At 42.6% G+C, this 487587-nt stretch overlaps 1 protein-coding gene and 2 pseudogenes across 11 annotated transcripts; all 3 read right to left on the bottom strand.

The window, feature by feature from the left end:
* Positions 1–9180: 9180 nt before the first annotated feature.
* On the bottom strand, positions 9181–260239 carry CDYL (chromodomain Y like). 11 transcript variants are annotated; one of them, XM_063811870.1, is made up of 11 exons: positions 260043–260206; positions 250399–250539; positions 232944–233033; positions 231352–231434; positions 126671–126788; positions 72347–73013; positions 28879–29135; positions 26934–27106; positions 20973–21183; positions 12316–12459; positions 9181–10828 (listed from the first exon to the last, which is right to left on the bottom strand). In XM_063811870.1, exons 4-11 carry the CDS (start codon positions 231420–231422, stop codon positions 10670–10672), a joined length of 1800 nt encoding a protein of 599 aa, XP_063667940.1. In that variant the 5' UTR covers positions 231423–231434; positions 232944–233033; positions 250399–250539; positions 260043–260206; the 3' UTR covers positions 9181–10669.
* A 2223-nt stretch (positions 260240–262462) lies between these two features.
* LOC462407 (26S proteasome regulatory subunit 4-like) lies at positions 262463–263830 on the bottom strand (annotated as a pseudogene).
* Positions 263831–322344: 58514 nt separating this feature from the next.
* Positions 322345–322437, bottom strand: LOC112209701 (small nucleolar RNA U13; annotated as a pseudogene).
* Positions 322438–487587: the final 165150 nt, after the last annotated feature.

The raw sequence follows: 487587 nt of genomic DNA, 5'->3' as shown, positions 1-487587 counted from the left end.
GGAATGTCTTCTTTCCTTCTTCAGGGGAAAATTAAAAACGGAGAATGAGGGGTTCGGGGGTTAACACACCAAGGGAATGAACCGTATCTGGGGCCCCCAGGACAGAGCTGAGGATTGTGGTTCTAATGATCACCGCACACCTCTAGAGAACAAGAATTACAGGGAATTTTCTCCTCTCCAAACAGTGTGTTTATGTAATAGTTTCTCACTGCAGGAGGCTTTAAAGCTCCAGAGAACATCTCTAGTGATACAGAAAAATAAGAAACAGTGGTGACTGTCACACTAACAGATTGCTACCAGCAAACATTTACAGCAAGGCATAAAAATCAACAGATTATCTTTCCTTTTACCAAACGATAGTAGCCGACTGCTGACCTGAGCAGCCTTTTCCAGGAGGCCCACTGGCCCTGGTGCGTTCAATCTGCCTCTCATGGGCTCTCTGCTGATCAATCGTTGTTGCTGGCGGCCAGCCAAGGTCTTCGGTGGGAATCGGGGCTGCTGGGGTGCGATGGTTCCTCAAACTAGGACCACACCTCATCAGCACAGGGCTCTCGCCAGCTCCGAGCGCCAGCTCCAGAGGAAGAAGAGAGAAGAGCAGTAAAGCTGAGCCCCAAAGCAAAACGTTGGAAAGGTTCCCACTCCCCACTCTTAGAAACACCTGGCAATGGGGCGCGGTGGCTCACGCCTGTAATCCCAGCACTTTGGGAGGCCGAGGCGGGCGGATCACAAGGTCAGGAGATCGAGACCATCCTGGCTAACATGGTGAAACCCCGTCTCTACTAAAAATACAAAAAATGAGCCAGGTGTGGTGGTGGGCGCCTGTAGTCCCAGCTTCTGGGGAGGCTGAGACAGGAGAATGGCGTGAAACCGGGAGGCGGAGCTTGCAGTGAGCTGAGATCATGCCACTGCACTGCAGCCGGGGCAACAGAGCGAGACTCCATCTCAAAAAAAAAAAAAAAGGAAACACCCGGCAATGGACCCTGAGTGACCGAGGGCCTGGGGAGGAAACTGTTTGCTGCTTCATAGTAAAACCTAAAAAGCTCTTGTGACATGTGGGTGGACACCTCTAAAACGGGGAACATCCAGCCAGCAAGCCAGAGGCCTCCCTCGGGTGAACTCAGATCTTTTTTTGGTGGGGCGGGCACGGTCTCGCTCTGTCGCCCAGGCTGACGTGCAGTGGTGTGGTCACAGCTCACTGCAGCCTTGACCTCCCAGACTCAAGCAATCTACCCACCTCGGCCTCCTGAGTAGCTGGAACTACAGGCATGCACCACCACGTCTGGCTAATTTATTTCTATTTTTTATTTTTGGTAGAGATGGGGATCTTACTCTGTTGCCCAGACTGGTCTTGAACTCTTGGCCTCAAGTGATCCTCCTGCCTTGGCTTCCCAAAGTGCTGGGATTACAGGCATGAGCCACCATGCCCAGTCCAGATCTTTAAATAGGAAGAAGGGAGACAGAGCTGATGCTCATATCTCCGAGGGCATCAGTTTCCAAATATTCAGGCAAAACCCCCTTGGGGAAGCTTGAGACAGGGACAAGAAGCATCTATCTATAGGTATATTTTGTAAGAATTAGTCATGTAAACATGCTTGTAACAATTAAAACATTTCCCCAATTTATTTGAAAAGTAAAAGTTTCTCATAATCACACCCACTAGAGGTAATTAGTGATGATCAAACCGAAAGTTTGGTGTCTTTTCTGCGCTGACATAACTGTCCCTCACCGTGGAAATCACCAAGAAGTTCCTGCTGGGGATAGGGAGTGTCAGGCACCAAGCTTGCATCAGGAGTGATGGCACACATTCCAAATGAATTGCATTCCTGAGTTTAAGACAGTGAGCAGCAAAAGTTTATATACCAAGGCTTTGTCTAAAAACTTACCTAATTTTATTTCACCCAGGAGCTTGACAGTGACAGCGTGGCTAGCAAAAATACCTATAATAACATACATATGACAAGTCTACAAATTGCTTCTAAAATTCAAGGGGCAAGAAATGTCACATTTACTTATTGTCATAGAAAGAGAAAGCCCAGGCTGGGCGTGGTGGCTCATGCCTGTAATCCCAGCACTTTGGGAGGCCGAGGCGGGTGGATCACGAGATCAGGAGATCGAGACCATCCTGGCTAACACGGTGAAACCCCGTCTCTACTAAAAATACAAAAAATTAGCTGGGCGTGGTCGTGGGCGCCTGTAGTCCTAACTGCTCAGGAGGCTGAGGCAGGAGAATGGCATGAACCCGGGAGGCAGAGCTTGTAGTGAGCCGAGATCGCGCCACTGCACTCCAGCCTGGGTGACAGAGCGAGACTCTGTCTCAAAAAAAAAAAAAAAAGAAAGAAAGACAGAGAAAGGCCAAGAGCCCATGACACACCATTACCCTGGGGTCTATAGAGCGCAAAGGATGAAAAAGGAGAGAATGCTGTTCTTGGGTGTGGTTTGGTTGCTATGAAATCTCTTTTCCAGCCCTTACTAGGGGGGTGACCTTACGTAAATTGTATAACCTCTTTTGGTCTCAGAGTTCTCATCTGAAAAATAGGGCTGATTGTAATTCTCATCTAAGACAGTAATAAATATTCATCACCATCATTGCTACATGTTCTCTTAAAGAGTTGCACAGTATGGGCATGAGATCATTTGTACATCCAATCCCACATAAAGAGACATTTAAATGCAGAGAATAGACTATTTTAGCAAGCTGTTACAGGACGTGAAGATGAAAATTTTGTCTGAGACCCCATCTATATCAATGTCTGTTTGTATTTATCTCTATCTATCTATCTATCTATCTATCTATCTATCTATCTATCTATCAAAAGTGAGCTGTGAGAATGACCACCCTGGTTGTGTTAGTCGTCTACTGTTGAATAGCAAATTACCCCCAAACTCACACTTTCTGGAACAAAAAATCCAGATGTAGCTTAGCCAGATCCTCTGTCTGGAGGTCTCTCCAGGGCTGCGGTTTAAAGGGTGAACCAGGCTGGACTGGGAAAGGATTCTCTCTCAAGCCCGCTCCTGTGGGCACTGGCAGGACTCAGCTCCTCACTGGATGTTGGTGGGAGGTCGCCCTCGGTCCCTTGGCTCATGGGCCTCTCCTATGGGTACTTCCCAGCATGGCAGCTGGACTCTCCCATAGTAAGCCAGCCAGAGGAGGCAAAAAGAGAACATGTGTGCACCAGCCACAAGTCACAGTCTTTTACAGCCAGATTTCAGAAGTGACTGCTTTTGCCATGTTCTGTTTGTTAGAAGCGAGTCACCAGGTCTAGCCGTACATCATACACAGATGTGAAGAGCAAGAGGTTGGGATCACTGGGAGCCAGTTGAGAAGCTGCTGACCGTACTTCCTTCTCCTTCTCTCCTTCTCCTTCTCCTCCTCCTCCTCCTTCTCCTCCTCCTCCTCCTTCTCCTTCTCCTCCTTCTCCTCCCTTCTTGTTCTTCCTTTTCTTCTTCTTCTCTGAGGATAAGTAACAAGGTACACGCAAATTTAGAACTATATATCTTTCAATAGAACTTAGTCTGCTGTCATTATGAAAAACTTTTTCCTACCATGCTTTTTGCTTTAATAGATATTTTGATATTAGCATAGCTACACCAGTTTTTGTTTGGTTATTGTTTGCACAGTATATATTTTCTACCTTTTTACGTTCAACTTTTCAGTTTCCGATGTGTTTTCTTTTCTTGTCAACAGCATATATGTATATCTAGGTCAATATATTTTGAATACAGCCTGAAAATATTTAGCTTTCACACAAGAATTTAGTCTATTTTTATTTAATGTGTTTGTTAATATTTTGAGATAAAATATACCATATTTTCTATGTGCTATTATTTGTCCTGCCAGTCTATGTTGTTTTTTCACATCTTTTTTGCACATTTCGGATCAGTTAAGTATTTTTCCATAGTCTCCTTATGTTAGTTTAGAGGATTATATATATAATATACACACACGTTCAAAAAATTGAGACATAATTGAAACAACATAAAATTAACCATTTTAAGAGGCAAACAATTCAATTTTTAAAGGATATTTACAAGGTTGTGTGAACATTACCATTATTTAATTCCAGAACATTTTCATACCCCCCAAATAAAAACCTGTACCTGCCGCTCCCCACTCCGGTTGCCCCATGTCCCCCCTGTCCCTGGAAACCATGAATCTATTTTCTGTTTCTATGGATTTACCAATCCTTGGCATTTTATATAAATGGAATCATACAATATGTGGCCTTTTGCATCTGGCTTCTTTCACTTAGCGTAATGTTTTCAAGGTTCAACCACACTGTAGCATGTATCAATACCTCATTCATTCATCTGTATTGCCAGATAACATTCCATTGGATATGCCAATTCATTGTTCATCCTTTCTCCAGTTGGTGAATATTTGGTGGCTATTATGAATAATGCTGCTATGAACATTCACATACAAGTATTTGAGTACCTATCTTTAATTCTCTTGGATATATACTAGACGTAGAATTGCAAGGCTTAAGAGTTCCTTAAGAAGTTTAGCTTCATCCTTATGCCAGTTTGAGGAACTATCAAGCAGTTTTCTACTGTGGCTGTACCAATTGACATTTTCACCAGCAAATGTGTGAGGATTTCAGTTTTTTCACATGTTCATCAACATTTGTTATTGTTATTATAACTGAACGTATTAGTTCAGTTTTTGGTATTTTCTTGTTATAGTCATTCTAGTGGGATAAAGTGATGTCTTACTGTAGTTTGATTTGCATTTCCATAGTGGCTGACATTGAGCATCTTTTTTTTTTTTTTTTTTTTTTTTTTTTTTTTTGTGACAGGGTCTTGCCCTGTCACCCAGGCTAGAGTGCAGTGGCACATTTGCAGTTCACCACAACCTACTTGGTAATGGTGTACATATAAGTTTTATATGTTGTCAGATTACTTCATTGAGAATACCTGCATTTGTATTAATAAGGAATGTTAACATAAATATATAGTCTATATGGTCTATAGTTTCCTTGTGATGTCTTTGTCTGGTTTTGGTATTAGGGCAACACTAGCCTTATAGAGGTAAGGAAGCATTCACTCCTCTTATTTTGTGGAAGAGTTTGTGAAGGATTGGCATTGATTCCTTTTTAAACATTTGACAGAATTTATGAGTGAAGCCATCTAGTGCTGGGCTTTTCTTCATAGAAAGTTTTTTGACAGCAAATTCAATCTTTTTGTCTATTTTAGTTTTTTCTTTCTTCTTGAGTCAATTTCAAGTTTGTGTCTTTCTAGGAATTTGTCCATTTCATTTAGCTAATCTAATTTGTTGGGATACGATTCCTCAGCACTCTCTTATAGTTCTTTTTATTTCTCTAAGGTTGGTAGTAGTGTCCCCCCTTTTCATTTCTGATTTCGGTGATTTGAATAGTCTCTTATGTCCTTGGTCAGTCTAACTAAAATTTGTCAATTTTGTTGATCTTTTCAAAGAAATGACTTTAGGTTTCAGATTTTTCTCTACTATTTTTCTGTACTTCATTTTACTTACTCCTGCTCTAATCTTCATTTCTTTCCTTCTACTTGCTATGGGTTTAGTTTGCAGTTCTTTATTTCTAGTTTCTTAAGGTAGAAGATTAGGTTATTGATTTGGCATCTACTTTTCTCATATAGATGTTTTATTATATAATTTATTACATAAATTTGGTTATGTTGTGTCTTCATCTTCATTCATCTCAAAATATTTTCTAATTTCTCTTGTGGTTTCTTGTTTGACCCATTTGTTATTTAGGAATGTGGTTTAATTTCCGCATATTTTTGAATTCTCCACATTTCTTTGTTATTGATATCTCATTGCATTCCATTGAGGCTGGAAGACATACTTTGTATGATTTTAATCATTTTAAACTTTTAAGACTTGTTTTATTGCCTAACATATGGTCTATCCTCGAGAATGTCCCAGGTGCACTTGAGAAGCATATGCCCTCTGCTGTTATTGGATGAAGGGTTGTATAGGTATGTTATGTCTAGGTGGTTTAAAATGTTGTTCCAGTCTTCTATTTCCATGTTGATCCTCTGTCTAGTTGTCCTATGCAGTGTGTTTCATACAGGTGATATACATATATATGTATATAATTTACCCAGTTTTAGCATATAAAATTTAAGAAAATAAGAATTAAATACATTAGATCTTAGCTTTTATTCTAATGCCTGTATTAAACCATTTATTAGCCATTTAAGTGCTTGTGACTCTAAGGTCATAAAACAGATTTTAAATTTTGAAATGCTAGTCTCTTATCTTGCCAAAAAAGTAAGTTTTAAACCAGGGTTGAAATCATTCAATGTCATTTTCACCAAAGCAGACATTCGTTTGCTTCTTCAGACAGACATGCTGTCAGAACGTTCCCTGGGGAAGAGGGAGAGGATTCCCCTGTTGCCAAATAGTGAAGGTATTTATTTTTAAATGCTAGTTAGTATTGAGAGAGCTTGGTGGGCTGGTCCAGCTCTTACAGATGCAGAAAGCTTGTAGACCATCAGAATTCCCTGGTAAGTTTAGCGTTGACTTGAAAATAGCCCTAAATCCAGAGCCACTGAGCAGGCTGGAACCACCCGTTCTGCCGTGCTGCCCCACCACTCTCACTTGCAGAGAATCACAGGCCCATGGGATGCCAGGATGGGCTGGACACCACAGGCCATTGGTCTCCTCCTTGCCTTCCCACTTAAGGGAAGAGTGCATAGAGCAGTGGAATGTAGCCCTCTCTTCCCAGGTGCTAAGTCACCAACAGGCTGTGTGATGGTGGGCAAGTGGCCTGACCCTTCTGGGCCTCAGTTTCTTCACATGTAAAGTTAAACTGGTGCACGAAACATCGGAGATCTCCTCTCCTCCTTAGTTCTGGGCTGTACTCCAGGGTCTCATATTCCCAGTTATCTGTGCTTTCACCTGCCCGAGTCTCTCCCTTCCTCTAGAGGGCGGGACTCCCTGGCATGTCCTGGAGTCCATTTGAAAAGTTTCGGCTTAGAAACAGCTTCTCACACTTGGTGGGGCACGAACCTGGGGCTGTTGTCGGAAAAGCCTCAGAAAGCTCCTGTCTGCACGCTAGGACAGGAAGGCCATGCGCTGGGGAAAGGAGAGGTCAGCACAGAGAGGCCACCAGATGGCTCAGTGAGTGGACCTGGGAAAAGCAGAGACTGAGTTTCCCTCAGTCTCTGACAGAATCCTGTGTCCCCAGGGTTTTTCCCTCTTAAGCTATGTGTCACTATTTGGCAGGTGCCAATTCTCTTGCAACACACAGAAAATATATTTTCTTCTTTTAGAATATTTATAAATATTTATATTTACCTCTAGGGGAGAGAACTTGATTTTCTTTTGGAGAAGCTGTAACGCTTGTTCATACCAGTGTAAGAAGTAGCGTACCAGTGGGTTGGAGCCTCTGATGGAGCCCAATGAGAGGGAGTTGGCCATAACGCTGGCCCTAGCCCCCTAGGCTCCTGCTGTGCCCAGAGACTGGGGGCACCCCTCACTCCCTCTTGACCAAATATGGGGCGAGAGAAGGGGAGCATCCCGTCTGAGGCCATCTATAGTCCCGTTTACGTAGTTGGCACACTTTTCCCTCCAAGATTGTCAGAGTTCTGGGTTCTTCTCATTTCTGTAGCTGTCACTAGTTTTGCTGGGGACATCACAAACGAAATCAGCCTGCCTAAAGACTATTTGAGAGCTCTCATTTTAGAGTGATGCTAGGACAGGAAGGCCACGAGCTGGGGAAAGTTGGTTCCAGGAGAGGTCAGTACAGACAGGCCACCAGATGGGCTCAGTGAGTGGATCTGGGAAAAGCATATTAATGTGTATTACATTAATATTCTCTGCAAAATAATCTCAAAAAACTGAATGAGCCAACGGACATCAAGTGTTTCGAAGCGAGCCTGGTTTACGCTGCAGTGTAAGTGCCATCGTCACTGTTACCCTCATGGTTGAGGAAGCAAGGCTGCCTGGGTGTTGTGCCTGTCTCTGGCTCTCAGGGATAACAGGCTCCCGACTTTGGCTTTGAGGGGCTGAGCAGTCTTAAGCCCAGGAGCTGGGAAGCTCTAGGGGAGAGAATTGGATATATACAAGATAATGTTTTTCATGCATATCCTTTAAAGTTTTTTAAAGCATACAATTTTCTTTAAACCTAAGATTTCATCAACATTCTTTTTCAATAAATGTGTATTCCACTGTGATGGTGTTGCACAATTATTTAACCAAAACCCTACTGAGGAACATGAATGCAGTTTCCAATGCTTCACTGTCAGGAACAATCCTGAGATGAACTTAACTGCGTACGTATCTTTATTGTCATATTTCCTATAACCACTCATTCCTTAAGATGAATCCTTACTGATGGAGTTGCTGGGTCCAGGCTTTTTATATTTGACAGTTACTGTCAAATTCTCTTCAAAAGTTGGACCGAGACTTTCACCCACCTGAGCAGTCGCATTTCCCTTCCTCCTCACCCACGCAGGGCACAAAACAGAAGCACTTCACTGCTGTCGCCAGTGCTACTTCTAGTTGGGATCAATTCTTGTGCAAGAAGTTGAAAGGTGGAAGGTTTGCTTCAGAAAAAGGGGAGGTGGCTCACAAGGCCCAGAGGATTCAAAGTCTCGGATGATGCAGACATCAACTTGGAGATTTTACTCAGTTCGCTATTTGTGAATTCTACAACACTGACATCTTGGTGTCTTTGCCAGAATATGTGCTTTGCCACCTCGACCTTGGGTAAAAGCTTCATGCTACTCCTGTTCAAATCACCTACATGACGTTGGGCAAGTGTTTAATTCTTCAGGTTCCTCACCTGTAAAACAGGAGTGAAAACAGCCACATGACAGGTTTGGGTAAAGGAGGAGTAAGTTACAACTCTACGTAAGAGAAAACTTAACAGTGAATGAAGTCAGTCAGTCACAGAAGCTTATTTGTGATATGATATAAAGGTTAAAAATATGTAGAACTAAAAGTAATTTATTTTAGGAATAAGTTCTTTGAAGGAGAAGCGGATGATGGACACAAAGTGAGGAAACGGTCACCTGGGTGAAGGTGACCAGGGAGGATATTGGTCAAATTGTTAGGTCCTACCTAGCTGTTAGTCACACAGGGTTTCATTCCATTAAACTGTACAGATGCTTTATACACACATGTATATTTCACACACACACGAAAGAGAAAACATCCCATGAGAAATCTCACAAGAATCAGAGAAACATTTCAAATGTGTTAAGAAATATTAGTTTTATTTAACCAGTTTTCACAGCTGAATATTTATTCTATAAAAACTTTACAGATTGTACAGTTTATATATAGTTCAAACTACTGAACGAAAAGGTAGGTCCCACAGATGCAAAAATACTGTACCAATCAATCCAAGATAAAGGCAGATTTACACACTGTACAGCTCTCCGCGTGGCCGGGGAGGTGGTCAGTTCTAAGTATAAACTTCAAAACTGTACAAAAATAAGAATTTGATTTTATTTCGCTCTTCATACATTCAATATGATTGCAAGCTCAGAAGCCTAACTAATAATAGGCATCTGGAGTCTGGAATCAGTACCCACTCCTGGAAGGAGTGCACGTGTCTATCCACACAGGGCACTCTTGGACACCATACTGAACTCAGTATATTGTATAGACATAAAAGCAGAGGCCAAGAACATTAAATGTTGAATATAAGGTAGTTCTTTTTTGTTTTGAAAGGAGTTTTTGCATTTAATAGTGTGCCAAAAGAATTTTAACTTATTAAATAAAATATATTCTAAGTGAACCTAAAAATTACACTTTATAAACATAAAAATATTTTATTTTGGTGAAATACATCAACCATATCTGCAAATAGAAAACCAAAACTGTCTATAAAGTAGTATTTCTCACCCAGCAACAAGAAGCACTTATGTAGTTATTTTTCAGAAGGGTCAGAAAAACTATTTAAAACCCACTAAAGACTAACTTATAACTTAGACATACTTAAGCTATTCAGTGATTCACTAATACTGCAAAACAAGCTTTCTTCTAGAGACAGTGGTTTCTTCATGTTAGCTGGGTAAGAACTGGATGTATTTTAAAAAGAAGGGGAAACCAATTGACATCTCAGCATGAATCCTAAGCATATGTCTGGTTTGGGGTATGCTCCTCAGCGGATTTTTCATCAGAAGTATTTATCCTAGAAGCTAAGTCTTTTGATTTTGAGTTTCCCGAATCTGAGGTATCTGTACCTTCTTGGAGAAAAAGCCAACGCCTCACATCACTCTGTGTCTCTACGTGGGGCAGGGAGGCGAGGCTGGCTAATACCCCTTTAGATTCTGTGTTCTAGAAGGAAGAAATGAGGAAAACAAACATTATTCCAGACTTTTCTGTCATCCAAAACCAATAAAACACAATTCTGTTTTTTATACAGTACTAGCCAAAGAAAACAAAAATTAGAGCTTCTAAGAGCAGTCTAGTGCTCACCTTTATACTTTTACACCTGCGTGTATATAAGTATAAAATAATGACGTTTGGACAAAGAAGCTTTGTAGTTATTTATTTTAAAGTTACAGTACTTTAAAACTCCTCGATAATAAATAGCGTGGATGTTCCCAGTCCTGCTTCCAAGCGTAAGCTACAGGTGAGCTTGTCTCAGGCTGTGAGAATGGATCAGGGCAACTGGAGCCGGTGATGTACTCCTGCTCAGCCCGATCCCGGTGTCACCAGTGGGCAGCCCGACACTCAGAACTCATCGATCTTCCTCTGCAAGTACTTTAACATGGAGTCCATCCCCTGGGCCGAGCCCCAGATTTTCTTCAGCACCTCACACTCCCTCTCGTTGGCCTGCTCCAGCTCCATCTTCATGTTGCAGCGCACGAGGGCTTTGGATTCCTCAAGCACCTGCACCGGAAAACAAGCAGCCAGTTAGCAGGGCGCATGCGGGCAGACACGGGTCCCCTGTGCCTCCACATTTACGGAGGCAATCATCAAATCCAGCAATCACCTGTTAAAAAGGTTACCAGACATTTTCTCACAATATGTCGGGCCTAACATATGTATAAAGCACATTTCACACTAGGCACTGGGTGCATTCTTAACTTCAAAACGGCTTATTTGAAAGGAGAGCTGGGCTGTCAGCACCCGGCCCGCGAACAGCCTCGGCCCTGCGCCACTGCCGCGTACCGCGTGGACCCCCGAACTGGATGTCTGCTCTGCTGATGCCCAGAAAGCTCTGGGGATGCCTGTTGAGGGAATTTTTCTAAACAAAATGTAATTTTCATAATGAGGGTTGCTTGTCCGCCTGGGATGGGAGTCGTGTCAGTTAATATTATACATTTCACATCCTATAATTTGCCAAATGCAATTTTGTTAGAAGCATATTTAAAAAAAAATTATTTGTGTGTTTTTTTTGGACACAGGGTCTTGCTTTGTTGCCCAGGCTGGACAGCAGTGGCGGGATCTCCGCTCACTGCAATCTCCGCCTCCCGGGTTCAAGCGATTCTCTCACCTCAGCCTCTCGAGTAGTTGGGATTACAGGCGCGCACCACCAAGCCTGGCTAACTTTTGGATTTTTAGTACAGACGGGGTTTTGCCATGTTGGCCAGGCTGGTCTCCAACTCCTGACCTCAAGTGATCTGCCCTCCTTGGCCTCCCAAAGTGCTGGGATTATAGGCGTGAGCCACTGTGCCCGGCCTATTCAGCACATTTATTAAACAAAAACTTAGGAGGCTGGGCACAGTGGCTCATGCCTGTAATTCCAGCACTTTGGGAGGCTGAGGTGGGTGGATCAACTTGAGGTCAGGAGTTCGAGACCAGCCTGGCCAACGTGGTGAGACTCCGTGTCTACTGAAAATACAAAAATAACCCAGGCATGGTGGCGCATGCCTGTAGTCCCAGCTACTCGGGAGGCTGAAGCACAAGCATCACTTGAACCCGGGAGGTTGAGGTTGCAGTGAGCCGAGATTCCACCACTGCACTCAAGCCTGAGCGACAGAGTGAGACTCCATCTCACAAACAACAACAACAACCCAAAAACAACTTAGGCCCACTGTGGGGAAAGTGGGGAGAAGCTAATAATGTGACTGAAAAGGCTTTGGAACCAGTGAAGAATTATATCCGTTAGTTGTTGTTGACTTTCATAGGACATTTGCTAACTTGCTGACATTTCAGACTGAAGTCCATTTCTGTGGTGCCTGGGTATTTGCAAAGGGAAGGCAAGGCGTGCGTGGGGGCAGTGGCGGCAGTAGCTTCTGGCAGGACTTCACGGGAAGGTGCTCTGTTGAGGACAAACGTAAAGGACTTAGGAATAATTGCAAATCTGTGAGCTCTCTGAGGGAAAAGGTTCTATTTTTAAAAAAGTAACGTGTAACAGAAGCAATTAGACATACAACTGGATTGCACGAGGCAAGCTCCTTAATGCGAACCATCACTTCCTGAGTGAATGTCCCGGGCCAAAACACCTGGGAGACCAGGCCCTTGCCACACGCCTCCTGCGCCGTCAGCTTCCGTCCACTGAGCAGCATCTCGTTTGCCTGCAAGGAAGAAGAGTGGATGTAATATGAATTGCGGTGGGAGGCGGGCGGGGAAGACCCATCCCTTAAAATCCACACCGAAGGGAGACATTCACAAATACCAGCCCCGCAGGGAAATGGGGCACATCCTCTAGGGGCCGCTGGGAACAGACCCTGTGCAAGGTGCAGTCCACTGGGCAGGTGGGAAAGTAATCTATCGGGCTGATGATTTTTTTCTTAAAAAGGAAAGCAAAAAGTGTCTTATTTTACAGCCTATTACAGAATTACAGGGACTCAATAAAGAAATCTAAAATAGAAAAGGTCTTTTGCCATTCGTTTAAAAAGTTACTGGTATAACTTCCTCTCCCCCCTCTGCCTTCCTCCCCCTAATGCCGGCCCTTCCCACGTGTGAGCTCTTGTAATACACAAAACAATCCCGGGAAAATCAGCATATGCAAAGCTAGGCAATTTATAATTTTAAGGATTTGAACCAGGCACAGAATTCCTACCAAACATTTTCTTTATCTGGGAGGCCAATGGTGACTTGTTTTTAATACACAGAAAAAATATTCTAATGGCAGTGACTGTTTCTGCTAGAGTGTACCTTGGAGGCTGCCTTGTATCGCTTGGATATGAAAAGACAGAACTATCTAGGGCTTGAATGTGTCAAAAAATTACCGTAATCTGCTTGAGGGGCTGGCTATAGTCACCTCACATGGCTCAATGGAGAAAGCTAATATTAGTTTTTCTTTAAAAGAATATATATGTGTATATATGAAATTAATTTTAACCTTGTCCTGGATTCTAGATCACTTTATTTTTTAATACATGACACTTAACTAGATCACTTTTAAGGTCTCGGTACAACATGTATGGATTTTACATCATTCAAATGACAGGCTCACAGATGCCGAGATAAGGCGGGAAGGGGTGCACACATGTCTGATAAAGAAACTCCACACTGGCCTGAGGGGACAATGTTTGGTCTGTCGTTTATCTTGCCTGGTTAACCTTCCTAACAACTCTGATGTCACAAAGCCTTGACTATGAGCTCCTGGGGCTCTGGTAAAACACAATTTCGGTAGGTGGCTTCCATTTCCAAAAGAGGCAAAATCACAAGAGACAGTTTTGGCCCTGAAGTCGCTGAGACAGTGTAAGACTGCCCATACACCTTCTGTCAATGTCTTGATGCCGTTTACTGCATGTGAAACCCGCAGCTTGGAGAGCACACAGGCAGAGGCGGCAAAGCAAACACGTGGCTGACTCACTGCCCCTCCCATGCAGGCAGAGGCTGGAAAACAGGGCTGGGGACAGGCTCCTCATGAGGGTTTGCAAGTTTTTTTTTTTTTTTTTTTTTTGAGATGGAGTCTCCTTCTGTCACCCAGGCTGGAGAGCAGTGGCGCAATATCGGCTCACTGCAAGCTCCGCCTCCCAGGTTCACGCCATTCTCCTGCCTCAGCCTCGTGAGTAGCTGGGACTACAGGCACCTGCCACCACGCCCGGCTAATTTTTTTTTGTATTTTTTGGTAGAGACGGGGTTTCACTGTGTTAGCCAGGATGGTCTCGATCTCCTGACCTCGTGATCCGCCCGCCTGGGCCTCCCAAAGTGCTGGGATTACCAACTTGGACAAAGTCATGAGTTTTTGAAGAGTCTGGAGAAGTTCTAGAAACCCCTGAACTGACGAGCTTCTTCTCAGTGAAAAGACGGTCCATAAACAGTGGATTTAGAAACACGACCTGACCTTACTGTGAGTGGTTCTGATAGTCCTTGTCACGGCATACCCAAATGCAGCAGGAAAGGGAGTGGGACTCCCGGTGTGCTGCTGCCGCACGAACTGCTCTGTGCTGTCGGGGTTTTCCTTTCATAGACTGTGCTTCTTTCATTCTCAGCATAGAGTGAGGACACTACAGCCACATCCCTGAAGTTGAGCATGAAGTATGTTCTCAGGACCAGCTTAGCAGAGCCTTAGCTTGGGCAGCGGAGGCAAGCGACCCTGCCAGGCCTGGTGTCTGCGGTTCAATCACAAAGGGCAGGTGTCCGCAGGCTTCCACTCCCGCCCTTCCTGCAGGGCCCTGGCTGTCTGTCCCAGTCAATTCTTCCAACTTTATTTTCTGCCACCTGGAGGTCAACTTACAGCCCCACCACTGTTTTCTTCCCTGTCTCCCTTTCGTCCCCCTTTCTTGACTCTCTTGGGCCTGATGCCAGCCGAGAACGGCCCTTCTCTCTGCTCAGCACTCACTCATTGCGGCCGGTCTTCCTCCGCAGCCCCGCTGGCTCCATGCCTGCTCATCCCTGGAGATCCTTTCCCTACCTTCGGTGTTCTCCATTCCAGGTGGTTGGAGGTGCAGGACAAGCAAGGGCATTTCTCAATTTACTCAAGAGCAAAAATGACAGGGCTCACGCTAGGTTGTTAAAGCTTTCTCACTTAAACACGGCCAGTGAGTTGGTTTGAACGACAGTCACCCAAGAAAACAACAACAACAAATCTCCCTTGGTAAGATTTGTATTATAGGATTAAATACACGCAATTTGCGTGAGCATATTCTTATATAAACACACTATTTTCAGTAGTTTCAAAATGAGAGGTTTCAAACTTCTACCCAAATAACCGATTCACACAGATGCAGGCGGTGGGAACCTGACCAGCTAGCACGTTGCTCTGAGATGGCTGAGTGCACAGGAACTCCCTGTAGACAACCTATATCACCCCATGATGTGGTCAAAGTTGTCCAACTATTAAAAGAAAGTTATCCTGGAACCATCCAGAGAGATGGGAAATGCCGAGGAAAGTTAAATAGAGATGTCTTTTTAGTTTGGCCAGAGTACAGCAGGACTGGTGGCAAGGAAACTGGCCCAGTATGAGCAGAGGGGATCCAGGAATCTTCAGCCTTATGGGGACTGCTGTGGCAGAGGTTTTACCACCTGCTCCCTCAGGCCAGTCTCTGAAGTCCCCAAGAGAGGGCTCTCAAGGTGTGAGCGTGGGGTACGGCCCTCAGGTACTCGCTGGGCATTCTCCAGCTTCACACCGCAGCAGGCCCCTGAGAGGTGCAAGATTTCCACGTGGGAGCCTGTGGGCGTCAGACCATGCCATCCTCCATGCACTCCATGAATGTCTACTGGGCACTAGGAAGGCTAAACTGGAAGAGACTCCTTGGCTGATTTACGTAGCCCTCGCCTACAGCGGAGGGCCTGCTGTAAGAAAGGAGAGGCCACACAGCCTGCATTATTTGCATGTTCTTTTTATCTTGATAATGTGATTCCTTTAGCTTATCCTCCTGGCAGAGCTCTGCACATGCAAAGTGGGGAAAACCACACTTGTCCAGTCTTGCCTCAGGCTGCTGAAAGCTCAAGTACACCAAAGGCTCATGAAAGGAACGACATCATTTACATCATTTGCGTAGTCACTTTGAACAAGAGTTGTCGAAGTCATCTGAACAACGTTTATTCACTTTCTGCAGAGAGGCTTCGTCAGATACTCTGCTCAGAAAGTGTAGAATTCACGCCGAGTGAAATGCAGGCTCTTCGCTCTTGAGTTGGAGCAGGGTTTCTCCCCCTGGACACTAGGGACATTCTGGGCTGGACTGTTGTTTGGTGTGGGGGCTGTCCTGTGGGGGCTACATGCAGGGTGCTGAGCAGGGCTGTCCCGTGGGCTATGGAGGGTGCCGAGCAGTACCCCGGCCTCTGCTAATGGCCATCTCCTCATGTGTGACAACCAAGTTGTCTCCAGACATTGTTCCCCAGGGGTGAGGTCAGGGGGTGAAAACTGCCCAGTTGAAAGCAGCAGCTCAAGAGGCACCAGTACATCTCCAGGGGAAGCGTAAAGTAAAGATCTGCCAAGGCTTGTAGAGTGGGGAGAAACACGGCTGACCAGAGGGCAGGCATTCGTCCTGTGATGACTTCAAGCCTCACGGCCCTTTCTGGGAATGGTGAACTCTGACACCTCTACCCCTGAGCAGCATTCAGCTCCAGGGCTCCACTTCCAAAATGTCTTCGGCCAAAATGTGTCTGAACATCAAGGTGGTTTAGTATTTGCCCCACATCTGCACTGACACCACACATCTACATAGATCATACAGTGGGAGGGGTCAGAACCTCAGATCTCAACCTCCTTTGGATAAATAACTCAAAATGAGATTCACGGGATGTTCTAGAGGATGAGGATTCTTTCCTGCCAGGACAGGGTTAACTGGCAGGACACAGTCTCGTTTACAGTAATCACTACGATGAACTGATTTTACTGATAATGACTCTACCATGGGAGTCTGGTGGTGTCAGGTGCGTGCAGTACGGTGTAAAGGACAAAGCAAATGACTTGGATAAGCCACCCACGTCCCCACCCCAGCAAGCTGCCTGCTGTGGGAAGTGCTGTCAGCAGGCAACAGAGAGCTCAGGGCCTCCCCCATGGATCGCTCTTCCCAGGGCCGCCAACCCCACGGCCAACTGCAGTGGGGCACCGGGAACCGCCGTGAGGCCACGTGGTTCCAGAGCTCCCTGTCAGTCAGCTCTGCCCAATCCTGCTTCCTTTCTGCCCTTCCACAGATGCTGGCACCTAATCTACCAGACCCTGCTTCCCAAATCTATCTTAGCTTCCAGAGAAACCACCTTGTGACGGGGGGAGTGGACAGACCGAGGGTGAAGAGAGGGATTTAGAAACTGCACGGCTCCCCAGCTGGCAATGAGGGACCACCCCCCAACAGGCCAGGTGGAGAAGCCACAGTACCTGGCACAGGCAGCCGTCCACGTGCTAACACTCTCACAGGTGAGGGGCAGGGACATGGGTGCAAGCAGAGGGGCAGCCGGGAGAAGAGGCAGAGAGGGCTGAGACTTGGCCCTAGCCCCTGGACTTGTCAGCAAGAGTGGACAAGCTCCACCCAGGTTAATCAGCCGCTGGAGGAAGGTCTGTCAGCTTGTGAGGGGTGGGGAGGTACCCTAGAACTTGGCATGGGCGCTTCTGGGTGAATGCCCCCAACTTTGAAGTCCAGCTTCCTCTGATCCCGAGCCTACGGACATGGCCCACCCATCCCTATCAGAACACGTAAGCCCCCCTTGCTAGAAGATAAGGCAAATCTCTCTCAGCAAGGCAACACTGCCCCCCAAAACCTGCCCCATCCCCTCTCCTGGCGTCAGGCCTGTAACTCGCCTCTTCCCTGAAACGGGCTGCACGACCCAGCCAAGGGTGCAGGTGGGAGCTGTGAGAAAACACGAGGGCCTGGATTCTCAGGGCGCCTGACCTGGGGCCCAACCACAAGCTGGACAGGAGATTCACTGACGTGGGGGTCTCTTGCGATACTGATTTGGCCCTGCTAGGTTCCCAGGAGATGGTCTCACCTGGCTGCTGGGATGGCTACTGGAAGCACGAGGGAGGTGGGGGCCCTGCTGAGTGAGGCTGAAAGGCCAGGGCTGAGTAGGGAGGGGTGGGACAAGATGCATATGAAGCCTGTGGTCAGTGCCAGAGGGAGGAGGGCAGCACAGCCGGTGGGGCCATCCACAGCAGGGAAGGGCATGCCTGGAGTGCTGGCTGGGACTGGGAGAGGCAAAGCGCCTGACCACGGGACCCCACATGACCACACGTGGGGAGTGACCACCACGAGCTGAGTTCCATCATCCCCACAGGTGCAAGGTCAGGCAGGGCCCGCGGCAGATGCACAGCTGGGCTTGGCAAGCTCCAGAGGGCATGGGCCGGCAGCCTAGACCCCTGCGTCACCCCCAGACCCTTGAGTACCTGCGCCCTGCCTCAGCTCATACCTACAGCCATGGGGGGACTCCCTGTGACCGAGTGTGGCCTGTGGGTGGGTTGGCTCACTGGGTGGATGGGCAAGCCAAAAAGGGGACAGCAACTTCACCAGAGCCTCATCCAGCAGGCCTCAAAGAGAATGTGGTGAGGAAAATGCCCCCACTGGGGGCAGATGCACCTGGTCACCCCCTGGTGTAGAAAAAAAAGTGGATCAAGGTTAGAATAACACTAGCTGCCAGCAGGGGTGGGTGGCCTGGACAGAGGCGTGTGGTGGGTGGAGGAATGGGAAGCGTGCAGGTTGCTGTCTCACATTAATGTCCACCTGAGAGCATCCGCCATGGAGGGGGCACTGAACAGCTTTGAGAGACGGCTGGTGGTCGCTGGCCACCCAGGGCTGGCCAGAGGGGCCTCAACAGCACAGTCTCTGACTTACCAAAGGCTGATGCAGTCGCTGTTGCTACTGAGCGTCCAGCCTGCCAGCAGGAGATGCCAATGTGATCGGCCCACATGACACCATTCCCAGGGAGGCCCGCCTGTGGGCGCTGGGCAGCACGCTGACGGCTCTAACAGGCATGGGCATATCCTCTGGGTCTGAGTCTGCCTGTCCCACCTGCAGATCCTCAGGCAGCATCACTCTCTGTGGCTATGGAAGGTCTAGTCCACCAGCATGGGGTGCCTCAGGGTGGTGCGTTGTGACCAGAACACCAGCCTCACAGCAAAGACCATGTCAGGGGACAGGACCCGAGAGTCCTGTGGCTAAGTCACATATAGCACCTGCCACAGCCGCCAGCCTGGTAGGGCGTCGGCACGGCCTGAGAGGTGCCAGTTTGGAGGTGGCTCCATGATGGTGGGCAGCAGCATTTTCTGATTTGTAGCACATACAGTACAAAGACCTCTATCTGGAAGGACACGTGGCCTGGGAAATGGGATGCAGGCCGGTGCCGCTTGTTCCTCTCCTGATCAACTATAGCAGTTAAGTGGACAAGTGCAGCAACTCTGAGCTGGGCACCGTGAGCAGGCCACAGATCCCTTGGGGGTGAGTGTTTTAGCATTTGGGCGGCTGCTGAAGCCAGCAGAGGTGGGAGTTATGGGTGAGGGGAACTACCCTGGGGTGTGAGAAGGTGAGGCGCAGGGCAGCTCTGAGACCAGTGCGGCACTGGGGGACACGGTCTGGCCTATTCACCTTCCTCCTCCTCTCTTGTATTCCTTTATTTTAAACGTTCTGGTTTTCAAGTACGTTTAGATGCAGGAAGATGATAAAAGTAGTACAGAGTTCCCATAAACCTTCAGGCAGCTCTCCCTAGGTTAAAAAATGTCACATAACATCTTAAGATGACCAAAGCCACTGACAATGTGCTAGTCACTCAACTACAAACATGATGTGAATTTCACCAGCCTTCCCACTCTTGTCCTTTCTCTGGCCCAGGAGCCCATCCTGGGTCCCTGATGTTCTGAGCTGTCATGTCCCCTTGGTCTCCTCCAGTCTGAGACGGTTCCTCAGTCTTTCCACGTCTTCTCTGACCTTGGTGCTTTGGTGGAGCACTGCGGGTGTCTGCAGACTGCCCCCCAGTCTGGGCCTGACGTTCCTCATGATGAGACTGAGCTGCTGCACCTTCAGGAGAAATCCCACGCAGCGACGAAGGCTGTGTTCCCCTCAGTGCTTCATGTTGGCTTTTGTCTTATTTCTGTGAACTCTGACCACTCGGCAAGGTGGTAGCTGCCAGGTTTCTTTACTGTAAAGTTACTATTTTTCCCACTGCAAATAATGAGAGGATCCAAATATCCTTTTTCTCATCACACTTTTACCCACTGATTATAACATCCAGGTTAAACATTTCAGATTCCGGCCTGCAAGTTATTGCTGCCTAATCTTCTTCCTCTAAGTTTCTCCCAGAAAGAAAGCCCCTTGGAACCTGAAGGAGCTGGCCCCTAAAAGGTGCGTGAATGATCTGAATGGCCCTGGGGTGAACTGTGGTGGACATGGAACTGTGCTGCCATGATCGCTCCTGGGGAGGCCTGGCTGCCTGGCTGCGGGTGCTGCTGTTAGCAGACGGCCACAGGGCACCTTTAGGGATGCCCTCAGCCATAGGGAGCCACCTCGTCCAGGGCGCAACGCTTCCCGCGCATCCCACCCCTAAGGATGATGGGCATAGTATCACTTTGACCTCTTCCTCTGTCCGGTCCTGCTTCCTTCCCATCCCTTCCACAGGTACTGACTACCTGCTAATTCTCCATGTGCCAAACTCATCTCAGTGTCTGCTTCTGGAGAACCTGAGCTGTGACACCACCTCCTGCCCTATTTCAAGGACTAGAGAATGAGATGTGAATAACTGCTTGATAAATCACAAGCTACAATACAAACACAAACTACTATAATGAACGGATTAAGCAGTTAAAGAAATAAAAACACACAATTACATGGAAGACAACCCTCTAATCCTATGTAACTCTGCTCCCTCTTAAAATTGCCTTCTCTTAAAAGTGCAGCTTTTAAGTTATTAGGTGAAGAACTTTTCGATTGCAAATTGTTGGTTGGGTTACTGATTGGGTATTTACTAACAGTAGATATCCGTGTGAATTATGCAAAGTGGTAGGCTCCTCAGTGAATGAAGTCCTTCTCTAGGGAATGATGCAAAAAAGGTCAACAACGTCTATGAACCCAAATCTGAATTACAAGATGGAAAGTCCCCACAGAATGACACACTGTACAGCTTTAGAAAAACAATAACCAAACTAGATTTCTTCAGGAAGCTTTCTAAAATGACTTTTTTTTTTTTTTTTTTTTTTAAAGGTACTCACAGATGCTCCTCCCATTATCTTGGGAAACATAACGGTAGAACAGCCATCTGGACTCTGTCCGAAGGTGGTATAGGGTGTTTGAAACCAAGCCTTTTCATTAGCCCAAACCACATCGCAAAGAGGCAATATAGATGCTCCTAGACCAATGGCTGGGCCATTGACTGCTACAATAATGGGCTTCTTAAATTGAATGAAAGTATTCACGAAGTTTCTAAAATGAAAAATAAATGGGGAATTACTCAAAACATTGCATATTTGAGCAAAGGAAAAGTCTATTATGGAATTCAATTTACCAAGATGTAAATGCTACGGAAATCCTGAAGACTTGAGATTTGTTTAAGGCCTTCCCCAGCAGTTGTGGACCCTAGACTTATTTACTACGTGTTGTAAAGGTTTGGTGACAGCCTGGAGCCCACGCATGTGGTGGCTGTCGCTACAGGCCCTACGTGAAGGCCACAGGGTAACATGCAGCCATGAGCTGCACTGGAATTTGCAGGTGGCTCTCGGGCTCTATAAACAACACATCTTGCTCCCCAAACTGTCTTTCCTCGAAGACACAGGAGCCCAATACATATTCTGGGCTTCATAAGACAAATCAAGAAGCTGTCACAGAGGAAATCTGGCCCAGGGCATACTAAGACTGCCTGGTGTTAAGTGTACGGTGGTGGATTAGGGGTCACAAAAACCCTGGGATCTGGGTCTGGCCTTGGTTCATGATTTCAGACAGCTCGCTGATTATTTGGCAATAATTGCTATTTCCTGAGTTTATGTGGAAGTGGACTGAACAGTCTGGGGGATACAGAGACAAGAGTGTCACAGGCTGGCTCAAGACATGCAACCCGCAAACAAGAAGAGCAAACAGCACAGGGCTCAGGCCTGTACCCACATCCTGCTCCACTGCGGGCTGGAGGGTACGGCTGCAGCAGGAGTTCGGAGGACAGTGGGGTCAGGCGTGGGGCAGCCTCTGCACAGGATAGAGGTTTAATAAATCAAGCCCATGCTATTTTGGGATTTGCTTTAGATCAGGCTGGAAAAGTAGGCTGCTTTTCAGTGTAGGGTAGCTTGGTGTCATACCACTTTAGGAACGTGCATTTTCTTCCCCCAAATACTAGAAGCTGATCTTATGCTCAGAGGTTGTTTCTTGTTATGATTTCACACAGTGGAGAAAAGAAGAAACACAAGATAGTCCCTTCAGTGTAGGCTGAGTTCTAGATCAGAAGTGCAGAGTAAGGACAGCTTTTCACTTGCTGGATTCTAAACCTGACCCCCATCTTTAATACTGAAAATAACAATCTAGATGCTCTCTACAATTCAGCAATTTAAAACCACAGCAATCTGTTCAGATCTTCTCTGAAAATCATGACTCAGCATCTGAGATAGCTCCCCACTCAACTCCCCGAGACACTGACGGATGACTCATATTTTTTGGCAGGGGCAGGTCAGGGAGGTGAGGAGGGTTGTGTCTGTGTGTGTATGAACAGGAGAGTGAGGAATTGCAGAGTTTAGCGGCTGGACCTCAGCCTAGCCCCCAAGGTTTGTGGGATCTTTGCATTGAGCAAGAATTAACTCATTCAAATGAATGAGTTGCACTAAGTCTTTCTAAATGAGAGAGCCTGAGGCATTGTTAGAAAGATCACACTGGGGTTTAATGATCAGAGTGGCAGACAACCTTTTAAGCAGACTCTTGAAATAAGCCTAGAAGAACTACATGAAGCTATTTCAGTTGTGTCATCTTTTGAGGATATGGGGTCAATGACACAAGATGGAAATACATTTCCTAGGCCCAGTAACTGATGACTCATGAAAAGGTAAAACTGCTGAACTGTCTCTCAATGATAAGGAACAGCTGTTTCCAAAATCTGAGTAGCTCCAATTTCATCTGCCTTATGGAACAGAAGGCAAACTGTTATAGCCGTTGCCCTGGCTGACATCTGGAAACCACAGATGGGGCAATAAATTAACATAAAAGGGATGATCAAAATCAAGGTAATAAGAAGGTAATTCTACAGAGAAACAGTAAAAGGAATTATTTCATATATCCTTGCCCCCATGCCCATATATTTGTATTAAAAAATCTGCTTCTAAAATATTAATAGATATTGATAAGCCGAAACTTAGATTTTGATAGGCTGAAGGCGTTTTTTGGAACTGAAATTTTATTTTTACTTCTGCCTGGAATGGTGACTTCACCTGAAGCTGGTGGCTCTTTCTGGACGGGGTATGAATGAACCAGCATGCTCTGAAGCAAAGAGCCCCTTCCCTTTTCAGGGAATGGGAACTGGCCATTCTGAATAGTGAGCCCTGAGATGCCAGAAATGGATGTGGTGCACACAGAGACTCGTTTTGTTTTAGAAAAGAAAACCTTTACAGAAATGCTTTCTCTGCCTAGTAGAAACTTCCCAGGACCATAAAGGCTTAACCAAGGGAGCTGCAAATCAAGGCACAAGGAACCAGAGGCGAGGCAGGGGCTGCCTTCAAGCCTGGGATGGTCCTCTCCCAAGTAGCCCCTGCTTCTGTGGGCTTCAGCCAAGTGTGTTTTAAACTTGAAATCAAAATGTATGAACACTCAAATGTGTGCCATGCAACACACTGAAGTTAAATTTGTTCCTTTGGAATTGAATTCAAGGCTGTTGTTGGGTATGGCAGGGAAGGAGGCTGATATTTGCCACATAATTAGTCTAAAAAGACTTTATAATTAAACAAAACTCTTCCTTTAAAGGACATTTACTAATCTGGAGATATCAAACAGTTGGAAAATCACATAAGATGTAGGGACTGTCAAAGGAACGTTTGGGGAGAAGGAGGCAGCAGGGACCTGAAGTTGGGCAGCCAGTGTGCTGCTTTCCATGGCTGAGGTCTCTCTCATTTGAATGGCACCTTCGTTTGAAGGACTAATGGGGTACAGGTCAGGGTCATGGGGCATGTTTACTGGCTCACTTTGTTCTCTCCCAAATCCTCTTGCCCCTGGGGCACTGCTTGGGCAGGGCCCCCGGTCTCCCTCTGTGGGAGGAAGAAGAAACCTCACTTTTGGGGAGAGAAGTCTCCTGGTCCTTATAACCCAGTGGCAGCTACTGGTTCTGGCAGACTTCAAAAGCCTAATGCTGTTCATGAACTTGAAATAATTTTGTTCTAACCACAAAGGTGCAGAATATTTTTGTTGCAATTACCCTGCAAACTGCAAACCACCAATCCTCGTCACGAAGTCAGCTGCTCTAGATACCTGGTGACCTAATATGAAACCCCATCTTCCTGTTTGTTTCCCGCTTTTCCTTTGGAAACTTGCTGCAATGAAGTCCTTTGCCTCCAAGTTTTAAGGAACATGAGACAAGACACCAGAGAAATGAAAAATATACACAGGAAGAGCTTTTATCCACATAAAAATTAATTTAAATGCAAATAAGAAAGGAAAGGTTAAGTGACTCTGGTGTAACTAATTATTTTTCTGATCTTGCCAGACTACATTAAGGAAAATTCACATTGACAAAAATATAGTCACATAAAGAAGAAACAAGTTGGTTTTCCTAAAGCAGGACTTGGCTCTTCACAAGAATATCAATCCAGCTTTTTGTGTGGAGTAGGGAGAGTGGACGGAGCAGGGAGCTGATGAAAGTGAACTTTTAAAGTGACATCAAGTTCAACAAAGGAGATCTCCACTTAAACCTGACTGGATCCAGCTTTCCTCTGCTCTTACTACTGATCCCAGCGCCACAAGCCCACAGCCTCTGTCCGAGAGAATTCAACGCTGGAGGGAGGAGTGAGCTGCACCTGGCGAGGCACCAGCAGGCTCACAAGTGGAGCCAGGGAAAAGCCTACACGGGAAAACGGAGCCAGGACCCAGAAGGCACTGGCTGACACATCCGATTTTCTTATGACCGCAGAGCTACCAAAAAGCACAATATTATGTGTACATTCAGCGTGATATTATGGAGAACATGCAAAGTGACCATAGGAGGCATGGTGGTTTGTATTTTAAAAATAAAAGTTAAGTTCATGGAATTCACCCTGAATGGATAATAATGAAGCTGTCTTAGAGGCGCTGAGAGTCAGCCAAGGATTTATGACACTGATCAAGCAGTTTAATCTTAAACTGAAGAACAAGATGGTCCCACCTAGTGTACCACAGGGATGAAATCCCCTAGGAGATTAGAAACAATACTTAATAAGATCAGACTATAAAATTTCAAACCACTTCTGAAAAAAACCACACATAATGTGATAGCCTGTAAAAGGTAACATTCAAAAGATTAAGGGATAACCTCCTAAATACATGTGTACATCATATGAGAAAATATAGTAATTCTGAAAATGATTAAATATGTCATGAGAGGCTAAGGCAATCCCCTTCAACCCAGAGGTGTGGGTTCCAGGACTCCTGTGATGGGCTGTTTGGTGCCCATCAGAGCCATCTTGGGTGTCAGTCAAAGAAAGACGTCCCTGCCTACCCCAGACTCACCAAAACAGAAAAAAGAGCCCCCCTACCCACCACACCAATCCTGCTGTGCAAGCTCTAGAAGGGTTCAGGTGCTAGAAAGCCCAGTGCACCAAGGGCAGTGCTCAGCTGGAGCCTAGTAACTATCAAAAGTAGTTCAACTTCAGCCCTCCAGAAATCTGGGATTTTGGAAAAGATCCAACTTACTTTACTGCCATTTTGCCAGTCTATGTTTTCTTTCATTTTTCATCCTCTGTAAGTTAAAAAGGCAAGCACAAAGGGCTTATGGGGGCCACCTGGGGATATGTCATTTTACGGAGGTGGGTAGAGAAGCATAGCCAACTTTCATGTTGATGACTAGGTTTCATCCATTTTAAATAAAATTCATCTCCAAAAAATCAGACACTTCTAATTATACATGGAGTGATTAGCATGATAAATGAGGGGATATGATTTTAGACGAATTAAGTGGTTTTAAGAGAAAGTTTTGCTGCTATATGTTATCATATAGCAGAGGAAAATCCAACAACCAAGGAAATAGAAATATCTCAAAGTCATACTGTCACATGAAAAAAGCAAGTTGCAAAGCAACAACAGAACTAAATTGATATTATTTGTGTGTATATATGAAATAAAAATTTGAAAATGCTTAGATCAAGACATCTATTGTACATCATGGTGACCACAGTTAATGTATTTTTATACTTGAAAATTGCTGAGAGTAGATTTTAAGTGTTCTCACCACACACACAAAATAGTATGTGAGGTAATGCATATGCTAATTAGCTTGATTTAACCATTCCACAATGTATTCGTGTTTCAATACACCACGTTGTACACTATAAGTATATACAATTTTTACTTCTGAATTTAAAAGTAAGTCTAAAAAATTAAACTGAAAATTATAAGAAAATGTTCAGAAAAAGGTTGGGGAAGACACACCAATGAATGTTGGATACCTTGAGGCGGGTGAGGGACAAGGAGGACTTCTGCTTTTTATTTCCTACTATCTGGTTCTCTGTCCAGTTGGAATTTAGGATGAAACTGAACAAGAATGTGCACTACTTGTATTTAAAGAAACAAAAAAAAAAACAACAAAAAACAAAACTCTCCATGTGGTGTTACGGAGCTATCTCATCATAAAGCCTAGACAATTTACTTCAGAGTCGAGCAAATGGTAACTTACTATTTGGAAGAGATCTTTATTTAGGGGTTGAGGACAGAACATACTCACGGCACAAATAATAGGAACTCTGGCTACCCGTGATCATCTACTCTAATCATCAGAACATTCTCCGAACACTTGCTGGGTTTAAACCAACCTTGAAATCAGTTATCTGCCCAAGGCAAGTAGTAATTTATGGCAGGCCCATAGAAGAGACAGATGATTTAATTAATTTTGCTGCTCGTGTCTCTCCATGGAAGAAGATGTGTATCTTATTCTCAAGGCTTGGTCAGGCCCATTCTATCAGGATTGGTTTACCAAAAACAAAACACCCAACCAATGTTTAAAAAACATCATTTTTACATACCTGATAGCTTCTGCCATTTTAGTGCTTTCTCTTTTCCTGTCATCTGTCAGACGTCGTATAAAATAAATAAAGTCAAGTCCACAACAGAAGACGCTGCCAACGGCGCTGAGCAGTACCAGCTTGCTGTCATCGGCAGCGGCCGTGCTCAGAGCACTCTGGACTTCTCTCATTACCTGAAAGTCACCAGAAGTTAAAGTGGCAAAGAATATTTTGGGTTTAAAATCCTAAAAGCATTTTTTTTTTTTGGAGAGAGTCTCACTCTGTTGCTCAGGTTGGCGTGCAGTGGTTTAATCAAGGCTCACTGTGCTCTCGAACTCCTGGGCTCAAACAATCCTCCCGCCTACGCCTCCTAAGTAGCTGGGACTATAGGCATGTGCCATCATGCCTGGCTCATTTTTCAACTTTTTTGTAAGAGATGCAGTTTTGCTATGTTGTCTAGGGTGGTCTTGAACTCCTGGGCTCAAACAATCCTCCCGCCTCAGCCTCCCAAGTAGCTGGGACTATAGGCTTGTGCCATCATGCCTTGCTCATTTTTCAACTTTTTTTGTAGAGATGGAGTTTTGCTATGTTGTCTAGGATGGTCTTGAACTCCTGGGCTCAAGTGATCCTCCTGCCTTGGCCTCCCAAAGTGCTGGGATTACATGCATTAGCCACTGCACCCTGCCTAAAAGCATTTTATTACTGGAGAATCTGCATCTGTGAAAAATGCATCATAGCCTGATACAGTTACTGATATCTACCATGATTTTAATTAATTTGCAAATGTCTCATTTTCTGTAACCAGAGATTGAGATGCTGGGGATGGAGTAAAATATAACTACATAACTCGAGTATAATTAAAAAGACATGGGAATCTACGTTATCTTAGTATTTATACAGCCATTGCGGCTCTTAGATAAGGCAAGTTGCTTATTATATCACTGGGCATTTCTCCAGTTTGGACAGCAGGTGGCACATTCAAACCAGTTGAAAGAAACTCGTTCAGTTCTACTGTTTTTTGTTTTGTTTTGTTTTAAAAACTACCCTATTACACTTGGGACAGAAAATAGTTTGGTGCGTAAGTGCGTTAAGTCCAAGCACATTAGCATGGACTGGTAATTTTAGGGCATAAAATCATTTTAAATGATCTCTGTGAAGCATTTAAAAATAATCAATGAAGGGACTCTGCAGTCTAAAAATGTACCAAGGACCAACTTTGAACTGGTTTGTTATGTGACCCCGGGCGAACACACAGACTTTCTGTAGTTAAGTTTTCTTGTCCGGACAAAACTCAACCTAGCTACTCACAAACTACTAGGACTTAAAATTTTGGAAAGGTATAGGTTAGGTTCAAATACTCCCGATTCTAGAAACTTCACAAAATTCATGTTCTAACCTTTCCAACAACCAGTTCTGGAAAACTTACTTACTAGGCACTATCAGCAATGAGCATGTGTGGAAATCCCTGTTGCTGTGTGTTCTGCTACAACCGCTGAGGAGTATCTGGGGACTGGAAAGATGATAAATACTCTGAAGGGACTGGGATCCCCGGGGGCATTTAAATTCTGTCTGAACAAAGAACCCTTTAAGGATCTGATGAAAGCTAAAGCAAAGCGCGTGCACACACATTTCCCACGTGCCTTCATGGAGCCCCGTGCCCGCCAGATGAAGAGCTTCCAGGCAGGAGGTGAACCACAGAGACACAGAGGCCTGGGTGGACCCACACCCGGGAGAATGGGGATGGACACTCAGCACAGGCCAAGCATCCTGAATTCACGGCCGTTGGAGGTGGGACACGGAGCAAAGCCCGCAACTTCCCCTCTGTTCCCTCCCTTCTGGTGGGCGTCGGGAGATGGCCCAAAAGGAGGTTTAGAAAGAGCACAGGAAGAGCCAGTTCCGCCAGGCAGGCCTGGAAATCAGGCAGGGAGAAGCGCGAAGCCCACGCCAGCCCAAGAGCGCCTCTCACCTCTGGATTTAGTGAGTTATTCTCTGAGGACTTTGTGGATAACAAGATGTGGGTGAAGCCATCCTGCTTCCTGACCACAATATCTCTGTATCTGTAGGCACTTTCTGTTTGCCTCACGCTGAAACGCAATCGCTTGTCAAAAGGCTGGTCTCTTCTGTCGTCAATAAATTTCCTTTTGCTGGCAGTCACTCCTGTAACAGATGTCTGTATGTTGGTTGTCCCATTGGCTGTTAATGCATCCATGAACGGAGATGTACCTGCCGAGAGTTTGAAATCACAGTAGTCTGTGATGTCCCACCACCAGTTCACTCCCAGGTGTCATCTTTGAATTGGATAAAGATGTTCATTACACACTTAGGATTAAACGAATATAAGAACATTAAAACTTAGAACCTTCAGAAAGCCAAAGTCTACTTTTAAAGCCACTTGCTCTCTTTCAAGGTCTGACAAGAAAGTCACTCTTTTGTTTCACCTTGCCTAAAAAATACAGATGGAGAGGTACTTATTGAAAGGAAGCTACATAGTTAGAGATTTTTTTAAAGGACAGAATCAAGACAGAATGGGTCTCATGGAGAGTATCTATTCCAGGTTTGAGAAGCTGAAAGAAAAAAGGAAAATAATCAAGAAAATATCTTATTATTAGAGTCAAGGCCATCTAGTCGAAACTTCTTTTTCCAAATGCAAGATAAACTGGATAGACACATGGATGCGGCCAGCCTTCTCTGCGGGTCATAGAGCTGTGTGGCAGCCACCACTTCAGACCACCACCCCTGTGGGACACTCAGGAGTTGTTTCTAGCTGCCCTGGGAGGGACTATCAGAAAGTCCATCTACTTGTTCCAGTTCCACTCCTTTTTCAAACAGCCCTGTTAAGCAGCTGAAGATAGCTCTCCTCTCCCCTACCACATAAAGCATCCTGCCAACGTTCCCTCGTATGTCACAGCTCAACAGCAGCAACTGTGTTTTGCCAGGGTCTTGAGATGGGGTCTTGCTATGTTGCTCAGGCTGGTCTCAAACTCCTGGCCTCAAGTGATCCTCCTGCCTTGGCCTCTCAAGCAGCTGAGATGTACAGGCATGAACCACTGAGCCTGGTTAAGAATGCAAATAATTATCCTGCTGTCTGTATGAATTGTCCAAATATGATCCAATGTGGTGATGAATGTAGAGTGGATGGGGAAAAAAGGAATGAAATGTAAGAAAACTAGATCAGACTTTACTAGTAGCATTAGCAATGGCAGAAGTTCTCTGAGGGCGGAGCATGAAGAATTATGAATCAGAAATATTTCCTCCAAAGTGAAAGAGAATAAGCCAAAGCCACCAGAAAACTCATGAATGGACATTTCAGAGGAGCCAAATAACCTCCCTGGCAAAACAACCTGACTTTCATTCAACTGGTGGAAATAATATTTTAATTGCTAGAGGTTTTTTTTAAAATTATATTTTTGAAAAATTTAAAGAGGTTATAATACATACATATGGTTCAAAAACCTAAAAATAGAAAAGATATTAAGGTGAAAGCCCCCCACAGCCTGATCCTGTTTATACAGGATCCCCCCGCCCTCTTAGCCACTGGGGCTGGGTTCTCAGGGGCCCCTCCAGAGTATCTCCATGGATATACAAGAAAACATCAATACAGACTTCTCCACCACCCTGGCTTTTAAAAGCACAGATGGCAGTACGCTAGATGTAGTATAAGATGCTGTATCTTATACATTGTTGTCTTGCTTGTACATATGTAAGATATACACATTGTTACATCTCATGGTTATTCCTTCCACAATATCTTAGAATGGCTCCTCTATCAGAACATAGCTCCCTGTTCTTTCCTAAGGCTGCGTGGCAGGCGAGGCCCAAGGTAGGGATGCACTGTAATTCATTTTCCAGTTCACACTGCAATACGCACTACTATTTAGTGACTTGTCGATATGACCAAGAACACAGTGACACATAATCCTGACCTCTGTCATCCCAGTGCTGTCAAATCTCTACAAGCTTCCAAAGGACTTGTAGCCTGGAGTAGTTCTAACTGGAGACCACTGGGTCGGATGTTACCAGTCAGCAAAGGTGTTGCTGAGTCCTTCCCAGGGACTCAGGAAAGACTTTTTCTTTTAACCTCCATCCTCTACCCTACCAGATCCTTCTCCCATCTTTGTTTAAAAACGTTTGACAATCTCGTCTCCCCTCAGGAACCCTCTCTAATCTGTTCCTCCAGTCTCAGTCCCGTCACGGCCTCACCTGTCTGCACTTGCTGTCTTCACCTCTCCCTCTGTCCATCATTCTTCAACCCATTCAACTGGGACCCAGAGTCCACATGGCCAGGAACCTTCTGAGTCTAGAGAAATGGATGCTGGATGACTCTGAACATGTGAGCCTGGGGGAGCGGAAGAGGGGCTTCCACAGGGCAGCCTGGAGTTGCTGAGGGAGGAGGCGAGGGAGAGATGCTTGCTCCTCCAGGATGAGCATCCAGGTGGAGATGCGCATAGCCCAAAGTGCACATCTAGATCAGGGGAGGGAAGTCAGGGTTGGAGAGAGGTACTTGGGGTTGGTGCCAGAAATGGCTGAACTGACAGTATGAGCTCCCAGGGGAAGACTGAGACAGAGAGTGAGCCTGCTGAAGCCAGCTGGGAAGTGCTGGGGAGGGGCACAGGCAGAGCCAGGAGGCAGCAGAGAAGCAGGAAGGCAATAATAACTGGTTTCCTCAAAGGAAGGAGAGCAGGCCACAGCAGTGAGGCTGTGTCTGCAGGGGCAGGTGTTACAGAGGTGGAGGAGAATGCAGAAGAGGTGACGCAGGGAGAAATGAGAGGCCACTCGTAAGCATGGGCAATGCTTCACTATGGCGTGAAGAGTGGAAGCCAGACCACAGGACACAATGAAAGACAACTAAAAATCGATCAATAAAAACACACGTAGGCACAGCAGGAGTTGTTAAAAGTGCAGGTGAGATGACATTGCCACTTAGGTGACAGCCGACAGCAACGATTTCCCTGCCTAAAAAGAGACCACACCAGGAACAATGCTGTGCAGAGGCAGGCAGAGGCTACGTGACACGGTGCTGGCATGTTGGGACAGGAGACAGACGTGGAGACTCTGGGCATTCTCAGAAGAAGGGGGTTCCTTCGGACTACACATGCCAGCAGCTGGTAATGCCAAGTGAGAGCTCCTGGGTCTTTAAGAGTTCCTCAACCCGAGCTGGATTTTTCAATTGCTGCTATATCCAAGCACAAAAAGCAGCATCCTGGCAACACAGGGAAGGCTTGGTGCCATGGCCCAAATGCCTGTGTCTCACCCAAATTCCCGTGGGGAAATCCTCACCCACAAGGTGATGGTCTGAGGAGGTGGGGCCTTTGGGGGGTGATTAGGTCATGGGGGTGAGGCCCTCATGAATGGGATGAGTGCCCTTATAAATGAGGGCCGACACCCCCTGGCTCTTCTGCCCTGTGACGATGCAGCAAAAAGGTGCTATTTGTGAACCAGGAAGTGAGCCCTCAGCAGACCCTGAACCTGCTGGCACCCTGATCTTAGGGTTCTCTCCAGAATTATAAGGATAATTAACACAATAATTCTGTTGTGTATTTACAAGCCACCCAGTTGATGGTATTTTGTTAAGGCAGCCCAAATGGCTAAGAAACCTGCCTCCCACCAGGGCAAAGCTGGCTGGCTTCAGGTCCGCTCTCCCCACCTCTGGAATGCTCTTGCTTTCACTGTGTCTTTCCTTTCTCTACGTAAAGGTCACACATTCCTTAAACTCTCCCAGCAGTTTTCCTGGTGGCTTCCTTCCACCGAAGCAACATTTCCAGGCCATGGAGTCCATGCAGCCTTTTTACGTGAGTCTCAGAAACAGCTTCAGCATTTTCTTTGAGGCGACAGTGCCTACGAACTATCCGTGGTTCTGCTAACTTAAAAATGGATTCATTTTGGCTCACGCTGACCAAGACTACTGAACTTGGCCTTCAGACTCCTGAGTTAAAACTGTGTTGGCTCCTCGTGCCAGTGAGGTCCCTGCTCATTTCAGACTCTGTGATCTTGTTGGAGCTTCAGCGACCACACCCCACCCCAATGTAATTCCTGGCACTCCCTGTTACTCATCTGAGTAGGGCATGTGACACTGAACTTTGCACTATTTAGGTAGAGAAGTATTCACAGCAGGATCGAATCTTGGAGTCACAGGCTGCCCGCACTGACTAGGACCCTGATCATCACATATGCCCCCTACTCAAGACAATCATGCCACAGTGTTCTCACATCACCCGGGGTTCTCATGCCACCCAGGGTTGTGCCCATCTCAGGACCTTTGCATGTGTTCTTCCCTCTGCCTAGAACGCCTATGACCTGGAATTCAAATGGCCAGTTTCTTCTGCTCATCTGGACGGCAGCTCAAATTTCAGCATCTCAGACAAGCCTTCTTGGGCCTCCCATCCTAATGCTGGTCCCTCCCATCAGCACTTCATATCACCCTGGTTTGTTTCCTTCAAAGCACCCATGAAAGTTATTTCTTTCTCATTGTATTTTTATTTACAGTATCATCGATGTACTCCACCAAGCTGTGTAAGAGCAGGGTCCTCGCCTGTCTTATCCACCCATCCCCAGTGCATACAACACTCAGTACATGTTTACTCAGTGAACTCATGGAAAGGGTCTTCAAGTCTCTTTAGTCCAGATCCCTCAATTTAGAGACAAGTAGCTAAGTGACTGGCCAAGTGTCACACAGCTCATTACCTCAACCCAAGCCAGGGATGGTAAGCTCCACACTTCAGAGCAGAAGTAGCTGCTAATGACTAAACAAATGGTAAACACTGAGATTCAGGAAAAAACCGCCCCCCTCACCCCAAACTGTGGAAATTAGTGCGACTCCCCTGGAACGATGACTCTCATCGTTGACACAGGAGTACAAGTTGCCTCTGTGAACTGAGAGTTCCTTACGGATTTGGATTCAGAGTACCAAGGCTTTCCTAGGATTTATTAACATAACATTCGACTAGGAAAGAAACCTATTTTAGTATCTCTTGCAGTAATTGATTTTCTTTTAATATGTTCAAGAGCAAAAAGGATATCCTCAAATACACATGGCAAATCTGTTAAATATCACTGCTTCAAAAACTGCAAGTCTCTAACAATGACTTGTGACACCCTCTTCCCACCTAAAGAGAACAGCGTCTGTACTTCTTCACCTGCCACTGATAGCTAGGAAACTGAATAAAATACACATAACAACTGTTTGCAGGCACTGGACCACAGGCTGTGCAGGGCAATGTTCCCAGAGCGAAAGGAGACAAACATGGTGAGCCTAACAGTCCACCCGCCTTTCCACCGAAAGCAGCTGCCACAATGCAGGTGCAGGGATGGGAAACCCAGACATAGCTGGCAAAAATGCTGTCTTAGAACAGATGACTTGGGGGAGGCCCAGGAGGCTGTAATTTGTGAGACATGATATGGAAAAAGAGGAAGCTACATAGATAAAAAGTTCCAGAGAGCCTAGGGGATCCCTTTGAGTCTTTGCTGAACCAATCTGAGCATGCACAGGGAGAAATTCCACAAGGCTGGGCAGTGAACAACTTTTGAGGAAAGAACAATTACCAGAGACCTATAAACTGAATAATCTCAAGTCTGCCTAGGGCCGGAAGTCCTCATCAGCCAGAGCAGAGATCTCATCAAATACATGAGGCATTCAGTAGAGAGACCCCAGATCAGGCACATATCAGCAGTGGAACTAATCTAGCTCTAGAATAAAGAATACTTAAAATTTCACTAACAAAGCTTCAAAGTAAGCTGTGAAAGGATCAAACTGATATACAACTAACAATTTCCTGCCAGAACAAATCTAACACTTTAAAAAAGCATACAACAAAATCCAGCACCCCAAAATGTAAAACACAATGTTCATCAACCAACCATTACTAGATAAGCAAAGAAGTGGGAAAATAGGACCAGTGACTAAGATAAAATCAGTTAATAAAGACGAAAAATGAGAGATGATGGTATTACGAGAAAAGAACATCTTCAAAACTGTTATAATCTCAATGTGCTCAAGGATTTAAAGAAAAACATGAACATAATGCAGAAATGAAAGACTAGGAATAAAAATTTCATTGAATGTGTTGAACCAATTAGATACTAAAAAGATCAGAGAACCTGAAGGCACAGCAATAGGCTATGTCCAAAACACAGTATGACAGGAGGAGAAACAGAAAAAACGATGAACCTGAGTGCCCTGTAGGACAATATTAAGCAGTCTAGCATATGTGTAATTTGAGTCTCAGAGAAGGGGTGTGTATGTATGTGTGTGTGTGTGTGTGTAAGTAAAACATTTGCAGAAATAATAGTGGAAAGTTTTCCATATTTGATAAAAACCAGAAGCTGACAGATTCAAGAAGCTTAAAAAATACTAACTATGATAAATACACACAAACCCCAAACTAAGGCCTATTATCATCTGCTCATAACATGAGAACAAAAAGATTACAGATAGAATAACAGATCAACTCAATACTTACATTCAGAAAGTATACAACACAGAAGAAAATGGAATGGCACCTTTGAAGTGTATGAAGAAAAAAAAAAGCCAACCTATATACACAGCACAAATGCAGCATAAATGTCCTTCAAAAACAGAGGAGAAACAAACACTTTTCTAGATAAAAGCTGAGAGAGTTTGTACCAGCAGGTCTGCACTGTAAGGAATGTTAAAAAATGTTCTTCAGGCAGAAGGAAAATAATACCAGACAGAAGCCTGAATACATTCAAAGGAATAAAGAGTATCAGACCAGTAAATATATGGGTAAAAATGAACCTGCACCAACTGCATATTAAGTGTAATTAACTAAATGTAGACAGTAGTAACTGCTTGGCCTCATCACTGAAACAGTGTCTCCCCTGCTTTCATACCAACTTAACAAAAATGAATAAAAACCGCTTTGTACATACTATACAAATATATTAAAGTATCTTTAAAAAATGGCTATTCTTTGGAAAAATATAAATTCTCGAGACTGATCTTTGATGTAGCAGATACAGAAAAAAAAGCAAGGAAAGAGAAAAAATAAAATCATTAACAAATTACCTCTTAAAACAGTTTATAGGCTATGCAGGTTAAGGAACAGCTGTGTAGTAACAAATAGCCTCTGACCACAGAGAAAAGAAAGAAAATTCATCCAATCTGTTTTGCAAAGATAACTTAACCCTGACTAGACACAAATGCCACAGAGCAAAACCACGTACCAATTTTACCCATTACTCATGGAAGCACAATCTTACTTTACTAATGGTTGATGGTTTATGTCAAAGGGCATTTTAAGATGTTGTGAGATAGCTTAGTTCAAGGAGAAGAATTGCAAAAACATACTAAACAATAGCATTTCTAGATTCTGGGAACTATTTAGAAAATAAACACACATTAAAAAGAAAACATCCATAATCCTGAACTAAAATAGGAATAAACAACTTAAAAAAAAAACGGAATAAACAAATAGAAAACATCAAATTGTACTAAGAAACATAAAAAGACAGCCCCCCTCACACACACACATACACACACAAAAGGTGTGGTGGGATGCCACCATTCTGGAGAACACCAAGCACTGTAAAGCGATTTCTCTTTCCCAATTTGAATTCTAGTAGACTTCCAATTAAAACCTCGGTGGTGAAGATTTAGCAGGAAGACAAGCTAAAATTTTTTTGAAAAGAATAATGAGTGAAATATGCCTAACTAGTTGTATATTACAAATCTACAAGAAAAGCACAGTTCTAGCACAGGGGAAAATGATGAGCTAGAGGAAAATGATGAGCTAGAATCAGTTTAAGAACAGCTTCTATGATGAGGATACATGCATCATGAATCAATAAGCTGGTATAAAACATTCAATAAATAGCAAAAGTCTTGTTTAATAAAAAGCATAATAGAACATGTAAAGTTTCTAGACGGAGAAGAGCTTAAACATAAAAAGGAAAGGAAAAAGGTTAAAAAATTCGAGTACATAAAAATTGAAAATTTCACAGACGAAAAGCTAGTATTATCATTAAAGCACTAATAACTGCAAAGCATAAAACAGATGTAAAAACACACACACAATGTTGGGTGTGTTGGCTCACGCCTGGAATCAATCCCACCACTGTAGGAGGCCAAGGCAGGTGGATCACTTCAGGTCAGGAGTTTGAGACTAGCCTGGTCAACATGGTGAAACCCTGTTTCTACTAAAAATGCAAAAATTAGTTGGGTGTGGTGGCGCATGCCTGTAGTCCCAGCTACTCAGGAGGCTGAGGCAGCAGTGAGCTGAGATCACACCACTGCACTCCAGCTTGGGCAACAGAGTGAGACTCCGTCTCAAAAGACACACACACACACACACACACACACACACACACACACACACGTACAGTAAATTCGAATGATGGAATGAAAACACTAAAACATAAAAAATTGATCTGAGTTAAAAAAAAAAAGACACGTTCTTTCTACCTTCAGATTAGAAAACTTTAAAATATGGCAATTTAGGGCTAGCGAAGGGCACATATACATAAATTGGTACATTCCTAGAAAGCAATTTTGTAAGATGTGGCAATCAACCCCTGCCCTTATAATTCTACCTTTAGAATTTTACTCCTAAAACAGAAAGTACATGAGGATATGTTTTTACACACAAAAGGTATTCAAACAGCTTTACTTTTAAAATGGAAAAATTGCCAAAAGCCCTAAACTTCATGCCTAGTAGTAAGGAAACAGTGAAATTAATTATGGCACACGTGCACCTGACATGATATTATATAGCTATTATGCTTGTGAAGATTTTTAAAAATACGGGTCAATAAGCGCATCACAGCAGCTGCCATTTACATCACACCTTACACATGCTGAGCTCCTAAGCATAAAATCGGATTCAAATCCCTGCAGCACACCTGAAAGGTGTGTGGTACCTGCAGATCTGATTCCCACGCTTGTGTCCTTCCACTGCCCATCCCCAAAATCATACATGAAAAAAATAAAAATGAAAGATAACAGAAGGGGTATGTGGACAGACAGATATCAACAATGTTTCCATGTGAGTTTATTAGGAATGTAAATTATAGAAATGTTAATATTGGCTCTTTATTGGTGAGAGAGACATAGAATAATTCTTATCTTCTTGCTATTTTGTGAATTTTTACAATATATTTGACATAATCAAGAAACCACTTGAAACTACACTACAGCATCCAAAATCCAGACAAAAATGTCTGGGATATTATTCTTCACTAGCTAAAGATTAACTGGTATTTCTCCGATTATATTTTAGTTTAGAATTGTCTAATCCAGAGTTAGCAAGTTTTAATATGTTTTCAAGGCAGAAGGGTCTCAACTGCAAAAAGAGTTCAAAAACTGTTTTTAACCATCTTGGATATTAATGACCACTGTTGTCTTTGGTCTGAAGTTAAAAAGCAAGGACTAGACATCTACAGAATTAATAGCGCTCCGTTTATGGAGTTTAATATTTCAAAATATTGTTATTTACAGATATTGAACGTAATCCTATTCACCTATACAAAACCTTATAATTTTATTCAGATTACATAATCTGCAAATTTTCTTGAAGAACAATTTTTCATATGAACATGGAAGTAAATGCAGGCTTTAAACATCAATACCTCTTTTCTTCATAATGTGTTAAATAAATCCTTTACAAATAATTGTAAAAGTGTCTTTGCTCTAACTCCTTCACTTCCAGTTCTCTATCCATAGGGGTCTCCGAGTTAAAGGCTAGTCTAATTCTAGTAGACTTCCAATAAAAAACTCAGTGGTTAGGATTTAGCAGGGAGACAGGCTAAGAAATTTTTGAAAAGAATAATGAATGAAATATACCTAACTAGTTGTATGTTATAAATCTACATGAAGTGCATAGTTCTAGCACAGGGGAAAACGATGAGCTAGAATCAGTCTAAGAATAGCTCCTGCCGGGCTATTCTTATTCACAGAGATGTGTGTTTTCACATGCAAACCACAGGCAGGGCACAGTGAACAAAGGCAAGGATATGCGCCCGACCTCCTAGGCTCAGAAGCTGGCTCTGTCCTGGACTCGTCCACTCTCACCTACTCATCCATGCCTACTCTCCCAGCTGGAGGACAGTCTACTCTTCACCCTGTTCCCAGCACTTTAGGAGGCTGAGGTGGGCGGATCACTAGGGCAGGAGATCGAGACCATCCTGGCTAACACGGTGAAACCCCGCCTCTAATAAAAATACAAAAAAATTAGCCGAGTGTGGTGGCGGGTGCCTGTAGTCCCAGCTACTCGGGAGGCTGAGGCAGGAGAATGGCATGAGTGAACCTGGGAGGCGGAGCTTGCAGTGAGCCGAGATCGTGCCACTGCACTCCAGCCTGGGCGACAGAGTGAGATTCTGTCTCAAAAAAAAAAAAAAAAGAAAAAAGAATAGCTCCTGTAATGAGGACAGACGCATAACAAATCTATATAAGCTGGTATAAACCATTCAATATATAGTTCACTAAATGTGCTCATTCTTAGCCATCTCTAAGAAAGACATTGATATACCATCAGGACTTCAATCATGTTTTGTTGTAAAAACAAGTGACACATTAGGAACGATCTGAGTATACTGCGAATGTCACACATTTATGCACAATTGTCTGGAGAAAGTCAGTGAATGCACAACCGCACCCAGCTGAAACTGGCTAGGCAGGAATACACAAAACACACACAAAACACACTGAAACAGCCGCCCACCCACATCAGGTATTACAACTTTCTGCATGATTTCAGACTGCAGTCCTTCTATTGCTTCGCAGTAGCCACACGCTGCAACCCTTCCAACGCCCACTTCTACAGGCAAATTTCTGCTGTCCTTTTTCAAGATAATGTATCGTATTTATTGTAGTACTTGCTTTTCTTAACTATTTGACACTTGAAATTGTGCTACTGTTTCTATTAGGTTAATGTGTCCATGACAAAGTCTTCGTGGGCTGTACCCCTAATCTCATTTCCCCCATAAGCCCTGTAGCTTTTATTGCATGATTTTGCCGTGTGGCGATTTTTAGGATCACATATATCACATTATAGCAGAACTCACTGTAAGTTTTCTTTCAACTGCTCAGTATCGAAGTCGTTCATTTTTTGGTTGACTTGAGAAAAAATTTATTCACAGCCATGTTTTAGACCTGGCCCTAAAAATAAAACCATCCAACTTAATGATATGCTTCAAGATGTCATAAAAACCAACCAGCAAGAGCTCAATGGGGAGTGAGGATGGAAATGCTTACTACCAAAGACCACATTCAGAGAATGCTTTAAACTCACTTTAAAAGCAAAAGAAAAACCTGAGAACAGAGGAGGTGTAAAAGGCATTTTAGTCCATGAAACATACAAATAATTCCTGGAAACTGCTAAATAACTTGAGAATGCTAGAAATATAAAGAAGGGCAGGTGAACGGCAAACCACGAAATGAGAACATTAAATACCTGAGACTCCACAGGCTTAGGGAGCATTCTGAAAATCAACAGAGAGAAGAACGTAAGCTAAGGTTCATGCAATTAAAATGATTCTGTTTCATAGCTAACTTTTCACAGAGAATCAACCCCCAAAAATTAAGTGCCAAAAGCAGTGAGGGGACTTTAAAAAGAAAAATAACTATTTTGAGATAAAAGTACCAATTAATGAGATAATGTACCTTTAAATCAACTCTAGATAATTAATTATATTTTCCTAAGACTAAATAAGACTAGCCTGATTAAACCACAGAATTGTGAACCTAGAGACACACAATAATGTTGTATTAGATGTGGCAAGTGCAATGTGCCACATGACAGCAGGGGTTCTCACCCTGACTCTGCAACGGGGTTGCCAGGGGACTTCTAAAAAATGCTCCTTGGAGAAAGGGGAACTCTTTTTTTTTTTTGATTTTTTTTTTTTTTTTTTTTTTTGAGACGGAGTCTCGCTCTGGCCCAGGCTGGAGTGCGCAGTGGCGCGACCTCGGCTCACTGCAAGCTCCGCCTCCCGGGTTCACGCCATTCTCCTGCTTCAGCCTCCCGAGTAGCTGGGACTACAGGCGCCCGCCACCATGCCTGGCTAATTTTTTTTTTTTGTATTTTTTAGTAGAGACGGGGTTTCACCGGGTTAGAAGAGGAACTCTTTCTTATCCACTGTCGGTAGGAATGTAAATTAGTACAGTCATTATGGAAAAGAGTATGCAGGTTTCTTCAAAAATAAATCTACCATATGATCCGGCAATCACTTGACGGATTTATCCAAAGAAAATGAAATCAGCACGTCAAAGAGGCATCTGCGCTCCCATGTTTATTGCAGCAGTATTCACAATAGCCAAGATATGAAACCAACCTAAGTGCCCATCAACAAATGAATGGATAAAGAAAATGTTGGTATATACACACAATGGAGTATTATTCAGCCTTAAAAAAAGAGTGAAATCCTGTTATTTGGGGCAACATGGGTGAACCTGGAGGACATCATGCTAAGTGAACGAAGCCAGGCACAGCAAGACAAATACTGCATGATCTCACTCACATGTGGAAGCTAAAAAGTTGACCTCACAGGGAGTAAAACAGTGGTTACTAGAGGCTGGGAAGTAGGGGGTGGGGGGAGAAGAGTCAAAGGTCAGTTAACAGATATAAAATTAAAGCTAGACCGGAGGAATAAGTTCTGAGTGTCGTATGGCACTGCAGGGTGACTAAAATTAGCAATAATTTATTGTATATTTTCAAATAGAGCAGATTTTAAATGTTACCAAAATAAAGAAATGATAAAGGTCTGAAGTGATGGATTTGGTCATTACATATTGCACATATATATCAAATTATATTGTACATAATAATTGTAATATGTACATAAGTGTTGAGTAAAAATAGTAAAAAATAAAAGGGGGGAAAAAAAGCTCCCTGGGCCACACTTGCAGGCACCCGAGGACTCTGGGTGGAGCTCAGGCCCCGTGGTGTGTGATCAGACGCACCCCGAGGCTGGGGACCCGCTCCAGGTCGGTGTGTTTGGTGTCCATTGCTGATGTTGCATATTCGAGGCCCAAAACAGGATATTCAGGGTAACTCAAAGGAAATGGTTCAGATCAGAACACTGAGATTGCAGCAGCAGTAACAATTCCCATAAATCAGAGGAAGGACTGTTCAAGTCCAGGTAATTAACACAGATAAATAACAATGATAAAAGGGGAAGCAGGCGGCTCAGGATCTGGCAACCAGCAGGGAGCTCTGAAGCACGTACTGGTGGGCACCACCTGGATTACGCCGTGCTGCTCGTTAAAGCTGCACCCAAGGAAACACGCTCACCCATTCACAGTGAAATGGTCTCCAATGTAGACACACTTTAACTGCTGGTTCTTGTACTGCTTGTATTTATACTTTTTTAACAATATCATTCAGGAAGATAAAAATGTTCACATATTAATTAATCATCTGTCCTCAGGATTCATTGCCCATGCATTGATAACTCTTTCCAACTTTGTTTTATTCTTCACCAAAAGCAAGAGGGGAAATCCCAGTGAACGATCATACTGGCTTTTCAGAGCAAGGTGGTCACAGGAGGTCAGAGACACAGATACCGAGGCAACGGGTCGGCAACCAGCATCTGTGGACCCATCACTGCTGGCCGGGCAGTACCAGGTGTCTCACCCAACCCCCAAGCCATAATCCCCTGAAGATGAAAACTTCAGGTCCAGGATGCCTAACCACCTCGCCTGCCCAAGGTCACTGAGCAGGTGAGGGGTGCTAAGCTCCTACCAAATTCAGGCCCATGAGGCTGCACAAATGCAGCCTCCGTCATACCCAGCTGCCACCACAGAGGCAGGAACGGTACCTACGTGAAAAACGAACTAGCAAAAGAAAAGTGGTGGAAAAATGAGTGATTACTGACAAGAAACCTCTCCACAGAGGTTAGGAATATTCCCAGGGAATGCTGGTGAAGACTTTATGGAGTTGGGATTCTAACTGACTCTGAAGTGCTTTGCATGCAGTTGGTGCTCAATAAGTATTTTTTGAATGTAATTGGTTAAAAAAAAAAAAGTATATGGCATGTCGAGGTACTATGCCATTAGCAAAGAAACGGAGGTGGCCAAATACACTACATACTCAGGGGATGATGAAGGTTTACCATGAAAAGCCAGGATGGAAACAAACAGACTGCAGCCAGCCTTTGAAGGGTTAAATACCAAGTTAAAAAGCATATGACACAAAGCTGGAGGCATTGGAAAGGGCACAAGGAAGTCTACAGCTCACCCACCTACGAGGAATAACAAAAAGCTGAGCCTAGGAAGTGGGGGCTGAGAAAGATCTTCCAGGGCTCAGAAAATGTGTTCCGAGCCAGCTTAAGGAGAAAAAATAAAACATAAAAAGATCAAGAGCTGTTGTAACTCCCCAATATGTCTTCTTGTTTATTAAATGTTAAGGACTTCGAACTAGAGTCCTCTTGTTACTTCTGGCATCAACCTACGGGAAGGGCAAGTGGACTGGTTTTCACAAATGGGGAGAAGGCCGGTGCTGGGCCACCATGTGGTGAGCTTCAGTTACTTGGGCAGAGAGAGAAAACGAGGCTTAGTCACTAGTATTCCATGTCCTGCGGAGGGAAAATGTGGGAAGTGACGCACTAGGCACCTATGTTGGTGCTTCCTGCCCTGTGCTTAAAACACACCCATCTCTGTCCGATTTATCTATCTACCCACCTACCCTGAAGCTGAAACTGACCTTCCCTTCTTGCCATGCCTACAGCTGGATTGAAGACCACCATTTTCCAGAGGAATGGCTCAGGGATGTATCATGCTGATGGAATTACTAAGAAGCCACACACACACACACACACACACACACACACACACACACACACGTATCATGCTGGTGCAGTTACTGAGAAGCCACACACACACACACACACACACACACACAGATGTATCATGCTGGTGCAGTTACTGAGAAGCCACACACACACACACACACACACACACACACACACACAGATGTATCATGCTGGTGCAGTTACTGAGAAGCCACACATACACATAAACACACACATGCAATTTAAAACTGAACAAATTCGGCTGGGTGCGGTGGCTGACGCCTCTAATCCCAGCACTTTAGGAGGCTGAGATGGGTGGATCACTTGAGGTCAGGAGTCTGAGACCAGTCTGGCCAACATGATGAAATCCCCTCTCTGCTAAAAATGCAAAAATTAGCTGCATGTGGTGGCGCGTGACTGTAATCCCACCTCCAGAGGCGGAGGCAGGAGAATCACTTGAACCTGGGAGGCAGAGGTTGCAGTGAGCCGAGATCACACCACTGCACTCCAGCCTGGGCGACAGAGCGAGACTCCATCTCAATCAATCAATAAAACTGAACGAATTTGATTAATGAGCTCTGCCATTTCACTTTAACCACTCCTGCTTTTATCCCTCCTACTGCTTAAAGCTGCTGGGGCACTGCTGTTTCAGGAACGGCGCCCTCCACTGTTTGCATGACCCACCCGAGGCTTGGCAGCAGAGCCCCGTCTCACTGGGGACACCTATGGACTTTGTCTTTAAATAATTACAGTCCAGTGGTGCCATAATATATATTGTATATGCATATTTTTCACAAGTCCTACATATTAGCAAATGGAATCTAGAGCATTTTTTATTGTGACACAAGGCACAGAGCATACAATTTACCACTTTTAAGTGTGCAGTTTGATGGCATTAAGCACATTCACGCTATTGTGCAACCATCACCACCATGCATCTCCAGAACTTTTCGTCTCCCCAGACTCCAACTAAATACCAACTTTCCACTCCCACGCCCCAAGCCCTGGTAAAGCACCACTCTCGTTTACTCTAGGTACCTCTTGTAAGTGGAACTGTTTAGTTATTTATCCTTTTTAGATGGTCTTATGTCACCGAGCACCATGTCCGCAAGGTTCATCGATATTGCAGCATGTGTGAGAATCTCCCTGCTTTTTAAGGCTGATTCATATTCCATTCTGTGGATAGGCCACATGTTGTTTATTTATTCAGCTGATGATAGACACTTGGGTTGCTTCCACCTTTTAGCTATTGATGATGTTAACATAGGGGTACAAAGATTTCCTCACCACCCAGCTTTGAATTCTTTGGGTATATACCTAGAAATAGAACCGCTGCATCATGTGGTCATTTTAATTTTTTGAAGCTATATTTAATAGTTTCCTAAATTATCTAGAATGTGTTTAATTAGTAATTATAATAAAACTATTGGAAAAGATTAAAATCATGGACTGTGATTACTTCTATTTCCTTGTTAAATGTCTTCACTTTAGTTCTCCTGGGATGGAGAAACAGGGATACAAGGAGGTAAAATCCTTTACATGTTGGAGAGAGGTTAGTAACTCTAACCTGAAAACTCGAAGAATTTTTTTGAATAATGCTCCAAAAGCTGAAACTTTTCACCAATGTAACACTCAACGGAAATGCTCATCATGGATTTCTGATTTGAGATGCTCAACTGGTAAGTATAATGCAAATATTCCAAAATCTGACAAATGTGAAATCTGAAACACTTCTGGTCCCAAGCATTTCAGACAGGGTTATTTAACCTGTATTATCAATGATAAATTGTGCAAGAATCTCTAGCCAATTTTGAGGCTATCTTAGCTTAGAGACAATACCTTCACAAACTCTTACTTCTTTTTTTTACATCCTGGAACTGCTGTATGCCAGCCAGCCTTGCAGTTTTAATGTATACACACAGGCCACACATGTACCCAGTGTAGGATCCAGGCCTCATCAAGCTTGTGCCTCTGGTTCTGTGCAGGAGCCTCACTCTTAAAGACACTCATTTTGCTGAATGACTGACAGTAGGATAACGAAAAGAACTTGAACTTGTTTTGTTCCGGTCTTCTGGAACAAAACACTCTAATTAACAATATCACCATAAACTATGCAAAACTATACAGTTAGCGCAGGTTTCAACTAGAGACAATCAAGTGTCTTTGCCCACGTCTGAAGGTTCTGTAGCATAAAGGCCCATACTTATAGATTACTATGTGTAGAAGAATCCTGTGTCAATTTTAATCTTCATTTTGAGTTGTGCTGAGCTCCTCTGAGAGCATTAATCCCTAAGGGGATTTGGACTCCTAAATCAGAAAAGCAGCAAAGTCTTTAGTAACCCAAAGGAAATCGAAGTGTTCATCCTTACTCAGTTCTTCAAAACATACACAGAGATAGAGCAGTTTCAAAGCGATCCCTACAACCAGCATTTTAGAATCAAAGTTAAAAACACTGAGGAAAGGGAAATCCTTAAAAGTGAACTCCATTATTTGAAGAAGTTAATGGAAAACTTTATTCAAGCGTGGTCAATCTTTAATTACAGACGCAAATTCATGCTATTTAGTTTTACTTTTGATAAACTAAAACAAAAACATCAGAAATTACTACGCAATATCAATCCTATCATTCTAACTAAGCATATAGGGATAAATTCCTAAAGCAAATTAAACAAGACAGGTGGTACTTTAAATTTAGTTATTTCCTTATTAAAGACTTTGAAAATACATCAAATATTGGAGAGAAAAAAGCAACAACCTTTATGTTATAATGTCACCTCAAAGTGCCAAAAAAGGGGGGGGGGGGCAGAACATCACCCAACCTTTCTTTTCAGTGCAGAGAATAAGGCAGAATTAACAATAACAACAACAACTAAAAAGGACAAATGAAAATACAAAAATAACCATAGCTATCGACATGGTATAATTCTCCAGCAGTGGGATCTTATTATTGATCACATCTTCAAAAACTACATTTCCTGCAGAAATGATTCTACTTTGATATGGGATTGAATGATCAATACTTTTCTTCATGTTTATCCTGACTCTCAGAACCAACTTGGCTTTTGCAACTATTGTTTTCATAAGACAACTGATCAATTACAATCTAATTTCTCTATTTCATTAACAGTGTGTGGCCATTAATTTCAAAACCTAGATATTAAAGGAAGATACTATCTTGGGTAGATACATGAATAGTAGCTACAGGCAAACATCTACTTCAAAGAAAATTAGCTCACAACCTATAGTTACTGCATCTAACGTGTTCTAAGCTAAGATGTTCAAGTGCTAATTTTCCACCCCTAGTTCACCTCACAGAGGGTAAAACTTCAGACACCTCATTTGGAAGTACATCTATAATTACCCAGAGTAAGGAGGGGTTCAAGGTGTTTGCTGGTATTCATCATAATGTCTACTTCAGCCTTCTCCCTGCAATGCCAACAGCAACAGCCTAAGAATGAAAACTTGCCATCTATACTTTTAATCCTTCCTCAGTGCTGCCATTTCTATCAATTTCTCAGTATTCTAACAGCAGACTACACCACAGGACAATTAACTTCTGACTTCTGCCCCCACTTCATCTCTAAATCGGAGATTAGAGAAACAGTTTAAACTTGAGTAACATTTACATTAATTTTAACTGTGTCTCAACTGCTATCATAATGAGGCTCTATGCTTCGTTACAATGTATTAGTATTAGTACACATTATAGACCTCCCTTAAAACTACAAAGGCAAAGCTACTCAAAGTCTAACAAACCCCAACAAGAAGCTAGCGGCAGAACCACCACACGGAAACAGTCAGTCTTGTGGTTAGCTCCTAAAAGCAAGCCACATACTCAGTTCTGGTGTTTCTAGAGGCCAAAGCAAGGATGGAAACGCCATTAAAACGAAGATTCTAAGACAAAAACAAACCTATGACTTCAAAAGACAATCTGGTACTTCTAAGATCTAAGATAAATTTCTCCATGAGGTTCTTTAAAAGAAAACAAACCAACACACACATAGACACTCAACCACCCCAAAACCATAAGGAAGGAATAACCATGAAAGCAAATGACTTGATAAGACAGGGCAGGTTACAAACTCAGTAGAATCCACAAAGTACAGAGAAGCAACAGTTTTCCTAGCATTGCCCCTGTATACAGAGCTGTTTTTTCCTTCCTAAAGAAAAATCTTACTTGGAACCTCAAAAACAAAACGGATCAAAGCTGAGGTTCTCTGGTGGGCAGGGTGCTCTGGACTCCCCATCAGCCTCAGGGCCCACCTGTCAGAGGTGGAGGTGTGGCAGTGGGCCGTGCACGTGGCCAGGCCTCCATCCGGGTACCTGCCCAGCATGAGGGGATCACTACACACTACACCTCCTTGGAATTAGGAAGCATCATAAGAAAATGGAAATATGTGATTTTATTTTAGAGAGAAACAGGCTGCTGAGAGAATGGAGAGATGCCTCTGTCCTCACAGGCTCAGCTGCTTGGCTGGAATGAACCACTCAGATAAAGGTGAATGGTCAGCATCACTGAAAGAGGGGGAGGCAGGCCAGGGGACAGAAACTGCCTGCCCCCCCCCCCGATACATCTGGTCACCCTTCCAGGCGTCATTCTGTTGGCTTTTCAATTAATTTTCAGACCATGAGAACAGGGTCTTCATTTACCTCACAGTGAACTTTTCAAAACCTGTTCTCAGTGGTTGTGACATTCACTCAGTCTTTATTTTTAGTTCTCTTCAGTCGAGAGTTTCTCATCTCATGAGTTCTTTGAGGAAATTATCCACAAGTACATAGATTTTATATAAAGACTATCCTTGAAATTTAAAACATTTGGCATGTAGTGTCATCTCCTAAGAGAAGGCTAGAGGTATGCAGTTTGTAAAAAAGATGGCCACTCCAAACCTGAAGGTTTAAAGCAATCAAGTTAATCATTCTGTAGACTAGAAAGTATCTGAGACAAGTCTCAATCCATTTAGAGGTGTATTTTACCGAGGTTAAGGATCATGGCCCTGACATAGCCTCAGGAAATCCTGAGAACATGTGCCAAGGTGGCTGGGTTACAGTTTGGCTTTAGACATTTTAGGAATACAGAAGTTATGGGCAAAGACATAAATTGATACATGTAAGGTATACATTGGTTTGGCCTAGGAAGGCAGGATGGGGTGGCGGGGTGGGGAGGCTTCCAGGTCATGGGTGGATCCAAAGATTTCCTAACTGGCAATTGGTTGCAAGAGTAAGCCCTATCTGAAGAGGTGAATCCAGAATAAAGAAATGCTTGAGTTTAGATATGGAGGTGTGGAAGCCAAGCTTCTTGCCGTACAGATGAAGTCTCCAGGTAGCAGGCTTCATATATAGGGTGACTGTCTCTTATCAGAGCTGAAAAGGTGTCAGCCTCTCTGGAAAAGACCTGGTAAGGGAAGGAGATTCTCTACAGAATGAAAATTTCCCCCACAAGAGAGCTTTACAGGGGCATTTCAGAATATGTCAAGTTATATTTTGGGATAAAATACTTTGGCTTCCTTCAGGGCACCTATTATCTGTCATGTGATGCTCTACCTGACTCAGGTTGGAATTTGGTATCTGGTTGCTACAGAGTCTGTTCTGTCAGTATTAGGATCTCTCTTTTAATGTTAATGCTAGTCAGTTGTGTCTAAACTCCAAAGCGGTAAGGGTATAATGAGGTGTGTCTGCCCCCATCCCCCACATTATGGCCTGAACTAGTTATGTAGGTTTCTTTAGGGTCCCCTTGGCCAAGAGGCAGTTCACATTCCAAGTTGCAGGGCTTAGAATGCTATTTTTGGTTTCCAATTCTAATGTCAAAACACATAAGTTTATCAAACACCCAAAACAACCCTAATATCAGGGCCAAGCAAAATGTGTTCACTGGCTAGAGAGCAGAGTGGTAAAATGTGTTTTGGAAGATGGTTTGATAACTTGTATCAAAAATATTAAACAAAACAAAACAAATCTTTGAGAAATCCGAATCTAGGAATTTATTCATCATCATGGATTTCCACTGGGAGGTGATCGAAAGGATGCTCTTTGCAGTGTGACTAAACAGTGGGGCGTCTGCTGTCATTAAAGTAGACTGTGGTTATGCCTAACAACACAGAGCTAAACATGATCTACGAGGTTGGGCCAGCCCCGGCACACAAGACAGAGATGTGTGTTCTCACATGCAAACCACAGGCAGGGCTCAGTGAATAAAGGCAAGGATATGTGCCCGACCTCCTAGGCTCAGAAGCCAGCTCTGTCCTGGACTCGTCCACTTGCACCGACTCATCCCTGCCTACTCTCCCAGCTGGAGGACAGTCTACTCTTCACCCTGTTCCCACAACTGTGAACACTGTGGTACCGTGCCGGGCTGTTACTGCTGTACTGAAACACCTCTATGCGTGGGCCATGTGTGGGCCCCGTTCTAAGAAACCATGTCACAACCCACCCCAGTCACAAACCCATTCTGCAAACCGTGTGTTCTATGCAAACAAAAGTCAAATGAAAACCAGCTTAATAGCTCAGAATGAAGAATAGGCCCGTGCACAGCTAAAATGCTGGTTACAGCTGGATAAACTATCAATTACAACTGTTCTTGAGCTTGCAGGATGGCTGAGGTTGCAAGGCAGCCACACAGCCTGCAATCTGAGGAAAGATGAGCCGCTGCAAGGAAAGCTGGGGCCATGTGGACTGTCTCAACTGCAGCAGAACACAAGAGACAGATAATAGTAAGAAACTCAGCTGAGCTTCTAAAGACCTGCAAGAGGCTGCGTGTGGACTGGCACGACAGCGTAGCAGTTCGCTAATGAGAAAGTCTGGAGGTGAAGCAGGCTTTCAGGCACAGAGGAGAGGACCTGCCACCCCCATGAGAAAAGCACGGAGCCATACTCTCCTGCCCTGCCCTCTCTCTGGCCTCTGGGGGAAGGGCAGCAAACCCTGTTGATCTACTAGTGCCAAAGGAAGGAGAGTGTGGAAAAAAAAAAAAAAAAGAACTCTTTCACTCCTTGAGCAGAAGAAAAAAATCATGAAACACTTCACCCCCACAGGTGAGACACACAGGGCCTAAGACCAGAACAACCAAAGATTACCCTGTTCCCACCCTACACTGCAGCCCCTATCCCAGCCTAGCAAGAACCAAGTAAAAATCAACAATAGTCCACTCCTAGGAGAGGAGAAACCATAGAGAGAGCAGTCAGTCCTCTATGACTCAGGCATACATGGTAATAAGTTATGTTTCCCAAGGTGAGAAGGTTAGGAGGAGACAGGTAAGAACTTGGGTGGCCAACAGGCTAGACCCGAGCTCCGCCAACAAGGGCTCCTGGCCAAATCTGGGCTGCTTCCTGTTTTTGTGAATAAAGTTTTGTAAGCCACGTTCATTTGTTTACCTGTTGTCTTTGGCTGCTTTCAGGCTACAATAGTGGAGTTAAGTAGTAGTAGAGACGGTCTGGCCTCAAAGTCTAAAATATTTACTAAATGGCTCTTTAAAGAAAAAGCATGCTGATCCCTAGACTAGACGGTCCTCTTTTGTCCAGTATAACCCTCCTAGTAAGGAAGCAGAGAGTTCCCTGGAAGGCCGGAAGAAGGTGGAAGTATTTTAAAGCCAAGGGCTGTTGTTTTTAAATCTAAAATTGTTTGCCAGTCATGCAACCAGGCTTTCTGTTATCTGCTTAAAGATGGAAGTATCAACTTTTCCCCAATCCTATAATCACTTTTCAAACAGTTTTAAAACACTACGAGCCACCATTCTCTATGATTTTAGCTTTGGTGATTCTATTGCCACTGCCACACACTTTTTGCTTTTTAACAGAGGCCCTAAATGTATCAGGGCCTCATGCTGTGGAGAGGAGAGAAGCTCAGATTAGCAAATTACCGATGTAATGCTTTAAAAGATGGCACTTAAAACCACCCCTGAAATAAAAAAATTTTAATTAAATAATAAGGAAGAGTGTTAATAAAATTACCCTCATTCAAGAGATTTTCGTTCCTTGGCTCGAATTTTGAGCACTGGGAAGAAAATTCTGAAGACACAATAAGGTCTCTGCCAAGTTAGCTTTGATCCCAGGGAAACAAACTTTTAAGAGTTTAGTAATGCTGGTCTACATCTGCAAGCCACCAGCATTAACAGCCTGGCCTGGACTCCGAGAAAGGCTCTGATGACTTCTGCTAGTCCACCTCACCTGCAAGTCACTCTCCTCAGAGCAGTCAGCAGCTGCTATGGTTTGAACATTTATCCCTTCCAAGACACATCCTGAAATGTAACCCCCAGTGTGGCAGTATTGAGACGAGGGGCCTTTAAGAGGCAATTGGGTCATGGGGGCTCTGCCCTCATGAATGGGTTATCACGGGAGTGCGACTGGTGGCTTCATAAGAAGAGGGGGAGACTGAGCTGAGCTGGCACATAAGCAGGCTCTGCCCCCTTGCCATGTGATGCCTGGGAACTCAGCAGAGTCCTCACCAGCAAAGAGGCTCCACCAGAGGGGGCCCCTTGATCCTGGACTCCTCAGCATCTATCACTTCAAGAAAGAAAAATTCCTTTTCTTTGTAAATTACGTAGTTTCAGATATTCTCTCACAAATATCTGAAAATGGACTGAGAAGACAATCAAATGTCAAATGTCAATCAGCACACATCATGTTTCCACTTCAATCCCTTCACCATCTGAAAAAAACCCAACCTTCTTACCCTGGCTACAAAGCCCTACGGCATTCCGCCCCTGCCGATCAGCAACTGTAAGTGCGCCTTGGTACCTGCTTTTGATGAACAGGGTGCTACTCCTCTCCCAAGGAGCCACTGCAGGGAACAGTGACCCTCCAGGCCACGTGCAGATGATGATGAGCTGGGGTTGCCTACACAAATGAGAAGCGGCCGTGTTATCCTATTACTCCCAGGAAGAATGGGTCAAATCAGATTCACCAAAACCAACGTCAACATTTTTCCTAATGGTCAGGAAAAAAAAATTCCCAACTTGGAAACAGGTGAAAGGAGCACGTATCTTTTCAACATCATGCTGGGGCACTGGGAGCCACTCCCACCAGGGATCATCTCGTTCTTTATGGCCATGTACCTTCATTTGACTGTTTAGCGCTGGTTAGAGTATTTTACAGCTCCATATGGATGTCAATTTTAGAAAACTGAGAGTGATATAAATCAATGGCATTGCTTAGAGATTTAAATGACACCTGTTCAGGAGAAAAGACAACAGCAAAGGTTAGTATGGCTGCCCTGCAGGCCGTTAACCGGTTTTGTCTCTTTCTCTGCAACTATCCCAGCATTGTTTCAGTGCCTACACATGGTCTCCTGCATTTTCTTTGACTCAACTTTACTATCTTTTTGATTCCTTCGCTGAGTTAAATGAATACTTGACATGAATGGATTCTGTATTTGTAAGTCATGTTTTTACTTACTGGAAGTTGAAATTTGAAAGTGGATGTCCTGTAACCCCTAAAGGTTTAAAACTAACCTAGGAAGTTATTTAAAGTTAAATAATTTTGAAAATTATAGATTCTTTTCTAATATTTTATTTGAAGCTAAGGGGCGGGGGTTAGAAACACCATGCTCTATGACATGAACTCTGAGGCTTTTAGCTATCCCTAGAACCAACACCAAAAGTGGTCTGTGCCTCTGGCTACAAACCAAGGACCCCCTTTAGCAAACAGTACCATGAATACTGTATCAATTGTGAAGAAAGTGGTGCGGACACATTTTGTTCACTAAACCAGGAAAAACTTTCCTAATGACCTAGGGCAAAATTGTTTTTCAAGTCTCATTACCGTGCACAGTTATACTTCTACGGAGCAACTACTGTGCGCATGTATGTGTGAGAGCACTGTGTATCTGACTCATCAGCACACTCTTATCACATGCCACCAGACAGCTGAAAGCCAAATTTGTGGCCCACCTGCAGTCACCAATGCCACGGCATGCATACCCTGGACTGGACTAACCATAACCCTGGCTTTAATATGTTTTCATTTCAGTTTGTCATGACATCTTCACTTGGATTTAAAAACAGAACACTATATCCCTGTATTTCCAAACTGTCAACTGCCTTAAAAATCCTTTTTCGGCTGGGCGCAGTGGCTCACGCCTGTAATCCCAGCACTTTGGGAGGCCAAGGCGGGTGGATCACGAGGTCAGGAGATCGAGACCACGGTGAAACCCCATCTCCACTAAAAAATACAAAAAAAAGATTAGCCGGGTGCGGTGGCGGGCGCCTGTAGTCCCAGCTACTCGGGAGGCTGAGGCAGGAGAATGGCGTGAACCTGGGAGGCGGAGCCTGCAGTGAGCCGAGATCGCGCCACTGCACTCCAGCCTGGGCGACAGAGAGAGACTCCGTCTTGGGAAAAAAAAAAAAAAAAATCCTTTCTCAGGTAAGGTCTAGAGGTGTATAAATCATCAGAAACACTCCACTACCCACTTCATGCCTTCTATCCAAACCATCGCTTCCAACACTGCTGCTTTATAAAAACCCGACTAATCCTTCCAGGCCCACGGAGACACCTTTTCCCTCTTCATAGTTTCTGCAGACCTCAACCAGACATGCTCGCTCCTTGAGCCTTTGAACACAGTCTCTTAAGTTGCTCAGCTGAGAGCACTTACCCGCTGCCTTATGTTATAGCCTTTTGTGCAACTGGCTTCTCCCCAGCCCAGCAAGCACTGGCTTTCAGAGGACAAATCAGTCACATGGTCCCCTGGGGGTCACCCAGTGAACCTCATGACATGGCACATAGTATGCAGTGTGCTTAATAAATTGGACAGAAGGAAAAGAGCAGAAAGTATGAAGGGAGTTAAAGGCAGAGTACTCATTCATTAATGTGTGCCTCTTCTGGCCATAAAACCACAGAATAACTTAATCTGGCAACAAGACAAAGACACAAAAATCAGAGTCACCGTTTAACAAACCTGAGCAGGTGAGCACTGCCTGGTGTTGTTCCAGGTGCTAATGCCGTGAGACTGAGTAAATAAACATATATGCTGCCTAACTTCCCGCAGCTTAGCTTAGGTAAAGAAACCAACACATTAAGCATGCAACTAGAGCTGTGGCTGAGCGCTATGTTTTAGATGGAGGGGGAAGATCGGGGAGTCTTCTCCCAGGAAGTGCCGTCTGTGCTGAGGCCAGAAGGATAAGAGGTCAACCAGATTTAAAAAAAAAAAAAAGGTATGTGTGTATATGTATACATATGAATACATGTGCAAAACCAGGAGGAAAGAAATTAGCCAATTCCAGAAAGTGGAGGGAGCCTAGCATATTGGAAGCACAGTAAGCAATGAAAGGTCAGCCCCAAAGGGTCCTGTAGGCCACAGTAAGAAGTATGAAATTTGGCCAGGTGCGGTGGCTCATGCCTGTAATCCCAGCACTTTGGGAGGCCGAGACGGGCAGTTCATGAGGTCAGGAGATCGAGATCATCCTGGCTAACACGGTGAAACCCCGTCTCTACTAAAAATAAAAAAAAAAAAAATAGCCAGGCGTGGTGGTGGGAGCCTGTAGTCCCAGCTAAATTGGGAGGCTGAGGCAGGAGAATGGCGTGAAGACGGGAGGCGGAGCTTGTAGCAAGCTGAGATGGCGCTACTGCACTCCAGCCTGGGCAACAGAGGGAGACTCCGTCTCAAAAAAAAAAAAAAAAAAAGTATGAATTTTATCTCAATTACACCAGAAAGCGAAGACACACCCTTAGGCAGGGCAGTAATATATGACTTACATCTATAAAAAATCCTCCTGGTGTGTGAGAAATGGATTGGAAAAAGGCAATAAAGACTGATGTCAATTGCTTGGACAAGGTGGTGGCAATGGTGAGCAGCAGAGCGGATAATAAGGATGCAGGGGAGGGGAGGGCATGGCTTTCGGCTGGAGCTACTGAATAGCTGGAGGTAGCACTTACGGACGCCGGAAAGCCTGGACACAGCAGCCCTTCCCTGATTCCTCACATGGAGGGAGTCAGTAATTACCCTAGTGTTTACAATAAGTTTAATACAGGGCTTAGTAATGACATGATAAATGTATCTTCTCTCCAACATACTTGCTTCTCCTTTCTTTCTGGATGAGTTCCTTTAAAAGACTGCCCTCATTCTCACAGAGCAACAAAACCAAAGGTGTCAGGTGAAATACAGAGAACACCATCTTATGACCTGGGGCCCCCCAAGGCACGGTGTGTCTATGACTGTGACCACTTGCTCATGCATATTTTGTACACTCCTGTACACGAACATGGAAACTTTTAAATCCCACGTCTAGTCTAAGCATAGAACCTTTTGTGGCTTAACCAGGTAAGCAGAACGCAGCGAAGAACGGAGCCTCTCAACAGACAGGCAGAATGTGACCATGCACAGGAGAGGTGACCTCCAGTGAGGAAGTGCCACGGTATGGATGAAGGGGCACAGCATTTCCACCTGGGGATGTGAGAAGCTGCAGGGCAGAGGATGCATAGCAGGTCAGGAGGTCAAAGGACTGCCTGTGGGCTACTGGTTCTCCTGGATCAGAATTTAAAGTTCCATTTCTGCAGGATGGAGGGGAGAAAATGGGGAAAGAGAGACGTAAGCTCAGAGGTGACGTATGATCTTGTAAGTACTATTTAAAAGTAGAAGCATTTATGCTTAAAAAACAGACCCTGGAAGTTTGGAGAGCCAAGGATATAGGTTGCCTGTGGGGGGCAGGAGGAGAGGGTTCTGAGGAGGTATTTTCAATAAGTAGCTAGCTTAATCTGCAAAGCTAAAGGCTGAGCAAACTACAGTGAAATTAGATACTTCCTTAAGCAAATTTCTAAAACAAACCTCCAGCTTCAGCCCAGATCAGTGTTTCTCAAACTAGGGCCCAAGGACATACCACCTATCCATCTATGAAACACCAATGCCTAAATCCTGTGCTCGCACCCTGTGATCATCTACACGGCCTGGATGGCCTGCCCGGTTCCGGACCCTTTCCCATCAGGTTAACCAGGTGCTGCCAAGGATCACCCATAGCTATGGTTCTGAATGGCTCCCAGGACAATCACTGAGGGACCACACCCATCTCTGCAAGGGAATGCCTGGGTACTTACAAAGCTGCCAGGAGAAACAAGAACTTGTCATGCAGTGTTCCTCTAACTAGGGTGCTAGAATTTTCCATGTGTTTGGCATTTCAGGGGTCCACACCAAGTACATTGAGGAATGACAGCCCATGAGCCCCCTGACAGCAAGGAGGGGCTTTTATGTGTCTCTTTCCTTATGGGCACCAAGTGGGGTGGTAGAGAACACGGAGCTCAAGGGGGGCCAAACTGTGGAACTGATGGTTCTGTCTAACAGAGACGTTTAGGACATGCTGAAGAGCAAAGGATCAAGGGAGAGCATCTAACTGAACACACCATGTTCTAGAGGAGGGCAAAAGCTACTCAAAATCCAAGACAGGAAGCTGACCTCACCATAACAGAAACCTAAAAGCCACAATGTGCTAAGTTTTATAAATACAGTAACAAAAACTATATAGTAATTTTGAAATCCAGTTTTGCTATCAGTTTTGAGCATCCGAGAATACTTAAAAACCGTATTAGAGGCTGGACATGGTGGCTCATGCCTATTACAGGCACTTTGGGAGGCTGATGCTGGAAGATTGCTTGAGCTCAGGAGTTCAAGACTAGCCTGGGCAAAACCCCATCTTTTGTAGAGATGGTGAAACCCCATCTCTACAAAAAATACAAAAATTAGTGAGGCGTGGTGGTGCACGCCTGCAGTCCCGGCTACTTGGAAAGCTGAGGTGGATCACCTGAGCCTGGGAGGGGGAGACGGCAGTGAGCTGAGATGGCACCAGCCACTGTACTCCAGCCTGGATGAGACGGAGCCGGACCCTGTCTCAGAAAAAAAGAAAACAAACAAAAACCCACAAAAAAGCTGTATTAGAGCAAAACTCTGACAGTCAGCTTTTCTTACAATTCTTCCATAACTCATGGAAATGCAGGCTAAAACTGCAGCAGGGTGGTCTGTTTTCCCCCCATCTCCCCTTTCTGTAGGAGGACAACCTGGTAACCCACTGGCCCTACAGTGATCCAGCTCTTGGGGTGCACCCCTGACTCACTTGAGCTCGGAGTAGCAGCAGTTTCTAATGTTACACAGTAATGTGCAACTCTGAAGATTGTGGCGAGGTGCCACCCCAGGCTGTCACAGCGTTACACAGACTCTATAATCAAGAAAACCCAGTGTGGAACTGCTTATTACATGCACATGAGAAAACCCCTTGTGAAAACTGGGAAATGCACACATTAGACTGCACAATATACATTCCTAAATGGCAAATTTCTGTAAACAGTGATTAATAGAACACAATACATTTAGTTTAGACCACTCATTGAGAACATATTAACAGAAAAAATGGCACGTGGAAGACTTTGCAAGTAGAAATTTTACTAGGGCAACCTCCTTCTCCCCCAGATAAAACGAAACCAAACCAAAACTCAGACTGAGTCTATTTTTACACCACTCTTCCTCTTGGTTTGCTGTTATAAAGCTGTGACAATTTTGATAGCTGCCATAGTTTTAGAATTTTTGTCCCATCAGATAAGGTTTATCTGAAAAACCAAAGCACAGAAGTTAAACTTATGCTCACTTTCCCTTTGAAGTCCATAATAAAAGAGTGGTTCAAATCACGGAAATCAGAAGCAACCGATACACTCTGTATGCAATGTCATGCCTTTCAAGGCTGGTCTGGGCTGTGTGGTCCTGTTCTTTTTCTCCTGTGGCCTTCACGCTTGTACTGTCATGAAGCAGATACACAGGCAGCCGCACTCCCAGAGAAGGGTCAGAAGCTGGCAATCCAGCAATTAAACAGTGTTATCTTCCGCACTCACCTAGCTGATAATGCTCACGTTATGCTCTCATGGTATTCCTATACAATTCTTATGTTACTTCACCTTTAGAGGTAATGCCAAGCATGGGAAACAGCTACCAAACTTTGCTGAAAGTGTCATGCAAGAAAATGCTACAATTACAATGTGAACATGGAATACATAATTTAAAACTACATTAGCAAGATGAAAAATAATCTCCATCCGGTTTTCCATTCAATAAAAGTCATATCATCCGCCCATGGGAGAGGCAGACTTTCTCTTACCAGATAAAATGTACAACTCTCTCACCATTAGCAGTGTAGTAATTAAAGCTGTAGACACTCCTCCTTAGAGACCACGTCATCTTACCATTTGATTTTACAATTTTACTAGGAGGAAGTTACTTCTTTCAAGGCTTAAATCACTGTAGAAACAATTCCCACAATTACTGTTGACAGTAGAAAGGTCCTATGTAAGAGATTACTCAATTGGTGAAATGTATGTTTATGTGGGTGAGGGATCCCCTAAAAGCCCTGACTTGATCCCTATGCAATCTATGCATGTTACAAATGTGCACTTGTACCCCATACATTTAAACAAATGAAAAATAATAAATAAAAAGGGGAACAAATAAAACTAAAAAAAATGAAAAAGAAGAGGTCCTACAAAAATGGAGGCAAAGACTTGACATAAGAGGCGTGCAGCATGCAGAAAGCCAGTGCTGGGGGCGAGTGGCTCCCAGCCACCAAACATGGCCCTTCGGCTCTGACCCAGGCAGTCAACGGCTTCACTGGTGTAATTCTCAACATGAATTTTATGACTGATTTCCCCTTTCACTACTTCAAACTCAGCAGTTCATCCTCTCCCACCGACTGCTTCTAAATATCCCCCCACTGCCCCTGCGGAATTAAGCATGCCACTTCAGAAAAGATGCTGAAATGTGGCCTGCCTTTGTCACAGAATACGTTTCTCACAATCAGCTGAGCAGCTGAGGAGACAGTTCAGGTCTGTCTCGTGGGAGGAGAGGCAGGCACCCACAGGCACATCGTGTCCGAAGGCTCAGGTCAACCCCGCTAAGTTGGTTGACGGAGTGTCAAAGACCAATGAACACAGTCCTTTAGACCAACGAGAATTCCTAAGTGGGTTTAACATTCCTATTCAGTCTGGAGAGGGTTGAAGAGAACAGCAAGCCACGCGCAAACTCACTTGTGTCAGCATCCTAGTCACGTAAACCCAGGTTCAGTAAGACGGACACACGGTCACTGTGACAGCCAGGTTACTACTGGGCTGGCTTTGTTTATCCAACGTGGACTTCTCTGACTTCAGCAGTTCAGATCACGCCAGGGGTAGAGCACTGGGCCGTCTGGGGCAGTGGTCGCCATCCTAATGCTGTCTCTGAGATCATCAGCTCACATAGGGACGGCCGATCGCACAGGCACCGCGGAGGTGTTCTCGTGATTAAACGCCTCCATTTCAGTGGATGGACTCTGATAATTATTTCTCAGCTGGAGGTCGGGGTGGGGATGAGGGGGACACAGTGCACAGCTGTAGTCTAAGTGGCTAACACGGGTCCTAAGTACAACCTGTAGCTGTACGATGAGGCCCAAAGCCGTTTACAGCTTTTCTCCTGGCAACACGCTCCCTCTCCTTACTGCACAGACATAAATAAGAACTTAAACTGCAGACAGAAATGAGAGATGACTATGACTGAGGTAATTGGGCTGAAAGTATATTTGAGAACCTAGTGTGTTCCCATTAAAAAAAGTTCTTTTTAAGCACAAACAAGTCTTAAATAATAAAGTAGGGAGGACAGACCAGATGTTATCATAAATAAACCTGATTGTGAAATGTTATCTTCCCAAAAGCCAGGGCAGGGAGGGGCGCAGTGAATGGAAGAATTGAGCATCAAATCCACTTGCTCGGAAGAGCAAATACATCGTCCAGAAAATAACCTGGAGTAACAAACACTTTGGAGATAAGCTTTAAAATGTTTTCTTAATATTTCCTATTAAGGATGCCTTGGCAGATGCCATTTATGATCCTAGACTGAGAGCCAATTACAGCAGGTCCATATCACTGGAGGAGATGGGTATTCACTATATCGGGGTAATTACTTTTTAAAAAGAGACAGTTTATCTCATTCATTCGGTGTCATCACTCCACGAGAAGCAGGGCTGTACAAGGATCAGTTTAGTATAATCTTCTTAACAATAGTCTGGCATCTGCCCTTGCCTTAGGGAGCACTACCCACAACCGCAGGGCTGAACTTTCAACACTGCGAGGGGCCCGGCCTCTGGTCTGCAGACAGCGTGGCATGGCTCTGTCAACCACAATGCTTTTCAAACAGACCCTATCATCAGAAACGAGGGCTCTTTCTTGAATATCCATTCTGCCAGGCTCTGAGCTCCTGGAAGTCAGGGGCTCTGCAATGCCAAGCTCCAGTCACACCTGCCTGCCATGTGGTACATGGCAACGTGCCTATGAAGAGGCATGGAGCTTCCAGAAACTCTCCCAGGCAGATGGCTGATGGGTGTATGGCATGGGACATAGAGTGAATCCGAAACTAAAAGAAAGCTTTAAAAAGATGCCTCAAAACCTGAGGAAAATGTGTTTCAGGAACTCAGAAGCCATGGAAGATACTCAGGAGCCAGCAACTGTGTGGACACCAAGTAACATGAATCAAGTACAGCAGACTCCAGCTGCAGGGGCCGAGCACACAAAGCAGGAGAGGGGAGGTGAGCCTGGGGCTCCACTGGGGCCAGAGACTGCTGGTGAGAAAGGACACAGAAGCTGAGGTCTCCTCCCTCCAGCACCCAAGCCCTGGCAAGCCACCGTGTGCATCGTGTGGGTTCTTTTATTATTTCACTTGTTGTTGAAGTTGAATGAACCCTTTAAGTAGATTTTGCTCAGATAAAACAATATAATTTTCAATAAAATGGTAATTATCAAAAGACATTTAAGATGAACCATCACAGAAGAAAATGCTTTCATCCACTCCACAGTTGAGTGGCCGCCTACCATGTGGCAGGTAGTAGAAAAACTAGGACGAAATGTCTTGGTTTCTACTCTCAAGAAGTTCCCTTGAGCACTGGGATGCAGCTGTGAAGAGGAATATATTAACTTCACTTAAAAGGACATGTGCACGTACAGCAGGGACATGGCGCAGGAGCACAGGCCTGCTGACTCGTCTGATTTGGAGGAGGTCCCCTAAGTGCTTAGGGCGGCAGGAGTGTAGGAGTGCCTCTTGGTGCCTTGGTAATTTGTCCCGACTACCCTGACAAACCATTCTTTTTACTCTTCTTTTTAAAAGACAAACACTAATAACGGAAGCAGAAGGGATAAAAATTCCTCCAACAACTCACTCATGTACACGCTAATGTTAATGAAGCCCCTAATGTGTGTAAACAATTGGACTAGGCAATGTAGGAGATTCTAAAGACCATTAAAATATCTGCACAACACTTTTCCATTTTACCATTTAAAGTTTAAGTGAATTTGTCCATCTACTCTGGATCTTTCCCTGGATATTTTAAAAACATCCGATTTTATTTTTTCAGACTGTTGTAGGGAATCGGCTCCCATCCATCCAATCTAAGTACTCAAGCCACGTTAGTTAAACCTTCTGCATCCAAGGCAAAAGAGCCTCGGAGACTCGGACTCCCTGGCACCTCCCTTCAAGCGGATCCTCATAAACAGTCCATTTGTGTCATTAATGTGACTGATGTGTAAAAGGTGAGATATCAAATTAGAAAGGAAATAAATGCAGTGCCTAGCTCCCAAAGACAGGACTAGAAAAGGAGGAAGAACACCTATTCAAAAAGAGGAAGTACAGAGCTGGGCACAGCTCAGTCTCCTGGTGAGCCGCATCTTGGGCACAGCTGTATTGGGAGGATGACTGTGTACTGTTTCAGAGGACCACCCAAACGCTGGAACGTGACATTAATTCAAAGTATGATTGTCCAGGCTTGCTCAGTACCTACTGTCTTTTTTTTTTTGAGATGGAGCTTCACTCGTTGCCCAGACTGGAGTGCAATGGTGCAATCTTGGCTCACTGCAACCTCTGCCTCCCGGGTTCAAGCGATTCTCCTGCCTTGGCCTCCTGAGTAGCTGGGTTTACAGGCATGCGCCACCACGCCCAGCTAATTTTGTATTTTTTTTTTTTTTTTTTAGTAGAGACAGGGTTTTTCCATGTTGGTTAGGCTGGTCTCGAACTCCAGACTTCAGTTGATCCACTCACCTTGGCCTCCCAAAGTGCTGGGATTACAGGTGTGAGCCACTGCACCCGGCCTCTATTGCCATTTCTATTGTTACTAGCCCTGGCTTTCCCCTGGGGTATCCTCTCATCCCCTTCCTTCTAGGTTACAGAGTTTAGATGAAGTTGACCTCACCCCTTGAAACGTAGGAGGAAGAGAAGCCCCTTTTCTGTCTGGTCAGCTGAGAGGTCAGGGTGGCAGCCCAGAGCTGCGGGGGCACCTTGCTTCCATGCAGGAAGGATGGCCTGACTGAAAAAGTGGAGGCTGGGGGTGGGGTGGGGTATGAGAATGATGGTAACTTCAGGCCACAGATCCAGCTGTGCCTGGATTTCAGTTTCATGAGCCAACAGATGCCATTTCATTTGCTTGTATGTTTAAGCCACTGTGGGTTCAGTTTCACTCACTTGACACAGAAGCGAAAGTCTTGAGTAATATTGTGTACTTAATAAAATCAATTACGCTTATAAAAAATTCACTTATCAGTGTGACACAGTACAAAGAACTAAATGGAAGTCAGGAGTAGGTTCTAACGTAGAGTCTACTTTCCCGCCAATTCTGCTAGTGATTTGATCAAATCACTCTCTTTCACAAGCGGCCTCTTCTGTAAAACAAGGATTCTCTGAAAGAGGAAGATGAATGTTGGAGGAACTTAAGACAGAACAAAGGCACCAGAATAGCATGCTCAGAAGAGGCTAGAGAGCCTGTACCCTGTGTATATATAGCTGCTCCCAACCTTAAGGTACAGCAGGCCACTGGAGGAATATTCCAGAAGGCCAGTACCTGACTGCAGCAAAAACAATGCTAACGGGAATAGAGGAGACAAGGAGGATTTGTAACAGGGCTTAATTCCTAGTAGCACATGCAGCGACAAGAGCAAATTTAATCTGAAAATGTGATTTCCCCCCCTTTGTCCTTGTATCAGTTAAAATTCAAAAGGAGCAAGAACTATAGTTAGAAATATTCCTTTTATGTCATCTGACCTAAGAAATCTAAATTTCTTTTAAATTGTACTTCATATAAGCCCAAAGTAATGAAATATACTTCGGTATATTCAAAACTGAGCAGGAACCATAAAATTAATGCACATTAATTAGAAGTTTTCTAGTCCCTTAAGGCAGGGCCTAGATAGTCCCACCTCACCCCTGAGTGGGGTGGGGAGGACCCTGAATCATGGACCTCTTTTTAGGCACTCTCTTTACAAGCATGCACGCCACAGCTCAAACATGCAGAGAAGATCAGTGTAGTCCCTGGGCAAGGACAGGTACATTCACGAAATGTTCACATTTTGGAAGTTAAACCACCCAAAAGAAAAACAGGCAAGATACATATATATATATATATATATATAGATAGATAGATAGATATAGATAGATATAGATATATATATAGATAGATAGATAGATAGATAGATAGATAGATAGATAGATAGATACACACACACACACGTATACGGAATTAACAGAAGAATGAATGCAAACAGTCAATTAACTTGCAAAAACAGTTTTCCTGTTTTAAAATTAAAACAATGAGATAGCAATTTCTCATCTGCCAGACACTGAAAAATAGATTAAAATGTTGGTTAAGAATAGGTAAATATGTACTCACAATATTTTCAGCTTTTTTAGAGAGCAATTTGGCAACATCTATTAAAATTTTAAATCAATTACAGGCCTTGTGTTTTATTGTTTACAATAGCAAGTTGCCGACTAACTCTCAAATAGTGTAAAATGCATCCTCGAATAGGAAAAAAATGTATATGCATATGTGTATGTGTGTATAAACATATACTTATATGGGGGAGAAAGAGGAGAGGGAAAGTAAATGAGGCAAAACAATTGGTGAATCTGGGTAAGGGATACTATATGGGTATTTCTTGTACTGGTCTTGCAACTTATAAGTTTGAAATCATATTTATATAAAGTTTAAAACATAAAAAGAAATGATTTGAGTCTTAAAATAGAGAGTCCTCCAAGACATGATGTTAAATAAAAAGAGCAAATGCTAAGAACAAATTACGTAGTATGATCTCATATAAAAGAATATAAATTCACAGAAAAAGATAGAAATGACACACATCAAACTACTGATGTTCTCTCTGGGGAATTTGGTATTCAGAGGGGGAGGTAATAGTGAACTCATATTTTGCTCAAAGTACTTCTAAATTACTTGTGCAAAAATGTATGACATTTACACATTCTGTTTACAACAGGATGTGTGTTAACATTTCTGGAGCTGTGACATCAATAAACTTCATTTGCAGGGAAAAAACTCTCAAAGTCTGCAGCAGGGACTCTCAGAATAAGAAGGAAAACACTCCTTGAGAAACCCTGGTTCCCTATCCAGAGTGAGATGGTCACGGGACTCCACACAGCTCACACGTGACTCTTCCCCTCGGGATATGGCTGCTGAAGAGCTGGCAGGGTTCCTTCCCTAAACTTCTGACGGGAATCAGAATATGCAATTCTAAAATATGCCACTTTTGAATAAGGATTATTTTTAGCTAAAGGCAACTGAGAAGCAACAGATGCAGAAAGAACTCTCTATTGCTGCCTGAAAGGGCTTAAATTCCTGTCTGTAAAGGTATTCCCACTTTCCCGTACCAGGAAAAGGAAAACAATTCATTACCAGAGAGATGAAACTGGGCCGAGACGGCATCAACAGGCCTTACTAAACAGCCTTTGTCTTCCATTTGTTTCCCCGTATATCCACCTCCCCACATTTTACCACCCCCAAGAAGCCTAGAAACCCCACTTTCTTTTGTCTAGGAACTTCTCCGCAATTTATCATCCTTTGTTAAAATGGTATATGAGCTCTCAAACCTAACCACTTCTTTGGGGTTTCCTCTTTTGTGTGGAGACCTCTTGGGCACATAAAATTTAAAACACCAATTAAATGTATATGTCCTTTTCTCCTGTTAATATGTCTTTCACCACTGTAATTCACAGGCCCCAGCCACAAACCTAAGAGGATAGAGGGAACACTCTCCTTCCTCTTACACTTTTTTGGCTAGCTGAACTTGTTATATTTAATTCATTTTTACATACAACAGGGGATGATTACAAAAGGGGAGCTGATGTTTCAAAGAAAACTACATTGAATGATTTGGAAAGGCTCTAGACTAAAAACTATTGTCAAAACCAGGTGTGAGAAAATGAGAAAAATCAAAAAGGCTAGGGCTGTACTCAGATTTCTAAGTACACCTAAGTTTTGCTCTACTTTGAAGAAATCCAAAGTGGTAACAGTAAGTGATACATTACGAGCATGCTTTACACAAGAGAGGGCTCCAAGCAATGAATCCATGTTCAAAAGTCCTTGGCTCTTCCAAGTGGCAAACGCAAGCACTCCCTTGGAAAGGGCCTTGGTTCGACATCAATCATTGGAAAATAATGTAGATTTATTAAGTTTTAAAATAAAATCATTATGGTGTGCATGTTTTTAAAGATTCCTGGGAGTAAGCAGACTGGCTCCAGCTGGACAAGAGCATCTTCTCTACGGGCTCTGTGCCTGAAACTCTGCACTAGAATCCCTGCACTAGAATCCTGAAGCACACGCAGGTTTGCGGACCACTGTGCTCACTCTGAGGAACTGAGGAACCCACCTGCTGCTGGGCATCACATCATTCTGCCTAAGGATACCTACTAAATGCTTAGAAAGGAGGGAGGCTGTGCATCTGCATGTCTCAAAGGACTACTCCCCTCTCGTTTGATTTTTAGCTTCTGGACCCTTTCCTTGTGTAAGTGGGTTTGCTCTTGAAAAGAATAAGCAAGATAACACATGTGGAAGCCTCTAGCATGGACCCACTATACAGGACATGTCAATCATTTGTGGGGTTTCAAACTGAAATCTTTCTTGATCAAACCCTCAAACACACTTCTAATTGCCTGTTTGCTGTAACTTGACTTCAAATGTCTTCTCTTTTCAAGTGGAGGTTTCCTGCTGTGGCCCCAGGGAATAGCTGCTACCTCTGGGCGCTGGTCTGGGCACTGCTGCCTTTTCGTTTTTTTTCTTTTTGAGACAGGGTCTTGCTCTGTGGAACAGGCTGGAGTGTAGTGGTGCAACCATAGCTCACTGTAGCCTTGATTTACTGGGCTCAAGTAATCCTCCCACCTCAGCCTCTTAAGTAGCTGGGACTACAGGCGGCATGTAGTCACCATGCCTGGATTTTTTTTTTTGGTGGAGACGCAGTCTTGCTCAATTGCCCAGGCTGGAGTGCAGTGGCGTGATCTCGGCTCACAGCAACCTCTGCCTCCTAGGTTCACGCCTTTCTCCTGCCTCAGCCTCCCGAGTAGCTGGGACTACAGGCACCTGCCACCACGCCTGGCTAATTTTTTTTGTATTTTTAGTAGAGACAGGGTTTCACTGTTAGCCAGGATGGTCTTGATCTCCTGACCTCATGATCCGCCCGCCTTGGCCTCATGCCTGGATAATTTAAAAAACAAAACAAAACAAAAACCTTCAAAACCTAGGAAAATAGTTTTTATTTTTATAAAGATGGGGTCCTTACTATGTTGCCCAGGCTGGTCTCAAACTCCTGGCCTCAAGCTATCCTCCAGCTTCAGCTTCCCAAAGCGCTGGGATTATAAGTGTGAGCCACCACACCTGGCCTGGTCTCCTGATTTGTTAATCTTCCCTGGGGTTAAGTTCTAATTTCTGAGACTAAATCATAAAAGGCCCTAGAAAGCCCTGGGGCTTCTTCCTAGAGGGCAGCTGTGCCTCTTATACTTCCCTGATAATCACAGAGGAAAGGGAGATGGATCATCTACTCATATTCTTACTGAGAGGAAATCACACTCCGGCTCCTCAGAAGCAGCCAGGTTTTCCTCAACACTTTCTCTTAGGAGTTTCCTTTGGTTGAAATGCTCATGAAATGCAAGGTGTGCTAAGGTATTAATATTTCCTCAGTCATTTTCCTACTACGTCTGTTGGCTTCAATATGAAATCCAAAAGCCAACCCTATGTCACAACACTGATAAGGTTTACACCTATTTGTTTTAAGTTTGCTAATAGCATTTTCTGAAATTTCATACTTATGGAATGATGATGAATTATATGTTTGAATCCATGAAAGGACAAAGTTACGATAATCCAGTTTTTAAAAGCAATTACTTCTTTTGTAGGATTAATTCATTAGGGAATTAAAAGAGCAAGAAATTACCATTAAACATTGATAGAGAGAAAGAAGACAGCTAGCTGCATCACCTAAATTTTAGAATTTCTCACATTTCTGAGTGAAATAATATATTCATTTAAGCCTTTGCGTCATACTTAAAATAATTAAAAAGCAAACACATATATGGTTATTCTATAAAAGTGAGTGTGTGTGAAAATACTCCAGAAACATTCATTCTTTGGGTTCACAGATATTCAAATATCTGTGGTTTTTGGTGGCAAAAATATTCCTTCAGTATATGATTAATGTTTTCAATGATGGTTCGTTTCCCAATGACTCCACCAGTATCTACTTCAATTAGTTTTAGAAAAACAAATCAGTTTCTTTACGTAGCTCTAAAATTAATCTAGAAAGTAAAAACAAACAATGGCTTAAAAAGTGTCTGAGTGTGGACCAACAGCCTAACAGAGCTTCAGCGCGGCTTCTCCTCATTCAGGAAGCATGTGCCGGAGGGCGAACGAGGGCTTTCTGGAATGTCTGTGTTTCTGGCCATATATGTTGTTATTTCAATAGCATTTCTCCCCTCCTGCTCTCCTTCCCTCCTCTCTGAGCAAAAGACCCAGGCCACAAATGACTCCTTACAACAACCCTTGTCTTCCATGCGCACCCATTCTACTGGAATCACTCCATCCACAAGTACTTGCAGAGCACTGACTACACGGCAGGCACCATTCTGGGCACAGTTCGATTTAGTCTGGAAAAACAAAATGCTTTCTTGGAGCTTACGATCTAGCAGAGTATAACAAAGCTCTTCTCTGCACAGGGACCAGGGCAGCGACAGCACTGACCCTCCCGAATCCGCAGGCGGCCTGCTGTCAGGGGCTCCACCAGCTTTGCAGTTGCTTTTCTTCCAGAAAGACTTCCTCCTTGTTAATCTGCAAGCCTGATTTAGATCAAGGCCGCAGGGGATGTCATTCACCACTGTCCTAAAAATGCTCCCTAACGGCTTCTATTTTCCTCTAACTAGTGATTATATTCTCAGCAGTATACAGGGGTCAGGGCTGATCTGACCAGCGCCCAGGCAGAAGTGAGAGAGGGGTAGAGATCATAGCTTTGGAGAAAAATGATGGTGAGGGCCTTGGAAAAATACTGTCATTCCCAACCCAACCTCCCAACTCCGCACAACAAGGTAAAATAATTTAAGATTCTATGCTTACACATCCCTTTTGGTTTAACCAATGCCACACGTGTGGATGGATGTTTTTTAGAAAGGAAGTCACTAAATCCTCATTTAAATGGAAGCTATTATCTTCCTTATATAAGAAATATAAAGGAATGAAGGTTCTTGTTGCGAATTGTTTCACATGTGGTGAAAGCGCAATGTGGATCTGGCGAGGGCTGCAGTTCATTTTGAAAGAACTAACACACGAGAGGGAACCAGCAAGATCGCATTGGAGGTGGTCTCCAACCAAAACTGGACGTGCAGGTTAAGGACTAGAGCTCTTAACCTTGTTGGCTCGAAGTTTTGAAAATCAAGGATTCTCAAAACAAAAAATGTGTGTATATATATACACACACATATATACATAAACACATAACATATATACACACATATATACACACGTATATATACATATATACATATATACACATACATGTATACATATATGTATATATACAAATATATCTATGTATATATACATATGCATATATACACACATATACATACATGTATATATGCATATATACACACATATACATACATGTATATATGCATATATACACACATATACATACATGTATATATGCACATATATACACACATATGTATATATACACATCTGTACATATATGTATCTACACACATGTACACATCTGTGCACGTACGTATATACACATATGTACATATATGTGTATAGGTACATATACACACGTACATATATGTGCATATAGACACACATATACCCATATGCACATGTGTATATAGATATATACATATATGTATACATACACACACGTACACATATATACACATATGTGCACATACACGTACACACATATGTATATATACACATATGTACACGTGTATATATACACACACACATACAACTTTCGTGGACAAAAAAGGGGGCTCACAGATCTATGGCCTCCTAAGAGTAGAGATCAGGTATCCTCTCTGTAAAGAGCCAAGTAGGTCAGATGCAGTGGCTCACGCCTGTAATCCAGCATTTTGGGAGGCCAAGGCAGGCGAATCACTTGAGGTCAGGAGTTTGAGACCAGCCTGGCCAACGTGGTGAAACCCTGTCTCTACTAAAAATACAAAAATTAGCCGGGATTGGTGGTGGAAGTAAATGAATGGATAGCTCCATTCATTCACAGTAATGGATGGTTAGCTGTGTTCCAAGAAAACTTTATGTATGAACACAGAAATCTTAATTTCTTATATTTTCACGTTAGTAAATATTCCTCCTGATTTTTTTGTTTTTCCAAAATCAGGAAATGTAAAATCCATTCTGAGCTTGCAGGTCATACAAAACCAGGAGCGGGGCAGGGCCAAGCCCACGGACTATAGATCGTCAGTCCTTTTTGGTAGCACTACAGTCCAGCACCGTGCCTGGCCCCCAAGTCATCAATGAAGACGGAGGTGCTTATCTGTCCAGGAGGCAACAAGCAATGCTGGGAAGAACGCCAGGGAGGCACTAAGGCACGTGGCTCTGGTTCCCCTTCTGGCTTCGGTTCTCTCCATGAACATCACCTTCTCTCTGGACTCGACTTCCCTAACTGCAAAATAGAGCGTGCTATTAAGTGAGTCCCTCCTGCCTCTGAACTTCTCTGATCCCTCACATACAACTAAGTAAGAGAAAACTGTATCCATGAGGTCAAACAATATAGGAAGTCAAACCTGCAAACAAGTTCACAAGCTCCAATGAAGCCGGAAAAGGCACCGTTTGGGTCAAGTGTGTATCTGAAAAACATTGGCAAGATGGCAATTTCCTGTCAAAGGGAAACCCCAGATTTCAGTTCATATTCCACTTTTTTGCTACACAAGGGCCTGGGCCGAGGAGAAAACCTGTTGAATGCACCACAGCAGGACGGTTAGAATGTCTTAGTGAACACTTCGCTTTAGAGGAAAGTAGCTCCCCAACAAACCAACACCATTGCATTTTGTTTGCTATTATTCTACTGAGCTTGGATTGGAGGAGACACACACAGGTAAACAGACAATTTTTTTTTTTTTTTTTGGGGGGAGACGGAGTCTCACTCTGTCACCCTGGCTGGAGTGCAATGGCACCATCTCGGCTCACTGCAACCTCTGCTTCCTGGGTTCAAGCGATTCTTGTGCCTCACCCTCCTGAGTAGCCGGGATTACAGGTGTGCGCCACCGCACCTGGCTAATTTTTGTATTTTTAGTAGAGACGGGGTTTCACCATGTTGGCCAGGCTGGTCTCGAACTCCTGACCTCAAGCGATCTGCCCTCCTCGGCCTCCCAAAGTGTTGAGACTACAGGCATGAGCCACCACGCCCGGCTAAAGAGACAATTTTAAGACTACAACTCAGAAGGGAGAGAGAGGAGAGGGCCAGGTGGTGGGGGCCCCTGAGCAGATGGAGAGGAAGGGACCACGTGCGGCCCTGGTGCTGACAGAGAGAGCGAGCCAGAGGGCAGCGGAGCGCCAGGTCGCAGACACACAGGGCACACCTGCTACTGAAGGCAATGGGGTGGGGGCACCAGTGGACACCACCCTCGTTCAAGAATGACTGAAAAGGGATGGGAGCTGTCAGAAGGCAGGAAGCAGGAAGCCCTATTAGAAAGCTCCAGCAGGTGAGAAGTCATGAGGCCTCGTAAGAGAAAACTGTGGCCGGCACAGTGTGGCAAGTGAGGAGAAGGAAGCCACCTGTGTGAACTCCCAGTTGTGCTGTCCTGGGAGATGGACAGGTCATGGCACAACCAAGGCAGCTGCAGAACCCAGGAGCGGGGCTGGGGATGAGAGTAAAACAGAGGACACCACCGGTGCCAGGCAGACTGGGCTCTGACGGGGGAAGCAATGGCACCTGCACTGCTGATCACAACAGAGAAACGAGCCCGGCTCCCAAAGGCTCTGCTGGGTTAGCAACGCTCCCACTGAAAGGCATTCCTGGGTATTCACAGAGATGAGCAAAATAAGAACCAGCACTTCTGTATCAATGCTGGCCACACTTAGAAGAAAACGCTTAACACGAGACAAGACTCAGCACTTCAGAGGTGAAGAAAGGTAGACAGCTTCAGAAACTTGCTGTAAAAACTTACTCACCTAATAACCTAGTGAGAGGGAGATACTGTTTAAAGCAAGTCAGTGTGGTAGCACAGTCTGTGGATGGCGAATTACACAGAAAAAACTAGTGCCGAATTAAGAGAACTATCAAAGGCTTCCAGCGAAGAAAGGAGAAGCTGGCGAAATCTCTGCAAGGCTCCAGCAGATGCCGTGAGAAGCCCCGGACTCTCCCCGGCTCAAGGCCTGATCTCTAGAGATGGACCCAAGCCCTCTGGGATCACCACGGAGCCCGAGCAGCTCCCTAGACACTCACCTTTCCCGTTAACAGCTAAGCCTGTGGCCATGGCTGCAGTCACAGGGCCGGGCACCTGAGGCACTAGCGGGTGTATCCTGGGCCTGCTCCCCATCCTGGCTCTCTCGGCACCGGGGCCCAATAAAGCTCCGACCGGCTTTTCCGCTGCCACTTCGGGTGCCACTGTGTCCTCCTGACCCTGCTCGACGGGGTCCAGTTTCTCGGGGCTCTCGCTCTGAAAGCCGTCCACTGCGGTCCTGCTCTTAACGGGGCTTTTAGGCACGAGGATCTTGATACCTGACTTCGCTAGGTCCATGTTCTTCCGGCTGGAGAGAGATGGAGCTGTGTTCTTCCTGAACTTCTGGCTGGCAGCAAACAGCTGGCTGTTTTTGGATTCGTGGTCTTTCCCAATCACGAGTGCCTTAGGAGAGGTCTTAGAAAAGTTGCTGTTGGTGGATCTGGAGATTTGTTTCCTAGCATTGTTGGGAGAGGTCCTGTTTGTTCTGGTCAATGTGCTCTCCTTCTGCTTCTCCGTGTGGCGTCTGTTGAAGTCGTGGATGTATTCCTCACAGTTCACGAGGTGCTGTTCCGGCTCCCAAGTGTCGTCGTCGCTGTCATAGCCTTTCCACCGAACCAAATACTCTGTCTTCCCTTTTTTATTTTTCCTTTTGTCAACAATCCTTTCAACCTGTTCATAAAAGGAAAAAAATAGTTTAAAAAAAATCAAAATTTGGGGGGAAAAGTGCAAGTTTCATTAGGAAACATCAAAAATAGCAAAAACCACAATAGATGATAAAATGATCTCTTCTGCAACCTCAATAAAATAGTAATAGGCCATTTGGGTTGTGGGCAATTTCCCTCAAAGTAAGTCAAACAAGATGCTAAATTTTTATGCTGAGAACGTGTGGATATGCATTAGGTGACTTATGTTTCTTGTGACTGAAAGGGGCTCTCTGCTATTTCTGTGTTGAAGCCTGACCACCGAGTTGGTTTCCACACTCATGGCTGGAGCAGCTCGAGGCATCTGCAGCTGTGCCTGGTCATCCCAGGGTTCCAGCAGCGGGCACCCAGGCAACAGCCTGGAGTGGTGACAGCAATGAGCTACAAGGCGCTGAGAACCTTCTGTGGTGTGAAACTGCCATCAAAGAAACATATGATCTGTATCACAAGTATCATTCAGAAGCACTCAATTAAAACTAAAAAGGTCAACAGAGAACATCATACTTGATTGTAATAAAACAGTCTAGAGCGATCAGGTTATTTTCAAATCTTGGTTTTAATTAATTTTACACTAACATCTTTCAATGGAGATGCTGTTAATCATTGAAATGGATGACCAATACATTTTGGATCAAATTTATCAATTCACACAACCCTGCCTTGTAAGCACGTTTTATCACCGTGACAAATTCTACTACCTGAACATCTGAAGCGTAAATGGAAGAGAGATCTTCCGCTACTCACATGAACAAGAATTATGTGACATAGTGCCTCCATACGTTACTGAAGAAATACCTAGAATCTGTTGTTACATCTGCAGTTACTATAAAAGCATCAGCTTGCATCCTGGGGGCAGCATGTGACTCTGTATCTTGTGGGCAGAGGCCTACAGCCACGGAGTGGCTCTTTAATTAAGAACGCAAAGGTCTGCACCTATCAATTATTAAGAACGTCAGTACATTTCTGGCAGTTAGAGGTAGGTCAGGCGAAACTATGGCATGCCTGGTTCTCTAACATCCCCAAATACTCGAGTCTAATGAGTAGAAGTGCAGATGATCGTAGAGAACGGGAGAATACCCCATCCCCATCATTTTCTCTGCTCTCAAAGAAATAAAAAACTCTCCAGTATATCTACTTGAGATAGAGAAAACTGAAGCCCTTAACTACTGAACAGCCTAAAATTAAATACATATTATTGCTTCTGAGAAAAAAGGATTAGGAACAGCAAGACCTTAGCTCATCACAGGGCCGATTTCACGTCTGACAGATCTCCACAGAGTCAGAATTAACGTCAGGTCAGCAAGGGCGAGTCCACGCGGTCCGTATCATAGCAGGGAAAGCTTTTGAAAGCGATTTTTCCCTTGCTCCTTCACTTGTGAATAGTTGTGTATGAGGGTGTTATTTCAATTTAAGTAAAAGACATATTTCCGGAAAAGTCCACATAAATGACGTTTTTGCAGAAATAGTTTAAGAGTTTTAAAAGAAAAGGGGCAAAGAGATTATGTCTTGTAGGAAAGCTATGTTTCATGTTCCCCCTGCCTCCTGCCCAACCCACCTTAAATCAATGTCCACTCCAGAAGCGGGCAGTATACTAAACCAGAGTATTCCCGTTTGCTTTCCTCTGTTTCCTTAGAGCCGAGGCAGGAGCCTGGTGGAGCACACTGCTTTTGTTTCCCCTCCCTCCTTAACCATGTACCACTGGTTCCCCCAGGGCCAGCATCCCTGGGGACCTGCTGCTGCCAGGCCCCAGGCAGATCCTGTCCCTCCCTCCTCAGGAAATTGAGCAAAGAGGAAAAGCAACAGTAGCCTCCGCAGCTAAGGGTAGGTGTGTGCTCCGTTTTTAGGCATACTCAGTGGCCAGACTGAGTATACATAAGGAAGTCATAGTGGACACATTAGACCAGGAGTTGGCAAACTTTACATAAACTGCCAAAGAGTAAATGTTTTAGGCTTATGGGTCATCTGGTCTCCCAATCACTTAACCCTGTTCTTGTAGCAAGGAAGTAGCGAGACACAATATGTAATGAATGAAATGGCATTAAACAAAGACAAAAACAAAAAAACCCTCTATCTATGGACACTAAAATTTGAATTTTATAACTGTCACACATCATAAAATATTATTATTCTTTTGATCTTTTCCAGCTAGTAAAAAAATGTGGGCCGGGCACGGTGGCTCACGCCCGTAATTCCAGCACTTTGGGAGGCCAAGGCGGGCGGATCACGAGGTCAGGAGTTTGAGACCAGCCTGGACAACATGGTGAAACCCCGTCTCTACTAAAAATACACAAAATTAGCTGGGCATGGTGGTGCACACCTGTAGTCCCAGCTACTCAGGAGGCTGAAGCAGGAGAATTGCTTGAACCAGGAGGTGGAGGTTGCGGTGAGCCAAGATCGAGCCACTGCACTCCAGCTTGGGCGACAGTGCAAGACTCCGTCTCCAAAAAAAGAAAAAAAAAAAGGTATGAAAACCATTCTTTGAGTTAACCAGCAGGCAGCCATAGCTTGAGATCTCAGCATCAGACTGTGAAGGAGCAATAAGACATCCAGGGGCAGGCAAACTGCTCCATTAATTATTGTGATGGAAACATTATGCAAGTCTGACAAGGAGATAACTCTGCACCCAATAACAGCAGAATATACATTCTTCTCAAGCACACACAGGATACTCGCCAGCACAGACCATATGCTAAGTCTTAAGATAAGCTCAGTACATTTAAAAGGATTGCAATCATGCAAGTTCTATCTCCAAATGGGGATGATACTGAAAATAACAAAGAAGTTGGGAAAATTCATAAATATGCAGAAATTAACCCATGCTAAATAATAAATGGGCCACCTCCCCCCAAAATGTCTCAAGAGAAGTTGGAAACCACAACATACCAAAACTTATGGAATACAGCAAAAGCAGTGATGGGAGGGAAATTTCTACCAGTGAACACCTACACTAAAAAGAAGAAAGACCTCAAATCAATAACCTAACCCTTTATCTTAGGACACTGGCAAAAAAGGAAACTAAACCCAAGGCAAGCAGAAGAAAAGAAACAATTTAGAACTTAATAAACTGAAAAGCAATATTTTAAAAGCAACACAACCAAAAGTTTCTTTAAAAAAAATTAACAAAATTGACAAACTTTTACTTATTTTGATTAAGAAAAATAAACATCCACATTTCTAATACCAGGAATTAAAGAGGGAACATTACTACAAACCATATGGAAATAAAAATAATTAAAATACTATGAACAACTATATGCCAATAATTTTAACAACTCAGATGAAATAAACAAATTCCTAGAAAGATACAAACTAGTCAAAATGAACCAAGAAAATCTAAACAGGCCTATATAAGACTGATCATCAAAACCTCCCTTAAAAAAAGCATAGGATTAGATAGCTTCACTGGTGAATTCTACCAAAATTTTTTTAAATACCTGTTCTTCATAAACTCTTCCAGTAATTAGAAAACAATTTACCACACTTTATATGAGGCCACTATTTACCTAATACCAAAACAAAAGACATCACAAGAAAGCTATAGACCTATACCTCTTTTATGAATATAGACACAAAAATCCTCAACAAAACATTTGCAAATTGAATTCTGCAATATACAAAAATGACCATGACCAAGAAGGATTTATTCCAAAAATGCAAGGCTGGTTTAATATGTGAAAGTCAATTAACATTCATATGCCACATCAATAGAATAAAGGGGAAAAAATCACATATTGTTTCAACAGATGCAGAAAAAACACCTAAGAAAATTCAACACCTCTTCATGATTAAAAAAAAAAAAAGAAGTCAGTAAACTAGAAATAGAGGGAACTTCCTCAACTTAATAAAAGGAATCTATGAAAAACACACAAATAACATCACACAGAATACTGAAAGACTAAAAGGTTCCCCCTAAGATCAGAAAAACAAGATGTTTGTTCTTGCCACTTCTATTCAACATTGTATTGGAGTTCTAGCTAGTTCTGGCTGAGTGACTAGACAAGAAACACAAAGATATCTGAATTGGAAAGGAAGACGTACAATTATTGCTATTTGCATATGACATACTCTTCTATACAGAAAAGTTTAAGGAGTCCATTAAAAACTATTAGAACAAAGAAGTTCACCAAGATTGCAAGAGACAAAGCAACATACAAAAATCAATTTTTAAAATGGAATAACTGCATTGTATTTCTATACAGTAGCAATGATCAAACCAAATATGAAATTAAGAAAGTCTCAGTTATATCACCAAAAAGAAAAAAAACAGGAATAAAAGAGGTGTAAAACTTATAAAGTGGAAACTATAAAGCATTATTGAAATAAATATCTAATTAAATGGAAAGACATTCCATGTTTATGGATTTGGGGACTTAATACTATTAATACCTTAAAACTCTCCAAATTGATCTTTAGATTCGACGTAACTCTTATTAACGTTAAAGTTGTTTTCTTTGTAGAAACTGGCATGCTAATCCCAAAATTCACATGGAATTGGTAAGAACAATTGAGAACAGCCCAAAAAATTTTCAAAAAGAAGAAAAAGTTGAAGAACTCACACTAACTGGTTTCAACTTAATACAAAGCTACAGTAATTAATATACTATGAAACTGGCAGCGTGGAACTACAGACATATAGCCTAATGGAATAGAAGGCTCTGAAATAAACTCCCTTATATATGGTCAAATATTTTGGACAACACTGCCACTACCATTCCATGGGGAAAAGAATAATCTTTTTAACAAATAATCTTGGGACAACTGGATATCCATATGCCAAAGAGGCAAGTTGGACCTTTACACCTCATACCACACATTAAGTTGGTCAAAGATCTACAAGAAAGAGTTAAAATTATAAAATTCTTAAAAGAATATAGCGGTGTAATTTGTTGTCACTTTAAATTAGGCAGTGATTTCTTGCATATGGCACCAGAAGCAATGGCAACGAAAGAAAAAAAGTGGATTAAACTAGATATCAAATTAAAAACTTTTGTGCTTCAAAGGATACCACCAAGAAAGTGAGAGAATAACCTACAGAATGGGAGGAAAAAAATTGTTTTGATAAGGGACTTATATCAAACATATAAAGTCTTACAGTTCAATAATAAAAAGACAACCCAGTTTAACAATGGCAAAGGACCTGAATAGACATTTCTCCGAAGAAGATACACAAATGACCAGTAAAGCACACGGAAAGACGCTCAACATCATTAGCCATCGGGGAAATGCATATCACAACCACAATGCGGGTACACTTCACAGCCGGTAGGATGGCTGTAATAAAAAGGGTAAGCAGTGGTGAGGGTGGAAAGGAATGGGAACTGTCATGTACTGCTTGTGGTAATGTAAAATGGTACAGCCACATTGGAAAACAGTCTCGTTGTTCCTCGAATAATTAGAGTTACCATATGACCCAGCAACTCCACTCCTAGGTATCTACCCAACAGAAAGAAAACCTGTCCCCACCAAAACTTACAGAAGAATGTTCATAGCAGCACTGTTTATAATACTCAAAAAGTAGAAACAATCCGAATGTCTATTAATTGATGAGTAAGTAACAAAATGTGGCATATCTATACTACAGAATATTATTCAGCCACAGAAAGGAATGAAGTACTGATACAAGCTACAACATGGATGGACTTTAAAAACCTTACGCTATGTAAAAGAAGTCAGTCACATACATGATGCCATTTATAAAAAATAACCAGAATGGGCCATTTTATAGAGACAGAAAATAGACTAGTGGCTGCTTAGGGCTGGGGGGAAGGTAATAGGGGTAAATAGGAAGATGATAGCTAATGGATACTAGATTTCTTTTTGAGGTGATGAAAATGTACTAAACTCAACTGTGGTGACGGACACAAAACTGTATATGCTAACAGCCACTGAATTCTCTAATTTAAATGGGTAAACTGGTATGTGAGTTAATCTCAAAAAAGCAGTTTAAAGAAAGGGGGAAGTGAAATAAAGACACTTTCAGAAGAATAAGAGCTAAAAGAACTTTTTGCAAGAGACAAAAGGAAATTTGAAGGGTCTGAGATTTTACCTGCTTGCAAACTATCAAGCTATAACTTGTTTTTGACATTTTCATGGATGCTGGCAGAAGACAAGAGTCCTCATCAGAGAAACAGTATAACAGTCACCCCTTATCAGTGGGGGATATACTCCAGGACCCCCTGCCGATGCCTGAAACCTCGGATAAAACCCAGCCCTATATGCACTCTGATCCATCTGATAACTGAACCAGCTACTAAGTCACTAATGAGGTGGTAGCATCTATGGCATGGAGACACTGAACAAAGGAACAATTCACGTCCTGGGCAAGACACATCAAGACAACATAAAATTTCATCACCCTGCTCAGAACGGTACACAAGTTAAAATAATGAATTGGCTGGGCGCAGCAGCTCACGTCTGTAATCCCAGCACTTTGGAAAGCTGAGGTGGCAGCATTGCTAGAACCTAGCAGTTTGAGGCCAGCGTGGACAACATAGCAAGACCCCATCTCTACAAAATATAAAAAAATTAGCTGGGCCTGGTGGAGTACACTTGTAATCCCAGCTACTTGGGAGGCTGAGGTAGGAGGATTACTTGAGCCAAGGAGGTCTAGGCTACAGTGAGCTGTGATCACACCACTGTACTCCAGACTGTGTGACAGAGTGGGACCCTGCCTCAAAGAAAAAAAAAAAATTATAAATAGTTTCTAAAATTTTCCATTTAATATTTTTGGGCCATGGTTGAACACGGGTAACTGAAACTGTGGAAAGTGAAAGCTTAAAGGGTAAACGGGGACTACCGCTTTTCCTACCCACAGCAGGAGCAGCTGTCAGCCTATTAGCATTGCTTGTACCGGTTACCTGAGCCTGTAATTCCTACAGGGCAATACAAAGACAGTCAGGTAAAAACTGCTGGAACAATAGGTTACATTACAAGAAAGGATCCCTGAGCTTGGGGATCCCAAATGCTTATAATGGGCATGCCTGCCCACATCCCATCTTTATCCTACAGCGCAGTAAACAAACTTACCTATGGCCTGGAGACACTATCTTGTCTCCGAGGCTAACTGCTTACACCAACACTACTGAAAAGACAGTCCACCACAAATGCGCTCACTCTCTTTTCCAGAGACATACAGAAATGCAAAAGATCCCTGGAGAACTCTCTCCCAACAAGACCCACTCCTTGTATTTATACTGTCTTGGCTTCTGTCAAATTTCCCTCTGCGTATCCACTCCATTAGCTACTCTGATCAATCTAATACAGGCTGGAACCAAATCCACTCAATTTGTCTCACACATCTAATAAAAGCTGCTATCAACAGAACTCCAATTATCATGATGAGCCAAACTAAAATTCTGACCTTAACCATGCTTCCCAGCATCCTGGACCCAGCCAGCTAAAGCAATACCATAAAACATCAGGGTCAACCTTAGCAAGCCATGTGGCTTTCTCCTGAAGCTTCTGAATGGACATTTCCTTTTGGTTGGGGCCACTGACACAGATAATACAAGATGTGTTAGCAATTGCATGAACTGTGTCTTGGCCCAAAGGAGGAAATCCACAGCAATCCTATCATCCATTAATGAATGCTTCCAGATGCTTTTATGGATCACTTTAGAGAACGTCACGGACAAATTTCCTACCACCATGTCTATGGCTCTCACAGTGGGGAAAGCTACTTGTAGGATGCACACACATGGTGAGTCAATGATCCCTCTGGGGGGCTGCCCCAGATACTCAAGGGTAGACTCATTTTGGAGAGTTTGCCACTGTTCTATGAGGACTACAGGATCTGATGGAGTTTTTTTCTTTACATACTCAAAGTTCTCTGATGATCACTGCTAAGGTGCAAGTCACCATGCTTCTAGGAGGAAGACAAGGGAGATAATACCTGCCCTTCACAGAGGGAGAGTGTAGTCTCAGTGTTGCATTGGTCCTGGAAAGTGCTGCTTACAATTACCAGTGAGCCCTGCATCATAGGGGCATAGGCTGACAGTGCCTTCAACAGAGCTTTCTAGATGGCTATGGCTCTTAAAGGTCTACAGCTCAGTTCAATCATTGAGTCTTGCCCTTGTTTTTGGAAGAACTGCCTGACAGTGGTCAGTCCAATCTATCCTGTTTGCCTGCTCCACCAGTCAGGTGGCACTCATCTGTGCCATGGCCATGAGTATGGGTGGGCAGACAGCCAGAGGTGCTAGCAGGTGTTCTGTGTGGCAGGTGCAGGCGCTGGCACCATCCCCTGCTGCTTCTGATAGAATTCTCAGCATGGGTCAAAGGAATGCACCAAATCGTCACCAGAGTGGTCTGGCAAGGAGGAATGGCAGATCCAAAAGCTTCACTTCGGTCCCTTGCAAAAATCTGGGAGAACCACACCAGGGCTTTTTCATCCCTGAGGAAGGCTCTAGGGGTGGTTCTGAATGACAAGGATCATTAATGTTCCCTGTCCCAGAACTTCCCAAGGTGTAATGCACCCCACTTCCCTAGGTACTAGCATTGTTGCTCTCCTTCCACCAGGACAAAATTGTATGTTTCCTATTTCGGGAGCTATTTTCACCTGTTTACCAATGATACCCTACTCATACCCAGCCCTTCTGTAAGCAAGGGCCAGATGCAAGAGGGACAAGGCAATTTTAGGTCGCTTACACAGATTGATTATGTCCTCCATTTTGACCAATGCGGGCCCCACAGTCATGGTAACATCTCATGGGTTATCACGTGGCTTTAATGGAAGGGCCAGGGGAGAATTTCCCAGAGCAGTGGAGTGGACGGCAAGAATGTACGTCAACTTGTTTGGGTTAAATTTCTCACTCTCCAGTGGGTCATCATCATTAGCACTGGAAACCTCATCTGGGGCAGTAAGAGCTGGAATAGTAGTAGATGATCTTATTAGACACTAACATTTCCCCACAGGTGTTTGTCTACGTCAGGGTAATCTCCGACACGGGTGCACGTCCCTAAAGCTGCCAGGGTCCACTACAAAAATAATTAAGCCTTTTACTGTCATCTCCCAGCGCATCTGAGGTTGGCAGGACCAGTGCTGGAAGAGCCAACCATGTGGCAACCTAGCTGTTAGCCTTCTGCCTTAACAAGTCCCACCCCTTCTTCTCCCAAAAGAACCAGCCAACATTCAGCTGAAACAATTTGCCTGCTTTCCACCCCTGGTGGTTATCAATTTCTCACCTTTAACTGTTTGAAAAGGGTCAGAACCATCTGCCCACCAAAGGGTGAAGACATCCTCCCACCCAGAGAAGAATTAGCAATAACCAGGGCATTGTTTGGGCAGCTGTGTTTAAAACCATCTCCCCAATTTCCCCTCATTAGCAGGCAGCAAAGTGAAGGACCATTTATCACTAGGATAACAATTTGGTCAATATGTCAGCTACAAATCCCATGGATTTTCCTAAAATCTCACCAAGTGACCCATGAGACTCCCATCCTCCTCTTTGAGAAAAACCACAAGGAGGACAGAAGCTAACAAGTGAGCTTGCCACAATTTCAAGAACGCTCACAGACGACAAGAGACTCTTGAGTCATGGATCAATGTGAACCGGGAGCAAGCGCAGTACCCAGGGTACCAACATGTTCCTGCTCCGGTGTGCTGTGCCTCAGTCCCCAGAGGATGACACCTCTGCGTGCAATGGACGATGTCACAGGAGCAGAACCCTGAGCTTAAAAAGGCAAACTTTTATGATGGATAGTGAGCATGCCTGCTCCAGCCTCTGGCAGGAGAAATGACTTTTGTCTTCTCTATGAATGTCCTTGAAAAAGTAGTCTAGAAGAAACACAGCCAGTGCACTGCTTGCAAAAGGTGCAGAAATGCAGGAGACCTATGGAGAATTGTCTCCCAACAATTTCTGTCATGAGAAACACTAATGAAAATTATTTGGGCTGAAGCAAAATGGTACCGATGGGACCTCAGATATACAGGAAGAATGAGAACCAGAAATTGTGAATAAATATAAATACTCATTTTTTGTTTCTCTTAATTTTGTAAGACAGTGTAATAATGTTTAATGCAAAATCCCAAAAACACTATTGTGGGGTTTATCATATGTAGACAGAAAATATATAACAATAGCACAAATAAGAAAACTCAATTGAATTATACTGTTACAAGATTCTTCTGCTTTACATAAGGTGGTACGACAGATTTTTATCATGCATTTCAGAAGCATCTGATACCTTTATTTAAACCATGAAATGCCAGGTCTCTCCCACAGAATTTCTGAGGCCCGGGATGCAGCCTGGTAATTCATGTTTCAAACAAGTTCCCATTCGATGCTGAGCCTGAGTGATTACTCAGAAGCACTACTCTACAACGATCACTAAAAAAAAGGCAAAAACAGAAACCATAATAATATCAACAAGTATAACTAAAAGCCATTAGAGAATTATAATAAAATGTCAAATTTCAATAATATTATTAGCCAAAGAAAGCGGAAAAGAGGAACAGAGGAACAAAAACCAAAAAAAGAGAACTAGAAAAAAATAAAACACTAGACCTAAATCAAACCCTATCAACAATTATACTAAATGTAAGTGGACTGAGTGCTCCACTTAAAGGGCAGAAATCATCAAAATGGATTAAAAACACACACACACAGAACCCAAGTACATGCTATCTACAAATGATGCCACATAAATATAAAGACACAGATAAGTCAGAAATAAAAGAATGGTAAAAGAAAATGCTATGTAAACAATAATTTAAAAGATGGTGTTTCAAGAGAATGAGAAGACAAACCACAAACTAAGAGAAAATATTTGCAAAGGACTTATCTGACAAATGGCTGTTATCCAAAACAAAGGTATCTTAAAACTTAACAAGTGAAACTGATTTAAAAATGGGCAAAAGACATCTCCCCAAAGATGACATGCTGATGGCAAATAAACATGAAAAGATGTGCCACAGAATATGTCACTAGGGAAATGCAATTAATACAACACTGAGATACCACTACACATCTATTGGAATGTCCAAAATCCAGAACATGACAGCAAATGCTGGTGAGGATGTGGAGCAATAGAAACGCCCACTCCCTGTTGGATGGAAAGCAAATGGCACAGCCACTTTGGACAACAGTTTGGCAGTTTCTTACAAAATGAAACATACTCTTACCATACGATTCAGCAATCACGATCCCTAGTATTTACCCAAGAAAGATGAATGAAAACTTATAAAAACTTTCCAAACAAATATTTATATAGTAGCATTACTCATAATAGCCAAAACCTGTGAAGCCATCAAAATGTCGTTCAGTAGGTAAATGGATAGGTAAGTATATTGTGGTACACCCAGACAATAAAATACTATTCTGCACCAAAAAGAAATGAACTATCAAGCCATGAAAGGACACAGAGGAACCTTAAACATATTATTACTAGGTAAAAGACGCCCATCTGAAAAGGCTACATACTATATGACTTAAACTATACAACATATTGTAAAAGGCAAAACTGTGGAGACAGTACAAAGCTCACTGGTTGCTAAGAGAGGGTAGGAGGAAACATAAAGGCAGAGCACAAAGGATTTCTAGGGCAGTGAGACTACTCTGCATGATACTAGATCCATGTTGTTATACATTTGTCTAACCCATAGAATGCATAACACCAAGAGTGAACCCTGATGTAAACTAAGGACTTGGGGTGATGACGTGTCAATGTAGATGCATCAAGTGTAACAGCTGTATCACTCTGGTGGGGAATGCTGATAATGAGGGAGGCTGTATGTGTGTAGGGGCGTGGGAGAGGGTATAGGGAAATCTCTATTTTTTCAGCCCAATTTTGCTGAGAATTTGAAACTACTCTTTAAAAAAATAGTCTATTAAAACCACAAGGCCAGGTGCAGTGGCTCATGCCTGTAATCCCAGTACTTTCGGAGGCTGAGGCGGGCAGATCATCTGAGGTCAGGAGTCCAAGACTAGCCTGGCCAACATGGTGAAACCCCATCTCTACTAAAAATACAAAAAATTAGCTGGGCGTGATGGTGGGCTCCTGTAATCCCAGCTACTTGGGAGGCTGAGGCAGGGGAATTGCTTGAACCCAGGAGGCAGAGGTTGCAATGAGCCAAGATTGTGCCACTGCACTCCAGCCTGGGCAACAAGAGCGAAACTCTGTCTCAAAAAAAAAAAAAAAAAAAACCAAAAACCCACAAAAAAGAAATGGAAATATTATAACTACTCTTAGATATCAGGAGACTCTCATGAAACTAAATTTATTTTTTCTTAATGCTGGTGTTTACCGAAGTAAACTTCAAGAAAGCATTACAAGACATAAATAGGGACATTTCTTTATTATAAGGTCAATTTATTAAGATGCTATAACAACCCTAAACGTGTATTCACTTAATACAACAGCTTCAAAATATATGAAAGAAAACTGACAGAACTTAAGGGAGAAAGTAATCCACAAACTCAGTTGAAAATTTTAACATCCCTCTTTTAGTAACTGATAGATATGTAATTCACTAAAGACTTCAACAGCACTCAATCACATTAAACTAAGTGATATTTACAAAATGTTATATCCAACTGTCGAATGTATCTTTAAATCACTTGAAATATTCATAATGATAGACCACTTGGTAAGCCATAAAATAAGTCTAAATAAAAATTTTAAAAGAGTGAATGGAATATCTTACAGGTTATGTTCTCTGACTGCTGGGGAGTTAGACACCAATAACAATATCATTATCTAGAAATAAATAAGCTATTAGTAAATTTTTCTAAATAAACCATGAGTCGAAGAAGAAATCACACAAAAAATGTTAGAAAATACTGTGGGATCCAGCTAAAGCAATGTTCACAGGGAAATGGTGCCTTTAAATGTTCACCTTAGAAAAAAATAATTATCTAAATTTCTACTTGAAAAAAACAGAAAAATAAACTGCACCCAAACTAGTAGAAATAAGGAAATAATTAGGAACAGAAATAAATTAGAACAGCAATACAAATAACAATTAAAAAGCCAAAAGATGCTTCTTTGGAATATTATTTAAATTGATATAGCCCTAAGTCAAAACAGTCTGGAAATAAAACACACACTACCAATATCGAAATATAAGAGAATAACACTACAGATCCTACAGACATTAAAATAACAAAATATTATGAAAAACATTATACCAATAAATTCATCATCGTAAAAGTAGACATGTTCCTTGATAAATACAACTTACCAAAACTGACACCAAGATGAAACAGAAGTATGAATATATACATATATGGCTATTTTACACATATAAAATTGTATATAATATATATTAACATATTAATTTATAATATATTAAAATGTTACACACACACAAATTTCTCCCAAACCTCTACACACACACACATCAAACCCCAGATGGCTTTGCTGGTGAATTCTATCAAACATTTGAGGAAAAAAAATACCAATTTTATAGAAATCATTTCAGAAAATGAGAGACTATTTCCTGCTTTGCTTTATGAAGCCAACATAATCTTAAAAAAAGAGGTAGATAAAAACAGTAAATTATGGACCAATATCCCTCAAGAATACAGATGTAAAAATCCATATTAAAGTATTAACAACCTGACATCAAAGATATAACCAATTAAAATGTCATGATTAAATGTGGCATATCTCAGAAATGCAAGGTTTACAAAATCAATATAATCCACCATACTATGAGAATAGAAGAGAAAAGCCATATTTCAATAGATGCAATAAAATACTGCTGAGAAATTACAAGCCTAAATGAATGTAAAGACAGTCCATGTTTACAAATTAAAAGAGCAAATATTAATATAAAATTTCCCCCAAATGCATCTATAGATACAACACGTTCCCAAAAATAATCCTGGCAACAAGCTTTTATGTGGAAACCAACAAGATGATTTTAACATTTACAAGGAAAGGCAACAAACTTGAAAGGCAATCCAAAGCAATCTTGAAAAAGAAGTACTAAGTAGGGCTCCTACAACCTATTTCAAGATATAACATCATAAAGCAACAGATTTCAAGGAAAAGCAGTACCTGTGTAAGTATCTACAAAGACATCAATGAAACAAGAGAGCACCAGAAATAGATTTTCATTTATGATTCTAAATTACACAACTGATTTTTGATTACAAAGATCCCCAAGAAATCTATTTGGTCAAGTTTTTTGGAAAAATGTAGCTGGGATACTGGATATCCATATGTTACCAAGTGAACCACAAACTACGATATACACAGAAGTTCATTCAAGATGCATTACAGGCCTAAGTATAAAAGCTAAAGCGATGACGTTTTTAGAGCAAACCAACGTCATCCTTGTGACTTTGGGGAAGGCAAAAGTTCCTCAGGTCACAAAAAAGCAATAACCAGGAAAGAAAGAAAATTGATTTAAAAAAAGATTTCATTAAAAAAATTTTAAACTTCTCATCAAAAACAATGTTGACGGGGACAGATTGTGAGGACAGAATAAATAAGAAAAAAAATGTTGAAAGATGTACAAACAAGCCATAGATGGGGAGATAATATCTATGAAACACCCACTCTCAGTACCAACTTCTGTCTTGGTCTATTTGGACCACTATAACAAAATACCTCAGACTGGGTAATTCATAAACAATAGAAATTTACTGCTCACAATTCTGGAGGCAGGGAAGTCCAAGGTCAAGGTGCCAGCAGATTCAGTGTCTGGCGAGGGCCCATTCCTCACAGATGGCACATTTTATGTGCCCTCACATGGTGGAAGGGACAAAGAAGCTCTCTTGGGCCTCTTTATTAAGGGCACAGATCCCATGGTGGCGCCCTCATGGCCTCACCTCCTCCCAGTACCATGATGGCACTGCGTTAATCCCCAAGTGTCAAGATAGGAATTTTGGCAGGACACAAACATTCAGAACACAGCATTCTACCTCTGGTCCCGCAAAATTTACGTCATTCCCACAAAATTCATGTCATTCCCACATGCAAAATATATTCATTTCATCCCAATAGCCCCTAGTCCCTAAGACCTATAAAAAGTTTCTAGAATAATGAAAAGACCAAGTATAATTAAAATGTTGGCAAAAGATTTGAACATATACTCCCTAAAGTATATGAATGTGTAGTGAGCACATTAAAAAGTGCTGAATATTTTACTTGTCAATTAAACATTTTTTGAAGTGATGAATATCACACCGTTCATGAGGGAAATGCAAATTAGAAGCACAATAAGTTACAACTACATGCCCATCAGAATGGCCAAAATGAAAAAAATACCAAAGGTAAGCAACTAGGACATTCATACATCGTTGGTAGGATTTTAAAATGGGACAGCCACTTTGGCAAAAGGTCTGACAGCATTTTATAAAACTAAATACATACCTACCCTGTGACCCAGCAATCCCCAACCTAATTACCCCAAAGGAATGAAAACACATGTCAGCAGAAAGACTTGTACAAAAATATTTATAGGAGCTCTGTTCATAATGGCTCCAAACTAGAAACAGCCCACGTTTTCAACAGGTGACTGACCAAACTGTGGTATAAATTATCAAAAAATACTTTGTAATATGATTCCATTTAAAAGAAAATTCTAGAACAAAAACTACTGTATAAACAACAACAACAAACAACAAGGGTGGGAGGGAAACTGACTGGGAAGGGACATGAATGAACTTTCTGGGGTGACTGACAGCTTTCCAGCTTGATAAGCTTTTAGGTTACCCAGGTATATGCATTTGTTTAGCTAAGCAACTGGTTGCAGTATTTAAGACCAGCACATTTCATTGTTAGGAAATTTTACATAAAAAGAAAAAAACTATGAACAAACTGGAATTCCAGTTAATGAAATGCTTGCTGAATAAGGTATTTTTAGGGGTATGTCTCCATTTACTTTAAAATGTTTCAAAAAATAAGATGGACTGATGGATGGATGCATAGTAAAACGACATTCTTTATAGTGGGTTATAAACATTCACTGAATAACTTTTCAACTTAGTTGTATGTTTAAAATTTTCATAATTAAAAAATGTGAGGGAAAAAGGAAAAAAATCACTGTTCATTCTCAATTTAAAAATTCTCAGAAAATAAATACACAACCAACCAACCAGAAAAAGTGAATTCAGTAAAGTCACAGATATGATGTCAAATTTTTTAAATCAAATGTATGTTTATATAGTAGTTGTAAACTGAAAGTGAGGTTTTAAAATTTCCATTTACCATATAATAAAAAGCCAAAATATTAGAAATAAGTTTAACAAAAATGGCAAAACATGGCTGAGACAAATTAAAGAGTACCTATAAATTGGGCGACATGCCATATTTATAAGTTGACAAATAAAATATTGTCAATTTTTCCCAAATTGATACCCAGATACAATACAATCCCAATCACAAGTCCCAAAGGCTTTTCCATGGAAACTGACAAATTTCCATGAAACTCTTAACATTTATACAGCAAATGTATAAATAGAATAGCAAAAATAATCTCATGAGAGAAGAGCAAAGTTCTTCAGCTCTCACCATACCGAAATTCAAGTCTTACTACAGTGGCTAAAATTATAAAGAAAAACGTCAGTGCTGCTAGGATGCAGGACAACAGGGACTCTCCTGCGATGCCTGTCAGAGTCAAGAGTGGCACAACTCCCCTGGAAAACCATGTGGAGCTTCTTAAACACACACCTCCCTCGGCAATTCCACTCCTAGGTATTTTTGCCAAAAGAAATTTCTGTGTTTGTCCACAGAAAGACCCACGCAAGAATGTTCATAGCCACTTTAGTCATAAGAACCAGAAACGGAATCAGCCCAGGTACCCACTGAGAGCAAAGTGGATAAACACGCTGGGTATGTTCACACAATGGAACACTGCTCACCATCCCACGACAACACAGACGAATCCAAACGTCACCATGCTCAGCAGATGAAAAGAGACACAAACAAGCACATACTATATGACTGTGTTTGTATGAAATCCTAGAAGAGGCAAACCCACCTGTGGAAAGGGACATTAGAACAGTGCTTATCCATGGTGATGGGGCGATGGGAGCCCAGAGAAACTGTCAGGTGGTGAAAATGTTCTGTACCTCTAGGGAGATGGTAGTTGCACAGGTGTACACATTTGTCAAGCTCACCAACTATACACTTAAGATTTGTGCACATACTGCACGTAAGCCATATCTCATTTAACGCACCTAGCAGAAAGGAGGCTAGGCAGCGCTTAGTCTGGGATCAGTCTTAGAATGGAGAGGTGCTTCTGGCCAACAGCACCTAACACTGCAGCTGGGTTTTCAGAGAGCGCGGGATCCTCACAGGCAGAGCTTCCCATGAGGAGCACAGAGCAACAGTTCCTGCCAGGCACACAGTGGGGAAGGCCTCGCCAACCCTAACGCCAACGCTGAACAGAAACATCGAATAACGTGCACATGTACATATAAAAAAGAAACGCTATGAAATAAAACTGGCAAGCTGTAAATAAGAGGCTATGGCTTATTAACAAAAAGCTCTTTCAAATCAGTAAGGCCAACACAAAGAATACCCACCAAATTCTGAGTAAGCAATTCATGAAAAAAAAATACAAATGGCCAATAAATATGAGTAACGTTTAACCTCACCAAAGTGAACCATTTTCTGTCTGTAAGGCTTACAGAGGTGTGAAGAAACACCTTCTTTAACTGTTGAGAGTGTGTGAGTGGGAAGAATTTTAGAGGGCAACTGAACGATGAGCACCAAAAGGTTTTAAAACAATCTTACTCTGTGGTTTGGGAATGTAGCTAAGGAATGAACACAAGGAAATAACTGAATGGGGGCTCAAAAGACACGCACATGTGTACCCAGGTACAGACAGGCAGAAGGCGGGGACCAGAATGAGCAAGCAGTGGCAGGAGGTGAAGTCTGCACAGCTGCGGCGCATGTGAAGGTGTCCCCTGTGCGATGTTCCTACTTGGCGGTTTCAAACCAGGCTCTCGGAGCCTATTCACAATAAAACATGTCACCACAGGAATGCTAAACTTCATTTCTGAATTTCTTCAATAATGATAGAATTGTATATTATCACATCCATTTATTCTTCAAGCAGGTGGGTAGAATTAAGGTACAGAAATTTCTGACAGTCATGTTTTCCAAAGTGTTAAATGTAAGTTAATGTTCTAACCAAAAACAAAGGAGAAATGCTATGATTTAAGTTATTAACAAGCGTGAATTTCTATCCATCCCATTAAAAATTGCACAGAACAGTATCATCATTATCCCAATTTTTCCTTCCCATAAGGAAACCAAATACCACAGCAATGAAATGTCTCTCAGTATATACATAAGAAGGTAGAAGAATAACATATTGTTATTCTCTTCCTCCCCAATATGAGATTGGGAATTCTATGTGCATAAAAATTAAATATACCCCTTTTGCTAAAAGTCATAGTAGTCATTATCATATCTATCCACTTTTTTTCTTACATGGCCTACCCAAATAAAAATTGATTTAAATATTTAAGAGGTTAAGCCATTTATTCATGCTAAGAAATGGGCAGTGAAAAAAAAGTTAAGCCATGTAGAAATGATACCGGCAAGTCCTATTGCTAGTGTTTTGTTCTAACAAGTGCAGAATGGTGTCTGGTACAAATAAAACCACTTGCTCCTTTGTGTACTTGACAAATCACAAATTGAATCATGTCTATATATGTGTATTGTATAAACAGAACTTTTCCCACACAGCTGCTACAACTGAGAAGGAAAAACTATAAAAACATATTCATAACAACTGTATTATTCTTCAGATATCTCAAAAGATAACAAAGCATTTATTATTTCCCATTGACAACACAAACCAAAAATGTTAAACAGAAAGCTTGAAGAAGCCATAAAGAAATTCCTGTTCTGAATCGGAATCACTGCTACTATGCTTTACTGTCTGGCTTTATGAAATGGATAGAGACCAAGATGCACTGTTCAGGTACTAAAAATAGATAAACTAGGATTTTTGAGGTTAAGAATTTTCTATCTAGTTCTATTTTCATAATAAAATGGCAAAGTTAGGAACTACAGTGTTATAGGCAAGCCTTCACATATCTTAAATTATAAAAACTTTGTGGCTGGGCATGATGGCTCATGCCTGTAATCCTAGCACTTTGGGAGGTCAAGGCGTGTGGATCACCTGAGGTCAGGAGTTTGAGACCAGCCTGACCAACATGGTGCAACCCTGTGTCTACTAAATACAAAAGATTAGCTAGGCATGGTGGTACATGCCTGTAGTCCCAGCTACTTGGGAGGGTGAGGCAAGAGAATCCTTGAACCTGGGAGGCAGAGGTTGCAGTGAGCCGAGACTGCACCACTGCACTCCAGCCTGGGCAACAAGTGTAAAAACTGTCTCAAAAACAAAACCAAAAAACTCTGCCAACATGTTCGCTTTTAAACCTAATGTACCAACCAAAAAAAAAAAAAAAGCCAAATCAAAACACCAAGACATGCCAAAATTAAATGGGTATAGAATTCACCAGGCACATAGTAAGCTCTTGGTGTAAAGGTCATGACAGGTTTCACAGCTGCAGTCTGATGATCACTCACAGAGAGGGTACCTTAGTGTTGAAAAACTAAGCCCTCTGCTAACAAGAATGAGTATTTCCACCAGAGGAATAAAATCCACTCCAGAGTGAAATGCAGCAAAGCTGTTCCACAGCCCACAAAAGACTCAAACCACACACTGATACACTGGCGCACACATACTGAGACCAATGACAGACAGATAAAGCATTTAGGAACCAGAATACAACAGCTCTGGTCAGAAACCCAAACTGCAACTCCTGCACAGAGATCCTGGGTGATGTTATGGAGGCAGGACCTCTTCCAACCTCACGATGCAGGCTCCTAACAGCAAAACTGTCACAATGCCAATGCGGAATATTAGGGGTCAGTGGGAACTTAGGTTCCTTCAGCCGTAACATGAATATCAGAAGACGAGTGTCAGACAGACTAGGGGTACTTAGCAGTTTTTGTGAGAAAGCGCCCCTTTGTATTTCTTCTAAAGCTCATCTAGGGGAGACTATTTAGGGTGGAGAGGACACGGCCAAATATAAATTTTACAAAAAATCCCAACCCACTAGAGCAAATCACAGATGCACAGTCAATATTTGCAGGCTCCAGGTTTGACACTAGCTTGTAGGTCTGCCACGTGAGAGGCTGCGATGCTGAGACCCTTCAGTGTGTTGGAGCCTCCTAACCAGATGGATCCTAGAGAGTCTGGTTTCACTAACTGCAGTCTTCCATTATAGCAATATTTATTGAACCCCTATGACACATCAGCCCTCTTGTTTTTGCTGAGGATATAGTACGGGTTGAACAATCATAATCTGAAAATCCAAAATCCAAAATGCTCTAAAATCCAAAACTTTTTGGGGCAGCCTTGAAACCTGCCTAAAATTTGAATGCACTTCCAATCCACACTAAAATCCAACAGCAGGGAGTGGAAGCCTTATGGGCTCAAGATGTTTGTCCACAATCCCTGACCAAAACATGGCTCACAAATAAACTATGCAGCTAAAACAGTGACCCCTAGAAAGTCAGACTAAAAGAAAGGGGGACAGGGAGTGATGAAGAGAACAAAATTCAGTGCCCATTCAATGTAGAGAGGACAAGATCCCTCAACTTACACCTAGGCAAGTGACTTAAAACACACATAAACACACACTCATAAAACAAAAAAACTGAAAGTAAAATCCTGAAAACAAAACACCAGGAAAAGCATGAGTCATACTCAAATTAGAACAGTCAGTGGAAACTAAGTTTGCCTAGAATTTGGGTTTAGTAGAAAAGGACTTCACATCAACTATTTTAATTGTGCTTGAAAGATTTTTTAAAACCATGTTTAACGAACTAAAGGAAAACATGACGACAATGACTCAAATAGAAAATGCCAACAAATAAAAAGCGTGTATCAAAATAAAAAAATAATAATTCTAGAGTTTAAAAATCCAATGATGGACTCAACAGTAGATTTGAAATGGCAGAAGAATCAGTGAACATTTGAGAGATCAACAGAACTTATCCAAAAGACAGAGAGAAAAAAAAGATGTAAGAAAAACGAAGCCTCAGAGAGTGGGGAAACAGCAACAGTGCAGACATACATGTAATGGGAATACCCTAAGGAGAGGAGAGGGGAGAGAGAAGGAACAGAAAAAGCATTTTAAGAAATAATGGCTAAAAATATTCCAAATAAAATCAAATGCAATTATGTATAGATCCAAGAAGCTCAACAAAGCCCAAATAATATAAACACAAAGAGGTTCTTAGACATATATTACTTAAACTGGTGGAAGCTAAAGATAAAAATCTTAAAACCAGCAAGGAAAACAATAATTCATAATTTATACAGGAACAAAAATATATACAAATATAATGGCTGACTCTTCATCAGAAATGATGGAGGTCAGAAAGCAGGAGAATGAATGACATACTCAAAGCACCAAAGGGAAAACAATCAATAATTCTATATTTAGCAAAACTATTCTTCAAAAATGAAGACAAGGCTAGGCACAGTGGCACACACCTCAGTGGCACACACCTGTAGTCCAAGCTACTTGGGAAGCTGAGGTAGCAGGATCGCTTGAACCTATGAGTTTGAAGTTACAGTGAGCTATGATCACACCACTGCACTCCAGCCTGTGCAAAAGATCAAGACCCCATCTCATAATAATAAATGAATAAATTATTTTTAAAAGAAAAAAGAAAAAAAATGAAAGCAAAATAAAGATATTCCCAAATAAATGAAAATCTCTTGCCAACAGAGCTGCCTGACAGAAAGCATAAAGTCCTATAGGCTGAAAGGACTCCAGACAGTAATGCAAAACCATGGGAAGAACGGTAAAGCACTGGAAATGGGAAATATCTGAGTAAATACAGAAGACTATTTGAATATTGCTTCTTCTCTTTATTTAAATGACATAACATTGTATAAAGCATTAATTACAACACTATGCACATTTAACACATTCTGTATAATAAATATGAATAAATTACCAAAAAGGAGGGGGGAGGAGATGGAGAGATACAAAGTAAAGCTGATATACTGACTAGAATTAGGGTAGTTATTAATCCCAAGCGGGCTGCGATAAATTAAAATGCATATTATAATCCCTACAGCAATCAATAAGAAAATAATTCAAATATTAAGTTTTAAAATTCAGAGAATATGGTACAGGCCAAAAAACAGAAACAAACACATTTAACTAGGAGGCAGCAGGAAAGGATAAATAAACTGACAAGAGATAAACAGAAAAATAGCAAACTGACAAACTAAAACCAACCATATCAATAACTACATTAAATGTGAAATAACTAAACACTCCTAATTAAATGCAGAAATTACTAGATCAAGGCCAGGCACGGTGGCTCACGCCTGTAGTCTCAACGCCTTGGGAGGCCAAGGCGAGTGGATCACCTGAGGTCAGGAGTTTGAGACCAGCCTGGCCAACACAGTGAAACCCCATCTCTACTAAAAACACAAAAATTAGCTGGGCATGGTGGTGGGCACCTGTAGTCCCAGCTACTTGGGAGGCTGAGACAGGAGAATCGCTTGAACCCAGGAGGCGGAGGCTGCAGTGAGCCAAGATTGCACCACTGCACTCCAGCCTGGGTGACAGAGCAGGACTCCGTCTCGAAAAAAAAAAAATAAGAAAGAAATGATCAGATCAGATTTTTTTAAAGCAACCATATGCTGTCTGCAAGAGACACATTTTAGATTCTAAGACAGAACTTGGTAAAAAGTAAAAGGATAGGAAAAAATATGACATGAAAACAATAACCATAAGAAGTGACTGTATGGGTATCAAACAAGACTTTTAGCCAATAAATATTACTACAGACAAAGAGAAACATTTCATAATGGTAAAAGAGTCAGTATTTCAAGTATTTCAGTATTTCAAGATGTAATAACTATGAATGTGTGTATGTATGATCCTCAAAATACATGAGGCAAAAACTGACAGAAATGAAATACACAATTCTACATTTATAGTTCGATATTTCAATAGCTCACTATCAATAACTGATAGACCAAAACAGAAAATCAGCAATGATATAGAAGACTTGAACACTGTCAACCAACTCATTCTGAAATTTACAGTCCATCCAACAATGGTCCTTCCAAGTGCACTCAGAACATTTACTACAAAAGACCAGAATGTAGGCCATAAAACAGGACTCAGTTATTTTAAAAAGATTAAAGATATATAAAAAGATCCTTACCTGGACACATAATAGTCAAACTACCAAAAGCTAAAGACAAGAGAAAATTGTGTTTAATGGCCATAATGGAATTAAATTAGAAATCAACAATTTTGGAAACTCTACAAAATTTAAAAATTAAAAAAACACACTTCTAAAAAACAAGCCATCAGTCAAAAAAGAAAATATAGGGAAAATTAGAAAGTATTTAGAATTGAATGAAAATGAAAGCAACACATGAAAATTTATGAAATGTAGCTGATGTAGTGCTTAGAGAAAATTGTAGTTTTAAACACTTATGTCATAAAAGTGAAAGAACCAATAATCTAATCTTTCTATTGAAGAAATAAGAAACAGAAGGGCGAATTCAGCCCAAAGCAAGCAGAAGAGAGGAAACAATAAAGATCCAAGTATAAATCAATTCAGCAGCAGCAACAATAAAACAGAAAAATACTTCAAACCAAAAAATAAGTTATGTGAAAGGTTCAACAAAACTGATAAACTCTTCGCCAGAATGATCTTCCACCCAAAAAAAGAAGAGAGATGACACAAATAACCCATATCAGAAATGAAAGAGGAGACATCACTACCTACACCTGGCAGAAAGGAAGGAAACACAATATACTCTGAATAACTCTATGTCAACAAACTAAGCAATTTAGACAAAATGCAAAAATTCCTAGGAAACTATAAGTTACCAAAACTGACTCCAGAAGAAAAGGAAATCAGCAAAATCTTTTTTACCAAAAAAAAAAAAAAACCCCCACAACAACCTACATAACAATATTCCTCATAAACACAGACATGAAAATCCCAAACCAAATTCAGCAACAGATAAATAGGATTGTGCGTCATGACCAAGCAGAGTTTATCCCAAGAATTCAGAGTTGGTTTCACATCAGAGAATCAATTAATGTAATATTCCATATTAACGGATTACAGGAGAAAAACCACATAACCATCTCACTAGTCATTGACAAAGCATTTAATAAAATCCAACACCATTTCATGACCAAAACTCTCAACAAATTAGAAATAAAAGGGAACATTCTCAACTTGATAAGGAAATCTATAAAAACCCTACAGCTAATACATACTTAATGTGAAAGACTGAAGATGTTTCCCCAAAGATCCCAGGAATGAAGTAAGGATGTTCATTCTCAGCAAGTCTGCAGATTCTTGGTAAAGAAAAAGACAAAATCTACATTGATTGGAAAGAAGTAAAACTGTCTTTATTCACAGATGGTATGATCCAGTATGCAGGAAGAAATTAAGAAATTTTTTTTAAAAACTTTTGAGAACTAATAAATGAGTTTAGCAAGGCTTGGATTTGTTTTAACATACTCCAGAAACAACAAACAAAACATTAGAAATGAAAAGGAGGTCACAGCTACAGTTACAACAAGTATTTTAAAACAAACGAACAAAAAAAGATATCTGTGAGAAATTATCGATGAAACACTAATGGCAAAATATTCTAATTGTTAATGCTAGCCGACTGATGATGGGTTCACAATTATTTGTTATACTTATTTGTGACAGAAATTTGAAGCTTTTCATGATAGCTTGAAAATAAAACCAAACTAGAGGATCAATTTAGTTCCTTTTTTTCTTCTCTCTGGAAATAATGGTGTAAAATTTTGAGAATCCATTCCCTTGACTGTTTCGTTGAATACATCCGTGAACTCTCTGGGCCTAGTATGGGGGTAGAATGCAAAGTGAGAGGGTATAGATTATTAACCCATTCATTTCTTGAATGGTCTCCTACTCTTTTTTAGTCAATTTGGGTAAACTTGGTTATTTCTAGAAAACTGCTTATATTCTAAGTATTATATAGTAAGTCCTCACTGTCTTTGACAGGTTTTTGGAAACTGTGACTTTAAGCAAATTTATTTATAATACAACCATTATTTCCCTCATCAACATTATAATAAAATGACACTGAAGAAAATGATCTTATTCAAGGACTTGGCATTGTCTTTTCGCTTAAAGTAGCAGTTTCCAAGAACTTATTGATGACGTTAAGTGAGAACTTACTATAATATCTCATACTTGTTGGCATGCAGTTGTTTGTAGTCTTTTAAAAATACTTGCTATTCCTGTAGATGTGACCTTCTTTTCATTCCTAATGTTTTAATCTTTCTTCTACTTGATAAACTGTCACTTTTTAAAAAATAAATAAATAACCACTTTTGCACTTGTATCCTCTTAACTGTATCCTTGTTTTGGAATTATTTTCTGTTCTTCTCTTTAACATTCTTAAAGAAAACAAAGAAAAACATCTCTTTTCCTTTAACTTTATTCACTCTTCTGTCTGATTTTTAACTTGGGTACTTGACCGACTCCAAAATTTTGACAACCACTCTTAATTCCGGTTTGTTTTCTTCGTTGGCCCACAAGTTATATTGAATTCAAATTTCCAAAATGCATAAAATTAGAAATTCAGTTTCTAATCTAATAATTGTGATCAGATAACACAGTATGATATGTGTTTTTTGTTGATACTAACTGCTTTCTGGCCTAGTGTGTAAAGAAATTTGAATGTCTCTTGTATTTTAAAATAATTTATCTCCTTATTAAAGGTAAGGTTCTTTATGTCCACTTGAAACTGTAGCTGTTCAAATCTTCTGATCTTTGTAATTTCTGATCAATCTACTAGTTACTTACAGAGAAGTCATTCAACAACTGACACTGACTAGAGATCTAAAATTATGTTGGCTTTGCCTTAACTATTTTGAAACTATGCTACCGAAGGCAAACAAGTTTAAAATCACTTTATCTTCATGGAGAACTATACATTTTATCACTGTACAATGACCACCTTCATCTTCTTTCCTCCTTAAAATTATGTTTTATCCAATCTGATCATCTCTGATCTTTACCTGAAATTTAATCCTTTTTTACCTATTCGGATTACAAACACATTTTATCTGTATTTATTTTGACCATTTCATTCTATACTCTTCGTTAGAAACAAATGCTTGTTACTTGGTGCTGCAAGAAAATAGCACTCGAACATAAATTTCCTTTTCTGTGCAAGGCAATTTTTACTTCTATAGAAGGGTGTGACTCACAGATGGAGCAATGGTGAGAGTACACCTGGACAAGGGAGGGGAAGGGGTTCTTATTCCTGATGCAGGTAGCCCCTACTGCTGTGTCATTCCCCTATTGGCTAGGGTTGAACCGCACAGTCTAAGCTAATTCCAATTGGCTATTTTAAAGACAGAAGGGGTATGAGCCCGAGTGGCGGGATGAGTAGTTTGGCGGGAAGGGAGGTTACAGAACAGGTGACCCAGGATGATTCAGGTCAGAGCCAGTGACCAGGGATGACTCAAGATGGAGCAGGTGACCAGGAGTAACTCAGGGTAGAGCAGGTGACCATGGGTGACTCAAGATGCAGCAGGTGATGAGGGGAACAGATGTGAACTACTGATTAGAACTGGCAGGAAAGTTGTTTACTGAAACTAGAGGCAAGGGGGCAAAAAGAACCAGGAAGTTAAACTTTAAAATGGAGAATCAAAGAATAAGAGAGCTGAACACACTGACATACTGATTCTTTGAAGAGAAACTTGGGAGTTCACTCTAACACTCTTGCTTTTTCTATAGTTCTTTGGCCCTTCCTTCCTATAATTTGTAATTTTCAGTTGTTATCCTTACAGCTTTAGCATGTGTATTAGTTCATTTTCACGTTGCTGATAAAGACATACCTGAAACTGAGAACTAAAAGAGGTTTAATTGGATTTACAGTTCCACATGCCTAGGGAGGCCTCAGAATCATGGTGGGAGGTGAAAGGCACTTCTTATGTGATGACAGCAACAGAAAAATGAGGAAGCAGCAAAAGCAGAAACCCATGATAAACCCATCAGATCTTGTGAGACTTATTCACTGTCACAAGACAGCATGAGAAAAACCGGCCCCATGATTCAATTACCCCCTCGCCCTGGGTCCCTACCACAACACGTAGGAATTCTGGGAGATACAATTCAAGTTGAGGTTTGGGTGGGGACACAGCCAAACCATATCAGCATGCTTATCTATTAAAATCTAAAGTTATTTCCTTCCCTCCCAAATAATAAAAGGACAGGATAAAATATTATTCCTGATCACCTATCTTCTTCTTGTTGCTACAAATTTTAGTCAATAAAATGTTCCCCAATTTTATCAAAATCAGTATTACTGTTTCGTACAACTAATGTGGTTTAGACATACCTGCCATCTCCCATTTCCTTGCTCACCAATCATCTTATGCCTTTCTGAGTTCAATTTCTTTCTTTTTGAAGAACATCTTTTCATGATCTTTTTAGCAAGAGTCCACCAGTGGTAAAAATTTCAGGGCTTGTTTGAAAGTGTCCATTTCATTTTGTTTCTTGAATCATATTTTACATTAGTAAAGTATTCTAGGTTGGCAGTTACGTTCTCAGCTCCATCTTCATACTTCTATGATTACTGTGGAAATCCATAGTCAGTGTCATTACAGACCCTCAGGCGATCTCTCTTTCTCCCTCTGTGCCTTCAACATCTTCTACTTTACCTTTGAGGGTCTATACTTTCTAATAATATATCTAGGTCTCAATTCAATTTGCTAGGGTTTTAGCGTGTTTCAACTTGAGGATCTTATCAGGGCCTCTCTCGTCTCCTGAGAAACACTAATTTTACTTAAACTGGACCTTCTCGTGCCCAAGACAAGGTCTTGGGTCCCACATGAGGAAAGGAAATGGGATACAGGTTTATTCCAATGCAGGCATTAAAAATTAAGCCAATTTGAAATCAGCTTCTGCATTAAATATGTCTCAGCTTCTGCAAGAAATATGTCTTACATGCTTATAAAAATTTGCAAAAGGATATTTATTTTCTTGATTAAACATGCTTGTAGAACAAAATGGCTTTCTAGGAGCAACTCTTCATAATCTCACACTCATGGGAAATACCATTTTGCAACTGGAACCAGCTGCATCAAAGCAAGGATCTCTTAGAGAAGAATGCCACCAAATGCAAATGTCAAACAATACCTAGTTAGCTGTTAATTCCTTTGGAAGGATCATTCTTTTTGAGTGTAAAGTGACCTTTTTTTAATTCCAAAAGAACAAGAAATTATGTGACTTGATTTTTTCTATTTTTGCCACGAAAAGCGAGGCAAAGAAGGGGAAGAGGTAGTCTTTTTAAAAATAATTTAATGATTTCAGATTCGGGGACTACATGTACAAGTTTGTTACAATGGTATAATATATAAAGCTGGGGTTTGGGCTTCTCGTGAACCCATTACTCAAACAGTGAACACGGTACCCAACAGGTAGTTTTTTCAACCTTTGATCCCCTCCCTCCCTCCCACCTTTTTGGAGTCCCCAGTGTTTACCGCTCCTATCTTTACATCCATGCGTACCCACTGTTTAGTTCCCACTTATAAGTGAAAACGTGGTATTTGATTTTCTGTTTCTGCATTAATTCACCTTGGATAATGGCCTTCAGCTGCATTATGCTGCTGCAAAGAACATGATTTCATTCTTTTTTATGGGGGTATAGTATTCCATGGTGTATATGTACCACATTTTCTTCATCCAGTACACTGTTGATAGGCACTTAAGTAGATTCCATGATTTTGCTATTGTGAACAGTGCTGCAATAAACATACATGTGCAGGTGTCTTTTTGACAGAACGATTTCTTTTTCTTTAGGTAGATACCCAGTAGAGGGATTGCTGGGTCAAATGACAGTTCTAATTTCAGTTCTTTGAGAAAGGGAAGAGATATTCTTAACCAAGTGGACCACCTGGAAAATTACTGCCATAGAGTTTCTCTTTGAAGCTATAAATGAGGAAATAGTCTAGGAATTACAAACTAAGTAATAAGCAAATTAATTAACTGTTCTAAAGTGTTTTATGTGAAAACGTTGTAGACCTAGCACACTAATAGCTATAGTGGGCATTCACATTAACTTAACAGCCCCCAAAGGTAGGGAGCTTTGAGATCATTGTTTATTAGATCATGTTTACAGCTCTTTCAGAGGTTACTTTTAGGGAATACTCTTTTAATAAATATCACAATATTTATTATTTACTATGGGTTTTATGTTTATAAGGCTCAGGTAAAAATTACTCTCCTCAAAAGAAAGTTGTAGGGTGAGCTGTCACCAGGCAGAGCTGATGGCCACGTCATGGGCTTAAAAGCCTACTTTATAGGCTTAAGCCATGGTCAGAATTAACTCATCCCACCCCCTCAAAAAAGAATGAAAATATCTCCAGTGAAACAGCAGCACTTTCCTCTCTCTTTTTCAAACAAATATTTATTTCAAAGCTAAAACCTACAGACTATGCCAGGGGATCAGGGGCGATTACAGGGAAGGAGGGGACTTGTTACTTTTCATTCTAGGGTGTTTTGTTTATTTACGTAGGATGTTAAAACAGCAACAGAACCTGGCACACACAGAGACCTGCACAGTACCCGCAAGAGCAAGATATCCAGGAGTCTGACAGTTCTTTTTGTTTCTGGTTTCTGGGGAGTGGGGGTTGGGGAGGAGGCAGGGTCCCTTCACTTCCTGTTTAGGACCAGGGCTATGAATTTATAAAAATGACTATGTGATTGAATGGGGAATGTACACTTTGTACTGGATGCTGGATATTAAGGAGATGGTCATGGGTCTTTGTAACTTAACCAGATCCATGCGCATCATAACCCAGGTGGCTTTAAAGGCTTGCTGAGTGGAGAAGTCAAACTGCCTAAGGACAAACAACAAGCAGGAAGTCACTCTGTATCAAGCACATGTAAAGAGACAGATACAGTACTGCGCAATGGCAACAAACTGGATCATGTGACAGCTTCCAAGGGCATCAAGAAGAACAGCTTTTAAAATCTACTCTCTTTAAGGAGCAATCCCATGAAGTTAAGATAACTTCAACACAGGAAAATATTGTGACAGCTTTACTCATGAAAACATAGCCTTAGACATCATATTAGACGTGGACTATGTCTTAGGATTCAGGTTTCCATTTCCTGTCCTACAGTCTCTTCCCCCTACTTCTTGAGAAAAGGCAGACCATGATTTACTGGCCCTCTTGGCCCTCAAAAAACATCTGATGCGGGGAAGTGGAGCTCAAACATGGCCAAGGACAGCATCTCCAGCTCTATTATCTGGGTGACCACAAAAGCCACTTAGGGGCAGATGACACTCCAACCTTCAATAAGAAGTCCTGGGGCCACCTCCTCCCCAGCCACCAGCCTGGCCCTGAGACAACTTATACCCACAGTTAACGACTCCATTTGCACTTAGTGCCTTTCAGGCCTGGGTGCACACCCCAGAGAATGGTAACCTAGGCATCACCGTATACGCCATACACATAGCCAGAAAGGACACAGATAGGCTTCCCAATATTTTGCTCATAGCATCACATTTTTTCACTGATATTTATGTTTTAACTGTTCTATATTTTTAGATCCTCTGCATCAAATAAGTAACTGCCGTTAATGAACTAATCTCACTTTCTATACTGTCTTGATTATTGGTGTGATGGTTAATCCCGAATGTCAACTTGATTGGAATGAAGGATACAAAATATTAATCTTGGGTGTGTCTGGGTGGGTGTGGCCAAAACAGATTAACATTTGAGTCAGTAGGCTAGGGAAGGCAGATCTACCCTTCATCTGGTGGGCACAATCTCATCAGCTGCCAGTCAATATAAAGTGGCAGAAAAACGTGAAAAGGAGAGACAGGCCTAGCCTCCCCCCAGCCTACATCTTTCTCCATGCTGGATGTTTCCTGCCCTTGAACATCGGACTCCAAGTTCTTCAGTTTGGGGACTCAGAATGGCTCTTGGCTTCTTGCTTCTCATGCAGACTGGCTATTGCGGGACCTTGTGATTGTGTAAGTTAATACTTAATAAACTCCTGTATATATTATTTATATATTATATATAATATATAACATATAAAATATATATGTTATATGTTATATATTATATTATATATTTATTATTGTTATATTTAGATATGTTTATATGTATATATTTATATATTATATATAATATACATAATATATGATACAAAATATAATATATAATATATGATATATATGTATATTATACATAATATACAAAATATATATAATATGTAATATATACATGATATATAATATACATTTATATATATTTTTTATATATATATATTTCCTATTAGTTCTGTCCCTCTAAGAGAACCCTAATATAATTGCTAACAAGCTCCCCAACTGGAGACTCACTTCCCATATGCTAGCACCTGCATGCTACACTATCAGGAGCTTCACCATAGTAGTTAGGAGAATGGGGAGGGAAAGAAGGGGGGAGTGAGGGGAATATGGATGGCAAAAACCAGTGGTAACAATCATATGCATTACACACATGTAACGAAACGTTAACACTAAAGTCACAGTTCAAAAGTTTTTCTTTTGCTGGAAGTATAAACTTGTTCTTACGATCCTTATGAACTGGCTGGGCGTGGTGGCTCACGCCTGTAATTCCAGCACTTTGGGAGGCCGAGGCGGGCGGATCACGAGGTCAGGAGATCGAGACCATCCTGGCTAACACGGTGAAACCCTGTCTCTACTAAAAATACAAAAAATTAGCTGGGGGTAGTGGCGGGCGCCTGTGGTCCCAGCTACTTGGGAGACTGAGGCAGGAGAATGGCGTGAACACAGGAGGCGGAGCTTGCAGTGAGCCGAGATTGCGCCACTGCACTCCAGCCTGGGTGACAGAGCGAGACTCCATCTCCAAAAAAAAAAAAAGAGAAAAAAAGATCCTTATGAACCGTGTTTGTGTTGGCAAAAGTCATCCCACCAGTCTAGCGACGAGGCAGCCACTCAGAGCTGTCTGCCTGCAGTCAGGTGAGGTGTTCAGAGAAAACCAGCACGGGGAGCCAGGAGAGCTGGTGCTGGCAAACAGATGCCCTTATTCACCAAACATCTAAGTTAGAAAGCATTCTGTAAATGGGGTATCTCAAGACAGAATTATCTCCTAAGTAAGGCAGAGTCCCTAAAACTTTAGCAAGTGTGCAGAACTAGCACTCATCAAAATAATCTAATTACCTAAGGACAGAATCCACAGTCAAAATCCCCTTTCCTGGGACAGTCAAAGGCAAGGCTGCCACCCTTAAATTGTGCTTTCCTTACAGAGGGAGTGAGTGTGGTAGCGCTCTGGAGACCACCGTTGGCTCTGCCAGGGGACCGTGGCTGGGACATAACTCCATCCACTTCGTCTGTGATGCAAGGGCAACCAACTCAGGACTGAGAAGGTTTAAGCAAGGCACCCCGGGCAGCTCACCTACCTACACAATGGCAAGTAATCCGCAGCGACCATTACTGGAAAAAAAAAAAGACTACAAGTAGAAGCACACAGCTCACAGACTTGAGCTCACACTAGAAAGAAAATGTCACTGTCTGTTGTAATCCAAGGATAGGTTTGTGCCACAGAACATGTCTCTGCTGTGTGACTCACTGAAAATATCACAAAATAGAGAGCATGAAGGAAAGCTTAGTAAAAGAACTGCCAGCCACCAAACCAACAATAAAACCTTCCCATGAAAAAGGCTTTTAAAGAAATAACAAATCAGTAAAATGTGTACAAATGATTCTAGCTCTAGGACTACTCTAAAAGCACGTATACTCTCACAAACCCATCAGTCATGAACCAGCGCAGAATGAGCAGAGACCCCTGCAGGTAGCTGACATTTAACCTGGGTAACATTGGCCCAGTGTTTATGTGGCAACCACTGTTTTAAGCTCTTTACCTCTGTTAACTCATTTAATTCCTGCAAAACCCTATGAAAGATATCATTTCTGTCTTCCCCTTTTTCCAGAGGAGGAACTGGGGCACAGAGGTTAAGTCACTCTGTCAAGGGAGCAGTAACTGGAAGAGCTGGATTCAAACTCACACAGTCTAATAGTCTAATTCAAGTCTACACTCTCCACCTTCAAGCTGACAGCCTTAAATTGCAAGTCTGTACATAAATACTGCAAGATTTGCAACATATCCTTGAATTTAAAACCAAACAAAAGGCGGGTCACAGGAAAAGATGAATAAGCATGCCAGCCAAGAGGGATTGCCCAGACAGGCTGGCCAGGGTGGCGCTCGATCCCGTGGCTGGGGCTGTGTGGCTCTGGGCAGGTTCCTTAAGCTCCGTGAGCTCTGGTTTGCTCATCCAGGTGACTGGACGGCTGGACAATAGTAGTGCTGACCCTCAGAGGGCTGCTGTGACAAGTAGTGGAAGTGTTTGGGTGTGAAACATTTTAGTGCCTGACACCTGCCAGGACTGTGTTTGTGTTCGCCATTATTACATGTCAGTAAGGTAATAACCTAGAAGAATAATCAAATCAAAAGGTGGTTTAGTACTGAGTCTTAGATTTTTCCGAGTTTCCCTTCCTCTTTACTACATGAATTTTTCTAGGAAAATATGTGGGTTTTTTAAATACAACCAAAAAAATCTCTTTAAAGCCTCACTCTGGACAAGAAGTATATTTTAAGATAAAAGGAAATGAAAGAAAGTGGATGAACAAGGCTCCTAGTTGAACTTCTTGCATTCAGAAATAAGCACAATTTTGAAGGGCAAGGAAAATAAGTGAAGGAGGCAGAGCCTTGAGCTAGTGCGATACAGAAGCTTAAGTCAGTGGGACAAGATGGGGGCGGGGGCGGGTAGAAAAACCTTTAGGCTGAAAGGATACAATCCAACTTGGCAAATCCACGTCTTTAAATCACTATTTCAGCAAAGAGGTGGTTTTTCTTCTAAACAGGCATAATGAGAAGTGAGTATGGGCAAAAGCTGACTTAATTTCTTTAGCAAGGGTTCGAGGAACACAGCAATCATCGGATAATTCCCTGTAAAGTTAAATGGAAGACCTGGGACATGTCTTAATTCAACAGAGCTTTCTGAGAAGCGCATGGCAAGAAACAATATTCTTATGTCCAATGACAGATTGTATTGAAACAGACAGAAGAGATCCATGAACAGGTGGTACTGTGAACACAGGTCATGCCCTGCAGACCTGCCTATCAGGAGACTTTTAGAAAGCATCCACACACACCAAACCGGCAACAAATAGTCCTCAACGATCTACCTGTTCTGAAGGGACTTCAAAGGCCTACAAAGCTACAAAGAAGACCTTACGTTTGCTAAAGGGTGAGTTACCAGAAAAAGGCAGAGTCTAGTAAGAGTCTCTTAGACTTATTTCTCAAGAATTTCAGCATATTTTGCCCCACGTAGGGAAGTCCTCCCCTAGAGCAACATTTGCAACTACCCTTAAATTCGATGTTTACTCTCGTGTATATAAAAACGCATTGTTATTAATGTAAAACTTTTCACCAGAAATTTGGGTAATTCTGAAATACTTTTGGGAAGGGTGTCTCAATGCAAAACTTCATTTTTTTTAAGTTCTGGCAATGTTTGGTGGTGATGGTTGATTATCAGTGTGAATGTATTTAATGCCAGTGAACTGTACACAGAAAATGGTTAAAATGGCAAACTTTGTCACGTATATTTCACCAATTAAAAAACTCAATTTTTACAATGAAAAAAGCCTGTGTTTTTCTAATTGTAAAAGGCCACAAACTATAACACTGAACCACGCATGACCACTGAAAGATGAAGGAAAGTTGCCTTTCTCTTAAGTTGGCTTCTCTCACCTCTGTGGACTTCCCCCGGCTGGCTGAGAAAGGAACTGCCAGGAATTCAGCCCCACATTAAAAATCATATGAGACAGAGATGGACAAAAATATCCAGACTATACTTACCAGGTCAGGTTAGAGTTTCTCTTTCAAATTAGTGAGGAAATGTGCAAAAATTGTTAATTAATGATTCTATTATCTTCTTGACTTTTCCAATGAGGTGTAAAAGGCTTCACAAAGTTCTACCTGCCCCAAGTTGAGATCCTGAAGTTCCCCCCAGGCCCCAAGCTACTCCATCTCAGTCTTCCCCATCAGAGTTCTGGGCTGGGGCCATCCTGGGCTCTCTTCTTTCTTTCCCACCCAGGTTCAGTCTTTCCAGAATTCATGCATTTCTCGCTCTTCCCGCTGCCATCCCTCAGGACCACACCACCATTGTTCTGGCCCCCACTGTCGCAACACAGTCCTCACAGCTGTTCCCCTGCTTCTACCCTGCCACCCTCAGGCTGCCTGGCACAACCAAAAGGTCCCATGGACATGTGTGGACTGCCCTTCTGGCCCCTTGTCCCCTTCCCTCCTCGCCAGACACGACTGGGCTCTGTCTCATTCAGGGACTGTGCACTTCCATGGCCTCTGCCTACAAAGTCCTGTCTGCAATTATCTATCCGGCCGACCTCTTCACTTCACTCAGGAAAGGTTGCTTTTTCAGTGACACTAACAACCCAGCGATCCAAGCTAAAATTTCAAACCTTATCCCAATTCTTCATACCCCACTCTCTGCTTTATTTTTTCTCCTTATGATTTATCACAGTCTGACATATTTTATGATCTCATTTGATGCCCCTCTCCTCTACTAGAAGGCTGGAACTTTTGTTTGTTTTGTTCACTGCTATACCCTGGTGTTTTTAGATACCTGTGCTGTGACCACAAAGGAGGCACATTTGCTGAGCATGTGAGATCTCTATAATCTATATGAATGTGGGCCAGATCATAACACTTTCAATGTGTCAGAAGTTGATTTGCAATTCTTCTTTTCTAACTGCCTGGGGTATGCATTTAGCCAGAATCAACCTTGGCCACAAATGGACAATGAGCATAAGAACTACATCCGAGCATGAGATGCCCAGTACTGAGCTTGGCCGTGACAAGGCAAGGGTTCTAAAGTCTACCCACTCTGCATGGTGAGAGCTACATTTTTCTAACTGCAGGTGGAGACCCCTTAGTGTGTCATAAAATCATTTCATAAAACGAGCCAGAACAGAACAGTGTGTGTTGCCCATAGTCGGGTTAGTATTCTATGAAGCTTTTCATCTTATATGCTTACATGTAGATTGTGATGTAAACTACATTTTCAACTGTGGGCTACGGTTAAGAAAACTTTTTGAGATAAAAGATCCACAAATAACTTTCAGATGAATTTGTGATTCCCCTGGTCCTTCCACCAGATGGAAAAAAACTGTGTGAAAAATCGTGGATGCATGTGTGCAACTTTCTAGGTTGAGAATCTATGCCTTCTTGGCACATTCCAGAAGAGACCCTGGGCTTAAATAGGTTAAAAACTGCTGATAAAAATTAGCTGGGTGGTGGCATGCACCTGTAATCCCGGCTACTCCAGAGGATGAGGTGGGAGGGTCCCTTGAGCCCAGGAGTTCGAGGCTGCAGTGAGCTCTGATCATGACACTCTGATCACAACACTGCACTCTAGCCTGGGTGACAGAGCAAGACCTTATCTCTAAAAAAATTAAAATTTTAAACTGTTTGATGGGAGGATATTAATAGAGAAAAGGGTCAATTATCTTTCACTTTACTTCAAAGGGTTAAATACTGGGCTTTCATTGGTTCTCTTTTTAGAATCCACTGCAGATCTATTAATTTAAATAAACCATCCTCCAATCTATCTATATAGTCAATCTAAAATCCTAAGCGTATTATCCAGGAAATAATTATTTCTCTCATTTTATCCTAAAGCAACCTTGTCTAGACATAGACTATTTCTAGAATTCCAACACTTGATAAGGAAGCTCATATTGACCATATTCATATATTTCATAATTATAACCGGATCGGGTTGAACTCCGACCTTAGCCCTGACTCTCAACATGAGTCTTGACTGACAATTATCAGGGGCCTCCGTAGACTTCTTCCTTTAATCTTACCTAACTCTTTACACTTCTAAGGCAAGTGGCCAAAAGAGGACAGGCCAAACCTAAATCGGTGTGTGGTGCTTCATGGACACCCCTGAGGTGGCTGGTTTTTGTTTCGACGTCACCCTGGGGGCTGACTCCTGGAACCCAGCACTCCTTGTGCTGCCACTGATGTGTGACAACTTACCTGCTAGGTGTGTGTGCCCTCAACGGCACATGCTTCCCCCAAGCCTTGGAACCTTGTTTCTCTTCTTGTAGTGTCATGAGGTTATTTTATTCCAGGTGGCGTAGCATTTTGCCATTTGAAAACACCTGCCGTAGTAGAAGACTTGGCGTCTTTATCCTCTCTCTAGACACCACTAAAAGGAACACACACAGAGCTCCCAGGTGACCAAGCGCCTCCACCACTTCACCAACCAAAATGACTCACTGGGAGCCTGTGGGGTGTACACAGTCCTTTGTGCTGGGGAGAAACCTCAAGTGCAAACTTGGTGATCTGATGGGGTAAATACATGACTAGTATGAAACTGCGTAACATAAACAGGGTGATGTGAACTGCGGATGCTGAGTTTTGAGGAAACATCTTAAAGAGGATCTGAGCCATGCCTGCAAGACGGCATCACTCAGATTACGTAAGAATCTAAGCGACAATTCCAGTGAGGAGAGCCAGACACGGTGTGCTCGCACAGGTCTCGAGGGTTAACAATACCTTATCTGCTGACTGAAAGAACTAGCCTACGAAGATGAGTCAGGCCCAGCTTTGTCACTGCCCTGCTGGAGGAGGCCGCGTGTGCACAGTGAACTACACCCCCAGGGACACGTGTGCAAAGTACACACACTTCAAGGGGACTCACCACGAGCAGGAGCTCACCTCTGCACAGAGAATCAGGACAACACCTTCACAGAAGTCCATCTGTGCTGAATTTCGGGAAAACAAAATTTTACAAAGTGGGAGGAGGATCCCAAGAAGAAGAAACAAGGTGTGCGAAGGCACGGGAGCACACGAGGCCAGCTAAGAGGTGCCTGCCATGCTGTTCTGCACATGCAGGTGTGCTGTGGCATGGCAGGAGAAGCTGGGGCAGGTGTGGGGACAGGTGTGAGGAGCCAGTGTGCCACACAAACGGTGACGGGCTCTATCCTGTACGCAAAGGTGACAGCTGCCTGGTGTTTTGTTTTGTTTTCCTTTTTAAAAGATATTCCTGACAGGAATGTGGATATTGGGAGAAGAAAGGCAGGAGACAGGGACTCGATGCAGTAATCTAAAAGAAAAACCAGCACCTGAAGCAAGACAGCAGTGAAGCTGAGAAGAGACTCAAGAGATGCTTTAAGAGCTATCCGTGGTACTAAAAACGGGAGAGGAAGGGAGGAGGAGGGGAGTGAGAAGGAGAAGGAGGAAGAGAAGGAAGAGGTCTGCCAAAACTGGCCGTGATTAGGAACAACGGTTTGGAGCTTCCGCAGTTGGAAGTCCTGGATTCAGATGCAGGCTCTGCCATCTGGCAGCTTAGCTTTGGATAAGTTATGTTACCTTCTTCAGCTCTCTGAACTTTGATGTCCTCTATTTTACCGGGAAAAATAAAAATATCTACCCTCGCGGTTGTTATGAGAACTGAATGTGGTAATTCTTTTAAAGTACAAACCAGTACCTGACAAATGTACATGCTCAGTAATGGCTACGGAATTACTGTCATCAACTGCACGGGGAAGTATAAGGTGAGCCTTGGCCACCTTACTGTGTCAAAAAGCAGGAAAAGACTAATGAGGGAGTATGGGCAGATGTCAAAAGAACAAAGGAGCCAGGCACCGTGACTCATGCCTATAATCCCAGCACTTTGGGAGGCCCAAGAGGAGGACCACTTGAGGCCAGGAGTTCAAGACCAGCCTGGGCAACAAAGCAAGACTTCTTCTCTACAAAGAATTAAAATATTAGCTGGGCATGGTAGCTGGTCCCAGCTACTCAAATGACGGAGGCAGGAGGATTACCTGTACCCAGGAGCTCGAGGCTGCAGTGAGCTGTGATTAAGCCACTGCACTCCAGCCTGGGTGACAGAGACAGACCCTGTCTCAAAAAAAAAAAAAAAAAAAAAAAAGAACAAAGAAACCCATGAGAAAGGGTTCCCACTGGCTAAAAATTGTACAACTCAAACAAAAATAATGTATTTGAATCATCAAATAAAAATCACAAACCCACAATGATACACACACAAAAATGTTAAATCTTTGCTTATAATCAATGATTTTACACCAAATGTAAACTTGGTTTAAATCTAAACAGGAAGGAAGGAAGGAAGATTGGAAGGAAGGAAGGAAGGAGGAAGGAGGAAGGAAGGAAGGAGGAAGGAAGGAAGGAGGAAGGAAGGAAGGAGGAAGGAAGACTGGAAGGAAGGAAGGAAGGAGGAAGGAGGGAAGGAAGATTGGAAGGAAGGAAGGAAGATAGGAAGGAAGGAAGGAGGAAGGAGGGAAGGAAGATTGGAAGGAAGGAAGGAGGAAGGAAGATTGGAAGGAAGGAGGAAGGAAGATTGGAAGGAAGGAGGAAGGAAGGAAGGAGGGAAGGAAGATTGGAAGGAAGGAAGGAGGAAGGAAGATTGGAAGGAAGGAAGGAGGAAGGAAGGAAGGAGGAAGGAAGACTGGAAGGAAGGAAGGAAGGAGGAAGGAAGGAAGGAGGAAGGAAGGAAGGAGGAAGGAAGGAGGAAGGAAGATTGGAAGGAAGGAAGAAAGGAGGAAGGAAGGAAGATTGGAAGGAAGGAAGGAGGAAGGAAGGAAGATTGGAAGGAAGGAGGGAAGGAAGGAGGGAAGGAAGGAAGGAGGAAGGAAGGAAAATTGGAAGGAAGGAGGGAAGGAAGGAGGGAAGGAAGGAAGGAGGAAGGAAGGAAGGAGGAAGGAAGGAAGGAGGAAGGAAGGAGGAAGGAAGGAAGGAGGAAGGAAGGAAGGAGGAAGGAAGGAAGGAGGAAGGAAGGAAGGAGGAAGGAAGGAAGGAGGAAGGAAGGAAGGAGGAAGGAAGGAAGGAGGAAGGAAGGAAGGAGGAAGGAAGGAGGAAGGAAGGAAGGAGGGAAGGAAGGAGGGAAGGAAGGAGGGAAGGAAGGAGGAAGGAGGGAAGGAAGGAGGGAAGGAAGGAGGGAAGGAAGGAGGGAAGGAAGGAGGGAAGGAAGGAGGGAAGGAAGGAAGGAGGAAGGAAGGAAGATTGGAAGGAAGATTGGAAGGAAGGAGGGAAGGAAGGAAGGAAGGAAGGAGGAAGGAAGGAAGGAAGACTGGCCCTGCCTTTTTAGGAGGAATCATCGTTTGCCCCAGTTGGTGACAGCTCTTCCTTGCAAAACAGTTCCACCTGGTAACCACAGAAGGAACGACAGGACTAGAAAATCTTCCAATTGGAACACCCACTGATGATTCAGCAAGGATCATCAGTAGATGCTAAATCCACATGTTGAAACATTAACGGGAAATGGGATTTCTGCCTGGTGCCTAGATGTCACCCAACAGGTTATCTGCTAAGAGCAAAGGGGAAGCCATCGCTTTACAGAAGAGCAAGGGAAAGAGAAATAAATTACACACACCACCAAGAAGCAACTGGCCTGGTTACTTCAAAAAGTCACTATAGAAATAAATAAAAGTAGGGGACTGACATAGAAAAGGGTGTAAAATGCCACACTGTTTTTGGTTAGTATCGTTATCACCCCCACTTATTTGAGCCTCAACTGGGGGCTGGTAGATTCAGCACTCCTCAGTCCTGGACCATTCCCCAAATTTGACTGTTCAGTTTCTCAGGTTTAAACATGAAGAATGACAGCCATGTGCATCTTCTAACAGGAGGCTGACAAAGCCTGAATGACTACGTGCACAGCCACGATCAGGGATTGTTGCGTTAAGACTTTTTACCAAGGTGCTGGTGGATGCAATGCGTCTGCGAATGCAGTGAAGAATTAAACGGTGGTTCCTTTCCAGCCAGGTCCTCGTGCCCACCTGAAAATCCCCTCACAAACGGCCGAGCAAATCGTCTGTTTCTACTCATGAAAGATCTTTAAACAGAGAGAGCCCCCAGACTCCAGCTTCCTACACCAAGAAAGGAGCTGTCCCAGATGTCGCCTGCCACAATGACGACCTCAAAAGCTCACCCCTAACCACCTATAGGGAAAGTTAAACATTTGCCAGCCCAGAAGCTCTCCAACATGGTGAAGCACTCATGATTCTTTTCTGACAATCCTTCAGCTTTGTATGATAGATAATAATAATCAAGTACCTAGTATATCTACATGCCAGGCACTAGGTTAAGTCTTTACTATCAATTAACTCATTTGATTCTCACCACCCTGCTGTTATGTCCACTTTACAGATGGGAAAACCAAAGGTAACTTTGGCCCAGGTTACAGAACTAGCACAGAGCTCAAAGTTGGAAGACCCAGATTACTACTTTCTACTAAATAAGACGTCCATGTCCTCTGGCTCTGAAAGGGAACGTGTAGGCCAATCTGTAATAACTATGCCCACCCAAGTAAGCGCCCAAATCTTTAGGGCAGTATGATTAAATCACAAATACTAGTCAGTCGAGAGCCACAGACCCTAGTGCTCAGTTTTAATTAGTCATTGCCATGTGCCTCGGTGCCATTATATTTCCCCTGGTAATCAAAAACTTTTAAAAAATGAGCAGTACTCCTGGATTTTCTGCTTGTTAGTTAAGAACTCTGTACTGGCTAATGCAAATTATACATTTTTTCAAATAATTTTTTAACACTTGAAAATTTTTGTTAAGTATCCAAATTATATGGATCTCTCCATTCTACTGGCCCAAATGAAGAAAGATTCACCTTATTCACCAGTCAGCATTTCATCAACTTAGACAAATTCTAGCGTGTGGCTTTCACGATCTAACTATATGCTTTCAATTATCAAATGGCATATTTCATTTCTACTTCTTGATCCACACTGTTATCACAAAATGTATTACATCCAAAGTTCTCCTGAACCATTATAAATTTTAGGGCTATACAGTAGCATTCTTACAAGGAAAAGAACTCTATGAATACTTTTAAAATTAAGAAACTTATAGAATAAACAAAATTACTAATTTAAATAGTCCCAAGAGTAAGTAATAGGAAAATAAAACCACTGTGAGTTCCCTACCACAAGGTCTATTAAAATTATAAACTTTTTCGCTAAAACATCGACTTTTCTAGTTAATTGACAAAAGTCACCAAACTGAGCATTTAAAGATAAAATACACAGCAGTGGTGAAAGGTATAAGACACTACATCTCTTCAGTCATAGCTCAACCAGAATGAGAACAGAGTTTTGTGTATCTAAAATCTAGCTATATCCCTCGCGCCTAGCAGACACTCAACAAGTATTTGCTGAATTAATCAGAGAATGAATTGTGATACTGGCAATTAGTGTGAAGCATTACTATGAAGATTCAGTAAGCAAATACAGTTATCCTATGTGCAGTTATAAGGCCCTTGTTACTACTAATAATATTCCTCTTACCCACAAAACTCTATGAAGTAGGTTGAACATGTATTATTTTTGCCAATCCAGTCATGAGAAAACAGGTTCCAGAGTTAAATGAAGTCACCCAGCTAATCCATTCTAGTTAGTGGTAGGGCTGGAACTGCCCCCCTCCCTCCCCACCCTTTCCCCCTAATTCTAGCCCCTTCCCTGCCTCCTGTTTTCTCCAGAGCACGTCACACCATCTCACCATCAAACACACTGCGTTTTATTTCTGTGTTTGTGGTCTACATGTGAGCTTCATGAAGGCAGTTCATTAGTACTGTTTCCTGCTATGTCCCTTGAACTTTTAAGTGCCTGGCACTTAACAGGTGCAAAAGAAGTAAGAATTTTCTGACATGTTTAAATTTGGAAGGAAGAGACTTTTTTTTTTCCTGGCATGACCAGTTTGGGGGACACTTCATCTTAAAAATAAAAAGTAAACTGAATGGACAATATTCTTTGAACGGTAAAGTTTTTGTGCAAAAGCAGTGGAGAAAGAAAGTAAGAGCACTTATTTTAACACTTTCCCCCAAATAACTTAGCAACATAACATACAAAAGACTTAAGATTGTTAATCTTTAAAAAGAACACACCACACGAATTATCGTGCTGCTCAGTACTGACCTTAGTGTCTGCAGTCTCCTGTTTATAATTCTGTTAACCTCAAAAAGCACTTGCACTTGTCAGATAATCATTAAGGTATGTTTTCATAAAGACTCATTTTGCCAAAAGTCAGTACAATCTGTTTTCATGATCGGCTTTTCATTCCACATTTTTAACAGGCTCCAACACCATTATGAAGCCCCCTTCAAGTTGTTTTTCCTCATCCCAGTTTGCCTAAAATATTGCTTTATACATGTTGGTTTTAAGAAACACTCATTCCTGCCTTTAGGAATTCAAAGGAGAAACGATGGAGTAAAGCAAAGAAGTTTCATCTAGATGTTCCTAAATAATCAGAATACTCTTAAGACAGACCACTCTTCTAAGCTAAATATGATTAAACCTAAAATTTGATCAAGAAAAAAGTATTGGCTCTACAAGAACAGGTGAATGACAACTAGGGCCTAATATATTACATTACTTATCTTTTTAATCTTTGCTGTTATGCAAAGAAGAATGTTTAGAAAAATGACTCAAGTATTATTAACAAAGTAAACAAGATAAGCTTCAAACATCCTATAAATACAATGACCTTCTGCCCTTGTCTCTATCACCTTCACTAAGAAGGGCCAAACTGGCCAGCAGGTGTCCCACCAGGCTTCACAGAGAAGCCTCCAGGCAACCAAATGCAACTGCATCTTCTATACAATTAAGGCCCACGACCCTCAATCCTTAGCATGTCCTAAAAACCAAATAAAGACTCAGACGCAAGCCATCGGGCAGCTATAAATAGCCACACAACTAGAAATACACTGTGCTAATACTCCCTAGGAAGAATTCCTCTTCTGACCAAAATATTTGCCTTTTCATTGAATTTAACTTTCGGATCAGCTGTGATGCAGTGCAGACTCTCTCCTGTGTGGAAGACCTTCATTGTTGTTTTTCTACAGCTGTGCACTGTTCTCACGTGCCTGGTCATTGATGCATTTGTCAAAAGAACATTTTCAACACTATAATAGGAGGCATACATCGGGGTTAAGGTACCAGCAATTATTTCCAAATTGATTATCTAGGAAAGGACATCATAGGTAATTCTGACAACTTTTTAAAAGTCTTTACGAAACTCTCCAATTTCTATAAAAGTTTGCCACTGGAAAAAAAGCACCAAGAATCAATCTGCCATACTGGAGTTATGTTACCATGAGTTCACTCATTCAGCAAATATTGTCAGACACTACTATTTATCAGACACTGTTCGAGAGCTTGCCTATACAATAAAGCACCCCCCTCCCAAAAATACCCTGCCTTACATTGCTCACATTTTTCTTGAAGAGCCTACCTAATTTCATAGAATCATATGTAACTATGGTTAAATTTTATTAAATTTCAATATCTATAAGCAAAAGCATAAGCCAGTAATATTTTCCCATTTCAACACTGGTCACTAACCAGTTGCCAGCAGTTCTTAATTTCAATGATGGGACATGTGAAAGCAAGGGCAAAAACCCTCAGGAAAGCTTTCGCACATCTTTTTTCTAACCAACCTTATGGCAATCCTAACCTACAGAATCAACTACAGAACTCCTGACAATTGTTCCTGACTGTATATTCCCAAAGTGCAGGAGGCTTCCAGCACCTTTCAGCTTTCGTTTGTTGAGCCCTACCTTGGCTGTAGGGAGACACAGTTTTTATTTTAATTCAAAAGACAGCAGAAGTTGTAAATGTTTAGGAGGCATTTTTGCCCGTTCTAAAGCTCAATTTTTAAAGTATGAAATTTAAAATTACCACACTGACTGATCCTGGAGAAAATGGAAGTTTTAAAGGCAGAACTTGATACATACAATGAAGTGACTATACAAATCCTACTTTAATTCACTGAACTTTCAGTTCATGACAAGAGAAACAATGGAAAGACTGTTAACTTGAATCTTATACCATCACTCCACAGTAACTACAAGTTTCAGGCATCAGGTTAAGAATACAGATGATCTGAGACCTAGACCCTGCTATCACACAAGATGCTCAGCTAGAGAAAAATGGAATCAAAGAGCAATAAATTTAATTTCGACAGAAAGATGTACAACAGCAGCTTCTTAGCTGCTGAAAGAATGTGGGGAAAAAGACAGACAGGTCCACTAAACAGGACATTGGGGACCTACAACAGCTGGGTGGACCATGAGACAGGGATGGATAGGGACGGCAAGTGACAAAGTAATGAGATGGACAGAGACTCAACTTTGATGCACCAGGGCTTTCCCAAGACTTACTGAATACCAATCTCTAGGAGGGAACCAGAAATTTGCAACTACCCTCACACACTGATGATTTTGGTGCACGCAATAGTTAGAGGGCCATTGGTGGCATTCCTGGGTGGTCCATGCTGGGTTTTAAGCAGCAGATAGACATGACTGTAACTGGGTCTCATTAGTTCACACAGCAGGGCTGTGTAAACGTAGTGTGCAGAATAAGAATGGCGGGATCACAGATCTAAGTGGATCTGAGACTACTGCAGAAACCTAATAGGGGGCAACTTTGCTGACCAAAATGGGAAAAGGAAAGAGTAGAACTACCCAAATTACAGAAAAGTTTAATTTTATGGATTTAAATAGGACAACCATATGTCTTGGTTTGCCTAAAACAGTCTTGGCTTACAACTGCTGTCTCAATGTCCAATCTGGTTTTGTCTTTGTATTTTTCATTTTTAATTAAATATTATGATTCACTATTGCATTAAAATAAGCCAGTTTGAGTTTAATAAATAACCTCTTTTTTGTATGTCTTGCTTCTGTCACCATCTCATCTAGTAGCATGCAAGACACACATACAGCGAATAGAGTTCACACTTCAGTGTGTTGTTAACTCTGAAAGTCAACCAGGAATAAATCACCTATTTTCTGGGCCCTTTCCAGGTCCAAGGTAACTAACAGCTCCCTCTCCGGCACTCTGACGGAAGAAAGCATGCTGGCATCACATGGGAAGCAATTACATAGAATATTAGTCTGACAGCTTGTATTATAATGATTTTGTCATGTATAGTGTAAATCCACAACTATTTTATTGTTTTGTTTGTAATTTACAAGCCATTCTAGGAGCAATGAACTAAAAAATAAAAATGCAGATTTAATAAGTACTACATTTCCATTTCTCAAGAAAGTTAATAGTAAATAGTAATTTGCACATGTCTCCACATTTGCCATGCACCCTGTGGGGTTGGGGTGCTATCAGTGGGCACATGAAAACCAGACAATATCTGAAAAAATAGCCACATCCACCTTTTTTTTTTTTTTTTAAGAAGGCAGTACCCAAAGACAACTAATTCTTAGGTGCAATCACAGAATTTGCATTTATAAAATTGTAGTATTCACATTTCTTTCTAAAGCATGACTGTTCATTTAGATCAAATGACTGTTCTAACATAATTAAGCCAATTTTTCCCCTAAATGTTCTCCTGAACATTAAACAGATACATAATAGCAGTTAAATATTGGCTCCTTTAGCTTGGAAGAACTTTACAGGCAATTAGATTGTGCCAGTTTTCAAATAGGAGATCAGTTCCGTTAGTAGTTCTATTTTTTTCATCCAACTCGTGGAACAAGGATCAACAAACTGGTCTGCGGGCCAAATCCACCCTGCCACCTGTTTCGGCATGGCCTGCAAAGTAAGAATGGTTTTTACGTTTTCAGTGGTTGGAAAAAGATCAAAAGTTGATGCTTTGTGATATATGAAAAGTATACAAAACTCATATTTCAGTCTCCATAAATAAAGTTGTGTTGGTATATAGCCACACTCATTTGTTTGCATACTGTCTATAGCTACTTTAAGGCTACCAAGGCAGAAGTGAGTTGCAATAGATAGCTGTGGCCAAGAAAGCATAAAATATTTATTGTCTGACCCCTTACAGAAAAGGTTTGCTGAATCCTGCCTTAAAAGGTTAAACACTACTGTTAATAATATCGTAAAAGCTCAATGAGGAACACTATTTGTTATTCTGATTTTAATACAAATACAGGTTTTCATATACACAATAACGAAGAACAAATTAAACTAAAGTTAAGAATACTTCATCATGGCAGTACCCATTCTCTTTGGCACTCAACTCATTTAGCCTTCAAAAAACTACTTTGAAAACCAATCTAGGCATCGCAAAATGACTTGGAACCTTTTGTTTTGTTTTGTTTTGGTGAGACCTCTAAGATTGGGTTACCTTTTGTTCAAAATCAGCTGGAAATTTTGATCAAAACTTTCAACAAACAGAACTGTCTTTTGAAAAGTCAGCTTTTGAATCTTTTGGCAAACTGCAGTTGTTGAAATCAAACTTTGCAAGTAAGCATACAGTGAAATTAACCTCTAAAAAAATCAAGTGACAGACAAAAATGGAATATATAGAGCAATGTACAATAATTTTGAAATTCAGTAAGTGCACTTTGGAGTATCTCAAATTGTAGAAAGAATAATTTCATGGCGCTTCTATTTTTAATTGGATAAAAACAACATTTTACAGCATCTAAATTTAGCAAAAGATTCAAAAGAATGAAAAAGGCAATTTATTTGACAACTTTTTTGTCTTGCAAAATTATTTGTTGAATATAGGTATTCTAAATAGAGGTTTAGACAGTTCTTATGAAAATATTTGAGCTATAATACTTCACATCTCATTAAAAAAACAACAAAATATCCTTCCTTTAGCACTAGTTGCTCTGAACTCATAAGCTACCTTACCTCAGCACAAATAAACTTTTTCAATAATAAAATGATGGCTTACAGAAGAATAAAATCCAAATGTCAACAATCTCAAATATACTAACTGAAAATGCAACTTTTAAGAAGTATGTACTTTTATGAGAATCTCAGAAACAAACCCATGTTGGGGGAAAAATATTCTTCAGAGTCACAAGGAAAATGGCAGACAGGAAGACAGGACTAACTTGCAGCTCCCACTCGGACGGACAGAGCAGCGTGTGGGGACTCACCTCCTGAACTTTTGCTCCAAGAACTACTGCAGGAACGTACCAGGAAAGCCAAGAGAATCCACAAACCCTCTGAAGGAAGCGGATTGCTGCTGCAGGCCCCAGGGGACAGCCAAAAAACTCCAAAGACAAAGGACATAATCTCCTGGGAGCTCTTGGGCCCCCACACCACCTGATCCTCCCTATACTACCACAGTTGATGCTCTCTTGACAGCGCCACCTACTGGCTGGAGACCAACCAACACAAAACTAGTAACAATGAACAAAACCACAATTAAGCACGCTCAGGTGCTGGTATCTACAGTTGAGAGACCTGAAGATGGTTCACATCGCAGGACTCTGTGCAGATACTCCCCAGTACCAGCCCAGAGCCCGGTATCTCTGCAGGGTGACTAGATCCGGAAGAGAAAAAACAATCACCATGGTTTGGCTCTCAGAAAGCCACATCCCCAGGGGAAGGGAGAGAGTATCACATCAAGGGAGCACCCCATGGGACAAAAGAATCTGAATAGCAGCCTTTGGGCCCCAGATCTTTCCTCTGACATAGTATACCCAAATGAGAAAGAACCAGAAAAACAATTCTGGGTCATACGACAAAACAAGGTTCTTTAACAACACCAAAAGATCACATTACCTCAACAGCAATGGATTCAAAACAAGAAGAAATCTCTGAATTGCCACAAAAAGAATTCAGCAGGTCGATTATTAAGCTAATCAAGGAGGTACCAGAGAATGGTAAAGTCCAACTTAATAAAACCATAAAAATGATATAAGATAGGAAGGAGAAAATCTTCAGTGAAATAAATAGCATAAATAAAAAATAATCATGACTTATGGAAATGAAAAACACACTTAGAGAAATGCAAAATACTCTCAAAAGTCTAAGCAACAGAATCAAACAAGTAGAATAAAGAACTTCAGAGCTTAAAGACAAGGCTTTCTAATTAACCCAATCCAACAAAGACAAAAAAACAATTAAAAAAAAAAAAAAAGAAAGAAAGAAAAAGAAAAAGCCTCTGAGAAGTTGGGGATTATGTTAAATGGCCAATCCTAAGAATAATTGGTGTTACTGAGGAAGAAGAGAAATCTAAAAGTTTGAAAAACATATTGAGGGAATAATTGAGGAAAACTTCCCCGGCCTTGCTAGACAGAGATCTAGACATCCAAATACAAGAAGCTCAAAGAACACCTGGGAAATTTATTGCAAAAAGATCATCACTTAGGCACGCTGTCATCAGGTTATCTAAAGTTAAGATGAAGGAAAAGAATCTTAAGAGCTGTGAGGCAAAAGCACCAGGTAACCTATAAAGGAAAACCTAACAGATTAACAGCAGATTTCTCAGCAGAAACCCTACAAGCTAGAAGGGACTCGGGGTTGGGGTGGGGAGGGCTATCCTTAGCCTCCTTAAACAAAACAATTATAAGCCAAGAAGTTTATATCCAGCAAAACTAAACTTCATAAATGATGAAAAGATACCGTCTTTTTAAGACAAATACTGAGAGAATCTGCCAATACCAAGCCAGCGCTACAATAACTGCTAAAAGGAGATATAAATCTTGAAACAAAAACTGCTAAAAGGAGATATAAATCTTGAAACAAATCCTTGACATACACCAAAATAGAACCTCCTTAAAGCATAAATCTCACAGGAACTATATAGCAATAACATAATGGAAAAAAAAACCCACAAGGGTTTTCATATTCGTTCCCATGTTGTGTATTCATAGCACAATGAATAGAATAATACCTAGCATCTCAATACTAACTGAAATACCTCCACTGGAAAGAGAACAGAATGGCAGAATGGATAAGAATTCACCTAGTATCTGTTGTGAAGAGGCTCACCTAACACGTAAGTACTCACATAAACTTAAGGTAAACGAGTGAAACAGATATTCCCTGCAAGAGGACACAAAAAGCAAGCAGGAGTAGCTATTCTTATATCAGAAAAAACAAATGTTAAAGCAACAGTAGATAAAGAAGACAAAGAGGGGCATTATATAATGATAAAAGGACTAGTCCAACAGAAAAATATCACAATCCTAAATATATACGCACCTAACACCACAGCTCCTAAACATATAAAACAATTACTACTAGACCTAAGAAATGAGATAGCAACACAATAATAATATATAGTGGGGGACTTTAATACTCTGCTGACAGCACTAGACAGGTCATCAAGACAGAAAGTCAACAAAGAAACAATGGACTTTAACTTATAACAAAAAGACTTAACAGATATTTATATTTATTTTTATTTATATGAATATTAGTATTATTTATATATAATTACATATAATTATATTATTTATCTTAATGATTTATTATATAATATATAATATATATTTATAATATATAAGTAATATAATTGTATATTAATAAGTTTATATATAAATAATATAAATGATATAAATCATATATAATTATATATAAATAAATATGAATATTAATATAAAATACATTATATATTACAAATAATACAAATATAATTTATATTAATAATTTATTATTAATATTAATATAATATTAATATAAAGTCAACAAAGAAACAATGGACTTAAACTATAACTTATAACAAAAGGATTTAACAGATATTTATAGAACATTCTATCCAACAACTGCAGAATATACATTCTATTAATCAGCACATGGAACATTCTCCAAGACAGCCCATATGATAGGCCACAAAACAAGGTTCAGTAAATTTAAGAAAATCTAAACTATGTCAGGTACTCTTTCAGACCACAGTGGAATAAAATTGGAAATCAACTCCAAAAAGGAAGCCTCAAAACCAGGCAAAAACATAAAAATTAAATAACCTGCTCCTGAATGATCACTCAGGCAACAATGAAATCAAGATGGAAATTTTAAAATTCTTTGAACTGAACGATAATAGTGACACAACCTAGCAAAACTTCTGGGATACAGCAAAGGCAGTGCTAAGTGGAAAGTTCACATGCTTAAATGCCTAACACTGAAAAGTCTGAAAGAGAACAAACAGACAATCTAAGGTCACATCTCAAGGAATTATAAAAACAAGAACAAACCAAACCCAAACCCAGCAGAAGAAATAACGAAGATCAAAACAGAACTAAATGAAATTCCAACAAAAAATAAATACAAAAGGTAAATGAAACAAAAAGCTGGTTCTTTGAAAAGATAAATAAAATTAGTGAAATTAACCAAGACAAGAAGATCCAAAACGCTCAACTAGAATTCACACAGGAGATACCACAACTGATACCACAGAAATACAAAAGTTTATTCAAGCCAACTATGAACACCGTTATGCACATAAACTAAAAAACCTAGAGGAAATGGACACATTCCTGGAAATATACAACCCGCCTAGACTAAACCAGGAAGAAACAGAAACTCTGAACAGACCAATAACAAACAGTGACACTGAAATGGTAATTTAAAAGTTGCCAACAAAAAAAAAGTCCAGGACCTGATGGATTCACAGCTGAATTTTATCAGACATTTAAGGAAAAATTGGTACCAATCCTATTGACACTATTCCACAAGATAGAGAAAGAGGGAATCCTTCCTAAATCATTCTATGAAGCCAGTGTCACTCTAATACCAAAACCAGGAAAGGATGTAACAAAAAAAACAAAACAAAAAACAAAAACATAACAAAACAAAAAAATCGCTGATGAATATAGATGCAAAAATCCTTAACAAAATACTAGCAAACTGAATCCAACAACACATCAAAAAGATAACCCATCATGATCAAGTGGGTTTCATACCAGGATGCAGGGATGGTTTAAAATACGCAAGTCAATGTTGTCATCACATAAACACAATTAAAAATATAAAAATCACATGATCATCTCAATAGAGCAGAAAAAGCATTTGACAAAATCCAGCACCCCTTTATGATTAAAACCCTCAGCAAAATCAGCATAGAAGGGACATAACTTAAGATAATAAAAGCCATCTATGATATACCCAAAGCCAACATAACACTGAATGGGGAAAAGTTGAAAGCATTCCCCTGAGAACTGGAATAAGACGAGGATGCCCACTCTCACTATTTCTATTCAACATACTGCAAGTCATAGCCAGAGCAATCAAACAAAAGAAAGAAATAAAGGCCATCCAAATCAGTAAAGAGGAAGTCAAACCGTCACCGTTTGCTGATGACATGATCATATACCAAGAAATCCCTAAAGATTCTTCCAAAAAGCTCCTAGAACTGATAAATTCAGCAAAGTTCCAGGATACAAAGCTAATGTACACAAATCAGTAGCTCTGCTATACACCAACAACAACCAAGCTGAGAATCAAATCAAGAACTCAACCCCTTTAAAAAGAGTTGCAAAAAAAAAAAAAATGCTTAGGAATGGATCTAAGGAGGTGAAAGACCTCTACAAGAAAAACTACAAAACACTGCTGAAAGGAATCATAGATGACACAATCAAATGGAAACACATCCCATGCCCATGGAGAGGTAGAATCAATATTGTGAAAATGGCCATACTGTCGAAAACAATCTACAAATTCAATGCAATTCCCATCAAAACACCACCATCATTCTTCACAGAACTAGAAAAAAAATCCTAAAATTCATATGGAACCAAAAAACTGCCCACATAACCAAAGCAAGACTAAGCAAAAAGAACAAATCTGGAGGCATCACATTACCCTACTTCAAACTATACTATCAGGCCATAGTCACCAAAACAGCATGGTACTGGTATAAAAATAAGCACATAGACCAATGGAACAGAATAAAGAACCCAAAAATGAAGTCAAATACTTACAGCCAACTGATCTTCAACAAAGCAAACAAAAAGATAAAGTGGGGAAAGGACACCTTATTTAACAAATGGTGCTGGGTTAATTGGCAAGCCACATGTAGGAGAATGAAACTGGATCCTCATCTCTCATCTTAAACAAAAATCAACTCAAGATGGATCAAACACTTAAATCTAAGACTGAAACCATAAAAATTCTAGAAGATAACATCAGAAAAACCCTTTGAGACAATGGCTTACACAAAGACTTCATGACCAAGAACCCAAAAGCAAATGCAACAAAAACAAAGATAAATAGATGGGACTTAATTCAACTAAAAAGCTTCTGTAAAGCAAAATAAACAATCAGCAGAGTAAACAGACAACCCACAGAGTGGGAGAAAATCTTCGCAATCTATACATCTGACAAATAACTAATATCCAGAATCTACAAATGACTCAGACAAATCAGCAAGAAAAAAACAATCACATCAAAAAGTGGGACTAAGGACATGAACAGACAATTCTCAAAAGAAGATATACAAATGGCCAACAAACATGAAAAAATGCTCAACATCACTAATGATCAGGGAAATACAAATCAAAACCACAATGCGATACCACCTCACTCCTGCAAGATGGTCATAATCGAAAAATCAAAAAATAATAGATGTTGGTGTGGATGTGGTAAAAAAAGGAAACACACTGCTGGCAGGAATGTGAACTAGTACAGCTGCTATGGAAAATAGTGTGAGGATTCCTTAAAGAACTAAAAGTAAGGCCGGGAGTGGTGGCTCACGCCTGTAATCCCAAGGCCGAGGCGGGTGGATCATGAGGTCAGGAGTTCAAGACCAGCCTGGCCAACATGGTGAAACCCCGTCTCTACTAAAAATACAAAAATTAGCCAGGTGTGGTAACACTCACCTGTAATCCCAGAAACTCACGAGGCTGAGGCAGGAGAATCGCTTGAACCCGGGAGGTGGAGGCTGCATTGAGCTGAGATGGCACCACTGCACCCCAGCCTGGGTGACAGAGGGAGACTCTGTCTCAAAAAAAAAAAAGAACTAAAACTACCATCTGATCCAGCAATCCCACTACTGGGTATCTTCCCAGAGGAAAAGAAGTCATTATATGAAAAAGACACTTGCACACACGTTTATATTTGCAATTGCAAAAACATGGAACCAGCCAAATACTTATCAGTCAACAAGTATATAAAGAAACTGTGGTGTATATATACCATAGAATACTCTCAACCATAAAAAGAAATGAAATAATGACATTTGCAGCAACCTGGATGGAACTGGAGATCATTATTCTAAATGAAGTAACTCAGGAATGGAAAACCAAACATCCTAAGTTCTCACTTATAACTAGGAGCTAAGCTATGAAGATGCAAAGGCATAATGATACAATGGACTTTGAGGCTTGGGGGAAAGGGTGGGAGGGGGGTGAGGGATAAAAGACTACACATTGAGTACAGTGTACACTGCTCGGGTGATGGGTGCACCAAAATCTCAGAAATCACCACTAAGGAACTTATTCATGTAACCAAACACCACCTGTTCCCAAAAAACCTATTAAAATAAAAAAATAAAAAGACATACCGAAAAATTTTTAAAGAGTCACAAGGCATTACAATAGATACATGATAAAAATGTATCAAGAATATTTACAGCCTGGTGTGATAGCTCACAAGTGTAATCTCAGCACTTTTGAAGGATGAGGAAAGCGGATTGCTTGAGCCCAGGAGTTCGAGATGAGCCTGGGTAACATGGCAAAACCCCATCTCTATTTAAAAAAAAAAAAAAAATTAGCTGGGTTTGTTGGTGCACGCCTGTAGTCCTAGATACTGGAGAGGATGAGGTATTGGGATCACTTGAGCCTGGGAGGCAGAGGCTGCAGTGAGCCATGTGCATGCCACTGCACTCCAGCCTGGGCGACAGAGCAAGACTCTGTCTTAAACCAACGGGAAAAGAAAAAATAAGAGGCCGGGCACGGTGGCTCATGTGCCTGTAAGCCCAGCACTTTGGGAGGCTGAGGTGGGTGGATCATGAGGTCAGGAGTTCGAGAGCAGCCTGACCAACATGATGAAACCTCGTCTCTACTAAAAATACAAAAATTAGCCAGGCATGGTAACACTCGCCTGTAATCCCAGAAACTCATGAGGCTGAGGCAGGAGAATCGCTTGAACCCGGGAGGTGGAGGTTGTACTGAGCCAAGATCGTGCCACTGCACTCCAGCCTGGGCAACAGAGCAAGACTCTGTCTCCAAAAAAACAACAACAACAACAACAAAAAAAAGAGTATTTACTAATTTTTGTAATGTACTGGTGATCCCTTTATTGTAACGCACTGACGTTTACTTCATAATTTTTTGAAAATTTTTTTGAATAAAACTACTTTATGTCTATCACTACAACAAATGTATTGGTCAAAAAAAATTCCAAAAGATTGTATAACAATTTTCAGTCCTCCTTTTGCTTCCATGTGCCTCCATTTGAATGATAAATTATATTGTCACTCAAGTTGTAACACTGTGAGGAATGTACACAGAAGCAAATTAGTAAAATAAAACAAATTGCCAATTCATATCCCTGAACATGTAACACCCACTGACTCAGGTCTATGCCTTTAACAATGATTGATCTATCTTATCTGGATCCTCATTTATTCAGCAAGAGAGTGTCTGCTATGTATAAGGCACTGTACGAGGTACTGGGGATATACAGGTGAACACCACTGCTGCCCTCACTCTCATGAGAGAGACTTCCACCCAGCAGAGGTGGGAGCAGACACACATACCCGCACCCACACACATCACTCCATTCCAGGGCACTCACATAATTCCATTTTGTTCCATCAAACTTCTGTATCCCCAATTCTGTATCCAGGGGCAAGGTCTACAAGTGACAGGACCATCTCCATCAAGGTGCCAGAATCAGAAATGTACTTACTCCCCTTCCTCGCACTCAGTCCCAGCATTTTTTCCTTCAGCCACACTAGAGACCAGCATACCAAGGCCTGAAACAGCCCCTAAATTCAATATAAACAGTTCTTTTCTGCCTCTTTTCCTTTGCACATTTTTCCTTGCTGCATGGTGGTCAGCATAGAAATAAGGCTGTAATTATCTATTGCTAACAGATTTTAAAAATATTCTAATGAGCAATCTTTTAAAGGACTTTAGAAGGACAAAGTACTTACTGCAAAAACAGGAGAGGGGAGAGGCTGGTGAGAGCCATGCTCTCGAATGGACACACAATGGCAAGTGGTATCACAGGAAGGAAAGCCGAAGTCTCAATTCCCAGAACCCATAAGGGAAAGGAAAAAAATAAAAAGTAAACTGAAGCAAACAGAAAATGTATCACACTGGTTTAAAATCCCAACTCCTCTAGGGGGTTGGAATTCTGAAAGCACACATAAATAATTAAAACTCACTTTTTGGTTCTATGCAACTTTTTTCTTCTTTATGTAGTTTTGGGTAGCATTTGTGGCTGACTTAGAAACCTAAGCCTTGGGGAGAAGCCAAGATGGCCGAATAGGAACAGCTCCGGTCTACAGCTCCCAGCGTGAGCGACGCAGAAGACAGGTGATTTCTGCATTTCCATCTGAGGTACCAGGTTCATCTCACTAGGGAGTGCCAGACAGTGGGCACAGGTCAGTGGGTGCAGCGCACCGTGCGCAAGCCGAAGCAGGGTGAGGCATTGCCTCACTCAGGAAGCGCAAGGGGTCAGGGAGTTCCCTTTCCTAGTCAAAGAAAGGGGTGACAGATGGCACCTGGAAAATTGGGTCACTCCCACCCAAATACTGCGCTTTTCCGACGGGCTTAAAAAACGGCACACCAGGAGATTATATCCCGCACCTGGCTCGGAGGGTCCTACGCCCACGGAGTCTCGCTGATCGCTAGCACAGCAGTCTGAGATCAAACTGCAAGGCGGCAACGAGGCTGGGAGAGGGGCGCCGGCCAGTGCCCAGGCTTGCTTAGGTAAACAAAGCAGCCGGGAAGCTCCAACTGGGTGGAGCCCACCACAGCTCAAGAGGCCTGCCTGCCTGCCTCTGTAGGCTCCACCTCTGGGGGCAGGGCACAGACAAACAAAGACAGCAGTAAGCTCTGCAGACTTAAATGTCCCTGTCTGACAGCTTTGAAGAGAGCAGTGGTTCTCCCAGCACGCAGCTGGAGATCTGAGAACTGGCAGACTGCCTCCTCAAGTGGGTCCCTGACCCCTGACCCCTGAGCAGCCTAACTGGGAGGCACTCCCCAGTAGGGGCGGACTGACACCTCACATGGCCGGGTACTCCTCTGAGACAAAACTTCCAGGGGAACGATCAGACAGCAGCATTCGTGGTTCACGATAAACCACTGTTCTGCAGACACCACTGCTGATACCCAGGCAAACAGGGTCTGGAGTGGACCTCTAGCAAACTCCAACAGACCTGCAGCTGAGGGTCCTGTCTGTTAGAAAGAAAACTAACAAACAGAAAGGACATCCACACCAAAAACCCATCTGTATATCACCATCATCAAAGTCCAAAAGTAGATAAAACCACAAAGATGGGGAAAAAACAGAACAGAAAAACTAGAAACTCTAAAAAGCAGAGCACCTCTCCTCCTCCAAAGGATCGCAGTTCCTCACCAGCAATGGAACAAAGGTGGACGGAGAATGACTTTGACAAGTTGAGAGAAGAAGGCTTCAGACGATCAAACTACAAGCTACAGGAGGAAATTCAAACCAAAGGCAAAGAAGTTAAAAACTTCAAAAAAAATTTAGACGAATGTATAACTAGAATAACCAATACAGAGAAGTGCTTAAAGGAGCTGATGGAGCTGAAAGCCAAGGCTCGAGAACTACGTGAAGAATGCAGAAGCCTCAGGAGCCGATGCGATCAACTGGAAGAAAGGGTATCAGCGATGGAAGATGAAATGAATGAAATGAAGCGAGAAAGGAAGTTTAGAGAAAAAAGAATAAAAAGAAATGAACAAAGCCTCCAAGAAATATGGGACTATGTGAAAAGACCAAATCTACGTCTGACTGGTGTACCTGAAAGTGACAGGGAGAATGGAACCAAGTTGGAAAACACTCTGCAGGATATTATCCAGGAGAACTTCCCCAATCTAGCAAGGCAGGCCAACATTCAGATTCAGGAAATACAGAGAACGCCACAAAGATACTCCTCGAGAAGAGCAACTCCAAGACACATAATTGTCAGATTCATCAAAGTTGAAATGAAGGAAAAAATGTTAAGGGCAGCCAGAGAGAAAGGTCGGGTTACCCACAAAGGGAAGCCCATCAGACTAACAGCAGATCTCTTGGCAGAAACTCTACAAGCCAGAACAGAGTGGGGGCCAGTATTCAACATTCTTAAAGACAAGAATTTTCAACCCAGAATTTCATATCCAGCCAAACTAAGCTTCATAAGTGAAGGAGAAATAAAATACTTTACAGACAAGCAAATGCTGAGAGATTTTGTCACCACCAGGCCTGCCCTACAAGAGCTCCTGAAGGAAGCACTAAACATGGAAAGGAACAACTGGTACCAGCCGCTGCAAAATCATGCCAAAATGTAAAGACCATCGAGACTAGGAAGAAACTGCATCAACTAACGAGCAAAATAACCAGCTAACATCATAATGACAGGTTCAAATTCACATATAACAATATTAACTTTAAATGTAAATGGACTAAATGCTCCAATTAAAAGACACAGACTGGCAAATTGGATAAAGAGTCAAGACCCATCAGTGTGTTGTATTCAGGAAACCCATCTCACATGCAGAGACACACATAGGCCCAAAATAAAAGGATGGAGGAAGATCTACCAAGCAAATGGAAAACAAAAAAAGGCAGGGGTTGCAATCCTAGTCTCTGATAAAACAGACTTTAAACCAACAAAGATCAAAAGAGACAAAGAAGGCCATTACATAATGCTAAAGGGATCAATTCAACAAGAAGAGCTAACTATCCTAAATAGATATGCACCCAATACAGGAGCACCAAGATTCATAAAGCAAGTCCTGAGTGATCTACAAAGAGACTTAAGACTCCCACACAATAATAATGGGAGACTTTAACACCCCACTGTCAACATTAGACAGATCAACGAGACAGAAGGTCAACAAGGATACCCAGGAATTGAACTCAGCTCTGCACCAAGCAGACCTAATAGACATCTACAGAACTCTCCACCCCAAATCAACAGAATATACATTTTTTTCAGCACCACACCACACCTATTCCAAAATTCACCACATACTTGGAAGTAAAGCTCTCCTCAGCAAATGTAAAAGAACAGAAATTATAACAAACTATCTCTCAGACCACAGTGCAATCAAACTAGAACTCAGGATTAAGAAACTCACTCAAAACCACTCAACTACATGGAAACTGAACAACCTGCTCCTGAATGACTACTGGGGACATAACGAAATGAAGGCAGAAATAAAGATGTTCTTTGAAACCAACGAGAACAAAGACACAACATACCAGAATCTCCGGGACACATTCAAAGCAGTGTGTAGAGGGAAATTTATAGCACTAAATGCCCACAAGAGAAAGCAGGAAAGATCCAAAATTGACACCCTAACATCACAATTAAAAGAACCAGAAAAGCAAGAGCAAACACATTCAAAAGCTAGCAGAAGGCAAGAAATAACTAAAATCAGAGCAGAACTGAAGGAAATAGAGACACAAAAAACCCTTCAAAAAATTAATGAATCCAGGAGCTGGTTTTTTGAAAGGATCAACAAAATTGATAGACTGCTAGCAAGACTAATAAAGAAAAAAAGAAGAATCAAATAGACGCAATAAAAAATGATAAAGGGGATATCACCACCGATCCCACAGAAATACAAACTACCATCAGAGAATACTACAAACACCACTACGCAAATAAACTAGAAAATCTAGAAGAAATGGATAAATTCCTCGACACATACACTCTCCCAAGACTAAACCAGGAAGAAGTTGAATCTCTGAATAGACCAATAACAGGAGCTGAAATTGTGGCAATAATCAATAGCTTACCAACCAAAAAGAGTCCAGGACCACATGGATTCACAGCCGAATTCTAGCAGAGGTACAAGGAGAAACTGGTACCATTCCTTCTGAAACTATTCCAATCAGCAGAAAAAGAGGGAATCCTCCCTAACTCATTTTATGAGGCCAGCATCATTCTGATACCAAAGCCAGGCAGAGACACAACCAAAAAAGAGAATTTTAGACCAATATCCTTGATGAACATTGACGCAAAAATCCTCAATAAAATACTGGCAAACCGAATCCAGCAGCACATCAAAAAGCTTATTCACCATGATCAAGTGGGCTTCATCCCTGGGATGCAAGGCTGGTTCAATATACGCAAATCAATAAATGTAATCCAGCATGTAAACAGAACCAAAGACAAAAACTGCATGATTATCTCAATAGATGCAGAAAAGGCCTTTGACAAAATTCAACAATGCTTCATGCTAAAAACTCTCAATAAATTAGGTATTGATGGGACTTATCTCAAAATAATAAGAGCTATCTATGACAAACCCACAGCCAATAACATACTGAATGGACAAAAACTGGAAGCATTCCCTTTGAAAACGGGCACAAGACAGGGATGCCCTCTCTCACCACTCCTATTCAACATAGTGTTGGAAGTTCTGGCCAGGGCAATTAGGCAGGAGAAGGAAATAAAGGGTATTCAATTAGGAAAAGAGGAAGTCAAATTGTCCCTGTTTGCAGATGACATGATTGTATATCTAGAAAACCCCATCATCTCAGCCCAAAATCTCCTTAAGCTGATAAGCAACTTCAGCAAAGTCTCAGGATACAAAATCAATGTACAAAAATCACAAGCATTCTTATACACCAATAACAGACAAACAGAGAGCCAAATCATGAGTGAACTCCCATTCACAATTGCTACAAAGAGAATAAAACACTTAGGAATCCACCTTACAAGGGACGTGAAGGGCCTCTTCAAGGAGAACTACAAACCACTGCTCAATGAAATTAAACAGGATACAAACAAATGGAAGAACATTCCATGCCCATGGGTAGGAAGAATCAATATCGTGAAAATGGCCATACTGCCCAAGGTAATTTATAGATTCAATGCCATCCCCATCAAGCTACCAATGACTTTCTTCACAGAATTGGAAAAAACTACTTTGAAGTTCATATGGAACCAAAAAAGAGCCCGTATCGCCAAGTCAATCCTAAGCCAAAAGAACAAAGCTGGAGGCATCACGCCACCTGACGTCAAACTATACTACAAGGCTACAGTAACCAAAACAGCATGGTACTGGTACCAAAACAGAGATATAGATCAATGGAACAGAACAGAGCCCTCAGAAATAATGCCACATATCTACAACTATCTGATCTTTGACAAACCTGAGAAAAACAAGCAATGGGGAAAGGATTCCCTATTTAATACATGGTGCAGGGAAAACTGGCTAGCCATATGTAGAAAGCTGAAACTGGATCCCTTCCTTACACCTTATACAAAAATCAATTCAAGATGGATTAAAGACTTAAACGTTAGACCTAAAACCATAAAAACCCTAGAAGAAAACCTAGGCATTAATTCCTCAGGGATCTAGAACTAGAAATAACATTTGACCCAGCCATCCCATTACTGGGTATATACCCAAAGGACTATAAATCATGCTGCTATAAAGACACATGCACAAGTATGTTTATTGCGGCACTATTCACAATAGCAAAGACTTGGAACCAACCCAAATGTCCAACAATGATAGACTGGATTAAGAAAATGTGGCACATATACACCACGGAATACTATGCAGCCATAAAAAGTGATGAGCTCAGGTCCTTTGTAGGGACATGGATGAAACTGCAAATCATCATTCTCAGTAAACTATCGCAAGAACAAAAAACCAAACACCGCATATTCTCACTCATAGGTGGGAACTGAACAATGAAAACACATGGACACAGGAAGGGGAACATCACACTCTGGGGACTGTTGTGGGGTGGGGGGAGGGGGGAGGGATAGCATTGGGAGATATACCTAATGCTAGATGACGAGTGTGCACTGCACCAGCATGTCACATGTATACATATGTCACTAACCTGCACATTGTGCACATGTACCCTAAAACTTAAAGTATAATAATAAAAAATAAATAAAAGAAACCTAAGCCTTATGAATAACATATTTCAAAGTTTCCAGATCAAGCACCAATTTAAAAATAACAAAAAGCTTCAGAACACAAACTATTCCTGAGTTGTGGAGTGCCTGCCAGTAAATGTGGCTGTGACCACAGACACAATGGGGTAGCCTGATCTAGAATATAGCAGGTGGCTGGGGAAGGAAAACTATCAATGCCAGCCAAGATCTGTACTTATGGCAGAAGAGAGTTTCCCAAAGCATGATGTACATCCTCCTAGTGGTCCACCAGATGACTTCTAGATGGCATAAGGATGAATATTTAGATTTATTAACACTGTTTATTATATAATTAGAAGAACCATAAGCCAGCGCCAATTGTTTAAATGGGTAGTGTGGTGATAAGCCCTTTTACACAGACTCACAGTTGCAGGGATGGTGCTTACGCACACCTTGAATATTGAAAATTGTCAGTGACTTTCCACCACAACCATTCAGATGTACAGACAGGGGCAGACTTGGTAGAGTAGGAAGCTCTGACTTCTCATACGGAAACATTTCCAAAAAACAGCAATTATTGTTACAACCAACATTATCAGGACTCTGGAAATAAGTCAAAGATTGGCAGCAGACAAGTGAACATTGAATCAAGAAGCTAGCAACTTCAAAATTACAGGTAAGGTTTGTGGTATTTTTACTTGTACTTGCCGTACCTCCCTGGCCTGACAGCCTGCATTCCCAGTGGGAAAGTCCCTGGTTCCTGGTTCTAGAGGGAGCACAGCCAACCTTATTCACAAATTATTGTGTAGGTATGTTCTAACCTGACTGAAGGCTATCTAGAAGACCATGGCACGACATCTGAACTTGGGCCCTTAAGCCAGAAAAATGGGGGAGATTGTTCACAAACTAACACCCACAAACACCTAGGCTAAATGATCAAGTTGAGATATACAAACAAGTCCACAGGCACCCCCAGAAAAGCTGCAGGAGAGTTTCTTTGGAAGATCAGGACATTCTAAAGCATGTGGGTGTAAGGGGAAAGACAGCCATGCACAAGCCCAGGGCAAGATGCACGCTCAGAAAGACCTGAGAAGTTTCTCGGCTTACACCTCAGAATGATCACCTGGCTCAATGCAAACCTGGAGTCACAGAGTTAAATGCAAAAACTAGGAGAAGTGCTCTGTTTTGTTTTGTTTGCTTAGCTCCAGGCTTCCAAAGAAATCTCTGCCAAAACACAGTGGAACACAATCTGAGGAACAGAGGCTTCAGTGACCACAAACAATAAGGAATACAGTCTCTACACAATAGTGTGGAAATGTCACTAAACAGCCAATTCTAGCCTTCAACAACAACAACAAAAAAATCCCAGCAAAACAAGGAAGAAAATCTGATTTCCAGAATTACATTATAATGTCAAATGTGCAGTTTTCAACAGTAACAACAACAAAAACCCCACAAAGCATATAAAGAAATAGGGAAGTACAATTCATTCAAAATAATAAAATAATGGACAGAAATCAGCCAGAAGGAAACCCAGGCAGACTGTCTTAAATAAGCTCAAAAAGCAAAAGAAAGATATGAAGAACTGAAGGAAATCAGAAGAACAATTTATAAACAAAATAAAGAAACACATTCTATAAAGGAACCAAGCAAACATTCTGGAGCTGAAACGTACATAATTGAAATAAAAAATTCACTAGAGAGGCTCGGAAAGTTTTTAACAAACAGAAAAAATTAATCAACGAACTTGAAGATAGCACAATTAAAATTACTGAATCTGAAAAGTAGAAAGTAAAGAAAATAAAGAAAAAATGAACAGAGCCCAGTAGGCTAGCAGGACACCATCATGCATACCAACAAATAAATTATGGAAGACTTGGGAGAAAAGAAAGGGACAAAGTGATTATCTAAATAAATAATGGACAAAGCTTCCTAAATCTGAAGAAAGACATGATTTACTTATCCAAAGCCAATCAATTCCAAGCAGAATAAGCTCAAAAAGATCCACACTGAGACACATTATAATCAAACTATTGGAAGCAAAAGACAAAAAGAAAATCCTAAAAGCAGCAGGAGGTGACTTGACAAGCACAAGGTATCCTTAATAAGATTAATAGCTGATTTCTCAACAGAAATCATGGAAGGTAGAAATCAATGGAACGACATATTTAAAATGCTGAAGCCAGGCATGGTGGTGTGCACCTGGAGTCCCAGCTACTTGGGAGGCTGAGGCAGGAGATCACTTGAGCCCAGGAGTTTGAGGCTTACAGTGAGCTATGATCATGCCACCGCACTCCAGCCTGGGCAACAGAGCAAGACCCAATCTCTTAAAAAAAAAAAAAGCTGAAAGTTAAAAAAAAAAACCTGTTAAACAAAAGTCCTATATCCAGCAAACTAACTGTTGAAACTGAGGGGGAAAGTAAGACATTCCCAGATAAATAAAAGCTGAGGAAGTTCATCACCACTAGACTTTCCCTGAAAGAAATGCTTCAAGTGAAAGCATGCTAAACAGTAACTCAAAGCTGAAAAAGAAATAAAGCTCTCTGGTAATGGTAAATACATGAGCAAATATAAAAGCCAGTAGTACTGTATTTAGGAATTTTGAATGTACTTTTTCTTTCACACATGACTTAAGAGAAATACACAGGCTGGGTGCGATGGCTCACGCCTGTAATTCCAACATTTTGGGAGGATGAGGTGGGCAGATCACTTAAGGCCAGGAGTTTGAGACCAGCCTAGTCAACATGGTGAAACCCCGTCTCTACTTAAAATACAAAAATTAGCTAGGCGTGGTGGCACACGCCTGTAATCCCAGCTACTCGGGAGGCTGAGGCAGGAGATCACTTGACCCTGGGAAGCAGAGGTTTCAGTGAGCCGAGATCATGCCACTGCGCTCCAGCCTGGGTGACAGAGTGAGGCTCTGTCTCAAAAAAGAAAAAAAAGGACAAATGCATGAAAAATAATTATCAATCCATGTTATTGAGCACACAATGCATAAAATATGTACTTTGTAAGAACATAAAGGGAGCAGATGGAGCTGTATAGACAGACATTTGTATGCTATTGAAGCTGATATTGACTTAAACAACAACATCAATTGTGGATATTACATATAATTCCCATGATAACCACAAAGAAAATATCTAAAAGCTATATATTCAAAAGGAAATGAGAAGGGAATCCAAACAATCCATTATTAAAAAGAAAAAAGATCAACTAATCACAAAAGGTAGTAATTAAGGCAATGAGGAACAAAAGTATAAGGCAGAAAACAAATAGCAACATGGAAGAAGTGCTTGTCAGTAGTAACTTGAAATGTAAATTAAACTTTTCTGACAGAAGGCAGAGACTGGCAGAATGGATATAAAAACATTATATAACTATATGTTATCTACAAGAAACTCAAGATTCAAAAACAAAAAGGTTGAAAGGGAAAGTAGTAAAAAATATATTAAATGTAAATAGTAAGCAAGAGAAAGCTGGAGGTGGCTACACTAATATCAGACAAAATAGACTAAGTCAAAAACTGTAACAAGACACAAAAGATGGTGACATAAAGGCCAGTTCAACAAGAAAATGTAACAATTATAAACATATAAGCACCAAACAACAGTGCTCCAAAATACATGAAGCAAATATTGACAAAGCTGAAGGGAAAAAGATAGCTTTACAATAACAGTAGGAGAATTCAATACACTACATTTTCAGTACAGGACAGAATATCTAGAAGATCAAAACAGGACTTGCACAACACTATAAACCAACTAGACCTAACAGTTCACCAAACAGCAGAATATACCTTCTTAAGTGCATATGAATCATTTTCCAGAACAGACCAAATGTCAGACCTCATAACAAGTCTCACATTTTAAGAAATTGAAATCTTACAAAGTTATCTTGTGGAATGAAGCTAGAAATTAACACAAAAAGAAAAATGGGAAAATTCACAAATATGTGGAAATTAAAACAACACCCTCCTTCAACAACCATGGGTCAAAAAAGAAATCACAAGGGAAAGTAGAAGACACTTAGGGACACATGAAAACAAAATCACAACACAGAAAAAGTATGCAATGTAGTGAAGGCAGTGGTCAGAGGAAAATTTATAGATGTAAAGGTTACATTAAAAAAGAAAAAAAGATCTCATATCAGCAGCCTAACTTTACACCTAAAGGAGCTAGAAAAAGAAGAGCAAAGTAAACCCAAAGGTACCAGAGGGATAAAAATAATAAAGATTATGGGTAAGATACATAGAGAACAGAAGAAAAGAAAAATCAATGAAATTAAGAGTTGGTTATTTGAAAAACTCAATAAAAATTGAGAAACCATTAGCTGGACAGAGAAAAAAAGAAAAGACCAAATAACTAAAATTAGAAATAAAGGTGAGGACCATTGAATCAATGGATACTAAACCACCTGCTCATAAGGTAAATATACACACACATATCTCACATAGATTATAATCCTACAAACAACTGATCCTAGTCAATTCTATTTTACAGAATGGAGAAAATGAAACTCAAAAATGTTAAGTGACTTGCCTGAGACCGTCACACTAACAGGTGCCAGAGTTGAGATTTAAACCACTTCAAGTGGCTCTGAGGCCAAAGGTTTTGGTACTACACTGCATTACCCCCATCACTTCCACCCTCTGGTGGTCTCACAGCTGAAACAAGGCAGTGTGTTGTTATGGGCAATCTCAGCTAGGAAGGTGTGTGTCAGGTGACTCTCTTTTTTTTTTTTTTTTTTTTTTGCCATTCTAGGTGTATGTATAAATGACCATGAAACCACTGCATTATTAATTTTCGGGTTACAAATAAATTTTAGCAAATGGGCAAATATGGAATCCATGAATAATGAGGATTGGCTGTTCGAGCAAACCAAATCTAACATCTAAAAGGATTATAACCAAATGGGATTTATCCCAGGAATGCAAGGGTGGTTTAATATGAGAAAATCAATCAATGTAATATATTACATTAGAAAAATCAAAGAAAGGAAAACCACAGGATCACCTCAATCAATGCAGAAAGGCACTGATAAAATCTAACTCATGATTAAAACATTCAACACACTGGGAATAGAAGAGAACTTCCTCAACATGATAAGGACATTTATGAAAAACTCACAGCTAATACACTCAATTGTGAAGTGTATAACTGGAAATTATAGCCAGAGTAATTAGACAAAAAACAAACGGCATCCAAATTGAAAAGAAGTAAAACTATCACTATTCATTCAGAATTCTATATATAGGACACGATCCTATATATAGAAAATCCCGAAGAATCCACAGGAATGCTACTAAAGCTAATAAATTCAGCAAAGTTGCAGGATAACACACAAAACTCAGAGTGTTTCTATATACTAGCAATGCATGCTAACCAAAAGTGATAGGTTCATGCAATCCCTATCAAAATTCCAACAGCTGGTGGGGCATGGTGGTTCATGCCTGAAATTCCAGCACTTTGGGAGGCCGAGGCTGGCGGATCACCTGAGGTCAGGAGTTCGAGAACAGCCTGACCAACATGGTAAAACCCTGTCTCTACTAAAAATACAAAAATTAGCTGGGCTTGGTGGCGGGCACCTGTAATCTCAGCTACTCAGGAGACTGAGGCACAAAAATTGCTTGAACCCAGGAGACGGAGGTTGCAGTGAGCTGAGATCATGCCACCGCACTCCAGCCTGGGCAACAGAGTGAGACTCTGTTTCAAAGAAAAAAAAAAATCCAACAGCCTTTTTTGCAGAAACGGAAAAGCTTGTACTCAAATTCATATGGACTTGCAAAAGGTCCCAGAAAGTCAAAACAATCTTGAGAAAGAAACAGTTGGATATGTCACCCAAAGGATGAACAGCAAAAGAAAAAAAAATAGGTAAACTGAACTTTAACCAATTAAAAACCTGTGTGTTTCAAAGGACATTATCAAGCAAGTGAAAAGACAACATAAAAATATTTGCAAATCATATCTGGTAAGGGCTTAATAACCAGAATATATAAAGAACTCAACAAAACTCAACAACAATGACAAATAACCCAATGAAAAATGGGTTATTTGTATATTTCTCCAAAGAAGATATACAAATAGCTAATAAGCATATCAAGTGATGCTCATCGTACTCATTAGGAAAATGCAAATCAAAATCACAATGAAATACTACTTTAAATCTATGAGGATGACTATAATTTTAAAAATGGAAAATAAGTACTGCCAAGCGCTGCTGGTGGAAATGTAAAATGGTGTGGTCATTGTGTAAAATAGTTTGACAGCTCCTCAAAAAGTTAAACATCGAATTACCATATGACCCAACAATGATCCACCATGCAACCCACAGGACCCACTCCTAGACATATATACCAAACACCTAAAAACAGGGACTCAATTATATACTCGAATTATCAAGGTACATGGTAGCATTCACAGTAGCCAAAATATGGAAACAACGCATATGTCCACTAAGATGAATGGATACATAAAATGTGGTGTATCTATGTAAGAGTATTATTCAGTCATAAACAGGAATAAAGTGCTGATACATGCTGGAACACGGATGAACCTTGAAAACATTATGCTAAGTGAAGGAAGCCAGACACAAAAGGACAAATACTACAAGATCTCCCTTATATCAAATATCTAGAATAGGCAAATTCACTGAGGCAGAAAGTAGAATAGAGATTTCCAGGGACTGGGGGAAGCGAATGGGGAGTTTTTACATAATGCTTACAGAGTTTCTGATTGGGGAAATTAAAGAGTTTTGGAGAGACAAATAAAATACAAATATAAATATAACATTGTGATTAATGTCATGGAATTGTACATTTAAAATTGTTATAATGGCAAATGTTAGGTTACATATATTTTACCGGTTACAAAGCTTCTGTTTGGGGGAATTTAAAAGTTTTGGAGATACAAATACAATGTTGGATTAACATCATGGAATTGTATACTTAAAATGGTTATAATGGCAAATGTTAGGTTACATACATTTTACGGTTACTAAGTTTCTGTTTGGGGGAATTTAAAAGTTTTGGAGATACAAATACAACATTGTGATTAACGTCAGGGAATTATATACTTAAAATTGTTATAATGGCAAATGTTAGGTTACATGTATTTTATTACAAGAGAAAAGGACTACAGATAGTATGGAAGGCATGCATGAATGCCAATCAAGATTTCTGAACATTGACTTTCCATGTGTATCTATGCACTCTTACCAGTGACAGACCAAAAGTCACCCCTAGAAGCCAGCAATATTTTAGTAGATACGTCATGTTTAAGTATACATAATTTGGAAATGGAATTGGGACTGTTCTCTGAATATTTGTTCTTTGTGTTGAACCCATCATGGATAAGATCAATTAGGTAATTAAAGAGTCTTAAAGGTAAATGTCACGGAAATATACTAAATTACTAAGTGTTTTTGCTAAAATGCTAAAATAAACTTATCTACTCCTTGTTTATATATGGAAGCAAACTCAAAATGTTACAATTTGTTAAGAAAAGCTGCTGAATCCTGCACTCTTCCCCTCTGCTTTCTATAGAGATAGGTGGTGTCGACTTCTTACGACAATGCACAGCCATGTCTACGTCAGAGCATAGAAGGAATTGGGCAGGCTTCAGGAATCAGTGTATTCTGCTAAGGTATTTGTTCATTTAAAGCACCTGAATTTATCCTTACAAGGTGGTACTGGACATGCAAGAAGAGAGAAATTCCCTTGTGAGCACAGAAGTAGACCTGTGGGGTCACATCTGAATAACAAAATACAGGACGGTTTTGTTGTTGTCTACATGACTGAGACAAATATTAATCTGAAAACTCACTGAAAATATTTTGCACATTATGAAGAGAACTGAAAACACATGAAATAGGGTTTCATTTTCCATACCAGATGGCAGCAATGTGTGGCAAAGGGCCCTCTTATCCCACTGTCTGGATACTACACACATACTTTGACACATTCAGATAGATTCCAGAGAATGGCTGCTGGTGGCTCCTGGAGACCCAAGCCGCCTTCATTGCCAGTATTAGAAATTCTTGGTATTCAACCAAAATAAAGAAAATGGTAAAATAGTTTTTATACTTTACAAGTGTACACATGTGAACTGACTCTCAGGCTGGTTATTCCAAAACTATTAACAGATGAATGGTACCATTGATTTTTCCCCCCAGATTAAATTTGTAGCTTTGTTAATGCTTTTTATATTTCTATTTAAGCTGAATGATACTCCATTTATGGCAAAATAATATTTACGTTTAAAAGAAAAGGCTGTTAAGAAGCTGATTTTGCCGGGCACAGTGGCTCACATCTACAATCCCAACACTTTGGGAGGCTGAGGTGGGTGAATCACCTGAGCCCAGGAGTTCAAGACCAGCCTGGGTGACACAGTGAGATGCCCCCTGCCAACCCCATCTCTACAGAAAGAAAAAAAAAATAAAGAAAAGAAAAATTTGCCAGGCATTGTGGTGTGCACCTGTAGTCCTAGCTACTCAGGAAGCTGAGTTGGGAGGATCGTTTGAGCCCACGAGGTCAAGGTTGTAGTGAGCCATTGACACCACTGCACTCCAGCCTGGGTGACAGAGCAAAACCCTATCTCAAAAAAATAAATAAATAAAAAGCTGATTAACTTAAAGAAAAAAGTAACCATTTGGCTGGTACATACGTTATTGCAACAACCACCAAGAACAACTAAAATTTGGAAAATTATTATATGGCTACAATTACCTCAAATGGACAATGTAGGTGCATATTTTAATCTATGTACTCTGAAAGGAGCATGCTTTAAATCTGGTAAGCCACAAATATTAGGAACACATGGAAATCCAAGGATCGCTTTTTTTTTTTTTCCCCCCTGAGATACAGTCTTACTCTATATAGCCCAGGCTGGAGTACAGTGGTGTGATCTCAATTCACTGCAACCTCCGCCTCCCAGGTTATTCAAGTGATTCTCATGCCTCAGCCTCCTGAATAGCTGGGATTACAGGTGCATGCCACCACGCCCAGCCAATTTTTGTATTATTAGTAGAGATGGGGTTTCACCATGTTGGCCAGGATGGCCTCAAACTCCTGAGCTCAAGTGATCCGCCCGCTTCGGCCCCCCAAAGTGCCGGGATTACAGGCATGAGCCACCACGCCGGGCCACAAGGAATGCTTTTATATGAAGAATTCCCATATGACCGACTGGGCGTGGGGTGGCTGAGGCAGAAGAATCACTTGAACCCGGGAGGTAGAGGTTGCAGTAAGCCGAGATCACACCACTGCACTCCAGCCTGGGCGACAGAGTGAGAGTGAGACTCCGTCTCAAAAAAAAAAAAAAAAAAAGAATTCCCATATGACCATGATAATCACCTCTCCTCTGATTTACATTTTGTTTTGCTTTTCTCTTGAGAGCGCTGTTCTCTTAAGATTTACATTTTGTATACCTCAACTTTCACTTGGACCATAAAGGCACTAGAACCACAAAGATGAAAAGGCAAGAAAGAAATGAATAATGATAAAGGTAAAATGAGATTCTACATGACATCATTAATAAGATGAATACAATCAAAAGCCAGGTTAGAAAATGTAAAGATGGCTCCCACTGCTATTAATACTGAAACCTATTCTGTGCCAAGAACTGAGTAAGATGAAAGACAATTCTGGTTGTGGATGTCACATTCCGGATGTGAGGCAAGGCCTGTGGATGTTTTACAGATTTCAAGATGTCTCATGATTCCCGTGTTTCTGCACGCTGCAGGCTGCCGCTCTGCCTTAGTGTCCACTATATTTCTATTTTCACAGGCATTTTGCAGGACTGTTTCCACACCTGCAATTAAGGTATCTCAGTCATCTTGTGGGCATCACTTCCAATCACTTCCCAGTGCACTCACGAGGGAACTGGTTTAATTTGGTCCTGTTTTCCTTCATATAGCTCCTCAAAGTTTTCCTGTCTATGCAGCCTCTTCTTAAATACAATCTGGTGGGGGAGAACATAACATCCACTAGTGAGAGGGCTGTGGTGAAGATCAAAGTCCCTCGATTCCCTCACTGGGATGCCTCCCGAAGGTCCAAGAGCCAAACCTCAGGACCCCAAAGGTCCGATGCTGCCAGAGAGAGAGAGAGGAAAATAGCAGAATCCAACCCTCAGAGGAACCCATCTCTTTACCATGGTACAAGTGGGTTCAGAAAGTTGAACCTGATATGTTAAACTTTGCTGTGAGGAGGGAGAAAAGCCTAGCTTTATAGCCAAACATCAGGGAAACTGTCTTTAACATCTGTTGTCTCACCACAGAGTAAATCAGGTATTTTTCACGACCACTTTCAAGTCACAGAGGTATATTCAGGGCCCTGAAATAACAGGGAAATGCTACAACTGCTGAAAAACCACACTTTAAAATCTACCTGTTGGGTGCATTTATGCACTTTTGGAGAAAATCTAGATCTCTGTGCTGGCATCTGCGGCTCTAAGAGCTCTCTGTGCATCTGTGTGGCCACGGGATGAATCACCACAGAGAACACAGAGGGAGATGGATTAGGAATCAGCCTGCATTCCCCACCACGGCTTAGGATGGTCCCTCTCCTCATTTCTCTGGCTACTCAGCCTCCCTTAACGACTCTTGTCCTGCTGAAGTCACCACCAGACCTTCCACTCCACCACCAGTATCTGGTACATTCTCATAACACAGGGTTTCTCGACTTCAGCACTACTAGCATCTGGGGCCAGGTGACTCTTGGTTGTGGGGCCATCCTATGCATGGCAGGATGTTCAGCAGAATCCCTGGCCTCTACCCACAAGATGCCAGGAGCACAGGCCCTCAATCCCAACCTGGCTGTGACCATCACAAAATGTCTCCAGACATTGCCAAATGTCCCTTGAGGGTGAATTTGATCTACCTTCCCCTCTGAAAACCACTGTCATAAACACCTGATATCAGATTATGAGATCAGAGAAGAAATAAGCAGAGATCAAGGAAGATGGCATCACTAGTAACCTCTCTGACCTGAAGTTCTTAACTACAAAATTGCAGATACCTGAGCCTCAAGATGTTGTCATGATGATACCTTTAAAGCAATGAGCTGGACCCCAAAAACAGCAAGTTCCCAATACATGAAGGTTGTCAACAGACCAGAAAGAAAAAGGGCAGAAGCCACCACTATCTGGTAGACATGACAAATTTTTAAGTCTGGGCAAACCCCTCAGCCACCTGTCCAATGAGGGAGTGGGAACATCTTAACAAAGGAAGCTTGAGAACCAATGATTGACACACGTAAGTAGTAATTCTTTACTTCTATGAATTGAGTATGAATAAAGTATCCCCAAATTTCAACATACAAGTGAGATTTTAATGATTTATAATGAAAGCATTAAATCCAATGCACATAAATAACATCCCCATTCACGAAAAATGAAAAACTGGTGAAGAGCTACACACACACACACACACACACACACACATACACACACACACACACAGAGAGAGAGAGAGAGAGAGAGAGAGAGAACGAACCTAAAAAGAAAAAGAGCCAGGTAGCATTTCCATTATCAAGGTATAAAAACAGTTGGATTTACGGACAATACTCAGACTCCCAGTGCTCACCTCTGTGGGGTACCAGGGAAGCACTCCCAATTCACAGGGACCTACAGAGAGGATACCAGTGACACCGCACCTGCATTAACTTTTACAACAGACCTGTGGTCTTAAAGGCAGGAAGGGATCAATCCCTGGAAAAAGAAAAAGTAACTGAATAAATAAGCCCTCGTGCCTCTCTGCTCAGTCACCTGGTAATACAGTTACACTCAAGTTAACATGATTTTTACATCCACAGTTTTCATGCTAAGCAATTGTGGTCAGAGTCAGCTTTCACACCTTACCCATTTAGCGTCTCTACTACGGAATACAACTGTGCCTCCCTCCTGAAGAAGGAAAATTAATCTGGTGATAAAAATGCCCAGACAAAGCAGGATAAGCATAATATGAGTAGGAAAACAAGGCACCCACAAGAGAAATGTCCATTTGCTCATGGAAGACAATCAAATTGTGGCCCAAAAGTCAATAAACTCTATGCATCTAATGAATACATCTCCAATCTCAGACTCACACTGAAGAAAATTATAACATCCCCAAGGTCCACACAATCAACTAAGGGCAAAGACTGCTGACTAATTCAGCTGTTCACTGTACATACCTCACGCCACATTAACACAGGGAGGTATCAAATGCCTTCAAAAGGCTTAGAAAATCTCCCTTTCATAGAAACAATCTTTCTTAGAAGGTTTAACAATATCAATACCATTTATATTGCCCACACTCCTTTTCTTGGTGTTTTCCATTTTATTTTATTTTATTTTTTATTTTATTTTTTGAGACAGGGGCTCACTTTATCACCCAGGCTAGAATGCAGTGGCACAATCTCCACTCACTGCAGCCTCGACCTCCAGGCTCAAGTGATCCTCCCATCTCAGCCTCCCAAGTAGCTAGGACTACCTGTGTGTGCCACCATACCCAGCCGATTTTTGTATTTTTTGTAGAGAAGTGGTTCTGCCATGTTGCCAAGGCTGGTCTTGAACCCTGGGCTCAAGCAATCTGCCCGCCTCAGCCTCCCAAAGTTCTGGGATTACAGGCGTGAGCCACTGTACCTGGCCTCTTTTCCATATTAAATGTAAATAGCTACTATCTTACTTAAGCATTTAAAGGCTGACAAAATACAACTTTAGTTGTAGCCACAAAACAAGAAGTACCAATGCCTAAACGTTTTTAATATGAAAAAGATGTTATTTCAAAGTTTCTTTAGAGGATATTTTGTCTCAAGCAATGAGACTACAGACAAATTCATCTAATTCTGATGCAGCAACCAGCCCAAAACAAACCCTAGTACACACAGAAGTTTAAACTTTGGAAGTCATGATAAGTCATAAATAATACAAAAATGTTGGCTAATTGATTATGAGATTTAGGCCCTCAAGACACAACACTGGGCAAAATAAAGTCCAGATATGTAAATTATAGACTTAAAAGTTTAAAATGATAAAAATACTAACTTTAACAAAAATTTCCAAATCACTTAGCTTCTAGTGAGCTAAGAAATGCAAATTAAAAGATAACACTTTTCTATCAAATGAGCTAAGTTTTGAATGTACTGTCTAGTGGTGTCTGGTAAGGGAATGTTCAGATGGTCACTCAGGTACTGCTGGTGGGAGTGAGCAGCTGGCTCTGACAAAAGCCATGGCTTCTGATCCAGGAATTTCACTGTTTTTTTTTTTTTTTTAATTATCTCTTAAAAAGGAAAGGGTGATTGAAGAGTAGGTCACAGTATTACTTGTAACTGTGTACCTGTAATTAAAGGCCTGAGGGAAAGAGCACACAGTCCAATGCATGAGTATTAGATAGGCTCTGGCTGAAGTTAGCTGGCTCCCAGGTCTCTTTTGGAGGCTCCATACCTCACGGGTGACATACTCTTTCACATACAACACAACTGCAAAAGAAAGATACCACCAAAAAAATACAATGCCTGTAGGAATAACTAGATTTCGCAACAATACAACAGGCAAGACATGATATATTTATTAGTTGTATTTCTAAAAGCATTTTGATGATATCAGGAAATGCTCATGACTTATAAAAAGCAGGACACAAACACTGTTAACTGTGTTCAATGTGGGTATATGAGAATTGGGGGTGTCCCTTGAGGGGCAAGTGGAACCTCAGTACACCTCAAATCTATACTAGACACAATTTTATACTGTCTCAGCTAAAACACATAGGTGTCAACTTATTATCATTTCCCCACTACAGTCATGCAATCAGACCAATTTTTTGCTCACTATGAAATCAAAATATAGGCTGGGCACAATGGCTCATGCCTGTAATCCCAGCACTTTGGGAGGCTGAGATGGACAGATCACTTGAGCTCAGGAGTTCAAGACAAGCCTGGGCAACATCGCAAAACCCCGTCTCTACTAAAAATACAAAAATTAGCCAGGCATGGTGGTAGTCCCAGCAACTCAGGAGGCTGAGGTGGAAGGACTGCCTGAGCCTGGGAGGCGGAGATTGCAGTGAGCCAAGACTGTGCTACTGTGCACTCTAGCCTTGGTGACAGAGTGAGACTCCATTAAAAATAAAAAAAAAAAAGAAAGAAAGAAAAATAAATCAAAGTATAACTGCTTCTTCTGTAACAATATCTGCAAAGTACTTAAAACAATACCCAGCAGATGGGAAATAAAAATAAATCTTCATAGTAGTAGTTTCTTGGGGCTATTTGTATTTTTGGCTTTGTAAAATGCAACCCCTTTACTACTTACAAAATCCAAAATAAAACTCTTAAAGTCAACCTACACACACAAAAATAATCAAGAGAATTTTGACAAAAAAAAAAAAAAAAAAAAAAAAACAGGGACACGAGAGATTTGCGTGCTTGATGCTCAGTGCGTCCTCTACAGCTGGGGTAACGACAGCTCTGCCACTGCTGCTGAATATGAAGCTGAACAGAAACTTCAGAAATATACAGAAATTTAGTGTATGCCAATGGGTAGCATTTTTAAAACATGAAATTCAATAAACTATTGGGGCAACTGGTTATTTCACGTGGAAAAATTTTAAAGCTCAATCTCTATGTTCCCAAACATAAACAATAATATCCTCCAACAGGATAACGTCAAAAAAAAAAACCTATAAAAATACTCAAAGAAAATATAGGAGGGTGTTTATAATGTTGATAAAGAAAACGACTTTTTAACCAAGACACACAAGCCAGCTGTCATAAAGAGTTGACGATAAACACATTCTGTAGAGCAAAAAATACATATATTTTTAAAAGCCAAAACAGGCAGCAAATTAGGAGAAAATGCTGACACGGGACCACTGAATATAATATGGAAAGTGCCAACTGCCTGATGGAAGAACATTAAATAAGCACACCTTGGACAAGGGAAAAAAAAAAAAAGTGAAATCTCACTATTAAAACAATCACATGCTAATTTCTGTCCATTAGATTAGCAAAAATTAAAGACTGATAATAACCAGTATTGATACACATGCAGGAAGACAGGCACTCAATCTGTGAGTATGAACAAATACACTGGAAGGCAATCTGGTTATACAGATTTTTTAAATGTGTGTTCCTTCTGACATAGTAAGTCTATTGGAAAAAACTGTAAACAACCTAAAAATCAACAGAGAAATGGCTAAATGACAGTATTCCATACTAAGGAATAAAACTATGAGGCTCTTAAGTAGAGAAGGTTGATATGTGGTAACTGACTACATAGTGACATACAAAATATTCTTAAGTTCCAAAATTAAAAGCCTTATAGCTATATTTATACAAACCTCTGGTGCATATTTAAAAATCTATTTATGTGATACACGATATATACATAAACACATGCATATATACACATACATACATATTCAGGCATATTCTGGAAGGTTAGGGTTGAGGGAGGGTGAGAACACAGACACATCCTATTTCCATCTGTAAGTATTTGTTATTACTAGTATAAAAGCATAAGCATGTACTATTAAAGCTCAAGTTCCTACTGGCAGCTTTAAAAATCTGACTTTGGGATTGAAGAGAAGGCAAACTAAGGGTCACAAACCAGGAAAAATGAGAATATTTCTGAATAAGAGATCTGTTACCAAGGGACTGGCAGACCCTACAACACTGCCCCTTAATCTGGCTGGCTCTCTTCATCCTCTCCCTCTTCTTTGAATGGATTCCATCAAAACCCTACAACAAGCTGACATGAATCCCACATGGCACATCTGTAGGATCTATTCTCAATCCTAAATTTGGGCTGGGTGGGGTGGCTCCCACCTGTAATTCCACCACTTTGGGAGGCTGAGGCGGGCAGATCATTTGAGGCAAGGAGTTCGAGAGCAGCCTGGTCAACATAGTAAAACCCCATCTCTACTAAAAATACAAAAATTAGCCAGGCATGGTAGCCGGCTGTAATCCTAGCTACCAGGGAGGCTGGGGCACGAGAATTGCTTGAACCTTGGAGGTGGAGGCTGCAGTGAGCCAGGATTGCACCACTGCACTCCAGCCTGGGCAACAGAACAAGACCCTGTCTCCAAAACAACAACAACAAAATACTAAATTTGTCTGTGAACTCTACTTTTCTAATATTAAGTCCTCACAGTGAACTGAAGCAGAACTTCCTCTTGTTATAAGTTAAATTCCTTTGACCTCTTAGGTTGACTCTGCATATGCTCCATGAACAGTAAAATACCTGTTCAGTTGCACTTTCTAATAGGTTCAAGTCAATTACTTAAAGGTTGTTTTTCCCCTCTCATGATTTCAACTCTAAAATAATTAACTAATATAAAAATAGCTGCTTACACAAAGTTTAAGAAAACTTACTTCAACATTTTAAGAAAATGTTTTGTTCCCAAAAGTTTGCCAAAAATAATTTTAACTCAATGTGGAAATGAAAATAATGGGAATGCTACCTATCCAGATGCACCAAAAGTTCATTGTTATTAGAAATAAAAAATACTTGGCCAGGTGCAGTGGCTTATCCTGTAATCCCAATGCTTTGAGAGGCCAAGGTGGGTGGATCACTTGAGTTCAAGCTGGAGTTCAAGACCAACCTGGGCAATGTGGTAAAATCCTGTTTCTACAAAAAAAAAAAAAAAAAAATTAGCCAGGCATGGTGGCACACTTCTGTAGTTCCAGCCGGGAGGCTGAGGTGGAAGGATCGTTTGAGCCTGGGAGGCTGTGGCTGCAGTGAGCCATAATCGCACCACAGCACTTCCAGCCTGGGCTACAGAGCAAGATCCTGTCTTGAAAAAAAACAGAAAAACGAAAAAACAAATTGCACCAACAATTCTGTTACAGGCAAATTCCACCAAAACATCAAGAAACAAGTAATTAGCTTCTAATAACAATCGGATAAAATAAAACCAGAACAGCATGTGCACATATACACACACATGCACAAATGGATCCATCAATCTCACAGCAGATATTTACACATCCTAAACACATAATTTAGCAAAATGAATCCATCAGTGGCAGAAGAATAAATGATAACCCAGTAGAGTAAGTCCCTGAAATAACAGGGTAATTCAGTCCTAGTTTTCTGTCACTACCATCATTAGATACAGGAGAAAACCTAAGAATATCAGCGGATGCTGCAAAAGCACACCATCAAATTAAAACCCACTCATGATTTTAAAAAGTAACAAAGACCTCTTCGCCAGCAAATCTGGATAGAACATCTACAACTAGACATTTTTGGGAATGCTCATACTTCAATGGTGAAACACTAGAAGCACTCCGGTAGGCGAAGATGACGACGGCAGTGTTCTCTACCATGTTACTACTCAAAATGGTCCTGGAAGTTCCCAGCCTACACTAGATGAGAAAATGAAATGGATGCATAAACACAAGGAAAAGCAAGTACGAACTATAATTAATTCTAAGGTAGAAGACTGCCGACTCCAAAATCCTAGAGCTCTAACTGACCATTAAAACAGTGTCCAGCAAAGGAACAAGGTAAACGTATGAAAACTTTGTGATTTTCCTATACAACGGCAATCAATTAGAAATCAGTCTTTTTGAAAATCCTATTCGTAATAGCTAGAAAAACAACCTAAGAATAAATCTAAAAGAAAACAGACAAAACTACAATACACAACACACACATACAAATGCACATATACCTATACATTCAGCTATAAAACTTTACTCAAGGACAGAAGAAGACAAGTAAATTGGGAGAAATACCATGTTCAGAGATGAGTATCAGAAGGTCAACACTTCACATACCTAGTCTCCAACCCAAATTAATCTAGAAATTCAATACAATCTACAGCCATGAAAAAAAAAAACCCTACTAGAATTTTTCACAGAACTTGACAGGCTGATTTTAAATTTCCTATAGAAGACTGTGGAATTTCTTTAAAAGCCAATATAATTTTGAAGAATTACAGCAAAGGGGAGGGAAAGGCAACTTGATATGAAAACATTATAATGCTATGGCCATTAAAACAATGTTATAAAGAATAAAGACTATGTAAATTGATCACTGAAACAAAATAAGAGTCAGATTGATACAACCAGTTTGGAGGGCAATTTAGCAGGATGTTTAAGTTAAAAATGTTCACACTCTTCTATCCAGCTACTTTCCGGGCACATGTACACAAGACGTGCCCTAGAGTGAGTTCACCGCCACACCGGACATCTCAAAAAAACAAAAGCTGCAGACAACCTTAATGTCCTTCAATGGGAAAGTGACTAATCATTTAACACTGCAGAAGTAAAGTTAGGAAGCAACTAAGAAAGAATGAGACAGGTCTACACACACCACACAGAGTGATCTTTAGAGGTATCTAGGGCATCTTGTTGATGGAAAAAGTTACATCATATCGTTTGTGTACCTTCTAAACACACATTGGCAGGACTTTCTATGTTCACTATAGAAAACATGTATACAAAACCATGTCCCTACAAATCACCAAAGATCTTGTTAAGATGCAGATTCCAATTCAACTGGATTGGGGCGGTGCCTCAGAGTCTGCATTTCCAACCAACTCCAGCAAGCTTGATGCTGCTGCCAGTCCATGGACCACCCTGCAGACAGCAAAGGCACAGGAGATGATGTGGAAGGTTCCAGGGGAGACCAACACTAAGAGCTGATGAATGGAGAAGAGGGTGGAAGACAACAGTCAAGTGAGATGGCCAACAGGAGTCTTTATGATGTTCCAGACCAGCCTGGGTAACAGTGAGACCCATCTCTAAACTAAATAAATTAATTTAGTATTTGTTAAAGAAGAGAGAGGCCAGGGGTGGTGGCTCATGCCTGTAATCCCAGAGCTTTGGAAAGGCAGGGCAGGAAGATCACTCGAGGCCAAGAGTTTGAGGCTGCAGTGAGCTATAATGGCACCACTGCATTATGGCCTGGATGACAGAGACCCTATCTCAAAAAAAAAAAAAGAATAATGTCATTGAGTACTTGTGTAATTAAAAGCTAGTTTTAAAAAACCCATATAGACTACTTTTGAGTATCTCCTTACTAAATTCTAGGAGCCTCATGATGTTAAGTACACAGAGAGGGCCAACTAGTGTTGCCAGCTCCTCTCCTCAAACAAGAATCCATAACTGACCAGAAGAGAGCAAGAGCTGAGGGAAAATAACCAATAAGCTAGCAGTGACAGCCTATTACTACTGAAGAGGTACTTTTTAAAATGCTATTTTAAGTCAGGTGCTCTGTTTTTATTTAAAATAGTTTAAGTCTAGAGAGCTTATTAAAAATAAACAACTGCTAGTTCTATCTTTAGTATTATCTATGCAACATAGTTCAGGAAGTTTTTACATGGTCTACTATGTTTTATTTTTACTTCATATTCTTGTTAATTAATGCTTCCAGAGGAAATCCTTCTTAACTACTAAAGAATTAATGAGCATGCAAAAATGTCCCCTCTATAACGCCAACTATCAAAAACTTCTGTCAGACCTGAAACTGAAGCTTCATTAGCTCCCAGTAAATGGACCTCTGTACGGCTGATCTGACACAAGATGATATGCATTGACAAGCTCTTTCTCTATTTACTGAAGGAACTGCCTGCAATAACTGAATAGACACAAATGGCCACTTGCTATGGTCTGAATATTTGTGTCCCCCAAAATTTCCTATGTTGAAACCCAATCCCTAGTATGATGGTACTAGAAGGTTAGACTTTTGAGAAATAACTAGGTCACAAGGCTCTGCCCTCATGAATGGGATTGGTGCCCTGATAACAGAGACCTGGCTAGTCCCTTCCACCATGTGAGGACACTGTGAGAAGGGCAGAGAGCAGCCCTCGCCAGGCACCAATCTGCTGGGTGCCTTGACCTTGGACTTCTGGGCCCCCAGGACTATGAGCATACATTTATGTTATTTGTAAGCTTCCCAGTTTATAGTATTTTGTTACAGCTCTCCAAATGGACTATGACACCAGGCAAGTCAAAACTGAGATGTGTAGATTTTATTATATACTAAAACAAAAAAGATTTTAGTGGAAATGGATTCATGAAATATATTAAAATTGGAGGCAAAGTCTCAGGTCCAACAATGAGTCATCCCATACAGTCACAACAACTGATAAAATCTGAAAGAAACTCTGACATAGTTAACTGGTACTAGACACATAATCACAGGGAGTCATTAAAGGGTACCATGAGGATCAAACAACTTTTAAAAGTAGCACCCTCTGAGAAGGCAGAACATAATCTCTTTCTTTAACTCATGCTAGTTGAGAAATCATTTCGGAACTGAAGCCTGAACTGAAATCTTGTGAAGTAGGAGTTAGGAAGTACAATGCAAACAACAAACGGCAAAAGGTAACCCATCACACACTTAGACAACTATGTATTATGTCATTATCCTGTAGGCAAGGGCGAGTCATAAAGGCAAAAATAAACACACACACATACACCAAGATCAAAGTCAAAAGCCAACGGGGAGAAAGTATGTCCAAGAAACATCACCAAGGACTAATATAATACCCCTACCATACAAAATATCACCAAGGACTAATATAATACCCCTACTATACAAAATATCACCAAGGACTAATATAATACCGCTACTATACAAAATATCACCAAGGACTAATATAATACCCCTACTATACAAAATATCACCAAGGACTAATATAATACCGCTACTATACAAAATATCACCAAGGACTAATATAATACCCCTACCACACAAAATATCACCAAGGACTAATATAACACCCCTACCATACAAAGTATCACCAAGGACTAATATAATACCCCTACCATACAAAATATCGCCAAGGACTAATATAATACCCCTACCATACAAAATATCGCCAAGGACTAATATAATACCCCTACCATACAAAATATCACCAAGGACTAATATAATACCCCTACCATAAAAAATATCACCAAGGACTAATATAACACCTCTACCATACAAAGTATCGCCAAGGACTAATATAATACCCCTACCATACAAAGTATCGCCAAGGACTAATATAATACCCCTACCATACAAAATATCGCCAAGGACTAATATAATACCCCTACCATACAAAATATCGCCAAGGACTAATATAATACCCCTACCATACAAAATATCGCCAAGGACTAATATAATACCCCTACCATACAAAGTATCGCCAAGGACTAATATAATACCCCTACCATACAAAGTATCACCAAGGACTAATATAATATCCCTATCATACAAAGTACTCTTAAAAACTGGCAATCCCACATCTAAGAAACTATCCTGAAGGCAGGCCTCCAACAGTATAAAACTACACATCCACGAGTTTATTCATTGCAACACCGTTTATAATTACAAACACCAGAAACATTCTAAATGCCATACATAGGAGAGTGGTTGAATAAACTATGGTACATCCACACGAAGGAGTGGCTATTTTTTAAAATGAAGATGATCTTTAAGAGCTGATGTGAGTGATTTCCAAGACATATTGATAAGTGAAAAAAGTCAAGTGCAGAAGAGTATCTTATACCATACTACCTGCTCTTTAAGAAAGATAATGCAATAAAATACATATGTATCTGTTGATTTGCACAAAACATACATGAAAGACAAACTAGAAACTAAAGAGACTGGTCACCCACAGAGGGTGGGTAGAAAAGGAGTGGAGGGCGTACAGAATGGGAATGGGAAAGCTGGAACGAGGAGGCTTTTCAGAGTGTATACCCTGGTGCACAGCTCTCAGGCTTGGGAGCCACATCAATATTTCACACATCCAAAACACACAATGACAATCAACCAGGATGTGTGTATGGGGAACAAAAAAATGGAATCCAAGCAGTAACAAATTGATCTAACTCAATTACAAATGAATAAAATAACCACATTGAAGGAGGTGAAAAGAAAAAGCAATCTTGGAAAACAGTATTTTGACTGGGACACCATAAAGCTAAAGACAAAAAGAGCCGTACACAAAATCTATATTCTTGGACTTTAAGAGTCAGCAAACCACGTCCATAAAGGGTCAGACAGTAAAGCTTTTCAGCTTTGGAGGCCATATGGTCTCTCTCACAACCATGCGTGATATATAAACAAATAGGCGGGGCTGTGTTCCAATAAAACTTTATTTACAAAAACATCAAGCGGGCCAGATTGAACCCATGGGCTATAGTTCACTGGCACGTGTTCTAGTTAATAAAGCTGCTTCTCAGAGGGATTTGGGTTAGCAAATTTGAAACTACTTTGATGTTATACTAGAGTTGAGCAAATGAGTAAATGTATTACAGACAGTGGAGTACGGATTTCTCACTGCTGGAGAAAGGAGTTAACAATTAAGGAAAAGAAGAAGGTTAGAATGAATGCTATGGTGTTAAACTGGAAATGGAACTCATCAATAGGAACTCATTTTTAACTGCATATGCAGAGAGATCCATATATAGATGTGCAGGTTTGTGTGGGCTAAGATACAGGCATGCACTTCCAAGCTTTGTCCTCCTAGAGGTTCGAGAGGCAACAGCAACAAGCACGCGTTGCCCCGCATGTGCATTTCTAAATGCCGTTCGCCAATAAAATGAAACAGTGCTCCCTCAAGTGCCTGACTCCAGAGCTGGAGCAAAGAAAATACAAGATGCACCCTGAGTGTCCTGTGGTAGCTGAAAATAAGAAATTGGGAAAACATGATGAAAGGACATAGGACCCAAACTGCAGGAGCTTCCAATGACCAAAGCTACGACAATCTGAGTAATAGAATAAGAATACTGGATTATAATACATAGAGTTAAAAAAAAATCTAAGTGCATAAAGACATAAATGAGCCCGGCGCGGTGGCTCATGCCTGTAATCCCAGCATTTTAGGAGGTGGAGGCAAGTGGATCGCTTGACCCCAAGGAGTTCAAGACCAGCACGGGCAACACAGCAAGACCCTATCTCTACAAAAAAAAATTAAAAATTAGCCAGGTGTGGTGGCACATGCCTGTAGTCCCAGCTACTCAGGAGGCTGAGGCAGGAGGATTGCCTGAGCCCAGGAGGTAGAGGCTGCAGTGAGCCACATTCACACCACTGCACTCCAGCCTGGATGACAGTGCAAGAGCCTATCTCCAAAAAAAAAAAAAAAAAAAAAAAGACATGAATGAATGATATACAGAGAAGGAATAGCTTCTCCTTGCAAAACAACTCCAATTAGCAAATGTGGAAGAAACAAAGGAACAGACAATCACCATTAGGTAAGCACCACAGAACTGCTGCAGGCCAATGGAATGAATGCTAAAGATGGGTGAAAGTTCAAGGAGAAATGCCCTATTTTCACAGTCTCAAAGTTATCGCCCCCAAGATATGTATTAATTACAAAGTGAAAAGTAGTTACTTTATGGTGGAAAAACTTGGCAGACATCCCCGTAACCAAGTGATCAAAGTTAATATCACCAGTAATTAGACAACATCATATACCCCATCTATAAGCGACCCACTGAAATGTATGGGCTGAGCTGCAGTCCCCTAAAACTCCTATATTGAAGCCCTAACCATTATAACCTCAGAATGTGACCACATTTGAAGACAAGAGCCTTTAGTGGGGTGACTGAGTTAACATGAGATCTAGAGGGTGAGCCCTAATCTAACATGACTGGTGTCCTCATACGAAGAAATTTGGACACACACAGACACCGGGGCACGCACGCACAGAGGAAAGAGCGTGTGAGGACACGGCAGAGAGATGTCATCCACAAGCCTCTGAGGGAAGGACGCCCTCGGGAGAAACCCATCCTGCCCGCACCTTGATCTTGGAATGCACCCTCAGAAACAGTGAGGAAACAAATGTCTGTTGCCTGAGCCACTTGGTTTGTGTATTTTATTACAGCTGCCCAAGGAGACTAAGACAGAAGGACACAGTGTTGCATCTATAGAATTCTTGCCAAAAATGTACTAACCTGACAGAAAACTGGAATTTAGGAACATTTTACAAAAGAACTTAAAGGTACTCTTTGAAAGTGTCCAGATCATCGAAGGAAAGACTGAGGACCTGTCGCAGAAGGAAGGAGCCTAAAGAGACAGGACTCTGAATGCAATGCTGGTCCTGGAACAGAAAAAGGGCATTCATGGGAAAACGTGCAGTGTGAATACAGCCTGCATAGCTCCTCCCAAAGACTTTCCCTGTTTTGATAACTGTGCTACAATGTTACAGAAGATGTTAACACTCAGGAAGTTGGAGGAGTGGTATTTGAGAATGCTGTATCATTTTTACAACTTTGCTGCGAAACTCTAAAACTACTGCAAAATAAAAAGTTGAAACACTTTCTGTTTGACAGCCATGAAGATCCTCTGGTAGGGGGATGCCAGAATGAATTTCACATTTTGGAAAGATGGCTCTGGCAGCAGCGTGGAGGTGGTGTGAAGGTGCTGCTTCTCAGATGCAGACCGAGCCCTGCCCTGCTCTGAAATCCTGGGTGACGCTTGATGCCAGGCTTTGCCAACAGAGGGTGCTGGAGGGACTGCAAGGATTCCTTTTCTTCTCCAGCATGTGGTTTTCCAGGTGGCACAGCCGGTGGGTCGGCATGCAGGGCCCCTCCTGCTGACCTCAGAGGACTTTGTGGATGGCCACTCTGTCCAGCACTGGCAGGTCTTGCGTCCCTGCGGCATGTACACCCGCTCCCTGCGGTCGAATCTCAGCAGCAGGCAGGCTGCGCTGCTCTCAGCTCCTTCCTCATGCTCCTGCGCCAGCGGCTTGCTGCAGCTGCCCCTCTGTACACATCTTCTTTCAGCCCCTCTGGTGAGTTTTACATGTCCACTTGACTGCTGAAGGGATGCCCAGATGGGTAGCTAGTAAAACATTATTTCTGGGTTTGTCTGTGGGGGTGTTTCTGGAAGACACTGGCATTTGAATCAGTGAACTAAGGAAAGAAGAGCCGCCCTCTTAAGCCTCTTAGGCATCATCCAATCCACTTAGAGCCTGGAGAGAACAAAGAGGTAGACAGAGGAAGGGCAAATCCCCTTTCCCTCTTCATGAGCCAGGATCCATTTCTCTTGCCCTCACACGTCACTGCCCCTGGTTCCTGGGCCTTCAGTCTCCCACTGGGACTTTACGCCACTGGCTCCCCTGGCTCTCAGGACTTCGGGTTTGGGCTGGAACTCCACTACCACTTTCCAGGGCCTCCAGCTTGCAGAAAGCAGATCATGGGACTTCTAGGCCTCCATCATTGCATAAACAAATCCCTATAATAAATCTGGTTCTATATATCTCTCTCTCTAACCTATGGGTTCGTTTCTCTGGAGGATCCTAAATACCTCTCCAACAATTCTATGAAATTTCCGCCATTCGAATTACCAGTGTGGCTCTGAGCCCTGATGGCACCTTGCCTGATTCGAGTTCTAACATTTCTTTCTACTTTCAAGTTCTAACATTCTTTCTACCAAGCATATGCTTTTTTCCCCCCCGATGGGAAGCAGAATAGAGTTTCACTACTAAGTTACTTAGATTACATGAGTTCCCATGTTTGGTTCTAAAAGTTTCTAAAAGTAAAGCAAAACTTACTCTTAAGTTTAGAGTAAAAAGCTAATTCACTCACTGATGAGCATATACTAGTTTTTAGTGTTTTGAGATCAATGGTTTATATATTATTCCTATTCAAAAGCACCATCTAGTCTGTTTTCTGGGTTTTTGTTTTTGGGGGTTTTTTTGGTCTAATTTAGAAATCCGATTCAAACTAGCTAACACCGTTAACCATGCAGCTACTATGAACAATTTCTCCCTCTTTCTTTTCTCTTATTTAAAACAAGTGTAACCTGGAACACACAGATAAAAGTATAGAAATGGGACAGACGCATGCGCTACATGGGCCAAGAGTTCTGTGACATTTTCCACGTTTGTGTTTTAAGTGATGGACTAAAAAAACCTTCCAGTTATAACTGCCCCAATACTCCTTACACTATTTCTCATCACCCAGCTAAAAATATTAAATACAAATTACCATCTACCTCCCTCACCAAAACCTATAAAAATAAAAAACTACAATAAACCCTGAGAACCAAAATGAACGAAAATCTATTCGCTTCATTCATTGACCCCACAATTCTAGGTCTGCCCGCCGCAGTACTGATCATTCTATTTCCCCCCTTACTGGTCCCTTAAGTCTAATTACTCTTCTTGAATGTTAATTTGCCATTAAAAGACATTTTTTCAAACAATCTAAAATTTCCACCACTGGTCATGAGTAGGAGAATGGACCCAAATGGACGTGCAGACAGTTCCTTTTAGCAGCGGTCTCTATGACAGTCAAGTTTGAAAAACAGTGCCAGGGTCTAGAAACCGCAGAGCCAGGGCCATTCTGTTATTTACAGCAGTGGGGCGAGAGTGATGAGCAAAATAAGCCTCCAAGGCCATCGTTTCCTACTGATGGGGAGGAAGAGCAGGGCCCTGGGCATCAGAGAACAAGCTCTCTCTGGCTCCCAGGCCACTGGCCTGGAGATGCGGTCGTAAGACAAAGGTCTTTATTTTGAGATCTGAACTGTACTTCTATTTCAACACTTAACCAAAGACTCATTCTCTTCAGCTCTAAAAGTGGTGACTAATGCCTGCCCTGCAGTGATGTGGGGAGCCTAGGAGCTAGGTTCTTAGGCAGCGCCCCACACTTCAACATGACTGAATAATGGCCTTCTCTTGGTCTCAGGCCCACCATTCTCGTGGGTGAAACTGGAGGTTGGCTGACTGGGCGAGGCCACTGCTTAGGACCTTCCTCCGGTAAAACAGGGGGAGTGGCCTCAGCTCTCCCAGACCTCATAACACAAGTGTTACACTTTTCCTCTTACTTCTGTCCACACTGGTTAGTCTGTAAATAACTGACAGCCCAAGTTTTATAAAATTATGGACCTTGACTGGTTTCCTAAAGAGAGCAAACTCTTAAAACATGCACGGCAAACAAAGTATTTTAAAAATCAAAAAGACTTAGGAGAGCAAAAAAAAGCATGCTAGGCCATGAGACACATAAGCTATTTTTAAAAAGAAAAGTTTTAAAAAATATAATTTACACCACCAATATAAGGACAAAGTTACCCCCAAAATTCCTCCTAGTACAAAAAACACACATACACACATAGAGTTGGATAAAATATCTTTTAACTACTTTTAAAAATACATCATTTACAAGCTAGAATGAAGAGAAGTCATCAGGAAAATAAAGATGAAAACTAAAAAGAAGAAAAAAAATATCAGGAAAGTGAGCCAAGTCTGAAGCCAGGAGATATCCTGAGGCCACGCGCTGATGCTGGACAGGGACACAGAGCCACAGTGACGGGGCTGTAAGATCAGATTAGAGCCCACGCAGACAGGCAAGGTCAGGGGCTACACTCTCAAGTGAAACGGCAACCAGGGAACAGAGCCCACAGGAAACCTGCCTATCGTCTGTCAATCCTGTTACGGGAGAAAGTTGGTGAGAGAATCCTGAAAGAATTCTCATCCACGCCCCAGGCTTCAGAGCAGGAGAAAATCTGTTTCACTTCAAGGCAGATGGAGGAGAATGGGGACAGCAGAGGAGGTGCAGAAATTGCCCAATCCCTCAAATCTTGAGATAATAGCCAAGAGAAAACTAAGTACCCCACAAGCCACAAAATATGACTGGAAAGGGATGATAAATGGGCAAAAGCTGCAGGACCAGGTGGATGAGGATCTGTGCAGAGGAAGCAGAGGACAGCAACAGGGTGTCTTATGGATGGGAGCAGAAGAACCCTGACACTGTCAATAGGCACCTCACAGGAAAACTCAGGGAGCCAGCTGAGAATAGCAGCCAAAACTAGAAGGGTCTTTGCACACTTCCATCTATAGGTGGATACAAGTGATCACAGCCAGGTCCAAAGGGACTGCAGCAGTCTAAGGCTGAAGGGCTCTTGAAACTAGCCAGCCAAAGCCTCCTTCTACTAAGAAAAACTGCTGGGAACAGAACAGCAATGGAGCAGGAAAGGGATAGTGTGGGGTGGGGGACACAATGGAAAGAGAAGGTCTAGCCCAGATGGATGGGGAAGGAGAGGAATGGGAGGACAGCCCTTGAGCTCAAAAGGTACCAGGCCACACTGTCAAGTACTTAGTGAGATGCCGGAAGAGAGAATCCTGTGGCCTCTGAAAACCTCTCCCGCCCACCCTCCCTGCACAAGTGCACACAGCCTAATTTCAAATAAAAAGAAGAACAGAAAAAGGATGGTGGCTGACTCTCATACAAACTTATCTCAAGGGAAAAAAAAAGAAAAAAATAAACTGAATAATGACCCTAAAAGCAATGAAAGCACAACAGAAAGACACGCTCATGAAACAGACAAGCTATACTCACCCTAGTATTTCAAAACTAAAAATATCAACTTTCTGTAATGGCAGGAAGGGTGAAGAGGTCACACAAACACTCACAGATAACATTTATAATAACTGTTTTTTGTTTTTTTGAGGTAGGGTCTCACTCTGTCACCCAGGCTGGAATACAGTGGTGCAATCATAGCTCACTGCAGCCTCAACCTCCTGGGATCAGGTGATCCTTCCACCTCAACCTCCCAAGTAGCTGGGACTACACACACTGCCATCACACTCAGCTAAGTTTTTTTTTATTTTTAGTAAAGATGGGGTCTCACTATGTTGCCCAGGCTTGTCTCGAACTCCTGGCCTCAGGTGAGACTCATGCCTCATCCTCTCAAAGTGCTGGAATTACAGGTGTGTACCACCATGCCAAGCTAATTAGTGATTTTTTTTTTTCAATGATCTAAAGGTAGTATTTGCAAAAGCCAGGAAGAGAGTTAAATCTCAAAAACTGTAACTAGAAGGGTTAAGAATTGTGAGTTTGTGGCATCTTGGCTCAAGGCACTGCTCAACTCCCACAGCTATTGCTGCAAAACATGGGGGCAAACAAAAGCCAGTTCCTCACCAGCTAAAGGTGCCAGATATCAGAATCTGGAATTGGGGAAGCAGCTAGAAATTTAAAGCACTCTGACAGCACTAGAATATAGAGGTGACACTCAAATTCAGAGCGTAAGATGCTGAAATCCCTAGCTGACAGCTGAACTACATACTACATATGTGCTGAGGAAACCACAAGCAGCATGGTGAAAAAGCAGTCAGAAACCAGAAAGCAATATTTTTAAAAAAGAGTAACATGGAGCCAAATCTGTGAATATGATGCTCTTTCCCAACTGTGCTCAAGCTAGGGCGGCATAAAGCTTGAAATGTCAGAGTACAGAGCTCAAAGCTGGTGGAGTGCTAGAAACTAGGGGAATCCCCAGAAGAAAGACAACCACAGAGAAAAGTCCATCTCTACTCAGATCCTTAGCCAACTTTCAAATTTTGCAGACACAGGGGAGACTCACAGGGTGCCAGACTAAAACCACCACCAGTGCAAAGACATAAGAGCAGAGGAGAGCTACAAGCGGCTGCATATCACAGGAAAAACAAAGTGTGTAGTTTGACCAAGCAGTTTATTAACAGTCTGCTACAATAAAAACACAATAATCCTCAGAAGAACACAAGAGTTCAGACTCACTACAGCATATGTCCAACTTTCCACTAGACAAGAAAAAAATAGGAAATCTTGACCCTCTGCAGGTAAAATGATAGTCAACAGAAACTGATTCCTAGTGAGCCGAAATGTTGGATTTAACAGACTTCAAACATTTATCATAAATATTTCAAAACGTCTGAAAAACATGCCCAAAGAAATGAAGGAAAATATGGTATCAATAAGTGAACAGATACGGCAATCTCAAGGGAGAAAAATGAAACCAGAAAAACTAAAAGCCTAGATCTGAACAAAACATTTACTAAAATAAATGCATTAGACTGGCTAAGCAATGGATTGATGCTTGGTTCTGCCATCTGCAATGAACCTGAATACAGAATAATCTGAAGAACATAAAGAGAAAGAGATGAATGAAAAATAAGTAGAATTCCCAAAAATGTGACAACAGGAAGCAGTACATTAATTGGACTCTAGAGAGAGGAAAGGAGGAAAAGACATCTGAAGACACAACAACTGAAATATCTCCCAAAAGCTCAATAAACCTCAAACAGAATAACACAAACAAAACTTCTTCTAGACACACCTTAGTCAAATGGTAGAAAGCCAAAGATAAACAAAATCTTGAAAGCAGCCAGAGAAAATGACATGTCATAAACAGGAAAACAACGGCAACAATAACGATAAGAACAAAGACTTCTCCTTAGAAACTTTTAAGTCTGAAGACACTGGGACCACATATTCAAATTACTGAAGAAAGAAAAGGAAGAAAACCAGTCAACCAAGAATTCTAGTATTCAGAAGAAGTTTCCTTTAAAAATGAAGGTAAAATAAGGGCATTTTCAAATAAACTATTTGTCATTGGTAGATCTATAACAAGAAATGCTAAAGAAAGATCTCTAGTCCAAATGGAAACTACACTAGATGGCAACTTAGAGCTACAGGAAGAAATGAAGACAGCCAGAAATGGTAATTATGTGGATATATGTAATATCTTAGTTTTCTATAAAAGATGACAGCATAAAGCAAAAAATACAACACTACTGATGGGTTTACAAAGTATATAAATGCAACAACTGTGACAATAATACTAAGGATAAGTAGTGGAACTGGAAACACATCATTGAAAAAATTATATGTCTTATCCAAAGTGATTCAATATTAAAGAAAAAGCTAAGATGCATATAGCTAGAAAACCAACAGAAGAATTAAAATGAATAAGAAATTTTGGTTAACACAAAATCAGCAAAAGAGGAGGAACAAAAGCAAATAAAATCCCTTCCCTAAGAAAAGCAAAAAATGATAGACCTAATATAACCATATTAATAATTACTTTAAATGTAAATGGATTAATTTCAATTAAAAAGCATAGACTATCAGATTATTTTAAAAAGGCAAGAACTGACTATATTCTGGTTTCTAAAGAACAATTTTAAATATAAAGACAGAAACAAACTAAAAGTACCAGGCTGGAAAAAGATATACCAAAGCTAGAATGGATACATTAATGTAAAACAAAGTAGACTTCGAAAAGTATTACTAGAAACAAAAAAGACATTTCATAGTGATTTTAAAAGGAAAATAAAACAATATTATAAATATACATCCATCTAATGACAGCTTCAAAATACGTGAAACAGAAACAGAAACAACCAATGCACAATCATATTTGGAAATTCTAACATATTTCTCAGTAACTGATAAAATTGGACCAAAAAACAATAAAACAAAGAGATGAGAGATCTTGGCTGGGCGCAATGGCTCATGCTCTGTAATCTCACCACTTTGGGAGCCGAGCAAGGCAGGCAGATCACCTAGCTCAGGAGTTCAAGATCAGCCTGGGCATATTATGAAACCCCATCTCTACAAAAACTAGCTGGGTGTGGTGGCACACACCTATAGTCCCAGCTACTTGGGAGGCTGAGGTGAGAGGATCATCTGAGCCTGAGAAGTCGAAGCTATGCTGAGCCATGATCACGCCACTGCACTCCAACCTGGGTGAGTGAGACCTTGCCTAAAAAATAAAAAAATAAAAAAATAAATGGGAGACCTATGTGACCATACCAACTGTAATTTAGCTGGTATTTATGAAAAGCTCCATCAACAACCAGAGAATTATATAATCTTTTCAAATACACACAGAACATTCACCAAGACAGACCATATACTGGGCCATAAAACAATTCTGAATGGATTCCAAAAAACTGAAATCTTATAGGAAATGTGCTTTGACTACAATGGAATTCAAAATCAACAATAAAACATTTAGAAAAACCTCAAATATCCACAATTTAACCTAATTCTAAACCCAGGGGTCAAAGAAGAAATCACAAAGCAACCCAGAAAATATTTTGAACTGGATTCTAATGAAAGCATATCAAATTTTGATAGACTGAAGCAGAGCTGCAAGCAAATGTACAGCACTATATGCTCATGTAAGACAATACAGCAATGGCCTAAACTTCCACCTTAAGAAACCAAAACAGAAAAAGCAAATTAAACTGAAAGTAAAGGTAATAATAATAAAGAGCAGAAGCAAGTATCTGCTAATGAATGCAACACTTTAGATGAGGTAAATTCCTTTAAAGATACAACTTTCACAAAAACTGACCCAAGGAGAAATGTTAAGTCTAGTTAGCTTATGTTTAATTAAAGGCTGTGAATTCATAATCTAAAAACTTATCACAAAGAAAATCTTAGTCCCCAATAGCTTCACTGATAAATTTTAGTACATATTCATGAAAGGATCCAAACCAGTACAATACATTCAATTTGAGAAACAGAGAAAGTGCTTCCTAACTCCTCTTATGAGGCCAGCATTAACTGTGATGTGAAATAAGAAAATTATAGACTGACATACCTCATGAAGATAGACACAATTCCTCAAGGCACTGACATTTATTAAAAGATATGTTAACATCCTCAGATCAATTCATACTGAGACCAAAAGTATATCATATCTACTCTTAGACCCACTGTAATAAAACTACGGAACTATCAAAGGTAAGAAATCTTAAACTATCAGAAACTCAGATAACTTAGAAAAGGAGGACAGGAGACTTTTCGTCAGCTCTAAGACTGATAAAAACGGTAAACCAATAAACTTATCTCCAGCTAAAATGTCATTACTAGTGACAATAGTGCAATTATCTTTAGACAAATGAATACCAAGAACTTATCCCCAAATCCTCACTAAAATAATTATTAAAAGATGTCTGGCAAGGCATGGTGGCTCATGCATGTAATCCTAGCACTTTGGGAGGTCAAGGTGGGCAGATTGCTGGAGCCCAGGAGTTCAAGACCAGCCAGGGAAACACGGTGAAACTCCATCTCTACAAAAATTACAAAAATTAGCCAGGTGTAGTGGCACACACTTACAGTCCTAGCTACCTAGGAGGCTGAGGTGAGAGGATCATCTGAGTCCAGGAAATCAAGGCTGCAGTGAACTGTGACTGCGCCACTGCATTCCAGCCTGGGCAACAGAATGAAATCCTGTCTCCAAAAAAAGGAAGAAAAGAAAAAAAAAGATGTTTACTCCTGGGTATCATAAACAACAACAACAAAACAACAACAACAAAACAGAAAATACATGTTCATCTAAAACTTCTACATGAATACTCATATTCATAATAGACAAAAAGTAGAAACAACTCAAATGTCCCACCAAGTGACAAATGGATAAACAAGTCACAGTGTATCCACAAAATGGGGTATTAATCAGCTACAGAAAGGAATGAGTCACCCATACATTCTGCAACATAAACCGTGAAAACATTCTGCTAAGTGAAAGAAGTCAGACACAAAATGTATGTTTCCATTTATATGACATGTACAGGATAAACAAACTCATAGACACAAAAGGTGGATTCGTGGTTGCCGGGGGTCTAGAGTAAGATGGGAACTGACAGCTAATGGGCATGGAGTTTCTTTCCAAAAGGATAAAAATGTTCTGGTATTAGATAGTGGTGGCGGCTGTACAACTTTGTGAATACACTAAAAACCAGTGAACTACGTACTTTAAAAGGAGAAATTCTACGGTATGTGAATTATATCTCAAAAAAAAAAAATGAAAAGAAAAGAAAAAGATGTAATTCAGGAAGAAAAAACAGCCCACGTAGAAGAGAAGGAATAAAGAAAACAGTAGTTCTCAAATGAAATGTCGGGAAATTTAAGTAACCTGTGATTTTTAAAATTATTCATGTGTTTTCTAAAGTTAAAATTAATCTAGTGGAGGTTAAGATTACAGATTAGAATGAAGAGTTAATCAGTGAATTTCCTTATTGTGTCTTCAAGAAAGATGGATATAAATTAAAGTAATATACATATTCCATTTTTGGTACACTGAAAAGAATTAAAAATTCTAGATACACGTCAAATAGGAGAGAGAATACATTCAAAAGGTGAAGAATGCCAATATCCTTGTCACATTCCAGGAGAAATTATTGAATAATTTATTCAAAATAACAGATAAGCAGAATTCAAAGAAACTAATGGCAACAAGGTCAGACACAGAATCTGTATAGTTCAACACAGCAAAGTAATAGCAAATCCATGTAGAAAAATCTCTCATACCAACAAGGTGCTAACACTAATAGTAAGCCAAGAAGAATGATAAACAGCAAACACTAAGAATTCCAAACATTATAGTAATAACAAAATTAAACACATTAAACTGATAAAAGATACTACTGAAGTGTTAAAATCTAGTTATATGGTGCTTTCAAGACAGAGTTCCAAACAAAACCAAACTTTTTTAAATAAAAAGGGAAGGAAAAAGTAAATACTATCCAAAACTAGTTATTACAGCAACATAAACACATTTTAAGGGAAAAATTCATTAAGTGATGGGCACTACACCTTAATACAATAAACGATCATGAATTTGTATACATCTAAAGCCTAGGCTCAAAATATACAAAATATTTATTGGCAAACCTATAATCTTAGGAAACCAACTCATTTGTGCCAGTTAATTAAAAGATCGGGCCAGAAAACAATGAAGGGTATAGTAAATACTTCATAAAGAAAATACATTTGACATATATGTATATATATGAACCCTGAACAAATATTTAAATCTAATCCCAATATAAAATATTTTATAAAATCACAAGAAAAAAACTTTTCACCTTAGAAATGTAAATGTTCTCACATCAAACTAAAATCATTTTTTGGTTTTCATTTTTTATACTTTTTGGCCTTTTAGACCTATGAATAAATATCCTACTCAAAAAATAAGTGGGTCAGGCGCAGTGGCTCACACCAGTAATCCCAGCACTTTGGGAGGCCGAGGCAGGCGGATCACATGAGGTCAGGAGTTCGAGACCAGCCTGGCCAACATGGTGAAACCCTGTCTCTACTAAAACTACAAAAATTAGCCAGGCATGGTGGTGCGTGCCTGTAGTCCCAGCTACACAGAAGGCTGAGGCAGGAGAATCACTTGAACCTGGGAGGCAGAGGTTGCAGTGAGCCGAGATCACACCACTGCACCGCACTCTAACCTGGGCAACAGAGCAAGACTCTGTCTCAGAAAAAGAAGTGAATGTATTTTAAATAAACAGAAAAAAAATCTGAAAGTGAAAAAAATGAAATTAAACTTACAGGATGCAGCAAAAGCTGCATTTAGAGGATAATGTTCACTAAAGAACAATACGAGCTCAATGTTCAACTCAATGAGCTATAAAAAGAACCAAATAACCTAAAGGCAGAAGGAAATAAAGAACCAGAAATAATGAAAGACAAGGATGCAATAGAAAGAACCAAGACAAAAACTGATTCTTTAAAAAAAAAAAAAAAAGAAAAGAAATACCTCTAAGAGAAAAGGTACAAAAAGAATGAGGCATGCTGAATCACAGAGCCGGTATAGATGTTTAAGTATCCTAAGAATCTTCTAATATAAAAGACATTAAACCATAATTGATTCAAGAAATAGTACTCATAAATCAATAAGATCAAATTCTCGATGGATAAATAAATAGTTCACCTTCCATCCTAAAAGGCAGCAGAGGCTCAGATGATTTTTTAGGCAAGTAAAGCCAAAACCAGAAAAAAACAGAATTTCCAAAAATTCTAAAAACTGAGAAGAGAAAAAAATATTCAGTTGTGTCTTTCTCTTTCATGTGACTAATTATAACAATGATTAGGAAAAAAACTGTAGCAATATACACAAAATAATACATGTGACTAAGCAGAGTCACATTTATCCCAGAAATGTAAGGATGGCTCAACATCAGAAAATAAAAATAAGGGTAAAACAACAATCTGCAATAAATGCAGAAACATATTCAATAACCATGATTTAAAACTCTTCACAAGCTAGTAATAAAACTTTAACCAGATTTTTTTTTTTAAAAAAAGAGCATCTAACAAATATTCACAGCTTTTATTTAATAGTAAAATTTTACAGATCCACTCTTTTGGAATCAGAAATAAAACAAAAATGCTTGTTGTTACAACTTACATTCAACGTTGTAGTTGATGGTCCTAGCCAATTCAGTAAAAGAAATAACAGGTACTGCAGGAGTTTGAAAAGAAAAAAAAAACTATCCCTATTTGCACAAGATATAATTGTCTACATATAAATCTAAAAGAAATTACAGTTTTTCAAATACGAAGACAGTTTAACAAGTCTGCTAGATATAAGATCAGATATACATAAACAGCCTTTCTATGTACTGGCATTAACCAATTGCTTTTCCATTAACGAGACCAACAACAACAACAACAAAAACTCTAGTTTCTAGGAATCAATCAAGAAAGGTTATGCAAAACTTTCAAAAGGTTCATACAAAATATTCCTGAGAGAGACGAGATATGAGTAAGGGACATGCACCCCATGCTCTTTGATGCAATCCCTTCTGGCCATCTCAGGAAATCGTTCCAGCCACTGTCCCTGCACTCTCTCTCTCCTGGCCCTCCCCTTCCCGAGCTCTTTCCCATCATCACACAACTACCATCATTCCTCTGTCTTTAAGCAAACAAACCCCGGAGCCTGCCCGGCACTCCCAGTTCTCTTTCCATGAAACCCTTCCCAGGAGTCGCCCATAATCACCACCTCTAAATCCTCTCTTCCCATTCTCTCATGAGCCCATGCCAGACTCCAGTCTCCATACTCCACCGAAAGAGCTGCTGCCAAGTGGCCTCCGCGCTGCCAAATCTAACAGTCAATTCTCAGTCCTCAGCAGCACCAAACACAGTGGGGCTCGTTCCCTCCTTGAGGTTTTCTTCCAGTGCACCACTATCTCTCGGTTCTCCTCCTCCTCTGGCCACATCTCTTCTCAGTCTTCTTTACTGTGTCTCTTACCTCCCCGCAAGCTCTATGTGATGACGGCCACAGTGCCCCCAGGATTCAGTCTTCACATCTCTTCTCCACTTCTGCTTACCTCCTGGATGACTAAATGCACTCATGGCTCTAAGAACCAAGTGTACTACATGGATAACTCCTAAAATTCTCTCCTGCCCTGAACTATAATCCTGTGTAGTTCACAGCTGCCCAGCCGCTCCCACTAGATGTTAAAAGGGATCTCAAACTCGACACATCTAAAATCCAACTCCTAAATACCCACCAGCCCTCCCTGGCAATAAAGTCAAAGCTGCGCCCTACACATGAACCCCCATCTCAGTAAATGGCAAGTCCACTCTAGTTACTCAACCCTAAAAACTCCAGGTCCCTTCTATTCCTTCTCATTCCCTCATATCCGATATCCAATCCATGGGTAAATCCTGCTCAGCAATACCTTCAAAATATCCCCGAAATGCAATCACTCCTTACTACCTCCCAATACCACCACCTGGGTTTCAAACCACCATCATCCTTTGCCTGGATTATCCTGCCAGCCTCCTAGTTGGTCTCCCGGCTTCCTTCTAAGTCTCCCTCCAGTTGCCCAGATAGCATCCGGCAAAAACTTTAAAATAATTTAATTGTATTACATCATTCCTTCATGGCTTCCCATCTTACCACAAATAAAACTCAAAGTACTTCTTAGCACATTTATGAAGTCCTACAAGTACCCCCAACCTCATCCGCCATTCTCTCCCTTGGTTTCCAGAGACACTTGCCTCCTGCCGGCCTCACTCCCACCCCATTCCCAAATGTTACCCTATCAATGAAGCTCTCCCTGATTGCTTCACCTAAAAATAACACCATCCCCACCAGCCAGTAGCACTCCAATTCTCACTAGACTGTTGCCACCACTAGAATAAAAGCTCCTTGAAGGAGGGCGGGCAGTGGCTGAGCGGTCATGCCCGCTGCTATATCTCCAGTGCCACAGATTAATCCATGAACGCGATGCAGTACCAACCCCAGTTCAACATGGTTTCTCACGTAATCAACATGATGATTCCAGGGTGTAGATGGAAGAGCACACCACCAAGAGGAGAGAAATTTGCCAGAAAAAAAGAACACAATGAAGATATCTGGAAGGACAAGTTTCCAAGACTTACATAAAGCCATGCTACTCAAGCCAGCATGGTATGAATCAGGAAAGACAAATACCAATTGAAGAGAAGAAATTGCCCTACACACGGATGGAAACATCTATGACAGAGGTGGCAAATAATGGGGAGAGATGGTCTATTTACTAAACAGTGCCTATGGATTAGCCACATTTTAAAAATAAGTTGAACCCCAAGCTCAGGCTACACTGTAAAAACAAACTACAGGTAAGTGAAAGTTCATACTGTAGAAAGCAAAATATTTAGATGAAAACACAGCAGACAATGATCTTGGGGTAGGAAGGATTTCTTAAACAAAAAACGAAATGAGAGAAGCCAGACGCGGTGGCTCATGCCTGTAATCCCAGCACTTTGGGAGGCCAAGGTAGGCAGATCAGTTGAAGATAGGAGTTCCAGACCAGCCTGGCCAACATGGTGAAACCCTGTCTCTACTAAAAATACAAAAATTAGTTGGGCATGGTAGTGTGTGGCTGTAGTCCCAGCTACTTTACTCGGGAGGCTGAGGCAGAAGAATCGCTTGAACAGGGAGGTGGAGGTTACCATGAGCGGAGATCATGCCACTGCACTCCAGCCTGGGCAACAGAGTGAGACTCTGTCTCCAAAAAAAAAATTTTTTTTAATAAAAATTTGACTACATTAAAATGTCAGATTTAATTTGGCAAGTGAAACATAACTGTATTATTGATTTTAAAAAGGGCAAAGCCATATATCAGAAGATATTTCCAACGTATATAGTAGCAAAGATTAGAATCTATTATATACCAAGATCTCCAACAAATCAACAAGGAAAAGGCAAAATAAAAGTGATCCAATGATGTAAAATGTTTTCGTATAAAATTCCACAATTCCTGGCCAGGTGCAGTGGCTCACATCTGTAATCCCAGCACTTTGGGAGGCCGAGGCAGGTGGATCACGAGGTCAGGAGATCGAGACCATCCTGGCTAACATGGTGAAGCCCCATCTGTACTAAAAATACAAAAAAAAAAAAAATTAGCCGGGTGTGGTGGCAGGTGCCTGTAGTCCCAGCTACTCAGGAGGCTGAGGCAGGAGAATGGCGTGAACCCAGGAGGTGGAGCTTGCAGTGAGCTGAGATCGCGCCACTGCACTCCAGCCTGGGCGACAGAGCGAGACTCCGTCTCAAAAAAAAAAAAAAAAAATCTACAATTCCTTCCTATTAACTTATATTTATCTTCTACTAAATACCATGTATACGATTCTGTGTTTATGAAATAACTGTTAACTGTATACATCCACATCCACTCTTCTGTCCAGAATGGTCTTCTGTGGTTCGTAGTAGTTAGACTAGGGTGGTAGGGCATGGGACTTTTTTTTTTTCTTTCTTTGATGTTTCTTTGCTCAGTAAACACGCACAGGGCCCTTAAATTATATACATCCCACACTAAGGTAATGAGACCATGTAAATGCTAGAAATTCAGAGGGCCTGTCTGCCAAGTGGATGTCAGCTAGTTCAAGCCAAGACGTCAGAGGCCAAACTCTCAGTTCAAAGAAGCTGTTGACAACACAGAATATCCTCAGAACTTTTTCTCTTTTAGGACTGCCCTCCAACACAGTTTTTTGAATATGCTCTATGGTGCCAAATCTTCACTCCCTAATTGAGAAACAGATTTTGACGTGAACTAAAGTACTTCAGTACTAGAAGTCTAGAGAGCGAGGTTGATGATACGTTGTAAATCCAAAGTGGTTTCTCACACACAAAATGAAAGGTCTTCATTAAAAATTTCATCACTAGGGCCCAGCCCTGTTCCCTCCACCTCACTGATTCTCAAAACATCCTGATTTCCACATCTCTCTGAGCCTATGGAATCGGTTATACAGTGAACAGTGGTATTGATGACAAAGATCATATGATGCTTTCTTGATTCTTAGGAATGTCGATGCTGGCCACTGTATATGAGTCTTCATGTTGGTTTTGGAAAGCTTCCTCCCTTAATGTATTCTCCAAAGACGTTACACTTTGTTCTGTTTCTCTAAGAAACACTAATAACAGATATTCAATCATCAGTTTGTACCTACCTTTGGGGCCTAATTTTTTAAAAACTCAAATTCTCTTCCAAAGTGAGCACCTGCTGATGTTTGTTGGACCAAATTTTCAGTTAGCCTACTTGGACAAATCCAATCTCTGATATTTTCTCTGTTTTTATCAATGTTTTGTGCTTCATTACAGATACTTGCTTAACTTGAAATCGTTGATGACAGTCAAAAATTGCTTTCCACGATGATGCATTAAATACATTCTTCCTGCAAATCTGCTTAACCTCGTACAAAGCTTATTCATTTTCTATTCTGCAATTAGTCACTCATTTTTGGGTCCACACAAAAGATTTCCAAGGTGCTGTACACAGGAAACCTACTGGCTGCCTTTGAAATTACAGGTAATTAGCTGAGCCTTCCTATTCTACTTCCATAAGCTACATTACAAAATGTCATTGCTTTAGTCAAGTCTGCTCTGTGTTCTGCTTAATGATCCCACGTACGATGACCAGGGGAAAAGGCAGATGAGGAACTCAAATGTCCGCCTACTTTCCAAAAGGGCTTCAGAAATTCTCCTAACTCTAGTCCTCATACCAAGAAAAATGAGTTTGTTGTTGTTAAGGTCACTAGTATGTGTCTTGGAGAAAAATAACATCTAATGTTCTCAAGCAAACCCAAAACCACAGCAGTAACACCTCCTGAACTCTGACAAGCTTTTATACAGCATGCAAAAGGTCACTTACACATAGTATTAAGTCCCATTGTTAACTGCTCACTAAACATTTGTTAAGTAAAAAGCTGTCTTCGTATTTAAAAGGTTTCATTAGTACTTTATAAACTCAAGGCTTTCAAATACCACCACCCTTAACAAACACTTACTGAAAGAGTAAATAGCTTCTTGCTAATACAGCATATATCCAAAAGAGATAACTGAGGAGAACAGCAAATCTTCCTATATGCTTGTTGCTTCTTATCATTATCAATATCCACACAACACCGGCCTAGCAAAACCCTGACAGGATGATGTCCTCAATGATGTACAGCAGGAGAGAAAACCCATTCTCCAGCAAGGACAAACAACCCACAGGGAAGGGGGAGCACAAAGGCATAAAGGGCAGCTTCCTGTCGTCTGAAAGGCGATTTGTTTTAGAGGAACAGGAGGATTTTATTGTTCACCTGATGTCTTTCATTAAGAACAGGAAACTACACTTCTCTGAATGGTTCAACTCCCCATTACTCCATGGAGTGCTGCGGGGGCCCTACCCAGGGGCAGGTGAGAAGAGTAACACCCAGAGTAGGTGGGAAAGAGCCAGATAGGGCCAAAGGCAGGAGAGCTAGGGAAACAGAGCAAAGTCATTTGGGAACAACGCTGAACCCAGAGTTCAGATAACTGATTCTACAACAATTTTTAGCAGCAGGTGCTTTCTGATGCACGTGGCCCCTCAAAAGCTCACAGAGCACTGCAGAGCTCCTCAATGACTGTACTGGGTAGCAGGCATTTAAGTTTGAATCACTGGAGTTCCTGCCCACTGGGAGTGGGGGAGATGCCTAGGGCGGGGAGGCTGCCAGGGCCAGGGAACCAGAAATAAAACCGGCCCAGCAAGAGAGACGTGGTGCGGAGGGCCCACCGTGCCCAGAGACACCACTGGGGGAGAGAAGCGCAACTGAAACCCAGGAGCAGCCGGGCGCGGCAGGTCACGTCTGCAATCTCAGCACCTTGGGAGGCTAAGGAGCAGATTGCTTGAGCCCAGGAGCTCGAGACCAGCCTGGCCAACATGGCGAAACCCCGTATCTACTAAAAATACAAAAATTAGCCAGGCACAGTGGTGCACACCCATGGTTCCAGCTACTCGGCAGGCTGAAGTAGGCAGATCACCTGAGCCCAGGAGACAGAGGCTGCAGTGAGCAGAGATCATGCCCCTGCACTCCAGCCTGGGCAACAGAGCAAGACCCTGTCTCAAAAACAAACAAACAAAAAACAGGAAAACCAGGAGCTTCTGCATGAAGCAGTATGGCTTGGCTATTCCTGGGACAGAATGTAAAGCCAGGAGGAGCAGCACCTGGCCCGCCATGTAGCTACAAGACAGGGAGGGCTCTAACTCACATAGCTTCACCTTGAGGGACAGGGCCAGAGGCTGGTCCACCTGGCACAATGGAGGAAGCAGCAACATCCTTCATCCCAGAACAGCAGAGCAAAGCCTGCAGGGATCCTAACAGGTGGGGTGGGAAGGAGGCTGGCTGTTCGACAGGCAGACCACAAATTCCGGAGAAACATGGGTCACACTAGATATGAATTACACACTTCTGCTGCTGAATGGTGGTGGGGAAGCACAGAAAGGATGGGAATTTCCATCCTACTTACAGTTCCCACCCCAGTGACCCAGGAGAGTGAGGGCTCAGGAATATGGTGGGGGAGGGGTGGTGTTTCAATCTTTGAGAGTTCCTGACCCACCTTCAGGGCCTAGGGCACACTGACGTCCTTATTTGCCCCAAGGGTTCCTTTTCAAACTCTAAGGGAAGCACTTTTCTTCACAGAGACCTGCTCCACTACTGAAAAGCCTTTTTTTTTTTTTTTTTTTTTTTTTGACAGAGTCTCACTCTGTCACCCAGGCTGGAGTGCAGTGAGGTGATCTCGGCTCACTGCTAACTCCGCCTCCTGGGTTCAAGTGATTCTCCTGCCTCAGCCTCCCGAGTACTTGTGACTACAGGCACCACCACACTTGGCTAAATTTTTGTTTAGTAGAAACGCGGTTTTACCATATTGGCCAGGCTGGTCTTGAACTCCTGGCCTCAAGTGATCCTCCTGCCTTGGCCTCCCGAAGTTCTGGGATTACAGGCGCCAGCCACTACACCCAGCCTGAAAAGCCTTTTTAAACAGTTCACCAAACCCCAAGTCATGTCCCTTTCCTGCTACAGAACTGAGCCACTGGAGACCCAAAAGAAGGACCCTGACCTTTCCTTTCAGTGGAATTATGACTATAAGACTCGAATTTCGACCAGGTGCGGTGGCTCACACCTATAATCCCAGTACTTTGCAAGGCCAAGGTGGGCAGATCAGTTGAGGTCAGGAGTTCGAGACCAGCCTGGCCAAAATGGTGAATCCTTGTCTCTACTAAAAATACAAAAATTAGCCAGGTGTGGTGGTGCACACCTGTAGTCCAAGCCACTCGAGAGGCAGAGGCAGAAGAATTACTTGAACCGGGAGGCAGAGGTTGCAGTGAGCCGAGATCGTGCCATTGCCCTCCAGCCTGGGCGACAGAGCGAGACTCTGTCTCCCAAAAAAAAAAAAAAAAAAGACTTGAATTTCAGAGCAGCCTGTCCCCACCTCCACCTGCATGTCTTTGGTCTCCTTCTCTCCCAGCTGCCTTTCTGTCAAAGGTGAGGGGGCAGTGTTGCCATGAAGCTGCCCAGCTCAGACCCACGATTTCTTTTCTGTTGACTTTCGTTAGGTTCCTGGGCAAGCTGAATGTGTCTGGTCTCAGCACTGAACTTCTTCTGCCAAGGCATAAGCACGCACTTCCACAGGACCACATTTCCATGATCTTTTCAACATACTCTATACACTGCAGCCTCTTCATTTTTAAGCAGCCCCAATCTAGAGCTACTTAGGAAGGACTGAGGAAGGCACATTTAGATATGTATCTATCAACCGAATCAAGATTTTTTCAAAAAGCTTATTTACGAGCAGAAACCAGGGGTGTCGCAGGATGGCGTGCCAAATGATTCTGGGGAAACCTTGACTCTGACTCGTCTAGGTGCACTCTGAAGGAAGGGCACAACGAATCAGTCTAGTTAGCACCTCTCCTCAAACACACACTCCTACTTCTTTGCATCCCTAAAGGTGCTAACAAAATAATCACTCGCCTCTTGCTTTAAGTTCAAAAGCTCATCTGCATATGAGAGAGAAGTTAGAGGATAAGAATCCCAGAAGTCTGTCCTGCTGGGAGAGTTGGCTACACTCTACCTCACGTGCCTGGGGTGTAAGACAGTTGAGAACTTCCCTCTGGACTGTGCAGATGAAAAGCCAGGTAACACAAACACAAGTGGGCAGCCATTCTTCTACTTCCCAGGCCAGAGCTCTGCAGGGCCACCAGCAAGTGCAGAAGCCAGGGTCAAGAATCAGGACAGGAGGAATGAAGCCTCAACTCGAGGGACCTGGCAGATGGCTGAAAATCAGGTTAGAGGGACACAGCTGGACATGCAGACAATAACACTCGGGAAAGAGGGAGGAGAAAAAGGGTGGAACCTTCCTGGAAGACATGGAGTTTTCCAAGGGTACTTTGGTCTAGCCCACAGACAGAGAGGAGTTATGAAGCAGATTGGTCCTCATTCCAACAGGGACCCTACAAATGCTCCCACAACCAGCTCAAGGCAGCAGCACAGTCACTTTTTTAAAGTACAGAGAATAAACAGCGAGACTCGAGATAAAAACTACTAGTGCACCTTCTCTTGAACCCCTAGCAGTAAGATGACTGCAGACAGAAAACAAGTACTTTTAATCTTTATTGGTTAAAAACAATTACTAAAACAAACTTTTTAAATTTTTTTGGAACTACTTAATTCAAATCTTATTTACATTTCACCAGATCAGCTAATGCCTCCTTTACCAGGCATCATTAGGGAAGGTAACACAGTCCTTCTCTGCTTCTGAAGCCGGAGTACACACACACAGCAAGAGACCAAGGGCACACAGGGCCACTAATCCACAGCTCAGCTTCCTGAAACATCAGCCTAAATCAAGGATCTCTGGAGAAGAGTTCCCTGGTAAATATGTTTAAAATATTTCATATTGAATCCCAAAAATTGTATGGACTACATGGTTAATATCACAAAACATGTAAGGTAACTTGAGATTTCAAACAACAGGTCAGGCTTGCAAAGGCCATTTCCTCCCCCCTCCCACCTCCACCTCCTTAGGAGAATACCTGCTGACTCCTCTGCCGTCTGCAGAACTTGGGTGGAAATGACCATAAAATTTATGTTTAAGTTTACCATAAAAGTAGACTTAATTTTTTCGCTTACACTTACATAGCAACACTTTTTAAAAACTCTTCTTGATAGCTCTTTGCAACATATGCCTTTTCTTTCATAAGCATGCCCTTCACTTGCTCTAAGGGGCGCAGGACTGGCCCCACAGAGCCTGTCACCTCAAGACTTGGAGTGCCATCACCAGCTACCCTCTTCAGCGAACTTCATGAACAAACTTATTAACGTCAACTCACCTGCCTATGGCAGAGCCTTTTCCTTTACCAAATAACCTGTTTCTAACATGCTAAAGGTGCCAGTCAAGTCCAAGTACATAATGCCTAAAGGAAATGTCAACAGTCTCCAAGAGAGACCCAGAGCTGTTGTCTAGTGTGCATGGGGTGGTGCATCTTTTTGCAAACTAAGATGACTTTTTTTGTCCTGGTTCTCAGATACACTAAAGAGCTGGGATATCCACACTAGTTACATGCTATTAATAAAATAAGGAAAGCTTCCGTGTGCAACTATGTGATGCCTTGAATTCCTAAACAGTAAACTACTAATGAAAAATGGGTACAGGTGAAAAACTGATACATTTTAACCAAAGAACATTCATGATGTGCAGTCAACATTGTTGGGTTTTATCAACAAACACTAGGAAACTACCAACAAAGAAAACTTCACATAGCAGAAAGCCTACTACAAATGGAAATAAGACAAAAAGTAAATAAAACAAAAGACATTCTCTAAATATATTGAAGCTAACTTCTCCACAAAAAAGAAAGTATACTATACAGTGACACGTTGCTTAACTACAGTGATATGTTCTCAGAAATGCGTTGTTAGGCAATTTCACTGCTGTGCGAACCTCACAGAGTGAACTTACACAAACATCAATGTTGTAGACTACTACACACCTAGGCTGTATGGTAGAGCCTATTGCTTCCAGGCTACAGACCTGTACAGATGTTACTGTACTGAACACTGTAGGCAATTTTAACACAATAGTAAGGACTTGTGTATTAGTCCATTCTCACATTGCTAATAAAGACATACCCGAGACCGGGTAATTTATATATTTATAAAGGAAACAAGTTTAATTAACTCAGTTCCACATGGCTGGGGAGGCCTCACAATCATGGAGGAAGGTGAATGAGGAGCAAGGTCACATGTTACATGGTGGCAGGCAAAAGAGCTTGTGCAGGGGAACTCCTCTTTATCAAACCATGAGATCTCATGAGACTCACTATCAGGAGAACAGCACAGGAAAGATCCACCCCACGATTCAACTACCTCCCACAGGGTCCCTCCCATGGTACGTGGGAATTATGGGAGCTACAATTCCAAATGAGATTTGGGTGAGGATACAGCCAAACCAATCAACTTGTGTATCTAAACATAGAAAAGGTACAGTAAAAATGTGGTATTATAATCTTACGGGACCACCATCGTAAGACCAAAGTATCATTATGTGGTACAAGACTATATATCAAGGCATGCCGAACAAAGACACTGAACATTTTGCTTCAGAAGCAATTGCGTTATAACTATTATAATCCATTTTCATAAACAGTCCTCTTGAAAACTACTGTTTTGCATTTTCAATATCATCAGGTAAATCTCAAGTGTTGGTTCAAAGCCTCAATCCCTGCTCATGTCACAAATTCCAAATCAAGAAGGTTTCTTCAGATTCTGGCAATAAAGCAAACATGACTCCAAAGGGCCCTCTCATTACAAATTAACTAGATCTTTAATAAAATATAACTCTCATTAACAGTGATACCATATAGCAATTGTAGGAAACAAGGAAAATATCCCAGCTGCCTCAGTAACTGCCCCCAACCCAAAATAATGACTAAATCATAAAATGGACAAACACCAAAGACTTAAAAAACGAATTGCAGATTAGGTAAAAACTCCCCAGAATATTTCGAAGTAAAAAATGTAATTATTGAAAATTAAAACTCAATGGTTGAATAAAACAGCAGATTAAACACAGCTCATTAGTGAACTATAGTTTAGATCCAAGGAAATAGCTAAAATGCAGCACATAAAAAGAAAACAAAACACAAACAAGGAGATGGAAATGAAAAGGTAAAAGACAAAGAAGAGAGAATGAAATGATCTGATAGATGTCTACTTGGAATTCCTGACGAGTACAGAGAAGGAGTATTTGAAGACAAACTGGCCAAATCCATTTTCGAGCTGATGAGGCACAAATCCAAAAAGCAGCACAACATATACCCACCTAACTAATAAAAAATCACACAAAATACATTGTCGTATTAAACAAGAGGAAACCAAAGTCAAACAGATGATCTCAAGAACAACCAGAGACAGAAGACAGATCTCCTATAAAGTGACTGCACCTATGCTGACAACAGTCTTGGCCAGGTGCAGTGTGGCTCACACCTGTAATCCAAGCACTCTGGGAGGCTGAGGCGGGTGGATCACTTGATGTCAGGAGTTCGAGACTAGCCTGACCAACATGGTGAAACCCCATCTCTACTAAAAATACAAAAAATAGCCAGGCATGGTGGTGCATGCCCATAATCCCAGCTACTTGAAAGGCTGAGGCAGGAGAATCACTTGAACCAGTGAGGCAGAGGCTACAGTAAGCCAAGATCATGCCACTGCACTCCAGCCTGGGCGACAAGAGTGAAACCCCACCTCAAAAAAAAAAAAAAAAAAAGTCTCAAGAATAGTGCAAAGGCAAGGCAGAAGACAATGGAGCACCATCTTCAGAATGAGCTGAAAGAAATTAACCAATTAACTGGTTTTATTTGAAATACTATTCTCTTTCAAAAAATGATGGCAAAATAAAGACATGTCCAGATAATTAAAAAAAAAAACCTAGAAACTTTTCCATCCATAGTCCCTCACTAAAGAAATCTCTAAAGGATACACTTGAGAAAAGAAAAAAAAAAAAATCCCAGAAGGAAGTTCTGAGATAGAAGATGGACGATCTGATTGAAGAAACTGGTGAAGAAACTATGAAGTCAGAGGTGAATCTAAAGAAAGGTTGTATAAAATAATAATGTTCTATTTGATGAGGGATTTTTTCATGGGCAATAAGAAAGCAGTAGCATGTGAGTTCAGGAATGCACCAGGGTTCAAGGAATGTAAAATCTTTACAATGTCAGAAGTGCCATTAAATACTGACTATCTTTAGACATCATGTATGCATAGCTGCAAAATTAACCACTTAAAGACTAGAAATAGCATACGACTTCTAAACCCAATCAGTGAGGTTTTAATATGGTTTTACTGTAATTTGTGGCAGAGGACAGTTCAACAAAAATAATGTCAAAGTGGTCCGTGGAGGGCAGCCACAGATAAGTCTTAGTTCAAAGGTCTCAATGCAGTTTTTAATACTTGCTTTGGGTCCTATATCCCTCTGAGAATCAGATGAAAGCTCTTGATTCTCTCCCTCTGAAATATGCTCATATGTACTTGTTTAAATTTTCATAAAATTCTAGTTGAGGTTATAATTGGATTTAAAGTCATATCTAGACTCGTAATAGGCCCTCCCCAGACTTCCTAGAGAACGTGAACCCCAAAACCTTGCCCAGCTTAAAAGGCTGAAGAGAATTAAGTTTGTGTGGGAAACAGTGAAATTCTCCATTCTAGAGTTGAAACCATGTAAGCAGATGAGGAACTAAGAGTAAAAAGAACAGCAAGAGGCATAATGCTTAGGGGAGGAGGAACCTCGAGGTAAGTAAGGAGTCAGGAATGGAGATTCATTCCTGTAATTCACTCTTCCATTAAAGTAACTCAACAATTATGCAACGATTGCAGTATTTTGAGCTGTGGAAAATAATGACCAGAAAATGAATCTGAGCTTTAAAGCACTTACATTCTAGTGGACAAACATGCCAGGCAATAAAGACAGAAAACAGAAATTACAACGCCCTTAGCTAACTACCTGATGTTTTTAATATTCCCTTCCTGGAATTACTCAGTTAACAACCAGCAGTGGTCAAGGAGCCTGCAGAAAGAACCAGTCTGGTCCACCGAGAGCTCCTCTTCCGCCAGGCAGATCCCCAACCCACCCCCCACCCACCTCCACGCACAGCCTAAGGGTCTGAAACACAGAAGGGCGTATCCAGAGGCTCCTAAATCCACCTGCATTCCAAAAAGAAGCTTCTCGGAACATAAGATTCCTGTCTCCATCCAAACATTGAAAATTACAATCTCGTGGTTTGGGTTCAAGAATCTGAATTGAAAAAAGACCCCAGGCTGGTCCTGTTCCACCTAGGAGTGCTCACAATATAAAAACTATCACTCCTTATTTACAAAAGAATTCATTTGAGGCCTGGCTTTGTGAATCGCAGTTATCCAAAACTGTGAACCAGAACAATGCGAAGAAAGTGTTGCCTACATACCATGAAAATATTCTCCGTGGTTAAAATCATTATAGAGCACGAGGGAACAGTCTATGATTCTTAGATATCACAGCAAGAATGAAAAAACGCTATTCTGGTACACAGGAATTGAAAGTAGTTCAAAGGAAGAGCACATGAGAGGTCTCCACACTGCTGCTGGGGCAAATGAATAAATAATATTCTCAGCAACTCACAGGAAAAAGAGCATTTAAGATAGGCTATTATTGTCAAAACACACATGCATGTTTGACCTCACTGCCTCACTATCAACTCCTGAAGTCAAATGAACTCTTTTTCTTTACTAATTTTGGTGATCCCAATCTTTTCAGACAGCTACACCATATACAACATACGCTGACCTAGCTTGGCCAACATCCATGAAAGGTGTCCTGGTCTCTGTGACTTCCATTTGAACTACAGATTGAGACTTTATTCACAACTGCTTTTGGTCAATGTAAGTAAAAGCCTTGTGGTGCACCGGAGAGAGCAGGAATCTTATCGCAAAGTAGGAAGAAAGATTCAAAAGACCTACCTTCCCCTGCAAATCCTGATCATCCTGTCAAGCTAATCAACTTTAAAACAATTTTTTACACACCACATACGATTTCATTCTTAAAAGCTTACTTCCATTTTTGAAAATGAAAACATAAATATTCTCTCAGAAGGTCAAGACTAATCATTGAGAGCTTACTGAAATTTAAACTATTACAGGAGTTCTCAAGGGAATAACTCCACATCTACTGAGGAAAAAAGGAATTATTAAGACATACAAATAAAGAGAATGCTTATTCCAGTTTACTACAGCATACGTTCCTTATTCAGTCTCACGTGAACAGTCTCATGGTGGTTACTTGACTGCTAGATAAATTAAGGTCCTCTTGACCTCACAGCTTTCTCTGGTGATATAATCTAATCAGTTTATAGAATACTTTCAAATCCTAAATCTTGAGGAAGGAAAAACAGGTTTGGTTTCATGGTTTGAGAGTTGGATGGTTTTTTTTCCTCTTTAAAAATGGAAAACGTTTTGTAGAATTGCTTTTACATGCTAAAGCCATTTAAGCCTCAATTATTTGGTTATCATCCTCCCTATTTTACTGACGAGAAAGTTTAGGATAGTTAAGACAAGTACAAGATGAGTTACTTAACAAGCTTCTAAGAACAAGGGAAGGCCGGGTGCAGTGACTCATGCCTGTAATCCCAGCACTTTGGGAGGCCAAGGTGGGCGGATCACTTGAGACCAGGAGTTTGAGACCAGCCTGGCCCACAAGGTGAAACCCTGTCTCTACTAAAAATACAAAACATTAGCTGGGGCGGGGGCGGGGGGGGGGTAGGCGGGGGTGGTGCACGTCTGTAATCCCAGCCACTCAGGAGGCTGAGGCATGAGAATAGCTTTGAACCCGGGAGGCAGAGGTTGTAGTGAGCTGACAACATGAAGCCACTGCACATCCGCCTAGGAGATAGAGCAAGACTCTTGAAAAAAAAAAAGAGAGAAAGAAAGAAAGGAAGGGAAGGAGGAAAGGAGGGAGGAGAACCACCCAGATCTTCTAGCTCTTAGAGCTGGGATGAAAGTTAGAAATACCGTCTAACTTCCATACACCCCCAACCCTTGAGTAAACCCAGATTCCTAAACAGACTATGACAGTTGATCACCTACAGCAGGGCTTAACAAACAACAACCTACAGGGCAAAGCCAGCCCACTGCCTATTTTTGTGGAACCTACAAGTTAGGAATCATTTTTACATTTTTAAGTGATTGGAAAAAAAACACAAATGTGTATTTCATGACACATAAAATATATGAAATATACTAAATGAATTTTACTATCCATAAGCAGTTTGAGACACAGCGCACATTCATATAGGAGTCTACGACTGCTTTTGCACTACATGAGGTGAGCTGAGTGGTTGCAACAAAGACCATAATATAACCCACAAGTCTAAAATATGTATTATCTGGCCCTTTACATTAGAAGCGTGATGTAAAGGACGCTTGTCTTTTTGTGAAAACTATGAAGTTCTAACCTATGCCGCATCAAAAATCTGTTTTTCCTCAATCCTAGCAGCTGGAAAAGTATGGAGTAAATCTATTCTATCCTTCAACTAATAGTAACTCTTCAAATTTCGCAAGGTTCATGCTCTACCCATCTTTTCCAGGATCTGTTCCTTTATTTTTTGTTCACAAAGCCTAGTTTCAATAGCCATTTAAACATTTACTAAAGACCTATTACTACATACCAGGTTCCATGCTAAGTATTGGAGACATTTCTTTTAGGCGAGAAAACCAAGGCTCAGCAGTTGGGTAACTCACCCAAGTTCCCACAGTTACTGCAGACCTGTCCTCCTACCAGACCATGTGAGTTCAAAGAAGCAAGACTTCACATTTCCTCCTGTCAATACATCCCTCTAGATTTGTGGAGCCTGAGGCCAAATATAAAACTTCTATTTCAGTTTAGGCAGAACTGGACAAAACAAGGCAACTAACAACCCTTGACTTGGCCACAAAACATCATCTTAGTGTCTTTCCCAGCCTTGTCAGACTATCGTGTTCATTTACAATTGCGTATCACTTCTGCCCTACAAATAATACTGCCTTTATGAAAACAATACAACTCTATACCTTTAGAAACAAAACCAGGTTTCAGGGAGGCATTTTAAGCCAGTTACAATACAATCATCATCACTTACTGGGTGCTTGCCATGGGAATTTTAGGGTGGGCTTTACATATGTTCTCATGTAAACTTCATAGCTCTATAAGGGAAACACTGATCCCAATTTCACAGATGAGGAAACTGAGCTTTCAAGGCTAATTTACCCAAGGTGATAGAGTTGGAAGTCACTAACTGGGTTGTCTGACTCCAAATCTAGGCTCTCAACTGCTATGCAAAACTTTCAATGTCAACTTTCAATGATAACATAGTCATAGTGTTGCCTACAAGTAAAAGAAAAGTTACAAATTTTGCCTTGAAAGATACTGACCACTACATATTTACTACACATACTTAAATTTATCACCTGAACTATACTTCTATAATACCTTTTTTTCCAAAACTAAAATAAAACTCAGAATCAAAAGTTCAATTGTGCAGGTGTATCATTTATTTGCAATATACTTACTTCCTCCCCAACAGACACTCCTTGAAAGCATGAACCATTCTCACACCTCAATATTTCCCCATGAAACCTCCATATGGCAAGCATTCAATAAACGTTAAATGAACACAAACTTAGTACAAAATGTTACTCATTAATAACTTCTGTTAGGAATAGAAACCTGAAGATATAGAATAAGCACAGAAGGAACTAAACTTAGTTCATAATATACTAATGGGAAATGTGCTGTCTTCAGAATCATTCTTACACACATAGGATACAACTTACGTATAAGGTGCTACTCTCATCCACTGATGGAACTGATTATGTAATCATACTCATAAAAGCAAATGCCAAGAGTGAACACCCATGACTAAACAACCAAAGAATGATCTAATGTAGAAACTAAAATCCCCCATACCCTCATGCTATGTACTTCCCCCTGTACAGACTTCACCTGGAAGACCTCAACCTCAAACATCCTAGCCTCCATTTCTGTGTCTTCCAGACACACAACACTTTCCTTCCTAGAAGGAAAGCTCCTGAGAACAGGGAGATTTTTCTTCTTTTACATCCCCAAATGACCTAAAATAGTATCCTGAATACAGCGGGGCACAGCTAATGTGTAAAACGGTTGAAAAGAATGGAACATTTTCAGTACCAGCTAAGGTATACTGACCACATACAATGTAAGGAGAAGCAACAACCTTACCCTTAATTCTACAGATGGCAGCTTCCTCCTGAGAACTTCTGCAAACACTTGCTCTTAAAAAGCAACAAAAAAGTTGCTAGAAGACTAACATCGCAGACAACAAAGCTCTATTCTATGCCAACAGCAATAATACGCCCATAAGAGAAGACAACTGAAAGGATCCCTGCGGCCACAGGGCTCTACTTGTTACAGATGCTTCCTTAAGTCCCTCAACACCCAGGTCCCTAAACGCATCATAAAGGTGAGTCTAGAGAGTCTTCGCAAGTTTTAAGTCTCTTAGGAACTTATTTATAAATACATGTGAAACAAGAGAATCATTTATCCAGAAGAACAGAAAGCCTTCCAAACTTCTGTACTCCCAGGAAGTCTACTTTGAAATACGTCAAAAGAAGTTACATGGAGACATACAAAACATGTCTAAAGATCCAAATTGGTAACTCTCAAACTTGAAGCTGGTTTAAACCCATCGACCATAACTTACAGTTCTGGCTATGCCCTTCTCATTTGCAACGCTGCGGCGCAAATGAATGACGGTGTATCAGCGTTAAATTTAAATTTCCTGGCTCTGGCCACAATGCTAACCTAATTAAAGCATGTGGTCAACGTTTAGCATTTTCGGTGCGAGATTTTGCATCGCTTTGGCGAACAGCAAAGTCGAAAGCGTTTGCACCGGTCTTCTCCCCGCCACCCCCCGACCAGGGGCAAAACCCTCTCCCAAATGCTTTATCAAATGGTCAAGAAAACCCCCCCACCCCACCCCCCGTACCGCCCACGGTCCCCGCCGAGCGGCAACGGAGGCTCCACTTCCATGACCCACGCCAAGAGCACTTTGAGCTCAGTCCGAGCAAGTCACTTGTGTCAGCACCACTTCCCCACGGCTGGGACCCCCACCCCCCCACCCCACGCCCGGCAACTTCAAGACCCCCCGGCCGGGCCCCTCGGAACGGAGGCTCGGGCTCCCCTCACACACATTTCCCGTCCAGCAAACTGCGGCCGCGGCGGGGGAGGGGACGCGGCGGGCGCGGGCGGCGAGCGGGGCCGTCGGGCGGCGCGGCCGGGCCGGGAGGGGCGGCGGGCGGGGGGCGGCCCGAGGCCGGGGGGAGGGGAGGTACCTCGTACAGCTCCTCGGAAGCCATGGTGGGCGGCGGAGTTGCGGGCGGGAGGGGCAGGGTCGGGGCGGGCGCCGGCGCCGGGCGGCCGACACTTTGTTTCAGTTGGGTCCTGCGTGGCCTGCGCTTCCTGCTCCCGCGGCCGGCCGGGCGCTGGGCACGGACGAGCCTCTTGCACTCCGCGGCCAGTGCGGGCCGGCGGCGCGGCGGGGTTGTGCGCAGGAGCAGCTGCGCAACGCGCCCTGGGCGCCCCGCGCTCACTCCCCGGCGGGCCGGCTCGCGCTCGGGCTCATCGCGCCCCGCCGCGGGGCCGGGCGGGCTGGGGCGGGCGCGGCGGCGTGCGGGCGGCGCGGCCGGATCGCGGCTCCCCTCTCCGGTGTAGTGCAGAAAGCTTCCTACTTGCGACCAAAAAACCTGCCCCGGCTACTGAGCATGCCCAGTGCGGCCGCCCGGCCCTGCGGAGCCGCGCTCCCGCGCTCCGGGTTTTCGGGCCGCCCGCGCGGGAGGGGCGGGGCGGCGGCGGGGCGGGGCAGCCGAGGGGAGCAGTGGGCTCCGCTCGGGGCCGAGGCGGGCGGCCGGCGGGGCCGGGAGCGAGCCGGCAGGAAGGGGAGGAGCGGGGCAGCGGGGGCGGGGCCGCGAGCGCGGGGGCGGGGTGGTGGGCGGGGCTCCGACTTCCCCAGTCCCGCTTTCGGGGTCGGCCTGGCTCGCGGCACCGCCCCCCAGCCCGCCTCGACGTGGGCGCTTGCGGCCCGGCCCAGGGCAGGCGGGACCTGGACCTCGAGGTTCGAGGCGCAGCGCGGTTGTGCACACCAGGGCGGGCAGCGACGGACCCGAGATGGGGCAGGGAACCATGCGAGCGAGCCGGCCCGCGTCTGGAGCCCACCGCCCCGACGGCAGCGGCCGCGCCGTCTACCGCGCGCCTCCCTCCAGGAGGAGCCCAAGAGGCGGCCTCCGTGCGCCCGCCCGTCCGGGGCCGGGCCAGCCGGCGAAGGGCCGGCGGCGTGGCCAGGTGGAGCACCCACCCCATGCCCGCCCCACCGGCCGCCGCCAAGACCCGGAGCCCGGGCCGCGCGCCCCGCGGGGTGGCCCGGGGAGCTCCGGCTGGCACGCTGGCTCCGCGGCAGGCCGGGGGTGGGATCCGGGGGGCGGGAGCCGGGCGCGGCGGAGGGCGGCGCGAGGGCGCGGCTGCCTCCGCTCTGCCCGCAGCTCCCCCCACGCCAGGCCTCTGGGTTCCTCTTGGAGCGTCCGCCTCCTCCGAAGCGCAGCTGGGAGGGGACCGAGTCTGGATTCCAGGGAGGTCCGGGTTCTAATCGAACGAGGCTGTCAATGATGGTTCCTTTCGCGGAACGGTGTGGACTACACGACAGGCCCTCGCTCAGAACAGCGAGGGCTGGCCCGCGCTCCACTTCCCAGGGAAGATCTACTGCCAGGGCACACCTGCCGGGCCCTGGACGTGCCCCATCGGTGGCGAAAGAAGGGGCTTCCTGACCCAACTCCCCCAGACAGCCGCCAACTCCGATCACTCTGGCCGAGTATGCGGAACTTCCCCACGGGGCACTGCAGAGGCATTAGTTCACCTTCTCCCCCAGGCCCTGCATCGGGAAGCCCTCGCCAGTTCCTCCATGTCTCCCCGGGCATCCTTCGGGCCGCCTCACTCCTCCGTGCTCCATCTCGCTCCAGTTCCTAACCTACCTTGGAGCCACAAGGCTCCTCCCACCAGTTTTCTTCCTAAAACCCTATTCGTTTGTGCCCCCCAACAGCGTTTCAACAACCACGGGGCGTTTCACAGACCCCGCGGTTTCCTGTCCTCCCCACGCCCAGGAACAAGCACCACGCCAACCCTTAAGTCACTGCGAGTCGAATCGCCGTTCCCCTTAAGCGGTGCTTCTACCTGCGGTCCCCACCGTTTGAAACAAACTCCCAGCTCAGGGATCACCTTAAAAGGATAGCCTTCCTGACTTCCAGGGCCAAATCGGTAACTCCCTCTTCAAGCGCTGCCTAAGCACTCACGCGTGCTCACTGCAACACTCGTCTCTGTATTTTAAGGTTTGTCTACTCTTCACCCCACCCCAACTCCAAACGATGACCTTCAATCAGACTTCATCTTCAAATTTGACGCTGGCCCCTAGCACCATTCTCTATACAGGAAATAAGGTGTTGTTCAATGAATGGAATTTCAGTGTCCACGAGAAAGCCCAATACCTACACATCCAATTCCCATTATCAAATGCTTGCACAAGAATCGCAAATTAAAGCCACCACTTCATCAACTGGTCAAGGCGCCTCAAGCTCTGCCTCTTTCCCTGATGGCCCAGCCAATTCCCTCTCCCTCCTCCAAACAGCGCCTCTTTCCTCTCACTTAGCATTTCCATTATATGCTGCATTTCATTGTTGCCTTCTCTCTAGGTTTACCAATTTATCAACAAAAGTTGTAAGTTCCTTGAAGGCAAGGACTAGGACTTTATACATTTGAGAAATCTCAAAGCATTGAGTGCACACTTCGGCAAGCGCTCTAATACTGGCAGGTGATAGTTTAAAATCCCTCAAGAAAAATCAACTGTAAAAAAGAGATCCTCAATAGGAAATAGATACATATAACATATAAGCCTATTATGCAATGATGGACCAATACAAATACAAGCACTTCTCGCCATGACCATTACTCCAATTATTGCCCCCTTCAGAACATCCACAAGCTTAGGCATTCACAAGGGGCTCCACCATGTGCGTAATGGTACTGTGGTCTCCAAGGAGTCTCCAAAACTGCCATTGTTGCCCAGGAGAGGGAAAGAAAGGAACATAGACATCCACAACAAACATATCCAGATATTGAGCTAGTAAGGCGATTTTCCCCATTGTGGAAACAAAAAAGGGAAGAATTATAGCCTCAAAAAGGTAACTCAAAAATGTCAATTTACATAGACCTTTGTCAATTTACGTAGCTTTTCAATCTTGACAATCTGGAATGTTTATGCTGCTATCCTTAGTCTACAACATTAAGAGTAACCACCAGTAGCCTCTAAAACAAAGCAGGAGTGAGCCATACTCCTAAGTTCCAACCACCTCTCCACTCTGACAGTTGGCTTCCACTGGTGAAGGAGATGGGTATCCACCTAGCTACTGAGAAATTGAGCAAGTTCTCAATTGTCCACTTTGTTCCTTTCATCTGCCCTCCATTTAAAACTCACTGATTTATGGAATGCTATTTTGCTTATATATACATATATATTTTAACCTCATTCGTTCAATTTGTCTTACTTTTAAGCAAACTTTGCTTTCCTCCGTCACTTGTTTATATAAACATTTTACCAGCACTCATAGCAGAAGTAAATATGCCCAAGATCATTTAATGACTTGGAATTTCCACCACATTTTATGAAACAGTGAAGTTCTGTAGTTTCCATGACCACGTGTGTGGGTGCTATTATTTTCTCAGTGGCTTAAGAATAAAAGTGAAATCACATCCCCTAAGCACACCGGGAAGATTGCAGCAAAAATACATACAGCACAATACCATGCACTAGTAAGACATATGACTCTTAAAAGATTAGAGAAGTGGTCAACAAGAGAGACGATATACACACATGATTAAAAGACACGTCTACCAGCAATAAACAATTCTCACCTGAGCTGCTCCCGTTGTTGTAGGCCAACATAATTCAATTCTCTCCTCCTCAAATCCAAACAATTGATCATCGATGGCAAGTACTACCGACGATAAGACTCTTCAGATCAAGAATCACAGCCTTTTCCCATCTCGGGAGAATGATAACTAAAACCTGAAATCTGAGATCCTCCTCTTTTCCCAATCACCACCCAAACCAGGCAGGTCTTCCTTTCTCCCAAGAATCTGCATTTCATCTACATTTGAATCCAAAGGCATCCAAGGGGAGATGGGGGATGGGACAGAAAAAACAAAAGAAGCCAAAATCTAGCTACTACTATTCTCAGAGCCAAAGGCGTTTTATGGTTGGGTAGCTGTGAAAAGCTACTGATAATGATTCCCTTCAACAGTTTTGTACCCCCAAAGCATATTCTATCCTGGTTACCTCCTCCATAACCCAAAATTTAATTGTGATTTTTATGAAGATGCGACCTAAGTTTGTTTGTTTTAAACCCACAGTGGCTGAAGGGAAATTAAATGCCGTTCTTGTCATAGAGTATCTACTCCAGAAAACTTGGTGGAATTTCCATCTCAATCACCTACTCAAAAGAAAGAACATTTTAAACCTGAGACCCAAAAGAAAGAAGCATACAGAACCAGTTATAAGATTAATTCAGATGTTAGGGGCCTTGTCTGAACTGGGAGCCAACCAGTTCTTCCTTCCCTAAAAGCTTAGAGTGGATACCAGTACCTTTTTCTGGTCAATCAATAACAGCTGATTCCTTTTTTCAGTCACTGTTTCCTTCCCTGCCCAAATAGTCAGTTTCCCCATTTCGAGGGGCAGCCTCTCCCTGCCGCCCTCCATGTTGGTCCCAGGTAGGTACCATTTCTCTCTTTCATATGGAAGCCAGTAGCCAGCTGCCACACTGCTGCTCCTTGGCCAGATATCACTATTTGTTTCATCTCTTTGCCCTTGTGATGCCAATTCTGAGACCTCTTAACATTTGATTTCACCAATTTCATCTTAGGCTGTGATACCATCACTGGCCGGAGCTCATAAATCTACAATTAAGGATCATTTGCTTTTTCAACTAGATTTAGTGTTTAAGTACGGTTCCTTTTTCTATTTAGCTAATGGTGTTCTACCAAGAGAATCCTTGTAATATGTACTTGTTGAACTTTTTTGATTAAAGTAATGAGCAAGAGGAAGGAAGTTTTTCATTGATAATTTTATACATTACCCCATTTTTGGAAAGCAAAAACACCAAAAATCATAAAGAGGAAATAGGCACAGGTATTCCCATAATTTTGGTTGACTTTATGCCAAGGCAGTAACTAACTCATTTTGGATCCCTGGAAAAAAACAGCAAGTACTGTTTAACTTTCCCTTGAATTATTGTGATGATTAATTGCATTTGTCTCTCAAGTCAGACCATCCCAGTATCCTCTTTACCTTTCCATTTCTAGACAGAGAGAGAAAGAGAGAGAGAGAACAACTAGGCAAGAGATGAGTGTGGACATTTTGACTGGTAAGGAAAATAGAAACACAAGACCCACTAGAAGTGGGGGAACCCAGAATTATCCCAGGAGCAGGTGGATGTTGAATCTAAAGCAAAGTGTAAATGAGTTGGAAGATTGGGGCCAGACCAGCACTTGGAGGCACTTAGTGGGGCTTGATTTTTTTTCAATCACTAGTATTGTCTAGTGTAGAAGTTCTCAAAATGTGGTTCCCCAGACTAGCAGCAACGGCGTCACCTTGGGACTTGTTCAAAGTGCAAACTCTCAGCTGGACGTGGTGGCTGACGCCTGTAATCCCAAAACTTTAGGAGGCCAAGGCAGGTGGATCACCTGAGCTCAGGAGTTCCAGACCAGCCTGGCCAACATGGCGAAACCCCATCTCCACTAAAAATACAAAAATTAGCCGGGTGTGGTGGCATGTGCTTGTAATCCCAGCCACTCGGGAGGCTGAGGCAAGAGGATCACTTGAACCCAGGAGGCAGAGGTTGCAAGGACCTGAGATAGCACCACTGCACTCCAGCCTGGATGGCAGAGCAAGACTCCATCCCCCCCGCCAAAAAAAAAGTGCAAATTCTCTTACCCTCTCACCTACTGGAACTAGAAACAGTATTAGAGAGCATCCATCACTTTACTAGGAATGACCATTGTGTAGTAAAATTTTGTTTCCATTATACATATACACAAATATTTAGGCATGTATATATATGCTTATATACGCACACACATATATTATTGTGTACTAAGTCATAATGTAAAATGTATTTCTTACATTTTGAGCTAGGGCAAGAAGTTTGAAAGCCAATGTTTTGAAACCAGGTAACAAACCCCTGCAAAGGTGGACTGTTAATTATCTATGAATGGTATTGCTGTAGTGCACAGCAATTTTCTTAAATGATTTAATGATTCCTTTTTTGTAGTACACATTACTTCTCCATAACTACTACAGAAGTGTTCAGATCACGTTCCTTTCTGAATTACACATATCCCAGAGTGATATATTTTGAACGAATCAGAATAGTATGCATTTTAGGCCTTATCTTTCCACACAATGTAGAAGATTTTCCAAAGAATATCCCTAACAGACTAAACAAAATGAATGTGAAGTTTAATTTGGTCAACAGCAACATTAAAAAAATAATAAATAAACACAAACAAGAAGCACTTACCCTGTTCTAGGAACTGTTCTAAGTACTTTACAAATATTAAGCTATTTAATTCAGCAAGCACCTAATAAAAATCATAGCTAACATTTACAAAGAACCGTAATAAGCAAGCACATTCGTCCACAAAGCGCCTTTTGGAGTGGGCATTTTTATTGACCCCATTCCTAGTAAGTGGGGAAGCTAAACTTCATCAGGTCCAGGTAACACTAGAGTCTAACTTTTGAATCATTAAGTTATAGTCACTCAATAAATACTTATTGACCATTTATTGTATGCCAGGAACCTTGCTACTCAATGTATATACAATCATCCCTGCTCCCAAGTAGCTGGCAATCTATTAGGATAGATAGACATTAAGTTGTCAGGAAAAAAAAAATGTTGGCCCGGCGCCATGGCTCACGCCTGTAATCCCAGCACTTTGGAAGGCCGAGGCTGGTGGATCACGAGGTCAAGAGATTGAGACCATATCCTGGCTAACATGGTGAAACCCCATCTCTTCTAAAAATACACACACACACACACACACACACAAATTAGCCGGGTGTGGTGGCAGTCGCCTGTAGTCCCTGCTACTTGGGAGGCTGAGGCAGGAGAATGGAGTGAACCCTGGAGGCGGAGCTTGCAGTGAGCCGAGATCGCGCCACTGCACTCCAGCCTGGGCAACAGAGCGAGACTCTATCTCAAAAAACAAAAACAAAAACAAAACAACAACAAAAAAGTCTTAACTACCAATCAAAAAAAATGGCAGGAAGCTGTTGAGCCCAGGCCACCTAGAGATGAGTCTGGTTTGCTGCTTCCCCAGAGACAGTGCCCAGCACCCCGTGGGCACACTGGACATGCTTGGGTACCAGCATAGCAGAATCATTGGAAAATTATTTTCAAATAATTTGATATTTTAAAACTAAGTAGCCATCATGCGAGAGATCAACATTTTGACTTTTACGCAATTGCTTTACATTTAGCATTTTAAAAAATGAAATACTAGATATGCAAAAAGGCATAAAGAAAAATACAACAAGGCCTATGTACCCACTCCCCAGCTTAAGCAAAATATGATTTCCATATTCAGACCAATACTTGGCAGACTTTTAAATAATTTATGAGAAGTAGGAGGTATACCATATTCTATTCACTATTTAGAGGTTATTTAGTTGTTGATGTTTTTCATACAGATTTAGATTTTAACAGATTTAGATTTATAGAAAAATTGCAAATATAGTAGAGAGTTCCCATACCCAGTTTTCCCCATTACATTTAGTCAGGTATACATGGCACAATTAGTGAACCAATATTGATACAGTATTATTAACTAAAATACACGTTTTATTCAGATTTCCCTAGTTTTTACCTAATTTTCTTTTTTCTGCCCCGGGATCCCATCTGTGATGCCGCATTACATCTATTAATAGTTCTCCTGTCTCCTTACGCTTCTCTTGGCTATGGCAGTTTCTTAGGCTTTTCTTGTTTTTGATGACCTTGACAGTTTTGAAGAGTACATTTTGTGAAACTTTTGCAGAATGTCCTCAACTGGAATTTGTCTGATATTTGTCTCATGATATGATTTGACTGGGCTTTTGTGTTTGGGGGAGGAAGACCACAGAGGTAAAATGCCATTCTCATCACATTGTATCAAGGATACCTACGATCAACATGACTTCACTGTTGATGTTGACCTTGATCACCTAGCAAATACAGTGCTTGTCAGATTTCTGCACTGAAAACTTACTGTTCTCCACTCCCAGCCCCTGTCCCTTTCCATACTGTAGTGTTTGGAAGGGAGTCACTTTGAGCAGCCCACACTTAAGAAATGAGGATTATGTTTCCCCTCGAGGGCAGAGTGTCTACAAAAAGTATCTAGAATTCTTCTGCATAGGAGATTTCTCTCTTCTCCCCCACTTATTAATTTATTCATTTTTTATATCAATTGAGACTCATGGATTATTTTATACCCTGGATTATAATCCATAATGCATTATTTATTTCCTTGATCAGATTCTCTAGCTTGGGCCACCGGGAGCTCTTTCAGTTGACTTCTGTGCGTCTTTGACATACTCTCATCATGAGGCGGTGTATATTTTGATCACTTCCTTACTTTCTGGCATTGTAAGATGCTGCAGGTTCATCTTGTATATTTTCTGCTCCAGTCCTAGAATCAACCATTTCTCCAAGGAGCCTTGGTTCCTCTTTGTTGAAAAATCATATTAGAAAGCAAGTTCTGGGTGTTAGATGTGTTCATTGTGACTGAGGCTATTCCCTATTTGTGATTAGGTTGTCCCTCAACTAGTGAGCTAAAATCTAAAGGATGAATTAGGTGAAGAGGGCATTGGAAATGGTCCCAGGCTTAGGAAAGGGCTTTTTCCAAAGGCCTAGATGTGGAAGTTGCATGACACCTTTGAGACTCTGAAAATGCTGGTGAAGCCAGAATGCAGACAACAGGAAGGGAGACATAAGATGGGATGGAGAGGCAGGCAAATCTGGTAGCTCATGACCAGGTCCTGGGTCTCTTCATCAATAATCTGACCTATATTTTTTAAAAGTTTGGCTCTATGAAGAGAAAGTGGTTGGAGCAGAGTGGTTAGGGAATTATTGCAATATTGCATTAAATTTGATGTTTTTACATTTTGTTTAGATATCAAATCATTTCAAAATAAAGTTTTGGTGGACCTGCTTCGCTGATGCCAACTGCATATGCAGCATGCCTATAAAGTGAGGGACACTGCACTTAGGACCTCCAATATGACATTGAGTAAAGTGGATATCAGGTCTTGATTTTTATTACAGAGGGAAAGCTTTTACCATTAGGGATGATATTTGCTGAAGGAATTTTGTAGGCCTATTTAATTAGATTAAGGCAGTTCCTTTCCATCCTAGTTTCCCTCTGCTCCCCTCCCCTCCCCTCCCCTCATCTCGCCTCTCCTCTCCTCTCGAGGGTGTCTTACTCTGTCACCCAGGCTGGAGTGCAGTGGCACGATCTCAGCTCACTGCAACCTCCACCTCCTGGGTTCAAATGATTCTCCCGCCTCAGCCTCCCAAGTAGCTGGGATTATAGGCGCGCGCCACCACGCCTGGCTAATTTTTGTATTTCTGGTAGTGATGGGGTTTCACCATGTTGGCCAGGCTGGTCTCAAACTCCTGAGCTCGTGATCCACCTGCCTCAGCCTCCCGAAGTGCTAGGGTTACAGGTGTGAGCCACCGCGCCCAGTCTCCATCCTAGTTTTCTAAATGTTTTTTTTTTTTTAATCATGAATGAATATTGAATTTTGTCATCTACTGAAATGATCAAATGATTTTATTCCTTCATTTTGTAAATGCATTGACATATTTATTTTTAATTTTAAGCCAAATTTCTTTTTCTGGAATAAACCAAATAAAGTTTTTATGCATTATCCTTTTCATAAATGGCTAAATTTGGTGTGCTAATAATATGTTTAGGATTTTGAATCTATGTTCATGAGGGAGATTCACCTGAAATTTTTATTTCTTGTTAATTTTTTTTTTAGACAGGGTCTCACTTTGTCACCCAGGCTGGAGTACAGTGGTAAGATCTTGGTGTACTGCAGCCTCAACCTTCTGGGCTCAAGTGATCTTCCCACATCAGCTCCCCCCAAGTAGCTGAGACTACCGGTGAACGCCACCATGCCCGGCCAACTTTTTTTTTGTGGAGAACAGGGTTTCACCAGATTGCCCAGGCTGGTCTCGAGCTCCTGAACTCAAATGATCTGCCAACCTCAGCCTCCCAAAGGCTAGGATTACAGGTGTGAGCCACTGTGCCCGGCCTCTTGTCAGATTTTAATATCAAGGTTATAGAGATCTCATAAAATAAGTTGTCATGTACTTCCTCTTTTCCAATTTTTAGTTTGTGTATGAATGCCATTATTTCTTCTTTTGATACCTGTATGCATTTGCTTATAAAGCCACCTGGGTCTGGAGCATTCTTATTGGAAGACTTTAAATTATAGATTCAAATTCTTTAATAAAGAAATATTCAGGGCCGGGCGCCATGGCTCACACCTGTAATCCCAGAACTTTGGGAGGCTGAGGCAGGTGGATCACCTGAGGTCAGGAGATCGAGACCATCCTGGCTAACGTGGTGAAACCCTGTCTCTACTAAAAATACAAAAAATTAGCCAGGCATGGTGGCACATGCCTGTAATCCCAGCTACTCGGGAGGCTGAGGCAGGAGAATCACTTGAACCCAGGAGGTGGAGGTTGCAGTGAGCCAAGATCATGCCATTGCACTCCAGCCTGGGCAACAAGAGTGAAACTCCATCTGAAAAGAAAAAAAAAACAAACAAAAAAGGAACATTCAGGATTTCTATTTCTTTCCGTGTCAATTTGTCCATTTCATCTAAATTTTCAAAGTTAATAACATAAAATTGTTCATAAAATTTTAGTATTTGTAGGATCTCTAATAATATTCCCATTTTAATTATTGAAAATATGTATCATTTCTCTCCTTGTTCTTTATCAGTCCTGCCATGGGTATATTAATTTATTAGTCTTCTGAAAATACCAATTTTGAGCTTTTTTGGTTCTTTGTATGGTATGTCTACTCTATTTAATTATGCTTCTATCACTATTATTTCCTTTGTTTTATTTGTTATTCATTTTCTAATTTCTTAAGATGACTTTGTTCAACAGGCATGGTGGCTCATGCCTGTAATCCCAGCACTTTGGGAGGCCAAGGTAGGTGGATCACCCGAGGTCAGGAGTTCGAGACCAGCCTGGCCAACATGGCAAAACCCTATCTGTGCTAAAAATACATAAATTAGCCGGGCGTGGTGGCATGCACTTGTAGTCCCAGCTACATGGGAGGCCGAGGCAAGAGAATCACTTGAACCTGGAAGGCAGAGGTTGCAGAGAGCTGAGATTGTGCCACTGCACTCCAGCCTGGGTGACAGAGCAAGACTCTGTATCAAAAAAAAAAAAAAAAAAAAAAAAGGGAAACAAAAAAGATGACTTTGTTCATTGATCTTCAGTCTTCTTTTCAAATGTATGAATTAAAACCTATAAATTCCCCTGCATCCCACAAGTCTTAATAGTTTGTATTTTTATTATTATTTAGTTGAAAATATGTTATAATTTCCATTGTGGTTTCTTCTTTGAGCCACATGTTATTAGAAAGATATTTTAAAATTTCAAAAAATAAGGATTTTCTAGTTATTTTTATTTGTCTTTTTTTTTTTTTTTTTTTGAGAAGAAGTCTCCCTCTGTCACCAAGGCTGGAGTACAGTGGTGCGATCTCAGCTTACTGCAACCTCTGCCTCCCGGGTTCAAGTGATTCTCATGCCTCAGCCTCCCTAAGTAGCTGGGATTACAAGTGCCCACCACCATGCCTGGCTGATTTTCTGTACTTTAGTAGAGATGGGTTTCGTCACATTGGCCAGGCTGGTTTCAAACCCCTGACCTCAGTTAATCCACCCACCCTGACCTCCCAAAGTGCTGTGATTACAGGCGTGAGCCACCACACCCAGCCAATTTCTGGCTTAATAACATTGTAGTGAAAGAATATAATCTGTAGAATTTCAATCCTTTAAAATTTGTTAACACTTATGTCACAAAATTGCTTAAGTTTTATACATATTTTATGTGGTACTTCAAAAGACTATGTATTTTTTAGTTGTTATGCAGTGTTTTCTCTCTATTATATATATGTGTGTGTGTTTAATTTTGCTGTATTTTACTGTTTATGTTGTTCAAATATTCTATTAGTTACTGGGACAGGTGCATTAAAATATCCCAACATGATTATGAATTTGTCTAAGCCTTTCTGTGTAGTTTTTGCTTTGAATATCTTTAAGCTATGTTTCTAGGTACATACAAGTTTAAAATTGTTATAATCTATCTGGTGAAGGAAGCATTTTGTCATTATAAAGACACCAATAATGCTTTTTACATTGTCTACTTTGATATTAAGATACCTACAACTGACTGGGTGCGGTGGCTCACGCCTGTAATCCCAGCACTTTGGGAGGCTGAGGTGGACAGATCACGAGGTCAGGAGCTTGAGACCAGCCTGACCACCATGGTGACACCCCATCTCTACTAAAAATGCAAAAATTAGCCAGGCGTGGGGGTGTGCGCCTGTAATCCCAGCTACTCAGGAGGCTGAGGCAGGAGAATCTTTTGAATCTGGAAGGCAGAGGCTGCAGTGAGCTGAGATCATGCCATTGCACTCCAGCCTGGGCAACAGAGCAAGACTCCATCTCAAAAACAAAAAACAAAAAACGAAAAAAAACCTACAACCAAATTTCTTTTGTGTTTGTATGATAGCTAAATCTTTCTCCAAATGTGTTTTTTAAATTTTCTGGATTCTTAAGTTTTACATGTCTCTTACAATTAACACTTTTATTTTTTAATCCAGTTTGATAATCTTTGTCTTTTAATTGGGATATTTAGTCCATTTACATTTAAAGTAATTACTGGTATGTGTAATTTTGATTCTACCTATAATTCTAGGTATTATTCAATATGTTCTATTTTTCCTACTTGTTCTGTTTCTTTTTCTTTCCTTCATTGATTTGTTCCAGACTGATTGAGAACTTTACAACAAATTTTTCTTTTTTGGGGTTGGGGGACGGAGTCTCACTCTGTTGCCCAGGCTAGAGTGCAGTGGCGTGATCTCGGCTCACTGCAACCTCTGCCTCCCGGGTTCAAGCGATTCTCCTGCTTCAGCCTCCTGAGTAGCTGGAACTATAGGCACACGCCACCATGCCCAGCTAATTTTTGTATTTTTAGTAGAGATGGGGTTTCACTATGTTGACAGGGCTGGTCTTGAGTTCCTGATCTCAAGTGATCCGCCCATGTTGGCCTCCCAAAGTGCTGGGACTACAGATGTGAGCCACCGTGCCTGGCCCTACAAAAAAATTATTCTATTATTTTTCTCCTTATTACCTGGAAAGCCATATATTCCTTTAAAATATATACAGTAATAACCCTAAATATTAAGTGTGTCTTTTTCTTAACTAAATGTAATACCAATACTTTTATTTTTTTTCCTGGACAACACAAGAAACTTAGAACACTTTACACCATTTATTCCATGTCCTACTGACCCATGTTCCAACACCACTAATTCTATATTCCATCCTTATTGTTGCTTTATGTTTTAATTCTTCATTTTAATTGCTAAAAATTATTATAATTATTGGCTTATGCAATCAATATTTATTTAGAGTCACCTACATATTTAACTCATTATTTTGTCCTTCGGTTTTTTTGTTTTGTTTTGTTTTTACTGTATCTCCAAGGCTGGACATTTTCCTTCTGCTATAAAAACATCTAATATTTGCTTTAGTTTGTCTAAAAAGTTATTTATTTTACCTTTTTATGGAAGGCTATATCAGCTGGTATAGAATTTCAGTGGCAATTTTCTTACTTTTGCTCAGTGCTTTTAGTATATTTTATAGTCTCCTACTTTCAATTGTTTCCATTGAGAAATCTGCTATATTTTTGCTCCTTTGAAGGTAATCTATCTTTCTTCTCTTGCTATTTTTACCATTTTCTCTTTGTCTTGGGTTTTCAGCAGTTTTACTATGATGTGTTTAGGTATTCGTTTGTGTATTTATCCTGGTTGGGTTTCCTAGGATTTATAGAGTCTTTGAATTATTTTACCAGTTTGCAAAATTTTGTCAGCCATTATCTCTTATTATTGCTGCTACCTCAGTCTCTTCTTCCCTTCTGAGTTTCCAATGAACGTATGTTACAGCTTTTCACCACAGTCCTATGTGTTGTATTATCATTTCTGATTTTTCTATTATTTTGTTTTTCTACTACATTCTGGGTACTTTCTCCTGATCTATCTTTTGGTTTACAAATTCTTGCTTCAATTGTGTCTCATCTGCTCTTAAACCTTTTTTTTTTTTTTTTTTGGTACCCTTTAATCTGGAATATCCTTTTGATTTGTTATTGAGTTTTTGTTGTTGTTGTTCTTGGTTGAAATTCTTAATCTTGTTGGATTTTTTTTTTAATCTCTTTGACCTGAATAAGATCATTAGTTTGAAGTCAGTGTGCAAACTCTAACACCTGTAGCCTCTGTAGGTCTGTTTCTATTGTCTGCTGTATCTATTGATATTAGTTCATGTTATTTTACTCCTTGTGTGTCTGATTATTTTTTATTATGTGCCAGATATTGGATCTACAAAATGTAGAAATATATTTGAGGTCTGAGATGATGTTATATTTCTCCAGAGAGGATATGTTTGTTCCTGCCAGCTGCCTAAGTGCTCAAACACTAAAATGTCACCTAAAACCAATTTCGTGGCTTGAAAGAATTAAAAGCTAAGCTGTAGTCTCTAGGGGTGCTTACTTCTGAATTACTCTTTTCCTTAAGGTCCTTCAGAGTTTTAATCCAGTGTGAGAAGAGTTCATCCACCAGGACTCCCATCCCTTGATGGAAACTGAGCACCAACCCCTGTCACCTTAGATCTTGTGGCTCTCAAAATCATAACTCAGCATGTTGTTCTCTCCGCCTTCTGGTCTTGCTCACAGGGGAGAAACATACAGAAACTCCGGGCTCACCTCCATGGGCTTCCAAGCTTCCCCACCCTAGCTCAGTGTTTTTAAACATCTTATTAGTTCTCTACTGTTTTGAGTCAGATTCTTAAAATGCTTTTCCCCCAGCTTTCTTAGTTGTCCTTAGCAGGAAGCTCAATCACACTTATTTAGTCTGCCATTACTGGAAATCTGATTTAACCTTTATGACAATTCTATAAAACAGATATTATTTCCATCTTACAGAGAGGAAACAGGTTGAGAATAATGAAAGAATGGGACCAATACAAATACAGCTTATTTTGCTAATTAGAGTAGGTGGTCTTTGGGTATTTGAATACTACCACATAAGTAGTCACCTTTAACAATTCTGGGGAAAGTGGGCCAGGCGTGGTGGCTCATGCCTGTAATCCCAACACTTTGGGAGGCTGAGGCAGGCGGATCACAAGGTCAAGAGTTCAAGACCAGCCTGGCCAACATGGTGAAACCCTGTCTCTACTAAAAATAGAAAAATTAGCCGGGCGTGGTGGCGGACGCCTGTAATCTCAGCTACTCAGGAGGCTGAGGCAGGAGAATAGATTGAACCCGGGAGGTGGAGTTTGCAGCGAGCTGAGATTGTGCCATTGCACTCCAGCCTGGGTGACAGAGCAAGACTCAGTCTGGGGAAAAAAAAAATCATGGGGAAAGTCACTCTCACCAAAAATATTTCTGTGATTGACCCTCTCATGGTACCTTATATTCCTACATTAAATTATCCCTCGAGATACAGCTTTGAAAGGATATGTTTAAAGATCTGTTTAACACATATGTAACTGGAGAGTGCTCAATCTTGGTCTTTATCTGCCGCCAAGAGCTTATCTCAACTGGCTCTCAGGTTGTAGAAATAGTTTTTATGAAGTGTGTACAATAGTTGGGAGCAAAAACAATTTTGCCACAGTTACTTTGAACATTTCTATAAAAGAGAGTCTTAGAGTAATATTATAACATAGTTGGAAATATAGTCAGAAGAGTGGGCTGGATCCTGGAGTTACCTAACACTTTGCATCAAATTGAGAACATGCTAAATTTCCACTACAAGGAATAGGACAAGGACAATAGACTTTATCTACGGGGGTTGGGATGGGGCTGGGAGTTGGGTTGGTTGAGAGAGAATCCCAGAAAAAAAAAAAAATCCCAGAAGGCTCACTGATTTATCTGGTTTTGTTTGTTGGTTTTCTGGCAGTTACTCTTATCTTTGACAGTTCTATCTATATTAAGCCCAGATTTCTCCCTTTCTACTGCAATTGTTTTAACCAAGTATTTTCCTTTCTTGTCAGGCTTCTTCTTGGTCCTTTTATGCCAATTTCCTCATAGCGTAGGTCCAGATTTCTCACTCTGAAGAGCTCTATTTCACATAGACCTTTTTCTAGGCAACAAATTCATGGCTTCTCCTCTGCTTCGGGAAGGCTTCCTCACCTTTCTCTATTCATCACCAACTGCATGAATATTCCTCTAAATGAGGCAAACTCTTTTCTGACCAATCCATGATGAACCAGTGTCTTTAGCATTCAGCACAAAGCCCATCAACTCTCACAGTCCTCTGAAAGCAGCATCAACATTTATTTATTCTTGGGCATGCTTTCTACTTGGGTCATCATTTTTTTTTTTTTTTGTATTGCCGTGCTATTCCTTGGGTATGTTTGAATGCATAACTACTCTTTGCTTTCAAGGGGAAGCTCCAAAGGGTGTCTTAAACAACAGTGCTTCGACCCTCTAAGCTCCCAGGATACAGGGAGTCAGCAACAATGATGAGGTCAAAATGCCATCCACTTTGGACTGGGGCATTCCTGCTATAAATATTTATGGAACACTGAGCTGAGGGATGTTCTTTCCAAAGTATAAGAGGATGTGGCTGTAACTCACTGAGGTCAGTTCATGGAGATAAAGGATTGTTTCAACCCCAGGTTGATGGACTAGCCTTAGCAGAAAAAAACAACAGACTTGCTTTTGAGAATAGGGGTAAAAAGAAACTAATCTCTTCAAGGAAAATTACTGTAAAAGTCCTATAATTTCTTTTGTTTTTCTTTTTTCTTTCTTTCTTTTCTTTTCTTTCTTCTTCTTTTTTTTTTTTGAGATGGAGTTTCTCTCTTGTTGCCCAGGCTGGAGTGCAATGGCATGATCTCGGCTCACTGCAACCTCCACCTCCTGGGTTCAAGCGATTCTCCTGCCTCAGCCTCCTGAGTAGCTGGGATGACAGGCACACACCCCCACGTCCGGCTAATTTTTGCATTTTAAGTAGAGACGAGGATTCACCATGGCCAGGCGGGTCTTGAACTCCTGACCTCAGGTGATCCACCCACCTCGGCCTCCCAGAGTGATGGAATTACAGGTGTGAGCCACTGCACCCGCCAAGTCCTACAATTTCTAAAATGAGAAGATCAATGGGCTCTTTTAATTTAAGCACTAGGATCTACAAAGTTGCTAAAACTCAAAAGTTGGAAACAATTTTAATGTCGATAGATAATCAGGACCAAGCAAATTATGGTATATCTGTATAATAAAATATTATGTGGGCCTTAAAATTGACATTTTATATGATTTTAAATAAGATGGAAAGTGAATCTGTTTTAATATTAAGGTAAAGAATCTGAATAAAATGCACAAAGTCTCTTTGGAAAGATACACATATGAAAACTTTTAACAACTGTATTAATTTTGGTTAGGAAGAAAACTGTGTGATTGGCCGGGCGCGGCGGCTCACGCCTGTAATCCTAGCACTATGGGAGGCTGAGGCACATGGATCACGAGGTCAGGAGATCGAGACCATCCTGGGTAACACGGTGAAACCCCATCTCTACTAAAAATACAAAAAAATTAGCCAGGTGTGGTGGCGGGCGCCTGCAGTCCCAGCTACTCGGGAGGCTGAGGCAGGAGAATGGCATGAACCCGGGGAGACAGAGTTTGCAGTGAGCTGAGATCCTGCCACTGCACTCCAGCCTGGGAGACAGAGCGAGACTCCGTCTCAAAAAAAAAAAAAAAAAAAAAGAAAACTGGGTGATTGAGGTAGAAAGATCAGAAAGAGCCTCTTCACTCTATGTCTGTTTATTCTTTCCAAGCTTTAAAATATGTAAATATATTACATATTTTAAAGAAATTAAAATATGTAAATATATTACATATTTTAAAGAAATTAAAATAAATACGTAAAATGAAGAATCAGGAAATATGTAGTATAGTTTCAACCGTACAAAAATATACATCGAAAAATATGTAGCAGGAACTACGTTAAAGTGTCAATTGTGACTTTTCTCTAGAATTATAGGGTTTTTATTCCTTCCTCTTATATTTTCCAGAATCTTCAGGTACACAAAGTGTTTTTTTGAGACAGAGTCTCTCTCTGTTGCCCAGACTGGAGTGCAGTGGCATGATCTCGGCTCACTGCAACCTCTGCCTCACGGGTTCAAGCGATTCTCGTGCCTCAGCCTCCCAAGTAGCTGGGTTTACAGGTGTTTGTCACCACTCTCAGCTAATTTCTTTTGTATTTTTAGTAGAGATGGGTTTTGTCACTTTGGCCAGGCTGGTCTCGAATTCCTGACCTCAAGTGATCCACCCATCTCTGCCTCCCAAAGTGCTGGGATTACAGATGTGAGCCACCGTGCTGGCCACAAAGAGATATATATATATATATATATATATATATATATATATATATTTATTTATTTATTTATTTTCAAGACATGAGTCTTGTTCTGTCACCCACACTGGAGTGCAGTGGCGTAATCTTAGCTCACTGCAACCTCTGCCTCCTGGGTTCAAGTGATTCTCCTACTTCAGCCTCCCAATTAACTGGGACTACAGGCACAAGCCACCACATCCTACTATTTTTGTATTTTTAGTAGAGACAGGATTTCACCATATTGGCCAGGCTGGTCTCGAACTCCTGACCTCAAATGATCCACCTGCCTCAGCCTCCCAAAGTGCTGGGATTACAAGTGTGAGCCACTGCACCAGGCCACAAAGATATTTTTAATAAAAGTTAATTTTGTTTGAAAATAAGTAGAAAAAAATGAAATTAAAAAATTAGGAAACTTGTTTTTAAAAAATTTTTACAGATGTATAGTTTATCATCCAGTTTCTTTCATTTAGTGATAAAGCCATCTTTTGGGAGGATTTTAATAAGTTTATTTACTTATTTTTATTTGACATGATGTTTCACTATGTTGCCCAGGCTGGTCTACAACTCCTAGGCTCAAGTAATCCTCCTGCCTCGGCCTCCCACAGTGCTGGGATTACAGGCATGAACCACCACACCTGGCTTAATAAAATTATTTTTAGCAAATAAAATTTACACAATGCCTTTTCTTCAAAAGTTATATGAAAAATAGAGTCTTCTTTTCATTTGTAGAAAAGACAGTTTTTCACTTAAATAATGAGGCATATTCTGCATTGAGAGTTAATAGAGTTGAATTCTCATATTGGGTCTGCAGTAGTAAGTTACATGATCTCGGACAAATAATTTAACTTTTGTAAGTCAAATAATTCTCAACTCTAAAACAAAGAGCTTGGGCTAGATTATGGTTTCCAAGCATTTGAGGTAATATGGATCTGTGACATTTTCAAAGCTATTGTGGAAATGAACATCAGTTTGCTAACTTGGTTTTGTTAAGAAAAGCCATGATAGAAATAACAAAAACCACAGCTACTGTCCTCTACCATGTATCATGACCATTGTTTTATAAAGCAAAGAAATGTTAACCCACACAAAAAGTAGGAGAGTCATAATTGCAAAATACAGAATAATCCTAAAAATTGCATTATTTAGTTTAACCAAAAAACTCATTATAATAATGTTTTTCTCATTTTCTTGCAGACCTGTGTTTGGGCATCATTGGTTTAGATGACAACTATTTCAACACTAAAGTTATATTTCTAAATACAGAAATATCCAACAAACTTTTAAAAAATAGTTGGAGTTTATATTCTGTATATTTATTCATGTCAATCAGTTATAGGTACAATGGTGACTCATACCAATCACTTATGCTCACACAAGACTTGAAAAGACAGTGATACCCTTCAGTCATCAAATAACCACAATAGTTTTGCTTTTCAGTATACATGGATGGCAGGGATTGGCCTAAATTCTCTTGTAATAAGCTATGAGCATCACAATAAGCTATAAGGTGACAAAAGTAACCCATATTATTAAAAAATTTGAACTTGACTGAATTCACACAGCTGATTGGATTGGAATTCATATATTCTTAATTTCAAAACCCATGTTCTTTTTATTATACCCTGTTGCCTCTATCAAAGCAATTTGCTTTCTTTGAATACTATATTGTTTGTAGAATGATTTACATGTAAACTCATTTCAAACATCTGAGAGATGTAGAAGATGGTTGTAATTCATTTTGCCCTCTAGGAATTTTAAAATCTGACCAAGGAGGCAAGATACACATACACATACACACACACACACACACACACACACACACACACACACACACGATAATTTTAATTGCTACAATTACTACACAGGGCAACATATGCTTCTGCTGAATGAGTAACACAAATAATAAATACAGTAGGTAAACTTTAGAGGAAAGTAAAAACCACGGAGCCAACTCAAGAGACTTGAGTTGGACATTTTAAGGGAAAGAGGTGGGAGGATATTTATTTTGAGAGGCAAGGCTGAGTGAGCAAAGTTTAGAAGGCAGAAAGTAAAATGCCCATTCCAAGCAGTGTGAAGAGAGCAAAAGAGTGGAGTGAATTTTATCAGCTATTGGAAAAGTAGGTTGGAGTCGAACTGTGGAAAGCTTAGACTGTCAGGGTAAGGACCTTAAGACATTGTATCAGCTGAAGGCTTCTGGTCAACTAGAGGACAGGGCAACCGCTGCCTTCTGAAAGGTTGTTCAGTGGCCATTCAGGGAAGGAGAATGTGCAAGGAGCTAAAAGCAGAAAGAGAGGACAGAGATTTATTGGAGACCTTAATGGGTAAGTGTGTGAACTAGAGGAAGGAAGAAAGGAAAATCAGGAAGAGGCAATATTACAGGACTTACAGATGGATTTGACAGGAGAAATAATAAGGAGGAGGGAAAAACCTTCACAATTTCAAGTTTCCATATGAAGGAGAATTACGGTACCATAGGCAAAAATAGGCATACAAGAAGAAAGTTTGTTACAGAGAAAATAAAAGTAATTTAATTTTAGATATAATTTTTGGGAGACCACTTAACATGACACTTGAGTTCAAGTTTTGCAGTATACTTGCTGTGAGACCAGGGCAAGTCTCTTTCTTTACCTCTCTTATTTCCAATTTCCTAATAGGTAAAGTGAAGGTGGTAAAACTCACCTATAAGATGGTTCAGAGGATTAAGTGAGATTTGTTTTTAAAGCAGCTGTTGTAGTATGTAGTATATAATTGATAAAAGTTTTCTTGTTATTGCTAAGTCTTTTGATGCCACTAACATGAAATGAACAGTAATGATTAATAGTTGACACAATGAATTTGAGGTGACAGTGGAAGTATCCAGTGGGTAATCTAAGAAGTTGGAACTCAAGTGATATTCAGGTCCCAGAGTCATCTGTTAAGAATGATAGTTGATACTTTAAGAAGGTTTAGTTATCCTAGGTCAGCATGAAAGAAGAAATGCTGAATTTGGGGAATCACACAATTAGGGGTGTGAAGAGGAAGAAATGTTTAACAAGGCAAAGGTGGTCGGGCGTGGTGGCTCATGCCTGTAATCCCAGCACTTTGGGAGGCAGAGGCAGGTGGATCACCTGAGGTCAGGAGTTCAAGACCAGCCTGGCCAACATGGTGAAACCCCGTCTCAACTAAAAATACACACACACAAAAAAATTAGGTGGGCATGGTGGCGGGCACCTGTAATCCCAGCTACTTTGGGAGGCTGAGGCAGAAGAATAGCTTGAACCTGGGAGACAGAGGTTGCAGTGAGCCAAGATTGTGCCATTGCACTCCAGCCTAGGTGACAAGAGGGAAATTCTGTCTCAAAAACAAAACAAAACAAAACAAAAAACAAAACAAAACAACAACAACAACAAACAGGACAAAGGCTTAATCAGAGAGAGAACTAAAAGAAAGAGGATGCAATATTCCAGAATTCGAGAAAGGGGTCATTTCAAAAAAGAAGTAAGCAGACACATTTCCAAATATTTCAAAAAGGCACATACCATGTATTACTTACATTTCAGAGTGATTTCAGGAATTTGGAATGATTTTCAAGACCACACATATTAGTAAATATTTTAATTTATAGGATATGATTCAAGAGTACATATTTATGACATTCAAGAATGGATTTCCTTCGAAATTATAGTAATCAAATATTAATTTAACAAATAGGAAGGGTCTGTAATAGGCATATTAAAGTACCAATCAGAGCAGTGCTAGATTATAAAGATAATCTAATGGCATTTTAATATGCAAATAGGAATAAAAGCTGTTGGGAAATAGCTCTTTAATATTCAGATATTCCTTCTCACAATTTATACTCTTTTGTTTAATATACTCAGAGAGCAAAGAGTAAACTTCAACCACTCTTTGTCCAAATTGTCACAAAACCCAAATGATACAGCTCAACGGACTGAGATTTTATTGTTTTGCTTGTTGGTGAGTCCAAGAACTATGTATCAAAGATCAAGTGCCTATTTACCCTTCAATGTCTGTTTATAAATTTAAGAGATCTTATAAAGCTAAATATGTCTTCTGAAATGAAAATCGGCCAACTTCAGAGACTTGAAAATGTGATTGGTTTGCATTCATGACTTAACACATGCCTCTGAAAAATCATAGTTGAGTGTCATCTCCAAGGTCCAGCTGATGAAAATAGTTTGCTTAAAGACTGATTCAAGGCTTCACTGGAAAATGATGTCAGAGACTCAATTCAATTGAAATTTATGAAGTAATCAAAATTGATTTTTTTCTTCTTAAGAGACAGGGTCTGCTCTATTGCCCAGACTGTAGTGTGCAGTGGTGCAGTCATAGCTCACTGCAGCTTCAAACTCCTGGGCTCAAATGATCCTCCCACCTCAGCCTCCCAAGTAGCTAGGGATAATTAATTTTTAAAAACAAGTTGATTTACAAAAGGTAGGCAACTACATAGATAAAACAAATTGCCAAAGGGAAAAAGGGGGTAAGAACATTAAAGCCAAGATTGTTACAGAGCAATGGAATCCATTTGATAAACAAATTTGGCCCCAAGTTTCCTAGTGGCCAGAGCAAAGAGGGAAGAGGCTGATACTTTAATCATAAGATTAAAAAGTTGTTTAGTAGAAGCTAGGTTTCTCCTGAAGCTGCAGCCCCAAGGAAATTTATCACTGTGAGTCCTCATAAAGAGGAATCTAGCAATCCATCAGATCAGGTTCTCCATAAAATCCTTGTGTTGAATATAATAATGCATTTCTTACAATTGGGTCTGATAGCACACCCCTTCATGTAAGCACAGTTCAGTCAAGTTAGTACTACCAGGAGGCAAATACCTGGGATCCAAATACACAGTGCCCTGACAATCAGGTTTGACCCATAGGTAAATTTTAGGATATCCAGCAGAGTGGAGAATTTGCATAACCTTCAGGAGATTCTTCAAAAACATTATTTCTCAAAAATCAGTATTTTGCTAAGGGATTGAACAGCAGGGAGTTCAAAGTTGTATTCTCTAGTGAGAGTCCAGAGTACAGGTATTCTGCATTATTACACATCTTTAGCACTGACAGCCCAAGAGGAAAACTACCTCATACAGTTTAGCATGCAGGTGGGTGAGCACCTCTAAGGGAGCTCTTGTCTTGTTACCACTTGACTCCTTTGAGTCTATTTTTTCAGCTTAAAATAATAAAGATCATTAAAAATACACATATTAGGCCAGGCACCGTGACTCATGCTTTCCATCCCCCACTCTTGGAGGCAGAGGCGGGCAGATTGCTTGAGCTCAGGAGTCGAGTCCAGCCCGAGCTACATGGCAAAACCCCGTCTCTACCAGAAGGATTAGCCGGGCATGGTGGTGCACACCTGTGGTCCCAGCTACTCAGGAGGCTAAGGTGGGAGGATTGCTTGAGCCCAGGAGGTTGAGGCTGCGGTGAGCCAAGATCACACTGCTGCACTGCAGCCTGGGTGACAGAGTGAGATGCTGTCTTAAAAAAAAAAATCTATCTATCTATCTACCTACCTACATACCTACCTACCTACCTATCTACACACACACACACACACACACACACACACACACACACACACACACACATTATTTTCCTTTGCAGACATGAAAGACTTTTCCATTGCAAGCTCCCAGGGTGTCTAATTTGGTCCTCGCCGCCATGTGATGAGGCAGGGTCTGTAAGATCCTCATTTCACAGACAATTACCAAAAAAGGAGGGGTGGGCTTTAAACTATCTTTGAGGGCTAATATTCAATGATTTTCACTAGAAACTACTTTGCCTATTTGGCCTTTCAGGATAACAGATTTGATTGTTTTAGTGCTCACCTATTCTATTTGAACTACAAAATCCTAGGAGGCAGGGTAATCGTTTGTGTTAGGAGAGCCCCAGGAGGGTGCTTAGTCAATATTATCCTGATTTCGACCCCATCTGTGCACCTAAATCTTCCCCATTCTAATTCTTCTTTCCCGAAGTTATGATGAAAGCCTGTTAAAGTACAAGTTCAGAAATGTAAATTTTTAAAGTTGTCAAGCCAGCAGGCGAAAGAAACTATGACTGAATGACTTACAGCTTTAAAGAGCTATAAAAGACCTTTATTTGGAGGCACTCACAACCCCCTCATTGCCCTTCACAACATTCATCTTGGGAAGGAAGGGAACGGCTGCCCAGAAGCTGCAACAGATCTCTACCCTTGCAATTACCAGCCCTGAGGATGGTAATGGGGCATTAGCAGAATTCTCAGAAGCACCCACCCAGGATATGCTGTGAATATTAACGTGGGCAAGAGTCTGCTAGGAAGACCTGCTGTCCCTGTGCTAATTGCCCCAGACCCATTATTGTTGCTTCATTGTACAGGGGATTGATTCACTGGGTCACATGTGCAGCAACACATGTTGGAGATGGGAGAAGCTATTTAATGCCTGCAAAAATAGAGATGCAATGCAGGCCGGCATGCAGCTGTGGCCTTGCCCAGTACTACCAAATTCATGCCGGGCCCAGAGCCAGCAAAACAGTCGCAGGAAAGACACCCCCATAGCATGTTAATATTCCTTCAACTTGTGAGAGATAAAGCCTTTTGTTCAGTATTTACAAGGACTGAAAGTCAAGATTTCCTTGAATAGTTTGCATTTCTAAGTATGGTTTCTTCTTCTATCACTTTTTTTCTTCTCCTGGGAGAAGTTTTAAATACGAAATTGACTGGCTAGAGTTAAAAACTGGTTCATGCCAAAATGGAGCAGCTTATCATGTGAATTTGAGTCTCTGTCCATCGTTACCCCTGAATGGGGGATGTATTATGGGAATCTAGGGTGTTCATCCTATTCTTACTGTTTTCTTTGTAAACAACAGCCCTCTTCATTATTATCATTCAAGTTCTAGACACTTAAATGGCTTAAAAGCAAAAGGAAGCATACTGTCAATACATTTTACAAAGGAGAAGAGCAAAGTAGGAAAGGTATATTTAAATGCTTAAATAAATGTCATACTTTTGAAAGAATGAAGGTTGTGTAGACCAATGCTTCTTGAACTTTAATGTGCTTGCAAATGACTTGGGCACCTCATTAAAAGGCAGATTTTGACTCCATAAGTCTGGGTGAGGCCTGAAAATCTGCATTTCTAACGGATTCCCAAGTGTTGCTGATGCTGCGACTCCAGGGACCACGGTTTGTATAGCAAGTATATAAACCTACCCTATTCTTAGCAACATTTCTACCATTTAAAAATAAACTCTACGCTACTCTCATTAAACCATTAAAAAGAGTATTTTGGCCAGGCGCAGTGGCTCACGCCTGTAATCCCAGCACTTTGGGAGGCCGAGGCGGGCGGATCACGAGGTCAGGAGATCAAGACCATCCTGACTAACATGGTGAAACCCTGTCTCTACTAAACAATATACAAAAAATTAGCCGGGCATGGTGGCGGGTGCCTGTAGTCCCAGCTACTCGGGAGGCTGAGGCAGGAGAATGGCGTGAACCCAGGAGGCGGAGCTTGCAGTGAGCCGAGATCACGCCACTGCACTCCAGCCTGGGCGACAGAGCAAGACTCCATCTTAAAAAAAAAAAAAAAAAGAAAAGAAAAGAAAAAAGAAAAGAGTATTTTGCTCAAAGCCAAATATCTGAAATTTAAAACTCTAGAAAGACACGCGTGATTTTTTTTTAAATGAGATAACAAACTCCTGTCTATATACTTACAGTATGTACAGAATCTTTAATTTTTTTTCTAGCCTTTGTCATTCATACACACTTTTCAAACTTATTTTTAATACATCACATATATTAATTTGATTGTTGTCGTTGTGCAGTGGCACGATCACAGCTTACTGCAGACTTGAACTCCTAGGCTCCAGCAGTCCTCTGGCCCCAGCCTCCTGAGTAGCTGAGACTACCTACATGTGCCACCATTCCCAGCTAATTAAAAAAATTTTTTTGGCCGGGCATGATGGCTCACACCTATAATCCCAGCACTTTGGGAGGCTGAGGCAGGTGGGTCAGTTGAGGTCAGGAATTTGAGACCAGCTGGCCAACATGGTGAAACCCCGTCTCTTTTAAAAATACAAAAATTAGCCGGGCATGGTGGTGCACACCTGTAGTCCCAGCTACATGGGAGGCTGAGGCAGGAGAATCTCTTGAACCCGGGAGGTGGAGGTTGCAGTGAGCCAAGATCATGCCATTGCTCTCCAGCCTGGGCAACAGAGCAAGACTCCGTCTCAAAATAATAATAATAATAAATTAAATTAAATTAAAACTTTTTTTTGCAAGGACAGAGTCTTGCTCTGTTGCCCAGACTTGTCTTAAACTCCTGGCCTCAAGCAGTCTTCCAGCCTCAGCCTCCCAAAGTGCTGAGATTACAGGGGTGAGCCACCATGCCTGGCCTTTATAGTTATTAATTTTAAGACTAAGTAGCTGTTACCTAATTAGGAATGAAGAGAGACGTGCTCCAAATTATGGCACAGCACAAGCAAAGTTCAAGAAGCCTCCTCAGTACATGGGAAATCTGCCCTCTCATCTGAACCCCCTACTTGGACCATATAGCCCTGTTTGTTCCTATTGTGTAGGTGTATTAATAAGGCCCTCTTTCACTCTCGAAGGGGACCCACTTTAGAAAACAAGTTATATCACTCTACTTACAGCTTATCTGCAAGAATAGTCACCTGGCATTTAACACATTGTTTTCCTGTATTGCTAATCATTTCTGCTTACATCCATGTCTTAGGTTTCCGATGAGATTATAACTTATTTGAAAACATCTCATTTATTAATTAGATCATTTACCAAGAATTCTTTAAAACAACCTGGGATCATTGGCCCATATGCAGAAGCAAGTTAGATCAAATACCTCTTAAAGTCAGAAAACATTGAAACAGTCTATTCAATAACTATCTGAATAGTGGTGGCAGCCCTAAATAGAACACATTTATCCATCTATCCTTCCATTCATTCATCCATCCATTCATCCATCCATCCATCCATCACATATCCATTCATCCATCCATCCATCTCATATCCATTCATCCATCCATCCATCCATCATACATTCATTCATCCATCCATCCATCATACATTCATTCATCCATCCATCCATCACATATCCATCCATCCATCCATTCATCCATCCATCCATCACATATCCATTCATCCATCCATCCATCTCATATCCATTCATCCATCCATCCATCCATCATACATTCATTCATCCATCCATCCATCACATATCCATCCATCCATCCATTCATCCATCCATCCATCACATATCCATTCATCCATCCATCCATCTCATATCCATCCATCCATCCATCCATCATACATTCATTCATCCATCCATCTATCCATCACATATCCATTCATCCATCCATCCATCTATCTCATATCCATCCATCCATCCATCCATCTATCCATCCATCCATCCATCCACCCATCCATCCATCCAACAAAACCCTATCGAAAACTACTTTTGTGCCAGGCTCTGGGCTAGGTGCTGTGAGTACAAAAACCAGCTCTTGCCTCCCAGGCCTATTGCTTAGTCCTTCACAATGAAATGTTTATTGACTTACTTTAAAAAACAGACTTTTTTCCCCCCAGTTTTTGAGAAGGTCATTTGTTTGGGAAAATGGAGTAGAAAAAAATTACCTGTTGGAATAAACACTATTCTAGAAATACACAGACTGTGACTTTGGCTCAGGCTCCAAGGCGATCTAACAGTGTGTCTACAGGGGAGTCACTTCCATCCTCTGTGTGAAACGAAGGAGCTTGGTGATTGCTAAGATCCCTTCCAGTCTCACTGTTCTATTATAGGAGGTAAGATGTTTACTTCTCTGCTGTTAAAGACTTCTAGGAAGAGCAGAATTTTAGGAAAGCTTTGAATAGCAGAAGGAATAATTTCATAGAAGCCTTTAGAGATGAATAATTATAAGCTAAGCTACTTCTTGGCTTTTTGCACATTTTCCTTTTTTACCTCTCCTTCTTCCATCTTTAGTTTTACAGTTTGCCAAGATTTCTTTTCTTTATATTTTCTTTTACTAAAATTTGTTTGTGTGTGTGTGTGTGTCTTTGCCATCAGTCTCTCCATCCAACCATGTATGTCTTCCTATCCTGGTCCCCATACCTCCCACGCTCCTACCCCTACCACCGTGTCCATTCATCCTCTTGGCTTCCCGAACTTCCCTGGAATCTCCCAATGCCATCATACTCCTGTTTTGCTCCTATTCCAAGTCTTGCTATCAGTTTCTGTTTTTCTTCCCTCAGAATTCTCTTTCTCAAGCTCCACCAGTTAGACATTTGCCATATAGCCTGTGTTATTAGTATGTATCCTTTATGTTTTTTTCCAGGTGAAAAATGATGTTTTTCACCTGGAAAAAAATGCTGTGTTTCCCAGGCTGGTCTTAAACTCCTGGCCTCAGGCAGTCTTCCAGCTTTGGCCTCACAAACTGCATGAGCCACTGTGCTCAGCCTTGATATTTATTAATTTTAAGAAGACTAAGTAGCTGTTACCTAATTAGGGATGAAGAGAGATGTACTCTAAATCACGGGCACAGCACATGCAAAGGTCAAGAAGCAAGAGGTCAACATAGCAAAAGGAATCTTATATTCCCTGGAAAACCTCCCAGTGTGACTTGGTGTGTCGAGAAGCTCCCTGACACGCTCTGTGAATGGCATATATCTCTGCAGACTCATTCACCCAATAGATATTTATTAAACACCTGCTATCTACAGCAGCATTGCGTTAAGGCACAGGGACAGGCAGTACAAAGATGGAGAAGGTACGACATTTCTCTCCTTGGAACTTACAATATAGAAGGAAAGACTGACTTGAAAACAAAAGAATTGCAGTGCAGTATGATAAATGCCATACTGCCATGGGAACATGGTGAAGAAGTCCCTAATGATTCCTGTGGGAAAGCTTCCCTGGGGTATTGGCATTTAACTTCACAGTTGTTTCTTCTTTGCCACTCACTGCCAGGTGTTTCTGACTCAAGGGCCTTGCACTGGTGAGAAACAGTTCTAGTTCCCTTTTGTCTGTGTCCTCTGCTAAAATAGCCACAATCGCAGTTGTCCATTACAAAGATGAATAAATGCACTAAGTGCTGGTACAGGCTCTCTAAGGTAAAAAGGATCAGGACCTGGGAAGCAATTTATATCTGTGCACGAAAAGCAAAGGAAATATTCAACTTTTGGAAAACGCACAGTTGGGGAAATGAGATTTCTAGTGGCAGGAGTGGGACATGAGGGCCAGGTCACCTCAGTAATAACCACCTATCACAAATACATAAATAAATAAAAGAAAGGAAATGCTCTGAGCTCTTCTATGGATTCAAATCCTATTGATTCTCTTTGATTAAAATTCAGAAATGTTCTGGGTAATAATGCATTAATGCCCATGAATTTTTTTTTTTTTTTGAGATGAAGTCATGCTCTGTCACCCAGGCTGGAGTGCAGTGGCACAATCTCTGCTCACTGCAACCTCTGCCTCCCAGGTGCAAGCAATTCTCCTGCCTCAATCTCATGAGTAGCTGGGATTACAGGTGCCCGCCACCACTCTTGGCTAATTTTTGGATTTTCAATAGAGACAGGGTTTCACCATGTTGGCCAGGCTAGTCTTGAACTCTTGACCTCATGATCCGCCCGCCTCGACCTCCCAAAGTGCTGGGATTACAGGCGTGAGCCACTGTGCCTGACCAATGCCTATGAATTTTTAACATTAAATCATTCACCAGAGTAGCTAGGAGAGACCCTGAGAGAAAGGGACACAGAACTAATTTAGGATGGGGATTGGGGTAACGCAGCATGGAGCAGGACCCCCAAGAGTAGACGGGGTGAGGGGCCGGCACAGCGAGAAGACCTGGCCAGTGTGTGCTATGTGGGGTGCAGGGCAGGAGGCCAACAGTCCTCTTCTGGGAAAATCTCATCCTTCCCCTGGCTCCCATTAGTCTATGCCAGCGACCCCACAGCTTCTTCTCCAGGCCAGATCTGTCCTGTGAACTCTGGACTCCTGTGAGCTCTATTTGATTTGAACCTGTTTCCAAACCTGCTTCTCTCTTCCCTGTGTTTTTGGACCCACTGACCAGCCTAATTGTCCGAGCTAGGTACCTGGACATTGGGCCTGACCCCGCCTCCTCTCTCAGCCACCAGGCTTAAGCACGCATCAAGCTCTGGTCTCTCCACCTCCTCAGCAGCATTCCGGTCTCTTCATTACTGTCCATTCCTGTTGTTGTGCCCTAGGTCTGGTTCTCACCATTTCAACACTGCATTACCTTGATAGACTCATTGATTTCCTTCATTGAAGTCATCTTTCAAACCATTCTCTACCCTGCAGCTAGACTAAACTTTTTTTTTTTTTTGAGACAGAGTCTGCTCTGTCACCCAGGCTGAAGTGCAATGGTGCAATCTTGGTTCATTGCAACCTCCGCCTCCCGGGTTCAAGTGATTCTCCTGTCTCAGCCACCTGAGTAGCTGGGATTACAGGTGTGTGCCACCACGCCTGGCTCGTTTTTGTACTTTCAGTAGAGACGGGGTTTCACCATGTTGGTCAGGCTGGTCTAGAACTCCTGACCTCGCGATCCACCTGCCTCAGCCTCCCAAAGTGCTGGGATTACAGGGGTGAGCCACCGCGCCCAGCCAGCTAGAATGAACCTTCTAAAGCACGAATTGGATGTCCCGTTTGTATCTAACATTTATCTGGCTAGGATGAAGTCCATGCTGGTGAGTGTAGCACGCCAGGCATCTTCAGGCTGATTCCTGTCACACCCCTACCCATGGCTCCCACATTCTGGTTATCATCAACACTTCCCTGAACACATGCTTTCTCCTGCTCTGGGCTTTTGCACTGTTGCCTCCACTACTGGGATTGCCTTCCAGTCTGCCCACACTTGGCAAGCTTCTATTTATCCTCCCAGGCCTCAGCTTGGGCCTCATCAAAAGGATTTCTACCCTCACTTCCCCATGAGACCAGCTGCCTCTCATTGCAGGCACAACACCTGAGCTTAACTGACAGCACTGGACACCCTGTTCTGCAAGTGCAGAGCTGGGCTTTGACCCTGGTGACACTTCTACTCCTCAGTGTTTTACCTGACCAGAGTGGACACTCAGTGTTATTTAACTTTTTTTTTTTTTTTTTTAATAGAGATGGGGTTTCACTATGTTGGCCAGGCTGGTCTCGAATTCCTGACCTCAAGTGATCTTTTCTGCCCACCTCAGCCTCCCAAAGTGCTGAGATTACAGGCGTGAGCTACCGAGCCCGGCCAACACTAAGTGTTTGATGAAAGAAAGGAGGGAGGGAAAGAGGGGGTTTTCTGAGAGAGGAATAAAAGGTCTTCAAATCATACTTGGTCTATTTTCTCATTTTCCTAAATGCCAACCTCTTTCTTTCCCCCTTTTTGTTCATAGAGTCCATGACATGTGGCTTAATAATACAAATTAGTAAAGTATGGCTGGGGTAGGCCAGGCGAGGTGGCTCAGGCCTGTCATGCCAGCACTTTGGGAGGCTGAGCCTGGAGGATCACTTGAAGCCAGTAATTCAAGACCAGCCTGAGCCACATAGTGAGACCTCGTCTACAATAAATAAAATTAGTCGGGTATAGTGGCACCTGGCTGTAGTACTAGCTACTCGGGAGGCTGAGGCAGGAGGATTGCTTGAGCCTAGGAGTTTGAGACTGAGGCTGCAGTGAGCTATGATCATGCCACTGCACTCCAGCCTGGGCAACACAGCCAGGGGCCTGTCTCTAAAAAGAAAAGAAATGTATGTCTGAGATATCTTTTCTCATAAACCAGACTGATTACATAGGTGATGAATGATTGGCTACTGCTGAATAGTTGACACAGTTGAGAGCCATTCCTTTGAAGAAAAAAAAAAAAGCTCAAATCTACTTTACAAACAATTTACCATAGAGGTTAAGAGATTAGCGTTGCTCTCTGAGAGACCTGAGTTCAAGTCTTGGCTCTGCTATTTGCTGTGACTTTGGAAAAATTAACCTCTTTAAGCCGTAGTTTCCTTATCTGTAAAATGAAGATCATAGTAGTATCTACCTCATAAGGTTTTTAGAGATTAGTAAAGGTATGTAAAGCATTTAGTACACTGCCTGGCACATAGTGACAAGAAATGTTGGTTCTTAAAGTAATCAGTGGCAGTAGGACTCTGGACTTTTCCTTGATTTCAACATGCACTCTCTTTCTCTTTGTCTCATAATTTGGCAATTTTTTTTTTTTGAGACAGGGTCTTGCTCTGTTGTCCAGGCTGAAGTGCAGTGGGTTCAATCATAGCTCACTGCAGCCTTGAACTCCTGGGCTCAAGCAATCCTCCTGCCTCAGCCTCCTGAGTAGCTAGGACTACAGGCATGCAGCACCACACGTCTGGCTATTTTTAAAATTTTTTGTAGGGACAGGGTTTTACTAAGCTGACTAGGCTGGCCTTAAATTCCTGGCCTCAAGCAGTCCTCCCACCTCAGCCTCCCAGAGTGCTGGGATTGCAGTGTGAGACTTCACGCCTGAGCTATTTAGCAATTTTATAGTCAGATTCTGGACTGGTGGGCCCCACTGATGGCTTCCCTCGACACTCTCCTTCCCAACTCCCATCTGACCTTCGTCCTGCTCAGTAGTGATTCAGCTCCCCACCCCTCCTTCACCAGCCTCTGCAGACTTCTGGGTCAGGAATTAGTCGACATTATCGTAAAATCTTTGGATCCCTCCTTATGAGAAACTACATCTTAAATCCTGTTCCAACTTGAGAAAAGTCTCACAAGCTACATAGGAAAAGGAGCTGTTATCACACTCACCTGTAGGTATTTTATCTAAGTCCTATACTCTCAGGTACAAGTTATTACTAGGAACTGTTATAATTAATAAGCAAATTGTGTTTCTTATCATACTACACATCTGACAAGCCACATCTGTGGGGTTACCACCTTGTATTATGTTTAAACATATTATTTTGCATTTTCCTGTTTTATGCAACTAAACCTTACCCTAATCAATATAAAATTCAACACCCATGAGTTGGATGATATATATAATAAAATCCAATTGTGTCATTGGCTTAGTGGAGAAGATCAGACATGGAGCAGTGGTGAGCAGATATCATCAGTTGGAAAATTAGTGACCCTTGTTATGCTGTAGCAAAACATTTGATCAAAATTGCCATTTCCTGAATAATATAAAGCAAGCAACATGCAAACTGAAGATGTGGCTGGGGGAAGGGGTAAGAAGTGTAAAATTTTGGTTTGTATTGATTGCATCTTGCAGCTTTTAGCTAAGAGCTGTGATAAAGATATAAACTCATCTGGAGCTATCCTGCCTGCCAACAGAGATGGAAGGAAACATAGCTTTGTAAAGATTAGACTCTGCCTGTAATCTAAACTCAGCTATAAGTCCTGTAACTGGGAGTCTTGTAGGATGAAAAATACAGCTTCCAGTGAGTGCAAGCCCATCCAGCCTTGGCAGGAGATAAGGCTGTGGCCCCAGGCACTTTCCAAGCATCTTCCTAGGTTCCTTGCCAGACAATGGAAACAAGCCCAGACACAAAGATTAGATTAAGCGTGTTCCCATCTCATCCAACTTCTTTCTTCTTTCAAATGGTCTCAAGGCAGCCAGGCCAATTGGAGAGGGAAAGGATGGGCAGAGCATAAAGAGCTCTAAATAAAAGATCAGAGCCTTGGGGCGTGAGAAGTGTTTCTGGACGCAGTGTTAGGCTGTAGTAACCCACACTTGGAATTGACTGGAAGCAAAGAGATTGGATGGAAGCTTCCTATGTTTGGACAGAAACCTCAAGCTTGGCCTGCAAAAACTTTGATTAGACAACTCTGAAAAGAATTCCTGGGAACCTGCACCTGCACAAGCAAGAAGTTGGCTGTGGAAACCATGCAGCTTCAAGATGATCCTATCTCCAATGCCCAGGGCTCAGATATAGCCATAGAGGAAAACTGACAAGGAAGAACCCCTGAGAGGGCAAAGCCAGAGGCCATGGGGGCAATGGACAAGAGAGATCCTCCAAGGCAGCAGCTCAATCAAGGAATGACCTTCTCTGCCCCCAAAGGGAGTCTTTGCCATTCCTATCCAGCAGGATTTGATCATTGCTATGGACCAATACCTGCAATATTTCTCTCTTCCTTTTTCTTTTCTTTTCCAGCAGGATTTGATCATGGCTGTGGACCAATACCTGCAATATTTCTCTCTTCCTTTTTCTTTTCTTTTCCAGCAGGATTTGATCATGGCTATGGACCAATACCTGCAATATTTCTCTCTTCCTTTTTCTTTTCTTTTCCAGCAGGATTTGATCATGGCTATGGACCAATACCTGCAATATTTCTCTCTTCCTTTTTCTTTTGTTTTCCAGCAGGATTTGATCATTGCTATGGACCAACACCTGCAATATTTCTTTCTTCCTTTTTCTTTTCTTTCTTTTTTTTTTTGAGACAGGATCTTTGTCACCCAGGCTGGAGTGCAGTGGTGCAATCTTGGCTCACTGCAACCTCTGCCTCCTGGGCTTAAATGACCCTCCCACCATCAGTCTCCCAAGTAGCTGGGACTACAGGCACATGCCACCACACCTGGCTAATTAAAAATTTTTTTATTTTTTATTTTTTATTTTTTGTAGAGAGAAGGCTTCACTATGTTGCCCAAGCTGGTCTTTAATTCCTGGGCTCAAGTGATCTGAGCAATCCCAAAATGTTGGGGTTACAGGCATGAGCCACCACACCCAGCCTTTCCCTGCTTTTCTAATGTGAGTTTTTCTGTGTGTCTGCTTATTCTGCTCCTATGCCAGCAATTATATTGCATGTAAATGTAGATAACATTTTTTGGTTTGCAAATTACCAGACCATGAGGAGGCACATGCAGACATGATCGAGCACATCACCTAGAGATTCTGGACTTTGAGTGAGATGCACTAACTGGATGGGAAATGCCTGGGTCTACACAGGGGCAGAAGAGTATTCATGAGTATATCTGCCAGAGGACCAGTCTACAGCATCAACTACTAGCTGCCTTCCAAAACCCACTCTTTGCTTCTCCTTTAGCAAAGAAATCCTGATTTTTACCCAGGCACATTGCTGCCCAGCTAGAAATCTGTATTTCCCTGCTTCCTTGACCATTAAGTATGGTCAGGTAATTAAATTCTGGCCAATGAGATAAAAGTAGTTGGGTTGCAAGGAGCTGCCTGGAAGTGTTCTTAAAAGAGTAGAGCCATGCCCTTCCCTTCTCCTTCCTGCTGATTTGAACTTAGAAACAGGGATGTTCTGGGGGAGCTTCAGCAAGCATCTGGAACTATGAGGATGAGGGGCACAGAGAATGCAATGGAGCATGATGATGTCATGGAGCTACCAAAGCAGCTCTGGACTGCTTATCTCTAGGTTTCTTTTAACTGAGAGAAAAATGAAATTTAATCTTATATATGCCTTTGTCTTTTGCAGTTTTCTGCTATGAAGCTGAATGTAACCATGATTGGTAGCCTCTTCATGCATGATTTGGCCAATTGAACTTTAAGACTATGGAGAAGGTGCTTTAATGGTGTAGGTTTGACATCTGGTCCATGGATCAGTTGAACTATTTCCTGGGAGGTTGAAAAGAAATACCTGTGTTGTGCTTCCTTTGGCTTTGGAAATAGCCAGGGTTAGACTGAACTAGAATGCAAGCCTGATTAATTTTCATGATTGAAAAAAATTCCATAATATTTCGCCCAATTAAAATGATTATAGAGGCCAGGTGCGTTGGCTCACACCTGTAATCCCAGCACTTTGGGAGGCTGAGGCAGGTGGCTCACTTGAGGTCAGGAGTTCGAGACCAGCCTGGCCAACATGGTGAAACCCCGATCCTACTAAAAATACAAAAATTAGCCGGGCACGGTGGCACATGCCTGTAATCCCAGCTAGTCCAGAGGCTGAGGCAGGAGAATCGTTTAAACCCGAGAGGTGGAGGTTGCAGTGAGCAGAGATCACACCACTGCACTCCAGCCTAGGTGACAGAGCAAGACTCCATCTCAAAAAAAAAAAAAAAAAAAAAAGGTTTTAGAGTATATGCCCTTTCCAACAGATGCCATTCTGCCTGCTGTGGATACAGAGAAGAGAAACTAGAGGCCATGGTTTTGGCAGAAGCAGCTCTATCACCCACACTCTCCGGTCTAGTCAGTGTCCAGTATTAGAAAGAAAGATTAGAAAGAAGATGTGGCTTCACTTGTCTGGTAATTTATAAAAAGGACTCATCAGAAAAGTAGTCAAATTTAGTATATTAGATTTAATGCAACGGTTATTTATGTTACTTTCTATGAGCTTACATTGGGTTTCTCAACCTCGGCACTATTGACATTTGGCCCAGATGATTCTTTGTGGTGGGGGCTGTCCTGAGAATCACATGATGTTCAGCAGTTCCCTGGCCTCAACACTCTCCATTCTAGTAGCAACGCCCTCTGCCCCAGCTGTGATGACTAAAATGCCTCCAGACATTGCCAAGTGTCCCCTGGCAGTGAAAATTGTCCCCAGGTTGAGAAGCACCGGCTTGACATGAGGCTCAAGGCTCACACCGTGTTGTTCTGTGATACACAGAGCCTGCTGTCAGCACACGTGGGATGAGGAGAAGCCACCAGTTGGTGTAGTTGGGAAACAGGAAGCAAGTACATTTTAGCACCTGTTCTTGATAGATAACTTCAAGAATAGCTATAATTTAGCAAGTATCTAATAAAAGTCAGACACTCTCCTTTGTAATTTCACGTGTACTGCTTTTTTTGGGAAAAATTTTTTAAAGTATAGGAAAGTACAATAACACTTCTCCTCTTTCCTTCCCCATTTCCTTTCCATCAGAAATTTAGTGTGTATCAATTACTTTTTTTTTTCTTTTTGTTTTGAGACAGAGTTTCACTCTTGTTGCCCAGGCTGGAGTGCAATGGTGTGATCTCGGCTCACCACAACCTCTGCCTCCTGGGTTCTAGCGATTCTCCTGTCTCAGCCTCCCGAGTAGCTGGGAATACAGGCATGCGCCACCATGCCCAGCTAATTTTGTATTTTTTAGTAGAGACGGGGTTTCTCCACGTTGGTCAGGCTGTTCTCGAACTCCTGACCTCAGGTGATCTGCCTGCCTCACCTCCCAAAGAGCTGGGATTACAGGTGTGAGCCACCACGCCCGGCCTCAATCACCTTTTTATGCTTTTACTAGGTAGAAATACATCTGTAAATATTTAATGTTGCTTTGGTATTTAAGAATATTTATATAAGTGGTATTATACTGTATAAAACTATACGTGGCATTTTTTTTTACTCAACTTTTTTTTTTTTTTTTTTTGAGTCAGAGTTTCACTCTTGTCACCCAGGCTGGAGTGCAAATGGCAAGATCTCGGCTCACTGCAACCTCTGCCTCCCAGATTCAAGTGATTCTTCTGCCTCAGCCTCCCGAGTAGCTGGGATTACAGGTGCCTGCCACCATGCCCAGCTAATTTTTTGCATTTTTAGTAGAAACAGGGTTTTGCCATGTTAGCCAGGCTGGTCTTGAACTCCTGACCTCAGGTCATTCACCCACCTCAGCCTCCCAAAGTGCTAGGATTACAGGAGTGAGCCACTGTGCCTGGCCTCAACATTGTTTTTATTTTATTTTATTTTTATTATTTAATTATTTATTTATTTATGTTTGAGACAGAGTTTTGCTCTTGTTGCCCAGGCTGGAGTGCAATGGCGTGATCTTGGCTCACCGCAACCTCCGCCTCCCAGGTTGAAGCGATTCTCCTGCCTCAGCCTCCCAAGTAGCTGGGATTACAGGCATGTGCCACCACGCCCGGCTAATTTTGTGTTTTTAGTAGAGATGGGGTTTCTCCACGTTGGTCAGGCTGGGCTTGAACTCCCAACCTCAGGTGATGCGCCTGCCTCGGCCTCCCAAAGTGCTGGGATTACAGGCGTGAGCCGCTGCGCCCAGCCACAACATTGTTTTTAATAATTCCTTGATGTCACTATGTACAAATCTGGTTCCTTTGTTTATACTGCACATATTGTTCCACTGTAGTTTACTTATCCATTCTTCTACACACAGACGTTTGAGCTAGTTCCAACTAATCTCTACTATAGAGCAACACTGCAGTAAACATCTTTATTTGTCTCTTTGCACACATGTACAAGTGTTTCTTCAGAAGCAGAATTGGGTCAGAGGTTGTACTCATTTTTTACTTTGCTGGATAATACCAAATTTTTCTCCAAAGTGATTGAATAAATTTGCATTCCCACTAATAGTGCATGAGAATCTTTGGTTTCCCATGATCCTCTCTAACACTTGGTTTTGTCAAAATTTTAAAGTTTTTCTAATCATATGGGAAAGTGAAATGATCTGTGGGAGTGAAATGTGGATTTATTTGCATTTACATGTTTGTGGTAAAGTTGTACAACTTTTCCTGCATTTGTTTTATTTTTATTTTTACTTATTACTACTTTTCTGAGACAGAGTCTCACTTGGTCACCCACGCTGAGGTGCAATGGTGTATAATCTTGGCTCACTGCAACCTCTGCCTCCCAGGTTCAGATGATTCTTGTGCCTCAGCCTCCCTAGTAGTTGGGATTACAGGTGTGCACCACCGTGCCTGGCTCATTTATTGTATTTTTAGTAGAGATGGGGTTTCACCATGTTGGCCAGGCTGGTCTCCAACTCCTGGCCTCAAGTGATCCATTTGCCTCAGCCTCCCAAAGTGCTGGGAGCCATAGAGCCCAGCCTGTATTTTTTGACTATAGCAGTTTCTTCTGTGAATTACTGTATGTATCATTTACTCATTTTTTTATTGTATTTTCTTTAAAGTTTATTTAAAATAATTTTAGCATGTTTTGTATATTAATGCTTTGTTTTTCGTATTGCAAACACTTTCTTTTAGGCTTTTGACTTTTTACATTTTTTCTAAGATGTCTGTTATTGTGTTGAAGTTTTTAACTTTCATGTAATTCAATTTACGTTTTTAAACATTTGTCCGTTTTGGGTCTTATTTAAGAAATCATTTCCAGCTGGTGCGATGGCTCACACCTGTAATCCCAGCACTTTGGGAGGCCAAAGTGGGCAGATCACGAGGTCAAGAGATCGAGACCATCCTGGCCAACATGGTGAAACCCTGTCTCTACTAAAAATACAAAAATTAGCCAGGCGTGGTGGTGCATGCCTGTAGTCCCCCCTACTTGGGAGGCTGAGGCTATTTTTTTTTTTTTGAGACGGAGTTTTGCAACATGATCACGGCTCACTGCAACCTCCACCTCCCAGTTTCAAAGGATTCTCCTGCCTCAGCCTCCTGAGTAGCTGGGATTACAGGCATGCGCCACCATGCTAATTTTGTATTTTTAGTAGACACGGGGTTTCACCATGTTGGCCAGGCTGGTCTCAAACTCCTGACCTCAGGTGATTCACCCACCTCGGCCTCCCAAAGTGCTGGGATTACAGGCGTGAGCCACTGCGCCTGGCCCCTTTTGTTTAATTTTTGTTGCAAATATTTCTTAAGTTTGTTATTTTTGGTCTGTGACATTGTTGTGTTTTGCATCTTTTTTTGTGTGTGTAGTGAAATCTATCAATTTCCCCCATCATTCCTTCTATTACTTTTATACTTAGAAAGCTTCTACTTGTCTCAAATCAGTTAAAGTCACATATGGTTTCCTTTAGGAAAACTTTTAAAGTTGTCTTTACAACTTGTTTTTCATCATATAAAAAGATGTTTATTATTATTTTTAAAGACAGTACAAAGGAGTTTAACATGAAAAGACACTCCCTTCTTTTCCTCTCAATTTCCATCTCTACTCCCCAGAGGTAATCACTGTTAGCAGTTTCTTGGGTATCAATTCCAGAATATTTTGTGAATGTCAAGCATAAACAGGAGTCACAGTAACAGACTATTTAGGGAACTTGTTCTGTCATCTCAGAGTTGCTTGTCCCATCAGTGTATTTTGTTTATCACTATATCGATAAACAAAGCACTTGAAACATGATAGATGTAATTTGTTGAATTAAGTGAATTAGCAGATGAAAAATTTCTGAGACTGTCTTTTGCAAAGAGAGGATTCATGTTTACTCCTTTTCAATATTTCATGTGCACTTACTCTTAATGTCTATGCTCCTCCTGCTAAGTCTATGGGTTATGAGGGAAAAAAAAGCTAAGTTGCTAATAAAGTGCGTAGCAGAAAAAAAAAAAAAGCTGAGTAGCATTGGCTTTCATGTCTCTCCACTCCTAGGGAAGTTGCTGGGTGATTCTGCAAACCTCACCGAGAGGCCACCAAACCGGCCCTGCAGCCATGTCCCCTGCACCCTCCTGACCTATATAAGCAGAGGCCAGGAAGGCTGTGGGAGGATTCCCTGGAGCAGGCAGTAGTCAGTCTAGAGCAAGGGTTCTTTGTCCATCCTTGGCAGGTTGCAAACATCAATGGGAAAAATATTCCATCCTTATTTTCACTATCCTCTAGCTGAAATGTTGCATTTCCCCCAATTATGAATGTACACAACAAACTATAGTAGTACCAGCAGCAACTGTAACTTAGTCTCTAGTAGAAAGCACATGTGTTTTCATATTACATACAGCTGTTGCAGATATAGCAAAATACCTTTATACTCATCACTAGTTATAAATCACTGTTAGACCTTGTCATATTATGTTTTAAGAAAGCATCATCTAAGTGAAAGAAGCCAGACACAGAAGGACAAGCACTACATCATTTCACTTGAGAAATATAAAATAGTCAAACACATAGAAGCAGAGAGCAGAATGATGGTTGCCAGGGGCTGGGGGAGTGGGAAACAGGAGGTGTTGGTCAAAGGGTACAACATTTCCCTTATACAAGTTCTAAAGAGCTGCTGGAGAGCATGCTGTCTATAGTTAACACAACTTGCATACTTGAGCATTTACCAAGAGGGTAGATCTTAACTGTTAGGTGCTCTCATCCCACCCCCCCCATCACGTGCACACATGCACATAAATACAGAGTGCGGGGGGAACCTTTTGGAGATGATGGATATGTTTATAACATAAATTGTGGTGATAGTTTCATGGGGGTGCACTTATACATTAAATATGTACAACTTTTTTTTTTTGAGATGGAGTTTCGCTCGTTGCCCGTGCTAGAGTGCAGTGGAGCGATCTCAGCTCGCCGCAACCTCCACCTCCTGGGTTCAAGTGATTCTCCCACCTCAGCCTCCTGAGTAGTTGGGATTACCGGTGCGCACCACCAAGCTTGGCTAATTTTTTTGTATTTTTAGTAGAGATGGGCTTTCACCATGTTGGCCAGGCTGGTCTCGAACTCCTTTCCTCAAGCAATCCGCCCACCTAGGCCTCCCAAAGTGCTAGGATTACAGCCATGAGCCACTGCGCCTGGCCTGAATATGTACAGCTTTTTGTATGTCAATTATATCCTAATAAAGTGATTTTTTTTTAAAAGAAGCATTATTACTAGAGTACACATTTTCAAATGATTGTGATAACTGCATTTCGATGTAATTGATAACCTTTGTAGTCCTGTATATTTTATTTTATAAACTTAAAAACGTCTTTTTTTTTTCTTTTTTTGAGACAGAGTTTCGCTGTTGTTGCCCAGGCTAGAGTGCAACGATGTAATGAATCTCAGCTCACCGCAACCTCCATCTCCCGGGTTCAAGAGATTCTCCTGCCTCAGCCTCCTGAGTAGCTGGGATCACAGGCATGCACCACCACACCCGGCAAATTTTGTATTTTTAGTAGAGACGGGGTTTCTCCATGTTGGTCAGGCTGGTCTTGAACTCCCGACCTCAGCTGATCCGCCTGCCTCGGCCTCCCAAAGTGCTGGGATTACAGGCGTGAGCCACTGTGCCCGGCCAAAAACATCATTCTAAGGAGTCCACAGCTTCACCAGACCACCAAAGGGACCCGAGCACAGGAAAGATGTAAAGGGAGAGTGTGGTGTGGGGCGATTCCCCTATGGGCTCTTCCTTGCCAGATGGACTCCAAGCTTGCCACTGGGAGAAACCAAGACCTACCTGTAAACCGGGAGGCTGCTGTGCCCCGCTTTGCTCACTGCTCGCGGAGATGCTGAGGTCTGAAGGCCCATCTGGTGCTGACACTAGCACAGAATAATGAGAAAGTTTCTGAGAGAGGTGGACCCATCCTCTTCCCCATCCCCATCTTCCCTCCATCCCCATCCCCCAGCTTCCCATCCCTGTGCCCTCCCCTTCCCCCTCACTGAATTAGGAGTCTGACTGAACATAGAAACTGGTCTCTCCTTTTCATCTAGAGAATTCTGAATGCAAAAGTCTTGCTGGAGCAGCCCGTCCCAGCGGGATGAAGAGAAAGCAGACAGAGAGAGCAGCTACACTCTCCCCATCTGGAATGTGGAGTGGAAGGATGTGCTGTGGACCAAGTGAATGCAGCAGACAGTGACTCAGGCCATCTGGCTGGTGCCCCGCCCAAGGTGGCTGGCTGGTGGGGAGCCCCCTGCATCATGTGCCCCAGGCTGTGATGGGGATAGCTGGCGGGAGCCTAGGAGTGGGACTCTGAGATGACCCAGTATGCATCAGACAACAGTGCCCTGGAGAGACCCTCAAAGGTCTCTTGAGCCCACACAAGGGGACCCTCCCAGAGAGAGAGTTTGACTGTCAGGACAGCTGCATGACTTACATAAGGGCACCTTTCCCCTAGTCCTTTCCCCTCCCTTCCCCACAACGCCAGAGGGGAAACAGCAGAGAGAGGGCTGGGCGTGGTGGCTCATGCCTGTAATCCCAGCACTTTGGGAGGCTGAGACGGATGGATCACCTGAGGCCAGGAATTCGAGACCAGCCTGGCCAACATGGTGAAACCCCATCTCTACTAAAAATACAAAAATTAGCCATCACCTGTAATCCTAGCTACTTGGGTGGCTGAGGCAGGAGAATGGCTTGAACCCAGGAAGCAGAGGTTGCAGTGACACGAAATGTGCCATTGCACTCCAACCTGGGCAACAGAGTGAGACTCTGTCTGAAGAAAAAAAAAAAAAAGAAAGAAAAGAAAAGAAAAAGAAAAAGAAACTGCAGAGAGAGAGGAGGAGAGGAGTAAAATGCAGAAAGAGCAAAGAGCCCATCTTCCAGAACAGGGACTGCAAGCCTGGCCTTAGGTGGACGGGAAAAGCCTTTAAACGAATATAAAATTAATCTTTGCCTTCACTTACTGAAATTTTCATACCTGAGATGGAGTCTTAATGACCAGAATGAAGTTTTTCTTAAAACTGAGTGACTAAAAGGCTGTCTGTTCAGCACAAGGAGTAAGGAAGGGGACAAAAATTTGGAGATTTGGAGCCAGAGGTTGAAAAAAGTATTTCATGGTGTGCACTAAACAATTTAGACTAGTCTTCTGTAATATTTATCCATTTGATCTCGGTCTTTTTAAAAACACATAACCACTCACTTTTTTCTTTTTTTTTTTTACTTTATCTGAGTCACATACATTTTTACGGTTTCATTTTTTTAAAAACATGTAACTTTTTAATCCAACTGGAATTGATTTTGCCATGCTGTGACGGAACAGGGACATGGCTTCTACCCTGAGGTTAGGATTGCAATGTGTCCAGGAAAGCCCTGGATTGTCACTGCATGCCTACCTGGGGGGTTTCAGTGAAGAGTCACTGACATTCCTCTTGAAACTTGCAGGGCTCTGCTTGATCATCATCAGGCAGGCTACTGCTCAGGCCCTGGGGAAGGAGAGGAAAGCACAGCAGCTGAGTCACCGGGAGGGAGACACTCATGTGTATAGGGAATCTGTACCCAGAGCTGCGAGGGAACGTGCTTCCTGGCTCTGGGCCACACAGGCTGAACGGCAGTGGGAGGCTGACTGCCTTAGGTGGCTGAAGCAGAATGCTGAGGAATAGGATGGATTTGCTGACGTTTCTTGGAGGATCCGAAGTAGCTTTCGCTGTTCTGCTCTCTCGCACTCTGCAGCGCTGCAGGGACTCCTCACCACCTCTGTCGTCCGTGTTCAGCCAAATACTCCATCTAATCCTCCTATCTCTGCCTGTCTTCCAGGCCTCTATCTTTTCTTTCATTTTCCTTCTCAAACTTAAATCTGTTTTCCTCCCTTTCATTTGCTTATCTATTGCTTTCTCCTTATTTTTTCTCATTACCTTTTTTTCCCCTCAAAATTGAAGGGATACTGAGAATTCCCCCCCAACCCCCACCCCCCTTTTTTGTTAAAACAGGATCTCTCTCTGTTGCCCAGGCTGCAGTGCAGTGGTGCAACCAGAGCTCATTTGCTGCCTCAACCTCCCAGGCTCCAGCAAGCCTCCCACCTCAGCCTCCTGAGTAGCTATGACTGCAGGCATTCACCACTATGCCCAGTGAATTTTTTATTTTTTAATGTTTTTGTAGAGATGGGGTCTTGCTATGTTGCTCAGGCTGGTCTTGAATTTCTTGCCTAAAGTGATCCTCCAGCCTCTGCCTCCTAATGTGCTGGGATTACAGGCGTAAGCCGCAGTGCCCAGACATTTCTTCCCATTAAATTAAATTAATTAATTAATTTAGAGACAGGGTCTGGCTCTGTTGCCCAGGCCGGGGTGCAGTGGCACAATCAGAGCTCACTACATTTGCAATCTCTGGGGCTCAAGCAATCCTCCCGCCTCAGCCTCCTGAGTAGCTGGAACTACAAGCATGCACCCCCATGCTTAGCTAATTTTTGTATTTTTTGTAGAGACAGGATCTTGCTATGTTGCCCAGGCCAGTCCCAAACTCCTTGGCTCAAGTGATCCTCCTGTCTCAGCCTCCCAGAGTGCTGGGATTACAGGGATGGACCACCATGCCCAGTCATTTCTTCCTATTTTAAATCAACTCTACATATTACTTTTAAATTATCACATATTTAAAATTTGTATCGTCGACTATTTCATACATACAAGAGAGTATATTATAAAATAAAATGACCTCATGTAATTGACACCAAAAAGAAATAAAACATTACCATCTTCCTCCTCCTTCCACAGATTACTAGTCCCTTGAATTTTCTTGCATATTAATTTTTGCAGGAGGCAATAATTTTTTTTTTTTTTTGAGACAGAGTCTTTCTCTGTCACTCAGGCTGGAGTGCAGTGGTGCGATGTTGGCTCACTGCAACCTGCATCTCGGCTCACTGCAACCTCTGCCTCTGGGGTTCAAGTGATTCTCCTGCCTCAGTCTCCTGAGTAGCTGGGATTACAGGTGCATGCCACCGCACCTGGCTAATTATTGTATTTTTAATAGAGATGGGGTTTCACTATGTTGGCCAGGCGCTGGTCTCGAACTCCTGACCTCAAGTGATCTGCCTACCTCAGCCTCCCAAAATGCTGGGATTACAGGCATGAGCCACCATGCCTGGCCAGGAGGCAACATTTCAAGACATGTTTTGTGGATCCATAATGGAAGGGGATGAGACACAGAGGGAGCCAGGGGCACCTGACATAGACCCTGGAATTCTTACCATTTGAATTAGATCATGATAGCCCCTTTAAAAGGCATGCTGGCTATTTAGGTAGTTTAATACACTAGCACCCTTTAATACTGTAAGAAGGATTTATGTCTTAACTACTCATAAAGATGAAAATAGGTTGGGAGATCCATGATTTATGTGAACACTTCATGTGAAAAAACCTGGAGGCTTCAGTTAGCTACGAGATTTATATAAGCTGAAGGTGTTAAGTGGTCTTGAAAAAGACAAATACAATCGTAGAATGTATTACCAGAAGTGTAATGTATGTATTACACAGGAGATGTATTACACAGGAGATGTCAAGCAATGGAGTATTCGCACTAGTCAGGATAGCACACTCAATGCTGAGCATCGTTTCAGAATGAGCAAAGGAATACCTGCACTTGTTCCAGGCCCAGACGTTGAAAACATGCAAAGAAGCAGCAAACAACAGTGTTACCGGTAATCTCATCATTCCAAACAACCACTTTTAACTTTTTTTGGAAATATTTTTCCAGCATATTTGCTAAATAGGTGCTAAAAACTAAGAGGGACAGCAAGGTGGAATGTGTGCAGAGGAAAGTCACCAGAACGGGGTGGGGAGTGAGGCATGGAATTGCAACTGTGTAAAGAGCTATGTCAGGCGAGGGAGGGAGGCCAACTCTTCTGTGTTGTTTCAGAGAATACTATTGGAATCACAGAGATAGGGAGGACCCTGCAAAGGGATGCTGAAAGAGGTATATTCTTTTTTTTTTTTTTTTTTTTTGAGATGGAGTTTCGCTCTTGTTGCCCAGGCTGGAGTACAATGGCGCAGTCTTGGCTCACTGCAACCTCCGCCTCCTGGGTTCAAGCGATTCTTCTGCCTCAGCCTCCTGAGTAGCTGGGATTATAGGCATGCACCAGCACGCCAGGCTAATTTTGTATTTTTAGTAGAGACGGGGTTTCACCATGTTGGTCAGGCTGGTCTTGAACTCCTGACCTTGTGATCCGCTCGCCTCAGCCTCCCAAAGTGCTGGGATCACAGGCATGAGCCACCGTGCCTGGCCAGTCTTCACATTTCCTTGACTCTTCACTCTGCTTCTGTAGGAGAACTCAGCTTAGCTCATGAACAAGACTTTAAAATGGACTTGCTGAGCAGGAAGACATTTGGTGCCAGTACTGGAACCGTTACGCTTTGCCTCCAAAGAATTTCCTTCCCTCACTTGGAAGCATGTAAATGACATTACCTAATTATAGAATCTCAGAAAAACACAGAATTAAGTCTCCATGGTTGCTTCTGTAGTTTACCCCCAGCAAAGGTTTGTAATCTCAGGCTGGTTTCACTGTGCCACCCAGAACCCACCTTTATCATTTTCCAGACTACCAGTGGTTGGAGACACTTGTTCTGGTAATATCTCCAGCAAAGCCTCATCAGAAAAAATATATTTCTTATAAGAAAATTGTCTGATGCTTTCACAATAGAAAAGCTTTTGGGTTTTTGGATGTTTCGAGGTACCTGTACTATTGTCTCTACCCTTTTTTTTGAGACACAGTCTCACTTTATGGCCCAGGCTGGAGTACAGTAGCGTGATCGTGGCTCACTGCAACCTCCACTTCCCAGGCTCAAGTGATTCTCCCACCTCAGCCTCCTGAGTAGCTGGGACCACATACATGCACCACCATGCACAGCTAATTTTTGTATTTTTTGTAGAGACAGGATTTCACCCTGTTGCCCAGGCAGGTCTCAAACTCCTGACCTCAAGTGATCCACCCGCCTTGGCCTCCCAAAGTGCTGGGATTACAGACATGAGCCACCATGCCCAGCCTCCACCTTTTAATCCTAATCAAAATGTGATTTGGTCATTGTTTTTTTTAGATGATGGATTTCTAATTACTTAAGGAATGGGCCTTCTGCATGTGAGCATGTGAGGACTTCTCGGATCCATGCCTAGGTGTGACAAATATTCTCTTCTCTAAAGCAATGTATAACCTGGGAGTAATCCCAGTTGGTCTGGGCTTTAGATTTGCCAGAGGTCTGAGAAGGTATCAAGGTCTAGAAATGTGGATGTGGCTTTTGCATGCTCAGTCGACTTGTTGATTCTGGTGTGTGTATATGCATGCAAAGTTTCAGAGAAAGTAGATTGGAAAAAGGCTTGAAAAAAGCCTGAGCAAAAACAGGCTGTAGGGCCTCTTTAGGACCTTGCTGGATGCCAGCACAAGGGATAGTCTGTTTGGGGGAATTTCAGGGGTGGAAAAAAGATGCTACAGAGCTGGGTTTGTGTGTTTGGAGAAGAGGGAATTTTATCCCACTCTGTTGTTGACCTGCTGACTCTGTGCTGTAATTGATGAGTTTCTGTGCCTGACTACCATACTGGGCTGAGTAGGCAGAGAGAAGACATTAAATAAGGGTTAAGTTGAATTGGTTTGATCCTAAGAGGGAGACTGGGACCTGGGAGGAAAGATCTTTGGGAAGGCATGTGCTGGGACTGGGCTTGGGAAGTAGAACCGAGACCAGCCTGAAGCCTGGGTACACCCTGGTATGTACTAAATTAGTGGAATGGCATGGAACTGTGCAAATAGTTAAAGCTGGATTGTAGAGAAGTCATTGTTCCACTTCAGATGGCCAACTGACCTTGAGAACCGGAGTGGGCACAATATGGCAAAGTGCACAGAAAGGGCTCTGAGCCCATGACATCGCTTTGAAGGATGACACTTTCTGATCTCTTTACAACCAAAAGCAGAAAGCTACCCTGGTCACTGAAGCCCTCTGTCCAGGGGCTTGGAATTCCTTGACAAGTCTCCAGTAAAATGGACTTCCTTTCCCTTTAATAAGCAAGAGTCCAAGATTCCTCATCAGGTGTGCAGGGGAATCTGTCCTTTCTGGGGACCTCTGAAGAGTTTAATTAACTGATTTCTCAGTGCCTGGCTTTCATCATCTTTTCCATTTTTCAGTTCAGCCACTAGTGTTCAGGACCTGGAAGCAATAATTGGAAATGTTCTAGAAGCAAGCGGGACGGAAGAGGAAGCCCATGCAAGGATGGGGGAGTTCTAGAAGCAAGCGGGATGGAAGAGGAAGCCCGTGCAAGGATGGGGGAGTGAAGAGGAGGAAGCTGAGGCTGAAGAGCCACATGCAGCAGGGAAGCCCACACTGGGGATAGAGGCTTGGGAATGCCATGGCACAGGCAGTGGCCTCAGGGGCGGTGGCTTCAGGGGTGAGCCCGAGGCAAAGTCCTCCTAAACAGCCAGCCAATTGGCTCAGACGTGGATCAGCCTACGGCTAATCATCCACAAGCAAGCTTAATTTTGCTGGGTGTGACCAGAGATAAAAGAAGTATCAGTCCCAGTCATTTCATGGGAGCGGAGTGATAACACTCTGAAGAGAAACTGTTTAGTTGAAGAAAGAGTCCTTAAAAAGGAAAAAAAATAAGCAAATTCTGAAGCATGGGTTAACTATCAAATGGGCACTTGTAGGTCGTCTCAGTTGTAAACCCTCTAACCAACAAATGGCTTCTGTCGACAGCAAGGAGCTTGCTGCAATAATCCTGGAGGAGAGGCAGTCACAGGCTCTAAATGTGGAAAATGTTGGTAACCCAGGAGAAAGAGCCAGCAAGACTGAAATCAACCAGTCCTAAACCACAGAAAGAAAAAAGTCAACATACCGTTTGTCACCATGTCACCACCAGCCTTGCTAAAGAGCACTCATTGAGTGCATGAGCCCCCAGGTGGTAGCTGAAATCCTCAGCAAACATGACACTGTATTTTATCACGGTGGCATCCCACCCCAAAGGGCAGCTGGAAGCTGTTTGTCAGGGAAAATTCAAGAAACAGAATCCATATCTACTCAGGGCTTATGCTAAACACAGTATCAAATAGAGGTAGTTGAGAAATTTAATTTCATTTGGTGGAGGGAGGGGGTGGGTGGGAGGCAGGGGATAGTGACTGAACAGAGAGAGGGAGGGAGAAAAGAAAGCTTTGAATAAACAATCAATACTTGGCTGGACTTGTGTGAAGAGAGATGACTTGGTAGATTTCCTCCTTGTTCTGTCCTAACTCATGCTCCTTACAACAGATGGGCTTGAGCCTGTGGAAGGCTGTGTTGCAAATCCACCCTATGTATGGACAGAAAACTTTTTTTACAGTGTTTGAGAGGAGTTCTTAAGTTCCTCTGCATACATCCATGAGGTTCCTACCCTTCTTCCTCACTTTTGGACAAACTGTCATTACTTAGTGATTTAGATTACATCAGAGAGGTTGAAAGGAAGAAACCCACACTTCTCTGGAAACTTCTGGTTCAATGGAATGTCCTATTCCTTTCACCCCATTCCTCGTGTTGGCAAATAGCTACTTTGTGTCAGGGAAGTGGAGATACATTTGGAGTTTCTAGGAGGGTTTTGGGAAAATATATTTTTTAAATTACTAAAATGCAACATTGTTAAACAAAGTGACTAAAACTATGTATTTAAATGTATATATGCACTTAGGGTAAGGTAGAGAGTTGAGGGTGGGGAGACTAATTTTAGAGCCTACTTAGTGTTAGGTATTTTTGGAAATTATATTATTTAATCCTTACAACAATCAATGAGTCACCCATTATTTCCCACATTTCACAAAGAGAAGAATGGAGTCTCAGACTAACTTGTTTTCCAAAAATCATAAGCACCCTTCACATGGAGACTTGTCTTTTCATGAGACATTAGCTGCCATGATGATATCATTGTGTGAGGAATTTCTGCAGTTTAATGCTAACAGAATGAAATCTAATTTTATGATACATTTATTCGACTTTTTTTTTTTTTTTTTTTTTTTTGAGACAGGTCTCACTCTCTCACCCAGGCTGGACTGGAAGGCAGTGATGCCATCTCAGCTCACTGCAACCATTGTGGGCTCAAGCAATCCTCTCGCCTCAGCCTCCCAAATAGGTGGGACCACAGGTGTGTGCCAGCATATCCAGCTAATTTTTTTTTTTTTTTTTTTTTGAGACAGAGTCTCGCCCTGTCCCCTTGGCTGGAGTGCAATGGTGCGATCTTGGCTTACTGCAACGTCTGCCTCCCAGGTTCAAGCAATTCTCCTGCCTCAGCCTCCTGAGTAGCTGGGATTACAGGTGCGTACCACGCCTGGCTAATTTTTGTATTTTTAGTACAGACAGGGTTTCACCATGTTGGTCAGGCTGGTCTGGAATTCCTGACCTTGTGATCCGCCCACCTCGGCCTCCCAAAGTGCTGGGATTATGCGCGAGAGCCGCCACGCCGGCCTAATTTTTTTATATTTCTTGTAGAGACAAATGTTGCCCAGGCTGGTCTCGAACTCCTGAATTCAAGTTATCTGCCTACCTGTGTACGCCAAAGTGCTGGGATTACAGGCATGAGCCACCGTGCCGGGCCCATTTATTAGAATTTTAACCTCTAAATCTTGGATTAATGGTGATGGAAAGAATAAGACATGGGGACCATTTTGGAGCTGACATTCGTGATGATTTCCTGTGATGTTCCTCCTGTAAATTTCAGTCGCCCTTAGCAAGTCAGGAGTTGTAGACAACAGATAAATGCAGTGAAACGCTGCTTGGTAATTTGCTCTTTTGTTTTTGGCTTTGACAAAAACGAACACATTTTGGAAAAGCACAGAGATACTCACCTTTGATAAGAGTGAGAGGTGACAGCGTGTCCGGAGTTTGTTCACAGCCCTCGCTCGCTCTCGGGGCCTCCTCGGCCTTGGCACCCACTCTGGCCACGCTTGAGCCCTTCAGCCCGCCGCTGCACTGTGGGAGCCCCTTTCTGGGCTGGCCTGGGCTGGCCAAGGCTGGAGCTGCTTCCCTCAGCTTGTGGGAAGGTGTGGAGGGAGAGGCGCGGGCGGAACCGGGGCTGTGCGCGGTGCTTGCAGGCCAGTGCGAGTTCCGGGTGGGCGTGGGCTCGGCGGGCAGGTCCGCCCGCAAGCCCCGGAGCTGCAGGTCCACCAGCAAGCCCCGGGCAGTGAGGGGCCTAGCACCTGGGCCAGCAGCTGCTGTGCTCGACTTCTCGCCGGGCCTTAGCTGCCTCCCCAGGCCTCCCAGCGGGGCAGGGCTCGGGACCTGCAGCCCGCCATGCCTGAGCCTCCCCACCTCACCGTGGGCTCCTACGCGACCGGAGCCTCCCCCACGAGCGCCGCCCCCTGCTCCACGGCGCCCAGTCCCGTCGACCACCCAAGGGCTGAGGAGTGTGGGCGCACAGGCACAGGACTGGCAGGCAGCTCCACCTGCACCCTCGGTGCGGGATCCACTGGGTGAAGCCAGCTGAGCTCCTGATTCTGGTGGGGACTTGGAGAACCTTTATGTGTAGCTAAGGGATTGTAAATACACCAATCAGCACTCTGTATCTAGCTCAAGGTTTGTAAACACACCAATCAGCTAGACACAAACCCTGTGTCTAGCTCAGGGTTTGTGAATGCAGCAATCCACACTCTGTATCTAGCTAATCTAGTGGGGATGTGGAGAACTTTTGTGTCCAGCTCAGGGATTGTAAAGGCACCAATCAGCACCCTGTCAAAACGGACCAATCAGCTCTCTGTAAAACAGACCAATCGGCTCTCTGTAAAATGGGCCAATCAGCAGGATGTGGGTGGGGCCAGGTAAGAGAACAAAAGCAGGCTGCCCGAGCCAGCGGCGATAATCTGCTCTGGTCCCTTTTCACGGTTTGGAAGCTTTGTTTTTTTGCTCTTTGCAATAAATATTGTTGCTGCTAATTCTTTGGGTCCACACTGCTTTTGTGAGTTGTAGCACTCACCCGAAGGTTTGCAGCTTCACTCCTGAAGCCAGTGAGACCACGAACCCAACGAGAGGAATGAAGAACTCCAGACGCGCTGCATTAAGAGCTGTAACACTCACTGCGAAGGTCTGCAGCTTCACTTCTGAAGCCAGCAAGACCACGAACCCACCAGAAGGAAGAAACTCCAAACACATCCGAGCAGCAGAAGGAACAAACTCCGGACACGCTGCCTTTAAGAACTGTGACACTCAGAGCAAGGGTCTGCGGTATCACATTTGAAGTCAGTGAGACCAAGAACCCACCGATTCCGAACACGAGCAGGTTGCTTCAGGATATAGACGTTTGGCACAGTACTGCAGCGTAAACCCAACAAGGTAAGCCCTGACATGTTACACGAAAGACACCCTCACCTTTGGAATTATAAAGAGCGGACAGGCTCGGCATGGTGGCTCACGTCTATAATCCCATCATGTTGGCAGGCCAAGGTGGGTGGATTACATGAGGTCAGGAGTTTGAGACCAGCCGGGCCAACATATAATGAAACCCTGTCTCTACTTAAAAAAAAAACAACAACAAAAAAAAAAAACAAAAATTAGCTGGGTGTGATGGCACATGCCTGTGGTCCCAGCTACTTGGGAAGCTGAGGCAGGAGAATCATTTGAGCCCAGGAGGTCAAGGCTGTAGTGAGCCAAGATCATGCCCCTGCACTCCAGAGCCTGGGTGACAGAGCAAGACTCTCTCACACGCACACAAAAAGTGAGGGGACAGATGCAGGACTCAAACTAGCACAGGTATGTAGGATGAGTAAAATAATTTCACGGATACATAAATCTCTTTTAATCCCCAGGGCTCATTCATTCTAACCAAAAGCAGATCAGGAGCCGTAAGGAATGAATAACTTGATTTTGATTTAATTCTGCAGGGACCGGTTAGACCTAAACACTCAGTTTTTGGCACTAGTGAGTTGTCTCAGTATGTGCCTAAAATAACGCCTTGATGTTTCCCTTAGATTTTTAAGTTGCCAAGAGCAGGGGCCAGGCTTATGTGTTGTTTGTGTGCCTTCGGACTCACTCTGCCCTGCTCTGTGGCTTGGGGTGCTGACAGGCGAGGACTGCATCAACAAGCCCCCTTCCTCTGCCTTGTAGTCAGATTCATTCACCCAGTGGGAGGCACAGTGCTAGTCTGTAGGGTGGAGGAGGGGAGGACTTGCCGCCTCCTGCTGGGTGGTGGTGAGTTCAGGTTGGACAGCCTCCTCTGCCTTTTCAGGTACTGGCAGCCCCCACTCTTGCTAGCCCAGGATGCTTCTCTGTTCATTGTTTTCCCTAACTATGCCCACACCTCTGTAAATAGCCTCTTTGTGACACTGTCGTCAGATCGCCCAGTTTGGCTGTACTGTCCGTCTCCTGCCTGGACCCTGACTGATTCCTGCTCAGCACAGTGCAGTCATCCTTGGTATCTGTTGGGGATTGGTTCTAGGACCCTAGGAATACCAAAATCCACAGATGCTCAAGTCCCTGATATAATGGCATAGTCAATGCGTATAAAACTTCATCCTCCTGTGTACTCTAAATCATCGCTAAATTTCTTAGTATCTACTGCAACGTAAATGCTATGTAAATAGTTATACTACATGGGTTTTAAATTTGTATTATTTTTATTGTTGTATTATTTTTACTGCTGTTTTACCCCCAAATATTTTAGATCCATGGTTGGTTGTATCCATGGATATGGAACCTGTGGGTATGAAGGGCTGCCTGTACTTTATACACAGAAGGCATTCAATAAAGGCTGCTTAATTCAGTTAAAGGGAGTGGTCTTCATGATTCTGATATTTTCATTCAAAGATTGCTTATGGTAGGGTAATCAGTTGCCTCAGTTTGGTCTGTGGGGTGTTCCCAGGACTGTGGGCTTTATTTTATTTATTTTTTGAGACAGTCTCTCACTCTTATCACCCAGGCTGGAGTACAGTGGCACGATCTCGGCTCATTGCAACCTCTGCCTCCTGGGTTCAAGCAATTGTCATGCCTCAGCCTCCCGAGTAGCTGGGATTACAGGTATGCACTTGCACATCCAGCTAATTTTTGTATTTTCAGTAGAGATGGAGTTTCACCACGTTGGTCAGGCTGGTCTCAAACTCCTGGCCTCAAGTCATCTACCTGCCATGGCCTCCCAAAGTGCTGGGATTACAGGCATGGGCCACTGTGCCTGGCGTGAACTGTGGACTTTAAAACAGTTTTAGTTTTAAAACTGTAGCAGTTCTAGATTAATCAGGATGAGTTGGTCACTGTGGCACGTACTCTTTTTAAAAATCTTTACTTGGTATTTGACAAACATTTTCTTATCTTTCAGAAGATTTCTATAATCATATTTTAATTAGTTTTTGTGTTTTTTTAAATTTTTTCTTTGTTTTCTTGAGACAGGTTCTTGCCAAGTAGCTGAGGCTGGTCTCGAACTCTTTACCTTAAGCCATCCTCCCACCTTGGCCTCCCAAAGTGCTTAATTTTTTTGTTGAGATGGGGTCCTGCTGTGTTGCCCAGGCTGGTTGAACTGGCCTCAAGTGATCCTCCCCCCATTGGCCTCCCAAAGTACTGGGATTAAAGGTATAAGCTACTGTGCCTGGCCTCTGAAGTTGTTTATTAAAAAATATTTCTCTGGCCGGGCGCAGTGGCTCATGCCTGTAATCCCAACACTTTGGGAGGCTGAGGCATGCGGATCAAAAGGTCAGGAGTTTGAGACCAGCCTGACCAACATGCTGAAACCCCATCTCTACTAAAAATACAAAAATTAGCCAGGCACATGCCTATAATCCCAGCTAGTCAGGAGGCTGAGGCAGGAGAATGGTATGAACCCGGGAGGTGGAGCTTGCAGTGAGCCGAAATCATGCTACTGCACTTCAGCCTGGGCAACAGAGCAAGACTCCATCTAAAAAAAAAAAAAACCCAAAAAAACAAAAATTCTTAATTATGGTAAAGTCTGTGTCTGAAACTATTCAGGTAAATTGCTGTGAAGTGGACAGAGCATGTATTGCCATTTTGTGTCTGTTTGAATCTTTTCACTCTCCAGGGAATTCACCCAAGGAAGTGTGAGACAGCAAGCAGTGACGTATAAGTGTTTCTTAGGAAGTTCTGGGCCAGGCATGGTGGCTCATGCCTGTAGTCCCAGCACTTTTGGAGGCTGAGGTGGGTGGGTCAGTTGAGGCCAGGAGTGGATAGCAGCCTGGCCAATAGGGCAAAACCGTCTCTGCTAAAAATACAAAAATTATCCAAGCGTGGTGGCACACACCTGTAATCCCAGCTATTAGGGAGGCTGAGGCATGAGAATTGCTTGACTCCTGGGAATCGGAGGTTGCAATGAGCTGAGATCATGCCGCTGCACTCCAGCCTGGGTGACAGTGCAAGACTCTGTCTTAAAAACAAAAATAGAAAAACAACACCCCTCCCCTCCCCCAGAAAAGTGCTCGCTTTGGCAGCACACATGGTAAAATTGGAAAGATACAGAGAAGATCAGCAAAATACATTCAATTTTTTTTAAAAAAAGGAAATAAGAGAAGGACTATGTGCTGCATAGTGAAAAATAAGGTTGTTTGAATGTGGTTCCTAGTTGAAAAAATGCTGTTAGGCATTTAGAATAATAGTTTATTGTTTCCCTACCCTTCCTGCATATGGTTATCCTGAGAAATAAAAAGATATTGACATATTATGAAAAGCATACTCTATTAGTCTGTGTTACTATTTATTGGTATTTTTTAGCTCCTCAGAGGCAGATCAGTTGGGCAGAGGCAAATCGATTGGAAAGAAAAAGCAGCAATCCCAAACCAAGCTAACATTTTGAGAAAAAATCTTTATTTATGCTGTGGTAATAGTTGGAATAGAGTTCGTTTTTACTAGAAATGTGTTTATTAAATGATAATATTAACAGCTATCATACTGCTTTAGTAAATAGGCTACCTAGGAGAAGGAAATTTAATTGGGTTAAAAATCTACCATGATCCAAATGCTTTTCAATTCAAGATATTATTTTCCAGCAGGAGAGCTTTTGACTGATCACTCCAGGAAGCCAGAATTTCAAATGTTATCCCTTTACTCCTGCCATTTAATACTAATTTTCTTGATCTACTTATGCTCCCCAAATCCTTGTTTCCTTCTAGGAGTTGGACAAGTTATTTAAAACAAATTTAGTGATATTGGTTGCGGTTAAGTTAGAATTTAATAACTCATTTCAGGCATCTTAGGATGGCTCCCTTTGGTAGTATCTTTACATTTTCTATGGATGAAGTAAATCTTATTCATGGAAATGGCTGTTAATATTATTTTCCAAATATAAGACCTTATAAAGAATGTGTGAAAGACATTGACCTGAGCATATTACATTTAATTCATTTCAACCAACATTTATTTCATGCCTACTAGGTGTAACTGGATAATAGAAAATCGGATTTCGCAACGGAAATGCACTAATCCAAACATCAAACTATTGGAAAGAAAGATCAGCTGTCATTCATTCTGGTTAAGTTTTAAGAATTTTTCAAGACCACATTCCCCTTTTGCTTTGTAACCTTGTGAAATTTGTAAGAATTTTTTGCACTCCTCCTCCCTCCAAAATTTGTAAGGTTTTGACTCAATGTTTACAAGTTTTTTTCCTTCAGAGAAATGTGAGGATATGAAATAAGATCCCAGATTTTCCCAGGAAACTCTAGCTTCCATGGCTTACCCACATATGCACTTTGCAAGGTTAGTTGGTGAGGTTTGCGATTAATAATGCAGTAAAGATTAATGGACTTAATAATTATTGGGTCACAATGTTGATTTGCTATAAGCATTGAAATGGACTACGGAGAGAAATACAGAGGCCAAAGGAATGTGATTTTGTTGTACACAGTGGGGATAATTTGGTCCAAAGCTGAGTTTTCTTTGCAGGCACAGGTAAGTTTTTTTCTGTGTAATGGCCATAGAAGGTATTTTGGGGAAAGTGGCAAGAGATCTTGGAAATGCAAATTCTGGTGACTGTTTCAATGAAGAGATGGTACTCATTAAAGATCAAGAAGATCTCTCATTATAGATGGGCAGAGTATCTGATTTTAATTCAGAATGACTCATCCTGGGTGCTAATGGTTGACTTTGAAGTCTATCAGCCAAGGATCAACCCCCATCATCATTCTCCTGTCTTTGTTGTCTTCATTATAGCTTCATTCGTTGGCTCTGGAAGTCATTTTAATCTTCATGAAAATGAGTCATAATTTTAAAAGCTCTAAAAAGTGAATATTCTGTTGATTAGCTAATAGGCAGCTAGTAGGCAGCTTAGGCCTTGCAGGAATGGGGGTCAAGATAGGTGTAGAGCTGGGAAAGAGGTACCACATGATGAGTGGGAAGTACTTAGAGGGGAGGGAAGGTGAGGCCACAGTTTAGATGACTTGATGTTAAATTTAAGGACAATGTGTATTAATACCGTTAACCACATCTTTCGACCTAGTAATCCTACTTCTATAAATGGATAGTAAGGAGAGACACTCAGATACATGCACAAGAGTATACATATGAAGATGTTTATTATCACAGTATTATCTAAAAGTAATTTAAAAGTGGAAATAAACAGCCAGGTGTGGTGGCTCCCAGCACTTTGAGAGGCCGAGGCGGGTGGATTACCTGAGGTCAGGAGTTCGAGACCAGCCTGGCCAACATGGCAAAACCCCATCTCTACTAAAAATACAAAAAATTAGCCAGGTGTGGTGTTGCATGCCTGTAGTCCTAGCTACTGGGAAGGCTGAGGCAGGAGAATCGTTTGAACCCAGGAGGTGGAGGTTGCAGTGAGTCGAGATTGTTACATTGCACTCCAGCCTGGGCAACAAGAGCAAAACTCTGTCTGAAAAGAAAGAAAAAAAGAAAAAAAAAACAGTGGAAATAACCTGAATGTCTATCAATATAACCGGAATGCCTATGAATAAACTGGAATACCCTGCAGGAATCTAAAGTGATAATGTAGATGCATATGTCTAAAAAGGCCATGATACATAATCGAGTGAAAAAGAAAATAACAAAATTACAACATCCAATTTTTGTTTTTAAAAAATATGCAAATACAAGAATCAACACACAAATATTAATTTGCCTTAATTGCATTAACCAAATAGAAAAGTTTGGTACTATAAATGATATTACCTCTGGCTAGTGGGAATATGGATTAAAAAAAAACTTCTTTATACTTTTCAGATTAAGGAAACCATGGGGGCCGGGCATGGTGGTTCACACCTGTAATCCTAGCACTTTGGAAGGTTGAGGTGAGTGAATCACTTGAGATCAGAAGTTCGAGACCAACTTGGCCAACATGGTGAAACCCTGTGTCTACTTATAATACAAAAATCAGCTGGGCGTCATGGCACACGCTGTAATCCCAGCTACTTGGGAGGCTGAGGTGGGAGAATCGTTTGAACCCAGGAGGCAGAGGTTGCAGTGAGCTGAGATCGTGCCACTGCATTCCAGCTTGGGCGACAAAAAACAACCAAACAAACAAATGAAAAACAGAAAAAAAACACCACCACCAAAGACAAAACTGGGCATTCTTAAAAATGAGAAAAAATGAAATAATAAATTATTTCCTGGTCTATGGCATAATACATAATCTGTTATTGCAAATGTCTTAGGTATATTCAAAAAGAATGTCTGGGACCTGGTTTAGTGGCTCACACCTATAATCCTAGCACTTTGGGAAGCTGAGGCAGGAGGATTGCTTGAGGCCAGGAGACCAGCCTGGGCAGTATAGTGAGACACCATCTGTACAAAATATAAAATCAGCCAGGTGTGGTGGCATGTGCCTACAGTCGCAGCTATTTGGGAGGTTGAGGGAGGAGGATCCCTTGAGCCCAGGGGGTTGAGGCTCTTGTGAGCCATCCTGAGCCACTGCACTTCAGCCTGTGTGATAGAGTGAGACCCTGTCTCAAAAAAGGAAAAAGAAAAAAAAATCTAACAGGGTGATGTCTGTGAAGACAATGTAAAAAATAAGAAAACAACAAAAAACAAAAAAACCTAACAAAACAACAAAAATCCCTTTCAATTTTTTGATTTTTTTTTTTTTTTTTTTTTTTTTTTGTGAGGGTCTTTGTTCTGTTGCCTAAGCTTCAGTGCAATGACCTGGTCATAGCTCACTGTAGCCTCAAACTCCTGGCTCAAGTGATGCTTCTGCCTCCCACTTCAGCCTCCTGAGTGTCTGGGACTACAGGCACATGCCACTGTGTCCAGCTAATTTTTAATTTTTTTTTAAGAGATGGAGCCTCACATTGTTGGCCAGGCTGTTGCTGAACTCCTGGCCTCAAGAGATCCCCTCACCTCAGCCTCCCAAAGGCCTTTAGCCACCGTGCCTGACCCTCTTGTTTTAAAAACTGAAATGCAATTTTGCCTAAGCGGAAGTCCCTTATGGTGGATCCTGGATGAGCCAGCTGCAGCAGAACATCTGTTGGTAAGTTAAAAGCCCCAGCTGCACCAGGCTCTGGAAGCTGTAGGAGTGGAAGCATCCCAGTAGGCGGAACAGGAATTAGGGAATTGAGGATAACCTCTTTCTCAAATTCCTTGGCTGAAGTGATCCTCCTGCCTCAGCCTCTTTAAAGTACTGGAGTCTCAGGTGTGAGCCCCTCACTGCTCCAGCCACGACAACCTCTTCCAAGTGACTTTGGACCCCTTATATCCTACCCACCCTTTTCTTCCTGATTGCGGTCCCAGGTTCCCACTGCCTGCTCATGCTTCCCTTGAATGCCCCAATGACTTCAGACTCATCATTCCCAGAACTGACCTGAACCTCCACCAAGTCTTTCCCAATGAGATGTAATCTTTCCCTCATTTGATTTTTCCATAGCTGTGTCCCTCTCTGGGGTGCCTATTTCATGCTACCTGTATGGTATCAATTTGAGCTCCTGTCTTTTTCGGCTTGCAGAATGAAAGCTCCTTGTCAGTGTCTTTGTCTTGCTCATTGCTAAACACCCTGAAGCACCTTGCTCCATGCTTTTTGTGCACCCAACACCATATACGGTAAATAAATGAAAGAATGAACAGATGACTTCTTCAGGTTGCTAGCTCTCGTGGTATCTAGACTTGCCTGTTATTTCTTAGCAATGTAGAAAACCACTTTTACATTCTATCTGGCCCTGTCAAGAATTCAGGCATCCCTTAGTGAAGATGAGGCAAAAAAAAAAAAAAAAAATTATTGCTGCCTTCTCTGACGCTTGTAAACACAGAGTGTAGGGTGTGCTATCAATTGACTTGGAGGAAGTGGAAAAGGAAAGGAAGCCAACGATGTCTCAGGTCATTAAAAGTTACTAAAGAGCAATGGGAGACACAAAACTAACCACTGCAATGAAATGGAAGTTCTGGCTACAAAAAATTTATTTAGGGAAGCCAGATAGGAGATTTAAAGAGAATGAAAAAAGAGGAGAGCTTGCGAGAGAGAAGGCGTTGTCCGAACAGCTAGAGTATTATGACTGTGGAATACCAGAAAGCTTATGTTGAACAATTTCTGACTACATATTGGTAAAATCTTTTTTTTTTTTTTTTTTTTTTGAGACGGAGTCTTGCTGTCGCCCAGGCTGGAGTGCAGTGGCACGATCTCGGGCTCACTGCAAGCTCCGCCTCCCGGGTTCACGCCATTCTCCTGCCTCAGCCTCCCGAGTAGCTGGGACTACAGGCACCCACACCACGCCAGGCTAATTTTTTGTATTTTTAGTAGAGACGGGGTTTCACCGTGTTAGCCAGGATGGTCTCGATCTCCTGACCTCATGATCCGCCCGCCTCGGCCTCCCAAAGTGCTGGGATTATAGGCGTGAGCCACCGTGCCCGGCCAGTAAAATCATTTTTAAATAAAAGGGGCCTCTCTAAGAATTCTGCCTACTACATCAGAACTAATTTGATTCCTGCAAGTTCTTACCATTGTTTCTCTTCAGGAATAACTTTTGGGTTGGGCCCTCGTATTGCCAGTTTTTCTTCCTGCTTTTTCCCCAGGCTGGCCTGTGGCTTGCCTGAAATGCCATAAAATTCTTCCGGGGGCTCTGTGTTCTCTGATTACCACCTGCAATTACAATCCCAACAAGAGGAATTTACTACAGTACATGGGAAAAAACCCAAGGCTCATGGCATTTAATGACTTTCCCCAGTTCTACATTGAATTTGAGAGTGAGCCAGCATTTTGTGCTTGTGCAGAGGAAGCAATAAATGTCAGTAAGCAGTGCATCAAAAGTAGCAACACATTTAAAATGATAAGGAATAAAAAGCAATGTTTAAAGTAGTCAAACTTGCTCTTCTTCACCACAATGTATGTCAATATCTTGGTTACCTGCAATTTATAATGACGTATTACAATACATGGAAGAGTAAGTAAGCCAAGTGGCCTGATACTTATCATGAGGTTGGAAGGCTATCATTTGCAGTCATGAAAATATGTCTGCATTACAGCTTAAGGACCATCCCCTTTCCTTTTTTCAGCTTTTCTAGTAGACTGGTGGACACACAGATGACAAGGAGGCGTGTCTTGTCCTCATGTGGTCTACAGTCTGGTAGGAAGACATAACTGACGTCTTATACAAAAGGTCTGAAAGCAGGAAGAAGTAACCAAATGCTTTAATGGAGACAAGGAAGTGATTCATTCTCAGGTAGGGAGGGTGAGAGCCAAGGCACAGAGGCACGAGAAAGCACGATGCATTTTCAGAGTGGCGAGTGGTTGGGCGTGCCTATGCAGAGGGTTTATGGAAACATGCCATTGGAGATGGTGCTGGAAAGTCTATACCTTTTGGACTTTGTTTTGGAAAAATAAAAAACAACTGAGGTCATTTCCTTTGGCTTTTAAGACACAAAAGTGAAAAAGTCACATATAAATTTAAAACTATTATAACATGTCATTTACAGCTGAGTGGAACCCTCACTCAGGTGGCGCATCAAGATTGCTGCTGTCAATACAGGCAACTGGGGTAACCGAGGCCTCTAAACCAGCCAGAACACTCATGGATTCTGTAGTAGTTGGTCCTCAAGTTTGTTGGGGAGCATGTGGTGTGACCCTAAAGGGAGCACTTCATCCTCTAACTTACCTACGCATCCACACTGGGCTCCATATGAATGGCAGCTGGTCGTCTACTTCACAATTTAACTTGGGATCAAATGTGCTCTTTCTGGAAGCTGCCTTTAAGGCAGGGAATGTTCAGGGTAGCTGAAATCTGCAGAAGCTGGCAGCCTGGGAGCATGGTGCTTCAATCCAGGGCTGGCCAGCAGCAGTGCTGTGATGGGGGTCCAGGTGCTCTTTGGTGTCCTGAACCATGATTATGTGTTTCTATTGAGAGCTTATTATATACCAGGCATTGCACTGAGCATTGTACATGGGTTCTCAGACTTAGTCTTCACAACAGTTCTGTGAGCAATAATCTAGAATCATTCTTGTTTGGATGAGACACTGCAGTTCATAAAGGTTAACTTCTCCTGAGTAATAAGTGGTGGAGCTGGGCCTTAACCAGGTGCTCTGATGTTGTATCTTCCTTACTCTGTCAGAACTTGACTTCAGTAATGGCGTTAGAGAGACATATTAATGTCAGGTGTAAATACCCACCGAGAGGCAGTGTGGTGCAGGGATCGGGGACATGGACTGTGGAGTCAGTCTATCCAACACACGTGGGTTTGATCCTGGCCCCAAACCTCCCCTGTGTGGATGAGTAAATGACCTAACTCTCCAACCCTCTGTGTTCGCATCTGTAAGGTGCTGGTAACAGCCACACATCCCGTAAGCATGAGATGAAATCACATCTACAAAACTCCTGGCACACGGCATCCTCTCAATGTTAGCTGTGATTATTATCCACAAGGAGTTATGTGAGAATGTTCCTCCAGTGGGATATCTGTGATTTACCTATTAGATACTAGTTAAGCCAAAATAAATGAATCTAGGCCAGGTGTGGTGACTCACACCTCTAATCTCAGCACTTTGGGAGGCCGAGGCAGGCGGATCACTGGAGATCTGGAGTTTGAGACCGGCCTGGCCAAAATGGTGAAACTTCATTTCTACTAAAAATACAAAAATTAGCTGAGTGTGGTGGCCCATGCCTGTAATCCCAGCTACTTGGGAGGCTGAGACAGGAGAACTTCTTGAACCCAGGAGGCAGAGGCTGCAGTGAGCTGAGATTGTGCCACTGCACTCCAGCCTGGGCAACGCAGCAAGATTCTGTCTCCAAAAAAAAAAAAAAAAATCTAAATGATAGAAGTTTTAAGACGCTGTATTCAGTTTTTAATTAAGTCATACCGAAATACCTTGCTTGATTGTATGAAATTCAAATAATACAGATAGAGTCGAGTTGTCTTTAGTCACCCGCATGGAATTTGACTTTTCGTCAGTTTAATGGGGAGCCCTGACAAAGAGCAGAGCGGCCTTCTCTTGGCATCTGGAAATTTCCCACATAGCCTGCGGCCTGCGTCTTGCGGACCTTTCTAGCCGTTGGCTCCAGGATCCTCCTTCCGCCACTCCTATTGACAGCATGACTGGGAATCGCAGGTGCGAGGAAGGAGATGCCGGGTACAGCAGAGAAGCACGAGATCCAGGGAGGCAGATTCCAGCTCTGCTCTGACCCAGCTGGCTGTGTGATTGGAGCCCTCACTTAATGATTGTGAAATGAGGGTTTGTAACTAGAGAATTGTCAGGGCCATTTTCAAAGAGTCATTTTGCTCAACCCCCTCATGTGGTCACGGCTCACTGCAGCCTTGACCTTCTGGGCTCAAGTGATCCTCCCACCTCAGCCTCCCAAGTTCCTGGATCTACAGGTGCATACCACCACACCTCGCTAATTTTTGTTATGTTTTGTAGAGACGGGGTCTTGCCGTGTTGGCAAGCCTGGTCTCAAACTCCTGGCCTCAAGTAATCTGCCCACCCCAGATGCAGGAATGGTGAGCCACATCCACAGTGCCCAGGCTCACATACTTGGTACATACTTGGTAAATGGCAGAGTGAAGGCTGGAAAGAACCCCTTCCTGCTAGTTCTCCTGGCTTGAACATCTGTAGCACGTGAGTCGTGAATGCTTTGCTTTGCTCTCTCATCCAGTTTCTCATAAATGGGAGCCATTTAAAGCTCTGAAATTATCTCGTTCTAACAGTCCGAATCTCCTCTTGGGGACTAGCAGAGTGGTTCCAGGTGTGAATGGGGGTATACGTGATAGTGAATATCCCAGTGTGGAAAGACACAGGGCATGAGAGTACCCACCATCCGCAGCTGTCCTGTCACAAGTGTCCTTCGGCTTGTGCCCGGGTGGGAGGTGGCCCTCCCCAGCCATGGCTGCTGTGGGCTGCTAATCAAAGCCTTAACTGCTGCCAGTGGGAACGGCGGCCACCTGTGTGGGCCCAGCCCCTGCTGTCTTTCTCACTCCCCTGGCCACTGTCACCCTTTCCACCTTCAGTTGGGGACCTTGGCAACAGCCTTGCCCAGGAAGAAATCCAGGGGGAATTCCTAGTATCTCTGCACCTCATGGGGATGGAAATCACTTTAACATCTGCCAAGGACTTGGGATTATTGCTGGAGTGCGGAATTCTAATTCTCTCATGAACATGTGCTCCTAGCCTGAATTCCAGGGCCCCTGTCAGCCTCTCTACCCAAGAGGTGCTCTTTCCTGCCTGTCCTGGCTTGACATTGGTTTATAGAGGTTGCTTTTCCCTCAAATTGGTGGAAGCTTCTGCTTCTACTTAACTGTTATATATTTTTTCTTTTTCTTTCATTTTTGTTTCTTTGAGACGGTCTTGCTCTGTCGCCCAGGCTGGAGTGCAGTGGCGTGGTTATGGCTCACTGCAGCCTCAACCTTCTGGGCTCAAGTGATCCTCCCACCTCAGCCTCCCAAATTCCTGGATCTACAGGTGCATACCACCACACCGCACTAATTTTTGTATTTTTTGTAGAGACTGGGTCTTGCCATGCTGGCCAGCCTGGTTTCAAACTCCGGGCCTCAAGTGATCTGCCCACCCCAGCCTTCCAAAATGTTGGGATTACAGGCATGAGCCACTGTGCCCAGCCTGCTTTTTTCTTTTATACTCGCTTGGTGATCTGCCCTCCTGTAGCCTCAGCTGAAGCCTCTTCCTGGCCAATTTAGAGCCATAGTGCCTCTGTTTAACCCAGAAGACAAACTCAGCCTTTGGTGTGTATGTCAGCAATAAGTCCAGAAATGTCCTCTACCCCCCTCCCTCACAAGGAATGACTCTTCAGGGAAGGACTTTCAGAAAAAAACCCAGCATCTGAATTGCCCTGAGGGCTGTGGTTCTGTGCTGTTCTCTGGGCTCTGCCACCAAATACAGCAGCTGAGTGACCTATCACTGAGAAAGACACAGTTCATAAGACTAAGAGAGAAAGGTGAGGGTAAAGGGCCTTCTGTCGCTCCTGAGGGGGAATCAGAGGAGAGAATGAGGAAAACAGATGGCTGTGAATAAGCAACCAGAGAAGAGCCTTGAGGTTGCTAGATTCGGGTCAAGGTGTACGACTTCCCGTAAGTCTCTGAACCTTCTTGTTTCTTCCTTTACTCTGTGGCAGGAGAGGGTTAGGTTAAAGGGCCTCCTCTGGAAAAAGCATTCCATTAGCAAACCATGTCTCCACAGCATTAGAGGCCAGGGTTGTGGCCACAGAATCTTAGCCATGGTCCCTGTTCTCAGGGTATTTGTGATCTTAGAGAGACAAGTGCATGGACTGGTGGAGGGGATAAGTCCATTGTGTTGGATTTTGTGCCGACTCGAAGGTCTTATTTCTTTTACAGTATATATTTGAAGTGTGCAGCATGGCGTTTTGCAGTACATATCCATAGTGAAATGAATACTACAGTCAAGCAAATTAACATATCCATCTCCTGACAGTTACCTTTGTGTGTGTGTGTGTGTGGTGAGAACACCTGAAATCTACACTCTTCGCCAATTTCCAGCATTCAATACAGTGTTATTAGCTATGGTCATCATGCTTATTTCAACCACAGGGATTTAGAAAGGGATGATAGTAGTGGTCTGGGAAGCTTTGAGGAGGAGGGAATAGCTTGGAAGGATGATTAGAATGTGAGTAGGGGAGGGGAGAAGGGAAACATCCAGGTGCAAGGAGCAGAGAATAAAGACGGGAGCACAGCTTGCCTGTGGGACCTGGATGAGCCTTGGAGCAGAGGCACCTGTTGGAAGAAGTAGCTGAATAGATTGGATGGGCCTGTGAAACGAGGCCCTAAAAGCCACTGGGTTCCTCCCTCCCTTCCTCCCTCCCTCCCTCCCTCCCTCCCTGTTTTAGAGGTTTAGAGATAAAACTGGTGAAATTAAAAGGGACCAAAAAAGCAGTGGTTCTCAATCCTGGTGGCACATGAGAAAATTAAGGATGCTGGACTCATTCTCCAGAAATTCTCATGTAATTGGTCTGGAAAGGGGATCTAACTGTAGTTTCCTTCCTCCCTCCCTCCTTCCCTCCCTCCCTTTCTCCCTCCCTCCCTCCTTCCCTCCCTCCCTTTCTCCCTCCCTTCCTCCCTCCCTTCCTCCTTTCTTTCCTTTTATTCTTTCAATCCTTCCTCTTTCTCTTTCTGCAGAGCAGCAATCAAAATGGAAAAGAAATGAACATAAAGAGATTTGTTTTGTTTTGTTTTTTTGAGATGGAGTTTCACTCTTGTTGCCCAAGCTAGAGTGCAGTGGCATGATCTCGGCTCACTGCAACCTCCACCTCCCAGGTTCAAGCGATTCTCCTGCCTCGGCCTCCTGAGTAGCTGGGATTGCAGGTGCATGCCACCATGCCCAGCTAATCTTTTGTATTTTTAGCAAAGACAGGGTTTCACTATGTTGGCCAGGCTGGTCTTGAACTCCTGAACACAGATAATCTGCCCGCCTCAGCCTCCCAAAGTGCTGAGATTACAGGCATGAGCCACCGTGCCTGGCCAAAGAGATGTTTTAAGGGGAAAAAATGCTAGCTATCTTGAATAATGAAACATAGCTGAATTAAGAGATTCTATTCATTTCTTTAAAATATTGGTTGAGCACTTACCATATGCCTCACACCGAATCAAGCTAAGGAAAATCAGAGGTTAAGACCTTTGTCCTGTCTTCAAGGAGTTTATATGTAATAGGTGACAAAGAAAATAACCACAATATGAGAAGAATATGAAAGCTGGCTTAAGGGTAATTTTTTAAAAAGGTATAAAGATATAGAGAATAGAGAGACAGAGGTTCCCTCTTGAGGAGAGAGTGAAGGACACTCTACAGAGGTACCACTTAGCTGCAGTTTGAAGCCTGGGGAGGTTTTTGGCAGGGGAGGTGGGGGAAGGGACCCTCACATGACAGTCATCACTAGGTGTAAGAGAAGCCATAAAAATGACTGGGGGCGGCTGGGTGCAGTGGCTCACGCCTGTAATCCCAGCACTTTGGGAAGCCGAGGCAGGCAGATCACAAGGTCAGAAGTTCAAGACCAGCTTGACCAACATGATGAAACCCCGTCTCTACTAAAAATACAAAAATTAGCCGGGCATGGGGTGGTGAGTGCCTTTAATCCCAGCTACTTGGCAGGCTGAGGCAGGAGAATTGCTTGAACTCAGGAGGTGGAGGTTGCAGTGAGCCAAGATCGGGCCACTGCACTCCAGCCTGGGCAATAGAGTGAGATCCTGTCTCAAACAAACAAGCAAAATGACTGGGTGCAATGAATAGCAGAATTAGTGCATAGTGACAAACAGCCTTATCCCTAAGAAGCATGAGGTGTATGGAAGGGTTGGTGGAGAAGGTGGATTAGTGCCAGAAAAGGTTAGAAAGGTGAGTTTATTTTTAAAACTGTTAACTAAAAAAAAGTTAACAATATTTTATTCTTTTTTAAGACAGGGTCCCACTCTGTCACCCAGGGTGGAGTGCAGTGACATGATCTTGGCTCACTGCAACCTCTGCCTCCTGGATTCAAGCGATTCTTCCTGTCTCAGCCTCCCAAGCAGCTGAGACTACAGGCACATGCCAATTTTTGTATTTTTAATAGAGATGGGGTTTTGCCATGTTGGCCGGGCTGGTCTTGAACTCCTGACCTCAGGTGATCCACCCATCTTGGCCTCCCAGAGTGCTGGGATTACAGGTGTGAGCCACCGTGCCCAGCCTATTTCTTGACCTTAGTGGTGGTTATATGGATGTCTGTAAGTATTGCTTTAAATAGGCATATAAGATTTATAAACTTTATTCATGTAAATTATATTTCACAGTTTAAAAATGTTTAAGGAACAGTATAAAATCAAAATAATCATCATAAACATATAACACCTACCAATACAATCTTGAACTATATCAGATACATAGAAAAAATTCAAAAATTAATAGTTGCAGTTGGAAATGTTTATTCATGGATATGAATGGCCAAAAATACAATTAAAAATATATGGCCGGGTGTGGTGGCTCATAGCTGTAATCCCAGTACTTTGGGAGGACAAGGTGGGCAGATCACTTGAGACCAGGAGTTTGAGATCAGCCTGGACAACATGGTGAAAACCCATCTTTACTAAAAATACAAAAATTAGTCAGGCATGGTGGCACAGACCTGTAGTCCCAGGTACTTGGGAGGCTGAGGCATGAGAATTGCTTGAACCCTGGAGGTGGAGGTTGCAGTAAGTCAAGATCATGCCTGGGTGACAGAGCAAGATTCTGTCTCAAATATATATATGTGTGTGTGTGTGTGTGTGTGTACACAACATAAACAGAAAACATTCTTTTGATTATACCTAAAACATTTGCAATAATAGATCACATATTAGGCCATAAAGGAAGCTTCAGTAAGTTCCAAAGAATCAATCCCATTCTGACAATGTTTTCCAACTACAATGCCATCACAGAATTAATATTTTTAAAAAGATGGCTAAAATAAAGTCCTGCTTATTCAGAAACTAAATAGCACACTATTAAATAACATTTGGACTAAAAAAAAATAGAACTGAATAAAATACTACATGATTGAATTTGTACACATCTAAAGCAGTACTTAAAGGCAAATTTATAGTCTTAAATACATTAATGAACAAAAAAGTTAAAAACAAATGAGGTTTCCTAATAAGATATTATCTCACACCCACTAGGGTGGCAACTATAAAAAAATCAGAAAATAACAAGTGTTTTGAGGATCAGCTTAACTTTTAAATTAGGTACTATCTGCATATGATAAAATGCACACATTTTAGAAGTCTGATTTTTTAAGGTCTTGAATGCCCAGGTAAGGGATTTGGATGGCTGGAGGTCATACAATACAGTAAACAGTTTAACAGACAGCCGGGGGCTGTGGCTCACGCCTGTAATCCCAGCACTTTGGGAGGCCAAGGAGGGCAGATCACGAGGTCAAGAGATCAAGACCATCCTGGCCAACGTGGTGAAACCCAGTCTCTATTAAAAATACAAAAAATTAGTGTGGTGGCGCATGCCTGTAGTCCCAGCTACTCAGGAGGCTGAGGCAGGAGAATCGCTTGAACCCAGGAGACAGAGGTTGCAGTGGGCCAAGACTACGCCACTGCACTCCAGCCTGGCGACAGAGCGAGACTCTGTCTCAAACAGAAAACAAAAAACAGACTTGGCATTGAATTACAGTTTAGTCATTTGCTCACTATGTAATCTTGGACAAATGACTTGAGCCTCAGGGCCTTATTTCCTCATCTCCAATGGTGACAGGAATACACCCCTGGGGAATGTAGAAAAGGATCAAATAAAGTATTGTGTGCAATGTATACCTCTTCTTGGATATTTGACTTCATGGAATGCATCTTTTCCTTAAAAAAACCTGATTGAGGCCCTTATTGTAGAAAACACCTGGCAGTTGGTGCCTCTGTTTTATCTTCCAACTCTGGTCTCCATCCTGAACACTGTAACCAAGTTAGGCTCTGTTCAGCATTGCTTTCACCATTCTGTTCCTTCCACAAAAGCTTTTGGCGAGTCCCCACTGGCCTGAGGTGAAAATCTGAATGCTTTACATTAGAGTTCAAGGCCTTCTGAAGTCTGTCCTCAATCTGCTTTGCCACTCTCTGCTCCTCTATATTTGTAGTTTTATTTTATTTATTTATTTTACGACAGTGTCTCACTGTCACCCAGGCTGGAGTGCAGTGGTGCCATCTCGACTCACTGCAGGCTCTGCCTCCAGGATTCAAGCGATTCTTATGCCTCAGCCTCCAGAGTAACTGGAATTACAGGCGCGCACCACCACACCTGGCTAATTTTTGTAATTTTTTTAGTAGAGACGGGGTTTTACCATGTTGGCCATGCTGGTCTCGAACTCCTGACCTCAGCCCGCCTTGGCCTCCCAAAGTGCTGGGATTACAGGCCTGAGCCACCATACCCGGCCTAATTGTAGTTTTAAAACTCTTAAATTCTCTATAAATTCTGATGTGGCAAAAAACAAACAAACAAATGAAAAGAAAAAAAAAACACCCAAACTCTTAAAGTTACAGAACCCAGAGCTCTTTGTTCAAATGGAATCTCTTGTTCAAAAACATTGTAGCTCCATCCATCAGGCAGATGAGAGTGAAGCTTTTGGTTGAAGCCGGGATGAGGGTCCCAGATTGACTTCCTCTCCCCTCCCATTTCCTCCTTTCCATTCCTACCTGCTTAGTTCCCTGAGATGAGTCTCTTCAGGATATTGTTTGAAACCCATTGCCTTCCGGGAATGTCCTTAGGTAGAAATAGGTCCTCTCTCCTCAAGGAACAAAGGGGTCACTGAACTCCATGTGTGTTACCCTCCAGTGGGCCTCTCGCCTGACCCTCCTCTGGTGGCTTGCTCATCAGTCAGGGACCCCGCCTCATAAAAGGCCCCCTCTGTGATGTAATGTTAACATGCTTAGCTACGCCTCTGGCATGAGTACAACAGCAATTTTAATCATATGCCTTTTTGTAGCAGCCTTTAAGCAGCCAAGGGTATCGCAACAAATCACAGCCCCGTGAAAACAGTTTTAACAGGGGACTGTCTGATGTGCTACAAGCATTCCCTTGGTCTGATTTCACCTAGAAAATGTTGTGTCAAGAGCAGTGGTTTTCAAACCTGTGGATGGGGCCTTGGAACTTGTGTTTGCAGATAATCCCCTGAGTTCAGAATCAGTAGTATGGGCACTAGAAAACAGCTAAGGAGAATGGAAATTTCTAGTTGAGTGCAGGGGTGCAGGGAGGATGGTGCACTCAGAGATGAGAATATGTGCTGTACTTCGTGTGGATATTTTCTCACATGAAGGAACAGAAGAGTGGAAAGTGCAGAAGAAGTAGGTTTTCAGGGGGTTGTCTTGCTTTCGGTTTTGAGCAGATGGAGTTTAAAACACCCATGGGCCAGTGAAGTGCAGATTTCCAGCAGGTAGTTGGAAATTTGAGTCTGGGACTCGAGTGAAGTGAGGGGTGAGCTGATAAAACAGAATCATCTGTATGAAGGAGAGAGTTGAAGGTGTAAAATGAGTGAGTTTTTTAAGGAAGAGAGGAGAGCCTTGTGAAATGCCTATGTTTAGTTTCCAGAGGAAGAGAGGAGAGTGAGTAAAGGAGGTGGGAGATGTGGCCAGAAAGGAACAACAGAAGTTCACCTGCCAACTCACAGGGAGGGAAGAGCTTCTAGGAGGAGGAGGTGGGTGGGTGGCCAATGGGGTGTGATATGGTTAGGCTTTGTGTCCCTATCAAAATCTCATTTTTTCTTTTTTTTGAGATGGAGTCTCATGCTGTTGCCTAAGCTGGAGTGCACTGGTGTGATCTCTGCTCACTGCAACCTCCGCCTCCCAGGTTCAAGAGATTCTCCTGCCTCAGCCTCCAAAGTAGCTAGGATTACAGGCACCTGCCACCACACCCAGCTAATTTTTGTATTTTCTGTACAGGTGGGGTTTTGCCATGTTGGCCAGGCTGGTCTTGAACTCCTGACCTCAGGTGATCCACCCACCTCGGCCTCCCAAAGTGCTGGGATTGCAGGCGTGAGCCACTGTGCCCGGCCAAATCTCATTTTGAATTGTAATCCTCAGATGTCAAAGGAGAAAAGTAATTGAATGATGGGAGTAGTTTCCCCCATGCTGTTCTCGTGATAATGAGTGAATTCTCACGAGATCTGATGGTTTTATAATGGTAGTTTTTCTCGTGCTCTCACACAGTCTCTCTCGCCTGCCACCATGTAAGATGAGGCTGCTCCCCCTTCTGCCATGACTGTAAGTTTCCTTCCCAAGGAAGTTGGCTTCCCAAGACATGTGGAATTTAAGCCTCTTTTCTTTATAAATTATCCAGTCTTGGGCAATTCTTTATAGCAGTGTGAAAACGGACTAATACAGGGTGAATGTTATTAACTACAGTTCCTGGGGAGGATAAAAGGTGAGAAGCAGTCAGGACTTTGGAATTCAGGTCACCTTGCAGTATGTATGATGTGGATGGGTGGTTTTCATGGGCCTGAGAGCTGAGTGGGAAGTGAGAAGTCTCCTTTCCCTTTCTGGGACTTCATGGAGATCACTTCAATCTGATAAGTCTCCTGACCACCTTCTTACTCTTGCTTTGTACAGAAAATATTATTTTTAGGAAGTCTGGCTGGTGTGGTGGCTTACACCTGTAATCCCAGCACTTTGGGAGGCTGAAGCGGGTGGATCACTTGAGGTTAGGAGTCTGAGACCAGCCTGGCCAACATGGCAAAACCCCATCTCTGCTAAAAATACAAAAATTAGCTGGGTGTGGTGGCGCACGTCTGTAATGCCAGCTACTCTGGAGGCTGAGGCAGAGAATCGCTTGAACCTGGGAGGCAGAGATTGCAGTGAGCCAAGATTGTGCCACTGCACTCCAGCCTGGGCAACAGAGCGAGATTCTTTGTGTGTGTGTGTGTGTGTGTGTGTGTGTGTGAGAAAGAGCACACTTTACTGGGAAGCAGACTGCTGCACAGTGACCAACAGACGAAGGCCACCCAATGGGCACTTACACATTGTACTCCAAAAGACACAGGATGTTTTTCTAATAAAAATCACTGCGAACAGGGATTCCTCTGGGCAAATCCCCCAGAGGAGAATGGTTGAGAAATCTCCCAACCATTTTCCTGATGGCAGCTGTGGTTCACTAGAGAGACAGCCCCTCAGGGGTGCCTTCCTGTTTCTCATAAAGAACATTTTCTTTAGATTTTTTGAAGTCTTCATTTGTTACTTTCATTCTACGTTCTCTTAAGGCCATCAGACCAGCTTCTGTACAGATTTGCCTTGATGTCAGCATCAGAGAGGTCATCTTTAGCCACTATCAAGTCATCCAGGGTTGCATCATCAGCCAGCATCATCCTGCTTGTGTGAATCTGAAAGATGCACTTCTTAGTCTTTTCATCAGGCAGGGGGAACTTGATCTTCCTGCCAATGCGGCCTGGTCTGATAAGTGCTGGATCCAAAGTTTCTATTCGGTTTGTGGCCACGATATCTTTCACATCTCCCCTAGAATCAAATCCATCCAACTGGTTCAACAGTTCCAACATTGTTCGCTGAATTTCTCTCTCACCACCAGAATTTGAGTCATATCTTTTTGTCCCAATGGCGTCAGTTTCATCAATAAACACGATGGATGGTGCATGTTCTCCAGTAACTTGAAACAATTCCCGTACAAGTTTGGGCCCATCACCTAGGTACTTCTGAATAAGTTCAGAGCCAACCACTTTCAAGAAAGTGGCTGAGGTTTGGTTTGCTACCACTTTGGCTAGCAAGGTTTTAACTATGCCAGGTGGACCATAGAGAATGACCCCCTTAGGAGGCTTTATACCCATCTCTTCATAATATTCAGCATGGGTGAGAGGAAGCTCCACAGATTCCTTAATTTCCTGAATTTGATTATCCAACCTCCCAGTATTGGCATAGGTCTCCTGGGGGACCTTTTCCACCTTCATCACTGTGACCAGGGGATCCATGTCATCCATCAGCACCCCCCTCATGGCATGCACCTTGTGGTTGAGCAGGACCGAGCAGCCAGTTTCCAGCAGATCCTTGTCTACAAATGAAAGAATGTTGACGTAGTGTTCTGAGCCCACAGATGTAGACACGATGGCATGACTGTCATCGATCTCTTCCAAGGTTCCTACTGACATCGGGGTCCCCTCAGATCATCCACCTTTGATCTTTCCTCCTGTTGCTTTTCTTCTAATGGTTCCATTTGTTCCCGATTCCTTTTGAATTCTTCCTCCATGAGAAGATAGTCCTTAATTCTCTCTAACTTCAGTAATTTTAACGGGCCCTGAGTGTGAGGTGTCACCAGTGGCAGTCTGCTGGCAACATCTGATCCTTTTCTTTTCTTCTTTTTCCCCACTCCAGTTGGTACAGGAGGTTCATATTTCTTTTTCTTGTCCTTGTTATCCTTCTTGCCACCTCCAGGACCGTGACCACCACTCTGACTTTGACCCATCTTGCCTTGGCCACTTGAGCTTGAGACTTTAAAAAAAAAAAAAAAAATCCAATTACTCAACAAAGACTGATTAAGCCCAGAATCACTGATTATTATGATTCTTAAAGTTGAGGCCCTTCAAAGGTGAGGTTTAACTTCTTCGGTGTGGAAGAAATTTTGCATTGAAGAAGAGATTCTTCAACCTTTTAAACCCCTGCAAGTAATTGAGTTTCAGAACCTGTCATTGCTAAATCCCTGTGAGGGCTTTGATTCTGAACCGTTTAAAAGCTATCTTCAGAGGGCCATCTTTTTTGGTGTATTCTTGCTAGCGAGAGAGGGACAGTCTCCAGGAAGCTCAGAATCTCTCGGTTGTCCAAACAACCTAGCAAAGCTTCCGACAATGGATTCAGAGTGAGATGGTTCTGTCACAGGAATGTGAGATAGGTCTGTTTTCAGTGTCATTTTCTAACTATTGATAACTTGATCTTTTTTCTTGCTTGCTTTTTTTTTTTTTTTTTGAGACGGAGTCTCTCTGAGAGATAAAATTATCTCTGAAAGAGAGGGAAATAGAGACTGCTTCAAAATAACATACTAATATTTTTACTAGCAATAGAACTGCTAAATGAAATTTAAGATTGCTCTGCAGAAGTATGCCACCAAGCATGCATAAAGTACTAACTTCAAAGTCTCTGGAAGGAGCTCTTTCCTTTGGATGGTTATTTACAATATTACTAGTTTTATTTACTTTAGTTTGTTTTCAATTCCAGGATTTGCTTCATTTTTTTTTCAATAGGGTTTAAGTTTATTATTTGAGTATGTAAAAATCTTTGCATGGTTTAAAAATTAAAACTATATGAAAACATATACTTAGAGAAGCTTGTCTCTAATCTTTTCGATTCTGCCCCTCTCCTGTAAGTAATCATTTTTTTGCTTGTTTGTTTTTATCTTTTATTACAAAAAACTGCTCCTTGCAGAGCAGGGCTAACTCGTAGGTCATGTGTCCAGAGTTGACTAGGTAGTCATTTTTATTGGTTTCTAAGTTATTCTTTTAATGTTTTTTATAAATAAAGGCCACTTATATGTGTATATTACTGTTGTACTATTATTTAATAGCACTATATTATATATTTTTTCTTTTTTAAAATAAAAGGCTGTTAATCTCGTTATTATTCACCATGAATTTTTCACTGAACACACACTGAGGATCACACCATATCAATGGATAGAATTTTTTCATATACTTTACGACTGTACCCTACTTCACTATGTTGAATGTACCATGGTTCCAAATTTATAAATATTTATGTTATTTCCAATCTCTTGTTATTTCAAATAATGTTGCAATAATAACCTCATACTTTATAGTCATTTCATTTATGTGTGGGTATGTCTTTAGGACAGAATTGAAATTGCGTGGTCAGTTGTGTTAACATTTTCATTTTTTTCTTGCCTTCTCATTCTTTATTTTTCTTTAACATTTAAAATTATCAAATAACCTATATATACAGAAGAGTATATGATATACATGCAAACTTGACTGAATACCAGCCCACATTCACAGCTTTGGAATAACACACTACCAGTATCCTTGAAGCCTCCTGTATAACCCTTTCTGATAACACCCCTGCCTCTTCCTACCAGAAGTAGTGATTTTCCTGAACTCTGTGTCAACTGCTTCCTGTATTTTCTTTACATTTATTTATATATACCAATGTATCTCCAAATATATATATACCTATGTACCTCCAAATATATATATATATATATATATATAGGTATATATATACGTGTATGTCTCCAAATAATGTTTAGTTTTAAACTTATATAAATAAAATCATACTGTGTATAGCCTGTTGTGAGCTATTTTCATTTAACATTATTTTTGCAATGTATCCACACTGATATGTAAAACTATAAGTTATTCATTTTCATATCTGTGTAGTATTCTCTTGATTATATCATCACTTACTTATCCATGCTGCTTTTGATAGATATTGGGTTGTCTCCAGTTTTTCATTACAAACAGTGCTGCAATAAGTATCCTTGTACGTATTTGTGGTTTACATATCCAACAGTTTCTTTTTTTTTTTTTTAATTATACTAAGTTTTAGGGTACATGTGCACAACGTGCAGGTTAGTTACATATGTACACATGTGCCATGTTGGTGTGCTGCACCTATTAACTCGTCATTTAACATTAGGTATATCTCCTAATGCTATCCCTCCCACCTGCCCCCACCCCACTACAGGCCCCGGTGTGTGATGTTCCCCTTCCTGTGTCCATGTGTTCTCATTGTTCAATTCCCACCTATGAGTGAGAACATACGGTGTTTGGTTTTTTGTCCTTGTGATAGTTTGCTGAGAATGATGGTTTCCAGCTTCATCCATGTCCCTACAAAGGACATGAACTCATCATTTTTTATGGCTGCATTAGTATTCCATGGTGTATATGTGCCACATTGTCTTAATCCAGTCTATCATTGTTGGACATTTGGGTTGGTTCCAAGTCTTTGCTATTGTGAGTAGTGCCACAATAAACATACGTGTGCATGTGTCTTTATAGCAGCATGATTTATAATCTTTTGGGTATATACCCAGTAATGGGATTGCTGGGTCAAATGGTATTTCTATTTCTAGATCCTTGAGGAATCATTAGAGTTTCTTTAGGGTCTATACCTAGGAAAACAATTGTTGGGCTGCTTAGTATGTACAGATACAACTTTGCTGATGTATTGATTCAGGTAGAGAACAAACGGCAGAATGCACCCTCATTCATTAAAGCAGAAAGGGATTTATGATAGATGATTGATCATTTACAGAATTGTTGGGAGGGTTAAAGAAATAGACTCAACACTGAACTTCTAGTGATAATTCCCAAGGCCACACCAAAGCCACACTGAGCCATCAAGAAAGCTGCCACTTTTCCCGTCAATGGGAAGCTATGTTTTGAATTGGAAAGCTGCCAATACAATCTGACTCCAAAGCCACAGTGCCTTGGGCACAATTAGGGGCCACTTCAGCTAAATCAAGAAGCCACTGTCAGACCTGCTGGCTCCAGAACCAAACACAGCTCTGAAATCACCTTCTAAAATTGGGAAGCCACCATTTTAATCCCTGCCAGTAAAACAAATACTGTCAGCCTTGCCTCTCTCTCTTCAGTTAACTCAGTTCAGGTCTCACTGAGAGCATTGGATGGGTCAAACTTTAATCGTATATGGAACCCTAGCTATAAGGGTGTCTTGCAAATGGGGTTTTTAGTTTTCTGCCCTTTGAAATATAGGAAGGCACCCTAGGAGAAGGTGGAATAAAAGTTGAGCAAACCAGTTCATAGTATCTGGTGCATGAAGTAATGACAATTTCTAATGTGGTTGAGCCAACTCCTGCCAGGAATGTATGAGAATGTCTGTGATTCTAAACTTTTGGCAATGCTTGATTTTGTTGGGCTTCTGTTTTTGAAAATCTATTTTATTGTCATTCTAATTTGAAGTTCCCTGATTAATACTGAGGTTGAGTATGTCTTTGTAGATATCTTGGCCGTTCATATTTCTTTTTCACAGATATGCCTGTTTAAGCCTTCTGTACGTTTCATTTTTTTTTCTTATTCTTTAGCATACTCTACATATTCTGTACAATGATTCATTGTTGGTTATAATTACGAGTATCTTCTCACATTGAGGCTTATCTATTTACCCTCCTAATGGTGATTTTACTCAATAGCATTCTTTTTATTAGTCAGTTTTATTAATTTTTTTCTTTATGGTTTGTATTTTTCTTGCTTAATTAAAAATCTTTCCCTACTCACAGATCATTAGAATATTCTTTTGTATTTTCTCTAAGCGTTTTAAAGTTTTGTTTTCCCTGTTTTGGTTCCTGATACACCTGAAATTGATTTTTATGTATGGTATGGGACAGAAATCCATTTTCACTTTTTTTTTTTTCTATATGGATAGCCCCTCTGATCTGCAATGCTGGATCTATCATATATCATTAAGTGTGGATCAGTTCCTGGGTTCTCTTTTTGTTCCGTTGGTCTGTTTTTCATCCTCATGCTAATAACACACAATCTAATTAATATGTCATTTCTGGCAGAACACTTTCCCTGTTTCAGCTTTTTGGTCATTGGCCCTTCTTTATACATTTTAGAATGTTTGCCAAGTTCTATGAAATGTCTTATTGGTGTTTTTATTAGAATTACATTGAATCGGCCGGGCACAGTGGCTCACGCCTGTAATCCCAACACTTTGGGAGGCCGAGGCAGGTGAATCCCCTGAGGTCAGGGGTTCGAGACCAGCCTGGCCAGCATGGGGAAACCCTGTCTCTACTAAAAATTTGAAAAAAAATTAGCCAGACATGGTGGTGGGCACCTGTAATCCCAGCTACTTGGGAGGCTGAGGCAAGAGAATCGCTTGAACCTGGGAAATGGAGGTTGCAGTAAGCTAAGATCGCGCCATTGCACTCCAGCCTGGGCAACAAGAGTGAAACTCCGTCTCAAAAAAAAAAAAAAAAAAAAAAGAATTACATGGAATCCATATGAAAGTTTAGGGGAGAATTGATTGATCTTTAAGACATTTAATCTTCCTATCCATGGAAAAAGTGATGTTGTTCTCTTTATTTAGGTCCTATTGAAGACCTTTCACTAAAGTTTTATAACTTTCTGCCAAAAGGTCTGGTATATCTTTTGCTAGACTTATTCTTTGGTACCTTATTTTGTTGTTGCTACTGTAAATAATATTTTAAAACTCTATTTTCCACCTGTTTTTTGGCTGGTGTTTAGAAACACAGTTGATGCACATGTTGATTTTATGCCTAGGAAACTTACTAAACTCTTTTATTACTTCTAATAATGTATATGATATGGGTTGTCTGTGTCCCTACCCAAATCTCATCTTGAATTATAGTTCCTGTAGTCCCCATGTGTCATGGGAGGGAACAGGTAGAGATAACTGAATCACGGGGGTGGTTCCCCCCATCCTGCTCTTGTGATAGTGCATAAGTTCTCATGAGATCAGATGGTTTTATAAGGGGCTTTTCCCTTTGCTCGGCTTTCATTCTTCTTCTCCCTGCTGCCATGTGAAGAAGGACGTGTTGGCTTCCCTTTTCACCACGATTGTAAGTTTCCTGAGGCCTCCCTAGCCATGCTGAACTGTGAGTCAATTAAACCTCTTTATAAATTACCCAGTCTTGGGTATGTCTTTGTTAGCAGCATAAGAATGGACTAATACAGTATAGATAACTGGAAGTTTTCTGTGTAGAATATAATACCTGCATATAATGACAGATATTTTTTGAATCTGTATTATTTTCCTTATCTTTGCTTGTATTCTTATTTTTGCACAGGTTAGAATTCCAATGCAGCACTGAGTAGAACTGAGGATTATGTAACATCTTATTATGCCTGATTTTTTAAAGTATGTGTTAATATTTCACAATTGAAAAAACCTTTTTTTGCTCATTAGTTTGAAGATATACTTATCATGTTAAGAACATTCCTTTTTGTTTCTAGTGTGTCAGTGATTTTATTTTTTTACTTTTTGTCTCATGAATGTTGTTTTGAATTTTATCACACACTTTCTCATCTCAAGTAAGATCACAACATAGGCCAGGCGCGGTGGCTCACGCCTATAATCCCAGCACTTTGGGAGGCCAAGGTGGGCAGACCACGAGGTCAGGAGATTGAGACTATCCTGGCTAACACAGTGAAACCCCGTCTCTACTAAAAATACTAAAAATTAGCCGGTCGTGGTGGTGGGCGCCTGTAGTCCGAGCTACTTGGGAGGCTGAGGCAGGAGAATGGTGTGAACCCAGGAGACGGAGGTTGCAGTGAGCCAAGATTGCACCACTGCACTCCAGCCTGGGCAACAGAACAAGACTCCGTCTCAAAAAAAAAAAAAAAAAAATCACAACATAATTTTTCTCCAACGAATAAGCTAAATTACATTAATTTATGTTCTAATGATCTAACTTTTCATTCCTGGAATAAACCCAACTTGGTCATTTTTTAAAAATTTTAATTGCTGGATTCAGTTTGGTAATATTTTGTTCAGGATTCTTGCGTCTATGTTCATGAAGGAGATTGACCTTCAATTTTTCTTTCCAATATTGACCTTTTTACTTTTTTTTATACTAAGCTTGCAATTGCTCACAAAACGAGTCAGCATAGTGTTCCTTCTTTTTCTATTCTGTAAAGAGTTAGTGTGTGTGGTGAGAACACTTAAGGTCTACCCATTTAGCAAATTTTAAGTATACAAAGCAGTATTGTTAACAGTAGTCACCAGGCTGTATATTAGATCTCCAGAACTTACTCATCTTGCATAACTGAAAATTTGTACTCCTTGACTAGCATCTCCCCATCTCCCCTCCCCTCAGCCACTGGTAACCACCATTCCATTCTGTTTCTTTTCTTTTCTTTCTTTCTTTTTTTTTTTTGTTTGAAACGGAGTCTCACTCAGTCGCCCAGGCTAGAGTGCAGTGGTGCAATCTCGGCTCACTGCAACCTCCGCCTCCTGGGTTCAAGCGATTCTCCTGCCTCAGCCTCCTGAGTATCTCAGATTACAGGCACGTGCCACCATACCCGGCTAATTTTTGTATTTTTAGTAGAGATGGGGTTTCACCATGTTGGTTAGGCTGGTCTTGAACTCCTGACCTCAAGATCTGCCCGCCTTGGCCTCCCAAAGTGCTGGGATTACAGGCATGAGCCACCGTACCTGGCCCCCTTTTTAATTTTTTTTTTTTTTTTTTTTGAGATGGAGTTTCGTTCTTGTTGCCCAGGCTGGAGTGCAATGGTGCAATCTCGGCTCACTGCAACCTCCACCTCCTGGGTTCAAGTGATTCTCCTGCCTCAGGCTCCCAAGTAGCTGGGATTACAGGCATGCGTCACTACGTCCAGCTAGTTTTGTATTTTTTTTTTTTCTTTTTTTTTAGTAGAGACAGGGTTTCTCTATGTTGGTCAGGCTGGTCTTGAACTCCCCACCTCAGGTGATTAGCCCACCTCAGCGTCCCAAAGTGCTGGGATTACAGGTGTGAGCCACTGAGCCCGGCCTCCCTTTTTAATTTTTTAAAGCAACCTCCATACTGTTTTCCATAATGGCTTTATCAATTTACCTTCCCACCAAAATGTACCAGGGTTCCCTTTCTCTGCATCTTCACCAACACTTCTTATTGTTTGTCTTTTTGATAATGTCCTAACAGAATTGAAGTGATATCTTATTGCAGTTTTGATTTGCATTTCCCTGATGATTAGTGATGTCAAGCACCTTTTCATATACCTGTTGCTTATTTGTATGTCTTTGGATTATTGGGCTTTTGAAGATGCTAGAGGCAACCAGGTTAATGGAGAGATCAGTACTTGGGATCGGAGACATGTTTGAGCTCTGATCTTTATTATTTAGTGCTAAGAATTTTTGGGCTGGTAACTTACATATTTGGGACTCAGTTTCCTCCTAAGTTAAATGGATGTAGTAGTACACACTGTCTCCGCCTTTCAGAGTTGTGTACTGTGAGCACCAAATGGAATACTTTACGGTATGTGAAAGTGCAGTATAAATCCCCTAAGAAAGAGAACCACCTCTCCTAAAGCTGACCTTAGGGAAAATATTGTCTTGTGGATTGTTTTCAAAACAGATTCTCTCCCTGGTATTTTAAATCAGAGCAGGGAGCAGAAATGTTCCTGGAGACAACCTCTGCTTATAAGGTTGGGGTCAGGAGCTCTCACAATGTACTTCCAGAAGAGATGATGTTGGCAGTTTGTGAAGTTAAATTTGTAGACTTTCCAGGTAACTTTCCAGGTAGTTTAGAATGTTAGATCTGGATATCTTACAGATCATCTGGTCAATGATGAACTTCAGTCCTTGAAGGTATTTAACTTATATCTAGAGAATTATTATCTTAATTTTAAATTGCACATTAATTTTGCATATATGTTTTAACTTATTAAAAAATACCTTCTCATAGTAATGGTACAGAGATATTTAAAATGGTATGAAAGACATAACTGAAAAGTCTGGGGCCAGGTATAGTGGCTCACACCTGTAATCTCAGCACTTTAGAAGCTGAGGCAAGCAGATCACTTGAGGTCAGGAGTTTGAAACCAGCCTGGCCAACATGGTGAAACCTTGTCTTTACTAAAAATACAAAAATTGGTCAGGTGTGGTGGCTCACGCCTGTAATCCCAGCACTTTGGGAGGCTGAGTCGGGCGGATCATGAGGTCAGGAGATCGAGACCATCCTGGCTAACACGGTGAAACCTCGTCTCTACTAAAAATACCAAAAATTAGCCGGGCGTGGTGGCGGGCGCCTGTAGTCCCAGCTACTCTGGATGCTGAGGCAGGAGAATGGCATGAACCCGGGAGGTGGAGTTTGCAATGAGCTGAGATCACGCCACTGCACTCCAGCCTGGGAGACGAAGTGAGACTCCATCTCAAAAAAAAAAAAGAAAAAAGAAAAATACAAAAATTAGCTGGGTGTGGGCAGATGCCTGTAATCCCAGCTACTTGGGAGACTGAGGCAGCAGAATTGCTTGAACCTGGGAGGCAGAGTTTGCAGTGAGCTGAGATTGTGCCACTGCACTCCAGACTGGGTGACAGAGAGACGCCAAAAAAAAAAAAAAAAAAAAAAAGTCCAAGCCTTCCTTTTTCTTCAGCCACCTCAGCCTGTATTTCTCCTTAGAGATACAAGTTTTTAAACTTCCTCTTTTTGGTTCTTCTGGTAGTTACTGCCGTGCTTGCAATGATGTGATTTTACCTCTGTTCCTTGATTTATAATTTTTTGACAGTATCTATTGTCTCCCCATTACAACAATGATTAATTTATGTTTCTTTCTTTTCGTCCACTTTAGTTTCTGCTTGACACATTTTATTTTTAGTTCCTCTCTTGGCTACCACTGTAGCTTTAAGTAGTATTTTTGGACTTTTACATCCTGACCTATTGGTTAGAGTTTCCCTTGAATTTTCACTCTGTAAAATGAGAAAATTGGTTCCCCTGCATTTCCCTTCACTGTTCCAGCTCCATCTGTCTCTTGGCTGCTGTCATCATTTCACCGTCTAGGTTTACAACACATATTGTGTTCTATAACCATATGTGTCCTTTATGCTTTGCCTACAGGTTGATTCTAAAAACTGAAAGCCAATATCCGTAGTTTATAATAAGATTATATAAATATTTGTTCAATGAAGAACCACGTAATATGATTGTGTAACTAGAGAAGGAAATGAGATCCTATGCTTATAAACCCAGGTACTTAAGAGAGTGATTTTTAGGAGACAGGAAGAGGGACAGCATATTTTAACTATTTACCTTTATTATTATTATTTTTTACAGGCTAAATTGAACTCCTGGGCTCAAGCAATCTTCCCATCTCTGCCTCCTGAGTATCTGGGACTACAGATACATGCCTGGCTTACTTTTATTATTTTATGCATCCATCTTATAACATAACTAAAATTATCCACTTTTAAGTGTTAAAGTTTCTTGCAGGGAATCAGTTTTCTTTATGAATACACTTAGTTTAGAGCTTGCTGAATTTTCTAATTTTTCTAGGTTCTAATTTGGATCTAGCTGTTGCACAGCGATCACCCTAGAGTATCTTTTCACGCTTTCCTGGGTTAACACTATTGTGTCTGTCACTTTCTTGCACTCCTTTGTTGTTTTGCTGGGGTGCCTACTTGAGTAGTGCTCTCAGAGAAGATCACTATTTGATAAATATCAGAGTCTTTGCTTATACATTAATATCTAGGTTTTATTTTTATTCTTGATTGATAGCTCAGGAAGCTATAACCTTTTATGTTATTTCTTCAAAACTTAAAGGTAATACTTTATTGTCCTATGGCATTGAAGATTGCTGATTAAAAATCTAATGCCAATATGATTCTGGTTCCTTTGTAGGCAACTTATTCTGTCTGGAAACTTCATATTTGGCATTCTAAAATTTTATGATGATAGCTCTAGGGTTGTGTATGTGTGTGCTTTTTTTTTTTTTTTTCCCCCAAGACGGAGTCTCACTCCATCACCCAGGCTGGAGTGCAGTGGCACGATCTCGGCTCACTGCAACCTTCGCCCCCAGGGATCAAGCGAGTCTCCTGCCTCAGCCTCCTGAGTAGCTGGGATTACAGGTGCCTGCCACTGCACCTGGCTAATTTTTGTATTTTTAGTAGAGATGGGGTTTCACCATCTTGGCCAGGCTGGTCTTGAACTCTTGACCTCGTGATGCACCCACCTTGGCCTCCCAAAGTGCTGGGATTACAGGCATGAGCCACCATGCCTGGCCATGTGTGTGCATTTTAACTTATCCTTTTCATGACTTAGTGATGCCTGGAGACTCACATCTTTCTTTTGTTCTGGAAAAATTTAATAATTTTCTTCTTGCCTGTTGTCCTCTTTTACTTGAACATATATTAGGTGGATATTAGGATTTTTGAATTGATCTTTTTAAGTCTCAACTTTTTAAGTGATTTTTTTCTAAATCTTTGCATTTTAAATTTATAATCTGAAAGATCAGTGTTTTGCTTCTAGCTCTTTTATTGAATTTTTGATTTTGTCAATTATATTTTAAAAATTCAAGAATCATTTTGTTATCTACTTTTTTTGGTGAGCAGCTTGTATTTCTTTTCTTTTTTAATGAATAAACTATAAAGTCTCTGAGATAGTTTAGAAAGTTTTGAAGCTCTCTTCTATTGTCTGCATTGTCTGTTTCCTCTAGGGTCTTTTGTTTTTGTTTATTTTATTCGGTCTCTCTTGGTCTATTTTTTTCTACTAATTAATTACTAATTGATTGGTTATAAATAATATTCATTTAGTTCTAATTCTGAGCCAGACCCTGAGCAAGACAGAGTTTCTACCCTCATGGAGCTTGCATCATAGGGCAGAAGTCACAATTACCATGTATGTAAATGGACACACAGGAATTCCAATTTGCAGCAAGTGCCATGAAGGAAATAAGCAGGGTGGTGTGAGAGTGAGTGATGGGGAGGCCTCTTTCAGAATGGGGTGTGTGAGCTGACAGCTGGAAGACAAGGGGCAGCCAGCAAGGTGACCACAGCCAGGGGGTGTCTGGAGGGGAGAAAGGGTCAAATAAGGTGCACCTCCAGGTAGGCTCTGGGGTAAGGAGCTTGCCTTTGATTTAAGTGCAGTAGGAAGCCATAGGAGCATATTAAGAGGGATGTGATGCAATGGAATACTATTCAGCCATAAAAAAGAATGAAATCAGGTGTTTCGCTGCAACGCAGATGAAACTGGAGGCCATTTTCTTAAGTGAAACAAGTCAGACACAGACAAATACCACATGTATTCACTTACAAGTGAGAGCTAAATAATGGGTAGATGTGGACATAGAGTGTGGAATGATGACCATGGAAACTTGGAAGGGCGAGGGGGTGGGAGGGAGGTGAATGATGAGAGATTATTTAATGTGTACAAGGTACATTATTCGGGTGATGGATACCCTAAAAACCCTGACTTCACCACTACACAATCTATGCATATGGCAAAATTACACCTGTACCCTATACCTTTATACAAATAAAAAAGAGTGAAAAAAGGGGGAGGGATGGTCTGATCTGACCTACGTTTCTAATGATCCACTCTAGCTGCTGAGTGGAGAATGACCCGAGACAGGCAAAAATAGCAGAGGGAGGATCACGAGGACTCTGCTGCAGCTAGCTAAGCTCAGAGAAGGGTAGGGTGGCTGGGTATCCTGGGGAAATGGTAAGGGAGCATCACCAGCAGAGCATGGTGTCAGAAAGGCAGGACAGAAAGTGTTCATGGAGAGAGTCGTTCAGTACGTCAGTGCTGCTGAAAGGTCACAGAAGTCTAGGACAGAGCAGTGGGCACCCTACTTGGCAGGTGAAGGTTGCTGGTGACTTGATAGCCTCGGGGGAGGGCTGAAGAGAACCTCAGATGGTGGGAGGCGTTCACCCAGGTTTTCGACATAGTAACTGCACAGGAAGTTACTGCAGTGGTGTATTTGTCACTTTCCATGGGATATGGTTTGGGTCTGTGTCTGTTTCCAAATCTCATGTGGAATTGTAATCCCCATTGTTGGTGGAGGGGCTTGATGGGAGGTGATTGGATCACGGGCGCCGACTTTCCCCTTGCTGTTCTCGTGATAGTGAGTGAGTTCTCACGAGATCTGGTTGTTTAAAAGTATGTAGCACCTCCCCTTTCTCTTGGTGGTCCTCCTGCTCCTGCCAAGTAAGACCTGCCAGCTTCCCCTTCACCTTCCACTATGATTGTTGCCTGAGGACTCCCCAGCCAGGCTTCCTGCAGAGCCTGTGGAATGGTGAGCCAATTAAATCTCTTTTCTTTATAAATTACTCAGTCTTGGCCAGGCATGGTGGCTCATGCCTGTAATCCCAACACTTTGGGAGGCTGAGGCAGGTGGATTGCTTGAGCTCAGGAGTTCTAGACCAGCCTGGCCAACATGGTGAAACCTCCTCTGTACTAAAAATACAAAAATTAGCCCGGTGTGGTGGCAGGTGCCTGTAGTCCCAGCTACTTGAGAGACTGAGGTGGGAGGATAATGCCTTGAGCCTAGGAGGCAGAGGTTGCAGTGAGCTGAGATTGTGCCACTGCACTCCAGCCTGGGCAACAGAGCAAGATGCTGTCTCAAAAAATTAAAATAAATTAAAAAAATACCCAGTCTCAGGTAGTTCTTTTTTTTTTTTTTTTTTTTTTTTTTTGAGACGGAGTATCGCTCTGTCGCCCAGGTTGGAGTGCAGTGGCACGATCTCTGCTCACTGCAACCTCCGCCTCTGGGTTCAAGCAATTCTCCTGCCTCAGCCTCCTGAATAGGTGGGACTACAGACATGCACCACCATGCCCAGCTAATTTTTGTATTTTTAGTATAGACAGAGTTTCACCATGTTGGCCAGGCTGGTCTCGAACTCCTGACCTTAGGTGATACACCCAACTTGGCCTCCCAAAGTGCTGGGAATATGGGCGTGAGCCACTGCGCCTGGTCTCAGGTAGTTCTTTATAGTAATGTGAGAATGGACCAATACACCGTTGGTAGCTTGGAAATGGAAATTCCTTGAATAGTTGCTCCCAACCCCAAACACTTTGTAGTACCCCCCTAATTTCTTCCAAAGCCCTCCTGTTTTCTGTACATTTCCTCCTTTTCTTATGACTCCATCAGAAAATATCTTACATGAGGAAGAAATGGTTTAAAACATTTCTATTTACTTTCATGTTATTTCCGATTATCTACCAGAGAGCATAACTTTTTTTTTCTTTTTTTTTTTTGAGGTGAGTCTCACTCACTGTCACCCAGGCGGTGCCATCTCGGCTCACTGCAACCTCTGCCTCCTAGGTTCAAGAGATTCTCCTGCCTCAGCCTCTCGAGTAGCTGGGACTACAGGTGTGTTCTACCATGTCTGGCTAATTTTTTTTTTTTTCAATAGAAATGGGGGTTTCCCCATGTTGACCAGACTGGTCTCAAACTCATGACCTCAAGTGATCCACCCGCCTCAGCCTCTCAAAGTGGGATGTTCAGTACAGACACAATGTTTTTCCAGCTATTTTCAATCGGAAATAATCTGAAATCAGATTATCGAAATCGGTTGGTTGAATCCACGGACGTGGAATCCACGGATACAGAGGGCCAACTATACTTGGTGGTCAAACCTACACATGATTCCAAAGCCCATGCTCATTCATTCTTCCTTCCTTTTTTTCTACTTTAACTTTTACTTTTGTTAAAGCCACATATGTATAGAGTGCAAATATTAAGATCACTCAACATGGCTGATTGTCAAACATTGCAGCAGTTCCCTGTCCCACTTTCCAGAAGCACCTCCTTGTAACTTTCACCTGAGTGTTTTCATGTTCATTTCTGTATTTGTAAAACACGTAAATTTGTAAATATGTAAAATGCTAGCATATTTCTTGAAGAAAAAATGTGGGTAGTAAGTATTTGCTGGAATACAGAGATTTCGCCGTCTTTTACCTGCCTGTCTCTCAGAACACAATCTAAGTCTTCTCCATTCTCTTTATCCAGTTGAGTTCTAATTTTGGCTGGCTCATTTTTCAGTGTTTATTGTGACTATGCTTGCTGAGTCACGCGGTACACAATCATTACGTTTCCTTCCTCTTGCACTTTTTTATTTTCCGTAGAGTTAATAATTGTCTTCCAGTTCTATTTGCTTATTTTTCTGTATACTTGTAGCTAATTCAATGCCAGCTCTTTCAATTGGGCATACCTCTCAATATGTTTAATTTCATTTTCTTGAAGAAATCTCTTCTGGATCTTCTGATCTGCTCCAAACTGCACTGGTTGCTCACACAGCAGTGACTCATCTGCCATCTTGAGTTCTGCCTCCACCCATTATCTGGGTAATTTCTTCACCTCTTTCCCTGCAGGTCTGCAAAGGCCTTTATCGTATCATCTCATTTCATTGATAGTTTGGCTGAGTATTCAATTCTAGGTTTTAAAATTTGGAATTTGGAATTTGGAAGTTCTGCTCTGTTATATTCTGCCTTGTTACATAAGACGTGCGTTGTTCTCTCTCTCTCGAAGTTTGTAGACTCTTTCTCTGTCCCTAGTGTTCCTATATATCACAATGATGCACTTTGTTGTGGGTTTATTTTGTCTTCTGGGACTTGGTGGGCTCCTTTTAATCTAGAAACTTATGTCTTTCAATTCTGAGAGATTTTTCTTGAATAATTTTGCTGATGGTTTCTTTATTTTCTCTTTTTGAAACTCCTGGACAATTCTCTAATTTTCTTATTTTTTTCTTGTCTATTTTCTATCTCTTTTTCTGTTTACCCTTCTCTCTGGGAAATTTTCCCAACCTAGTCTTCTATTGCAAGCTACCTTATTTTAAATTCCAAGGATTATTTAAATGTTCTTTCATATTTTTTAAAAATGAGTATATTGTATTCCATTATCTCTCTCAGGATATTAATAAGGGTTTGGGGGCTATTTTCTCTGTTTTTACCTCCTTTTTCCAGTTTGCTTTGGTCTCTGGCTTTCAGATTACCGTATTTTATCGACTTTGAGAACCTTCGATGCTGGTGCTCTCAATCTTACGAGAAAGTGTCCACGAAATTATTTTGCATGGCCGTATCACGGCTGCCTCCTGACTGACCATGATTTTGCAATACTATTGATTTGTAAGGCGGATTTCAGAGATGTTCATTCGGACACATGCATCTTAGGATCAATGAAACAGGGTAAATGCTTCTCAAGTTATCTTGGGATTCTTGCCTATACTGTTTATAGTTTAAGAGTGGTGCACCAATAATCTGTTTATAGTCTGCTCTGCATGGTGCTGGTGGTAGTAGGTGAGTGGAGGGCTTTACTGACAGTGGAATTAATTGTAAGATGATTCAGCTCGGCTGTTCTTTTTTTTTTTTCATTTTTTTGTTTTTTGAGACATAGTCTCACACTGTCACTCAGGCTGGAGTGCAATGGCATGATCTCGGCCCACTGCAACCTCCATCTCCCGGGTTCAAATGATTCTCCTGCCTCAGTCTCCCGAGTAGCTGGGATTACAGGTGCCCGCCACCATGCCCAGCTAATTTTTGTATTTTTAGTAGAGATGGGGTTTCACCATCTTGGCCAGGCTGGTCTCGAACTCCTGACCTCATGATCCACGCCTCCCCCGCCCGGCCCCTTGGCCTCCCAAAGTGCTGGGATTACAGGCGTGAGCCATGGCGCCCAGCCTGTTTGTTTGTTTTTTTAAGAAACATGGTCTTGATATGTTGCCCAGGCTGAAGTGCAGTGGCACGATCATGGCTCATGGCTACCTCGAACTCCTGGACTCAAATGATCCTCCCACTTTAGCATCCCAAGTAGCTAGGACTACAGGCGTGCACTACTACACCTGGCTGATTTAAACATTTTTTGTAGGGATGGGGTCTCACTATGTTGCCCTGGCTGGTTGTGAACTTCTGGCCTCAAGTGATCCTCTTGCCTTGACCTCTCAGTACATGGAGATTACAGGTGTGAGCCACTGTGTCTGGCCCAGCTTGACAGTTTTGTTAAGAAACCCTCTGATGATGACTTTCTCATGAACTTGTTGGATTCCCAAGAGAAGAGTTTTTGAATCTTCTGCCTGGAGGATTTAAGCTTGGCTGTCTGCCTTCTGAGCGTCACGACGGGAAGGAAGGCTGGGACTCAGATGCTCAGCATGCAGCTTTGACTTCGTCTCTTTCTTCCATACAGTACTCCTGCCCTTATCTCTGCCTGGTGTTCCCCAGCCCAGAGAGGCTTGGTTTTACCTCTCCAGAGGGAAAAAACCCTCCAGGCTCCTGCCCTTTGTGGAGCTGGGAAAGAAAGCTGGTGGAGTTAACTGCTTCTCAAACAGACTTTTCAATCAAACCTTCTGTTTTCTGCCCCATCTTTTTCTCTGCTTCCAAAGGAGCTGGGTGTTGCTGCCTCCTGAGCCTTTGAAGTTCAGGATGTGATTCAGGTTGTGTCTTAGCTTTACCTATGGTTGGTTCAGGTTTGCTTAAGTTAGTTACTTCGCCTTCATTTTCCAGCTTTCAAAATGTTTTTTTGGCTGGGCATAGTGGCTCACACCTGTAATCTCAGCACTTTGGGAGGCCAAGGCTGGTGGATCACTTGAGGTAAGGAGTTCAAGACCAGCCTGGCCAACATGGTGAAACCCCATCTCTATTAAAAATACAAAAATTAGCCGGGCGTGGTGGTGCACACCTGTAATCCCAGCTGCCTGGGAGGCTGACTCAGGAGAATCGCCTGAACCTGGGAGGCAGAGGTTGCAGTGAGCTGAGACCGTGCCACTGCACTCTAGCCTGGCAACAGAGTGAGATTCTGTCTCAAAAAAAAAAAAAAAGGAAAGTATTTTTCTGTCCACCCATTCTCTTTGTTAAAAATCACATTACAGGGAGGGGAACATCACACACCAGGGCCTGTTGGGGGGTGGGGGGCTAGGGGAGGGATAGCATTAGGAGAAATACCTAATGTAGGTGACGGGTTGATGGGCTAAAATGATCCTCCCACCTTGGCCTCCCAAAGTGCTAGAATCACAGGCATTTATTAAAAATATATTTTCCACATTGATTTGAAATGCAACTTTATTTGGATCTGTTTTGGAGCAAAGACCATAAGCCTTCCAGTGCTTCACCCTCTCCCTTAATGCTAGGTGAGTGCATCTTTCTTTCTGGGTCTCTGCTTCTTGCTCTGTAAGTGATGTTAGGGAACTGCATTATTCTCGCTGTTGCTAAGCTCTGCAGCCACATATGCTCTTATTTGTTAATTTGACCAACATGTTTGGGTCCTCTGCAGTGTCTGTGTTTGTGCTAAACACTGGGGATACAAAAAACAAGGCAAGCCCCTGCAGTAGTCACTGTAGGAAGCCAACGACACGTTAGTCTAGGAGTGATTCTTCTGTCCTAGGATGGGTCTCTTTCATGCAGGATTACAGAGCGTTCTGGAGGACATTGTGCAAAATGTTAATGATGGTTGTTTCTGAGGGTGTGGTCTCAGTTGAATTTTGATCTCTGCTTTATTCCTTTCTGTATTGCTTATATTTTTGGCAAGCATACACTTTTTTTTTTCTTTTTTTAGCATGATTGTTTTGTTTTTAACAGACCTCAGTTTCACAGAATTGGTTTAGTTGTAATCCTTGGTTCATAACGCTCTCTGGGGTTCCACAGTACCTTTAGAAAAAGAAAACAACGAGAAGCAATCTACAGAGGTTAGGGAGGATTCCAAGAGTGACCAGAGGGTGTTCCTTAGGTAAGACGCATCAGAGAGCCAGAGCAGTCAGGCACCCCTGCTGCTGTGAGGTGCCTTTGTGAGGGTGCAAGGTACAGCTGCCTGAAACCATGTGGCCTTTGGGGAATTGTGAGGAATTCAGCTTGCCAGAAGCTGAGGTTATAAGCAGGAGTGACCGTGTGTTACCTGGTGTACACAGAGAACACTAGAAATGAATAATTTTAAGACTGTGAGAATTTGCACAGCTGAGGATCTCATATACCCATTTAAGCCCATCCTTTGGGGCACTTTCTCACAAATGGAGGATTAGATATTCTTTCTATTAAAAAGTGTAACTGTATATTAGTACAACAGAAATAAAGACTCTCTAAGCTGAAGAATCCCTAAGTGAAAGAAAAATTATAAATACACGCACCTATACACAAATTATTGCCGCAATGATAGCTTTTACAAAAATTGCCTTTTGTCCAGCATCATCAGTTTCTTCCTCTCTGCTCCATTCCTCCGGAGGGCATGCTGACATGCCGTTGGCTCTTCTTTGATCTCTGTGCCTGTCTAGATACCACTTGATTTCTCTGCTCTCCCTCCCAGAGAGATGGTGTCTTGCTGTCTGTTTGCTTTTCCACATTTCCTTCTCTCCTGAGTCTTCTTCAGTCAGGCTTTCAGCTGAAACTGTCTTCACAATGAAGACCTCCACCCTGCCAAGTCCCATGGTCCATCTGCTAGCCTCTTTATTGAGTCTTGCAGTGACATTTGGCATGACTGACCACTCCTTCCTTTTGGAAGCATTTTTTTGGAGCTTTCATTTCATTCCATGCCATCCCATCCCATTCCATGCCATCCCATCCCATTCCATGCCATTTCATGGCATCCCATGCTTCTGGTTGTCCTGCTACCTCACCAGCTGCTCCTGGTCAGTATCCCCCCTCAATGTCTGTCCTCTCAATGTTGGAATATTCCAAAACCCAACTCTAGATCCCCTTCTCTTTTCCCCATTTTCTCCCTATGTGATCCTACCTGCACTCTCAGCTTTCATGACCATCTTTCTATTGAAGACTTCTGATAGCCTAATTTCCCCCTGGATCTCCAGAGTCCTAAATCCATCTGCCTGCTTGACATCACTTAGAGGTGTATCAGGCATCTCAGGCTTGTGTGGCCAACGCAGAACTCTTGTTTCTCTGTCTCCTCATGGCTGCTTCTCCTGTCTTTTCTGTCTCAGTAAATGGCACCATCATCTACCCACTCTCTGGGCCTCAAACAATCATTCTTCATGCTTTTCTTCCTTTCGCTCCTTACAAAATGTAAGGAGCAAGTCCTGGGAGATTTGTTTTGAAAATGTATTCCAAACCTGACCCTTCTCCCCATTTGTACCACTCAAGTCCTACTCTATACCGTTGTCCTCTCTTAGTGGGGCTACTCCAAAAGTCTCCTAACTGGTCCTACTGCTTTTCCTTTTATCCCCCCTCCAATCATTTCTCTGAAAAGTAGAGTGGCCAGTGATTCCGAAATGTTAATCTAAAGGCCTCAGATTACCACTAGACTGGATCCAAACCCCTTCTGAAGCCCCGTGAAACTCATGCTTAGACACTGCCTACCTCACTGTATTAGTCCTTTGTCATACTTCCATAAAGAAATACCTGAGACTGCGTAATTTATAAAGAAAAGAGGTTGAATTGACTCAGGGTTCCGCAGGCTATACAGGAAGCACGGTGGCATCAGCTTCTGGGGAGCCCTCAGGGAACTTACATTCATGGCAGAAAGTGAAGGAGGAGCAAGGCATCTCACATGGCAGGAACAGGAGCATGCATGGGGGAGAGAGGGAGGGACCCCACGCTCGTAAACAACCACATCTCACTATCATGAGAACAGCAGCACCAAGGGAGAGATCCATCCCCATGATCTAATCACCTCCCATCAGGCCCCTCCTCCAACACTGGGGATTACAATTTAACATGAGATTTGGGCGGGGAACACAGATCCAAACCATATCACTCACAGATGGCATTTTGTACGTTTCTTCATTTTCTGCCACTCAAACACAACAAACTTCCATCCATCCTTGACGCTTGGTGTTTGCTGTTCCCTCTGCCTAAAGTGCTTTTCCCCAGACCTTTGTGTGGCTGGCTCCTTATCATTCCGGCTGGTTACCGTATCCTTGAAAAGGCCTCCCTAGAGTCACTTACATCCTCTGCATTGCGCAGTGTTTTAAAAAATTCTCAGAATAGAATTTATTCCTACTGGATATTTCTGTTCCTCTTCACGTGTGTTTTCCTGATCAGAACAAAAGCTCTGAGAGAGCCAAAGCCTTGTCTGACTTGCTCACGGCCTCTATCTTTGACACCTAGGACGGTGCCTGCACTCAATAAATGTGTGTTGAATGAGAATATGTTATCTTGTTACACCTTTGTAACAACTCTGCAATGGAGATAGTCTCATCCTCAGTTCGTAGGTGGGAAAACAACAGCAAAGAAGCTAATTAGTTTGCCCAAGGTCAAACAGCTCTGAAGAGTGTAAGTTTTGAGCTTTTGATTTTAATCTCTCACAATACTGCCTTCAGAATCCATTCCCCTGGACTCAAGAACTTATTTTATAAGATGGGGAGGAACCCCTAAAATATCTATAAGCAGATGAGTTAACTTTTTATACCTGCTGGAAACTAGGGTTACTAAAGGTGTTAAAAACATTTTTATCAGCAGAGAAGATCAGGTTTAAACAAAGTTATTTCTTCTCTCCTTTTTTAAACTTATAATTAACACATAGTGCTATTTCTATTAGAACCTGTAGCTTGAGCACTGATCCTAGTCTAGCATGCAGAGCTCTAGGAGGGAAGTCTGACAGGCTTGTTCCATGTTGCCCTGGCTTGTCACCTAAAGTCCCAGAATCTTGGGTGGCTGCCCCTAACTTCTCCATGACAGATGCATGAATTAATTTGCTCATACAGGGCCTGCTAAGCTTTTCAGAACAGGGGAGTATTCATTTGAACATATAAATTACTAGGTGTGCCTTTCCCCCTCACCCTTGAGAGCCCAAGCTCTTCAGGGACTGCATTCTAAGTATGTCACAAAATCCCTGAAGCTCGTGGCCCCCATAGGGTTGCCAAGGGTCTGCAGTGAGCCTTGCTGGCTCTTCCGGCCAGGTATGTTTCCTGATCTCTTGGGCCTACCTGGAAAGTGGCCTGAGAAAGGGTGGCTTTTCTGATGAGGAGCTGATCTGGAGGAGAAGTTGATATCAGGACCACGCTTAAGACACCTGCTCCGTCAATGCTCTGACTATGTCCCCCCAACCCCTGGTTCTGCCTAGAGAATGGCAGGTAGGGTGGAGGTAGGCAGGAAGGGCCATTGCCCCTGAGAAGGCCAAAGACAACAAACCTTTGTTTCTGTACTGTGATTCTCTGTGAGGTCAGCACTCCTTTGAGTATCAGCCGCCAACTGGAAAAAGACATTTTTTGAGAGAGCTGAGGACAATGTAAGATGGATGGATGGACTGTATATTAGATGGTAGTTTTGTTGGGTGGGTCAGTGGTGTTATGGCTATTTTTTTGTTTGTTTTTGAGACAGGGCCTTGCTCTGTTGCCCACGCTGGAGGGCAGTGGCACGATCTCGCCTCACTGCAACCTCTGCCTCCGGGGTTCAAGCAGTTCTCATGCCTCAGCCTCCCAAGTAGCTGGGATTACAGGCGTGCACCACCACGCCCGGCTCATTTTTGTATGTTTAGTAGAGATGGGGTTTCACCATGTCGGCCAGGCTGGTCTCGAACTCCTGACCTCAAGTGATCTGCCCACCTTGGCCTCCCAAAACGCTGAGATTTCAGGTGCAGGCCACTGCACCCGGCTGTTATGGCTATTTTTAAAAAGCCCCATCTGTTAGAGATACATATTAAAGTACTTACAGCTGAAATGATGTGATGGCTGAGATCTCCTTTAAGCTCCAGAAGAAATTGTGTGTGTATCTCTGTGGAGGGGGGTCAATGAAATAAGTAAGGCAGAAAGTTGATGGTTGTTGAAACTGAATGATGGAGGCAGGGGGATTCTTCATACTAGTCTCTGCTTAATAAGCTTAAAAAGTCCTCAGTGAAATGGCTTTTTATAAACCATCATTATTATTTATGGGTTCTGCCTGGTGTTGGGTTTATAAACTGCCTGTTTTAGTTGCCTTATAGAACTTAGTGCTGCAGTGGGTATTAAGGGGTTTACTTGGAGGAAGTGTCAGCCAAGATCCTAAAGATTGTGTACTCTTCAGCACAGTGCTCATAATTAAGAGCTTAAAGCATAGCCAGGTGCCGTGGCTCATGCCTGTAATCCCAGCACTTTGGGAGGCTGAGGCAGGTGGATCATCTGAGGTCAGGAGTTCAAGACCAGCCAGGACAACATAGTAAAACCCTGTCTCTACTAAAAATACAAAAAATTTTCCAGGTGTGGTGGTGTGCGCCTGTAATCCCAGCTACTCCGGAGGCTGAGCCAGGAGTATTGCTTGAACCTGGGAGGTGGAGGTTGCAGTGAGCCAAGATCACACCATTGCACTCCAGCCTGGGCGACAGAGCGAGACTCCGTCTCAAACAACGACAACAACAACAACAAAATAATTTACTGATCACAAGTTTCCCATGTAGGTAGATGGTATGTACTATACTGATTGAGCTGTCTATTTGAGTAAAGTTTCAACTCTTTGGTGCAAACCTTTCTAAAAAGCCCTCTTTTTGGTCATCATAAATAGATCCTACTTACCCTAACTGAAACTTTGTTGGACAGTTCGTGGAACTACCCAGGTTCGGGAGGCCATGGCATAGACCTTGGTCTGTACTGCGGATGAGAGCCGTAGATGCTCAGGGAGGTATGCGTCTAGGAGGTGCCAACACTGAGTGCTTAGCATGCAGCTGGCGCTCAACGAGAGCATCGTGACTGCTTTACCTGAGGAGTGCCCTAATCAGAATTACACTTCGAGACTGGTTTTTCTTGTACAAGAAAGAAGTTGGCAATGGCTTGAAGGTATAGGCAGGATAGAAGATCACAGGTTTTCCTTGGCCTGGGAAGAATTGCTAATGGAGTCTCCCTTACAAGAATGGCCTAGGCAAGGCACATTATGCTAGGGGCTTTGAGTGGCTTTTTGTCTCTGGAGTGGGGGTCTCCAGGCAGGAAAAGGACAATTGGTTTCCAGCTCTGGAAGACGGGCCTGGCTTCCTCTCGTCTCTGGGGGCTGCTGGGTACTTGAGAGGGGAGATTATAGGGTTCTCAACCTTGGCACTATTGACATTTGAGGCCAGACCCTTTTTGCGGCGGGACTGTCCTGTGCATTGCAGCATGCTCATTAGCATCGCTGGCCGCCACCTGCTAGATACCAGGAACAACCCCTGCCCAGCTGTGGCAACCAAAAATGTCTCCAGCCATTGCCAAATATCTTTTGGGGAGCAAAATCACTCCTAATTGAGGGGCACTGTATTCACAGGAGAGGTCCACCTCCAGGCCTGCCAAGGTCTGAAACCAGCATGAAGCAGCAGGTCCCCTTTCCCCAGCAAACCCAAGAACCACCCCCCTCAGTTTCAGGCCCCACGTAGGGGAAGCAGAGGCCTGTTTTCACATCAGCTCCCTCCCAGACTTGCAGAAACAACATCTGCCTGAGTGGGCCATGTGTTACCCTCGACCAGGGTGGGGCCTCCTGGGGCCACACCTGGGAGCCCCACACATTCCCTGCTGCTGCACATGCCTCCATGCTGTGTCTGTCACCTGCTGGTGATGAAGCTTTGGCTCTGTCTGCTAAGGTGAAGAGCAGACAGTGCCTTGAGATAGGTGAGCCCAGCTGGACTCTCCAGGCCTAACTCACAGCATGTTTCGGCACTGAAGAGTACCTGGTTGTATTAATCCAGTTTCACACTACTATAAAGATACTACCTGAGACTGGGTAATTTATAAAGGAAGAAGCTTAATTTATTCACGGTTCCACATGGCTTGGGAGGCCCCAGGAAACTTACAATTATGGCAGAAGGCAAAGGAGAAGCAAGCACCTTCTTCACAGGGTGGCAGGAGAGAGAGAGAGCAAGAGAGGAAGTGCCAAACACTTTTAAACCATCAGATCTCGTGAGAACTCACTCACTGTCACGAGAACAGCATGAGAGAAACCGCCCCCATGACACAATCACCTCCCTCCAGGTCCCTCCCTCAACAAGCAGGGATTGCAATTCGGATTACAATCCAAGATGAGATTAGTTCCACACAGAGCCCAAACCATATCACTGGTGTCAGAGCCTTGAGGCCTTGGAGGGAAGGACTGGCCATGTGAAGGCTTGCACTGTGCATTTTGGGGACAGGAGCCCATTATTGGCTTCCAGAATTAGGCCAAAAGATGCCCCAATTACAAATACATATTTGATTAATCTACCAACTCATTAGCAATTTGTATGGGCCCTAGGAGATAGAAATTGGGCTAGCCTGGGCAACATAGTGAGACCCTGTCTCTACAAAAAATTAAAAACAAATTAGCTGGGCATGGTGGCATGTGCCTAGTTTCTTGGGAGGCTGAGGTGAGAGGATCACTTGAGCCTAAGAGGTTAAGGCTGCAGCAGTGAGGCGGTAAAGCTATGATCGCGCCACGGCACTCCAGCCTGGGTGACAGAGCGAGACCCCACCTCTTTTTAAGAAAAACAAACAACAAAAAAATTGGGGTTGTATTTTTAAAGCCAGAAAGAATAAAATACGAACATTAGCTTCCTTGGCTGTGATTGAACTCTTTCTAAGGTAAAATGTAGATGCTGGGAAACGCCAGTGAACTAGTGATTCTTGTTGGTCGGGTTTGGTTGATAGCAGATTTACTTTGTTTTTCTCTGGCAAGAATGAGGATTCCAAACAACTTGTTTCCTTGGGTTCTAGATGGAAGTGCCTGGAGCCTGCAGACAGGGTCTCTCCACCCCAGCTGCTGGTCCAACCTGCCTCGCAGGGCGTGACATGGCTGTTGTCCTCACTGCCTTGTACTCTGCCTCACCAGTCCCAGTGAGTACAGTGAACCAGTGCCTCCTCCATTCCTGTCTTCCCCCTTCCCACATGCCCACTCAGTTGAGGTCATTTTCTGCACAAACGTTGTGCTGTGTGTATTTTCTTATGACATGCATGGGAGGTAACCTACGGGCTACCTGGACTAGCCTGCTGGACCAGGCTGTGAAGGCTGAATTAAGCTTCCTAGAGCCGATTGTGTGGAGTCAAGGATTTGGGTTGTCATTACCCCATGAAGCCAGGAAGCAAGATCAGAGGAACTGGCTCATGTTGGGGGTGTTGGGTAATGTGGTGGTTCTAAAGCATTTCCACAGACTCTTTGGCACTTCTCCCTTAACAGGTGAATTCTAATCTCATCCCTTTGAATATGGGCCAGTGCTAGTGCCTCCCTTTGAATAACAGCGTGTGGCAGAGTGATGGTGCATGACTTCTGAAAGCTAGGCCACACAAGGCGACATGGTTTCCACCTGGCTGTCTGTGTCCCGCTTACTTCCCATGTGTCTCTGCATGTCTGTCTATCTCCCCCTTGCTCCGGCTTCCAGCTGCCATGGACAGGCCTGTATGGGTGTTCCAGGTAAGGCCCTGGATAAGGCCCTGCTGGGGCCAGCGCCCCCACCTTCCAGGTGAGTGAGCCTGTTTGCAGGTATTTTCAGCCCCAGTCTTCCACCTGCTCCAGCGGATATCCAGTGGAGTTGGGATGAGCTGTTCTTGCTGAGATCTGTCCAGGTTTCAGATTTGGGAGCAATATAAATGCCATTGTTGTTTTTTATTTTTGAATATTTTTAGAGACAGGGCCTTGCTCTGCCCCCCCTGGCTGGAGTGCAGTGGTATGATTATAGTTCACTGTAGCCTCTAACTCCTGGGCTCAAGTGATCCTCTCGCCTCAGTCTCCTGAGTAGCTGGGACTATAGCCATGCGTCACCATGCCCACATAATTTTTAAATTTCTTGTAGAGGTGAGGTCTTGCTATGTTGCCCAGGCTGGTCTCAAACTCTCAACCTCAAGGGTCCTCCTGCCTCAGTCTCCCAAAATGCTGGGACTAAGTTGTGAGCCACTGCGCCACACCACCATTGTTGTTTTAAGGCACTTAGTTTTGGGATAGTTTGCTATGTAGCAACAGATAACTGGAATAGATAACAGTAACATCAGAAAAGATGAACAGCTACCATGAATTGAGCCTTTACTGTGTACTCAGACCCTGCACTAAGCATTTTATACAGATCATCTCATTTTACCCTTGTGGCAACTCTGTAACATAAGGTATGTCTTTCACCCCGTCTTTGAAACAAGGCCCAGAGAGACTGAGTAACCTCAGGGTGGCTGATGAGTAGCTGGAGTCAAGATTCAAACCCAGAACCTGTGTTCTACATAATACAGAGTGACCAGCTGTGAGTGTTGGTGGAGGGGTTTTCCTGGGGCTGCTGACTGAGAGGCTGCAAAGGTGTCCCCACGTAACTGCTTCAAGCTGCCTGGTGGTATCCACTGCCTTTTAGGTGACAGCAGCTCAGCCTCACTTGCTGGCTCCTGCCCTGCCCAGATGCTCTGGCTCTCTCCGAGCAGCTCCCTCAACCTTCGGTCGGCACAGCAGCGCTTCTCAAAGTGAGGCCCTGTGCCACCTCCATCAGAATCCCCTGGGAAGCTGGCTAAAAATGCAGATTCCATGATCCCTCCCCAGACTTACTGAAAGAGCATCTCCGGAGATGGGACCGTGGAAGCAGCATTTGTTACAAGTGCCGGTGGGATTCTCATGCCTGAGGAATCTTTAGACCCATGGCTTGGGACAAATGCAAACTCCAAGGAGATGCAGAGGGGAAGCAGAGGAGCCTCAGGCTCCTCCTCCAACCCCCCCCCACCTCCCCCTCCCCATCCGTCACTTTCGGAGAGGTGACTACAGAGGCTGAAAACTAGCCAACTCCCTATGTGTCAATGAATGACAGATTTTGCTCCTCTTTTTATAATGGGCAGAAACAACACAATTTGTGAGAGCTCTTTTCTGAGCTTTTTCTGAAGTGCTGGTGGATATGCAAAGTCATTCCCATGAAACTTCATGAGATAAGTGCTTCCAATGTACTGGAATTTTTTGTTCTTGATTCTGACATCTTTATCAGCCCTGCCTAACATTACATGGCCTTCAAGACAAGGGAAAAATAACCTTAACACTACCTTATCCCACCGAATTTGTGCAGAACAATTGCCACAGCTGAGAATCAAGTGACAGTGCTCCCTAAGTACAGTATTTTACAATGAAAAGCCTTTGATAGCCACAGACACTCCTAATGGTTTCCCAGAGGGAGACACGGAGGGGGACAACACTGCCAGATGCGATTCCTTTGGTCCTGATGGCATGGGAGGAAACCATATGCATAACTTCTACTCTGCAACACTCTTTTATCATGGTGTGTCCATAGCATCTTTCTCTTTGTAATTCAAGCCATTAGTACAGAGGGATTCAGCATCTGTGGCCGTGGGGACACTGTTGGCAGCTTTCCAGAGATGCAAAGAAGCCACACACAGAGCCCCTCAGTCACTGTACTGCCGGTGCTGCAGATGGGAAAGGGGCGTGAAGGTGGGAAGATGGCCCCTGTCCGGAAGCTGTTTGCAGTCTACTGGGAGGGATAAGGGGTGTTCACACAAACATGGACAATGCAAGGGTACTATGGGAAAAAGCCATCCATCTGCGGTAAACAAAGGGCCCTAGGATCTCAGAGGAATGGACATGAGAGTTGACGGATCCTCAGGGAAGGCTTGATGGAGGGCAGGTCTTGGGTAGCCTTTGAAGGGTAGGCAGACTTTGGTCCTCTGGGTGGACTGGAGGGAGGTGACCCATGGCCTGCAAAGGATGGTTCTCACGCTCAGCGCTGACTCTGCACTCACTCCATCCTGAGAATGATGCCTCCTGGAATTCTGCACCCTGGGGCCTCTTCCAGTTGACTCTTGTTTGAGCCCTGCGGGAGCCACAGGTTTATGGGGAAGAGACACATTGGAATTTGCATCTTCCTTCCTGGGAGAATTGTTGTGATGCCCTTGGTTGTGGGGTGGGGAGGATGGAAGCCAGCCTCACACGCACCCCACAGGAGGAGGCTGGCTTGGGATCACTTTGTGGGGTCCTTGCAGCTGTTGGATTGACTAGAGGCCACATGGCAGATTCTTCTGACAAGGGTCATAGATTCCAAAGTGACCACAATTGGTGGCCAAAATTGAACCATCTTTTGATTTTTTTCCCTTTGGAGATGGGGACCATGCTGGGCATTTCTCTTCTTTGGGAAGTTTTTGTCTTCTGCTATTGACGCTGTGCAAAGGCCAGGTATGGAGTAGATAGCTATGCCCTCTTTTTGAGAATATCACTGTAACCAAGAAATGTTCCAAGAGTGTGTGGAAGCTAGACCCTGGGCTTCAGAGAACAAAGGAGCACTTATTTAGTTCCACAACAGACCCCCCCCCCCCACTGTCTTGGCATCTTCCCTGCATCTTTATAGTGAAGGCATGACCTATGTGGTGGGGACTGAGCCCCAGCACATCCCATCACAACAGCCCAATCATTAGCACCTTTCAGAAGTGATGGAGCAGGTGCAAGAGGAAATCCTCCACAGTGGAGACTTTGTCACTTGGGGTGACCACTGCAAGAGTGAGCCCTGAAGACCTTGGCCTCTGGGAAGCATCACTGACTGGGCACTAAGTCCTTTGCCGAGTTTACCCTGGGACCATGCCTCCCCGGGCTATTCCCTGCCAATGACCTGTCTAGGAGAGCTGGGATTCCTTTGTCAGCTACCTTGGACTCAAAGACTCCCCAGTGGTTTTGCCAAAGCTCCCTTTGACAGCACGGTAGTTTAGGGCATTTCCACCTAACCTCCTTCTTTCCTTCCCTCCGGGTCAGACTTGCACTGTGGTCTGATGACCCCCTAGCCTTCCTTGGTTCCCTTCTTATTTCCCTTAATGCAGGCATTTCCTTTCTTAAAATCCTTGCGTTTTAATTCCATCCTGGAGACGGAGGAGCTGAACTAGCATAAATTGCTGTTTCATCTTGCAAAATAGAAAAGGGTTTGAGAGGGTCCAGTCAGGCAGCACTGGTGATGGAATACCTCAAGCAACAATTTGAACATGACCAAAGGGTACACATGGGTAGCCCCAGGCCTCCTGCCAGCCCTATTCAGGAGGGCCCTTATTTTGGCTGCTGGGATATTTCTAATGCCCTGGGGACAGTTAACTAGGGCTTGGAGAACATGGAGAAGCTGACGGTTGCCTAGGGCTAGTGTGAAGGGCCAGATGCCTGTTCCTATAGTGCATTGTTGGGACAGACAGTGTAGTGCATTGTTGAACCTGTAGGCACTGGCCCCAGTGGGCAAGAGGTCACTCCACCTTGCTGGCCAGCAGTGACACGGGGTTTACCTACTGGGATTTCTGACCTCATAATCCTGCTGTGAAGAGGCACAGGGAAGCCTATGGGAAGAGGCGAAGGGATGGCTGAGTCATAAACCATCTTTTCTCCATTCTTCTTCCTTTCTTCTTGTTTCTTTCTCTTTCCTTCTTCCTCAGCTCAGTTTTTTCTCTCTTTTCTTTCTTGCTTTTCCATCATGCAAATCTCAAAGTAAGGCAAGACAGAAAACCTGCTCCCATATTTTCCTTATTAAAATCACACGAGTGGGCTGGTGGTCAAAGGTTGACCTTCTGAGCTCCTCTCCCTGAGGTTTCTAGGGGGCATTTCTGTGCTGCAGCGGGTTAAGGGAGGACTGGCTTCCGTTGGCATTGGGTAGATGGGGGAATTTCCACTGTGAGAGCTAAAATATGCTGATATCTAGTTTACACCACGTGGACTGGAAAGTCATGTGAATTGCAAGAGGCAAATAGTTCTGATGCTTTTGTGTTGCCTTGGGTGAATACCAAGTGGTTTCTGCATTAAAAAAAAATGCCTGGGAGAATTGGGCCAATTGCTTGCTATAGACAGAGGGAAAAGTCCTTTTTTGCTAATTTGAGACTATTAAAGTACAATCTGGGCACTGAGTTTCAAATTCACTGCCAAAAAAATATAGGTCTTATACCCTCATCCTATTTTCCTATCACCTAACTTTGTCTTGGCCATCAAAGAGCGTGATCGCTTCGGCTCCAGAGCTCCCAAGATTGATGCTGTGCCCTGCACACTGGTACATTTTAATATAACAACTCTAAGCTGGAGCACAGGTACAGATGCAAGAAGGGTGGGCAGAGAGAATGTTTTGTGTTCTTTGGCACGAGTTGAAGTTACCAAATCTCTGCAGGAAGAGATTGGGGTGCGAGGAAATACTTGAAGAAGAAATAAAACAAAAGAAAACAAAAACCCAGGGAATTTACTGTGGAGTTCTACTAATATTCAAGACTTCTCATTTTTCTCCACTTTTTCATCAGTCAGACACTTTTTAAATCAATTGGAGGATTCTTTTCCTTTTCTCACTCTGCTTTTTTTTTTTTTTTTTTTTTATTCCACCCTCAGAAATCGTTGCCTCCTGCAATGGTAGCTTCTTTTAGTAACTCTCCCATCCTTAACAGGGTCACTCATTCTTAAGCTTTGCCATTAGTCATTGACTTAGAAATAAATTTTGGGAGAAGAGGTGGGGAAAGCCAGATTGCTCAGCTGGTCATATATCTGTGCTGTTTTTCGTCCCTGGCAAGGGGGTGAGGAGTTCCCAGCTGATTTAGAGTGTGATGGTGTCATCGTCAAGGTATATTTTCATTGTGAGAGAAACATGAGAAGCAGAGCAAAGCAGACTTGCTGCGGCCTGGGCATGGTTGTCTGCACGGCCCCCTCAGGAAGGCGTCGTCCAGGCTGGACATCAACATGCTCCCAGGGCTAAGCGCAGAGTCCTCTCAACAAGGGAACAAACCCACCTTCGGCGGAAAGCCTGGAAGCTCCTCGGGATTGCGTGGCACCTTTCCGGGGTGTTGAGTCTGGAGCCACTTGCCTGGGCTGGCATGCAGGCTCACCACATCCCAGCTGTGTGACAACGGGCAAATGATTTAACCTCTCAGAGCCTCAGTTTCCACATCTCTAAAATGGGAATCATAGTATCAGAGAACTATAGCAAGGATTTAGTGGGTGAATACATTTAACACTGCCTCACACTAAATGTCAACTATTATTATGATCGTTATTATTTCTAAAGGAAGAAGTGTGGCCTTCTAGGCCGGGGAGCGTTGGTGGAGTTAGACATCGGAATGGGCCAAATTGGAGAGCCAGAATCACCTGTACAAGCTCTTCCGGAGAAAATAACTTGCAAATCCAGTCTTTAATGACTCACTTTTTTTTTTTTTTCAGGGTCTTGCTTTGTCGCCCAGGCTGGAGTGTGGTGGCATGATCTCGGCTCACTGCAACCTCCACCTCCCGGGTTCAAACGATTCTCATGCCTCAGCCTCCTGAGTAGCTAGGATTATAGGCATGTGCCACCACACCCAGGTATTTTTTTTTTTTTTTTTTTTTTGTATTTTTAGTAGAGACAGTGTTTCACCATGTTGGCCAGGCTGGTCTCAAACTCCTGGCCTCAAGTGATCCAGCTGCCTTGGCCTCCCAAAATGCTGAGATTACAGGTGTGAGCCACCACACCTGGCCCAATGACTCATTTTATGAGTGTCATCTACAGGCAGAAGACACTTCATAAACATGCTCGAATTCTCATAACAACACCAGGTGGAGGACATGATCATCCCCATATCACAGATCAAGAAACTGGGGCTCAGGCTGCCAAGAACCTTGCCCCCAGGCAGTGGAGGAGTGAGAATTGGACTGAAAATTGGCACACCACCTCTTGCCACAGCTCCTAAGTCAGGACTAGCCAGTGCAGTCACTTGGAGGTGCTTACAGTGACTCAACTCTGGACATACACAATTTTGCACAGGCAAAAGTAATCGAAGGTTACACAATGTCTTTGCTTGGAAAGAGCCTTAAATGTGTTATACATAGTACATCTAAGAATTAATTCACCAGCAAATGAAGTGTGCCTTCTGGAACCCAAGGCAGCCCTTAATAGCCCATAACCAAACCATGCATGAGGCTGAGGTGGTTTAATAATGGGTGGATGAGGGTGGTGAAGACGCAGTATTCTGAGAAATTGAAATTGACATCCCACTTGTGCGCTGGAAATGAATAGACTTGCCACGGGATCTAGAAGGAGAGTCTCTGGGAGTGTAGCATCTCTTCTCTGGTTTCTGGGCAGCTGCTTGGCTGTCACGGCCACTCTTGTGGTTCTCTCTCTCTCTCCTCCCTCCTCTCTTCCTAGGTCTCTCCTCCCACCTCAATGACCATGTGATTCCTCAGGCTAGATTTCCCTACATGCAGTGTGAGGGCGTCTGTGTGCGGGTGTGTACACGTGTGGATGTGTGTGTGTGTGTAAGAGGAGAGGCTCTGATAGTCCTCCCGACAGGGCTGGAAGCAGGACGCGAGTGTCCATAAAAAGCACACAGACGCCAGATGGCACATGTCCTTTGCATTTGATCAAAATGCCACATGCCGTGTCTTCTTGCCCTATTTCACATTCTTATAGTGAAATTGAGCCATTTGAATGTAAATTTAGGGAGGAAACAATCCTGTGTTTGGTGCATTTATCTAATACAGAGATGGGCACAAAGCTGCATTTCTGATGAGTGGGTTCCCTGACTCTCTCTGCAGCTTTCTCCTCTTCTCATTCTAGGCAAGATTTTCATAAAGCCTGGGGCCATAGCTGCATCTGGACTTTGCAATAGCATAGGCCCCAAAGTGTCCTCTTTCTATCATGGAGTTCGGAGTTAGGTTTCTCTCATGTACAACCAGAGGAGACCTGTCCAGTACAATATGAAACAGTGGGGAGACACTAATATTGTAAAATTTCATGGGCAACCTTTGCATAGTACATCATACTTTGTAAATAATGACACTGAACATTTCTAAGGTGCTTACTACGTGCCAGGCACGGTTATGAATCCATTACACAGGACAACCAAAGATGGGTTCTGTGATTATCCCCATTTTACAGAAAGAAAACTGACAGCCAATGGGCCGGGCGCGGTGGCTCACGCCTGCAATCCCAGCACTTTGGGAGGCCGAGGCGGTGGATCAGGAGGTCAGGAGATCGAGACCATCCTGGCTAACACGGTGAAACCCCGTCTCTACTAAAAATACCAAAAAAATTAGCCAGGCCTGGTGGCGGGCGCCTGTAGTCCCAGCTACTCGGGAGGCTGAGGTAGGAGAATGGCGTGAACCTGGGAGGCGGAGCTTGCAGTGAGCCGAGATCGCACCACTGCACTCCAGCCTGGATGACAGAGCAAGATTCTGTCTCAAAAAAAAAAAAAAAAGAAAAGAAAGGAAAAAAAAAAGAAAAAAGAAAACTGACAGCCAATGAAGTTAAGGAAATTGACTAAGTTTCTACAGCTAACAAGAGACAAGAGTCAAAATTAGAATCTAAATGAACTGGCTCTGATCCCTGACTACTCAGCTATGCTGCCTCTTCCACTCAGAGTGAGGACAGTTATCGTGTCCTTTGCAAAATGCTGGAGACTTCACGAAGTAATGAGATTCACCCAAGATCATGCAGCCAGAGAGTGATGGAACCAAGACCCAAGGCAGACCTTTGGATTCCAAAGTCCTGCCTTTTATGTCACACTCCATTGGCTCACTTGGAAAGGGTAATATGCCACCTATAGTTGTGGAGGGAGACAGCTGTGGAGATGTCCACCAGGCAGGTAGAACGTTGGACTTGGATCTTAGGTGCTTGGTGATGCAGTAGAGAGAAGCTTCTGGGAGTGATTTGTGAGCCAGAGAGAGCAAGTTAGGCCAGAAAGCAGGCAGCTGGGAAGCTGTGACAATGTCTAGGGACAGAGCTTGATGGGGAGTAAGTGACTCAGCACACATGAGATCGGAGGAGAAAGGAAGATTATGGGCAGGAAGGCTCCTGAAGGGTTCTGGAATGGCAGGCACAGGCAGTCAGAGGGCAGCCACTGGACATGGGGCATCTTGGTCAAAGGGTGACAAAGAAGGTTTCAGAAAGCAAGAGTGGCAGAGAACTGAAAATATAAGGTAGCAAGAAAATGCAGTCATCTGGGTCTTTTTCATGTGAGCTAACCCAAGTCACCCGACATCCCAGGACTCAGTCTGCCCCTCTGTGAAATGGAGAAGTTGTGTAAGGCCTCTCTCCCCTTTGCATTAGACCTCACTTCCCACACCTGTCCACAGGGCCTGCTCAGATGCAGCTCTTCATTGTCCCCTGTGGTTTTGTTTTGAGCCTGACTCATGTGCCCTCTCCATTGCTTATTAATGCTTTCCTTAAAAAGAAAAAGAAAGATCAACAATGGTGTTGCCCCTCTGTGAAATTAACAGCCCAGGGAAGAGTCTCGCCTGCCCGAGGGCAACCTTGCGTGGCCAGCGTTGGTGGTCTCTGCTCTCATCTGGCTACCTCATCATTGGGACAAGTATAAAGATTTAATTTCCAGGCCTTCAACATCCAGAAACTTCTGTGCTGGTAGCTACTAGTGACCCTCTAGGGAAATCTTACCAAACTGATTACAAGCTTTACAAACTTTATTTTAAATTGGAAACATATATTTCCCTACGTACAGATGAGTGGCTTTGCATCTGAATGGCTAACAGCCGCCTACTTGATATTCTGGTCTAATGGGTGACTCTGAATTGCATCCTATTGGTGCTTCTCAAAATGTTTTATGTTTACTGAATACCCAGGACTTTTGAATGAGTCCTGGTGAGTTCCTGACAGTGTTTATTTTTAAACTTTATTTCCCCCTTTTTGGGGGCTAGGTTAATCTCAGTTCTAAATTACAAAGATTCTGCCAAGGAAGAGAGGAAGGCTAAATATTTCTTGTACGTATATCCTGCTTCTCAGCATGTTTGAAAGTGTAAGTGGGGTGCCCTGGTCCACTTGTGGAGTGATTTGCTGGAAGGGGAAATTGCAGCTTTTCTGATGAGGGGAGACAGAGCCTTACTTTTCCAGGTCTGTGGGAAGAGAGAAGAAGGATAGGGGTGGAGAGATTGGGAGTGCTGACAAGGCCTGTCAGCTGAAAGTTCACTTCCTCACTAACTAGTATCAGTTAGTTAGGGCTGCCAAAACAAATACCACAGACTGGGGGGCTTAATTTATTTCTTCATAATTCTGGAGACTAGAAGTTCAAGATCAAGGTGTAGGCAGGGTTGGTTTCTTCTGAGACCTCTCTCCTTGGCTTAGATGGCATCTTTCCCCTGTGTTCTCACGTGGTCTTCCCTCTGTGTGTGTCTGTCTCTTCCCCTTCCTATAAGGAGACCAGTCAGATTGGATCAGAGTCCATTCTAATGACCTTGTTTCAATTTACGTAAAGGCTCTCTCTCCAAATATGATTATACTCTGAGGTACTGGGTGTGAGGACTTCAACATATGAATTTTTGGTGTTACATAGTCCAGCCCATAACAACCTTCTACCCATTAGAAATTCAGTGGGGTTAAGGCACTCTTGGAGGGCACCTGTCATTCATGCCAGGGCAGTGGCCCTCATCCTTTTTGGCACCAGGGATCAGTTTTGTGGAAGACAGTTTTTCCAAGGACTGGTGGGAGGGATGATGGGGGAGATGGTTTCGGGATGAAACTGTTCCATGCCAGATCATCAGGCATTAGTTAGATTCACATAATAAGGACACAAACTGGATCCCTGGCATGCACAGTTCACAGTAGGGTTTGTGCTCCTCTGAAAATCTAATGCTGCTGCTGATCTGATAGGAGGTGGAGCTTAGGCGGGGGTAATGCTCACTCTCCCACCACTCACCTCCTAGTGTGCAGCCCAGCTTCTAACAGGAGGTGGACACGTAGAGGTTTATGGCCCAGGGGTTGGGGACCCCTGTGCTAGGGTGTGAATTGCTCAGTTTCTTCTTCTCCCAAGCACCTGGCTGAGATCAGCCACAGTGACTTTAGTATTTTTGGAGAGTAGACTTTGGAGAAGGATATTTCCAGGAAAGGCGCCATAACTGGGAATTTGGGAGAGCACGGGAGAAGTGGTCCAGGTTTGACTGAGCTGAGAAGCTGGTATTAGAGTAAGAGTAAGTGGAGGTTAGGGCAGAAAGAAGGAAGAGACGACACCATGCCTAGAATTAGGCTCTCAGAACCTTAGGCTGTTACAACCAGAAGGGATCACTGGAGATCATTCTCCCTGCAGTGTTCCTGGGCTGGAAGTCTTCTCTTCACGGGGCGTGGAGAAGACTCATTTCTACAATCTCCATTCACTACACACCACCTGGCAACTGGCAGCTGTCCACAATATTGAATATGGAGAGGACAGGTCAGGAAGGCACATGTGTGGAGGGAAGTATGTTTAAACGGTGGCTAATATAGAAGATATCTCCTATTTGTTATCTGTTCATCAATCTCTCTTCCTTTTTTCTGGCAGCATACCCTATTTCTTTGACACCAGAAGTGGGTATGTGACCCAGGATGGGTAAGTAATTTCACTGTTGTGACCATGGTCACTGTTCTGAGAGGTACACTCAAAGTGAGCCAAGCTGAGCTAACTTGTGTTTTCCTGCGGTTTTGAAATTGGAGCTGGGAGGAAAGCTCTTCCTCTCTGGTTGGAGAGCTGCTAAAGATGTGAATCAGAGCTGCTCCCATGAACCCACCCCAGTGAGAAAGTGGATTGGCTGGGTGAAGTCCACACAGAAAGAGAAACTGAGGCCAGAGCACAGTGGGTGAACCCCGATGGGGTCTGAGTCCCCAGCTTGGTGGTCTGCATGGCTGTCTCCTCTTCTGCCTGTCCTTCTCTTGGTTTGCTCCCATGAACTTAGCTTGGATTTCTGCCACTTGGATTTCTGCAACCAGAAGAGTCCTGACTAATTCAGGTAGAGCTTGGGTTGCATTAAATCTTGTGAAGAATATAAGGAGAATGAAAAGGGTTGGAAAGCTATGTCATGAGCAGGAAGAATGAGAAAAGGAATCAGTCCATGACCCAGAGAAAATGGCACAGTGCCATCTGATGATTAAGAAATATCAAAACACCTTAAATTATCTTTGGTCATTACTTCCTGAACAAGAATCTTCTTCAGATTTGAGAGGAGCAAATAAACTTGGCTAAAAGGGAAATTGAAATCCAAGATAAACAAAAAAATAGTAAGAAAAGACCACCAACATTTGAACAAGCTTATTTGAGCCCTGCTGAGTCATCCCAGTGGAGTGGACACCTTTCCATGTAATTTGGAGACAAGTTCTACTTTTGGAGGAATTGTGACAAGGGGGTGACATGCTGTAAAAGTGGAATGAGTGTTGGAGCAATTGTGGAAAGGTGTGGGGAATCCAGGGTGGAGGTCTTAGACCCTCCAGGGAAATATCACACCTTGATGTTAGCAAGGTGTTCCACAGAGCCCTTCATGACCAGCTTGTGGCTGAACCTCCCGTCTCAGACAACTAGAAATGGAGAAACAGCAGCATTGCTCAGTGGGTGGGGAGTAATGAGAGGGGGTGACAAGGGAATGAATTTTGTTTTGGCCAGGCTGCTTTCGAGGTGCCTGCAGACCATCTGTGTGTGGCTGTTCAGATGGCAAATCAAACATTTTGATCTAGAGCTCAGAAGAGAAGTTGGGGCTGGTGAGGCAGTTCTGGAGATGGTGAGTAGAAAGGGGGAAGGCGAGTAGAAAGGGAGAAGGCAGATGGTAAATGAAGCCCCCTGGGGATTCCACACATAGAGAAAAGAGCAGGTGCAAAGCCAGAACCTTGGGACAGCTTACATTTGAGGTGGAAGAGAGGAGTGTGTGTGGTGTGTTGGGGTCGGGGGGTGGTGTGGAAGAGAAAGAGGGAGAGAGAAGGGAGGTTCACAGACAAGAAGGACTGGGGGTGGCGAAAGGGAAGACAGCCTCCAAAAAAGGAGGCAGTGGTCAAATGCTACAGGATGGCACCGCTAATAAGAAAGATGATCCTTGGTTCTGGATGAGGAGGTCACTGGTGAGCTTTGAGAAATCTGTTTCAATTAACAGTGATATAAAAGTTGAATAGAAAGAGGGAGTGGATGATGAAAAATATCTGCTCCTTTCCTTCCTCTCCCAGTCACTGTCTTTCCTCACTTCTCATCTCTTATCTGCCCTTCAGTAGTCTTTCAACAGGGTCCTGCTGTGGCTTTCTTCCTGCGTCCACACCAGCTTCCACGCTGCCCCCGGGCTTCCCTTCCCAAAGCACGGCCTAAGGAAGAACATGTGACCCCAACCCTGGTATTTTAGTTGGAGAAATGCTGACTTCAGAGTTCATGCAAGTGAATCCTGACATCTCAGCAGCCTAGCATCCTGTAACTTCCTCACTCAGGAAAAGTCCCTTGGGAAGTGGGGCTGGGTGGGAGGCGGTGGTGTGCTCCCCGGCACACAATCAACCAAGGATGACGTTGGTGGAGGTTCTGTTGTCTCCATGGTGTGCTCCAAGCTTGCCATGGGTGTTGCTATCCAAACTAGCAGAGAGAGAGTGTGTCCAGGCAGAAACCCCTGGATGGAGGCCCAGTCACGGCCTGAGGAGGTGGGATTCAGGCCAGTCCTGGAAGTGGTGTACATTACATCACTTCTACTACCTTCTGTTGGCCAGCATTGAGTCACATGGTCAGACTTAACTGTGGGAGAAGCTGGGGGAATGCAGTCCAGCTGAGTCACGCGAGGAAAGGAGAAACGTAGCCAGGCTCTGGTAGTCATGACCTTCCAGGCCTTGCAAACTTGAACCCAGTCTGCTTTTGCAGTTCCATCTTCTTGGAGTTTTACCCAACTCCAAGGCATAAGAGAGCATAACTTAACTGCTCTTTAAACATACCACGTACATTCACTTTCCCCCTCCATCAAGAATATCCCTTTTTTTGAGACAGGGTGTCACTCTGTCGCCCAGGCGGGAGTACAGTGGTGCAGTCTCAGCTCACTGTAGCCTCTACCTCCTGGGCTCAAGCAATCCTCCCACCTTAGCCTCCCAAATAGTTGGGGCTATAGGCATGAGCCACTGCACCTGGCCTAAGAGTATTCCTCCTCCCAATACCTACTGACTTGTTGAAATTTCACTCATGCTCTGAGCTAACCAGGGGCATGCCACTGGTTTTACAGAGCCTTCCTCTGAGTTGCAATGATTTCCTTCCTTTAGTAATTTGTTAGCTTCAGACCCTGTCACTCCTTGCCTTCTGCTGGTATTGTAGTTACACATGTTCCCGTGGCCTTCTGTAGGCACTGACTGCATACTCATTCAGGGCATGGTTAAGTTATAGTTATCTTGCTCACTCTATAATTATGCTAACTATAGGGCCTACCGTCCCAAATCAGAGCGTGTGGTCTGAGATGTCTTCCTGTACATGCACCAGGATCAAGTGGGTAAAATACTGGATACCGGCAGTCTTCAGGAATATCCCGGAACAGGATCCTGAAGATGCAATAGAAACCCAATGTATATTGTTGGTCTGGAATGGAATTGAATTACTGTTATCACTGAGTAACATACAAAGCAAGAGAAACTTGCAGGGACTTTTCAGATCATGCCTAAGCTGGCTTGGGACATTTCCCAGGGCACTGGTTTACCCGGCTGATTCCTAATACCCCTAGACTGACTCAGCCATACTGAAATGCCCAGACATTTCATTGAAAATGTACAGAAATCAAATACAGCAGAAACGTGATGTTTCATGCCTGGCGTTTTGTGCTTGTGCGTGACCATTTGAATTGGCACTCCTGGGTTCTGAGATGACTTGAAGACGAATGGTTTTATCTCGGGTCTATTATGGTTCGTTCAGCAACTGGAAGCTTGTTTACAGCTCTGTGGCCGAGGGCCTGGGAACTGTCTGTGAATTATTTTGTCAACAAGTCAACCAGGGATGGCTGGCTTTGAGTCTGCTTTTTGCTTATATTTGACCCTCAATTATGAGATGTTCATACAAGGAAGGCATTATTTTCATAATAAAAATATTTGCAGGCATCTGTTCCATTCATGGCTGAGATTTTATTGGCATTCATTGGAGTTGAAGTGAGAAGGAGCAAATGAATTGGTTGAGCTGGGGCTTGGCCTCTGAGGGGAAGGGTCTGGTGTCGCAGTGTCCTGGGTGGGCTGCTGTCTGGCGGGACGGAAGATCACTCCCCAGCCTGCCACCACGTAGTCCTCCTCCCTGAGCTGTGTGACAGAGAATGTGGTTAAAGGATGAATGAGTCGTGTGGAACTGCCACGTGGCTGGTCCTCCTTCCCCAGATCCTGAGAGAGCCTGCGGGGAGCTCGGTGGGTATTTGTTAAAGGACCCTCCCTCCAGCCCAATGCCCCAGATTTTCCTTTTCCCACATTCCTGTTAAAATAGCAGATGTTCCAAGACACGCCTCTGTGTGCCTGTGCCCGCTCCAGTTCCTGTCTCTGGAGTGCGTCCCCCAGCCCCCAACCGTCTGACCCAGCTAGAATCCAAAACAGTCTTCAGTCCTCTCCGGTAACACTTCCTTCATTCTTCTTCATGTTGGCCTCACCCATTTGTTTATTTATTTACTTGTTTATTTATTTATTTAGAGACAAAGTCTGGTGCAATCTTGGCTCACTGCAACCTCTGCCTCCCAGGCTCAAGCCATCCTCCCACCTCAGCCCCCACCCCGAGTAGTTGGGACTACAGGCGTGTACTGCAACCCCTGGCTAATTTTTGTATTTTTTGTAGAGACGGGGTTTCACCACATTGTCCAGGCTGGCTTCGAACTCCTGAGCTCAAGCAATCCTCCCGCCTCAGCCTCCCAAAGTGCTGGGATTACAGGCGTGACTTGCTGCATCCAGTCTGCACTCAACCAATTATGAACTCAGAGTTCTGGAGTCATTAAAAATTTTTTTTATTTTTGGTAGAGAAGGGATCTTTCTGTTTCCCAGGCTGGAGTGCAGTGGTACGATCATGGCTCACTGTAGCCTCAAACTCCTGGGCTCAAGTGATCCTCCCATCTCAGCCTCCCCAGTAGCTGGGACTATAGGCATAAGCCACCATGCTCAGCTAAGTTTTAAATTTTTTTTTCTTTTAGAGATAGGGTCTAGCTATTTTGCCCAGGCTGGTCTCAAATTCCTGCCTCAGCCTCCCAACAGGGAAGACAGGTGCCTATGAGCATGTACAGCTGGGTTCATCTTTAGTATCTGTTGCTGCTGCTGCTGTTGCTTTCTAGACACCAGGCCGGGAGCTTCACCTCTCTCAAGGCAGACTGCCTAACTGAGGGCTTCCCTGGCCTAGGCTGTGAAAAGGGAAGAGTAGTAGCCCCTGCCTCCTGGGACTGCTGGGGGGCTATGCAGGTAAACCACGGAAGAGCACATGCTCAGGGCCTGCATGTGGCTGGGAGCTGGCTCAGGACTCCTGGGAAGAGGCAGCTCACTTTGCACATAAATAGGCAGTGAGAGAGGCGGGGGACGCACGCAAAGCTCAGAGCCCAGGTACGTTGGGAATGGGCCATGGAGTCGTGTGTGGTGGTTGGTGGGAGCCAGGGCTGCTGCTGGTTCTCTCCTGATAGCTGATGGCCATGGTGATGGGGGGCAAAGTCCAAATGGCTTGTCTGGGCAGAAGTCCCTGTGGGGGCCGATCCTGGGCCAGAGGAGGTGGTGCTCATCCTCATAGAGAAGAGCTTTCCTGCAAAGAGAGCTGTCCACAGATGGACCGTGGAGCTCCCTGGCCAGAGAATGGGAGGAAAGCTGAGTCTCCACAGGGTCGGGCCCTGGGAGCACAGTCACCGTCTCCTGGCTTGTCCCCAGCGCTGCTGGAAGGGTTGTACTGTACAGTGGAAGAAGAATGTAAATATTGTTGCACACAGGGATTAGTTTTACTGGTAGACGTCATGGTCCTCCTCCCCCTTTAAGAACAAGTGTTGGGTGTGGGGTGGGGGCAGATCAGACCCTGCCTGTTGGAGACAACAGCAGAGACAGAGCTGTGGGAGGAAGGGAGGCCAGGACCAGCCAAGAGGGCTGGCAGCTGACCCCCCCAATCCCTGCTGCGGGGGCGTCCTAGTGAAGTTTCTTGCCTCCTCAGCCCTCTTGTGCCCTCCCGAGGTCTTGCTGCTTTTCAACCATCTCTGGCCTGAGTAAAGGTGGGGCGTGCCCCTGGGGTGGGAGGGGGGCTGCTGGGCTGAGGATCACACACAGGGTGGACCTTTGTTTCGTGGGGCGGGGTCGGTACAAGGTGGGCCTGGCATGGAAAAAATAAAGGCCGCCAGAAGGGAGTTGGCAGGGGCCTCCCGTGAGAGCCCGTGCCTCTCAAGAGCTATTTATAAATCAGGCACAGGGCATTCAGCTTTCTGGGGCTTCCCTTCCTCCAGGGCATGGTGGGACCAGCGCTCCTGCCCGCTGGGGCTGGGGTTGCCAGGCTCCCCGCCTGGCCATGGGAGCTGCACGGTGTCATAAATGGACTCAAATGCCACAGTTAACTGTGGCTGGTGTCTATTTTATGTCAGAATATGGAGGGGTGGTGGGTGGTGGGCAGGGTGGAAGTGGAGTTTGCTTTTTTCCCCATTTGCTGAGGACATTATTTTGAACAAAAATATGTTCAGAGGGTTGAGAGAGAGCATCAAGTAAAGCTGTTTTATTGACAGTGAAATCATAGCTATTGAGGTTAACTCAGGCTGTTCATAAAAGCAACCCTGAAATAAGTGGCTTATGAAAACAAGCTGCAAAAAGAAACAAATGAGAGAGAATTCTGCAATGACCTTACAGGAAGAAAGTGTGGGCTGGGTGGAGCCCCGGACTGCAAGTGAGAAGCTCTGGGCTTAGTCCCAGCAATCGCTCTTACTGGTTGTGTGACCTTGGGCCAGTCACTTAACCACTAGGCCTCCATTTTTCCCTCTGTAAGTTCACCTAATCATCGCTGCACTGCCAGCCTCACTGAGGTGCTATAAGTCTATCTTGGTAAGCAATATTAGAATATGGGTTTTGCCCCAGCACTGTGGCTCATGCCTGTAATGCCGGCACTTTTGAGGCAGGAGGATGGCTTGAGCCCAAGAATTTGAGACCAGCCTGGGCAACATAGCAAGACCCTGTCTCTAAAAAAAAAAAAAATTAAGAAATCATGCTGCTATAAAGACACATGCACACGTATGTTTATTGCGGCACTATTCACAATAGCAAAGACTTGGAACCAACCCAAATGTCCAACAATGATAGACTGGATTAAGACAATGTGGTACATATACACCATGGAATACTATGCAGCCATAAAAAATGATGAGTTCATGTCCTTTGTAGGGACATGGATGAAGCTGGAAACCATCATTCTCAGCAAACTATCGCAAGGACAAAAAACCAAACACCGTATGTTCTCACTCATAGGTGGGAATTGAACAGTGAGAACACATGGACACAGGAAGGGGAACATCATACACCAGGGCCTGTAGTGGGGTGGGGGGAGGTGGGAGGGATAGCATTAGGAGATATACCTAATGTTAAATGATGAGTTAATGGGTGCAGCACACCAACATGGCACATGTATACATATGTAACAAACCTGCGTGTTGTGCACATGTACCCTAAAACTTAAAGTATAATAATAAAAAATGTAGGTTTTATGAAAATCCACTGCTTTTTCTTGCTGGCTGTGTGCACAATCTCTGTTCTACTTTTTGAAAACTGGCATCTTGCTTCTCCTGCGTCATGCCTGTCTATGATGCTGTTTCTCTGTCTCCTCAAACAGCCATTTGCTCTTGCCTCATGGCTGACTTTGGGGTGGTGCTGGGGAGGCTGGCTTTCTTAAGAGAAGCATGTCAAAATTTCTGTCTCTCTACCCCTCTGTCTGTCTCCCTGTCTCTCTCCCCACTCTTCTCATTCTCTCTGTGGTTTGAAGGATCAAATTCAACAGAAACTTCATCCTTCCAGTTGCTCCAGCCCAAAGCCCTGGATCCCCCAGGACTCCTTCTGTCTTTCTCACCCCAATTCAATCCACGAGTAAATCCTGTAGACTGCATCTTTCAGGTTTGCCCAGAATGTAAGCCCTCCTCCTCCACGGCACCACCTCATCTGAGCCGCCATCATCTCCTGTCCGGATTGCTGCAATAGCCTCCTAAAGGGTCTGCTTCCACCGTCACTCCTTCAGTGCATTTTCAACATAATAGCAGGGTGATCCTGCAAAAATGTAAGCCAGATCCTGCCACTCCTGTGCTGCACTCTCTTGAGTCACAGTCGAGGTCTGGCCCCTCATTTCCTACTCTCCTTCCTGTTACCTGCCCTCTCTCAGTCATACACTCCTCTGTCTCACCCCTGCACATGCCAGTGGTGTTCCCACCTCAGGGCCTTCGCACTTCCTGCTCCCTCTGACTGCGCTGTTCTTCCTCCAGTCAAAAATGGGTCTCTTTCTCTCACCTCCTTCAGGTCTTCCTGAAATGTGAGGTCCACCCTGACCATCCTACTTAAAATGGCATCACCCACTTCCCCTGGGTCTTTCTTGTTTTAGTTTTCTCCGTAACAGTTACCACCATCTATCATGCTGTGTCTTTTACTTATTTACTGTGTGTCCCTCCCATACCCACCCTAGAATGTAAGTTCCATGGGGCAGCAATTTTTCTTAATTGTGTTGACTGTCCATTCTCCTTTAACATCTCCCCTTATAAGAGGAGTTAGGGAGTAATCCCTCATTTTCTTTTGTCTGGAAGAATTTTTCTTTTGTCTGGAATAATTTCTTTTGTCTAGATGATCTGGTCCTTGAAAATTTCACCTCACCTGTAAACCCATGTGGGCTTGGTACTTTTTTTGTGTGTGTGAGAATAATTTTTCTTTAATAATTATAGCATTATTCAAGTTTTACCTTTTGTTTTTTTGCTTAAGTCAGTTTTAATTATGTTTTGTAGATATTTAAGTTTTCACAATTTTTGGCATATTGTTTTTGGTCATATTCTCTTATTATGTATTATGGATACTTTATGTATAATAACACCCCCCATTTCATTCATAATATTACTTATTGTGACTTCTATCTTCTTGTCTTGACAAATCTTGAAAAGTTTATCTGTATTGTTAGTTTTAGTGAAGAACCAGTTCTTAGCCTTTTAATTCTTCTCCATTGTATTTCTGTTTTCTACTTTGTTGATTTCGGCTCCTATTTTTATGTTCTGAATTCTAATTTCTTTGAGTTTGTTGGTTCCCCCTCACTTCTTAAGACTAATACTTAGCTCAGTAATTTTGGGATTTTATTTCATTCTAATATAAGCAATTATCTATTAACTTCCCTCAAAGTACACGTTGGCTGCATCCGAGCAATTTTGATATTTGCTATTTTTATTGTCATTCAGTTTTAGATATATTAAATTTTTTATTATGATATTTCCCCTTTAACCCATGTGTTGTTTAGCAGTACTGCTAAATATGTAGTCATTTAAAATGTATACTTTAAACTTCTAATTTAATTTCACTGTGGTCAGAGTTCCTAGTCTGCTTCATATCTAAGTTCAAAATGTGTTGAGACTTTCTTTATGGCTTAGTGCATGCTCAAATTTTTGCATATATTCCATGTGTTCTTGAGAAAAATGTATATTCTCTAATACTTGAAGGAACTCAATATATCCATTAGATGTCAGCTGAGTGGGTCATAACTTGAAATTGAGTGGTTCATATTTTAAATACCCTTGCTGATTTTTTGTCTTCTTCATCTATCAGTAACTGAGAAAGCCATGCTAAATTCACTTAGTTCCAAAAAATTTTACCTAATATACTTGAGGCTATTTTATGTTGTGCATTTATGTTTAAAGTTGTTGTCTCTCTTTTTTTTGACAGTCTTGCTCTGTCTCCCAGTCTGGAGTGCGGTGGCATGGTCTTGGCTCACTGCAACATCCGCCTCCCAGGTTCAAGTGATTCTCCTGCCTCAACCTCCTGAGTAGCTGGGACTACAGGTGCTCACCACTATGCCTGGCTAATTTTTGTACTTTTTAGTAGAGACAGGGTTTTGCCATGTTGGCCAGGCTGGTCTCGAACTTCTGACTTCAAGCGATCTGCCCATCTTGGCCTCCTAAAGTGCTGGGATTACAGGCGTGAGCCACCATACCCGGCTTGTTCTCTTCTTGATGAATTAAAGTTTTACTACTTTGTAGTGATCATCTGGATCCCTAATAATGTTTCCTGTCTAGGAGCCTGGCTCATATGATACTAATATGCTACACAGCTTTCTTTTTGTTCATATTTGCCTACCATGTCATTTTCCATCCTTTTGCTTTCAACCGTTGTATGTCCTTATGCTTGAGTGTCTCTTATAAATAGCACATATCTGGATTTAAAAAATTCAATTTGTTAATCAAGTGAGTGGTGAATTCCTTCCAAATACATTTATTATTTATACTTATTATATTATATATTATAAATATTATAATCATTTATAATTATTTAATTATTGATATATTAGACCTGTTTCTACCTTATCTCAAGTTTTCTTTTTTTATCTTTTCTTGCTTTTGAAAAAAATGAATATTAATTTCCCTCCCTATGAGAGAAGAACTTGAGTTTAGCCATCCTTCTTACCCCTGGCCTCTCTTGAAGAGGATGTGTTCGTCACTTGTCTTGTTGATTCCGCCTCTGAGCTTGTTTTCCTGAGAGAGTACTGTACTGGTTTTTCCTCCAGCTCCACACCGGAGAGTTCCCAGGGGCTCAGGGAGGAGTGGGTGAATGCATGAGCCCTCAGGGGGTACTGAGCTCCCTACTCTGAAAAACAACTCCTAAAATCAGGTCCTGACTTTTGCCCTCTAGAGAGAAGCAGAATTAGCAGAGATAGATGCTCTTAGAATATAATTCTCTAGCCCTGGGATTTGGAGGAGAAGGAGTGAGAAGCCTGCAGCTTTAAAATTTCAACTTATATATTTTTTCACCTCCTCACCCAGATTGAGTTTCTGCAAGGTCTGATTTTATTCCTGAGGACACGTGAAGCAGAGGCTCGAGGGCAGGAGCAGAACCCTGAGGATTCCTTTCCCATGTTATCGTCTGTAGCTGCTCTTGCTCTAAGCCCAAGCCTCCTCCTACAGCCACACATGTCCATAAAAGCACCCCCTTTTACTCTTCGGTTTCTTAAAATGTCTCAGTGCACATCTTCTAAGTTCCCAGGTTACCTTTGGGAAAGGGCCTATGCTGGAGATTGACAGCCCCTTGAAAAAAATCCTGCAAGTCCCTTTCTCTGTGTGGAGTGCTCTCTTTTTGCTGCCACCCTACATTCCAGCCACGCTGGCCTCCCCGAGGAGCTCGGCCTGCACCTTGGAGCTGGTGCCCTTCGGGCTGCCCTCAGCTGCTCCTCTTGTTTTTCTCTCCTTAGCCTTTCCTTTATTCTGCAAAACCACATTCCACTCAACTCACGACTTATCCTGCAGAGCTTTTCCCAGATCATAGCAACTCTTGATCCAATGCACTCCACCTTGACCCAGATTTCTGCTCTATGGAAACCAGGGAGAAAGGTAGAGGGGAGGAGAGAGGCAATGATGAACCTGGTCATGGCGTTTGACAGCCCCTCCCCTCCCCCACAGCATCTATTTCCACTCTGCCCCTCCAGGACAGTCTTATTCACAGCATTCTGTTACAGTGGAAGAACCATTTCCTTCAAAATCCTGATTTAAGAGCCTTCAGAGTCAGGGACACAGGGCTCAGTGGAAGGCAAGGATGATATTTGGGCTCAAAATAGGAGTTATAAGGGAACGTTGGGAAGAATGATGCTTCCTTCCATCAGCCTGCTTCCCTTGCTCTCTGCCTGGAACACCGGAAATCGGGATGTTCTTCCTACGCAGGGGGATGGAAAATTCACCCTTGGAGGGACTATAAATTCTCAAGAGAAAACACCTTCAGACATTGACATTTTCCCAAGGGAAAAATCAACTTTCTGCTGCTTTATCATTTTCCAAAGGCAACCACTCAACACGTTCTACCCATGCTTACAGGACAGCCAATTTTAAGGCCCCTATCTTAGTTAAATATGAACAAACAGCTAAGGTGATCACCATGCATCCAAGGACAACTTTCAACATGAGAGGCCGAAAGCGGCATTATCTCTAGAAGGGACACACCTGCAGGGATTGGAGGAAAAAGAATCGAATTACAACAGCGTCCTTAGAGAAGATGAACAATTCAAGAACAAGAAAAAACTCTTTGGAATTACAGATAAGAAATCTGAAACAAAGACTTCAGAAAGAGTTGGAAGATAAAGGCCCTCTCCTAGAATGAAAAGACAAAAAGACAACTATTAGATAAGATGAGAAGGTGTTTTCTGGAGTCCCAATATCTTTCTGGAGTTCTAGGAAAAGAGAATAGAGAAAACAGACAGGAAAAAATTTTAAATAAAGCATGCATGAAAACTTCCTAGAAAAGGACTTAATTTTCCAGTTTGAATGGGCTTATTATAAGAACCTAATTTAGTGACTAAAAACTTTCAGAGGAATAAAAATGGTCACAAAGAATCAGGCATTAAGATCACATCAGGTTTTTCAGTAACAATGCTGAACTAATTCAAAAAATTGAATATTTCTAAAAATCTGCAGAAAAATTATTTCAGTATCTGTAGAGCTTCTCATTCGATTATAATGAGGGACATGCAAAATGTGTAAGGGTGAACTCATATCTCCTGGGCCTAAACTGCTTCCTAAATTTTAAAAATCAGTTTTATTGGGGTAGGATTTATGTATGCTAAAATTCACTAATTTCTATTTTACAAGTCTACTATTTGATGAGTTTCTCTCTCTCTCTCTTTTTTTTTTGAGACGGAGTCTCCTCCGTTGCCCAGGCTGGAGTGAAGTGGCACAATCTCAGCTCACTGCAACCTCCGCCTCCCAGGTTGAAGCAGTTCTCATGCCTCAGCCTCCTGAGAAGCTGGGACTGCAGGCATACGCCACCACACCTGTGGCTAATTTTTATATTTTTAATGGAGATGGGATTTTGCCATGTTGGCCAGGCTAGTCTCGAACTCCTGACCTCAGGTGATCTGCCCACCTTGGCCTCCCAAAGTTCTGGGATTACAGGCCTGAACCACCATGCCAGGTCTTTTTTCTCTCTTTTTGAAATTAAAAAGAAAATTTCTGGCCAGGTGTGGTCGCTCAAGCCTGTAATCCCCAGCACTTTGGGAGGCCGAGGTGGGTGGATTGCCTGAGCTCAGGAGTTTGAGACCAGCCTGGGCAACATGGCGAAACCCAGTTTCTACCAAAAATACAAAAAATTAGCCCGGGGTGGTGACATGCACTTATGCTCCAGGTACTCAGGAGTCCGAGGTGGGAGGATCACTTGAGTCTGGGAGGTGGAGGTTGCAGTGAGCCAAGATCATGCCACTCCAACTTGGGTGACAGAGTGAGACCCTATCTAAAAAAAATTTTTTTTAATTTGAATTTTAAAAATAAAATTTAATTCTATTTTGTTAAATTTAATTTAATGTTACCCAGGCTGGTCTCAAACTCCTAGGCTCAGGTGATCCATCTGCTTCAGCCTCCCAGTGTTGGGGATTATAGACGTGAGCAACTGTGCCCAGTCTATTTGATGAGTTTTGACTAGTGGTTCTCAACCAGAAGTGATTTCACTCCTCCAGGAGATGTTTCGTAATGTCTACAGACAATTTTGGTGGTCACAACTTGGGAGGGGGTGTGAGTGTGATCCTCGTGTTGGATAGAGGCCAGGGCCACTGCTGAACATCCTGCAGTGCACAGTAGAGTCCTGCAACAAAGAACTATCCTGCCCAGAACATCAGCAGTGCCAAGGCTGAGAATCCCTAGTTTTGAAAATATACAATCATGTATCCACCACTACAATTATGATACAGAATGCTGCTATCACCCGAGAAAATTTCTTGGACTCCTTTTCAAGGGGATTAATTATCCTTTCATTTACTTCCTGGACCCTGACTACCACTGATCTGCTTTCCACCACTATAGTTTTACTTTTTCTAGAAGTTAATATAAATAGAGTTATATAAATAAATCAGCCCTCTGTAATCCATGAGTTCTAAATCTATGGATTCAGCCAACCATGGATCAAAAATATTTGGGCAAAAACATTGTGTCTGTACCGAACACGTATAGACTTGTTTTTTCTTGCCATTATTCCCTAACAATACACTACAACAATGATTTTTGTTTACACTGTACTAGGTATTATATGTAATCTAGAGATGATTTAAAGTATATGGGAGGATGTGGGTAAATACTACGCCATTTTATATCTGGGACTGGAGCATCAGAGGATTTTGGTATGCAAGTGAGGTCCCAGATCCATTCCCCACGGACTACATAACTATAGTCTTTTGAGCGTGATCTCTTTTATTCAGCATAATGTTTTTGAGATTCATCCATGTTGGTGCATATACCAGCCATATATTCTTTTTTACTGCTATGTATTGTTCTACTCTATGACTGTATCATAGTTTATCCATTCATCTATTGAAGGAAACTTGGGTGGGTTCTTTCCAGTTTGGGGCGATTAATGATAAAGCTGCTATGAACATTTGTGACTATGACTTTATGTGAACATATATTTTCATTTCCTTTAAATAAATGGTTAGGAATGGAATTGTTAGGTCATATAGTAAATATAAGATTAACTTTATAAGAAACTGCCAAGCTTTTTTCCAAAATGGTTGTACCATTTTACATGCATATCAAAATATATGAGAGTTCCAGTTGCTCCATTGCTTGTCAACACTTGGGATTATCAGGTTTTTAAAATTTTAGCTAATTTAATGCATATGTTGTGATATCTCATGGTATTTTTAAATTACTTTTTTTGGAATAATGTGTTGAATATCTTTTCATTTGCTTGTAAACTTTTGTATATCTTCTTTTTTGAAGTGTTTATTCAAGTCTTTCCCCTATTAAAAAAATGAGTTGTTTATATTGTTGAATATAACAATGAATGTAATAGTTGTTACATAATCTGGATACAATTTTTTTCTCAAATGTACATTTTCAAATATTTTCTCCCATTCTGTGGTTTGCCTTTTTTTGTAAACATTGTCTTCAGAAGAATAGTGGTTTTAATTTTGATAAAGTTCCACATATTAATACTTTCTTTTATGGTTAGTGGTGGTTATGTTCTGTATGTGAGATATTTGTTAGATTGAGATTGGATATGTTTTCTTCTGGATGTTTTATAGTGTTATCTTTTACATTTAAGTCTATGGGTTAACATTTGTGTATGGTTTGAGGTAAGGGTCATAGGATATCTGATTGTTCCAGCACAATTTATTTGAAAATACTGTCTTTGAGCCATTGGCTTACCTTGTCACTTTGGTTGAAAATTAGTTGAGCATGTACATGTGAGTCCACTTCTAGACTCCCTAATCAGTTTTTTTGATCCATGTGTCTGTCTATATATCAATAGCTCATTACCTTGATTATTGTAGCAGTTTAGTAAAATTTAAAATCAGGTAGTGTTAAATCCTCAGACTTTTTTCTTTTCCAAAATTGCACTATTCTAGATGCTTTAAATTTTCATATAAACTTTAGAATCAGTTTGTCAATTTCTACAAAAAAAATTCCTTTTTTGAGTCTAAAGATCAATTTGGAAATAACTGACATTTTATAACTATTGAGTCTTCTTATCCATGAATATTATTTATTTCTCCATTTATTTGAGTCTTTTTATATCTCTCTGCTATGTTTCATGCTTTTCAGCATACAGATCTTGATTTGTATTTCAGGTATTTAATTTTTGTGTGTGCGTGTTGTAAATGTGAAGTTAAAACTTTTTTTTAATTTTCCAATTGTTTGGAAATACTGTTGATATTTAAATATTAACTGTATCTTGCAACTTTGCTAAGCCTTCTTATTAGTTTTAGTAATTCTAGTAGCTTTTTCATATTTCTCTTAAGATTTTCTATATAGACAATCATGTCTACAAATAAATAGTTTTTCTTCTTTTCCAATTTGGATGACTTTATTTGCACTGGCTATGCCTTCTAGTACAATGTTGAATAGGAGTAGTTGAGAGTGACTATCCTTGCTCTGTTCCTCATCTCGGGGGAAATGTCCTGTCTTTCACCATTAAGTGTGATGTTAGCTGTAGGTTTTTCATAGATTTAAAAAAAAATCAGATTGAGAAAGTTCATTTTTGCTGAGAGTTTTTATCATGAATGAATGTTAAATTTTGCCAAATGCTTTTTCTGCATCTATTGAGATGATCATAGGGTTTTACTTTTATTTTATTAATATGATGAATTACATTGATTAATTTTCAAATGTTAAACTAATCTTAAATTCCTGAGATAAATCCCACTTGATCATGATATATTATCCTTTTAAAATATTGTTTGATTTGTTTTGCTCATATTTTATTAAGAATTTTTGCCGTTATGTTCATGAAGAATATTAGCTATAGTTTTATTTTCTTTTAATGTCTTTGTTTTTAGTATCAGGGCAATACTGGCCTCATAAAATGGATGGGAAATGTTCCTTGATTCCTATTTTATAAAAATATTTGTATAGGATAGGTATTATTTCTTACTTAGGTATTTGTTAGAATTCATAAGAGAAGCCATCAAGACCTGGATTTATAATTGTGAGAAGATTTTAAATTACAATTGAATTTCTTTAATAGATATAAAGCCTTATCATATTTTATATTTCTGCTTGTGCCAGTTTTGGTAATCTGTATCTTTTGAGCAATGTGACCACTTATGTAATTTTTCAAATTTATTGGCATATACGTGTTTATATTCTTCCCTATATCGTTCTTTTAATATTTCTAGGATCTGTGATGATGTTCTCTCTTTCATTCCTGATTTTGGTAATTTGTGTCTTCTTGCTCAGTCTAGAGTCTTTGTGATTTTATTAATCTTCTCAAAGAGCCAGCCTTTGGTTTCATTGGTTATCTCTATTGTTTGCCATTTTTGGTTTCTTTTTACACGAGAGGAAATAGTAGTGATAGTTTACCCTTTGTCTCAGTGGTAAACAATATTAGATGACCATAACAATGTTAATACTGACTCAAGAACACATGACTCATGAATATTATGTAACCCCATTTTGGAGTATGAGGAAAATGGAGGAAGAGAAGTAGTTTATGAAAACAATATCCTTATCTTTCTAATAGGAAGTCAATAATACACTAAAATAGATTAATCAACAACTTGCAGAATAAACGTATCATTTTGAAATGTGAACGTAAATACTGGAAGAAAGAGAGGAAGGAAAGGAAAATGGTAGTATTCAGCAAGAAAATGGGGGAGTTAGGTCAGAAACTTTTTTTGTGTGTTGAGTATTTGACAAAATATATGAATGTTATTATGTTGATAAAATAAAAATTAATCTAACACTTCAGTATCAGAATGGGAAAAAGTATGGCTGGAAAACAAGGTTTTCCAAGCCTGGGAGAGGTTACAGACATGATCTTGGGGAATATGCCGTGACTTTGAGTAGTGCGGAAAGCTGCCCTTTATTTTCAGTTAGTTAAAAAAGCTCTGCATTTGTTGTATTCTGATGGAATTATTATAAATGTGAAGTTATAAAGCCTGTTGTAATTGAATTAGGAATTGCCACATAAATATGTCCTTAACATCATATTAGATAGTTCTTTACAGTTTTCAAGGAGATTTCATATACATTGCCTTCTTTAAACCTCACTTTAGCTCCATGAGTCCAGTGTTATTATAGACAGCATCTTCCCTTCGTAGCTGTGTTTCAGCTAAAAGATCTGCTGAAGGTCACACTGGTGGTAAGTACCTGGGGATGGACTACAAACTCATCACTTTCACTAAGAACTCCATAATATACATAGTTGAATCACAAAACAATTTTAAACATGTTGATTTATTTATCTGCTTGTTTTCATAACTATAACCTGATGACTTGAACAGTTGGTAGCAGGATAGAACATATATTGATGTTGCTTTGAATACATTTCAATATCTGTGCAGCAATTACTTGCTGCGTGACCTTGGGAACATTATTTAATTTATCTGAGCCTCTTTTTCTCCACCTGAAAAAGGATATTACTACCTTTCTCATAAGGTTGTTCTTCAGAGTTAACATAAGTAAAATGCTTATGACAGTACCTAGAAGTTAGTATGGACTCAATAATTGCTTAATATTAGATCATTTTTATTAACTATACAAATAACTAAGATTATTTGATAATTACTGCCTGCTATCTTTTGTATGAGAATCGCAATACTGCCTCACTATCAAAATGATGATACTGAGTTCTCCTAGTGAAATGCTCAGTTAAAAAAGTGACACGTTCATATGTGAACATCAAAGTTAAACTGAAATTACTTTAAAAATTAATTTACTTTTGAAGATCACCTTCCTAGTAATGTGAGTCACTAAGAATCTGAGTACATAGATATAAATCCTGCTTTTGTAAGATAGCATATATGCAGAGAAAAATGTGGATAAGTACATATCAAACAGTTGACAGTGGTTGTCTCTAAGGATTGGGATCATGGTAGGGGTGCATTGATCTAATTTATTTATTGTTTTTAGTGCTTTTTTAAAAAATAGAAAGCATATACTACTTTTATTATCTGAAAAAATATGATTTAAAAATGATTATGTAAAAAACAAGCCTTACAGAAATCACAGCCTTATCAGAAATGTTTGACATGACTTGCCCCACACTGGCTTCTAGTGAAATGCTCTGAGATCTCCCTGAGGATTGACATCCCGCTGACAGGTCTCTAGTTCTAGGATTTCCAAAGGTACCGATGAACCACTTGTACCATAGAATTTGCATCTGGTTTCCACGTAGGAGGTGTGTTCTGTGGGGCTCCCTGGGCTTGGTAGGCAAAATATTTTAGGAACAGAGAAAATGTGTTGGCTTTAAAGAAGAGATTTCACTGCTGGTCTTTCCAGCTATGACCTATGACCGGCTGTGTGTAGTCGAAGCCATTTTAGTTGAACATATTTATAAGCAGAGTTAAAAAGGGACTGTGGCTGTTATCTCACACCCCAAGATGACATTCAAGCTTTGCTTTTTCAGTTATTCCTAAAGTTATTTCTAAAACCAATGCTGCACTCAATTTTAGTCTCTCTCTCTCTCCCCTTCCTGCCCATCCGGGGTCTAGCCAAAGCTCCCTTCCTCAACTCCAGCTCCATCTCTCCAGGTTTTCCCTCTGCCCGGTTCTCCCGGGAGCGAGAGGGGGTGGGGACAGGCGGCTTTGGCGTCAACAGCAGCACGAGCTGCGGCTTCCTGCCTCCCCAGGCGGCTTCGGTTCCAAGGGTGCCCGGCTGCCTAGCGTCCCGCAGTGTCCAGGGCTTTCAGACCTCACCTAAGGTCCTAAAGATGTCCTCATTCTCCAGAGTGGCACTGCCTCTACCAAGGAGGACACTTTGAAGTGTTGGTCCCGGCTGGAGGCGCCCTCTGTTACTGACTGGTACCTGTGAGTCTATTTAAAAGCCATAGAGCCAATTCCTCACACCCTCAGCAAATGAAACCTGCCCGTGGGATGCCCTTTGGCTTTTATTTCACGAGTGATCAGAAGCTGGCTACCGCCCTGGTGGCAAGTGTGAGCTTACTGTCACTTACTGTCTGGGCAGCAGTTTATGACATCTGTATGGTTTTAACTCTCAACCTTTACACTCTCTTGAATAACAAACTTGAAAAGAGATGACTCCCCGGGAAGAACCTCCCCAATTTTGTCGTTGTTGTTTGTTTGTTTTTCTTCTTTGAGATGGACTCTGGCTCTGTTGCCCAGGCGGAGTGCAGTGGCGTGATCTCGGCTCACTGTAACCTCTGCCTCCTGGGTTCAAGTGATTCTCCCACCTCAGCCTCCCAAGTATCTGGGATTACAGGCACCCGCCATCATGCCTAGCTAATTTTTGTATTTTGTATTTTTAGTAGAGATGGGGTTTTGTCATATTGGCCAGGCTGGTCTTGAACTCCTGACCTCAGGTAATCCACCTGTCTAGGCCTCCCAATGTGCTGGGATTATAGGGCCAAGAACCGCCTTTCACAGGAATTGAGAACGTTTAAAAAGGATGTCATAGGCCATGTTCCGAAGAAAGGGAACCTTATGAGATTATTGATGACAGATTCTGAGAAATTAGCTGAGCTTTCTGATGGGTCATCAGAAATGTGGGTGGGAGACAAAGGCTGTTCCAAAGTGTTCCAGGCCAAGGTCAGAGCAAAACTTGTCCACGTGTTGGGTATCTGGCCCCATTCGAGGTTGCTTTGGCCGGGCGTGGTGGCTGACGCCTGTAATCCCAGCACTTTGGGAGGCTGAGGTGGGCAGATCAAGAGGTCAGGAGTTCAAGACCAGCCTGGCCAACATAGTGAAACCCCGTCTCTACTAAAGATACAAAAATCAGTTGGGAGTGGTGGTGTGCGCCTGTAGTCCCAGCTACTCGGAGACTGAGGCAAGAGAATTGCTTGAACCCCGGAGGCAGAGGTTGCAGTAAGCTGAGATTGTGCCACTGCACTCCAGCCTGGGTGACAAAGTGAGACTCTGTCTCAAAAAAAAAAAAAAAAAAAAAGTAATGATGATAACAATAATCAACTAATGTTTACTGGATACCTGCTATGTGCATGACCTTACTCATTTAGGTCTCACCACAAGCCTAGGCGAAGAAGCCCAAAGCACGTGCCATCCACCATTCCCTAGTCTAGTCCCTATGCTTGCTCTGATGAGATGAGCACAAGGCTGGCTGTGGAGGAGAAAGTTCTTTCCAAGGCTTAAGGTACCCTTATGTCCTCAACCTTTATTGAGGGTTGGTGTGAGAAACAGCCATGTGACAAACATCTCTGAAGGTGTTCTTTATCTGTTATTGACTAGGGTGCATTTCCTTGTCTAGTGGCTTTAAAAGAAAACCATATGTCATAAATTCCTTTGGGAGTTAAAGGTTGTTTCTCTTGATGGTTTTTTGTGCTTCCTTTCATTAGACAGATGTCTTGGTCTAAGGCCTAGAGACTCTGATTCAGTGCGTTTGAGTAGGGTGAGATGACCAGACTTTGAAAATGCCCCCTCCCTTTGAGTCCGAGGCACAGCCAGGGCTAGGAACCCCTCCTGTGGCTCTTGGTCAGCTCCCCCTGTAGTTCCTGATTGGGATCACAGAGCTAAGATTTGTGCTCCTTTTACCTAGGTTTTCTGACAGAATTTTTGCACCCTTTTCATGTCTTGTCTCTTGTCTTGTCTCTTGTCTCTTGCTGTTTTACTTCCCTTCCCTTAATATTTTTAGAATTCATATATCATTTATTGTAAAATACCTTGTCTGCTTTCAGCATAAAACCAAATGAATGAAAGAATGGGTGTCATTCTCCACCTAAAGTTTCCAACAGGATTTTCCTTAAAACACCTCCTTATTCTTTCTGTCATTCTTTCACCTACTTTGCTGTTTTTAATTAATTGCTTGACAAAGTAAACATTTATTTACTTTTTAAAGACACTGATGTATTCTAAAGGGAAACCGGCTCCCTCTCAAGTGTCTGGAGGCATCATAATTGTGAAGAGAGACTGTTCCAGGAGAAGAAGTTCAACCTTGAGATAATGAGAGGGTTGTCTGGAGAGGACCATAATGAGTTCAAAGGAAGGTGCTGGAATAAATGCAGACACAGAGGTTGTTAATGCAATGTAGAGATTGTCTCATCTCATGGCCCTCCCACCCCATTCCACTGATGTCAGTTTAGTTACTTCCCTTGCTTGTGGTATGTCAACATGCAGCAATTATTTTGTTTTTGTTAACAATGATAGGACTTCAGTGCGATGAACTTGGCCTACATCCCTGAATGCTGCATTTACAACCAGCTTTCCTTGCTTGACAGCAGACTTCATTGAATAAAAAGAGGCAATTCCAAAGGTTATTGCAAGATTACAGCATAGCAGGTCTGGACAAAGGCGCTGTGGAATGTGGGAGGATGACTGACTGGAGCCTGGAGGAAGTGACGTTGGCTTCACTGGGGCACTGTAGAGTCACACAGTAATGCACATGTGACCAGCTGCAGGTGTTTGCTTGATCCTATCTTCTACATAAGAAAAAGAACTTTACAAAAAATCATTTAGTGTGACAAAGACTTCGGTACCATCAGATTATTAAAATTATCGTACCGATGGAATGGTTTTTAAATTAAATTTTGAGTAATGTTGACAAACCTCTATCAATAGAGCAGGTTTCATCTGCCGCTAATCAGCATAAGTGACTTACAACTAAGTTAATCAGCATTTTCATTCCAGAGGTCAATCTTAATCCAACTGTTTATTAATAATTCGAGTGCCCCTCTCTCTGTTTTCTGAAGGAATCGGTTGTTTATACTTTTCAAGTGCCTGCTCCAGGTTAACTTTCTTTTTCTTTTTTTTTTTGAGATGGAGTCTTACTCTGTAGCCCAGGCTGGAGTGCAGTGGCATGATCTTGGCTCACTGCAACCTCCGCCTCCTGGGTTCAAGCGATTCTCTTGCCTCAGCCTCCCAAGTAGCTGGGATTACAGGCGCATGCCACCACGCTCAGCTAATTTTTGTATTTTTAGTAGAGACGGGGTTTCACTGTGTTAGCCAGGATCCGGGTAAACTTTCACACTAGGTGCTATCACTGTCTTTTGGAAATTTACCACTGAACTGGGATGATACACCACGTAGGAAAAAATCATTAGCAATACAAAGCAGTGTAAGTTAGCAGTGCTAACAGGTGGTAGAAACCCAAGTTGTCAGGAATTGAAAAGCAGGCATGACCTCATGCGCTGGGGAGAGGAGGGAGTGATTCCCTAGAGATGGCACCTAGTCTATGGGAAAGCCACATCTTTGTATGCTATAGGAACCCTCTTCTCCAGCCATGGTGGCCATGCATCTGTGGAATTTTCCTTTCCTGCTTACCACCACACCTTTGCCAGTATCATTTTTTCCACCTAAAATGTCTAACCTTTTTGTTCACTTAACACAATTCTCCCCAAGTTTCGAAACTCAGGTTGTGGAGGTCCTTGACTGTGTGGCTTGGAAATGTGCACTTTCTGTTGTTGGAAATCACTACCTACTATTGAATGAGATTGTGAAATGATAAACATGAACCCTAGCTGTGTTATAAGAAGAGAATTGTTTCCAGACATGCAATACAACGGGCCTGTGCCTCCTGTTTACTCATTTGTTGTCACACCAGCCCGGTAGTGTGTTGATAGATATGAAGGAACACATCTCACACATGAGCGTGAAAACCCAACCATCAGCTTATGAACTACAAAAGGATTATTATTTATTGTTTTTCTCTTGGACATCTGAGAAGGGGCTAAAGAGTTCACAGCCAAACCTGGTTGTATTGTGCTTTGCTTTATTGCACTTTGCAGATAGTACGTTTCTTACAGATTGAAGTTTTGTGGCAACCCTGTGTGGGGCAAGTCTATCAGCATGATTTTTCCAGCAGCCTTTGCTCACTTTGCGTCTCTGTGTCATAGTTTGGCAATTCTCGCGACATTTCAAACTTTTCCATCATTATAATATCTCTTCTGGTGATCTGTAATGTTACCATTGTAATTGTTTTGGGGGGCCACGAACTATGCCCATATAAGATGATGAATGTAATTCACAAATGCTGTGTGTGTTCTGACCCCTCCACCAGCCTGCTGTTCTCCCACCACTGTCCCTTTTCTTGGGCCCTCCTGTTCCCTGAGATACAATGATGTTGAAATTAGGCCAATTAATAACCCTACAGTGACCTCTAAGTGTTCAAGTGAAAGGAAGAGTTTCATGTCTCTTACTTTAAATCAAAAGGTAGAAATGATTAAGCTGAGATAGCTGAAAGCTAGGCTCTTGTGCCCGAGAGTTAGCCAACTTGTGAATGCAAAGAAAAAGTTCTTGAAGGAAATTAAAAGTGCTACTCTAGTGAACACACAGATGATAAGAAAGCAGAACAGCCTTATTGCTGATATGGAGAAAGTTCTAGTGGTCTGGATAGAAAATCAAACCTGTCACCACATTTCTCTGTGCCAAAGCCTAATCCAGGGCAAGGCCCTAACTCTCTTCAATTCTCAGAGGACCAAGAGAGGTGAGGAAGCTGCAGAAGAAAAGTTTGAAGCAACAGAGGTTGGTTCATGAGGTCTAAGGAAAGAAGCCATATTTGTAATTTAAAGGGCAAGTTGAAGCAGCAAGTGCTAATAGAGAAGCTGCAGCAAGTTATCCAGCAGATTTAACTAAAATTGATGAAGGTGGCTACATTAAATAGAAGATTTTCAATGTAGAAGAAACAGCCATGTATTGGAAGAAGATACCAACTAAGACTTTTATAACTACAGAGGAGAAATCAATGTCTGGCTTCAAAGCTTCAAGGACAGGCTGACTCTCCTGTTAGGGGATAATGCAGCTGGTGACCTTAAGTTGAAGAAAATGTTTATTTACTATTCTGAAAACCCTAGGGCCCTTAAGAAGTATGCTAAATCTACTCTGCCTGTGCTCTATAAATAGAGCAACAAAGCCCAGATAACCCCTCATCTGTTTACAGCATGATTTACTGGATATTTTAAGCCCAGTGTTGAGACCCACTGCTAAAAAAATTCCTTTCAAAATATTACTGCTCATTGACAAAGCACCTGGTCACCTAAGAGCTCCGATGGAGATGTACAAGGAGAATAATGTTTTCATGCCTCCTAACATAACATCCATTCTGCAGCCCGTAGATCAAGGAGTATTTTCCATTTTCAAGTCTTATTATTTAAGAAATACATTTCATAAGGCTACAGGTGCCATGGATGTGGCACTGGTTCCACTGATGGATGTGGGCAAAGTAAACTGAAAACCTTCTGTGGAGGATTCACCATTCTAGAAGCCATTAAGAACATTCGTGATTCATGAGAGGAGGTAAAGATCTCAACATTAACAGAAGTTTGAAAGAAGTTGATTTCAACCCTCATGGCTGACTTTCAGGGGTTTAAGACTTCAGTGGAGGAAGTAACTTCAGATGTGGTAGAAATAGCAAGAGAACAAAAATTAGAAGTGGAGTCTAAGATGTGACTGAATTGCTGCAATCTCATGATAAACACTGAACAGCTGAGGAGTTGCTTCTATGGATGATCAGAAAAAGTGGTTTCTTGAGGTGGAATCTATGCCTGGTGAAGATGCTATGAACGTTATTCACATAACAACACAGGATTTAGAATGTTACATCAACTTAGTTGAGAAAGCAGTGGCAGGGTTTGAGAGGATTGACTCCAATTTCCAAAGAAGTCCTACTGTGGGTGAAATGCTATCAAACAGCATCTCATGCTACAAAGACATCTTTCACGAAAGGAAGAGTCAACCGATGCGGCAAACTTCATTGCTGTCTTATTTTGAGATACTGCCACAGCCTTCCCACCCTTCAGCAACCACAACCCTGATTACTCAGCTGCCATCAACACTGAGGCAAGACCTTCTGCTGACAAAAAAATCACAACTGGCTGAAGGTCCAGATCATTAGCATTTTTTAGCAATATTTTTAAATTAAGGTATGTACATTGCTTTTTTAGACATAATGCTATTGCACACATAATAGAAAATAGTATAGTGTAAACATAGCTTTTTTTTATGCACTGGAAAACCAAAAAATTTCTGTGACTGACTTTATTATGATATTTGCTTAATTGTAGTGGTCTAGAACCGAACTGACGACATCTCTGAGGTATACCCGTGTTTATTTATTGGCCCCTTATCTGAGGAGGGGGCTAAGGCCAAGATAATCATAGTGTTAAATTAAGTTTAGCCTAAAGTGGTTTCCTTACATATTTTAAGTTCAGCCTAAAGGTTTCTCCATACATAGTGAACTGTAACCTAACTGGATGCATAAACAGACTGTAACCTGCTTTTGTGTCAATAACCAAGTTTCAGCCAATCAGAGGTGACCAACAATTCAAATCATCCTCAAATAAGGCAAATGTGGAACTGCAACCCATCTGGCTATTTCTGTACCTACTTCTATTTTCTGTACATCACTTTCTTTTTCTGTCCATAAATCTTCTTGGACTGCACTGCAGGACTGGAGTCCCTTTGAGCCTACTTTGGTTTGGAAGGCTGCCCGATTTGTGAATTGTTCTTTGCTCAATTAAACTCTGTTAAATTTAATTTATCTAAGATTTTTCTTTTAACAGTTGCCAGTGGCAGCAAATCAAAAGATCTCTTTAGACTCTCGATCCCAGAAATACCGTCTGGGGATAGTTTTGCTTGGCACAACTTGGGGAGTGCTACTAGCATCTACTGGTAGAGACCAGAGATTCTGCTAAACATCCTACAACTCACAGGACAGGACTTCACAACAAAGAATTGTCTGGCCCAAAATGTGAATAGTGTTGAGGTTGAGAAACCTTGCACTAGAGGAACTTAGAAGTTACTGACTGACACCCAGTTAAGAGAAAGTTGCTTGGAAAAATTGATCTCAGAGGAAAGGAAAACAAAATAGTAAATCTGTTTAACTTACAACATTTCTACCAGAAAATAAAGTTGAAGGAAAAGTTCAGCTCATTTGTTAAAATGCCCCATTGCCAACCCTTTCTTTCCCACCTGGCTGTTTATTCAGTGGGAAACTGACGTTTCTGACTTGGACTAGGCATGTAGCAATGCCAAACAAATGACTTCAGGAAAAACGTGCTCCTGAATCACTGCTGAGCAGTATCGTCATCACTTTAATTTGTTTAGTTTCTCCTTGGTCAGGAGCACCCAGCTTCCCAGGTGTGAGCAGTTTAGGCAATTCTTCCTAGTTCCCATTTCCTTCTGGAGGAAATGTGGTATGCATGGGCAGGGCTGGGGAGGGGAAGGAGCCCATGATAGAATCCTTAGGGGGTGATGGAAACTTCTGCCAGGATCTTCCCTTCAGAGGGTGTGATCTTGGCTGAGGGGAGGCTATTGATGAAACGTGACTGTGGTTTTACACATTTATAATACATTTATTTTGGGAGATCAGGGTTCAGAGGTTATTTTAACATTGTTTCGATGATTAATGTGTAGAATTTACATACATGTTTTAATAGTACAAATGATTTGAGTGCTCATGTGTTTTATTGGTGAGCCTAATTTTTTACCCATGAAGAATTATTAATTAATTCACCATCAAGGATTTATTGCATGTCAGTTTTGTACAGACATGCTGCTAGGTACAGTGTCACGGGGACTTACAGTCTGGTGGGAGAGACAGCCGAGTAAAAGGATAATGGCAATACTGTGTGCTAAGTGCTGTGATGTGACAATTATAGGGCACTCTGGGAGCATGGTTAAAAGAGGTCCCTTCAGCTGAGACCTGAGACTTGCAGGTTAATAGGAGTTAGCTATACAGAGTATAGGGAGGAGCAGGGGCCAGGATGGGAGATGGTATTCCCTGAACAGCAGTAAACATGTTCAAAAGTTCACAGGTTAGGAAAAGAGCATGAAGAGTTCAGTGGATTTTTTTTTTTTTTTTTTTTTTTTTTTTTTTTTTTTTTTTTTTTAGACAGAGTCTTGCCCTATCTCCCAGGCTGGAGTGCAGTGACATGATCTTGGCTCACTGTAGCCTCCGCCTCCTGGGTTCAAGCGATTCTCATGCCTCAGTTTTCCAAGTAGCTGGGATTACAGACATTCACCACCATGCCTGGTTAATTTTTGTAATTTTAGTAGAGAAGGGGTTTCACCATGTTGGCCAGGCTGGTCTCGAACTCCTGGCCTTATGTGATCTGCCCACCTCAGCCTCCCAAAGTGCTGGGATTACAGGCATGAACCACTGCGCCTGGCTGAGTTCAGTGGATTTTAAGAGCTATTTTGAAGATATAGACTTAGGATTCAGGTGCATATGCAGTGGAAACTTTATTCATTGGACTGATTGACATGGGATCACATGTGGAACAAGGAGAGAACAGGACCCAAGAGGGACACGAACAAGAGACGGGCAAAAGAAGAGGAGCCAAGGTGGACAAAAATTGGCAAGAGAATCTGAAAAGACAAGCCACAGGTGACCAAAGTAATTGCAACTGCAATATGCGAAGACTTTCGACAAATCATTAAGGCAAGAGTGAACAACCCAGTGGAAAAATGGACAGAGGAAATGAAAAAGCATTTCATAAACAAATGAAAAGATTCTCTGCCTTGTTGGTAATCTGGGAAAGGCTAATTAAAACCACAAAAGAGATATTATTTTGCACCCATGAGATTAGCAAGTTAAGAATTCTGACCATACCAAATATTGGTAAGAATGTGGAGTAACTCCGATATGCTGCTGGTGGGAGTGTAAATTGGTGCAACCACTTTGTAAAAGAATTGGGATTAACAGTAAATATAGAGATGCATATATGCTACATGTTCATGGGAGCCAGGTTGCTTGTGGCAGTATCATCTATAATAACAAAAAACTGGAAATAACCAAAATATCCATTGTTGGTAGAATAAATAATATACTTTTGTCTGTTCATAAAATGGGATACTATAGAGTAGTGAAAATTAACAAACTACAATTATATACATGCTATGGGTTGAATTGTGTCTCCCCAGCATTCCTCTGTTGAAGTCCTAACCCCCAGGACCTCAGGACTATATTTGGAGGTGGGTTCTTTAAAGAGGTGATTGAGTTAAAGTGAGGTCTTTAGGGTGGCCCCTAATCCAACCTGACTGGTGTCCTTATAAGAAGGGGAGATGAAGACACAGACTCACACAGAGGGAGGACCATGTGGGGACACAGGGAGAAGATGCCATCTGCAAGCCGAGGACAGAGGCCCCAGGAGAAACTGATCCTGCCCATGCCTGGATCTCGAACTTCAGCCTCCAGAACTGTGAGAAAGTAAATTTCTGTTGTTTAGGCCCCTAGTCTGTGGTACTTTGTTATGGCAGCTGGAGCAAACTAATACAGTGTGTCAACATGAATGGATTTCAGAAATATAATGTCTTGTGAAACTTCAAGTCATGGAACATTCACAGTGTGATTCCATTTAGGAAAGATTAAAAAAAAAGACACATAGTTTAGGGACACACACACACACACACACACACACACACATTTGACAAAGTTTTACTTTCTTACACTCATTTCAAAAGAAGGAGCTTAATTTCCCTTCTCTTGAGTGTGGGCCGGACTTCATGACTCACTTCCAATGAACAGAACAGAGCCTGTGATAGAGTGTGACTTCTGAGATGAGTCATGAAAGGCAGAGTGGCCTTCTCCTTGCTCTCTCTCAGATCACTTGCTCTGGAGGAACCCAGGTGCCATATTCTGAGAGCACTCAAACAGCCCATTGGAGAGGTCCCTGTTGCTACAGCAGCGCCTCTCATTGGATGCGCCCTTCTGCAATGCACTCTTGCCAGAGGCTCACTAAGTTTTGGAGCTAATCAGATTCAAGCGACTGCTGGTAACCAATAGAATGCAGTTGAATCCACAGAACTTCATTGCTGACATCCGAAGCGAGGTCAAAAAAGGTCTAGCAGCTTCTGCCTTGGTGTCTTGGAACTCTTGTTCCCCAGACACTGCCTCTTGGAACCCAACAGCCATGATGTGAAAAGCCCAACTCACATGCAAGACCACATGTAAGTCAACCCAGCTTCAAGAAGCTTCCGGATGGTTCCAGCCTCCAGTCATCAAGCCACCCCTGTCTTTGAGTTTTCTAGTTGAGGCCTCCCTCACACACTGTGGAACAGAAACAAGCTGTTCCCATTGCCCTGTCCAAACGCCTGACCCACAGAAGCTGTGGGCATAGCGAAAATGGCTGCTGGTCAATGCCACTGTGTTGGGATAGTTTGACAGGCAGCTGTAGAAAACTGCAGCAGTAATCATCACATTCTCACTTGGCATCCTTTTTGTCTGTGTCCACCCTTTCCATTCTCCTGCCCAAATTTTTAAGGATCACCTCCTAATAAGTCCCTTTTGTACTAATTTGTGTCTGCTTCAGGGGAACCTTAGCTGAGACACCCCTGAACCCCGTCTGGCCTGGAAGCTGGGGTGGGGAAAGGAGCTATGAGGATTTTGAGGGAAAAGCACAGATACACCCATGGCTGAGGAAATCTGACCTAGAAAACAAACACCTGGGTGTGTCCTTGGCTCTGCCCAAGCAGCCCCGGGACATGGGAGTACCAGGGTAAATATAGTCAGGAAGGCTTGGCAGGTGGGAGTAGCTGGCAGGTGGGCCATGTGGCCTACCCTTCAGAATGCCAGGGAAATTGGTTAAGGGGAAGAGCTGACTTCATTTTTTCAGGAAAGATGAACAAACAGAGGACGAGGAAGGAAGAGAAGGCAAGGCAAGGTGACGGGCCAAAGCTCTCGAGGCTGCTTTCAGGCCAGCGTTTCATCTGGGAGAACTGCTGATTCACTGAGTTGTTCGGTCTCCGCGGCTCTTCGTTCAGGGAGCTGCTGCCCCAGGAGGCAGGCAGGTGGACCCGGACCAGGCCAGAGGCGGGGGCTGTGCCAGCCCACTCTACCAGCGTTGCAGAGACACTGCAGGGTGAAGGGGAGACTCGGGAAAAAAAGATGGAAGAGCTTGCTTATAAAAGATCCATTGGGATTTAAGGGTAACACAGACATATGCTTAAAAAATTCATACAAATTTATATTCTCTACAAAAGAACATATAGTAAAAAATAAATGTGCATCCCCAACTCAACTCCCAGACCTCCATTTGCCCACTGCGGAAGCAACAGCTGTTGCAATTTCTTATGCATCTTCCAGAGATACTCTGTGCATAGAGAAGCTTATGTGGATATACAGTCATGACCTGCCGATACGTTTTCCACACAATTGACAGCATACCGTAACCTGTCATGAGCTGGGGCTGGCCATATCAGCTTACAGGAGCCAACTGTGAAATTTTCAGGAATGCTGTGAGCTGGTTGTTAACATAGTGATTATTAAACACGAAATTATGTGACCTTATAATTAATTAGCTAAAAAGCAAATAGTCAAAACTCACGGCTTCCTGATGATTTTTCCACATCTCAACATTATGTGTTCTTGAGGTTATTCACATCCATTGGTAGAGTGGAAATACCATACAATGATGTGCTATTCGTGTTTCTTCTCAATTCTGCATTTAGTGAGGACTTCTCAGTGGCTTCCAACTGGTCATGGTGGGAGTATTTACACTTTGGAAATCAGCAAACATTACAAATCAGATCTTGTTCTATGGGTTGTTCCTTGTCCGGACCAGAGGTCTGCAAAAGTTGTCTGTAAAAGGCCAGATAGTAAATATTTTAGGCTTTGTGGGCCACATGGTCTCTGTTGCAACCACTCAACCCTGTTGTTGTCGTGCAAAGGCAGTCGTAGATCAGTCATGAACGTGGCTATGTTCCAGGCTTTATTTGCAAAGCCAGATAGCAGGCTAGATTCGGCTCAAGGGCCATGGTTTGCTGACTCTTGGTCTAGACTTAAGAAAGTGATGGAGAAAATAATAAGAAGAAGAATTAACATCAGTGTTATGGCTGAGTCTGTTACATTGTGATGAGCACAAAAACTTCAGGAAATATTCTTCCAGTATTCAAAAACTCATCTGATTCAGCAAAGAAGTTGCTCATGTCATTGATAGACAAGTGAAGTTCCAACATACATATGTGTTGTCTCACTTCCATTTTAATTATGAATAAAAATGAAATATCAACCAACATTCATGTTTGAACCACACATATTTGTCAATGATATGAGCAACTTCTCTGCTGATCAAATTATAATCAAGCTTATTCAGAGTATTATTTTGGGACACAATCATGGACGATAAAATTATTAAAAACTTGACATTGGAATTTTTAAGAAATAGCAAGTCACATTGACATTATAGAATGGAATTTACAATAAAGACTATTGTATATTTTATTTGCAAATTATGTACTATACATCCTTTTTATTAGTAAATTTTGTAATTATCTCAAGTACATATCTGTATACTTATAGTGTTTTTATATTGTTAAGCATTTACCAGTATAGCATTGTACATAACTGTTCAGAACTTGGCTTTTGTTCACTTCATATATTTTGAAGAATCTTTTGTACATATATACCTGCCTCATTCTTTTCAGCAACTCTATATTTTTAAACAACTTCTAGTATTTTAGAGTCCCTATTTGTTTAAATAGTCTCTTAGTGATAGATATCTAGGCTGTGTGTCAACCTTTCTCCATTGGAAGCAATGGTACATACCGCAAACAGCCTTTTATACCTCCCACTACACACATATACAAATATATCTGTAGCATAAATTCTTAGAAGCAAAATTGTTGGGCTAAAGAGCACAAGTATTTGCAATTGTGATAGATATTGACAAATTGCTTTTCAAAGATGTTGAACCAATCTATACTCATATCAAGGATGCAAGAGAGTGCCCATTTCTGTATACCTTTGTCAACATGGCATATTATTATACTTTTTTTTTTTTTTAAGAGACAGGGTTGTCCAGGCGTGGTGGCGCATGCCTGTAATCCCAGTACTTTGGGAGGCCGAGGCGGGCGGATCATGAGATCAGGAGATCGAGACCATCCTGGCTAACACGGTGAAACCCTGTCTCTACTAAAAATACAAAAAATTAGCCGGGCGTGGTGGCAGGCACCTGTAGTCCCAGCTACTCGGGAGGCTGAGGCAGGAGAATGGTGTGAACCTGGGAGGCGGAGCTTGCAGTGAGCTGAGATAGTGTCACTGCACTCCAGCCTGGGCGACAGAGTGAGACTCCATCTCAAAAAAAAAAAAAAAAAGAGACAGGGTCTCAATGTACTTCCCAGGCTGGAGTGCAGTGGCATGGTTATAACTCACTGCAGCCTCAACTCCTGGGCTCAAGTGATCCTCCCACCTCAGCCTCCCGGGTTGCTAGGACTACAGGCATGTGTCAACATGCCCAACTAATTTTTAAAAGTTTTTGTAGAGATAGGGTCTCAACATGTTACCCAGGCTGGTCTTGAACTCCTGGCTTCTAGCTATCCCTCATCTTACCTGTAATCCCAGTATTTTGAGATTGCAGGCATGAGCCACTGTGCCTGGCCTTATTATACTTTTTGATTTTGCAAAGTCAATGGATGAAGATGGTATCTTACTAAAGTTTAACTTGCATTTCATTTTTATTTTTTATTATAATCTTTTGTGTGTCTCTCTGTCACCCAGGCTGGAGTGCAATGGCGTGATCTTGGCTCACCGTAACCTCTGCTTCCTGGTTTCAAGCATTTCTGTCTCAGTCTCCCAAGTAGCTGGGACTACAGGCATATGCCACCATGCCCGGCTAATTTTTCTATTTTTAGTAGAGACGGGGTTTTGCCATATGGATCAGGCTGGTCTCGAACTCCTGACCTCAGGTAATCCACCCACCTCGGCCTCCCAAGGTGCTGGGATTACAGGCGTGAGCCACTGCACTGGACTCATTTTTATTCTTGTTTTTTTCCCTATCCAGTAGACAACCAGGGAGAGCTTATATTTCATTTGTTTTGAGGGAGAGTGAACACTTTTCCGGTGTTTAATACCACTTGTGTTAACAGCCTTGTCAGCTATTTATAGTTCATTTTTTATTGTGCTTTCCTACTAATATGCAAGATTTCTGTATGTTCCCCAACAGAATATGAGCTCCATAAGACAGGGAATTCTAATTGTTCTGAAGTCTCAAATGCTTGGAATGGTGCCTGGCACATAACAGTTGCTCATTAAATATTTGTTAATTAATTAATTATTATGGGATTTAGCCCCTTGTCTGTTGGGTATGTTACCTTATTATCTCTCCCAGTTTGTCACTCATCTTTTACTTTGTGGCATTTTTTGTCCTTTCAGGAATTTTTAATTTTTAGATAGGCAAATTAAAACTTTTTTCTCTATAGCTTTTGTACTTTTGTGTCTTATTTGGGAAGGTATTCATTCTTTCTTTCTTTCTTTCTTTGAGATGGAGTTTCACTCTGTCTCCCAGGTTGGAGTGCAACGGCACGATCTCGGCTCACTGCAACTCCACCTCCCAGGTTCTAGCCATTCTCCTGCCTCAGCCTCCCAAGTAGCTGGGACTACAGGTGCCCGCCACCATTTTTGTATTTTTAGTAGACACAGAGTTTTGCCATGTTGGCCAGGCTGGTCTTGAACTCCCGACCTCAGGTGATCCATCTGCCTTGGCCTCCCAAAGTGCTGGGATTACAGACATGAGCCACCGTGCGGAAAGTATTCATTTCTAGAAAAAAAGAAAAATTCTCTGATGTGATCTCCTAGGAATTTATAGTTTGATTATTTGTATATTTAAATCTTTGAAACATCTGGAAATTCTGTTAGATAAGTGATAAAGTGGCATCAGATATTATTTTTCCATTTGGCTGCCCAGTTGTTCTGAGATACTCATTGAAATATCTCATTCCCCCAGTGATTTAAATTCCACTTGATCATACATTGAATTCCCATATGCGGTTGGTCTATTTCTAGTCTCTCTATTGCTCCGTCTGTGCATTCATATGCCAGCACCAAGCTGTTTTCATTATTAATGCCTACTCTCTTGCATGTTGTTTACAGCATCTGAGTGAGCAAACTCATGTTAAGTATCAATGTGGTTAACCCATCTTTGGCTTTAGGCCTACATGTAAAGTACATCTGAAGTACTTTCACAGACATTCATCTCACTTGAGTTTTATGGTACCTCTGAGGAGCAGATGGTAGAAGTTGCCCCCTTTTGCATATGAGGAAGTTGAAGCTCAGAGAGGTTGGGGGACTTTTCCCCATGATTGTTCACCTAATAGTTTACGGAATGGATACTAAACAAGCTCTTATTCTTTCTTGTAATAAAATGTTGATTCATGGCAAAATGCTTTAATAAACAACTAGGATAAAAATTACTCCAAATCCTGTAACCTAATCAGATGACTGATTTGTTTCCATATATATTCTTCGTTCTTACGTATTGACTCCCAGGCTGTCCTCCTCAGCTCTTACCAAGAAGCTCCGGTGAGTTAATGTCAGAGAGCTTTGAAAAATAGGCTGGGCACGGTGGTTCACGCTTGCAATCTCAGCACTTTGGGAAGCTGAGGTGGGCGGATCACTTAAGGTCAGGAGTTTGAGACCAGCCTGGCCAACATGGCAAAACTCCATCTCTACTAAAAATACAAAAATTAGCCAGATGTGGTGTTGCACGCCTGTAATCTCAGCTGTGCCAGCTATCTGATAGGCTGAGGCATGAGAATTGCTTGACCCCGGGAGGCAGAGGTTGCAGTGAGCCGAGATTGCACCACTGCACTCCACGCACTCCAGCCTGGGTGACAGAGTGAGACTCCATCTCAAAAAAAAAAAAAAAAAAAGATAATGACTTGTATGTTGAGATACTTGTAGCACAGCTCTTAGCATATAGTATTAGCCCCATAAGTGATAGCTATTATTTATATTCGTATATGTATTCTTATTTCAGAGCATGAGCTGTGAAGTAAGACAGACTTGAGTTCCAGTCTCCACTCTCATTCATTAGCTGGGTGACATTGGACAAGTTGCTTTACCTTTCTGAGCCTTGGTTCCCTCATATGTAAAGTAGGCCTTGTTATAAAACCCTCAGGGGTTTTGTGATATTTAAATGAGATGATGAATGAAGCCTGCCTCAGCATAGTGTCTGGCACATGGTAAACTCTTAATAAATATTAGTGATTTCTCATTGATTATGTTCTTCTGAGAATCCTAAACTTATTTCCTCATAAATGGGGGACTGTCCCCTTTCTTTTTTTTTTTTTTTCAAGAAAACCAGGTATGGTTAGTTCTTCAGCTATACTGTATTCACTGATATACTCTTGTATACCTAATGAATCTCTGCTGCTTTATCTGAAAAAGCAGAAATAAAAATCGACACAGGCTGCTTACTTTAATTTAGATTCCATTTATTCTTGCTAAGTCCCACTGGATCTGTTGGCATTATTTGCTAAGAAAGGGTTTGTGAAATAAATTAATAGTGTAAACAAGACTCGGGCAGAGTGCTGAAAATAATTAAGGTAACTATTTCTAAGCAAGCTTAAATACTTTAGCAGCACCGTCTACATACAATGTATCTGAGATCTCTGCACCACTCATCTCCATTCTTGAAGTAGTAATTACAGCTAGTTCTGCAGCACTCTTTCTCTGCACTCAGTATGAGTCTGAGGGCAGGTCCAGCCCTGTCCATCTCCGTTCCCTGTGTGCCCAGTATGGCAAATCTGCTCCTGGCAGGTGCTCAGAACATGTGGAAATAACAAATATGTCCCAAGAACCCTTGCTTAGAGACACTTGGTTATTCTAGATCAAGTGATTGATTTATCTTTGACAGCTGGCTGGACATTCCCAGTCAAATGTTCTGTGGTCCCTTCAAATTCAGCTACGTGCATTGTTTCATTTATAAAATTAGCTCCTCACCCCAGTTTCCTTTTTTTTTTTCACCAGGCATCATCATTTTTCCAGGCTAAAAACTTGGAGTTGGCTGTGTGTGTTGGCTCACACCTGTAATCCCAGAACTTTGGGAGGCTGAGACTGGAGTATGGCTTGAGCCCAGAAGTTTGAGACCAGCCTGGGCAACAGGGCGAAACCCCGTCTCTACAAAAAATACAAAAATTAGCCAAGTGTGGTGGTGTGTGCCTGTAGTCCCAGCTACTTGGGAGGCTGTAGAAAGTAAAAAGTTTCCTCTTCAAAGTTTCCCTTCTTGTTAAAGAATAAATCATAAATGTAGAAATAATAGTTTCTTTTAAAGACTAACTTCCTTCAAGCCTCTTCGCTTTGTGCTAATAACTCTTTGTTAAGCCCTATCTTATGTAGCTGCTAGACATAAGGGGATAAGTACATTCTCTGTCCTTGTACTTTAACCAAGATATTTGTAGTGGACATGCTCACAGGCACATTCCAGCTCACAGCCTATGCCCCTTCCTTATTTGGAAATATTATTAGTTTTCTAAGTCCTCTCACAAGCAACTTCCTCTTTTCCTTTGTTCTCTTTTGCCTTTACCTATTTAGGAAAGTTTTAAATTATTAGCCAGTTGGGTTTAATTTAGATTGTGCGGTCTGGCTCCAGCCAGTGGAGACAGGACACAGTAACAGGGACAAACTGCGTAAGGGATAAAAATTGCTTCCCTCCTTTGTTCAGGTGTGCTCTTGCCATTGTTCCACCTGCAAGGAGCACCCTTTCTGCAGAAAGTAAAATTGCCTTGCTGAGAAAACTTTTTGTCTAAATGCTGATTTTTCCTTGTGGTACCGAGGAACAAGCATTCTGTTTCTAAATAAACATTTTACTTATAACAGAGGCCTAAGGTAGAAGGATTGCTGGGAGTTCAAGGCTTTGGTGAGTCATGGTCATGCCACTGCACTCCAGCCTGGGTGAGAGAAGGAGACTCTGTCTCAAAAACTCAAAGAAAACAGAACCTTGGAGTCCTGTTCACTTTCCTCTTCCCCTTCCTCCTACAAGCCACCCAGTCCACTGTGCTACCTTCCAAACATTTGTTGTCTCTGTCACCCCCACTCATTGGATGGCATCCTTTGGTCTAGGCTCCATCACCTCATGCTTGGTGCTGAAATGATCTCACTGTCTTCAGCAAAGACCCCTTCTAATTCTACATTATTTTTATATCAGATGGTAATACATTACGTTTCCTTTCTTTGGAAATTAAAAGGTGAGCAGTCCCCAAAGAAATGTGTAAGAAAAAAGGGTGTTAGTTTCCTCTCAATTCCCCTCCAATTCCACTTCCTTGAAGGTAATCAGTGTTAACAATTTGATGTGTACTTTTCCGTATTCTCCTCCATGCTTGTGTATAGTTTTTAAAAAATGGGTCCTATAGTGCATGTGATCCAATGGAGAAAGGATAGTTCTTTCAAGAAATGGGGCTGGAACATCCTGGATACCACATAGGAAAAATGAACCTCTATCCTTATCTTGCATTATACACAAAAATTAAAATGAAATTGATCACAGACTTAAAGGTAAAACTAAATTGATCACAGACTTAAAGGTAAAACTAGGCAAAGTTTTTTTAGAACACAAAAAGCACCAGTTATAAAATAAACAATTAGAAAGTTGGGCCTTATCATCAAAGTTAAAAACTCCTCTTTGAAAAAGCACCATTAAGAAAATGAAGATGTAGGCTGGGCATGGTGGCTGATGCCTGAAATATGAGTGGTTTGGGAGGCCGAGGCAGGCAGATCATTTGAAGCTAGGAGTTTGAGACCAACCTGGCCAACATGGCGAAACCCTGTCTCTACTGAAAATACAAAAACTAGCTGGGCTTGGGGGCACACGCCTGTAATCCCAGCTACTCCAGTAGCTGAGGCATGATAATCACTTGAATCGAGGAGGCAGAGCTTGCAGTGAGCTGAGATCGTGCCATTGCACTCCAGCCTGGGAGACAGAGCGAGATTCTGTCTTATTAAAAAGAAAATGAAAATGCAAACCTCTGACTTTAAGAAAATGTTTTGCAATACATATATCTAAAAACTTGGCTCAAGAATATATAAAGAACTCTTGCCAGGCGTGGTGGCTGATGCCTGTAATCCTACCACTTTGGGAGGCCGAGGCAGGCAGATCTCCTGAGGTGAGGAGTTTGAGATCAGCCTGGTCAATGTGGTGAAACCCCGTCTCTACTAAATATACAAAAAATTAGCCAGGTGTGGTGGTGGGTGCCTGTAATCCCAGCTACTTGGGAGGCTGAGGCAGGAGAATCCCTTGAACCTGGGAGCTGGGAGGTGGAGATTGCAGTGAGCTGAGATTGCACCATTGCACTCCAGCTTGGGTGACAGAGTGAGACTTCATCTCAAAAAAATAAATAAATAAAAATAAAAGGCCCGGTATGGTGGCTCATGCCTGTAATCCCAGCACTTTGGGAGGCTGAGGCGGGAGGATCATGAGGTCAGGAGTTTGAGACCAGCCTGGCCAACATGGTGAAACCCTATCTCTACTAAATATACAAAAATTAGCCGGGTGTGGTAGCACGCTTCTATAGTTTCAGTTACTCGGGAGGCTGAGGCAGAAGAATCACTTGAACCTGGGAGACAGAGGTGTCAGTGAGCTGAGATTGCACCACTGCACTCCAGCCTGGGCGACAGAGTGAGACTCCATTTCAAAAAAAATAAATAAATAAAAATAAAAAACTCTTACAATTCAACAATAAGACAATCTAATTAAAAAATAGGCAAAGAGTCAGTTCACAAAAGATATTCAAAGCAATAAATGCGAATATAAATTGCTGATAAGTACAAATAGATGCTCAGCATTAGTTTTCATGTCAATGCAAATTAAAGCCGCAATGAGATACCACTGTACATCTAATTAAATGGTTAAAATGTAAAAGACTGACAATACTGAGTGTAGGCAAAGATGTAGAGCAACTGGAAATCTCATGCATTGCTGGTAGGAGAATTGTTTGACATTTCCTTATACAGTTAGACACACACTTAGCATGTGACCTAGGAATTTCTCTCACAGTTACCCGAGAAAAATGAAAAAGCATGTTTGTCCAAAGACATGTACACACATGTTAATATCAGCTTTATAAAACAGGTAAAAACTGAAAGCAACACAAAGGGCACACACTATATGATTCCATGTATATCAGATCCTAAATTAGGCAAAATTAATCTATAGGGACAGAGAGAAATTCAGTGATTTCCTGGGGCTGGTAGGGAGATTAACTGCAAAGAGGCACAAAGGAACAATTTTGGGTAATGGAAATGTTTGGTATCTGAACTGTGGTGGTGGGAAATGGATGTATGCATTAGTTAAAACTCATTGAGTGGTATGCTTAATAGATGTATTTTATTGCATGACAATTATAACTTAAAATCTCTGTGTGTGTATGTGTGTAACAAGAACCTGCGGTTTGTGTGATTTTAATTTTTTTGCTTAGCAGTGTATCATGGCCGGGTGCACTGGCTCATGCCTCTAATCCCAGCACTTTGGGAGGCCAAGGTGGGAGGATTGCTTGAGCCCAGGAGTTCCAGTAGCCTGGGCAACATAGGAGACCTTGTCTCTTAAACAAAAAACAAAACCCAAAGCCAAAAACAGCTAATATATCATGGACATTGCTCTGGGTAACACAGAGAGACCTAGCCCATTCTTTTTAATAGTTGCCTACTATTTCATAGTATGAATACATTCTTTTTGATGGACATTTAGAATTTTCCCTTTTTCTTAACAAACACGTCTGCAATAAGCACCTTTGTATGTATGTTCTAATATACTATGATTTTTATTTCTGAAAGTGTGGGTTTTCAAAGATTGCATTGCTGGTTCAAGGGGGTATGGGCATTTACAATTTTAACAGATATTGTAAAATCCTGCCCTTTTCTTTTGATATTTATATTTTATCTTCAGCAAATCAACTGTTCATTTCTTTTGATAAGTTTTCTGCAGGGTATTCTTTTGAAAAATTCATTTTTTCTATCAATATCTCAGCAGAGCTCTTTGTGTATTGCCTATTTGGTTATTAGAAAATTATTTTTGTAGCCCTTCTCACCCATCTTTTTATTTAAGGGACACAATGTAGCCATTGAACAAATCTCTCTAAAATAACTCCTAAGGCTTAGCACTCTTTAAAAGCAAAGCCTCACTGGAAATTTATAAACTCTTAAGAATTATCAGATGAGCCGGGAGTGGAGGCTGAGGTGGGAGGATCACTGGAGGCTGGCCAGGAGTTCAGGGTACAGTGAGCTGTGATTGTGTCACTGCACTCCAGCCTGGCCCACAGAGCAAGATCCTATCTCAAAAAAAAAAAAAGTTAACAGAAAAGAAGTTTTCACTTTTTGAGTTTACATAAATTTCTAAAAGTTGAGATGTGCCTTTACCTAAAAATAAAAATATTCAAAGAAGGTTATAAGAATTACACTATATTCAATAGTATAGTTGCTTAATTGTAGTATATTGGTTTCTTTTAGAATTAAAAAACTAAGAGGGCATTGCCACATGGCACCAATGCTAGATCAATGTCACTCCAATGTGACTAGGAAAACATTGTATTCATTCATAATGGAATAAAGTTTCAATATTTCATACTGCGTATTTCTTATGCCTCTACAGCTCCAAAATCCAGTTGATCTTTTTCCATTTTTGAGGACTGACGGGCCCCTAAAACTTCATTAATGGGAGCAATTTTTTTCACAAAATATACTCCAACCCATTAACGAATCTGGCACTTTCTAGAATTGGTCATCCATAACAATCTCAATGGGATGTAGATGCGTCCTAAGACTGGAAGAAAAAAGTGCTGGAGTGTAGACTGTTTTGTGCATTGAATTAGCCTAGGATTATGAGATGTGATCCTTTCACCATGAAGAGGGGGTAGGTCTTTCTTTCTCCCTTTGCCGTATGCCCAGGAAGCTTCAGGTCCTGGTGCACAGGTTTGGCTCTTGGAAGCTGGACATTTTGTATTGCGTCATAAATGAACCGTCCTTCATTCCCGACCCCATGAAGAAGGCAGCACTTCCCCTACCTCCCCAGGGGAGGTGTGAGACCTGAGTGTGGCCCCCTCAGCTTTCCTCCCCCATGTGGACAAGGCCAACCCGGCACCCTGCCTCCATTCTGGGTGGCAGGTCGCAGCTAAGAAATCACAGGGTTCTTGCGATAGTTTACTGAGAATGATGGTTTCCAATTTCATCCATGTCCCTACAAAGGATATGAACTCATCATTTTTTATGGCTGCATAGTACTCCATGGTGTATATGTGCCACATTTTCTTAATCCAGTCTATCATTGTTGGACATTTGGGTTGGTTCCAAGTCTTTGCTATTGTGAATAATGCCGCAATAAACATACGTGTGCGGCACATGTATACATATGTAACTAACCTGCACAATGTGCACATGTACCCTAAAACTTAAAGTATAATAAAAAATAAAAAATAATAAAAAAAAAAAAAAAAAAAAAAAAAAGAAATCACAGGGTTCAACCTCCAGTCCACTTTGTACACCGTTCCAGACCTGTCTTTCTAAAACTTTCTCTTAAACTACTTCTCTCCCAGACGGTTAGCAAGCTTCCCACCATCTTCTGCATAAAGAACAAACACACATCAGGGAGCTTTATAAGCTGATCCCCCGACTGGCATCCACCCTGCCTCACAGACCAGTCAGCCATTCTCCTCCTCCCAAGTCTGCTCACCAGCCTCCTGCCAAGAGGGTCTTCTACTCCTGAACGCTTCATCCTTGTCTCCCTGCCCTTTGTGCCCTCGATCAGGGGTGTGCTTGTGCACAAAGACATCCCCGATCCTTCTGGGTCTATGCTGATCTCTCTTGCACCTGAGCTTCCTGAGGATCTGTGTTTGTGTTTATCAAGGCTTTACATGATGTGTTATCTTTTGGAATTGCCATTTTGTGAGCATTTATTTCTTCTCTCTGCATTAGCATGTGGTGTGCACTCAATGGCCACGTCAGATGTTCCTCCTGCTCCCCTCCTTGTCCTGAACGCCTACAGGTAGCTCCACAACGACCCGTTTCATCAAATTATATGCCCATATTTGTAAGCAAGAGCACTGCATTCCTTCATAAAAATGCAGTGATTCAGATTAAGTAATTCAGACTTGCTTGCTCCCAGTTGTTCTGAATTCTTGTATTCAATTATTCAGCATTTTTGAGATCTGACTAGTTGCAAGGTACTGTGCTATGTGTGGTGGTGGTGGGACACAATGGCAAGCAAAAAACAAAGCAAACAAAACTCCAAAAACAAACCATCAACACCCGCCCCCCACCCCAAAACACAGTGCCTGGTTTCTTGTGGCTAAATGTCTCGTGGCCTCAGAGAACCACACCAGAAGTGCAGGCTTGGCTAGAGTGGGAGATGCCACGTGATTTTGTGAGAGCCTCAAAGAGGAAATTGCCCCATTTGGGAAGGTGATGGAAGGCTTCCCTTAGGAGGCAGTCATTGCCCTGTGGACTGAAGGAAGCTAGGAGTTAACCAGCAAAGGTGGGAATGGAGAAGGGAGGAGAGGATTCCAACCAGAGGGATGGTGCTGGAAGAAGGAGGCCACAGTCAGAGAAGGGGAGGAGGTTCCAGAGATGGATGGGGATGGGTGAGGTTGCATAGTGGGATGAGGCCAGACCTGTAAGGTTTTGTAGCTCATGTGAAAAGCACTGGATGCCAATGGATTATTTATTTTTATTTTTATTTTTTGAGGTGGAGTCTTGCTCTGTTGCCCAGGCTGGAGTGCAGTGGCATGATCTCACCTCACTGAAACCTCTGCCTCCTGGGTTCAAGTGATTCTCCTGCCTCAGCCTCCCTACTAGCTGGGACTACAGGTGCACACCACCCTGCCCGGCTAACTTTTGTATTCTTGGTAGAGACAGGGTTTCACCATGTTGTCCAGGCAGGTCTCAAACTCCTGACCTCAGGTGATCTTCCCGCTAGGCCTCCCAAAGTGCTGGGATTACAGGCATGAGCCACCGCACGTGGCAGCCAATGGATGATTTTAATGAGGGGACGGGAACACCCTTTTGGCACTGGGAAAAGACCACCCTGGCTGTCGTATCAAGAATGGAAGGGAGGGCATGGGGTGAGGGCAAGGAACCCAGTTAGGAGGCTACTGCAGTGGTCCAGGTGAGAGATCATGGATGCTCAAGTTAGGATGGCAGGAAAGACAAAGAGAAGAAGCTTCATGATTAACAATTAGTAGGGCGTAGTACTGAGTTGGATCTAGAGGTGAGGGAGAGGGCACAGTGTGAGGGCAAGGAACCCAGTTCGGAGGCTACTGCAGTGGTCCAGGTGAGAGATCATGGATGCTCACGTTAGGATGGCAGGAAAGACTAAGAGAAGAAGCTTCATGATTAACAATTAGCAGGGCGTAGTACTGAGTTAGATCTACAGGTGAGGGAGAGAGGAGTGTATACAGGTGCTGAGATTTCTGAGGAGCAATAGTGGGGTGGATGGTGGTGGCGTTCACCGGCGTATAATACTCACTGATAGAGGTTCAGACCTGGGAGGGCATGAGCATGACTTTGGTTTTGGACATGTCAACTTGAAGAGCTTTTGAGATATCTGCAGCAGAGGATGCTGATACACTACTACAGCTGTTCTCCCCTTATTCTTTTAATGAGAAGTTCTCCTGAATTTAACTGGGAATATGATTGCCTGTTCAGTTAGAGACATTTCCTAACCTTCCTTGCATTTAGGTGTGTCTACACAATTGACTTCTGGCCAGTGGGATGTGAGTGAAGGTGATGTGTGCAGCTTCCGGGTCATACCCTTGGCAGGAAATAACTTATGGCGTCCCTCCTTCCCCCGCCCCCCTGCCGCTTCCCCTTCCTGCTGGCTGGGAAGCAAATGTGGCAATAGAAATTGCCATGGTCTTCTTGAATCCAGAGCTAGGAACCTTGTATTGAGGATGGCAGAACCCCTCCATTAGCTTGGACCTGCCTATTGCTGGACTGTGATTTGAGAGGGAAATGTACTTCTACCTTTCTTAAGGCATTGTATTTTTGGGTCTCTTTGTACCTCAACCCGTACAGTATCCAAGGGGAGATGTCAGGAAGGCATTTGCATATATGGACCTGGAGCTCACAGAAGAAATCTGCACAGGTGATATGAATTTGAGAATTCTTGACATGTAGGAATAATGAAAGCCATGACTGTGGATGAGATTGTCTAGAGGGAGAGATTACAGAAAGAGGAGAAGAGTGGTCTGGGATAGAGCCCTGAAGAATTCATATATTTAAAGGCTAAGCTTGGAGAAGATGAGTGATCAAAGAAAACTGAAAAGGCTCAGCTAAAGCAATGTATGGAAACCCAGGACAGAGTAGGCTCACGGAGTCCATGAGCAAAGAGTGCTTTAAGAAGGAGGGAGCAGTGAGCAGTGCTTGACTTAAACAGTGTCCTTTAGTGAGCTTTCACTGTACATTGGCCGGCTTGGCCAGTGATAGATGGAGTGTTCTTGTCCAACCAAGGGCTTGTTTGCTAATGGGGGTTATTATTGGCTAATGCAACTTCATAAAAACTGTGCGTATCTCTGGCAAGAACACGGGGAGATCTAATCATTATTTCTCAATCCAGTTTTCATGATATATTATCCAGAAACACTAAAATTTGTCAAACAGCGTGATGCTTCATATGAAACCCTAAACAACTCTAAGTTTTTTTTGTATCATTTCTCTAGATTCTAAAAATTCATTTTTTTAAAAATTCAAATTTTTTAAATTGTGGTAAAAAAATCCTATAAAATTTACCATCTTAACCATGTTTTTGTGTTCGGTATACTCACATTGTTGTGAAACAGATCTCCAGAACTTTCAATCCTGCAAAACTGTAACTATTCCAATTAAACAAGTCATCACTGCACTTCTCCTCAGCCCCTAACATTCCCCAGGCTCCTTTCTGTCTCCATGAATTTGACTACTCTAGATATGCTATATAGGTGGCATCATTTAGATTTGTTCTTTTGGGCGTGGCTTATTTCACTGAGCATAATGTCCCCAAGATTCATCCACATGGTAGCATGTGATGGGACTTCCTTCTTTTTAAGGTTGAATATCCTTCCATTGAATGTACATATGTAGGGTAAACACACCTGAGAGCAATAATTCAAGCATACCCTGAGAATCACCCCGTGTGGCAGATGCCCCTGAATGTGTGTTCTGAACTAGAGAATCTGGGTGTGGCCAACCTGGAGATTTGTTCTTTGTCTATGAGGGACATCTGAGCCCCCTACCCATCCCGTGGAACTTGGGCCATATAGAGGATTGAGGTCCTAAGTTTTGGGTTGGCTGAAGGTTGCCAAGTAGGAGTCATTAAGGGAAGGGTATTCAGTGAAAATGCTATGTAAACTGCATGCTGTTTGCAAGTGGTTTTCCTGCAGATATGGGGCCCAGCCTGCTGCCACTGGACTGTTTCTGTACGTAAGGGGGTTCTCCTGTCCAGCCTGCTGCCACTGTGTGTAAGGCCCTAAAAAAACCACAGGTCTCGTTTGCTGGCTTGGGGTCTCTTCTTCAGCCTCTTGACCCTGGTGCCTTCCCTACTGAGGTTAATAGGGGTTCGGCACAACAACATGCCACATTTTGTTTCTACAAATTAATTTTAAAAGAATTCACCTTCCAAACACTTATTCCTCTGGTTAAGTTTCTTTTGGCCTTGTCTATCTAGAAAGCAATAGAAGAGAGATGGCAAATTGGCTATCAACTTTCCTTCTTTTTTTAATCGGACAACCTCGATTCCATAAAATAGAATGGGTGCTCCCACTACTGACTTTCTTCCAGAAAACTGACCCACTAAGCAGTCACTGGCAAACTTTTCCTGCAAAAGGCCAGATCGTCTGTATTTTTGGTCTTGTGTCCATACCGCCCCTCTAATTACTCAACTACTCACTTTCAGGAAGGCTACCTGTCTCTTGCATTTTTGTAGCTATTTGTGTATTTGTTCACCGTGTGTCTTCCCTGTTAGACTGCATATTTTGAAGGCAGAGGCTGTCCCCTCCCACTCTCAAGGAATTCCTAGCACCTGGCACATCACCAAACACATAGTGAAGGCTTCACATGTGACTAATTTCCTCGTGCATCATGTAGTTGATGGGTACCTATGAATAAGGGAGGAGACCACCCCTCATATTGTCTTATGCCCAATTTCTGCCTCCAAAGAAAGAAGAAGTAAAAACTAAAAGGCAGAAATGAAATCTACGGGCAGACGGCCCGGTGCCACGCCCTGGGCCTGGTAGTTAAAGATGACCCCTGACCTAACTGGTTATGTTATCTGTAGATTCCAGACACTGTATGGAAAAGCACTGTGAAAATCCTTGTCCTGTTCTTTTCCGTTCTGATTACCGGTGCGTGCAGCCCCCAGTCACGTACCCCCTGCTTGCTCAATTGATGACAACCCTCTCACGCAGACCCCCTTAGAGATGTGAGCCCTTAAAAGGGACAGGAATTGCTCACTCGGGGAGCTCGGCTCTTGAGACAGGAGTCTTGCCGATGCTCCCGGCTGAATAAACCCCTCCCTTCTTTAACTCAGTGTCTGAGGGGTTTTGTCTGTGGCTCTTCCTGCTACATGATGAAGGGAATATGGCATCTGTTGACTGACTGGCTAACTTTGTCTTAAGCGGAGGGAGTGTCCCTACAGTGACAATCAATTTGGGAAGGACATGTTTTCACATGTATTTGCCTAGAGGACAATGTCCAGTTGTATAAAATATTGGTATGTCATTTTAATCTGTGACATTTTCTACAATAAAAGTTTCTCAACCAAATGTCTTCTAACCCTTTCTAACTGTCAGGGGTTTGGCTGTCAATGAGCAGGAATTAAAGTAAGAATTTATGACAATTTAATAGCACTTTGAGGGAAAAGGGCAGAAGTATTCTCAGGATAATGTAAGAGTTAATGGCTCTGTATTAACATGAAAAAAAATGTTTTCTCCCTCTTCTTTCTGTTCCTAGTGACTTCAGAGCTCTCACATATGATGTGTGTTGCTCATTACACCGAAGGCCCTGGTCAGTGGGCAAATGGGCCGCCCTCTCCTCACGGCTCTGCTCTCTCTGCTGGGTGCTCCAGCATGGGCTGCATCCACTAGAGGGGCACCTTTTCCTTATTCATACATGGACTTTTTTTTTTTGAGATGAAGTCTTGCTCTGTCACCAGGCTGAGCAAGTGGCATGGTCTCGGCTCACTGCAACCTCCACCTCCCAGGTTCATGTGATTCTCCTGCCTCAGCCTCCCGAGTAGCTGGGACCGTGGGCGCCAGCCACCACACCCCACTAATTTTTGTATTTTTAGTAAAGTCAGGGTTTCACCATGATGACCAGGATGGTCTTGATCTCTTGACCTCATGATCTACCCCCCTCGGCCTCCCAAAGTGCTGGGATTACAGGCGTGAGCCACTGCACCCAGCCCATACATGGACTTATTAAGGGCTTGCTGTGCTGGCTGACTCCTGTGTCATTTGACTTTTGTAGAGGTTTTTGTCTGGTGTGTACAACAGTCTCCTGCCTTATCTTTCTGTCTCTTGAGTTTTCCCTCAAATAGTCCCTTCCCCAACTACTGCTAGATGAATCTCATCATTCCCATGTTCAGAAAATGTCAGTGGATGCCCAACACAGGCACAGGGAACTATGGATTTCCTAGCCTGGACTCCAGGCCTCCTCCTCTGGCCCTGTCTCACTTGTCCTGTGTTGGCTACCTCTACCTCCCACCAGACACACTATACTCACTCCACCTGAGCTGGACAATGCTGGCCTCCCAGCTTTATGGGGCTAGTGATCAGTAACAATGGGGAGCATTTATTGACACCTATGTGGGTGCCAGGCACGATGCCGTGAGTTTTGCATGCCCTAGCTCATGGACTCCTCACAACTCTATGAGAGAGTTCCTACAAAGCTACATCCTTCCAACCCTAAAGAGCTTTGCGTGCTGTCTCCTCTACTGAAAACAACCTACAAAGCAGATTCTACAAAACCATGTCTGATGCATCTCTTCATTCTATTTCTCTTACCTTTTACACATGCATTAGCTGATCTGTCTCAAGGACTCTGTGTGGTAGATATTATTATTCCCACTTTTCAGCAGAAAACACCGAGGCTCAGAGACATTAAATGGTTTTCCCCAAGATCACATAGTAAATTAAGACAGAACTGGTTCTCAAGCCTTGCTGCTGGTTTTATACCAAAAGTTGTGCTCTTAAAAGACCAGTGGTTCTTAAATGGAATCACCCAAAAGAATCACCACTCATTGTGACCTACTTTAAAATGGGCACCAACTCCAGAGATGCTGCCTCGGTAGTCCTGAGGCAGGGCCTGGGAGCATGCATGTTCAAGTTCAGGTGGTTCTGCTGCGGGTGTGTTTTGGAACACTGTATTAGACTACCCTGTTTCAAGTGATGACTTTTCAGATTTCCTTTTGTGAGATGTGGTCAGTACATTCAGCTGCTTTGGGATCATGATTATTTGACCAGATCATGAGTGTAGAAAATAATGCTGCCTTTTTTTCTTCTTTATAAATCATAATTCTTTTAATTTTATTTTCTTGCCTTGTTTTTAACATTTATTTATTTATTTATGTACTTATTCATTTTTTGAGGCAGGGTCTTGTTCTGTCACCCAGGCTGGGGTGTAGTGGCATGATCATGGCTCACTGCAGCCTCGACCTCCCAAGCTCAAGCCATTCTCTCATCTCAGCCTCCTGAGCAGCTGGGACCACAGGCATGTACCACCACACCTGACTATTTTATATTCCCCAGGCTGGTTTCAAATTCCTGGGCTCAAACAATCTTACCGCCTCGGCCTCCCAAAGTGCTGGGATTACAGGCATGAGCCACCACGCCTGGCCTTAAAATTTATTTATTTTTAATTGACAATTTAAAAAATTAAGGAGTACATTGCAATGTACTCCTTAATTTTGTTATATGGTCTCACCCATATGTATACCTTATAAAATGATTGAATCAAGCTAATTAACATATCCATCACCTCACATAATTATATATATTTTTTCCTGTGGTGAGAACATTTAAAATCTACTCTCTTAGCAATTTTCAAATACACAATACATTGTTATTAATTATAGTCACCATGCTGTACCATAGATCTCCAGACCTCATAGCTCCTGTCTAACTGAAAATTTGTACCCTTTGACCAGCATCTCCTCATTTCTCTACTCTCTGCTTCTATGAGTTTGATCTTTTTCAATTCCAAATATAAGTGAGATCACATGGTATTAGTCTTTTTGTGCCTGGCTTACTTCACTGAGCATAATGTCCTCCAGGTTCATCCATGTTGTCACAAATGACAACTTCATTTTTATTAGTTGTGGCAAGAGGAAATGCATCCATTTCATCCTAAGGAGGCCCTGAAATCTTTCAACTTGGTGTTAAGAAGCAGAGCACAGGTCTACCTCACACCATTTGAAATAGCAATCTGCTTTCCTGGAAGGACCGTGCTTCCTGCTCTGATTCTGGAGGTCAAATGGAAACAATTCTTTGAAAGAGTGTTGAAAGCGTTGGTTATTCACTTGGATCCTACAGCTTGGCCAGTGATAGATCTACAAACGCCGTGAAAAGCCTAGATTGATCCTGATTTCCTGGACAGGTTTAACTGAGTGGGGTAACAGTCAGTGGTAGTTCGGCTGCACCTAAAGCCTGAATGTTGCTTCTGCTGAGTGTCAGAGTCACAGACCCAGGCTACAGTTCTTGAGAGAAGGAGGCTTGTGTTGAGTCTAGAATCAATAGATTATGAATCTATACTTGGGAGGTTTGGCAAGGTGCCGTTTTAGGACCAGACCTAAGGTATTAATTGAGGAAAAAGGCTTTGCCTATATTAGGATCAACCACAGAGCATCAAGCCAAGGATGATATTCTTCCATTTTAAACTCTAACGGAGTTTACTCTGCTGGGTTTCAGACCTGCTTGGTATCTAAGACCCCCTTTTTTCCTTCCAGTTTCTCCCTATTTGAATGGGACTATTTGCTCCACTGTGGGAAAGGAATAAGATAGATCTTTCCATTCTGAAAACAGATAACTTGTCTGGTTTCATAGATTTACAGATGGAAAGAAATTTTGCCCAGGGATGAATCATACCTCAGGTCTCACCCATATCTGATTTATAGAATATTTGGATAAGATTTTGGACCTAGAGTTGATGCTGGAACGGTTTAAGACTTTTGGGGATGTAGGGAAGGGGTGAAATATATTTTGCCCATGAGAAGAACGTGCATTTTAGCGGGGTGGCGTGGGGAACTGTGAACTGTGTCCCCTAAGTTCTAATCCTCAGTACCTCAGAATGTGACCTTATTTGGAAATAAGGTTATTGCAAATGGAATTAGTTGAGGCGAGGTCATACTGGAGTTGGTGGCGGGGGGTGGCGCTAATCTGATTTGACTGGTATCCTTATAGAAGGAGGACGCTCGGACACAGACATGCACACAGGGAGAACTCCATGAGAAGATGAAGACAGAGATTGCAGGGTTGTGTCTAAAGCTAGGGAAGACCAAAGGTTGCCCGCAACTATGAGAAGCCAGCGGAGAGGCGTGGAATGGATTCTCCTTCAATAGCCCTGCTTACACCTGATCTCAGATGTTCAGCCTCCAGAACTGTGAGAAAATACGCTTCTGTTGTATAAGCCATCCATTTCTGGTACTTTGTTATGGCAGCTTTAGCAAACTAATACAGATTTTAGCAGGATTTAAAGCTTCATGGAAACAAAACTTCTCCGACAATTGTCTTCATCCCTAAGTTAATCAGCCCTAAGTAAATCCCTCCATTTTTTTAAAAAAGTTTTTACATTAAATTAAATGATGATTATTATTAGTTTTTGAGACAGGTCTCACTCTGTTGCTCAAGCTGGAGTGCATGGTGCAATTTCTGAGTGTTCTCTAAGCTCCACTTATGACGTTCCCTTGTTAACTTTGCCAAGATATTTTTGGCTTATTCTCCATTTTGGTCACTTCAGGAGTCAGGAAAGCAAGTCCGCAGTTTCCTGGTCCCCAGTGGCTGGGGCAGCTTTCAGCCTGTTCACCATCTGCTTCTATGAAGACAGCTGGGCAGAGAGTTGGAGGCTTCTTATGTAAAAGATGTGAGGTTTGTGTCATGGGCTGCCACTTAAGAGGGTTTTGTTGTGGTAAGAGCTGAGCATAATAATTTTCTTTTTGATGAAAAGGGAGACCAGGCATGGTGGCTCACGCCTGTAATCCCAGCACTTTGGGAGGCCAATGCAGGTGGATCACCTGCGGTCGGGAGTTCAAGACCAGCCTGGCCAACATGGTGAAACCCTGTCTCTACTAAAAATACAAAAATTAGCCGGGCATGGTGGTGGACGCCTGTAATCCCAGCTACTTGGGAGGCTGAGCCAGGAGTATCACTTGAACCCAGGATGCAGATGTTGCAGTGAGCCGAGATCGTGCCATTGCACTCCAGCCTGGGCGACAGGAGTGAAATTTTGTCTCAAAAAAAAAAAAAAAAAAAAAAAGGGGTATTTCTAAAGGTGAAGCACATGGAGAAACAATGTGTCCAGACCAGCTGTGGACACCATCCCAAATTCTTGCAAATACTAAAGAAGGTGTGTTAAACGTAGTTCAACAACTATGAGGTTGGTGCCAGGATCCTTGACCAGGGAAATATGGGCGTGGAGACACACCAGACTCATCTGAACAGGTTGCTGAATCTGATTAGGAGGGAATGCATCCCTGATTGTACAATGCCTGGAACCCCCTGCAACGTCACCCAGGATACCACCATTAGCTTGTTCTTGTCTCAGTGAAGACCATACTGTCAGGTGTTCTACAACCTTGGATGTGAGAGAATGTATAAAATCTGGGGCTCTTGGGGATGGATGATGCTGAAGCCCGGAATTAAAAAATATCCCCTGGAGCTCAGTGTTTACTTCTCCATCCTGCTCCTTCCAAGCCAGAATCCTTAGTTACCACAATGCACAGCCCGGCAAGCCCTTGCCCACAGAAAGAGCATGCAGTTGTTTGCTTTTTGAAACTTAGGACTACCTCGTCTGCTGACTTGCCTACATCACCAGAGTCGGTGGTGAGAGGTGAAGCCAGCTGGACTTCCTGGGTCAAGTCGGGACTTGGAGAACTTTTCTATCTTGCAAGAGGATTGTGAAACGCACCAATTAGCACGCTGTAGTTAGCAAGGGGATTGTAAAATGCACTAATCAGCACTGTAAAAATGCACCAATCAGCACTCTGTAGCTAGCAAGAAAATTGTAAAATGCACCAATCAGCGCTCTGTAAAACACACCAATTGGCATTCTATAAAATGCACCAATCAGCACTCTGTAAAACGCACCGATCAGCAGGATCCTAAAAGTAGACAATTGCAGGGAGGATTGAAAAAAGGGCATTCTGATAGGACAGAAACGGAACATGGCGGGGACAAATAAGGGAATAAAAGCTGGCCACCGCCCCCAGCCTGCAGCTGGGGTCCTTTTCCACGGTGTGGAAGCTTTGTTCTTTCCTCTTCACAATAAATGTTGCTGCTGCTTACTCTTTGGGTCCATGCCATCTTTAAGAGCTGTAACACACACCACCAAGGTCCACGGCTCTATTCTTGAAGTCAGCGAGACCACAACCCTACCGGCAGGAACCAACTCCGGACACATCTCGGGGGACTAATTTGTTCAGCTGGAGTGGATTGTTTTTCCCTGGTAGGAAAGTGTTTAAGACTTCCCTATCCAGAGAAGGCAGAGAGGGGTCTAGTGGGGAGTCATTTAGCTGTATAGGGGTGGTCTTCTGTTATAGGGAGAGGGGACTTTGATATGTGGGAAGGGCTTCAAGTACAAAATGCTCTCAGGAGTTGGGGATGCCTGATGAACTGGATTCATAGATGAGAAAGAAAGGAGAGGGGCACTTCATCTTTCATGGTACAATCAGGAAACAAGTTCCTCAAAGTGGTTTCAACAGAGAGAAATTAATGCAGGGAGTTGGTTGCCCAGGAGGAGCTGAGAAGGCACACAGCGGATGGTGAGGCAGGTGAGAGACGAATAAGGCAGGAAGCCTCCACCAGCTGTGGCCTCAGAGGTGGGATTAGCCAGAGACCAGAAGCTGGGGCACCAGGTGGAAACAGAAAACAAACCAGGGCTGCTGAGTGGGAGCTAGAACCGTGGAGGAGGGCACTGTCTGATGGGAGATGGAGCTACTGTCCGAGATGGTGCTAGAGGTAAGAGGAAGAAATACCCTCGCGGGTCCTTATTTCCAGCACCTTTTGCTCGCACAAATTGCTGGAAAGCCATTTGTCAAGGAAACCAAGAAGGGAAAACGAGACGAAGGGCCCAGATGGAGCTGAGAGCCGACTAGCAGGTGACTGGCATGACCCCGATGAATGAGGTATTGTGTTGGGTGCCTTTAAGGGGCTTCTGTTGTGTGACCATGATGTCATTGGAGATCAGAAATGTGCATTTAGCTGTTTAAGGTCACATGAGGGCAGAGCCACATGTGAATGTGGGTTCTCTGGGTTGGGTTCTCTAATGCCATGGTGATTACGGTTTGCCCTTCTGGGGAGGAAGCAAACAACTGTCTACACTCTTTGTGGGCAAGAGCTTGCCAGGCCGTGCTTCATGGTCACTAAGGATGCTGGCTGGGAAGGAGCAGGATGGGATGCTTGGGCAGAAGAGGGATACAGCTGAGGAGTTGCAGGTGGGTCATGCAGGTGGGTGGCGGTTTAGTGCTCCCGCCTGAGCTTCATGGGCTCTCTAGCCCAGCTGAGGTCAGGTCGAGTACCCAGCACCCTGTGATAAAAGGAGGGCCTGCTTATTATGGTGACATTTCTTTCCGTGGTAACTGTCTGAGCCTTTTGCTCTGGACTGAAGATAAAAAGCCACCTCTTTGTGGGAGGAGGCCACATAGACAGGCCAGGGCTGGGAGAACAATGGGCAGGTACTCCACTGGGTTCCCAGCAGCAACATTGTAGGAGCAGCCATGTGAAAAACGAGAAAGTGGGTTTTGGCCACGGTTTGGGTCATGGAGGGAGAAAGTGAGGGAAACCTCCAGGTCATGCCAAGATTTCAAAGCAGGAGCGACAGCTCTTTGGCCCAAGTGCAGGCACAGCCCTTGTTGTAATGCTGTCTGCCAGGCAACGGCTACATCCTGGGAAGACAGAGGCAACCCCCAAATCCTTTGAGCTCATCTCTTTTTGACTCACAGATGGATCTCCCCCATGAGCAACACTTTGTGGAGTTTTGGAATGGATTTCGTGTTGCAACAGTGTTTTCTAGCTGGTTGTCTAATTTAAGTGGTGAGTCTGCAGAATGTCCAGGGAGGATTTGAATTCAGATGATAAGGCTGCATGGATTGCAATGCTGACAGATTTATGCACAGCATTGCAGGAAGGTCTCCAAGTCACTGAAAATGTTTCTGAAGGTCACTGCAAACTCTTTGCATGGGACATAATCTATGAAAGTTTTGAGTTCTCCGTGTTTTCTCTAGAGTAATGATTCTGAAATACTGTTGCTAAGTGGTCCAAGCTACTTTTCTCAGCCCTTTTCTTTCTCCTCTCATTTTCTGTTGGTTCCTTCTGAAAGGAAGGAGAAGCATTTTCTCACTGAAGCAACATCTAAGTTACAATGCCTCATGCTCACCATTGCTCCAGGGCCCCAGGGTGCTTTGCAGATATGCAGTCCTGTCTAAATGAGTGCTCCAGTGGACGACAGAAAATGCTGCTTCAAAGATGTTAACCTGGATGCATAGAAAATTTTCTTGTTTTTTTTTTTTTTTTTTTTTTTTGAGACGGAGTCTCGCTCTGTCCCCCAGGCTGGAGTGCAGTGGCACGATCTCGGCTCACTGAATAAGTGTTGACTATAGAAAAAAAGAGAAAATTAGAAATGGTACCTTGACTCTACACTTCTAACAATCGCAGTCTGCTGTATTCTGGTAGTTTCCTGATGCGAAGGACGTTAAGCAACGTGTGTGTGTGTGTGTGTGTGTGTGTGTGTGTGTGTGTGTGTTTTAAATCTAGGATTGAATACAGACCATCTATTTTGGGTCTGAATGACCCAGTCTGGCAGTGGGTGATCTCATTCCATTGGACAATTTGGTCCAAAAAGTATTTCATTAATTACACTCAGCGCAACAACATGCCCAGGAATCTGCTTCTGTGCTTGGAGAATAATCCCACTTTATAAACAATCCACTTTATTTATAAAGTGATGAATTGCTCTCTTGGGAGCACGGGTGGGTGAGACTGGGGAGGAGGATGGGAAGTGAGAACTTGGTCCGTTTACCGGAAGACAGCGGCACACAGATCTGCTTGCACCCTGTACCTCATTGTCTAGGATAACAGGATTCCACGGCCTTGCCCTGATAGAAGCAACTCGGCAATTAATGGGTTGATGGCCCACAGTCCTTCCAAGGAAAACCCACGTTTGCTTGCTGCAGCCACGTGGACAACAGGCAGGCTCACCGCAGTGCCTGCAGGCCCTTCCTGGTCTCTCAATTTCACTCCTTCAACAAGCGTTTAGCAGATGCCCCCTCCTTATTACCTTCTGTATTAGGTGCTGGGGATACACTGGGAGAAGGTTCTTGTTCTTAAGGAACTTCTGATCCTACAGCAAGCCAGTGATGAGGGGAGAAGTGGTAGAATGTGGGGGGATTCACGGCATGAGCACACAGAGGAGGGATACTCACTATGGGGCAGGGAGTGGAGGCTGGTGCTCAGTCATCAGCATTCATTCTCTGGAACTCTGTGGACCCCTGCTTCTATATTTGCACATAGTAAGTTCTAATTTAACCATGAATTTTGGAAAAACCATGATCATAGAGTTTCTTTCTCTGTCTTCCTTTCTCATCTCTTCCTCCTTTCTCTCTCCTTATGAACAGCAGTCTTTTCAAAGTTAGCCCATAGGATTGGGACCAAGCCTGAGATTCCAAACAGTGTTGGAGAGGGTGGAGTGTAGAGAAGCACCTGAGTCTCATGGTGAAGTTAGAGACAGGGACCCCGAGGCCTGGCATGATTGGAAGCAGGGCACAAAGATGAGTGTAGAGCAGAGGCCAGCGGGAGGGTAAGGAGCCTGGAGGTCAGGAGGCCTGCAGAGGGGAGAAGAGCAGAAACAGGGTCGGGAAGTGCCCCAACCCAGCAATCCCTGCCTCCGCAAACAAGACTTGCCGGACACCAAGGCAGCCTCCTGACCTGACTTGCACACCTGTCACACACTTGCCTCCCAGCAGGAGTGACTAGACTCCGGAGCTCACCTGAGGCCTGCAGGTAGGAGCTGGAGAAGGATGAGGTCGGGCTGAGGAGTTCGCGGAAGCATTGGCAGGCCTGGACTCTCCTTTGTGCTGTTTCGTGGTTTATTTCCCAGCTCTAAACAAGGGCGTCCTGCAAACTTCTGATGGGTTTGGTTTTGTGGTAACTTCTTAGAGAGCTCAGAGCATCAAGGAAGAACATTTCCTCAGGATGCTGAGGCGTGGACTGGCTTTCATCTCAATTTTCTTCAGCTGATTTCCTTCAATGTTGTTTTTCTCTTTTGAAAAAAAGAATATGCTGTTTGTTCGGTCACATGGACTTGTGGTTACTCACCCGTGGAAGGAGGCCACCCCTCGAGACTCTGGCAAGAGCAGGGGAAATTCCTTTCAACACCAGCCCCGAGGAATTCTCATGATCCTGGTTTCCATTTTGGTCAAATTAAAGATGAAAGGACTCGATCCAGCACTGAGGAGGACGATAGTTTTGATTCTGAGGGAGACACAGCTAGATGAAAAACCAGGCTAACCTTTTATCTGGTATGAGAGTGGAGAGGCACATCCTGTTACAAATTGAGCATCCATTGTGTGAGGAATTCCTGCTTCGGGCCCCATCTCAGAAATCAAAGCCTTGTAGGTGAGGAGAAACAACCGCGAGGCGGCAGGTTTATTTATTTATTTCCCCACCAAAGTCTTAGATAACTTTACTGGGTGCCTGCCTTCTTTTTGGTTTTGTGTTTGCATAATTTTAGAATTGCCATTAGGAATAGCTACTTTCCTACAGAAAGTTTCCAGTTGGTAAAAACAGGACAAGCTGTTTTGGATAATCATGAACCTTTTCATTTGAAGGGTTCTTTTCCATACTCCTGACTCCCAGCACCTCTGATATAGGTAATTCCATGAACTTTAGCACTTCTTGATTTGGTATTCTTTAAAAATTTTTAAATTGTGGTAATATACACATAACATAAAATTTAACATCATATCCAATTCTTTTATTTATTTTTAAAAAGATTTATTTATTTATTTGAGATAGGGTCTCGCTCTGTTACCCAGACTGGAGTGGAGTGGTGTGATTACAGCTCACTGTGGCCTCAACCTCCTGGGTTCAAACAATCCTCTCACCTCAGCCTCCTGAGTAGCTGGGGCTACAGGCTCACATCCCCACGCTGTTTAATTTTTAAAATTTTTTGTAGAGATGGGATCTCACTATGTTGCCCAGTCTGGTTTCAAACTCCTGGCCTCAAGCAGTTCTCCTTCCTTGGTCTCTGAAAGTGTGGGGATTATAGGCATGAGCACCTGTGCCTAACCTCCGGAAGTCTTTTCATTCTCCCGAACTGGAACTCTGTACACGTTAAATCCTAACTCCCCACTTCCCTCACCCCACTCTGCAGTCCCTGGCATCCCCTTTCTACTCTCAGTCTCTATGAGTTTGACTAATCTAGGACCTTATATAGGTGGAATCAGCAATACTTGTCATTTTGTGACTGGCTTATTTCACTTAGCATAATGTCCTCATAGATTTGGCATTCTTTCACTTTGTCTTTAAAATACTATTTCCTCTTAACATCCAAGGGCTAACTCATTTAAACTTTGGAAAGGTCATCAATAAAATTTAAAAATATTTCCTAAGCCTGGAAATTGTGAAGACAAGTATGGATCTGTGAAACACCATATTGCTTGCAGCAGAGCAGAACATCTCAGAGGTGAAAAACCAACTGAAGAAGAGGCTCGTGTTAAGTGGCGCCAGCTGGGAACGTCCTGTACAGTAGGGCGCTGAGCCCTCAGGCCCGCAGCCAGGGGTAGGGGATTCTCTGCAGATGTGCCCTCCTCATGGCTGGTGCCGGTGGTCACGCTGCTCTCCTGGGGCCGTGGCGACAGCTGTCCGTGGAGTGGGGCTGGCAGCGGCTCTGGAGGGAGGCATCTGCCCGGGCTGTCACCGGAGTGAAAGAACAGGAGGCAGCTGCGCAGAGGCAATGGCAAGGACAGGAGCAGAGGACACAGAAAAAACACCCTCGATCTCCTTGTGTGCTTTCCCCCAAAGCACAGGCCCCAGCCTGGTCATCGTGCCTCCCCAAAGTCAGGGAATACCCCAGAGGCTGTTCCTCCTCTCCGTGTTCAGGCCTGGCAGTCTGTTCTTGGACAGAGAAGGCTCATGCCAAGGCAGCTGCCCGGCAGTGTCACACGAATGCTGGAACAAGGGGGGCTGGGTGAGGACACCAGACCGTTCATCTCACAGACACGGCCTTTAAAAGCTCCTTGAGGTTTTCTTATGTCTCAGCAGCAATGCAAATAATCTCTAAGAACTGTGACACCATCTTTTTCAAAGACATGTAATTTGCTACTGTCAATAACACGGATTTCCCACCCAAAAGAGCCAATGTGTTTTCTCGCTATTTATCAAATCTTTTATACTCTGATGACTAATGGAAAATACAATGGCAATTTGTTACTGTTTTGGCATTGTTTGCTATCAGAAGTGACACTGGAACAAAGGGGTAATAAGTTACGGTTGCATTCAAAATTTATTCTCTCCTGCGGGAGTATACACACATATCAATAGGAGTTGATAACTATAATGTGTGTAGCCTTTATGAATTATCTGTGTAATAATTTTCACTTTAAAAAAGCATGTTCCCATCCGTCAGTTCATTTCGGCAGCACGAGAATGTTTATGATATTGTTTCAGTTGAACAGAACGAGACTTAAAGGAGAAATGGCTTGTCTAAGGCCTTATAGGAAGTCAATTGGGGCTAAAATTAGGTCTCCTGAGTCTTAAACCAGGGCTCTTTCCACTAAACTATACTTGAGAAGAAGGTGTCAGAACCACAGGAAGCATGGTGAGAGATGTGTTTCTTTCTCCTACTGACTTCTCCCCAGCCCCAGCCCAGACAATTCTGAAATGTTAGAGTAGTGATTGCTTGAGAACCAAGGGGACTATTTGGCTGAGCTGTTTAAAATTGCCGTTTTTAAAAGATTAAAACAGTCAAATATCAACAATTTCAAATGTTTCAAACTAATTGCTCTCCCCAGATTTATATAAGGTTATATTTCCCGTGTAGCGTCAAATTGGTCTTTTTATTGGTTAATTTGGCTGGTCGCTTTGCTTTCAATTTTGCTGCCCCTCGGTCTGAAACAGCCAGTGACCTCAGATCATTGTTTTAGTGGCTTCTGTAACCAAATCGAGCCAATTATAGAGGCAGCTGGCCAAACCATGCAATTAACCCCAAGCAAGGCAATTCAGGTTCATGTAAGTATGACTCACAAATGACCAGCCTATAAGAATTTTCAACAAGTCTAACCTGCTCTTGGTTACCGCACATTTTGCCTGAAAAAACAATTAGATCATATTCTTTTTCTGTTCATCTGGCATACGTTTGCATGAGTTCTGGTGAGTGGGAGATTTCCAAGGCTGTTACAGGGGGATCATTAGAAAATCAGGAGGGATCTTGGCCGAATGTCAAGAATGAAGGAGCAGCAAGTCAAGCCGCCAAGGAAACACACATTAGAGTCATTCGTTCTCACCACTCGGCGGAAGCTGGTAACTCGCTCCACTGGCCAGGCTTCCCACCATCTGGAGTGGAGTCCGGGTGCTCCTACCAGGGATGGATGAGCTCCAAGTGCAGGCAGCCTGGCACAAGGGCCGCGGCCACCAATGCTGGAAGATAGAGCCTCCTGCTTCCTGCAGACAGCAGAGCAATGAGGATGGCGCTTTGTGCATTTTCTGGTTACAAGGTGCTATTGTGAATCACTTGATGTTGAGCGTGAAATTACACGGAGCTGTGAAGCCTTTGGTGCTGCCGACTGGGAGGAGCAGTGTTTCCAAGGTGTTTCTCTGTGTCCCTGTTTCTGGCAGCGAGGGCTTCATTTTCACTTTGCGTTCCAAGTGGGGAGAGTTTACAAAAGGGCAGGGCAGAAGAACAGTGGTTCCCCCAGAAAGATTACAGATGCATGGGCTAATGTTAGAAAGACAGCAAGGGGCAGCTGCCCACAATCCCGGCAGGAACATGTCAGACCGTGCTGGAGGAAAGCAAAGTCAATGGAGAATGACTTGGTGCAGTGGAAACTCAGCTCTATGGACCAAAATCCTTCAGCAACCCTGATTTATAACATTTGCCAATATCTGTGGTGTAAAAAATACTCCCACTGTGGCCAATTTCAAATTGCCAATAGCTTAACAACTGGCTTGCAAAATTTCTGGGTGTTTGATACTCTTCTCTTTAGAGCCTGTGTGAGTTGGCTCCAAAGAGGCACTGAGTGGCTTAAAAACGGAAATCAGGCAAATGTATAAGCAAAGTTAAAGTTTACGTAAGGATATTGGGGTGAGAAGCAAGTGTCTCGGAGTGACCCATCCCCTGCCCTATTTCGTTTGCCTCCCTTTTTTGTAAGTTCTCCAAGGATCAGCACTCCCTTGACAAATCACAAGCATCCCAGTCCCAGGTGACCTAACCCACTCAGGCCCCACCCCTGCAGTCCCTAGAGCTGGTGGTCTTCCTACAGACCCCCTTCTACACTTGCATGGCATCAGCAACGCGTGCTGCACATGCAGTGCAGAGGTCTCGGGTTCCAGCAGGCAGGCTGAGCACTGGGGGCAGGTTGCTTGTCTCCCGGAGGGAGCCGTTGAGGAGCTGTCACTTCGCTGGAGCATGTATTGGCCTCAGATTCCTCCCCTAGCGGGCTCCATGCATAATTTTAAAAAGCCAATTGCAGGAGTAGGAATTCAGTTCAATTGTGGGGAAGGTAGAACCCAGCTTTTAGGTAGTGTGGGTTTATAATTCTATAGGATGGGCTTATTCAGAAATAAATTCATGTGACTCTGAGTGAAGACTTGAGTGTCTAATAATAAATTTTTCTTCCAGTTATGCAACCATTAGTGCTGTGTTTGTGTTTTGGCCAACACGCTTTTTAAGCTAGGCCTCAGTTTCCTGAGTGCAGAAATGAGTGGCAGAAATGAACTGAGGTCTGAGGCTTCTGTCTGTCCTGGCATGCTGTGGTTCTGGGATGGTAGTGGTGCCAGGGCACCGTTTCCCCACACTTTTCCATAAAGTCTTCAATCCCTTTATACATTTGATTGTTGGTTTTTGTACTCCTGAGACATCTAGTGCTCCACTGAACATCACTATTTAGCTGTGCCACAAACAAGGTATTTTTTGGCTACACAAACTTGGAGTGCACTGTAGGTCAAACTAGCACTTTACTATGAGTTTTCCTTAGAATCTCTGATAGTCCAGGGTACATTGTGTATGTCTGTTTCCAAAAGGGAAACTCAATGGTCATGGATTCCCAAATGTTTTAACTGCAAATCATCTTGTTTTTTTTTTTTTAAATACTGTAGTAGTCTCCTAGTGCCACAAATTGGGTGACTCAAAACAACAGAAATTTATTTTTTCACGGTTTTGGAGGCTGGAAGTCTGAAATCGAGGTGTTGGTGGGGCCATGCTGTCTGCAGGTTCTAGGGAGAGGGTCAGCTCCATGCCCTTGCCTTTACTTCTGCTGTTGCCAACAATCCGTGGGGTTCCGTGGTGCATCAGCGTCACTCCAGCCTCTGCCTTCACAATCAGGTATGCTCTCCCTGCATGCGTCTGTGTCTCCTCTTCTCTCTTATAAAATCACCAATCCTATTAGATCAAGGCCCAACCAAATCTATTATGACCTCACTTTACCTTCATTACATCTGCAAACACCCTATTGGCAAATATGGTCACAATCACAGGTACCAGGAGTTGGGATGTCACCATATGTTTTGGGAGGACACAGATTCAACCTACAGCAGACAGTTTTTAACGTTTCTTAAAAGTGGGACTCCAATGAACAGGGCTTGGGAAATGCTGTCCCCAAAATTGAAAATTTATTAATAATTAGGATTCACTAACCAGATACATGATAAAACCTTTAGGCCAGGGGTTCTGAACCTGATACCAAGGGATTCATGGTCTTGAATGAGAAAAAAAATTATTTATTTGTACTAATTGCTAACTGAAATTTAGCATTTCTTTCACGTGTGAGCATAGGCAACAAACCACAGTCATATCAGTAGTACCTGTGAATTTGTTACCAAAGAAATCACAGATATTTTCTTCTCACACTATAGTTGTTGCAGATATCTTGGGAAGTCATTTATTCTCGTTGCCATTTCAAAATCATGGTGGTTATTAGAGCTGCCAGTAGACCTTATTGAATGTGTTAATGAGGAAACAAATGTAATAATGTAAAATATTTTAGTATCTTGATAGCTGTATTTCCTTTTAATCATTTGTGTTTTGTTTATTGAAAACACTATTCTGGCCTGGTGTGGTGGCTCATGCCTGTAATCTCAGCACTTTGGGTGGTCAAGGCAAGAGGATCACTTGAGTTCAGGAGTTCGAGACCAACCTAGACTGTATAGTGAGATCCCGTCTCTACTAAAAATACCAAAATTAGCCAGGTGTGGTAGTGTGCACTTGTAGTCCCAGCTACTTGGAAGGCTGAGGTGGGAAGATCACTTGAGCCTGGGAGGCAGAGGTTGCAGTGAGCCATGATGGCACCACTGCACTCAAGCCTGGGTGACAGAGTGAGACCCTGTCAAGAAAAAGAGAAAGAAAGAAGGAAAGAGAGAAAGAAAAGAAAGAAAGAAAGAAAGAGAGAAAGAGAGAGAAGAAAGAAAGAAGAGAGAGAGAAAGGAAGAGAAAAAGAAACAAAGAAAGAAAGAAAGGGAGGGAGGGAGAAGGAAGAAAGAAAGAGAAGAGAAGAGAGACCATAAGCTTTACCAGCCAGCCAAAGGGGTCATGCCCTAAAAATGTTAAGAATCTCTGTCTCCACTTACGGCTCTCATAGCCCAAACAGGCCAGCTTCCCACAGAGGGTTTAACCAAGAGATACACAATAGCAGAATCTTTCCATTTTTACAATTAAAATATAACTGATAAATCAGTCAAATGTGGATATCATCATATATTTTATTTGTAAATAAAATATCAAAATAGGACAAAATATAAAAATAAAATGCACAGAGGCACAACAAAATGTCTTGCACAATAATCTTCCATTGTTTTCACTGTATTCTTTATAAATAGGTCACATTACCAAGGAAAGATTTGTCTAAATATTGAGTTAATTTGGAAACTCTCGATATGCCTTGGAGTATCTGAATCATTTACTAGGAAACACATTTTGGTGTGTGTATGTGTTCAAACATATCAAATAGTTGAATATATTCTGTTCCTGTAAGGAATAGATCTGGGTTTGCCCAAGATAGAGGGGTTTCCTGAGACATGGGACTTCCCCTGCAAAAACTGGGAAGTCCTGGGCAAACAGGGAAGAGCTGGGCCAAATTTCTCAACTTCGTGTATGAACATGGTTGTGCTGCGGCCGGAGTTTTGGTAGAAACCACCATGACTCATAGTCCCCCAGAGGAGATCTCAGGAGCACTTTGGCCTTGTGAAGGCCAAATTCCAGCCCGGCTCTGCCTTGGCACCCTCCCAGAACCAGGCACCTCACGTAATCTTCTGAGCCTGTTTCCTCATCTGTGAAACATGGAGACGCCGGTGGGTGCCCTGCCCCTCCCAGGGCTCCTGGAGGATTCCAATGAGATAAGTGTTGTGAAAGCACTTTGTAAACTGCAAGTGTGCCACAGAAATGCAAAATACAGAATAATTCTTTAATCTCACGTGGCAGCAGCAAAATATGTGTGCATCCATGGCACACTTTTGTATTATAAGAAGGATGTTAGCCCATCCCTTTAGTCCTTTCTTTCATGGACGCTCAAACCCCAGATCCCCTATCATTAAGAGCGCAGCAAGGCTGTGGGGAAGTAGGCCTGGGTGTCCCTGGGCTTTTGTCTGCCACCTCCTTCCCCTCAAGGTGCCCCAGCGCCCTCATCCTGCCTCCTCCCTGGCCAAACTCTCTTTCTTGTATCCCACCTAGAGCCTGCAAGCATGGTCTGTCCTTCAAAACATGCCCGCTGTATGCCGTTCCTACTGGACAGGAGTCCTCGCTGTCAGCTGCATGTTAGAGCCACTGGGGAAGCTTTCACTGTCCCCATGCTGGGACTTCCACTGATGATTGCATCAGAATCTCTGGGGGAGGGCTTCAGACACCCCAGGTATTATATTGTATAGCTTGGATTGAAAACACAACTTGAGTGTTGCCTGGAGGTTAATTAGAAAAAGGACTCCCCATTCATCTGTTAGCCAGCGATGTTGTTACCCCACCCACAGAGCCCTTTGCTTGAATCCAGGCAACCTACCAGGCTCCTGAACAGTCTTCTCAAAGAAGCGTTTCTTGCAGGTCTCCAGTGCACCTCACCCTGGGCTCCACCGGCCCTCATTACGCTCCCATGGATGACGTTAGCCTCATCTTCAGTTGAGAAAGCTGAGACTCAGCAAGTTTCCTTGTAACTAGGGAGGGGCAGGGCAGTGGTTTAAAATGAAGCCATGCACACCTCCTTCCCCAGAGCATCCAGTGCCTTGCTGATGGAAAAGCCACCCCTGCTGAGAAAGGCAGCTGTGCCTGGGCCCCGCAGGTCACACTGGAGTCCTCACCTCCATCTCTGCATTCTGGTGCATTTGGAAGAGGATTTCTAGAGGTGGGAGAGGAGATGTAACTTCCCCCACCTCCTTCGCATCTTCTAACAGTTGCAGCCTCCTCTGCTTTGCACATTCACAGGGAGGAGCATGGGCAGCACTTGCATGGGTGGCACACAGCCTCAGCCTGCAGGAGCATGCACACCCCAACAGCACTCGTTCTGCAGCTGCGGCCTGCACCTTCCTCAACCCCTGGCCCCTCATCTAGGCTGTTACAGGGGAACTGGAATCCACCCGGCTCAGGGCCCAGGTACTTCCTCAAGAGGCTGTTGCCCTGAGGTAAGGCTCTGACATTCCAAGTCTTAGGCATCCAGTATTTTGGTGGGATTTGAAAGGCCTTACAGAAGAGACCCTCCTATTGTGCCCCAATGAGTCCTCCCAAATCCATGCAGTTCCCAGTTTCTTGCAGGTCCCCAGTGTACCTCACCCTGGGCTCCACCAACCCTCGTGATGTTCCCGGGGGTGATGCTGGCCTCATCTTCAGTTGAGAAAGCTGAGGCTCAGCAAGGTTCCTTGAAGAGCCACTCCTTTCCCAAACTATGACATCCCCAAGAGTCCTGTGCTGAAGTGTTTAGAATCCATGATGATTTGTCCATTTGCCTGTTGTCTGGCGTGATCCCTTGTAGAACTCCGTAATACAGCATGGAAGTCCTCTGAGGCCTGGAGTCTTAATTCCATGCTCTTGGGCCCAGTGCACACCAGTGTTCTTGTCAATGAAATGATGAGTTTCATCTTTTCCTCACATATTTCTACAGTACTGAGGTTGGGATCATTTGAGATAATGGACAAGAAATTGATTTTTGTACAACAAAGTCCGTCTGACAATGTGTGAGATAGTTTCATTACTGTCACTGGGAAAAAAAATTTTTATTGGTCTGCTTTCCAATATGGCAACTCACTGAGAGCGAGAAAGACAAAGAATGTTTCAGTTTCTGAAGGGCAAGTTTGGAGAGAAAATTCCTGCCCATAGAGGTCATGTGGCTGAGGTTGAATGCTGTGGTGAGAAGCTCCTGGTATCCTGAGGACAACCTCAGAGTTTTGGGAATTTGGAGAAGGCAGCCAAAGTGTGGAGGAAAGAAAATTAAAAGGGAGAAGAAAGAAAACTCACTTATTTTGCATTTTGTCAACAGCTCAGCCCATCCTGAGACAGGTGATGAAGACATGGCAAGGCTTCCAGAAGCTGCTCTGTGTGTGTGTGTGTGTGTGTGTGTGTTTCAGACTCGGTAGGAAAGGATGGGCCATTGACAAGAATAACACAGACCAGCAGGCAGAGCAGGCATCACAGGAGACGCCCTAAAGGACAATAAGGAAGCAGGCTTGTGTGCAGTTGGGCCTGGCCTCCCTGGTGTGAACTGGCTGGCTGGCACCAGGCAAGGTAGGCCGGGCCTAGGGTGTGGTGGCTCATGAGGCCATTAGAGCATCTGTCAGGCCCAGCACCCAGGGCTTGTGCAGTGGGGCAGGCCCTACCCTTGCAACCGTGCAGGGAGAGGGTGAACTCAATCCAGAGCACTTCCTTCTTAGGGGGCCACATGTCCGTTGTGATTTCAGGGATTTGAGCACCTGCTTTTTCTGGCATATATTCTGTGGTCTTGTGGACACAGTATTGGCTGTGGCCCAGGCTCTGCCCTGGTTCTCTTCCCAACAGACTGTGTGGCCGTGGGCAAGTCGCTTCACTTCTCTGGGCTGCCACATCCTCTTTGATAAGACGATGAGGTTGGGCTAGATGACCTCTAGAATCCCTTCCAACTTGCTGTCAAATTGCTCTAGGATCCAAGATTCGTTTCTAAGACAATATTGAGAGGCAATACGGCCTATATGGCTGGATCCTGTGAGACGGGGGTTTACAAACATTCTGATGCTGTACAATCTTCACGTTAAAAGCAAATACTGGAATATGGCATTCCTCAAAAAAATTAAACATAAAATTACCATATGATCCAGCAATTCTACTTCCTAATACATATGCAGATGAATTGGAAGCAGAGTGTCAAACAGATAGTTGTACACCCATGTTCATAGCAGCATTACTCACAATAACCAAAAGATGGAAACAAACCAAGTATCCACCAACAGATGAATGGATTAAAAAAAGTGACATATCACAAAGGAATGTGATTCAACCTTAAAAAGGAAGGACATTCTGATACATGCTACAACATGGATGGACCTGGAGGACAATGTGTTAAGTGAAATAAGCCAGATACAAAAGGTCAAATACTGTATGATTCCACTTACATGAGTAATCACCTTCCTAGAGACATGAAGTAGAAGGGTGGCTGCCAGGGACTGAGGCACTGGGTAATAGGAAGTTATTTCTTCATGGATGCAGAGTTTCACCTTGGGAAGATGAAAAATGTTCTGAAAATGGTGCTGGAGGTTGCACAACAATGTGAATGTATTTAATGTCACTGAAATTTACACTTAAAAATGGTTAAAATTTTATGGTATGTATATTTACCACAGTACAAAAAGCATGGCCGGGTGTGGTGGCTCACGCCTGTAATCCCAACACTTTGGGAGGCCTAGGTGGGCGGATCACTTGAGGTCAGGAGTTTGAGATCAGCCTGGCCAACATGGTGAAACCCTGTCTCTACTAAAAATACAAGAATTAGTTGGGTGTGGTGGTGCACGCCTGTAATCCCAGCTACTCGGGAGGCTGAGACAGGAGAATGGCTGGAACCTGGGAGGTGGAGGTTACAGTGAGCCAAGATCATGCTACTGAACTCTAGCCCCTGGGTGACAGAGCGGGACTCTGTCTCAAACAAACAAACAAAAAACAAACTCCAAAACCAAAAAACAAACAAAAAACCCAAAACAAAAAACAAACCGAAATGCAAATACTAGGATGTTTACGTATCTTAACATGTTAAATTTAGTATAAGAAATAATTGTAAATCATAATTTATGCTGGCATAGAGCCCTCTTGTTTGATATGAGTGAAACTAATCATTGAATAATTAATTTGAAAAATTAAAGTGGGAAATTACTAAAATGATGCTTCTATACTATATTTATTCACCAATCATCAGATTCTTTCTTCGTGCTTAGGTTTGCTGAGAATTCAGCATGGTCTTTCTTACATAAACCACACTCAAAGTACATCATTTACAGATTCCAGTTTCAGAGTCTTTAACATAGAATTTGTTAGAAATCTTAGAGATCTTAGAGACACTTAAGAAGAACAATGAATGCAGATTCCTTCTAGGTTTCCTGACCCTTCCCCAAGCCCAATTCTTTCATAATTGCATTGCCCCACCTAATTCCATATCTATATCAAATCTATATCTATATCACTATCAGTTTGTATAAGAGTTTAAACAACTAAGCTTTATAAAGTTTTCCCAAAGCATTCAAGTTATTATGGAAATGACAATAACATTCACCACCCACTTCAATGGGCTTGTGGACAAACACAGTTCTCAGTTTGTAAGCACAGAACTCAATTAGAGGAACAGATGTGTACCGCACACTGTAAAATGAGTGAAAAGACAAGCATCAGGTGGGAGAAGACAGTTGCAACACGTAAACTGACAAATGACTAGGATTTCAAATATACAGAAAGAACTTAACCAGATTAATATGGAAAAGAAATAACCCAATAAGAAAAGGGGCTTATTGGACAGGCACAAAACCAAAGAGGAAATTCAGATGGTCAACAAACATGAAAAAGTGGCTCAAATTTATTAGTAATCAGGAAAATGCAAACTAAAACTACAATGAGATAGCCTTACACAGGAGACAGGAAAGAACTAAAAATTCTGAAAATACTAATCGTCAGCAAGGATTTAGAGCCACAGCAACTCTAGCGAAAGTTCTATGAACTTAGAACTTAGAATTCATAGAGTCTAGTGAAACTCTGTGAATGCCATTTTGGAAAGCAGTTGCCCTATCTATGAGATTGAATATCCACATGCTCAGAGATGGAGAAATTCCTGGAAAGATACAACCCTCCTAGCTAAAATCAGAAAGAATTAGATACCCCGAACAGACCAATAACAAGCAACGAGGTTGAAATGGTAATTAAAAATGTACCAACAACAGGCTGGGCACGGTGGCTCACAGCTGTAATCCTAGCACTTTGGGAGGCCGAGGCGGGTGGATCATGAGGTCAGGAGATCAAGACCATCTTAGCTAACACGGTGAAACCCCATCTCTACTAAAAATACAAAAAATTAGCCAGGCGCGGTGGCGGGCGACTGTGGTCCCAGCTACTCGGGAGGCTGAGGCAGGAGGATGGTGTGAACCTGGGAGGCGGAGCTTGCAGTGAGCCGAGATTTCACCACTGCACTCCAGCCTGGGCGACAGAGCGAGACTCCATCTCAAAAAAAAAAAAAAAAAAAAAAAAGTACCAACAACAAAAAAGTCCAGGACCAGACAGATTCACAGCAGAATAAGTCCAGGACCAGATAATTCACAGCAAAAATCTATCAGACATTCAAAGAAGAATTGGTACCAATCCTACTGATGCTATTTCACAAAACAGAGAAAGAGGGAACCCTCCCTAAATCATTTTATGAAGCTAATATCACCCAAATACCAAAACCAGGAAAGAACATAACCAAAAAAGAAAACTACAGACTAATATCCCTATATGCAAAAAAATTTTATCAAAATACTAGCTAACTGAATCTGACAACATATCAAAAAGATAATCCACCATGATCAAGTGGGCTTTATACCAGGAATGAAGGGATCGTTTAACATATGCAAGTCAATAAATGTAATACACCACATAAACAGAATTAAAAACAAAAATCACATGATTATCTCAATAGATGCAGAGAAAGCATTTGACAAAATCCAGCATCACTTTATGTTTAAAGCTCTCAGCAAAATCAGCATACAAGGGTCATACCTCAATGTAATAAATGCCATCTATGACAAACCCACAGCCAATATAATACTGAATGGGAAAAGTTGAAAGCCGTTTCAACTGGAACAATACAAGGATGCTCACCCTCACCACTCCTCTTCAACATAGTCCTAGAAGTCCTAGCCAGAGCAATCAGACAAGAGAAAGAAATAAAGGGCATCCAAACTGGTAAAGAGGAAGTCAAACTGTTGCTGTTTGCTGAGGATATAATTGTTTACTTAGAAAACCCTAAAGATTCCTCCAGAGAGCTCCTAGAACTGATAAAAGAATTCAGCAAAGTTTCTGGATACAAAATTAATGTACACAAATCAGTAGCTCTTCTATAGACCAATAACAACCAAGCTGAGAATCAAATCAAGAATTCAACCCCTTTAACAATAGCTGCAAAAAAGAAAAAAAAAGAAAGAAAGAAAGAAATACTTAGGTATATACCTAACCAAGGAGGCAAAAGACCTCTACAAAGAAAACTACAAAACACTGCTGAAAGAAATCACAGATGACACAAACAAATGGAAACCTGTCCCATGCTAATGGATGGGTAGAATTGATATTGTGAAAATGACCATACTGCCAAAAGCAATCTACAAATTCAATGCAATTCCCATCAAAATACCACCATCATTCTTCACAGAATTAGAAAAAACAATTCTAAAATTCATATGGAACCAAAAAAGAGCTCACATAGCCAAAGCAAAACTAAGCAAAAAGAACCAATCTGGAGGCATCACATTACCTGATTTCAAACTATACTGTAAGGCCATAGTCACCAAAACAGCATGGTACTGGTATAAAAATAGGCACATAGACAAATGGAACAGAAGAGAGAACCCAGAAATAAACCCAAATACCTACAGCCAACTAATCTTTGACAAAGCAAACAAAAACAAAGTGGTGAAGGACACCCTTTTCAACAAATGATGCTGGGATAATTGGCTAGCCACATGTAGGAGAAGGAAACTGGATCCTCATCTCTCACCTTATAAAAAAATCAACTGAAGATGAATTAAAGACTTAAATCTAAGACATGAAACTATAAAAATTCTAGAAGATGACATTGGAAAAACCGCATTAGACTTTGGCTTAGGCAAGGATTTCATGAAGAGGCACCGAAAAGCAAATGCAGTAAAAACCAAGATAAATAGCTGGGACTTAATTAAACTAAAGAGCTTCTGCACAGCAAAAAGAACAGTCAGCAGAGTAAACAGACAACCCATAGAGTGGGAGAAAATCTTCACAATCTATACATCTGACAAAGAAAGGGCTAATATCCAGAATCTACAACGAACTCAAACAAATCAGCAAGGGGCTTGCAACTTAGCTCACACCCGACCAATCAGATGGTAAGGAGAGTTCACTAAAATGCGAATTAGGCAAAAACAGGAGGTGAAGAAATAGCCAATCATCTGTTGCCTGAGAGCACAGGGGGAGGGACAATAATCAGTATATAAACCCAGGCATTCGAGCCAGCAACGGCAACCCCCTTTGGGTCCCCTCCCTTTGTATGGGAGCTCTGTTTTCACTCTATTAAATCTTGCATCTGCAAAAAAAAAAAAAAAAAAAAAAAAAAAAGTGGGCTACGGACATGAATAGACAATTCTCAAAAGAAGATATACAAATGGCCAACAAAAATGTGAAAAATGCTCAACAACCCTAATTATCAGGGAAATGCAAATCAAAACTACAATGTGATACCACCTTACTCCTTTAAGAATGGCCATAATAAAAAAAAATTAAAACATAGGCTGGGCACGGTGGCTCATGCCTGTAATCCTAGCACTTTGGGAGGCTGAGGCAGGCAGATTGCCTGAGCTCAGGAGTTCAAGACCAGCCTGGGCAACACGGTGAAACCCTGTCTCTACTAAAGTACAAAAACAAAAGTAGCTGGGCATGACGGTGTGCACCTGTAGTCCCAGCTACTTGGGAGGCCGAGGCAGCAGAATTGCTCGAACCCAGCAGGCAGAGGTTGCAGTGAGCCAAGATCATGCCATTGCACTCCAGCCTGGGTGACAGAGCAAGGCTCTGTCTCAAAATAAATAAATAAATAAATACATAAATAAATAAATAATAAAAAGTAGTAGATGTTGGCGTGGATGCAGAGAACAGGGAACACTTCTACACTGTTGGTGGGAATGTAAAGTAGTACAACCACTATGGAAAACAGTGTAGAGATTCCTTAAAGAACTAAAATTAGACCTACCATTTGATCCAGCAATCCCACTACGGGGTATCTACTCAGAGGAAAATAAGTCATGATACGAAAAAGATACTTGCACATGCAGGTTTATAGCAGCACAATTCACAATTGCAAAAACGTGGAACCAACCCAAATGCCCATCAATCAAAGAGTGGATAAAGAAACTGTGATATATATGAATACTACACAGCCATAAAATCATAAAATGGAATAAATTAATGGCATTTTCAGTGACCCGGATGAGATTGAAGACTATTATTTTAAGTAAAGTAACTCAGGCATGGAAAACCAAACATCATATGTTCTCACTCATAAGTGGGAGGTAAACTATGAGAATACAAAGGCATAAGAATGACACAATGGGCTTTGGGGACTCAGGGGGAAAGGGTGGGAAGGGGGTGATGGATAAAAGACTACAAATAGAGTGCAGTCTGTATTGCTCGGGTGGTGGGTGCAACCAAAATCTCACAAATCACCACTGAAGAACTGACTCATGTAACCAAACACCACCTGTTCCTAAATTACCTATGGAAATAAAAAAATTTTAAAAAAATGCACATACTCTATGGCCCAGCAATTCCACTCTTAGGTGCATACCTAGAGAACCTTAGGCAAATGCACAGCAAGGTCTGCAACGTACAAGAATACTCATGGCAGCCTGGTTCACCTCAGCTGCATTGGGAAGCAATCCAAATATTCATCACCTATAGAATGGACATGTGAAGTGTCACATGGCCAAACAATAAAATACTACAAAACAATGAAAATGGAGACACCACTACACAAGCAACATGAGAGAATCTTAGAACAGAAGCAAGACAAAGAATACAATGTGATCACATTTATATAAAGTTAAAAAACAGGTAAAATGAAACTCTGGTACATATCACTTGGTGATGTAGACCTAGGTGGTTACCTCTTAGGAGTAGGGGAACAAGAGGGCTTCTGGGTATTAGCAATGAACCCTCAAGAGGAGTTACAGAGTTCACTTTCTGATTATTCATTAAGCGCTATGTATATGGCATTGCTTATGTAAGTGTATGTAAATTTTGATGCAATAATTCACACAAAAAATGGGGAAATAAGAATGTGGGTGTGCTGGTGAGTGGCTTCCTTGCTGTCTGGGTTTATAAGCATCATGGAATGTTTTCTGGAGGGAACAGAGAACAGTGGTTAATCTGGTAACATAGTCAAGGTGGAGCTGGGGTGGAAGAGAAGAGGGGGGTGTCTGAAAAAACATGATAAAAAGGAAATACCGATATATTAAGGTTAAGAATAGAGGCTCTGAGGAGCTATTATAACAGTTTTCCTTTTCATTTTACATTGTTTATTACCTAAACCACAGTGTGACAAATCAAATGCATTTTCCTCTTCTGGGTGACCTTGGGTTTTTTCTCTGGCCTAGTCTTTGTATTTGGGAGAAAATGAGCATTTTCTAGGTATTTTATAATTTGGATAAAGGCAGGGAAAGGAATTGGATTCGGACTTAATCTTATCACAACATGTAAAGCATAATAAGGGGAGGTAATCTCACAAAATATTCAAAGCCTGCCTGTACTTCCAAAAAGGTCCCCTGGAACCTCCACAAGCTCCCAGAAAAAGCTGGGCTTTTTGCAAGGAGTTTGGAAACCCTGCTATAGTATCCAAGGATCCAGCAATGGGGTCTTAGTGGGGAAAAGGGCTGCTGATCCTCTTGTAGGAAAGTCAGGTGGCTGTAGGAGTGGGTGGGATAGTGGGCTGAGGGTCTCTTTAGTCCTGGGCAGATGAGGAGTCTGCCCGAGTGGAGAATGCCAGGGACTGAAAGCCGCGCTGTAGCTCATGGACAGACATTAAAGAGGGCAGCCAGAAGAGAACAGGAAAGGTTTATTACCACCCCAAATAGCAGAGCTGTTGAACAACTTCTCTGATAGTAAAACAAAGGGATAGAGATGTCCCCTCGGGCCCTTCCCACTGTGTTAGTCTAAGGATTTGTGAAGGGAATGAAGGGTTGGGTATGCTACTTTCGTGTGAAGTCAGTGAGGCTGAAGGAAAAGCACCATCCCCAGAGCAAATGGACCTGTGTCCCAGAGCCAGGCCCTGGGGTGGGGCCTGGGAGTCTGCATTTCTCACAAGCTCCCTGTGTCACTGATGTTACTGACCTGGAGACCACAATTGAAACCACCTTTGCAAAATTATGACAGTAAAAGATATCTGACATAGTTGACTCCATCTTGCTTCTGATCTGCAAGCTGTCCTTGGCCATTCCTGGGCATAGACCAAGCTAACTTTGGGAGGAATTTAGTTTATATTTTATCTTGAAAGCAAGGACAATAATAGTCCTGCCTTAAAACTAACCCCCTCCTTGCTCAGGGACTGCCTTTGTAAGACTAATGAAAGGCCAGAAGAATAGGATTATGAGAAGGGCCTCAACTCAGCAGCATCAATATCATCATCAACATCATTATGATTATCATCATCAACACCACCGTCAGCAGCAGCATCTGCAGCATCAACATCATCATATCCAAATAGTTAACATTTCTTAAACCTCTCTCTGGGCCAGGAACTGTTTGAAGGGCTTTACATACATTAACTCATTTAATCCTTATGACAACTTTTGAGGTAGAAATTACTATCTCTTTTTTCCCCCACAAATGAAGAAACTGAGGCACAGATGTTAAGTATTGTTCCTAAGGTTGCATGGCTAGTGAATAATACTATATGACAGATACTGAGCTAAACCCATGTAATCCTCACAACAGATATGAATTATTACTATGTTTATTTTACGGGTGAAGAAATGGATGCTCAGAAAAGTGAAGTGACTTGCCCATGTTCTGCAAGGTAGGAAATAGTGGAGGCAGGATTCACATATGGGGCTTCAGGCCCTTCCCTTTAACTATGCCAACTGCAGTCAGATCTTTGCCTCCACTTTTGTCTAATAACACATTCTTATAACTCTAGCCTAGCTCTGCCATCTCTCATAGCTGCCAACTCAAGGATCTGATGGAGAGAAGAGGAACTGGTCTCCCTCCACTCCCTTCCCCCAGCACCAAGGACAACCTTCTTTCATGTGATCTGTGCTAATGTGTGTTTGTTGAATTAAATTCTTGCGAGCATCCAAATGGAGCTCAAAGAGCTTTGGGGAGTCAGAGAAATGAGACCTTCTGAGGGATTATTTTGGCCAGGGGAATGGGGATAGATTTCATGAAAGGGAAAGAACCTGAGGTAGGCCTTGAAGAATAACTGGGGGGTGGGGATGAAGTTGGATTTGAGAGAGCAGGTTGCAAAGGCACAAGGCAGCAAGGATGAGGTGTGTTTGGGGAGTGGGGTGATGCTGGTTTGCCTGGGTCTGTGGACGATTAGAGGGGAGGAGTCACACTGAGGTAGAATTGAGGAGGTCCCTACTACTGCTATGAACAGGGACTTCATCTCGTAGGCGATTAAGAAGGCAAATTATGTTGAAATAGAGGCATGCCTGGGTTAAATACTGGCCTGGTGGCAGAATATAGGCTGGACTGAGCAAATGATTGGCTGGAGCCAGGGGAATGAGTTAGGGGCCGGTACAGGAGGTCTAGGCAGGTGGTGAAAAGGATCAGATACACAGAGTTGGGAGGGAAGACAGAAAGCAAGAAGCAAGTGATGCGCCAAGAAGGAAAAAGCAGGTGTTGGCTATAGAGTGAGTTGAGGGCTGCAGGTGGGGACAGAGATGACCTAGGTTTTCAAGATCCAATGACGAGGAGAATGAATGGAAAAACAGCTGGTGTGTGGGGCAGATAATGAGCTGTTTCCCACTTGCTGGGTTGAGGTGCTGGTGGGACGTGGGTGGAAACATCTGCAGCTCCCTGGGAATTTGGAGAGAGATTGGGGCTGGTGCAACAGATTAAGGAGACAAGGGCTAGAAGGGAGCCCTGGATGTGGATTGTCCCCAGAGGGAAGAGTGTGAAGCAGGAAACAGAGAAGATGGTATTGGGCAAAGGTCCATGCTTAGGAAGAAGGAAAAAGAAGATGACATGAACCAGAATCAAAGGATCATAGACAATTTTGTCAGTCTGTAGATGAAGAAATCTGGTTTTCAGCTCTGTCCATTCAGCCCTACAGTTCCCACAGCCAAGCCATGTTTAGCTTCATCTTTAGGACTGGGCCAGTCCTGTGTTTTATGAGGACACCATCTTTCTGGTTTTAAGTGACTCCAAGAAGTTAACTGGCTTGTTGAATAGGCCTCTGTTACACATTTTCTCTTTGTTGCTAAAACCTGTAATGGCAGGGGGGAAAAGCATTGTGAACATGAATGCCTGTGAGTCTGCATGAGAAAGGATAATAAATAATCCCTACAGAGCTCTTTGTATATGTCAGTCACTCTGCTAGGCATTTTGCAAGCATTATCTCATTTAATCTCTACTCCACTGGATCAGGTGTTATCCTATTCCCATTTAGCAGAAAGGAAACGGATACCCGGAGTGGGTAAATCTCAAAGCTAGTGGGTGACAGAGGGCTGGAGTCCAGGCAGGCTAACCCCAAAGCTCTGGTCTTTTTTAAAAAATATATTTATTTATTTATTTTGATCAAGATGGGGTCTCACTATGTTGACCAGGCTGGTCTCGAACTCCTAACCTCAAGGAATTCTCCCATCTTGGCCTCCCAAAGTGTTGGGATTACAGGCAGAAGCCACTGAGCCTGACCCCAAAGCCTTAGCTTTTGACTGCTACATTATCCTGAGAAAGAAAAGAAACAGGAATGAGAATGGGATGTAAGAGAGATGAGGGTGAGAGAACTTTCCAGAAGGTTAGTTGAAAGTGGTAATTGCCAAAGATACCTTGAACTGAGAGTGGGAGAGGTCTCCAAGTCCATAAAGCCAGCAGAAGGTCTTTATCCCCTAGAGATAAAGGAGGGCTTAGGGTCTCCTGGGACTGCTGGTGCTTTGTGCCAATCTCCCCACTAAGGATTTGCAGGAACCATCTCTGGGAAGACATCCAAGGGACTCGAGAAGTCACTCCATCCAAAAGAAATTGTGGATTTGAAGGTAGCAAGGTGGGAGATGGCTTCCCCACCTCCCACAGGTGAGCTGGCCTCCTGGGGTGGGCTAGTATAGACTGATGAGAGGGAAAAGTCGATTCCAAAGCATTACCAGGAAACCTAAGCCATTTGGGATCAGAAGGGCAGGGAGAGAGGCAACCTTAGAAAAGATAGGCCAGCTCTACCTCCCAATTTTATTTTTACAAATGGATTAGTGTCATGGGGAAACACTTATTGATATGGAAGGATGTTTTGTTATTGCCCATTGGAGATTCTTTCATGACTCCTGCAGCACTCTCATTTTGCGAATCTGAGATAAGAAGAGTAAGAGTGGGTGTGCACATGTGTTTGTGCACGTACGTGCCTACGTGTAGACACAGGGTGAAGTCAGCACATCCTCCAGGGCCTGGTAGAATAATGGAGATGGTATGGAACCAACTGGGAAGCTCTAGGAGCTCGTGGAGAACAAAGAGAGTGCAGATGGCCGTGCTATGTGTGCATATTTTTAGGAAGGGCAGAGTGACAGAATTCCTGTGTCATGGTTTGGAATCCTTTCTCACCTGAACAGGTCTTTGCCTTCCGTGATGTGTATTTGCTTCACCCTTTAGCTGGAGCAGTGCAGGCACTTGCCAGCTGACACAAGGACTCTGTAGAGAACTGAGAAATGCTTGTGTGTGGCACCCAGTCAATGAGTGTTACTGGCTAAGCTCCCTCCCTTGTTGCACACCAGACTCTGGTGACTAGAGGAGTTAACAAGACACAGCATGTGAAGAATGTAGCTCACACGGGACACATAAGCCACAGTGAGTGATAGCTTTGAATCCTTGTGGCTGAGACAGGGCTAGAATCTGAGGCCCAGCCCACCTCCCAGGCCAGCATGCACCCACCGTGCCACTGCTTTTGTTCTCTGGGGTCCCTGTGTCTTGCGGTCCAGCTTCCACTGGACACTGCACCTCTGAAGGAAGACAGATAACAAGGCTGATTACAGGTGTGTGACTGATGGGCTGGGGTTCCTGAGTTGGGTCCAGAGCCTTCATATGCTGACATGTGGCATTGTTTGCAGCTCAGATCTGGGGGGATAACTGCAGTAAAGTGGTGCCTTCTCTGGAAAGTCAGCAAGTCAGGGGTTCTTGGAATATCCATGGTGCTCCTCCCTGGTGGGGAACCAGCTCCCGAGCTGGGGGTGGGGGGCTGGGTGAGGGGGCAGTGTGGGAGGAAAGCTTTGAAGGCTGCAGGAGATAGGCCTGGTCACATCCTGCAGGTGGCCAGACAACATGGGGACACTCAGGCACTGTACTCCACCTCTTGCAGCCTCATGTTTTCTCCCGCAAAGCAGCAGTGACAGTGACAAATATCTGCAGTGTGGCTGTGAAGAGGCAGGTAGCACGTGCGCAGTGCCTGGAGCTCTGAGGGCTGGGTGAGGGCTGAGTGGGGATGTGTGGTCTCTTGCTACCCCCAAATGTGGGCTGGGAGTACTTGGACATGGATTCCTCTTGTGACAATGTGGAATGTAGGATGCTGCATTTGTGGGGCCTAGAAGTTCTTGTGTGACCCTGCTTTGGGCTCATTATGAGTGTTTGTGGGTGCGTGGAAATGAGAGTTCTTTGCGGGCTTTGTGGATGAGAAAAAACTCAACAGAGAAGGCAGGACAGGACCTGGGCCTTGCAGGACAGATGGGTGTGCACATGGGAAGAGGAACCAAAGGGGGAGAGGGATGGCTGAGCAAATGCTCTGAGGATGGAATGTGTTGCGTTTTCAGTGTTTGATGAGGAAACCAGCCAAGTGCAAAGAGTTTACCCACACAAATGGGGAGAAGATCCCAGTGCCATCTTTCCTTTTTGTCGTCATCATCATCATCGTTACATCATCATCATCATCATCATCATCACATTTCATCGAAATGATTTATGGGCGCCCCCATCTTCCCAGCCAGGCTGTGAGCCCTTGAGAGCAGAGACTGGGTCTACCCTAGCTTACTCTTGACCTGGGTCTCCAGGGCCTGGCACCTAGCAGGTGCTCCATACAGATGTATTTGAATGAATGAGTGAATGAGAGAGTGAGTGAATCCGTTGAGAAAGGCAGATTATGACCAGATTGTGGAAGGTATTGTGTAGGGACTGGGGACCCATTGAAATGCTTGAGTGGGAAAATATCTCTCAAGGGGATGCTTTGGGGGAAGAGTAACCTGAGAGCCATGTGCAGGGTGGACTGAGGGGTAGGGAGAGCAGATAGGATGGAGGACCATGAGGAGGCAACCAGGTGAGGTTTTTGACTCATCTCTGAGATGATGGAAAAGAAAGCACAGTCAGGACAGGAATTAAACACACACTCAGCAAACATTTTCATATCGTAGCCTCTTCCGATGGTTTCTACCATGCTTAAGATTCTACATCCTTTTTTCCCCCACTAATATAATAATAGTAAAAGTCAGAAAAGAGTCTAAATAATTGAGAAGAGGTGAGAAAAAGCTGCAACGTGCCACAGTTTTGTCCACCTGGCTTGGCTGTGGAAAGGGCTGGAAGGTGAGCCCAAGAATGGATGGGGACAAGGAACATGGCAGGCACTGGATCTGGAAGGGAGAGAGGGCTGGACAGCGGGCAGTGCTGATGGCCTCAGCACAGATCCACTGCGTTCTTTTTCAGAAAAGGTGGAATTCTTGACTTTACTGTTATAAAGTGAGGGGTAGAGGAGGAGAAAGGATTAATAACAGTTTGTTTTCTGCCAAGTTAAAAACCCAAGTTCTTTGAAATGGTTATACACAATGTTCTAAAGATTTTATAAATTCCTCTGTAGGACAAGCCTCCAGGGAGAATATGTCCCAAGGGAATGTCCCTGCAAGAACAGAGCCAGAGGGAGCAGTTGGAAGTTTCCTCAGAAATGCAAACCACCCTCTGTAGATTAAAGGCCTTTGCGTTGGCTTCTGTTTTGCCCTGTTGGAACTTGCCGTGTTCAGAGAATCATGGTCAGTTAAGATCAACCTTCAAGGACATACATAGATAACAGAAGCCCAAAATGTCCAGTTACAATGTCAGAAAGGGAGACAGAACAAATGGGAAGAGCACAGTGTGATTGTCTAACCCTGGAACCTCCCCATTTTTAGTTATTATTATACTTCGTTTCTGGTCATGATTAGTAGAAAACCTTGCAGACAGAATGGGCCTGTACACCTGCTCGTCTTCAGTGTTACAAGGTAGGGAGGTTGAGTTCTCTCTTCAGCCAGGTTTGGGACAGAACAACCCAGGGGAGCAAGAGGTGGGACAGCCACAGAAAGGAGAGAAGCTACAAAGGTCCTGGGGCCTTTGTCAGAGAAGGAAAGGGAGAATATCCTAATTAGAGGCTGTGATCGTTAATTTTATGTGTCAGTGTGGCTGGGGCATGGCCCAGGAATGTGGTCAAGCATTATTCTGGATGGTTCTATGAGAGTGTTTTGGATGAGATTAACAATTAAATCAGTTTGAGTAAAGCCGACTTTGAGTAAAGCAGATCGCCCTCCACAGTATGGGTGGGCCTCATACAATCAGTTGAAGGCCTGAATAGGACAAAAGACTGACCTTCCCCAAGCAGGAGGAAATTCTGCCAGCAGACAGCCTTTGGACTCAAACTGAGGCATTGGTTCTTTCCTGGGTTCTCAGCCTGATGACCTTTGAAACTGAACTGCAGCATCGGCTCTCCTGGGTCTCCAGCCCACAGGCCACCCTGCAGATTTTGGGTTAGCCAGCCTCCATAATTGTGTGAGCCATTTCCTTAAAAGAAACCTCCCTTTGTACCCTCTGTGTGTATATACATCCTACTGGTTCTGTTTTTCTGGAGAACCCGGACTAGTTTAGAGGCTTAGTTACAGCAGCTCCACGGATTTCTAGTACCTGCATTCTTGGGACCGCACCCAGGAAGGAGGAGAAACCAGCTGGAGCAGACAGACCTTTCAGAGTTAGTGCACCTTGGTGAAGCCACTGCTTCACTCCTGCTTGCCTTTGGTTACGTGTGCTATTAGCAAAACTTGGTTGGTCTCAAGCCATACACAATTCCAAGCATGCTAAAAATTCGGGGAGAGGTATTTGCTACATTTACAAGGGGATGTTTGAATGTTATTTAGGGAAAGCAGAGCATGATAATTACTTGCCAAGCAGGATTCCCTTGACTCAACATTAAAAAACAGATATGAAACAGAAGGCACAGCATTAGAACAACATTTCTCTTCAATAATGAACTTTACTTAACTGAAGTAGATGGTTTAACCCTCAAGTATTCTAGTTTATCTTCATATTCTGGCCCAGCAAAATTTCAGCCAATTAGCATTCCTGACTTGGTGTAAGACAATGCATAGCTTTATGGTTTTGACCATGCTTGTTGAATGGAGTGATTGTCTTGACCATTCAGATTGAGCAGGAACCATGACTAGACGAATCAAGTAGATAGCATAGAGAGTAGGTAGCGTAAAGATTCAGTGGAAAAAATAAAGCACATGTCTTTCTGGCTGGAAGTCATTTCTGACAAACAGAGAAGTGTGTCCTTCTGGTCCAAGATTCATTTCCAAATTGGTGACTATGGACCCCAGAGGAGTGCCAGTCATGATGGCACCCAAGGCCGCCAGGGGGCCAAGAAGTGAGTTGGACCTCAGCAAATAGAGGAGGCACTGAAGGAGCAGTCTCGGCTCCATCTCTTTCAGTGCTGAAATAAAATTTTGTGCTACTTGGTTAGTCTTGAATCCTGACATTTGGAGTGAGGGTCAGGGGTATTGGGAGAAGAAGAGGAGAGAAGGAGGGAGACATTTCTAGCCAATTCCAGACATTTTCACTGCAATAACAGCATTACAACACTGTCCAAATGCTCGAAGTGAAAATGAAACACTGGACAGTGAGATTTTAGTGGGAGGAAAGTGGACTTCATATTACATACACCATGTTCTTGATAAACTACTTGCTAAACTCCTAAAATGCCATGTTCTCTTCCCATTCTAGGTCTTGCCCCATCTTTGCTGGAGACTACCTATTCATTAACCTAACTTTTCCTTGATCATTAGGTCTTTATGCAGAACCACTTCTAGAAGCCTTTCTCATTCTTCCTGTGTGCTGCCACAGCCCTGCCACGTGGTAGAATAACTGCCTCCTAGACTATATGATCCTTGAAGGCAGGGATGTGATTTGCACACAGTTATATCTACCGTGCCTTGAACAGGACATATAAGTGGACTCCTTCCCGCTCCCTAAAGTTTTGACTTTGTCTCAGAGCCCAGTGGATCTGATTCAACCCCAAAGCCGGGCCGCTATAGGGCCTACCTATTCTTATCTAGCTGATCCCATTTTTGGACCTGCTTTGACATAGAAACCCACTTTCTGCATTTATTCCTTATTATATAGTCCCTGCTTGCTACCCCAGCTCTTCCAGAAAATGGATTTCCTTTCTTGAATCTCAGTTTCCCTTGGCTGTACAAAATACCTGCAAGTAGGTCTCCCCAGTTCTGATAATGGAGGCTGGTTGCTTCTATTAGAACTTGTGCCCATCATCAGTTTTTCCAGCTTGTCTTAGATATGATCCTAGACCCTGAGTATTGGCCATGCCATCAAAAAATGGGAATTTCAGCAAGTTTTGGACCTACCTTTAAGTGCATGTCCTTTAATAACTGATGCTGTCTGTTTTTTTTTGTTTGTTTGTTTTTGTTGTTGTTGTTTTGTTTTGTTTTTTAGATTCAAAGCCTTGCTATGTTGCCCAGGCTGATCTCAAACTCCTAGACTCAAGCAATCCTCCTGCCTTGGCCTCACAAAGTGCTGGGATTACAGGCATGATCTGCCATGCCTGGCTCTGTGTATTCTAATACTGGTCTCTCACCTAGCCCGGAGGGACCTCTTGGACATCATTCCTGGGCTCTCTGGATCTGTCTGTCCCTCTTGGCAGTTCCCAGATGTCAGGGATTGGCTGTGGGTACAATCTCATAAGCGTAAGGATAAACAGTAATGTGTCTCGGAAACATGCTCAAAGACCTAGATTTTCTATATTTGGAGATTTAAAACTTTTTTTCTGCAAATTGCAAAACAAAGACCAGCTGTACTCTCCCAAGAAAAAGCCCAATTTTACTCATGCCAGGTGGAGTCCTACTTTTGTAATGAAAATGTAGGGCCTTGTCATAGGTCCAATATGGTCCCCCAGTGAAGTCCATGTCATAATGCCTGGAACTTGGGAATATGTTACCTTACATGGCCAACGGGAGTTTACTGATGTAAGTAGATTACTGACCTTAAGATAGGGAGACTCTCCAGGTGGGCTCAATTCAATCATCTGCCCTCTTAAAAGCAGGAAACTCTCTCTGGGTGGAGTCAGAGAGACACAGCAGAAAGGAAGTCAAGGAGATTCAATGTGCAGTTCTGAGAAGGGATTCAGTGTGCCGTTGCTGGCTCTGAGAAGTAGGAGCCTTGTGCAAGGATTCAGGAGAGGCCTCTAGGAACTGAGGATGGCCCTCAACTGGCAAGCACAGGCAACTGAATTCGGCCAGGCATCTGGGTGAGTTTGGAAGCAGATTCTTCTCTGGAGCCCCCACTAAGGATTGTGGTTCAGCTGATAGCTTGATTTCACCCCATGAAACTCTAAAGAGGACCCACTCTGAGTGTGGTGGTTCCCACTTGTAACCCTAGCACTTTGAAAGGCTGAGGTGGGAGGATCACTTGAGCCCAGGAGTTTGAGACCAGCTTGGGCAATATAGTGAGATCCCATCTCTGCAAAAAACAAAACAAAACCAGACAGAAATTAGCCAGGTGTGGTGATGCCTGCCTGTAGTCCCAGCTACTCAGGTAGGCTGAGGTGGTAGTCTGGGAGTTTAAGCCTGCAATTGTAACTGCCCAACAGGTTCACCTTGCCTGCTGCTTAGACAAGGCTGATTTATCAAGACAGGAGAATTGCAATAGAGTCATTCACGCAGAGCCAGCTGTGCAGGAGACCAGAGTTTTATGATTACTCAAATCAGTCTCCTCGTGCATTCGGAGATCAGAGTTTTTAAGGATAATTTGGTGGGTGAGGGCCGGTGAGTCAGGAGTGCTGATTAGTAAGGTCAGAGATGAAATAATAGGGAGTCAAAGCTGTCCTCTTACACTGAGTCAGTTCCTGGGTGGGGACCACAAGATCAGATGAGCCAGTTTATCAATCTGGGTGGTGCCAGTGGATCCATCAAGTGCAGGGTCTGCAAAATATCTCAAGCACTGATCTTAGTTTTTACAATAGTGATGTTATCCCAGGAGCAATTTGGGGAGGGTCAGAATCTTGTAGCCTCCAGTTACATGACTCTTAAATCATAATTTCTAATCTCGTGGCTAATTTGTTTGTCCTACAAAGTCAGTCTAGTCCCCAGGCAAGAAGAAGGTTTGTTTTGGGAAAGGGCTGTTTTAAACTATAAACTACAAACTAAATTCCTCCCAAAGTTACTTTGGCCTACACCCAGGAATGAGCAAGGACAGCTTGGAGGTTAGAAGCAAGATGGAGTTGGTTAGATCAGATCTATTTCACTGTCTCAGTTATAATTTTGCAATGGTGGTTTCACAATAAACTATGATTGTGCCACTTCTACTCCAGCCTGGGCGACAGAGCAAGCAAGACACTATGTCTAAACAAATACAATAAAAGTAAAAAGAAGACCCAGTTGAACCACACTGTACCCAGACTTCTGAGCTACAGAACTGTGAGATAATACGTAGGTGTTTTAAGCCACTGAATTTGTGGGGGTTTGTTCTGGTAGCAATATAAAATGAATGGAGGCCATCACGGAGGTCAGATGGGACCTCAATGGGAAGATTTTCCATTGCCTCTTGCTATCTAAGATCCTTGGGCTGCAAAGTATCTCTCTACTGCTCTTTGCTGATTGCACAGTTAATGAAGAAAACCCCCTGAGGCAAGAACACTGGGATTTTCATCTCCATCTGACAACAGCTTTCTTCCTGGGCAGGAGCTTCCCTCAGTCCCACATATTTGGAGTTCCACAGCCTTCCCTGGGAGCCAGAATGTGGTCATTTCCTTGCCCAGCCCAGTACAGCCAAGCTCTAAGGAAGCTGTTATCAAAACAGGAACATTCCTTTCATGTGTCCAGTACTTCCGGCTGCAAAGTGGAGAGAGACTTACTCTGCAGCAAAAGCAAAGCATCAAATAAAACATTTCTGTGAAAGACCTGGCAAGCAGGCATGTCAGCTCTCCTAAGAAGTCCTCTTGTTCAGCAAAGTGAAATAGTCTATAGAAATAGGGCTGGAACAAAGGGCCCTGGTGGTTTTGTCCTGGATTCCCTATGAATGGTCAGCTTCCTTGGGCAGAGTTCAGTGCAAATGAGGCCAAGGCTTGGCTCTGGAGGCAGGCCAGTGAGCTCCAGTCTATTTTGTGGAGAAAGACTCCCTCTAATTCAAAATGCCTTTATTGAACACCTAATATTTTCCAGGTCCTGTGCTAGGGGCTGGGAAGACAAAGAGAAACAGAGTCAGATCCTGCCACAAAAATCCATGAGATGTTGGAGAGCCGAACTTGTAAACAGCCATCATCAACACAAAGAAGGATGCGCTGATGCTCTCTAGAGGCTCACAGGAAATGATTCATGGGCATAGAGGTAAGAGACATGAATTCTGCTTGCATATTCCCAACGAAGTGTCACAGGAGAGAGAGTATTTGAGCCAGACTTTGATTGAGAGTCAGGGATAAAAAATTGTTGATGACATGTATTTGGTGCTTTACATTTTATAATTTCACTTCAATGGAATTTTGGTAGGCAGAGCACAGCCAAGGTGTTTTAATGTAGAAAACTGTAGGATTAGGTATACGTGGGCAAAAAGATGTAAAACTTCATGATATTTCCAGCAACTAGGCGTTTGCATTGTTACTGGGGTATTGTTGCTTCTACTTCTCAGTGGACACGGAATCTATCCAAGAATGTTCCTGATTTACATCAGATGGATTTACATCAGGAACATACCTAGATTTATATCAGGAACATGCCTACATAGATTCCCATAGCTGTCTACATAGATTCAAATCTATGATTTTACACCAATGTCTTCAATTCCAAACAGCACCTCAGGGTTCAGTTTAGTTTTCTCACTTTCCGTATATAAATGTGTATATTTTTTGAGACAGAGTCTCACTCTGTTGCCCAGGCAACAATCATGCAATGGCGTGATCTCGGCTCACTGCAACCTCCACCTCCCAGGTTCAAGCAATTATCCTGCCTCAGCCTCCTGAGTAGCTGGGATTACAGGCGCCCACCACCACGCCTGGCTAATTTTTGTATTTTGAGTAGAGACGGGGTTTCACCATGTTGGACAGGCTGGTCTTGAACTCCTGATCTCAGGTGATTCACCTGCCTTGGCCTCCCAAAGTACTGGGATTACAGGCGTGAGCCACTGTGCCTGGCCTCACTTTCCATATTTGTAACTCCCTTCTCCACAGTGTTCCTGGAGAATAAAGTGCACTGAGATAGAGAAGACAGATGGGAAGGATGGTTTGGGATCTGCCAGGGAGGTCCCTGAGTGCCATGATAAGATAAAAGACTCTGTCTCTCAGGTATGGGTGAGTTATTCGAGGTTTCTGAGAAGAGAGTGATAAGATTCAATCAGAAGAGTAAAGTTAACAGACATTTAAATAGAATCAAATAAGGTTTTTAGGTAGAAAGGGAAGGCCTGGGGACATTTGTTGCAGAGTGGTAAAAATGATGTTGGACTGAGTTCAACTTGGTTGCTAGATAGCTCCGTACTGCAATGCCCCTGTGTGATAAGCTCAGCGTATTCCTTCACATTCTGGAATGCTTTTTACTTGGAATCTGAAAGTCACAGTGGAGGTGCTCAAGAGGTTACACTGTGCTTGTTTACCCATCATCCATGTCATAACAAGGACCCATTATTACGCAGGAGGGAGATTTCTACATAAGGATTTAATAAATGGATAACCTGTGTCACAATGAGGCTGGAGTTCATTGTCAGAGGACACTGGAATCCTTCTTCAATGACTATGTGTAAGTCAGTATGTCTTTTGTGGAGAATAATTGAAAACCCAACATGAGAAGCTTAAACAACAAGGAATTTTAATCACTCCTGTGGCTGACAGTCCAGAGGAATCAGGACAGGCTCGATCCAGTGGCCCCAGATCTTTCCCTGTGACCCTCTTCGCTCTGCCTTCTTCTCAGGCTGGCAGTGAGACGATCACATGATTTTTGGGGTCTCATCTCAATGCCTGGCATTATCCAGAGGAGGAAAAAAGTTTCAGGAAGTCTTCATGGAAGGAAAAAAGACTTTTCTAGAAGTTTTCAGTAATCGTAATAGTCTCCTTGTATCTTAAGAACATTTCTTTCCATTCGTTTTATTTTCTTTCTATTTTTTGAGAAACAATCTCAAATTTAGAGAAAAGCTTCAAGAACAGTACAAAAAAGTTATTTCTCTGAATTATTTGAGAGTAATTTGCTGACATGAAATTCTGTGCACCAGGATAATTTAGTGTATACTTCCTGTGGGACAAAGACATTCTCCTACAAAGCCAAAATTCTAAATCACAGACACCATTCAAGGTTTTTTGTTTGTTTGTTTGTTTTTTTAGATGAAGTCTCACTGTGTCACCCAGGCTGGAGTGCAATGGTGCAGTCTCAGCTCACTGCAACTTCCACCTCCCGGGTTCAAGTGATTCTCCTGCCTCAGCCTCCCTAGTAGCTGGGATTACAGGCATATGCTACCATGTCTGGCTAATTTTTGTATTTTTAGTAGAGCCAAGGTTTCACCATATTGGCCAGGCTGGTCTCAAACTCCTGACCTCAGGTGATCCACCTGCCTCAGCCTCTCAAAGTGCTGGGATTACAGGTGTGAGCCACTGCGCCCGGCCTTCCATTCCAGTTTTGCCACTTGTACTGATAATGTCCTTGTAAAGGATGTCCGACTTTCATGACCTTGATATTTTAAAAGACTATAGCCCAGTTATTTTATTGAAGGTCCCTTGGTTTGGGTTTATCTGATGTTTCCTTATGATTGGATTCAAGTTTTGCATCTGTGGCAGGAATACCACAAAAAGTAATGTGGTGTTTGTTTCATTGTATCTTACCACCTGGCACATGATTTTGATTTGTTTCATCATGGGAGATGTTAGTTTTGACCACTTCATTAAAGCAATATCTGCCAGGCTTCTTCACTGTAGTTAACTTACTTTTCCTTTGTCATTATTAAGTTGTAGGAAGGTACTTTGAGACACTGTGAATATATACCTTCTTATCAAACATTTAATGTCAATTTATCTATATATTTATATTAGTATGGACTCATGAATTCCTAATTCAGTTAATGGGTTATGATCTCTAACTACTGTTATTTATTTTGATACTGAGATTCTCCTTTATTTGACTGGTGGGAACCCCTTTAAGCTGGACTCTGTGTCCTTTTGAAATGTCTCCTAATTCTTTGGGCACATCTTACTTTCTGGTAGAATAAGATGTTCCAGACTCATTTTGCCCTTTCCTTGCTCAAATCATGGAACCAGCCATTTTTTTTGCTAAGTAGTCCTAGCTCCATTTAGTGGAGAAAGATGTTTAGAAGCCAAAATTTGGTTACTAAGTATTCTTATTGCTAGCTACTGGGTTGTTATTGCTTCTAGAGTCTCTCAGTGAACAGGGCTAGGGACTCTATGCTGTTATATATATCTGCATTTACATCTATGTCTATTTCTACATTGATCAATCTATATATTGAAATCCATGACTTCACACCAATGTCTCCAATTCCAACACACCACAGGGTCAAACTAGTTTCTCTCTTTCCATGTTTGTGATTCCCTACTCCAAGAGTGACAAACTTGGCTACCATAATTCTCATCCTATTTGTTCATTTGACTAATCCCCAATGTGTAATCAATTTCCCATTGCTGTAGTCTTCCCCTCCCAACATCCTGCCCTCCCTTGATAGTAGCATCCTCTTGTTTCTAATCGGCTTTCACAGCCATGTCTGATCCAGTCACTGAAAGGGGGATGCAAAAGCCTTTATTTAGACCAACAAATTAAAGCTGCCTCTGGAGCTGGGGTGGGGTCATCTTTCATTGGGATACGTGGGCTGTGTATAGGAGAGGTAGATATCTAAAAAAAATTCAGAGTTCTCTAAGAAAAAAAGAAGGGAGAATGGATGTTGAGTTAGCAGTAAGAGTGCTCACTAAAGAGCTGTACAAACACATTCCTGTTATTGAAAACAAACAGCTCTCATCCCAACAAACATGTCAAACTGAAGGCAGACCTCTTGCATCATCTTTCTAACGATGGGAAGCACAACTCCTTGGTGCTAGAGCCAAGGAACAATGTCTGACTGCTGAGAAAAGAACCAATAATGTAAACAGCCTCCATGAACAGCAAACTATTCAGACAAGAATTCTGGAGCAGAGCCCAGGGCTTAAGTCATGGCAGAATAAATATATTCTGAAATCACAGCCCAGCTTTTCCCTATCTCAACCCCCTCCCTGTTCCCTTCCCCATACAATTATTTGGATTAAATGTATGTGAATTCAAAATGTTAAAGACATTGACGAATTTCTGTATGGAAATGTTGCAAAAAGTTCCATTTTCACCAAAGCGTTGATGAATGCAGGCTCCTCCATACCTGGGCCACCTGAGCCAACATGATGTTTTAATATTACCAGACTTACGCATTTTTTCCATTCTGAAAATTGGCACTTGTGGTTGTTTGGATTTGCATTTATTTAATCATAAATAAAGTAAAACATGTTTTCATATGGTTAAAACATCATTTTTGACCAGGTGCAGTGACTTATGCCTGTAAGCCCAACATTTTAAGAGGCTGAGGTGGGAGGATCACTTGAGGACAGGAGTTCAAACCAGCCTGGGCAACATAGTGAGACCCCATCTCTACAAAAAATAAACAAAATTAGCTGGGCATGATAGTGCTTGCCTGTGGTCCCAGCTACTCAGGGGATAGGGAGCTGGGATGGGAGGACAACTTGAGCTTGGGAGGCCGAGGCTGCAGTAAGCCAAGATCACGCCACTATACCCCAGGTTGGGTGACAGAGTGAGGTCCTGTCTCAGAAAAAATCATTTTTATGTTTTCTGTGAAAGCCTATTTATATACTCTACTTTTCTTCATTGCATGTATTATTTTTTTTCTTACTGATTTGTAAGAGCTCTTTGTATATTGAGAAAATTACAATATGATCTTGTGATATGAATTGCAAATATTTCACCTACTTTGTTTTTAGGATAGTTTTTTCTGGTTAACATTTTTTGCCTTTTATGTTATCAAATGTATCAATCTTTTGCTTAAGGCCTTATGACTTGAAGAATTAAATTCTGTATAAAGCGTGTTACTGCTAAGCCCTGCCCCTCCCTGTCCGCATCCATCCCAAGCAGTCTGGTTTCTACCCCAAGATCTTAGCCCTTCCTCTGTCAGGATGGACACTCAGCTGAGGCCTTTCATGATGTTCCTTTGTCATAAACTGACAGCCCATGGTATTCTAGATGCTGTTCTAGGTGCTGGGGATACAAAGATTCAGGTGAAGAAGACCCAGCCTGTGCCTCCCAGGAGCTCAGAGTCGGGTTGTGTGAACAAATAAGTTAAATAAAGTCTATGATAAAAGTCTGTACAGGGTAGAATGGAGCCAAAAACAAAACAAAGTCAAGAAAGTTTTTAAAAGGCGATGACCCTTGATTTGAGTCTTGCAAGTGGCACAGGTTTTCACCAGGTACATCAAGAGTGAGTGGAGAAGGGCATTCCAGGGAGAAGGAGCATCTGGGGTCCAAGTGTGGCTGCCACAGAGGGAGGGCACATCTGCCAGGCAAGAGGTTCCAGATCACAGAATCCTGAGGTTGGGCTTTGCTCTGAGGGCAACTGAAGGGTTTTAAGAAGAGAGAGGTAATCAGGCTTGTAATACAACACTGCTCTTGACAGCAGGGTGGAGGGATGGCGGAGGAATGGCAGAATTAGAGACCCAGAGACCGGATACGAAACCACAGTTCATGTGACACTTGCAGAAGGCCAGGACCTAACAGTGAATAATAGGAGGGTGGAGAGCAGAGGATGAGTGTGAAGGAGGAAGATGAGTGAAGTTTGGGTGTATTAGAAGGAGGTGGTTTGCATATTGGAGAGAAGGAGGTGGAGTGGGGAGTGACATGGAATGCAGGATTGAGGAGGACTCCGAGTCTCTTTCAGTGTGGAAGGTGCTGCTGACACTGAGGAGGGAACACAGGACAAGGTGGTTTAGTTTTGGGCTTACTGTGTTTAAGGAGTCGGTGGGACATCCCAGTAGAGATGACCCATAGGCCATCACTGGGAATAAACAGCTATGGGTCTGGAGAGAGCCTAGGCTGGAGACAGAGATTTGAATTAGTCATCAGTGATGGGGAGGCCCTGACAGTGGATGGGATGGCCAAGTAGTGGTGTGAAGTGCTGCATCTTAAGTGTGTATTTTAATTTAATTTAATTTAATTTGATTTAATTTAATTTAATTTATTTAAGGGCAGAGTCTCGCTCTGTTACCTAGGCTGGAGTGCAGTGGCATGATCATGGCTCACCGCAGCCTCAACCTCCCCAGGCTCAGGTGATTATCGCATCTCAGCCTCCCAAGTAGCTGGACTACAGGCACGCACCACCACACCCGGCTAATTTCTGTATTTTTTTGGAAAGACAGGGATTCGCCATGTTGTCCAGGCTCGTCTAGGACTCCTGGGCTCAAGCAATCTGCCTGCCTTGGCCTCCCAAAGTACTGGGATTACAGGCATGAGCCACCGTGCTCAGCTTTATGTGTATGTTTTAATTTAACAAATATTTACATAGCACCTGCTATCGACCAGGTACTTTATACATACTTGTTCATTTAAAACAAATACAACTTTTAGGAAGACACTATTATTACCCTCATTTTGCAGATGAGAGAGCTGAGGCTCAGAGAGGTTCACCAACCTGCCCAAGGTCTTGCAGGTCAAAGTGGCAGAGACGAGGCTTGAACCTAGGTTCTCTGGCCCCAATACTCATGCCCTCTACCACCACACTGTGCTATGCTGCTACTTTATACAGCACGTTGATTGTCAAGGAAGTTTATAGGAGTGAGAATAACTACAATTTATTTTCTCCTGGGACCCAGGGATCTTTGTATAAAGACTCTACTCCCTGCCCTTACACGGAGACATCTGTGAGTTGCGGAGGAGCCTTTGATTTATGGGTGAAGGCACCATGCTACCTGTATCTCTTCTCTATGGATGCAGGGCATTGAATGACAGAGAACAGCTGACAGGGAGGGCCACTGGTCCCTCTCACTTCTTGCCAGTTTCAGTTAATTTCCATCTACTTTTTTTACCCCTCCCAACAATGAGTCTTGGTTTTGTGTTTCACCAGGATCCAGATGGTGTTGTAAGTTCATTATTCCCACCATAAATCTTCAAAAAAAATCACATATCAGTGATAGATAACATATAAAGAGAAGACAACAGATCATAGTCACATTAAAAATCAAGACAAAATGTCTACGGACCAGAAGTGTAACAGAAGCACAAGCCAGGGGGATGTGCTGTCACAGGACTTTTGGATTTAGGTCCTGAAACAGGCACAGTGGATGAGAGTTTATATGCTGCAAAGTCATGGCCACTAAATGTACTTCACATGGGGCAGTGGTCCTGGGCCAGGCTCATTCATGCACCTAGGCAATGGGATTGGGCTCTCCCTGCAAAGGAGGCTGGAAAAAGTTACTGCTGGCTGCATATTCTGTTTCAGGGCCTCTGGCTTATGCAACTACCCAGGAGGGCTGGAGAAAGGAGATCCAGCCGTATAGCTAGGACTTGAGCCAAGCTGCCTGCTGCATCAAAGGCAGAATGTGAGGTATCTCACTCACCACAACATGGAATTTCTAAGCCATCAATATAAGTTTTGGTTCAAGACTGGGAGATCTGAGAGAGGGGCAGGTGGAGGTGACCAGCAAACTGCTAGGCAAGGTGGGGTAAGTGGAGAAAGAGGAGAGGAAAGAGGAAGAAGGAGAGGAGAGAGGTGAGAGGAGGGAGGGGGAGAGAAAGAGAGAGAGAAGAAGGGGGGAGAGAAAGAGAGAGAGAGAGAGAGAGAGATTTCCATTCAGTAGGAGCCTATAAACTAAAACTGTTTTTTGTTTTGGGTTTTTTTTTCATTATTTTTAATTTTATTTAATTTAATTTTATTTTAGTATTATTATTATACTTTAAGTTTTAGGGTACATGTGCACAATGTGCAGGTTAGTTATATATGTATACATGTGCCATGCTGGTGTGCTGCACCCATTAACTCATCATTTAGCATTAGGTATATCTCCTAAAGCTATCCCTCCCCTCTCCCCCCACCCCACAACAGTCCCCAGAGTGTGATGTTCCCCTTCCTGTGTCCATGTGTTCTCATTGTTCAGTTCCCACCTATGAGTGAGAATATGCGGTGTTTGGTTTTTTGTTCTTGCGATAGTTTACTGAGAATGATGATTTCCAATTTCATCCATGTCCCTACAAAGGACATGAACTCATCATTTTTTATGGCTGCATAGTATTCCATGGTGTATATGTGCCATATTTTCTTAATCCAGTCTATCATTGTTGGACATTTGGGTTGGTTCCAAGTCTTTGCTATTGTGAACAGTGCCGCAATAAACATACATGTGCATGTGTCTTTATAGCAGCATGATTTATAGTCCTTTGGGTACATACCCAGTAATGGGATGGCAGGGTCAAATGGTATTTCTAGTTCTAGATCCCTGAGGAATCGCCACACTGACTTCCACAATGGTTCAACTAGTTTACAGTCCCACCAACAGTGTAAAAGTGTTCCTATTTCTCCACATCCTCTCCAGCACCTGTTGTTTCCTGACTTTTTAATGATTGCCATTGTAACTGGTGTGAGATGGTATCTCATTGTGGTTTTGATTTGCATTTCTCTGATGGCCAGTGATGGTGAGCATTTTTTCATGTGTTTTTTGGCTGCATAAATGTCTTCTTTTGAGAAGTGTCTGTTCATATCCTTCGCCCACTTTTTGATGGGGTTGTTTGTTTTTTTCTTGTAAATTTATTTGAGTTCATTGTAGATTCTGGATATTAGCCTTTTGTCAGATGAGTAGGTTGCGAAAATTTTCTCCCATTTTGTAGGTTGCCTGTTCACTCTGATGGTAGTTTCTTTTGCTGTGCAGAAGCTCTTGAGTTTAATTAGATCCCAAAACAGCGATATAGATCAATGGAACAGAACAGAGCCCTCAGAAATAACGCCGCATATCTACAACTATCTGATCTTTGACAAACCTGAGAAAAACAAGCAATGGGGAAAGGATTCCCTATTTAATAAATGGTGCTGGGAAAACTGGCTAGCCATATGTAGAAAGCTGAAGCTGGATCCCTTCCTTAAACCTTATACAAAAATTAATTCAAGATGGATTAAAGACTTAAACGTTAGACCTAAAACCATAAAAACCCTAGAAGAAAACCTAGGCGTTACCATTCAGGACATAGGCATGGGCAAGGACTTCATGTCTAAAACACCAAAAGCAATGGCAACAAAAACCAAAATTGACAAATGTTTTGTTTTGTTTTTGAGATAGAGTCTCACTCTGTTGCTCAGGCTGGAGTGCAGTGGTACAATCGCGGCTCACTGCAACCTCTGCCTCCCAGGTTCAAGCGATTCTCCTGCCTCAGCCTCCTGAGTAGCTGGGATTACAGGTGGATGGCACCATGCCTCACTAATTTTTGTATTTTTTTAGTAGGGATGGGGTTTCACCGTATTGGCCAGGCTGGTCTCAAACTCCTGACCTCAGGTGATCTGTCCATCTTGGCCTCAATGACTCTTCTGAGGACAGCTGTTCACCTGCCTAGGGCTGCTACATGATCAAAAATAGCTGCTATTGTATTGAGCCATTACTTCTTTGGATGGTCAAAGATATCAAGGAAAGAAAAACTTATTTAAAAGATGAATAAAAAGTAATTTTAAAAAGGCAGAAATAAAATATCACTAGGTGAATATGGAAAAGAATCAACTTGAAATCCTAGAAATAAGAACAATGATAAATGAAATCTAAAAATTCAATAGATCAAATTGAATGGAAACTCTAGACCAAACACAATTGAAGAGAAAATTGATGAGCTGGAAATATCACCAGAAAGTACTACAGAGTGAAAAAGTAACAAAAAATATGAAAGAGAAGTGAAGAGTCACAGAAGGGAGTTCAAAAAACTCTAATAATCATATAATGAGAGTTCTAGAAAAAGTCGATAATTGATTCAATGGTGGATTGTCATATTTGAAGGTACAGATAATCCTTGACTTACGATATTTCAACTTATGATTTTTTTTTACATTATGATGGGGTAAAAGCAATATGCTCCTTAATTTACAATGGGGTTATATCTCAACAAACTCATTCTGAAACTTTATTGGGACATAACCCCACTGTAAGTTGAAGAGCATTTGTATATTGATGAGAATTTTTAAGAGTTGAAAAAAGCCATTGGCTCTTAGGTTAAAAGTGTACACTGAATCAGTAAAAATAAATCCACACATAAATGACTTGTGCATACGCAATGCCAGTGTAACAAAACATTGGATATCAAGAATAAGGATAAAATATTAACGAGTACTGGAAAAAAAAACAGTAAATCTATACAAGATGATAATTAGTATGACATCAGACATTTTAACAATGATAGATTTGAGGAGACAATGAAGTAATATCTTCAAAGTGCTGTTGGAAAAAATGGACAACCTAAAATTTTATACCCAGCAAAACTATTATTTACAAATTAAGGCAAAATAAATTGTCAGACAAACAAAGATTAAATGAGTTTACCACTTACAGTTTCTCAAAGAAAGAACTAATAGACATGAAATTCCATGAGACGAAAAGTGAACCAAGAGAGAAAGTACAGGATCTAAGAAGCAATGATGCACACAAATAAAGTACTTGGTAATATATATTTTACAAAGATAATCAATGAGAAAAAAGCCTACTTTTTGTGTGTACATTAAAAAAAGAAATGTTCAACATTTAGACAGCATTCACAAGGAAGAGGATGTTCAGTGAGTAGTTGAAACATGCTGAGATTCTTGTCTTGAGAGGAGAATAAAAACACTGAATAAATTTAACTTTCTTATAAATATTTATGGTTAATTATGATTGCTAAAAATCAAGGAGTAAAACTTAAAGAACAGACCACAATATATCCTTCCAAAGCAGCAAAAGTTAAGAAATAAAGAAAACATTATCAAAGTTTGAGAAGTTAGGAAAGGATAAAAGAAGAAGAAAAAGGAAAAACCAAAGCCAAAACCACAGGAATAAGATGGTAGAAATGTCCCCAAATAAGTCAGTAGTTAGAATAAATGTAAATTGTTGAAGCCTTTTTACTTCTTCTTTTTATTTTTTCAAGCTACAGTCCTCAATAGATGCAGATGAAGGCCTTTTAAATGACATAGATGTTCAGATTTTATTTTGATTTATATTTATTTATTTATTGAGACAGGGTCTTGCTGTGTCATGCAGGCTGGAGTACAGTGGCACGATCTCACTGCAGCCTCAACTTCCCTTAAGCAATCCTCCCACCTCAGCCTCCCAAGAAGCTGGGACCACAGGTGAATGCCACCATGCTTGGCTAACTTTCTGTATTTTTTGTAGAGATCAGGTTTTGCCATGTTGCCCAGACTGGTCTCGAACTCCTGGGCTCAAGTGATCCTCCTGCCTCGGCCTCCCAAAGTGCTGGGATTATAGGTGTGAGCCACTGTGCCCAGCCTAGATTTGAGTTTTAAAACTGAAATTCAGCTTTGTGCTATGTATAGGAGACATAGTTAAGAAATGACATAGAATAGCTAAAAATTAAATGAAAAAAAGCTAAATCAGACAAACACTAGTAAAAAGAAAACTGACATAGCAAATTTAATAGCAGATCAAATAAATTTTAGGTCAAATTTTTATAAATAGGGATAAAGGGGAACATTTATGGCTGGGTGCGGTGGCTCATGTCTGTAATCCCAGCACTTTGGGAGGCCCAGGCGGGCGGATCACTTGAGGTTAGGAGTTCAAGACCAGCCCGGCTAACATGGCAAAAAGCCATCTCTACAAAAAATACAAAAATTAGCTGGGCATGGTGTTGTGCAACTGTAGTCCCAGCTACTCAGGAGGCTGAGGAAGGAACATGACTTGAACCTGGGAGGCAGAAGCTGCAGTGAGCTGAGATCGCGCCACTGCACTCCAGCCTGGGCGATACAGGAGACTCCCTCTCAAAAAAAGAAAAAAAACAAGAAAGGAAAAAAAAAAGGAAGAACATTTGCAATAAGAAAAGAACAATCCTGCAAGAAGTAACAGATTTGTATGTTCTTAGGATAACCTCAATATTTATAAAGCAAAACCAAGAGAATTACAAGGAATATTTACAAGGAAATAGATTAAGCTGGTAAAAACATAAGGATATAAAGGATTTCAACAGCATAATTAAAAAGTTGGTCAAATTAGATAAATGGAGAACTCTGCACCTAACAAAGTGATTATGCATTATTTTCAAACACACTTTGGATATTTATAAAAATTGACCCTCTTGATAAAACAATCACATCTTCTGACTATAATGCAGTTAAATTAGAAATCCACAGTTAAAAAAAGAGTATACGACAGGAGATAAATCTATGTATCTGAAAACCATAAAACCAATTCCCCAAAATAGTTTTTGGGTTAAAGAGGAAATCATAATAGAAATTGGCAAGGGAACACTTGTTGCTTTTGACATGTGTTATATACGTATTAACTTGTTACCTTGCTAAAGTAGCAGCTTATCTTATTACCTTGACTTACGCTTGAACAGTTCCTCTTATATTTTCATTTTACCTCTCTACCATCTCTCTAATTGTCAAGATTTTTGCTTTTATTTTGCTCAAAAAACATTTCTCAGAAACCCTCTTTACTTTTATAGCTTTTGTGTTTTTATCCTTGTTCTTTATCCTCAATACCTTCTGCTTTTACATTGTAAACTTACCGTCTTCACAGTTTTTGGCTTTCAATGCTAACTTTTGTATTTTTAACTTTTAAATCTCATAGACATCTAATCTTTTCTTTTACATATCTATTATTATCGCATTATTCCAAACTCTTTTAAAATAATAATTATATTTAAATATTTTAGTCCTTTCAAAAGTTTTTCTTCCCTAACCTTTCAAAAATCTTCTCCAAATTTCCTACCTTGTGGATATTATTTTACCCAAGTGTTTTTGTTCTGTTAGCCCCCTTTTCCTTAATGTCTAGGATAAGCACCATCTTTGGAAGCATGGCCTCAAGATGATGGCATGGAGGGGACTCACACTTACAGGCAGGGGAGCTTCAGGTCTGCCGGCCCTCTCCTCCCTCCTTGTCACCCCTCAACCTCTGGGCTGCCCTTTGGGCTCATAACAGTGGATCTCAGAGCCCAAGGAGGTTGGTCTTCCACTCTGGGGAACTCTGGAAGCTCCTGGGTTAACTACTCTCAGGGCTCTGGTTTTCTCCATGTAGATAAAATACTTGATTTCTTGGAACAATTTTTCTCTCTCAGTCTGAGGGCTCTGATATATACATAACCTTTGTATTTGGGCCATCGACACCAACCATATGCCGTGAGGCTGGAGGGAATGGAATGAGAGCAGGCGGTTATGACTGCAGACCTTGGCCTGACCCCAGGGAGCGCCGGGGTGGTTTTATCATTTCCTGGGCATCACAGCACTGTTTTCCAGGCTGGGCTTCTGTACCACTTGCTGTTATACCGTATTTTCAAATTGACCCACCTTCCTTTCCAGTGGGAATATGAACATTTTTTCTCTTGATGCATGATTCTCCTTAGCTTCCTCCCCTATTATGGAGTTCAAAAAGAATGTGGCTAGGGCAAAGAAGTTTCTGCTTTCGGGGTTAAACATCAGGCTTGCTGCAACTCTGCCGGGCAGAACGGCTTTCTTCATGTGGCAAGACCCAAAGTGGGCAGCCAGGTCCACCTGGGGACAAGGGGGCCAGACTCACCTCTCACTGGAGGCTGGGAAGGATTCTCAATGCACAGGAAAGTTCTCTGCCCCTCATCCATCTCCCAAAAAAGGAAGAGGACACACTTCTGGAGAGGTTAGAACCCTTCAAAGAAAACATGCCACACGTACTGATGACGCCCTCATCTTCACGCAGCTGCCCCCATCATAACTTCCCTTTGGTTTTCTACAGCCTGCCACTCAATCCTTAAGAAAGAGTTCTTTTGGGTGCTTGGGGTTTTCAAAGCAAGGACCCTGATATTTCGGTCTTTATAAAAAAACATATCACTGGGGGAGACCTCAATTTTAAAACCTGCCTCTTCCCATTTTCAAGGAGGTTTATATTACTTGTTCCTCTGGTTATCAAGGAAAATAATTGAAAAGAGAATAAGTGCACTCTGACTTCTGTCACTTTTAAGCTATGCAGATGACAGGAACATCTTTTTTTCCAGTTTTGATTTGGCTTCCTGGCAAGCTTCCTGTTTTTCTTAACATATACATTCTTTAAGTCAATATGCGTGCTCTCAGCTCATACATATGATCCCTGGTGATCTTTTAAGTGTCTATTCAATCTGCATATCCCAAGGCAGAAGTAATCATCCGTGGTAATCTGAAAGTCAAGATTGGGTCATTTATTCACTTAACAAGTGTCTATTATGTTTCCACTATGAGCCATATCGGAATGCTGTTAGAAAATGGGTGAATTGCATTCCTATGAGCCATTCTTTCTGAGGCAAACGTAATAGCCTAATGGAAAACTTCTCTCCATACTTAGTTAATGGACAGCTGATATATTCTACACCTTCTCCAGGGCCCAGAGCTTCATTGTCTTCTATGCCGGGACCCATCCCAGTTAGACTTCTTTATGGGGTTGCTTTCACCACTCTTCATAGAATATGACAGTTAGCAAAATGCCTTGCAGTGGGCACTGAACACTGAACACTGTCAAATAAATGTGCATTCCTCACTAAAAAGGCTTTGCTTTCTAAAGATTGTATTCAGTACTTTCCACAGCTTCCCTCTTGCGTTACGGGTGACATTTTCAAAGTGCAATGCCAAGTCAGGGACCCCACTTTCTTAGGCTTACGGGAAGGATATGAAGGTGCCTGTTCTGTGACCGTAGCAATTGTTGGGGGCTGGAAAAAGAAGGAGAGACTGTGTTCACCTTACTAGCAGGATGAGGAGACCAGAAGTAATTCACCAGGACAGCAGAAATGGTGGAGTTTAGCATGGTGGTGGTGGCTGCCTTGTACACTACTAAGAAATGATCCCACAAACCACCTTTGGGATGAGTGGGGAAGTCTTCAATTCCCTGCATTAGAGAGACACTCTTGCCCAGCCAGCTTCCTCCAGGTGATGTGGAATGCCAGGTTTGGGATTTTCATATGCTGCTGCTGCCAGCTCAGCTGCATCCTCCCTAAGAACAGGGCATCTGAGACACACCCACTCCCCAACCCTGCCGAACGTCTGCTCTTGAAATAATCTGTTTGCAATTTCATTCCACATTTCTCCTGATTTTCCTTCCTCTTCCCTAACTTCTCCTCTCCGAACAATGAGACACAGAGCAAAGTGGGTCTCAAGAAATGGTCTAATCCTACTATGCTCCAGAAACAGTGGCGTGCTGGTAGATGTTTAACAACCGGATCTCCAGGAGAAAAAAAGCTCTGATTTGTGGTGTTTGTTAACTCCCATGGTGCAAATACCGCCACCATGGCTGATTTCAAGCTACCGCTCTCCATCACTGCACACAGAGTTGGGAAGAGATGCACGCAGTTGACTCTGGAAGGTCAGTGTCAGCGGACTGCAGCACAGCACTGTGACCTCCATGTGAAGAGGCCCCACGAGGCAGAGTCTTCAAGCTGGACACCGTGGGTGCTGGCGGAGCCATTCAGAGCTGCAGATTGAGTTTTCTAGAAGCAGGCCCTGAGATGGAATTTGGGGAGGAAGCAGCACTGGGCAGAGGGAGAAGCCAAACTGTGACCCCGTCCTCTAAGGGCCTCGAAGCTAGCCTTTGTGCTCCTTCAGTCTCAGGACAAGGGCACCTCTGGGAGAGGTGCAGCTGAGGCAGAGCCTGTAGGAGCTGGCAAGAGGAGGCTGCCTAATGACCACATGCCCCACACCTGGGCAAGGAGTCCTGCTTCAGAGGGAGAGCTGGGTGGCACTGCACAGTGTCTGGCATGTCCAGATACACTCAAGTTGGGGTGTGGAGCCCCTACCAGAGCTTTCAGCGGTAGTCCTGGCCACCTGTGCCTGTCCTCTGTTACCTGTAGCCTCACTCCTCACCTGGTCCCTGCCTGTCCCATTGCTCAGCTTTGCTTGTAGCTTCCAAGTCTCCAGCTCATCCTACTCACGGCTGAAGGTCCTGGCAGGCTCCCTCCTGAATCCCACCCAGGTTAGACTCCGCTTTGTCTGCCCAGGTTGGACATTTCTGCCTGCATCCTCGGGGCATCTGACCTCAGTGCTTGGGCCTCGCTCCTTGGTGCTGACAGCTTGTGGTGAGCCCGCCCTGCTGGGCAGACATGCTGGGGTGCCTGGGCATGGTGCTCACTCCCCAGGGCCCCTGCTGGCTCTGGGTTGGACCCTGGCCCCAGGCAGGATGCAAGGTCTGCTTTATGCACAGGTGGGGTGGACAAAGGCGGCAACTGCACCTCCTCAAACCAGACTGAGGAGAATGAGTGGAGCTGGTCTACTATGCAGGAGCTGGAAGTGACCTCACAGCTCCTGCAGGCTCCTCTCTTCACGTACTTACAAGGGCACCACAACGCAGAGTAAATACACAGCTGGTTAGGAGCAGAGCTGGGAATAAAGCCCTGTCCAGAGCCTTTTTATACATCCTTCTCCATGACTGAATTACAGTCCCTTCTTTCCCCTTCCTCGAGACAGTTGTGTGTTTAGAAACGGCCTCATTGGCAGATTTTCTATTCTTCTTGGTTAGCTACTCGGAACACTCAGCCCCATTCTGGCAGGTGGCCTCTCTGTTTGAGGAATTATCCTGCCTGCCAACTGGGTGCTGGATTTACATGCTAGCTGGGCCGCAGGGAAATCATCTGGAATAGCTAAGGGGCTCATTCATCTCAGACTTCTCAGCCTCCAGGGCAGATGTGCCTGGCGTGGATGCCTTCTGCCCTCACAGAACTTGTCCTGGGGCCTCAGCCCCTGCCTCCAGGGAAGCAGAGCCTCAGGGCCTTGCTGATGAGCTTCGTCACTGGCCCAAGGCTCCCATGGCTCTTATTTCCACTTTATCCTCTGTGAGTGCATTCTTTTTTTTTTTTTTTTTTTTTTGACGGCGTCATGTTCTTTCACCAGGCTGGAGTGCAGCGGTGCCATCTCAGCTCACTGCAACCTCCGCCTCCTGGCTTCAAGTGATTCCCCTGCCTCAGCCTCCCAAGTAGCTGGGGCTACAGGCATGCACCATCACATCCAGCTAATTTTTTTAATTTTAGTAGAGATGGGGTTTCACCATGTTGGCCAGGATGGTCTCAATCTCCTGACCTTGTGTTCTGCCCGCCTCGGCCTCCCAAAGTGCTGGGATTACAGGCATGAGCCACAAGGTCCGGCTGTGCATTTTTTTATTATTATAAAAAAAATTTCTGGTGTGACAGGGTCTCACTCTGTCACCCAGGCTGGAGTGCAGTGGTGCAATCATGGCTCACTGTAGCCTCAAACTCCTGGCCTCAAGTGATCCTCCCAACTCAGCCTCTGGAGTAGCTGGGACTGCAGCTGTGCAGCACCATGCTTGGCTCATTTTATTTTGTAGACACAGAGTCTTGCCACGTTGTGCAGACTGGTCTTGAACTCCTGCCTCAGCCTCCCAAAGTGCTGGGATTCCAAGTGTGGGCCACCACGCCTGGTCATTGCACTCTGTTAGCAAACATGGTACCTAAAAGAATGACGTCATCCTGTTCTACTCTTTTAACGTGATCCTTTAGCAAATATTTAGTTAGTTATTTTTCAAAACTTTCTAGCTTTTATCTGTAATTGTTAGTTTCAGTCTGTTTTCTGTTATTTCAGAGTACCTTTGTTACCTTTATAATTTACTCTCTCTGCTAATTTTAGTCAAATTATTGAACTGATTTCCCCCATAAATGATGAGCCAGAGGTCTAGGCTCCATGGTGGATGGGGTGGAGACCCCATCCATGGTGGATGGGGTATCAGCTGCGGGGGCAGTTTCTGTCCTAAGCAAGGAGCCGGGGAGAGCCTGGGCTTCACTCAGCTGCAGGATACCCCCTTCTGGCCCTCTTTCATGGAATTCTTTTTCTCTCCTTGGGTGAATATTTTGATTCAAAGACAGCTAGCAAGGAAGAGTAGGCAAAGCTCCTGTAACCTACCCAGAGTGGGTATAAAATAGTTACATACCAAAATTAGGGCACGGAAGGGAGGTGGTGTGTGCTGTCGTCAAATGAGAAGCACCGTGGAAACAAGGAAGCCTGGGGGGAAGCTAGAAAGGTGTTTTGTTGTGGGGGACTGTATCCAAACAGGAAGTTGCTTTCTTCCCACCAAAATGCGGGGGTCATATATTTCCCCTCCTGCTGCAGAATCAGAGGCCAGATCAGAGCTCCAGGCTCACAACCACAAAGCCAAGAGCATGAATAGAGAGAGAAGCCATTTCCCAGCTAACGAGCAGCTGCTGCCCGAACACTGAGGAGCGGGTGGCTGGAGGGAAGGAAAAGCATTGTGCATTTCAACAGCACATGGGGGCTTGCTTTACCCAGAGTCTAGAATTGTAGCTGATGGAAACGCTGCACTGACAAACAGAGCTTTCAAGACTGGCAGACAATGGGATGAAGCATTCTATGTGACTGGTATTAAAAATCCAAAGAAGCATGAGACAGACGGAAAGGATCGATGTATCCAAGCCAAATGAAGAGACGTTGACCCCAGCCAGGTCCACTTTCCTGGTGAGGAGGAATTGACAGTAACAGAATTCCAATGTGCAGAAAGTGTAGCTCCATATGTGAAGAATTATGCTCGGTTAACTACACAACTGTACACGCATAGGTTCAGTCATGCTTAGTGAATTATTTTGCCAAAGAACCTGTATTAATTTGCTACGGTTGTCATGACAAAGTACCACAGACTGGGTGCTTGAACAACAGAGATTTATTTTCTCACAGTGCTGGAGGCTAGAAGTCTGAGATCAGAGGAGGGCAGGGCTGGTTTCTCCTGAGGCCTCGCTCCTTGGCTTGTAGTTGCCATCTTCTCCCTGTGTTTTCACTCGTCTTCCCTCTGTGTGCATCTGTGTCCTCATCTCCTCTTCTTGTAAGGACACCAGCCGTATTGGATCAGGGCCCATTTTAATGACTTCATTTTAGTTTAACTACCTCTTTGAAGACCCTCTCTGCAAATACAGTCACATTCTGGGAAATTGGAGGTTAGTTAGGACTTCAGTCTATGAATTTGGAGGGACACAATTCAGCCCCATTTCAGAACCCTTCCTGGTATTGTTAAGGATGGATGTCTGGTCAGGCTATTCCCAGGGGACAATTTCTGCCACAATCCTGGAGTACAGGCTATGCACAGCAGATAGACAACGCCCCCTTAAAGAATACTACCTTAGGAACTAACTCCATTGAGCTGGACATACCAATGGACACAAGGCCCAAATTCCTCAAATTTGGGAAGTGGTCCTGTCTTGTGATAGCACAATAAGACAATGATTCTTACACTTCCCACTACCCAGTCCCTCGGTGAGGACATACGTGGTCTAGAATGCATTGTCTTCATTCTCTGGCCTCAAATCCATATTCTGTGTGAATGTTTGTTGCATTTAACTATGCAATTCTTTGCTCAGAGGCTGGGTTTTCCATGCCCAGGGCTGACATCTGTGAGTGTAGTGGAGCACCCAGGCATAACTAGATGACGAAAATGAGGTGGCAAGTCTTGCTAAATGGAGCTCCGACATCCATTCTCTGCTCACTGCTAGCAGAGCCCTAATTTTATTTGGGTTTAGGAATATGTCCAGCTTAAAAAGCTATACCTTTCATCCTTGCATTCCAGGTAAGAATGATGATGCGATACAGTTCTGGCCAGGGAGGTAGGAACAGAGATGACTAGGTGGACTTCCAGGTTTCAGGAAAGTTTATAGAGAGCTCAGGCAGTCCGTTCCATTTGCTTGTTGCCGTTTCTCCTTATTCCTGTCTAAAACAGGGATGTGATGGCTGGAGTACCAGCAGCCACCTTGTAAGCATGAACATGAAGATGGTAGAGTGGTGATCCAGACAGAAACTGGGTTCCTCCTGACCTTGGGGAACTGTCACACCAGCTCTGGCCGCCTCTGAATTCTCTTCACATGAGGGGAAAAAACAAGCCCCCAGGGCTGCTGGCCTCTCCAATGGCTCAGCCTGGAGCACAGTTGTGAATGGCCCTTCCTGGCATAGGTCACCCAGTGGCTCTGTGAACCCCTGTTTTATGTAAGCCACTATTTGGGGTTTCTATTACCCACCACCAAACATTATTATTTAACTGATGCAGGTGAGTTGCAATTATTAGAATCATTCTATTATTCTCCCTAGATTCAGGTACAGGATCTTCTGAAAATCAATAGGCTCCCCCTCCACCCATCAGAAAAGCAGATGAGAGGACTTGGGCACACCTGGGTTCACATATTCTCTCATCATTTATTAGCTGTGTGACCTTGGATGAACTTTTTCAGCTCTCTGAGCCTCGCTGTCTTGTGTGCCATCATACAGGGTTGTTGGGCTGATTTAGTGGAAGAATGTATGTAAAGCACCCGGCTTGGACCCTTAGATCCTTGTACACAGGGCTTGGCACATGGCCCTCCTGCTGTTAGGACATTACTTAACCCTGCAGAGGAAGACTCAAGTCCAGGTGTCCAGCTTACTCTTCCCCCAGGTGCAAGTCTTCCTGGATCTCTCTCTGGCTGCTTGTAGGACATTTCCGGTTAGCTCTTCTGTTGGCCTCTTCTAGCCTGGTCCCCAACCACCCTCTCTCTGATGATGCCACTGTCTATCCTATCTCTCGTTCTCATGCCTATTGGCTTCACTCACCATACCATGGCACAGTGTGTCATGCCATGCTATGGCGCAACACACTATGCCTTGCTATGCCATGCCACCCCTGCTTCTAGTGGTTTCCAAAGTCCTTCAGAAGGGGATCATCCAGGAGATGCGAAGTTGTGTAGAGACGCGGTTGAAGCCAGCCCCTTGGGGCCAAGCGAACATGATAATGCAATGCTTGGGGCTGCCTTTCTACCCTTTCACTGTGGAATCTCTCTAGAGTGGCTCAGGAGAGCACTTTGATGTAGGGTCTGGCCCAAGGGGAGCTCATTCGCCAAGGCAGGGAGTGGGCAGGAAGGTTTGCAGGCAGTGAGCACTGGGCTCTGGGTGGGGTGCAGCAGAAACTCAAGTCAAATTTAGAAACCAACTGTCATGTGTCCACCAGGCCAAGTAGGAAAGGATTTTTCCACACCTGAGTCTGGAAAATGTGGGGCTTCAGTGCCTTTCTCTAGTTGCATGAAGCAGAACTTTCCCTAAGTTCTGGGGCAGCAGCAGCGCAGGTCAGGCAGAGAGAGACACTCACCCCTAATTCAGTGAACCACAGCTCACCCTGTAAAGAGGAACTTCCTCAGTAAGCAGGAACCCTCTCTTCCAAACTTCCTGATATACAACAAAGGGTGGACGACGGGACAGGCTTCCAGGGTCCTGACAGCAGGCTGGCGGGTGAAGGCACTTATCCTGTGCCTTCACCATGTCACAGCTGGTGCAGGGAGTCCCAGAGAAAAGCAGGGGCACTCCTCTCTGGGATGGAACTGCAGCTTGCTGGGCCCTCTCGCCACGCCTCCTCGTTCTTCTCTGGACTTAATCAGAGCGTCTCTCTATGCAAGCATCTCTCTCCACTATCTTCACCTGGGAGAACCACTACTTTTTGTAATTTTTGTAGGAAACAAAAATTTCCCTTCATGTTAATATCAAACTATATGCTAATATAAAACTTTAATATTTAAACTTAATATGTTACAGTTCAGTGTTTAATTTTAAAAACCTAATGAGTTATTACCTTGACATTTATTAATGAGGGTTCTATTTATAACTATATACCTACATCTATTTATCTATACACAGGTATACACATAAACATTTTTAAGAATCAAGGAATCAATTTCTCTATACACATCATGCTTGTTTTCTTGTTTCCTTCACATAATATTTATTTTCTCAAAAAACAAAACCCAACAACAACATACTATGCCATGCCATGAACAATGCCACACCATACTATGCCAAACGACATCAGGCCACACTACCCTAGACTATGCCATACCAGCACATGCCACACCATGCCACACTAGACTATACCGTACCACACCCTGCCACACCATACCGTGCCATGCCACGCCACATACCAGCTGGTGCAGGGAGCCCCAGGGAAAGCAAGGGCACTCCTTTCTGGAATGGAGTGGCGGCCCGCTGGGCCCTCTTGCCATGCCCCCTCGTTCTTCTCCGGACCTAATTGGAGTGTCTCTCTTTCCTTCCTAGAGCTGCCAGCAACGCACTCCAGAAGTACACTCGCAAAACTGTGTGTATGAGTGGGAGTGTGCATGAGTGTGAGTGCACGAAAGTGTGAATGTGTGTGTGTGCGTGTGAACGTGAGTGTGCGTGAGTGAGCATGAGTGTGAGAGTGGAAGTGAGCGTGCGCGAGCATGTGAATGTGATGGATGAGTGCAAATATGACTGTGAATACGAGCATGTGTGTGTGAGTGTGAATATATGTGTGATTGTGCATCCTCTTATCTGCTGTGAGGCCCCCTCTGTTTTCTGGCTCTGCTGACCCTCTTGGCCTCTTCCTTCTGCACGGTGCCATTATCCATGGGCTTCGTTTCATCTCTGGTGATGGAGTCCCTCTGTTGGCATCTACAGGTGAATTTTGGGCTTGATGTCTTTTCCCAATCCCAGCACTGCTGAGGCCTGCAGAGTTCTGGGCCAGTGTGGTGGTCGGTCCAGCCATGCTGCTGTGGCCGCCCTTTGGACTCTGCCGCCTGCTCCCGATGGTCTTCTTGAGGGTCACCATGATCACTCAGTTTCCAAGGCCCATGAGCTTAGTGATAACTTCTCTCCACCCCTGCTGCCGCAACCTTCACTTGTTTTCTCTTTATCAGCTTATCTCTTGTATGAAGATGTTGCCAAAGCATTTGACCTCATTCTTCTCTCTTTACACTAGTGTTCCTCAAGCTTTTAAAAACCCATGCCTCTAATAAAAAATCAAGTAAATATGGATTTAAAAACACATTGGAACAATGGCTGTGGTATCAAACTGTATGCATTCCCTGTCCCCCCGATCTCTGGCCTGCAAAACGTCGTACTGTGTCGTCTGAGGGGTGTGTACTCATTTTCTTCTTCTGTGCTGTGCTACATTTCCAGAATCACTGCTCAGAACTCTCTGACAGGGAAATCTTACTTGGAGATAATGCGTGTTGTAAGCCTACGTTCGGAATAAAATAAATCAGGGTTCACATATGCCTCCATCATTTGTCAGCTGTATGACCTTGGACAAAATATTCCAGTTCTCTGAGCCTCACTTTCTTGAGTGCGTTATCATGCAGCTTGTTGAGAGGATTTAGTGAGAGAATGTATGTGAAGCACCTGGACCCTTGTACACAGTGCTTGGCACATCACATGTCCCTCCAGAGGAAGACTCAAGTCCACACGTCCAGGGCTTGCTCTTCCCTAGAGTGCAACTCTTTCTGTATCTCTTTCTGGCTGCTGCAGGACATTTCTGGTTAGCTCTCCTGTTGGTCCTTTTAGTTCAGCCCCCAACTGTGCTCTCAAAGCCACAGTCCATCCTATCTCTGGTTCTCCTATCAGCTCCACTTACCATACTATGCCATGCCATGAAAAGATGCCACACCATACTACACCACACCACATCAGAAGACACTATCCTAGACTACATTATGCCATACCAGAGAATGCCACACCAGATTATACCATACCACACCCTGCCATGCCATACCATGCCATGCCATGCCACAGCATAGCTGGTGCAGACAATTGCCCCAGATTCACCCCTGCTCATTCTTGGGACCTTGACCCTGTCTTCCAGTGTCCATCCTGGCCTCTGTCCCCTTTGATTGGGTTAACCTATTTGAACTCCATTCTTGGCTTCTAACATAAGTGTCCCAGCTCTTCTCCCTCCTTGGAGTTTGGAATCCCCCCAGTATTCAGGGAAGACACCCCTCCTCAATCCCTGGGTTGCAGAACCTGGAGTCATCTTCTGCAGAATGGAGAGATAATCCCTGTTCACCTCTCCATTATCTCCACCTGGGAGAATCACTACTTTTTGTAGGAAACAAAAATTTCCCTTCATGTTAATATCAAACTATATGCTAATATAAAGCTTTAATATTTAAACTTAATATGTTAGAGTTCAGTGTTTAATTTAAAAAACCTAATGAGTTATTACCTTGACATTTATTAATGAGGGTTCTATTTATAACTATATACCTACATCTATTTATCTATGCACACGTATACACATAAACATTTTTAAGAATCAAGCAATCAATTTCTCTATATACATAATGCTTGCTTGCTTGTTTCCTTCACATAATATTTATTTTCTCAAAAAACAAAACCCAACAATAACAGAAAAGTATGCTCTACAAGAAAGTTGACCTTTTGGCCGCCATCTTGTCATGATTTATGTGTCTAGTTTTCTTCTTCCTCTTAGCACCTACAGCATCTTGACACACACACACAGTGTCCTTGACTGAATACAGTTTGTAAGGGAAACCTTACAAGTTGATGGTGCCTCACAGTTTCTTCCTGACTGCTGCAGACCCAGGAGGAGTTGGGGAGTTACTATGATTGTGAAACTTTTTAGCTACTGCACTTGCTATTCCTTTTTCCTAGTATTTATCCAATGATGTCAACTGTGAAGTGGGCAAGCATCACAGTAGACCAAATACAATAGGATTATTTATATACAAATAGAGGTTAAGTGTGTATATAGGTGTGTATTTTTATTATTTGATGTGAACCTAGCATTTTATATATGCTTTACTATAGTGGCAACTAGCATTTACTAAGAATAAGGGCCCAAGAGGCTGTTTGCCAGCATAATTCCCAGGAAGAGGTTCTGGTAGGGACCTTGCCCAGAAACGGCACTGCATGTTACTATTTTCCAGGTTACCTTTTCTTGAAATCTTCAGAGTCATCTGCAACTCCTCTCTCCCCTTTTCATTCATCCTTTTTTTAGTGAGAAGTTCAAAGTTGGTTGGGAAGAGATGTGCTGTGGAGAAAGTCAGTAATCCCTCTTGAGGGAGGTTTTGCAGAAGGGGGATTGTTGCGCTGAATCTTGAAGGGTGATGGAGAGTGTGATGGTTAATACTGAGTGTCAACTTGATTGGACTGAAGGATGCAAAATATCGTTCCTGGGTGTGTCTGTGAGGGTGTTGCCAAAAGAGATTAACATTTGAGTCAGTGGACTGGGAAAGCCAGACTCACCCTTAATCTGGGTGGGCACCATCTAATCAGCTGCCAGTGTGGCCAGAATAAAAAGCAGGCAGAAGATCAAACATTGGACTCCAAGTTCTTCAGCTTTGGGACTCGGACTGGCTTCCTTGCTCCTCAGCTTGCAGGTGGCCTATCATGGGACCTTGTGATCGTGTGAGTTAATACTCCTTAATAAACTCCCCTTTATATATACATCTATCCTATTAGTTCTGTCCCTCTAGAGAACTTGGACTAACACAGAGAGCTTGGCAAATTGGGTAGGCATAGTGTGAAGAAGGCCTTCCTCATTTACAATGCAAATAGTCATTAAATATACCCTTCCTCTTTTTTTTCTTGGAATCACTTCTATGATTTGTTCTATTTCTTCCTTATCCATGACTGCCCTAGTTCAGGCACGACAGTCATCCCTCAACCTTGGGCTACAGCCCCCGAGCTCACTTCCCTGCCCTTTCGTGCATCCTCCACCTCCTTCAGCATCTCGCACAGTCTCTTGTGCCTCACAGTGTTTACCGGATAATGTATGGGCTAAATAAGTCATCATGAAATGCTGTCCCCCTATTTCTCTCTGTGATCTATGATGTACAGGATGACATCTATGCTCTGTATTTCTGGCGTTCAATGTCTTCTACCTCCTTACCCTAACCTGTGTTTCCCATTACTTTTCTGAACCAGCTCTCCATCCTTGCCAAACAGGTCTGCTTACTCTCTCTTCAATTCACACAGAAAGTTTGGACCTTTGTTCATATGCTTCTGATTTCTCTGGAACTATCCTGATCCTTTTTGGGTTTTGTTTTTTTCATAAGGTTTTCGGGTCATTAATTTTTTTTTTTTTTTGAGTCTCACTCCGTTGCCTAAGCTGGAGTGTAATGTTGCAATCGGGGCTCACTGATACCTCCGCCTCCCAGGTTCAAGTGATTCTCCTGCCTCAGCCTCCCTAGTAGCTGGGATTACAGGTGCCAGCCACCATGCCTGGATTTTTTTTTTTTTTTTTGCATTTTTAGTAGAGATGGGGTTTCACCATGTTGGCCAAGCTGCTCTAGATATTCCTGACCTCAAGTGATCCGCCTGCCTCGGCCTCCCAAAGTGTTGGGATTACAGGCGTGAGTCACTGCGCCCAGCCCATTAGTATTTTTAAATTGACAGATAAATAATTGTATATATTTATTGTGTACAACATGTTGTTTTGAAATATGTGTATATTGTCACATGGCTAAATGGACATAACTAATGTATGCATTATCTCACCTACTTATGCTTTTTGTGGTGAGATGTAACTTGATCTTAAACAACCTTCAAGACTCAGCTCAAGGTCTCTCCCCTCCACAGACCTGAAATCTAGTTTTCTGTCTTTCATTTCTAATCTTCTGGTTTCTCCAAATGGCTTCCTTTCTTAAACTCCTAATTTGTATTATTTATGAATTCACTTTGCAATTCATCATTTCTGTCTTGTAAGTAGATTTTATGATTGCCTTGTCTTAGAGTGAACATATTTCAATGTGTATTAGTATAATGGAAAGTTTGTAAGCTCCCTGAGAGCAAGGATTTTGTACTTATTTGTATGCCCTAGAGCAGTGTTATTCATGCTGGTGTGCAGATCAGTGTCCATCAGCAAGCAAGATCTGAAATGAGAACACAGCAAGAGAGAATAAGAGTTGAGTAATGTTCCTAGTAACAGGACATTGGCATGGCATCCAAGCCTGTGTCATGGGCTTTCTTTTATTAAACAGGGAACAGACCAGATTGGGTGCTGTTGAATTCTTGTGGTGAGTCCCATCTGGTGCAAACTGCATACAAGTCACTCATAGTAGGGCCACACATCACACTGCATGGATTGGGAATGATAGCAGCTGCACCTTCACCTTAGATAGTTTGGTCAGCAGCACCTGTAGAATGGAACCCTGCATACTGCAGGTGCTCCCAAGGTGCTAGTACATTGATAAACACTACAGATATGGACACATTAATAGCTGTGTTTTTCTTTTCTATCCTTGTATAAAAATCAGAAGTATTAATCTAGTTGCAATACAAATTCAATTCACGTTAGGTATACAACCCAGATGTTACCGGGGCTACCCTGACACTTAGGAACAAAATGGGCCTGTGGCTTATGATTCTCCAATTATGGAGAATCAGAGGTCTTCCTCGAGATTTTTTTTTTTTTTTTTGAGATGGAGTCTTGCTCTGTTGCCCAGGCTGGAGTGCAGTGGCACGATCTTGGCTCACTGCAACCTCTGCCTTCCGGGTTCAAGTGATTCTCCCTGTCTCAGCTTCCCTCGTAGCTGGGATTACAGGCACCCACCACCACGCCAAGCTACTTTTTGTGTTTTTGTAGAGATAGGGTTTCATCATGTTGGCCAGGTTGGTCTTGAACTCTTGACCTCAGGTGATCCGCCTGCCTTGGCTTCCTACAGGCGTGAGCCACCTCACCCGACTCTTCCTCGAGGTTTATGGAAGGCTTTGGTATGGGTTTTCCCGACCATGTCTTCCCCAGCTCACAGGGGGCCTTACTTCTACATCGCGCCATCCCATGCTCCCCATCGCCTTGACCCAGATGAGGGAGTTCAGCCGTTTTACTCATTTTCACAACTCCCCTTGCTCTGAGGTAGAAAAAAAAAAAACTCTCACTAAAGCTTTTGTGTGGATAACAGACTTTGCTGAAGTTTGGGGGAGACAGACCAATTTTTGTTCCACAGAAGTATCATATTAAAAAACTCATCACTCAAGCTTTTCACCACTTCTCATGCTTCCGGATGCTACTCAAGGGTCGAACTTCCTGCCCCTTCCCTCGTGCCCTCACCTTGGTCTCCTGTGGCTGACATAATCCATTCCTCTACCCTTTCCTGAGTCAGGCCCTCGACGAATGCTTTAATTTCCTCCCCAGGATGCTAGTGCAGCCATCGTCACTCACTGCCTAGATAATGAAATTTGAGGCTGTATTAGTCAACCCGAAACTCTTGAAATCATTCCGACATTCTTTCCGCATTTCGGCAATGTGCGCTGACTGCTCATGAGACTGTGGTCCTGTAAGAAAGAATCAATCCACACCTCACACTCCTTTCTGCTTCTGGGAGCTAATGCCGCCAGTGCAGTGATACATGGAAGTGAAATGCAAGCATGATTGGCTCCATTTACCACCTAGAGCCCCCTTCCCCATCCCATTACATTCCTATATAAGAATGGGGTGGAGTGATTTTTTCCCCCATTATACATATGAAAATCACCTGTCTTAAATGACTAGCCAACTCAGCTGCTCCTTTCTAAGGTGGGAATTCTCTTTGTCACTCACTCATTGGTAGTTAACATCCATGGGCTCCTGGAGGAAGAGAGAGATGGTCCGTGGTGGCTTCATTTGCAGAATAGTCTGAAGCTTTTTGGGTGTGGAGGTCACTCTGTCTTGCTATGTTCTGTGCTTTGACAATGAAACTGGGTCAATGAAAATTAGACTCACTGGGGCCTTCCCTTATTATGTGGGGGCTGCTTTTCCTGCCTATTGTCCATCATATTGATTTCTTGTTGCAAGACTTGTCTCTGTTATGTTTTCAGTAGCTAAGAGCCAATGATGCTGCCAATTGTGGCATTGTCAGAGAATCCAGGGAGCCCAGTTGTGGTCTAACAATAGGAGAAAAACCCATATAATACCGGGTGATGTCATGAGAGGTGGATGAAGGCCATGCTTGTGTCCCTAGAACTGAAAGTCTCAAGATGGGTGATCACCCTCTTGGAGCCAGAGGTCATTGATCCTGCTAATCCTTCCCTCCCAGAGGAGAGGTGGGGTGTGGAGCCGTGGTGGCCGCCATTTCCCAGGAATGGAGTGGCAGAGGGAGCCGAGGGGCAGCAGCAATTTGCCTCACCTTAGGGTGAGTCTAAGCCAAGAAGAAAAGAGGGAGGAGGAATGGGGGAAGTGGCTACGTGTCACCAGGACTGCCATTTACTAGCGACCAGGGTAAGGCACTCACTCCACCTCTCTCAGAATAAACTCTTAAGTCCTATCCCCTACCTGGCATTTGCATTTTAAAAATCCTCAGCAGCTTCTTGGGAGTAGGTGGCTGGCACTTTGTGCCCAAAGTCTGAGAGAAGAGGAATATGTGAGCCAATTTCTGTGGTTTTGTTCTTGGGTTTTGTCTCATGTGACGAAGGCAGAGTTGGTGCAGCCAAGCTGGAGTAGGCTGAGGAGTTTGGAGGAGGTGACTTTTGAGCTGGTGTTCAAGCTGGAATAGAAGTTTGTCAGGCAGATACAAGAGAGGTGAGCAACCCTGGGCAGTGGGTGCCACACATGCAGACTGACCGACTGACCCTAGTCTCTCTCCAGCCCAAGTGCAAGTGGCGGAGAACATTCCTTGCTGAGATTTTTGCAGAAGGAAGCAGGAATCACAGTGGCTGAGGTAAACGGAGCCAGGGTTGAGTCTTGAAGTGACTGTTTGGGATGCCTTCACTGCTGCCTTCCAGCTTGGGAGGGCAAAGCTGACCTTTTGGGGACTGGGAACGTGCTTAGCTGACTGGCCCACCACCACCTGCACAGTTTCCATACTTGTACTGGTCCGCAGGGCATTGCCTGAAAAGGATCCCGGGCTACACTGTTGTGTTCATTGACTTTGCAGGAATCCACGCATGCAGTTGCCAAAATCCATGACTGGCAGGATACATTTGCTTGTTTTATGGACAAGTGCATCCTTTAGTCCCTGCAACTGAGGTGAGCCACATGTCACCCTGAGCCACCGTGCTTTGTGTTCAAAGCTCATTCATTCCTCCTCCCACTTCCTGCTGATCCTTGCCTTACCTCTGGCTATCCCTGGAAGGTAGCTGCTTGTTATCTGTGACAGCCCAGGAAGAGGAAGGAGGAGAGGCAAAGCTGGAGAGGGGCTGGGAGGGAGGAGAGGAGGGAAACCTCGGTAAACCCACCGTTATGCACCTTGCAGTCCCTGGAGGGCTATCAACAAAGCTCCCTCCCCAGCTCTGCATCTCTCCCAGAAGTAGTCTCTTTGAGTGGGAGCAGCAGAATCTTTCTAAACCTCCTCAGGCATTATTATGTGGATCTGAGTAAAGAACCACCCTCTAAACCCACGGCAGAGCTATGCCATGACTCTGGCCTGTTAGGGAAAATTCTATAAACTGGCTCTCTCTTGAGTCACCAGTATCATTCATTCACAAGATAGTTTGGGAGCCCCTCCAGTGGTAAAGGCCCTGCAAACTCCTGGGGATAACATGAATAAGATGCTTCTGAGGGTCTTACTGTTTGGGGGAGGGTGAAGGCAGTGTAATTATTTCAATCTCTCAAAGAGTTCTGTGGAGTGGACTCTACTATTCGTATTTGACAGGTGAGTAGCATGAGGCTTTGCAAGGTTGATGCACCCAAGACCACCCAGCTGATAGGTAAAAGAGCCAGAATTCAAACTCAGATCTTTTTGATTTGTAGTTCAAAGCGGTAGGTGAAAGAGATATTTACCTTCTTTGTCTCATGTGACAAAGTCAGAGTTGGTGCAGCCAAGCTGGAGTAGGATGAGGAGTTTGGAGGAGGTGATTTTTGAGCTGGTGTTCCAGCCGGAATAGAAGTTTGTCATGCGGATACAAGTGAGATGGGCACCCCAGGCGGTGGGTACCACACATGCAGAGGTGGGAAAACCAGCTGCAAGGTCTACCTAGGGCTGCCAAAGTCCTGCCTGGTAGGCGTGTGGGCTAACAAAAGGGCCTGGCACACCATTCTAAGAACAGGTACTTTCCTGAGGGTGTTGAGGAGAATGTGGGGTGCAGGGGGTGGTTAGAACGGTGTCTTTCAAAGATTCCCTGCAGATGGCACCTTGGCCAGGACTCCCAGGAGACCCTTGGGTGCTTGAGAAGAAGTGCTGTCCCGTTAGGTGGAGCCCTAGGTGAGTGGAGCCAGGAAAAGCCCCAGATAAGTGAAGCCAGGAACCCTAGGTAGATGCAGTCCCACATGATGGAGCCCCAGTTAAGTGGAGTGGTGGTGAAGGCTCATGTGGGTGGAGTCCCACAGAGTGGACGCAGCCCCAGGTGGGTGGATCCCCAGGTGATGGAGCCCCCAGGTGGGTGGAGCTCCAGGTGGGTGGAGCCCCAGGTGGGGGATTCCAGATGGGTAGAGCCCCAGGTGGGTGGAGCCCCAGGTGGGTGGGGCCCCAGGTGGGTGGAGCCCCAGGTGGTGGATTCCAGATGGGTAGAGCCCCAGGTGGGTGGAGCCCCAAGTGGGTGGAGCCCCAGGTGGGTGGAGCCCCAGGTGGTGGAGTCCCACATGCTGGAGCCCCAGATGGTGGAATCAACCTGAGCCCACGGCCTCTCCCTCTGCACTTTATGAAATCGGGAGAACCAAGCTGATTGTCCTTTAAGAAATGCCACATTCACGCTTCCTGGCTGAGTCAACACGGCTCTTCTCGATGGCTTTTCCTCCCTGAATAGCCTTTCCTGATTGTTCGCCCTCACAGAATGTGGTACGCATGCCTGGCCTTGAGTACGGGCTCAAGGGTCACCTGGGTTTGTCCTTTTTGAAGTTCTTGTGCTGAGGTTCCATGCGGCTCTAGAGCGTCTCCGTGTTTCTGGGGCGGCTGGATTGGGCCCCTGTGAACTTCAAGGCAGGATTTCCGGACTGCACAAGGCTGAGCTTTCTCCTGCAGCCGTGCCGCGTCTTGGTCTCCTTGGGCCTTCCTGAGTTCTCTGCCTGAGTGGCAGCTGGTTTGTCCTGATTTTCTTAAGAGGCGAGGAGAGTGGGGTTCTTTGGTGCATTTCAGGTGGTGCTCCGGGGACCCTGCAAGCCCCAGTGCGCCCCGGGAACCACTGGCCAGGCCGGCACAGCCGGGCGTCTGTTCTCTTCTTACTGTGTCCCTCTCTCAGGGATCCCAGAGCTGCCATCTCAGTTATTGTCTGGCAAAGTTTTCCATAATGCTGCACGCAAATCCAATCCACATTAATATTATGACAAATAAAAAAATACAGATTTCCAGCAGAAGTCCACATGGAGCACTAATGCAAACATGTCAGTTTAGAGCCTAAAAGTTAAAGCATGGACGTTCTTGGGTGAACAGGGGAGAATGAGAATCCAAATGGCAGGCCCAACTGGAGAATTGACATGAGAGTCAGTGTAGCTCTATTTCCCAGCGCCAGCGGCCTGCCTGCCCTCCCTCCCTCCCTGCTTCCTTCCTTCCTTCCCTCCCTCCCTCCCTGCTTCCTTCCTTCCTTCCTTCCCTCCTTCCCTGCTTCCTTCCTTCCTTCTTTCCTTCCTTCCTTCCCTCCCTCCCTCCCTGCTTCCTTCCTTCTTTCCTTCCTTCCTTCCCTCCCTCCCTCCCTGCTTCCTTCCTTCCCTCCCTCCCTCCCTGCTTCCTTCCTTCTTTCCTTCCTTCCTTCCCTCCCTCCCTCCCTGCTTCCTTCCTTCTTTCCTTCCTTCCTTCCCTCCCTCCCTCCCTGCTTCCTTCCTTCCTTCTTTCCTTCCCTCCCTCCCTCCCTGCTTCCTTCCTTCCCTCCCTCCCTGCTTCCTTCCTTCTTTCCTTCCTTCCTTCCTTCCCTCCCTCCCTCCCTGCTTCCTTCCTTCCTTCCTTCCCTCCCTCCCTGCTTCCTTCCTTCCTTCTTTCCTTCCTTCCTTCCCTCCCTCCCTCCCTACTTCCTTCCTTCCTTCCTTCCTTCTTTCTTTCCTTCCTTCCTTCCCTCCCTCCCTCCCTCCCTGCTTCCTTCCTTCCTTCCTTCCTCTCTCCCTCTTCCCACCCTCACCCTGAATTATCAGGTTGGGGAGAGCCTTGGGTGACTGGTTTTAATGAATAAGAGGGAATGATTGGAAATTAGCATACTATTGACTTGCATGCAAATAAGTACTTCTGAAGTGATTGCGAAATTTATTCTTTTAAACATTTTAAACCCTCTCTTACAATCTGATTTTTTACAGTAAATTCTGACTTACAACAATAAAAATGTGGCATTTTTTGTACCCCTTTTTCTGGCTTACAACAATAAAAATGTGGCATTTTTTGCACCCCTTTTTGGTGACACTTGTGAAGGAAAAATTTAAACCTCACCTAGGTTCAGTGTTCTTTAATAAAAAATTGAGAAGACTGATTTAACTTAAAAATATTTATACAGTATTTTTGCTTCTGATCACATAAATAATACATATATAGCATAGAAATGTGGAAAATAAAGAAAAATAGAAAGATGAATCTAAAATCACCGGTATTGTAACTCTTCCTCTCTTTACATATGTACGTGTATATAATTTTTTAGTAAAAATGTATGTATTTTGAACTGATTGTTCTATAATCTGCTTTTTTAACATTAGCAATATACTGAGAACTTTTTCTCAGGCTACTAAATATTCTTTGAAAAATTTTTTACATTAGTTGTATATAGATAGGTAGTGTAATACTTTATTTTACTATGCCCCACTTTTATACATTTGTTTCCAATCATTTGATATTATAAACAGATGTTCATCCTTACAGATACACCTTGTGGACATCTATGATTGTTTCTAAGGGTGAAAGGACAAAAAGCGGAATTGTTGTGTGGGAGGGCACAGAGGGCATGTACAGACACAGTATAAGGCTCTTCATACATAATCCCACACAACCCTCCAGAAAGATCATACCAGTGTCCACTCCTGCCAGCCTTGTGTGTCTTTACAAAATGGAAACTTTATACCTATTAAATTCAAACTCCTCATTCCTCCCTATCCCTAACTCCTGACAACCAATATTCTACTTTGTGTCTCTATGAATTTGCCTATTGTAGGTACCTCATATAAGTGGAATCATACAGTATTTGTCCTTTTGCATCTGGCTTATTTCACTTAGCCTAAGGTACTCATGGTTCATCCATGTTGTAGCATGTGTCAGAATTTCCTTCCTTTTTAAGGCTGACTTATATTCCATTTATGGGCATACATCATTTTGCTAACCCATTCATCTGTTGATAGACATGTACGTGGTTTTCTTCTATGTTTTAGCTATTGGGAATAATGCTGCCATAAATTTGGGTGTACTATTTCTTTGAGACCCTGTTTTCACTTCTTTTGGGTGTATACTCAGAAGTGGAATTACTGGATCATATGGTAATTCTATAATTTTTTTTTGAGGACCTGCCATACTATTTCCCACAGTGGCAGCACTGTTTTACATTGCCACCAACAGTGCACAAGAGTGCCAACTTCTCTGCATCCTTGCCAACACTTATTTTCTGTTTTTTGATAGTAGCCGTCCTGATGGGTGTAAGGTGGTATTTCACTGTAAATTTGATTTTCATCTCCCTGATGATTAGTGATGCTGAGCATCTTTTTTTATGCTTCTTGGTCATTTGTCTGTCTTCTTTGGAGAAATGCCTATTGAAGTCCTTTGCCCATTTTGAATCCAGTTGTTTGGGTTGTTTTTTTGTTTTTGTTTTTGTTTTTTGGTGTTGATTCAGAGTGTCATTTTTAGAGGCTCCCATGATTCCCATTCTCTAATCCTCCACTCCCATCTCTTCCTTAGGGTCTGGCAAACTGGCCATCTTACCCCCATGGGACATTTATGTCAAATTTAAACAAAGTAGGAATATGACTCGCAATAGGTCACTTTCCTCATTCACATATTGGGTCCCACATAAGAATAGCTGTGCACCGTCAAACATACTAAGATGGGAACTTCCAGAGTAGATAAATTAGGAGGTGAACACTTAGATTACCAAAAAATTCTGGCCTTGCTAGATAATGATTTTCAGGAAGAGCAGCTACAGATCAAGCATTTTAAGATCAAGCTCATTATCTACAGCAGATTTGTCCAAACTTTAATCTGGTTTCTAAATACTAGATAGCAAGTCACCAAAGGCATGCATTTTGTAGAATTTTAATCTGGAAGGGCTCACCAGGTAACTCCATCACTCAAAGCCAATCATTCTTTAGGCTCTCTATTAAAATTCTTTTAAGTGGGAGATGAGTATTACTTAAAGTTTTCTCCAAGTTAAAATGACTGCATTCTGAAGGCATAGAATGTCTATATCCTAATGTTTAGACATATAACTTTTTTTTCCTAGGCAAAAATTGTACTTGAAAGCTATAAATACTGTGAGCAGAGGTGCTTTTGTTGAAGCAAGGCTGAGGGAGCCTGTGTCCTGGCCCTGGGTTTCCTTTCCCCCTTCCCTCCAAGTCCCTCCAAGTCCACACAGCTCAGGCAGCAGCCCTGAGGGTTCTGGAGCACAACTTGAAAACCACAGGGGAGAGGGGGTGATGGGGACATTTAGTGCAGTCTGGATACCGCTTCAAGGCAAGCAGAAAGTCGGCACGGCTGGGCTTAGACTGGGTTTTGGGAAGAGAGGTTAGCCTGGAAGAGGAGAGGAGAGGCTGTTACTCTGAGGCATAGAGCAAATGGAATCCAGAGACAGTGTCATGGGCTAAGATTTGGAAACTAAAAGAGGGAGTAAGGAGGAAGAACCAACTCCGAGGCAAAGGCCCTGCCTGCCATGGTGCCCAGGTGGTTCTGAGCAAGCAGGCTCAGGATGGGGTTCTGGGTGAACCCATAGGGGCCAAGCACCAGGGAGCAGGACGTTTCTACAAGATGCCCCCAGACACAGCCATGGCAGTGGACAGAGTTTTTTTGCAACTGTTGGTTCTGAAAGTCTGTGTGTGGCCACTACACCCTGTGCACAGCCATCATGCACAATTGGGCAGGTTGTGCACTGCACAATGTCTCCCAGGCAAGGGATTTGGTTTGGAGCGAAATTCAGTTGCCAAGCCCTCACCCTGGAGCAGAGCTGCATCTGCCATGAGGAAGGGGGGTCCTTTCTAATTTACACAAAGGCGCTTCATGAGTTTGCAGTGGCCCTGAGTGCATGCAGTTATTTGCTGGCTAGTGTTCTGGAATTCTAGTCCTCTGCTCAAAGGATCTCAACCAGCTCAGATGTTGGCTGTCAGTGCAATGGCTCTTCAGTGGCACTGTAACACAGCTGCACTATAGTTACTTGTCTTTATCTCATTATTCATTCATTCATTTCAATGAATATTTATTTAGCTCTTACTATGTGCCAATCACTGTTCTACATGTTTGGGTCACATCAGAGAATGAAGTAGACTAGGGGACAGTTAAGACAATAAACAATAAACATAAGAAATAAATTTTCTAGTATGTTGGAAGGTGATAAGTGTTAGGGAACAACGAGAAAGGAGTAAGCAGATCAGAAGTTCTGGAATGGGGGAGCAGGTTGCAGTATTAAATAGAAATGTCAGGGGAAAGCCTCATTGATAAGGTACAATCTGAGCAAAGACTTGAAGGAACTTGCAGAGCCTAGAAACAGCATTTTTGGTGGAGTCCTGATTCCTTTTTATTGCAGATTGGTATTTAGAAACAAGATCAGGCACTAAATGTGCTTGTTGCTTTCTTACTTGTGTGTCTTTTTAGCGGGACAGATCTTGGAATTATACATATGTGTACTCCGCCATGCAAACACAAACATCAATATTTATTTAAAAACCGAGTTTTATAATGATACTTCTGACTCCAGTTCACACCCCAGAGTTTTTTTCTAACTTTCCTCTTTCCTTGTTTCTAATACCTTTTTCTAACACTGAGTGACTTAATAAAATGAAAATATCACATTTGTTTGTTCAACCCTGGTATGCATATAAAGCAGTGTCAGAATTGCTAACCTATGCCCTTGTGAGAAACTGATTTATTAATTAAAACACAGAATTTGTGCAGTTCTTTTTGTCTTCAGTTTCACAATATATATTCAAAATGATGCTTCCCAAAGTAACTCTTTCCCACTGTCCTCAGTGTGTTGCTTTTATTCATTTGTAATATAGTTAAATTCATTTATTACAATTTGTATTCCATTTTGGGTTTCTCCCATATTGTGGTTGATTTCTTTTAAGTTTACACTCAGTAAAAATCACTCTTTGTGGTGTACAGTTTTATGGGTTTTGACAAATGGATAGAGTCGCATATCCACCCTGCATCATGACTTAGAATGGTTCTGCCACTCACAAAATCCACTTCTATTGCCCGCTTTGTAGTTAAAGCTACCCTCTCCCCACGCCTGGCCTCTGGAGCCCTCTGATTTGTTTTCCATCCATATAGTTTTGCCTTCTCCAGATGGTCACATTAATGGAATACAGTGATATAACACGTAACCTTTGGTTCTGGCTTCTTTCACTTAGCAAAATTCATTTACAATTCATCCGTTGTGCTGTGTGTATTAGTAGTTTCTTCCTTTTTATTTTTGAGTAGTATTCCATTCAATGGATTTACCACAGCTTCCTAAATCATTCATTGGTAGAAAGACATCTGGGTGGTTTCCAGTTTTTGATGGTTATAAATAAAGCTGCTATAAAAAATGCATACAGGTTTTTGTGAACCTGTCTTTTCATTTCTCAAGGGTTAATATATATTTACCTTTATTAGATGCAGCCAAACTACTTTCTAGAGTGGCTTTAACATTTTCCATTTCTACCAACAATATGTGAGAGATCTGTTTTATATCCTCATCAGTACTTGGTACTGCTTGTATTTTTATTTTAATCATTTTAATAAGAGTGTAATACTTCATTGAGTTTCTTTTTGAGATGGGATGGTGTTATGTTGCCCAGGCTTCCTGGGCTCAGGTGACCTTCCTGCCTCCTGCCTCAGCGGCTTCAGCACATGCCACCATGCTGGCTTTCACTGAGGCTTTAATCTGCCTGTCCCTAATAACTACTGATGTTGGACATTTCTTCAAATGCTCATTTGACACTTTCTTTGGTGAAGTGCTCTTTAGATCTTGTCCGTTTTCATATAGGGTTGTTTTATCTTATTATTTTTGAGCTAAAAGAGTTTCTTATTTATGTAGAATTCAAGTCGTTTGTCAGATATGAGGTGTGTAAACATTTTCACCCAGTCAGTAGCTTGTCTTTTCATTTTATTGATGGTGCTTTATGAAAAGCAAAACTTTTTAATTTTGATAGAGTCCATTTATTAATGTTTAATTTATGGGTGGTGTTTTTGGTATCATACCTAAAAAATATTTGCCTAACTCAAGATCATAAAGATTTACTACTATGTTTTCTCTTAGGATTTGTAGTTCTAGCCTTTATATTTCTGTCTGTGATACATTTTGAGTTAATATTTGTGTATGAGTTGTGAGACAAGGGGCTAAGTTCGTGAGTGTGTGTGTGGTTGTCTGTGAGATATGAACATTCAGTTGTCAGGGAAGCATGAGAAAACAGTGGAAACAGGAAGCATGAAAAACTTTGAAAAAACTACACTTTTCCCATTGCTGAATCACCTTGACAACATGGTAAAAAAAAATGGACCATAAATTTAAAGGTTTATTTCTGTACTGTATTCTGTATCTTTGCACCCACACTACCATGTCCTGATCATTGAAGTTCTGTAGTTAGTTTTCAAATCAAGCAGGTGTAAATACCCTGACTTTTTTCTTGTTTCTTTTAGAAATTGTCTTGGGTGTTCTGGGTCCTTTACACTTCTATATGAATTTTAAGATTAGCCTGTCAATTTTTATTTTAAAAAGCCAGCTTTTTTCATAACTGATAAATAAAAGTTATATATATTTATTGTGTACAACATGATGTTTTAAAATACGTGTACATTGTGAACAGCTCAATTGAGCTAATTAATATATACATTACCTCATATGCTTATCTTTTTGTGGTGATAACACTTAAAATCTACTCTTAGCAATTTTTAAGAATATAATACATTGGTGTATGCTATAATCACCATGTTGTACAGTAGATCTCTTGAGCTTATTCCTTCTATTATCTAACTGAAATTTTTTACCCTTTGACCAGCATCTTTTCTCCTCACCCCCCAGCCCCTGGTAACCACCATTCTACTCTCTATTCTATGAATTCAACTTTTTAAGATTCCATATATGAGTGAGATCATGCAGTATTTGTCTTTCTGTGTCTGGATTATTTCGCTTAACATAATGTCCTCCAGGTTCATCCATGCTATTGTAACTGGCACTCTTTCCTTCTTTTTTTAAGGCCGAGTAATATTCCACTGTGTATATATACCACATTTTCTTTATCTATTTATCTGTGGATGGAAACTTAGGTTGATTTCATATCTTGGCTATTGTGAATAATGCTGCAATAAACATTTGAGAGCAGACAGCTCTTCAATACGTATATCTCATTTCCTTTGGATATATATTCAGTAGTGGGATTGCTGGATCATACAGTAGTTTTAGATTTAATTTTTGGGGAAATAGCCATACCGTTTTCCATAATGACAGTAGTAATTTACATTCCCAACAATAGGGTGCAAAGATTCCCATTTCTCCACATCCTCACCAACATTTATCTTTCATCTTTTTGATAATAGTCATTCTAACAGGTGTGAGGTCTCATTGTGGTCTTAGTTTGCATTTCTCTTGATGTTCAGTCCTAGTGAACATTTTTTTCATATACTTTTTGGCCATTTATATGTCTTCTTTTGAGAAATGGCTATTTAGGTCTTTTGTCCATCTTTAAAATCGGGTTATTTGTTTTTTAGCTATTGAGCTGAGTTCCTTATATATTTTGGATATTAATCTCTTATCAGATGTATGATTTACAAATATTTTCTCCCATCCTGTAGGTTGTCTCTTCACTCTTGTTTCCTTTGCTGTGAAAGATATTTTTTAGTTTGCTGTAATCCTATTTGTCTATTTTTGCTTTTGTTCCTTGTGCTATTGGCCTAATTTCTTTCTTTGCATGTGAATATCCAGTTTTCCAATATCATTTATTGAAGAAATTGTTCTTTCCTCATTGTTCTTGATACTTTGTCAAAAATCAATTAACTGTAAATGCGTAAATTTATTTCTGGGCTCTCTATCCTGTTCCATTGGTTCGTGCCTGTTTTTATGCCAATACTCTGATGTTTTGATTACTATAGCTTTGTAGTACATTTTAAAGTTGAACAATATCATGCCTCCAGAATTATTATTATTTTTTTTCCTCAAGATTGTTTTGGCTATTCTGGGTCTTTTGTGGCTCCAAATTTTAGGATTGTTTTTACTATTTCTGTGAAAAATGTCAATGGAATTTTGATAGGTTTTGCATTGAATCTATAGATCACTTTGAGTAGTATAAATATTTTAACAATATTAATTAATCTAAACCATCAGCATGGGATATCATGTCATTTACTTGTGTCTTCTTCAATTTCTTTCATCAGTGTTTTATAGTTTTCACTGTAGAGGTCTTTCACCTTTCCAGTTAAATTTATTCCTAGGTATTTTTTTGGTAACTATTGTAAATGAGATTGTTTTCTTGATTTCTTTTTCAAATAGTTCACTGTTAGTGCATAGAAATGTTAGTGATTTTTGTATGTTGATTGTGTATCTTGCAACTTTATCCAGCTGTGGTTTTGACAGAGATTCCATTGAATCTCTACCTCAACTTAGAGAGTGTTGCTATCTTAATAATATTGAGTCTTCCAGCCCAATAAATGAAATGTCTCTTCATTTATTTTCATGTTCCTTAATTTCTCTTAGCAGTGTTTAATCTTTCAACTTACACTTCTCTGTTAATGTACTCTCTAAATATTTTATCCTTCTTGATGCTATTGTAAATGGCATTGTTTTCTTAATCTCATTTTTGTATAGTTTGTGGTTAGGATATAGAGATACATTTGACTTTTTGATCTTGTAGGCTGCAATCTTGCTAAACTTTTAGTCCATTTTGCTGTTACTATAACAGAATACCACAGACTAGGTAATTTATAAACAATAGAAGTTTATTTGGCTCATGGATTCTGGAGGCTGGGAAGTCTGAGATCAAGGGGATGCATCTAGTCAGGACCTTGTTGCTGTGTCATCCCATGGTGGAAGGTGGAAGGGAACAAGAGCATGTGCAAAAGAACAAGAGGGTGCTGAACTCACTTTTATAACAAACCTACTTTTGAGATAACCAATCTACTCCCATGATAATGACATTAATCCATTCATGAGGGCAGAGCCCTCTTAGTAGGCCCTAACTCCCAATACTGTTGCATTGGGGGTTCAGTTTCCAATACATGAACTTTGGGGGACACATTCAAACCATAGCAACTTGCTTTTCAGTTCCAATTGGCTTTTATTATTTTTGCAGATTCATTAAGATTTTATACATACAAGATCATGTCATATATGAATAAAGTTTTACTTTTTCCTTTCTAATCTACGTGCCTTTGAATTATTTTTGCCTTATTGCACTGACCAGAACCTACAGTAAAATGTGGAATAGAAGAGGTGAGACAACTTTTTTTCCTGTTCCAGATCTTACGGGGATAGCATTCAGTCTTTCCTCATTAAGTATTATGTTAGCTGTAGGACTTTCCCACAGATGCATTTATAAGACTGAGGAAATTCTCGGCTGGGTGTGGTGGCTCACGCCTGTAATCCCAGCACTTTGGGAGGCCGAGGCGGGTGGATCACCCCAGGTCAGGAGTTCAAGACCAGCCTGGGCAACATGGTGAAACCCTGTCTCCACTAAAAATACAAAAATTAGCCGGGAGTAGTGGTGCACGCCTGTAATGCCAGCTACTTGAAAAGCTGAGGCAGGAGAATCGCTTGAGCCTGGGAGGCGGAGGTTGCAGTGGGCCAAGATTGTGCCACTGCACTCCAGCCTGGGTGACAGACAGAGACTCCATCTCGAAAAAAAAAAAAGAAAATTTTCTTTTCTTTTTTTTTCTTTTGAAAATTTTTTTTCTTTCAAAAAGAAAGATTGAGGAAATTCTCATCTATCCCTATTAAGAGTTTTTATCATAAGTGGGAATTGGACTTTATCAAATGCTTTATCTATGTCTATTGGCAAAAATAATCTTGTTTTGTCCTTTATTCTACTATCATAATGTATCATATCAATTTTTGGATCTTAAATCAACCTTGCATTTGTGGGCTAAATCTCCTTTGGCCATGGTGTATACTCCTTTTCAGATGTTGGTAGATTTGGTCTGCTAATATTTTGTTAAGAATTTTTGTGTCTATGTAACTGTTGGTCTCTAATTATCTTTGCTTATGATATCTTTATCTTGTTTTAGTATCACGGTAATATTGGCCTTACATAATGGATTGGATAAGGTTTTTCTCTCTGTTTCCCAAGAGAGTTTGCATATGATTGTCATTATTTCCTATTTAAATATTTGATAAGATTCACCAGTGAAGCCATTTTGGGGCTGGGTTTTTCTTTGTGGGAAGGTTTTTTATTATAAATTTAATTTATTCACCTTTTATAACTGTATTTAGATTTTCTACTTCTTGAGTCAGTTTTGGTGTTTGGAGTGTTTCCAGGAATTTGTCCATTTCATCTAAATTGTCCAATTTGTTGGCAAAAGTTATACATCTTATTTCCTTATAAGCATTTACATTTCTATAGGATCAGTTGTGATGCTTCTGCTTTCATTCCTGATAGTGGCCATTTAGGTCTTCTTTCATTTTTTTCTTGCTTAATCTAGCTAATATTTTTTAGTTGATTATTTTAATTTACTGTTGACTTTTTTCTTTTTTAGATTAAGATATAATTCACATACTATGCAATTTTTCTTTTAAAATATACAATTCAGTGGTTTTTAGTATATTCGCAAAGTTGTGCAACCATTACAACTATCTAATTACAGAACATTTTCATCACCACACATACACACACACACACATACACACACACCAAAGACCAAAACAATTCTGTATTTATTAGCAGTTACTTTCCACTTCCCGTTCTCCTAATCCCTGGCAATCAGTAAGTTACTTTCTGTCTCTATATAGTTTGCCTATTCTGGACATTTAATATTAATGAAATCATATGATATGTGGCCTTTTGTGTCTAGCTTAATTCACTTAGCATAATACATTCAAGATTTACTCATTTTGTAGCATGTATCAGTGTCTCATTCTTTTTGTGGATAAATAATATTCTATTTTATGTCTATATCATTTTGTTTATCCATTCATATCTTAATGGACATTTGGGTTGCTTTCACCTTTCAGTTGTTATAAATAATGGTACTATGAACATTCACATACAAGTTCTTGTGTGGACATATTTTTAATTGTCTTGGGTGTACACCTAGAATTGCTGGGTCATATGGTAACTGTGTTTCACTTTTTGAGGAACTGCTAAACTGTTTTCCAAAGAGGCTCCACCATGTTACATTCCCATCAGCTATGTATGGGGATTCTTGTTTCTCCACATTATCTTCAACATTTGTTATTGTCTTATTTTTTTGATCATAGCCATCCTAGTGGGTGTGAAGTGATATCTCATTGTGCTTTTGGGTTGTATTTTCCTAATGACTAGTGATGTTAAACATCTTTTCATATGTTTATTAGCCTTATATATATTTTTTTTTTTGAGAAATGTAGATCCCAATCCTTTGCCCCTTTTAAAATTGGCTTATGTATCTTACCTTTTTATTGTTGAATTTTAAGTCTGTATGTTTGTATATGTTTTTATGTATCTGGATATGGTCTCTTATCAGATACATGATTTGTAAATAGTTCCTAATATTCTGTGGGTTTTGTCTTCACTTTCTTAGTAGTGTCCTTTGCAACACAAAAGCTTTTCATTTTGATGAAGTCCAACTTATCTATTTTTTTTTAGTTGCTTATGCTTTTGGTGTCATAAGATTTACTCCTATGCATTCTTCTGAAAGTTTTACAGTTTTAAGCTTTACATTTAGATCTTTAATCCTTTTTGAGTTAATTTGTTGCATATGGTGTGAGGTAGGGTTATAACTTCATTATTGTGCATGTGGGTATCCATTTGTCCAATTACCATTTGCTGAAAAGACAATTATTTCCTCATTGAATGTTTTTGGTGCCCTTGTTGAAAATAAATTGACCACAGATATGACTGTTTATTTCTGGGTTCTCAATTTTATTCCATTGATTTATATGTCTATTTTTATGCCAGTACCAGAGTCATGATTACTGTAGTTTAACTTTTGAAATCTAGAAGTATGTCATCATAGCTTTTATTTATTTCTGGCTCTTCTGGGTCCCTTGCGTTTCCATATGAATTTTTTTGATCAGCTCATCAGTCTCAACCGAAAAAAAAAAAAGCACTTGGGATTTTGACATAGATTTCTTTGAATCTGCAGATCAATTTGGGGAGTCTTGCCATTTTAACAACATTAAATCTTCCAATCCATGAACATGAGATATGTTTCTGTTTATGTCTTCTCTAATTTTATTCTTCAGTGATGTTTTGTAGTTTGCAGTACACAAGTCTTACAGTTTTTTTTGTGAAATTTATTTCTAAGTAGTTTATTGTTTTTGATGCATTTTAAGTGGAATTATTTTCTTAATTTTTATTTCAGATTATTTGTTGCTAGTGCATAGAAATACACTTGATTTTTGTATACTGATCTTTTGTCCTGCAACTTTTCTAAAATTTGTTATATGTATATGTGTGTGTGTGTGTGTATAGTGGATTTATTAGGATTTTCTATACAAAAAATCATGTTATCTGGAAACAGAGATAGTTTCACTTCTTTTTTTCAATATTAATGCGTTTTATTTTGTTATCTTCCCTAACTGCCCTGGCTAGAACCTTCAGTAAAATGTTGCATAGAAGTGGTAAGAGCAGACATCTTTCTTTGTTCCTGGTCTTAGAATGAAAGATTTTTACCTTCTACCATTAAGAATGGTGTTAGCCTTGGGACTTTTGTAGATGTCTTTGATCACATAGAGAAATTTACCTTCTAGTCTTAGTTTGTTGCATAGTTTTTTTAATGAAAATATTTTGGATTTTGTCTTTTGTTGCATCTCTTGAAAAGATTACATGGTGTTTGTTTTTCATTTTTTAAATATGGTTTGGGCTGGGCATGGTGCTCACGCCTGTAATCTTAGCACTTTGCGAGGCTGAGGCAAGCAGATTGCTTGAGCTCAGGAGTTCAAGACCAGCCTGGGGGACATGGTGAGAACCTGTCTCTACCAAAAATGCAGAAATTAGCTAGGTGTGGTGGCACATGCTTGTAGTCTCATCTACTTGAGGGGCTGAGGCAGGAGGATGGCCTGAACCTGGGAGGTTGAGGCTGGAGTGAGCAGAGATTGTGCTGCTGCACTCCAGCCTGGGTGACAGAGGAAGACTCCATCTAAAAATAAATACACAAATAAATAATAAATAAATAATTTGTCCATGAATTGATTTTATATGTAACTAATCTTATATTCCTGGGATAAATATCACTTGGTTATGATATGTAATCCTTTATATGTTACTAGATTTGGTTTGCTAGTTTTTTATTGAGGCATTTTATATCTATATTCATAAGAAGTATTGATATGTAATTTTTTATTCCTTGTAATGTCTTTGTCTAGTTTTGGCATCCAGGTAATACTGGCCTAATGAAATGAGTTGAGAAGTGTTCCTGTCTCTTTTATTGTTTTTTGCAAGAGTTTTTGAAGGATTGGTGTAAATTCTTTCTGAAATTTTAAGTAGAATTCAGCAGTGAAACCATCTGGTCTTGAACTTTCATTGTGGGAAATTTTTGATTACCCACTCAATCTCTTTATTAATTATGGATTTATTCAGGTTTTCTACTTCTTGAGTCAGTTTTGGAAGTTTGCATTTTTCTTGGAATTTTCTTATTTTATATATGTTATCTACTTACTATTGTATAATTGCTCATATTATTCTCTTAAATTATTTTTATTTCTGTAAAGTTGATAGCAGTGTTCTCTCTTTTGAATTACTAAAATCACTGCTAAATGAGTTAAAATCATTCCTGATTTTAGTAATTGAGTCTTCTTTATTTGTTGGTCAGTTTAATGTAAAGATTTGTCAGTTTTGTTGATCTTTTCAAAAAACCAACCTTTGTTGTCCTTGATTTTCTTTATGTGTCTCTATTTTTATTTAATTATTGCTTTATTAATCAAGGTTCTAATCTTTAATATTTTCTTCCTTCTGTTTGCTTTTGTTTTTTCTCTTTTTAGTTTCTTAAGGTATTCATTTGAGATCCTTCCTTTTCAATGTAAGCTTTTACAGCTATAAATTTCCCTCTGCATGCTGTTTCACTGCATCCTGTAAGTGTTGGTATATTGTTTTTGTTGTTCATCTCAAAGTGTTTTCTAATTTCTCTTGTGATTCTTCTTTGACTCATTAGTTGTTTAGGACTGTATTATTTAGTTTCCACTATTTGTAATTTTTCTAGATTTTCTTCAGTTATTTATTTCTAATTTTCATTCCATTGTGTTCAGAGAACATACATTAAATGATTTCAATCCTTTTAAATTTATTGAGACTTGTTTTGTAGACTAGCTTATTATCTAGCCTGGAGAATGTTCTACATGCACTTGAGAATAATTCATATTTTGCTGTTGTGGAGTTTTCTAAGTTGAGTAAAGTTTCCAACTATTAATTTTAAACTGTATATTTTTCCTTCAATTCTGTCAGTTTTTAACCTCGTGTATTTTTAGGTTCTGTTGTAATGTGTATATGTTTATGATTGTTATCTCTTCATAAATGGATTGACCCCTTTATTGTTATAAAGTGTCTTTTTTTGCCCATAAAATTTTTGTCTTCTAGTCCATTTTGTGTAATACTAGTATAACCACTCCATCTCTTTTTCTGTTATTGTTTGCATGGTATATATTTTCCTATCCTTTGACCTTCAATCTATTTATTTCTTTGAATCTAAAGTGTGTCTTTTTTAAAAAAATTAAAAATTTTTAAAAATTTTAATATACAGTTGGGGTCTTGCCTGTGCTGGTCTCAAACTCCCAGCATCAAGTGGTCCTCCTGACTCAGCCTCTCAAAGTGATAGGATTACATGTGTGAGCCACAGTGCCTGGTCTTAAAGTGTATCTCTCTGTCTTGTTTGAATTTCTTATTTTAAATTTCCAGTACTGTAAATATCAATGTAAATAAAAGCCCTTTTTGTTCCCAGATGAAAAGCTTGAGAACCACTGATGTGGTTATTTACAAATCTATTCACAGGGTATTTTTGTTTTGTTTTGTTCTTGTTTTGCTTTTTGAAATATAGTCTCACTCACTCTGTTACCCAGGCTGGAGTGCAGTAATTTTGGCTCACTGCAACATCCACCTCCTGGGTTCAAGTGATTCTCCTGCTTCAGCCTCCTGAGTAGCTGGGATTCCAGGCATGCACCACAATGCCTGGCTAATTTTTTTTTTTTTTTTTTTTGTATTTTTATTTGACATGGGGTTTTGCCATGTTGGCCAGGCTGGTCTCAAACTTCTGGTCTCAAGTGATCTGCCGACCTTGGTCTCCCAAAGTGCTAGGATTACATGTGTGAGCCACTGTGCCTGGCCTGTTTTTTTTTTGTTTGTTTGTTTTCATAGCTTTTGGGGTGTGAGTAGTTTTTAGTTACATGGATGAATTGTGCAGTGGTGAAGTCTGAGATTTTAGTGAACCCATCACCTAAGCAGTGTACGGTGTAACCAACAGGTAGTTTTTATCTTTTGTCCCTCTCCCAAACTCCCCTTTTTTTGTCCCCATGGTTCATTTTATCATTCTGCATGTCTTTGCATACCCATAGCTTAGCTCCCACTTATAAGTAAGAACATACAGTATTTGGTTTCCCATTCCTGAGTTACGTCACTCAGAATAATGGTCACCAGCCCCATCCAAGCTGCTGCAAAATACATTATTTTGTTCTTTTTTATGGCTCAGTAGTATTCCATGGCGTATATATATACCATGTTTTCTTTATCTACTCATTGGTTGATGGACACTTAGGTTGGTTTCATATCTTTGCAATTGTAAATTGTGCTACAATAAACATACATGTGAAGATGTGTTTTTGATATAATGACTTCTTTTCCTTTAGGTAGATACCCAATCATGGGACTGCTGGATTGAATGGTAGATCTACTTTTAGTTCTTTAAGAAATCACCATACTGTTTTCCACACAGGTTGTACTAATTTACATTCCCACTAGCAGTGTGTAAGCATTCCCTTTTCACCACATTCATGCCAACATCTATTGTTTTTTGACTTTTTAATAATGGCTATTCTTACAGGGGTAAAGTGGTATATTACTGTGGTTTTAATTTGCGTTTATATGTTGGTTGACCATTTGTATGTCTTTTTTGAGAAATGTGGGTTCATATCATTTGCCCACTTTTTGTTGGGATTATGTTTTTGTTCTTGTTGAATTGTTTGAATTCCTTGTTGATTCTGGATATTAGTCATCTTTCGGATGCATAGTTTGCAAATATTTTCTCCCATTTGGTGTGTTGTTTGTTTACTCTGATGATTTTTTTTTTCCTGTACAGAAGCTTTCTAATTTAATTAGGTCTCATTTATTTATTTTTGTTTTAGTTGAATTTGCTTTTGGGGTCTTAGTCATAAGACTTCTGGACATTGCCTAGGCCAATGTCCAGAATAATTTTTCCTGGGTTACTCTCTATAATTTTTATGGTTTCAGGTCTTAGATTTAAGTTAAACTGTGTCCCTTTAGACAACATATGGTTGGATGATTTTTTAGAAATACATACTATTAGTCTCTGCCTTTTGATTGGGGTATTTAAAACATCTACATTTCATCTAATTGCTGATTAGGTATGATTTATATCTGCCATGTTTCCATTTGTTTTCTCTATGTCTTATGTCATTTTTATTTCTCTACGCCTTTGTTACTGCCTTCTTTTGTGTTAAACAGATATTTTCTTGTCTACTATTTTAACTCTCTTGTCATTTACTCTACTATATATTTTATGATTTATTTTCTTAATGGTTGCCTAAGGGGTCACAATTAACATCTTGATTTATGAAAATCTATTTTGGATTAACATACATTTAAGTCCAATAGTGTAAAAAGCTTTATTCCTATGTAGTTCCATTCCCTGTCACCTTTTTCATCCTGTTATTGTCCCATGATTACTTCTTTATTCATTGCATGCCCATCAACACAAACTTGTAATTATCACTGAAATTTGAGTCCCCATCTCATATTTAATGGGAAGTTAACATTTATTAGGTACATTTACTTACACTGTAATACAGGAATTAGGTCCATTTGCCAGAATATAAAATTGTGCATTTCCTTACTATTTCTGGGTTCTAACTTGATACTTTCTTAAAATTGTAAATTATATAGTACTCAGCTAAAATATCTCTTCATAAATTCCCATAAAACCTGCCAAAACACAAAGGAGAAAATACTTTTCGTTAAAAAAAGACACTTGAATGTCACACAACACAAGAAACGGTGCTTAGAGACATGTTATTGTTTTCAGAAGAAAATGGTCAATAAACTACTTAGCTGAAGACAAAAGACTACTCTTCCCCATGATCATAGTGCCAAAAAAGTAAAATGTCAATTGTTTTTTAAATAAGATGAGAAGAAGGAAAGTGTTACAAACAAAAAATATATTTTTGCTGTCTTTTGTGTTTAAATCAATGTAGTTACCTTTACCAGTGCTCTTTATTTCTTTATATAGATTAACATTACTGTCTGGTGTCCTTTCATTTCAGTCTGAAGGACAAATTTCTTGTTGAACAGGTCAGCTGGTGATTAATTTACTCAGTTTTTGTTTATCTGGCAATATCTTAAGTTCTCCCAAATTTTGAAGGACAGTTTTTCTGGATATAGAATTTTTAGTTGAAAGCCTTATTTTTTCTTTAGAATTTGAATATGTCATCCCACTGATTTCCAACTTCCATGGTTTCTAATCAGAAGTTAAGTATTAATTTCATAGAGGATGCCTTGAACGTGATTATTCTAGTCATTTCTCTTTGGCTGTTCAAAATTTTTCCTTTGTCTTTCAGAGATTCGGTTATTATGTGTGGTGGTATCGTAAAATATGTATTTGGTCTTCATCCCTGCTTTCTGGCATAAAACTCCTAAAATCCTTCGAATTTCCAAAGTGCCATATTTTTGCATGCTAATGTTGACTAATAAGGGAAGACAAAGGCATCATTAGAGGATTGGAACTTTCAGCCTCACACCCTAACCTCTGAGTAAGGTAGAGAGGCTGAGAATCAAATTGATCTCAATGGTTTAATTAATCATGCCTATGTAATGAAGCCTCTGTAAAAACCCAAGAGGACTGAGTTTGGAGAGCTTCTGGGTAGCTAAACATATGGAGGTTCCTGCAGAGTGGTGTGCCTGGGCAGGGCCTGGAAGTTCCATGCCCCTTCTCTTATGCTTTGCCCTATGCATTTCTTCATCTGTATCCTTTGTAATAGTCTTTATAATACATCAGCAAACATAAGTGTTTCCCAGAATTCTGTGAGCTGCTCTAGCAAATTAATCAAACCCAAAGAGTTGGTTGCAGAAACTCCAACTTGAAGCTAGTCAGTCAGAAGTCCCAGAGTCCTGGCCTTGTGACTGGTGTCTGAAGGTGGGGAAATTTCAAGGACTGAGCCCCACAGCTGTGGGATATGACACAATCTCCAAGTAGGTTGTGTCAGAATTGAACTAGAGGACACCCAGCTGGTGTCTGCTGCAGAATGGATTGCTTGCTGAAGGTGGGGAGAAATCTTTATATATTTTGGACTCACAGAAGTCTTCTGTGTTGACTGTTACGTTGTGGTATGAGAGCAGAGGAAACATGTTTTGAGTTTTTCCAAACATTTGTCTGGGTGTGGATCTCTTTGAATTTATGCTACTTTGTGATGACCTTTTGGATGTGTACTAATGTTTTTCATCAGATTTGTGGAGTTTCCAGCCATTAATTCTTAAAATACTCTTTCTGACCCTTTCTCTTTTTCCTTGCTCTTTTGGACTCCCATTGAGCATATGCTGGTATGCTTGATGATGTCTGACAAGTATCTGAGGCTCTATTCATTTTTCTTTTTGTTTCTCAGAGTAGCTGATCTCAATTGACTTATTTTCAGGTACTCTGGTTCTTTCTTCTGCCTGCTTAGATCTGCTGTTGAGCCCCTCTAGAGAATTTTTCATTTCAGCAATTGAACTGTTAAACTCCAGAATTTTTATTTGCTTCTTTTTAATAATGTCCATCTCTTCATTGTTTTCCTCTATTTGTTGAGGTGTTGTTTTGAAACATTCCTTTAGCTCTTTAGACGTGGTTTCCTTCAGTTATTTGTTCATATATATAAGTAAACACATATATAAGTTTATTACGCACACTGAACATATTTCTCTTTTGTAATTTAATCTATCTAGAGTTTAACTTTCAGTGCTTGAGGGAGGTAACATCACATGGTATTGGGCCATCACATTTTCAAAGGGAAATTACTCTTTTTCCTTAAAAGTACTTTAAAAAATGTGTGAAAATACAAATGGGTCTGCTGAATTACAATGGATATTTTAGAATGAGAAACATGTCTTTTCTTCCTTCAGAGTGCCACGTAGGCACTTTGTAACCCTGAGCCACTTTGTCTAAAATCCAATATAAAAGGACTGTTAAGGAATGAAAAGTTCACACAACTCCTTGGATAAGTTAAAGTTAGCTACATGCAACACAGCGTACAAAACACTTAAGACTTGGTAGCTTTCTGAAATTTGAGTCCCAATCTCATATTTAATGGAAATTAACATTTATAGGTTGCATTCACATACACTATAATACAGGAATGATATTCCTTTGCCAGAAGATGAAATTGTACATTTCCTTGCTATTTCTGGGTTCTGACTTGATAATTTCTTAAGATTGTAAATTATATAGTACTCAGCTAAAAACATTTCTTCATAAATAGCTATAAAATCTACCAAAACACAAAGGGGGAAAAAAGACATTTGAACATTACACAGCACAAAAAACAATGCTTAGAGACATGAGACATGTTATTGTCTCCAGAAGAAAATGGTCAGTAAACTACTTAGCTGAAGACAAAAGACTACCCTTACCCAGGGACACAGTGCACAAAAAGCAAAATGTCAAACAACAATACCTCAAAGCAAAATAAAGGCCAGGATGAAGCCAGCTCACTTGTAATTTGCTAAAGAAAGAGAGTCACCATTTAGGTCAAATGTACTGGGAACATTTGCTAGCTCAGAATGGTATATTGGTAGAATTTGCTAAAAATTCAACCAAGCATGCCAAAGACATTTGCCAACCAAAGCTTAATTTTCTGGAAGCATTTCTAATATCAGAAAATTTATAAACTGTGCCACATCTTCACGGGACCAGCTGTACTTTTCCACAAGTACATCAAAAAGGGTCTAGGGCTTTAGCCTGGTGGTGTGCTGCAGTTCTCCTTTGTAATTGAAGAATTCCCCAAAACATTTTACAAATAGAGTAAAGTGCTTTGGGATACTGCCTAGCAGCTCTATGATGTAGGCTATACATCTTCATCTCTTGAATAGTCTTCCCAGAATGCAGTCTTTGAACATATTTAAAATAGCTGATTTAAAGTCTTTGTTTATTTTAGTAATTCCAACATCTATGCTTCCTTAAAAACAGTTTCTAGGCCGGGTGTGGTGGCTCATGCTTGTAATGCCAGCACTTTGGGAGGCCAAGGCGGGGGGATCACGAGGTCAGGAGATCGAGACCATCCTGGCTAACACGGTGAAACCCCATCTCTACTAAAAATACAAAAATTAGCTGGGCGTGGTGGCGGGCACCTGTAGTCCCAGCTACTCTGGAGGCTGAGGCAGGAGAATTGTGTGAACCTGAGAGGCGGAGCTTGCAGTGAGCTGAGATCACGCAACTGCACTCCAGCCTGGGCAGCAGAGCAAGACACCATCTCAAAAAAAAAAAAAAAAAGCAGTTTCTATTGCCTACTTTTCTTCTGTGTATGAACCACACTTTTTTTTATGTCTTGTAATTTTTTTGAAAACTAGACATTTTAAATAATACAATGTAGTAACTCTGGAAATCACATTCTTCTTTCTCCCCAGCACTTGATGTTGGTGTTGTTTTGTTGGTGGTGTAATAGTTGTTTTTGCTGTTTGTTTAATAAATCCTCCAAACAAATTCTGTAAATCCTGTATTCTTTGTCCTGTCTAGGAATTTATCCATTTTTCTCTAGGTTTTCCAATTTATTGGCATATAGTTTCTCATAGTAGCCACTAATAATCCTTTGGATTTCTGTGGTATCACTTGCAATGTCTCCTTTCTCATTGCTGATTTAATTTGTTTGAGTCTTCTTTTTTTCCTTCATTGGTCTGGCTAAAGGTTTGTCAATTTTGTTTATCTTTTTTAAAAAAACAACTTTCTGTTTTACTGATCTTTCATATTGTTTTCTTCATTTCAAATTCATTTATTTCTGTTCTGATCTTTATTTTTCCTTCTACTAAGTTTGGGTTTGATTTGATTTTGCTTTTCTTGTTCTTTAGGATGCATTATCAGGCTATTTATTTGAAGGTTTTCTTCTCCTTTGATGTAGGCATTTATATCTATAATCTTTCAGTATTGCTTTCTCTGTATCCCATAGATATTGACAAGTTGTGTTTTCATTATTATTTGTTTCAAAAAATTTTCAATTTCCTTTTCAATTTCTTCATTGACTTGCTGGTCATTCAGGAACACATTCTTGAATTTCTATGTGTTTGTAGTTTCCAAAATTCCTGTTGTTGATTTCTAGCTTTATTCCATTGTGGTTGGAGAAGATGCTTGATATGATTTCAATTTCTTTGAGTGTTTTAAAACTTGTTTTGTGACCTAACATATGGTCTGTCCATGAGAATGATCCATGTGCTGAGGAGAAGAATGTGTATTCTGCAGCCTTTGGATGAAACGTTCTGTGAATATGTATTAGGTCTATTTGGTCTATAGTGCAGATTAAGTCCAATATTTCTTTTTTGAGTTTTTGTCTGGGATAGATATCTGTTTGATGCTGAAAGTGAAGTGTTGAAGTATCCAGCTATTATTGTATTGAGGTCTACCTCTGTCTTTAGCTCTAATAATGTGTGCTTTATATATCTGGGTGCTCCAGTGTTGGGCACATATATATTTACAATTATTCTATTGCTGGATTGACTCCTTTATCATTATATAATGATCTTCTTTGTCTCTTCTTACAGTTTTTGTCTTGAATTTAGTTTGTCTGATGTAAGTATAGCTACTTCTGCTCTTTCTTGGTTTCCATTAGCATGAAATATCTTTTTCTTTCTTTCTTTCTTTTTTTTGTTTTGACATGAAGTCTTTCTCTGTCATTCAGGCTGGAGTGCAGCGGTGCAATCTCAACTCACTGCAACCTCTGCCTCCTGGGTTCAAGCCATTCTTCCACCTCAGCCTCTGGAGTAGCTGGGATTACAGGCATGTACCACTACACCTGGCTAATTTTTTGTACTTTTAGTAGAGACGGGGTTTCGCCATGTTGGCCAGGCTGGTCTCGAACTTCTGGCCTCAGGTAATTTGTCTGCCTCGGCCTCCCAAAATGCTGAAATATCTTTTTCCATCCCTTTATTTTAAGTATACGTGTATCTTTATAGGTGAATTGTTTATTGTGGGCAACAGATTATAGGGTCTTGTTTTTTCATCCATTCAGCCACTCGATGTCTTTTGACTGGAGAGTTTAGTCCATTTACATTCAATGTTATTATTGATAAGTAGAGACTCACTCCTGGCATTTTGTTGTTTATTTTCTGTTTGTGCCGTGGTCTTCTCTCTCTTCTTTCCCTTCTTTTTGTGTTCCTTTTAGTGAAGGTGATTTTCTCTGGTGGTATGATTTAATTTCTTGCTTTTTATTTTTTGTGTCTCCATTGTATGGTTTTTGATTTGAAGTTATCCTGAGGGTAGCAAATACTATTAATAACTCTTTATTTTAAACGGATGACAACTTCACAATGATTGCATAAACAAACAAACATGCAAAAAGAAAACTAAAAAAATTCTACACTAACTTCATCTTTTTGCTTTTTAACTTCTTGTTGTGTCTCTTTATGTCTTATTGTACTATGTCTTGAAAAGTTGTTGCAGTTATTATTTTTGATTGGTTCATCATTGTCTTTCTACTTAAGACAAGAGTAGCTTACACACCATAATTACAGTGTAGTAGTATTCTGTGCTTACTATTACCAGTGGGTTTTGTACCTTCAGATGATGTCTTCTTGCTCATTAACACTCTTTTCTTTCAGATTGAAGAACTCCCTTGAGCATTTCTTACAGGGCAGGTCTGGTGTTGATGAAAACCCTCAGCTTTTGTTTATCTGGGAAGGTCTTTATTTCTCCTTCATGTTTGAAGGATATTTTCCCTAGATATACTATTCTAGGGTGAAAGTTTTTTTTCCTTAAGCACTTTAAATATGTCATGCCACTCTCTCCTGGCTGGTAAGCATTCCTCTGAAAAGTCGGCTGCTGGATGTATTGGAGCTCCATTGTATGTAATTTGTTTCTTTTCTCTTGGTGCTTTTAGGATCCTTTATCCTCAACCTTTGGGAGTTTGATTATTAGATCCCATGGAATAGTCTTCTTTGGTTTAAATCTGCTTGGTTTTCTATAACCTTCTTGTACTTGAATGTTGATATTTTTCTCTAGGTTTGGGAAGTACTCTGATATTATCCCTTTGGATAAATTTTCTGCCCCTATCTCTTTCTCTACCCCCTCTTTAAGGTCAATAACTTCAATTTGCCCTTTGGAGGTTATTTTCTAGATCTTGTAGGTGTGCTTCATTATTTCTTATTCTTTTTTATTTTGTCTCTGCTGACCGTATATTTTCTAATAGCCTGTCTTCAAGTTTCCTAATTATTTTTTCTGCTTGATCAGTTCTGCTTATTAGGTGACTCTGGTGTCAGTTGCATTTTTCAACTCTAGAATTTCTACTTGATTCTTTTTAATTATTTAAATCTCCTGGTTAAATTTATCTGATAGAACTCTGAATTCCTTCTCTGTGTTATCTTGAATCTCTTTGAGTTTCCTCCACACAGCTATTTTGGATTTTCTGTCTGAAAGATCACATGTCTGTGTTTCTCCAGGATTGGTTCCTGGTACCTTATTTAGTTCATTTCATGAGGTCATGTTTTCCTGGATTATCTTGATGCTTGTAGACAGGTGTTCATTGGTGTCTGGGCATTGAAGAGTTAGGTATTTATTGTAGTCTTTGGAGCCTGGGCTTTTTTTGTGCCTATCCTTCATGACAGGGCTTCCCAGATATTCAAAGAGACTTGGACCCCAAGCCCAACAATACTGTGGTTCTTTCAGATTCATGGAGGTACCAACTTGGTGGTCTTGGATAAGATCTGGAAGAATTCTCTGGATTACAAGGCGAGGACTCTTGTTCTTTTCCATTTCTTTCACCCAAACAAATGAAGTCACTCTTTCTCTGTGCTGAGCTGCCTGGAACTGGAGGTTTGGTGATGGAAGCACTCCTGTGGCCACCACTACTGAGTCAGACCTGAAGCCAGCGCAGCCTGCTCTTACCACTTGCCAAAGGCCTGCTGTTACCACTACCTGGCTACCACCTGTGTTCACTCAAGGCCTTAGGGCTTTACAATCAGCAAGTGGTGAAGCCAGCGGGGTTTGTGTCCTTCCTTTCAGGGCAGCAAGTACCCTCAGGTCCTAGGCAGGTCCAGAGATGCTGTCTAGGAGCCAGAGATTGGAGTCAAAAATCTTAGAAATTTGCCTGATGTTCTATTCTACTGTGGCTAAGCTGGCACTCAATTCATGATATAAAGTCCTTCCCATTCTTCCCTCACCTTTCCATAGGGAGATGATCAGCTGTTTTTCTAGCATACATGCTCCTAGATTATCTCAAGCCTTTGGTTGATTTCCAGAACTTTGAAAAAGTTAATTTTGACACTTTTTGCACAGTGTTCTCATAGTTTTTATGAAGAAGAGGGTTTTTCGAGGTCCTTACTCCTCCATTTGCATTTAATTCACCTCTGTTGACTTTTTAACTGCATTTTATAATAATTTCCGTAGTAGTTACTCTAGTGATTAAAATATGCATATCAACTTGTTAGTATCCTATTTCAGACTAATGTTGACTTAATTCTAGTCAAATGTAGAAACTTCGCTTCAATTTAAATCCACCACCTTTTCTTTTCTTTGTGTTTTTATTGGCATATATATACATAGAATGACCACGGCGGACCCTTAAGCACTGCAGGCGTTCAGGGTGCCAACCCCCTGCACAGTTGAAAAAATAAGTTTTGATTCTCCCCAAACTTAACTACTAATAGCCTACTCCTGAACAGAAGCTTTCAGATAACATCAACAGTTGCTTAACACATATTTTGTATAGGTATTATAGAGTGTATTCTTACAATAAAGTAAGCCAGAAAAAAAAGGAAAATGCTCTTAAGAAAATGATAAGGAGGAGAGGTTGGGTGAGGTAGCTCACGCCTGTAATCCCAGCACTTTGGGAGGCCAAGGCGAGTGGATCACCTGAGATCAGGAGTTTGAGACCAGCCTGACCAACAAGGTGAAACCGTGTCTGTACTAAAAATACAAAAATTAGCTGGGCGTGGTGGTGTGCACCTTTAATCCCAGCTACTTGGAGGCTGGGGCAGGAGAATCGCTTGAACCCAGAAGGTGGAAGTTGCAGTGAGCCAAGATGGAGCCATTGCACTCCAGCCTGGGCAACAGAGTGGGATTCCATCCCCCCCTGCAAAAAAAAGAGAATTATAAGGAGGAGAAACTGTATTTCCTATTCATTAAGCGTAAGTGGACCATCATAAAAGTCTTTATCCTTGTCATCTTCACCTTGAGTAGGCTGAGGAGGAAGAAGAGGAGGGGTTGGTATTACTGTCTCAGGGGTGGCAGCCGCAGAAGAAAATTCACATATAAGTGGACTTGTGCAGTTTAAACCTGTGTTGTTAATGGGCCAACTGTACATATGTATAAACATAGAATGATACATATTTACATCATATATATATATATGTAATATCTATGTGTGATTTAAACCCATCAATAGTCAGCAGTAATGTTACTGTTTTTCATTACCTGACAAAACTACCTGGCTGACCAGGCTGGTAGGGTTTTGGAGCTATTCCCAGCAATAAGTCCAAAGACTCTTACTCTTCCTTCCCCAAAGTTCTAGCAACTTTTCATTACTAAATACCTCTGTTGTTGTTTGCCTTTGGTAAATTTCCAGAGCCAGAAAATTATTGGTTTTTAATAATTTTGTCCAGTTTTATACTTGCTTTTTTGGAGAGAGAATTTGCTGACTTCTTTACTCTGTGATAGTCAGATGTCCCACCTCCTACATTAAATTGATTTTATGTATGGAGTAGAAGTGAATTTCTTTCTTTCTTTTTCCATGTGGATATCCAGTTAACTTAACATCATTTATTGAAAAGATGATCTTTTCCCCATGACTCCTGTTTTCAAGCCTTACTTCTGCAAATTTGCCAATAACTGTCCAAATTTATCTTCATGGTATATTCATGTTCTAGAGAGTATAACTGGATTTTTCAACCTATCTCCTCATAATTGATTGAGGAATATTTTTGCTAATTTTAATTTCAAAATTTTCTTTCACACATAAAGCAACAAATATGAAAATAGTTACAGAAATTCTTTAAAAATATCCTGTAACTAATAAATAAATTTTGATAAAGCTGAACATCCTGCAAGAGGTATAATTTAGGCAGCTCTCCGTTGTATCAATGATGTAATATTGCATTTTCTTAATTTAGTCTGAAGTTTTAAAACAATTCATAATTTTAAAAAGAATCAATTGCAATTTTAAAGATACCAACCAAATTTTCTAAAATATTTTATATATTGACAAAAATTTACATTCAGCTGCTACAGAAACCTCAGTTCTCATTCTTTTTCTCTTACTGTTTTAAAAATTTCAACACTGATCTAAATTTCCAAGTGATCTCATAGAAAGACGAAATGTAAATAATTTAAGTTCTGTTTCTTTGTCTTACAATCACCATATTATCATTGTTTATTTTGAATCTACTGTTTAAGCACAGGAATTTGTAATACCACAGGAAATATAAGTAGCAATTTTGAATGGTTACAAATGTAACCACCACCACCACAAAGATACAGAACAGACCTATCGATCCCCTGCCCTATTTGTTAGTAAGACTTTCCTCCCACCTCTGTCCTGCCAATCTCTGATCTGTCTTCTGTTCCTATAATTTTGCTTTCTCCAGAACGTCATATAAATGGGCTCATACAGCATGTAGCCTTTTGAGTCTGGCTTCATTGGAGCACATTTGAGTTTATCTATTTTGTGTGTGCCACTAGCTCATTCCTCTATATTGCTCAGTAATATTCCACTGAAGGTGTTAAATTAAGTTTACCTAAAGCTGCCTCCTTATAAGTTCAGCCTAGAGGTTTTTCTGTACATAGTGAAGTGTAAACTAACTGGATGTATAAACAGCCTGCAACTCACTCTTGTAACAAGCAGCCAATCCCAGCAGCCGTACTTCAACCACTCACAGGCGGCCGACTGCTTGAACAGTGTTCAAATAAGGCAGACTCCAGGCGGTAACCAATTCAGCTGTTGCTGTACCTCACTTCCGTTTTCTGTAATTCACTTTCCTCTTTCTGGCCATAAATCCTCTCCAACCACGCGGCAGTGCCAGAGCTTCTCTGAAGCGATTCTGGTTCTATGGGCTGCTCAATTCATGAATTGTTCTTTGCTCAGCTAAACTCTGTTAAATGTAATCTGTCTAGGTTTTCTTTTAACAAAGTCAGGTACCCTAGTGTGTTTATCCACTCTCCACTTGAGAGAGATGTAGGTTGTTTCCAATTTGGGCAATTATGAATAAAGCCACTAAAACATTTTGTGTGTTAGTTTTTGGGTGACTTTAAGTTTTTAATTTCAGTTGGACAATTGTATAAAATGTCAAATTTCTTCCTAAGTACTTGATAACTTTTGATGAAGTAAATGATATCTAACTTTTTTTTTCATATTTGAACTATTTGTTGCCGGGATAGAGAAATAAAATTGAGTTTTGTATAGTGACAATCTACCTAGAAAACTTGCTAAATTTGGGCTGGGTGTGGTGGCTCATGCCTGTCTTCCCAGCACTTCGGGAGGCCAAAGCTGGCAGACTGCTTGAGCTCAGGAGTTCTACACCAGCTTGGGCAACACAAGGAGACATTATAATCTTATGAGACCGCTGTAGAAAATGCAGTCCATTGTTGGCTAAAATATGGCTATGTGGCACATGACCATATTTAATTCTAATAGTTTAACAAGGATTTACTTGGAATTTTTATGTACACAAATAATTGCTGCAAATTCCATTATTCTATTAAGGAAGTTCCGTTCCATTTTTAATTTGCTAAAAGTAATTTTAATTGACTTGAAGAGTATTGCTTTCCCCACGCAAGCACTGCTCAGAAGTCTCAGTGTAGACATGGAGAAAGAGAACAGTTGGATTGGTTTAGATTGGGGTGTTTTGGGTGGTTGTTACGGAAGCACAACAGAGCAAGGTAGTTTAGGATACTAGTGAAGGGGCAGCTGAAGCGATGAGGCATGGAGTTGAAACCAGGCAGGGAGACAGAAAGCATGAGAGGGAAAAAGAGGAGAGGCTGGATGGATATGAGCAAAGGAGAGAGTCACTGAATCAGAGGACCCAAGGATGTTGAAAAGCAGGCACAGCTGGAGTGAAGGAATGAAACAGAAAGAATGGTCAGGGAGAAACCATAGTCTTCAACTCTGGTTGTGTATTGAAAACACCTGGGGTTCTTAGAAATGGACCGATGCCTGGGCCCCAACTGGGGTCAATTAAGTTAGGCTTTTTCAGGGTTCGGGGGAAGGGGTGCCAGGGACTGGAATTTGGTGACCTGTGGTTCTAGTGTGGAGTCAGGGTGGAGACTCCGCACTGGGGAAGTCTGCAGGGGTGATTTCAGCAGGGCAGTATGAAGATGCAGGGTGCACGGAGAGCACAGCAGACAGCTGAGGTGGAATGGAGCCAAGAAATGATCTGGAAACAACCGTGACTGGGGGATGACACTGACTCTGAGGTGTCCTGCTGTAGGTGGGGGTGGGAGAAAGAGCGGCCTTCCACTGAGGGAGCCGAGGGAAGTGGGGTCTCAGAGGGATCTAGGATCACCTTTTGGTCAGGAGGTGTGGGAAACACTGAGAAAACAGCAACCAGTTTGGTGGGTTTGATTTTCTAAAATCGTGTAGACGCCTACAATTGTGTAACTGATCATGTGTCCCTTTAGGTGCTGGGGCTGGAGGCAGCCTGCAGCTAAATTTGGGGCCCACCTCTGCGAAGTACATAGACCTTTACGGGTTTCCTGCGTTCATTTTCCTCCTGCCCTTTTCTACCATTATTTTCCATTTGCCTGGAATTCATTACTTATTTTCAAAATTTATTTTATCTGGGATTATATGTATCTTCCTAAGTTGCCCGAAACATGTGTTTGGTACAGGGTAGATTATAAATACATTCACACAAAAGAATTCTTTACATTACAAAATGATTCATTATAACCTTCTCTCCAATGACTAGTTTCTCCAGTGCATTGAAGATATTATTCTGTTTATATGCCACTTTCCCAAAACACATTTATTATATAAGAGAAATGTATTTTTTATTTGATCTTATTTTTGTTATGTAAGTAACAGAAAATTTTAAGGAAAAAGAAATAAAATTTTATATAACCTCCTTATGTTAAATTGAACAATCTAATGTTAGATAACTTAGAACAACTTGCTTCCCTTCCATTTCTGGTGAGTGCATTTGGTGAGTTTTATGTTTACTGTATCAAACTGACAAAGAAGTGTGTACAAGCTGACCTCAAACAACAGAGATGACTGTTTTGGCACCTGGTTTTTAGCACAGTTGCATGTAGAGCCGTCTGATAAATGATAGAAAAATTTAGTAGATTTGGGGAGTTTGGTTTTGATGTTGATTGAGGACTGAGTAAAGATTCAATGCCTGACAACGTGTGGCTTGTAGATTAATAGCTCTGATTGTTTCATGTATCAGATAAAATGATCGGGAAATCTGAGCATCTCTTCTGGTGGTTAAGAGCCTGAGCTCTGCACTTTGTAGTTATCTGATCTTTTTAAGCTTCTGTTTTATCACTTGTGAAATGGAAACAGCAATAGCATCTACCTAATAGAGATAGGGTGAGAATTAAATAAGATAATGAATTTAGAGCATTAAGCATTGTGCATGGCACATATTGAAAACTGTTTATAGATGTTTATTTGAAAACAAATTCAAAGGCTTTCACTCTCATTTTGTTCTCTACAGGGTGTTATTTTACTTGTTGCAATGCATCTCCATACATCTCTCTTAAAATACTATTTTTTTTTAAAACTCTAAGTTCTGGGATACATGTGCAGAATGTGCAGGTTTGTTGCATAGGTCTACATGTGCCATGTGCCATGGTGGTTTGCTGCACCTATCAACCCATCATCTAGGTTTTAAGCCCCACATGCATTAGGTATTTGTCCTGATGGTTTCCCTCCCCTTGCCCCCCACCCCCCGACAGGCCTCGTGTGATGTTCCCCTCCCTGTGTCCATGTGTTCTCAATGTTCAACTCCCACTTACGGTAAGAACATGTAGTGTTTGGTTTTCTGTTCCTGGGTTAGTTTGCTGAGAATGATGGCTTCCAGCTTCATCCATGTCCCTGCAAAAGACATGAACTCATTCTTTTTTATGGCTGCATAGTATTCCATGGTGTATATGTGCCACATTTTCTTTATCCAATCTATCATTGATGGGCATTTGGGTTGGTTCCAAGTTTAAAAGACTAATTTCTTAAGGATAGAGAGTCTCTCTGTTATGTCCCACAATGCCAAGTACAGAAGACTCTTCAGCTGGTGAATTTGGTTCTCTAGATCAATATCTTAACACATGACACTGGCATGTTGGAGCCAGCATGCTTAAAGAAATTTACTAGGAAACTACCTGGAATGTGGAATTTACTCTCTGATTCCGTAGACCCATCTGCCTTCAAATGTTTGTCAGTTGCCTCTTTGGGTTCTCTGCTGCCTTTTTAGTTCATCAATTTGTTTGGTACTTTCATGATGCCTAGAGGATATGGGTATTTTGGATGTCAATAGTTATTTCAAAGCTAGTTTTTTTTCCCCTCAGTTTAATTTTAGTTGTGTAGTACTTGGGGAAGCAAAGTATTTCTATGTAATTTCTCCAGGTGTACTTTTTCTTGCTGTTCTCAACATTTCTGGGAATTGATGTTGTCTGGCTGGTCAAGATGTGAGGTTTTTAAAATTTCTTTCTCCCCCTCCTTCATAATTTCCACTGGGAAATTTTCTAATTTTCAGGACTTGAGGGGCTTGCGTTTTGCTTTGCTTCAGCAACAAATGTAATCACCAAATCCCCAAAGCAGAAACATGAGGAACTGAGCAAAAATTCTGAGCAGTCTCTAAGTTAAGGGTATGATGATCAGGTCTGAGAATATGCAACATTCATACTTACATAACCACATGTCTGCAACTTTGGACTTTGACCCGTCTTAGTACTCATCACTCCAGACTAGCTGGGAAACCCCTATTTATAAGGAACAAAGCAGCTGGTGCCTGCAGAACTCATCCTCAGTCTTAGGACTGAAGGCAGGCATGGTGAGGTGGGGCAGGGGTGAATTTGACTAATGAAGAACATGAGTTCTGAAAACCTGTCTTGTTGTTCAAAAATAGGTATGGAAATGTGGTGGATGTTCTTTCTAAGAGAAAAACCTACATCATTAAGAAAGCCAGATTGGCAGGGCGTGGTGGCTCATGCCTGTAATCCCAGCACTTTGGGAGGCCGAGGCAGGCACATCATGAGATCAGGAGATGGAGACCATCCTGGCTAACACGGTGAAACCCCGTCTCTATTAAAAGATACAAAAAATTAGCCGGGCGTGGTGGCGGGTGCCCGTGGTCCCAGCTACTCGGGAGGCTGAGGCAGGAGAATGGCGTGAGCCGAGATCGCGCCACTGCACTCCAGCCTGGGCGACAGAGTGAGATTCCGTCTCAAAAAAAAAGAAAGAAAGAAAGCCAGATCAAGCATTGGGATCTTTCCTCTCCATTCCCCTGGCTCTTCAGTCACCTTTAATGACACTTTACATCACAGAATTTAATGTGAATTCTGGATCCTAGCAAAAAAATATTTTGACTTGGGGTTTTATTCATGGCATCGTTTTGCTAACTGTGGTCTCTCATTAGTCTTTTAAGAATTACATCTCACGCTGTTGGTTTTATTAAAAGACTTCACACCTCACTGAATTTTTTCATGCTATCTTTTCTAACCTATTTTTTAAATTGAAAAGGTGATACGTACACATAGTCTAAAAAATTGATAGAATAAAAGAATATGAGTGGAGAAGCAGAGACAAGGCTTTCTCTTTCACTGCTGATTTCCAGTCCTCCAAGCTACCTCCGCAGAGTTAGCCGTTCCTACCAGTTTGCTTTGTGTCTTTCTGCAATTTTCCACGCATCTAGGAACATATATATGGATATTCATTCTATGCATACTGATTTGTATCATGCATTTTTCTGTTTTTTGTTTCTTTCTATATCAGCTCATGGATCTCCACCTCATTCTTTTTCAAAGCTGTTAGGCTTGTCTTTTACATTCTAATTTAATTTTAAGACGAATAAGAAACCTATTTTTCGTTTTTGCCTCCTGCTCTGACCGGCCACAGGCCGCCACACCTGGGACAGGCCTAGTGTGATTTAATTACGGTGGCCCTGGGAACATCTCCCAGTTACACAATATTTTTTCCTTCCTGGCATTCCTGAGGCCCATAATTCCCTAATTAACCTGCATCCCTTTGATTTTTGCTTTGCCCATCTGCTCAGATGTAAATATTCCTGGGAATCTTGTGTGTGTTTTTCCATCCAGTCTTAGTGCTAGTGAATTTCTCAGCTCCTTTTCAGGGAATGCATTTAGCTGAGATAGGAAGATGACCAAACTGAAGGCTCTGAACACTGGGGGTGAGGGTGGGAGGAGGGAAGAAAGGAGAGACTGGGGCCCCTCCTCAGCTTGCTCCCCATTGTTTCTGGAGTCTCCTTTCCGTGAGTTCCATCATGGCATGTGATACCATGCAAGGAAGCTGGGTGGTGTATGGAAGCTTTCTCGTCAATGTTTTCTTTGTTGCAGAGTCTATACACTTAGGGGAGTCCCAGCAGAGGCATATGGGATATACATTCCAGGCTGAGGAAGAGTTCCTTTCTATCTAGGAAAATACCGAGCAGCATCACAGCAAATGTGATGATTCTGTTGACAGAAAAATGAGCAAATACCTAGCAACTTGTATACAGTTGTATACCCACAAAGTGGGTTTTTGTGTGTGTGTGTGTGTTTATGCCACCATTTATTGAGCACTTACTGTGTGTTGGGCATTGGGTGGAACAGCTCTGCATACTTATTTTTGTATGTATGAATTTTATTTTAAGCTTTACAATAGCCCTATGAGGTAGATAGTGTTACCCTCATTTTACTGATTAAAAAAAAAAACAACTAAGGCTCAGAATGTTTACAGTGTACAAGGTAGTAAAAGGCAGAGTTGGGATTTGAACCTGTCTCAAAATGAAGCGCTCCTGTTCTAAGTCACACTCCCTGGACCCACTGAGGTTGATGGGGTATCTGGCCTGGGAGGTGTTCCATGCGGGAAGGTGCTGCTGGCAAACAGAGGAGCAGAACACCTTTGGAAAGCTGGCTGCCTTACTGGGCAAGAGAGCAGCCTGAAGGCACCCAGCCAAAATGCACACACAGGTGGGCAGAACAGAGACTGAGGTGGCCCAAGAATGACCAACAGCAGAAGGAAGGAAGGAGAGTTGGGAGTGGCTAAATTAGCAAGTGTGGAGATGGCGATGATGGCTGCTGACATGGTTGAGTTGAGTCACAGGTGAAGCACTGATCTGAGAACGTGATGTGCTTTAACTCACTTAATCCTTGTCCTAATTTTAGAGTAGGCACTAGTTTTATCCGCATTTTGCAGACAGGAAACTGAGAGATAGAGAGTTTATACAGCTTGCTCCAGAGCATACAGCAGGATTTGAAAATAGGCATGAGTTTGTCCTCCTACCCCCACCCCCACCCCCAGGTTCTGCTGCCCCCTGTGCCACTTGTTTGCACTCCCTCTTTTTTTTTTTTTTGCATCCTGGTAAAATCCCTTATGGTGATTTTCAAGGCAAATCCAAATGGCTCATTCTCCCTGGAGTCTTTTCTGATCCTTGTTTTCTACTGCTTCTGGCTCCTGAGTCATTAATCATTACCTTCTAGCTGTCCCTATAGCACTTGGCTCACGTACTGTTGAAGCATTTAGGACATTGTATTTAAATTGCTAGATTACAAGAGTCTCGAGGTTGAGAAGGCACGTTTCATCCACCCTCAGTGCCTGGAACAGCACTGGTGACAATGGTAGCTGCTCCCTATGTGTTTCCTGAATGGCTCGTAGATTGGATCCCACTCTATGTTGAGTTCTTGGGTTTCCCCATGGCACTGCAGAGAAGTGGAACATCCAGGAGGTCACTGCAGCAGGCCCATGGGATGCTGGACTGTCATTCATTGATGTTCGGAGCTCAGCAGCAGCTCTGGGGCACCTGCAGCACCTGTGGTGTCAGGGTTCCTTGCTGCTGCTTGGAGTAGGTGTTCCTTATTGCGGTGACTTCACTCTTCTTGCAAACGGGTGTCTCTCCATTCTTCCATTCCTGTCTGCTTTTATACCATGGATGGTTGATGCTGCTTATCTTAGACTCTAGGAGGGAGGATCTGACCCCCATGGCTGGTTTCTATCTAGTGTCAAGTGCTGCTCTTGGGCAGAGGTCTCACGCCAAGCACCCTCTGAACCCCTAGCCTTTGTATATGGCCTGGGCACCAGGTCTTGCATGTAGTGAGGTTGATCTTGGTAGAATCTGGAATTTCTCAGGGATGTTTATGCATGGATAGAAATAATATGATTTCTACTTTGTTAATGTCCAGTTTATTAATCTTCAAACAACCAACATTCCTCTACATATTCAGACACTAGTTACACAATGATTAAATAAAGAACTTAGGAATTTAACAAATTTGATTTCTCCCAAATTTAAATATTGATTGCAAATTTAATTCATATGGGCACGAATCTAGTCTTATAAGATACTCTTGGTTGTTTCAAATGAGTTAAGAAAGAGCTAAAACACATAAGCAGCATTTCAAAGATTGCCAAGCTATTTTAATTGTCCCTGATTTTAAAAAGGGCACCAATGTGCTAACAGTGGTTTAGGTCTGTGACTCTGTTGTCTGTATTTTCATTCCTCTATTGTATTCTTGTCATTATCTTTACCATTATTGTTTCTCTGCTCACCAAACCTAACCAGGGCTGCTAACAATTCAGTGCTATTGTGTGAATGAGAAACAGCAGTACTTCCTCAAGTAAGAAAAAAAAAGAACTGTATTATTTATTTCCTGTTCATAATAATGACAGCAGTCATTCTAAATGAATTATACAAATCAAATTCCTGAACATAAAATGACAGTTCAAGTTTTAAATCATGATAATTAGAAAACTTTTGAGCTAAATGCTTTGTTATAAAATAGTTATGTGTACTGCTGTCCTGAAAACCACTTTCTGAGGGACATTTTTAATATTTACTAGTTCCGGTGTTTTGTTTTCTGCAGAAATAGTTGCCATATTTGTCTTTCTTATGACACTGTAGACCTTAAGTACTTTTAAAATAAATTTTAATGTTGAGTAGTATTGATGACAGGTATTGGCAAAATTAAATAGAACCTGATAGTTACAACATCTTATAAATGTATCCAGGTGACTATTGCTGGAAATAAATTTCAGCACTTCAAAAGGAGTAATACTAAAGGATTTTGGTTCTGACGCTACATCAAAGTTCTACCATTGTCTTATTCCTCACCATAGTCATCAGTCAATTTTAATGGCAGAATTTGGTGTCGTTGTTGCATTCATTTTCATTGTCATTTTTCAAATTATGCATGTTATTTAACATACTGAAAAAGCCGTAGTATTCTTTTGGTTTTACAAGCTTGTTTTTTTCCTTAGGTATGATATTTTATTTCTAATAGAAAATAAACTGATTTTTAATCCTTTGACTTTGAAATTTCAAACATAAAAAGCAATTAGAGGAATAATACAATGACCATCAAAATCTTTTCACCCGGATTCACCAATTGTTGGTGTCTTGCCGAATGCGCTCCCTGTCACTTCTTTTTTTTGCTGTTGGGACATTTGTAAGTTGCAGATGCCACGAGGCTCCCTGCACATATTTCTGCCTGTGTATCAACATTCTTCTATGCGTCCTCAGTGCCCTTGTCACACCTAACGAACTCGCTATTTCAATATAATCTAACCTGCAGTCCATATTCAAAATTTCCCAGTTGACTAATTATTCTCTATGGCTCACCCCTCCATTTCAGTCACATTTCATTCATAGCGCTTGGTTGCGATGTTTCTTCCATTTCCTTCAATCTAGAACAGTTCCCTTGCCTTTGTTGTTGCTATTCCTGACACTGACTTTTTTGACAAGGCAGGCCAGTTGTTTTGCAGAATGTGCCACAATCTAGATTTATCTGATGGTTTCCTCATGATTAGATCCAGGTAAAGCATTTGGCAAGAATATGGCAAGAATCCCTCTGAGGCAATGCTGCACATTCCTGCTGTCACACCAGGAGGCTCACAAGGGCGGTTTCTGTTTTCTTGGTGGTGCTCAATTTGATCAAAAAATGAGTTTGGAAGGCCTGTTTGAATCATAGACAGGCAGATTATGAGATTTTCCATGGAAATGAGTCTGCTTTCCCTTTCTAGAATTTTCGACATTGGAGAAGTCAAATGCATCCATGTCAAGAGACTTTGAGATTCATCGAGTGTCTTCGTAAATGGAAGTAGAGGAGTAGTCATGGGGTATCCAGGGAGAGAGCATTCCTGGCAGGGGGACGCAAGTACTTAGGTCCTGAGGTAGGATTATGGTTGGTATGCTAGGAAGGCAGCAGGGAGGCCAGGGCTGAAGATTCACCAGAGAGGAGGGACCGGGCAGATCCTGATGGCCTGGAAAGCCTTTGTGAGAACCTTGCTTCCCGGCTAAGCATGGTGAGAAGCCATGGAGAGGGTCTGAGCAGGAGAGTGATGTGATTTGGCTTCCATTTTTTTTTCTTGTCACTTAGAATTTCTTTACTTATTGAAAGTGATCCTTCACACCAGCCAGAATGGATTTTTGTCATACATTGATTGCTCTTGTGCATACATAAAAAGGAAAACATTAAGTGAAAGCAATTGCTTAAGGTCTTTCTAAGGCAATGAAACCACATCACAACCATCACCTGGCGGACTGTGACCTAAGGACCATCCTGACCAGGAATGTTAAAATGTGAAAAGATAACGTTGGTCCGCTCCTGTGTACCTGCACCTTGCTTCAGAAATGCAATTCCCCGTACTGTCAAAGCCCCTGCTGTGACTCCTTCCTTCCACGCTGCGGACATGCGTGCTCCTGACTTCTGTGTTCATCGTGGCCTTGTGTTTGAGCTGTGTGGGCCGTTTTCTTTTCTTTTCTTTCTTTCTTCTTTTTTTTTTTTTTTTTTTTTTTTGAGACGGAGTCTCACTCTGTCGTCAAGGCTGGAGTGCAGTGGCGCAATCTCAGCTCACTGCAACTTCTGCCTTCCAGGTTCAAGCAATTCTCCTGCCTCAGCCTTCTGAGTAGCTGGGGTTACAGGTGCCCGCCATCGCCCACCACCGCACGTGTGGGCCGTTTTCTTCTGCGCCTGGCCTTTTGACTGAGCAGTGCCAGCAGTCTCCTGGCTCCTGCGGTCTCCTCAGCAGTCTCCTGGCTCCTGTGTGTTGCTGCTGTGCGCCTTCACTTTGCACCAAGTCCCCTTGTGTGCACATCCCACACTTCATCTGTTCTCCTGTTCAGGGACATTTGGCTGCTTCCAGGATTTGCTGCTGCAAACTTCTTTGCTATGAACGTTCTCCCACACATGAGTGTTTCTCCAGTGCCCAGACCTCTGGAATCACTAAGTCCACACGACAGACTTTCCAACGCTGTTTGCCAACAAAATCAGATGCTTCCCTCCTCCCGCCCCTGAACATCCCAGGAGGGAAAACCTGAATCCTGTTCTGCTGTCTATGGCTTGTCTGTCTGTGCTCAGTGGCTCTGGGGTAGGGGGAGAAAAAGAGGGAGAAGAGGAGATGGCGGTGGCGGGGGATGCTTCCCAGGCTGTAGCCTTGGGGAGCCCAAGCTGAGATCAGCCCAGACAAGGCTGCCCCTCATGCTGCCTCTGCAGAGCATGGGTGTGAGGGTGGTCCCCTGACTAGAGACCAGGGAACAGGGCTGCAGCACAGTGACGTCATGGAATCCACTGAGCGACCACTGTTGCACTGAGACATGGAATCCTGGGTTGAGCCTGTGGCGGGAGAGCTGGACCGGCTTCCCCGGCACCTGTCCAGGAACTGCAGCTTCCTGCTGTGGCTCCAGCTTAATGGGGTTCCAAGGTTACAGCTGCCCTGGTCTCCAACATCCCTGTAGCAGAAACCCTAGCCCCTAACCACCCTCCACTCTCTCCAGGAAGGCTCCACAGTGTTGTTCTCCACGGCCTACCCCTTTGGTGGGACCACTGATTGCCTCGAGGAGGGCTGGCTTTGAAGTGCCTCAGGAAGAGCTGACCCCTCTGAGTCTGTCACTTGTAGAGCTGGACTGGCCATGTCAGCTCCCCTCGATTTGGAAGACGTCCCAGACTCTTCAGCTGTTGGTGGTTTGGTGAAGAGAGGAACCGAGTCTGCACCTGTGGGCTGCTCCAGGCTTCTTCTTGGCATCTCTCTCCCCAGGAACAGCTGGCCAAGGAGTAGCTGGGGGATGGTTTCAGGGTGACTGCGCTCTCCTTCCTGGAAGCTCCGCCCTCCTCTCCTTCCTTCTGGGTGTGGCCCTCTCCGGCTTCCACCTCCTTTGCTCCTGTCGCCTTCACTGAGCAAGGATGAGCCAAGGCTCCAGGTTCTCGGCTTCCCCACCTTCAGCTGCCCCCAAATAGACCTGCTGGTCCTCTCTCCTCCCGTGATGGCCATGCTGGCGCTGCCCTCTCTCTGAAGACCTGCCGGCCGCCCCTCCCACACAGTCCCTGAGTTGCCTCTTCTGGGTGGCAGTTCTGTTCTTGCTGCATTTGCCTGGCCTGGGCCTGCAGCCTTGGGTGCCGTGTGCCCACCGCACCTGCAGTGCCCACAGCCCCTGCTGTGGCCCCTTTGGCAAGCCCTGCAAACTTGGTGGCTGCAGAGGCTCCTGTGCTTGGGGTGGATACAGTGGACATTCCATCAGCAGAGTATGTGTGTGGGGCGCAGGCTGGATTCTCCCTTCCCTGTACCCAGCAGATGCCATCAGAAGAGGTGGCCTCAGACACCTCACGGACCATGCAGAGTGTCCTCGTGCTGATTGGATCCCGTGCCTTTCTCTGGAGCTCTGTGGCTGCTGGCCTCTTCCTGCCTTCTGCAATCCAGCTGTGCCCACTGCGTCCCCGGCTGGGTGCTTTGGATACTGCTGCACTGACGCTCAGGGTCTCAGGAGATAAAGTGAGGCTTTCCTAGTATGAAAGAGGTCTTCCTAGGTGCCTGGAAAGGGATGTGGCCAGTGGCAAGCTTCAAGTGTAGCTGCTGTTTCTCTCAGCCATGGACAGAGCCTGACAGACTTCAAGGGGAGGAGCCTCCTGCCACTCTGGGCCTCATGCTGCATGCAGCTCACGGCCTGTGGCTGACCAGGCCAGCAGTGAGTGCCAGCAGTGGAACACTCAGGCTGGTCATGCAATGCCCACGATCGCCATTGAATCACAGTGTGCTCATCAGCCCCTTCTCCTCTTTTACTGATCTGGATGAAGTCAGACATTGGTATGTATATTCATGAACATACTGAAGTCTCCCCAGCTTCGTGCCACTGCAGGTCCCTGTGGAGGTGCTGAGCATGCCTGTTGCACAGGCACTGGGGGCTGTGGGATGCAGCAGCATCCATCCACTGCTCATGTTATCTGTTTTTCTTTTCTTTTCTTTTCTTTTTGAGACGGAGTCTCGCTCTTGTTGCCCAGGCTGGAGTGCAGTGGTGCCATCTTGGCTCACTGCAACCTCCCACTCCCAAGTTCAAGCGATTCTCCTGCCTCAGCCTCCTGAGTAGCTGGGATTACAGGTGCCCGCATCATGCCCGGCTAATTTTTGTACTTTTAGTAGAGACGGGGTTTCGCCATGTTGGCCAAGCTGGTCTCGAACTCCTAACCTCGGGTGATCCACCCGCCTTGGCCTCCCAAAGTGCTGGGATTATAGGTGTGAGCCACTGTGCCTGGCCTCTGTTTTTCTTTTTTAAAGATAGCTCTGCCTCTGGAACTTGATCCACTCAAAGGGCTCCCCAGACCATGGTCTCAGCAAGGGGAAACACTGCAGCTGCCTGTCTTTCTTGGGCGTTCTCGTTGGCCTCAACATCCCCTCCTGCTGGGCCACATGTATCCTCTACTGCCCTCTGTGATTGCTCACTATTACATGCGCATTTGTCCTTATCTTCTGTAGCTAGTTGGCCCCTCAGGACAGGGTGACTGTCCTCACCCCCTAAATTTGCCATCATCTCCAAAGAAGGCAGGCTGACCCTACTCGGGGAACAGGGGGGAACGCCATTTACATTTTAATAGTGTTGCTCCAGCTGCTTGTCTTAATCCGTTTTGTGCTGCTGTAACAGAATAGCACAGACTTAGTAATTTATAATGAACAGAAATGTATTGAGTCATGGTTCCGTAGGCTAGGAAGTCCAAGATCAGGGACCTACATCTGGCAAAGACCTTTTTGCTGCAACATCCCATGGCAGAAGGGCTAAGAGAGAGTGAGAGAGAGAGAGAGAGAGCAAGAGAGAGCCAAATTAGTCTTTTTATAAGAAACCCAGTCTCACAATAATGAACCCACTCTTGTGGTAACAGCATTAATCCATTTACCAGGGCATAGCTCTCATGGTTTCATCAATGGCTACTTTGGGATTAAGTTTACAGCACATATTTTTGGGGGACACATGCAAACCATAGCACTGCTGTGTGGGAAATTGAGTCTAGGAAGCAAGGTGGAAGACATATTACCTAGGAAGCTACTGTACCAGTCCAGGCAAGAGACAATGGCAGCTTGGCAAAGGGAATGCAGTGGAGGGTGACTGTGGTTAGGTTGCTAGTATTTTGAATGAGACCAAAGTGGATTTGCTGTGGACTGTGTAGGGGCAGGGTACAAAGTCAAAGATGACTCCAGGGTTTTGGCCTCAGTCTTTGGGTGAATCATGGTGCTGTTTACTGAGACACGGTGAACTGGTGAGGGTACAGGTTTGAGGCGAGAGGGACTAAAGAGCTCAGCTTCGAGCAACTTTAGTTTGAGATGCCTACTAGACATTTAAGATGAGATTTACTCAGGCTCAGCCCAGACTATCTGGAGCTCAGGGGAGAAAGTGATGTGGGGATATAAATTTAGGGTCTAGAGTGTGTAAATGGTATTTGAACCCACGGGAAGGAATAAAACCCATGTCTTATGTCCAATCCCTTACTGTTTCCAGTAAGAAATAGGAAATGAGTGCCATGAAGGAAAAAGACCAGTTGGGTGACTGTAGACACGGAAGAGACCTGAGGATGATCCCAGGCATGAAATGTTGAGAGGGGGTAAGGTGATACTGAAAATTGCCCATCAGATTTGGCAATGTGAAGGTCTTTATGACTTGATGAGACTAATGTTAGCCTGGTTGACTGAGCTAGTGTATGTGGAGGGGTGGGGACGGGGGTGAGAATGTGGAATACTTCATTATATAACATTCTGAACGAGTTTTGCTGTAAATAGAAGCTCAGAAATGGATTGGTAGTTGGAGAGAAAAGGGGGATGGAGAGATTTTAAAATACTTTTGTAAATTTAATTTAACTTTATTTTAAACACCTTTACTGAGGTATATTTTACAGACCACAAAATCTAGCTACTTTAAGTATGCAATTCAATGATTTTTTATAAATGTACTGGTTTATGGTGCAAACATCACCATAAGTCAGTTTTAGAATATTTCCATCACCCCAACACAGTCCTTGCTGCCCACTTGGAGTTAATCCAGTTCCCACCTCGAAACCTAGGCAAATGCTAATATACTTCTTGCCTCTATAGATTCAACTCCCATGAGAATGGCTTATAAGTGAAATCATACAATATATTGTCTTCTGTGTCAGGCTTCTTTTGCTTAACATGGGATTCATTCATGTTGTGGCAAGTATCAGTATCTTGTTCTTTTTTATTGCTGAATAGTTGACATAATTTGGCTTTGTGTCCCCCCACCCAAATCTTATCGCCATGTAATCCCAATGTGTGGTGGGAGGTGACTGGATCATGAGGGCAGTTTCTGCCATGCTGTTCTCATGATAGTGAGGGAATTCTCAGGAGGTCTGATGGTGTAAAAGTGGGAGCTTCCCCTGCACACTCTCTCCCTCCTGCTGCCTTGTGACAAAGGTGCTTGCTTCTCCTCCTTTTGCCATGATTGTAAGTTTCCTGAGGCCTCCCCAACCATGTGGAACTGTGAGTCAATTAAACCTCTTTTATTTATAAATTACCCAGTCTCAAGTAGTTTCTTTACAGCTGTGTGAGAATGAACTAATACAGAGAACTGGTACCGGGAGTGGGGCACTGCTATAAAGATACCTGAAAATGTGGAAGTGACTTTGGAACTGGGTAACAGACAGAGGCTGGAACAGTTTGGAGGGCTCAGAAGACAGGAAGATGTGCAAATGTTTGGCACGTCCTAGAGACTTGTTGAATGGTTTTGACCAAAATGCTGATAGTGATATGGACAATGAAGTCCAGGCTGAGGTGGTCTCATATAGAGATGAGGAACTTATTGGGAAATGGAGTAAAGGTCACTCATACTGTGCTTTAGCAAAGAGACTGGTGGCATTTTGCTCCTGCCCTAGAGATCTGTGGAACTTTGAACTTGAGAGAGATGATGTAGGGTATCTGGCAGAAAACATTTCTAAGCAGCAAAGCATTCGAGAGGTGACCTGGTTTTTCCTGAAAATGTAGTTATATGCATTCACAAAGAGATGATTTGAAATTGAAACCTATGTTTAAAAGGGAAGCAGAGCATAAACGTTTGGAGAATTTGCAGCTTGACCATGAAGTAGGAAAAAAAATATTTTCTGGGGGAGAAATTCCAGCTGGCTGCAGAAATTTTCATAAGTAAAGAGGAGCCAGATGTTAATAGCCAAGACAATGCAGAAAACGCCCCCAGGGCATGTCAGAGATCTTTGAGGCAGTTCCTCCCATCATAGGCCAGGAGGTTAGGAGGGAAAAATGGTTTCCTGGGCCAGGCCCAGGGCCCTGCTGCTTTGTGCAGCCTTGGGACTTGGTACCCCGAGTCCCAGCCACTCTGGCTCCAGCCAAGGCTGAAAGGGGCCAAGGTACAACTTGGGCTGTTGCTTCAGAGGGTGCAAGCCCCAAGCCTTGCTTGGCCTGTGGATGTGCGGAAGACAAGAGTTGAACTTTGGGGGCCTCTGCCTAGATTTCAGAGGATGTGTGGAAATGCCTGGATGTTCAGACAGAAGTCTGATGCAGGGGCAGAGCCCTCATGGAGAACCTCTACTAGGGCAATGTAGGGGGGAAATGTGGGGTTGAAGCTGTCACACAAAGTCCCCACTGCAGCACTCCTGGTGGAACTCTGAGAAGACCATCATCCTCCAAACCCCAGAATGGTAGCTCCACTGACAGCTTGCACTGTGCACTTGGAAAAGCCACAGGCACTCAACACCAGCCCATGAAAGCAGCTGCAAGGGCTGTACCCTGCATAGCCTCGGGGATGCAGCTGCCAAGGGCTGTGGGAGCACACCCCTTGCATCAGCATGCTCTGGATGTGATGTGAGACATGAAGTCAAAGGGGATTTTGGAGCTTTAAGACTTAATGATTGCTTGGCTGAGTTTCAGACTTGCATAGGGCCTGTGGCCATTTTGTTTCGCCCCATTCCGCCCATTTGGAACAGGAATGTTTACCCAATGCCTGTACCACCATTGTATCTTGGAAGTAACTAACTTGTTTTTTATTTTACAAGCTCATAGGTGGAAGGGACTTTGTCTCAGAAAAGACTTTAGACTGTGGTCTTTTGAGTTAATGCTGGAATGAGTTAAGACTTTGGGGGACTGTTGAGGAGTCATGATTGGTTTTGAAATGTGAAAAGGATATGAGATTTAGGAGGCATCAGGGGTGGAATTATATGGTTTGGCTCTGTGTCCCCACCCAAATCTCATCCCTAATTGTAATCCCCACATGTGGAGGGAGGGACCTGGTGGGAGGTGATTGGATCATTGTGGCAGTTTTCCCTATACTGTACTAATCATAGTGAGGGAGTTCTCATGAGATCTGATACTTTTAAAGTGGCAGTTTCCCCTGCACACTCTCTCTCTCCTGCTGCCTTGTGATAAAGGTGCTTGCTTCTCCTTTTCCTTCTGCCATGATTGTAAGTTTCCTGAAGCCTTCCCAGCCATGCAGAACTGTGAGTCAATTAAACCTCTTTTATTTATAAATTACCCAGTCTCAAGTAGTATCTTTATAGCAGTGTGAAAATGGACTAGTACAATAGTATTGTAAGGCTATGCCACCTTTTGTTTATTCATTCATCAGTTGATGGGCATCAACTGTAGATTATTTAATATGGGGATTGTATTGCTCTGCCGGGGCTGCCATAAGAAAGTTCCACAGACTGGGTGGCTTAAAAAACAGACATATATTTTTTCTGACAGTTCTGGAGGCTGGAAATCCAAGATCAGGGTGCTAGCATGGCTGTGTTTTGGTGAGAACCCTTTTCTGTGTGTATGAGGAGAGAGAGAGAGACACAGAGAGAGAGAGAGAGAGAGAGAGAGAGAGAATGCTCTGGCATCTCTTTCTCTTTTTATAAGGACACCAGTCTCACCCTTATTACCTCATTTAACCTTAATTACTTCCTTAAAAGACTTATTTCTAAATACAGTCACACTGATACTTTGGGGATTAGGGCTTTAACATAGGAATTTTGGGGGGACCCAATTCAGTCCATAACAGGGATACTATATCATATTTGGGTGTTGAATGAGAGTGATCTAGCACCGAGTTTCTCAACCTCAGCATTATTGGCATTTTGGAAAAAATAATTATTTGTGGTGGGGGAAAAGAGAAGTGATGGATGTGCTGATGGGAGCATGTGCTTTCTTCTTATACTTGTATTTCTTAGTGAAATTAGTCACCTATGGAGGGGACAGCACTGCAAACTGTGTACATGGCTACCAGAGAACAAACCATGTTTTACTGAAGACCTTCCCTGAGAAAAAGCGAATTGTTATTTCTTTGGGAGCTAATACTGACACATTCCTCCTCCTTTGAATGCATAGCACGTGTGTTTAACCCACTTAGAGTTCAACGCATGTTAGAGTTCTCAGTGTATGTGCCCTGCCAGATTGCAAGTTAATGAAGATAAGAACTAGCTTGTGCATATCTGCAGCTCTCACAACAAATAGCTCAGTCTACACTAGGTACTCAGTAAATGTTGAATTGACATGCATTTCCATTGAAATTATAGTATCTTTACTTTCTAACAAATTTGTCTCATAAAACTAGCAACTCTTCTGGGACATATTGGTGGACATAGAAATTGATACCTATTGCTATAATTTGGGAAAAGCTTTCCATTTCTTCCCCCAATAATAATCCTATCAATAATAACATTGGATAACATAAATCAGTACTTCTCAAACTTCAATCTCCATATGAATAAGTTGCTGGTGCTCTTAAAATGCAGATTCCGACTCAGCAGGTGTGGAGTGAGGCCTGAGATTCTGCATTTCTGAAAAGCTCCCAGATAATGCTGATGCTCATGGTCCTGGACAGCAATTAGCTTAACAAAGTTCACAAAAGATTGGCCTGCATAAGTGGTTGGAAGAGGTTAATCACAGAGCCACCATTGCTGAAGGTGGGAAGGAGCTCTCAGGAAGGCGATGATAGGAGAGACAGCATGCCTCACAAACGCCACAGGACTTCATTAAACTCTGATGAGGACAACAGGAATCAGTCTCTTGCTATGGGTTTAGAATTCAAAATGGCCTTGGTAGCTGAGAGATGGGGAGAGAAACCAACAAAAGCAAAGTTCAGAAAACACAAGCAAAGGGCATTGTGTTTGCAGAGAAAAAATCCAACCTTTTAAGTCTGTCATGGGCAATGACAGGGTAGATGCATGTGGAGCTGAAAAACTCTAAAAAATCACGTGGACCCTGGGTTGATCATGAGTTAATAATACAGTGCTCTGGTTTGGAAATCAAGTACAAAAGTAGAATACACAATTAGAAACTGAAGTAATATCCATTATATTCAGTACTGCCCAGAAACTTGCTAGAATTCTGCAACTAGTTTTGAGTTATATGAACCCAGAAAGATGCAGAGAACTCAAAGAAGGTTCAGGTGAGAGCCTCAAGAATTATTAAATGGTTGAGAAATAAGATTTACTGTTTAGAAGAGAAGGCTGCAGTAGTATTTTGTCTACAAAGGGGTGTGTTTCTCAAGGAAGCAGTGAGCAGTTCTTTCATATTTCTCCTGAGGATCTGCTCAGATGAAATGTCTTTACTCCAAATGTGATTTTGGTTGGATATGAAAAAGTCTCTAATACAGAGGGTTTTTCAGTGTTGGAATCTGCTACCAAGGCAAGTTCATGAATATGTTTCCTGCTAGAGGGCTTTTTCTATTTAATGGGAATTGTTAAGTGGAGCCCAACGTGAAAACAGAGAGATGGCATAGCTAAAATTATGAGCGCTGTCCCCTGAGGACCAAGGTGATGGATAAATGGATTGGTTGCTTTCCTTCTCAAGGTCCCTGAAGGTTCCAGTGCCAGGGGATCACTCAGGGGTGTCATAACTGAGAGCTTCTGAGCCTCCTGGATGTATCAAGTGAGTCAAGGATGATGGGGCTTGTGTGGTAGACTCCAGGTAGGATTCCAGGTGGTTGACATCTTCACTTTCTGGTCTGGTCTTCAGAGCCGGACACCACCACACCAGTAAAGTGGAGTCTTCCTTAAATGCACAGCTGGCCTGGAAACTGAGGTCAAATAAAAGTCCGGTGGTGGGATTTACATAGGGAGGGGCAGTGATTCATACTCATATGAAAATCCAGCAGGTTATACACATGGGTGACATACTGAGTTAGGTAGAAAACAGGGCATGGTGGGGACTACAGAGCTACATGAGCTACACCAGGGCATGGTGGGGACTACAGAGCTCATTCAAAGGGCAGATGCAGCCACATTGCTGCCATTCGAGAATGAGGGCCTCACATTATCAGATCTCTTGAGCTTTCAAGGAAAGTCAGAAATCTGGGCTTTGAGTGCACATCTCCAAATTCTAAAATACATCTGCAAGTGCCCATTGATGGATGAATGGATAAGCAAAATGTGGTCTGTCCACACAATGGAATATTATGCAGCTCTGCAAGGGAAGGATATTCTGACCCATGCTACAACATGGATGAGCCATGAGGATGGCTATGCTCAGTGGAATAAACCAGTCACAAATAATTTAATTTGGTGTTATTACACTTAAATGAGCCATAAAAATCATAGAGACAGGAAGTATAATGGTGGTTGCTAAGGGTTGGAGAGAGGGGAAATGGGGAGTTATTGTTTAATGGGTAGAGAGTGTCAGTTTTGCAAGATGAAAATTTCTGGAGATGGATGATGGTGATGAGTGCACAACAATATGAATGTACTTAATACTACTGAACACTTAAAAATGGTTAAGATGGTAAATTTAATGTTATGTGTATTTTACAACAATAAAAACCTAGAAAATAGAGCCATAGGATCCAGCAATCCCATTTCTGGTATATATCCAAAGAAACTGAAATCCAGATCTCAAAAAGGTATCTCACTTCCATGTTCATTGCGGCATTATTCACAATAGCCAAGGTATGGAAACAACCTACATGTCCATTGGTGGGTGAATGGATAAAGAAAATGTGATGCATACAATTTTCCCCCAAATCTGAGGGGGATTGGTTACAGACACCCAGACACCAAAATCCACAGATGCTCAAGTCTTTGATATAAAATGGTGTAGTGTTTGCATATGACCTATGCACATTGTCTTGTCTACTTTTAATAATCTCTAGATTACTTATAATAACTAATACAATGTAAATGCCATGTAAATAGATGTTATATTGTATTGCTTTAAAATGTGCATTATTTTTTGTTGCTTTTCCCCCCAATACTCTTGATCCATGGTTGATTGAATCTGCAGATGTGGAACCTACGGACATGGAGGGCCAACTTCACATATAATGAAATATTATTTGGCCGTAGAAAGGAAGGAAATCCTGCCATTTATGACAACATGGATGGACCTGGAGGACATTATGCTAAGTGAAATAAGCCAGACACAGGAAGCCAAATACTGCCTCATCTCACTTCTGTATAAAACCTAAAGTAGTTAAACACATAGAAGCAGAGAATAGAATGGTAGTTGCCAGGAGCTGGAGGGAAGGGGAAATGGGGAAGTATTGGCCAAAGAGTTCAATTTGTGTAAAGTTTCAGTGTGCAAAATAAGTAAATTCTGGAAACTTCCTGTGCGATATAGGGCAAATGATTAACAACACTATATTGTGTTTTAAAAAATTTGCTAAGAAGGTAGATTAAGAAAAACAAAGAAAACCAAAAAACCTAAAGGCAGCAGGAGGACACTTTTGGAGATAATGGAAAAGTTTATGGCATTAATATTGGTAGTGATGATGGTTACATGGGTGTATGCTTATCTCCAAACACATCGAGTTGTATACATTAAATATCTACAGCTTCTTGTATGTCAATTATATCTCAATAAAGCGGTTTAAAAAATTGGATAAAATATTTCGGCAAACACACCAATTCTGAATAGCCCCATGCTGCCCAACACCACAGAAGCCAAGCAGACCCAGCCACACTCCGGATTTGGTCTACAGGTTATGAGGCTGACCTCCAGGATAAACTAAGAACTGAACTGCAACTGGTGGGCAAGAACCAAGCGGGAGTTCAAGCCCTCAGAGACGGTGCCAGCCATGATATCGAGATCTTCCCTGCAGCCCAGGGCCAAAATTACAAAAGCTTCCACTGTGTGACTTTTATTATGTGGGTGAGTTACAGAAAACAGATGCTTCACTGAATTAACTGGATCACTGCATCTGCGTAGACATGTCATCCAGTATACTCATGCGATGTCACTCATCTGCCCCCTCCTACATAAATGATACACAAAAAAGTCAACAATCAGAGAAACCCAAGCTCCTGGATGTCAACATCCACTTCTGCTTGGAGTTGGTTCCTTTCATGGAGACATACACCAGGCTGTTTCTTGAAGGCCCACCCCCCTCGCCACACACCTGCCACCTCCCTGACCCTCGCAATCCCTGGCATGAGAAGCTCCACCTTGTCAAGAGCAGACATTCTGAAAGGCTGAAGCCAGGAACCTTACAGGAAACATTCTGCCAGGTCCACCACGTAGGATCAATGGAGATGGTGGTAGTGTGGTTATTGGCTTACCCAGCTCTGGGTGTAGAGTGCTTTGGGGAGGAGGATGGAAGAAGAGCTGATCCTGCCTTCTCAGGGCTTTAGCACATAATGGTGATATATTGTTTTTCTACAAGTTGCCATTAAATAATGATGAGATTTTACTAACAGTCACTTACCGAGGCTATGCTGTGCCAGGCAGTGTGCTGGGTGCAGGGTCTTCCTGATTCCTGTTCCTGAATTATTTGCTCTGTGAGGAGAGCTGGACAAGTAAGACAATGGTTTCTGTTCTGTTGGATTCTTTAACTCAGTTGGAGTTCACAGCAATGGAACAGTTGAAGTGTTTTGTTTTTGTTTGTTTTTCTTTTCTATGTATTTTATGAGATCAAAATGAGACAAGATGGGATGTCTCTGTTCTTTCTGCTACTAGGAAAAAATGTGTTTTATTTCTGTTTTCAGTAGAAATAATTGTAAATTCTGAACTGCATAGAGAGCCCTCACACATAACAGGTTCAGGAATAATTCTAGGAGAGTCACATGGTTTTCCTTGGCCTGGAGAAAAAAAAATCTGCTTAGTTGAATGTTGGATTGTTGCTCAAATGGATAGATCAGTGGAGAGCCTTTTGTGGGAGAAATTGTGCCATACAATTTCAAAATGGTATCTTTATTCATTAAATGCTTTAATGTCTAGACATTGAGCTGGATATTCTAAGGACATGAAGGTCCTTGTCCTCACAAGTTTAGAGTAAAAATAATAACTACTATTTTGTTGAGGACTTATCCTATGCCAAACTCTGTACACATAATTTTGTTCAATCTTCCCAGTAACACTTTTGAAATAATCAATATTATCCATTTCATAAAATGGATGAAACTTGAGGCTGTAAGAGCATGTTTAGAATGTATTCAAGGTCACATAACTAGCAAATGGCCGGGCAGGGATATTTTTGCCATTAAAGTTTATAATTTAACCATCGCTCTATCCTATCTCCTTTAGATTTAATATGAGAAATGAGATTCACACACAAGTGAAAATAGAGCATTGTTGATTGATCCTATCTGAAGTAACCTCTTGCTGTCAGAGCCACATTTTCCAACTGTCTTTACTGTTGGCAGGTGTTTATCCTCTGAAAACGAACTTGACTTTTGGAAACAGCCAACATCCTTGGCATCAAGCCTGGCAGGTATGGTGGTCACTACCACTTCCATTCTAAAATATGGTGAGACTGAAGTATTGCCACTGACTTGAAAATATTTCCAAGTGAAGCATTTAGAAATGTTTTATTTTGTTAAAAACAGCTTTATTGAAATATAATTTACACACTATTCAATTCACTTAAAGTATACGATTCAATAATTTTTGTATAATCACAGCATTATACAACTGTCACCACAATCAATTTCAGACAGTTTTTGGAACCCCCCAAAGAAACCCTATGCCCTTTAGTCATCACTCCTCAGTCCCCCATCTCATCCCAAGCCCTTGGCAACCACTCATCTATTTTCTGTCTCTATTGATTTGTTTTCTGCATGTTTCATATGAACGGAATTATTTAATATGTGGTTCCTTGTGACTAGCTTCTGTTTTGTTTTGTTTCTTTGTTTTTAACCACTTTATTGAGATATGATTGACATACAAAAGTGGTAGAAATGTAGTGTATACAACCCGATGTGTTTGAAGCTCTGTGTACACCCATGAAACCATCATCACAAGCTATGCCGTAATCTTATCCATCACCTCCTGATGTTTCCTCTTGCCACCTTTGTTTTTCTGTTCATTTTGTCCTGTTTTCCTTCTGTGCTAAGGGTACTTATCAGATCTACCCTCTTAGTAAATTTTTAAGTATGGAGTATTTTAATCATATGCCCTATGTTGCACACTAGATCTTTAGAACTCACATATCTTTCATGACTGAAGCCTTGCACCCTTTGTGGAAGAAAGTGTTGACTTTCTGAAAACAGCTGTTGCAGATGCTTGGTTCTGGCCAGTGATGATTCTCTCATTTTGTCCCAGCTTCTTTGCATCCCTGGAGGAATGAATGACCTCCCCATGTGCTGGGGTTAAAGTTATGGTTGATAACAGCATACTGCAGATTGACCAGCCAGTGACACACTGTCATCTCCTACATGTCAGAGAGTCACTGCTCATCTTTCCCCTTTGTCCTTTTGGATTGGAGTGTCAAGCTCTGGCCTGGGCTTCAGAACTTCCAGGATGGCATGTGGCTCTCACAGAGAGTCTCCTCCAGCTCCCGTTCACCTTGGCTGGGGCTCTGGGCTCCTTCCTGATCTTTCAGATGCTCTAGGTCATGCCGATTGTAGCCTTACCTTGCACCCCACCAGACAGAAACAACTACCCCAGGGGCAAGCCAGGCTTGAAGGATTTTGCTTCAAGAACCTTCCACACAAATGTGTTTCATTTGGAATTTCAAAGCATCTATCTACCTTCTGTCTTCCTCTGTGTCAAAGGCTCTTCATTTGTGGTCCACATGGCCTCAGACAAGTTATTTCACCACCCAAGGCCTTTGTTTCCTCATCTTTAAAATAGTGGTGGCAGGGTGATGAATGGGACCCACTTCATTCAGCTGTTATTTGAAACAGCACAGACTTGGCTGCTTGACTTGACATGAATCCACCCACTTTCTATGAGTTTGGGGTGAGTAACTTCTCTGAGCCTCTGTTTCCCCATCTGTACCATGGAAGCAATGCTTTGTATGCCATAGTTTTGTTGCGAGGATTAAAGAAAAGAACATATGCATGGAGGTTAAGTCAGACCATGAAATACAGAAAATGCTGAATATTAATTATTATAATCTTACTGTGTACTCTTGAAAGTTTATAAGTTTATGAATAATTTTGGAGGGATGCAGCCCATGAATTTTCTGCAATTATTTGCAAATATTTGTGTGTCTATCATGTGAACCTTTTCTGGGACAAGTTTCCATAATACTCATCTGATTCTCAAAAAGTCTACCTTGGCCTGGCATGGTGGCTCACACCTGTAATCCCAGCACTTTGGAAGGCCGAGGTGAGAGGATTGCTTGAGCCCAGGAGTTCAAGACCAGCCTGGGCAACATAGTGAGACTCCATCTTTACAAAAAATTTAAAAATTAGCTCAGTATGGTGGCACATGCCCGTAGTCCCAGCTACTCAGGAGGCTGAGGTGGAAGGACTGCTTAAGCCCAGGAAGTTGACGCTGCAGTGAGCCGAGATCACATCACTGCACTCCAGCCGAGGTGACATAGTGAGCCCTAACTCAACAAGAACAAAAAATCCATCTCCCTGTTTCCCAAAGTTGAGAACCTAGATGCTTAGACATGAAGACCTCATGAACACAAGACACAATCTCCAGAATGGGGTTGCAAGTCTGCCCTGTCCACGCTCTATTTACTGTGTTTGAACTTGAAACCTTTAGATTAAGTCTCTTCTCAGCCCACAGCCAGCACCCCACCCCAAGCCTTTTATTCGTGTTATTTGGGCGCAGGTTATGTATTGTGGCCAGCTGCCTTCCTGGCTGAACTGTAAGCTCCTTGAAGGCCAGGGCTTAATTTTTCATGTGTCCCCAGTAATGGGAGGCTAAGCACAGATCTCTAAACCAGGCAAATGCTCTGGAAATACTCATGAAATAACTAGACGTCGGGGTTCCTTAGAGCAGTGTCCTGAGGAACCTCCAGGAACCATCACTCTGCAACCCAAGTTGGGAGAAGAATTGAGGGATAATCTGAAATACGCAGACTCAGATCTCAGTTTGGGGTTGAACTCATTTCCATCTTCTGGTGGTACAAGTTTCCTTTCTCCAGTGTGATTGCTTGTACAGGTTGGGACAAGTTGGTAAAACTGGAAATAACAACTTTGCTCGCAAATGCATTGGCTAGCCTCACTGAGGCAATTTTGATGGAAAGAGAAAGGGCAAAGCAGGTAATACCTGTTATGCATTGTAAAATAAAACTGCTGTCGGGCTAAAAGAAATCTTTTGCTTGTCTTGCCCAAGAGATTCAGGGAAAATTGGTGGCATTTTTGGCCTGAAATCTGGACTGTTGCCATAATATTCTGATTGACTTGGGAAAATGGTTTTCTTGGAACATAGAAATCTAGGTACAGAGACAAGAGCTTTCTTAAGTTCTGTAGAAGTACTAGGAGTAGATTAAAAATAGTGAGTCCTATCAAGTTTGGTAGATTCAGTAGAGGCATTACCGTTGGGTGCAGTGGCTCACGCCTGTAATCCCAGCACTTTGGGAGGCCAAGGTGGGCAGATCATGAGGTCAGGAGTTCGAGACCAGCCTGACCAACATGGTGAAACCCCATCTCTACTAAAAATACAAAAATTAGCCAGGCGCAGTGGCGCACACCTGTATTCCCAGCTACTCTGGAGGCTGAGGCAGGATAATCGCTTGAACCCGGGAGGCAGAGGTTGCAGTGAGCCAAGATTGCAGCACTGCACTCCAGCCTGGGCGACAGAGTGAGACTCTGCACCCGGTGTGAGCCACTGCACCTGGCCTGTATCTTGCAATTTTCACTTAACCATTCACATAAGCATTTTTCTTAAAGAGATAGTCTTTGTAACCACCATAATTAGTAGTCATATAACATTTTATTGAGTGTATGTGCCATAATTTACTTAGATATTCTCCTACTGATGAATCTTTAGATTGTTTCCCTGGTGTGCTATTATACTGAATGCCACAGTGAACATCTTAGTGGAGAAAGGTTTTCTGCAGCTTGAATCATTCTCCTAGGCTTGGTTCCCAGAAGGAAAATCAGAGCCCTGGATCAGTGGGTATGGAGGCGTGGATGCTTTCGGAGTGCCTTTCCCCACTGTTCTTCAAGAGGCCTGTACCAGTTTACACTGGCAGCTGCAGAATACGAAGGCTCCAGGGTTCACAGCTGAGTTTTTATTTACATGGTAATATAGAAATGGACTGCCTGGCATGATCTTCTCATGGCCTATTGCCCCTAGGACTGCTCTGTGGACAGATAGGAGGAGGCAGGTCTACTTCCTGGGTCACCAAATGCTCTGGAATCATAACCTCACCTTCTCCCCTCTAAGACAGATTATCCTTGCTCATGGTCCAGAGTAGAGTTAGGGCATTCTTTTTTTTTTTTTTTTTTTTGAGACAGAGTCTCACTCTGTTGCCAGGCTGGAGTGCAGTGGTGTGATCTCGGCTCACTGCAACCTCTGCCTTCTGGGTTCAAGCGATCCTCCAGCCTCAGCCTTCCAAGTAGCTGGATTACAAGCACAAGCCACCATGCCCAGCTAATTTTTGTATTTTCAGTAGAGACAGGGTTTCACCATGTTGGCCAGGATGGTCTTGATCTTGTGATCCACCTGCCTTGGCCTCCCAAAGTGATGGGTTTACAGGCGTGAGCCACCGCGCCGGGCCCAGAGTTAGGGCATTCTGAAGCCCAAAACCAGAGAAGGCTGAGGAAATTAGCAGGTAGAATCTACAGTGCAGGTTGCAGTGAGACTCTTGAGTCAGGCCTTACCCATCGCTTTCTCTTGCTTGGCATTGTTGCCAGGGAGTGAGAAAGTCAAGCTGCTGTTTTGCATTAGATCTCAGTCTTCCAAGAAGCACTTTATTTGGTGAGTGGCCAAGACAATCAATATTTATTGTTCTGCCAGTCATGTTCATAGATTCAGGATTGCATCCGCAGCACCTAGAAGATGGCCTGGAGAGAGTGGGCACTCAACATCTACTTGTTGAGTGCAAGAATGACCGAGTAGCAGAATGGGGGCAAGAAAGGCTTTATTTCATATGAGGCATATTGCAGGCAATGCTGTTTCCTGACCAAATGTAGATTTTGCTCTTCTTTATTGACAGAACTTTCCTTTTATGTAGGGTTGCAATGTACCTGATGAATCGGCTCATTTCCCCAGGCCCCTTGCATCTAGGGGCAGCCGTGGGACACAGTTTGGGTCCATAAGATATGCAAGTGCAGCCTCAGAGTTTCTGGGGAAGCAGATTTTCTTCTTTCCTGCTTTCCCTCATTTCTTTTTGTGAGCTTGAGGTAGAGCAACCATCTTACCACCAAAAGATGACAAACCTGAGGATGAAAGTCACAGCCTGAGGATGGGGCTGAGTAAAGAAAGGAGGAGTGAGATGCTGAGGTCATCCTGGGGCTGCCGCATCAGCCCAGGACGCTGTAGTTTTGAGAAAAATTGAACTTTTCTTGGATAAGCCACTGTGATTTGGTTTTCTGTTGTACACAGCTGAATGCCATCCTTTCTGATACAAGGAACTTGAGGCCCAGGAAGTTTCATTTGTCCAAGGTCATGATGATCGTATGGGCCAGAAATAAGACCAGACCTAGATCTACATAGTTAAGCCAGCCCTTTGATTTCCCCAAACACCCCTTGTCACTAGGACCAATTTTAGATCGGAAGAGCCCTCAAAAACACTTTGAGATTATGTGCATTTGCAAGTATTTTGGGAAGAGACTTGGTAAATACCGTCTTCTGACCTGTTGGGGAAAAAGGATTTCATGAGAATACTTATGCACACAAGGGTTTCACCTTTATAGTATAGGCTCTAGTCTAGATATGAGCTCCCTGGAGGGATATTTACTTAGTAGGAGAGAAGATAAAATATTAGAAGGCGTTTTTTTTTTCTTTAGATTGCCATCAGCTTTGTTAACCCTGTCCTCCTATTTCATAGAAAATTAAACATTGAACCTGAAAAATTGGATTTGGCATTTGATATTTTAAAACTCTGACATGGCCTTCCATATTTTTTTGTTGTTTTATTTTTAGGAAAGTCTAGAAAAGGCTGCGGATACAACTGTCAGTGTGTATTTTCTTGATTTTCTCTTACTGTGTTAAAATGTGGCCCCTTTGGCAATATTTCTCAAAGAACCGTCTTTAAATGACATTTGAAAACCATCTAACCCTGTTCACGTAGTTTTGTTCCTGGATAAATCGTCCTCTACTTTACGGAAGTGACTTATAAAAGAGACTCAGATAAAAGAGAGAATGAGGGTTAAGCTCATGTGATGTCTCATTGGCTGAGATGAACCAGCAAAGAAGTATTTTCATAAATCAACCAGAGTGTTTTCCTTTGAAAGCCAGAGAGGAAAGTACTCCTGAGAGGTTTGTACCTGGTGTATTTGTCAGCAACAGGTAATTTCCCAGAGGTGGGATGAGCAAAACCATACTTTCAGTCCATTATTTAAGCATCATCCTACAGTTTAGAAAACAATTTAATGAATGAATAAGACCTATTTGATAGCACAATTGGGTGACTATACTCAATAATAATTGTATATTTTTAAATAGCTTAAAGAGTATAATTGTATTGTTTGTAACTCAAAGGATAAATACTTGAGAGGCTGGATACCCCATTCCCCATGATGTGCTTATTTCACATTGCATGCCTGTATCAAAACATCTCATGTACCCCATACTCATGTACCTACTATGTACCCAGAAAAAATTTTAAAATAATTTTAAAAATTTAAAAAAAGAGGCCGGGCACAGTGGCTCACGCCTGTAATCCCAGCACTTTGGGAGGCCAAGGTGGGTGGATCACGAGGTCAGGAGATCGAGACCATCCTGGCTAACATGGTGAAACCTCATCTTTACTAAAAATACAAAAAAAAAATTAGCCGGGTGTGGTGGCGGGTGCCTGTAGTCCCAGCTACTTGGGAGGCTGAGGCAGGGGAATGGCATGAACCCAGGAGGCAGAGCTTGCAGTGAGCCAAGATTGCACCACTGCACTCCAGCCTGGGCGACAGAGCAAGACTCCGTCTCAAAAATAAATAAATAAATAAATAAATAAAAAGAATGGGCCAGGCACGGTGGCTCACGCCTGTAATGCCAGCACTTTGGGAGGCCGAGGCTAGTAGATCACGAGGTCAAGAGATCGAGACCATCCTGGTCAATATGGTGAAACCCTGTCTCTACTAAAAATACAAAAATTAGCTGGGCATGGTGGCGCACGCCTGTAGTCCCAGCTACTGGGGAGGCTGAGGCAGGAGAATAGCTTGAACCTGGGAGGCGGAGGTTGCAGTGAGCTGAGATCGCACCACTGCACTCCAGCCTGGCAACAGAGTGAGAATCCTTCTCAAAAAAAAAAAAAAAAGAATGAATGCTTTAATAAAAGAAAATAACCTAAGGACAATGGATGTCAGTGCCATGCCCACTGCTTATGACTGCTACGCACCAGCCAGTTTCCATGGGGCATGTTTTCGTGGTTGCTGCACTCACTCCCATTGTTCCCTTCAGATGTGAATACATGTCATAAAATGTCAGATGACTTCCTCCAGCTGACATGCTGACTCTGACTCAGCTCTGCCCTTCTCTTCATGTTCTTCACTGGCCATAAGTCCGAAGACATCCGGATGCTGTGGGATCCTCAATAGCTCTTGTGTCTTAGTCCTGTCCTTCCACCACATCTCAGAAGCCATGCCAATGACACAGCTGTGTCTGGAGGGGACGCTGTGCCTGCTGCCACCACTTGCCCTCAGCCCAGGGGTGGAATCAACACTGAGGATGACAAAGGGACAGATGGAAAGTCCTCCGTGACACTCACTATCAATCACATTGCATCTGGAGCTCGCCTTGTCTCTGGATTCCTGGTTACAGGGACAATAACTGTTCTTCTGGTGGAACCAGTTGAATCAGATGTTTATAAATGGCAGTCAAAAGTATCGACATGTCTAGGAAGGGCTGAAACTCTTGCAGTAACCCAGCCAATCATCTGTGATGTCATCTTGTCTGGCAGCCTGTTAAGCCATATCCATCTCTTATAGCTTGAAAAGCGACAACTGCTGGTGGCTACCAGATTTAACAAGAAAGCACAGAGGATGTCCAGTGAAATCTGAATTTCAGATAAACAATAAATAATTTTTACAGCATTACCATGTCCCACATATTGCATGAGACACACTGATATGAAAATACCACTGCTTGTTTATCTGAAATTTAATTTAACTGGGCATCCTGTATTTTATCTGACAACTCAACTGTAGGTAGGCCCCGGGGGAGACTTTTGAGGTGCCTGTGAGGGTGCATGGGTTCTGCCAATCCTGGGGTCCTGAAAACATATTTGTGTAGGACTCATTTGAAATTAAAGACCATTCTCTGGGGAAGCCATTTCCCTAGTAAGTGAAAGAGAACCCTGTGGTTCTCTTTCACTAGTGAGCCCTTCCCTAGTGGGCAAGGTAAGTCTTCTATTTTTATTGATTGATTGATTGATTGAGACAGTGTCTCACCCTGTCTCCCAGGCTGGAGTACAGTGGTGCAATCATGGTTCACTGCAGCCTCAACCTGCTGTGCTCAATCAATCCTCCCACCTTGGCCTCCTGAGTAGCTGGGACTACAGGTGCATGCCACCACACCCAGCTAATTTTTGTATTTTTTAACACAGTTTCACTATGTTGCCCAGGCTGGTCTCAAACTCTGGACTCAACCAAACCTTCTGCTTCAGCCTCTCAAAGTGCTGGGATTACAGGTATGAGTCTCAGGGCCCAGCTATTTTCTTTTCCCCTCTTCTTTGCACCTTGGCCTGTGGTTGGAGCACAACGTATCCTTTTTCTTTCTTCTTCCCTTTCTTCACAACTGACCCCCACCTCAGACTCCAGAGTATGCTGGGCTGTGGCTGCCTGACAGGTGGACCTTGTCCTCTGGGAGTGTCTGTTCTTTCTCATCAGCAGGGATGCTTCTCTCTCTGGTCCTGGAAAGTAGTGGGCAAAGGAAGCCTTTCAGGCAGCAGGTGGGGGTTGATTGCCCCGGAAGCCCTTGGTTTCTGGTGTCTGCTCTGGGATTCTGGCATCTAGTTCTGCTGACCCTCTTGGCTCAGGAGCTGATTGGATGCCCAGGACCTGCCTTAGGGTGTCACCAAAGAGGGACTGTTCCCTCTCCACATCCCACCCTTAATGGAAATGAAACAAATGTCTTTTCCCCTTAGTTGAGATCAGACTGGACTCTTAAGCAGCAGCCTTTCTTATTTAGGAAACAGGAAAATCAAAGCAAACACAGTAGTCCAAACATATAAATGGCTGTGTTTGCAGAGGCCACTTTCTGGTCCTAACCTTCTCTGTCATAGAGCAGATGCGAAGAATCCAGTCTTGAAGCTTTCCCATCCTTTCAACCTCTCTGGACCAGATAAGCAACTGAGATAGACTTGAGTGGTGCTGCCTGAGGCTGGCTGTGACTTTCACGTGCTCCCAACACCTGCTCCCACCTCCTACAGTACATTTCACTGCACCACCCCACCCTTGGGGACCCACTGGCTTCCCTCTCTGACCTTGAGGGGCTTGTCTCCCTGGTCACTCTCCCCTCCTATGCCTTCTTCCCCCTCCCAGGAGTCCCCACGGCTCTACTTCCATTTCCCTCTGTTCGGCTGTCCCTTCAGTGGAGACCTGAGTCTTTCCCAGGGGGTCCGGGGCTGCCTGCAGGTCGTGTAGCCTTGGAGGGCAGCCTCTGCCTTTCCCTGGATGTGTCTGCATCCCACAGCTTCCTGTGACAGCCAGTAAGGGACCCTTCTTCCCTTCTGTTTCTCTCTCCAGCCTCACGGTCCTTTGCCCCAGATACTAGACACCCACTTGTGTTTGCTGAGAAGTCTCTGGCCTTTGGTTCCTGCAAAGATAAAGATCTCGATGCCAGATTTCATTATCTTCAAAGAGCAGCAGTGACGTATGGCTTTATTTGGTTGCTAAACCATGTCAATTTCACTTCCCTGGGGTTATAATAGTAGAAAGAAGAGAAAGAGAAACCAGTTTGTCAACAAAGACAACCTGGGAGATTTTCCAGAGTTCCAATTCTCATTCGATGGCCTTTTATTGAACTTTTACATATGTGACCTAACTTATTCCTTCTACAACTTTTTAAAAGGATGACAAAAGGGGCATATTCATGTGTCATTACTCCCCACCCAACTCTGTCTTCATTATGGGGCCACCACCCTTATGTCTTTGTGATGGGCTGGAGTGGGCCTCTCTAAAATTTGTATCTTGAAGCCCTAACCCCCAGTATCTCAGAATGTGGCTGTACTTGGAGACAGGGCCTTTAAACAGGTCCATTAGGGTGGGCCCTAATCCAATCTGACTGTGTCCTCACCTCATGAGAAAAGGACATCCGGACACACAGAGACACCGGGGATGCTAAGGTGGAGAAGGGTGGTCATGTGGGGACACAGGGAGAAGACGCCATCTGCAAGCCAAGGAGAGTGGCCACAGGAGATACCAACACTGCTGACACCTGGATCTTGGACTCCCAGCCTTCAGAGCTGTGAGGAAATAAATTTCTGTAATTTAAGCCCCGCAGTCTATGGTACTTTGTTAAAGTAACCCTAGCAAACTACTCCAGTTTTTAAAATCGCTCATCAAGGTTATAGTCTTTCTGGTGTTGGGTACGGTGGATTCCTCTTCAAAGAAGAGTCAGCTTGTTCAGCTTCCTTGTTCTTTGTTCTCTATTTTCAAAGAGTAACTTCCTCGTTCTTTATGCCCCCTTGCCTCTAATTATGGTAAACAATCTTCCCATCAGTCCTAATCTATAACTCACATCTATTCCCTCGATTCCCCACTCTGCAGCTATCCTTCCTGCCTTTACTGCACCCTAAAATTGTAAGGGACAGCCTCTCCCTTCCTGCCTAGTTAGCCCTGTTCAATTTTAAACAGTAGCCAGTCAGGTCTCAGCTTAGATTGTGCAGTCCAACTCCAGCCAATGGGGAAAGGACACAGCTACAGAAGCTGCTGCATTAGGGATAAAAACTCCTGCCCCACCCTACTCAGTGTGCTCTTGTGATCATGTCTGGCGCCAGCTGCACCCTTCTGCAGAAGTAAATTTGCCTTGCTGAGAAAAAAATTTCTGTTTGAGTGCTGTTTCTTTTGCGGCACTGAAAACTTGTTTCAAACGCTGGCCTACTCTGAGGCTCCTGATGGTGGGTTGTGAGGGAAATTGAGAGAGGGTTGGGGTGACCAAGGGCAGCATTCCATGTGGGGCCATGCTCTCCTCCCCTAGAACCCTTGCCCTCCTTTCAGAGCCCCCATCTTGGTTGTTGCTGCCATACCCCAATCACAGAAAGGACTCATGGGAAGGAGGGAATGGAGACTCTAGAAGACACCCAAGGGCTGTCCTCTGACCAGTATCCCAGTGATGTGAGGTCTGACTTCCCAAATCTTATGAAGACTTTGCTTAAGACTGTTTTTAAAAAATCCTTATAGAAAATGGAAGAAACAAGGAAAATGGAGGAAATGAGGGGAAAACTCTAATCCAATAGTGGTAATATTACCTTCTATTTGTGAAATGCATTAGAGGTTACTGTTAGAAATAAATTTTCAGTGCTGCAAAAGAAATAGCACTCAAACATAAATTTAATTTCCTCAGCAAGACAAATTTTACTTCTGTAGAAGGGTGTAACTCATGGATGAGGCAATGGTGAGAGCACACCTGAACAAAGGAGGGGAAGGGGTTTTTACTCCTGATGCAGGTAGCCCCTACTGCTGTGTTGTTCCCCTATTGGCTAGGGTTGGACTTCACAGTCTAAGCTAATTCCAATTGGCTATTTTAAAGAGAGCAGGGGTATGAGTTGGAGTGGCAGGGTGAGTAGTTTGGCACAACAGGTGACTCAGGGTGACTCAGGATGACTCAGGTCAGAGCAGGTGACCAGAGGTGACTCAGGACAGAGCAGGTGACCAGGGGTGACTCAAGACAGAGCAGGTGATAGGGGCTGTGGTGGGGGGAGGGGTTGTTTACTGAAACTAGGGGCAAAGAGATAAAGAGAACAAGGAAGTTAAACTTTAAAATGAAGAACAAAGAACAGGGGAGCTGAACATACGGATACATTGGTTCCTTGGAGAGGATCTCAGAACTCATTGTACTTAACAATTTATAGGCTAAAACCTTTGAAGAGGAATTTATTATATCCTACATTACAAAGCAGTTAATACCGATGGTCCTTATTGGGCCTGTCTGGTGGATGGAGTAGGTATTATTTCCATTTCACAGATGAGGACGGTGAAGGTGGGCTTCTTGCCCAAAGCCATTCAAAGAGTAAAATGTGGAGACAGGACATAAATTCTGGTCCTGGAGCTGCACAATGTTCATGCTCTCCATTTTTTCCTGGAGCCTCTTCCTTGATGAAAACACTGAAATTCTTCTTCCACCACTTGGTGGAGGTGGGCTGGGTTCCCCACAGGTGTGTGGCACCGGGAACCCACCCTCTGTCCTCTCTGCTCCTTGGCTTTCCCCTCCTCCCCTTGAAGGACTGTGCTGTGATTTTGGCAGGTTGAAGGTAATAACACCCACTTTGGCAGCCCACAAGGCCTCTCTGCTGCAAAGCCAAATAGAAAGTCAAAGGTGGCTGTGTTTCTACCACCTCCAGGGTGCCTCCATTTAAAATTAAAGCTCAGCATGTTGTCTTTTAAAAATTCACAATTTATTATAAAGGGAGAAGAAAAGCTCTTGTCGTAGCGATTAAGTTTTCAGAAGGATCACCTTTTAGCCAGGCTGTAAAACTGTGGCCACTGGAAGGCTGGAGTATTTAAAGAATGTGAGCTGAAGTTGTTTTTCTTGAGTCCTTTTTTTCATTTGCACAGTGTTAAGACATTTGTCATGAGAGGGACATTTCAGAGCTCTCAGGTCAAGTGCAATAAACTGGTAAACAACAGCCTGCCATTGAAGTGCAGATTTTTCTATCTATGCTTAAGGGTTTTTTGCGTTGCCTGTCACCATCCCTGCTTCTTGTTGCTCTGGGCTTTCTGCTCTTCAGCTATGGCAGAAAACATAACCGGGTTGGGTTTTGGAAACTGGTCTGGCCTTGACTCTGAATTGTTGGCTCCCAGGGCCCCGACTGCCCAGGAAGCCTCTCCCTGAGACATGTGGAGCTAATGACTTCAAATATGGATTTAGAAGCCTCCGGGAGCAGCAGTGAGGTATTATTTGGTCTCTAAAACTACTTCTTGGTTAAGTGCTAGTTCCAGCCCTTCCAGGCCACATTTCCTGTAGGAAAACACAGAGAACCCCTGTCTTCTTCATGGACATGCTCCTCCCAGCACTGAGTGTCTTTGCAAATCAGCACTTTCTAAGGGTTTTGGGAAAATCTGTGAAGGCTCATGCTATGGCCAAAATAAATCAAATAGGGTAAATATTCACTCTTTGGAGTCTTCTATCCATTAGTTTGGGATGATAATTTAGGCTGGAGCGAGTTAGAAGCAAAAGGGGCAGCCTCTAAGGTGGTCCCCATGATCCTCCCTCCTGATAGTTTCACCTGAGTGTAATCCCCACCTCTTGAGTGTGTGTTGGGGAGTCCCTGTGACTTGCTTCTAACTGATGGAATATAGCAAGGGTGATGACTGTATGACTTCATTACATAACATATATAAGACTGTCATCCTAGCAAATCACTCTGACTCTTGTGCTGGGTTTGAGGAGGGAAGCTGCCACATTGTGGAGTGCCTATGGAGAGGGCCATGTGGCAGGGAACTGAGGGCAGCCTCCAGCTGGCAGTCAGCAAGACATCGGAAGCTCTCAGTCTTACAGCTACAGTGAAAGACAGTCTTCCAACAACCTGAGTGAGCCTGGAAGCAGCTGCTTCTCTCGTTGAGCCTCCAGATGAGAACACAGCCTGACCATCACCTTGATTGCAGCTGTGAGACCCTGAGGCAGAAGACTCAGTCCATATCCAGATTTTTGATTCCCAGAAACTGGGAGACAATACATGTGTGTTGTTCAAAGCTGCTAAATTTGTGGTAATTTGTTACATAGCAATTGATAATAAATACAAGGGGCATGCAGAATACATTAATAAGGAAACCCGCATCACAGGAGTGCTGTGCAGCTACCAGATAAGGAAAGCTATGTAAGCCTCTTTGAAAGCACCACTTGCGCCTAAGAATAGGCAACTATTTTGACTTCTTAGCCATCCTTTTAAGAAGATGCGGAAGAAATGCTTCAAAAAAATTATAGGGAAAAGCAGTGGATTTGTCACTTCCTGCATGTGTGCTCTTGTAGAAAAAGCAATCCCAACAAAGGTTTAGCAAGTGTTGAGACCACAGTTGTGGGAGTGAGCCGGCCACTGATGTGCACAGGAGGCCACTGTGGCTAGAGCAGAGTGGGGCAGGAGGACAGGGAAGGAGAGCAGGTCAGGGAGATGAAAGAGGCTTGAGGGGTTAAATAGGCCCTTGCAGTCACTATGAAGATTTTGCCTTTTGCTGGGTGGGCTGGGAGACTGTTCAAGGGTCTGAGGAGTGCTTGGGGGAATGATCTAACCCAACAGACTCTAGAACTACTTGTGCTCTCATCCTCATCTGTGAGTTGTTTCAGAGAAGGCAGATGCCTGGGGGGCAGAGACTTTGATTCATTTCTGGATCTCTCATGCTACCTAGCACAATGTCTGATATATTAGCTGCCCAGTAAGTGTTTGTTAAATTGAACAGACTGTGCAAACCATCCATATTGCTGTGAGATTTTTGACATTCTGAAGAACTGAAGCCCCAAACAGTCTCACATTGTTTAACTGGCATTAGAGCTATTGATATAACCAATGAAAGAAAAGGTAAAGCTGTGTTGATAAGTAGGACATTTCTGGGTTTTTAATCCTTCCCCAAAGTTCATGAAAAAGAAAAGCAGTGGGCAGATGTTACCACAGGTGGGTGACAGGCACCCCTTCCTCTGCCAGTGATGCTAAGGAAGATGGGATGGAATAAGACCTTTTTGCTTCTCCTGGTGTGTGTTGGGGGGGTGTCCCCTCCTGCAGGGACCTCGTGTGGCTTAGCCTATAGCTCCTGCTGCTTAAACTATGGCTGGTCTATTCATCAAGTTAAGCTTTTTTTTTTTTTTTTTTCAGAGAGTGTCTCGCTCTGTTGCCCCGGCTGGAGTGCACTGGCACGATCTCAGCTCACTGCAACCTCCGCCTCCTGGGTTCAAGCGATTCTCATGCCTCAGCCTCCTGAGTAGCTGGGATTACAGGTGCACACCACGCCTGGCTAATTTTTGTATTTTTAGTAGAGGCAGGGTTTCGCCATGTGGGCCAGGCTGGTACCGAACTCCTGACCTCAGGTGATCCGCTGCCTCAGCCTCCCAAAGTGCTGGGATTACAGAAGCGAGGATCAAGTTAAACTTGAGGCTCCCACTCTGCTGTTATCATGAATGCTTTGCTTCTTCCTCAGAAGAGTGAGGATCCAACGGAAACTCGGAAAACCAATAATTCTGTTGAATGGTATGAGCAGTTGGTTAGCTAAGATATGTGTGATGGTGAATTTTATGGGTCACCTTGGCCAGACCATGGTATCCAGATATCTGATCAAACAACAGTCTGCATGTTGCTGTGAAGGTAGTCATTAGATCTGAATAAAAATCAGTAGACTTTGAGTAAAGCAGATCACCCTCCATAATGTGAGCCTAACCCAACCCGAAAACCTCAGAGAGGGAAGAATGTCTGCTTCCAGACTGTCCTGGGACGGGGCTTAAGACTGCAATGTCAACTGCTGGTGAATGTCCCAGTCGGCCAGCCCATGCTGTGGATTACACACTTGCCAGCCCCCACAATGTTGCGGGACAATTCCTTAGGATTTTCTGTGTCTTTCTCACTCTCTCTCTCTGTATACATGCGTATGTGTGTATATATATGTACATACATATATGTAAAAAGGGACCCAGTTGGGTCCCTTTTACCTTCTTGGGCCCCCTTACCTGTGCTCCCGTGGTCTAGAGGATCAGGGAGCCCCAGCCCGACACAAAGAGCTCGGCCGCAACCACCCTCAAAATGGTAGCCCATGGGGCTTGTGTCAATCACTAAGTCGCATTGAAGTCCAAGGTGCTAGGGAGGTAACTGCCCACAAAAAACAACCACATTCTTTTTCTAAAAGCACAAGAATGGTGTTTCTCTTCATGCATCAACAGGGGTTAGCCTATTTTGCATGCTAGAAGATGATGCATCTTCTCAAATAGACTTCACAGAGAAGCCAATGCTTATAAAGCAAAGACTCAATGCTGATGGTTTTAATTAGTGCACAGCACAAAGCTCAGAATAGATGGGGAGCCACTGCCCAAATGCCCATCCAATTAGCGGCCTGGGGAGTCATCCGCCTTCTGAATTATGACAGGACATCACTTTGTGTGTGTGTGTGTGTGTGTGTGTGTGTGTGTGTGTGTGTGTGTGTGTGTGTGTGGTGGGGAGGGGGTGGGATGGGGAGGAGAGAGAGAAGATCACATGCTACAGTGGGGAGGGGTGGACAAGGACTGTGGGGGATGGGAGGAGCCAGTTGTTCCCGTCACTGTGACTCACTCAGAGGCTCCCTCCCTTCTGTTCCTTTCACCCCTAAACCAGCCAGGGGAAGACCTCTAGGGCAAGGGTGCAGATGTTCAGGGAAAGTGATCTGAGGGAGAAACCGGAGCTTTGCTTGCTTGCTTGACTGCTTGCTTCCTTCCTTCCTTCCTTCCTTCCTTCCTTCCTTCCTTCCTTCCTTCCTTCCCTCCCTCCCTCCCTCCCTCCCTCCCTCCCTCCCTCCTTCCTTCCCTCCCTCCCTCCCTCCCTCCCTCCCTCCCTCCCTCCCTCCCTCCTTCCCTCCCTCCCTCCCTCCCTCCCTCCTTCCCTCCCTCCCTCCCTCCCTCCCTCCTTCCCTCCCTCCCTCCCTCCCTCCCTCCTTCCTTCCTTCCTTCCTTCCTTCCTTCCTTCCTTCCTTCCTTCCTTCCTTAGTGCTTTCTCACTCTCAAGTCGTAGCTATTTCAAGTGAGCTTTTCAGCACGGTCCTGGGACCCCAGCAGCTGTTTCCTCTACTTCACAAACTAGGTCGGCCCCATTTCCGTCCAGCCAAATGCGCTGTCCCTTGTCACTGCCAACGACGGCAGGCTGCACAGGGCAGCGGGAGCCGGAGGCCTGCGTTCTGGTCCCCGAGCCCCCTGGCCTCCCATGACCCGGAGCTCTGCGCCGACGCTCACGTGGAACAGGCGCCGCGATCTCCCCGCGGGAAGGACCGCAGGCGCTTCTTCCTCCTCCAACGCCTGGGATGTCTCACAGGTGCCCAGTACAGCAATGCTCTGACTACCGCCAGGTGCCCACCGTCTCCCAGGAGTCCCCGGCGCCTCCCAGCAGCATCCCCAGCCATCTGGATGCCTGGTACCTGGTCTTCTCCTGCCTCCTTGCTCCCGCCTGGGCTGCTCTGGCCTGTGTGCCGGCGGGGGAAGAGCTCTGTTCCCGACACGAACTGAACACAGTTCAAAGCATGGCTGCCTGGGGAGTTTCATTTCTTACACAAAGTTGAATTAAAAGGTTGAATTTAATAAACCATCTCTTGGTTATAACCCCTTTCCTTGAGGCTTAGACCCCTGCATCCTGGATGCCTCTGCGTGCCTGCCCTTTGGGTTGTGCACTCAGGGTCCTGGGTCTTCCCAGAAGTGGGCAGTTCCTCATGGGCAGGACGCTTAATTTCCAGGGGGGTGTCAGCTCTGGAGCTGGGTCCTCAGGGATATCTTGATTTGTGATGCTACCAGGGCTCTACAGGACCTATGTTCTGCTGAACAGGGGGAAAGGACAGCAGAGCAGATACTGACCCTTGGGGCCATGGCTTTTGCACCTAGCAGCCGTGCAAGGGAGGTGATCAACTGATCAGTCCTCAGACCGTAAGTTGGCCATAGGCTGTCAGCAGTAGCTCTAGCTCCTTGGCAGAAGCGTGCTGTAAGCACATGGGAGCATAAATATATTTGCATGTGTGTCATGAAAATCTAGCCTGGTCCTCCTCTAGTATTTAGGTAATGAGTAAGTGAATGAGTAGAAATGATTAATGAATGAGGCTCTTATTTGTTTCTCGGTCTTAGCTTTCCTTGATTTCTTTAAGTACCTGTTATCTCCATCAGTTTCTCATCCAAGTGAACATTGCACAGTCCTTAATTTGGAAACCATTGTCTTACCTCCAAGAGGAATCCTATAATCAGAATCTTGGGATATATAAAATGAGGTTCCAGTATTCATGTATTAAGAATAAACTGTTCTCTATCCCCCTCTCCACTCCATGTTCCTCTCCACATTTGAGAAGCTGAATTATGCTTGTTTTACTAAGAAAATGGGAGGAGCACAGGAGTGGTTATCAGCATGAGAAACAAGGAGAGAGAAAGAATGGGTGTTTATCAGCACGTCAATGGTGTAAGATAAGTATCCAATTTCATTCTTTTGCATGTGAACATCCAGTTTTCTCAGCACTGTTTACTGATGAGACTGTCCTTTCCTCATTGTGTGTTCTTGGCACTTCTTCCTTGTGTAAGACCACCCTCTCATCTGCAGGGAAATATCTTAAAGTCAGCAGTACTGCTGTAGTGCATTCAGTAGCTCACTCTTGCATAGACACGCAGAGGTGTGGGTGGGGAGAGCACAAGGCTAAAACCATTGAGGAGGCAAAGAGCATGACTGGATTCACTGACACTGTGAGTGTGCATGCACACGTTGGTGTGCACTGTGTGTCTCTAGGACTTGCTTGTTGACATCCAACCTGCCTGCTGCTTCTCTGTGAGATAGGTTAGGTTGCCTAATTATCAGCTGCAGCAGATCAAGGGGTACTTGAATAAATTTCATGCAAATTCCAAGCGTTTCTCAGCATGTTCTGGATCCATGAATTCCCAGGACTCTAAGTGAAGCAGAGACAGTGTGGCGGTGAGGCACTGACCTGAGCGAACAGAGGGCAGGGCTGGAGAAAACACATGGGCTGGGAAAAGCTGCACTTAAGGCAAACTGGGTATGTGCAAAGGAGCACCTCTCCTTGCACTGACTGCATGCAGGGCTCTCTCCGGCATGGGCTATCTGCCTTAAGACAGGGGCCTGACTCCAAGAGGAAGAGTGCCTTCCCTTCTTCCCTGTCCCTTATGGTCATCTGTAAAATGGCAATGTGCATTCCCTCCCTGATGGGAGGGGATCCAAGTCTCTGAGCACTCCTGAACTCAACGTGGGGAGACACCTATAAAAGTCTGTTTTATTTTATGTCTCCTTATTTTTATTATGTAATCAAATTTCCTTATATCTGCCTTTATCTCTCTATATTACAGGCCTAAGACAAAGCTCACATCTTTTCCTATCTCCCTTCTGTCGATCACTATTCAATCCATTCCATGTCCTACTTCCTGCAGGCCCCAGCTCTCTGACTGTCAAAGTCCTCAACCAAGCCAGTGGTAGACACAGCCTAGGGCCGTACGAGTTATCCTCAGGCTGCAGAGCACAGAGGGAAAGGGCCTGCTCAAGAGGCAGCATCTGGAAGAAGCTAAATCAAATGCTGAACACACTGCCCTTGTAGAGGGGCTAAGCAGAGAGAGAGATTGAAGGGATGAGCTGACAAGACAGAAACCACAGAAACCAGACGAGAGAGATTTCAAAGCAAAGGCCTGGTAACGAAATCTAAGAAACTCTCCGTGTCAAGAAAATATGTCTAACAGTTGAGTATCATGAATGAGCTAGTCAGAGAAGATCATCCCTGCTGCACGCCTAGGGGATTACCCATCCAGGGAAAAAAAGCACCTAACCGGGGGAAATGCAGCATGCCTGTTATGGACTGAATGTTTACATTCTCCCCAAATTCGTACTTTGAAGCCCTAATTCTTAATGTGATGGTGTTTGGAGATGAGGTGTTTGGGAGGTAATTAAGGTTAAATGAGGTTGTGAGGGTGGGGCCATAACCGGGTAGGGCTGTGCCCTTATAAGAAGATGAAGAAGTGCCAAGAACACGCTGTGGCTAAAGGATGTCTCTTCAATAAATGGTGCCGAGAAAAACTGAATATTCACATGAAAAAGAATAAAATTGGACCTGTATTTTACACCACACATGAAAATCAACTCTAAATGAGTTAAAGACTGATATGTGAAACTATAAAAATCATAGAAGAAACCATAGGGAAAGCTCTTTGACAATGGCCTTAGCAATGATTTTTTTTGATATCACATGAAAAGAACAGGCAACAAAAGCAAAAGAAAACAAATATGACTATATCAAACTTAAAAAACCTCATGAACATCAAAGGAGACCATCCACAAAATGAAAATGCATCCTGCGGACCGGGAGAAAATATTTGTGAACCCTATATCCAATAAGGGGTTAATATCCAAAATATGTAAGGAACTCATACACCTCAATAGCAAAAAAAAACAAAAAACAAAAAACAAAAATCAATTAGAAAATGGACAACGTGGCTTGGTACGGTGGCTGACGCCTGTAGTGCCAGCACTTTGGGAGGCCAAGGCGGGAGAATCACTTAAGCCTAGAAGTTGGAGAGCAGCCTGGGCAACATGGCAAAACCCTGTCACTACAAAAAATAAAAAATTAGCTGGGCATGGTGGCACATGCCTGTAGTCCTCTGTGGAGCTGTCCCTTTAAGCACAGGTCAGTGATCGGTGAAAGAAACTGGTCTGAGGAGCTGCTGGTCTAGGGGCTCAGGGTGAAGCTACAGAAAAAATGGACCTCCTCTTGACTCATGCATGCCCTCCTGGACCTTTGGCCCTCTTCCTGAGCCCTGGAAGGCTTTCCCCTATTTCCAGGACCTGTGAATCAACAGAGCTGCAGAACCAGGAATTCAGAGGGCTTCATTCGCAGCCCCCTGGCCATTTTTAGGGGCCTCTCACTGAGTGCAGTGAGTAGATGGTCAACATTCCCACTCGTTTCTCAGGGAGGTGATATTTCAGTGCTACCCACAGGTGACCAAGGTGAGGCCCAGGCTGTGTGTTGGGTGCCTGGCTGCTGATCCATGTTAGTGAGAATCATGGGCTTCCTGTCACAAGGACTGTGCTGCTGTCAATCTCTCTAACACCCAAAGTCATCATTGTAAAGGAAAAAATCACGCATC

This window comes from Pan troglodytes, chromosome 5 (genome assembly GCF_028858775.2).
Source record: "Pan troglodytes isolate AG18354 chromosome 5, NHGRI_mPanTro3-v2.0_pri, whole genome shotgun sequence".
NCBI lineage: Eukaryota > Metazoa > Chordata > Mammalia > Primates > Hominidae > Pan > Pan troglodytes.
The sequence above is the reverse complement of the archived record's forward strand: the minus strand, read 5'-3'. Positions and strand labels throughout refer to the sequence as shown.

What these genes read in the sequence shown, in the direction of transcription:
- CDYL (XM_054685438.2), bottom strand. An exon ending in CTTAGCTGTTAACGGGAAAG is followed by an intron (nt 29,136 to 72,346) that starts GTGAGTGTCTAG and finishes AACTCTCGGCAG; the next exon opens with GTACATCTCCGTTCATGGAT. An exon ending in AAAATGGCAGAAGCTATCAG is followed by an intron (nt 21,184 to 26,933) that starts GTATGTAAAAAT and finishes TTTTCATTTTAG; the next exon opens with AAACTTCGTGAATACTTTCA.